General features: G+C 36.9%; 6 protein-coding genes and 1 long non-coding RNA gene across 27 annotated transcripts; 3 read left to right on the top strand and 4 right to left on the bottom strand.

Moving 5' to 3' along the window:
* Positions 1-25852: 25852 nt before the first annotated feature.
* On the bottom strand, positions 25853-33943 carry phlda3 (pleckstrin homology-like domain, family A, member 3). The gene is made up of 2 exons (XM_015342075.2): positions 32824-33943; positions 25853-30551 (listed from the first exon to the last, which is right to left on the bottom strand). The coding sequence occupies exon 1, from the start codon at positions 33271-33273 to the stop codon at positions 32833-32835; it is 441 nt and encodes a 146-aa protein (XP_015197561.1). The 5' UTR covers positions 33274-33943; the 3' UTR covers positions 25853-30551; positions 32824-32832.
* Positions 33944-42739: 8796 nt separating this feature from the next.
* Positions 42740-56438, bottom strand: csrp1a (cysteine and glycine-rich protein 1a). The gene is made up of 6 exons (XM_006628277.3): positions 56330-56438; positions 51521-51630; positions 49493-49661; positions 47707-47836; positions 43883-43976; positions 42740-43518 (listed from the first exon to the last, which is right to left on the bottom strand). Exons 2-6 carry the CDS (start codon positions 51627-51629, stop codon positions 43442-43444), a joined length of 579 nt encoding a protein of 192 aa, XP_006628340.1. The 5' UTR covers position 51630; positions 56330-56438; the 3' UTR covers positions 42740-43441.
* A 40180-nt stretch (positions 56439-96618) lies between these two features.
* On the top strand, positions 96619-98313 carry LOC138239147 (uncharacterized). The gene is made up of 2 exons (XR_011189569.1): positions 96619-96799; positions 97798-98313. It is a non-coding gene; the product is annotated as an uncharacterized lncRNA (long non-coding RNA).
* Positions 98314-122532: 24219 nt separating this feature from the next.
* nav1a (neuron navigator 1a) lies at positions 122533-380033 on the top strand. Of its 6 annotated transcripts, none has more exons than XM_069190243.1 (34): positions 122533-122620; positions 122832-122912; positions 129907-129982; positions 141768-142620; positions 145039-145127; positions 179169-179918; positions 205805-205907; positions 222685-223032; positions 293814-293952; positions 302032-302335; positions 307897-308653; positions 310985-311395; positions 315850-315891; positions 316089-316243; positions 316944-317114; positions 317584-317636; positions 318313-318336; positions 319043-319120; positions 325211-325294; positions 326563-326674; positions 326991-327112; positions 350217-350401; positions 353106-353268; positions 360537-360732; positions 361651-361748; positions 362126-362221; positions 363143-363311; positions 365010-365245; positions 365972-366126; positions 366467-366538; positions 367189-367385; positions 368309-368427; positions 369546-369743; positions 371117-380033. In XM_069190243.1, exons 4-34 carry the CDS (start codon positions 141800-141802, stop codon positions 371210-371212), a joined length of 6543 nt encoding a protein of 2180 aa, XP_069046344.1. In that variant the 5' UTR covers positions 122533-122620; positions 122832-122912; positions 129907-129982; positions 141768-141799; the 3' UTR covers positions 371213-380033. The 6 variants fall into 6 exon arrangements, with proteins under 6 accessions (XP_069046344.1, XP_069046343.1, XP_015197653.2 ...); XM_069190242.1 differs by having other exon boundaries at positions 316086-316243; XM_015342167.2 differs by lacking the exon at positions 179169-179918.
* Positions 380034-393694: 13661 nt separating this feature from the next.
* Positions 393695-415039, top strand: mybpha (myosin binding protein Ha). Of its 2 annotated transcripts, none has more exons than XM_015342173.2 (11): positions 393695-394068; positions 394292-394426; positions 396282-396449; positions 400931-401019; positions 401587-401782; positions 404006-404145; positions 406001-406160; positions 407247-407383; positions 410950-411136; positions 412101-412150; positions 414684-415039. In XM_015342173.2, exons 1-10 carry the CDS (start codon positions 393747-393749, stop codon positions 412121-412123), a joined length of 1557 nt encoding a protein of 518 aa, XP_015197659.1. In that variant the 5' UTR covers positions 393695-393746; the 3' UTR covers positions 412124-412150; positions 414684-415039. The 2 variants fall into 2 exon arrangements, with proteins under 2 accessions (XP_015197659.1, XP_006628389.2); XM_006628326.3 differs by having other exon boundaries at positions 412098-412150.
* A 300-nt stretch (positions 415040-415339) lies between these two features.
* On the bottom strand, positions 415340-445247 carry smpd2a (sphingomyelin phosphodiesterase 2a). 7 transcript variants are annotated; one of them, XM_015342174.2, is made up of 11 exons: positions 445068-445247; positions 441552-441714; positions 439913-440009; positions 438408-438484; positions 431565-431658; positions 427948-428037; positions 425454-425536; positions 424324-424456; positions 423632-423736; positions 421415-421574; positions 415340-417922 (listed from the first exon to the last, which is right to left on the bottom strand). In XM_015342174.2, the coding sequence occupies exons 2-11, from the start codon at positions 441602-441604 to the stop codon at positions 417516-417518; spliced, it is 1299 nt and encodes a 432-aa protein (XP_015197660.1). In that variant the 5' UTR covers positions 441605-441714; positions 445068-445247; the 3' UTR covers positions 415340-417515. The 7 variants fall into 7 exon arrangements, with proteins under 7 accessions (XP_015197660.1, XP_015197661.1, XP_015197662.1 ...); XM_015342175.2 differs by lacking the exon at positions 445068-445247 and adding an exon at positions 444770-444881; XM_015342176.2 differs by lacking the exon at positions 427948-428037.
* A 17127-nt stretch (positions 445248-462374) lies between these two features.
* tead3a (TEA domain family member 3 a) lies at positions 462375-563313 on the bottom strand. 9 transcript variants are annotated; one of them, XM_015342312.2, is made up of 15 exons: positions 563137-563226; positions 562656-562823; positions 540640-540886; positions 509092-509156; positions 506800-506862; positions 506595-506657; positions 497357-497368; positions 493528-493656; positions 489288-489331; positions 487725-487786; positions 470475-470611; positions 469443-469616; positions 466619-466759; positions 465960-466112; positions 462375-465357 (listed from the first exon to the last, which is right to left on the bottom strand). In XM_015342312.2, exons 3-15 carry the CDS (start codon positions 540761-540763, stop codon positions 465244-465246), a joined length of 1281 nt encoding a protein of 426 aa, XP_015197798.1. In that variant the 5' UTR covers positions 540764-540886; positions 562656-562823; positions 563137-563226; the 3' UTR covers positions 462375-465243. The 9 variants fall into 9 exon arrangements, with proteins under 9 accessions (XP_015197798.1, XP_069046331.1, XP_015197799.1 ...); XM_069190230.1 differs by lacking the exon at positions 562656-562823 and having other exon boundaries at positions 563137-563313; XM_015342313.2 differs by lacking the exon at positions 497357-497368.
* Positions 563314-576716: the final 13403 nt, after the last annotated feature.

Below are 576716 nucleotides of genomic sequence, written 5' to 3'. Positions count from 1 at the left end.
TTGATCCTTAAATATATTATCCGCAATTCTGAGGCAGTGCATAGTGAAGATGGTCTGAAAGGAGAGGAGTTCTGTACCAGTGATGGCCTGGGCTGTCTCCACCACCTCCTGTAGTTTTTTAGGGTTGTGAGCTGAACAATTACCATACCACACTGTAACGTATTCAGTGAGAATAATTTCTACAGTGCATCTGTAGAAATTTGTAAGTGTTTGTGAAGACATACCTAATCTAAGGAAGTAAAGGCGCTGGTGTGTTCACATGATTACCTCATCTACAGTATATGATAGCTCATGGTCAAATTAATGGTGACATGAATACCCAGAAACTGCTGACCATCTCCACAGGAGCCCCTTTGATATAATGAGGGCTGTGGACTGTTTCCTGAAATAAACAGCCAGCTCCTTAGTTTTGCTGACATTGTGGGAGTGGTTGTTGTCCTGGCACCATACCAGCAGCTATTTAACCTCTTTCCTGTACTCCATTTCATCATTGTTTGTGCTCAAGCTTACAATGTTGGAATCGTCAGCAAACTTAAAGATGGGGTTGGAGGTGTGTCTAGCCACACACTTGTGGGTGAACAGGGAGTAGAGCAGAGAACTGAGATCCCAGCCCTGTGCTAAGGATCATCGACTCTCAAGGATAAAGGTCTACCCGTAAGGAAATCCAGGATCCAGTTACAGAGAGAAGTACCAAAAAGTCCAAAAGCTTGCTGACTTTTTCAATTATGGATGGGATTATAGTATGAAATGCAGAACTATAATTTATAAATAGTAATCTGGCATAGGTGCTTATATTGTCTAAATGAGCCAAAGCAGCGTATAATGCAAGGGCATTATTTTGATATGCAAACTGAAGTGGTTCTCGATTGTCTGTGAAGCCAGTATTAATGTGCACCATTACCAGCCTGTTCTTTAGAAAACAGTGACACTATTTTCTTACAATTGATTACAATGTGAATCCAATTGTGTCATTAACTAAATTATATAAGGCAATTAGCATAGCAAAAAATGCATAAACATGCATCATATATGCATTTTTGGTAGACAGCAAGTGTGTTGCATTTACTAGAGTATTGTTCAGTTGGTGCACATTTGGTAAAAATACTGGGTTACAGTGGATCTAGAACCCATGGACTAGAATGGGTCAATGCACCTCTTTAACACCTTTAGAGAAGAAATTTATATTTTCTGTGATAAATTTCATGTATAATCATTCTCTTGAGCAAAGCCTTTCAGTTTCCCTTCAAATCTGAAGTTTTCATCTTAAATGCACTTGTACTACAAGTTGTATACATTTGAGATAGGATTCTAAACAAGTGATGTCTGCCTTACATACTGTACTGTACGTAACTGTACTTACACAGACAAATGATAATTATTTTGTATTGTTCTGTGTGAATAAGAAAAACAGAAGTGTGTTTAATCCACCTGCATTTTTTACTGAAAAATATAATAAAAAGCTTAGTTTCTTCCTTCTGTTTAATTGCTTTTTTACTCCAGTTTTATCCTCCCACAATCACTGTCGATGTCTAATTGTCCTTACCCAAAAATCTAGTGTCCAGTTACAAAGCAGAAGAATTGTTTATTTTTTATCAGATAGTTGCACTTCAATTTGTATGAAATACTAACTGAACATTTTCTTTCATTTTGGAAAAGCAGAGTTTATTTCTTTTTATTTTTTATTTATTTTTTATTTATTTTGGAATGATCAGACATTGACTTATTAAATTCCTTGGTTTTTCTACACTTTATTTCCTATTACATCAAGGATATGACTAAATCTATATACTACTATATGTTTGCATATAACAGGGGATGTTAATCCTTAGTACTCCTTAGAAATCGAATTAATCATTAGGTTCCAAAAGATAAGGGTTTAATATTGTCATTTGTATTGTCTTGGTTTTGCATATTGCATCCTGGCTTTAGCTTTCTGTCTCCCAGTGTTGGGCAGTTGTTTGGAAGAGTAGTTAGGGTTCTGTACAAGAGGATTAAAAATAGTGTATTTTACCTTCTACAAACAGTTAACTTATTGGGTTTGCTTTCAAAAAAGTTTAATCATTTTTACTCTCTTTGGTTCACTTGCCTCAGAAGAAGCTAAACTGGCCACACCACCAGCTGCACCAGGCCTTTCAGGCTTTGATCCTCAGGGCCCTCATGCCTGCTGATTTCCAACCCAGCCGAGCTCTCACTTAGTTTTACATTTTCAGGAAGGACAAAGGAGGTGGTGGGGTGAAGCAATATATTAAAAATAACGTGCAAGCTACTGTATAGAATAGAAGCAAACAGGTTGTTTAGAATCTGTGTGGGTTAATTTGGAAAAAGAATATTAGTCTTAAGGTTCCACTTTCCACACATAAATTTGCATTTTGTGACAGAAAATAAAGAACCTGAAATTGTCAACAATTTCAGCTAATAGGGTTAATAATTCTTCGTAGACCAATCTGTGAACTCTCTAACTAGGAAATATACTTATTGACGTAATCTTTTCAAACAACCAGGAATTCATTAAAGGGTTATAGACCTACTGACAAATTGTGACCATAGTACTGTATACTTTCATTCTCTGACACTCAAGGCAGATAATAGTTTTTCTAATTTTAGAAAAGGAGACTTTCAGACTGTGAGGGAAGAAGAAAGAAGAAAGAAGAAAGAAACTGTAAACTGAAAGCAATGATCTGCAAACAGATACAGTTTACAGCTGTATATACTGGATGCACCGGGAAATGTATAACATCTTTCCAGTATTACACAAGTATAGATATGTAGAAGCTGGATTTAATAGTTTATAAGATAATAAGGGATTAAGATGAAGATGTCAAAAATATAGTAAACATGCTACATTTATATTTCAACAGAAAACACCAATAGCATCCTGCTGAAATGTTGTAGAACAAGACATGGTAATGGATAATGTTAACTTCATTGACACTGGGGTTCTACAAGGACAAAAGCGGCAAATAATAAATCACCAAGAACGGATTAGATTTTCCCAGTCAGGCTCAAGGAAATGAAGGATGTTGTCCATAGACGCAATGGTAAGAGATTACATCTCTCACTTAATCATTTACAATGGAGGTAGTACCTACAGATTGCAGAATTTAACTTCTACATGTTGGAGATTTTAAGAGCTGCAGGCTTCACCACTTCTTAAAAAAAGATAATTTTAACAAGGAAATTATGGATCAGTCAGTCTTACTTCTGTCACTTCTGTCCAGCTTGGACAAGTATTTGCCAACTGAGACCTTACACATTTAATATTTAGTTATTCCCCCTTTTTCAGCAATTACAGCCTCATGTCTCTTGGAGTATGTCGTAACCATCTTTTCACATCTCACCCACTCTTCCTTGTAAAATTGCTCCCAATTACTGTGGTAGCAGTGGTGTACTTTCAGTCCCTGTCACAGTATTTCTATTGGATTTAAGTGTGGATTTTGACTGGGCCACTCAAGGACCTCCACTTTCTTCTTTTTAAACAATTTCAAGGGTTGCTTCGGATTTTGGTGTTTGGGTTAATTGTCTTGTTGAAATATGACTCTCTATTCCAGTTTCAGATCTTTTGCAGACTGTTCCTGTTTTTGCTCCAGGATCTACTTGCTATTGCTATATTTTGCTCCATCAATTCTTCCCTTCATTTTGACAAGCCTACCAGTCCCTGCCAATGAAAAGCCACCCCACAACATTATGTTGTCACTGCCGTGCCTCAGGGAAGGAATGGTGTTTTGTAAGTAATGTGCTCTTCTATCACTAGACATAAGGCTTGACATTATGGCCAAATAACTCAAATTCAGTCTCATAAGATCGTTTTTCCCCCCACATCATTTCCAAGGTTCCTACCGTATATGCCTTTTTGCATATTCAAAGTGGGACTTCATGTGTTTTTTTCTAATACGGCTTCCTCTTCGCCACTCTAACATACAGCCCAGATTTGTAGAAGCTATTGTTGATTCACTTTTTCCCATCTCAATTATAACACGTTGTACTGTAGGTCTTCAAAGGGTTGTTTTTAGCTTCTTGACTGCTTCTCTGACCAATGAACTTCGTTCCTGGCTGCTGAGTTTTGAAGGTCGTTGAAGATTCTGAGTAGTCTTATGAGTAGTTAACTGAGTAGTCCACCACTTTCAGATAATGGATTTGATAGTTCTTTGTGGAATACTCAGTTGTTTTGAAATCTTTTTATATACTTTACCTGACTTCTGTCTGTCCATAACTCTGTTCCATAGTTGTTGCAGAACCTCTTTTGTCTTCAAATTGCTTTGTATGCAATGTCCAACAGTGGGAAATCACGCAGACAAGTGTATTTAACCTTACAAAGACAGGTGTGTTCAAATTGAATGGTTAATCAATTTAATGTACACAACTGTATTCCAATCGACAAATTGTGCAAATTCTGAAGACAACTGGTTTAGGAAGAGCTTATTAAGGATGTTAATGCTAAGGGGGTGGATACTTTTCCAATTAGGATTTTTATTATTTTAATTTTCAACAAAATGAGTAAAACTGATGCCATAACTCCAGCAATACATGCTGTCCTAAAACATTTAGATAGGCAGGGCATCTGTGCTAATATGCTGTGAATAGATTACAGCTCAGCTTTTACTCAATTGTTCCCACCAAGCTGGTCACAAAACTCTGCGCTTATGGTATTTTATCTGCAACTGTATACTGGATTTCCAGATGGGCAGTCCTCAGGTGGTGACAATTGGCATCAATATCTCCTCTACAATGATCCTAAACACTGGAGCTCCCCAAGGTTGCTGTCTCAGTCCTAGACCATATTGCTTGTTCACCTACTACTGTACAGACGCTTACAGCAGCAACCACATTATTAAATTTGCACATGACACCACATTTATTGGGCTGATCATCAACAATGATGAATCCGCATACAGGACTAGGGTGGAGCATCTTACAAAATGGTACCTTGACAACAATCTGGCCCTGAATGTCAACAAGATAAAATAACTCATCGTGAACTTCAGGAGATCAAGAGGGAGTCACACTCCAATCAGTATCAATGGCACAGCAGTAGAAACTGTCAGATGCCTCAGTTCCTTGGTCTGCAGATCTCCACTGACTTGGCTTGGTCTCACAACACTGTAGTCAGTCTGAAAAAGGCACAACAGCACCCGCACTTTCTGCAGTGCTTAAATAAATGTGGTATGGAGAACCAGCTACTCATGAACATGAACATAGAACAATATAAAGTATCCTCACTAGTAGTATGACTGTGTATTATAGTAAGACTACCATCCATGACAAGTATGCACTACAAAGGGTTGTGGCAATGTCACAGAAGATTAGAGGATGTGATTTACCATCAATCGTGAGATTCACACCATCCGCTGTCACAATAAAGCCCAATCCATCATACAGGATCCCAACCATCTAAGCAACAAACTGCTCCACCCTGCACTCTGGCAAGTGGTACCACATTATTAAAGCAAGGACCACTAGACTCAAGAACAGCATCTACCCTACTATAGTAAACATCCTTAACAGCTAACTGCAATGTCTCAGACTCAATACACTTCTGCACTATACACTTTTTGCATGGTCTACCTTTTTTTCCTCAGTACTACATATATACATATACATATATACATAAATATAGAAATTCTATGGGACAGAGATACGGTTAATCCATGAGACTCATTTCACACTCAGTAGTGAAATAAAAACACGGGTCACAATGAGGCACTAAACAGGAATTTATGTAGGATAAAAATAGGAAACATGTTTTTACACAAAGAACTCTGGATATATGGAACAGGCTCCCCAGGTAGTTAATCACAAAATCCAACCACTTTTAAGAAATGGCTGGAAATAATTTGAGTTACAATGCTAAAACGTAGAAAAGCATATCAATATAATACGTATTAGTAAAATGAAACATTTGATGTCCTGAAAAAATGGAACAAATCAATTTAAGTATATTATTCTTTCAGTTGAGGTTACAATTACAGTACATAGACAGTGGATCCCAAAACCAGTCATGGATCTCCTTCTGTATACAATGGATAACAAAGAAATGTTCTTGCCTATATCTCATGAAAGCAAAGAAAATGTTTGACTGAGTTTACTTTGGGGCAATGGGCCCTGAGATTAGAACACTGTTAACTATCTACTCTGGCATCCAGATACCACCAACCTTTGGACTATTTGTGTCCTTTAGAAGTAGTAAGAAGAAGTCCTGCAAGGATTTCAATTGACTGAAACACTTTACAAGACATTATAGCAAATCAATTCATTCAGAAGTGATATGATGTCTATGTTGATCTTTGCAAATACTTCCTTAAACATAATATTTTTTAAATCTTGATGTTTGTTTTCTTTGCTGTAATTGACCAAATGTAATTTTATAGGGAAATGAAGGTGTACATGTTTCTTATGTAGGAGAATTCTTAGCTGGTGCTTGCATTATTTACATTTAAAATTAAGCAATGTCTCCCTTGTCTTCCACCAGTGAGTATACTTTCTCCAGCTGTTCCTGTCAGTCTGCTAAAGTAACTGAGGTCAGGATGGTCACCAGTCTTGATTCTTAAGCTTGCAGCCTTCAGATTACCTCCACAGAACCCTGCATTAACTGAGGCAGTGGCCCTGGTAATCACTGTGGTATCAGATTGCTATATGATGCAGGAATGCTCCAACCCAAGAGAACAAGGGGCCCTTAATTAACAGATTTATGATGGCCACCGAGAGCCATGGAACTGTTGAAAGGAATGGCATACTCTCGCTTGGATTCTGGCAGAGGTCTGCCTCCTAAACTTAGACTCCTCAAACAAACACCAGCTGACATTTTCAGCAACCTTGTACAGAACAGTAGACCAATAAAAGACCAGCACATACATGAACCTTTACTAAACTTCAACACACATAAACACCTTCACAATTTCACAGTAGTTTTCTTCATAGTTGTTCACTAATGCATCCCCCTATTCTCTCTTCTTAATGACTATTTTTTTACTTCCCACAAAATGTTGCACAGAAGCATACTTTTGAAATACTTTGTTGCGTTTGTAAACATAGAACTTTGGGAAGGTCCAAACATACATATAAATGCCAGGAATAGAGAGGCACTAACATAAGAACTGAATAGAACTTGCTAAATATTTATTCATGTAAAAAACACTTAAGAGGGAATGTGATGGTTTTGAAATACAGGATGACAAGCAACTTGGTTACAAATAAGAGTAATGTAATAAATATTTTTTCTTTATAAGTTAAATAGTTTTGGAAGGTCTGGAGCAAGAAATCCTTGAATGTCGTCCTGGTAGTGTTTTTTAATACAATTGTCTATTAGAATACTTTTTATGTCTATATAACAGCTTTTTGTAAGCAGACTGTATTTCAGACAAATCCTCTGAGTTCGTCTGTTGGAAAGGCTAATACCAAAGAACATTCTGGAAGCACTGGGATCATTGTGGTTTGGAAAGTGTTTAAAGATTGACAGAATGGGAAGGAAAATATTTCTGTGAGCCAAGTAGATAGGTTTTCTTCTGTTGTCTGTCATCACAGGAACATCAACTAGGGATCTAACAATGGTGTATGTGAAAGTCAGCACCTGTCTGGCCATTTGTCTCATTACACTGTTTTATTCTGCAGCCAGCCATAGCAGAGAACCCTGCCATATAAAAATGGGCAGAACCAAACATAACAGCACCCAGACTTTGTGCATAACTGGATATATCATGTTCAGGGCAAGATCAAGCTACTGTACATGGAGTGGCTGTTTTTGCATACTCCATTTTGTGTTTGGTGCTGAAGGATGTTCAATTTGGTATTGTATTTTTTAGCATGTTTTGTAATACGTATATTTTTTTTTTGTTTTCTTCCACTTTAATTAAGCAAATCTGGCTTCATGATGAAATTGATGAGAGCCTATAGAAACCTCTGTAAGTACAGACAATAAAACAAACTTTTAATAAAAATTACTTGCAAGCCTGTGACAGAGTTTTCTAAAGGAAAATCGTTATATTATTTAAAATCCGGTGATCAAATTTATCACATAATTTATTTAATTAATTTACTTTATTTAAATTGTTTTAGAAATGTTTTTATTTGGAGTTCTAAGATTTTTTTTAGTTTACTGTATGTATTTTTTTATTTACAGTATGTTTTGGTGATATTGGAGATATCATAATTTTGTTTAATTAGAAAGTTTAAAGTTTAAATTTATAAAAGCAAGTCCCTAGAATATTATACAAGGTATAGCTTCCTTTAATATTGATGAGTTTAAAATCACCTGAGTTAATGTTTATGATGATAAGTGTAAGATTTCCATTACCATCATTGACCAATGTTGTGAAGATCCAACCACCCATCACAAGAAGTACTGTACACTAAGATTTAAGGATTTGTGGATTTGATTATTTATAAGCATAAGTCATCAGGATAGAGTTGAGAGGCAATATGAAAAAAAAGGTTGTGGGATGGGGATGGGGCTGTGAAGCTGTGAATTTTAAATCTGAAGATTCAGGATAAATTTGAGTATTTGTGCTAGCAAGTGAGTCTCTTCTACCCTTAGATCTGCACAAAATGAATGAAACATGTTCAACAAAACTTTTGACTTTCAACAAAGAGGTTAGAGGTTCTTTTTCTTGCTATGCTGTTCCCTGGGGTTTGCAGAGATGTACAGAAAGCCTGGCTTTCCCATGTGCCACAAGATCCTTCACCCCATTCAATCCTGACGATTGCCTCTCCGCTATGCTCTAGCTGAAGCATGAGCATTATCTTCCAGAACAAGCCTGTTTCATCTGTGTTGAAGACCTGTTCTAGCCTCTATCCCTTCTCATTAGTGAGCTTCCTCAGGTTCTGGAGAAATCTGTGGCCACTTGAACAGCCGATGGAACCTCTCCTTGCATCACGGTGTTATAGAGAGTACTTCTTGAAATTGATGTTATTTATTTATTTTTATCCTTTAGTGTTGACAGATGTGAAATTACATTTTTTGAAAGTGTTACATATGTTACATACAGTGGAACAGTGGAAGGAAATGAGCAATGATTCCATTGATGCAAGTTGGTGGCAGGTCAAGGCAAAGGGTAGGGTTGCGGAGCTGAAGGTGAGAGTTGCCTGATAATTCTGCTGATGTAGGTAGATGTGGCCCTAGGTGCAGGGTGGGGAGGGATGGAACTAGATGCAAAAGGGACCTGATGCTTCTGCAGATGTACCTGAAAGAAGGGAGTCCAAACAGTGGCCTGAGCCAAAGGTAGTAGATGCAGAAGGAGTCGGTATGCTGAGATCACCACATCTTGACTGCTAATAGGAAAGAAAGGGAGCCCCATTGCCATCTCAGGTGGTAAGGGTTGTGAAAACCTAACATGGGTGGAGCTGCAGAGCAAGCATCAGCAGCCAGGCAGGCTCCTGTGGACAGAGTAAAAAGGTGAATATGGGAAATGAAAGAAACAGACCACTGGGACACTTGCACTTTTTTTTTGCATTTACTTTTTTCTGTCTTTTTAAAATTGTTTTCAAATTGGGCTGGATTTCAGTGGCTTGCTAAGTCGGAAGAAGTGCAGGAGTTTGGTTTCCTACAAGCATGTGTAAGAATAAGAAATCATGGAATGTTTTGCAGTAAGGTTGGTCTCTGGCAACAGGAAGTGCAGAATATTATTCTTTGACATTAAATATTTTATTTTGCCAGTTTTTTTTTTTATTCACTGTGGGAACAGCTGGAAGAGTTAGAGAAAGGATGGGTATTGAGAGAGAAAGGATGGGTATTGGGAACAGGACTGAAAAGGGCCATAATGGCATGACTGTAGAGGCATGGTGTCATCAGGACAGATCAATGAAGAAGGAACTGTGGAAACTTCGATGAGCAGGTTGTTTCCGAGGTGTAACTGCTGTAGGTCACTTGGGAGAAACTTGAAGAAGAGACTTGGGACTGAAGACAGATTCAGCTGCTGGAAGAGTTGTGAGAGAATTGCTGTGGGTGGATATAGATAGATGGGAGGTCAGCATGGCAACACCAACCACTGAGATACTTGAGCTTTCAAATATGCTGGAGTTTTGTGGCTTGCTGACTCAGTGGGAGCATTGGAATTTGGTTTTCTTTGAGCAGGCAGAAGCAAAATGGGAAGCCACAGAGTTGCATAATAAGGTTTGTCTTGGGCTAAAACAAAACTCATACATAAGGTAGAAATGTAATATTTATATGTAGGTGGAAGTGGGCAATATTAGGGTTTGACCCTTCAAAACAATCACAGAACTACAGATAATTGGACAGTGTGGGAGTTACACACTCAACACAGAAAAGTTAACAGTAACACATTTTATTTCATACAATGTGCTATAACTGCTGAAGCTGTGTATACTTTTGTGTATTATCTTCCATCTGTACTGACTATAAGTGTAAGCAATTATTATTATTAAAGCATTTCAGAGACCTACATCTAGACCACCAGGGCAACCCCAGACATCTACCAAGTATTTGAATCTTAATTAATGCCTACAGAGGCCAAAATAAGAGATAAGCCACCTTCTAAACTAAATTTAATACAACCTACAATTAAGTTTCTCTTTCTGTGCAAAACCAGATGCCACATAATAAATGAAAAAACTGAGATATTCTTCGTGCAACAAAACTAGCCAGTACTAGCCAGCAGCCATATCACCCCTGCAACTCACAACTGGCAACCCACTGAAGCTAAGCAGGTGTGAGCCTCCTGGGGAAAACTAAGGTTGCTACTGGAAGAGGTGTTAGTGGGACCAGCAGGGGGTGCTCACCCTGTGGTCCATGTGGGTCCTAATGCCCCAGTATAGTGACGGGGACACTATACTATAAACAGGCACCGTCCTTCGGATGAGATGTAAAACCGAAGTCCTGACTCTCTGTGGTCATTAAAAATCCTAGGGCGTTTCTTGAAAAGAGTAGGGCTGTAACCCCGGCGTCCTGGCCAAATTCCCCATTGGCCCTTACCAATCATGGCCTGCTAATAATCCCCATCTATGAATTGGCTTCATTACTCTGCTCTCCTCCCCACTGATACCTGATGTGTGGTGAGTGTTCTGGCGCACTATGGCTGCCGTCGCATCATCCAGGTGGATGCTGCACATTGGTGGTGGTGGAGGGGAGTTCCCATTACCTGTAAAGCGCTTTGAATGGAGTGTCCAGAAAAGCGCTATATAAGTGTAAGCAATTATTATTATTATTATTATTATTATTAAAACTCATAGATTCACATAGATTCACAGGCCGATGCAATGAACAGATGGAAGTGCAAAATATATGCCAAATGTTAGAATAATACAATAACAGAGGCAGAACATTGCAGCTTAGATGTGAGTCAGAATATAATGGAAATCTGTCAGACTGTCTCCAGGAATGTCTAAGTCACATTTAGCTAGAACTAGGTTTACACACAGTAAAGGGGCCCAAACAAATGCTACTCCAGGCCAACACACAAATCTGTCATCACCAGCCCTGGCCAAGAGGTACTGCTGAAGGACTTTTCACAGCACTTATAAATCACACTGCAGGACTCCTGCTTCAGAGCATGGTGCCATTGCTTCTTTGGCAAATATAAAATCAAACTTAAAAGCCTTGCAAAGTTTGTTTAAATAAAAGTATATAAATCTAGAACACCACCGTAGCAAAACAAAATAACCAGCCATAAACCATGCAAAGTATCCAAGAGCCAAAGAATCATAAAACAGAAAAAAGAGATCACTCCAGAGAACGTCCCCACGAAGAGCCTGCAGCCTGACACAATGTACAATTGCCAAAATCTCTGCCAATATTCTCAGACCCACAGATCCCACCAGGCCAGTCCTTGAATTTCTAAGTCTTCTTCACCTCCTTCAATCCCGCTCTCCTGCAGGCCCTGTGAACGTAGTTTCTTAAAATCCACAGTCCCATATAGTTTAAATAACGCACCTCTTTATTTAAAAACAAGCATGTTCTTATACCTCTCAAAACTTATAACCAAATCAAAGTAGTGCACAAATATGCCCATGGTACTGCTGGAGTCATAGCAGTAACCACTCTGTACTGCACCAGGGTAAGCTGTCTTCCAGAATGTAATTGCAGCTGAACGTCCCCATAGGAGATGATGTATATCTTCCTCTGCTCTACAGCCCTGACATTGTAATCTGGTGGGCTTCTCAAGGTGATAGTAAAACACCATAGCAGCCATAACAGCCATGATCGAGGGCAATCAGCCATGAGGTCTCAGTGACTATTCATGAGGTCAGGATGTATAGCATTTTCCTTTGCTACAACCATTTATCTCAAGACCCTTCACCACAAACACTGGTTGCCCCAAACAAAGAGTTTCCTACATTCAGAGAAACAATCAACATCATATGCCTAATTATTCTTTCCACAAATATCTTAATTGCATTATAATGAGAAGGCATATCAAAAGCTATTGGCATAGACAGAGAAGCATGAAAGATTTTCATAAATATTGCACAAGACCCTTATAAAAGTGTGGGGAGGGGTTTGGGATCTGTCTAAAAATGGCAAAACAAGGAACCTCTGATCTCCCACACACAAAGAAAAAAAGTACAGAAATATAGTTGACCATTACTAATTCAAAATATGCATACCATTCAACACACCAAATACTTTGACTTCTTCGCTTTAAAAAATTAAAATCTACCTACAGTACTCTAAAAATTGATCAGTCCATCATTGTACCACCTAGTACCTAATCAGTAGCAATATCAACATACTTAACTCAAAAGAATTTGAACAAAACACCTAAAATTGTAAGAAAATCTTCACAAACCTACATTAGAAACTGGAAATCAAAACCACACCTACTGTGTAATACACTACTTCATAGTTCTCCCTATCTAACTAATACAATCTGGAACACTCTCCCCTTCCTCCTTTCGATCATGCCTCACATCTCCTTTAACAATCTGAAAATAAAATGTCTTGTAAGAAGGGTTTTTTCATCACTGTAAATACCAAAAAATACTCAAGGAATAAGATGTTGGAAAACAGTTAAAAATATCACTCACTTTTATATTGACATAACATTTTGTTTATGATGAGATCATTTAATGCATTCTAAGCAACATTTTAAACTTAAAAAAAATAAAATAAAATGCTCCCTTATATGACTGTACCTTAAGAAATAGATGACTACTATTGTTAATGCTCCTGCACCTTTTCTTACATACTGCACCTATGTTGTCACTATACTCTGAACTCATTTTTATATGGATGCAAAGATAAAATTTCATAAAAGCTGTGACCCCTTGAGTTCTCCACCAGCTACACAAAACACAAGATACAAGACATTTTCTAAACGAAAGCTTAGTCACAAACATTACACATTAAACAAAGTCACAAAATTAACTTTACCATTGCATCTTCTTTATCTTGATGATGTTAGTGCAGGTAAGAATATTTTATTTGGGTGAATTATAACAGTGGTCTTGTGTGGATCACTTTGCACTTCCATCCATCCATTTCTTACCTCTTCATCAAATACAGGGTTGTGGGGGAGCCAGAGCTATTCTGGGAAGAAACAGCCACAAGGAAGGATACTCTTTAAGAGGCACCAATCTATCACATGGCACAAACAGACTCACACACACACCAGGACCAATTTTTCCCAAAATCTGCCAGTATGTGTTTTGACTGTGGGAGGAAACTGGAGCACCTAGTTTCAAACTTAGAAAACATACATACAGACAGCACCCAAGGAATTGAGCCCATTCTACCATACCACCAATCTTAATCTACATTTGGTAAATCTTTCCACTCCATGATTGTGTCCAAGTCTTTGTACAGTAGATACTTTGTCTGATTTCTGTTTCCAGCAATCCTTACTTTTTGTATCTGCATATTGAATTATATTATTTTTTTTATTTTTTATCAGAAATATAATCATTAATAAAGTTCAGGAAGAACAAGGGCCACAAACAGATCCTTATTGTGCAAGTCTTCTTACATTTGTTGCTGGGCCCCAAAAGATGATGAAGATTCCACTGCGCTAAACATTTCTTGATCCATTTGCATTTCCTTGGATATGACTAGGAAATCAGGACCTGGTAATTTATTGTTTTATTGCTGTCCTAGTCCCTATAGAACCTCAGCGCCAGTCATGTGAAAAACTACCCAACATGTTCTATAATATGTGGCATGTTATTGATGTTTTCGATTGTAAAAACCAATGTGAAATATTAATATAGTATTCAGCATTATTGTTTACATTATATACAATACATTCAGCATATGTTTATATTATTTTCTTCTTTTATTAATTCCCTTTGATAATCTACTCAGTCCCACTTTCATAGTACCTGTACCGTATTTTAATTTGCCTCTAATGCCATTTTAGGATATTTTTTAACTGCACCTGAAGTGTTTTCTATTGTTGAATCTGAGCCATTTATGCTGCATGTAAAGTGCTCTCTTCATTCTGATTTTTCTTTTCAATCTTTTTTAAACTAAGCCAAATTGTTTGGACTTCATTGTTTTAGGCATAATTGTGTTTTAAGCTTCTAACCTTGTTATGTGCTGACCTATGACCATCATTCTTGACTCTGTATTCATCTTTTTTTCAATTTACTACCTGCATTCTGTGCCTCGTTCTTTCATAGCCTTGTTTTCTAAAATTATAAACCTCAATGTTGACTAACATTTTAGACATTGAAAGTATACAACAAATAGATACCATATTACAGTCACAATTTGGTGGTGGACCTTTTATGTCTATATCCTGGTTGTTTGAAAAGATTAGGTCAATAAGATCACCTTTCCTAGTTGTGCTTTTATAACCTATGTCAAACCATTTCAATTATATCAATTTATTTTTTGTGTTTTCTATTTCTGTATCTTAATTTATTTGCAGAAAGTTGAAATCCCCTAGAACATAACATCACCTTTGATCCACACCTTCCTGATCTCATGTTATAGTAAGATAATTATGCCCATTTACACATCGTATGTCTTTAGTTTTCAATCAAGCCTTTACAGGTTCGAAACCTTGCCTGTTTCTTCAGTACTCTAGTTTTCAGGATATTGTTTATACAGTATATAGTCCCACGTCACGATCTCTTCTGTCTTCTGAAAAAACTGCATGCATTAATTTTCGATTCACCTTTGTCATCCTCTGAGAATCATGTTTCAGTTACTTCTATATTGTGTTATTTGTATATTCGTTTTTGTTTCACTCTGCTATACTTACCTCCTTTTCATTTACACAAAATAAGCCACAAGGCCACAAGACCACAAGGACACAGAAGCCTCCTGCTTGCATAACTCTACAATGATTCCTCTTACTATTCTGCAGTCTGAAGAAAGACGATTGGCACTGATGGATTTTGTGGATTACTAGTCTAATCATTCTTTGCATGACTGGGCTATTCTAGGGGATTCAGAAACCAGCCGGGGAGTTAGATATCAGAGTCATATAAATATAGACCATGATGGGACTGTGTTACCAGCCAAATTCAGGTAGAGCAATATAAGAAGAGATAACTTCTGTTCTTCCATTGCGACAAACAGCTTTATCTCAGAAGTGGTGTGAAATGAAATGTTATTAGCATTAACACTATTCACTTTTATTCCTTTTTCTGATTAAAAAAGTGAAATTGTGGGTAAAGGGGAAAATAGCCATATACATACCTGTATTTTGATTTATCTGGTTTTCATTTTCTATTATTTTCAGTAAATGTAGTGCTGCCAATGACCAGCTTGAAGGAAGATGACATCGTCGACAGAAAAGGTCATTCAACTTAGGTAATTTGAAGATATTTTCGCTTTTTACGATCAGACATAAAACAGAGCAGCGTGCACTGCAAACTGTGCCGCAGATCCGTGCCAGCAAAACAGGCGACACCACGAACCTATTTCACCATTTAAAACAACATGACCTGTTAGAACACGCAGAAAGTAAAAAATTACAGTCACAAACTAGTGTTGTTAGTAGAAGGGGACCATCTATAAGCACCAGGCCACTATTCAGTGTGACTACACAGCAGCAAACCATAGTAGCATCATTTTCGAGCACCGTGCCTTATGAAAAAAAAACGAAAAGACATAAAGACATCACAAATACAGTTGCATATTGCATTGCAAAAGACATGCTTCCCATTAGCACTGTCGAAAATGAGGGATTCATTCAAGAGTCCTTGACCCCAGATATGAGCTACCTGGTCGGAAACATTTTGCACTGACTGCACATCCTTTTTAATTTTTAATTTTTCTATTAAGATATTTATTTTGTAAATTTTACTCATGCATATTTTGACATAAAAAAGACTTGAATACTCTCTACCTCAGATTTGTTTAATGTTTCTGCTGTTTGGCAAGTGTTTGTTGTGTTCTTAAAATAAAGAGTTGTTTAATTTACCAATTAACTGTCTTGTTTCTTCAACTTTCACTCAGGAGAAAAACTCTGCCTTTAAACTTGAAAGAAATAATGATTTGACATTTATCGTGATAATTATCGATATCGACTGATATGAAAATTTTTATCGTGATAATGTTTTTGGCCATATGGCCCAGCTCTAATTAATGTACTAACTTATTTCAAGGGCTCCATACTCCACATCAGTATTTTATAAGTTAATATTAATACCATTTAATTGTTGAAAGTAATTATAAAAAAATCTTGTCAAAAATTATTTTAATGTTTCAGACATTTATCTGTACATTTTTAACCTCTTCTAAAAACTTTTTTTATGATTTTATATAGACTATATAAAATATATAATATTAAAAATATAATATATATTATAACTATACAGTATAACATATATATAAACTATTAACAACTATTTATGTTTCTTTTGTATAACAAAAACCACATTCATTTTCAGTAATTGTCATTTTTGCTAAGGCACAGAATTATACCAAAATTGTTGCATTTCACAGAAATTATATTGCCCAATAGTGTTGGATTATGTAAATGAAAAAACATACAGAACTATGATAAAATCTTCTTTAAACAATTAAACACTTATCTAGTGTTCTACTTGTTTAAGATAGAAAGCTTTAAATTTATGGCATTTAACATGTATTTGACAGTAGTTCAAATTAATTAAAAACAACTCTTATCATAGACATTGAAGTTTACCCTTTAATGGGCAAGTACAAAAAAAATTTTTAATTGTTTTTTTCAAGTGTATTTTGTCTCAAATAACACAATTACATACCTTTTTTCAAAACTGTGTGTTTATTTTCCATTTTACAAAATGTATCCCACAGGATACGGTGCCCATTTGGGGTATACATCCGAACTGTTTTTGGCAACTGCTCACATAGTCAAAAGAACCATAAAACCATTAAAACTCACTCCTTTTTCTGTATTTCATTAAAAAATATAAAATCTTACTAAATACACCCTTGTCCCTATTTGCTTTGGTGTTTAAAAAATTACAACTTACAACTTACAAGTTACTTTAATACATTGTGTGTCAAGATTGTATGTGTTTTGTCTGATTAAAAAGAAGGTGAAGCACTTTTATTCATCACCAATTCTAAATCCTAGAACGTTCTGAATGGCAGCAGTCGTACATCTCTAGGATCTCTGGTCTTGGGTCCTTTAAGAATAGTGAGACTGCCCTCTACTGGTTCATTCAGAATGCATTAAATCAACATTTCTGAATTTAACAATAAATGACACAGCTTTGAGTACATTTGGCATTAAGGTGTTGATTTACTAATTGAAATGCCTAAATAAAATGTTGAATAGCAGCCAGTATGTTTTCTAGCTTCAGTCTAAGGAGGGTCTGGGTCACCTGCAACTCACAACTGGCAACCCATTAAGGTTAAGCAAATGTGAACCTGGCCCGTACCTGGATGGGAGACTCCCTGGGGAAAGCTGAGGTTGCTGCTGGGAAAGGTGTTATTGGGGCCGGTTGGGAGCACTCACTCTGCAGTCTGTGTGGGTCCCAATGCCTTAGTATAGTGATGTGGAAACTATACTCTAAAAAAGATGCTATCCTTCAGATGTGACCTAAAACTAAGGTCCTGACTGTCTGTAGTCATTAAAAGTACCTGTGCTTTTCTTGAAAAGAGTAGAGGTGTTACCCTGGTGTCCTGGCCAAATTTCCCCCTGGCCTTTACCAATTATGGCAGGCTTCGGTGGGTTACCAGCTGTGAGCTGCAGGGTGATAAAGCTGCTCCCAATGTATCAGCATGGTTTTGGAAATCAGAGCACCTGGTGAAAACCCATGTGAACAAAGGGAGAATATAAAAACACCAACAGATAGCACTCAATGTCTGGAATTAAACTCAGCTCTGCCGTCTCTGCGAGACAGCAATGTTAATCACTGTGCTAACATACAGCCTTCAAAGTGGAATCACAATGTGGATATAATGACAGTCCATTAGAGGGTGTATATATATATATACAGCATAGGAATGAGTTTATTCCATGCTGAAAAGAGAAGAAAGAAAACACAACTTTTTGGCTGTGGAGCTTTCCACATGTATCATTTTGAGAGACAAATTCACCTAGCCACTGTGTTCTTAGGAGGTGGTAAGAAACCAAGCAAAAACCATGGTAGAACATGCAAATTCCACATAGATGTCCATCCCTGACTCAACCCCAAGAATCTACAGTTGTGAGGCAACAGCACTTTTGTAATAATATAATAATACAAAATAACAGCAGCATTTGTCATAAATATTTTGTAATGTTTGTACAGTATAGAGACATGCAATGTACTACAGTATTTTATACTGTGTGAAGTCAGTGAAAGGTCAAAGTATAACTATCTGTTCTAAAGTATCACAAGCATCAATAAAACCAATTGTAATTGCAGTGCTAGACACAGGATGAATGAAATGTTGATGACAAAGTTCATATCTAGACAAAACAAAGGCAAAACTTGTATCAGGGGGACAGGTACCAACTTGTTTACTTTATGTGGTTTAATTATCAATGAAAAAAGTGTGCCAAGTTATAGGCAAAACACAAAATAAAAGTAATTAATAGTGATTATTTTAGATTTTAAATGTTTAAGGAAATTCATTCTGATATTTAATTCAAGTTTTGCCTCTTACATAATTATATAGTTTGTAAAACACAATGTGTACTTCAGATGTTAATGCTAAATATTTTTCAAGGATCTTTATTTAACTCTCACTTGTGTGTTTCACTTGTGTGAGGCAGCTGGAATTTCACAGTTTGAGACCACTTTATTGAATGGAATCTTCCAAAGGCATCACAGGGAGGTAACAAAATGTGATTTCACCATAAGCACCTGTTTAACTCAATGTAAATTCACCTTTTCTGACTCTATTTCCTTACAGTTTTGGAGATATCCGTCTGATAAGTAAAAAAATAGAACTTCTGGACTTTATGGCTATGAAAAGGATAATTTTGAAGATTTTTTTTAAGTTGTAAACTGGAGAGTATAAAACTAGTTTATGAAAAGGCTTTCACTGTCTAATCTAATTTAGGTGAATGACCACAAACTTCCTACCAAGCATGAAAAAACGAATGTGAACAACATACAGCTGCTGTCCACACTGACATGCCTGTGTTCACAGTTACATTAATAGATGAAAGTCATTTTATCCATGACGCTGAGAGGAAACCTTTGGGCATACTAGCCCCTTCTGTTCACCCTTTCTGGTACATCACAGTGCACTCCTTTTGTTGTAAGAGAGGTGCTACAGTATTGCTGAAAAAATGCCAGCAGTGAAATGCCAATGTTCCTGGCTCTTGGAAAGCAGATGAGATCCCCAGTTATACTCCAGGATACAGACAGCTAAGAACTCCCTAAAAATGAATCATTAAAAAGACAAATCTATTACAAAGCACCTGACAAAGGGAGTTCACAGACCACCTCCACTAATATAAACAGGATTTAAAACACAGCATGACAGCATGCGATAAAATATCATACTGTATAAGTGAGTGTGGGTGGAAAGAAAATACTACAGAAATGAGAGGTTAAAAACAGCCAGCATCTTTGTGTACTCATCTCACACAGACAAATCTAAACTAATGTACTTTTTGTTTTCTTTCTCATCATTGCTCATTTGCTTTGGCACAGAATTCTTCTAATGTCTCAAAGCAAGTTTTAAAGAATTTCTTACATTTCAGATGATTTTGAATTGGGCTGGTTTTGCATGTGTGGCAGTGGGTGACAGGTGTCCCCATGGACAAACAGGCGGCGGTGTCTTTACCCTGCAAGGGTTAATGTTGGATTCACCAGCAGGAATGCGGCACAGCTGTGGCGTGGGCGCTTTGTGTTTACTCTCAGCAGCTGAGACTTTCTCACGCGGACACGAGTCAGCGCAGACTTCAGACTCCAGACTTCAGCCCCATGTCTCCTACATGCTGGGCCCGGTTACCTCACAGATCTTTATACAGAATAATTAACTATGGAGTTGTACTCCATCCTAAATTAAGAATTACAGATGTTAGCAAATCATTAGAAGGTCGTTTCTGTTCTCCACTTACTGTCAGATCATGCTTTAATACCACAGAGACCATGGGTATAAAGAGCCCTCTGACTTAAAGAAGCATGTATCCTTCACATTTTCCCATTACTTACTTTCTTTCTCAGATCCCACATATCCTGTTATGATACTCTGTGCAGTTCTCTGTTGTTGTTTTTTATTTGATTGTGATTCTTCGTGGTAATTTGCAATCTCCAGGAAAACATGGCTTCTGAAAAGACTTATCAAAGGCTCTACATATTTTTTTTTTGCTCAAAAGAAGCACTAACAGTATTATCTTCTGCAATTTCCTGTCATTTAGAGACACTTAACATTATTAACATGTAATATTTCCTGGTAATCATCATCTGAGGAAATCTCCCAGAAACAGATTCAAATTGGCAATTCAGCAAGCATGGTGTGGATTAAGGCAAGATCAAGCAAAAACTTAATACCCTAACAATTAGAAGACTTACCTAGATAAAATGATAGAAAAATGATCAGGGTTTGGTATGGCTACATTTTGTGTGGAAGGTATATTTATTAATGTAACTAAGAATATGGTACAGTTTCTCATGGAGTAGAGGTCACTCTTGTTTCATACAGTAAACTCTCAGGGTTTTTATTACAAATATTTTCCATCCAAAACTACTTTGGTAATAAGACAAGATCTATGCATGTGGCATATGCCTGTGTCCATCACAGCTATAGATACATTCATATGAAAGCCTAGTAGGAGAGTGATCCAGTTTTGTAAAAAAAAACAAAACTTATTTAGTCCATAGTTTTGATCATCTCATACTGTATATCGAGTCAATGTGACTCTGGAAAAATATTGTATCAATAAAAATATGACATTATCCAAGACGAAAACATATTTTATCCATCTTCACAAATGTAGATTATAAACCCAGTCAGTATCAGTGTCTGATGCTGACTTTTGTTTTGCCAGTTTGCTTGCTTCTTCCCAAAGGAAAGTCTCCATCAAGTGTTGGGTTTGTCATTTCAAGATGGGATTTGATTTAAATTTACATTTAAGCCTGCTCACGGTCAGTGGAAGATAATAAAATAAATATCCTACAGTGCCGCAGTCAAAGGCCTAATTTGAATCCTATTGAGAACCTGTGGAAAGGTTTGAAAACAGCTGTCCATAAGCAAACCCTAAGTAACTTGAGTTTGAATAAATCTGTGAAAAAATTGCACCAACACCAAAATTAGTAAAGTCATACACAAAAATGTGTATGAAACGTTTAGTAATTTAATAAAAGGAAAATGAGAGGTCTCAATTCTATGTACTCATATAGGCGATGGATGTTTAGGAATGCAAGGTAATGTTCTAGTCTGAAGGAAGAAGGGAGAAAATCAAAATAACTTCATTAACTATTTGTGTGTAGGTGTACAAAACTAAATTCTAAACAAATTCAGTTCAGTTTTTGATCATGTATCCAAAAAAATGAGTACAGTATTTAATTGCAGGTAACTCTGTATAGTAGTGTTCATTGTATTTCTTAAAACTATGTTTTAATGCACTTCTGGCTACTAGTTGTCCACGAAAACAGGCCAGCTTACTTTTCAAAATATGTATTTTTTTCCTTCTCTCTCCTAGTTTAAACAAACAAGGTTTTTAGTTTCCAACAACTCCCACAGCCTGTGGAATTACTTTAGATTATATTTTTTGTATAACAAGCCAACTGCAGTGTACAGCTCACCCTATTCATTCCAAGTAGAGCTGGCCTCACACAGTGGTGTCAAACCTCTTTATCTGAGCTTTCCTGAGGTTTTATCAATCCCTGACACTTTCCTGTTAACGGCACCTTGGGATTCCTGTGACATTTTCAACATACAAAAATGTGTGAGGTCAGACTGGAGAAACCCATGCATTAGATACCTAATAAGTAGAACAGCTGAACTTTATTTTGAAACTGTGTTTGTGGAGAGTGTGTATATGAATTTTGTAGTAGTTTTTAAGATTTTTTGTAATATCATTAGAGGTACTGTAGATGTAGCAAATTAGTTAAAACTCAGGAAGGATTCAAAACAGGTAGTTTATGCTGTGAAAGGTAGCACTTTAAAATATTTGGCCAATATTGATGCCGTAACACGTGTGCCTCCTTGAGTTCCATATGGTTAATTAAGTGTAATATTGCCTTGCCCAGTCCAGACCTTTAGCAATGAGGTAAAGTTCTCTCCTTGGGAGCTTTCAACTTGGGTTTGATTCCCCACCAAGACCTGCGTCACCCTTAAGCATCACATTGGTGTCAACATTTTGGCTCCTGGGCTGTTCAACAAAGAAATGTGCTGCAGTTACGAATACACACAGAGTACTATGTGTGTCCCCTAGAGTGATGTGTCAAAGAGATTGTGATTCCACCTACCACATGCAGATTGTAATGTGACTTTCACAGTAGTACATATTCTGAGTTCTGAAGAGATTTGTGTAACAAACGGTGGTGATCAGAATATCTCCTACAGCCCTGCATGATTTCATATGCATGCAAATAATGTTTTTTTTTGTATTAAAGTGAACTAATTACTGTATTATGATGTAAGTTATCACCAGTTCTCAAACCCCAGTTGCAAACCATGGCCTCAGATGTATCCCTGAGCATTAGAGTTATCCAGGTCAAAAAAGACATCCTGTAGACACACCATTGTACACAGTGTACATTACACTCATGTGAACTCAAGGAAATGGATTTATCATAACTGGTTCATTGTACAAAAAATATGAATTAAGTGGAACCTTAGTCTTAAAATATTTACAACACCTGACAGAATAACCAAGTCTGCCCTTTTCTGTTGTTCTTGGTGTGTTATCAGATTGAGCCACTGACCTGTAAAAATATGTAGAGTATGACCAGAAAAATAGATTCAGATTTTAATATGATAAAATTTTGCCAATCTACATAGATTTAAAAGAATTAAGAATTTTATTGATGCTACAATTATTGACACATATAATTGAAGTAAAAAAAAGTGATCAGGAAGATTTTTTTATTCTTTTGTCTTTATCACAAAAATTTTGGAAAGCAATAAAAAAGCAAACATAATGTTTGAGTACATAACCAGAAGTACAGAATTTAAATCAGGGAAAGTTAAGCATTGCAGTGCAGTAGTATGATTTAACAGAATCTTGTATTCAGTTGTGGTCACCATATCACAAAAATGATACTATAGCCTTAGGAAGAGTTGCAAAGAGCAACAAGTATGATTCTTGGTCTCAAGGCATTATCATACAAGGAAGCTAAGCCTAAAATAAACTAAATTGAGACTAAACTAAATAATCTGCATTATTCAAGCAGATAATCTCCTAAGAGTTAGAGAGAATGCACAGTCAAACCTGGAGCTTATTCCACAGTCAGTAATGGAAGATGGACATAGGGTCACATGTGGAAACTAAAAGTGACTTTATTTAGGGTACATAGGATACTTCTTTACAAAAACAATATGTCACGGAATATAAATGAGGACCCTATGCAGAATAACCAGGACGAACTCCAGAGGCGTAGTCGATTAAACAGTCCGAGGTCCGAAAGCCGAAGGTAAACAAACCGATGCAAAAGTACAAAATCAGAAGCGGAGCTGTAAGCCGTGAGGAAGCTAAGAGTCAAAGCCAGAACAATAATCAAAGTATCAAAAAAAAACAGGAGACGAAGTCAGGGAACAAACCAGGGTCAGGAAGCCAAAAACCAAGAAGTAATTAATTGCAAGAAGTCGAGGTAGCTCTAACCAGGAAAAACTTAATACTGATCACAGGGGAGAGTGTGAAGCAGCATTAAATAGGCTGGGGTAAATGGGCTAATTGGGAACCGTGCTGGAATGCAAGGTGGAATGATGAGTCCTCCGGGGGTGTGGCGTAATACAAGAGGCTTCTCTCTTTTTCATCCTTTCTTATGTTATTATATTTTAATGTTGGAAATTTCTAAGGGTCGTAAGCTGTTATGCATGAAATGCAATTATTTTCTCAGGAAACCGAATTAGAACATAAGAATGCTCACACTGGAGAGGAGGCCTATCTTGGTCTTACATTAGTTAAGCAGGTAAGTAAAATGAAAATGTCATGCAGCCATTGCGTAGTTGTCTCTTTTACTAACTGTGTTAAAAAGCCAGATCATTAATTGTTTCCATCACAATATTCCAATTTGTATGTGAAAAGTAGAAATATTCCAGTAATGTAATGAATTTTTAGACACAAGATACATCAACTTCCTAATCTCATCATACCACTTGTATCTGCCCATGTTAACTGGTGTAGCTGTCACGCCTGACATCCCTCCTTAGAGGGCGCTCCACTACTCCTATTATTGTTTCTGTGATTAAGCTTCCCAGGTGTGCCTTTTTAGGTTTATTATTTAAAGACTAGCTTCTCCAGTCCTTGGGGCTCATCATTAGGGTAAGGATGTCGCAAGGCCCGCCTAGCACCAGGAAACCCTACGTCCGTCTCCTGAGGGCATAGGCCTCATCCCCGACACCTCCCGCTTCCTGAGCCCAGGGTCTGGAGGATCTCACACCGTCACCCTTGGACCTCCATGTTTTGTCTCTCTGTGTGTTCCCCCCTCCCGGGGTTTTTAGCCTTGTCCCATCCCAGGATGGATTTCTTGCTGATGGACTCTCGGACTGTGCCCTGACCTGCCATTGGACCCATTTGGATTTGAATGCCGTTCTCTGTCTTCCCCGTTCACTGTCTCATGAGCACATAATAGTACATGACAAGAGCCAAATGTCATGTATGCATTTGATTATAGTGGCATCATCTCAGACATTTTAAAATGTGTGGCTAGACTAATGTTTAGGGCTCATTTTAAGAGACCAGTTAATATGTCTTTAAGGTCCAAAAGAAAAAGAAATAAAAACAAAGCAGAAAAAAGCAGTGATTCTTCAGAATATTCTGTCAAACTATGTGCAAACTTACAGTACAAGTATGTAGTGTCAACAGGGTGGAAAAACACAATTTACAGTGTATCTGATTCAGAACTGGAATTTGCTGCTTTTGGATGTGAGTACAGAAATGGGAAAGCTCATTCTCCTTCAGTTCTGTTTTGACAAGACATTCCTTGAGCTCAGCCAAGCTCTGAAACATCCCCATCGCCTGTCAGGGAGGAGCCCATATTACACCCACACACAGAGCAGAAACTCCCCACTTTACCCTCAGTTCTGAAGTCTTGTGCCAGACAGCTTAAAATCATCATTGATGCATGAGGCATTCAATCTCCTGTCAAAGTCTACAGTACATAAGTGATTTGTTTTCTTTCTTTCTGTAAGCAACCTTGCATTCCATTTTCTTTTGACTGTTTTTTAAGAACACAAGATTTTTAAAATAAATATCATGTTTTTATCAGCCTTTTATAATTTGTGTATAAATTCAAAGCAAATTATTAACTGACTTACGTACAGTTAGTATTTGTTCTGGAATTAGACTGCCTTTATCAATGGAAGTTTTCACTGTCTTTTCAGTCATTCATTGTTGGTCAATGCCAAAAACTGTTGAGAAAAAAACAAGAAATAGACAAACACAAAAAGAAATACAAATCCATCCAAAATGAGCATCTAAAATTTTTTTTGAACTGGTTACTTTCCCACACCAATTCTTATGTCGTGTCAGCATTCTGTAAGAGTTTGCCTAAGACTCTGCAAAAGACCAAACTACTAGATGCTGTTTTGTGTTTGGGGTTGAGTCACATACCGTACGTATTATCAAGTGAAGGCTGCTTATTTTAACTTGGGCACTGTATTTTTAAAAATGAGACACGGGGTATTACCATGGAAGAGGTCATTACAAGGAAATGCCAAATGGTTGCAGAATTATGTTAGTTTTTCAACTTTCTCAGCTCTGGGGTCTTCTAAACTATGTAAATGACATTTCAATATATGAAACATTTTGCAGAGCTAAAGTACTCAAGTTGTAAGGTCACAGTTCACCCTTGGGGCCAGTCTCTTTGTTTCTGCATGGAGCTGCTGAAGAAGGAATGTGAACTTGATTCTGAAGTCACCCAAATTGTCATAGCCGGGGCCACAGTCATTGGATTTTACATGATTGATTAGAACAGTGAGGGGGTAGGAGAGGAAAAAAAGAAGGAAGGTTAATACAGGATGGACCTAATTAGTACTGACAAGGAAGAGTTATAAGAGTCCCTTGGCTCTCCTTGTATTCCTTCTACTCCTCCACTACTATGCATGGAGAAGTAATACCAATAGTGTAATATGGCCTTTGCTGTTCCTCTTTTCTAGCACCTCTGTGATGGAAACATAAGACACCAGGACAGTTCATTCCCAACAACCTTCCACAGCCTTCTCACACCTCATCTTTTTAGGCTAAACCTGTGATTTCTATGCTCTCTTTACCCTGACAGCTCCAATTCATAATCCCCTTTGCATTGATTGAAACCTACAAGTCTACAAGAGGGGGTGGAGTGCTGTGATATGTAAAACCTGATTATGGCTTTTGTTTCGTTTTCTGTTTTTGCTAGATCATATTGTTTGTTAATCTGTTGCCATTTTTATCCTGTGCTGTGTATTGCATTTTATTTATACTTTCAGCAGATTATACTGTAACTTTGGCTTTATGATGTTTTTCTGGTTGTAGTATCATGTGACATAATTATAGTTAACTTTGCAATTGTGAATTATTGTCATGCAAATAATGATTACTTTATGCAAATTGCCTTGGGAAGAAATCTGATTAATATGGTAATTCCAGCACCACAGACATCAGCTCTAAGTCTGAAAACTTGTAAACAATTTGTCAACAATTTGTAAACATTGTTTTAAAAGCAAACAATGAAATGTTATCTTCTGAATTAACAATAAAGCATAAACAAAAATGGTATAAAAAGTACAATGGTGAACTAGATCCATTACCATCCTTGAGTGATAAATCAAATGACTTGCCATTTTACATTGCCAAACTAATGTGGTTTCCCAGCATTTTAGTATGCAAATCTTAAATCTGTACTCTATCCCCTTTTTTATTGGTAAATTTCAGGTCTGCAGTGCCAAAATTTGTCACGCATTTCCATGGAAACCAACGCCCCTACTTTTGGACAGAGTGACCTCTGAGAAATGTGTTTTCCTGTTCCTTTGCTGGTCAGCACTGTCCTCTCAGGCTTTGCACTGCCCACTAGGCCAAACAATAATGTGTTTGTGAAAGAGGACTGATCTATGATGCAACTGCTCATCAGGACCATCTTGAACCAGAGGTTTTTCGCAACCAAATGTTTAATGTTTGTTATTTTAAAACATTTGGAAAGAATAAACTAACAAATGTTGCTCATTTATTGTTGCATTACATGGTTTAATATGTTTATTAAATGGACATCCTATCAACACAATATTTCATTATTTTTGTATGACCTAGTGCTGTTTATAGACTGTAACAATCACACACTGTAACAAAGTGAAAACTTACTTGCAGCAGAATTATACTAACTAGAAAATTAAATGAAATCTTCCTTCAAGTTCATTACATTATATTATATTTTTATTTCTGAGTCTTCAGAATGTGTTTATTTCTTAGTAGTATAAAAGCTTTCTTTCCCCACTCTCAGGTGGTTTCATTAGTGCATATAAAAACAAGATCATTCAGAGCAGCATTTTGCAGCATGAATATTATAGTAATAATTTTAAACTTCTGTTAAAGACTAAAGGTAGGTATAAAACCCAACTTTAAATGTACATGAACTCTCAATCTCATTAGTTGAAAACTGTGCTTGATTCCCCCTTCTCAGCTTCAAGGGTGATTAGTCCCCTCACAAAATATTCTACTTATCAGTTACTCATTACCCATCAAAACGCATTACTGAAGTATCATTCTACATCTCTGAATACCAATATGTCATAAAAGTAATATGTTATCCACAATTTTGTTCTTTGAAAGGCTGCCAATAGGAAGGCTATCCAAATGACATGCACTTGTGTTTGATTATGTTAATTAAAGAAGGTTTCTGACAATATAAAAGAAGTGCAGAAGGATGCAGTATATTTTTTATCTCCTGTCCTTATAACTTTACATTAGGAATTATTTTTCCAAATAAAATACAATGCATTGCAAAATGCATCTGTTAAAAGTCTAGATTTTTTTCTAGATCTTGGACTCTCATTTCTTAATTAAAATATTCTCAAGATGCTTTTATTTGCTATTATTTCTGCTGCTACTACCACTATTCTTCATAATAATAATATAAAAAAATAAAACACTTTAAGCAAAACCTTAGTCTGTTTCAGACAATTAGATATTTAAAACTTCTTGAAGCAATGAGTAAGGGCATAAAAAAGGAAACCGAGACCAAACAATATCCATTCATGACCCAAGAACATTCAGACATTATCCAATCACATCTTCATCATGTGAAAATAAGATTCTTTTGTTTTTCTCAAAAGCATCTTTAATAATACATTGAGTCAACTGTATTTAACTGTTCTTGTTAACACCTTCACAAAAAAGTCAGACATGAATCCTGTAGGAGAAAAGCTGTTTTAATTTTTCATGCATTAACACTGTTTCATTTATCATGAGCCTAAAAACATTCTATTTCTGCCCACACATCACTCATGTCTGAAACCTTTGTAGTAGTAAAACTTATATAAGAAAATACAAATAAAAGGTCCAACTTTCTAATGTTATCACTAGTAACAATGAAAGTCATAACCAGTGACCTTATGTTTTTCCTACAAAAAAAACTCCTTTTGGGAGACATACATTCTAAAATAATATATTCGAGTGAACATTTCACTATTTAACTGTTTATTGCTTATTTTTTCCTCTTGATCGTCAAATACTGACAAATGCTTTTACTTCAATATGAGGTTTGCTACATATCTGCAAAATAAATGGAAACTGAAAGAAACTTGATAAAGAAGTAACAATACAGGAAAGTGTATGACATTATAGGTTACTTAAATTTATTTGAATAATATAAATGTTATTTTTTCCCCCAACAGCACAAAAAGAGTACTGGGACAAAAAGTTTTAAGAACAGTGAAGTATTGTGATATCTGATGTTCTATAGTTAGCAGAATTACAAATATCTTAATAATCTGACCTCAAAATAATGCTTTATATATAGATACATCATTTGCGCAGTTATTACATTTTAGGACTTTATCCGAAAGCCATCCATCTTCATGTATATTATTGCCTCAATTATTTCAATTAAAATACTTACATTATTTGTGATGTAAGTATTTTATCATAGGGCTAAGAAACAAGTAGTTGGCTTGTAAATCAATACAGCCAGATTAATGATTTTCTTTCATGTACATTATGATACTGTCAGAGTATTTAAAAAAATAAAAGCTTAAGATTTCTGAAGTAAGTTCTGGGTATTTCCCCTGAGTCTTACTTGAGACTTAGCCTAAGGCTCTACAAGACTGTATGAATGAAAGAATGAAGCAATGACACAAGAATAATGAAATCTATTTTTAAAAATCCCCTACATTTCCAACTCAGTACAGCCCCTGCCATGAACAACCTTTGTTTTATAAGTATGGAGTCCTGTTCCTGTCCCTATAATACTAGTTTTCAGGAGCCTGCTTGAGAAACTAAAAATCATAAATGGGTAAAATGGAGTCTTTTTAAAACCAAATGTAACCTTATCTAAATGTCAACTTAAACCTAGATTTTGAATTAAATGAAATACATGAAAATATTCTAGAAAATGTCTGCACCTGCCGTATATCAAGATACAGTATGAGTTATTAGGCAGAAACCCAGAACCTGAGCAAAGTGCAGACTTGTTGCTGTTCAACAAAAAAACTGTCTCAGTGTGCACAGAAAACAAATTTGCAGTAAGTACTGTAGTTGCTAGACAAACGATGATATCATATAGCATAAAGAAAACTAAGCAGAGATGTCATTGTCCATAGACGTGTCATTTTGTCATTTAATCTTCAGTCAGTGAAATCCCGAAGTCTTCAAATATTTGAGGCAAACAATCCATCATCTACAAAACAACATCATGCACTTTGTCCAAAACTTTGCAGATGATGTTTCACAACAGTTCCATACTTCTAATAGGATGATTTCCAGTAATGCAGGTATAAAAGGGTTAGTGTTTCAGTTTTAATTTTGAGAGCAAGTCATCAAGTTCACTGTAATCGTATTGATGAAAGATTGCATTTACCCAGGTTCTGTACCTTCTGTACCTTTTCGGTCTTGTAATTTTATGCAAATCCAATCATGAGTGTGCATGGTCTAGAAGAAATAAAAATAAAATAAAATTAGGCATTCATGACAGTTTACTTTAAGCAAATAAGCTGAATAGGTCTAAACCATAAAACAGACATGATATCTAAAGGTCTTTCTTTAAAATTGATGTTTTTTCTCAAATCAATGTCATCTGTTTCTCTTTATAAGCTGACAGTAAATATGTAAAGTGAAAATGTGGATATTGATAGTACATTTCAAACGCACAAATCTGTACTTTATCGATCCTTCATTGATCCTTATTGTACTTTATTGGTCCTTCCGTGTAGTAAAAGCTAATAAGTTATCTGAAGACACAAAGTCAAACATCCTTAATCTTTTGTGAAAACATCCTTCCATAAACAAGCTTATTGTTTACCATTTCTCTGTGCCAAAAATACACTGAGCTGAAGTAATATTTTCTGACTTTAAAGACCATGACACCTCATCCTTTGAGTCCTAATTCCCCAAAATTACAAATCTGATTGGAAACCAAGAAAGTACAGATATAAACTTAATGAAATCCTCAGGCAATAAAGTAGTATCCTCTATGTCACTAAAACAGGAACAATTTCTTTCCAAGAGCTTCAGAATACCGCAGCATAATAAGATTTAATGATCTGACTCAGTTCAATCTGAAAACTGTTCTTTTCTCAATTCAACCTGAATTAAGAAATGATGCAACACAAAATGCAATATTTTTAATATAAGATATAATGCATAACTAATTTTTATCTCTGAAAATACTTTTTATACTGTGACACTATGCTAATTGTATTAAAAAAAACATTTACAGGTACTAACATTTTTTTCTCTTGGCAACTGAAAGACTTCTAGCCTATGAATGGCTACACAGCCGGAGTGACTTTGACCATGAGCAAAAGTGAAAAGCCAATGCCTTTGTTGCAAATGACAAGACTTTTCTTTCACTGTCTTCCTGAACTTCCTGCAGCTCTGCTTGTTGTGTGCAACTCTATAACATGGACTGCTTAAGGTTCTTAGTCTCCATTAACATGAGCTAGACATTCATTCCACAAGTGTGAAGGCTATTTCTGTCTCGTAACATCACCGGAAGCAAAGTAATGAACATGGAGATCACTGACTGACTACATGTCCACATTTAAGTGCAAGTTATCTATAGCATATATATCTAAATACATATATAGCATATATATCTATGTTACTTAAGCACATTAATTTCAGTGCCTTACATCTACCACAAATAAACTGTAAAGCTGTCACCTGTAAAACGGGACTGGATTCTCCTAGTACATATTAGAATGTTTTGCCAGAATATCCCAGTTAATGACCTGGGATTGGTATACTGAAGCAGTAGCAGAGTGGGGGTTATTAAAAGTTTTTTTTTAAATCCCTCCAAGTTTCCACCACTATATGACTCATTAAAAACTGGGCTAAACATCCAAGATTTTGAAGCCTGAGGTCACAGACTCCAAAAAGAACCTATAAAATATTAAATGGAAATGTAATTCAAATAAGAAAGCTTGCTTTTTGTAGCCTAAATAGATATTTTTAGGGAGGATTCTGTATAACTTCAGCACTTTCCAAGAGAAAGTAACAGTCTGATATGTTTAATTTCTCTATGGCACAGTGGTCTCTGGCATGCATGTCTTGTAAACCTAAAACTGACAAAGCAGTAAATATAAATGACCTGGTACTGCATTTCTTGTATCATATATCTTACACCTTATAGGGATGACATCACAGTAAATTTTAGCCTCCTCGTCATAATACTGAACATATTAAACAGTGCAGTGTCTACTTCTTACCTTTCAAGGACATCTGTTAAATAGCCATAATCTCCGAGTATCATAATGAAACTATAATATTATTTGCATTTTTCAGAATGCTGTTGCCTTGAACGCCTAGCTGCATATGAAAGTAATTCCATAAAGGGGCCAATATTGGTAAAACCGGGCATCCTGACAGAAAGAAATCTGCCTGAAAGCGTTGCCAACCTCACGACTGTAAAACAGATGTTATGTTGGAAGGTTAGGCACAATTAACTCCACAGGGAGTGTGAGCCGTTCTTGGTAAAATATTGTGTAATAGGAATAAATTACAACGGGTAGCTTTATCTTTACTTTATCCTTTACGCTATTTCTCCTTCAAAAGACTTCCAGAATGACCCCCCCGCAAACAAAGTAAAAAATGTGCTTTCAAACTTGAGGGCAATCTAAATCCTAGAATGCTGGTAACCATAGTTAATACAACGCTAAACATCACCAGCACTAGGTGCTACTGTACAATTCTGAAAACCAACCTCTTCTTGTCACGATTCTGGTGCTTCATCATCCCCGGTGCTGCCTAGGTGAGACAGATGTCTGGTTCTTCCAGTCTGCACGGCAAGAAGGTTTTTAAAGCGAACCAAGGCAAGTGCTATCTCAGCGTTCCAGGCGGTCCCATCTTGCTGGCATCTGAAGTCAATTTCCTTGCCCCCTGCCATGACGATGGTAAAGTACACCAGTCCCCGCTTATATTCGACACAGTCCACCGTGGCCATCCGCTCAAATCGTAGCTCTTTAGCTTTAGATTGAGGCCCGGAGCCGGAACCGAGTCCAGTGGCTCCGCTACCACCGCCGCTCCGTTTCCATTCAAAAAGACGCAGTCCATCCTCTGTCAACACGCAGCGTTTCTTCTTCCACAGCTGCAAAAGACCGTTGCTCCTTTTTTCCAAAAATCCTTCTTTCAGCTCTTTCTGTGGATTCATCATCACTCCAAAGAGCTGGTCTCACCGTGGCACTAAATATGTTTCAGAGACTTGTTTCGCAGCGCCCCTGGGTTAGTTTTTAATTCTATGCATTGTTCTTAAACATCTGGATACTCCGGACAGTGTGTTCGCCAGTAAAAGAGAAAGAAACGCACGATCTTTTCCAGGACCGCTTTCCGAAGCCTATTATTATTAGTAGTATTAGTATTAGTATTATTCACCCAAAAGGCAGCTGTTTATGATGCGTACATGAAGACGTTTCTTACATATTGTGTTTCTGTCGTTTTGTATTCGAGTAATAATTTACATGTGCGTTTTTGAGTACCTTGCATTTAAGGCGCTGTGTCCAGCTGAAGTACGACCCGATGCTACTGCTTGTTGTCCCGATTTCAAGGATATGTTTGTACTTGCCTAAAGCTGCGGTTTGCCTGCCTTTCAGCGAGTAATTCAGTCAGCCCAGCCCCGGCCTGTGATGTCATGTGCGCTAGCATCGTGTTAAACATTACACTTTTTCCTCGCCTCGGTTACTGCTGACTGTCAGTCTTAACAGCTGTTACTCATTCACAAGTCGGCCGGCTGATATTGCGTATTATTATTTAAAGTATAACAGGAAGCAAATGGATACGTCACACGTTTTTTTAATGCTAGCACTTAGGTCCTCGTTTTTATGGCTCAAAGGTTTCGAAACTGATGACGCTACTTTCTTTTAAAGTTAGTACCTGACAGTACTCTAAGTCGCTAGAAGCATTCTGATGGTATGGTAAGTTTCTTTTTGCAACCCTAGACACACTTACCAGTTGCATAATCAGTACAATGCACATTTTATATAATTGTTAATATTATCCTGTTCAAGTTCTGCGTTAGTCAACAAGAAGATATGATGATGGCATCTCTCTGTTCTGAAAATATTAATGTTCTTTTTTCATATGTGAAGTATTTGGCTTAATGCAACTGTTTCCAAAGACCAAAAATACTGTCTTCTTTTTCATCTGAGTTCTGAAACACATTGTACTTTTACTAACAAAGTTAGTAAAATCCATTTTTAATTAAATTACTGGAATAGGAGACTTACAAAGTAGGTTATTGCAAGCAAGCCCTTCTTGTACTAGTATAATGTTATTTCTTGTATTGAATACCTGTTTATGCTAATTTTTAAGGTTTAGCCAGTGTAATATTGTTCATTCTTCAAAAACAGTTAAGGCTATGGTAAAGGAAAGTTCCATACCCTTGATAAAAAGTTTTCTGGAAATTCTTTCTCATTCACTAGCACTTTTTAAAAATGTGTTTACTGTATTCCTCACACAATGATACTGTATCTCAACAACAGCTTTACATAGCCATTATCATTTGCTTTACACTCTGTTGCTTTAGGTCAAGATAAGGTTTGTTGATTCAGATTTTTTTTAGCATCAATCAATAAGCCAGGTGCACCAGTTCTGGATCCCTTCCTAGTTACTAGCATTAGTAAGATTGTTGTCCTAGATGGCACATATAGAATACTGATTCGAGTCATATTTGTCTTTAATGTGATATACCGTAGCTAAGAATTAACTAGATCCTGCTTTGCCAGTGGAATGGTTCACAGCCACTGCTGTTTCACAGATTATTTTTTCCTAGACCTTACAAACCTGATGAGACGTATCAGTAAACTACTGATACCCAGTCCTGGTGTTGGAGGGCCAGTATATCTACAGGTCTTTCAAGTTGTTTTTACAACTTCAGCACCTCAACAACTAGAATAAGTTGGTAAATTGGTCTAATTAAGACAATAATGAACAAATTTAAACTGTTAATAACTTAGCTGCACTGAAAGTCCTTGTGGACTTTAAGCTGTTAATAACTTAGCTGCACTGAAAGTCCCTATGGACTTTAAGCTGTTTTGTAACACTGGAACACTTCAGAGTAAGCACCAGGTGAAGGGGAGGGTTATTATAAAGTCCTAAATGTTTTACGGTCTATGCATTAATAATATCTATGAAGCAACCCAAAGATCTACCAGAACATGAGGAAAAAATGTTCTTTGTGAATATGTCTCCAAATTGCATTCTTCCTCTCTAAATATAATTGTTTTTGCATCCATCCATTTTCTAACTGCTTTATCCAATAAGGTGTATAGCCACAGCCACAGCCTATCCCATGAAGTAATAAGTAGAAAGGCCGGATACACCCTGGACGGGACACTTTTTTTGTTTTCCTTTGAACAAAAAGAAATACATTGACAAGACAGAAACAGCAGCCACACGAGGTCTACAAATAAATCTAATCTAGATCTAGATAGAACACATTGATATTACTCTATATCACAGCTCAGTTTCTGAGGATGCAAAAAGTCAGAAAGAAAAGCCAAAATTGCTGTTTGCTATTAGGTATCTGATGACAAAGACAGAAATCCTGAAACAATACTACCACAGTTCTATATTCACAGTCAGATTTTTAAAAACATGCTTCTTATTGAGGCGGTTGTACAGTATGTTCCATAACAGACCCATTACTTTCAGGATCCCAACCATCCTGACCATAAACTGTTCTTCCCCCTGCGCTTTGGCAAGCGGTATCGCATTATTAAACTACGGACCTCTAGACTTAAGAACAGCTTCTATCCCACTGCAATACGCATCCTCAACAGCTAACTGCAATGCCTCAGACTCAATACACATCTGCACTTTTTGCTTTGTCTACTATGTTTTATTTCTCACTACTACATATGTATTGTCCCACAACATATTTATTCTTCCTATTGTTATTACTTAATATGTTTATAAATGTACCATCTACATTGTATGGTGTTGTTGTCTGTTGTATTGTGTATATCCCAAGAGATCAGTGCTAATTAGAATTACAATATACATGTATATAATGGCAACTCCTCTATTTTTTTAAAGATACTCTACTTTTTGAGATAACCATATTCAGTACAACATCGTGTCAATGTCACCTCAATGACACTCTCAATGATAAGACAATGACCTCCCAATTGCCCAGAGCAACACATGTAATTTTTCAAATTTAACCGTGTAGGTAAACCCTGGCTGTGTACTGGTGTGATAACTCAATCAGATCCTGTGGAAAATACAGTACAAAACATGTGTCGTAATCAGAAAACAACAGCCTTCTCTTTAGCCCAGAGTCTGTAGAACATTACCAAATCTGCTCAAGAATTCTTTGTATAAATACAGCCTACAAAGAATCTCAACATTATAAAACCATTACAAAACATGAATTACTATTTAAAGACCATAAATAGTAGTCCATGTTGTGAATGATAAATAAAACAGTTTATATAATTCAAAATACCTTATTATTTTGTGTATGATAATTATAGAAGTATAATTAACAATTATTTATGTCTCATTCATAACTAATCACTAACTATAATTCATGGTTTTGCTTTTTCATTCAAGGTTTTAAATATATGATTATATTATGAGCTTTAAAAGAAAATTATCATACTATGTGTGTTTGTACTTATAAAAATAAATAGTATAGTAAATAAATTAAAAAATAAATAGGTTTGAATATAGGCAAATTGCTTTTGAAATCATTTTGATTAATTGATCATTCATGGCTGGCTGTGATATAAAGTAATTGTGTGACTGGTGCATAACCACTTAATCACCACATTACTGACAGAGTTGATCTGGTGATAATGTTGAATATCAAACATGATGAAAATTAAGAAAAGATAAACATATAAAGAAACCAAAATATTCCACTTATCAAAACAATAGTGCTTTCATATTATTGTTATGTTGGAGAACACCTAAGGGTGGACTCACCAGCATTTAAACCAAGTCCTTGGTTGGATGTGACACGGACATAGAGAACAATGTGATATTTTTTTCTTTACAGAGTAACAAATTGATGGAAAACTGTGTTGATCTGGCTAGGAGAATCTAGTGACTAGAGAATGGAACATTTGGTGATTAATGGCAACCTGATTGCACAATACCACATTGATAAGGCATTGATAAGGCATCCACATTGGATTAGCACAGTTTATGACAAATGTTAATCAGCATAATTCACCTTCACCTTTTGTCATTTCAGCAAAATCTCAGTTCCTACAAAAAAGATTTTGTGATTTTCTTTATAATTAATTCAATAATATTTTGCAATTATAAGTAATAGGTTTCTTTTCATGATCAGTATACATTATGCTATTTGTATGTTGGAATTTTACAATGTTTTCTTTTGGTTCAGTTTCTTTCAAGAAACAAAGGAACTTCCTTCAGCTTCAGTACATATATAATTTATTACTTTTTGCATACTGCATCATTAAACAATGAAATGCCGAAAAAGATGTCAAAAGTCACTTTTTTAGAAAATATAGTAAGGTAATGACTGAACCCTGCATTTGCAGTGTTCACAGTTACAGTATTAACTGCAGACCACAAGGGGGCAGATGGACATCACTTTTTCAGACTTTTTTACAATACAGGGCTATGCTGTTAGTAATGATCAGCAAGGCATACTTACCTTTGTGTAATTACCTCCACTAAAATTGACATTCTTCTTACCATGAAAAGTATTCATATTTGCATGGCCCAAGTATTTCAAATAAAAGTAGTTCAATACCAATAATATAAATATTAATATTTAAAAAGTGTCTAAAATTTCTGTGAGATCACTTTGCATCTTAGACATATTTATGATTATAATGTCTCTTCAGACCCCACAGAGAGTGAAGTTCAATGGAACAGAGAAGGTACAACAATACTTGATAGTTTTATAGCAATTGGCATAAGTGTTTTGTGTCAGACTGTACAGTATATCAGCATTGCAATAACACATAGGAAAAACTGATCAATGTCATCAACAGGAGATAGTAACTACCAGCCATCGTATCCCAGCTAGAAACATTTTGGCTGATCAAATGTCACACAAAAATTAAAGGTTTCTTTGATCTATTTTGTTTGATATTTTTGTACAGATTTCTTGTGATATATTGTATATTATCTGTTTTCTTAGTGTATACCCTCATATAGGTTGACATCTATTGCTTAGATTTTTAAATTAAAAAAGGAAACTATAGATATAGTCACACGTTCCATAACTGTACTGTCACGATCCTCATTCCTCCTCTTAAGTGTGCCCCGACCCTTTCGTATTTTAGTTGCTCCTGTTTTGTCTGTCATTATTTAAGCCTGGCTCTCCCGCTATTCCTGGCTCAGCATTGGGAGAAGGACGCCCAGAACCCCGCCTACCAGCAGGTCCAGGAGAGACCCGACGGCATAGGCTTCATCACGGTGTCCTGACCATCTGAGTTTGGGGCTCAGAGTGCCTGGCTTCGTAAACCTGGTTTTTAATCCCTGTTCCTGTTCCAGATCTCGTTCCAGATTTTAACCTTATTTGTCTATGATGGATCTCCTGGTTTCTGGACCCTGGACTGCACCCTAGATTTCCCCCTTGGACTGTTTGGACTTGTTTGCCTGCACCACGCCCCTGAGCACCTGACCACTGTCATCACGATATGAGAGCTGTATTTCTTTAGTGCAACAGTATATGTCACATTGTCTTTCCAAGTAGCACAGTTGTTAGCATTGCTGATTCGCAGTGCTTGGTTCTGCATTTAGTTCCTGCATCGAGTTTTTATGTGCTTCCTCTTGTTCACCTGGGTTTTCTCCAGATACTCCAGGTTCTTCCCATACTCCTCCCACAGCCTACAGTCCAATTGCTGGTAGACTAATTGGCTTCAGTAAAATTAGGCCTGGTGTGAGTTTATTAATGTCTTTGTTTGTGTCTGCTCTTCAAAGGACTGGTGTGCTGTCTTGCATCTGTTGCTTAGGTTCTAGTTTCCCCCATGACCTTGTACTGGATAAAGCAGGTTTGATGGATGAATGAATGGATGGATGGATTTGAGACAGACAAGGCGAGGAAGAGACCCTGAGGTGTGGAACATGCTCTTAATGTTTTACCAACAACATAATGTAACTGGATTAGGTTTTTTTATATACTTTTGGACACAATTGTAAGTTTCTGTGACCAGAAAGCATTTGAATGTCTATTTGTGTTCACAGCTCTGTGTTTATGTTATTATATGTTCACCCACTCCTGAAAATACATTCTTAATGACATTAATTGTTTTATTATTACTTGCCTAGGTTAATCTACTAAGAACATTTCTGGGAGAAACTAAATATACAATTTTAAAAATAAATACATATAATTTAATATTAGATATGCCATTACATATTTATGCTCAGAACTTGTCTAAATAGTATCTTTATGGGTGAGTACAGCTTTAGGGCCTTTTTATTTGTAACCACTAGTGTTGTATTTTAGATGAAAAAACACAACCTTTAATTTATGCTTCCTCATGACAGAGTGAGATAATGGGTTTCTGCCAAGGATTGTTTTCTGTAGTACATTGAATCTTAGCATCTGTCGGGACTTTCCTTTTAGGGAAAGACCTGTCCGCTGTTTATTACTGACAATGTTTAGCAGCAAACCTAGGAAACTATGCTTGCTAAGAGCCAGTAAGCTAACACTATGCAGATGTCTCTTGATCCAGTCTTCCTCTTTCACCTTCAAAACAAGTTCCTTTTTTGTTACTGTATGTGCTTGTTTTAGGAGGCCTAGATTTGGTTATTCTATTACTTTAAACCACCAATTACATTACATAATTATGTAGACTGTTTGCTTATTAATGACAAATACTTCACATTCATTTTAAGAAGCAAACTGTCTTGTAAATAAAACTCTTACCATATGGAGGTTTGACAATTTAATGATTTAGCAACTGCTCTTTCTGAATTTATTCCATGACCAGTTGCTGTATCTTACTATATGTTATTAAGATATTTTAGATTATTTGGATATTATAATACTATATAAATATATTGTAAAAATGATGTATATTTATAACTGTGTAAGTGAGTGAGTGGACAACAATTTAAATGTATTAAATCTAAAAATGTAATCTGCATAAGAGGCTGAAACTTGTTAAACCTGATATGGATCAAAACGTAAAACAATGCATAGTTATTTTCACGTTATGAATACATTGCAGTTTTAACTGTTTAAGAGGGACCACCATGAAAACTATTTACTGTATATAATGCAACTGCCAGTTTAATTACTGTGGCTAGACTGCTGACTTCCTTGAGTTATTGAGTTGTCTGACAGACTGCCATGATAATGTAGACAAAAGGGCAGTTTTTCCTCTATTCAAAAGACTGTCAGAAGATGGGACGGGATAGCTGTTGATGTGAGATGTGAAAAGTCCAAGTGGTGTATATTTTAGTTTGAGTTTTACTTCCAGTTTTACTCCTGCACTAATATATTTACAGTATATGTTAAAATCAGTGAACCTGTGAAGCAAACTGAATGCAGCAATATATTAAATGGAGGTGATCCCATGATGATGCAGTTACTCTTTAGTTTTTGAAATTTACTAATAGTATCCTGCATTCACTAATCACATTATATAAAGTGAATTAAAATCCACAGATTCCTAAGTTGATATTAGCTTCTGGCTATTTGAATATGTTTGTACGGTCAAAAGTGAATTAAAATGAAAATGTGTTAAAAGTGTTTTTTTGAAGGTAGAATCTGGTTCTAGTTTTCAACGCAGAAATTGATTAATACCTCCTTATTCTAGTTTCAATTTTGCAAAAACATTCAAAATAAGCCTGTGTAAACCACAGTAACTACTGATTTTGTGCAAACTACCTCTACAGCAATTGGATGACAAAACCAAGTGATCCTGATAAAAATGGATTTCTGAAACCAGATGTATAGAGCATTTGCTGCCAGTAACAATTGTTCTGTGTGCTGGAGAGAAGGATTTTGCTAGGTCTTGTCAGCCTTGCAGCTGTTTCCTGTTGTTGCCAGTGTTATTGTACAAAATATCAGACACTGTGAGTGAAGTTGGAAGATAATTCGCTATTGAGTGGCAATTGTTTTGCATTTAACACTACCAACACTAAAATACCCAACCAAAACTTTCAAGAACTCCACTAGACCTCAGACATTAGTATTGTATGTTATGTGTAAAAGGAATATTGAAAACAAATGTTTGGTGTGCAGTACATACGGTAGTACATGTGGAATTAATTAATTTTGCTTTTCATGGAGATTTTAAAGGAGGTTCAGGGGAGGGAGAACCCCAGCATTATACTCTCTTCCAGTCACGTAAACATGGGTATCAGGTATCTAACACACTTTCCCAGCATTCATTGTACCACATCCCTCCCCTGGGAAGGTGCAGCAGCACCTTTTCTGATTCATATGGGCAGGCCATCACTCCCTCAGCCAAACCAGTAAATTTCTATCTAAAAATCATTAAGGTAGCTTTTCATTTGTTAATTTGAAGATTTTGTTATTCTGTAGAACATTTAGATATCAACCTGTATACAGTATGGAATTGTTAGAATCTATCCATGCAATCTTTAACATAAACATACCTTTTTTTCTGTTAAACAATTCTCACTGATCAAAATTGCTGAATTAAAGATATAGAAATTATAAAAGTAAATGAAAAGAGAAGTCCTTTGCCAGACTTAGCATTTTTTGTATTTCTTATTAGAATATGAATAACATTTTCAATTCTATTGAACAAATCTGCTATATCATATTGCAACCCAAATTATAATATTTAATATTACAACCCAACTTCTTTCTTACAAGCTTGAACAATTAGTTCGGTTACAGATTAAGAATGTTATTCCTGAGAACAGACATCTGATCCTAATATAATCTTGTTCAGACCCATGTTTAGCATAATTACAGACAATAATGTGTTAAAAGACAAATTATAGTTCACTTCAGTGAATATTTTAAATGATTTGATCTACAGTTTCATTCTACAATATTCCCCTTTTGTATCTTACACCAGTGATGTTTAATCTTAAATATTCAACACATTCTTCACATAAAATACTACTCTTAGTCTTTGAGTAAATAGATTATGTATTGGTTTTAAATACTGCAAAAACAAAAACATGAGGTCCTTCTTTAAAAGCTCCTTTTAATATAAATGTAGAGTTAAACTATTATTATTTATGCAGACAAATATTTTGGTGGCAGAGTGTAATAGGCAGTTAAATTCAGCTCCTAATGTTCCTGCTGATACTAACCCATCTGTTGAGTTTTGATATCTGTCCTCCAGCCAGCAGCACCGAAATTAACACAATCCCTTGATATTTTAAAGGATGGACATCCCTGTGTTTTGTGCGCAGTGTGTCTGTCAGTCTCTGTTATGATATTTGCATGGTTTTATTACAGTTTGTTGTGAACACTTCAGGTATTGAAAGCTTATATAGTGATACCTCACTGGAATGCACTTTGTGATTCGTTCCTCTTGTGACTTTTAAGACAAACTTGTTTACAAATGATACAGTGGTAAAGTGTGTAATTTTCATGTTCTCACATGATGAAAAGCCATATTTCTACACACGCCTACAGAATTCTTTTACACATTCCTTTAGTTTATTCCACCATATATATGTATAGCATGCAACAGTCTTGATTATGGATATCTGCAAAATATTTTAATCCTTTCCAAAGGAAAAAACAATACAAACACAAATTATAAGTGTCCAAACACCATTTTGAGCTACTCTTCCTTGGCATATCTGTGAATCCTGGAGGTACATGTCAATTAGCAAGCTATCAAGCAAGCAGTATAGATAGAAGCTCTGACTCACTCAGTCAGACAACACTAAGAGCATAATGTACTGTATGGTGTTTTGTTCTCTGTAATGGTATCTTTGCATAACCGTAGTGTGAACATTCTAATGTAATTTCTTGTCTCACAGATATTTCTAGTTAATGGTACAATTGTGATATGGCAAGTTTCGGTTTTGCATTCATATGCATCTGAAATGCAAAGGCTTTGTTGGTTGATAAAAATATTTTACGTAAGCACTTTTATCTAAAAGGATTAATACTGTAAATTCTTTCAAATAGGAGAGTATACAAGCACTTGTAGCCTTTTACTGTAGTAAAGCTCCATCTCAATACCCATACAGCATATCCTCTGCTGAAATACCTTGTGGGATGTACTGTATGTCTTTCACAGGGGAGGTGCCAATCTGGCCTAGTGAGTCAGAGCTCATGTGGAATTTTGCTAGTTTAATATCATGTAATAAACATGGGGGCAGGAATGCAGATGTGACAGGATTCGGAGAGACCCAGGTGTCCTTGGTATTCTGTAGACCTGGGCAGTTCTCTACTGGGCATGAGCCAATGCCCCTGCTCCCTGCCCAAATCCAAAGCCTTTGGGACCAAAGTTTTTAGCATAACATCCTGTGGAGACAGAAAAATACATGTAAATATTATTATAATAAAATACAGTAGTACAACATACATGCATAAATGTGCATTAGGGTATTACAAAAAGTATTTACTTTGTTACATTTTTAGAAACTTTACTTTATGGGAGACATTATTTGACATAAACCCTGTGACTTATTCTAAATTATTATTTTTATAACATAATGGCAATTATTTATCATTAGATTAAGTAATTATAATATAAATGTAAAATAATTGTGTGAAATAAGCTTTTTAAAAAGAAAATCTAAATCTCTGCTTTTGTAACACACACAATCCTGCACAGTGTCAGAATTCAATCCTTTGTATCTTGTAAATTAGCAGGAAGGACCAACACCTTTACAATAGATTTCTCCGTCCTTGTCTGCCAAGGTGGTGGACTCCAGACCCTTCCCACATTTAGCACAACGGAAGCAACTCTTGTGCCAAGACTGAACAGAGGAGAAAAGTAACATTGGCTCAGGTTATGCGTTCAGATATTGGTGGTCTTTATCAAGAACAATCAAGAATAATTTGTAGCATGTTAAAAAAAACATTAATATTATCTAATTCACACGATGTACTGTAAATACTCATTGTGGTGGTTGTGAACAATGTAATTTTATAACCTAGTTAATAACTTTTGCTTATTGCTTTTTTGATAACAAATTTACAGAAAATATGCACATGATAAATCATAAATGTATATGATTAAATGTTGCGCTGGAAAAAAATGAATTTGGTTGACAAGAAAAGCTCCAAATTTTCCATCTTCCAGCCAATAGAAGGCAAATGCAGTAAAACAGAAGCTCATTTATTGAAATAGTGAGGCATTGAAAAGTGATTGGTGATTTAAACAAAAACAGTGTATTTTAAATTTATGAACTGCAATTATTAGCACATTTGAATTAAATGAGGACTTGTTATGCATGTGCAATGCTGTAATGGTCCCTTTGCATAACTGCAGTATGAACTGTAGTGAGATATGATTTGTGTTCTTTTTTATTTCATTTATTTAAATTATTGTTTTAGGTTTTGAAATCAAATGTAATTAACAGTTCTGAGAGAAAATATATACATTCACATCTTCCTAAATATTCAGAGCTTTGATTAATGTATAACAGTTTATGTTTTGTTTTATGTATACAGTATAATCATCTCATAGAAATGGGTATATTGTATTAGGGTACAATTCCTACATAATACCTATTAACACTACCAACACTAAAATACTCAACCAAAACTTTCAAGAACTCCACTAGACCTCAGACATTAGTATTGTCTGGGTATCAGGTATCTAACACACTTTCCCAGCATTCATTGTACCTCCCCCAGGAGGGACCATGTGTTAACGGTGCAAATTTAAATATATTTTAAATATTATTATTATTCATATTATTCATTTCATTTCTATATCACTTTTCAACTTATGGGACCCAAAAGTGCTATACATATACTGTACATGGTGTAGCGGCGAGGCTTAATAATAAGGCAGAATTAAGTGTTTCTGAGCTTTCCCAAATTAGGCCTCATTTCTCTGTTCATCTCTGTGGTGCAGCCACAGAGAAACCATTCATGCAAGGTGATTTAAGGTCCAAGGACAGCTCCCAAAGGGGGATGCACTTAGCTAAGCCTGGCTATCATGATCAATGGTCACCCATTGGCGCCTATCTGTCTAGGGAGTGCGAGTTGGACATCTGGACTGCATTACTAAGTGTCAGGAGTAAGTGACTCATATCTCACCTTGATCAACCAATCAGGGACTGGTAGGGCCGAGTAACCCACGTGGGACTCTGATGCCCATGGAACTTTCAACCAATCAATGAGCTAAAGTTCCTCCAGGTAAAAACAGGCAACACAGAGAGCCTGGGAGATTCAGATTTAGATTCAACAAGATTCAGACAAGATTCTAAAGGGAATTCAAAGGAGAATTCCAGGGCAGGACGGCCCAGGAGCAGAAGGCTCCCAAGGGCAGGACATTCTCGCAGCGCGCCTCCTGACCATCCTGAGACTCAGCCCGGACAACCACGGAACGGCCAGTGTGTCCGAGTGCCAGAACTTTCCTTTGTTCTAAGAGTCTAGAGTTGAGGTTGCCAGAGAGTAACCAGCAGCAGGCCTCATCAACAGGTCAGAACTGTGGACAGCTGAATCACTATTCAGAACTAGCTCTTCATCATAAACGAACTGGTCCTCTTCCTGACTTGCTGGGACCCACAGTCATCTTTTCTCCTGTGCACAAACTTTGCTAGTTAAAGCCAACAGTGAGCATCAGCAGCGCACAGTCGCAAGCCGCACATCACAGCCTGGCACGGAGCCAGAGAGCGCGGATTGGACAGCAACAGCCTGCAACTGTTTCTTTGTGCCCGCAGGAGATCTGAATCCCCAAAGATTGGATGAGTATTCAACTTCAATGCATTACAGCTCGAGAATTCAATTGTTATCCCAACCAGTTGATATCAATTTAATTCCTAAGAGTTATGTACTTGTTTGAGTATCTAATGTAGAAGTTGTAACCAAGTTCACTTTACGAAACGGTCTTAATGAATGATATACTGAACGTATGTCCTCTTGATATGTATAACTCTTTGTAACTGATTGAATATATATCTTTTGTATTCTGATAACCCTCTCGATAAGATCTGTTAGGTTTATATGCATATTCTATGTATTAATAAATGTATCCTCGTGTATTAGTACCTGTGTGTGCCCGTTGTTTGAGTTATATCGCATGGTTGGATTCTAAAGCCACCAAAAGAATCAACTTTGTGATTTACTGCTACAATTAATAATTGTCTCAGTAAATGCCCAAACCCTACAGAACTGGTGCCTTCAGAGAGCCACTATGATTACATATTTGGCGTCCCTGAACCGGTATTCTCTACAATGGGGACCCATGGGGACCAACCACTAAAGTGTAGAGCCCACCTTGGGTGCACAGCAGCCCCCACAGGTATGTGCCAATTTTCTTCTACACAGCAGGATCACGTGGAGAAGTAATAAATTACTTAACAAATTGAATCAAGGGGAAACTTTAAGAATGCCAAATATGAAAACCCAGAGTAGAATGTAGCCAGAACTCTAGGGTTATCACCCCTACACTACCTCACTCAGGACCTGAGTTTAAGATCTTGTCTCCAGGACTCCGTCTCTTACAGTACCATGTGCCTGTCCACTATACTGTGACCGTGGTGTAAAAAATGTAGTCCAGATACAAGAGTTCACCAATACAATTGACAGAACAACCTGATTTTCCTTATACAGTATGTCTACCAGTACTTTACTTCCAGACTACCAGTACCAGTACTACCAGTACTTATTGCACAATAAGTACTGACCAGGCCCAGTCTTGCTTAACTTCTGGGATCTTACAAAATCAGATTAGAAGGTGGTAAACCTCTTTAACATTAGAGTATATCAGTTAGGTCTTTATTTTTTGTTTGGTCACTAAATTTTAAATTTATAATTAATAAAAATAAATAATAAATAATAATAAATTAAGTATGTGATATATCCCTGAGGAGTTTCCTATGTCATTGAAATCCCTGTATTCAAAATTGATTGTCTGTAAACAATTATTTACATACTTTATAACTGGTAATTGACTGGCCAATCATCTACCTGAGAAAAACTCTCTAAAATACAAAGTATAACATACCAACAGTTATAAAATTATGATCATTCAAATGCTTGAACATCAATTAATTTAAATATTATTAATGAGAAAACAACTGCATGTGTGTAGTTAAGCTCACAAAAACCGGCTTAACTACTGAACTGGCCCAACAAAAAAAAGAAAAAAACTAAAAAGAAGAAAGACTTTGACTACACATAATTGCCCATCTTCTATAAGAAATGAATAACTAATAATTTAGCAAGCAAATAAAAGTGCCAGTTTTGGAAGGCAGATCACAAATGACTTTAAAATCTTGAATTGTTTCCTGCATTCACACCCAGTTCCATTTTGATGGATAGTTTGAGCATTCAAGCTATTTGGAATATTGGCAATGAGAATACAGCTGTGAGCATCTTGGAGCCTTTTTCTCTGAGAAAATGGTACTTTTGTCAATCTCTCCCTCCAATATTATTTGTCCCCTCATGTTATCCACATATATACTTCAAAAGTCTGATTCTCAGCTGAGGAAATCAGTAAATTTACAGTGAGCAGCAGTTTCTCCTACTTACGTTGCCAGCTCCCACAACCTTCTCTGCAGCATAGACAGCCTTGCTGCAGCGTGGGCATACATCTGAGCCCCCAAACTTCTGAGCAAACTTTGATGGGTTGGGGTTGGTGGTGGGATGGTGAGGTGCAGCCCTATTTGGTAAAAATGAATAAAGAGATTTTATTATCCATATCAAATGTTTTAATTCTGTAATATTTTGTCAGTTACAAAATGAAAAGGAATTTACAGTTATAAAATGATTCATTTTATATTCCTTACTTTTCCCTTAAACATCTGCATTACATACATCCCTCCAACTATCACATGTAAACTTTGCGAGATGGTACATTCCTCATGCTTTTAGCTGTCAGGTTAAATCCACAGCACTAAAACAGCATTTAGTACTGTAGATTTAACCCGACAGCTAAAATCATCAGGAATGTACCATCTCTAGCAAACTTTACAATTTACAATTTACATCCATCCCAACTCTGCTGTTATACTATATCATACTGTATGATTACCAATATTTATATGCCTTGCATTCAGTGGATAATGAGTAAATCACTGCGTGCCAGAGGTAAGTGTGAACAGCATAAATGGATGTACTGTACAAGTGGTAATGGAATAATAGATTAATTTATCAAAACATGCATACCGTCAATGATATGCACTTTTAATGTGTTTTCAGCAGTCACTGTTAATAACATACTAACAGGGTAACTTAAAAAAAAAAATTTTAATTAATAATTTTAAATACCATATTCGAATGGCATGGTGGCATGGTGGCATAATGGATAGCATTATTACCTCACAGTGCTAGGGCCCTGGATTCAATTCTGGACCTGGGGTACTATTTGCATGGAGATTGAATGTTGTCATTGTGTTCACTTGAGATTTCTCCCACGGTGCAAAGACATACTGGTAGGATAATTGGCTTCTGGCCCTGGTATAAGTGTATTAGTGTCTTTCTGTCCAGCGATGGACTGGCGTCCTGTCCAAGGTGTGCCCTGCCTTGCACCAATTGCTTGCTAGGATAGGCTCTGGCTCCCCCTTGACACTGAATTGGAAGAAGTGGTTAGAAAATGGACGGGTAGATGGAAATATCTTATTCAAATGCTGTTAGGTACATCAGAGTGGATTTTTTTTCTCAAAATAGAGTATGCCTGCTGTTGTGTCTATAGGGTTTCGGAATCTGACTGTGTGATCTTTCAATAGCCTAAATTGTATACAAAAGAGTTTACTGAACATGTTGTGGAAGCGATGCCACTCCTCCTACATCTATACGTAGACAGTATAGAATTCTGCCACAATAGAACACACAATCTTTTTGGCTATGGGGGGTTTGCCACTGTCTAGGGAACAGTGCTGTGTTTGCTCTCTGTCTAGGAGTAACCGTGACTGAATCCAAACAGAAGGAGAGCATGGCTACATGCATTATATACAGTATATAGCATATTTACACATATATTAATATGTATAAATATATTATTTTACACACAGGTGTGTAACATGATCAAGGTCCTGTTGTTGAGAGTTGCAGATACAAAAATTAAACATGTTTGTGTTTGTCTGTCTGTACAGAATATTTGCCACTGGCATCCCATTCTGGATGGGGTACTGTCTTGCTTATATGCTTCCAGGATAGAGTCTGGGTTTCCTCAACAATGAAAATGGAATATTCTGATAACAAATGGATAATTAATCATTATAGAAAAAGTATTCATAATTCAGATTACAACCAATGGATTAATTCACTATGCAACAAGAAACAACAATGTTCTGAAACTAATGAATTCTTGACTTACTCTTCAGGTTTGATCCCAAGACTTTCACCCTTGTCCATGCTCAGTGTCCCTGCACCTTGTCCATATCCATAGCCTTTTGGTCCATACTTCTTGCCATAGCAGGCTTTGCAGAAAATCTCATCTGCATGGACTGCCACTGTTGTGCTGTCAAGATTCTTCTTACACACCACTTAACAAAAAAAGGCACAGTACTAAAAATTGAATATTGCAGGAAGTGGATAAGTGATTGCACAGTTCTACAGCATCACAGTGGTCTAGTGATTAGCATCTACTGTATCTCATAGCTCACTAGGTCCTCTGGTTGCTCTAGGTTCTTCTCGACTTCAAAAGTCATGCAGTTTAGGTTTGATTTGGAGTTTTCATTTTGTTAAGTTCTGCGGCTTGTACAGCAAGTACTTAATATTTCACTATAGGGAATCAGAACCAAATGGTCCAAATGGTCTCCCATTCATTTTTGCTCTTAAGGAGTCTACTTGTTTTCATTCTCTAACAGGTTCTCGTTTGAAACTGAACAGAAACAAGTAGTCTTCAAAATGACATTGGTGGCTGAGTAGGATCATTTTTAGGAGGCATGATATTTAACTCATCATTATTAGGCTTAGGCATTACTGATAGGCTTCTTGTTTAAAAGAGTTGCGGGAGTAGGGTACAAGCTACTGAGCCATGTTGTTGATGCTGATTTTCTGGTTTATTGTAATACAATTATGAATTAGATCTTTGAATCACTTACAGTAGCTACTAATGTGTTTGATGGCCTAAATGGCTTTGTCTTGTTTGTAATGATTCTTATTTGGTCTTTAGGATGAAGAAATATAGTGGTAAACAGCAATTCTAAGCACTTTAACTTTAAAGCACCTTTATACAGTATAGCATTAATAAAATGAAGTGTTTAAACCTACAATACGTGTTCCCGTTTCCAAAATGCAATTTTTAGTTCCAGTTTTATGTTCACTTTATATATTATAAATTCATATACACAAAATATGACAGCTAAAAAGTAAAAAAAATCATTTACAAATTAAAGATAAAGAAGAAGAAGCAATTATCCTTTTAATTACAAATTTTTGACTGGTTTGAAAAATTTAATTTAACATTCATCTTGGTATAGGGAAAATCAATTAATTAATCATTAAGGAAATAAAACCTATTCTACAGCAGATGTTGTCTGCAGATCACTACTGACTGTTAAATTATTAGGCAATAAGTTTGAATGACTCTTAATCTGTAGAGCATTCCAGTGTCCTGTTATGCCCCTACCTTTTCTTCCTTAAAAGGAAGATGGACTCAGCATCACTTGTTTATTACCAAACATGGCTACTTACATTTTAAACAGTAATGACAATCTTCTGAAGAGCTTTATGTGTTTTTTACTGCTAAATACTCCAAATTCCTTAACAGAAATACACGTCTATAGAGATTACTTAATTGTTTAAATCTCCACACGTGCTCCTTAAACAATTTAAGAAATTCTGCTAAATCGTCACCCAGTGTTGCTATCCAGTAAGGTGGGGTGGTGGGGGGGGGGGGATTATTCAGTTAAAAAAACCTCGGTCGAGGAGATGAGAAGTGATGGGGTTAGGTTTTAAAGTATTCAATCAAACTTAACATGCATGTTTTGGTGAGAGAGAATTAGTTATCTTTTGCTCTCCTTACCCACCCCTATTACTTTATCATCCTACACCCTCTCTCTCTGTCACATATGAAGAAGGCTAAACAGCCAAACCTTCTACTTATCAATGTGGAATTAACCTCTACTTTTTCTTTTTCAGCTCCCTTGCTTGATACAGCTCCCCACTCAGATATATAACCTCTGTGCCCATGTTTCCCTTATATACAGTAGTTAATAATAAAACTGTTAACAAGGTATAGTTAACTATATTATCCCAGATGCCATAAAAAAGAGCTGTGATTGTGGATGTGCAGTAGTCTCATGCTTTTATTTAAATATCTCTTGACATTTAGGGAAATGAGCAGACGTCTGACTCTATCATGAGATCACAATTTCAGAATAACAGCAGCTGAACTTACTGCAGAGAAAGCATGATTTGTGGAAACTCTTTCCATCACACTGCACTTCCTCTGCGAAGTACACAGCTTTCTGACATACTCCACATTTGTTTCCTCCACCAAAAGGCATCCTGTGAAGCAAAAGTACAGTCTTTATTTCTATTACTTAATCCTCAATAAAAAATGATAGGCTCATATACACAAATAAAACAATGCAGATTTTTATAAATATGTTTTTTGACAAAAAAGAGATGTACTTATGTTCTACCTTTGTATTTGGGATGGAAGAGCAAACCTATATCCAACATGTTTAAATCAGTATAGTGTCTCAATCTAAAACAGAAAAAGTACAGACCCCATTAGGCAGTTTCATTTACAACATATTGTATATACATAGGTATTGTTGTATTATTGTTTTTAGTAATAGTATATAGTTTTTTTTTCCATGTACATCATATGAATTTTGGTGAAGTAGAGGATATTGTTTCCCACCCAACAATGCTTTTAAGTTCAACTGTTTTGTTCATTTTCCATATGTGTTAATAGCTCTTTCCACTGCTGCATTTGTTAATGTCTGCTCCAGTCACTTCCAGCACATCCCTCCCATTCCTGCTGATTAGGATCAGACAGTCTGTTCCTGAGGAATGAGGTCATCTGTAGAATAGCTGTTGCCTTATAAGGAAGTGCTCTTATGAGGGTGATTTGTTCTGTTTACACTTGCAATAGAAATGTACAGTTTGAGGTGATCTATGCAAACAGGACCAGGCCTTTCATGAGATGCAAAATGATTATTGTAAAATGACTAAAATAACTTTATACTGTTTCAAGGATGTCTAAATATTAGAGAAAGACAGCTAAGAGTTACTGTAGAAACAATACAAAATAGTTAAGGTAACAGCAAATTATTTGCTAACCAATCAAAAAAGCAACAAAACAAATATTTGAAATTTAATCAATTTACAAAGACAGTGGTAGGTGTTTCTAACATCCAAATACATATTCTCACAAAGCTAAGTGCATTGTTTGAGGATATTGTCCAAACAGGAATATTTTTCTGATTCAATGTACTATTTTGCTAAAACTAAATCTGCCTTAATCTATGAGAAAAAAAGTGGACTCTGACTTTTTAAACTGAAGTTTAGCTTCACCACTGGCCTTCTAGTGACCTGGAGTGTTTTGTAATAATGTTCTGAGTTGTGGTTCAGATTCTCTTCAGGGGAAGCCAAGCTTTCAGCAAACAAAACTAAGACAGTCCAGAGCAAAAGATAATTAAAAGAAAGGATTAAGTGATGGACATAATATGTTTTCTGTTACCTCAGGTAAAGGCATTCATTAACATCAGAAAAATGTGGTTATAATTTCACGTTATTTGAGGTGGCAAAGAGAGGAAGTCCAGAATACTGATCAAAGCGATCCTCCAGCTAGGCCTGGAAATGTGTGAGAGAATGATTAGTTAAATTTCTACATTAGGAGTGCATCTATGCCTTGCACACTATGGTTTTGGGGTGAAAAAAGTGAAAATGGATGGATGAAACTGCAACCACCTTTTATTTGTTGTGTTGGTACATACCTAAAAATAATATCTGTATTCAACTCTATACAATATAACAATTATATTAAATATTAATTACTGGCTTTTCAGAAGTTCGAATGAGGATTTATTAAGCTTAACACAAAATCCTCATATAAGTTCTTCAGAAAATGCCTTATTGTATAAATTATCTGTAGTTTTCCATATAAATGTTGTAATTCTTTATAAAAACCTAGAGAATTATTTCTTTAAAATTTATTTTCATAAGGGGAGTCAGGAGTTACAGTATATTAAAATTCCTGGCCACTAAAACAATCAGTCTGTATAATATTTCAGTGCTATAGAGTTGACGGTAGAGACTGTTAATTCTGCTACCAAAAAGATCCAAAGGAAAATATCTTCAGACCCCCTCTTTCAGAATCAGAATTGTGGCCTTCAAACGTAAACACTTGCACTTTTTTTCTTCAGGAAGTACATAATGCATTCTTTTATGATGATGCCAGCTATACATTTATACAGCCCAAAAATAAGAAGAAATAATTATCTGTTCTTGAGATTTGAAGCCGTATGCATGCTGTCATCAACCACATCAGAGCAAAGAAATCTAAGACTGCCTTAACTGGGTATCAAAAACTTTACATAGTGTCTTGAATCCAAAGTTTGTATTGCTATCTGTAAGATTAATGGTGTTTCTTGCACATTTCCCTTCTTTGGCTTTGGCAAAAAGTTTGTAGCTCTGTGAGATGAGAACTGTTTTATATAATATACAAGAAAAATGATGCAGTTACTGCTCAAGGAATAAACTAGTGTTTGAGAATTCAAGCTCTGGAATGAGCCAACATAAACATTTTTTTTAGTTATCATAACAAAATATAACTTATTGTGACTGAGTGAAGTTTGAAAAAAAAAAGACCTAAGCCTCAATATGCATCATTTTACACAACTTGGTAAAAAACACTTTGGATTTTAAGAGGAAATTGTCAAAGCAGTTTAATCTCTTAATTAAATAGCTGTGTTTCAAAAGATTTCAATAGAGAAATCTATAGTTTAGCTCCAGTTTTAAACTAATTAACAGTCTTGGTTTGGCCTGCAAATGAGAACAGACCTGGTAGTTAAGGGTTAAAACTTATTGGTATTAGACTTTCATCAGTTCCCTAAATCCATCACAGTGTTCGTATTGAGCATGTGTTAATAATATTGTATCATTGTATTATCTTATTTATCATTGTGTCCTTATTCTCAATCCAGGACAGCTTTCAGGTTTAAAGAACTTCTGTGCGCTATATCATCAAATTGAAAAGATATTTATTCGTAACTATTCTATATTAGTATTCATGTTTTGTAACATTTGTTTCCTTTATTTCAGTCTGCAGAATGGCACTGCAGTCTACTCAACCAACATTGCACCAGTGGCTGGAAGGTTGCTTGTTCAAATCCTGTGGCTGCCAGAGGAATCCTACTCTGTTGGGCTCCTGAGCAAGGCCCTTAACCCCAACTGCTCCAGGGGCACTGTACAATGGCTGACTGGGTGCTCTGACCCCAAGCTTCTCTCTCCCTGTTTTGTGTCTGTGTGTCTCATGGAGAGGCAGCTGGGGTATGCGAAAAGATGAATTCCTAATGCACGAAATTGTATATGGCCAATAAAGTGATCTTATCTATTATTCTAAGAACAATGGACACAGTTATACGTGAAACACTCTTGTGATTCTATACACAAGTTAAATCGACTGTATTTCTTGGACTTTTTTTTGTTTTCTGTTATAGTATTTTTTAAAATAAAGTATCATTTTATTTTTTATAAAAGCAGCATTTCCACTTATTTAACCTTCTCTGAATGGGTAAAGACCAGTTCTGAGTATAGTTATTTTAAAAAACTAATTTACAGTTCCCTGTGACCTGCATGAGGTATTCGTTTTTGAATTCACAACAAATTGTAGGAAATTGCTTTTAAGTGATATTGAGCTTTTATAGTATACATACACCTTATATAGATTGCTATATCAGGGTTGCGGGGGAGCCAGAGCCTATCTTGGAAACGGGCACAAGACAGGGTACATCCTGAACTAGACACCAATCCATTGCAGGGCACTCACAGACATAAACGCAGACACACTCACACCAGGGTCAGTTTTCCAAGAAGCCTTACCCTGCCAGTATGTCTTTGTACTGTAGAGGAAACAGGAGCATCCAGAGGAAACCCATGCAAATACAAGGCGAACATACAAACTCCACAAAGATAGCAGGTCTGGCATTGAACCCAGGGCCCAAGCACAGGCAGACAGCAATGCTAACCACTGTGCCACCATACCTCCTCCATTTGTTGTAATCAATACCTTTAAAATATTCCACACAAATTGGTAATTTTTCAAAGCAAAAAAAAAAACCTTTTTTAAAACCAATATATGTTTTTATAAAATGTGACAGATAATTTCCCTGGGTTGGTTGGGTTGCTAGACAATGAAATTAAAATGATATAAACATTCTATACACCTCTCCTTAAAGAGGTGACCATAAAGATTTTATTAATAGAAATGTTGGTGGATTTTTAATCAAAACACCCATTTAATGACAATATTGATCACAAATACTATTGCTATGAGCTCCAAATTCTTTACATAAGGAATTAATGACTTGTATACATCTTAAAAAACACTAGATATTGAGGTTTTTGTTTGCATTTACAAAACACAGAGAATTAAGCCATCGTTATACAAATAGGACAGATTTACAGTAAAAAGACAAGTGTTATGATAACACATTGAGTTTAAACATAGTTCTTGAAATAGAGCCCTTGTTTTAAATGCGTAAAAAACATTACAATATAATAAACTGCTTTTGCATCCAAAGCTTATATGCACTGTGATAACAGCAGCTAAATAACAAGCTATGCCTTTTTAATTCATGTATTTCATTATTTAAGTGGACTATAAACAAGATCTGTTTTTTTTACTCTTTCAAAAGTTCACACCTAAAGCCCCAAACTTAAAATTAAACACTAGAGTGAAACATTACAAGGTTTATTCTTACAAAACCTACAGTATATGTTCTACATGTAAGCCAGAGCCTTTAGCACAAATCACACTTGTGTTTAAAGCAAAATCCCATTTTTCTCCTATTCTTCAGTGTTAACCTATGTCTGCAAATACTGTATACATCTGGATTGTGAAATTATGAAATTATGAAATACATGCCTTTTCTCTGTTTATTTTTTTTAATCTTTTAAAATAGAAGTAAAATCATACTTTTACAATGTACTGAGCCTTCTCTTGTTCATTAGATACTAAGTAATTCATCCTTACCTGTCGGCAGAAGTAAATTTGAAAGCGAAGCTTAGGCTAGAGCCCCTGGGTAATTTCTCCAGCTGCTGTAAGGAGTGGCACCTCTGGGCTACCGAACTTCCCAATTTAATAGAGCCAGTGGAGACGGGGTTTGCACACCACACCAGGGTAGAGGGCGTGACTATGACAGAGAGAGGCAATGAAACAGAAGGACACTGAGCGAGAGAGAGAGGCAGGTTTGAATCTCAGCCAATCCTCCACACCCTTCTAACCAAAACACAGTTCAAGAACAGACTGTTATATGCTGATATGTTTACATCTTTTTCATTCTGTTCAACATCTGATATGTTTAAGAATGTATGCCCAAATCCAAAGCTTTATCTTAATTTTAATTTAAATCAATATTTTCTGATGTTCAGAAAAACACAAAATACTGAAACAAACTAAAATCAATCTAAAACAAATAATTTAAATATGACTTTAAAAAGAGATAGCAATGCTTTCTTCAAATATACTGGAGAGGAAATAACTAAGGTACAAAAAACAATAACCTATAATGTGTAGACCAGGAGTGGGCAAACTTTCTTGGTCCAAGGGCCACATAAAATATTGAAACTGTATATCGGGCCACTTCAGGCTGCTGTTACGGATAGCCCATGCCCTGTATAAGTTTAAAACCCAATATAGGCTTATTAGTTCAAGGTTCATGATAACCTGAGAGAAAAAAAAAAATACAAAAATAAAAATTGAAAAAAACTTGACGTTCAACTCACAAGCCAAGTCTTCACCGATTACCTTGATGGGTGACTGTTAACTGGTAACTGGTAACTGTTCTGCATGATAAACTTATTTTCTCAAATTTGTTCTTGCTCTCTGGACAAAGAATATCTGCGGTTTCTATTATACACTCCTTCAAAAGCTCCCCTTGAGAGAGCAGCTTGCTTTGTTTAGCGATTTTATATGCAGGCAGGTAGCTTGCCTTTGTGCTGGCCTCTTGGATAGTAGAAGGATGGAAAATTACATTTTGCTGAGCCATTAAAGTAGTGGCAGATTGCTAGCATAGTTAACATGTTTGGTAGAAAACTGATGCCAACTGAGATTGTATTCTTTGAACACTGCGACACTTTCCTTACAAATTAAACATATAGCCTTTGTTCCAACCTCTGTGAAAAAGTATTTTGCAAACCATTCTTTGCTGAACACTCTGCATTCACTGTCAACTTTCTTCTTCTTCAATCCACTCATTTTGGCGCAGGTTCCCTCACAGTACGATGGACCCACTCTAACTGGTGAATCAAATTGGTAAAGCAAATTGGTAAACTTTTTGAATCCATGCCTCCCTTGACCTGTCAAATTTTCCACATGTGTCCCCTGTGTCAAAAATAAGTTCTATGGCAGTGTGATATTTTACAGAAGATCATACATTTGAAAAAGGAAATGATGGATCAAAATAAAAACAAAGTTGATACACTTTTTATTATTTTTAATCATTTTTAAAACCAAAAAGCTTGATCAAAATAGTAAAAATACTTGACAACACATTTTATTAAAATGATTTCAATATAAAATAATTGAAAACTTTTAAAAAATAATCAACATCTTTGTAAAATGCAATATAAAATGACTTGGAAAAAGTAAAAAAGTTAACATCAATGTTTTTTTAAAAAGGGAGAGAAATACAATGTATTTTTGTTTGGCCTCTTAATAGGTAGGTGGGCTTGTTTAATAAATTATGTTAACGTGCAACGTGCATCTCCTTCTCAACATTGTCTCTTGATGTGAATTTGGATTTGATAGCAAGTGCTGAATACCCTAGCCTCACCAAGGCAGGAAATTGCAAAAGGAAGCAGAATTCACAGAGCTCTGTTGCTTATTCCTTGGTATGAGTTTTTTTGCATTGTGCTAATCGGTATGCAACTTTGTATGATGAAAGATGAACTTTGCTGGGGACTGTAGTTTGGTTAGAAAAAACAGCTTTCTGTAAATTGATTTAACTTTTTCATTTAAATTGGTGTTTCAATTTATTGGGGAGCATGCTTTCAGCAGCCAACACTTTAAGGCAGACAACACACTGAGGACATTCTTCAGTGTCCAGAATTGTGCACATGAAACCGAAATTCAAGAAACTCTCATCATACTTTCTGTATTTGTGTTTCCGTTTCTCTTTAGAACTGGACCTCTTGTCCTTCACGTTTTTTACTCATATTTAAAACCTCTCAATTGCAATCGTGTAAGAAAAAACTCACAAAATGACCACTCACAGAAACACCGAAGCCACTGTCAGCTGGTATGCTGCTTACAGACTGTCAAGTCTTGTGGCCAGTGTCATGTGACACAATCTAGTACCTTCAAATCCGCTAGGTAGAGCGCAACTCATACATTCTGTGTGCACGAACAGCGGGTTTTGCTCATAATAAAATTTTTCTTAGACTGGCGATACCTGAGTACAGTTTGAAATCACTGTGGTAAAGTGTTCGTGCACCATCTAATGGCACAAATAATTAAATGTAAGAAAAAACATCACCAAACAAAGTGGAATATGGGGAATATTGACTAATTTATTTTTTACCTCAAGGGCTGGTTAAAACTGGCTGGCGGGCCGGATCCAGCTCGCGGGCCGCAGTTTACCCACAGGTGAACGTCGCTTAAATCTCCCGCTGAAGTTTTTCTACCCGCTACATTATGTTGGAGGAAATTCCCAATTGTCTCTCTCTGCTTTCATTGATTCAGGGGCAGCAGGGAACTTTATAGACTCGTCACTCGCCCGGACCTGGGACATCTCTTTATTACCGGTAAAACCCCCACTTCTGGTCCAATCCTTATATGGCTCACCTGTATCCTCTGGTCAAATTCACTGGCAGATTGTGGTTCTTTCTCTCCGCATTGGAGCAATTCCTACGGAGGAGATCCATTTATTTTTATTAGATACCCCATCACACCCTCTGTTACTTGGACACCCTTGGCTATAAAAACATGATTCTCATTTCTCCTGGTCTCAAAACAACCTATTGGCTTAGGGACCTCAATGCATCTCCAAATGTTGTCATTTACCCATGAAGGCAGCTTGCACCAATCTACCCCAGCAAGAAACTCCTAAAATCCCACCTTAGTATTCAGACCTGGAGCAAGCTTCTAGTAAGCAAAATACATTGTTTTCACTCCCTCATCGTCATATGACTGTGCGATAGATCTCCTTCCAGGCACATCTCTCCCCTCTCCCCCGTTTTAGTTCATTTAGATGACATTTTAATTTTCTCCAATAATTTCCATGTTAATCACTTTAGGTAGGTACTCTCCAATATCATAAAGAACAATCTTTATGTCAAATGAGAAAAGTGCATCTTTCATGTCACCGAGACACAATTTCGGGGACATAATCTTTCCCCATTGGGAGTCGAAATGGATTATAGTAAGATCTCAGCCATCAAGGATTGGCCGTCACCTAAGAATTTAAAACAGATTCAACGTTTTCTTGGATTTGCTCATTTCTATCAACGTTTTATACAAAATTTCAATACAGTGGTGGCACCAATCATGTCTCTCACCCGTAAAAGTCCCAACCAGGGCAAGTGGAATCCCCAGGCAGAAGAGGCCTTTCAGAGATTAAATAATTTTTTACCACAGATCCATTCCTGCTTCACCCGGACCCATCATTACCTTTTTTGGTTGAGGTAGATTCATCAGCGCATGGGGTATGGGCAGTTTCTCAATCCTGGGGAGACAAGGGAATACTTCATACCTCTGTCTTTTTCTTGAAAAGGCTAACTTCTGCAGAGATGAACTACGATGTGGAAAATTGTAAGCTTTTCGTCATAAAACTAGCTCTTGAAGAATGGAGACTGTCAACGAAATTCTGGACTCCTATTGTCACCGCAGTTCTCAATACCTCGTAGACTGGGAAGGCTATGGACCTGAAGAATACTCCTGGGTACCAGATAGGGAAATCTTGGATAAGACTCTCATTCGTGAAATTCTTCAGTTTCATTCCTCTAGGCTGTCAGGAGCCGCCCATGAGGGGGGCGGTAATGTCACGTCTTCAGCTCCCCACAACCACAGACCTCAGCATTGACAGGCCTCTACCTCCACCAATTTCCGTAGGCGGCGACCTCGAAAATTAATTAACCTATCATCTTGCCATTTCACTACCACACCCCACAGTACTATCATATTTAAGGATTTTTAGCAGTATCCTCTCTGCTCAGTACTGGGTTTACACCGCTAAGAGCCTTTCCTTTGCCTCTACAAAATCCTTTGAGTTTGTTCATCCCCGGTATCAAAACTAAAGCATTTTTTTTCTGACTACGTCCTAGGATTTACTTCTCAGATCAGTACTCTCGACCCTTTTACCCTTTAGACTCTGCACAGGGTCCTTACACCATCACGCAGAGAACTGACAACCCTAACAAGTATAGTGAGATTAGGCACTGCAAATGTTATTTAATATGTTATATGAATTTGGGTGGAAACATTTTTACGTCAAGAAAAAAACATTCTGGTTGTTTTAGCAGAGATTCTTGCATAGTTTATTAATCTATGCTTTAACTATTTGTAAGGCATCTTATTTAAATACATCCTTCACAAATCAAACTCTTGTACAATCAGAGCTCATGTTTCTGACTTGCATTGTTTTTTTAAGTGAACATGAATGTACTTAAAAAAAGTACTCTTACTCTTAAAAGTACTTTTAAGAGTGAAAGTTAAATGTAATAAACAGCAGTAAACAAGATTTTTTTTGTATTCTTTCATCCATAAAAGTCTTCGGTTTGAACATTCAAGTTTTGATTGAGGTACTGTAATACATAATTTGGAATTCAATTGGACTATTGAATCCAATTACGATGACAGCCACTACTTTTACATCTCACTCACATCTAACTTTCTGCTGATCTGGTCATGGGAGTGAGCTTTCTGTAGACTAAAGTTTGTCTAATTATTTCACTATTTTAGGTACTGTTGCTAGTAGTTGAGAAGCCAGGCATTATATGGGCATGGAGAAAGGGTCTCAGGAGACCAGATTACACATCTGGCATATTTCACTTCTGTTAATAAACTGTTCACTGGTATGTAATAAGGATTCTCCTGCAACAGGACAAGCCTCTATTCTCCTAAAGAATGCAGTAATTGCATGTGATCAATACAATGTGATCAGCTGCAAGACTGGGATGAAGAAACTGAATATCAAGTTTAGTTCTAGACAGTTTCAGATTTTTTTTCAAATGAGAAAAGATAACATGAAAGCACAAGGTCTAACTGAATGCAAGAAAAAAATGTGTTCATATTCACCCAACAAAGCACCAGAAATGTCACCCACAATTACTGAATTCTTTGAGCAGTTATATGATATGGCAAACAAAGGCCTCTAACATGATGGTATGTAACTGGTTAAAGGTATTAAATCATCATTGATTCGTGTGACATCAGTTAAGTATTGAGAAGAGTAAGAGAACACAAATTGAGAATGTTTTTTTATGTAAAACCTACTTCAGTTTCTTGTCTTTGTAAGAGCCAGTTTGTTTTCCTTCGAGATTGTTTTGCTGCCTATTTTGTTTTTGAGTTAGCAGCTTGCAATTACTGTAAATGAGGCATAAGTAAATGGAGCTCCATCGCTTTCATATAAGGTTATAACTTATTGTTTGAAGGTCAATTTACTTCAAAACACACCCATAGTTCCCCACATCCTAATGCTCTAAAACTGCAAAGATAATTTAGCTATTTTGTTGGACCTTTGTATTCCAAAAGCTATGTGATAATATGTTTTATTTCTCAGGGGGAAAGAAATGTAATTTAATGAGCTATTAAAATGGAAGCCTTGATATGAGTCATGCCATATAAATCACATTCACTATTGAAAAGTAAAGGTCAAGCAAGACTTCTGTATAAATTAGCAAGATGCTCTTTTCAAGGCAATCTCAGGAGCAGACGTAGATCATTTAAATACAATTTTAATTTATACTTCTCATAAAGCAATACAGTAGAAAAGTGACTTACTGAAAAACTCACTGTGAGGATGCAATGTCTGTGCTTTTACATGCTGGTGACATAATACAAATGAGAAGAGACCATTCAGTAATACTACCGTACTAATACTTTTAGTATTGTACTGATCCAAGGATCTAATCCAGCTTTTGTTTGAAGGAAACCAGGGTAAAGGTTTGATCAACATGGCCAGGTAGCCTATTCCATATTCTTTCAATCCTTTGTGTAAATATGTGTCCTCTGTTCTCAGTTTTACAAGCCCTTGCACATAATTTCCACATCCTCTGGTTTGTGTTTCACTCTTTATTCTGAAGAAATCCACTGCCCTGGCTTTGCCGCCTAAAAAGGTTAAATTCTTTCAACCTGTCAGTGTAGGACATGCTAGAATGCATCTGGTTCCCAGAATGCATTTGGTTGCTCCTCTCTGGACTAATTCCAGAACAGCAATCTTTTCTGTAGCATCATGACTAAAACTGTGCATAGTATTCTTAATAAGGCTTTAATAGTGTCTTATTATAAGATTAAATATTTCATTTCCTTGACCACAGTTGTTCAGATAACATCAGCCCCTTTCACTGTCTGAGGAATGTTACCAAACAAATGTCTTTTGTCACATTAAATTAAAATATTGTTTTCTTTGTTCTCCTTTTTAATATGAGGCTAAATGCTTCCATTTTTTTATTTATATAAATTTTGAAACTATTTAGCACCTTAATGTACTTTTGTGTGCTTGGAATGCAAAGGGTTTGTGACATGTATCTTGGTTTCTATTTCAATGTGATGTATGTCTAATTTAATTTGTTGTATTAGACATTTTTATTGTACGGTGTGAAAAATATTTTTTAGATAGATAGATAAGACTTTATTGATCCCGAAGGGAAATTAATGTAATTATTTGTTTCAGTTTGATAAACCAAGTTCTTTTGTATTGAGGCTTAAAAAATAATGGTTTTATCAAATACTATGCTTTTCTGTAGTTTAAACAATACTGTACCTTAACCTTAATTTTTGTCACTAATTAAAAACAGGTAATCTTAATAAATTTCACAATCTCTCTGAAAACATATAATACACTGTATAATTTAGATCATACAAAAAGTTATTTTGAAAAGAAGCAATGAACTTTTTCAACTGATGCTGTATTTTACACTTCTTTTCTTAAGAGAAAATATATATATATAATATAATATAATATAATATAATATAATATAATATAATATAATATAATATAATATAATATAATATAATATAATATAATATAATATAATACAGTATATGTACTTAAACAGTTGGCTCATACAAAAGATTAATGTCCATTTGAAAAAGAAATACAACATAGTATATGATTTGCTTACGGCTAAATCACCTAAAGACAGCTCCCAGAAATGATTGAGAAAAGAGCACAGTGTGAAAGACTGAGACAGCAGATTACAATTAGAGACTTGATTTTAGGAAAAGGAATTCTAAAAAGAAATATCGGCAGAGTAAACAGTAAGGGAGTAACAATGACTTAAAGGAAGGAGGTTGTGGAATCAATGTACTATATAAGGAAATATACTGTGGGAGAGAAACTACATGCACTCTACAAACCACAGTCAACAGATAAAAACGTTAGGTATACAAACAAAAGTACTCATTAACAATAACAAAATGATTCTAAATAGAAATACAATGTTGCCGTCAAAACAATGTTGCTCTTTGTTGATGAACCTCTTGTGGTTCTGTAGTCATATGACATAGAATACATTGCCTCTCTCTCTTGAAGCCATTAATTGCAGTTTGAATGAAAATGAGCCTATGTGATTTTCTAAAATTGATTTTTTTTTACTTCTTTTCCTTTTATTGAACATTTAGAACATTAGGCATTAGGTATTAGGCTTTTCATTGGAAACTATTGAAAAAATGACTTCCTTTCACAATAATAATAATAATAATAATAATAATAATAATAAATTAATATAATCTAATTAATGTAGAAAGATTCATGATCCTTCTTCGCAATTTTTTTGTAAAGGTAAAGAAGTGAAAAAAAAACAAGGGGACAAAAAAATAAATGTTCAACTCACTTGTGTTGTATAGAAAAAAGGGTTCTAGACTTTCATAGAACATCTAGGACTTATTAATTGTTAAGCTAAATTATTATGCTGTAGTAATGGGTGAATGCGGGGCCAATTACAAATTGTATCTGTTACAATGCATGCATGACTGTTTATTATATTTGGTAGTGTGGCAAAGTACACAGTGGTTAGCATTGCTTCCTCACAGCACTGTGTAGGGAAAACCGGTTCAGGGACGCCAAATATGTAATCATAGTGGCTCTCTGAAGGCACCAGTTCTGTAGGGTTTGGGCATTTACTGAGACAATTATTAATTGTAGCAGTAAATCACAAAGTTGATTCTTTTGATGGCTTTAGAATCCAACCATGCGACATAACTCAAACAACGCACACACACAGGTACTAACACACGAGGATACATTTATAAATACATAGAATATGCATGTAAACCTAACAGATCTTATCGAGAGGGTTATCAGAATACAAAAGGTATATATTCAATCAGTTACAAAGTGTTACACATATCAAGAGGACATACGTTCAGTATATCATTCATTAAGACCGTTTCGTAAAGTGAACTTGGTTACAACTTCTACATTAGATACTCAAACAAGTACATAACTCTTAGGAATTAAATTGATATCAACTGGTTTGGATAACAATTGAATTCTCGAGCTGTAATGCATTGAAGTTGAATACTCATCCAATCTTTGGGGATTCAGATCTCCTGCGGGCACAAAGAAACAGTTGCAGGCTGTTGCTGTCCAATCCGCGCTCTCTGGCTCCGTGCCAGGCTGTGCTGTGCGGTTTGCGACGGTGCGCTGCTGATGCTCACTGACCGGCTAGTTAGTGAATAGTAATTCAGCTGTCCACAGTTCCGACCTGTTCACGAGGCCTGCTGCTGGTTACTCTCTGGCAACCTCCACTCTAGACTCTTAGAACAAAGGAAAGTTCTGGTGCTCGGACACACTGGCCGTTCCGTGGTTGTCCGGGCTGAGTCTCAGGATGGTCAGGAGGCGCGCTGCGAGAATGTCCTGCCCTTGGGAGCCTTCTGCTCCTGGGCCGTCCTGCCCTGGAATTCTCCTTTGAATTCCCTTTAGAATTGTTGAATCTGAATCTGAATCTGAATCTGAATCTCTCAGGCTCTCTGTGTTGCCTGTTTTTACCTGGAGGAACTTCAGCTCATTGATTGGCTGAAAGTTCCATGGGCATCAGAGTCCCACGTGGGTTACTCGGCCCTACCGGTCCCTGATTGGTTGATCAAGGTGAGATATGAGTCACTTACTCCTGACACTTAGTAATGCAGTCCAGATGTCCAACTGGCACTCCCTAAACAGATAGGCGTCAATGGATGACCATTGATCATGATAGCCAGGCTTAGCTAAGTGCATCCCCCTGTGGGAGCTGTCCTTATCAAAAGAAAACATCTTGCATGAACGGTTTCTCTGTGGCTGCACCACAGAGATGAACAGAGAAATGGGGCCTCATTTGGGAAGCTCAGAAACACTTAATTCTGCATTATTATTAAGCCTCGCCGCTACAACTGTGTTCAATTCCAGACCTGGTTTTCTATTTGCATTCTCCCTGTGTTTGTTTTGTTTGTTTTCTCCTTGTTCTCTGATTTCCTCCCACAGTCCAAACAAATACTGGTAGGCTAAATGGTTTCTAGGAATAGGTGTGAGTTTGTGTCTGTGTCACATCTGTGTGTCTGCCCTGCAATGGACTGGTATCTCATCCAGGGTGTACCCTGCCATGCTCCCATTTCTTGTCAGAATAGGGTCTAGCTCTTCTGCTATCCTGAATTGGAAGAAGTGGTGAGAAAAAGGATGGATTGAAAAATATTTATTTATCAAAGATTGAAGGGTAGAGTTCAGTAATCTGACAGCTTGTGGGAAGAAATTGTCTCTGAATCTGGAAGTTCATGTCTTTATGCTCCTATAACGCTTACCAGAGGCAAGCGGGAGAAAAACGAGAAACCAGGATGACTGGTATCCTTAGTAATACTTCAGCCTTCCTGAGACAGCGAGTTGTAAAAAATCCAAAGTAGAGGGGAGTTGTACTCCAATGATGGACAGGGTTGAACTGATCACCACCTGTAACTGTCAGACAACCAGTCAGACAATGAGTTGCTACCAAACCACACTGTAATCCCACACATGAGCACACTCTCAATAGCGCACCTGTAAAATGTGGTACACACAATTGAAGATAGACCAAATTCTTCAACTGTCTGATGACTTTGTAGCTCCAGGTACCCAGAAACATGAAGCTGCTAATCATCTCTACAGCCACCCCATTGATGTGGATATGTGTGTGGTCCCCACCCTGCTTTCTAAAATCAATAACCAGTTTTGGATTTGCTGACATTGAGGGAATGCTTATTGTCAACGCACCACTCCCCGAGGTTCCTGACCCCATCCCTGTAGGCTGTCTCATCATTAGCAGTGTCATCAGCATATTTGTAGATGGAGTTGGAGCTGTCTCTGGCCACACAGTTGTGGGTAAACAAGGAAAACAGCAGGGGGCTGAGAGCCTGAGGAGCACCTATGTTGACAGTTAGAGTGGAAGAAAGCTTTCCTTTGACCCTTGTAGTCTGTGGTCTTCCAGTTAGGAAATCCATAATCCACCTGCACCTGGTATAATAGTAGTTTTCTTAAAACACATGGGAAAGGAAGATTGTAAAAAGTGAAAGATTAAAAATATCTGTAAAAACCATGGCCAGATGGTCTGAACAGGACTTAAGGACAGCGTCTGGGCCGGTCACCTTCCGTATGTTAACCCGTCTAAAGGCTGCCCTGCCTCCATGACAGACACAGCTGTATCAGCAGCGGCTAGGAGAACCGGCGGTTCCGTGATTCCCTTCTCAAACCGAGCATAATAGGCGTTCAGCTCATCCAGGAGATAGAAGTCACTTTCAGTGGATTTAACACTGCTTATTTTAGCATTATGGTTTGTTATTGTCTGAATACTGCGCCACAGTTGGGGCACATCAGAAGAGGAAAAAAGCATCTGTTTGTATCAAAACCGATCGATTCACATATTGCATGTACTATTTCTTTTTTTATTACTGTATGTGTGTTTTGGTATTGCATAAATAAATTGTATATTCTTTACTTCCATGTGATGCAACTGCTTATTATTCATTCCTAATAGCCATAAAGCCAGAAAACACACTCACAATTTGCTGTTTTAATGGACATTGTCACAGATTTGTATACTGTGAAAGCCATAGGATATATAGGATATATATTTTTCCAGAGGACAAAAATTTCTTCAGAATTACACAGATTTAGCCTCTATAAAATAGTGGCAAGACAGAAGCAGCTGCAGAGAAAAGGCCACATTATAGTAAATGAAAGATCATGAGACCATGTGGCAAAATATTCTCTGGCTGATGAAATAGAAATAAAAGTCTTATGCCTGAATGAAAAGTTCTATGCCTGAGTTAAACCAAACACATTTCATCAAGTACTGTAAGTAACACCATCCTTACCATGGATGATTGTGGTATTACTATCATCGTTAGGGATGCTTTTTAGTAGCAGGAACACTTGTCAGGATAGAGGGAGCCAAAACAGGCAAATCCATAAGGAGATCTTGCTTCTGTCAGCAAAAGACCTTGGATTCAGCATTACTGTTTGCCGCCGTTCTCTCAACAACCATCTGGTACATTTTCCCAACTCAAGTTTCCAGCAGAAAGAAAATGCCAGCTGGCAACAATTCCAAACACAGGTCCTCCTCCCTCATTCAATAAAGCCCCACCTTTTAAATACCCATGACTGCAAAAACAACAGTAGGGTGTAATTACACCAACACAATCACAGGGACACTCATAATAGCAGAAAACATTATCAATTGCTCAGAAAACTACTGTACAACTCACTGCCTCTTACACTGTAATGTGCTCTGTATTTCCTGTTACCATGAACTGGATGATTATATGCATTTCACTCTGCTTTATCTGTTCACTTTGGGGGCTCTATTTTCTACAAGTATCACAACAGTTATCTACTAAAGCCACAGCTTGTTTACTCCAGTGGAAACAACATTCCTAAGGGGGAGACCTGGACATTGGCTGGTGTTAGGGCCCTATCCTGCACCATTTGCTCTTTGCAATCTCAAACAGCAAACATCTGCCCTGCAGCTGTCACTGAGGTTGGCCCTGATTCTTTTACCTCTTTTGCCTATTTTACACTTAGACAATCAAAAGATCTTCGTGATTGTCCTGTTTTATTCCTCAGAGTTCATTAAGTCTGTAATAACATTAATTCTTAATTTGTTCTTCTTGCTTTTTCCTTCATTTTGTAGTTTCTGTAGTGAAGCTCATGCCCATTCTGTGTGACCCTATTGTCCTTTCCCTACACATTCTGTCTCATCTGCCCCTAAATGATTATTGGTTCATCTCTCCACAAGTGATTAATATTCTTAAATAAGGTTCCTAATTTCTCCACCACTCTGATTCCAGTTTCACTCATTGTTTATAGATGGTCTTTCGTTTGGTTGTTCTACTGGTCTATTTGTTCTCTCCCTTCTTCAATTATTGTAAAAATCAGCAATCAGTAACCTCTGGCCCTCAGTCCATAGACTCTTTAGTTATTGACAAAGGAATTATGATCAGCCCCTTTGAGTTATCATCTTTTTTGTTTACTGTATCAGCCCTATTGGGATCACCATTCTCAAATATTCCAGGACAAAGAGTGTAATAATCGACTTGTCAGCTCCTACTAAGTCCTGTGTTCCAGACATTAACAGCATTATTCCCAGCTCTGATTTTTCTCTTCACTCTGATACTGTCAATCATGCTATTTGTCCCATTAAGGAGGCAGAGCCAGGAGCTTCGCTTGCCAAAGCAGACATCTTCAATGACCTATTGACCTATTGACCCCAGTTTCTGGCATCTCTTTTGAGTATGATGGCTGGAAAAATGTCATTTTGATAGGGTGATACTTGATCCAGGCTTGATGTTTAACCCACATATGTAACATATTCTAAATACATCATTATTCTGGTTCAGAAATATCACCTATGTTGTTGCTACCTGTTGCTGAATAGATGGTCAATGCTTCTGTCTTCTCTCTATAATTACCAATTAAATGCTCCTCCCCACAAAAGCCTTGTCCAGCCACTTCACAGTCAAGCTATTATTTAAAGATTTTTCTGACTCTTTGCCTTATGACAAGCTTGACCACTTTCAACTGTATCAATGTACCTACTTGTCAGCTAAGGTTTGCAAAAAAGGAACTTCTATTACTTTTGGGTCACCTAAACTATGTCATGTGAATTACTCTCCAAGGCAGATTATTTACTATTTTTTTATGTATTTTGTATTTTGTATCTGTCATGCCCTCTACAGCTAGAGGGCTCTCCTACTCTGTCCTGTTCCTAGTTTCCCTGTGCTTTGCTTGTCCTTTTGGTGTGTCTTTGTGTGGGTTTGACTGGGTCACCCTTTCCTCCTCGCTCAGCATTGAGGGTATGGATGTCATGTGACCCACCTATTACCAGGTCGCCCCACGTCCGTGGCCTGAGGGCACAGGCTCCTATACTGACATCATCTGACCCCCTGGGCCTGGGCTAACCTCCGTGTTGCCCCTTTTGCCGCTATGCATATGGCTCTCCTTGTCATTCCACAATTGCTAATAGTAATAGATCATATCTTAGAAGACCTCAATAGTATTGCTGATTCTCCTTCTCACTTCCAATTTCAGAGGTTCAAGACCTTGATCCAGATACCAGTCAGGATTCTTGCCTGATTCCTCCTTATTTCTCCTCCAGATCTCATATTCCCTTGAACCTGCTTGGTTTATTTAGAGTCCTAGCCCCCTTGTCCTACAGCCAGAAGGCTGGACCTCAACCAAAAGGGTTAAACCAATATGACAATATGCGTTTAATATGCGTAGTTTTATTCCTCATTGATTTAGGTATAGACGCAAGCAATAAGTAGTGGGGATGTTAACCCTTTTGTCGCGGTTAGTCTGAGTAACCTCTCAACTGAGTTTGCATACTCTAACTTCCTTAAAGCTGTACTTAATGTTGTTGGTGAAGCAATTTCATACTTCACCAATGTCTGCTATGTACAGTAGTAGGGCAGTTGGCACATAATGGTAGCTGCACATTACCCAGGTGTTGCAATTCATTGATGGATGAAGTGTAGTAATAATGCTATAGGTACAATATAAAGAAATGAAATATTAAAGAAATTCTATAAACTGTGAGTTCCCAAAGTACAGTACAAGGTTCTTTTGATTATGTGAGCAACCACTGTGTCAGTGAGAGAAAGGACAAACCACTGAAATCCACAGGATGTAATCTCAACAGTCACACTAGTATTATTCAACAAATACAGTTTGCCTAACAAGGTCACTGAGTTTTTACAATATAAATACACAAAGGTGAGTTAACTAAAAAGCTGAAATATGAAGTCCGTTATGTCAAAATAGTTTGGCCCAGGGAATGCAACTAACAAATGAGACTGCTTCCAGGTCTGTAAGGCTCTACAAGAAAATCCCTTTTCTGATCTAATCTCTATGGCTGCTTCATTTCTGCCCTCTTGTTTAATTACCCCTGTGGTAGTTGATGTCACAGGGTGGTTGCCTATTGTAGGTGCTTGGGCGGCACAGTCAGGGCAGATGTGTTGTGTGTGGACACAGACCTGGAAATGTGATTAGGATGATAGCAGTAATCTTTGCATTCTTTGCACTCCACATATAGTCTTAGCAAAAGGCTTTACCTTTTACAGAAATACATACTACTGTATATGTGAAGTGTATTGGGTTGCTTTGGGATAAATAGAGTAACGCAAATTCAAGCAATTAGTAGCTAGCTGGGTCCACTTATAATTTATTGGATTCACAGCAGGATAAAAAATGGGCCATAGCAAGATCTCAACCTTTTTTTCTTGGAATTGTGTCATTGTAGTCCTAGTACTGTGTGGTCTTGCATTGTCATACAGAAGTTAATACTTCTGGATTGGTTTGACGAACAGAAAAATAGTTGTTTCGTGGACTTTGTTAATATTGTGCTGAGCAATAAGGTGGCCCTCTATCTGCACTATAAGTATTTTTGTGTTCAAATAAATTTCAACCCACATCACAACCATGTGACTAATTGGCTTGTATAATGCAATAGTCTACTAGATGCACACCACAATTCATACACTATTTTTCCTTCGAATTTGTCAAGAGTAACAGAGCATTCACCAATAAGTAAAATGCTCCATCACTCCTCAGATGTTCAATGGCCCTATGAAGATAGTCATTTTGTCTACTAGCTGTCAGTTAGTCAGCTGTCAGTGTATTCCATGATTAACTTTTTAGCATGCCGACAAGTTTCATGCAGGTGAGTCGCTGTAGGCATTCTGCTCATATGCAATTTATTTCCTTCATGAATTAGTAATGTTGTAGCCATTGCAGACTCAACATAAGTATAGTACATAGATGGATTAGATGGATGTTGCTGTGATGAAGCTCTGCCCTCCAGGATTTGACCTCTCCTTCACAGGGATGTATTCCTTTTTAAAATAAACTAGCATTCTGATTATTGAATTAGAACATATCATTTTCCATCATACTTATTTCACAGACAGACTGTATTTAGTCATGTCAATAGCAACCAGGCTACTTAGGTTAGCTAGGGTTATGTCTTTCACTATTGTATTAGTTAAAATTATGCTTTTTTGATAAAACTTACATATTCAGGCACTTAAATCATTTTGACAATTTTAAGTCAATTCAAATCACACACACTGAGCTCCTGACAATTTATGAAAACACAAGACTTGAAATCAGTTGTTTTGTTACCCAAAGGAGCAATACTACTCCTTTTGCATGTTCTGATTATATACTTAAAAATAGACTGTTACATATTAATTCTACACCATTATACTTTACTTTAACATATTTTTTTTATAAATGTATCATTTTAAATTTAGTCCTGCGACCACAATGGAGTATAACTAATTTCAGTACTTTTACAATAAAGAGTACTATGAACAAAAAATAAATTAATGATTATATTTAAAAAAAACTATTATTTTAAGTTTTTATTTACTTGACAAGAAATTGTGTAGTAAAATGCTATCAAAACCTTTTGTGGTTTACATTTCATTTTGAGATTAAAACATAATAGGCACACCCTGACACCTGCAATGCTACTTCCATTGATACACCTTTCCAGCTAGTTCAACACTTTTGGTCACAACATTTAAAGTTTTGCTTATGAAAAGAAGCAAAGATTTACCCTTGCTTTTGTTCAACCTTCTAAATTCTACAACTAATTTGTCATTATATAATGTAGACATTCACAATATCCCCAGCTTCACATCGGGGATCCAAGCAAAACAGGCACATTCAGTACCAACATTAAAGGAGTATGTGATAGAACATGATGGTGTCAAAATCAAAAAGTACATTATACTGAAAAGACTGCAAGAAAAGACAGTTAAAGTTATTACAATTCAGGGGTAAAAGTTTTATTTGTGAAGTGGTGCCTCCTAGTGTCCTTAGCTATACCAGCAGTTATTACCATAAACTCTATGCAAATGAACCAGGCTACTGAATTTCATAACTTGTGTTAAAAATCTACTAACAAAAAGCTTTCAAGGAAATGAATGAACACACTATACAGAGCACACAATGCAGAACAAAAATGCAATCTAACAATATTACAAAAATTTTCAACTAAAAACCATAGAGACAAGTGAAATGAGCAATCCACAGAAAACTAAAATGGTGACAGAGCAACAAAAAATTAACTGAACATGAAACAAATACTAAAGAGACTGAATTTAGTGACTTAATACTAAAATTAATATCGTGCTAATAATTTATCCATCCATTTGCTTCTGATTCAGGGTCATGGAGAAGCTGGAGCCTATCTGAAAAGCAACAAGAACAAGATAGGGGACACCCATTGTGAAAATAATATGCAAAACAACATGCAGTAGTGATGTGACACTTAAATACAACTCATATAGTTCCAAATGAAATAACTTAAAAAAGACAAAGCATTTGCTTTTAAAGCTTGACACAGTTTTTTTATTCTTGATACAAAAATAAAACAGTGATGGATTTTTTGGTTTATTAAAACTGTATGTCCACAGCACAGACCCGATTCAATTATCTCACCATTGCTCAATCCAATATAAACCCAGCAATATGAAGATAAATATGGCTATACGTCTGTTTTGTTATTTACATCTCCAGAAAGGGGTTTCACTACTTTTCCCTTCAAGGTACTTATGGTGAATGGGGGCTGCTCATAGTTTATAATTAGATAAATAATGGATTATTTACATTCCCTGGGGACGAGGTGTTAAGTCCCACAATCCCAAGTTATTTCCTCATTTAAAGGTTGTGGAAAGCTGAGCTCCTCTCGGTCTTCAGAATCAGTGATGCTATGTGCCATAAACAGAATGAAGTATACCATGAACAAGGCTTGGTCTTTGAAGTCACAGGTACTTAATGAAAACCCATACTGTACAACTATGCTTGCAAACTGTTAATGTCCAATGTTGCCATCTTGTGGAGATTTCAACAGGTGTAACCATATAAATAAGCCAAATAAAAAACTATCTGAAACGTGTTTCAGAAATTTCTTTCAATATATTTTGATGCTAGACAGTTAGGTATACATGAAACAGCTGCTTTTAGTTATTCTGTTCTTTAAAAATATGAAGATAAATCATCTTTAAATCTTTTTCTAAACTATGTTTATTAACTTTACATCTTTCATAACAACAGATATACAAAATAAAACTGACAAAAACAAACAGAGAAATAGTTTTTTACAGATCCATGTAAGATGCATTTTACAGAATACATAGCCTCAGGAGAATTTCACATAATCCATACTGGTGAACATATTACATTTTGTAAATCCTCTCATCAGTATTGCTAAGGGGTCTGGACCATTATTTGCTGAAGTAAGTTTCCCACATGTTACAAAAGACTAAGTTTTGAGTGTAATAGTCAATTTAAGTGATCTAAAGGGACACCAGTATAATCCTATGCCAACTTGCTATATTAGGCATCTTATCTAAGATCCATAGAAGGTTTGGATAATGTAGAGTCTTTGGCTAGTTGGAAGGACAAGTAAGAGAGACACAGAGTCCATTTCAACCTCAATTGCTGAAATGTTCTGAATTTCCTGGAGGAAAGTACGTTTGCAGCCTGACACAGGACCATAGTTGATGACTAAGACTGCCTACAGTATGTCTTTTTTGCATAAAGGACACAGTGGAGAGAAACCTGTTCTGAATTTGCTTTGATGACTGGGAAATACAGTATATGTACTCTTTGTATTATCTTAAGTCATATAGCTTATGTTCTGTTACAAACAAGATTTTTTTTGGCATTCTCCCAGACCTCTTCCTCCTCTGTATTCCCTACATTCAACTCATTCTACCAGACTCTCCTCAGGGCCTGAGTACTGGTATTAGAGTAGTGCTTGAGTATGTAGCGGCGAGGCTTAATAATAATGCAGAATTAAGTGTTTCTGAGCTTCCCAAATGAGGCCCCATTTCTCTGTTCATCTCTGTGGTGCAGCCACAGAGAAACCATTCATGCAAGATGTTTTCTTTTGATAAGGACAGCTCCCAAAGGGGGATGCACTTAGCTAAGCCTGGCTATCATGATCAATGGTCATCCATTGGCGCCTATCTGTCTAGGGAGTGCCAGTTGGACATCTGGACTGCATTACTAAGTGTCAGGACTAAGTGACTCATATCTCACCTTGATCAACCAATCAGGGACTGGTAGGGCCGAGTAACCCACGTGGGACTCTGATGCCCATGGAACTTTCAGCCAATCAATGAGCTGAAGTTCCTCCAGGTAAAAACAGGCAACACAGAGAGCCTGAGAGATTCAGATTCAGATTCAGAAGGGATTCTGGAGAGGATTCTGTGGACTGTTCTAAAGGGAATTCAAAGGAGAATTCCAGGGCAGGACGGCCCAGGAGCAGAAGGCTCCCAAGGGCAGGACATCCTCGCAGCGCGCCTCCTGACCATCCTGAGACTCAGCCCGGACAACCACGGAACGGCCAGTGTGTCCGAGTGCCAGAACTTTCCTTTGTTCTAAGAGTCTAGAGTGGAGGTTGCCAGAGAGTAACCAGCAGCAGGCCTCGTGAACAGGTCGGAACTGTGGACAGCTGAATCACTATTCAGAACTAGCTCTTCATCAGGAACGAACCGGTCCTCTTCCTGACTTGCTGGGACCCACAGTCATCTTTTCTCCTGTGCACAAACTTTGTTAGTTAAAGCCAACACTAACTAGCCGGTCAGTGAGCATCAACAGCGCACCGTCGCAAGCCGCACAGCACAGCCTGGCACAGAGCCAGAGAGCGCGGATTGGAAAGCAAAAGCCTGCAACTGTTTCTTTGTGCCCACAGGAGATCTGAATCCCCAGAAATTGGATGAGTATTCAACTTCAATGCATTACAACTCGAGAATTCAATTGTTATCCCAACCAGTTGATATCAATTTAATTCCTAAGAGTTATGTACTTGTCTGAGTATCTAATGTAGAAGTTATAACCAAGTTCATTTACGAAACGGTCTTAATGAATGATATACTGAACGTATGTCCTCTTGATATGTGTAACTCTTTGTAACTGACTGAATATATACCTTTTGTATTCTGATAACCCTCTCGATAAGATCTGTTAGGTTTACATGCATATTCTATGTATTAATAAATGTATCCTCGTGTATTAGTACCTGTGTGTGCACGTTGTTTGAGTTATGTCGCATGGTTGGATTCTAAAGCCACCAAAAGAATCAACTTTGTGATTTACTGCTACAATTAATAATTGTCTCAGTAAATGCCCAAATCCTACAGAACTAGTGCCTTCAGAGAGCCACTATGATTACATATTTGGTGTCCCTGAACCGGTTTTCCCTACAAGTATATAATAAAAACAGTAATAGATCTTTTCCCTTTTGTAAGAAAAACATCTCTCTAAACAGATATATTAGTATATATTATATTATTTTTCTTTTATATATTATATTTTCTTGAAGTCCCTTATCTACAAGTACTGAAAAAATCTTGTCTGTACTTCTCGATTATCTGATTAAAGGAAATTAGTGTGAAATTTTCAGACAAATCACTAAGATTAACAATCGCTCCTGACACATACTGTATAGTGTAAAATAAGAATCCATAATGCTTGGTAAGAAGTCAGGGTTTTCAGCAACCGGAGGAAATACAGAAGATCACCCTAATCTCACCTCAATGGACCAAACAACTCTCCACGCCTTGAGTGTATTGATGGATTCACAATAAAAGCTTTCTGCTTGATTTTAAATTCCTAAGAAGCAAAAAACATTGCATTGACACATCATGTTTTGGTAGAAGTAATAGAACATTTGATTGTGAGTTTACAATATCAATCCAAATTGAGGAAGGATCATTGAGTACCCAATCAGCCAAAGATCATAGGTGGACACTTAACTGGAATTTTTTAACATCTTGGAGATGTCATCTCCCCTTTTCCTTTGGTAGGCACAACACTGCATCTTATGTTGGGGTCTCCACTTACACCATATAAAAGAACTGAACTAGCCAATTTTTTCAATATTTTGTGGGAAAATATAACAGGTATCATTTTAATATGATAAAGTAACCATTAGAGGGTATTCACTTTCAGAAGAGAAATATTGCCCAGACAGGATTTGGGGAGTGTGTTTTACTATTCAGGGCCCTGCCTAGTACTGTCAAAGAGAGGAATTAAATTAACCTTAAACATCTGTCTAAATCTGGGTATGAAAAGTATATCTACTTTAAGTAAACAAATATTGAAGGTGACCAAGTAAAAGGGAATGGAGAGAGATTACTAAGGACACATTGCAGGCTACCTAGTGGCATTTATCTTTTAACCAAAGAAAGCATTACACAAATAAATTAATTAAATTGGAAATTGACACAGCAGGTTTTGATAGAAACAGTAGAACATCATTCTGCGAATAATGTGATTCAAATTCTATTTCGGTTTATGTATAAACCAGATATACATGTAGTAGAGTCCCTCATGATTGCTTCAACTAATGGCTGTATTGGTGATGTAGATGAGAGTGGTCATAACTGAGAGTCCTGTCTTGTACCTCTCTGAGTGCCAAAACTGTCCAAACATAATTCATTGGTTGGAACTGCTGGTTGGAAGCGGATTATTTTATAAGACCTTGAAGGATGTTGTCACCCAAACCAAATTTGTGTAGAATACAGAAAAGGTAAGATTATTCAACACGGTCAAATGCCGTTTCGGCATCCAAAGAGAGCACATCACCATCTATTGCTCCTTTCTATATTACCTCAACAAGATATAAATCCTTTGGGTATTGTTAGTTGAGTTTAATGAATTAACAGCCTGTTTGATCTTCCTTGATGTATAATGGCAGCAGCCCCTCAAGGTGTGTCACAAGTATTTTTGACTGAAGCTTGAGGTTCACATTTAACAATGCGAGTAAAACTGCCAGTTTTCAATAGGTGTGCTTGCACCTTGTTAAATCTTTTGCACTTCTGCAGTGGTGAACCTCAAAAGACCTGAAAAGTCATTACTTTCAAGCCCTCATACAATACAGATTTCCCATTTGCCCCACTGATCCTCAAAGCGTCTAGTGCTCTCAGCTTGTTTATGTAACATAATAAGAACAGGTCGAGCCGCTGGTCCTGGCTTGGGGACCAACATGCAGTGGGCCCTCTCAATCTTAATGCAACCTGATTCGGTTTCAATGTTCAGCAACCTACAGATCCAATAATTCAGAATACTGGAAGCATAATGCACTATACCGTGAATAGCATATTACATTACACATCCTTGTAAAGCAAAACACATTTTTTTTTCAAATCATCGAATGGAGGACTGCAATTCTTTGTAAAGCCACTAGGTGAAGCAGTTCATGTTTAAAGTGATATTCAGAAGAATTCTGGGCTGTCACCTGATATGAAACATATGAAAATAATCTATATGTATATGCTAATTTAGGTAAAAAGTAATTAGGAAACAATTAATTTGATTTTAGAAATATACTATACATATATTGGCTTCAAAACCATACAGAAACAGACTTATTTAAGGATGAATTAACACAAACAGTACATCAAAAAACAAAACAGAGATTGGTTCTCCTGCAATGTTGTAGTGGAGCTGAAAAAAGTTACTTTATCTCAGGAACCAATGCAGTACAAATGTTACTTTCTACAGGATAAACAGAGCACATTTATACTAAGTTAAATAAAGTACTTATTTAACTTAGAAGTACTTCTATAGCTGTTTATCATTTCCTGCATCAGTTTTGACTAGCTTTAGCCCACTATTCTTTACAAAACTGCTTTAACTTGGTGAAGGACAGTAAATTGGGGTCCTGTGCTGGACTGTCCCCATGAATGCTTGCGGCCTCATTGCTGATAAATTAACTCCCAAAGCAAAACTCAGCATTATAAATTAAACAAGAAACTTCTGTTGATAAATTTGGCCAATTGACTATCAGTCTAGTTACAGCAATAACCTAATGCACTCATGGATTTATAATCGTTTACTGGAAAAAAAATTCAAATTAAAGCTTGCTATTACTTTCCATTGCTTTCTATAGTGGTTTGGTCAAAGCTTGACTAACTTAGCAACAGTATCTAAGGAAGGTGCGAGGTCCGGTTTAGGTCAATAGCAATTTTCTCATTTTCGTGGTTTACAATATATTGCACTCAAAACAGAGAGTGTGAAATCTTTCAGTTTCAAATTGTGCGTCAAATCGAGCTTCTCAATTGTAGCAAAGGTGTAAAAACTGTCATAAGGGGGTTAAAGAAACTTAAACCTGTCATTTGTTAAGAAACTTTAACCTGTCATGTGACCACCAGAGAATAATCTAGCAGCTATATCACTCTTTCAACCTACATCTAGCAACCCACTGTGAAGCTAAGTGGGTGTGAGCCTGGTCAGTGCAAAAGATTTTCAAATCACCACAAGTGACCAAGTTAAAGAATTAGATGCATTGTAGGTGTTTATGTTTATTCTTGCTCAGTTTGTTTGTACCCCTACACATATCTAAGGACACACCCGAGATTTAATCATTACCAATGACTTTTGTCTCCCACTGCTCTTCCCTTGATCTAGGCCTCTCTGACCACTTAGCTATTCTTTTCAATCTGGAATTACCTCTTTCTAACACTTCCACCTTACGCTCTGTAAATTTCCGCAACTGGCGATCAATTGATCACCCAAGGTTTGCAAATTCTGTTCTGTCCTCCTTATCTTGTTTCTCTACCTCTATCCTTCTAGAGGACAAAATACAGTTACTTGACAGTGCTCTTTTATCTACCCTCGACACCTTTGCTCCTTTAAAAACTTGAACCAACTCCTTCTCTCGCCCAGCCCCCTGGAACGACCATCTACGATCTATGAAGACAGCCTCTCGCAAACTTGAGCATAGGTGGTGTATTTTTATCCTAAATGTACATTATCAGGCTTGAAGAGATTACTTGTCTGAATATAAGGTTACAATAGAGCCTGCTAGATCCACCTACTTCTCTCACATAATTGAAAATCACCATAACAACCCCAGACATCTTTTCTCCCCCATCAAAAGCTTGCTAAAGCCAAACTGCCCCACCACATTACCTGCCTCATCGCAACTTTGCAACACATTCTTAGATTTCTTTAGCTCCAAGATCGACAACATCCAGCATCACATTCTTCCCACTACGCATATCATTTCCATACCTCTTCCCTCCTTATCCAACTTTTCTGGTTCCCTTCTCTCCAGGTTCTCTCTTCTTGACTCAGCATCCCTTAATATACTAAACACATGAAACCCACCACATCTATTTTAGATCCCATTCCCACCACTTTATTTCAGTCCTGTTTCTCTTCTCTCTGTCCCATTGTCCTCAATATTATAAATGAATCCTTGATCAGTGGCATTGTACCAGCTGTCCTCAAAACTGCTACTATTACTCCCATGCCAAAAAAATCTAACATGGCTCTCGATAATCTTAACAATTTTTGCCCCATCTCCAACTTACCCTTTCTTGCAAAAATTCTAGAACGTGCTGTCACATTTCAGTTACATAACCACATCATGACAAATAACCTTTTCGAACCCCTCCAATCTGTCTTCCGTCAACTTCACAGCACAGAAACTGCCCTGATAAAAGTCAGTAATGACCTTCTAATAGCTTCTGATTCTGTTTCTCTTTCTATACTCATCCTTCTTGATCTCAGTGCTGCTTTTGACACTGTTGACGATGACATCTTACTTTCTCATCTTGAGACTGTGTTTGGAGTTCTGACACTGCTCAAAATTGGTCCAAGTCTTACCTCACTGATCGCTGTCACTTTGTCTCTCTTAATGGGTATAGGTCTGAAATTGGTTTCAGATTGGAAATCTTGTTAATGTTAGGAATCCCTGATGGAGAGAAATGAGGATCCTGTTGAGACGCAGGAGTGGGTAGTTGATAAGGCAGGCGAACAATCCAATACGATAGGTTTACGAGTTCGTGGTCCAAAGTAAAAGGGTGTATCAGAATCCAGTGTAGTGTGCTCTCTGAAGGCACCAGTTCTGTAGGGTTTGGGCATTTACTGGGACAATTATTAATTGTACCAGTAAATCACAAAATGATTCTTTTGATGGCCTTAGAATCCAACCATGCGATATAACTCAAACAACGCACACACACAGGTACTAATACATTTATTAATACATAGAATATGCATATAAACCTAACAGATCTTATCGAAAGGGTTATCAGAATACAAAGGTATATATTCCGTCAGTTATGAAGTGTTACATATATCAAGAGGACATACGTTCAGTATATCATTCATTTAGACCGTTTCGTAAATGAACTTGGTTATAACTTCTACATCAGATACTCAAAACAAGAACATAACTCTTAGGAATTAAATTGATATCAACTGGTTGGGATAACAATTGAATCCTCGAGCAGTAATGCTTTGAAGTTGAATACTCATCCAATCTCTGGGGATTCAGATCTCTTGCGGGCTCTGGAAACAGTTGCAGGCTGTTGCTGTCCAGTCCGCGCTCTCTGGCTGCGTGCCAGGCTGTGCTGTGCGGCCTGCGACGGTGTGCTGCTGATGCTCACTGACCGGCTAGTTAGTGTTGGCTTTAACTAGCAAAGTTTGTGCACAGGAGAAAAGATGACTGTGGGTCCCAGCAAGTCAGGAAGAAGACCAGTTCATTCCTGATGAAGAGCTAGTTCTGAATAGTGATTCAGCTGTCCACAGTTCTGACCTGTTCACGAGGCCTGCTGCTGGTGCTAACCTCGGGTGGATCCTCTGGTTACTCTCTGGCAACCGCCGCTCTAGACTCTTAGAACAAAGGAAAGTTCTGGCACTCGGACACACTGGCCGTTCCGTGGTTGTCCGGGCTGAGTCTCAGGATGGTCAGGAGGCGCGCTGCGAGAATGTCCTGCTCTTGGGAGCCTTCTGCTCCTGGGCCGTCCTGTCCTGGAATTCTCCTTTGAATTCCCTTTAGAAAAGTCCACAGAATCCTCCAGAAGTCTCTCTGTGTTGCCTGTTTTTATCTGGAGGAACTTCAGCTCGTTGATTGGCTGAAAGTTCCATGGGCATCAGAGTCCCACGTGGGTTACTCACTTACTCCTGACACTTAGGAATGCAGTCCAGATGTCCATCTGGCACTCCCTAGACAGATAGGCGCCAATGGATGACCATTGATCATGATAGCCAGGCTTAGCTAAGTGCATCCCCCTTTGGGAGCTGTCCCTTATCAAAAGAAAACATCTTTAAATCAGCCTGCATGAATAGCTCCTCTGTGGCTGCACCACAGAGATGAAGGGAGAGATGAGGCTTCATTTGGGAAAGCACCGCAACACTTAATTCTGTCTTATTAACAAGCATTGCCGCTACACCAGGAAGTACGATAGAAGTGAGCAGTCCAAAGCGAGAGGCAAGGTTGTGGTCAAAAGGAGTAAGGTAGGTCGGAATCCGGGGAGAACACAGGAGGCAAACAATCCGAGATGAGAGGAGAGGTCCAAAGTTGAAAAGGCAAAAGGGGAGTCCAGAATCCAGAATATACGAGGTACTGAAAAACGCCAGGTAGAGCTCTCAACTAGTAGACTCAATACCGAGCAGAGGGAAGCGGGTTAGGATGGTATAAATAGCGCAGCGTGCTGCAGGCAGAGTGTGTGAAGGTGGGTTAACACGTGCTGCAGCACTTGTTATTATTAACCCACTGCTGGTGCTGATTTGTCCGCTTATGAGTTGATCTCCGCTGGCTGGCGGTCTTGACAGTTAAGTCTGGTGTTCCTCAGGGCTCAACTGGGCCCCTTGCTCTTCAGCGTTTTACATGTTTCCACTTGGTCAGCTTTTAGGATCACGGCCTCAGCTATCATTTCTATGTTGATGATACTCGAATATACATCCATACCAAACCTGTCACTGATGTGGCTGTCTCTATTCTAATTGCATCTCTGACATAAAACCTTGGATGACTCAAAATTTCCTTCAGCTTAATTGTGACAAGACTGAAGTCATGCATATTGACACTCCCCATCAACTTCGTAAGGCCAATCCCGTAACCCTATCTGTAGATGGTTCTGTACTTGAACTTCAGTCTAAATTAAAAAACCTTGGGGTGATATTCGATTCTGGCTTAACATTCAACCCACATGTGAAGCACATTGTCAAAACATATTTTTTTCACCTCAGAAATATCGCTAGACTACGCCCTATGCTATCACTAACTGTGGCTGAAAAGATGATCAACACATTTGTGTTCTCTTGTATTGACTACTGTAATACTCTACTCACTGGGGTATCTAAATCTACTTTGAACAAACTGCAGTATGTCCAAAATTCAGCAGCCAGGATCCTGACCAGGTCTAGTGCAAGTGATCACATTACTCCTATCCTGGAGTCCTTGCACTGGCTTCCTGTCAAATTCCGTGTGGACTTTAAAATCCTCATGCTCACCTATAAGGCTCTGCATGGCATGGCACCTCAGTACCTGTCTGAACTATTATCGCCTTACTCCCCACCTCGCAACCTTCGCTCTTCTAATTCTGGTCTCCTAACTGCCCCCCAGGCCTGTCTACATTGAATGGGTGCCAGGGCCTTCTCCTGTTATGCCCCCAAGCTCTGGAACTCTCTGCCCAAGGATATCAGAGAGTTATCTTCTCTAGACTCCTTCAAATCCAGATTCATAACCTTCTTATTTAGAAGAGCCTTTACTTACATTCCATTCTTCACCCCTCTGCTTTCCTAGTACCACCATCCACAGTCTCCTCTGTATATTGTAATCGTGTTTTATCTTGTGTATTATTTTTATTTATTGTTGTTCTCATTCTGTAAAGCGCTTTGAGAAGCCACCTTTAAAGGCGCTATATAAAATAAAGTGTATTATTATTATTATTATTATGAAGAAGAAAGCGGAATACCCTACCACAACAAGCTAAATAAATATGTTTATATTCATAAAATAATATTGCTAATGATATTAAGACATTTTTTATTTTTGCTATTTTTAAAATGTCCTTTTAGTAACATGATTCCATATTAATATTCCATATTAAGTGGATTATCTATATACCTATTTAAAGATACTACATTTTGTTGTAAGAAATTCATGTTTTCTCTAACATCTAATGATCGCCTAGCTGAACTAAACTGAGGTATAGTGAAGCAAAAGCACAGCACATAGAACGTTTCAATTCATTTTAACATGCATTCTGAATGGCTCCGTCTGAATGCAGCCAGGTCTGGAAAAACTTCATTGGATGGTTTCCCTCTTTGTTCTCTGGGAGCTGTTTTGACATGCGGTCCATGTGGGTCCTAATGCCCCAGTATAGTGACGGGGACACTATACTGTAAAACAGGCGCCGTACTTCGGATGAGCCGTAAAACCGAGGTCCTGAATGTGGTCATTAAAAATCCCAGGGCGTTTCTCGAAAAGAGTAGGGGTGTAACCCCGGCATCCTGGCCAAATTTCCCATTGGCCCTTACCAATCATGGCCTCCTAATAATCCCCCTCTATGAATTGGCTACATCACTCTGTTCTCCTCCCCACTGATAGCTGATGTGTGGTGAGCGTTCTGGCACACTATGGCTGCCGTCGCATCATCCAGGTGGATGCTGCACATTGGTGGTGGTGAAGGGGAGTCCCCATTACCTGTAAAGCGCTTTGAGTGGAGTGTCCAGAAAAAGCACTATATAAGTGTAAGCAATTATTATTATTATTATATTCTTTCTTCTCCCCCTATTTTCCAGATTGTCAATATGATTGGCTATGTCCTGCATCTGTTTTTCCAGTGCTTGTAGCTGAGCTTCAGTTGATTCAGCAGCTTCTACCACACTATGTGCTCTGCTTCCATAGCCCACTTTTCATATATTTTCATCAATCACCTGGTATTATTGTCTTTAATCTCTCTAATTGCTTGAAGAAGCACAGGGTCAATCAGGCTGGTGCTTTCAGCATTGCTGGAAGTTGTTAGTTGAACAGCAGGCTGCCTGGCTAGGCTTTAAGCAGAGTTAGACTTGATCAACTTTTTTGCTTTTCTTTACAACTGTAGCTGCAAGGCTTATTAAAATACAGGAATTAAGTTTGCTTCTCCCTTGCCAGTCCCTCTCTCCTTCATCTCAGTGGTGCTGGATACAAAGAGGCCATTCCATTTGGTTCACAATTAAGGTGTTTTTCTAGCTAATAGAGTGTCCTGATAAGGAACAACTCCCAAAGCTGAGACACATCAGCCACCCTAATGAATGGTCATCTCTGGCGCCTTACTGTCTGGGAGATTCCAAGGGAGAGTCTCATCCCAAGTTGTTTACAACCCTAAGGTCAGAGTGCATTGTTACTCATCCTCAGCCAATCAGGAACTGGTAGGGCAGGATAACCCCACGTGGGTCTCAGATGCCCATGAAACTTTCAACCAATGAACGACCGTAGTTCCTCCAGGTAAAACAGGCAGCACAGGACTCCCTCGGGGCTCCTCCTGGACTTTATTTGACTCAGCTCTGACCATCACGTAATGGCCAGTGTTTCCGAGTGCCAGGACTTTCCTTTGTTCTAAGAGTCGAGAACAGAGGTCGCCAGCACGTAACCAAAGGATCCGCCCGAGGTTAGCCCAGCAGCAAGCCTCGTTAACCCACTGCTAAAGCTCACCTGATCAACCTGATCAAACTCACCTCACGCTACATCAGGAACAAACCGGTCTTCTTCCTGTCTAAAGAGTGTGACCTGCTTGGACCCACAATCATTTTTCTCATGTGCACAAACTCTGCTAGTAAGTCAGAACTAACTAGCCGGTTTTCAGAGAGCCCACTGCTAGAGCATCGAAGCAGAAATCTCTCCCACTCCTCTCCACCTGGCCAGAGAGCACAGATTGGACACAGCAACAAGCCTGCCACTGCTTCTTTGTGTCCTCAGGAGATCTGAATCCCCACAGATCAGATGAGTATTCAACATTCTGCATCACAGCTCAAGAATTCAATTGTTACCTCAACCCTTGTTGATATCAATTTAATTCCTATGAGTGAGGTACTTGCTTTTGACTATCTAGTGTAGAAGTTGTAATCCAAGTTCATTCACAAAACGGTATAAATGAATGGTATACTAGATGTATGTCCCTCTTGTTATTTGTAACTCTTTGTTATTGAATATATACCTTTTGTATTCTGCTAACCCTCACTATAATATCTGTTATGTTTATATGCACATTTTATGCATTAATAAATGTATTGTCATGTATTAGTATCCATGTGTGTGTGTTGTTTGAGTTATCCCGCAAGGTTGGTCTTCTAATAGCCATCAAAGAATCATTTTGTGACTTACTGCTACAATTAATAATTGTCCCAGTAAATGCACAAAACCCCTACATTTATTGGTGCCTCGTGAGAGGATGCCTACACAACATACTGTCACATACTGTATTTTTCAAGGCTCGTATCAATGTACCTCACATAAAAAATGGTGTAGAGCTTTATAGGAATTGATCATTCCCTAAGCTGCCATCTCGGATTCCCAGCTGCATCTTTCAATCTTAAATATGCAAGAGGTATACTGCTGAATACATAACATTTTTATTGGAAAAAAGCAGATCTGTAGTTTCCATGTATGCTTTTCATTTTTGATCCAGCTTTTAAACTACAAAAAGCTTACAGCTGCAAACACACAAGACCAAGAAGATAACAAAATTTTAAAAACAATTTATTCTACTCCAAAGAAAAAAATACTGGTGGAAAACATGTCATTATCATGGAAAGCTGTTTTTTGAAGCAAATAGAAATAATAGACAAGACCAAAAGACATCAATATCAGTATTGTCATGCTGGTGCTGCACATACCATTCTGTGTGCTCATTTAGAACAATCCTTTCGAGCATGTCTAATGTTGTTTTAGTAAAGGACATGTGGTGTCTCCGGGGGAGAGTTTATGTAAATGAAGGTAGTACTCACACCACACTTTTCTTTCCTGAGATCCGTGGCGTTTCTTCCTCCAACTCTCTTCCGAATACAGTCTGTAATCCGTTCCCTTAGTCCTGATCCGATCCGAGTTCCAAAAGTCCGTAATAAAGCCAATCCGCGATGTATCCTTAACCGTTGTCCGTAATCCAAAACCATAAACCTTTTCTCCTTTCAGTAGTCCGTTATTCCTTAGCCCGATCCTTAACATGCACCTCTTTCCTCTCTTTTCCTCCAAACCACATTCACCTTACCGGCTTCCACCATGTTCACTGCCTCCGGGGCACTTATATTTCGGCTCCTGATGCGGCTCAGCAGTGTCTCGTTGTTTCTCAGGGTAGACCCTTTCCATTTCCTGGTCAGCTGATTCCTTTTGGCCGCAATTTTGCTAAGGTCCATATTTATTATTTTCAGTGTTTCGTTCCTGAAATACCGGTTAGAGATGACCCTTCCCCGACCTCAGGCGATCTAGAAAAAAATAAACAGTGCATTTGGGAGAGGGCGTCTACATTTGCTTGTTTCTTTCCGGGTCTATATACCGTTTGGAATTGAAATCTTTGCAGACTAAGACCCCATCGTGTAATTCTATCGTTTTTCTCCATATTTTGTTACATCCATGTTAATGGCGCATGATCTGTGTATAATATAAAATGTCTTCCCAATAAATAATACTTCAAATAGTCTAGGGCCCATTTGATTGCTAGACATTGCCGGATTCAACTTACGGCTGATATACAGAATAGGATGCTCCAGTCCTTCAATTTCTTGCGACAGTATGGCTCCAATCCCAGTGTCTGAAGCATCAGTTTGTACCATGAAAGGCTTACTGAAGTCTGGTACCTGTAAGACGGGTTGAGAAGCGAGAGTTGCTTTTAAGTCTCGGAAAGCCCTCTCTTCCAAGTCGGTCCATTTTATTTTCTCCGGACAGCTCATCTTCGTCAGATCGTGTAGAGGGGCGGCCATGGATGCAAACCCTGGAATGAAACGTCAATAGTAACTTGCCAGTCCCAAAAACGTTCGAATTTGCTTCTTGGTAGTTGGTTTCGGCCAGTTCTTGATTAATTGTACCTTCTGATCTTGGGGCATGATCAATCCTCTCCCGATCGTATAACCCAGGTAATTGGCTTCCCTAGCCCCCAGACAACATTTATTTGGGTTTTCCGTTAATCTTGCTGCTCGCAACGCTCCAGTCACTGCTTCCAGGTGTTGTAGATGTTGTTCCCAGGTCGTGCTGTGGATTACAACGTCATCCAAGTAGGCGGCTGCAAAATCCCGATACGGTCTCAGAATTCGGTCCATCAATCTTTGAAATGTTGTGGGAGCGCCATGCAAACCGAAGGGTAGGACACTATACTGATATAGTCCCTCAGGTGTGGCAAAAGCGGTTTTGGCTTTATCTTCTTTGGCCAGTGGCACTTGCCAATATCCCTTCGTAAGATCAAGGGTGCTGATGTATCGAGCGTTACCTAATCGCTCGATTAGTTCATCTATACGGGCCATGGGGTATGCATCAAACCGCGAGATCTCATTTAATCTTTTGAAATTGTTGCAAAATCTAATAGTTCCATCCGGCTTGGGGATCAGAACTATTGGGTTAGCCCACTCACTATGGGATTCCTCGATTATTCCCATCTCCAGCATAAGGTGAGTTCGACCAGGTGTCCGTGAAAAAACATCTTTGTTTTGGGTTAGGAATTCTTGTAGTTCCTGTTTCTGTGCCGGAGCCAGGTCTCCCATGGCTACCGCACCCGTTTCTTCTTCCAGAGGGTCTGGGGAAAAGTGGGTGAGCAGAACTTCGGAGCCATGCCATTTTTTCAGCAAATTGACGTGGTAGATTTGATGCTGCCGTCTTCTGTCATGTTGCTTGACCTTATAGTTGACTGGCCCCACCTTTTCCACCACTTCATAAGGTCCCTGCCAGGATGCCAAGAATTTGCACTCTGGGGTTGGAACTAGAACCAGTACTCTGTCCCCAATCTGAAATTCCCTCGCAACTGCTCCCCTATTATAAATTTGTTGTTGTTGACCCTGGGCTTTCTCCAGGTTTTCTTTCACTAAGGGAACAATAACATTTATTCTTTCTCTCATCTGTTCCACATGCTCAATGATAGTTTGTAAAGGGGAAGGTTGATGTTTCCACGATTCTTTGACCACGTCCAATAGGCCCTGTGGTTTCCGAGAGTATAATAATTCAAAGGGGGAAAATCCAGTCGAAGCCTGCGGTACTACTCGAACCGCAAACATGAGATACGGGAGCAGCTGATCCCAATTTTTTCCATCCTTTTGCATCGTCTTCCGAAGCATGCTTTTCAGGGTCTTATTAAAACGTTCTACTAGACCATCGGTTTGAGGGTGATAAACAGAGGTTCGGATCTGCTGTATACCCAGTAGCTTACATAAGTCTCGCATGACTTTAGACATAAAAGGTGTTCCTTAATCAGTTAGGATCTCTTTAGGAATTCCGACTAGAGCGAACAGTTGCACTAGCTCCCTAGCTATGTTTTTGGCGGTGGCAGCTCTCAAAGGAATGGCTTCGGGGTACCTGGTAGCATAGTCTACTATTTCTAAAATATACTGGTGACCCTTGGTGGTTCTGATCAGGGGCCCCACCAAATCCATCCCAATCCGTTCGAAGGGGGTTTCAATAATTGGGAGGGGAATCAAAGGGTTCCTATAATAAGGTTGTGGCGCACTTTTTTGACACTTGGGGCATTCCCGACAGTACTTCTCGATGGCCTTATAGATCCCTGGCCAAAAGAATCTAGAGAGGAGTCTCTCGGATGTCTTCTTTACCCCCAGGTGCCCGCCCAGGAGGTGGCTATGGGCCAAGTTGAGGAGCTTCATCTGGTAGGCACGGGGAATAAGGATTTGTTCCACTTCTTCCTGTCCCTTCTGCTGCACTTGATAGAGGAGATTATTCTTTGTCATGAAATATGGGTAACTCACTGTATTAGGATCAGTACACCACTCCCCATCAATTTTCCTGACATGCCCCCACACATGTCTCAAGTTCTCATCTTCTAGTTGGGCCGTCCCAAACTTACCACGATGTTCTGGGGGTTCCCAGTTCTGTAGATCCATATTTTCAAACTCAACTCCAAGTTCAGCTCCACCTTCTTGTGGGTCCGTCTCATCAGGGTCGTCAATAGGGTCATCACCACAGTCTTCCGGGCAGGGGATTGGTCTTAGCCTAGCTGATTGGACCGTGTTCCAAATCTTGAGGAAATGGGGATAGTCTCGTCCCAGTATTACAGGGTATGGCAACTGCTCAACCACTCCTACCATTGAGCGGTAGGTCCCCTGTTCTTTAGAGATGCTCAATTCGACCGTCGGATAGTCCTTGGTGTCCCTGTAAATGCAAGTAATAGGTATTCCCTCTGTTCTCGGAATCTCTAGTTATCCCGGAAGTATAGTAGGGGTCACCAGGGTCACTGCACTGCCAGAGTCCAACAAGGCCTCGATGGGTTCTCCCCCTATCTCAACTTTCGTAAGATGGGGATCCTCGCAGGTCGGGACCTGTGCTGTAAGGTAGTTACATTGGGCTTCACCTCTGGGGTCTACCTGCATGGGTTCGGACAGGCCGGGGCAATAGCTGGCTAAATGCCCTTCTTCCTGACAATTAAAACATCGCCGGGTTTCTTTCCATGGCCGGGGCCTTGAGTCAGACCTCCCCCGAAGGGGTTTTTTAAATTGTACAGGTTCCGGATAATCACTATACTTCATTGGCCGATACTTCATTTCGGTTTCAAGACTCTTGGGCCTCTTCTCTCCTCCTTCCGAAAGTCCCCCTTTTCCTCCCTAATCAGGGCCTCTGTGGCATGGTGTCTGTCCACCAAGTCCACGGCCTGATCTAGTGTCTGGGGATCCCCTTCTCTTACTTTCCTTTTCAGGTGAACAGGCAGACTCCTCACAAAATGATCCAACACCACCCTTTCTACCACCTGTCCTGGGTTTAATTCTTCTGGCTGGAGCCATTTCTTTGCCAGATGTACCAGATCAAACATCTGAGACCTCATAGGCTTGTTCACCTGGTAGCTCCAATTGTGAAACCGGACTGCTCGTATCGCCATGGTTACCCCTAGTCTTGCCAATATCTCCTTTTTCAGAGTCTCATAATTCTCTGCATCTTCCTCTTTTAAATCATAATATGCTTTTTGGGCTTCTCCAATTAAATAAGGGGATACTCTCCCAGCCCATTGCTCTTTGGGCCATGCGTTTCGAGATGCAGTTCTTTCAAAGGTGGTTAAATACGCTTCCACATCATCAAGCTCAGTCATCTTTTGTAGCGTAATTTGTTCCGCCTGAGCGGTGCCTCTCCTGCCGGATTTCTTCCCCTAATCTGTGCAATTCTGCAAGTACTAATTTTTGCTCCTCTATAATTCGTTCGTTAGTTTCGCTTTGGATTTGGTTCGCCTCCCGTTGCGCTTCGATAGCTTCTTGTTGTCCTTTTAATGCCTGGAATTGGGCGAGGGTGGCCTGGGACAACTGCTGTAATAATTGTTCCATAGTTTTTCTTCACACGCGCAAAGTGAAACCCGCACACACACACACAAAAAAACTTGAGAGTTTATGTAAATGAAGGTAGTACTCACACCACACTTTTCTTGAGATCTTGAGATCTGTGGCGTTTCTTCCTCCAACTGTCTTCCGAATACAGCTCGTAATCCGTTCCCTTAGTCCTGATCCGATCCGAGTTCAAAAAGTCAGTAATAAAGCCAATCCGCGATGTATCCTTAACCAGTGTCCGTAATCCAAAACCATAAACCTTTTCTCCTTTCAATAGTCCGTTATTCCTTAGCCCGATCCTTAACATGCACCTCTTTCCTCTCTTTTCCTCCAAACCGCATTCACCTTACCAGCTTCCGCCCTGTTCACTGCCTCCGGGGCACTTATATTTCGGCTCCTAATGCGGCTCAGCTGTGTCTCGTTGTTTCTCAGGGTAGACCCTTTCCATTTCCTGGTCAGCTGATTCCTTTTGGCCGCCATTTTGCTAAGGTCCATATTTAGTTTTTCAGTGTTTCGTTCCTGAAATACCGGTTAGAGATGACCCTTCCCCGGGTCCTCTTACAGACACTTGAGAGATGTAATTTTACATGTTGTTATTTTGCAGGGAAAAAAGAGAAGAAAACGAAAATGGTTTCTGGACCAGCTAGTATTAGCCCTGGTGAAATAAATGTTTTTAATTAGAAAGAAAATTATGATATGATATTATGAATGTTATGATTATCTGTTACCATTGAGAACAGTGTATGTTCCTCCATAATGTGTGGTTTACAAATAAAAACATTTGAAGTATTGGGAAGTTTTCATTACCTTATTTCCCATCATTTCCCAATAATTAACTTTCAAAGTGATATGCTTTACTGTTTTTAACATAGGGATATGAGCAAATAAGGATTTCCAGGATATGATACTAATAATATTCTAATTGTCAATACTTGTAATTGTAGCCGTGTTATTACTACCAGATGTCTATCAGGAATATACTCAGAAACTCAAAATAAAATATCAAGGTGTGTGAAAATTACATATATAGTCAATTACATCTAAATATCATTAATCCTCCACTGGTGTTTTTTTTCACAATCACATCAGAAACATTGATTAGCTGTTCACTCAGTCAGACCCATCTTGGGAAAAGCAAAACAGCTGATGCAATTGTCAGAGTAAGAACATTTGAGTGTGAAAGAACAGGGACTATGTTGACTGTAAGTTTGCATTGAATGGCTTGTGTGCACCTAAGGATTTAACTCTTTTTGTGGGGTAAGTATAATCTTGATAGGAAACCTAATCTTTGTGTCCAGAAGAAAGTGTTTAACCAGTGCATGCTCACTATGCAAACATGGATTTTATTATTTTTCTATTCCATTGTTTTTATGCAAATAAATTCATGAAACCTATTTTGTTGCACCTTTAAACAGGTAAACACTAGTGATAATAAAGTGGGGCAAATAAACAGCCCAGTTGCTTTATTTATTTTACAGTTTTTGAAAACATGATTACAACAAAAAAAAAATCCTATTCAGACTCAACAGGTTTAGTGGAACTTCTTTGTTTGAAACTACAAAATCTGAACAATATCCAAGTATCAAGTAATAGGTTTATTCCATGCTGAAAAAAAGAAGAAAGAACACAACGTTTCGGCCGTGGAGGGCTCCACGGCCGAAGCGTTGTGTTCTCTTTCTTCTTTTTTTCAGCATGGAATAAACCTATTACTTGATCCTTTACAGCCTACGCATGCTGACGCAGCTACCCACTGTTAGAGAGGGCTGCTAGAGCAATAGGATCCTATGCTGGACTCTAGAGTAGAGAAAACACTGAGCAGAATCGCAAGGCAAAAAACGAACACCAGGAGGCAGTTGAGTAAGTCGGTACACAGGGTGGCGAGCAGAAAGCAACAATCCGAATCACTAGGCAAAAATCTAATCCAGGAAGCAGGCGAGACGATCGGAACACGGATGCGCAAACGGGGAAGCAGCAATCCAAATCACTAGACGAAAGAGAAAACGAAAGACAGACTAGGAGTTCAAAAACCTGAGACAAGCAAGAGGAAAAACCGCGCACTAGGGAGCTCGAGGAGAATCCGCAATAGTGAGCGGGGAAGTGAGGAAAAAGGAGAACTAAAATAGAGACGGGAGAGAAAGGTGATTGGCGTTACTTGCGGCGTGAGCTTGTCTTACAGGGTGCGCGCGTGGGAATGCAAGAAGGGAGAGCGGCACGAGTGGAATGCGTAACACCCACCTGAACTAATATCCAAGTATGATAAAAGACTACTTGATAGAAGCGATTTAACCTGGTCGTGGGCCCTGGTGCTATGGGTCTACTTGTGGCACTTTTCCAAATCCATATATCCAGATATCCAAAATCCAGATTTTGCCATTAAGTTTTCAATAGTGCATTTGCATGACTGCCAATGTTGATTAGGAATTAGAATGGACAGGAAGAGGTTGAAGTCCAATCTGAACAGTGTTTTCAAACATCTGGGCCCACTAATGAAATAAGTGTAACAATGGCTGGAGAAGGATGGGATAGATCTACCAAAAATGACAGGCAAGTAATTCCCATGACCTCTTTAATTTCACTGGAATTCCACATTCATTCCAGTCTACTTTCCAAATCATGCTCCTTGCACATTTTAATGGATTTTGGCTCATCACAACATATTTAAAATGCATACAGGAGAATCAAAATGTGTAAATGAACTTGAATGTTAGGTTAAACTAATCCACCCATGATAGTAGAAAATACTCAATATAAGAAACTGACAAAGCTGAGGTATTTTGAATGTCAGGTGGTTTTACTTGATTGTTCTCCACTACAGAAATACAATTTTAACATTCAAATTGCATTTAAATTTAACAGATTATTGTACTTCAATTAAAATATGGTTCTATTTAAGCATTGAACATTTTGCTATATACAGTACTGTATTTTAGTAGAAATACATTTAGAACAAATTTCATTAAGCATTTTTAATAAACAACGTGCATGAAGCTAAGAAAACTACTCAACCTAGTGTAGCAAAAAATGGATTTAAATAAGCATTTCAATACAGTTTAAATAATCTTAGAAAATGACCAGATATTCCCATTTCCCAATTTTTCACATAAAGTTAAAAAGCTGCACAGTAGATTCACTTTTTAAATTGTTACGAGATACATAATTATACTTCAGTGTATTTTGAGTCAACATTTGAAGAATAATGCTGAGGTGGTACAGTAATACTGTGGTACTGTAGAGAGCTTAAAAAATGCCATAAAGTTGGCAAATTTTATGACATGCCTCCACAGAAACAAAACATAATAATAATAATAATAATAAGAAGAAGAAGAAGAAGAATGAAAGGTTTGTGTAATAGAAATCTGGAATGAAAAATGAACAATATTTCTCAGAGAATAGCAAGAATTGAATCATAGACATCCACTTGCTATGGAAAGCTATGATTATAAAGTGTAATTGACATTTTATTCAGTCACAGCTAGGTGGATCAGAGAATGTAGTGGCAACAGTGCAGATTCAAAATGACTGAAATCTCTGATAAAATTGATGGTGGATGATCAAATGGGAAGAAATAATGTAATTCATGTTCAGATATCAGCATGGCTTTGGGATTAATGGATAGATTCATATGTATATTGTCTGACAGCTGTGTCCCTGTTTATAGTAGTAGTTACCTGCTGTGCTGTAGGCCAAAAGGAATAGACTGCAGGGGTATGTACAGTATGTGTGGCAGAGAACAGGGTCTTGTTTACAACTTGACTTGATTGCTTTGTCTTGATCTTAAATACACAATCATTGGTATTTTTAAGGTGATTGTGAAAATCAATGTGCATATTCAGAAAGTAGATTAATTTTTATCGAAACCCAAAAAAACTTACAGGTATTATTAAGAAAATGCTATAGTATATCACAAAAAGATTGTCTATGCTGTATGGCTATTCAGAGAATACAGTATTTGGTGATTAATTTTGATTCTGAATTATTCTGAACTGAATGAATAATGTAATAATAATAATAACTAAATAATAATAGTTAATAATAACTAAAATGTAATTAATGATAATTTTTTGTTTTTCTTTTTGTTTTTATTCTGATTTGCAAAATCAATTAATTTGACAGTGATACCATTTTGGCCACACAATAATAAGTGATACTAAGGGTGCAAGGTATGATTTTTATATATGAAATGAAAGATTTAATATACCAAATTTCCAACACCTCATTATAAGTCCATCCATCCATTTTCATTAAATAATTCATTAGAAATGTAATGTCTAAAATATTTGTACACATTTTAGCCTGCATAAAATGAAAACAGTTCAAGTAGGTAGCTGTGTCAGCATGCATAGGCTGCAAAGGAAGAAGTTAAAGGTTTGTTCAATGCTGAGAAGAGAAGAAAGGAAACACAACATTTTGGCTGTGGAGCCTTCTTCGGGTGTGAGAAAGACAGGGAAGTCAGCAGAGATTATATAGCATGGGAGAACAAAAACTGGGAGTGTAGAGGAGACAGGAGTAGGGGGGAGACAGAGTGGGCACTCAGAAGGTGCAAAATCGAGAAAGTTGAAGAGAGGTGTGAAGACGAAACCTGCAAATGAATAGAGAGGATTAGAAGAAAACGAGTCTGTCGTTGAGAGATGGGGGAAAGTGTGAGGATAATTTTGGTCTTAGATGTCTTTTTGCTATAGCAGTTAAGAAAATATTCTTTGTGAACGCAGATGAAGATCAGAGTGTGATCATGGCCATTGGAAGTAAAATGAGAACCTATAGGCTTGGAGAAATCTTTGATTTTCACAGCCCTAACATGTTCTCTGAAGTGTCCCCGAGTCTCCTTCCTGTTTCCCCAATGGAGATATCTGGGCATTTTTTGCAAGAGATGTGGTCAATAAGGTTGCTCAAGGTACAAGATGCCATCTGAGTGATCTGGAATTGTCCTGAGGGGTCTTTAATGAGCGTGGTGTTAGATATGTATTTGCAGATGATGTAGTGAGTTCTGTTACAGGGGAAAGTGCCTGGTGTGGATGATTGCAGAGGGCATTCAAGGGAGCTGATCCTAAGGTGTCTGTTGATGCCCATCCACTTTGTTTTCTTAGTGTTGACCTGGAATCCAATTTTCTCTGTGGTAGTGTTTAAACGGTTAGTCTTTAGTTTTGTTTGTTAAAACGTACATGATAGTAAACAGAGGTTATCAGCATGTGCAAGGTTGTGAGTGAAATCTGCCCCCTTCATCTAGTCCCCACAGTTGCCACTGCCATTGCTCATCCTCCTGAGCTTTCCCTGAGCTCAGCAGATGGCTTGTAAATCTGCAAGTGGTTGGTCTTGTCACACAGACCTCTGTTTGTTCCTATCTTAAACACACCAATCTGCTAGCATCTCTCCCTGCACTCAAATTAATTTTTACTGCTGCACCTTTTCTCCTTTTCTCCAAAAGATACACTTTTCACATGTCATGGGAAACAACCTGCTCACCAGAGTTCTCATGTCACCCATCCTGATGTGCCTCTCCACAGAGATCCAGCAAAATCAAAGCAAAATCAGGTGTGGGTATCTAGTTCACAGTTGGTACTGTCCCCTGTGCACACAGCGCATTTACCGCTTTCTTGCAGGTATACCTTATCATTATCAACTGTCCTGCAGTGACTCCAATTGAGATAACATCTCATCTGTATTTTTCAATCCGTATAGTTGCTTTTGTGGAGACTTTTTTTGGAGCCAGACTTCACATTACTCAAAACAATATTCTTCAAGCTAACCATCCCAAGCTCTCCACTATCACTGCTCAGCCCAGAAATGTTTCAGACCTTTCAGACCCATTAAGCCTTTCTTACCTCTTTTTAATTTGCTCTTCAATATGTATTCTCTTTCATATTCTATTTGAACTTCATAACCTTAGAATTCTGCTTTGGCTTTATGGGGTCACATTTGCTTATTCTCAGAGTTTTCTAGCCAGGCAAATTAAACCAATAAAATTAGCTAATTCCAATTACTCCTTTACTCTGCCTCAGTCAGGGTTTGTTCGAATTACTGAAACATGGTGGAGTATTGGCTTGTTTTTATTCTTGAAGTACTGTCACCTTTTTGTGTTTGCCAGTATTTTGTAAGGATTAAAGACTTCTGCAAAACATGAAGAAATGTGCCACTCTTATACATCATGTACAATAAACACTTTTAACTTATACATGAATTCATATAAAACGCTAGTCTACTGTATTTCCCCATTTTTGTATGACTTAAAAGACTCAACAAAATTGACAAAAGTGTTTAAGAAAAAAAGGTGAAAGGAATCTTCTAGTCGTCGTCCAAACACTCAGATACCCTCGAGACAACGATGTAGACTTATGTAAAGTCTTATGTAGACTTATGTAAAGGGCACTGTTGCAAGACATACAGTATATATTTTGCTTTTCTTTTAAACTAAACAGAAAAGGTTGACATCTGTAATTTAGAGAATGCAACATATGGCAAATCCACTTTATTGTAAACCAGATCAGCACCATGCACAGATATTATAATTCAACCATGTTTTTATTTCTCACAGACAGCTTCACCATAAGATTGGTAATTGTTTCTTTGAAGGAAGATGGTCTCCCTGAAGACAAGTGAACAAGTGGCTCATCACAGCACACACAGATGGTTGGGTTTATATCATCTGCTGAAGAGAATATATAAAAGGAAGTCTGGCCCCTTCAGAGGCCTAAGGGTTAGATTGGCACAAGTAGCCTATTGTCATGGCGGCTGACTACCATTGCTCATTGTAGGACAGAGAAAGGAGAGAAGTGTGCCTTGGGCCACAAACAGCCTCAGTGTGACATATTGAGCACCCCCATGGATACACTCAAACACAAGGCACAGAGAATACTGTAGGTCTCTGGATCTCACTTAGTCTCAGCAGTATCATCTTGATGTACCTTTGTGCCTTTGTTTTTAAACTGTGGTTGTTACAGCAATAGCATTATGGATAGTAACCTGTTTGGATACTGATTCTAACTTCTTGCTTTCACATTCTTTGAGCCTTGTTTTGAGAAAGGATTGAATAAAAACATATTGAAGACAAGGAGTGAGTATTTTCTCATATTCTTCTAATGTCTGTTTTGTCTTAAGGTTTTAATTAGAACCAATATACTGTATTGTTAAAGCTATTTACTTCAGACAAACCGAATTCTCTTGAAATGGAGTGCTAATGTTTAATTAGACAATGCAATAGTTTTTTGTTTAAATAAATTTAACTTTTATTAACTTGAAATTTGATAAATCACTGTTGTTTTTACGGTTACAACATATTTAATATGTACATGTTACAGTATATACAGTATAATACAGACACAATGTCTCTTAATTTTACAACTACTTAACATACTGAATTAAAACAAAAAGTTTTCAGCTAAAAAAGCATAATGGTTAAAAATGGATTATTACTTTTTAAAAGAAAATATTTACATTTATTTATACTGTAATTATAATATTTAAAATGACACCTGAAGAGGGTTCCACAGATGTGGCATGGAAAAAAACCTTTACTTGGTCCTTATTTACATTTATGACAGCTAAGGTTTACTCTTAGTACAAGTTCAAATATACAGGAATAGCAGAAGTCAATAGAACCCCATTCGGCAGTTTCAAATTTATGGTTGTAGGCAGAATAGCACTGCTAAAGTATTTCTTGTTTCGGACTCCAACTTTGGACTATCATAATTCTACTTGTGATTCTACTTGTGACTTTAAAAACTAATTGAACAACAAATATTAAACTAATTAAACAACAAATATGAAACTTGGTCCCATGCCTGGTTTCAATATGGATTTTTTAAAATATAAGATTCATAACTCTTTCCTTTTAACATAATTAATAAATCACTTTTTTAATTGATCTAACTTAAGAATAGGTAGCTTGTTGCAGCGTTTTCTGGTCCTATTCTAGCTTTTAACTGCTTAATTTAACTTTTGGGATTATAAATCAAATCACCTGTTAATACTGAAGGTTGTTCTGATGTTTTGATAGAACACCAGAGTGGCCCATCCTTGTTCTATGTTTCTTGACAAGACTTCTTTCTAGGCTTGAAAATCAGGTGGAGCTGCTAAACATTAGCTTAAGTTTTGTAAATCAACAACAATTAGAAAACTGAATCTGTATTATACAATTTTATTTCTATTCAAGCTTAGGGTTCATTTATGTTAGCTGAATGTTTAAACTGGAATAAAAAGCAGATTCTGCGATTGTGCAAGGATAACTGAAGAAATCATTTTTTAAGCTTTACTGGTACTACATCATGTAATTATATTAAACTTCTATGTCATCACTGGCACTCACCCTGTCCTTTGAGACATTCTTCCCCGTTGAGAAAACCTTCCATGTTACGATACTGAAATTATAAAAGAGGCAATTATTGGGCAAAGACATTGTGTGCTGTAATTGTCCCACTTTAAACTGAGCTACAGTAAGAAAGCAGATGAAAGCTGGGGAAGAACATGAGAACATAAAAAACGTGACAGTTGAAAGTCAGTCATTTGGACTGGCATCCCATCCAGGCTGTTCCCTGCCTTTCCTCCAGTGCTTGCCAGGATAGGCTCTGGCTCCCCTGTGACTCTTTTATTTTTACTGTTAAGTGTTTTGATAATAACAAAACCAACAAGAAACAACAATGTTAACTATGTTTGTATTATTAAATAGCTTTGAATTGTTTGAAATATATGAGGGGTATGAGTGTAAAGCTTCTTTCTCTGTAAACACTATGCAATACTTTGCTTCATTTTGTATAATTTTCTCCTTATTGTGACATTTACTCAAAACAAAGGTGGATTTCTTCAAATTAGATCTATTTCCTCTTTGTACTGATTTATTCTCTGAAATATTGACAACCCCCTTAAACATGCATTGACCACTGGCAATTTAACACAAATATGTTAGCTCTCCAACACTACACAACGACTCCTAGAAAGTTTGGTTCTGGAAAGGTGCAATTGCCTGTGCAAAAAGCAAGTTATTGAAAACTAAAAAAATAATTTTAAACCTTGTAATATAGCAACAACTTAACTTGAACTGTGATATGAGTATACAGAACTGAGACATAGCAAAAGAGGAAGTTTAAAGTGAAAAAAACAACATCTCTGTGACTAAAGTTTCCTAATGCTTTGTTTCTCAGAATCATGGGTTTATAAACTGAGACATGCTACGCTCCTTATTTTTAGCTCATATAAATGGAATCAGAGACAGTAGAATATTGTCCAGCTTTGACGGACATCCATTCTTTATAGCTGTGTCTGATGGATTAAGTAAGGAAAGAAAAAATGAAAGCTGTTTCATTTCACTAGAACGCAAATCATGTCTTGTGCTGAGGAGGTGCTTTTTGTTAATTCAGTCCTGCACAGATCTTTGTTAAGATGACACACATTCCGCTCCACATGGATTAAAAGAGACTGAACAGAAACCAAGCCAAGTAAGTTGCTTCTACAGAATCTATTTTCCTTTTGGTATGTAATGCATTTGAGAATGCTAGGACATCACTGTAAACTATAACAGTGTAACTGTTACTGTAAGTGGTGTTAATTTGTACGTGTGGATTTGTTTGCTCTCAAATGTTTGAAGGGGAAGATTTGTCTTTGTTAAAAAAATCTCTTCATTATTCATGCAAGTCAGATCATTTGGTAATGGTTTAATTGATGAGTCCTTTATATTAGTATGTTTATTTAAGATTGGTCACTAAAGTACTAGGTGATGGATGAAAACATATCATTTGGTGCTATAGTAATTGATTCTCAAAATTAGCAAATTAAATCAAGGGTAAGGGTAGGACTAGAGACTAATAAATTACAATATATTCCTTATGGTTTCTGAATTTGTATTTACAGTAACAAGAAATATATCAGTAATGATTTTAAACAGTATGGATCTTCTTCTTATGTTATTTAAAATGGCTTTTTAAAAAGTGCATTGCAAAATGCTTCTGAATAAAATGACTGTGTTGTTGTCTGGTATTAAACAATAGCACTTCTGTTTTACCAATGGCCTTATAAGGAAAATACCGTACTTTCTATTTTGTTGCTATCTGGCATTTAAGGATGTCGGCTTTTATATTTTTGTGCATATTTACCCAGATGGTCAATTACATATTTGCTTATTTTAAACAATGCAGCACTTGTTCCTAAAACATAAATGTTTTCATCTACTGTAGCTGCTTTGCACCTGTGGCTCATAGTTTTAAAATCAGTTAAGTTGTTTTCATTCTTCTCTTGAAACCACAACTGTTCTTTGTTTTTGCTGTGCACGATCAGGTGTATTGCTTAAATTCAGCTAAGTCTATTTCTACAGGGGTAGCCTGATATTGTCCTGAAATTTGAATTTCAAATGCATGCATTTGTAAACTTCCCAGGACATCAGCTGTCTAAGATGTTGGCAATTAATGGCTTTAAAGAGATTTCACTGACAGTCTCGCCAATGTTTGCCACCATTAATGCCCAAAGTGGGCATAGACAGAAAGTTAATTAGCTTGGGCTATGGCTAGCTTGCTGCATTCTTCCACATGTCATGAATTTAACAACCTCAAGCATCTGGGTGATTTGTGGTAGAATACCATCTGGTTTTCCCCAGTGACATTTATTTAGTTTCTGGAATAAAAAACAATAATAATTTGAATCTTTCTTATTGACATCCCATCCTACCTTGTGCCCATTGCTTGCATTGTTAGCCTCCAGCACCTTCACGACTCTGTACTGGATAAAGCAGTTTAGAAAATGGATGGATGAATCTTCCTCTCACACTTGAGAGTTCCGGTCTTCCAAACTGAGACTAATGTTTCTAATATCTAAACAAGTGTCACAATAGTCACATTTTAGTCACAATAGTCACAATAGTCACATTTACTTTATACAACCAAACACCCTATGCATTATTGTTACCACTATGAACACCAACAGATACCTTACAAGACTATTGTGACGCATTTTCAGTGTTGGATTCCAGCATATTCATTGCTAAGACATTTCATTGCCAGCAACTACTGCTGCACGCCGTATTGTTGTGCATTTGATAAATAAACTTTGACTTGACTTGATATTATAGTAGATTGCCTGATTAAGAAAATAGCACCAGAATCAATAATAAATCTCATTTAGTTTAATTTATTTTCAACAATGATATTTTAGATACTGCAGTTATAACTTTATAATTATTTAGTTCTAGATTGTTTGCTACTGTACTGTATGTCCAGGTTTTCTAGCTTCAAAACCCAAAGACGTTTCCAGATATCACTGTATTGTATAGTGTAGATTAAACCGACCCAGGGACGCCAAATAAGTAATCATAGTGGCTCTCTGAAGGCACCAGTTCTGTAGGGTTTGGGCATTTACTGAGACAATTATTAATTGTAGCAGTAAATCACAAAGTTGATTCTTTTGGTGGCTTTAGAATCCAACCATGCGACATAACTCAAACAACGCGCACACACAGGTACTAATACACGAGGATACATTTATTAATACATGGAATATGCATATAAACCTAACAGATCTTATCGAGAGGGTTATCAGAATACAAAAGGTATATATTCAATCAGTTACAAAGAGTTACACATATCAAGAGGACATACGTTCAGTATATCATTCATTAAGACCGTTTCATAAATGAACTTGGTTATAACTTCTACATTAGATACTCAAAACAAGTACATAACTCTTAGGAATTAAATTAATATCAACTGGTTTGGATAACAATTGAATTCTCGAGCTGTAATGCATTGAAGTTGAATACTCATCCAATCTTTGGGGATTCAGATCTCCTGCGGGCACAAAGAAACAGTTGCAGGCTGTTGCTGTCCAATCCGCGCTCTCTGGCTCCGTGCCAGGCTGTGCTGTGCGGCTTGCGACGGTGCGCTGCAGATGCTCACTGACCGGCTAGTTAGTGTTGGCTTTAACTAGCAAAGTTTGTGCACAGGAAAAAAGATGACTGTGGGTCCCAGCAAGTCAGGAAGAGGACTGGTTCGTTCCTGATGAAGAGCTAGTTCTGAATAGTGATTCAGCTGTCCACAGTTCCGACCTGTTCACGAGGCCTGCTGCTGGTTACTCTCTGGCAACCACCACTCTAGACTCTTAGAACAAAGGAAAGTTCTGGCACTCGGACACACTGGCCGTTCCATGGTTGTCCGGGCTGAGTCTCAGGATGGTCAGGAGGCGCGCTGCGAGAATGTCCTGCCCTTGGGAGCTTTCTGCTCCTGGGCCGTCCTGCCCTGGAATTCTCCTTTGAATTCCCTTTAGAACAGTCCACAGAATCCTCTCCAGAATCTTACTGAATCTTGTTGAAACTGAATCTGAATCTCTCTTTCTGAATCTGAAACTGAATCTCTCAGGCTCTCTGTGTTGTCTGTTTTTACCTGGAGGAACTTCAGCTCATTGATTGGCTGAAAGTTCCATGGGCATCAGAGTCCCACGTGGGTTACTCGGCCCTACCAATCCCTGATTGGTTGATCAAGGTGAGATATGAGTCACTTACTCCTGACACTTAGTAATGCAGTCCAGATGTCCAACTGGCACTCCCTAGACAGATAGGCGCCAATGGATGACCATTGATCATGATAGCCAGGCTTAGCTAAGTGCATCCCCCTTTGGGAGCTGTCCTTATCAAAAGAAAACATCTTGCATGAATGGTTTCTCTGTGGCTGCACCACAGAGATGAACAGAGAAATGGGGCCTCATTTGGGAAGGCTCAGAACACTTAATTCGGCCTTATTATTAAGCCTCGCTGCTACAATAGATATCATTAAAGCAGTCTCACTTTTAAGAAGCCTAGGTTTGGCTGCCGTTGTTGTTGCTCAGGACAAAGTTTTAGAAGGGAATGTTATCTCAGTCAGTTGGTTGATTCATAGGATGACCACCATGAATTTTAGGAGGTACATCAGACGAAAGAAGTTTGATAAAAGAAAATTAGAAATTAGAGAACATAAATGTACTACTCATGAATGGAATGCAAAACTTGAAATTGTAAGAACACTTAGTTAGTAGTTTATTAGTTTGTCCTTTTTATGTAATATTGTACTATTTACTTTAACATTGCATTATTTTACCTTCATGGGTTTTTCAGAAATCATTTCCATAAATGGCCAATAGGGGCCAGTGTGATGCTATTCCTGCAGCAAATCCCAGTCACTGCAGTCTGGCAAGAGTGTTCAGTCTCTCCCAGACTCTGCAGATATTTTCTACCGCACTGTGCAGGGATCTCCTTGCACATCCTGCGAATAATGATCTCAGACTACACTGCAGCCTTGTCATCGCATTCTCACAAAGCCTGTGCACATCACACCCTTTCCAGTGTGCTGAATTTTAATTTTGTCATGCTCAGAAGATGGCTCTTGTGCTGCACTTTCTATCTGCAAGTTATTTTTTTCTTCACAAATAGACCCCTTCAAATTCAGTCTACCTTTCTGGGATAAAAACAATTTAAAGATGAAGACATCCATAAACTTCAGACGTGTTGGATTCCAGCATATTCATATTTTCTACTTCTAAAAATAATGGTGTAATATATTTTAAAAACAAGTGATGGATGTGGTTTAAATGTACTGAATTATTAAAAATATAATGACTTAATTTCTCAGATTCAACTATGAACAGCCTTTCTGTGCTAAAGGGTCTTTATAAGGTTACCTGTTGGTTTGTTTACAAAGCTTTTCTGTCAAGACACAATTCTGTCATTTAAATTTGAACTGCATAGTGAAAGATACTTTATTTTCCCTGAAGGAAGAATAATAATATATTATTCACTTATGTGTGTTATAGTGTTTTCACATTTCTTACTGGGGTTATACCAATTTATTGCAATGATTTACTGTAATTTTTACATGCCTTCACTGTATTTGACTATGCTTGACCTTTAGCAAACCATGACTTACAATTGTGAAAATTTCTTAGAAATATTCATTATTACTGCATTTATCATGGTATTCCCATGCATGCATTAAAGCACAGGAAAGGTATGTTAACATCATGGGAACCAATATAAACATCCATCCATTTCTAACTGGTTTATTCAATCTAGGGATTTTTCCCAGAATCCACTTAACCTACCGCTGTATCTTTTGGGTTTGGGATACTATACTGTAGTGAGAACATATAACTTCCACATAGGTAGGCCATTGAACCCTGGGTCCCAGAACTAAAAGCCAGTATTGCTGGCTACTGCACCACCATGCCACCCCAGTGTAAACATATGGTTAACTCATTATGACAAAGATTCATAATGGAAAACTCCCAGCTGACAAAACAAGGCATACTCCTAGTGAGTAATCTCACTCTGAGCACTCTGGTCCTTATTTAATAAAGACGCCAATGTGTGTGGTCTATGTCATGTAGATCTTTATGTTGACACTACATAAGGTGTAATGTGTTTTGGTTATGCCCCACAGTGCCTGGAAAATAGGTTTTGACATCTTACGGTTGCCTCAGCAAGGTATTGCTGTAAGATGAAATTAGAATTGAAGAAGTTTCTGGAAGCTTCCTTTCTGAAATCAGCACACAAGCAGAGACTATTGTCATGCACATGAATATATAACATCTTTATCAACTCAGACCTTTAAAACAGGCTTTTCAGCTATAGTTTTTTTTTTACTCAAACTAACATGCTTGGACATATTTTTCATTGCTTGTGAGTAATAACTGATCATGGTAGCACAAAAGTGAATAACTTCTGGTGGGTTAAGTGGCCGTGCAGTACATATTTTTTTATATTCACACATGCTAGTCAATAATGACATCAGTGATAAAATGACAACATTTCTACAACTAAAAATAGAATTATAGTTTTTAATGTTTAATTAGATGTTTATTTTGACATTTTACTCTGTATTTTAGTTTTATTTTTATTATGTGTTTTGTTCTTATTATATTTTATAGAGCTGTTGTGTTTTTTTGAAAATTGTCAATAAATATATACAGTACTTATCAATTTTAAAACAACAAACATGTTTTAAAGCTAGTCTTAAAGGAATATGAAAAAGAAATTGCCAGGTATCAAAGCTATTCACTGAACAGCAGACTTTACTTTTCGGCTTGTGCTTTAGTTAGTTTCTTGCTAATGCCCTCATTGTTTAAGCCAGAGCTCTAAAAATACCCTGTAGAGCTTTCTTGGGGTCATGGATCCCTGTATCTGTAGCAAACTCTTCCTCATTGCTCTCTTCCCCATTATTACAGTCATTTTAATTACTGCTCATTACATCCATTTCCTCTCTTCCTTTCTCCTTAAGTCACAAGTACAAATACAGCTGTATGTCTGTAATTAGCTCTTGTAACAATTATTAAAACCCTTTCATTCTCATCTCTGGTATAGTACACTATGGTGACACACACTTATTTAGTTCATTTATTTGTACTTATCATGGATCATTTCTTTAACTTTCACCTTTATTTAAGTAGACATTGTATTTCTGGCTATACCCATTCCTTTTATGTATTTAATAATAAATGCTAACAGATATAGCAAGTATCATAGAAAAACTGCTAAATGGTGTGGTGGAAGTTCCTTTGTTGACATACAGTACAAAGCACTGGATCTTAGCTTCATTTTATCTGACCAAATAAAGTGCTGCCTATGACTTACACTCAGAGGCAAAAGGACATTCCAGCATTTCCAGTATTCACCTGAAAAGTTCTCAAGCTCTCCTTGCTTAAGAAACTCCTTCCCAAATCCCAAATTGGCATTAGTGTACTATAACTCCAACCTTATCTCTTTGAGATGGAATTTTCATTGTCATGATGTGTCTTGAAGTCAGTTCTTTTCCAAAGATTCTATATACTGAATGTAAACACATTCATCCATTTTCCAAACGCCTTTATCTAGTGCAGGGTCTTGAGGGAACAGGAGCCCAAACTGACAACAGTATGCACCCTGAATAGGACACAAGTCCATCTCAAGTCACACACAGACACAAATGCGCACACACCCACACCATAAAGATTTTTTCCAGAAGCAAATTAATCGACAGTACCTGAATATCTCTGGACTATGGCAAGAAATCAGAGCACCCAAAGGAAACACATGCAAACAAGAGGAGAACATATGAGCTCCCCAGGAATTGAACCTCCGGTGCTGCAAGGTAGTAATGCTATCCACTGCAGCACCATGCCACCCTACTGTGTAAATATACTAAATAAATAGGTAATCAGTTGTAAATGTCTGTCCTGTTATAGCTTACATGACATAACCCATGACCTGGCACAAATATAACTCTAAACATCTTGAAGTAGACTCTTCCAAAAGTTATTTACTTTAGATTTTTCATCTTTTTGTCTTTCATCTTTTCAATTGTCATTCACTACGTCTGAAGACATCCAAATATCTGATGAAAAAATACCTACAGGAACAAGGCAGTAATGAAAACTAAAGAAGTAGTATATGTGACCTGGATACAGTTTTATTTTTAACAGCAAGGGAAGATAGATAAGATAAAATCAGAGTCTTAAACCTGTTGACTTGGTTGCATGATTGTGTGTGAACTTGGCTACAATAAGCACCTTTGAAAAAGACACTGAGGATGTCAGATTGAGAAGCGCTTGGACATATTTTTCCTGCTAATGGCTCAGGTGTCCTAAAGTGTGGCACATAATAGATCTGCACTGTACTATGTGAGCCAGCAAGTCCATTTCCTGGCAGACAGAGATGATGTGTGAATAGACTGCGGCAGTAGAAGCAACGCAGAAGCTGAATGGATAACACAGAGGCAGAGCGGTCATACTTCCTCAGACAATTCTTCTATGTGTCAAAGTGGGAGAATTTTGCATTTGTCATGGTAAAAATCAATGATTTTGTTGTTTTTGTTGCTTTTTAGAGAATGTGGTTTCTGGTGAAGCAAGCATCATGGTGGTTGTGCTGAGTGCCTGCACATTAGTTCAGAACAAACCAGAGCGTAGAGGCTGCATTCCATATTACCATCTAATTTGCTGGTCTCAGCATTATTTATGATGCACCATTCAATACAGCACTTTAAAAGAACCTGAGCATGTGTCTAGTTTTAATAACCTACAGGCTAGCATTTTTTATAATTTAGAAATATATGAAAAGTAAATTATGTGAAGGATCATTGATGATTTATTGACTTCTTCACTTCATCAGCTGTTTGTTTGTTTATGTATGTGGTTTGTTTCTTTTCCTTTATAAAGAGTATAAAATATATTATTCTTTTGCTGGAGGCTTGAGAAATAGCCTAGTTCATACCAGGCAAATTGGTTAAACTAAGAAGGGCCACTGACAGGAATCAGGATAGATAAAAAGAGTTTGTAAGACTGTGTGATCCATCTTTGTGTGTTTTCCTGTTCAAATTCCTTGTGAGAATTATCTTAAAGTAAATATGAGACAGGTGCATGTATAGGTCTTAACTGTAAAGAGGACAAGCCATAAAAAGATGTTGTTAAACAATCAAGCCAGGGACAACTGAAATAGAAATGTATTATTCTTGTATTTTAACTTTTGAGGCTGAAAACAAGGACAATTACTTTTAGAAAGGCATGCAATCTGTTCTGTTTGCCAATTATTTTTAACAATTATTTTTCTTAGTTTACAGTAGACTTTTTTAGAGTTGAAGCCATAAGCTTCTCCTGCTTTTATCTCTTATGAGACCTCCAACAGTAGCCTTTAGGTGCTGCAGATTTGGTCAAAAGGTTTAGGTGCTGTGCTCTGATGTTTCCTCACCACAATCAAACATATAGTACAGGCCATGTTTTCTGTGTACATGCTACTGAATCATGTATACTATTGTTTTATGCATTTATAAATAAAAGCTAGCTCTATACTGAAAAGTGGAAAAAAATTAAACACAGCTGTTTGTTCTAAATACTATATACTGTATGTTGCCTGGGTACATACAGTACAATCCCTTTCTGCACCCAATGAGATATCAGAAATCCAACTTTTTGTCTGGTCTTATTTGGTTCTTTTTTAAATAGACAATGTGATACTGTGCAGCATGTAGTTTTGAGTCCAGTGGCTTTCCCTGCACCCTAACAGTGCCTCCGTCTGAGCAAAAATGTACACCTTCCTAAAGCAATTCCCTTTTGGGGCAAAGGGAAAAATTGTAAGCCTTTGTTTGCAGTAAGAAAAAAAAAAGAAACCAAAACTGCTGACAACATGTTCAACTTTAAATGTAAAAAAGCTGCCTTACTTTATGACAGAGTGAGTGCAGTCTAATAACACATAATGATAACCTCTCAAAAATCCACTGATGGAGAGAGAAAGTAAACCATTTAGGAAAATCATGAGGTAATTTCGGGACCATCTGGAATTGACATTTCTCTAAGGGATGTCACGCTGCAGTCCTGTGATGTCTCCTCACAAGAAGGGGTGGGCTAATGGGGGTAAAAAAAACAGGAACATGCACAAAGAGAAAAAAGGACAAGGGTTGTCCAAGAGCTTGTCAGATTCAGCTGGGTATCATGTGGAGATCATGTGTGATGCCAACAAAAGAAAGGGAGCCACGGTACATTATCATGTAGAACTAATTCTCTAATAAGCTGTCTGGCTCCATGCTGATTTCAGCTCATTTAGGACTGTGAGTATAGAGAGGGCTGCTTGGTGTGAGAAAGCAATATTTGGTCATTTTTCTATTTTATTTAATGGCTAAATAATGATTTTGGAGGATGAACAGTATAGCACACAAAACCAACTGGCAGTAAACTGAAATAAAAAGGATATCACCTCAGTGGTCTACCTAGACTTGAAGACCATTTTGAAGATGTTAGCATAAATTGTAATAAATTTAATGCTTAACCATAAAATAAAACAACAATGTTTTAATACTATTTGCGGTTCTTAGGTCTATACTAAAGCTACATTTTTTTTCTGTAGTTCCTTTGCAGAATTAAAATATATAGTTTAGAACTATCCATTCAACCATTTTGTAACTGCTTCTTGGATTCTGGGGGAGCCAGAGCTAACAATATGTAAGAAAGGGTACTCCCTGACACCCTGACACAAACATACACACACTCAACAAGGCTAATTTTCCCAGAAACCACCACATCCCAGTGGAAAAACACACAAAAACAGGGAGAACATACAAACTCCATGCAGACATCAGGTCCAGTATTGAATCCCTAGCAGTGCAAGGCAGCAATACTAACTACTATGCCATTGTGGATGCTGCACATTAGTGGTGGTGGAGGGGAGTCCCCATTACCTGTAAAGTGCTTTGAGTGGAGTGTCCAGAAAAGCGCTATATAAGAGTAAGCAATTATTATTATAATTATTATGGTGCCAAATTTCAGACCTAGATAAACAAAACTCTATTTTAACTGTGCAAATGTCTGAAACTGTTCTGTAGCCAGTGGAATTGGAATATACAGCACATTTTAAACACATTTTAAACAGGAAAACACAAAACACTACGCCTGTGTGAGCTGCGAACTTCGAATATGTGTACAATTCTTGCTTCTCAGCTTGTTATACTTGTAGCTCATCAGAAGGTGTCACTCTAAAACAGATGTGAAATCATTAAACTCACCAAATGTCTTTGTTTATCAATGCTGTAACACATTACCGAAATACAAAACAATGAGTCCGAATTTCAAAACACTCCTCACCAGTTATTGAGAAAGCACCACTTAAGGGTAGCAGCACATGTACAGTACACTTATTCCAAAAGTATTCACACCCTTGCACAGTTTTCACATTTTGTTTCTTTAAAGCTTGCAGTCATGACACATTGATATAGCGATTAATATCTCTTACATGCACAACCTACTGGACACATTCAACACACAAAAAAAAAAGAGGTAATAGATATTTAATGTAAGAGAGAAATGGAAAATTATAATTGCATAAATGCTCTATCCCTTTGATGTTTGTCTCGGCAGGGACTGGAAAGCTTGTTACAGTAAGACTGAATAAAAAATTGACAGAGCAATGTGTAGGCAAATACTAGAGGAAAACCTGTTTCAGTTTGCTAAAGACTATAATCTGTGGTGAAAATGAACAATTCAGTAGTGGTTTAACAATAAGAAAGGTAATATCGTTTAGTGGCTCAGTCAAAGACCTGGCTTGAATCCTATTGAGATTCTGTGGAAAGACTTGAACACGGCTGTACAGTACATAAGCAATGTACTGTAAGAGCCTGAGGAAACCTGTAAAGAAGATTGGGCACAAATTGCAGCCAAAGGTACTTCCATCCAATATTGTGATCACAGGTCTGCATAATTGTACATTGAACATATTTCAGTTTTTTTCTCTTTAGTTTTTTTTCTGAAATTGTCTTATCTTACCCTTAGGTATCTTCAGATGGAGCTTTCAGGTTTTATTTAAAATATTAAGTTTAGAAAGTGTATGCATCATTGTACAATTTTACAAAATGGGATTCCATAGGGATGGTCTGAATACATTTGAAAAGCACTGTCTCTTGTCAGTCTCAATTTTGAATGTTGAGATTAATGACACAAAAGATAATTGTTTTTTTAATATTACTAAGGTTCAGGATGAAGATTGTAAAAAATGATAAATCAAGTTTAACATAAATTGTGTTATGTCTTTCAATTATTTAAAACGTTTAGTTGCAGAAAAAAAACTTGAATAACTGTGTTTAACAATTAAATGTATTACAGTGATTGGTAGTGGGAAAGAACACTAGTGTAGCATGTGGTAGTTTTTGTGTTTATAATTAAAAACAGAGGTGAATTTTCTCCATTGTTTTTTTTAAAGGAATCCCTTACCTAAGAATTGTTTTAAGATTCTAGATAAGATTGCTACAAATGTGAAATATTTATGTGCATTTTATAAGACATGTCTGGAAAATGTATTTAAACAACCCAGAAGGTTTGCATTTTTTTGATGACGTCTGATTATATGTTGTGTTGACAAAAATAGGAAACAGTGGCAGAAAGTCAACATGGTGGCTAAAATTACTGATTCACTTACTTTTAAAATATATGACCATTCTGGTTAGAGATTTCTTGGTGGTAGCCAAAAGAGAGATGATTCCACGTCTTGTATGATGCTAGTTTGCTTTTCTTCCAAAGAAGTCTGCATTTCATTATTTTAGAAAAAAAGGCATGTTTAAAGGAAAAGTAGGATGGATAGAATACAATAAATCTTTTCCCCTGACATTTCTTAGAATTTACCATCTTAATGTAATATTAACCATAACATTGCTGCTAATGAGGAGTCACAAATACCAGGTAAATATTTGTAAAAGACACCTTTTTGGTATACTTGTGTAAAAACACAGGTTTCTTCATACCCTGCTAAAACAAATGTAATCTTACCATACTTGTCTGATCACTTTATTCTTTTATCATATGGAAGTTAATGAAAACTATATATACTGTACATGGAAACATGGAAAACATGTTTACTATATAAACATGGAAAAATGAACAAATCAGCCTTAATGTCTATTTCCTTTTGCATGTTAAAATTAATAACAGATTGTAGGAGAATGAAGTAGTAATACTTATTCATTCAAGAATGCACTGAATTCCTGACGTTTCCTTTATTCTCCTCTTATCACAGAATGTTTTTTTACCCATTCAAAAGTGACATTTCTGTTAGAAGTTGTTATTGTACTAGTAAGTTTGGTATGACAAAAGCAGCTCTTTCTCAACATGCCATCCTAACCATTTTTGTCCACATAGGTCAATAAATACATACTGTAGGTGTTCGTGTGATTGTCTACTACTGCATTAAAACTTTGTTTTATATACTGAAGATGGTCACCAAAGTGTTTTGAAAAATGTATAATGGATCTTACAAGACTTGTTTCTCCTGTGTTGAATATTCACCCTTCTGATTACATATTCTTTACAGCTTATTATATAAAATATAAGTATACAATTTCTAACAAACATACAGTGTTCTTGGTGTCCTAATAATAAACTAATTAAAATCCTGAGCTGCAGTCTAGAAGTTGGAAAGACATTTTTTGTTTGTGGTCATAGTGTTTCATACATGTTCAGCAGCTTTGAAGGGACACCAAACTAATTGGTTATGTGGTATCTTAGGCTAGCTAATTTGGTGTTTGGGAAAAAAACCAGAAATGAAAACTAGTAATTTTTTCTCATGTGAAAGCTAATTAAACACTGTGGCCAAGAACATTGAGAAAAATGGATTTTATATGTCCAAGCCTTAAATTATAATGTCCTTATCATTTTTCCTGTTGGAAAGGCATCCTGCAGTTCTATTAATAGTGGCTTCCACCATTATTCACCACAATGAAACTGTTAATATATGATATTAATTAATCCAATGCTATAAGAACAGACTATTAGACTCCATTACAGTATTATACTAGGGTGACCATATTTTGGTTCTAAAAAAGAGGACTGGGGGGGATAATCGACACTGGACACATGCCTCCATAGTAATGAATCTTTATTATGTTTTCTAATTTAAAAAATCAATTTAAACTCTCTAGTTTTTACTTAACTTCTTAGTAAACTTTTAAAGAGTTGTAGGTTTTGCTATTTCTCTTCTATAATGGCAAACAAGGAAAAAAAAATATAGCCCTATTTTAAAGGTTTTTTTTTCATTTTAACACAACAAAAGTCTTAACATCTGAGGAAAAAATGAAGACATCATAACTTAGGAGAAGTCCTCATTGGTTGCAAAAATGATCAATTTTAATGGAACATTTTGAAACATAATGAAACAAGTTAAACATGTGTATTTCTCATGGCCATAAAAACAGCCACACACACACAAAACCCTTTTCAAGCGACACGGTGTACATTGCGTGTAACTTCAAAACATCTACCTGTAATGCATGTAACGAATGAAAATATGTAGGCCTATGTTTGTTTACACAGTCTGAGTAGCGAACAAAACAAAATCCTGGACAATTTTTGGAATTGTATAAATCGACCGATATTTTAGGTCTAGGAAAAATAGGATGTCTGGTCACCCTAATTATACTGTAGTATGTCAGACATGTAATTCCTGTTTTAGAAGTGTAATATTTATATCAGAAATTTGGAATTGCCAATTGCTTCCTAATCCAACTGTCTACTGCACAGCTGTGATTACATTGGAAAAAAAGCTACCATTTTCATTAATGTGTTTCATATAATTACTATATTTTTGTTATGTAAACTGTTACGTCCCAGTGTGTGTTCTGTGTGTGTTTTTTCTGTTATGTCCACACTGCTGACCCTTGATTGTTCTCCCTCCCCCATATTATGTCCAATGGTTCTTAAGAACACCTGGTCTTTGTCAGCTTCTGCTGTCAATTGGTGAGGTTCAAGTTTCACACTCTCTTGCAGGGCAAAGTTTAATCTCAGTTTGGTGAAAGTCATTTGCATTAAGCGCCTTGGGGCAACCTTGTGAAAGGTGCTATATAAAAATAAATTGAATTGGACTGAATTGAAAGTAGAATACAGCACATGGTATGAAACAATCTGTGAGAAAATACAGAGGAGTATGTAATTTCTATAAGAATGTTGGGGGAACTGATAATGGTTTGCAAATCGTAAAGACAAAATTGACAACAATTACTGTATGTTAACCGGAGAGTTTTATCTAGTCTGAACCAAGATCCTTCATAATGAGCTATTTCATTAACTTCTATTTATCCCTCTTCAGTTTGTTCTCTGGCAGTATTTTTCACCAATATGTTGTTGTTTTAAATACCACAAGTTTGTGTTTTGGCCAAGGCCAGAGCAATCAAATGCCATATTGTGGTAAACTCTAAACACTTTATAGTAAATTGCAGACTAAACAGCATTATGCGTTTGATTTATCTTGTTTGCTATGGGAATATAATAAGATGTTACCATAAAAATAGTGAACAGAAAATTATACTGTGGTGGACACCCTGTGACATATGGTAGAGAGACAATCTGGGCAGAAGTGGCTAAATCTGGAAGGGAGAAAAGGGCAACTGATCAGTGATCTGGGCATTTGCCTGTTAGTCTCTGGGTGCCCCCTTTCAGAGGCCTTTAAGGCAAGCATTACAGCATTCATGCCAGATTGTCTCTGGACATTAGACTGTTTAACTTGCATTTGAGTCCTCAGTTCAGTTTGTTGCTTAGCCCTCTCTGAAAATAGATAAAGACATTAAAGTTCAGGTCTCTGATTAATGGTGTGTTGGTTAATGGTAAGTTTTTCAAATACCTCACACTATAATCCCATCATTTTTCCACACAGTGTTGGAACTGGAGGGAATTAATTCATACAGTATATCAACCTTAGCTCAATGGATCCCTCACATCTAGAATAACATTGTGATCCTCACACTTCAACACTCAGTTACTTTCATGGATGGAATCCATGAATCAATTAGCTGCTAGTAACTAAATTCACAAAGTGGGCCAAATGGTCTTCTTGTGCATGTAACATTTCTTATGTTCATAAACAGATTTTGTGATGTATAAGATTATGGAAAAGACATATAGCATAATTCTGAGTAAATATAATGAGAGATGAAAAATAAATGAATGGTACCTAATTTAGACAATGTATTGTACAGTATGACTTTTGATGGTGGCTCAAAAATACACGAGAATATAATCTCAGCCCATGTCAGAATGATACCAGAGTTCATAATCTTGTTTTGGAACATAACACAAGAAAATGCAGTTCTTCAATTGTTTATTTAGTGCTTAAATTAAGCTGTAGAAGTAAAAACAACAGTTGGGCAGTTTAGTTGTTGTACAGTATTTAACATTTCAAAGACTATCTCTATAACACATTTCTTCCTTAACCCAGTCTTGGAGTGTCCAAGTCCAGCAGAGCTTATACAGTAGGTTAGGGTTAATGTAAGGGTTAGGGTTTGGTTTACTACTAAAATCATAAATTCAAAATAATTTAACTGTGATTAGCTAAACCGGTTACTTGTTGTATGAAATAATTCAAAATAAACTCCATTCAGACATAAACAATCAGAATGCTTTTCAGTCTTTCATGTTACTTTCTTAATACTTGTTTAATTGATTAAAAACTTCCAAGTTTTTCTTATTTAAAAATCTGGTGATCTGGAGACTTCTAATATTTGATGGACTTGGACAAGAACTTGTACTTGAGGAAGACATCTTCTGTGGCTCAGCAACCAGAAACAAAGGATTAATTTTTCTAGATTGGCATTGTAGCATTATATAGCTGTTTTAGACTGTACAAATACAGTACAGTATCTTACAATGATAAATGATGATAAAACAGCACTGTGTAATTTACTCTTATGCAATTTTTAGAAAAGCATGGCAATGATTGTCTCAATGGCCTCTTTTTTTGGACTCTAGATCAAACCAAATGACAATACAATATTCTTTACAGCCTCTAGGCCACCAATTAAGGAACGCTACTGTTTTTAACAATAGTTAACAACACACTCTTAGTTTGGGTTCAAGGCACCATTTAACTTGAATCACTATTTCATTTCTCTACCTGATGGGTTGTGTAGTGGGGCTGCTGCCCAGGTGTGGCGGAACTTAAATGAGGGAAGAAGTGGTATCATCCTATTTGTGATACATTTTGGGGTCTTTTGGGATGAAAAGCACTATATAAATGCAGCTGCTATTATTGTTATTTTTATTTTTACGAACACAAATCTTTATAAACTAAATTGCTCAAGTGGAAAAATAAATAATTTGTGTCAAAAAAAATATTTCTTAAGAGGATGTACCATAGCATACACTAAAAGGTACTGAAAGATAAAGAAACAAAGAAAGTAGTTCATTTGGGGATCAGTTTTATAGCTTGTACTGATAGTTAATTAGGTGAAAATAAAAACAGGCTTAAGATAATAAATTGCCCTTTTACCCTTAATGCAGTTAAACATTTCCTATACAGCCAACCAAACCACAAACCTTGCCTGCTGTCACCATGGAAACAAGGCATATGCCACTTTTATTTGGGGGACATTAACATATTGTAGTGGGGTTTAACAGACATTTATCCTTCTATTCCAGTGGTAAAATGCCAATATCCAAGTTTAATCAAATTTAATATCAATATCATACAGCATATTATTGTTGTTACCTGTTTTTGTTAGTCTCTCAAAAAATTTAAAGACAGTAATACACAATTCTCTGTATGACACATAACAGAGATCATGTTAAGGTAGTCTGCTATTCTTAGATTTTTTAATAACAAAGTTAGTGATACAGATATAGTTTTTTTGGAGTTCAACTCCATATATGATTAAGATTATTCAGAAGCTCCACAGAAAGTTGCAAAATAAAATAGTATATCCATTCAAAACACGTAGGCATTAAATCTTTGTTGGAATTAACTGAAATTTAAAATTCACAAGTGCTCTGAATGAATATAGCATTGTATCTTGCAGTGCTAGAGGATAAATAGTGTATAGTATACTGTACATACTGAAAACACTGCATGTTTGTTTTTATCATTATTATTTTATTAAAGACATATACAGTATATTATAGAAATTAAAACGTTACGTTTTGATGCACGAAACAAAAAATGTTTTGTAGAAACATAGTAGTAGTTTAATCACCATGTTACAATGATTAAAGCACAAGAAGCTCTGCCAGTAAAGTTGAAATGATAACCTTGGATTAAACTGAAAGAGAATAATCTGCAAAAGAAGACTGCCACATGGCAAAATGTTTATCTCTCTGACCAGGACACATTTGTCTGTATTTTGGTCAAATACATATTCCTCCATTTTAATACTACATCTTTGCAGACATATACTGTGTTTACTCACAAAAAAACATACTGATTCAGTCAGCAGAGATTCAGTTACTTGAAATAAAGAATTGCTTTCAGATGTTATAAAGACAAACTGTCTCTGTCCATGAAATGTCCAGTCAGAAAGGTTAAAAGGTTAAGGCTTTCTATTCTTTTTTAGATTTTATATTCTTCATAGGAACAAAACCAATCATTATAGATCTCCTCTAATCTCATGTTTCTTTTTCTGTGGTTATATTATCTTTTTCTTATGTTGCACTTACCATGAGGTTAAAATGATTCAAAAACTATTTTAATCAAAAATATTTTTTTTATTATTTTATATGACTGACAGACCTCCTCCAGAAAAACAGATGATTTTGTCATGTGTACTGCAAAATAGTTTTTTTACAGACACAAATCCTGGTTTTCATAGTTTTTTAAAGTGTTTTGTGGGTTTTGTACAGTTTTGTGAAAGGAACATTTAATTATTTTAATTCTACAGACATGATATTTATGGGATGAATGTGGGCTTTTGAAACTGCTGAACTGAGTTTCTTCAGCAGGGCCAACTACATTTTGACTCAAAGCACTGAAGAAATAGGAGACCCAGTGAATTAATGCTGATATAGCCCAGGGTGAGAGTATAGTCAATTGTAAAACAGGTACATTTTATTGAGTAGATGTTTGTTTGAGAGACTGCAAAGGGAAAAATAAAGAGCTGGAAAATTGTCTCTAAGAGATAAGATCTAAGATCACTTTATTAGCCCTATAGAATTTCTTGCACTAGGAATGTGTCTTTTCTCTATTACCTACTGTATGTCCCATTCCTTCATATATAAAAAGTGCTAATTGAAAAGTAAATTAAGTAAATCATTAAAACACAGGGGGTGGCACAGTACTGCAGTGGTTTGCATTAGTGCTTCACAGCACTGGGGTGCTATCTGCGTGGAGTTTGTGTAGGTTTCCTATGGGTGATTCAGTTTCCTCCAAAGATACTGATGTAGGTTAATTGGCTTCTGGGAAAATTGTCCCTGGTGTGTGTGTCTGTGTGTGCTCTGCGATGGACTGGTGTATACTGCATTGTGCCTGTTGTTTCCTGTGACCTTACATTTCATAAAGCTGTTTGAATATGGATGGATATATTCATTTTTACTGTTATAATTGTCTGATTAATAAAATAAATGTTTATGAAGCTACTTTTAAAGGTGTCCTCTTGAACAAATGTATAGTATTGATAATATGTTGTTCAATCAAGAATTGGGAGCAATATATTAGTATCAATATTGTTGAAGTAATTAAGAACAAATTATTATTTTTAAATTCTTAAAATCTTACAATCCTTTAATGTCTCATTCTATCTTATTGTATGTATTGCATTTACAATGCAGCCATATAACCACCTATAGCTCCAATTTCAGCATCTATTGCTATGTTTTACTACAGGTTTTACTAAATTATTTAATAAATCCTACATCTACATCATATTCTCACAGATAAAAAAAAGACATGCTGGTAGATTAATTGGCTTCTGTGTTGGTGGGTTTTAACTTACCTTGCACCCATTTCTTGCCGGACTGGGCTCCGGTTCCCCTGTGATAAAGTGGTGAGAAGATGGATGGATGGATTAAAATACATTCACATAAATTCACGTAAGTACATGTGAATGTAGCAACCAATATATATATATATGTAAAAGACCCGCAAAAGTAAATGTGCAACACTCCTCATTTGAACCATGACACATTACAGAAATAATACATTTACATTTCACAAGAATATCCTGCTACAATGTAAGACCGAAAGTGTGTGGGAGCACATTATTCCAATCCCCTCATGCAGAAATCTCTATATTTCCCACCTTTCCAAACTCCCTGTTTATGCAAACCTGGCTTGATTATTGTTTTTTACCATGCTGTCTTTGCTGTAAAATGTTAAAGACACAGGCATTCCTTTCTGCAGAGAGCTGTGACTATAATTGTATTAGAATGTGTGGCGGATCGAAAAGGCTGTCTAGATTGTCCTAATGAATGGACTAACAATTAGATTAAGAGCTGCTGGTTCTGGGAAAGTAATTTCAACTCAGTTCTTCTCAGCACTTCTGCCAAAATTGCTTATCTGAATCAACCACCCCCATAAACCCATAGCTGATTTCAGCTGTTTCTGGGGGAGACCTCCAGATACACATTATTTCCACAGCAAATATTCAAGCTTCTTTCTTAAAATCTTAGGTTAACATGACACAAATATTTCACATAAGATAGTGACTTTTGTTATTGAGGTGCTAAAACTGCACCCCAATTACATTGCAACTGTTTTTTTCAACCACTGCTACATGATGAAAGATAAAATCTAAAGAAAGAGATTAATACATGTTATCATGTAAATATTAAAATATATTTCTAAGGATTTGATGTATTATTTTGTTCAAGTTCAAGTTCACATTTATTGTAGTTATTATACTCATACACAGGTATATAATATAACAAAATGCTATTTAGCTAGCTCTCAGATGGTAATTAGTACAAGAAAAACAACAATAAAATTGTATAAGAAAAGAAAACAGGCAATGTGCAAAACGACAACAGGTAACAGGTAATGTACAAAACAACATCAGTTGTGCAAAATCGAACTGTACATCAACAGAATTAAATAAACAATAGAAAATTATGAGGAGTGAACTTCTTGACATGTGAGGAGATTTCAATGTGTGTTTGAGTTTTGATAAAGAGAGAAGGCACTTGAGGGTTCAGATCGTAGGTGAGAGAGGCTGGAAGTTTAATAGTTTGATAGTACAGGGGTAAAAACTGTCTCTGAGTCTGGTAGTCCGGGCCCGAATGCACCGGTACCGTTTTCCAGATGGTAGAGGGTCAAACAGTCTATAGCTAGGGCGTGTGGGGTCTTTGATGATGCTTATTTCCTCAAGCACCGTCAGTCATAAATGTCCTGGATAGATGGGAGAGCGACCCCAGTGATGAACTGGGCAGTTTTCACCACCCGCTGAAGGGCTTTGCGGTCAGCAATACTGCAGTTGCCATACTGTGATGCAGTTCAGGTGGGTAGCTGCGTCAGCATGCGTAGGCTGCAAAGGAACAAGTAATAGGTTTATTCCATGCTGAAAAAAATGGAAAAAAAATGGAAAATGGCCGTGACACACCTGAAGAAGGCTCCACAGCCGAAACATTGTGTTCTCTTTCTTCTTTTTTTCAGCATGGAATAAACCTATTACTTGTTCCTTTGCATACTGTGATGCAACCTGTCAGTGTGCTTTCTGAAGTGCATCTGTAAAGATTAGTGAGGAGATACCTTAGCCTTCTTCAACTGTCTTAGGAAGTACAGGTGCTGTTGCACTTTCTTAAATCTCAACTGGCGTTGAGAGACCATGTGAGGTCCTCTTTTATATGCATGCAAAGGAATTTGAAGTTACTGACCCTTCCCACTTCAGTCCTGTTGATGTGGATAGTGGCATGACCGTTTTGCAGTTTTCTGAAATCAACGATCAGCTCCTTGATTTTGCTGACATGGAGGGTGATGTTGTTGTCTTCACACCCTGTTGTAAGGAGATTGACCTCTTCCCTGTAGGCCCTCTCATCCTTGTCTGTGATCAGACCTACAACTGTGGTGTCATCTGCAAACTTGATGATGGAGTTGGTGTTATGTTTGGCCTTACAGTCGTGGGTGTAGAGGGAGTAAAGCATTGGACTAAGCACTCAACCCTGGGGAACCACACAGATATGGTCTCCAGATATGGTCTTTATAAAACATTGAAGCTTCAATTAACAGGCCAAAATCAAAGCCTTAACTATAAGGCAGGACCATACCTGTCTTCAGTGAACATTATGATAAACATTTAGTTTCAGAAACAGAATATGTCGTTAAGCAGTATCCCAAAGAAAAACAATATTTAATCTGGGTCAAACAGAAGAATACGATCTTGAGAAATCACTGGACTTTAAAGTAAACACATTTAGTGTGATGTCATCTAAAAGATTAAGTTGTGGATTATATTTTCATTTAATAGAACAGTATAGTGCACTTGTGTCTTACCCATAGTTATCTGCATTAAAAATAAAAATAAATATATTTTTGCATGAGAATCTCATTTAGGCATAATTTAGTGGCAATAAAGCTAGTTACACTAATAGTGTTGAGAGGTGGCACATTTCCTAGTTTCTCATTTTTTCTATTATTCACACTTTGTTTGCAAATGATAAGAAATACAAAACAGGGGAGTTAAAGTTAATTACTATAGAGTCAGCTTGAAATATTCTATCATATAATTGTTTTTTTTTAAGGAAGCAGTGCAGATGACTGTAGTGTTAGCTTCATTTTATTTTAAAAGTAATTTCTATGGGAAGAAAAAAATAATTAGACTTAAAAGTGATTTTAGAATGAACTGGTCTAATCCAGTATTGTGTGGGCTTAAAATAATTTAATGCATAAAATAAATCTCTAAAAGAAAAGGCTAAGAACAAGCCTGCTCCACTTCACAGTACACATTTTGTGTATTTTTTCTCTTTTTTATGTGAGACTCTCCCCACAGGCTGACTCACTCACTCAATGACTTATCCTCCATGACCCTTCTTTAGTGCCCTGCACAATCTGAAAGCAGCACGTGGCTCTTAGAAATTGTATTAAATTGCATTATTGGTATTATCCCACTGCCATAGATAGCAGCTGGCACTACTAGCGCACAGACATGCACTGTACTGCTCAGCTAGGAACTCCCCCGTTGTGCAGCGTTAAAATCCTGAAAGAGACTCCATTGACGGTGAGAATAACTACCTTTTGTTATCTTTCTTGTAAACCGTTGGTTAGTGATGATCACAACTTCCCCTTCTCAATAACCCTGCCTCCATCTCGGCATTTCAGACCACATAATCTAGGATTTCACTGTAAGCTTCTGTCTCTTTATGTGCAATAACAACTGCTAGTCATGTACAACTGTTTCTTATTGCTTGCTTGTGCTTTTTTGTTTTCAGTTCAGCAATGCACTTTATTTGCTAAGTCATCATGGCTAACAAGCAGCAGAGAAATAGGCCGTGAGAAGCCATCAATATCAGGTATGCCTGGAGATTTTAAAATTTAGCCTCCCATAAAATCAAGATTGTGACAGATTAGAACATCGTTTGGGTCCGTACCTTATATTTTGTTTAGCTGGTTATTCTCACTCACCAGATTTTTGTAATCTACACACAGTTTCTCCAGTAGTATTTTTTGTATAGTATTTTAAAATATTTCTGTGGGCTTTCAAAAATCAAAATGAATGTGGTATGTTCCTGCAATTATATTGAAAACTAAAAGAAGCTTCAAAGGTATTACTTGTAACATTATATAAGCAAGGAAAACGTAAGCGGTACATTTTAAATGAAATGCAGTTTAGTTTTTGTTAGCTTTTTTAATCAACAGCAGTATTTCTGAAAATCTCAATTGTTCTTTAATGATTTTCTATACAAATTGGGGGATCTCAATGTGATACATTTCTGGAAAAGCCAGAAAATGTCGCAAGCCCTTGCTGTGCAACAGGATACGAAGCATTATAGCAAGAACAATAGCTGCAGTTCAGTAAAAGTGCCAGCAAAGGGCAGAGACTACAGGAGATCAGAATTGTGGCAAATGGCCAGATATAATTTGTATAATTAGACTCTAAAACCCTTTTACTTAAACAAATGAACATGTTCTCTTTGTATTATTAAAGTATTGAATTAGAAATAGCTGCTGTATATACCAGTATATATTTGTTCAACTTTATATTATCTATTTGAAATAAATCTTGTGTCGCACAGGTAATATTAACATGTATAAATTAAAGAATGGGGAGCTGCATTAAAGTACAAAGCACAAAAAACCTGAAAATGTTAATTCCACACTGAAATGTAGCTGTTTCAGCTGTTGTTGCTTATTCAGGTGTATGTATAAATTAATTGTACAAATAAAAAAAAATTACATAGTTTGAAATGAAACATTTAAAAATAGTATTATCATCAAGCAAAAAGGAGATATAATTTATTTCTAATTCAATTATTCAACTAGCTTAATATTGAAGTAATACTTAATATTGAAGTATTATAGGTTGAAGTATACTAAAATATGTTAATAAATTATTAATATCTATCAAGATAAATAAAACCTCAGCCGTGAATTGGCATTTTCAATATTGAAATATTATACTAATTCTGACCTTCAACTTATAGTTGAGTAATACAGAGAAAATCCCACAAATGATGACAAAATACCTTCATACATTTTTTTAGTATTGTTAGTATCAATAAAAGCATTATAAACATATTAAGACATTAACGTGTTAGCAGGGAAGTAGGTTTTGTAGTTGTAGTTTTTTACTATAAGAACAGGAAACATAACGCATTCAGAATATCAATTGTTAATTCAGCATCAAATTACAGTGTTGAAATGCAAAAGGGGAACTGTGGCTCTTCCCAATTAATAACAATAACCTAAAATCTGGTAGAGTTATCCTCCATTTCCACTACTGCCTGGCATGGAAGGAGTCCTGCGGGCTTTAGAAGGTGGCTTTACAACTATCAATCACACTCATAGCCATGCTAGTAGGCCAGCCAGGGAACATAGGAACTTCCTGCACTACCTTTACAGGAAAGAGTATATGTGAACACTAAACCGACATGAGAAGAGAGGAAATGGAATGGAAAACTTATTGCTTAAGCTTTTAGGTTTTTAAATGTGAATGAAAAGGCACAAGCTAAAAGATAAATAAACTCAACCGTAGAACTGTAGTGAATGAAATCACTTTTGCTGTTGGCCCCAGAAAATACTGGTTACAAATGTACTGTATAGCTACAGTTTTTTTCTTTAATTCATAAATTGTTTACTTAATTATTTTAATTTTGGAGGGTACTTTTCATGTCTGCTGGCTGAATTGGGTGTTGAGTTAGATGTTTTGGTGGATTGGCATCAGGTCATGACAGTGTTAATGCTCATTTGAATTCTCCTCTCTTTTCGTTGGTGGACTCTTGTACATGTTGCTGTCTTGGTTGCAGGTGTGAGGGAGTCTACAGTATGACTAGACAATACAACAAAAGTCTCCCAGGGAGGCTTCCATAGGTAATGGCCATTTTGGCTCTTATGGAAATCAGGAGTAGTCATTCACTGACAGCCCTTAATTAAAGGGCAACGTTGATTAGTCTAGACTGATTTAAACTGGATGAAAATAGTGCAGGAGTGTTTCTTTGAACAGTTGAGATACAGAATAGAAACAGAAAAAGCTACATGAGTAAAGGATTTGTATGTAAGCATTTTCTATTGTTTTGAGGTTAGGAATCAATCCTACTTGTTAGTGAGGATGTTTATTACAAGTACAGGACTTCCATTAGGAATTAGGTTTTGATAGTAAAAATAAACAAGGACATTTTAGGAGACAGATACCGTGGGTTAAGAAAAGAAGGCATTGTCTAACTAATGGTAGATTACATATAAATTGTCACAGGACAAAAACCTTCAACTTTGGCCATGCTTGTAAAAAACTCTTATTTTGTAGCATGTCATTTTATTTTTTTTTCATTTGGTTTGGACCAAAAACATAGAAAATAACACATATTTCCCTTCAACCACAGAATAAAATCATTTGTTCCAACAGTATCATTGGTTCAGTATCACCTCATATAGTTATTGATGAATCAAGGTTTTTTGTAGACTAACTTGATGGGTGTTAGGAAGGTTGGCAAGTGTTCTATAAATTATAGATTGAAACATTAATTATTATGTATAGTACAACAGACCAATTGATGGGGAAGTTCAGTGTGATGGTCTGAGCAGAAGTGATGGACAGCAGCCTGACTGCACAGTGCTACATTAATCAAGTCCTGGAATCTCATTTGCTGCCTTTCCCCAGGCTGATGTGACAATATTTCAGCAGGACAATGTACATGGTAGTGATGTCCATCTAAACAACAATTTTCTTTCAAGATCTTAATATGATAGTTATGATATACTGTAGATGCCCTACTCACCGGACTTGGGTCCCATATAACCTGAGGTGAGCAAGGATGACATGGGGCATCTATGGATCATAAACCAGTTAACAGACTTGCTTATCCAGGGTCTATGAGAGGAATAGGACAGAATCCAACAAGACTTCATAAGCCAGCATATACAAAATGTTCATAACAGATCTACAGTTCGTAGTGGTTCATATCGACTACAAATATTAATCAGCGTGATTAATTTATTCTTCAACAAATGAAAGCAACATTGGAAATAATTACCTCTACAATATTCCCCAGAAAACACTGGGTTATGGCTTATTGCCTGTCATCACCTGACAAGTTGTAGGAAGACAAGGCACTGTAACAATATTAGAAAGGACGCAAATGCAGTCAGAACAAGAGGGTAGATCCCTTGAAATACACAGGATATTGAGAGAAAGGAAGCCATGGACTGACCTATAAAGGAAGAGAATTAGAGAAAGAGGATGGGATTAAACTTTTACTTTGGATAAAGGGAGCAAAACCTCCTTCAAGGGGAATGCACAATATGGGAGACCATAAGGAAGCTTGAGGTCAAGCCAGTGTAAGATGGCAGGCTACATCCTCAAATTGAAAGCAGAAAGCAGTTTAGCTGCCCAGTTCTTTGGTTAGAAAGAAATAACTTAATGAGTAGTTAGTTAATCTCAGGAGGAGAGGTTATTTCTGTTGAAAATAAAAGGCATATTTCTTGCACAAAATCACTCTCTCTGTGCATTTGTTGCCCACCTATTTTAAATAATTTGGTACCACGCCACACCAGCAATGTTACTTTTACCTACTGTATATATGTTCAGTAGAAACTTAGTGCACTTGCATTTTCCTGTTAGCTTTGTGAATTCGTGGCTGTTATAAGTGATAAGTTTCTTTTGAAGCTCAGTATACAGCACATATGTCTGAAAGTAATTTATATCTAAAGTAGATAAAGGCTAAATAAATAAATTAAGCCATACCCTAATGACATGAAAACAGTGAAATGTGAAATCATAATCCTCAAACAATTCTGGTACTACAAGGGTAAATGTCCAAAGGGACTAACCGTGGGGAGCAGGAGAGCGGAAAAAGACCCATATGCATAGCGGCGAGACGGGAAAAAGGCCCGGGCTCATTAGTGCAAAGATTTCAGGAATGCCGTATAGAAACCTATGCCCTCAGGGAGCGGACGTGGGGCGCCCTGGTGCTAGGCGGGTCTCAGGACATCCGAACGTCAATGCTGAGCCAGGACAGAGTGCAAGACCCGGAAATATATAGCCCAAGGGAAAGAGAGGGACAGGAAGGACAGCAGACCGGAAACTAGGAACAGGACAGAGAAGGAGCGCCCTCTGGCTGCAGAGGGCGTGACAGTACCCCCCCCTTCATGGGCGGCTCCCGACGCCCATACAAATAAATAAGCTGCACAGCACTGGGGGGAGGAAAAAGCTCATTTAACTGAAAGGAAACCTCCGGGAATCCACGGCTGAGAGCTACCCCTTCCTCCGGGGTATAAACCTTTATTGGGTGGAGGAAGGGGGGGTAGAGAAGAGCTCCGGAGACTTTAAACAAAAAAGTACACAAGCACAAACACAACAGACAAAAACCTGGGAAAGACCAGGGAGACAAACCAAAAAAAAAAACAGGAACCAAAAACAGGTAGGAACCAAACTTCCGAGACACAGAGAGCAGGGGGGACCAAAAAGGAGGGGAAACCAGGAAGAAGAAAAATCAAAACAAAAGGCAAAAAACAAGAAAAAAAACACAAAAACCCCGGGGAAAAATACCACAGACTGGGCAAATGGCGGAAAAAGACCTATATGCGTAGCGGCGAGACGGGAAAAAGGCCGGGCTCATTAGTGCAAAGAGTTCAGGAATGCCGTATAGAAACCTATGCCCTCAGGGAGCAGACGTGGGGCGCCCTGGTGCTAGGCGGGTCTCAGGACATCCGAACGTCAATGCTGAGCCAGGAGAGAGTGCAAGACCCGGAAATATATAGCCCAAGGGAAAGAGAGGGACAGGAAGGACAGCAGACCGGAAACTAGGGACAAGACAGAGAAGGAGCGCCCTCTGGCTGCAGAGGGCGTGACAGTAAAGACATGCTCAACATAATGGCTCACAAACCTTAAAGTACCTCCTGAACTTAATAAATAAGTATTGAACTTAATAAATTGCCAAGCCCAAAACAAACATATACTGTACATTAAGTGGAAACATATTTATATGAAGTTAAAAAACTGGAGATTATAGCTGCATGACATGAGCTACTAACAGCCTAAACAAAAAGCCACTATTTTAAATCATGTAGATTTTACTCATTAAGATGCTGGCTTGATCCTACTTCAAGATGATAAACAGCAAGATAAATGATCCAGACAACTCAAGATATGACATTTCCAACTCAATATTTCTTTGGAAGTTTTTGTCAAAGTTGATCCAAGTGAAGGTCAGTGTCACAGCCGAAAATGATTGGTTGAATTATAACCAGTGCCAATTTTTCAAAATTATACTAAAATATGTTTGGAATATGGAGGAAGAAGTAATAGGTTTATTCCATGCTGAAAAAAAGAAGAAAGAAAATACAATGTTTTGGCTGTGGAGCCTTCTTCAGGTGTGAGAAAGACAAGGCAGTAAGCAAAGGTAGTGTAGCGGGAGAACAAAGCCTGGGAGAGAGGAGGAGCGAGAGGTGGGAGCAGGGGACAGAAAGAGAGGCAGATCAAGAGGTGTGAAGTCAGAATAGCTGTAGAGAGGTGTGAAATTAAACCTTCAATGAATGGAGAAAATTTAGAAGAAAAGTAGTCTGTCGTTATGAGAAGGGGGAAGGTGTGATCCTAGCTGCAGGATAATTTTGGTTTCTGTAGTCTTTCTGATGTATGAGTTCAGAAAACCATCTTTGAGGACACAGACAGAGAAATTAGAGTGGTCATGACCATCAGAGGTGAAATGAGAAACAATGGGCTTGGAAAGATCTTTAATCTTCACTGCCCTAACATGTTCTCTGAAGCGTCTTCAAGTCTCCTTCCTGTTTCTCCAATGTAGATGGCTGGGCATTTACTGCAAAAGACCAGTAAATAAGGTTGCTGGAGGCACAAGATGCCATCTGGGTGATCCAGAATTGTGCTGAGGGGCCTTGAATGAGTGTGGTGTTAGATGTGTACTTGCAGGTGGATACAGCAAGCTCTGTTGCAAGGGAAAGTGCCTGGTGTGGATGGTCAAGGGAGCTGTTAACAAGGTTACGCAGATTAGGAGGTCAGCGATATGAGATGATGGGGCAGTCAGAAAAGAGGGCCCCAATGGAGGGATCATCCTGTAGGATGGAAAAGTTGTCGTTAATAGTCCTGGGGATAGGAAGCACCAAAGGAATGTGGTTGTTACGACGGGAGTTCCTGATTGAGTTGATGGTCTGAGGGGTGTTTTTGGCTCGGGCAAGGGCCCTGTCAATAACACTGCTAGGGTATCCTCTGATGGTGAAAAAGGAGTACATTTTGAGGGCTTCTGGAAATCATTGTCGTCGCTGCATAATCGTCGTAACCGAAGGAACTGTGAAAAGGGAGAGTTTTTAGTGTGTTTGTGGTGAAATGAGCTATACAGGAGATAGCTATGTGAATCCATGGGTTTGTAATAGACCGAAGTAGAGAGTTGGGGGTAGTTAATGGAGAAGTTGATACCTAGAAACAGAAGAGTAGCTGAAGAAATGTTAACTGTATATTTGAGGGATGGGTGAAAATTACATCTAGGAATTACATCTAGGAAATACATCCAGGATTTGTATTTGTGTTTTATTTGTATCATGTTGTATCATGTTGTTCAGTATGTGTTCTAAACTTCAAAAAACAATAAGATTGGTCACAAAACTAGAAATCAAGCATTGTGTATCAGCCTGCCCATTGATGAATAACTAAGAATTGTTTATTTCAGCATACACAAAAAATAGACTGAAAAAAAATAAAGAGGATTAACTTTTCATTACACTGAATTTTATTTCACCTTATGGGATGGCATTAAAACACTGTGGGATTCTCCATACAGGGACAGGTCATTCAGATCCCTCTTCTGAAACATTTCTATCTTTACTTTTTTTCTTTTCTAGGTTGCAGGGTTGGTGTGTTTCTGCCTTAGTTCAAAAGCTTAATCATCTGGGGGCTACTACAACCATACTGTATGTTGTAAGTATCTTGTGTGGATAAATAAGCTTTTATGATGTGAGAATTAGATTCATCTTGAATCTTTTGTTTAAACTTTTCATCACAAGAAAGATGGCACTGAATGTTTCAACAAAGGTATAGTTTTTCCCACTTGAGCAAGTTTTGACCCTTTTTTTGTCTTTTATAATTTACATAGGAACATAGGAAAGCTATTAAACAACAGAAGATCAGTTGGCCCATCTATTTTGGATCCTAGTAGGTTTTTATTTCAAGGATATCAGATGATGCCTCTGAGATCAATATCACACATGGGTTGCTACTTCATCTACATGGAGTTTGTATCATGTCCCTGTGTTCACATGGGTTTTCTCCATGTGCTCTAGTTTCCTTCCATAGTCCAAAACATGCTGGTATGTTATCTGGCTTCTAGGAACACTGACCGTAGTAGGAGTGTGTTTATCTGTGTCTGTGTGTGCCCTGTGATGAACTGGCGCCCCGACGAAGGCATACCCTGCCTTTCACCTGTTGCTTGCTGGGATGGGCTACAGGTTCCCTGTGACCCTGAACTGGATGAAGTGGTTAGAAAATACGTACATTTCAGTAGCTTGCAATAATTCTTATTTGACCATGCAGTCAATGAAAATCAGGTCCTGCACAGGTAACACTTTAAAAGGCTCCAGTGAAATCTGAGGAAGGAACTCCACCTGCTGATTGCTACTATTGACTGTGACCAGGAACTCCTAATGAGTAGCACAGATCTGGCCAAACATTGCAAGAGGAATGAACTTGACTGGGGGGACCTCATTGGACCTTGAACATTGCGACACTGTGGCATTTTTTGTGAATCAAGCTATTACATGAGGTGTACTTTTTGTCTGGGGCTGCATTAATCCTCCAATAGGCACTAAAAACCTGCTGGATTAGCTTCATTTTACCGGAATACTTTTCTAGTTCTACAGTGTACTGTATGTCGTTTTGAACACGTTGCATTTGGCTAATGTTGGGCTTTGGCTATTGATTAAAGATAAATTCCCTTCCAACTAGACTTTAACTGCTGGATTGAATGAGTTCTAGTCAGTGAATAGTGAATAGTGCCATACAAGTGTACAGTATATGTTGAAAAACTAATAGATTGCTTCTGTACTGTAGGAAAGCTATCAGTGGGGAGGAGAGCAGAGTAATGAAGGATTATTAGGAGGCCATGACTGGTAAGGGCCAATGGGAAATTTGGCCAGGACACCAGGGTTACACCACTACTCTTTTCAAGAGATTTTTAATGACCACAGAGAGTTAGGACCTCTGTTTTATATTTCATCCAAAGGACAGACCCTTTTTACAGTATAGTGTCCTAGTCACTATACTGGGGCATTAGGACCCACATGGACCACAGGGTGAGCACCCCCTGCTGGCCCCACTAATACCTCTTCCAGTAGCAACCTTAGTTTTTCCCAGGAGGTCTCCCATCCAGGTACTGACCAGGCTCATACCTGCTTAGCTTCAGTTGTAGGGTGATATGGCTTCTGGGATTAGCTGTCCAAACTGGTTATTAAAATGAACTAAATACTGGAGACTTTTAATATAAAATTATTAAATTAAGGTAAGAGAATACTGCATCAGAAATTGGTAAAAAAAACAGGTACAGTATCTTTAATTGCATTGAGCAGTAGAAATCAGCTTAGACGGGATATTTATGTCTGTGCAAAATAAACTAAAGTTGAAATTTTCACTCTCCTCTCCATGTTAGTATTCATCCCTAGTCTGCTATCACAGCCTAGTAAACATTATGCAAAACTCCCTGGTCTACTATTCCAGAATACAGATAAAAGTCTGCAAAGAGGGTCATTGTTTTTTTTTTCCTAGTGTTGTTTTATGCATTTTGAAGCCAGACAGTAGATGTTAAGATATTCATTCAGTCCTACAATGTGCCAAGGTCCAAGGAAGTACTAATATATTAGCTGGCTGGCCATTTTGCTGCATGAAAAGTGCAAGTTGAGGTAATCTTTCAATGGCCACTTGGCTAAATGTGTGTGTTTTAACTTGGGAAAGTGGGGCTTCCTCCTGCATAATGCTAATAAGTCCTCATGTTGTCTATATGAAAAGGTGCTTGATTTCTGTGACTTGTACTTGTGTTTGTAGTAAGAGCTTTGGGTTTTGTTTATTTTAAAAAACAATAAAAAACTTGAGAAATAAAGTATTCGATATTAAGAAATATAAGTTCAGGTGGGTAGCTGCGTCAGCATGCGTAGGCTGCAAAGGAACAAGTAATAGGCTTATTCCATGCTGAAAAAAAGAAGAAAGAGAACACAACGTTTCGGCCGTGGAGCCTTCTTCAGGTGTGAGGTGTGAAGAAATATAAGGCTACTGTTAAAAAAGCAACACTGTTAGGAAGGGGATGTTTATCTTCCTACCACAGGCTGTGAGATCTGATTTAGGAGGTAAACTTAAATCCAAAGGCTACAGTAGAAGATTTTTTACCTTTACTGGAATCTTTAGGATACAAATTGTATCTTGGATTTTTTATGTGAATAGATTTCTACCCTGCCCCTGCTGGGATACAGCTCTGCTGTGCCCTCTAAACACCTAGTCCTTAACCGCAAGTTCAGCAGCTGACTGAAAATGGGCGACAATGCTACATGACAACACCCAGTGTTCAATGATAAGATAGTCAAGAGAATTTGCCACAATATTTTCCAAGGTAGGAGAGGCAAAGCCTTTTTATTCCTCCAGTCTGTTACCTACCCATATACTTCATACAGGCTCCATCCCCCATGAGAGGCTGAAGATGGTTTGTTACGGATAAAACATATTTTTAAGCAAGTGACACAGTGGCTTTCTTGTTCCTCTGGGGCCCATTTTCTCTTTCATTATTGCATGAACAAAGAATGGGAAAGACACTGGATTGTGATGATTTATAAAGTTAGACATGTTAGTGATTAGGCAAAGGCATATAGTAGTTCTGTATTTATTTTAATAAATGTGATTATTGTCAAGAGGCATGCTGCCATGGCTGGGGGAACAGATGATTGTGCTGTAGACCAACTGTTGAAGATTATTTATGGATTTCAGAGACAGAGGACAAATTAAAATAGAGGCAAGATCTTCACTCAATCAAAATTAACAAGAACTGAAAAGATTGGACAGAGAAACAATGATTTACTGCTGATATGAAAGGGTACAGTAGTTATCAGGGAATAGTACTGCTAACTGCCTGTGTTGTTGGTCTTGCCTAGCGTTCAGACTGAAATCTGAAAAACATTAAAATGCCTTGGATTATAACCTTTGCTGGGATATTATTAAGCATTTTGCAACACAGGAGTGAAGGGCTGACTTTATGTTTCAAGTACATATACTTCTAATCAGGAGCTGAAGTATTTATCTGTAGCAAATATTTTCAATATGTTCAAAGATTCATCTGCTAATTTGAATGTTGTTAATCTGTAGGCTGTTTAAAGTTGAATAAGATCAAAACTTTATTATAGTAAAAATGTGCAGACATAGACTTATTTTTTTTCTTGTTGGTTAACCAGAAAACAAAATAGACTTCTTACATACAGTAGATGATGATATTAACTGGCATTACCACTTTAAATGATTTCTTGTAAATGTAATTTATTTCAATTTGTTTATTGTGGTAGATTATAAAATGCAAGATAGAGGGAGACAGAAGACAGGTAGTCACATGCGAGAGTGGTATAAGGGATAGATGGAAAAGATGGAAAGAATAGGTTGTAGACAAGCACACACCAAGTCTGAACACCCCTGTGAAGTCCATTTAAGCTTTGTCTACAGCCATAAAACACTGTCTAGTCCCATGAAGCCCTGTGCATTCCAGTGGACTGGAAACAAAGACCTGTGAAGTAGATCACTGAGTCTTACCTGTCGCTGTAACTTTGTCTCTCTTGGCAGATTTAGGACTGAAATTGGTTAAGTCTGGTGTTCCTCAGGGTTCAATACAGCATTTACTGTACATGCTTCCACTTGGTCAGCTTTTAAGATCACATGTCCTCAACTATCATTTCTATGCTGACAATACTCACATCGACATCCATACCAAACCTGACACCAATGTGGCTGTCTTTATTCTTTCTAATTGCATCTCTGACATAAAAACATTGATGATTCAAACTTTCCTTAATCTAAACTGTGACAAGACTGAAGTCATGCTTATTGGTACCGCCCATCAACTCTGTAAAGCCAATCCTGTAACCCTATCTGTGCGTGGCACTGTACTTGAACTTCAGTTTAAATTGAAAAATGTGGGGGTGATACAGTATTTGATTCAGGCTTGACATTCAACACACGTGTGCAGCACATTGTCAAAACATCTTTCTTTCACCTCAGAAATATCGTTAGACTACGCCCCATGTTTTCACTGTGGCTGAAAAGCTGATCAACACATTTTTCTTCTCCCAAATTGACTACTGTAACACTCTACTTGCTGGGATTTCTAAATCCACATTGAAAAAATTCGGCAGGCAGAATCCTGACCAGGTCTAGTGCAAGTGATAATGTTAGTCCTATCCTGGAGTCCCTGTACTGGCTTCCTATCAAGTTTTGTGTCAACTTCAAAATCCTAATGCTCACCTATAAGGCTCTGCATGGCTTGGCACCTCAGTTCCTGTCTGAGCTACTATCGCTCTATTCATCACCTCGCAACCTTTGCTTTTCTGGTCTCCTATCTGTCCCCCAAGCCTGTCTTCACTCTGTGGGTGACAGGGCCTTCTCCTGTTATGCCCCAAAGCTCTGAAACTTTATCCCCAAGGATATCAGAAAGTCACCTTCTCTAAACTCTAAACTTCTTCTTTAGAAGAGCCTTTACTTAACTGGTTCTGTTCTTTACCCCCTATGCTCCTACTGTATTTAGTACTACCATCTACTGTCTCCTTTAAATGTGTATTGTCATTATTCATATGTTATGTATTTTTTATTGTTGTTGTCTATCTGTAAAGCACTGTGAGAAGCCACCTTTAAAGGTGCTATATAAAATAAAGTTTATTATTATTAATAATAATTATAGCTTTTTTTGCAATACAGGAAAAAAACAGAAATAATCAAACCTCAGAGAAAGGGGAATGCAGGTGGAGGGAGAAGTCAGAATAACTTCCTTCCATCCTTCCAAACCTGTAAGTCTATTGTAACATCACCCTTCTGACCCACTGTATGACACAGCATGACATTTCTACAGTTTTGCTGTGCCTGCCTTTTTACCTCTGATGAAGGGGCAGTTGCTAAGTAGTTTAGAAAATCTTTTTTTTTAATTACTGATTTTTTACTGAGTTTTTAAAAGACATGAGAGAATAAATTGTATTCTTTATAATCTTATTGCTCACATAGATTAAGATTCTCCTTCAATGCATTAATGTCCACCCTCTTTGCACCTATGTAGTGTCAGAGGTCACCAACTGCCACTACAGTACATAGCAATCAATGCAAACCTTGTTGTTTATGAATTGTGCCTCCACAGATGTATGTATAAATCCAATAAAATACGAAAAATCTAATAGATATATTATGGTTTGGATAATGTCTTGCTTAAAAACAATTCCAAAACTGTTATACTGTAATTGAAATAGCAGTGCATATAGTAAAGTCATATATGTCATACTAATTGCCTTAGCAATGGTAGTGACAATGACAATTTGTCATAAATATTTAAATCAACTCCAGGAAAATATTAGCTTTTTTCACACCTTTAAACATTGTTCAAATAAAAAAATAAAAAAGTTAATATTAATGTTCCTGCTCTTTGGAAGTACAATGGAAACAGACTTCCTGTTTTATTATCATATAAAAGGACATTTAGTAACAACATGCATCATTATGCAAATGGCCATGGCTACTGTTTAGCAACCTGGCAACCAGGAGACAACCTGGTAGAAAAGGATGTGCATCTTCCCACCACAGGCTGTGAGACAAGTGATTTAGGAGATAACATTAAATCAGTTGAAAATCTTCAACGTAAACTTGCATCTTCAGAAAAAAACTTGTATCCTGGAATTCTGCCATATTCTATCTGTTAGCTCCTAAGACTCTTTTACCTACCACACTGCTCCAGTTTCCCCCTTGATGCCCTCCATCCATTAGCACAGTTTTATAGTATGTGTTTTCTCACATAACTCCTCTGACTGTCCCTTACTGTGAGGAGGCTTGCTATTTTTTTCATTCTCTGAGTGCTCCTGGGGCACTGGGGTGGCTCTGTGGCTAAGGATCTGCGCCTGTGGCTGGGAGATTGCCAGTTTGTATCCCGTCGTTGGAGGAGGAATCCTACTACACTGTTGGGCCCCTGAGCAAGGTCCTTAACCCCAGGGGTACTGTGTAAATGGTTGACCCTGTGGTCTGACCCCAAGTTTCTCTCCCTGTCTGTGTGTCTCATCTGAGCAAGTTGGGGTATGTGAAAAGACAAATTCCTAATACAAGAAATTGTATATGGAAAATAAAGAGATCTTTACACATCTTCTGAGTGGCTACACACTTCTTTCTAATTACATTTGAGTATTCTTCATTTAATAACATTCCCACATGAAATGCCACAGTGCTACCTGAGCTTCCTGATTCTTAGCAAAGTGTTGGTGCTTCTTTTTCTTCTTTACATGGAGTTTCATGTAGCCAATCTTTGATAGTGGCAATTCCAAACTTAGCCTCATCTAAAATAAAAATATTTTTGATGGTGGAATTTTATTTAAAAAACATTTCCAAACTCCACACTCCCAGTTGAAAATCCCAGACGCAGAATCTATGGCAGACAGGAAGCTGAGCAAGAGCCCACAAATAAAAGCGAGAAATGAGCATAGCGCTGGTGATGGTAACTAAATGATAGTGTCATCTGTAGTAAAGTCAATCTTAAAATAAGAAATAATTACTGAGTGAGATAAAGATAGATAGATACTTTATTGATCCCGTGAAGGAAATTGCAGTGCAACAGCAGCTTCACACAGACAACACAGACACAGTGTAACGAATTATATAATAATAGTACAATACATACAATACAATACAAGAGTTACTCACAGTCCGGACACACAAAGAACAAACTAGAACAGAACAGTACACAGAAAAATCGTATCACACATATGAATATAAATATAGATAGAATATAAAAATGCTACTGAAGGAACAACAGAGAAAGGGAAGAGTGAGAATTCACATTTCATTTGGCTATGGTTGTAGAGGAGATCCCCACTGTACCAGCTGGACCTTCTGTCCTTGGCCTGACATCACACGGGAGGAACAGTGGATGGGCAGACAGGACAGCTACTTTCCCGTGAATAGCCAAGGTCATCAAAGTTGTCTACTGAATAAATGATGTAGGCACCATATGATAACAACATAGGAGTACACCCAAGCATGCTACTGACACATACTGTGAACTTTTCACTGTATAGATAGATATTACTTTATTAATCCAGTAGGGAAATTGATGAAATTTGCATGTCACAGACTAAACAAAACAAAGCATTACATATTTACATGGAATAAGGTAAATACTGCATGTTATACAGGAAACAAAAGAAAGGCTATAGAGTAGCCAAGAGAGTAATACAATTCTAAGACTCTGGAACATAGTCATGCATAGAGTCAGTATCAGTAAATCCGTATATAGTGATTTCCACTAATGATTGATAAGATTAACAAGAAGTTATTAAAACAGATTAAATATAGTATAACATTTAACCCGAACTCCAAAATTTCAATTTTGAACCACTGGGTCACTAAACAGGGACAGTTTTCAGTTATTTTATTCACTTTCTTTACGAAGTACTCTCATGTTCTGCCCAGACAATATTTTAGAGAGTTTAACTCATAATAAGAAAACTACACTTACTGAAAAAATACAATCAGTGATCGTTCTTAAAAGCAATCCTAAACCAATTTACCTTCCATCTACAACACACCATGAGTCAAATTTAGGTGGTCAAGTGAGCTTCATCATGGTGAGAGCTATCCTTTCTATGGTTGGAGTAATTTATACTTATTAAGCCCAGAGACTTCAAAGAGTGTAACCAAACCTGGGCATAATCTACGCATAAAAGCTGCTAAATGATTAAATATGTTATATTGTTTCTACTCATCACATAAAGAAGCTGTGAATGTTTCCTGTGAACTCACTGTTTTGAAGTGATTTTAAAACTTCAAAATCTCTTTTAATCCAATTTTTTTATTTTTACTTGTGGTTTTATAAAATCAATGTTGACAGTTCTGTGCTGTACAGTAAATATGTGTATGAATACAATATATTAAGAGGGGCCTATTAAAATAAATTGAAGAAGAAGTTGAAGAAGGGGGTGTGGATGTGGTACCTTCTCTGAAGGAGAATATATTCTATGTTAGAGTGGATGAGACAGGTCATCTAAGATTTTACGTGAGAGATTAATAAAGATGTTGCTCCATTAGACATGTTATTAAATCCAAGAATGTGCCAGTTATTTTGCCGTCAATCCTGATCACTTTGTTCAACTTATTTTTGTTCTGCAAGGACACGTACCTCTGAATACAAAAGGTTAGAATGCACTGAATAAAATCCTTCTAAAAAAGTGTCAGCATTATGTTTTCTATCCTGACACCAATTAAAAAAATCTAAAAGATTTGTGTTTTTCTGAAATAAACATATACATCTTTACATATCATTAAGTCAGAGAAAGCAATGATAAGCAAATTAATTAGCTCCTTTAAAAAATGATTTCTTTGAACATGCAGTAGTATGGTATGACTGTTAGGAGTGCACGTTTGTACATTTCTAATTATAATATCTATTCAGTGCAATTCCTCTCTTGATTGAGAACGTTGTGTATAGCCAAAGACAACTTCATTCTGAAAACAAATGGTGTTGCATGGAAGAGTCACAGTGATTGACTCAGTCTTCCATTGACTTGCACAACAAAAAAGGCCTGGTGTAGTACAGCATCACAACATGATACAATCCACAGTAAGAGGTACCCTCCTTTGGTGGAGAGTAATAAAAAAGAATGTCAGTTTTTACCATGTCTTCACTCACATGCTATGTTAAACATGTATTATACTGACAGGGTTGAAGTCCTTATTAGGTCCTAAAAAGGCTTTCTAGTCTAAAGAAAAAAATCAGGAGTGATTTGAAATAGTGTTAGAACATCATGTACTGTATGATTCTTGTGACACTCAAGAAACGAACCTTAATGTGAAACAAATCAGCAGACACAGTGAGGATATGTTTTTCTCAGAACTTGCTGAATGTATTGTTATCTATCTTAATGGATGATAAGTCCTTCAATTGATATGTTAGAAATGTATTTATTTTTTATTTTCCAATGAAAACTAGTAATTGCTTCTTTTCTGTCCTATCTCTCATTTCCGGTTCTTTGCTGTCCTTCCGGTGTTTCTCTCTCTCTGGGGCTATATATTTCCGGGTCTTTCATTCTGCCTTCGCTCAGCATTGACGTTCAGATGTCCTGTAACCCGCCTAGCACATGGGTCGCCCCACATCCGCTACCTGAGTATATGTTTCTATACGGCATTTCCTGAACAGCTGAGCCCGGGCTAACCCCGTCTCGTCGCTACGCATAGGGTCTTTTCGCTCTCCTGTCATCCCATGGTTCATCCCTTCTGACATCTGTGATAGTATTATGATGTTTTGTCTTACAGTAATCTACATTTGAACTCACTATGCTATACTATAGTTCCTCATGTGTCATCAAGAGTGTAGCAAAGAAGCATTGTTACAATTCTAGAATTTTAAAAATGATTTACATTAATGTGTTTCACACTGTATATATTTCACTCAAGTTTATGGAATTTTTCAAATATAAATTTTGAACTTTATTCCTCCTTCCTCCCACAACAACCCAACACTATTTCTAAGGAGCAAGTTTTTTGTTCAGATATGAATATTTATTTATTCCCCCAGTAAGATATGGAAATGTCTGAAGGTATTTTAATTTGAAAATATTTTATTTTTTTAAGATGCTGCAGTTGAGGTATTCTTAAGGAGAATGGAACTGGATATGTCTAATCTGGTTACCTCCTAATTACTGGGGTGATGCTGGCATTTCCATGTTTCTGTGGAAATAATCCATGTGATATATGGGATATACAAGTATATTGTATTAAATATAAGATTTACATTCAAGAAGTACTCTAATTTAAGGTGTCCTGACAATTTATTAAATAGAAACTAGATTAACCTGAAAAGTAGATTATTTGACACATTGAGAACAGCTGCAAACAAGAGAAGGCCTTTCAGCCCATCTAGCCATTTATGTGGAACATTGTTCCAATTGTTGTTTCTTAATCCACTTCTTTAGCACTGCGGCCCTGCCAACAACCTTCTCAACTATCTAAATCCCACGCATTCCACTTCTGTGCTTTTCCCCAAAAGCTACTATTGTTAAATAGCCATAATGCCCAAATTAATCTTCATGAAATCTCTGTTTGACATTTCAATCACAGGGTAACATGTGCCCCCTAACACAAGACTAGTATGAGACATTACAGATTACCCCCAACACTAATGCAAAGCGGAAAATCCTATTTATATCCCCACTTTTAAAGATGGTTTGAGATCTGCCTGCGGTTACCTAAGCTTGTGTAATGCCTGGTTATGCCAAACTCAGGGGTCTGTCACTTCATATAGAAATTTTCATTACCTTTAATGTAATTTGAAATGCCTGAATAAGGGATAAAACTTTTGTCTTATCTTTGCTATAACTGCAGATGATAAAATAATATTTCAATTGATTGCCTGATGTTTTTTCCTAGTAACATCATCCTGTATTTCTTTGATGAACCAACATATTTAGGAAAAGTTTGCTAAGGCCATAAAGCTAATCTTGTCTATCAGATTTAGAAGGCTGCAGACAGGTGATTTATAAGACAATCAATTTTTTATTATAATGTTAGATCTTGTATATTTAACTGTTTATCACATGTCCTTTGACAAATACTGTCAATCCACAGTCATATCTAACATTCAAGCGGTGAGTAAGACAATCATTTACGGTGACATACTGTATAAGGTTACATGAACATTTTGCTGAAATTTCCATTCAAAAAAGCTCTAAGCCTTTTCAATAATAATGGGTCAAATGGAAGGGAAATAAGCTTTTCGTAAAAATGTATCTCTTTTTTGAAAAATTAGGTAATTTCATTTTGAAATGTTCTATTCTCCTTGAAGGACTTTAATGATTGGAACAAAATATATCCATTATGCAAAGATTAAAGATTAAAAAAACTTTATATTTCCTCATATTAATTCGTAAGGGTGACAGTGTTAAAACATTTGTGCTCACAGCAGCCAAGCTTGACTTAAGTGATGTGTTTGAGTTTAAACTTTTTAACTGCAACATGATTAGAGCTGATTGTGGTGACCACTAACAGACGTCATCTTGTTCCTGCTCCCCTGCAAAATCTCTGGAATCCTCCAAGAGTTAAATGCTTTGATATGGAAGGGTGTTTAACACCGAAACTGTGTTTGGTAGCACACTCGAGAGACAAATGTAAATATTTTCAGGGTGTCTTCTCATGTATTTTTGTCCATTATTTATTTTCTGTTATGAATGTCTTTATGTTTGTGATTATTTCATTAAAGTGAGAAAAGATTTCAAAAATCATTCCTTGTGCTTAAATTATTTGCATAAATAAAATTAAAATACTGTACATCTGTGCTTTGAGTTTCATGAAAAGTAAACATAACTAAAATTGTATTTTTTTGCAGAATCAGTTGTTTTTGGTATTATTTTTGTGTGAGAGACTCAAGTAAAGTTATGGATATACTTTCTGATTCTGTTTTTCTAAAACAAATGCACTTGGACATGAGTTTTCTGAATGTCTCCTTTAGAAACATCTTGCCAGGACCTGAAGTCCGCAACCATGAGTGGAAGCGTCAACCTAAAGATTGCTCCAAGGACACAGCAGGGCTCAGGAATTCCTCTGCCTCGGAGCTTAATTACCTCATCCAAGCCGGTGGACAAAAACCAAGGGACTGGAGGGACAAGGCAAATGAAACAGTTGCCAGTGAGTGCCAAGGGTACAACATCCTCCAAAGAATTGCTAAGAGGAAGTACTCTCAGATCCTGGGAAAGGAATCAGCTTCTGTTCCAGAACACTGGCATGTCCAGAGCTTGTAGCTCATCTAAGGCTTCCTATGCTTTTGAAAGAGACAATGGGACGAGATCTGCATTCAGCAGCCCTCGGATCTCAAGAAAGGAGGCCCCCAGGTCAAAAGACACATTGGACGTCAACAAGAGCTCCCTAGCTTTTGATGCTTTCAGGGATCAGAAGCAGAACAGAAACAAAGTCACACAACAGGGCAATTCAGGATTTAGTCAAAATGCCAATGAGGATTTGCGAGAGAACAAAAGCTGCACCAGGGAAGACAGTGCTCTTTCCCCATGCACAGCCAAAGAGAGGGTGCCTGCCACATTCAGCAATGACAATTCGCTGCCCAATTTAGCTCCTACTAGAACAAACAGCATTAGGACAGATAAAGGCCATCTAGATTTCAGCGTCCCTGGTGGGTTGGGGAGTTTCTCTGATGAAGAAATGGGCACTCCAGAAGACTCTTCTCCGACTAAACAAGAGCAACCTGTATCCCCTTCAGTGAGTGTTCAGGGAGACAGTGCTATAATGTTACCCAAAGGGAACCAGCCATCACAAGTCAATATGGCTGCAGTGGCACCTTTCAGGTACAGGTAAGTGCTCAGCTTTCTATTTCCTATTTTTTTTCTATTTTTTCAGACATTGAGACTGCCTTCAAAAGCCATTTGTGGGTCACCTGTGCATGTTTACAAGTGGTCACTTGAGCAAGCAGTAGTAAGACCCTAGTCAGACACTAAATGCATCTCATCTGGCTTATATATACTGTAGCATAATGTGCCTGCTTTTGAAGTGTTATGAGTTTATGGAATTTATGGAATTTACTCATATCTTTGTCCCTAATGGGCTGTCATATCCATGTGTTTTTCATAAGTCTGTCTATAGACAGTAGTAATTCTGCATCTCCATTACTGAAGGCACTTCAAAATCCTTAGGAACATATGTTTCACACATTTTCTCTTCTTTCTTTCAGTGGTTTCCCTCTTTATTGCTACTCTTAAAGAGGAACTGAAACACTATTTTTATATTTTGTCCTTCGAAAGAATCAGCATTGATTCATGCATTTCATACCACAATAAAAGTAAAATGTATACAGTAACTTGTAAAACCTCCATTTTACATCACAAAACAGACAAAAGTTCCATACCACACAGCTTTTCTGCAATTCAGAAAGAGGCAACAAAAACAGTGAAGTGAAGCTGGCTTATTAAATTGTAACAAAGCAAGTTTGTAAATACATCTCTTTTACAGGTAAACCAATAGTAATACTGCTCTGGATTTCCAAATGGTTTTGCTAATAAATACTACTTATTTGTTAACTCTGCATGCAGATCACATTTTAACATCTATGGTGAAATGTCTATTGCACAGCCTATACTTATTCACTCATATATCACATTAGTCATTACAGTGACTAGTGAGCAAGAAGGGCCGCTTCACGTTGCAATTTGTGGGAGCTCTCGCTCTTGCTCACTCCCATGGCAAGACCAGGGGTTTGCAACAACATGGTGACTTAGAGTACTTTCACAAAGTTCATGATTTTGTGCTTGATTTGGAATTGGTAAAATATTTCTATACCATCAATTAATTTATTTTATTACCGAGATTTAATAACTGGTCTGAGGAAATGGGACTGGAGTTCCCCTTTAATGCTTCTGTACTGTCTCTTGATTTCTCTTTTACTTCAGACTCTCTTCTGTTTCTCTACATCAATTGCTTGCCTCCTTTTATTTTGATAGAGATAGTATAAATTAAACTGTATTTGTGCAAACACCTGGTTTCCTGCCATCTCAGTGTCATTAATCTGCTCTGATGGCTAAAAGAATTAGGCTCACTGAATGAATCATTGGACTGGCTTTGGAAGAGTGCCTTGACATGGCTAGAGAGGAAAGCTGTATTTTTTCTCTTATTCTCATTTATTACGCAGTAAATAATTTGAATAATTCCTGTTTCTACAAGAAAAACAAGTTCAAGGCCATATGTCAAGGAACATTATCAGAGATGTTATTCATAGACACGTAGCTAGAATACTTAAACTCTACTTAAAAGAAGAAGATTGGTAGATTGTCCTACATTTCTTAAATGATACTGTACAGTAGATGGAGCTAACTAAATACTTGGAAAACACTGAGAGTTTAAGAGACAGACAACATGGATTTAAGAAAGTAAGGGTGTTTTCTAATGAATTGATAGAATTCTGCAAAAAGGAAAATGCTCAAGTATATAGTAAAAAGTGTGGAATTTAAATCCAGGGAAGTTATGCTTAAGATCTCAAATGTACAGTACTTGTAAGACCTCATTCAGAATCCTGTGTTCACTTTTGAATCACCATATCATCTAAAAGATATTACAGATATAGAAGAGCAACAGAAATGATTCCTGATTTCAGGTGGCAGTAGTATGAATAGATTGAGGGAACTGAATCATTTTATTCTAGAACAGAAGAGATTGAGATACTCAATATATTATAACATAGATATTATACTGCATACATTTTAATATGCTGTACGTATATATTAACTTGACATCATAATATAACCAGATACTAAGAGGGTATAGATTTGAACAACCCAGGGGATTGTCCACACCTAACCACACCTAGGGTACTAGTAGCTTATTGATCTGGGAATCTCTTCCAGTTGTTTGTTGAAGTGAGTAGGGAATCATCTTTGACAACTACAGTATATACAGTAGCTCTAGACTACCACACCTCTTGAGCTAAGTTGTTTAAAAATCTAGTAAACCTACCTCAAAAAGTTATACAGTATGTAAAACTCTAACTTATGTAATTATAATGATCAGAATCTTTCCTTTATATTTAATTAAAATATTAAATAAACTAAAAAGGTTAAATTAAGAAAAAACACACAGAGAATAAATGTTTTGATAGTGACATACTGTACTATACAGTAAGATCACAAAAAGATCTCTTGTTGAACACAGGATAAGAATTCTGTATAGGAACTGTGTACATAACTAAGACAGAACTAGTATTATTGACTTAATTATTTTAGGCTCCAGATTGAGGACAATGATGTTTCTTCACTAGAGGACTTTAGTGACTGTTCCTCAGACTCCATGGAGCTGTCCTGCCAGAGCATAGGTGAGTGTTATTTTCCCTTAGTGAACTTTGCATGTCCTTCTTTTGATTTATTTCTTATTCTCCCATGTTTTCATATGTCAATGAACTGTTTTATGAACTTTAATGGAATCTGAGTAAATGCATGCATGAAAACCAACTTTCCTGTTCAAGAAAATATTCTTGTAAGAAAAATACTTAAATACAAAGTGATAAATGACATTAGAGCAGCTTCAACTAATAATATAAATAAGACACTTTATGTTTTTCATGAGACATGAAGTATCCTTTGAGACTGATATATTACAGGCATTATGTTAAGAGAGAATTTTGTCCTTCAGTAAATTACTCAAATTAGTCAGTTCCCCACTACACACTTGTTCAATTGATCTCTGCTGAAAAAAACTACTAAAGTAATAGGTTTATTCCATGCTGAAAAGAGAAGAAAGAAAACACAACGTTTTGGCCATGGAGCCTTCTTCAGGTGTGAGTGAATAAACCTATTACTTGTTCCTTTGCATCCTACGCATGCTGATGCTGCTACAGTACCCACATGAACTACTAAAGTTATATACCAACAATATAAATGAGGTTCTGTAGGATCTTCTTTTATACATTTTCTTTACAATGCTGGAAAAAAAACATACAGTATAAAGACATTTCAAGCAGATTAGAATGTAGTTTTCATTGAAGAGCCAGTAAAACAGCAGGACGCTAAAATATTCAGGACACCCAACAAAGAAATATATATCTAAAAAAGACAAACCGTTCAAGAATTTCTAGCAGAATATTAAATAAGTAAGTTTTAATTTGTAGAGCTCCAATTTGATGCCACACGTTATTATAATGTTAAATGTCTGTGAATCCTGTTGTGACCATAAGCATGCTTGTGGTCAAAAGATTTACTGTAGAAATAAAAGCACAGAACAGAATGCTAGATTAAGGCAGACGAGAGGCAAGCATATTAGCCAATCTTTTCAATCTTTTCCTTGGCTGCCGCAAAAGTGGGAAACCTCCTCCTATTTAAACTAAGCTCCTATTTTCTCTTATTTCTCCATGTGGGAGCTACAATTGTCCATGTGCCTGTGTTCAGAGAGTAATGTAAACCAGTTATAATAAGTCTTCAGATTCTGGGAACATTACACATTACACTACCTGCTTGCAATAACAGCTGGCCCCAGCTGAACTTACCCATCTGGAGTTGGTTTACAGCATGGAGCTCAGTCCAGTCTCAGATCTTGGTCTTGCACCCAAGTATAAGTTTTGTACTGCGGCGTCCTATGCCTTAGTCACATCTGCCAAGCCTGCACACAAAGTCCTAGTGCAAGTATCAAAGTTTCAGGCATGCAAGACTCAAATACCATCTCAGGATAGTAGACTGCAGGAGATGGTATGCCTCCTCTTTTCCCCCCTGCTTGCCTATCTCCCCAGAACTTTCAGCGTCTCAGTCACTCACACAACACCTGTAACCATTCTCTCACAGTTTTTGCAGTCATTGGATTGAGGTAGGTATTTAGGCTTTTCTCCTTGGCTCTGGAGCCTGGTCATCACAGTTGCAGCTGAGTACAGTAGTAAGTTTATCTCCCTGGCCATTTTTCTGCATTCAGACCCCCGTGATTACGGCTTAGTTATTCTCAACTTAATAAAAGAATGCTAAGATTTCTAACATTATTTTTAAATCTTTACTGCTAGCACTTTTTATTGTACCAGGAAAGATAGAAGAAATTGCACATTTGCATTATGGACAAAATCTTTAGAAAGTGCTTATCTATTAGGAGTTTTCATCACACCACCTGAATTTAAATTGTAAACTGTGTACTGTACGTCTTGGTTAGCAGCTACGAATCTCAAAACCACACATTTTGAGAGAAAGGGAAATCTTTGCTGAAGCCTCTGACCCACCCACCTTCAAATAATTTGACTTTTGACATTTTAGAGGCAAGAAGTCGGGGGGTTGGGGTGGGTTTCAGACATTGATTTTCAGCTTGCTGTGTAATAGCATCCCCTGGACTTGTTGGGTGCCTATGAACTTGTAGTATTATGAGTGAGATCTGCATTACTCCTCTAATTGAGCACTAACTCTGCTTAAGTGCTGTAAGTCTCATAGTATGAAAATGCACATTTCATAGAAAAGCACTAAGCAGCCTTAGGCTGCTACAAGCAGTATATCCAAGGTAATAAACAATTTGGCATTACCTAATTAGGAGGAAATAAAAATATCCACTAATTGTAATTCTCATTTTTAAACAAATCCAGCTTGAATGGGCGAGAATTTACTTTTTTTTACCACACTACATAAACGCTAGTTCTCACATTTATGAGCAGTGCATTTGCAAATTTAAATGAAAAATGTCAATATTACTTTGTATAGCAGCAAAATAAAAAGAGTTATACTGTTCTATGTGACAGGACAAATCAGCTGAGAAAGATTAATTTAGAATGAAAACCTGGCCAAAAGGCTTAACCGATGTTACTCAGAAGACAACAATAAAATAGCAGTTAAAATAACAATAGAGCATAACAGGATGTGTAAGTGTTAACATGTGCAAGAGTCAAGCAGAAAAATCTTCAGCTTAGTCTGCAGTGTGTTCAACTGTATGTGTTCAACTTTATGTATCCCTCACATGATTCACCTCAGGCTGTTGACTTTTCCTTGTGAAACCTGTTGATGAAGGGTTAGGGAGCCATGTCACTGTTTTAAAGAGGTGTGCATTCACCCATCTGTATTTCTGAGTATGGGAATGTTAAAGTGGAAATGGGTATTATGGTACACGTCAATTAGCAGGACTGGACTAGGGTGGAATAATTGCTTTAGTCTGGGACATAATTGATCACGTCTGTGTGATTGGGGAGAGGCTACATCCTTACATGTGACTGCCTTATTAAACTTAGTTGGTTTGTTAAAAAAGGGTCTATCTGTTGACAGTGTGATTTTGTTGAAGTTTCTTTATTAGTTTTGTACTTTTCTCGCACTTGTCTCATATTTCCAAAAAAGCAATGCCTTTGAAGAAAATCTTTTAATATTTTTTATCTTTTGTTTCTGGGTTGTAAATCATTTTTATTCTTTAGCTGAACAGAATGAGTCCCATTTAACCTTGGCCATTACATGACATTCAATGATTTTTCTAAAGTTTGTAGCTGCTCATGGGAGGTCCTGTTTAATAAGTTCAATCAACCATATTATTGTTGCCCAAGACAAGCAGGATAAACATCTGAAGTAGTGTATGTGTAGAAAACATTTTGAATTTAAATACAAGCCAAGATCTACCCCATGAATGTAAAATAAATTGTCAATTTTAATGTGAACAGTATATATGTGTGTGTGTGTGTAACTCATGGCTATACAATAACTGTCAGTGCCTTGAAATCTAACAAGTTACGGCTGCTATTGGTTAGATGGGTAACTGTGAATCATGTGCTATACAGTACTTTGACTATCGTTTGAGAGAATGCTGTGTCACCAAGGAATGTGGAACTAAAGTAAGCTTTCACCTTTAAAACACAGAATTATAGAAGTGGGTCCATTGATTTACCTTTCATCTCTTTATAATTCTTGCACAGTAATTATTTCAGTATCAGCTTCAGTGATTTGTAAATCGAACACCAGATGGAATTTAGTAGCCAACCCACAGATGTCTACTCAAGGAATGAATTTCCAGATTCCACAGTTAATTTGTCCAGGTGTGTACGTATTTCGGGTTGCAACTCTTTTTCTTTGATTTTTTCACTATTTTTTTCCGATCCCTTAATCACTATAAATCCATCATCAGTCTGAATGCATCCACAGTACTGTCTAAAGAGTACAGTATGTGAAAAGTTTCTGTCCTTTCCCTGCAGTTCACAGATCATATTTAATGATATGCCGTAAGGAAGCTGAAGTCTTGCCACCACACATTTTCTGACAACTCACTGCAGAGCTCATTCCTAATTTTAGAAAGATGACAATTTTAAGCAATATATCTAGAATTCTTTGTAGCACCCTTACTTCACTTAACCACCTCACATCAGCCTGGGGAGATATTTCACTCTTGGCAGGTTCAATGTGCTTGAATACGGATTTAAACACATAGTGCTGAAGGCCTCTTTCTCAAATCAATTTTACAATTTTGACAATTTTCCTCACGTGGGAGAAACCCATCTTTAACAATTAAATTCGCTGGTGGAATATATAGTGGCAATTTTTTTTAAAGAGATGAAATTGGGAAATTATTACTGCAAAGCCCAACAGCACCCATATTTGCACAAAGCATAACAGTTGCACAATCAGTTATGAAAGAAACTATTTTGATGACTGTGTTTTTTTTCCCCAGCTAATACATTGTGAATTAGTTGTACATATCCTCACCACCTTTACTTTCTTTAAAGTGTGAATGGATGAGAATACCCTATCTTATCAACGCCTAATAAACAATGTGCACTTAAACAATCAGCTGGGCTACAGTATGTCAGTCATGTTAACTGATTTATTGAATTGTAACAAGAGGTATTTGTAGTCCTTCAAGAGTTTCTGTAGTTGTTTTTTCACTCATCTTGCTACCAACAAAAAAGCAATCATGCTTTTTGAAAAACCTTTTGAATAAACCATCCAGTAACCAGAGGCATTGTTTTTATGTTTTTTTGTTTTAACAAAAGTTGATAAAAATAAATGACGCTTTAGTACAGGATCCAACTGAGATCATGCCTTGGGGTAACAGATGTGTGCTACATTTGATAACCAATGCAAGTGATAACCAAAGATAAAGATTTTAACAACAAAGATGGTCACAAGGAATGAGGCACTTTTTATAATTTTACCTGTTGACATTGTCATCAGATAGATTAAAATCTGATATAAACTAATTCTAATTGGTATCATTAGTTGAGCACTAATGATATATCAAATTTTTGTTGCCTCTGTGATTCCAATGTAAACCAACCTTAAACTGATTGTACAAAATTGTAAATTTTTTTTTGCAACCGAGCATCAGTGCTGTCTTAAATGTACCTGTGTTTTAGAGAAAAATGTTTATTTTTTTAAAAGGATTTTTTTCCTTTGAATAATTTCACCTAACTGAAGTTAGATTTCTCTCCTATTTTCAGTGTAAGATCAAGCTGATAAATAACACAAACATTTTTTCATAACCTTTTTTGCTCATCTTTATCAAGGATGCCAATAACTGGAGGGCGCTGTATATGGATTAGCAGCGTGTGGTTCATTGTTGTAGAGGTATGAATCTGTGAGAATGAGAATTGCCTAGTGCCTTAGCAATAGTAATATAGTTAGAAAAAGGCCCAGGATAAAATATCCTCCTATCACATTGTGCTTCTTTAGGAAGTGGAAGAGGTTAGAAATCATTCTTATACATGTTTTACACTATTGTAAGATAAACTTAATTGTTTGTTATCATTCTATGATCTTAAAAGTAAAATAAAATTGATATACTGTACTGTAGGTCAACAGCAGTCAGGATCTAACTTATCAGCCCTACTTTCTTGGACAGAAGCAGAACAAGGTAGGCTTCAAGTCTGCTGGAATTTTAGTGCTTTTGGAGGAAAATGAGGAACAGACTGGATAGCGCAGTGCTTAGCATTGCTGCCTTGTAGCGCTGGGGTCTTTGGTTCAATGCCTAGTATGCTATCTGTGTACAGTTTGTATGTTCTCCCTGTATTCATGTGGGTTTCATCCAGGTGCTTTGGTTTCCTTCAAAAGACAAAGTAGTAGGTTTGTGTCTGTGTGTGTCCTGAAAGAACCTGTTGCTTGTCAGGATTGGCTCTGCAACCTTGGATAAAGCAGTTATAAAATGGATGGCTGTATTAAAGAGATTAAATAAGTGGGTCAGAGGAGATTATATGAGATGAGTAGATAAGTTTTTAAAAAATAGTTCACTATCATTATGGACATTATTAATTTTACAAAGCTTACTAGTACTCTTGATTCAGTTACTAGATGTAAAGGAACTCACCACCAGAAAAGGAAAGCACCAGACCAAATAAACATAGTTAAGCATCAACCTATCAAACATAACCAAGATTTAAGAAATTTTCATTGAATGAGTTAACCAGTCAAATGTTTCATGAATAACTAAAACTGTTAAATGAAAAAAAAATATTTTTTTCTTTTTAGTATTTTATCACGTTCAAGAATGTCAAAAATTAAGTTTGTGAATTGAGGTTGTGGATCCTATCACATTTTGAACTAATGGGTTTGGGTGCTTTAATTTCTAATTTACCAGATTCGAATCTGTGGGATTCTTAAAGGTCCTACGTTCATCAAATAGTACTCTTTTGCTTGGCTAAAACTGAAAGCACAAGGCTCAACCATGGGCTATTGTAATGTTTGACTCTTTCATGATCGCAACCTTTCCTCTTAAGGGCACTCCATGCTTTCCTTGTTAGTTTCATCTCCCGCAACTGTTCCCTGTTCCTGCCCCTTTTTAGTTCCCCCTTAGAAGCCAGCCGCTGACGATATTCCGGGCTCTGCATTGGTTCCCACATCAAGCGAGCCTGGGACCTGGATGGGCCTGGCCCCGATAAGTTTTAAGTTTCTGTTCCTGTTCCCGTTCCCGTTTCCCCTGCCAGTTTCAACCCGGTTCTGTTTTTTTAAATAGTTTGTCTCGGATGGATCGCCTAGCCTTGGACTTTTGCTCTGTTTTGGATTTCTCTTTTGACTCATCCCTGGATTGTTTGCCTCGGCCACACCACCCCCGACCACCAGCACTTCATGGACATGCCCATCCTGTTTTCATTCCCGTATCCTGCATGCCTTTTTCCCAGTGTTTCCTCACTCTACCCTGGATTGTGTTGTCTGCACAGGGTCAGGAAAGAACGCATACTGACAGACTCTAAACCTCATATGTCATACATGTGTGTTAACATGTTAACTAAAACTTTATAAAAATATGTAGAAAAGCCCGTTCATTAAAATATATTGATGCCTATTAAAAAAAACTTAGGGTGAAGAATTATCTTTCAAGTTGTTTCAAACACCTATGAAACAATGATCACTCCTTACAAAATAAAATCAACCTCTACTTGTCAGTAGTATTTGTTATGATACTGTATCATCCAATGTGAACTTATTTTGTGACATACTGCAGTCACGTAGGCTTAATTTTAATGTGACTATTGACTATATGAATAGGCTCTTATGTCTCAGTTTGCTGTAAATCTCCCAGTATAATATACCCAGCTCAAATAAGGAGCAATTAACTGATAAAAGGTTAAGGTGGCTGCAGGAACAGGAGGTCTATAGTAACCTGTAACACCCAGATTTTTTGTATGACTAAACGAAGTTCAGGATTCATTTACAGTGCCTTGCGAAAGTATTCGGCCCCCTTGAACTTTTCAACCTTTTGCCACATTTCAGGCTTCAAACATAAAGATATACATTTTTTATTTTATGTGAAGAATCACCAACAAGTGGGACACAATTGTGAAGTGGAACGAAATCTATTGGATTTTTGAAACTTTTTTAACTAATAAAAAAATGAAAAGTGGGGCGTGCAAAAGTATTCGGCCCCTTTACTTTCAGTGCAGCAAACTCACTCCAGAAGTTCAGCGAGGATCTCTGAATGATCCAATGTTGTCCTAAATGACTGATGGCGATAAATAGAATCCACCTGTGTGTAATCAAGTCTCTGTATAAATGCACCCGCTCTGTGATAGTCTCAAGGTTCTGTTGAAAGCGCAGAGAGCATCATGAAGACCAAGGAACACACCAGGCAGGTCCGTAATACTGTTGTGGAGAAGTTTAAAGCCGGATTTGGATACAAAAAGATTTCCCAAGCTTCAAACATCCCAAGGAGCACTGTGCAAGCGATCATCTTGAAATTGAAGGAGTATCAGACCACTGCAAATCTACCAAGACCTGGCCGTCCCTCTAAACTTTCAGCTCAGACAAGGAGAAGACTGATCAGAGATGCAGCCAAGAGGCCCATGATCACTCTGGATGAACTGCAGAGAACTACAGCTGAGGTGGGAGAGTCTGTCCATAGGACAACAATCAGTCTTACACTGCACAAATCTGGCCTTTATGGAAGAGTGGCAAGAAGAAAGCCATTTCTCAAAGATATCCATAAAAAGTCTCGTCTAAAGTTTGCCACAAGCCACCTGGGAGACACCCCAAACATGTGGAAGAAGGTGCTCTGGTCAGATGAAACCAAAATCGAGCTTTTTGGCCACAATGCAAAACGATATGTTTGGCGTAAAAGCAACACAGCTCATCACCCTCAACACACCATCCCCACTGTCAAACATGGTGGTGGCAGCATCATGGTTTGGGCCTGCTTTTCTTCAGCAGGGACAGGGAAGATGGTTAAAATTGAGGGGAAGATGGATGCAGCCAAATACAGGACCATTCTGGATGAAAACCTGTTGGAGTTTGCAAAAGACCTGAAACTGGGACGGAGATTTATCTTCCAACAAGACAATGATCCCAAACATACAGCAAAATCTACAAAGGAATGGTTCAGAAATAAACGTATCCAGGTGTTTGAATGGCCAAGTCAAAGTCCAGACCTGAATCCAATCGAGAATCTGTGGAAAGAGCTGAAAACTGCTGTTCACAAACGCTCTCCATCCAACCTCACTGAGCTCGAGCTGTTTTGCAAGGAAGAATGGGCAAGAATTTCAGTCTCTCGATGTGCAAAACTGATAGAGACATACCCCAAGCGACTTGCAGCTGTAATCGCAGCAAAAAGTGGCTCTACAAAGTATTAACGCAAGGGGGCCGAATAATTTTGCACGCCCCACTTTTCATTTTTTTATTAGTTAAAAAAGTTTCAAAAATCCAATAGATTTCGTTCCACTTCACAATTGTGTCCCACTTGTTGGTGATTCTTCACATAAAATAAAAAATTAATATCTTTATGTTTGAAGCCTGAAATGTGGCAAAAGGTTGAAAAGTTCAAGGGGGCCGAATACTTTCGCAAGGCACTGTATATACTTGATTTTTAACAGATGCCTAGCCCAAATCCTATTGTTCTCCTCTAAACAAAACAAAAACAGTTAAAACATGTTATGATTGATTTTAAACTCCTTCTTTCCATCTCTTTCCAGCTTCCTCTATAGACAAACATTAGCTCCTCAGGCTCTTCCACGTTCTGTCCCATTCCCCACACCTGTTCCTTATTCCAGCCCCTCTTTAGTTCCACCTTAAAGCCAGATACAGGCGTTTGCCTGAGGCTTCTCATTGATTTCCGCATCGTGAGAGCCCGGGGTCCTGCTGCGTCTGGCTCTGTTATGGTTTTAGTTTCCTGTTCCTGATTCCCTGCCCCGACCCGGTTCTGGTTTTAACTTCGGATGGATCCCCTGGTTTTGGACTAAACCTCCCGTCTTGGATTCCCCCTCTGGATTTACTCTTGGATTGTTCGCCATGGATTCACTCACCCCCGGACACCAGCACTGCATGGACACGCCCCCCTGTCTCCTGACCGACTCCTGCATGATATTTTTCCCTATTGTTTCTTCACCTTTCGGATCATGTCGTCCGCATAGGGCCCGGAAAGAACTGTTCCTGACATAATTAAATGAACCTATACAGTATATGTTCTGGTTGCATCGGCACAGGAGTGCCGTTTGTGTGGAATTTTTTCACCAAGATGACTGAGGCTTATGGTTATCAAACAGCTCTTATCAGCATCTCTCTTAGCTATGTTGTGTCAAACAAATGGCAGCAATTCGGGTGTCCGTGTAGCAGAAGTCTTCTATATTACATACGCATATGGGAGCCTAGCTCTTGCAGGCCAGACTCGAAGAAGTATTACAAAGAGTTGTCTTTTTATACAGTCTGTAAAACTTGTCCATAACAGGGATTTGACATTGGCTGTGCACGTGAAGAGCAGTCAAGCAAGTTACTCCTTGATTTTGTAACTCTGCCAGGAACATAAGGCAGTTATGCCTTCCAACATAACATTCGTTGAGAATTCAGCATATATAGACAAAAGCAGAATTATATACTTTCACAATCTTTGGAGTGGAATGTTATAAGATACAAGTTTTTAAAATAAATCCCTCAGCTACATGGTGGAAATGTACCAGCCTCCTACAACTCTTCCTTTACTGTGAAACCATTTTTGAATGGAATCAAGGCTAGCCCAAAGGCTCTGACTGTACTTCATTGAAAAGGAGATACAGATGCAGCCATTCAAAATGCGCGGGCGATACCGCATTATTTTCCCAGTGCACTGTACGCAGTCTACCGCGAGTTACCGGTAAATACCGCTAGTTACCGTAAATTCTCCTATAATACTACCCTCACACCTAAAGAAGACTATTTTGTCCATTGTGCAATTAACCATTGTATGTGCTGTCCTTAAGGTGATATCACATAAAGGTGATATGTAAAATAATGTTTTTATTATTGTTATAGAGAAACATGATCAGATTTTCCCCGGTTCAGAAAAAATATCTAAAGTACTAGTTTGTCACTAGTATACTTTTAATACAGTCTTTGCTGTGCTCTAGAGGATCCTTGTGATATTTTGAGCTCTGATTGAATGATAAGTGTCGCAGTTTAAATAAATTTAGTAGTTGGCAATTATGAAACGCTCTGTTAAAAGCAAGGGAGTTTTTATGTCCGTTGCAGTTTTTTTTTAAACTGAACTTGTTTGAATTGACTGAGCTCCGTTCTGTACCAAACAATTTCTGTTTTTTTTTGTGCTGTCCTTTGACAAAACAAGGCTCACCAGATAATATGAATTGAAACCTGTTTTTATAGCTTTTAAAGTCGTGCGATGTGTAAGCGGGAACACATCATTATATCTTACATATGAAAAATACATAATATAGCTCCCAAACAAATGCAAACGTGTTTTTAATAAGATGATTTTTATTCGTTCATAATCCGACAATTTCAGGAAGACTACTGGAGGTCTGGCTTTTTTTCTGGAAAACCATAACTCTGGTCTTGTCCAGATTGACTGTCAGCGCTCAGGTCTGACAGTTGTGCTCCAGCAGTACCAGGTTCTGCCGCAGCCTCTGTTTTGTGGGCGACAGCAGGACCAGGTCGTCTGCAAAGAGCAGGAACTCGATTTCTGTAATTAATGCAGATCAGTAAATCAACGGACAAAACAGTTATTGCGCCCGGCTCCTCAATGGGCTTTGACGTGCTAATGCATTGGTTTAACGGTCCGGGTGTGGCAATGTTTTTTATTATTGTTTTTATTATTATTATTTTATTAATGTTTTAAAGTACTGTATACTAGTTGTCACTCTTCTCATCCCCTTTAAAAAAAAAGTTTATAATAATACGATCTATAGTTGAAATCTGAGCCTAAATATAAAGAAAAATAATTTTCAGAGAGCAATCACGCTGTGTTTATGTAGAAAAAGCGATTAGGTTTATGAGCAATCTAGTTACTCATTCATTTAAAACGCTATATAAAATAAAGTTTATTATTAATTTGCTGGACAGAGTGGTGAACATTATTATGGATAAGACAAAGATAACGATCCTGATCAGTTTAGAAATCTGTGTACGCTGTAAGGTTTTTACTTCTTAAACTTTTAAAATACAAGTTTCGAATAGAAAGAAATCATCTTCCTTGTACATTATGTACAGTATAGCAAACCAGCACGTCTTTTTTCTCCAATCAGAGGGGTTAGACGCTGAGGTTAGATCCCCGGCGGAACACATTCCATAAGATTCAGCGCTTTTATATATCGCCTTTAAAGGTGGCTTCTCAAAATGTTTTACAGGATAAAAACAACAATAACAGCAACAACAACAATATTGTATTTCATTGCACTTTGAAAACCAAGTACTAACTCAACTATATGTGCAAACGTTTTATGATATGTTGCTGTTGTGAATGTTTGTGGAGTGCATCTTATTTGCATGTCTGTCCTGGCTTTCTCGCTCGCCCTCCCCCCTCTCTCCCTCAATTCAATTCAAGGTGCTTTATTAGCATGACAGATGGGTACAATCGGTATTGGGTATTTACTTTGCTTTGAGATTCCACTTTTAAAGGTGATTTATAAAATCAAGGCTTTAACTTGCTTTAACTCCGCAATGTATTTAAAAAATAAAAACGATTACAATCTAATCTTTCCACGTTTGATCCCAAGATCCCAAGAAAAATAAATCTAAATGGGGAGAAAGCTATGCTGAAAGTTTATTAAGATACTTAGAAGACAAAGATATCAATTTATGTTGCATTTGTCTGATTGTGAATCAAAAAACACATATATTTAAACACGCATTTATGATTTAAATCAAAACGCAATTCAAATCAATATAAATGTTTATTTTGTAATGCATAGGTCACTATTCATTGTTATTAAAATGACTTAAATTTGATCATGTTGTGATATTTAGAAATATAAATTTGTTTGGTGCGAGTGAGGTTTTATTTAATCTCTGACCAAGGGAAACGTTTCATTTTTTCAAAGAAATGTTTGTTAAAAAAAAAAGTCATGGTTCCACAGTGGGATTTGATCACAGACCATGTGACATGGGAGTCAGGAACCTAACCCACAGCACCACCGGCAAGGTCACATGGAGAGTGCTGAAAAAGCACTACAGAAACATTATCAACAGACAATGTACAGCGTGTACTATTCTTGTGTTGCGGTACATGAATATAATTATATCGTTATTAATTTCTTTAGATACGAGATTCCATATTATGGAAATGGAATAGTGGTGTGTATGTTTTCTTACCGAGTACCGAGACTAGCCATATACTGTATGTTTAAGTTCCAAAATTAATATAGTTTATGGCCTTCACATGCGTTACAATATGCTCTTATTCTTTTTATGCTCAGGTACTAAGATTTCCCTTCAGTGGTAAAATTCCATATAAATATTCAATACTACAATGGGCACAGTAAAGACGTTTACTGTAAATCTTTCTACGACAGACCAACAGACCATGAGTGCCCCTGTCGGTCAACCAATCATGTACCGTGGTACCGCGTGTCATCATGCGTCACAATGCGCGACGCTGTAGCCAATTACCTCCGGTACGTGTGTGTACCGCGCACTTTGAATGGCTGCATCTGTATACTCTTTAAAAAGCAGTCCATGGGGCAACAGGCAAAAATGGAGCTGCTGCAAACACGCATTTCTCCAAGTGCTCAGTGTTTTGTGCTGTGGGTGGCTGAAGTTATGAATTTAATTTTCAGATGAGGTGGGGGGGGGAGGCAGGTCACTTAAATGAATAAACTCTGAGGAGCAGTATTGGTTGCCAAATGGGATTCTTAACTGTGGAGTTGTAGACTTTGTTGAGTCTGTGGTCTGGCAAGTCCCTAAATTTCCCAGGTCACTGATTACTCTTACCATTTATGATAGAATTTCAATCCAACTATCTAACCGACACCCTAATGTTTTCAAATTGGGGCAGGCACACCAGCTTACCCAGTGGGCAAAAGACGTATAATATACGTCTATTAAACGCATACCTTAGACGTCTAAATGTGGTCTACAATTCGTCTAGAATGAAATTCTAATATACGTCTAAAGTTATACGTCAATTATACGTCTATGTTTAGACGTTCATTATACATAAATGGTTGGAGTTCTATTATACGGATAAATTTAGAGGACTATTATACATATATGGTTGGAGTTCCGGATAACTTTAGAGGTCTTTTATACGGATAACTTTAGAGGACTATTATACATATATGGTTAGAGGTCTATTATACGTATAACTTTAGAGGTCTATTATACGTATATGGTTAGAGGTCTATTATACGGATAACTTTAGACATCTATTATACGTATATGGTTAGAGGTCTATTATACGGATAACTTTAGACGTCTATTATACGTATATGATTAGAGGTCTATTATACGGATAACTTTAGACGTCTATTATACGAATATGGTTAGAGGTCTATTATACGGATAACATTAGAGGTCTATTATACGTATATGGGTAGAGGTCTATTATACATCAAAGATAGATTTTATAGGTGTAGAAACAAGTAAACCAAGCCAATGATTAGGTTTAGAAATTTATTCTGAAAATACACATTCACACCTGAAACATACGTATTTCAAATTATACATTGTATACAATCAATCAACAATCAACATATGGGCAATAATCATAAAAAACACAACTAGTCGTAAACTTCAGCTACAAATTCTGGTAACATGGCAATATACAATATATAGTAATGACAAACACAAAACTAATTACATTAACACACTAACTCAAAACCACATTTTGATTCAAATATACATTTTAAAATGTACAACTTCTATATTTCCAAGAAAAAAAAAATATTACAATGGAAGTTAAGACAATTTTTGTCCACTATTTGCAAACCCTGTCTAATTGTCCTAACAGTTAGAACCAAAAACCTATTATTTTCAGAGTCCAGATCTCCTGGCCCCCTGCCTTGCATATGCATTCTTCAAGTAACACATTGCGTGCTCCTTTATTTCTTTTTCTGTTGATGTAGGGTGGGACTTCAGCACCGCAGCTAGGAGAAAATTATATAATATTACTTCCCAAATAAATGATGATTAATATCTTCTTTAGTATAATCTAAAAAATGAACAGTTTACTAAGCTCAAAGCTGAAATAAATGTATAAAATTTGGCTTGCATCATAGCAGTTGAGCAATAAAGTCTGTCCTAATTAAAGAGTACCCAAAGTTTGAAAGGACAACATAGAATAAGAATAAGAGAAACGGCAAAACGAGTTTGTGTCATCTTCCCCATTCACACTATTTTATGTGCCATTTTTTTGCTTATTCACGTACTATTTTAATCAAAATAATATTAAGAAAGATCTGTATGTATTCAGATAGTATTATTATTGTTCATACTTACTCGTCAAAAGAGGATTGCTGAGATATTTGCAGATATACTTCTACGTTTGAAAAACGTGTCCAAAATGGTGACCAACGAATACTAGCAATGCATTGTGGTATATAACCGGAAAAAATTCTGGGTTCGATATTTTCTCAACGTATGCGTTTATTAATGTTGTCGATATTATGGTTGAAATTTAACATTGATAATATATCGCGGCTATGTGCCCCCTGCTATGAGCTGATGTGCAATTTTAACGCATGCAGTTAGTAAGGATCGGCCACTGTTGTATGGTATTATATATAATGACATTATGGAATAGGAAGGGGACAGGCCTGGCAACACGGGGGTAGGGGGGAATGTCGCCCCTTCAGTTTTGGGCAAAAAGATTTACCTAACTTAATTTGCGCCCTAAAAAAATAGTTGTACTTTGGCAATGGTCAGACAACACTAAATGACACGAACAGTCACTCAGTCTGTTTGATGGGCAGGAGGGCTATCTGTCCAGGAACTGCACATATCAGTGTCGCTATTGAGTGTCAACATTACGATCCTGTTTGCTCAGGTGGACTGATTCCTTGCAGTAGTTTATCATTATACTTAAAATCGTTATATAACTAGGACTAGTTATAGCAATCTGTGCTTTCTGTTGGTTTTACAACATTTTTTTCTTAACGATTCAGAACGTCCATGTAGCTGCAAAAATGAACGCTGGTACTTTTCGCTCCAGGCAATACAAACCGTGAGAGTGACGAAAAATGTGAAACTGTACTTCATCGCAAATACCAGATTGCTAGTCGTTATCTTCTATCATGAAGCACTAATCAATGGCATAGCTGCGAGATTTCATTTGGGTAGCTGCACCGTACAGCTCCGTTTCAACCGAAATATCACTCCCCCCTCAGAATTTCAGACGCCCCCCTACAGATTTTTCCCCGGGCACCGCGCATTGATGGGGGACGGGGTGTCCAGGAAATGGTATCAACTTTTGTCAAGAAAATAAAAATAGAAACTCTATAGGCACTCAAAAATTTTACTGTTTTTTTTCAGGCAGGTGGCAAGACCCCTCAGCAAAACCCTTGTATGCCAAGCTGTGGGCATTGATTCGTCGAATATACGTACATTTACGGCGAAATTACGTCTATACGTATATATACGTCGCTTCGACGTATAATCAACGTCGAATTGCAACCGTAAAATTGACGACATGAATAAACGCATATATAACGTCGAAAACACATCTAACACAGTGCCTGAGGCTTTTTACTGTATGTATCGTGTGTGCTGCAACTAGGAGTATACGGCACTCTGCACAGTGTACGAAGTAAATTATTTTGGCACTAATTAATTTACACGTGTATAATAAATATAGTAAATATAATAAATTAATTACTGCCAAAATAATTTACTTCGTGCACTGTGCAGAGTGCCGTATACTCCTAGTTGCGGCACACACGATACATACAGTAAAAAGCCTCAGGCACTGTGTTAGATGTGTTTTCGACGTTATATATGCGTTTATTCATGTCGTCGATTTTACGGTTGCAATTCGACGTTGATTATACGTCGAGGCGACGTATATATATGTATAGACGTAATTTCGCCGTAAATATACGTATATTCGACGAATCAATGCCCACTGGGTAGCTGGATAGATCATGAGAGTATGCATACCTCACACACCACTTTGAGCTCTGTGGTCCATGGCTTGTTCTGTCAAGTTTGGGGATTACTAATCTTTCCAGTTGCTTTCTGCAGAGTAGAAAAAGTCTCACATAAATTAAATGTTCCTAAAATGTGCTGGGAGAGTGAGTGATTTCTTCAATGTGGCTGTGAAGATAAGCATGCAGTTTGTCTGTCTTTCTCAAGCAAAAATAATATATTAATAAAATGTCTTCATGATAAAGCAGAAAAAAATATAATTTATATTAAATACATTTTCAAGTACTGTACGTTATACATTAAGTAAAATATTGTCAATAAAGAAGTCTCATCTATCGCTTTTCAATATTTTTTTCTTTTCATACCAGAACCAAAGTATAAAAATCTGCATTTTAGAATAATCCTGAATGTGTGCACAATACATTCAAAATTTGAGGCAGGGAAATTAGCAGCATTTAATATACTCAGGGAGATCAAAAAATGGATTAATTGATGATTTAAAATATGTATTTATGATCTTGGAAAAATTCCTTTCACCCCTGCGTCTCCAAGTCTTTCTCTTGCTTTCTTACATTCCTGCTCTACAGCATATTCACAAGTCATTTACATGACTCTGAACACTATTCAATATCTGTTAGAACAATGTAAGAAAATAAATTAAAATTAAAAAGGATGTTGGAGTTCTTAACACAGACTGGTCTTCATCCTGCAGTTTTATAAAGCAAAAGGGCCTTTTATATACAGTATAACATAATGGTTATATTGTGCTTGCAGCACAAATACCATGGGTGGAGACTGAGTCAAGCAATTCAATCCCATCTACACTATGTTTTTGAAAAGTAGTGCAATCGGTATGTTGAAATAAGCATTGTGAGTGTTGGGGGTCATAGGATTCTGTCATGCAGTTTAAACTTTTAAATATGTTTTTTTTTTTTAGTGAGCTATATAAAATGAAACTGGAATGGTTTTTAGATCAATCTAAAACTTTTAATGAAAACTGAGATTGAATTTTAAGAGAGTTATTGAAAGTGCACAGTATTTATTTCATATCATCTAATAGTCTGAAGAGAATGGAAACAGATGTATATGACTGTTTCAGTAACCTGATCCACAAATCAACATCCACCTTCTGTCTGCATAAGTGGAGGTCAAGGGGTTATATTATGAGACAATAGATCTGCTCAAAATTTATCAAATTTTCATTTAGCATTTTAATCTGTATCTGTTGCAAATTTTGCATTTTGCAGTTTTACTATGTGCCTGTTGTTAAGCTTTGAATAAATATTACCCTTAAGTAAATCTAACATTTAAAGGCAAAAAGATAAGGAGGAGCATAATGAGATAACATTTGAGGGTTCTGAAAATAGCAGAATTGGATGTCTGAGAAGGCATACCATACAACAGTGCTGTCTAAATGTTATTCCAGAAAAAAACATCACATTTATGAAGTCTCTGATGAGCTCTCCTCCACCTCTACAAAGTATCCTCTCCTATAGTAGATATTCAGCCATCCAGTCCATTTCTGGAAGAAAATAATATGGTGAAAAACAATTCAAAAAGTGAGAAATGTGTGATGCTGTTGTCTTAGCAAGATGACTCTTAAAAACATTGAATATAATGTAGAACATTAAATATAATAAATGCTTCTCTTTAATAGTTGCCACCCTTGAATAAACACCATAGCTATTAAAGGTAATTAAAAAGGTGCAGCATTAATATGTGATATAACAATATTTAATAGCCTTTACTAGCATTCAAAAAACAATCTTAAGTACACATTTTCTGGGTCATATCACTATATCTTTAAACATTACAACATTTTTTTTGCGAAACACCTCTTGTTCTTTTAAAAATACCAAATTTATTGTTATATTCATGCCAATGTTTTGGAAGTTTTGTGAAAATATACGCAAATATACGATTTATACATTGTAATTGAATAAAATGTGATGAACAGACACTGTTTTTTTAATATAATGAATATTAATGAATATTTAAGAAATAGTTTGTTATAATGTCTTTATATAACACATTGGGAGCTACGGTACACTTGTGCCACATGATGTCTATTACCTTGTGTTCGAATTTATGCAAGTGGTGTGGGTACTTGTGGGAATTGACGATTTTCTATTTTGCTATAGTCTCTGTTTAAAAATCAAATTGGCAATGTCACAATAAGATGTAGTGCTTACACTAATACTTTGTAGTGAGCACAAAAATATGATAATTTAGGTCTCAAGCAAAACATCTTGAAGAATGTACTTTCAGTTTACTGCCATTGTTTAGGAAATAACTTGAAACCATAGATTACATAGAACAGTGGTTCTCAAACTTTTTGGACCAAGTACTACCCCTGATCAAACCAAAGCGTCCAAGTACCATCTACAAGTCATCTTCTCATAGGAACCAGAGAAAATCTCAATGACCAATATGAGAGTATGTGTGTGCACACACTCACATAAACATATAATAAATATTATAATAATAAACTTTATTTGATATAGCGCCTTTAAAGATGGCTTCTCAAAGCGCTTTACAGAAAAAAAAACAGGAACAACAACAAATAAAAATAAACAATAAAAAAGCACCATTTCAGTGAGGGGGTGAGCCTGTTTAGTCGAGCAAAACAGATGTGAAGTCATTTTTCGAGCCTTGATACAATTCACAGATTTTAAATCGTCAGGCTTTTTCTTGACAGCAAAGGTGTCGCGGTGGATATTGCAATGCATCCATTCATTTCTGGAGCAACCTCTCAATTTCGTGCAAATACACAGCATATTCGACACGTCTTAAAATAGAAAATATGAAAACCCGTCCCGATTTTACAGCGCACACAAGTTCCAGGGTCATATGACGTACCAGCTGGCGGCGCTCCGTGTACCACTCCTGGTACACGTACCACAGTTTGAGAACCACTGAATAGAGTATATTTTCTGTATTTCTTTTATGAGTGACCACATAGTCCTTACCCAAGTGTCTAGCTTCTTTTAACAAGACTGAATCTGAAATCTGCTAGAGGACAGTTGCAATAGGATTTGACAGCTGTTCTGAACTGCCTAACAATGGGCTGATGATTACTGCCATTGACCTGTCAGTAATTAAGGCCCCAACTTGAAAGATTCTCCACAATGTCAGAGGCTAGATTTCCTCTTCTGTGCCCTGTAAAGGGCCAATCTGAAACCAGCCAATGCTTGTAAGAAAAGTTCATCATCTCAAAAACACTCAACATTTTTGGGAAAATGTGTTAGAAACAAAAGTTTAAAATGAAATAGAACTACAAATAAATGCAGTAAATGCAATAAATGCAAGTAATGTCAAAACACCTCTGGGTTTAATGTAGTTTTCATTTTTCCTTTTCAAAAGGAAAAAAAACGGAAAGAGAGCAATTTAATTAGTTATATGCTTTCTGCTTATATTTATATATATAATATATTTACATATATTTGTCTATATATATTGTTTATTCTAAGAATAAAATCACAGATATTCCTATTCACCGGGTGATTAACAAAACACTTCCAGCAGGCTCTCAAGATAGGGACAAATTGCTAATGAAGCACATATCTATAAAAAGGGTAACAAAATTAAACCAATAAATAACACACAAGCAAGTCTTACTTCTATTACATGTAAAATTATAGAGACAATAAATAGAGAAACTGGAGGATTGTCTTTATTGGGCATCATGGTAGTGCATAGTTTAGGATTGCTGTCTCACAGCATTGGGGCCCAGAGTTTAGTTTAGTACAGAGTTTAGTACAGTCCATAAACAAACTAGTAAGTTAATTGGCTTCTTGGAAAATTGGGCCGCGTGTGCCCTGCAATAGACTGGCATCCTGTCCAATATATGTCCTGCCTTGCACCCATTGCTTTCCTGGGATAGGCAATTACTATTAGTCAGTAAAGAAGTCAATTTAACCCCTAATACCAAAATAGGAGGATTAGCATAAACAACCCCAAAAAGAATGCACAAGTGGTCATTTTTAAAGACACCTGCCAGATGACACATAATGTTAACAGGTGCAGAATATTATATGCAGGAAGTAGAAATCTAAGTTATAAATATGAGAAACACTGATCTTGGATTTACTTATGAAAAGGATTTATGTGTTTATGTTCATAGATCTTTATCATTTTCTAGATGTGGGGAAACTATAAAAATGCTAACCTCTCTGCTCTACTCCCCACTGATAGCTTATGTGTGGTGAGTGTTCTAGCGCACCTGGCTGCTGTCGCATCATCCAGGTGGTGGTGGAGGGAGTCCCCATTACCTGTAAAGCCCTTTGAGTGGAGTGTCCAGAAAAGTGCTATATAAGTGTAAGCAATTATTATTATTATTATTATTATTATTATTATTATTATTATTATAATATATGTCACGACCACTAACCGGCCCAGACCAGCTCCTAAGAGGTCTAATCAGTCCCAGCAGCAGGGTGATAATTACAAACGCTGCCGCACGTGTTAATTCTCATCAGACTCCTTACCGTGCAGCAGGCTGCATTATTTAAGCCTCCCTTACCCGCATATCACTGCTCGGTATTGAGTTCACTACGTGTTGCTCTACCTAGTGTTTCTTTCCCTTTTGCCTTACTGGATTTTCTGACTTCACCTTTTGCCTTCGGACTTCGGTTCTCATCTCGCCCCTTGGTTACAATATAGTTATATGTAAATCAAGAGATGTTATGTTAAAAATATACAAGGTACTAATAAGACCTCATTTAGAATACTGTGTACCATAGATGAACATACAAGCTCCCTGTCACGCCCAGTATACCTAGAGGGCACTCTACTTTTCTCCTGTTCCTAGTTTCCTGTGATTATTCATGTCTTTCTGGTGTGTCTTGTTGTGTAGCTTATTTACTTCCTGCTTCTGTTCTGCTACTCACTCAGCATTGAGGTTCAGATGTCCTGAGACCCGCCTAGCACCAGGTCACTCCTGTCCATGGCCTGAGGGCACATGTTTCTATACGGCATTTCCTGAACTGCTGAGCCCGGGCTAACCCCCGTCTCGCCACTATGCATAGGGTCTATTGTCACTTTCCTGCCATTCTACGGTTCGTCCTTTCTGACATTTGTGACACTCCCCTGTCATATTGTTGGAGAAAAAACTAGGGTTTCTTTCAAGAAAAAGGGATGAGATCCTTGGATCAATTTGCTACTAGGAATTAAATTGGCTAGATGGCTCATTGGCCTCCTTTTTACAGAGCAGGCCAGTAGCCTTTTTATATTTTCTTAAATGAGAAAACGCAGAACACATTGGAAAAGTATAGACCTCAAGTATAAACCTTGTAGAGGCAATGAGAGAAAAGCTTCAAAGGGTGTGCTTGTGCTCCATAAATAAAGCAATTTAGCTTCCAGCATACTCTAAACACGCCAAAGCCTACATCAGTAACTGGAAACAGTTAAATAAATGAATAATTATTTATTTATTTTGGGCAATCAAACTAGAAAAAACAGGGAATTGCAAAGGCTAAAGCATCTGCCCTTGTTTACAGGTTTTCAGCAGATTATAACTGGCAGGATTAGACTAATATTAAGCATATGGTGGAGAAATGTGCAAAACAACATCACTGTTAATGCTTTACAATGTTTTAAATCCTCTTTGTTTTTGGCATTTTGAAGCTTAGTGAAATGGTTATGCTTTATTATTTTCCATTTTGCAATCAGATCTGCTGATTTCTCAGCATCCTGTCTTTCCCAAAGTCTACTCTCATGGTTGTCTCAAAAGTCAACCCACTCACCAATAAGACCAAGAAATTGGTGCCGTGCATCTTCACATTTTCAGTGCTGCAATTTGCAGCAGCTGGTCATTCTCTATCTCAACAGGCACAGACATTATTTACCCTGCTGATATTCTGGGGGATTATCCTGAAATATTTTCTGCAGACAGCTGTTAGATCCCCACGAGCACTTAGTGGAAGGGGCTAGCAGTTAATTCCAGATGTGTGGGAAAAAGAAAGCAAATGGAATCAATTTCCCTCATAACATATCTGTTATCCATGTGAGAAAGGGTAAATATTTTTGTAATTCATTAATTTTAAATATTTGTCTTGTGTATGGCCATGTCTTCTCTTTTCAGAGAGTAAGGGTTTCTTACATGTTTAATCCAAATTCTGAAGCTGTATAGTGGTATAGGTACTGTACTTCTGCTGTGAGCTAGCAGACGTCTTGGTACTTTATCGCTTTTGGCGGGTGTAATTCATGTGACATCATGTTTAATTTTCTGGACTTTTCTGCAGTCACAGGGCACAGCTGCTCATACATTCCATAGGCCCACACATCAGTCCTGTGCGAAACAAGTTTAAGTTTGTCCACTGCCAGTGGGAGAGGATGAATCCAGGCAGGATGATAGTGTTTTGTCAAGGTGACTCTCAGAAATTTGGGAAACTGTACGTTGAAAACTTTCTTTGTTTGGAATATGACATTGGACAGGTTAATAGAAACACTGGCAGTTAACTGTCACAAAGGCGTTCTTTCCGAACCCTATGCAGATGACACAATCCAGGGAAGAGTGAGGAAAACACAGGGAAAAAAGCATGCAGGAGTCGGGAATGTAAACAGGGCGCGTTTCCATAGTGTGCAGGTGTTCAGGGGGGTGAGTCAGGGGCAAACAATCCAGAACAGAGTCCAAAGGGAAATCCAAGAGGGAGGCAAAAGGTCCAGAGCTGGGCGTCCATCCGAGACGAGGACAAACAGGATTAAAAACCGGACCAGGATCCGGTGGAGGGTCGGGGGGAAAAGGGGGAACGGGACCAGATGCTCAGATGCCGGACTCACTTGGTATGGGAACCAATGCAGAGCCCGGAACAGAATGGGCGTCTGGCTTTAAAGGTGGGCTGGAAGGAGGCTGGAACAGGGGGCAAGTGCACAAAATCAAGTCCGAAGTGAAAGAGCCGGAGCGCCCTTAAGGGGGAGGGACTACAATCGTGACAGTTAACAATGAATCTTAGGTCTAGTTATTTGGTCTAGGTCTTCAGTCACCCTACTCCTCAGTTAAATTTTCTTCCAGGTTTGGCCACCAAGCAATGCTCTTTACATCAGGGTTTTCATAGAGTGAGAAAGTATGCCATATACCACCATCTCCTGCCACTTTGCTGTTACCTATTGCTACCTGAGCTTTATTGCTCTATAGAGAAGGGCTGTTTTTCCAACCCTGGTCTTGCAGTAACAGTTGTTTTATGGTTTTCACTCCACGTACATTCTTGATCACATGCTAATTTTAGTTTCTTTTGGGGGTATATTGGTAAATTTCATTTTCAGTTCTTAAAAGGTCAAATGGGATTTGCATTTGGGATCACTCCTGTACCAATTTCTACATTTCAGAAGCGCCCTTATTCAGGGGTTCTGCCTGAAATGCAACTAATTGGACATCTACATAAGGAAACGTTCCCACTGTGGGTGTGGGACACAGTGTTTTTCCCTCCAGTGTCTGGTCATTATTAATTGATCAACTAGTAAAGGCTATAAGGCCTACTAATGATCAATTATGGCAAGTTTATTGAGATGAGGGTGTGAATGTTGTTGGAAACACTACTTAAAAATAGAGTAAATAATAGGATATGTTAGGGTAGGGAAGGAACACTCAGGAGTGACCAAAGATACAAGTAAAGTAAAAGATTAAAACAACCATGCATAATAATTAAGATGTAAATTAGTATTTTGAGATTCAGAGCTCAGATGGAATGAAAACCAGCAGACAAAATATACTTCCAGGATGTGGGTTGAAAACAGGTTGTGTAAGGCATAGACAAATGGACAGAATGTTAAGCTATTACTTCTCAATTTTTCATTTGTGTTTAGGGTTTATTTTTTGACATCTACAAGAGGTGTTTTGTAGAGAAATCATTAGGGCAGTGGAATTGGTAATACTGATTCCAGGTTCTCTGAGTAATTACTGTGCTTTTTAACTGCTGTGTGTAAATGCAGTTGATTAGACAATCTTCTGAATTGCTTCAGGTGTTCAGGGTTGAGAGACTGTTACTGACAAGGTACCAACAAGCTTCGCAATGCAGTTACTGTGTGCTCCTTAAGAAAGGAGGTCGATGTGATTTACAAAAGTTCTTGTGTTTATTGAAAAAATAACCTGTACAGAGTGGTGAATGCCATTTGTAGGACTAAACAGTACAGTACCTAAGGTGACTCAAGTAATCTGAACACACAAGGAATCTCACAATCGACATCAAAGCAGGTACAGGAGGCCTTATTGCAAAGATCTGCCTATTCTGTTGAACAGGAAAACTCCAAAACTGCATCCCCAGAATGCAACCAAACACCCAAACACCAACTAGCACTGTGAGGCCCTCAACATACCAAATATTCCTATAATTTCACTATGAGAGTGTGACTTCTAAACCCTTCACCAATTATCTAGTTAATTTACTAATTACCACCCCTGAATTTATTTTAATAGATCCCCTTAACAGCCTCTAGTGGCAGGTCAGCTGTTAAGACTCCCCTCAAAGACTGGCCACAGTGTCACGGACGTCCAAAGGGACTAACCGTGGGGAGCAGGAGAGCGGAAAAAGACCCATATGCGTAGCGGCGAGATGGGAAAAAGGCCCGGGCTCATAGTGCAAAGAGTTCAGGAATGCCATATAGAAACCTATGCCCTCAGGGAGCAGACGTGGGGCGCCCTGGTGCTAGGCGGGTCTCAGGACATCCAAACGTCAATGCTGAGCCAGGACAGAGTGCAAGACCCGGAAATATATAGCCCAAGGGAAAGAGAGGGACAGGAAGGACAGCAGACCGGAAACTAGGGAAAGGACAGAGAAGGAGCGCCCTCTGGCTGCAGAGGGCGTGACACACAGATTGTTTTAGAAAATCATGAAATCGACTTTTTCTCCTCTTGTGTTTCTCATTTTGTCTAGGATTAAAATTGTTAATTGTTAAAGAGATAACATTGTGTTAGTAATGCAAACACAGAGTTGTGGATCCCACTGTCCCCAACTCACTAGCCTGCTTGAGCAGCCTGCTGAGTCACTGCTACATGTATTTACCTCTTTGAGGAGATCTTCACTGATATTATTATTGAAATAATTATTATTATTGAAATAATTAATTTCTTATATGATGTATTTAGATTAATTCTTGGTAATTCTTCCACCATTAACTCAGACCAAAGCATGAAATGATTAAATATGTTGAACATAAACCACAGCAACCATTTAACCTTTAAACACCTACCAGATCTGTTGCAATATTAGAAGGTGATAGTTTTCATCAGAAAATAGCTTGTCCCAGATATTTCACTGGGTTAATGATACAGTGTAGATTTAAGAATGAGCACTATGACTCTCAAAAATAGAGGAATTATGATGGCAGTGGTGCTTCTGTAATAGTGAGTTGGTAGGTTAATTGGCTTCTAAGGAAGCTGATCCTGGGGTGAGTATGTGTCTGTATCTGTCTGCCATGGGATGGACTGGCATCCCATCCAGTGTGTTCCTCACCTTGAGCCATCTTTGGCATCTGTTTGCCAGGATAGGCTTCAGCTCCCCTGAGACCCTGAATTGCATGAAGCAGTTAGAAAATGGATGGATGTAGCGTACACAGTAGTATGTTTATCTACTGTACATGTAAAACACCTGGTTTATGATAGCCATTAAAACATTATTTTACCTTGCATTATTATGCACTAAAATAAAAAGATGAAAAGAAAAAGAAAAAGTTGATAGAAGATGCATATTTAGACAATAAAATTATTATTACAACAGAAAAATTATAAGATAATAATAATAATAATAGCTTACACTTATATAGTGCTTTTCTGGACACTCCACGCAAAGCGATTTACAGGTAATGGAGACTCCGCTACACCACCACCAATTTGCAGGATCCACCTGGATGATGCGACAGCAGCCATAGTGTGCCAGAATGCTCACCACACATCAGCTATCAGTGGGGAGAAGAACAGAGTTATGAAACCAATTCATAGAGGGGGATTATTAGGAGGCCATGATTGGTAAGGGCCAATGGAAAATCTGGCCAGGACGCCAAGGTTATACCCCTACTCTTTTCCAGAAACACCCTGGGATTTGTAATGACGACAGGGAGTCAGGACCTCGGTTTTACATCTCATATGTAGGACGGCGCCTTTTTACAGTATAGTGTCCCAGTCACTATACTGGGGCATTACGACCCACATGGACTGCAGGGTGAGCGCCCCTGGCTGGCCCCACTAACACCTCTTCCAGCAGCAACCTTAGTTTTCCCTAGAAGGTCTCCCATTCAGGTACTGACCAGGCTCACACCTGCTTAGCTTCAGTGGGTTGCCAGTTGTGAATTGAAGGGTGATATGGCTGCTGGCATTAGATTGTAAGAACTTCTTATCCAACAGCTTTACTGAATTGTGAAAAAAAGTTTTTATTCTAAGTGTCTTTCCTTATGGATCTTCTGTGATCTGTGTTTATTACGTCATGTTTTTTCATACACACGTTCAGTACATTGTTTCACAGGACCTTTCACAGGTGTGATCTATTGTTTAAACTGATGGTATTTTTAAAGATATTAAGCTACAGATGATAAATGTTTCCAAATACCTGCAAATTATACAGACAGTTGTGCTAATACACATGCAGTATTTATCTATCTATATAATTGTATATTTTTTAGATACTATTGTGTGTCATACACTATTGCATACACTGGTGTATGGCTCTTGTAATAACACTGAAATTACTTTCTCATAATATAGACTATGACTGCTAAAAACACAAACTGTTCTGACTGACTCATCGGAGGTATGAGATAGGAGGTGGTGAACTATTTTCTGCCTGGAGCAGAAATTGACCATTCCCTGTCTTGCCGTATAACAAAAAGGAAGACAAGACAAACCCATGTAATGCCCATTTCAGTCAAGATATATTGCTTAATTGGCTTCTGCAGAGCCAAACATCCATATCACATAAAGATCAACCCAACTGACTGTTAGTGCATGCTGAGATAGGGCGAGTGCAGACTAAGCTCTGTTGTCAGAAACTGTTCAGTCAGACCAAATAACTATGTATGTAAGAGTTTGACAAGAGATCCATAAACCTAATTGAATTATAGTCTAATATGATGCAGCAGACAGTATAGCTTCCATCTTTCACACACCAGTCTGCATGGAGATACAATTACATACACACCCTGAAATCACCATGCCAACCTTCTGAAATGGTATAATCCCCTTCTTACTAATCAAGCCTACCTTGAATTATACTGCAGAGATAGGATTGACCTATTTTTACATTACATATTGTAGGATTTTACCTCACATTTCATAATAAGATCACACATTCTTTAATAAAACACATAATTGATTATTTTATATTGTACTGAGAGACTCAGCTTTGGTGTTTAATTTTAACTCTTCAGCACTGCCAGGCAGGCTGTGCCGTTTCCATGCAACATGCTACTGCAGTGGAGGATTGTGGGATACTCCTGGGAGATGTGTGCAAGGAATATAAAAAGAGATGCTATGTTAAGGGGGCATCTATAAAAAACAAAGCCACACTTGATTAACTGCATTCAGTGAAGAGGCATCTTGTTATTTTGAAAAATATAGAATGAACATTTGTCAGTACATAGCCGTGTTTGCCTAATGATGATATAAAAATCAACAGTGCATTTGTTTCTTGTCCCATGAATTTAGATTATACAGAACTCTTCCTTTGCAGTTTAATACTGCAGAGAAATCCTTAGCTCAGGGTTTCACTAAATCAGCATCTCTCCTGCCCAAGTACTGTATGTGCATCAGAGATTGAAAAGCAATGAATTTTGTAGATCTTTCCTGTTTTTTTTTCTTTTGCAACAAGCTTCTTAGGTTCTGGAATTTAGCAATTCTCCTCTAGGGTTACAAGGTTGCACAAACCCTTTTAAGAGAGTCATTTTTTCCCTGCTTCTCCTTAAAATTCACATTTTGTCTTTAGGGACTGTCAACTTTTTACTCGATCGTTTTTGAAAACTGAAAACAGAAAACTACTGGTGGACAGTTTATGCTAAATTAAATCATCCTTTAAAAGCATAAAATTATGGATAGTATAAAGTATTGAATTATTACAGAGAATTAAAGCATGAATGTGGGTGTTAGTAATTATTGTATGGAGATCATTTTACTGTTACAATTTATAAAGGAAACCAGCCAACATTAAGTCATGAGAAAGCTTAATTAGATTCCTGATTCATTTATGTTGATTAATTATTTACAACATTATTTATGCTCATATTTTCTAGAAACATTTAGTACTGTGCATTTCCTTTTAAGTCTATTTATTCTGTTGTACTCCTCATAGCAGTCAAAGAAGGGATTATGTCTAAAGGACACTAAAAAACTTTTGGATTCAAATTAGAAATGTAGCTATGAACTTTCATATTAAAGAATAATAACTGTTTGGGGTACTTTTTTCATTTAGCCAAGGCAGTATATTTGAAACCATAGAATATTCCAAACTGGTAACCATACTCTCACTGTATTTCAATTATGTTTTTTGCAAGTTAATATAGTGTCAGATGTTTTTATATTGACAGTTTTTTCAGCATCAGCAGACATCAGTTCCATGTGCTTCCTTTTGTATCAAAGCACAGACACATTTCAAAGACAGAGTAGCAGCAGGAAGTCCGCTTTCTTACATCTATCCCAGTTATTCCCTCTCAAGGGCTAGTGTATTAATAGCTGGGAGAAAAGGGATGCCAGGCCAAATTTGATTTATACCAGGATATCCTGAAAATATAAAAGCAGTTTCCTTCTATTTTTCTGTGTTATATCCTATGTTTCTGCATGATTGTATGCTTTAGTTAATTATAGGAGCCATGCTTGTGTGTACTAGGTCTTACAAATAATCAGCATACTGTATGTGTTAGACTTCTGTTCAACCAAAAAATTTCAGAAATGTTCAGAGGAGACCCAAATAAATGTTAAAAGTAATGAAATGTGCAATGAGTATCATACAATTTGTCTTTCATTTTTGTTTTTGTTTTTTCACATTACAGTAAACAGGGTGGACAGGGTGGCATATTGGTTATAACTGCTGCCTCACATTTGGGTTCTGGGTACAATTCTGACCAGGGTTTTCAGTCTGTTTGGGATTTGCACATTCTTTTTTTGTGCTCCTGTGGGTTTTTGTAAGGTGCTCTAGTTTCCTCCCAAAGACAAGCACATTAGGTTTGATAGGTTATGCTGGTGTTTCTTCTACATGAGGAAATCTAATCTCCTTTGTTTATTATTTTCAGCCTTGTACAGAGCTGCCTCAGTGTCTGTCTCCCTTACACCCTGTGTATTCAGTAAAGGTTTTGATTCAGAATATACCTCAAGAAGTAGTAAAAAGAACTTATTGATTTGACCAAGCTTAAAAATCAAGTAATACCGAAAATATTTCCAGAGAAGCTCTAGGCCTAATGAGCCAAAATAGTTATGGATGTTTTTTTTGTTTGTATGGGTGATATGTGATGTACGGATCTTTCTGTTTTTATCTACACACAATGTAATTTCGCCATTTAATTTTATTATCATTTAGTATCATGATATTACATGAAAACAATGAGCTATGAAAGTGTTTAAAATCAATTTTTTCAAGATTTTTTAAATTGAAGGATTATGAAAATGAACACACTTTCGAATGCTTTCCAACCTGTGACCGTTAAGATCAGTTCTGCTTTACAGTCTTGTCAATGCCATAAGTCATGAAAGTTTCCACTGTGATTATTGTGAGGCTCATAGTCTCCACTCTGCAGCCTGAAGTTCATATACTGTAGTTTGTGAATATTCAGTCTCCAAAGTTTAGACTCTAATCTCGTGAATAAACAAGCAACTGTTTACAGTAAGCAACCGAGTGAGAAGGTTGTTTTTGAAACAAATATGTCTGTATTTCCTGAAGTCACTAAAAAATGAATGTCTTTATGATAAAGTACACTGGCTCAACACATTTCCAGCCTCCTGGAGCCTTCAATCGTCTTGTCAATGTCTGAAAATTGCTGTATACTATAACTAGGAGGAGACAGGAGAAAGTGGCTCTGAAAGGATGCCCTGTTTGACTACAGCTGACTGAGCATATAGTTCATACACTATTCCACAATGTATTTAGTGACGTTCATTCAAATCCTGTCTGTATGACTATAGACTCCCCTCTCATGTGTATTTTTCAGTGTTATTATATTTGTATAAAGAGGGTCTTTTTAGAAGAGTGTACAGTGGCTTTCACACTATATATATCACAATTATAATGTTAATGTATCAAGAGTTACTCATAGCGATCCTGTCATTAAATTGGTTTTGTACAACCTTTTAAAAATAAGCTTGAAATAGATTTAATGGGAATATATTAAACACTAAAATGTTTTTGACAGTGAGATTTGAATTTTACATTGTAGTTATGTAAGATTTTGTTATACACCTTATGTGATATGCCTTGTCAATCACCTGCTAAAAAATGAATATATGATTTACAGTATAAGTATCATTCCAGAATGACAATTTTTGTATTCCTAAATAGGGGGGCTGCTTATTTATAACCATTTTAGATTGAAAACACATAGACACTGATAAATTACCATTATAATTCTGTAACTACAGAATATTGGAAGCAATTTTAATTCAATTTTGAACTAAAATATCAACCACAGTGTTTTTGGTCAATGTTAACAATGTAAAAGATAACAAATTCTGTTACAGAAATTTCCTGTACATTTCTGTACAGGTGTATAAAAATACATATTTGTGTCAAGGTGTTGTAGCACTTGTTTACATTCAGTTTTTAACTTGTTTGTTAATTTTCATTTTAGGTTCTTTCTTTCATGTATCCAGTGATATCACAGACAAATACCCTCATTATCTGTCATTATCTGTCTTTCACTGTTAAACAGATGTGGTTAGCTGTGTTTAGGACTTAGGGAGATTTATGCAAATATACTCATTGAATGGCAAATTGTAACGTTCCACCAAGTACTGGTCATAACGTCTTTTCTCTTATACAGAAAAACAGTTGGAGAGCAACGTTCTCTACTAGAGGAGGTGGTTGCATTTTCATACAAAAAATAAATTAAGTTATTTAACAAAGACAATTGTGTTGGTAGGTCAGCTTGTGTGTGGCTTCTTTCTGTGTCTCTACGGAAAAAAAGGAACATCATCAGGGCCTGGTTTAAATTTTCAGTTCCCCAAATAATGAAGGGTAGTGTTTTGTAAAATATTTATATTGTTTTTTACTCGCTAGAATAGTCTAACTGCAATAAGCAACAGAGGAAAATTACTGCAGAGCTCTGAGATTAAGTATAAATTTGGGGTATGTTGAAGCCAGACTCATTTTATCTGTTTAAGCTTGTTGAGACTTATAGAAAATTATATACCAGTGCCTCCAAAGACAAAAAAAAGAAAAAGGCGAGAATATGGTTTTGGATTTATTTAGTTGTGTATTTTAGATGTGCATTCTTGTTTCCTCTTTTACTTTTTATCTTATACACAATCAACATAGCTAAATTAAAAAAAATAACTACTAGCATAACAGCAGATTCAGTGAGAAGAATTTGTGCATTTACTTTAGGTTTCTGAGAACATGAGTTGACGAGTGTTAATGGTGTTTGGGATAATGTAGTATTTGTTTTTCAATTTATATAACAAACAAATATTATAATTCAGAGTTCAACAGTGTGCTGCTTCAAAAGCACTTGATGTCCATAATACAGTGCTCATATTCAATCAAATGTGTTGTTTTATAAATGGGAATATAATGTACTGTATGCACATTTGACTCTGAGCTGCTAATGCACTTACAAGAAAACAATAGTATCGATTGACTATGCCTTGGCACTGGGAGAACAGGGTACAATAATCTAAGCACCTCAGTTTATTTTCTGCTCTGTCTAAGAAATTATCTGTAATCTCTACATTTTTCTTTGTTGTGCTTCTATTATACTCTTTTGATTTTTGTGATTGATATCTCATATTCATTTTATTTCTTATAGAAATGTAGTGTGGCAACATGTAGTGTGGAAAAGCAAACATCACTTCAGTCTTTAATGTTTATCACTTGTGCCAATAACAGCACTAATTCCTTTTCTTGCCAATATAACTAAGATTAAAATGAATTTATTTTTAAAAATGAAGAATGTTGTATTATATTTATTTCCTGGAATTATGTTAGGTTTATTTCTTAAATAATTTTTTAATTAAAAAAGGCTTCCACATACATTTTTGCTAAACTGTATTCAGGAAGACATGTGACTTCTTGAAAGATGAGTTTTTCTGATCAAATTGCAGACTTTTGAAGTTGTTTAAGATAAATTAAGAATTTAAAGTCTGCAGCTTATAGCAGAATACAAATGTGAAATTTTAACTGACTGTCACAAAACAACAATTGATAGAGTGCCCTAGATTTTTATTTTTTTTTAATCACATGGTTCCGAACCAAAATGAGTTTGAGGAGCAAAGTGGTATTATCATCACTGTCAGATTAATGTGACTTTTCCCTTTAAACATTGCAGGAATAGCAGCAGGGGGCATAGAGAGAACTGTCACCATTTTCACTCGCTCCTCTTTCTTCTTCTCATCACTGGGCCAGTGCAAAACTGTGTTAAATTCACTTGTCCATAAAGTAGCTGATTTTTAATTGCCTATTCATTTGTCACATCAATTGAGAAATGCTGCAGTGTATTAATCTGAATGTCAGCCAAGGCAGATGTGAAGGGGTAAAGAAAGAGAAATTGATAGGAAATGCAAGCAAGGAGTGGAAAGTATTTATTTAGTCATTTATTAAATTTAAAACCATATATATATATACATATATTCATGTATGTGTATACTTTATATAATATGCATGATGTCAATTACATACTATATTATATTTGTATTATATATTATAATGTAGTATTTATATTTTTCTCTTGTATTGTGTTGATAGTCTAGTTCACATTCTCACTGACCTCTTGTAGATCAGAAAGTGTATATTCCTCTTGCAATGTCTTGCTTATTTGACTACTGGATTTTGTAGTTCTAAAAAATGTTGAATTTGAATATGAAATGGAAGGAAGTTTGAAGAGCCTTTTTTCCACCCTGAGCTGACTGCTATGGCCTCATTGGAAGTTTAGTGAATATGAATTGAAGTGGGGGAGGGACAGGAGGAGAAAAAGACAAAGGGATAAAAAAGACTGAAAGAGAATGGAAGAGCAGGAGACACTAGGAAAGCAAGGGAAGCATTCGCTTTTTTACAAAGCTTAGTAATTTATCTCTAGCCCCTTAGGTTTCACACTTTCTGCTGAGACACAGTGAAGAATCTTTAAAAGCGAGAGAGGGAGAGAGAGAGAGAACAGAGAGGTGTGGGTAGGAGAGAGAAAGGGGAGGGATCGTCTTTGCGTCTGTCTCCACTGTCATTCGACTGCTGTGCAATTCAGCAGCAGGAGGGTGTGCTGCTGAAAGGAGGGGAGAAAGGGAGAGAGAGGGAGAGAGAAAGAGAGTGACTGGTCACCACTGAAGCTGCAGCAGCAGCAAGCCAAAGACAGAGGGAGAGGGAGAGAGAGGAAGAAAGGACTGGATTTACAAACGGAGCAAATAAAATAAACGGATTAATTCAGCCTGAGTGGACTTCTTCTATCCCTCTTTTTTTGGGATATTTGCTCCCTGACAAGACAGGGATCACTGGTGGTGGATTTTGTTTTCTCCCTCACTGATGCTTTTAAATGGTTCCATGCAGGAGGGATGCTTGGGGCTAGTGTGAAAGGCAACGAAGTAGATATCAAGACAGACCTAGAGGAAAGTGCCAAGGCATACGTCCAACCAGAGGGAAAGGGGACAAGCATGGCATCCAAAAGGGGCAAAACTGGTGCCCCACAAGGTTCTTCCAGGGCAGAACTGAGGGTCTTTCGGGCAGGCAGCTCTGAAGGGCGCTTGCCTGTGTCATCTAACCTCCGCAAACAGAAATCCCTCACCAACCTCTCCGTCCTGACGGACACAGAGAAGAAGATGCATCTTTATGAGCCCAAGTGGTGTGATGACATGGCCAAGCCTGGAGCAGGGTATGTCAAAGGGAGTAAGTCCAAGGAAGGGAGTGGGGGTGCGCCTCTGACCCGCAACCTCTCCAAATCGGAACACTCACTCTTCCAGGGGAAACTGGCTCCTGGAACACCAACGGGTCCGCCAAAACCTTTCAGTCCTCTAGCAGCACCCTCCAATCTTGGCAAGCCCAGCCGTATACCCAGGGGTCCATATGCAGAAGTGAAGCCCATCAGCAAGGCCCCAGAGGCGGCAGAAGATAGCAAATCAGATGATGAGATTCTCTCCAGCAAAGCCAAGGCTAACAATAAGAAGCAGGCAGGCACCCCAGGTGCACCCACTGGCAAGGGGCATGGCGATGAGGAAAATAAACCTTACTTGAAGGTGGACCCTGAGTTGGTTGTGACAGTACTGGGAGATCTGGAGCAGCTGTTGTTCAGCCAAATGCTGGGTGAGTTGTCCTCTCATCTCTCCTCTGTTCTTCCAGCCTTTCTCACCTACAGTATACTTGATCAGTGCTGGGTGCAGCCAAACAAACTGTATCTGGCTTGCAAACAGATTGGATCTTGCATGCATTGGATTTTCCATCACTAGAAGGAAATGTGCATAAACATCATCTGTTTTTATAGCCATTATTAGAGCCAGCATGACATTGCATGCCATAAATCTTTTTCAGTGGATTTCTCTGATTCAGCTTTGGATTGGTGGAGGAAAACAGTTAATGTATTATTACTTATTCTAAAGCAGTTCTAAACCAATGGAAATTTAGAATACTGTCACAGCATTATGCTTGTAATTTTAATATGATATAGTCTACATATATTGTATGTATAGAAATTTGTGTATAATATCGACACATAAACATTTTTTATTTCAGGGAACTGGTCTAAACAAAGCTATGTATGAATCATTTGTGAAATAATTTGGAGATGTCCATTAGATTTGGCTGAATTTAACAACCCAAAAGGACCATTAACCACCACATTCATTCATGTTCATTTCAATACAAAAATGACATATTTAGCTTTCCCTCCACCTATTCATCAATACTTTTAACAGATGGTGTATTCCCTGTTTATAACTGGAGATTTTTCACTAAACACATATTTAAAGAGGGATTATAGTTTTGAGAATCTGACTGTTTTCATGTACTGTATTAAGGAAAAAGGTGACAAGAAACATGATAGATAAGATTATCAGTAGCACTCACCAATGCTAAATTTCTCCTCAGGCCTTTTTACTAATCTTAATATAGCAAATGTGCTGCTATTTTTTAAATCATTTTCTGACTCCCTATGATTCCTTTTTCTTTACAAATGTAAAAAGCAGGAACATCAGACAGAGAACAGTCCTTTCTTCATTTGAACAGATTAGCATTCATTTCCTATAAATCCAAATCATATCAAAATAATGAAAAATGTTTTTTAGACTATTAAGTGAATATTAATATTGTAATTGTGATTAAGTGTTTCTTTAAGGTGCTGAGTTGGTAATACTATGAGTATGTAGAACAACTTTTTTTAAATTTGAATTGCGTTCAACGTCTATTGAAATTGTCCAAATGCTGTATATCCAGACACATCATTTTTAAGTGGAATCAACATCATTCTTGACCTACTAAATCACGTCACCATTTTTTTTTTCAAAACTACTAAGGCAAATGCGTCTCGTCAGTTATTGATGCTGAATGCAAGAAGCTCTTTCCGTTACAGATAATTTATTGCTGTTGCCTGGATTTGCTGAGGAGTCTGCATCCTAAATGTTTGCAGGTTAAGGGGTTAATGATGTTTTCACTGTCGGATTCTCTCCACAAAATGGACTACCAAACCAGGCTACCCACATCAGTACCACTGAAAGGAGGATGTTGATTATATAGTGCTCTTTGAATGCATGATTGTTTACCCAGCAGTTTGCCTGTGTCTGAACACATGAAAACCTTAACACTTTCTTACTTTTGCATCATATGTTGTATTAATGATCCTTTTTAACTTCTTTGACACATTCTTTGTTTCTATCATGAGATCAAATCTTTGTAAGGAGGTTGTTATCCATGCGAATCAGATGAAAATCAAATACCACAGGCTAATAAATATTTATAAATGAAATGCATAAAATGTAGCTTAGTCATATGCTTTACAGCAGCTGTATTGGCACAAAGGGATGTAAAACATAACTAATTTCTGATTTTCTAATAGATACTGTATATGTTGATAAAAAAGAAATTAAACATGAAACACAATTAAATATGTACCCGAAAATTTTTAGAATGCTTTTTTGAAATGTTATAATAATTAAATTGTAAAGTAGAAGGACAATCAATCTTATAATACTGTACTATTTGATACTACAAGTTTAGAGCTCCCCTTTTTATTCTTACAAAATTACTTCAAAGAAAGAATAGAAAGAACTGATGGATGGACTGAAGGAAGCATGCATATCATGCAATATTGCCAAGTCTTCTTTTGCAGAGAAGCCCATAGTGCTTCATCTTCCCATAGTTTTAGAAAGGTATACTACTCTGCTGCAGGTACCCCCCTCAACTAAACATATACATAATATACAAGATAATGTTTTCTTTGTGTGTCCTCTATTTTGTGCTCAATGTTGTGTACAGCTCATAATACCTTGATGTCAAAGCATGCTTATTTTAATATGACGAGACTCTAAGCATTAAGTATTGTCCCATCATCACCTCAAGTATCAATCATAGGAAATCTTTTCCAAAAGTTCTTTTTAGGATGAAAGTTAGCCTGAAGGATGCTGTGTATTCCACAGAGGTCAACTGTATTGCATTTCTAACCAAGGTATTTAGCCAGTGTGGGCTGTAATGTTGTAGGAATAAGAGCCATGACAAATGAAGTAGTAGTAAAGTTGGACATGACTTTTACTTTAGTCATTCTGATGACATTTGTAGTTTGGGAGAATCAGAAGTCATAAATTGTAGGCGTATTGTGTCTATTCATCTATTTAATGGGAAATATATATTACTGGGAAGTAATGTGAAAAAAACTAAAGACTAATCTCTTTCATCATTATTTGACATTTTTAGTTTTAAATGTTGTCAAATATTAATATTAGTTTGTATCTTTTAAGTTCCATATAAAAATACAATTGTGTCAAAGAAAATGTATGAAATAATATAACCTTTCAAATTATTTTTAATTATTTTTCACTTCATTTTAAACACTTTTCCTGATTTTCAAAATATAAAATGGTTGCCTTATTGTCAGAAATTATATTTACTTAGACAAGTCCTGAAAGGTTTCTATCATACAGTACTGTATATATCTGTTGTATTTTTTTATTGATGTCTGGTGCAGTATCTTCTATGTATTTCACCATGTTTGTGTTTATACTGAATTTTGTCAAGATATACTGTATATGGATCTAACAAATTCTAGGTCCTGAACGAACTTGCCTCATTCTCAATACTTTTCCTTACATTAACTTTGCAGGATTTTCAAAGTCATTAAACTTGTTCTTATCCCAAGTCAATGCTACTGTAGTGTGGTATGCACCATAATGTTGTATTCTTCTCAGTAATTGCCTGAGATTTTTTATTTCAACATGCTTTAATCATCACATGAAATACCAAAAATAAATAAATAATTTAGCTAAAAGCAAACAGCTGTTTAAACCAGTGTGAATGATGGTGAAGTTTTCAAACATTGTATCTTTATTTTTATTGTGTGGCTAATAACTGCATTCAAAAAGAAAAATAATAAAATATTTCATAAAATAACCTGTGCTATTTAATTGATGCCATTTTGAAACAATTCATTCCATTAAGTCGTAGATTGGAGATATCTAAATAAAAGGAGAAAGTTTATGGTTTTGTATTGTAATATTAAGAAAATCAAACTGGTGTCTTTACTCCAGCCTCATAAGTGAAAAATTACTGTATTTACTGGGTTTTTGTGTCTTGTCAGCTCATATAAAGGCAAACTTCGCAAAACAAATTAACTTCTCATATACTGTAAGTAGGTAAGAAAGCAATGCATCAATAAATAATTACTAGTTGTGTATCGTCAAATCCATGTTCATAATCCTATAGCTTTTGTGTATGTGCATGTTTGTACAGTATGTCTACATTTGCTTCCACTTTAATTATGATGAATCAAAGACTGTTTTTTGTTGTTTTTTCTAAACTTACATATGAGGAGTGGTTTATTTTACTTTTTTAAAATAAATAACGGAGGCCTGCTTTCACATGTTGTTGTTCTTAGCACATATTAAATCTCAGTTTACATACAAACTGGCATGGTAGTGTATTGTGTTTTTAGTACAGTTCCTAACCAGTTGATTACAATCTTGCAAGGTGGTCCTCATTTTTTGGCAACATAATATGAAGTTTTGCTTTCGTGTTAGGGGTCAAAATTAGATTGTCTTTCCTGATTACCCTCCCCTCCATTGCTTTGTTGGGTCCATAAGTGAGATGGACAGCATTCTTTTGCATGTTTGTATAGTGTATTTCAGGATTGTACAGTGGGGGACTGTAATATGCATGCTATCTGGTATAAGTTCAAGGAGTAGGAATCAAATAGCCAGGAGATCCAGGGATTTTGGAGGTGTAGTAATCATTTGCTTTGGATTCAGACATCTGCCTGCATCTCCAATGTCACAAAGCATTTCTCTCGCTTTCTTAAACTGATGAGAAGAATATTTTCTAGTAGTTGATAAACAGTTGCAGAAAACAAAAGCACAAGGACACATATTTATGAAGATGTATGCAGCTGACAGAATCTAATGTCATACATTTGTATTTATAGATCATTTTTTTCCCTGCACATCATTCATTTCTGAGTGACTGTGTAATGGAATTAGGATCTTAACTAATGACATTGGGCTTGTGCATGAAATGCTAATGTAATTTAGGTTTCAATCTAATTCTGTGTGTACTATTTTAAAAAGGGTGGGGGATTCCCTTTCAATGACTGTAACATTGTGTTCAGGAGTAAGTTACTACAGGCTGAATGCACATGGAATATAATCATTTTTATGCAAATCAGGGGGCTTTGGCTGGATTGCTTGCAAACAGTATTGCCTTTTTAAAATATCAGATATTAATCTTCTTTGAATATATCAGATCTTATCTGTTTTGTAACTGTATTTCATACATTTTAGTGGCTTGTTTAGAGATGTACAAACATATGCAAATGAATGCTAATAGAACTGAAGAAAATATTTTGTCAAAACAATTACACAATTAGTTTCAGACAATGCTGATTGAAACAGCCAAATTGATCATTCGGATTCTACTGTGATGTGTTCATCATTTTTGAATGAGGAGACTTTTCTATGTGGTAGCTGTCAAATTATTTGATTCTTGTAGTCAAGTAAAATCAACTATTTTAATTTCTAAAGGTTTTGTACATTATTAGTACAACTAAAAATGGTAAAAAAAATCCATTCTACTCTCATTTGATGTGTACGATTCTGTTATTTCCTCCCACTTCAGTGCTTAATTGAGGCAGACCTCTGCAGATGTTCTAACCCCCATTCAGAAAATAATAACAGAAAAATTGATTTTGTTGTTTCAAATGTTCACAAGGTGTACTTCCTTTGTAGTACAACTGTAGAAACAGGGATCATTTTTGTCTCTTGCTTGTCATAATATACTGATGGTTCCATTGGCTTGATTTCCAAGATATGCATTGTGTTGTTTCACATGGTGGTTTTGCATAGACTTTGCTATTCCAAGAATGCAAGAGGCTGTCTTTAAGTACATTTTCCAACACCATACAGCGCCTGGTCTGGGGGAGAAGTTAGTTGCTAATTTTCATGCTCCTTGCACAGTTTTGTTTCCCATAGCTGTTGTTGAACAGTTGCACAAAATCTGTGTGCGCTGAAGCAGGTATAAAATGCAGTAAGTATAGCAAATAACATGTTCCATGTTTATATCTTCATGGTGGAGTGCTGATTAGGCTGCATAACATGACAACAGTATACAAAGTTGAATACAAACAAGGACATTTTTTTCAAGTCATTGAAGCAGTGAGCTCACAAAAGGCAAAAGTTAAGTTACTAAAAATTTAAACATTACTCAGCTTGTGGTTTTCTTCAAGACGCCACCCAAAAACCTGAAAACCTTGAGTTTTGGAAGCATCTGTGTAAATCAATGGGCTGATTTAAGATCAGATTGAGAAAACAGTCTGGAAACTTGGCAAAACTCCTGGGAATTTAAGGATACAAACTCCAAGTATGTTAAATAATTAAATAAACTGAAAGAGGCATGAAGGCTTCGACTGCTGACCTCTGACTTCAGTCTTTCAGGTCAGCAGATAAAGCACTTCTTTAACTAGGTTTAGTTAGGCTTATTTTGTTTCCTTTTTATACTGTATATTGTTTCTGTATTGTAAAAGAAAAATAAGTTCTTCATTGTACGCAGTCCTCACACATGTTCAAGGAAATGTTCCATTTTTTTCTCACATGGTCTGCTTTCCAAAGAAACTTAATGTAGCTGATGAGGCAACACTATGAATGAATACCCTCTGGTAAAGATCCATCTAGTCATATAATAGACAGCTTTGTTGGATATCAAGTTTATTCACTTGAGGAGTTTACATAATGAAACTCCCCACTAATTCAAAAGCTCCAGGCACTCCCTGAGATCATAAGATGGACTGAATGAGCTACCCACAGAGCCTGCTTGTTGTTCATTACTATACAAGCTCTATTGTGTAGCTTAAGCTCAAATTTAACACTGTTCATCTATCGCTCACACTGATCGCAGGCATGTGTGATGGCACTAAAGATGACTTACACAGCCAGGAATTAATGGCATAGAGTGTTTAGGACCTGCAGATGGTTTTTATAAGAGTCCATGGGGGTTTAACATCCCCAAGTAGAGTGATACATAAACAGTGCTGTGACAAAGTATGGGGTAAGATTGGTGAGGGTCTCGTTAGAGAGACATTTTCCTTAGTGAATATGGAAGGTCTTATTATCTACTGCGTACTAGCCTGAGTTCCAAAATTCTGAGTGACATAAAAGTCCTAGGGAAGCTGACAGATCATAGCTTTAAGTAGACAACACTGATGTTGGTACATCTGCCCTTCCACTTAATAAAAAGTGTTGCAAGCATTTGAAGTGTCTCCTGTTTGTGGATATGTGTGAAAGTGAAGTAGATTTAGAGCTGCTTCACCACACAGTTGTGTTTATAGTGAGAATATGAAGAAGTCTAACTAGAATTTGAATGATTTTATTAATTTTGTTTCATTGCTTTTAATTGGAAAAGTTTACATTTAGAATGATTTTTACATCCATGTTGAAGTTACATTTTTTAATGTGTAAAATCTCTGAGGTATGCTTTCAGAATCAAGGATTTACCACAATATATAATAATGAGAATTACTGATTAATTAACTGCCTCTTGTACATTGCTCCAACACTGGAGAGAAAAGGTTATTTGTATACATTCTCTGTGTCAAGCTCTGTTGTTTTCATACTGAAGCCCCAAAGAACAACAGCAAAGCTAAATCTTCAATCTGAGGATTAATGCAGCACTCACTAATAACACCACTTCCAGGTTCCTGGAAGGCCAAAAGAGTCATTGTTTCAGAGGAAATTGAAATCCAGACAGTTGCATGCCATCCTTTCGATTCCATCCAGTCAAACAATAATAGCCATATAGCTGTTGCTCTGCTCCGATGCCAGGAAACATGGAAGTCTAAATTTTATGAAACACAGAAAAATAAAAAAGCCACATGATACTAGTTAGATACCCAAACTGACACCTTCAATGGAAGAAGCACTGTTTTATTCAGTGCACTGCCGCCTGTTGTTCTTTCTCAGCACAGCAGCAAAATCCAGTAAAATTATATACTGTGACCATAATGCCAAATAAAAGCATATATACCAATATCTTAGAAGGATGAAAGAGTAAAAGAGTGCTTTTCTTTATCCATTTTTGATGACAAGGCAGATGTCCTCTTTTATTTATTGCAAATGAAGTTTTCTGTGGTAATCTGGATTAACATCCCAACTCAGTGTAATATGGCATTCCCCTTTGATCTCCAATTCCCCCAAAATAGCCTAGTCATTCAAGTGTGGAAGAAAAGGACTGGGTTTTGTAAAACATCAGTACACCACATTGAGGACATAGGACCTTACTTCCACTAAGTAACAGTAAATTCCAGTAAGTTACAGTATGGGAATTGCTGTACGTGTTACACTAATATAAACCTTTTAATGTACTTCAAGTTCAAATATTCTTTTGTTCTTTTTGCTGGAAAAATCTATTATTCATCCACATCCTTTTGCTTAGTAGGCTCCATCCTACAGTCTTTGGCCACAACTGTCTCAAACATTTTTCATGTACAAACTTTTACAGGCAACAGGACTGAGTTTAAGATCATGTTACTTCAAGCATGAGACCCTTTTCTTCAAAATGTGGTCATTGATCAATGAGTATCATTACCTGTATAAAACATCTCATGAAGTGGTGAAATAAGCAGTAAAACAAAAATGTAATGAAAGCTGTGGATGAAAGCTCTGATGTGTATTTCCTGGTGTTTGTCTTTTGTAGATTAGAACATGTAGAGGATGTAAACATTTAATTTCTAGCTTCATTACCTGCATCAGATAAGCTGTGAGCATACTCACATGCATACTGTGAGCTTATAAGCAGCAACTTGTTTCATTTGATGCATCCAGGTACTTACAGAATGTTGAACATGTAGGGAGACAATTAGGAGGCTTTTTTCAGCCTTCATCAGGTTGAGAGGAGTTTCTGTCATCCTCACCCCCTTTGTTTTTAAATACATTTTATCAGATTAATTTAAAGTTCTGTGATTTACTGTTGAGCAGCCTTATGAGGTTTCTTTTTAAATGATTCTTCATCAACCTTCTTCATTTACTGTATTAAATATTTCAGAAATTAATTTGTAAATTAATTCATTTATTTAGTCAGATATTTTGAAATTATTATCAGATGATGATTATATTTTATAAAACACTTATTTCCCTTACCACATATCAATATTAAATGCGTCATATTTAGAAATATACAGTTACTGTATTTTTTTTTTACAAAATTAACAATGTACTGAGTAGACGTAGGAAGAACCAAACCTTAAATAAAGGTAGCAGTGGGCCTTCACACAAATACTTTCTGTTTTTATGCAGACTCTGATATCATCATACATATACTGTATGCACCTCAGGGAAAAATAATATTTTCAGAAAAAAAGTAATTTTGTTAAAAAATACTGTAACTTTATATTTCAGAGCTGTGGTTGTGCATAAATTTAGGTTGGTGTACATTTTAGCTATTAAATTTAATAGTGTAATGCCTACTGATATAAAATGATTTAAGTGCCACATAGTTCCATAATTGCAGAGAAGATTTCTGCTCATTTCAGTACTGACTGTCTGCCTGAGCCTGTGTATGAAGAGCAAAGGTTGTTTATGTGATACATTACCTTTCTGTGTTATATTTTCAGTTTTCCAATTAATTCTACTTGCTTTCACACCCCATTTTTGTTACATTTTAACAGAGATTAAATTTTGGCTGTTCTGTTTGCATTGTCTACCAGTTTCATAAGAAAACTAAGAAGAGTAGATACAGTATATCTGAGCATATTGTAATGACAACACCTTAAAACTGTAATCCAAATCCCAAGGCAATTATTTGAATTACCAAAAATGTACTTGTTGTTGAATGTAACACAATGAAACACATACTAGATTATTTTCCTCTTGTAATTGCTGTCTGTATTACAGTATTTAGAAGGATGTTGACTACAGTATGTGTGATATCTATATATACAGCATGTGAACTGGATGCAAGGAGGTATGGTATACTGTGGGAGAATATTACAATCAACCAATGTTCATGTAAAATGTAAACATTTTGTTTACCAAATTTACCAAAGGGAAGCCTGTACAATAGACACATGCTTGCTCCACATCATGTGCTGAACGTCAGCCTTGATGATTCTCTACAGTAACAAATTTTATTGGAATAGATTAATCTAGCAATAATATAAAATGAAAAACAAGAACATACTGTACAATCAAGAACACACAAAAGCCTGACAAATAATGAATAATAGTAATAGCAACTACTGTATATTGTTCTGATTCAGAGGACAAATAAAACTGTTTTTGGAAATTTATCATCATGTAGAACATAATCCTCACAGAAGCAAGAAATATTATTCATAGTGCTGTACCCACAGACCAAATAACTGCAAATTAAATCTAACTCAAAAAGAGGATTACGAAATGGAACCAGGAAACTATAGACCAATGAGTCTTACTTCTGTTGCTTATAAAGTTATGGAAACAACTGATAGAGTTCAACCAGAAGACTGTTTAAAACACAGTTGCATTTTAAAAGTAACAAGTTAAGCAAAACCTTTTATAGACAACATTGAAGGTTTTGTTTAACTTACTTGTTGAAATTTAAATCAAGAAGACTTATGTTCAAGCTTTACAATGCACTACTAAGGCCCCATGTAGAATATTATGCTCATTTTGAATGATGCCTATTTTAGGAATTGTCAGATACAAGTTATGGATGCTAAATGTCTTCAGTCTAAAACAAAAGAGATAGGGTCAACTCAGGGGACCAATTCAAGCTAAGTATTGGAACAAGTCTCACAGAGTCACAATAGGAAACTACAAGAAAATTCATTTAAGATGAAGAATAGGAAATGCTTCCTTACATACCCCCAGCTGGGTGGATTAGGCCATTCTGAGTCATTTAGCTACTAAACTACCAAAAAATGGTCTGAATGAGAGAAACATTTCTTACGTTCATATTTATAGTGAGGCCATAGCTGTTTCCAGTTTTATTTTAATTGAAGTAAGTAAGAGTGAAATTATCATTAATTACAGCTATCTGAGTGTTTAGGTAATCTGAGGAAGGTTTCTCTGTTTTGTGCCACAACAGGAGTAAAGAATCACTGAGTTCACAATAAATCTCAAATAGTTCTATAATCTTACTCTTACATAAGACTAAATCAGGCCACAGCTCTTTTTTAGTTAAAACTGTACTCTGGATTGTAATAACATCTTTGTAGGAGGTGGAATTTTATAGCACTTTCTGGCTTGCATTTGACTGCTGGTATTATGTGTATAAAATGGCCATTACAGGCAATGGGCTTACTTGCCTTGGACTTTCTCCAGAAGTAGTTGCAGCTGTAGCACTGCCGGCTTTTCAGAGCTACAATGAGTAATAAAGCCTCCAGTTGTCTGGGCTCCCTTCCCACTGCTTACAGGGGTATCAAAGTCCATCACTCCTTAATTCGCATTGTGAGGAGAATTAGATAGTGAAGCAAAGAGGTTTTAGAGTTTCAGAAACACAGACAAGGCACATTTTAGGTCATCTTTCTTTTGGTTTTCAAAATTAGGCTTAGAGAACTTGAGAATACTGATTTGACCTCAGTGGCAGTCTGCCAGAGTCCCTTGGGATAGCACACAATCTAAAATTATTGAGCAAACTTGTCTGCCAGTTTTAATGCTCAGCTTTTTCTTTTTTCTTTTGCTTTCACAATAAGTTATGTTCTTTTCATTTACCCTTTTCTCATTTTTTCACTTCTCTCACTTTTCACTTCGAGCCAGTCCAGTAAAGTTGAATGATACAGTATCAATAAAAATAGCAAAACAAAAACCTCACTGAACAACATCTACTGTAAACATGATTTTTCCCAAAATGTCAATTACAGCTTTGGGCAAAAAAGCAATGAAAAACTCCATGTCAATGTCTGAAAATTGTGAAAACAGTATATTAATTGAGAGAATAGGAACAGTTACCCGTCTTATTTTCCAAAAAAAAAAACATTTAATTTCCAATCTTTTGGTTTCACGTATAAGGAAACCAATTTTTAATAATACCATTATCAAGAAGGATCTTGATTGAAAAAAAACTTACACTGTAACTCTTTGTTGCAATATAAATCCTTTAAGCCCTATTTTTTTGCATTGTCTGTAAGCATGTTTATGCCTGCATTTATATTCCCTAGAAAAAGATTTTTTTTAGAATAAGATTGTCATTGTTTTAGATTACATATTGCTGGATCAAAAAACATTTAATGTTATACCATTTCACACACTAAAATAAAGATGGATACAATGTAATTTAAAGTTGTTGATATTTGTCAAGTGAGACTCTGGGATGAGGACAGTTTGTCCTTCATAGGGATTGATTGACTGCCAGGATCAGTTAACTTAGGATATACCTGAAGCATACACTTAAAAATCTGTAAGAGAAAGGTATAAAGATGGTGATTATAATCATGACTGGAGACATTGTAAATTACGTTTTGTGTCCTGAATTTTCATCTGCTGTTGTTTAATTTATAGGTATGCCTATGTTTAAATATTAGGAAAGAAAACAAGTCTCATATTTGTTCATTTTTTCTGCCCTTTTTGTTTGTAAAAAAAATGCTATCAATGGGTATTTTTGGTGGGTCACAAGAACACAAATAAAATTACAAAAATGAGGAGGCCATTGTATGGAGCCCGGGAGGAGCCATCAGCAGGAAAATTTACAATTTGTTCCTACGATTTACAGTCCATGTGCACGAAAATAACTAAATCGTTCCCTCGTTTTCTTTAATTCGTGCGCACAAAACAACGTTTTCCAACTCTTTCCTTTGTTTTCTTTGTGTCGCGGAAGTCTCATGCACATAAAATGCCAGCATTTTCTTCGGCTCAAAGACCTACTGTCCTGAAAGTATCTTAATTTTATCAAACGCTAATTAACACATTGTTGCATCTTTATAGGCTATTATATGTATATCAAGATGTGGTAACGTGTTAACTAGAGTTTGATAGCTCAGAGCTGGGGATAATGCTGGCGTTTTAAAAACTTTCTTTGTGCCTGTGACTTCCATGACACAAAGAAAACTAAGGAAAACGTAGTTTCATGCACACGAATGAGACAACGGTTTAGTTATTTCATGCGTACGAACTGTAAATCGTAGGAACGGATTCATTATCTTGTGGGGACGATTTGTAAATCGATCCCTTGATATAACTTATTTTTCCTACTGATGGCCCCTCCCGGGCTTCATACCACTGCGCCCATCTAAACAATATCGTACTTTGTAGTTAATTGATTCAAGAATCTAATCTAACCATTTTTGTGAATGAAGGCAAGGTATCATTTCAACTCATGTACATCATGGATGGAACATGGTTTAGTAGCTTCTTCTATACTGCCATTAAGGTAAAGAAGTGCCTCCTCTTCTCATTTTGAAATGCACTTCCAATATCAAATTAAAGGAAATTAAATTAAATTATGGAATAGGACTTACTGTAAACAAATGGTTATTGTACGCATAAAGTACTGTATATAAACATATAAATAATGGCAAAAAGGCATTATTGAATATAAAGATACATGCATATAATTATGGATCCTGTTCTTTTCAAACTGTGAAGGTCACAAGTTCTTCCTAGCATCCGGGAAAAAGACAAAATTATTATGCAAATCTGAACTATGTTCCCTGATGACACAGCCTCTGAAGGTATTATTTCAGACTTACTTAAATATCAACTACACTTGATTTTTTAACTCCATAATATATTGTCTTGCTTTTAGTGTTCAGTAATTTGCTCAATATTTGAATAGTTGCTTTAATGTTTAGTGCCCCCATTTCTAAAACTCTTCAACAAAATATGTTGGATATCTCGTAATTGTATTTTTGCCTAGTTATAGTTATAATGTATACCTTGTAATTTTGCTAATGTAAAATATATAGGTCATAGAGAAAAACATGTTTCCAAAGCACTGTGGTACCTTGTGTCACTTCCTGCCTCAGTATGAATGGAATCTTGTACCTAGGTTCATTATTCAATCATCTAGCACCAAATTCAGACAGCATCCTTTCATGTAGTTCTGGGAGTTGCAAACATGATGAGATGCCTAGAACTGCCATGAAAACAAATAAGACCACTAAGGCCTAGGAAGACTCCTAGTCCCTCGTCCTTTTGAAATGTCTGTGAGACATTTAGCACCTACTGTACTAGTGGATACATCAGATAAAAAAAATATATAATTGTAAAAAAACTAATTGTTGCTACAGTTACAATTCTAAATATGGAAAATGGAGTTCAATAATTTGACACAGAACAAAAGAGAGATTGTGTCACTTGCTATGACAAATTATAACTATTGGAGAGAAACTTCAGCAAAGTTTGCCTTCAACAAAGGATCATCAGTTCATCATTTATACTTGTTCCATTTTATTTTGTTGTTTGCTATACTTGGAAAAGTTGAAAGTTCTAAAGTTTATCTCAATATCTTCTCAAACACTTCTCAGAGCATTCTTCGTGTATTGATTTCTAGAAATTAAATGATACCACAGACACGAGGGCCCTGCCATGTTGTTCTGCAAAATAAAATATCTTAAGTATTTTTTTCACTGGAAACACAGTATTTTTGTCTTGTGCATATTCAAAAATGTTGCATTTAGTACCTACAGGTACAACATTTAATCTAAATCAGTCTTTCCAGTCTTTCAATCCAATTTAAAGAACACTTTCTTAGTATCAGATCTTGGAAGGTAAGCAAGGCTGGGTCTGATTAGTGCTGGTATGGGAGACCTCTGAGGAGACACTATTTCTTCTGGTTCAGAATTCGCATTCCAATGTGCCAGCATGGTGATTAGAGACACTGTGCTATAGTAGGTACTATTTTTTAGATGAGACATAAAACCCAGGTCCAGGTCCCAGGAATAATTTTTCATTAAAAATACATGTTTTAAGAGTGAAGTTATTAACCACGATTTACTCAGTGAATTCCATTTCGGGCATGCACAACCTTGCCTCCCTTAATTTCTCTCTTATTTCAATTTGGGAAGTGATTTATCACTTCTTCATCTTACTGTTGCTTGTCACCTAGGTCGGGAGTGAAGGGAAAAAAATTGCTTCACAAATTGAAATAAGCTGAAAATGTACGGTGCACTTTTCAAGTCTAACTGCTCGTTATCTAATTTTAGCCCACATGAGGTCACTGGAATAATACAAGTATACAGTATACTGTTCGGGAAACCAGTTTACTGAAGAATGAGTGGTAGTTTTCAGGCAGCTAAAAGATTTTTCAGCCACTACTGGATGGTTTCAATACCAGTTAACCACTGACATAACCTATGGTATCTTATACCATCAACATCCAGTCAATGGGAGATTTTTGGTCTAGGTTCATCTTTAAATTTAGCTAACTCTTGACATTTTATAGTTTTTTTTTCAAAACACTACTAAATTTAAAAACAAAGCTTGGAGAAATTTCCATTTTAAAACCTTGAAACAATTTTTATGCTTTATTTTAATGACTCATATTTGCCATTAGATGGAATCTGTGTATGCCTTCAAAACTCAATAGGATTGCCGGCTGTCAGATCAAAGACTGCAAAACTTGCACTCCCCAAGGGGCTGGATGAATTGAGTCCCTCCTTATATGTTAATTGCATGAGATCTATATAAAAATCTTCAAAATGCAAGGAATTATATTTTTTTTCAAAGTTCACCAGCTACTTTAACATAATAAATTAGTCTGTCATATTTATTTATTAAGTACAGTGTTCCACACATTGCTTCCTGATTTAGTTAGAATGCTCTTTTTATATTATTATAGTGTAATTACTATATTAAATATAATATTATGGTATTGTATTATATTATATTAAATGATATAATTTAAGTCCAGTAATATCAGCCAAAACCAATTGGGAGGGTTGAGGCTAAACATAAAAGTGTAATTTTATACAGATACCTTGGTCTTCCTTTCAAAAATAAGGAAGCCAGGTTTTCTTTAGCAGATAGTCCTCAAGACATCAGAGGTCCACTGAGTCTTTTTGCTCCACTTCACCATTCACAATTGAAATTCTAATGCTCAACTGATGCTCAGAGGTCCACTGAGTCTTTTTGCTCCACTTCACTATTCCCAATTGAGATCCTAATGCTTTACTCTTGTTTTCTAACATGCCAAAATGAATGAAATCATGCCACAGATATTGTAGTCATGGATAAGAGTATACCTTCTTAATTGCATTAATTCTCTCCAACTCTGTAAAAACAAACCCATTAACATTCAAAGCAGGGCAGCAGAATGCAGCAGGCTTTAAACAAATAGGAATACTTCTGAATAGGATAATGAGCATAACAAATTATTTGTTTGATATCTTTAACTCCCCCTGCTTGTTCGCTCACTTGATCCTAGCCCATCCTATCTCAGCTTAGTCCTTCTGATTAACTGGTTAATGTTAATTTTCAGTCTCTACAGGGAATCAGTTGTGGCTGACAGGAAAATTTGCATCTAAAATTCAACATCTTTATTGCAGCTGGGTTTCACAGCCCCCAGAGATCAGAGGAATAAGGAAGCTTCTTATGGACTGAGGATGTAGAATTGCATCCCACCTGACGGAACTATGCTTCTTTCACTGTGGGAAACCCATGCAGTGCCATAAATAATTGTACAGAGTTTGGTCAGCTTCGCATGAGCATTAGTTAAATCATAAAAAAGCTGCACAAACTATATTCAGTGTCTTGCAAAAGTAGTTACCCTTTCCAATGATGTCCTGTTTTGTTGAGTTATATATGATGTATATATATTTTTAAATTAAAAATAGTAATCAAAAAAAGAACACCCATCCCTCTTTGCTGTGATAAATATAAATTAGTTAAGATTCACAAAATGATTTTGACAAGTGACATAATTAGTGAAAATGACCTCTTTCACCAATTCTGTATTCTTTCCTTTCTCAATCTTTATCCTTGACAGCATTGTTAGGGAGGGAAAATGGTCAGCAAAGACCTAGGCATTATCCCTATTGTGCTGACTTGAGATTGCTCAAGTTTTGTTTGACAAAGTAGTTATTATTGAAAAATCAAAACAGCAAAAATAACACAAAAGACAAGCACAGTGATTATGATTGTTACAAGCCTGCAGACATTATACAGTAGGTTTCTTTGAGCTTTTATTTTAACAAGATCTTTGGAGCTTTGACCTAGTAAAGTCAATGATTAAGACAATAACATAAGTGAAACCTAAGGTAAGGAGAGACAGGTAAGGATCTGAGGTGGCTAGCTCTGATCAAAACAGTGGTACAGAACCCTTAGGAAAAGATAGCATTTTTACTATTTATGATTGGAATTCAAGTCCCATTGATTATACTGTAAGTGACTAATTTACGTTAATGATGTTAATATTAGCACTGCTTTTCAGAGTTGGAAAGGGATGGCTATGTGGCAATGGTTTATGGTGAAGAGCATAAAATGGTTAATGGAATAACGATGTTGGACCAAAGACAAAAAAAACATATTTATGTATCTGAAGGCCAGCTAAGATGCCCGTTACAGAACATATATTACACATATGCAAATAAAAAAGTAAAGGCAAACTAGAAAAACGCAATAGGATTTGAAGGCTTCCAGTGCCAAAGCACATACTTTAATAAGGTGAGTGAAAATTTGAGTAAACTAAAGGGAATCTCGAATGATATCTTTCATATGTACCGAGCAATTAATGACCCATTGTGGAAATAAAATGTGTTACTGCTACATGTGAGGTGCAAGTCAGAAGCAGGTTTTACTTTGTTCTTAGCGTGTTTAGTCCTGTCAAGTTGAATTTTCATAATTATAGCAATTCCTAAAACAGCAGCAGATTTAGTATTCAGAAGAAAATGGCGGTTAGACAGCCATCTTGGTTTAAATGGGAGCCCCATTTCTACATACAGTACATTAATCATATTGTCAGAAAAAGTATACTAAGATTGGAGGTAATTGGCCAAATAGTTTTTAGCTCTTTATAATTATCTAATTGTTTAATCTAACCATTTAAGTTAACCGATAATTTAACCTTAGGGAAAACCTTGTTATTATATGTGAGGTGTAATTCTTAACAAGGTTTTATTGTCATGAATCAAATGGTGTAGCATATTCTCCTAATGGTTTCTAGAATTATACCAATAACGTTAAGAGTTAAGAAACCATACATTTTTGAGACTGAGCAATGTTTGTATTGAGACCCTTTTCGCAAAATCCATATGACAAATAAAAATGATCATTTTTGATTAAATCAGCCATGTTTCAATTCAATGAATGTCCTTACAGCAGTTCATTCAGAACAAAATTTTGTATTGGTTAACAAATATTTGGATCTGATTTTTATGTAAAAGCCTCAGTTTTTGTTACAAATATAATGGCTTCTGTGTCCCGGTAAACCTGTCTAGTATGAGCTTGTGTTCTGCAGAAAAGGCCCAGGTTTTGAATTTGAGCAGTTTTATACAGTAATTCTTCTTTACAATCTCTGCCTGGTGGCCCTGGAAATGTTAATATTCCTTTAAAAAGTAAACTAAGGCAATTGTGCTGTTACTGGTATCGTTACTAGACACTTCCAGTAACATTTTTCCAAAATGTATAGGCAGAGACAATTCTGCCACCTGGTGTCTCGTGGCAACAAAGATGACCACCCTGGGCAAGACTCAGAATTTTGTAAGACATTAAAGTACAAAACAGTAAAAATCATGTGTCACCCACAGTATGATGAAGTCAGACCTGACTTTTTAAAATGTTTCTCAAAGTTCCAATTGACTTTTCTTGATATTACTTTAGAGAAGGTCTTATTAGGTTTACATCTGGTTTGAAATTTGTTTTATAATTAAGTTTTATAGTATGCACTATAACTCATTTTTTCCATGTGAAAATCCTACTACATGTTAGTACATATAACACATCATATTTTTTGATTGGGATTGACAAATACCTAAAGTGACATCATCCTCTTATTAATATTTTTCATTCACCCAGAAACTCAACATAATCAATCTCTCATGACCATAAACTCTAGCATGAAGTATAAAAAAGCCAGCGCATTTGCTTTAGTTCTTATCTACCAGACTGCAGCTGGTGGTGAGTGTGATATCACTAAAGGTCATGGCCTCACCTCAACAGAGCAGCCCATGTCTCCCTGGCCAGCTGGAGAGAGACTCATGGCCGGCAGGACAGGATTTTCTGAAACTCTGGTGTTCCGCCTGTCAGCATCCATTCGCCACACTCTTGCACAGCTGGGGCCAAGCACTGGGGCGCAGGGCACATTCTGTTCAGCTGCTGGTTGCAGCTTATCACATCAGGATCCGGCTGTGCACACTGACAACACAAGAAGGGCAAGGGAGGAGACTCCATTCTGCATGTCAAGGCCCATCTTCTTTTCTTCTGCAATGCTGTGAGCTGCATCTCCTGAAAACCCTTCAGAAAGAATCATTCTGACACCAAAAAGCAAAGAGAACATAAAATGCAGCCATGATCTGAGGATTAGATTCATAGGTTTCATAGGATGCAGTGTGATATATCTACTGGCTATTGTAAATTAAAGAAGTAATACATAACATTAAGCTAAAAGAAAACACAAATGCTCTAAAGGATGACATACATCTGATGTGCTTGCACATAATGGATGTTCTTTCTCTAAACATAAAGAAGGAAACAGGTGATGGATTAAATGAGACTTTTATGGATTACCACTAGTGAAATGAAATGTAATTTGCCAGGCCTTACAATTAACCTTATTGTAATAGAAAATGTTGCCATATCCTTTAATCAATAGTTATATGTAATTGTTCATATTCATAAAGTTTCCAGTGAGGTTTTCTGGTTTTGGTTTAAATTATGTGAGATTCAATCCTATGTACTTAGTGCTTGCAGATTTCATTTCTTAGCTTTTTTATGTTATCAATTGTTTTTACAGGGAGCTCATAATTTGTATAAGAATCAAGGACTAAGAATGTCTGCCTAGCACAATAAAATGTTGCACAAAAAACATACTGTAAGAGCTTTTACCCACTGTTCGCAGTCTCCTTTGATTTACTGTAATTCTGGACTACACAGGAGGATATAGAACATTATTTAATATCAAATCACAGAGCAGATCTATTAGCAATGCATTTTGATCTCCAATGGCATTAATTTTTCTTTAGTTTGGTATCTGAAATTGGTTCATTCTATTTTGCTGTTAAGCAGTGAAAAAAATCACTATCTAGAGCAAGCTCAGGATTGTTAAATTATTAGCTCAACCAGCTCTGTGTCAAATATGCTCCCATTCACGTTTATTCATCCCCAAATAGCTTATATGACTGTGTAGATTCTAAAAAATGTCCATCTGTATGAACTATGCAAGGAATTACAAATTATAATACAATTTATTAAATATATGAAAACCTTCCCGAGAAAGACCTAAGCTGGTTTAACATCTTGCTATATATTTTTTTAATATTAAAAGTTGCTTTGCAGAAAATGTTAGCTGTGGTGCAAGGAATTGTATTTCTATGACTAGCAATAAAACAAAATCTGGGCTCCTGAGTGGATCTGCCAGTCTTGACCTAGCTTGAGCTCTGTGATCCAGACATTTTGAGTTCATGTCTTGGTTAAGTCACTACTAGCCAAGTGTACCCAAGAGTTCCATAGGATTACTGTAGCTGTCCAAGGTTTTCTAGGTTCCCAGACACCTGCAGGCTGCAAAGATATCAGTGAGAGATGTACTGCTTCTCCTCCTGAAGCTAACTCTCCTTAGGCACTGTGAAAGTTATTGCATAGCAATACATTAATTATTTTGATTTGAGTCACTGGTGTGAGCCACATTTCTCAGAAAATGAAAAAATAGGGTCCTATTTCATAGTTGGAGTTCCACTTTGGTGGAATATAAAAATGGAAAAAAATAGAGACTGATCTGCATAGCAAAATCAAACAAAAGAAAGAGCATTGTTTATTCAAAAAATACAACGAAATTAAGAAAAAAGTACAACTCTAGCCTTTCACTGTATAATTAATCTAATCATTGTTGCTGCCTGTCAATAAGGAACCATGTCATGTTTTAAAAAATTACTTTCTCATAAAAGGAAATGTCATAAATGTCCACCACATAAGAAGAAGTTTTTATTATCCTATCTACAAATTACAAAATGACTATAGCTGGTGATATCTTTTCTCCTTTATGCACAGATTTTAAGTTAGTGTCAGTGGGTGATCCAGTTCCTTTAAAGGTGTAAACATAACTCACTCTTACTAAAATAATAATTCATCATTTAAATTAGATATAATTGGCACAGTGTTGATGGATGTTCACATAACCAAACTAATATATTTTGAGTAATGGTAACATTAGATCAAGAGCCTCATTGTTACTGTTTATATTAAAAAAAAACATTTACATTTTGTGATGGTTAATTGGGAATCACTTGAAAGTTGGGATAAGATGAATATGTTACCAGCAAAGTATGAAATTAAGTTTTGTGTACAATTAATAGGCATTCTACAAAATGTCTACAAATCCAGGCAAAGTATGAAAATAAATCTATAGATTACCTAGGCGTTTCATATAAAATGCATTTTTGGATGTGTGTGGAATGAGAGCTGTTTCTTGAGGAAGCACGGCATGACGCTTACCCATGGACTGTATGTACAGCGACGATGTTTTCACTACCCTTCAGTCAGTAACGTTAGAAATGGAGAAACATCGATGGTGTTGTCACAATGAAAGAACAGTTTCATACCAAATTATCAGAAAAAAAATGTATCGTTGAGTCTAAGTACAGTGTTTTCCTTAAGGAAAAAAGTCATCAGTATTTAACTGCTGAAGTGGCAAACGCTAAAAGCTCACTGAAGAAGGAACCCCTGCACTACTGATTGCTTAAAAGGGTTTGATGTAATAGTTGTACAACAGAAAAATATAATCTCATAAAGCTGATCGAGGAAAGAAGCAGTACTTTCCAGTATCATGTTTCCGACAGTGAATTGTTTGATGTACTTCAGATGACACATTTCCACATGGGCATGGTGTACATACCAATATGATCAATGAGCTCTCAGTTACTGTAGGTATAAAAATATTACTCCTCATGATATTGAACTGTTTATTCAGCTGTGCGAGTCTCGTCAGCAAAAGCAAGAAAAGGCTATAAAAAGGTTTCGTTGTTCTGAATTAAATTTTTGGTATCAAAACAATCTAATTGATTTTCAAACCCATCCAGATGGTGAATTCAAGTTTTTTTGTACTTTACCAGGACCACCTTACTCATTGAATGATTTATTCCCTTGGTCTTGCAGTCTGACAAAGGAAAAGAGTTTGCTAATATTGAAAATATGATCATGACATGGAAGCAGGAGGGGAAAAATGGACATTGAACTGAAGGTCTAAGATCTGTCTACTTAGAGTGCCTACCATGCTGCTATAAAAAGGTCAACTTATGAAGTTCTTTTTGGCTGTAAAATGAAAGAAGGTTTAAACCTTGAATCTCCCACAAGAAATTTTATAAAATATTGAGAAGCAAGAAGAATTAGAAGAGATTGTTTACTCAACCTATAAATATATTAGTAACAATTTCCCAAGCTCATCTTAAGTCCAACATGACAACTGAAAAAACATTCTCAAAATGGTGTACATCATGGAAGTATGGAAGGAAGTATGTCATGTGATTTCATGTATCAGGTGTGTTCCAGAGAAACTAGTGGAGGTTATCAGTGTCTTTACTGCGGGCGTCATGCTCATGTTATCTGTGGAGATCATTTTAGTGAGGATGAGAAGGAAGAAGGATTTGGCTCACATGTTTTGTGCCCTCTTACTGTAAACAAACGAACGCTTTTAATGTATGCCAAAGTAAAACTTGAGGGACAAGCAAAGAAAATGAAAAGACAATCTGACATTCCCACCAATTCAGCGAGGTGCAACAGTTTTAATGTTCCTGAGGTTGATAGAGTAAGAGGAGATGCTAACAATGTTTTGCTGTCGTCGTGGATGTGAGAAATCAGTTTTATCAGCTAAGTACAAGACAAGAAAGTTTAAAACAATTGTATGCAAGATCACATTTTATAGAATTACAGAAAGGATACATAGGATTAGAAGACATTCCAGTAGAAATATCTCTCAAATCAGCTTTCTACAGGAACTGGATTTGTTAAGTACGTGTGCAAAAGAAAGTACCTATGCATGACATTTGTTTGTGTGAAAAAGTAGGTACTTTGCAGTTTCAGATGCCATTCTATTTCTGCTGGCTGCAATAAGTAAACTTTTTGCATGTTATAACATACTTTTGTAATCATTTAAATTTTTTAATACAGTTGAGTAAAATATCTTTTTATTTATATACTGACAGCAAATATATATTTTGCATCCATCTTTTTTTATTATGAAAAAGTTGCACACTTTGTTTACTACAACTTTGCCTAAATTAATTTCAGTTTCATGGCCTGTACTGCTAAGTATGAGTTCTTTAATACGTTAACAACAAACAGCATTATGTACATGTTTTTCATTCATACATGTCTTTAAATATGAATGTTATACATTTTGCTTACGTTAAGTATTTTATATAATACCAAGTTCTCAATATAATATGGAAAAAAACATCAGGATTATATAGAATGCCTAGAAATTTCAGACATTGCTAGTTTGTTATAGTTTACCCTTAACAAATATATTCAAATATGAAAGGGGTAAAAAATTAAATGCTACTGCTGCTGGTATAGAAGCCTGAGTCACTGTTACATTTCTGTGCAACTGCTAATTACAGCCGTGTCTGGAATTCCAGGCCCAGCTTGCTAATGGTAATGTACATTTCAAGCAGGCTTGTCCTTAGTAGGGGGGAACAACAGGCAGTGCCATTAATATGCTAGAAGTGAATGATGGAAATGTTGCTTTAGTGCTCATGATAAAAAAATTGCCATGGAAAGGCATCAGGGTCTGCAGAGCTGTGTTTGTCAGCTAATGACCACTTGTGTGCACATCCCATTGATTTCCTTTACAACAGATGGTCTCCTGAAGTGGTCTTAGATACTGTGAGAATATGGTAGCTGACAGTCTCACATACAGTATGTACTGTATCTGGCTATTAAACTACTACACTATACCCTGCTACTAAAGATTATAATGCTTATTCATGACGCTTAATAATTAATTATAGTCTAGTTGTAAGTGAACTGTACAGATAGGAATGTGTGTGCTATGTTATTGGTGAATTCTAAGCTTACAGATCATCACTTCCCTTTCCGTTAATTTTTAAAATTATATTTATTTCCTATAATATCAAATACTGCTATGATGTGATTTTATTAGTAACAATGATGTTTACGGAGTTTCCATGCATACACTAAAAACATTCCAGTCCACAAACCAGTTCCTATATTCCATAATTATTAAAGATCCACACTAAGTATTATTCAGTTTTACTCTAGTGTTGGTGGCAGAGAGACATCTCCAGTCACTGATACATTGTTGGACCTAGTTGGAAATTGGACCACATAGTGTGATTTTCATTACTCATGGTAGAGTCAAGTAGAGGGACAACATTTCAAACATTGCATGAAACTCTCTGTGAAAGAATAGTGATATTTAGAATTAGTCCAACAGCTATTCTTTCACCATGAAAATAAATACAAGCACTTCAAGATAAAGGGAAAATGTAGCTTTTTGCATTAATCACCTCTGCATATGCCCACTTGTTGTACTATTTTGAGATGAATTTGAGATGAAATTCTCGTATTCATTTGGATTTTTTTGTAATATTTTGTAAATGTTTTTATCTTTGGTTAAAAAGAGGTGAATTGTTGTTTTTTGCATCAGAATTAAGTAATTTATTCAACTAAGATGTTATGTTGTTTATCATCCCTAATAAATCTGAAAAAAATACAAACATCAAAACCTAGAAAGTGAATATATTTCAGCCTTGTCATCAGTAAGGAAGGGATCCTTTTATTGTGGACTTTGAGTATCTGTGTAGAATTGTACAGAAACTATATTGTCATATCAACACTACAATTTTAGTCATCTAAATTTTTATTGTTTTGTTTTTTAAATGAAGAACAATTATATTTATGCAGAAAGGAACATTTCCATCACATAGTTTCAAGTCGTTTTTGATGGCTGAGAGTGGGGGGCAAATTTGTTTCTCAATTTTCTTCTAATGCAAATTTATTTTGCGATTAGGGTGAACAAGTATCTGTAAGAACCTTTATCCAGCTGGCATAGTGATGCCTCCTTTAAAATCAATATAGTTACAGTACCATGCTGTTAAATTATTTCCTTCTTGACCATAAAGAGTAATAGCTTTCTTGGTAGTTCTACTATTCAACTTGACCAAGTTGTCTCCAAGTGGAGATTCCTCCTTTACCTTCTATTTGATGGTTTTTTTCTTTTACAAACTTTGCCATACCACAAAAGCCTGCACGGCTGAAAATGCTGGAGCTGTTATAATATAATTTCAGTCTAATTAAAGTATAATTAAAGTATGAATTGTTTTTTACCATTAACTGTAAATGAGCTATAATAAATATTTGACCCCACTAAGAAAACTTTCACTATTTGGTAATTAAGATCTAGTTATGATTAAATTCTATTCCCTTCACACTATCTGGCTGTGTGCTTCACTCGGATGGGTAGTAAAACATTGGTATCCTCCGACATGCAAGTAAGGGGATCATTTGAAAAACTATAGGAACATATTGGGACAGTGCAGGTTGGGAGTAGCTCAATGCCCCTTGTGAGGGGTGGAGGTACTGGTGCAGGTTTAGCAGGAACTAAAAAATAAAAGCAAAAAGAAAAGTGTAATGCTGTGTTTTGTGACCTCCAGTCTTGGCTTACCCTATTTAACAGGGTACAACCAGGGAAAAAGAAGAACTGCTAGCACAGCGGTGACCAGACTGAACTTACCCTATGTAACTGGGCCAGTCTGGTAGAGCAGGGAGCGTAAGGCAAAAACAAAACCTTAATGTATGAAAAAGGTGCGCCTGCCGTGGTGAGAATACTTGATAAAGAAAATGAAAAGAACGCCTTACACAGGTACAATCTCCTCCAGGACTGCCGGTGTAAAAACTCCTCATCCCTGCTGGTTCCTTCATGGAATTAAGTGGGTGAGTGTGTAACGCATATGGAGGACATTACAGGTTGTGCGAGGTGGCTTGCTAGTGTGGTGACATCACCTCCCTTCCCTGTGAACAGCAGGGACCTCAGCTGCTGGGCTGAAAGGAGATCTCCCTTTAGCTCAACTGGTTTGTTCCCTCTTGAGTGATGCAAGAGGCCCAGATTCGAGTTCCCAGCAGTGGGGGGCTGACCTGAGGCAGCACCAGCGAGGGCGCATACCCACGTGAACCCAAAAGCGCTATAATATAAATCATTCTTTAAATGAAAGGGAATTGTTATTGTTATTATTTATTATTATTATTATTATTAATATTATTATTATTATTATTAGTAGTAGTAGTAGTAGTAGTAGTAGTATTATTATTAATAATAATAATTATAATAATAATAATAATAATAATAATAATCAGTAAATTGTCTACTTTTAACCATGAAAATGTGTCCCACTCTTTTCATCTTCTGTCTGGTTTCTCCCACAGACCCAGAGTCCCAGAGGAAACGCACTGTACAGAATGTTCTGGATCTGAGACAAAACCTGGAAGATACCATGTCCAGTTTGCGGGGATCACAGCTAAGTCACAGGTTAGCAGAGAATTTTTACATTCCCTGTCAATTTGAGAAACTTGAAAATTTTCCTGAGCCTCCTTTTATAAGACCGTGTACTGTTTACAAAATGAAGGTACATGTAGTGAAAAAGAAAGGAAAGTTTTGGCAGCTTGTATTTTTTAATAAATACAAATGAAAACAAGCAACTCAGGAACCATGGTGTTTGGTGAATGTCATTTTGTTTGCACTGAAAACAAACTTTTATTTTTTGGCCTGAACATGAGAGAGACTACATAGCGAATATAGCAGGGGTTACACACACCTTTTGGTTTTCACTGAAGCTTGGCCTTTTACTTACAGTAAATGATCCAAAAGATTGCTTGGTTGGAGTTTTTGCTATTGTCTTTTTACTTAAAATTTGGTGAGTTTAAGCTAGTTAAGAAATGCAATAGTCACAGTGCTACCTCCTACACCTTAAGGAAATTAAAACAATTAAAGCGTTCAAATTAAACCTATCAGTAGTTCTATCAAAGGTTTGAGTATTTAGTTGGGTGCTCAGATGGAAGTTAAAGCATGTGGGTCTCCAGGAAATAGCATAGGGAACCCCTGGACTGTTGGCATTGCTTTCTCTCAGCACTGGGACCCTGGGTTCTGTTCCAGACCTGGGGTACCATCTGCATTAAGCTCTGGATGCATATGTTCACCCCATTTTAAGACATGTTTTCCTCCAGGTGCTCCCACATTCCAAAAACATACAGGTAGGTTAATTGACTTTTGTGAAAATTTGCCCTTAGTGAGTGTGTTTGTCTGTTCTGCAAAGTGACTAGTGTCCCATGTAGGGTGTACCTGCTTTGTGCCCAGTGCTTGTTGATATAGGTTCTGGCTCCCCTATGACCCTGAATTGGGAGAAGAGGATAGAAACTGGATGGATGGATACACAACACATACTATACATATCCTCTTCTTCATTTAACCTTGTTGGATATAGCCATATTTTTCATTTTCATCCAGGGGTTCCCTATGCTATTTCCTGGAGACCCACATTCCTCGGGGAAGCCAGATTTAAATAAATCTTACATTAAAAATGTATATTTAAGCAAAAATAAAAAAGATGAAAAGGCCTTATAGATCACATCACTTTCTTGATTTTAATTCCTTTCCTTTGGGAATTGTGCTTTCAACCACAACCAAATTGAATTTCTTGGTTGACAAAATTCAGCAAAGTTTGAGTTGTACTGTATATTTCTGAAGATGCAATAGAGAGAGGACATGTTGAACACTACATCATTTGTGTTCGAATAAGAATTTGAATGCTACAGTATCTTTCAGTTAGCTTTGTATCAGTAAGGATACAAAAGCTTCAGTACAATAAAATGTCTGGTGCATAGGCTCCATTTTTAGCTCACTCATCACAGCTTTCAGTGGCAAAGTTTACACTGAAACCATATCACATTAATAAAGTCCTTCAGCAGTTAAGTGTTACTTCATGAGAATGAGGCAGCAATGTACACACTGGGACGGCTCCTTTTAACAGCCTGTTGCAGGGCCCCAGGCAAAGCCGAGAGAGAACTTAATGCTTTAGCTGGTCATTAGCTGAGTCATAAAGAACAGATCTAGTATACATCACTCACTAACTGCTTACATTTTATTGTTGTATTCTTCTGCAAATGATTTTCCTGATAAATTACCCCCCTTCTTTTTTATTTGCTCCAAAATCCCAGTTGTAAAATGTTAAATAGGAACTTTACAAGTAAGCCTTTATTTTACTTTTTTTTGGAATATCCTTTAAGAAATAAATTAGTGCTTAGAAATGTACAACTGAAGTAAGGATTCTGTATGCTGAACCAAAATTGTCCCTACAAAGTTTTGTCTAAGATGGCAGTGTTATGTCTGCATCAGCATGTACAGTACAGTAATCAAAGCAGTGATTTACTGCCTTAATTTTCTTATTAGCATCGATACAGATAGCAGAATGCAGGATATATTGAGATAAATGTAATTTGATTTGTAAAGCCATTCTAAATTGTTCATGGCCCAATTATGCTGTCTTCCCTGCTACACATTTCATGCACAGCCTAGAAATGCTTTCAGGGATGGCTGTTAACATTAAAATCTGTCCTGGAAGTCATTGAATTGAACGGTAGGAAAGCTTTAATACAGATACTCTGCAGTGGACGTGCAAGTGACAGATGGAATTTTTATGAGCCATGTTAACCCTAAGAGCTAGGTTTCTGAATACATGCAGTATTACATCCTGTACAATTAATTCAAACACCTAAATATGTTGGTATGGACTTTCAGAAACAGACATCTGACAAAAATTAAACCTTTCGTGAACAAATTGTTAATTTCAAAAGCAAACATAAAACTAATTAAGGAAAAAGAAAATAGATAACAATATTACCTCCCAATGGCATCCCTATCCATGTCACCAGCCACATGATCCCCAAACTATGAAAAATTATAAAGCTGTAATAGAAGCACAGTGCAATAACTCTATGACCACTACAGCAGCAGCACTCAAAGACTCCACCATCCCCTCTGGTACCAGGGATCATGTATGCTGATATAAAGACAGGCTATGATCCAGTGATAATAATAATAATTGCTTACACTTACTGTAAATAGCACTTTTCTGGCCACTCCACTCAAAGCGCTTTACATGTAATGGGGACTATCCTCCCCCACCATTAATTTGCAGCATCCACCTGGATGATGCAACGGCAGCCATAGTGCACCAGAACGCTCAGGACACATCAGCTATTAGTGGGGAGGAGAACAGAGTAATGAAGCCAATTCATAGATTAGGAGGCCATGATTGGTAAGGGCCAATGGGAATTTTGGCCAGGACGCCGAGGTTACACCCCTACTCTTTTCAAGAAATGCCCTGGGATTTTTAATGACCACAGAGAGTTAGCACCACGGATTTACATCTCATCCGAAGGACGGCGCCTTTTTACAGTATAGTGTCCCGGTCACTATACTGGGGCATGAGGACCACCATAGATTGCAGGGTGAGCACCTCCTGCTGGCCCCACTAACACCTCTTCCATTAGCAACCTTAGTTTTTCCCAGGAGGTCTCCCATCCAGGTACTGACTAGGTTCACACCTGCTGAACTTCAGTGGGTTACCGGTTGTGAGTTGCAGGGTGATATGGCTGCTGGCCATATGATACCATATGTGATGCCAGGAGAGGGAATGTGGAGGCTTCCAATGCAGCATCGGCATCATTTAACCATGGTCAGACCAGCTAACCAAATCCATCTCTGCCACTGCAAGAGGCTCGGAGTCATCGTCTAGAGAGCTTCAAATTGGGAATATACATATTTAAAACATGTTAACAGGTGCCCTGCACATCCTCAGGCAGAGTGTATATCCAGGGGTGTAGGAACTAGCTTCATCTGATACTGGTAATGAGGGGTCAGACACTCAGAGAAGAAATTATAAATGTATCATTATATCGTTTTATTAGATAATTTGGAGGCTGAATTTATATTATATCAAATGTTGTCCTAGAAATAGCTTCAGCAGCATGCCCATCTTCCAAACTAACTACTCATTAACAGCTTCCTATGAAGCATTTATTAAAAAAATAAATAAAGTGAGTAAGACAATTTTCTTTGTTGATCATTAGATTTCAAACATATTATGTATTGGGTCAACAACCTTGCTCCAATGATTCCACAGATCTTACTGCATTGCAGAACAGAGAATGACAAAAGAAAGATGTCCCAGGAAGCTCATATTATGATTGGAAAATATTAGCTATTAAAGATATCTGCTACGATATTACTGTAGTTCATTTGTTACTACAATGGCAAAAACTGAAAGAATTACCTGTAAGAAGGATATGTTTACAGAAAATAAGAAAATAGGAATCACATGTTTTCTGTAAATATGTGAACTTTTCTTCTAAATGACATATCATGATTACTTAACTGGCAGTTAATCATTAATCAGTAGGAAAAATACTAATACTAAAACTTTACATGTTTGCTCTTGTAGCAACTGTTGTTGGGGAAATTCAATTCTCTTCTTCTGCTTAACCTTTGCCGAATCAAATGATAAACTACATTCTAGTGATGAAATCATTCTGGAGCTGGAAGCATCACGTAATAGATGAGAGTTGTCAATTTCGTTTGTTTTATTTCAATTAGTTTGCCATTCTGGGTCAGTGCTCGGCTTCAGATTGAGTCACATCAATTTAAGTCATGAATGATTTTGGCAAATTGCCTTCCTCAACATTCACAGTCTCCTTCACTTCACAAGCAAACTCTTCTTTCTTGGTTTGTGAGCACATCTTAAGGCAATTTTCCCAGTTAAATTTAACCATTTCTTCCAGTATGTTGAAGACGTCAACTTTGCGGACGTTTTACATATTCAATGTATAGGAGATTTTATAACACTTTTTTGTCCTTTTGTTTAAAACAAAAATAGAATAAGAAAAATTTTGAATTAAAAAACTAATGCTTGCCAAACCATTTTCCAAAACTGAAAATAGCCTTCACATGCTCCGCAAAAGTATTAAAACAGAAATCTTGTTTAGTCCTAATAGCTCATGTGGATGTGTAGTGACATGGACGTCATTAAATAATCTGTGAGTGGTTTGAATTAATTTCATTGCAGGAAAGCAATCTCAGATTTCTCATTTACATCCTACAGTACATACCTAAAAAACTGCCAACAGGAAGTTATATTGCTAGAAATGATTGCTTTGAAGGGAAAAAGTTTGTTTCTACATTTAGCCTACTTTAGGCAGAGTTAATGTTCCCTAATGGACAGGCCAAGTAATTCATTCACATGATTATTTTTTGTTTAGCAAAAAATGATACGGCATAGATTGCCATTTTAAATATTAAACTGAATTAAATCCATAAAGGAAGTCTTATATAGCCCTTGTTTAGAAATGTTCATCTATCCATTTTCTAACCACTTCATCCAATTCATGGTTGCAGGGGAACAGATACAGACAAATATAGTACCAACATGTTTTTTTTATAATATAATATATACACGTTTTTTGGACTGTGGGAAGAAGCAGGGGCATCTGAAGGAAACCACTGCAGACAAAGGGAGAATATGGAAACTCCAAGCAGGTAGCATTCCAGGCATGGAATTGAATCCAGAGCCCCAGGGCTCAATGCAAACCACTGCAACATTTACCAAAAATTCGATTAGAAATAACTTTTGATAAAATAATAGGATTTTAGTGACAATGATTAAGTTTTTTCTCAGAAATCAGTTTTACGATCTAATGAAATAATTAAAATATTGAATGATGGTTTGTTTTACTAAAATTATTTTATTAGTTAGTGTTATCAAATCTACAGTAAATGTATTTTTTAAAGATGTGCACTCACCAATCGTTTTCTTCCAAGTATGGAAAGCAGTTCTTAATGAGATCTGTAATTCTCACTAATAACATTGTAAGCTCACAGATGTGAAGAAAGCCACAAAGATTGTTCTTGCATGGTATGTCACACTTACTCTGCCCAATTTCACATCAACTCACTTCTTGGCTAAGTGTGTCCTACCCCAAGGACAATCCGAGACACGCTTGGCTAATAACGCAGTCCATGTCTGAAACAACTATTCATTATTAAAAAAACAGAATAAAAGTATTTGAAGTTTAGGAAAAATCTTAAGATCTTGAATACGAAAACAGAACAAAATTACTGCCTGTTAAATATAAAGCCAAAAGGATATTACTACATGCAGATGTTTTAGAGAAAGGGGTAAAGCAGATGGACAGATGCAGTCCAAGGTTATTGGACTCCACAGCCAATTTCCTGCAGTGAGTTCGAGGCAGTTCAGGGATGTCTTTGCTGTGTGACCTTGTTCGTATCCTGAAGCCAGTTTTTTAAAGCTATTTTCAGATGCATTTCATGGGAAAGCTTGACGGAAAAAGGAAATGAAACATTCATACATCCTGGTGATAAGCAGCAATCTTACACCTGCCAGCTCCCATTGAGCTCTGGAATCATTCATCTTGTCTGACAGCGGAATGGCTTACATGGAAGCCACATCATGTTAAACTTACTCCAGTGTTCACAATATTATGTATACTGGAGCAGAACTGTGACAAATAACTAATAGACGGATGCAATAGTCACTGTGCCTGAAGTGAAGCCAGCTAGTTCTAGCTAGTTCGGATACGGTGTCGTCAACGCCCTCACTGTGCATAGCAGGGACCTCAGCTGCCTGGGCTGGGGGAGGTCTCCTTTAGTTTATGCGGCTGCTTCCCTGTTGTGTTACGCCGGAGACCCGGGTACGCGCCCCAGGTGGGGAACCACGACGATCATACCAGGAGAACATAACAGTGTAGCTGTTCACTGATCAAGACATTCAGGACCTGTCTGGTACATAATGTTATACAAAACTGACCAAACTGATGGTAATGACCTAGAATTTAGCCTCATGTAGAACAAAATATTCTTATTCTTAATTTACCATGCTAATGCTCTATATAGCATTCTTAGCCACTCTGAAATACACATCTGGATTATGGTTGTTCTCCAAAATTCAATAACAGCCTTCACTTTTTATGATGATATGCGTACAGTAATCTATAATGGATCGATTAGAAGGGCTTTTGTAATCCAGATATAAGTTAAACAAGATTATGTCATCACTCCTGCTCTATTTTCAATATTTTTGAGTGTCATAATATATTGCAGATAAGCTCCCTGCTGGAGTACAACTGACTTGCATGTTAAATCTACAAGACTCCTGACCAAAACTTAAACCATCCTGGCAGTTATTCTACCTTGCAGTTATTCGATTATGCATAAATTGAAAGGACAGACACACCAACTTCAGTGTTGTAGCCTGGGCAGCCCAAACCACAATAACTGAAGCTATAATAATCTGCCAGCTAATGTTGAAAATTTCAACAACACACTTTCCAAAACAACTTGCAAACAAATTGAAGAACATTAGCTTATACTGTATGTGTATATGACTTATCTTCTTTGCATTTTGCATTAGAATGAAGAGTAAAGGTTGTATTAACACCACAACCACAAATTAAAAGTTAATGATCATAAAATGTATTTGATAGATAAAGATGGCATTTTTAAGATGATAAAGGGAAATAGCTGATATTAGAAATGTTCATGTCATTCATGTTGTTAACGAAGGTAGGAGCACAAGGCATGCCTCAGGCTGTGGCACGAGAAAGATTACTCTTCAATAATCTTCACTTAAGAGGTAGAACTGCTTCTTATACTAGAAATACTACCAAAAACACAAAAAGAACCAAGTAATTATAGTTTACTGTACCAAGTGATACCTTATACTACATGTTTTTGCTTTTACGGTCTTGTTTTGCTGGCTTATTGATTACCTTATCAACGCATTTTGGAAGTTTGGAAGGACATCATCAGATAAAAAGTGACTTTGGGATCAATTGTCTTGTTTTTTTTTTTTAAGTTTTTTTAAAGCTCCGGTTGTCCTTTTTCGATTGATAACGTTTTTTTTGTTTGTTTCGTTGGTAAAAAACAATTAAATATGATGCATTAATCAAAAGTAAATATTGATTTACACCGTGGACGCTTGCGACTACGCAAAGCATGGGAGACGTTTGATTAAATGAATGTTTTTTTTTTTTTCGGTGAAGCTTTAATTGAACCTTTTTTGATTGATAAAAGGTTTTCTGTAAAGGTTTTGTGGTTTTGGTGATGTAAAACAATGAAGTGAGATGCTCCTTTTAAGTCAAGTTTCTTAGACAGTAGCCACATGCAGCCACATTGGCACTAAAAGGTTAAAGCAGGCTGTTGCATGTAAAAAGTAAAACAAACTGGAAATATAAACAGGAAAAACATCAAAATTGAAGAAGCTACTAATGAGAAAGAAATAAACAGAAAGTTAGGTTATATAGTTGAAAGTATAAATTTTAAATTAAGAGTTGGCATGTTACCTAAACAATGTTAGAAATCATTTACAATTCTGTGTTCAGCTTTCGTCACCAAAATTCAAGGAAGATATTGTTGCCCTGGATTTTTTAAGAGAAAAGCAATCACATTCCTGTGCTCAAAGTAATGCCCTAAAAGAATTCAAACTTTTTAAAAACTTAAACAAAGAAAACTACAAGACGACGTGATTCAAGTATTTAAAATCCTAAGAATAGCAACATAATACAAAGGGTTGTATAAGGGAGTATGGAATATGTAATAAAGTCATGTTATTAAAGCTTATAACCAAAAGCCCCAAATGACATATTCTTGTTTATAATCTTTCTCATGTTCTAATATTGGGTGAGTTATGTCATCTAAATGTCAGACTCCAGGTTCCTAAGGTCCTTTTTATCTTGTTGAACCAAAGTCGTAAAATTGGTCAAAGCAAACATAAAGCAATATTAATTTAAATTCCTAGGAAATTATGGATCTCAATTAAACCTGGTGTAGAAAACAATATCAATACAATACAATATGAGCAGAGTCTGCCACTTTGAGACTCAAAGTTGTGGGATACATAAATCAAGGAAAGAGTGTAGGAAAAACCGGTTCAGGAATGCCAAATATGTAATCATAGTTTTGCCTTCAAAACAAAACAGAGTTAAGTGATGTCCCTTGTCATTAGGACATTAATCTTAAATGTCTACATTACTCCTCGAGAATTCATACCGGAACCAGCATTGGGAACAAACAGGATGAATAACATCTGGAGTATGTATAAACACGGTAGGAGACATTATCTCAGTCTAGGAATTACACATGAGGAAGTTCACTGTCAATATCTGATACCTCTGTAGTAGATATTTGGGGAGAAGTCACTTCCTTTCTTTTGACATGCTACCTTTGACTCATTCATGCTACCCAGAGTACATCTTGATGTGAGAGTACAGCATTCAGAGTACACTGTCAGTCATGATCCAGCTACCCAGCAGTAGTGTTACAACAACAACAGTTCCTGTTCCCAGCCCCCCGATAAACCACAACACCTGTGTTGGGTATCTGCTAGGGTGGTTTGGAGGTTTGTTCCATTAAAGCAAACTAACTACCTGTACCTCTTCAGGGCTTACTGTTTCTTGATTTCTATCCAATTCAATAGTGTGGCACCTGAAGGCATCCATGACCTCAAGTTTGGTCTTATGTTGTCTGGTTCCAGACCATACAGTGTTAAGTTACCATGCTGTACTATGGCCTCCTCGGGAACTTACAGGAAAGAACTTACTATTGGTTAGGTAGCTGCATTGTGGTAGCTGTATAATACCTGTATCAAGTCACAGTGTCTGTTAAATGTGGTGTGCTGACGAGCCATTTACTTCCCACCTGCTCTTCATGGGGTTCATTAACCTCCCTCTGCTCGTTAGTAGCTTTACACCCTTCATTGGTGAATCGTTTAAACACAGCCAATGGATAGCTTTGGTAGCCATACCCATCTCAAGATTTGGAACCGAATTCAATCTTGGATTGCCTTCTGGGTGAGCTATGAGCGATGGGGTTAATGTCACATACTCCTCTACTGAGAAGAGTGGAATCAAGTGGGTTGGGATTTGTGCCGTGGTTAGACTGGCTACAGTGGCACTAAACTCCCTTAACAGGTCTTGTGTCAACATTCTGGCCTGTTGCACACAAGCATAAACCCACTGTATAACACCAACAATCATGTTCACTGGTTGGGGAATAAGGTTTAACCCTGTTGCATAGGAAGTTGCCTGTAGGGTTTTCCCTAAGCTTTCCAACTTTTGCTGCTGTCGATACAGTCTGTCACTACCCTCTGGCATCTCTGACCCCTGCCTTCTTGGGGCAGTCAGGGGGAGAGTTCCAGTAGCACACAAACCTACCAGAAATAGCAAACGCACAACAGTGGCGGCAGCAATCAGTCCTCCCAAAAGTCTTTTCGGGTGGCTGATCCCAGTCATCTCCTTCTGAGTGACTGTTGCCTTTCTAAGCTGGCACAGTGTGTAGATGGTGTCTTTCTCCCTGTGGCATCTTGGGCACCAACATCCTGGAAATCTGGGGAGATCTGACGCAGCGGCTGATGCTGCTCCTCCTTTTCCAGGGCATCTGCTTTTTCGATTTGTTCATGCCTGTGCTCTAGTAACCCTGCAGGGGGTGGTGAAGCAGTGGAGCATGCCTGACCCTCGGCTGAGTGGTCATCTGGAGCACCTGAGTGATCTGGGATTGTTACCCCATTCTCACTGTTCAGGTCCACCCTGCACACTTCCTGATTGAGGAATCCCTCTATCGGCATGTTTACAATCGTTCGCTGGGCGTGGGTGTAGGACACCTGCTCGCTCCCCCTTTCCCTCGCTAGGGGTTCAGGGAGCTGCCCCAGCAGTGAGATAGCTAGTTCACTGTCTTTGAACTTACTATCACTCACCAGGCCCATGTCAGTGCGGGCGGGGATTCTGACACCCCTCTTTGCGATGTCCTGCACTGGCAGGCGGGTGACTTGACCATCCAGCTCCAGTCTGGGTGAACCACTGTTGGTCAGACTCAGACTGACAGACTGAGCTGGTGGCTGTGAGAAAACCGGCTCGGCTTTCATTCCCTGTCCCTTCTGGGGGACTGGGTGTGTTGGCAACCCTGCCGTTGAGGCAGGAACAATCAGGTCAGTCTCACTCACTACCTGGTAGTCGTGAGAAATAATGTTACCTGACTGCAGGTTCCCTGGGTCACAGCAGAGGGAATCAGCATCTGGGATCAGGTGTGTCCACAGCGCAGTAGTCTCAGCGTCCAGCTGGACCTCCTGTCTAACCTGAATGTTGCCCCAGGGGCACCTGGTGGTGGCCCTGTGACAGCTGCTCAAGCAGATCCTTACTAATAGAGGACCTGTCAGGGCCAAGGGTGAGGGCTACATCACCAACCTGCTCTCCTGCCATCTGGATCCCTTCCACCACTGCGGGGTGGTGGTCCTGACCCCTCTTGGGTGCCAGGGTGCACAGGGAAAGCTCCTTTTCATCACCAGGTGGGGAGATCTGCTCCTCTTTAGGGATGTAAAAGGTGTGTGCTTTACCTGGTGGATCCGGCGGCTGCTCGGAGCACCGCTCCTGTGGCATGGAGGCTGTTGGGACCTTGGCCGGGGCACGACTTCCCTTTATATTCGGGGAACATGAAAATATTTTTATTTCTTGTCCAGAGGGAACAGAAGGAATCTCCGCATGGGCTTCTGTGTTCGGTGGGCACTGTGTGAGCACAGTCTGCCTCTTGGCCCCCCTTTCCTTCTGTACAGAAGGCTTAGGAGCCTTGACCTGTTTCCACACCTTGCCTTTCTGGTGATCCACCAAAGGTTCCTCTCTGAGTCGCATGCCCTTTTCTTTTTCTACCCGTTTGAGCTTGCCGTGTGACATCAAACACCTTTCAACCTCAGTGTCAATCAGTGTCTCACTGTGTAAGACATCTCCCATGGCAGCCTTGAGGTAAAAGCTTCCTGCTTTTCCTCTGTGTTTTACTGCCTGCTCTTTGACTTCAGGGGTGGAGTCAGCACTCGCTTGGGAGTGGCTGAATTCATCCAGGCAGGAACCCTTCCGCTCAATCAGATAGACTGAGGGAGGGAGAGGGGCCGGGTCTCCACCTCCTCCAGTGGAGAGTATCAGCTCATTCACGCTTCCGGCAGCCTTGGGGAGCGGTTGTCCCTGTCCTAATAAAGCTTGTTCAAGCCTGGCCAGACGGGCTGCTACTGAATCCTTTTGTTCAGCTTTTTCTAGCCCTTTCCCTCCCCCGGTGTTCTCATGGCACTTAGGACGCTGGGTGCGGTCCTGTGTGAGTGCTTTGGAACGGGGCTTAGCCAGCTCAGGAGCCTGTGCTCCTTCGAGCAGGGGGGAATTACCCCTGCTGGCTCTGACGGCGAACACAGTCGCTTTAACAGCTTTTTGCTCAGAGCGACTTTGGACATCATACTCCAAGGCTTTCTGCACGAATCTCTTGATATCAGTCATTTTCATGGTCTGTGCATCTGTATGCATTAAGATCATCTTTGTGACTGACGGGTGGAGATTCGCAATGAATAAACCCTTGAAATGTGTGTTCTCTTCGCAACCCTCATCATTTCGCCCTGCAAAATAAGTTCGTCTAAGTCTCTCGTAATATTCGCGAGGGGACTCTGCTCTCTCGTGCTTAATGTTATGAGCGGCGGCTATCGCAGCAGTCGGGTCAATAAACGCACTGTATTCTTCGATAAGTGCTTGACACAGCTGCTCAAAATCATTGCAGACTTCTTTCATCTGCCTAGCCATCCACTCATGTACAGCTCTGCTGGTAGTTTTTCTAACCAGAAACACTTTCTCCTGTTCTGTGGCGTTTGGCAGGTACTGCAGGTTATACCTGAGGTCCTGAATATAACTCATGATATTATTCTCTGACACTGCGGGGTCAAATCTCTCTATGTCCTTCGCTAGCTCTCTCAGAGAATGGAGATTTATTCTCCTAGCTTCTCCGCTGACGGAGATATGGAAGAGATCGTGGTCAGACCTGTCGCTGCTAGAGAGAGTGCTTAATAGCGACTCGAATTCAGACCTTTTAGCAACCATCGTTAAACTTAAAGAGTATTACTTTTAAGTACGAAATCACAGTTTTACCACAGAAAACCACAAGATCAAGTATGCAATCAACCCGGTAGTTCGCAAAAGATCAAGCACTGCTTAAAGAGCAAGGGGAACTTTTTTCCTTTCGGCTTTCAGCACACTGTATTGTCATGTATGAAACCCGCGGTGTTTTATATTGAATTATTCCGCTTGGTTGACTCATTTCAGTCTTGCCACGCCCACCCAGGGACGCCAAATAATGTAGGGAAAACCGGTTCAGGGACGCCAAATATGTAATCATAGTGGCTCTCTGAAGGCACCAGTTCTGTAGGGTTTGGGCATTTACTGAGACAATTATTAATTGTAGCAGTAAATCACAAAGTTGATTCTTTTGATGGCTTTAAAATCCAACCATGCGACATAACTCAAACAACGCACACACACAGGTACTAATACACGAGGATACATTTATTAATACATAGAATATGCATATAAACCTAACAGATCTTATCGAGAGGGTTATCAGAATACAAAAGATATATATTCACTCAGTTACAAAGTGTTACACATATCAAGAGGACATACGTTCAGTATATCATTCATTAAGACCGTTTCGTAAAGTGAACTTGGTTACAACTTCTACATTAGATACTCAAACAAGTACATAACTCTTAGGAATTAAATTGATATCAACTGGTTGGGATAACAATTGAATTCTCGAGCTGTAATGCATTGAAGTTGAATACTCATCCAATCTTTGGGGATTCAGATCTCCTGCGGGCACAAAGAAACAGTTGCAGGCTGTTGCTGTCCAATCCGCGCTCTCTGGCTCCGTGCCAGGCTGTGCTGTGCGGCTTGCGACGGTGCGCTGCTGATGCTCACTGTTGGCTTTAACTAGCAAAGTTTGTGCACAGGAGAAAAGATGACTGTGGGTCCCAGCAAGTCAGGAAGAGGACCGGTTCGTTCCTGATGAAGAGCTAGTTCTGAATAGTGATTCAGCTGTCCACAGTTCCAACCTGTTCACGAGGCCTGCTGCTGGTGCTAACCTCGGGTGGATCCTCCGGTTATTCTCTGGCAACCTCCACTCTAGACTCTTAGAACAAAGGAAAGTTCTGGCACTCGGACACACTGGCCATTCCGTGGTTGTCCGGGCTGAGTCTCAGGATGGTCAGGAGGCGCGCTGCGAGAATGTCCTGCCCTTGGGAGCCTTCTGCTCCTGGGCCGATCTGCCCTGGAATTCTCCTTTGAATTCCCTTTAGAACAGTCCACAGAATCCTCTCCAGAGTCTTTTCCGTCTGAATCTGAATCTTGTTGAATCTCCCCTTCTGAATCTTACTGTATCTTACTGAATCTGAATCTGAATCTAAATCTAACAGTCTCTCTGTGTTGCCTGTTTTTACCTGGAGGAACTTCAGCTCATTGATTGGCTGAAAGTTCCATGGGCATCAGAGTCCCACGTGGGTTACTCGGCCCTACCAGTCCCTGATTGGTTGATCAAGGTGAGATATGAGTCACTTAGTCCTGACACTTAGTAATGCAGTCCAGATGTCCAACTGGCACTCCCTAGACAGATAGGCGCCAATGGATGACCATTGATCATGATAGCCAGGCTTAGCTAAGTGCATCCCCCTTTGGGAGCTGTCCTTATCAAAAGGAAACATCTTGCATGAATAGTTTCTCTGTGGCTGCACCACAGAGATGAACAGAGAAATGGGGCCTCATTTGGGAAGGCTCAGAACACTTAATTCTACCTTATTATTAAGCCTCGCCGCTACAAGAGTAATGAAGAGAATTCACCATGGCTAGATTATGCAGTGCATTACCAGACAACACCCACTCAAACAACTAGAATGCGCAGATACTGTGCTGTTTTTATCACCTTGGATTCATTTTTGGAAGTAGTAATTAGCAAATGTAGTACACCAAGAAAAATGTGTTTATATTTTAAATATCATAGAGTCCAGTGGCTTTAGATTTTTGACGTGGTTGATTTATGTTTCTTGCACTGGTTTTTAGTTTTCCAAAGTAAAATAAAAAAATAAATAAAAATAATGACTCCCAAAACATTAACAAATAGGAAAAATAAGTTTCATTATAAATTGAACTGGAGAAACATTTTCTTGCTTCAGTAAATTCCCCTGTTGATGAAAGACCTTTGTCTCAATATAAAAATAGCTTTAACATCTACATACGATCACTTGGGATATGCAGTGTTTGCATTATTAATTGGAGTTTATGCATCTGCTTATGTAATATTCAGACTGCACTTCAGCAAGAAGCCTAATGTAAGGAACAGGTTTGCTAACATTGGCAGATTGACTTTTCTACAAAAACTAACTCTTGTTAATCTGCTCTATCACACTAAAATTTGAAAGTCTCAATATTCTTTTTATATTTAGTGAAGAAAAGCAGAAAGAAGCAAAGTTAACTGAAGTTGGGTATATTGTACCTTTCAACTACACACTTGAACTACAAACAACACATAAATTCATTATACTGTTACGTGATGGGTTCAGTGAGGATGGAGACAAGAACTCAAGCTTTTTTAGTGCACACAGTCGACACTTTATTAGTTGGATGGGTGTTCGGCTCAGCACCAACCACACAAGAACGAAGACCAGCCAAGCAGGTTACAACACACTAGGGTCATTTCAGGTACAGGTGTGTGGGCATAGGGTGGTAAGTGGGCACAGGTATTAAAGGGGTGCAAAACTGGGGGATACATATTTTACAGTAATCTACCTCTTTTAAGAAGAATTTGCCCTTATCTTTCAAAAACAGTATTGTACAAATGCACCATTGTCTGAAACGTTCCCCCCAAAAGACCTGTGCAGAATATGAACCTTTAACTTCTAGGTCAGCATGTATAACTATAAGCTGGTCTTCACGTGTAAGCAAATGACTTCGTGCTGTACAGAGTAATACTTCAACAGCACAATATTGAAGACATTTATTTAGCTTTTCTCACTAGTCATACAAAAGTTTTATTATTTGCACATTATTTAATTTAACATATTGACAAGCAGTGAAATGTCTTGGGTAAAGATAATTTGATTTGATTACAGTATCTTAGCTTTGGGGTTTGTTAGATACAGGGCCATCTGGAATGATGGTTATCTGTTTTTCTTTAACCACTGCAGATTAACAATGAGAGCCATGAAGTATTTTTTCTATTTCGGATTTTTCCTGATTGACCTTGTCTTTGACATATGGGGACTTCTTATTCCTTTTAATGATATGAAAACCATTAAACCAAATGTATTATCATACAACAATGGCTCCAAACACAAAAATCTATAAATTCCTCTCAATTCAGGCTAGATATAACTGTTCATTCACCTTTTGAACAAACTTTAGAAAAACATCATATGGTGCATCTACTTATTGTAACGCTGCTCTGTAGAGGTGAAAAGGATCCGATGCAGATGCAGGAGTTGTAGGGAGGTAAGTAAGCGTACAGAGCAAAACCAGGAGCTGAGTCGTAGTCCGAAGGCGAAGGTAGGTCGAGATCCGGTAAAGGCGCTGGTGGCGAACAATCCAAAATGTGAGACAGAATCATGGTCGAAAAGAGGGCTGCAGGGTCAAATCCGAAATAGGCACAGATAGCAAACAATCCAAGGGGCGAGATGAGATCCGAAGTCTCGCCCCTTGGGCAAAAGGGTAGACAGAATTCCAGGAAGGCAAAAGGGTAAGAAACGCTAGGCAGAGCAACAAGAAGTGAACTCAATACCGAGCAACGGGAAGTAGATTAGAATAGTATAAATAACCCGGCGTGCCACACGATAGAGCAATTGCAGGTGTGTTAACTCGTGCGGCGGTGCTTGTTATGATAAAATGCAGGCATGATCCCAGAGTTAACACTCCTGCAAATGGACAGCATAGAAGGACAGAATAGGGCAGAATGAAAGTTTACAAATGAAGCAACCATTCATATCATTTAGTTTTGAATAAGTAATCATTCCAAGCATTTCTTCAAGGAAGCTAGGATATCAGCTTCAAGAGCATGGCTGGGTATATTTTATTGCAGTCTCCCACAAACCTTTGTCTAAAGAAGTGCCTCTTAGATGTCAATTTCAAAAACTCTCTCAGTTGACTCTGACGAAATGCAATGAGTTGACTGTCTATGTTTTTGAGGGCTATGAATGCTTGATTCAGGTCTGTACAAGGCTGGTATATTCCTTTCATTGTCCATGTCCATGTCACTGAGGGACATTCCTTTAAGCTCAAGAATGCATCTAATCTGTGTTCTCTGGACTGATTCTTGAGCAAATTCATTGTGCACTTTAAATATAACATCCCTTGATTTAATTTCATTCTTGCCATCATTTTGTTTTGTTGCCCAGCTGCCTGGAGAACAGCGTCTGCTATGACAGCGATGAGACCAACCCCCGCAGTGTGTCCAGTATGTCTAACCGGTCATCACCACTGTCATGGCGCTATGGTCAGTCCAGTCCGCGACTGCAAGCTGGGGATGCCCCCTCCTCAGCTGGGGGCTACCACAGTCAGAGCACACAGTATGCCTCACATACCATGCCCATGAGGAGCCCCAGTCGGCTGAGTCACATCTCCCGCATTGAGCTAATCGAAAGCCTAGACCCTGATGACTCAGACCTGAAATCTGGATACATGAGTGACAGTGACATCTTGAGCAAAAGTCTTCATGATGATGATGACGATGACCTCGCCAATGGGTAAGAGCAACAATCCCATCTTAAAAGTGTTCTGCTTTTTAAAAAAATGTGTAGACATTTCAGGAGCAGATTTTATAAAACTAAGAAATTCTGTGCCACAGAATAGGTAATCCCTGAATTTAACTCACCTTTGAATATTTTACCTCATGATGCAGGTGACTAAGCAATGTGTCATTAATCAGTTCCTGTTAAAGGACATTCATCAATCCTTCCAAAATACAATAACTGTAGGGATATAGTTTCCCCTTCTAAAGTGAGTCCTAAACTGAGTATTTCCAATGCACAAAGTCCAGTAGTATTTTAAGTTCCATGGTTTAGTTTCATTAAGACAGAGACCAGTAATGTTGTCAGGTGTACCAAGGTTATCTTGCTCTTGTAGAGTTTTGGAGTTAGTAACTTTTTTGTAATTCCTGAAAAGTTCAAGGTTCTGACATTTGAATATAAATCTTTCTGTTTGGTATTATTTGATTTGATTTGATTTGATTTGATTAGGAAGGCACAATTAACATTGCTGCTCATTTTAAATGCATCTCCTTATTCAAAATGTTTGTGCCAATAGTGCTCTGTTTAATGCTATGGTCATTTATCTGGCTGGTAGACAAACGTCTTCTTAAGTTTCAATGTAAAAAAGACAGATGTTGTGTTAGATTACTGGGCAGAAATTGATGGTTTCTGCTTGTTTCTGGATACACTGCTATGACTGTGTGGGTCAAGATTAATGCTCCTCTTTAGAAACGTATATAAAATGAAGGGATATCACACAATTAAGAGTAGAAAGAATGCCTCAGAATGGGAAATGTTTCACATATTTACTGTCCTCAGGGCATGAGTTCAGAAAGTTGTTTGGTAAGCAGTTTCAGGGAAGAAGAAAGCAGAGCATGGTCTATCTGGATCTCCTTGAGATGTTTCTGCTAGACTCATCCAGCAATCTTCTCTTTCTTCTTCTGTACAGAACATTTTGGTATATTGTTTTTTGTTTTTTTTCTTCACAAGAACGTTTTTAGGTCCTAATGCACTGATACCATTCCTCATTTTTCTCATTTTGCATTTTAAATGTGACCTTCTTTGGATGTCCACTGTTTATGTTTGATCCTTAGGTTTTCAGAATTGGAAATGTGTGTAATGCAGGTTGGTTAAACTACAGTAGATGTATTACATCAACATTTCAGTGGCCAGGACAATCTCTTCTGCCTTGGTGAAGAACATTGAGGATAAAAGTAAAACATGTTTTGTTTTATATACTGTATGTATGCTTTTCTGTACCATTGTACATTAAACCAGGTATTACCTAAGCCAAAAAGTATTTTAAAGACTTACCATTTACAGGTTAATGTGTGACAAGGAGTTTTTGTCTGTTAGGCATACTATTACATATAGTAGTTCAGGTGGGTAGCTGCGTCAGCATGTGTAGGCTGCAAAGGAACAAGTAATAGATTTATTCCATGCTGAAAAGAGAAGAAAGAAAACACAATGTTTTGGCTGTGAAGCCTTCTACAGGTGTGAGAAAGACAGGGCAGTAAGCAAAGGTAATGTAGCAGAGGAGAACAAAAGCTGTGAGAGAGGAGGAGCGGGAGGCAGGAGCAGGGGACAGAGTGGCCAATTAGGTAGTGTGAAGTCAGGATAGGTGAAGAGAGGTGTGAAATGAAACCTACAATGAATAGAGAGAATATAGTGCAATAACAGTGATTTACAAATTTATGGTAAATAAACTGTCTTTGCAGGGTACCTCAGTTAGGTAGTGAATTTCAAGTACCTCTGAGCTTGGTGCAGTAGATAATTAAGGAATCAGAGATATCTTGACTAAAGTCTTATTCTGATCTCTAATTTCGTCCAGCGGTACCTCCACCAAGTATTGATTAAGGGGTGAAAACTTATATCAGTCATTTACCTTTGATTTTGATTTGCTGGAATTTAATTTCTTATTTTTATCCATAAAAGTCTTTGAACATTCAAGATTTCATTAAAATATTGACTTTCAAAAATGAAATACACATTAAGAATTCAACGGTCATTGGAAGGCGTGAAAGCTTGTAAGAAGTCTATTTTCTTTTGCTAGGCACTATATATAATAATAAACACACACACTTTTCAGCAACCACAAATTTTTTTGTTTATTTCAGTTATCTTCCAAAAATGTACATTCCAAGGACAATTTGTCTTCCTCTTCCTGAAAGTGATAAAGATATCATCCTCCTCCCTCTCAACCTTTGTTCTCCCGCTACTTTACCTTTGCCTACTGCCCTGTCTCTCTCACACCTGAAGAAGGCTCCACGGCCAAAACGTTGTGTTCTCTTTCTTCTTTTTTTCAGCATGGAATAAAACTATTACTTGTTCCTTTGCAGCCTACGCATGCTGACGCAGCTACCCACCTAAGATATCATACTGTAGCACACATGCTCCCAATCTAAACGGCTGTTTGGAAAATATGTACGTTGAATAAACAAAACAAACAAGAACAACAAAGTCCCAGTCTGTACACATAACTAAATAGATTATATTAAAGATGTTGAAGATTTCTGATGTTTGGTTGACTGCTAAAGAGTTAAAAACAAAAACATATCTATATTTATATCATTTATAATTGTCAAGAAGTATGTATTTTTAGCCTTCATTTCACCGAATCATTTGGGGACCCTGACAAGTAAGAAACGGTGTTATCAATATATATATAGTATACACAAGTTTATATAAGAAGGACCTTTTTAGAGGGACCTCTTTTTGCCTTATCGAAGCACTTGGCACTGACAGGGGGGCAGTGACGGCAGTGCGCGGAGGGGCGTTTCACAGGCGAACAAGTCCAAAACTATCCAGAAGGGGAAATCAGGAAGCAGTCCAAATGTCCATAGCCGGGAGATCCTTCCAAAACAAAACAAAAAGGATAAAAACCGGAACGGGATCCAGTGCAACGAGAGGGATGACGGGGCCAGGCGCTCTGAGTCAGGGAGTAGCGAGAGCCCTTGCCTTAAATGAAGTGTGGCAGGATTGGCGGCCTGTTCACATGATCAACTAAAATGTGAAAGAGCCGGAGTGCCCTTAAGAGGACGGATTACAATTGTGACACCTTTAAAGAGAATAGTTTTCTTACTGTGTTTGAAGAAGTATAGAAAATTTTGAAATCTGTAAGACAGGAAAGAATGAAAACCTTCCCTTTGTGTTACCTTGTAAGTGTTTCCATTGATCAGTGTTTCTGTAGTGCATGAGAATTTCTATCTGTGATTATGCCCAAGGTGTATATATAGAAGACATTTTCCATGCATTGCATGCAGGAGCATGATCTTCTTACACAAGAAAGCTTACACCAAACACCATGGTCATCTGATGACAGGTATACAACACTAAATCATCGGAAATTCATAAATGTTCTGTTTTTTGGCAATAATGAAGATACATTTAAGTTTTATAGCTGCAGATTTTGTTTTAGAGTTATACATAACACCTGCTTATTTTTAAAATATATATTGTAGAATTGAATTTGGATATAGAGGAAAATGCTTACTTTCAAAGCCAAGCCATTTGTTTGCAATTATGCATTTTATGAACTAGTTGGGTCGTCTTTCATCTACATTTTCAGAAGTGCAGCCAAAGCACTTAAAATTTTGAAAACCATGAATCAGAAAATAAAATTAACTTTTGTCTACACCTGGATAAGAATAATAACTTGGATCTGCACACATACCTGTATTGTATTTTATTTCTTGAGAACAATATTTTCAGTTTTGAATAACAAGTAGTGTATTAAATCATTCTGCAAGGCTATTTAAGAATTAGATTACAGATATTTCTGGATTACTGCATTTATGCTGATTGTTTATTTATTTATTTCCTTTTGAAGCAATGCACTCCACTCAGGCACAATATAAGCTTATATGTCATATCCTGCATGCTGCATTTATATGGCATTTACCTACTTTAAATGGTTGCTTTTTATGTGGGATGAAAGTGATGCCAAAGTTTCTTATTTTTCACATAGACACATAAGATGTATCAGACACTCAAAAATAATGACCAAGTGCTAAACCATGAAACTGGGTTTCTTGTATATTTGGAAACACAAAAGTATAACTTCAAAAACTTAAATACCTATTTCTGTTTTCTGATAATTCATATTATTTGCTCCCCTAAGGCTTTTGCTTTATCAAAGACAGCTGTCTCCCCCCCAGTGCTGAGCGGCTGCGGGTACTGTGGTATTAATTTGGCATCATTGAGAGTTGTCTGGCAGTGATTTCAGTGTTCAACATACAGTTACCCAGCAAGGGGTTTCCTCTGGAGAGTTCACAACCAATAAACCAGTAAAAGGAAAAACATCCATCATTCAGAGGAACGGCTGTGGGATGCTATTTTTAGAGTGCCTGTTTGTCAGACCCTCAGTCAGTGAATTTTATGCCCTAGAAAACTATGAGTTCTCCCCCAGCTTTGAAGGTTGCAGACATGACACCTGACAGTTTCACTTTTATTCTCTTCTGTTTTTTAGTATATTAAGTCACAAGTCTCTTTCCTATGACATCCATAGAGGGACCCTTGCCTCTAAAGTGTCGGATCTGATGTCCTTTATCCATCATAAGAACATAAGGAGACCATTAGGACCTCTGTATCTTATTTGGTTCTTCTAGCTAATTGATCAGAGGATCCCATCTGGCTATTTCTTAAAAGGAGGAATTCATTTCAGCAAGCCGCTGGGTGGCTTGCTATCAAATTCTACAAACCTTTGGGTGCAGAAATACCTCCTCTTCTTCTGTTTTCAGTTTAAAATGCTCTTCCGTGTGGTTGTCCCTTGTGTACTCTGGTTGTTGTTTCATTAATGATTCTAAAGAAATTGTCAATGTCTTTAACGATTTTAAATACTCAACTTTGGATCCCCTCAAAGTCGTCTCCATTAAAGACTAAAAAGATTCTGTTCTTTTAGCCTGCCATAAAATATAAAAATATATACATACTGTACTGTATGTTTTGAGTCCAGAAAATGTACCAACTGTAACATATTAATAGTGATTGAAATTGTTAGCAATATTCTAAAGGTCTTTTGAGGTCATACTACTGTACAATTTTAACATAACATCCCTTGATTTAAATGTACATTCAATTAGGCTAACATTCAGTTTGCCTTTTTTTTGGTTCCCCACATTGTAAACAAGAATAAAAATATTAACCTACACATCTACAGTACACTATGTCTTTATCATAGATAGCTTCATCATGCTAATGTTTTCCATTTTATATTTTGTAGTTAATAGTAATGCTATCAACATTTAACACTTTGATCTTGTCTACTTTAAATGCTATGTGCAAGGTATTTGCCTAATCATTAACTTTAATTAAACCTTTGTGAATACCTTTTGTAACTTATACAATGTTTGCTAATCCTCTGCACAGAACTATTTCCAGGATATAAATAATTGTTTACAGGTAGGAAGACTGCTGGTCCTAATACAGATCCCTGTGGGACTACTCTAAATGCATCACCCCAGCTGGACCCCTTATGCACATTCTGTTTTCCATTAACCAATTCTTAATCCAAATACATGAATTCCTTTAAGTGCCTACTACCTGCAATTTAGGAACTAATATTTTATGAAGAATGTTATTAAAACATCATCAGAAAATGTAAATAAAACATATCATATTCTATTTTCATACATTACTGGCTGTACAGTGTCAGTTAAGCTAGACATACCTTTTCGAGATTCCTCTAGTTTAGATCTTCTTGTTATTTCCATAAACATACATGTAATAGACATAAAACTTACAGTATTAGCCTATAATTAATTGGTTTGGTTTATTGATGGACACTGCATTGGAAATGTTTTAAGTCAGGGGATATACAGTATATTACCCATCTTAAATGTCTGTTTGAATAGTTTCATCAATGGCCTGTGAATAACATCTCTTGTTTCATCAAGTACAATTGGAAGAATACCACTGGGCCCTGAAGATTTACTTGTTTCAGTAACCTGTACCATTTCTGCTTTTTCTATACTTAAAATAGACCTTTTTTAAAGCAAAATATTAATTTAGCACATCAACCATTTTACTTTTAATATCTAAATACTTTCATTAAAGTATGTCATAAGAAGCTCCATGTCTTTAACCAACATTATTTATTCTAATTTCATGATACAAAAAAATCCAGGCCAGTCCTCCAGAGGTGCAGGCATTCCTTTATCAACGCCCTGCATGTAATGAGGATTTAGATAAGGTACGAGGGATGCCAGGCCCCATTTGATAAGCGGTGTACTCCTGTTCCATTTTAACAAAGCATTTGCAGCAGCAAGAGCCTTTCTGTACTTGTTGAACACTGATGGTGGAATGTGTTTGCTATTTATGCCATCTCAATTAACACACGGAGGGAAACAATTAAGGATTAAGTGGGACGAGCAGAAATGTTGGACTTAATCCAGGTTCATATGTGTTGAAATAACAATTCTACTAAATGTTTTGCTAATACATTTTTTCAATCAGCTGTACATTCATGTTGCTCTTGGGATAGTTTTATTTTACTGTTCTTTCACACATTTTTCAACTAGAGTTGCATATTTGCTAACCCCAGGCAAGTCTACATTGCATATTGATTGTGTCTGTATACAGTATACTGTAAATTGTGTATGGATCGCAGCTAAAATAATTTGATGACCAATTTCATTTTCACACCTAGTCTGGAAAACATCTCTGATACTGGCCAAAGTTTCCCTAAATTTTCCTCAAAAAGCTTTTGATTTTGATGAAAACAGGCCTTTTTTGCATCTGACAGGCCTACTACATTTTGGAAAGTTGTCAAACTAACACAGGAGTCTGACAGCAACAATGCCATCCTTCAGGAAGAGGCCAATTGGTCAGACTAAAGGCAGCAGTTTAAATGCCAGTGCACACTGGAGAATAATAGGGGTGATCAGGTCATGTATCATCCATATATTGTATCTAGCAGGCAAGGTATCAGCTTTATCCTTGATTTCTTTTTTGAGCAGTATTTCCCTGAACATTGTGCCAAGAGAACTTGGTTTAAGACATTATCCCCATAAGTACCACAAGTACAGCATTGTCACTATGCAACAACATGAAGGAGCTATATTCTGACATTATATATATTTTATCTTTTTTAGACATTTCCATCTCTCTATAAAATAGGGATATATCACAGACAGAGGGATTATAATAATAATAATAATAATAATAATAAACTTTATTTTATATAGCGCCTTTAAAGGTGGCTTCTCAAAGCGCTTTACAGGATGACAATAACAATAAATAAGAAGACACAATTACAATTACAACAATAACAATAGAGGAGACCATGGAAGGTGGTACTAAGAAGAGCAGAAGGGTGAAGAATGGAACCAGTTAAGTAAAGGTTTTCTGAAGAAGAAGGTTTTGAGTCTGGATTTGAAGGAGTTTAGAGAAGGTGACTCTCGGATATCCTTGGGCAAAGAGTTCCAGAGCTTGGGGGCATAGCAGGAGAAGGCCCTGTTGCCCATACAATGTAGATGTGTTTGGGGGACAGTAAGAAGGGCAGAATTTGAAGAGCGGAGGTTGCAAGGTGGGGAGTAGGGCGATAAAAGTTCAGACAGGTATTGGGGTGCCAAGCCATGTAAAGCCTTATAGGTGAGCATGAGGATTTTAAAGTCTACACGGAATTTGACCGGAAGCCAGTGCAAGGTATTATAGTGGTTAGTACAGTAGTAAGCATTAGAATTTAAATGAAATGACTACCAAAGAATACATTCTGTAACCACCATAAGAGGTCTACTAAATGACCTATATTAATAGCAAATAAAAGTAATAAGAAATTACTGTTATATTCAAAGACTCAATGTAAAGGAAAAAAATCTAAAATAATAACAAAAAATCTTAATAATAACAAGATGATTTTTTTAAAGTAATTTTGAGCAATTCTTTGTTCATTCCTTAAATTTATATTCTACACTGTGGATAAGTTAAGACTTTTTAGCATTTCAGAGTGTTCATTATGCCTCTTTTGACATTAATACTGGTGTTTATCTCTGCAGTATATCAAGGTGACTGAAACCGCAGCAGGGATACAGAGATACCTGTCTTCCACCTGTTTTTCTTAATTGGGAAAAGAATGGAAAAACTAAAATATTGGTGAAGGATAACACTGGCAGCTACAGTGGATAGCAAGTCCATTGTCATTGAAAGTGTTTGTCAACCTAATTAATGTGGAACAGTATCTTAAAAAGCAGATTATCTTCTTTACCTGTTTTACTGTATGTGCTTTTTAGGACATTTCTGACTTACAGTACAGTACCAGTGCTGCTTAATGGAATTTTTACATAGTATAAGACACAAATATACTTTTACATTTATACATCACAGGCTAAGGACTGGTAATGTTGTCACTGTACAGCACTGCATTTGTCTAATAAAAGCAAAACATTTTTTTTGGATTTGCAAATATGGTTGTTCCACAGAACACATTTTATGTAGTCATTGTGGATTTTCTCAAGACTGTCAGCAATCAGACATCTAGTTTATACTGAAATTATATATTTGGATGAATTGTACATTTGTATAATTGAATTGAATAACTGTAAATCATGTTACATAGATCCCTTAGAGTGTGTTAACACTCTCAAGGTTTGACATAGTATGAACCTGTCCCAGTGAAGGTGAATTATCTTGTACCTCATTAAAAGGCATGATAGCCCTTTGCATTTACTGAGTAAAACCAAGGTATAATTTAATTAATCCTGTTTATGACAGCTATGTAATAGTGAACTTGTTTTAAATATATGTTCTACTTGGTTAAACACATGAACTGATTGGTTTGACACAGTAATCTTTGCAATCATAATTTAACCCACAGAGCACACCTTTCACCTCTTTGGGATCATTAAAATGTAGCGATCCTTGGAAACAGAATCTATTCCTTACTGCTGTATCCAAGCTTCTCTTGGGTTGCTATGGAAACATTTATTTCCTGAGGAGTTGGGAAAGGGAAGGATTCCATTTTCAACAGTGTAAAATGCAAACATTTTCTTTTGTTCAGCCTTTGGCTGTCATTACTGTAACAGATAAATGGAATTAAGATTAATCCTATTTTTCTTTGAATAAGAAGGAATAAAGAAAAAAATCAAGAGCATGTGTTATTCATGAACAGGTGGATTTGTCCTAGAAAAGGGTTGAAAAGCCATTTTCATTTTCTTTTTATCCAGCTAATGAATATAAAATATATTTTACAATATATTCAACTTAACTAGCATCCAAGGCAACAAACATATACATTGCTCATCACAGAGATAATTGTATTGTCACAAGTTGAGAGGGTGTGAATAATTGAATAAAGAAGGTCAGAATTATAAAGTAGAATGTAAAGTCCTGATTCTAGTTTGCTTGTCAAATTCTAAAAAATGCACGCCCCTTATTGTCAAGGAATTTACAAACACCAACTGTCAAGATCTAAGACTATTTTTACAGCTATTTACAAAATTGTGAGTACAAGGGTGGTGTATTTTACAGACAGATGTGACACAAATTAGGAAGAAGAGAGAACCTGTTTCTTAAAGATTCTACTGAAGACTAAGTTGCTCCCTAAACAGACGTTAAACAAGTGAGAACCCTTTTCACTAATCCAAACAGTCCATCATTAAGTAAATGAGAGGCTACTTTAGCCAGGTGGAGAACACAAATAGAAAAGAAATATTAAATATATATACAAATATATACTGTCTATATTTTATTCATAAACACTTCAATGTATAATATAACAATATCTTCCACAGCCATTTGTGCAAATGACACAATTATTAGTAACCGTTCATAATATATATTTTCAGCCCAAAACTAAAACAAAACTAGGACTTAAGGGCTGACAAGAAGAGTTTACAGCTTTTTGTAGCTGTAAATCGGTAACAGGGGTATTGGTATGTTTGTGTGTAATAAAATTTGACTTTATTTCTGGTTTTTACAGCATGTATGTTTTATTGTTTTGTATAGTGGCTATGAAGGCATTATGACAGAGTTTTTAGTTTCATTCAAGTAAAGCATTAACTAAATTCTAGCTTTGTGCCATTTCAGGATTATTTTCTAAGACTAACGTAATTGCTCTTCCTTCTCAATTAAAAAACATATTAGTCAATTTTCAAGGTTAGGGTTTCACTTAAATCCCACCTAAGAGCATCCTCACTTTTCTATTCTTACCAAAGTTATATCATATTCATATACTGTTTATGCATAATATACAGAAAAAAAGGTTTAAAACAAAAGAAAACTGGAAATATAATCTTATTTCAGCTTATATCTTTTATTAATATTGCAAAATTCTACTTTTGTTTCCCACAGGAATTTTACACATAATAGAAAATATATAATTATGAGTATCGATAGGATTCCTATTGTTTTATAAGAGAAAATGGCTATTGTTTACAAGCAACAAGACCACACAATCAAGTATAGAGATACATTGATTTCAGGTCGTCTCTCCACAAGGACTACTCTGGTACTTCTTAAGACACAGCAGGCTTGTCTTGATTAGTGTTTATCAATGTAAGACTTATTAGTAAATACTTATTTATTTGTGAGTGGCCTTTTGCAGATTAAGCTAAAAGTTACTGCAGAAAGCCAAAAATAAACAGTTTAATACATACAGATTTTATTATTGGGTAACAATCAATGCTTGCAGTACCTATTTGGATATGTGATTAAAAAAAAAAGATTTTAAACATTAATGTCAAGAAGTTCACTTGAACCACCAGTGCCATTGTACTTTTTCCATGATGGTTTCATATTTGACTTCCAGATTACTTTTAACGAACTTTTGAAACATTAGATATATTAGTATATGTCATTCTTTCTTGGATAAAAGCTAAAATGCTGATAATAATAGACAAACATACATTTGTTTATGGTCTTTCTCAGCAATTTGAGCATTGTTTTAGCTTTTTAAATTCTTTATCTTTTATTTGTAGTTCACCAATCCGGCACCTAATCTTGTAGAATAATCTATTATTTGGACACCTTTCTCTATAACAGCCAGAAAGCAAGGTGTATTCTTTTCATTTGTCACTGCATACTGACTGACATGGCATGACATGTGAAGGTAGTGACTGGAAGGTACCCTTTGGAAGTACTTGACAGTAACCCCCACTCATCCATTGTTATAGTAGTTAGTAACAGATTTGTAATGTTTTTTCAATCTGCCATCACTACTCTGTTTGTCATATTTGCCAGTTTTGTTGATTATATTTGGATAATTTCTTGCTTTCAAAGAATCAAACAGTATTAAAAAGCTAGGGTTTATAATTGTTGAGTTGACTTTTTTTAGCACACTTTCTTGACAATTGGGCACTTAGAAATACAGTTTGGGTTTCTTTGATGTATTCTGAAAAATTATTATGCGAAATACTGTATAATATGGTGAACTAACATAATGTATGTAATAAAAAGCTGTCTTATTAATTCTTACATATTTTCTGCCTTATTAATTCATGTATATTTTTCTCTTCTATAGAAAAAAACAATTCCATTTTATTTGTGTGAGATGTGTAGTAACTGTAGTTGTAAGGTTCTCATCAAGTGCTGCAAGAGCACGTGCAGACAGCCGTGCTCACTAGAGCAGAGGGGAGAATGCTGGCCAATTTACAGACATGGGGTTCGTTGTTATGGCAACACCATCCTCTGTATGATGTTAAGGCCGTGTGGAGCTTTCAAATCAGGCAGTGCTGTGTTTATAAATGGGGACTGTTCACTGAGTTATGTTTATTAATATTTACTTATGTGGTACAGTATGTGTAATGTATGTATTTTGACAATTGAAATACATGGAGTTGTACATTGAAGTGTTATTAGTGTTGTTCTCCATACTACTAAATGTAAAATATGTCTTTGTTCTATGGTTCCTTCTTCAGGAAATGGTTCAGAGTACAATCTCAGGTCTATTTCTTCACAATAATCAAAGTATGTAATAGTGAAATTATTTTTTAGCTTTCACCCATATACTTCAGTACGAATATTATAATGCTTAGGATTCTATTTTAGATAATTTCTTAATCATTTTTTATTTTTTATAAAAAAAATTGACAAATGTCTCTTTGATGAAGTTTGACTTTTGGCAGCAAAACAACAAATTTGAAATACTGTGATAAAGAAAATTAATTATGAATAATTCAGTGCTAAAATGGCAAATCGAGTATCTATTAATTAAGCCAAAGGCTCTGAAAGTTTGTGGTATTGAAATTGTAAGTAGTGTTTGAAATGAGAGTAAAGACTAATGTTTAGCACATAAGAATGCATTTTACTACAAAGCCTGTGTAAAGAAATATTGCAGAAAATAATGAAAGCTGTCTGCAATTAGTACTAGCTTTACCTTTTATTAAATTGGTAAATGTACAATAATATATTCTCATAAAGATTTCATAAATGGAGAATCTTTACGTTCTTGGCACAAATAAACCATATAAACAGAAAATTATTTTTTGTATGTTAACCTCATTTAGTTTTCTTACTTCGGCTAATCAGTCATCATGTTCAGGCAATGTGACGGTTTGATGTACTGAGTATGTAAAGCTGTTTTAATCCTCACATCCACAATAAAGGACAAAAAAAACAGCTTAATATGTTCAGCTGGTTCCAGCCATGCTGTTTCTATGGCGACCACAACAAAACCTCCTCACTTGGAAATCAATCTGTTTCAAATCAAACCCCTGGGGACTTTCAGGGACAGAATATAATTAGACTGCACATTCTTTCAGTGTATGTAGGTGCTGGTGGTTGCTCTTCTTTACTATAATAGAGGGGTCAGTGTGTTACTGGATGGATTACATATACTGTACTCATGCCTTGTCTATTCTAGGCCCAAGTTCATCCCCAGTTTCAGTAGTGTAAAGGAAACTGTGAGTACATGACTCCACACTGGATGAGATGCTAGTCATCCCCTGCAATGCTGGTACCCATTTCTACAATTGAGTGGACTACAACAACTGGGTAAAACACCTTGAACACAGATAAATAGATATATATGTCTATAATTAAGAATTGGTAGCCCAGATGCTTCACTACTACACTACCTTGGCCATATATTTATTATTCACTCTCATTTATATTGCATCCAATCTAATCTGTGTAAAATATCTTATTATCTTTTGTATCAATTCATGTACAACACCTCTTCTTCATTATTCATTGAAAGTCCTGGCAAGTATTTGGGTAATTCAAAAATCAATATGATTTATAACTGTGAGTCATGCCTGTTGAGGTCTATATTTTAATGCAGTGCAGTGCTACGTATCTCTGGTATTGTCTGAGCTTTATGGATGGAGCAAAACAATAATCCATCCTTTCATTTTCTAACTGCTTCATACAATTTAGGGTCATGGGAGACACAGAGCCTATCATGGAAAGCTGCAGGTACAGGAGTGCAGAATGCACCAAGCATGGGGCACCAAAGCACCCAAAGGAAACCCATATGAACACATTGAGAATACACAAGATAGAGCACCCCAGATCCACAATTGAACACAGGACCCCAGTACTGCAAGGCAACAATGCTAACCATTGTAAAACCGTGACACCCTCAAAAACATGAATGCAATGCAAACGTTTTATCTAACACTTCCTCCCAGATATGATCACTCTAACTTTGTGTAGTTTATGGGAAATGTTCACAAACATTTTTCCTTCCAAAAGTCATTTCATCAGTCAGAAGCATGACATGCATTTCTAGCCACTTGTAGACATAAGTTTGACTAGTCGTATTTCTAACAGATAGCATTCATCTCACTCCACCTCATTCTGCAACAAGATCACTGAAACACCTAGGTGATACAGTATATTTATACCAGCAAAATTTTAAACCTTAATGCTTAAACATGATACCATCATGAGAAAATATTTTCAAAATGATATGGAAGTAGACCAAATTAATCTAAGTGCATCATTAGAAGTCAGAGTGTGTTGAAATCCTTTTGATCTGTACAACACAAACACTTTGCTGTGCCAGTTAGATGGTGTGAAGAAATGACTGATTGTTAATTGGCATTGTGCAGACTTCCATGGTGTCTTTACATCCTCAATCAAGAAACAGAGATGTTATAACTGTTTTGGTACTCTGTGCCCTTTGTTTTTTATTCATCAAAGAGCAACACTTTATCGTAGGAAACCTCTGTTTTCCACATTTGGTTCAAGTAACGATAAATAACTGGAATAGAAACAATTACAAAAGAAGGACACACACTCTTAACTCTATTATGATTTATTTGACTATTGTTAATATTTTAGAGAAGGCACAGAAGGGCTTTCATCAATACTTGAGTCAAGCTATATAACCTTAACTCCAAACTGACGGTTATACAAATAACTAGAAGGAAGTTTCCTTGGGTTTACTTGGTGTGTGTTAAACACCCTCAATGTTTTCAACCATCTTTGAGCTTGAGGGCCTCCAATAAAGGGTATTGCATAACTAGCGGCCTTCATATTAATTAGGAAACTCTCTTTTGGGAACAACCTATTAAAATCCCTATTAGCAAAAGGCTCTAGTGCCCTGAGGCAAGGAAGTCAACATGTGAGAGCTCAGTGATTTTTCCTTCTTAATAAAAACCATGTGTGTTAAAGTTGGTGTAGGGCCTTTGTGGTATGTTACTGCATAGAATAACATTAACCTTGAGGAGTAAGTAGAAGCTAATTGACTAATACGAATCAGCATAATTTACATGACGTTTTGTCTACATTTAACAAATAAATACATCTGGCCTTTCTTTTCTATTTTAAATTAAAAGTTTAACCATTAAAAACGTTTTTGTGACAGATTTTTATTCACTTTTTTATAACTTCTGAAGAGTTAGAAAGATTTATTATTTAGGTACATAATGTTGCATTTTTTTGTTTTCATTTTATTTTGCTTTTTTGTGTCGCTCAACGGCAGGTTCACATTTTTGCTAAATGTTACTGTTGCTGTGGTTGTTGATGGGTAAGGATTTGGCCATGATAAGGTTTACAGCAGCACATACAGTACCTGTTTCAATGGCACACCTGAGCTAAGCTAGTGCTTTAGCTGTATGTGATCATGGTTGACCAGCATGAGTCCTGTACTAGCTTCTCAGAGAAAGACAATTTGAATCTTATGAGAAATATATTTAGTCATAAATATAAATATACTTAGTCAGTTCTTTTACTCTTGCTTTACTTTTTTCATAGCACTACTTTGGATTTTGGCTTATGGATATTTCATGTTAATTGAAAAGAAATGTGGAAATCTTCAGGCCATCTATATTTTATTAACTTCTGAACTTCTTCAACAAACCAAAATTAGAAAGCAGTGCTCATTCTTCTTCAATGACAATGTGATCCTTACACAATTGAACCTGCTGGCAAATTTATCAGCCATGTATAGCCCCTTCTGTAACAACCTTTATAAAGTTAATGGAACATTGCACTACTTCAATTGAACTGTTGAAACCAAGTACTGAGAGAACAAAGAGGTAAAAAAAACTAAAGTCTAACACATACAGTTGCAAGAAAATGTTTGTGAACTTTCCAGATTTCTGCATTAATTACTCATAAAAATGTGGTCTGATCTTCAACTAAGTCACAATAATAGACAAACACAATCTGCTTAAACTAATAACACTCAAACACAGACAATTGTACTTCTTGTCAGTACTGAACACATCGTTTAAACATTCACAGTCTAGGTTGGAAAAAGTATGTGAACCTCTAGGCTATTGAATTCCACCAAAGCTAATTGGAGTCAGGTGTTCCAATCAATAAGATGAGATGAGATTGGAGGTGTGGGTTGGAGGTGCCCTGCCCTATAAAAAAGGCACAAAAAGGTTGACTACTGACAGAGTCTGTTCTAGAAAGAACTGTTCATGTGAACCATGCCCTGATCAAAAGAAATATCACCATAGGACCATAGAAGAAGAATTGTAGAGATGCATAAAGCTGGAAAAGGCTACAAAACCATTACTAAAGGCCTGGGTGTTCATCAATCCACAGTTAGACAAATTGTCTACAAATGGAAGAAATTCAGTACTGTTGCTACTCTCCCTAGGAGTGGGTGTCCTGCAAAAATCACAGCAAGAGCGCAGCATGCAATGTTGAAGGAGGTGAAAAAGCAGAAATCTCTTGAACTTGAACATGTGTCCACTATAAGAAAAAACACTGAACAAGAATGGTGTTAATGGAAGGACACCACAGAGGAAACCACTGCTCTCCAAAAAAAACATTGCTGCATGTCTCAAGTTGCAAAAGACCACCTGGATGCTCCACAACACTTCTGGGACAATGTTTTGTGGACAGATGAGACAAAAGTTGAACTCTTTGGCAGAAAGTGCAATGCTATTTGGGGCTTCTTTGCTGCCTCAGGGCCTGGACAACTTGCTATCATAGAGGGAACAATGAATTCAATATTGTATCAAGAAATTTTACAGGAGAATGTCAGGGTAGCAGTCCGTCACCTAAAGCTTAATAGAAGTTGGGTGATGCAACAAGACAATGACCTGAAACACAGGAGTAAATTAACAACAGAACAGCTTAAATGGAAGAAAATTTGTGCCAAGTCTGGTCCAGACCTCACCCCAATTGAGATGCTGTGGCATGATCTGAAGAAAGCTGTTCACACAAGGAATCCCAGAAATCATTTAACTGAAACAGTTTTGTTAGGAGGAATGGTATAAAATTCCTCCTAACTGTTGTGCAAGTCTTATTAGCAGCTACAGGAAATGTTTGGTGGAGGTTATTGCTGCTAAAGGAGGTTCTACCAGTTTCTAGATACAAGGGTTCACATACTTTTTCCAGCCTTGATAGTGAATGTTTAAATGATGTGTTCAATATTGACAAGAAGTACAATTGTGGTTGTGTTATTAGTTTAAGCGGATTGTGTTTGTCTATTATGATGACTTAGTTGAAGATCAGACCACATTTTTATGAGTAATTAATGCAAAAATCCAGGTAATTCCAAAGGGTTTACAAACCTTTTCTTGCGTAGATCAGGCATCAATTAGTACCAGTAATTACTAGCATGAAAACTGTGACGCCAGATTTCCTCAGGACCAGGGTTGGGAATTCTGTCTAGCAATTATCTGGAAAAGCAAACTAGCAGAGCAATCCTATTCCATGAAACAGATTCCAGGAAATGTCCAATGAAAGCAATGGTATGTTACATGACTATCAGCTCTTGAACATAAAGAGTTAAAAATGGAGCCTGGACTCCAAGATAAGTAATGCTGGAAAAAGTTTATGTATGTTACTGCTCAATTAAGTGTTTTCTGATTTGGTACTGAATTATAGTAGCAATTATTAAATTGTGACTTCCTTTTGAACATATAAATCTCTGGTCTAACTAGCTTATACATTTTTGGTACATATGTAAATTGGTACGCAATAATTATTATGACTTCTAAAAATAATTAATTACATGGACATAGACCCAACTCAATCACTGAACTCTGTAAACCTTTTAAAGTTGGAGTTGACCTCACAATGACATTCCTAAGCTGTTCCCTCCCTGCTCAGCTGCTCAGTTTAGAGTGATAGACTGCTCTAGGCACCGTCTGAGTGCCTTCCATTTCTAAATGATTGACTTCACTATGGTCAAAAAGATATTAAGGGGCTTTAAAATGCTATATACACTGTTGTGCCTTTATGCAGGTTTGTTTTGATCTTCATGGTTGAATCCTTGATTAATTTTTGAATCTACCTGACTAAGGACCTTGTCTTTATTTCGAAATCATGTGAGCCACTATTATTGCAGTCAAACAGAGACTATTTAGCTAATTGTATGGCTCATTAAGGTAATTTTGTGGAGCAAATTAATTTAGTTATGCCACTGCAATGAGTTTGAAAATATATTCAATCGTGCCTTTTTGATTTTGTCTTTTTTGTTTTTTTGCTTTAAATGGGCAGAGTTGTTTTTTGACAAACATTAATTCCCACTTAACTGCCATTACTGCAAGTTTTAAAGTAACAAAATGTGAAAACTGTGCAAGGATCTGAATACTTTTGGAAGGTAATGTAATTCTGTCTAAGGAAGCTAGAACAGGTGATATACACTTATGAATTTTAGTTGTGATAAAGATCTGAGCAACTGACAAGAACAGGAGAATTCTAGTTTCCCCAGAGATTTTCTTATACAGTATATTGTTATGGCTCTTAAAATCTGATTGTCCATTGTTTAGTTTAAAAAGAATTTGTATCAAATATGAGTTATCTGTTTATAGTGTAACTGCTGAAAACCCACACAATTACATCAAATCAACAGAAACTGATTTCTATTATTTATATTGCCAGCTAATTGACTCATGTAACAAGGACTGTAAGTGAGCTTCTTTCTCTTTTATGTGTTGACTAAAGCGATAAGTGATAACTGAATTCATGGACCCCACTCCAGCCTGTTTACTACCAAGCCTGTATCTGTTGAAACTTCATAGGTTGGCTTTCACAAGGTTGACTAGAACCATACCATAGAGAGTCCTAATAAGTCTGGTGCACCATAAGACATTTAATTTAATGTGGAAAAGGGGTATAATTGGTATAACAGTACTAGCTCTGACTGTTTGAAACCAGTAGTATAGAAGCTGAAGAAATTGCTGTTTATCCTATCTTGTAATAACATGAGGTACAGGAATGAAGATGATGACCCTACTATGTGCAGTAAATAGTCTGACAGTGCTTCTCAAAATCTTTAATAATGCAGCACATTGGTGTTGGTAAAAGGATGCGGGTGAATCAAAAAAGTTTGTATGTAAAAAGTTTGGGTGAGGAGCTTTATGTAGCTCTTTCTAACATTAAGCAAATATTCAACAGTTCTGTTCATTGAAACAAGTTCATTTCACATTCAAAATTCTAGTAAAAAAGTAAAGTTGAATATTTCTTGTTACAATTATGGTCTATATTTCAGTTTGAAATAAATGTTATTTCTTGCAATATTAGTATACATTATTTTACCTTTTCTTTTTAAAGGAACAGGTAAAGGTTTTCTTTTCCTTTTAGCATGGAATAAAGAGTCACAACGTTTTGGCTGTAGAGACTTCTTCGGGTGTTTCTTTTTCTTTCATGATGGGGAAAAAAAAACTTTACCTTTTCCTTTGCAACTTCTACATATTATTTTAAGATTATTGTGCTGCGAAAACATCAAATATATGCTGCTTGCTCAAAGATCTTAAGAAGCACTGTTCTCACAGGTCAGAAATGCTGCTGAGTGGACATAAAATCGACCTGCAGCCACCTGCTGCAACATTTAAGCATTTACCACCATCATTTAACTTCATTCATTAGTGATGTTATCTTTCAGGTGACTTGGAAATCTCCTTAATGCATTGTCTGCATAGTCCTGGTTTTCACAGTGCACAATGCACATTTGTCATGACATCCTCACAACAAATGGCATTTCAGAAAATTCAGGCTCTGTTGCATTTTTTTGTTTCCAATGCCAAAACATCCCATTAGACTTTAGTTTCTCTGAAAAAGTGATCTAATCATTCATTGGGTCATTTTCTTTAAGAAGATGTCATTTTGTTTTTATTACCACTCTACAGTATATTTATTTGTATAAGGCTACAAAGAAATTGACGTGTGGCACTCAACACAAATGTCTCACCACTTATCTTGTTTTACAGATTGTACAATGTACAGTACAGATTAAATTACTTTGTGTGCCTTATACAGTATACTGTATATTTAAAATTCTACAACTATAAATCTCACCTTTTCTTGTCAGCACATTGCCTTTTTAAAACTCTCCCCATTGTATTTATTCTTTCCTCTTCACAGTTTTTTATGTTTGCTTTAACTGTAATTTGCATGCATTGGTTCATTTCGTGTCCTATTTTGTGAGTGTTTTACTTTTAATCCTTTACTATACTTCTGTTTTTCAATATTGAATGATAAGAAATATAGTTAATGCATACATTCAAAATAATTTATTTAGGGTTATTAATTGAAGGGGTTACAGTACTTCTTGTAGAGTATGATATTTTCTGTCTGAGTGGGGGGTGTACTTTGGAGTTTCAGCTATGGGTCATCAGACAGCTGCACACAGCTATAGCATCACATAGGGATACCTTACAGAACTCATGAGGAGAGCAGTGAGTCACACTGATAAACATTTAGAAAAGGAGACTCAAAGTGTGTGTGTAAGAGAGAAGTTACACTATGTCCTATTTCTGCTGTAACCTGAAAATATGAGTCAGTCTCTTCAAGGGGGTATTTTATGTCTTGTGGCTTATTCATTTAGCTCACCTCTTACTTGATCTCATCTGAATTTGTATGTTCTGCTTCCCATGGAGCTTTTCATAGTCATTTTTTAGTGGTCTTGAAATTAAGCTCTTCCTTCATATTTAGATATTGCAAAGGTTTCTCAGATCTTCAGGCTTTACAAGTTAGGGAATTAGTCTTGCACTTACATGCTTCCTCCTTGTCATGTCCTGCCATTCTACATTGACATCGCTATAATAATTATTCGGGACTTCACAAAAACACACAGAACCATATTTGTACAGCAATTGAATAAGGACAATAATGACACATTTTGAAGAAATGTTTTACTAAACATAAAGAACGTTTTAATTCATTCTCATCCATAACTTTCATAAACCAGTTCTCCTGAACTTGGTGAAGCTATTTGATTCATGGTTAACGAGTGCTTTAATGCTGAATAAAATCTTAGTGTACAAGATAATGACTTTGAGAACGGGCCAAGGTGTCTGTATTAATCAAATGCAGTGATTGGAGGGGTGCTAAATTGGTTTATGTAATCCTTTGTCACCTCAAAAAAGCTTTAAATTATTAGATTTTACTTTACACTAGGAACACATCAATTTAACCGATTAATAAATTCAAAGTGAGATTGCTGTATTTCACGGAGATATGTCAATTTCATTTCAAACAGTGTTTTGCTGTCAATTATTGATAATGTGAAAACTGTGAAAAAGGAAATTATATATCATTTACAGATTATTTACATGATAATACTTTTTTTTTTCAAAACATGCCATCAAATTAATTCAACTATGCATTTATATTCTAAAGGAGATTAACTACAACTACAATAAATGAATGAAGCTGTTAGAAAATGGATAGATGGATAGATTAACTACAGATAGAGATATTGCAACCCCACAAATATATGTGATCACACAACAGAATTTGTAGATTGCAAATTAAAGGTGTAAATATTTGAGATATCTTCTTGGAAGTAATGTTTTTTTACATGATTCATCCATGTCATTTGATTTTTATTGGTGGAATGCTTTTTTTAATGAGAACAATAATCAGGACTCTCTCTAAAACAGCATTAGTCCAAAACTCCATGACCTACCATCTATGTTATTCTTATAGCTGACCATCTTCTGCCATTTTTCAGTAGTTGTGTAAATACTAAGGAATCTTAAGGATTAAAGGATTCTAAAATGACCCAAGCCTCCTCGTCTTCTAAAAAAGAACATTTTACTGTAAGTATTCTACTAAGTTTGAATAGCTCATTGGCATTGAATCTTGCCTTTTCACTTCTCTAAAGCACACCTATGTACTGAATCAGTGGCCTGAAACATATTTACTGGAGAAATACATTTTGGTTGATTGACTACATGGACTCATTTTCCGGCTCAATGGCAAGAGACGGTCTATTTACTGAGGAAGAGAGAGGCCACAGCCTGAGAGATACTCTCCAATGGCTTTCAATAATGTTAAAGTGTGGCCTTGTTGCCAGGACAATTGCATTTGTATTAGAATCATCAAGGTCAAAGAAATTGATAAAAAAAATACCTTTAGATGTTGTTTATCGAATCAGTGAGTTAAGGTGATGTGGCATTTTGAAAAGGGATGAAGCATTAATTGTGCTCTTTTCTATTCAGACAATGGTCCTAAAAGGCTATCATACTTGAATGATTTGATTTATAATGTCATTCTATGCAGTCTTCCTTTTATATTTGCCCACTGTTATCTATAGGGCTTTAATAGTGCTTAAACTTTGTCTAGACAGACAGAAAGACTGAGGCATTTGTTATGAGTGCATTAGTTATACTGTACTGTAATGTTTTGTGTATTTTTGCTTTTATTTTTCTTGATAATTACTGAAGATCCTTAAAACGTCATATTTTCCGATATGCTGATATGCATGGGTTGCATATTTCAGATGTAATATTTTCTTTTGATTTGAACTAAGAAGCTGTGCTTCTCTGACTATTTTTCCACTAAAGCTTCACCTACCCACTTTAACTCTGTTAATAAGACAGGTACGGCACCAGTCAGAACAGTGCCAGTGCATTCTTGAACCTTGAACTTTAAACACACAGTTCATATGGCAGACTTGTTTGTGTGCCGTATTAGATTTGAGAAGGGTATGTATTTCCTTTCATGAAAGCTCTTATGGCCTGGATATCCTGAATCTCCAGACGATTTGTGTAAACTTTGGAACATGTGGAAGGCATCCAAAGTTCATGTCCATGTGTTACTGACACCCCCAAACACACAAAGCTTCAAACCTCCAGCCCCTGCACTCCTGAGAATGCTGTGTCAGACCGAGTTTAATAAATGACTTTGGGGAAGAATTTAGACTTAAAGAGAAGCCAGATTAGGATCTAGATTGACCTGAATTTCTATTGAACATTTAAATATGAAAATCAAAAGTGTAAGAACTCTCTAAAAAAATCAAATCTTGTATGACACCATTTCAAAGTATTTGTTACTTTTTTAATATGATGTTTACTAGATCATATTTTTACACCATACCCTAATTCCTTTTTATGAATTTATTACATGAGTAGAGAAATGATAAAAAAGATAGTTGTAATGACTAATGACATTCTGTCCAATCTGCTATTTATTTTTTTCAACATTTTATCCAAATCCATTTTCAGTATGAAAATTAACATATGCCTAGAAAATTTAAAAAATGTTATAATGGCCTTGTTTTCAAAGCACACTTCCAATACCCTGTATTAATGCATCAAAGCCCTTTATAGTTAACAGCCGTTTTTAGTAATGCAGCTCTATCAGTCCCTTTAAGCTGTAAGTGATGGTTACCTTTATGAAGGATCACAAAAGGTTCTTAGCTCTGCACACCACCTGCTGGACATATATTGCAACTACATTATTGTCTTCAGTAGATTACTGAATGACCTTGCATCCTTCTGTCTCTACAGTATGTGTGTATCTGGTTATTTTTGTCAGAATTGATGTCTGGTGGCTAACTGATCCAAGGATCTTATCCAGCCTCTTCTTCAAAGAATTCTGTTTATACCTTCCATAACATTTCTGGGTAGCTTTTTACGCACTCCCATATATACTGTAGCATCAACATACTGTATATTTCACACTTATCCTCAAAGGCAACACATTTATAATATATATATATAATATAATGAGAATATTAAGGTCTTGGAATTTGTTAAACTGTTCTGATGGAAAAAAATAGGAGACCCTCAGGGAACAGGACACGTTCACCAATTATTTCTGAATAGAAATCTCAAGAAAACCACACAGCACTGAATAAAAAGTTTTAAAAAGATACAAAGCAGTGGGAATTGCTTGTGTACATTTTAAATCAGGCACTGAGGTTGTCTTCAAGTCTCTTAGATTGTTGACAGCACTACTACCATGTACCCAGATACAGTACATGTACAGTTTACTATATTTACATATCCCAGCCCCAGTCCAAGCCTAAACACAATCAAATTGTACATATATTTTAAAATGAACCCACCACAAGTGTTTTTCAGTCTGCCGTTTTTATGTAAATCACAAGGTGGTCACCTCCTGTTGTGAAGATGATTGCAGAGTTGGTGATCAGTCCTGACCTAAGATTGTTTGTAATGATTCCTCCCCTTTTTTGCTCTTGCATTTTGGCCAGGACTGAAATTGTGAAAGGTTGTTTGTTATATTTCTGGCTCATTGAAGCATCACTAGTGTGTGTACAGTATACGCCAGGCACCTCTGATAGCTGCAAGCTGGGAGAGCTCTATGGAGGAGAGCCTCACTGGGAGGCATGACTAACATACTCCAGCATGTTTTAATGATTAACACATACGTACTGTACAAAAGCTTATATAGACCCAGGACCAGCAAAAAAACTAGCCTGACCTGGTCTTTCACAGCACTGTCTTAAAATTTGTATTAATAAATCTCTTCTGTTTGCTCTCCCTCTCTTTGCTTCGTCAAGCACCTCTCTTGCCTGACAGCTGCATGTGTGGGTTTTTTTGTAGTGTCGTTGAAGTGGTTAAAAAAATACATGGTTTTTCCAAGTTTGCCTTTTTCACTAAAAAGGATGATGAAAAACTATGCCAGGTTTTGGCCTTTGCAGTCCAATGCAAATATCTGCGGATTTCTTGGGAGCTATCTGCTGTTAGCATGTTGTTCAAGTAAAAATTAATTTGAGTTAAATTGAGAAACCTTTCACGACAAAGGGTACACAGGATCCCACAAGATATAGATAAATGTGAAATAGACTAACCTATGTCCACAGAGCTTTGAACATACATTTGCTATTACTAATGTCTTCTCTAAATAGAATAAAACACAAAAGTTAAATAAAATAGAATATAAGAGTTACAATGAAGAAGGCAACTGTGCATAAAGTTCATTTTCTAATACCATATGTAACTGTGCATTAATGTTAAAGCATACTGTATGTGTCTGTATATACCCTTAAAATAATGCTAACAATGAATGTAACATTATTTTGTATGAATTTAGTGGAAAATGTTTTGTGAATATAGGCCTCCACATGTTACATCATCTTTGAGTTCAAGCCCCATCTGAGATGATGGAGATGGGCCACTTATTTACATTGATGAACTGGATTCTGGTATAGTAATTAAATTAGTCAAGTTTGGGGATGATACAAAATTAGGAGGATCAGCAAACACTATAGAAGTGAAATTTAAAAAGATTTAGAACATGTGGGTAGGCAATAAGATAGATTAAATTGAACAGATAATTTATTGAAATTGTCTAATGTACATATTACACCTTAGTCAAGTTATACTGTGTACAGTTTTGATCACCAGAATATAAAAATGGTCTTGTTGCTCTGGAATCAGTCAAGACAAGAGCAGCTAATAGTACATTCTTTAACTCAAATGAGTATCCGAGTCTGACAGGGTATAAGACCTTAATATGTTTAAAAGCTAAATATATTTAATATGCAGAAATATGAACAAAGAAGACTCAAAGGAAACCTGACTCAAGTATTCAAAATCTTCAAAGGCATTGATAAGTTAAACAGTGTATGTTCTTTTTCAAGATCAACAGTAAAATATACTGATGGAAAAAAGAAATATCTAGGAGGTGTGAGCAGAGAGCCTCTGACAGGTCGCCTTGATCTAAGGTCAGCAGCATGGAGCCTTACTGTCCTGTTACTGATGTGGGCATTGTGTCTGTAGGCAGTTTCAGCAGCAGTACGGGTGGCAAATCTGAAACGATCTTTCAGATGGACCAGTCTGATGTATCGATCCTGCTCTGGTGTGGTCACTCGAGGGCGACCAGATCTTGGATGGTCATCTGCCCTGCCGGTTTGCCGAAACCTTCAGGACACTGTGGAGCAGCTTACCCAATAGTGTCTGGCAATGCTGGCACATGACATGCCTGCCTGCAGCATGCCAATGACCCTCTCCTTCTGGTGACATGCGTGGCGTTATGGATTGCACAGAAAACTGACGAAAAGTGTGGCCTTTTTCTTGCAGTGATATAACCTTTGAATTAAGGCCTTTTTAAAGATGACCTGATCAGGCATTGTTCCACCTGGACCTCATTGGGTAAAAGTGCACCTAACAAGTTTTCGTGTAATTGGCAAGTTGCAATGCCTCACCGCACAAGCTGTATTGCTGGTCAGAGGGCTTTAAACAAATTGACAACTTTTTGTGAAAGTACATATATTGTAACTATAGTATTCTCAATGTTGCGCTTCTTTTTTCCATCAGTATACAAACCAGAGGACACAAATGGAAACTAAAGAGGTTTTAAATTAGAAAACATGAGCAGCAATTGGACTTCAATGAAACATATACAAACATGTACAAATGGAAACTCAAAATGTCAACAGGGGGCACTTTGTACACAAAGTGTTGTGAGTGTCTGGAACAAGTACCCAACTATGTTCTGAAGCTATTGATACTTGAAGATAGCCATTACTTCTTTCAAGAAATGACTGCACTGCAATCACAGGTTAGATTAACCAAATTACCTCCTTACTCCCATGACCTTGTAGTGGCAGAAGTATGGACCACCTTTCTTTTGCAGACTTTCTTCTATGTGTTTCTGATGTTTCATCTGATATCAGTATAGATAGCATTGAATTACTCATCAGTAAGAATTTTAAAACTATTTTAGAAAACTGGAGCACGTTTGAAGACTGGTTACTTTAATTTAGTTAAGTAGACTAGTTTACTTTAATCCTAATTTAAAAATAAAGGGAATAGATCATTGAGTTTATTTTTTCAGTCTTTCCTAGAATGCATTAAAATGGTACTGAAAACAAGTTCTTCATACCTTAGTTTTTCAGTTAAGACAGCAAATTTCTTTTTTATCTGTAAAATATTTTGCACATGAGTATTTATTACTTGTTATAGGGTCATAGAAACATCAGAATCAAAATTTTAAGAGTCCCTATGTATGCGCATATGGCATTTCTTGCCCCAGGGATCTGTGGGGTTATCAAGTAAGCATTTGAAAAAGAATTACAGTAGATTTATATGTCTTCTCTGGCCCATTCAGAGCCTGTCTTTGATTAAAATGCCAAACTAAATTATTCTAAATCAACCATGCACTCAATAGTTTGGTTAAGCACTGAAGATTATGATTTTTCATGAATCATGAAAAGGTGCTTTTTATCTTCATTGCTGAACTATGCTTCATCACATAAACCTACTGTAATTGCTAAAAAGTTTTCAGAAAATGTCCTACAAGAGGTAGAAAATACAAAGGGTAATGAAATGTAGGAATGAAACACAATGAAATTATGAACCTTTCATCAAATATGTTCTCGATCTCTTGCATGAAGTAATGACACATGTGAAAAAATGCATTACCTTTTGAGACAAACGGGCTTCACCTGCAGTACCATCATTATACAACGTCTCCATTAAATAACCTGTATCACTATAATCCTGTTCTTTATCTGAAGTATATTTGGTAAAGTCTTTCTTATGTTTTCTCCTATGAAGATACAGGCCAACTTAGTTTTTCATCTTTTTCTATTCAGATTCTTAAGAATCAGGTCTCCAGTGTTAACTGCCCAATCTTTGTTTTTGTCCTGTGAAGGAATCAACATAAATTCTTAAGAACACCAGGGCATCAATTGCTTTCTTTTACCTTATTGACATGCAAATACCAAGTGGAAGAGAGGACACTTTTTTCCTGTTTTTTATTCAATCTACAAAGATCTCTTGAGAACATGAAACCAAACAGCTATATCTTCTTCTAATCTTGTCACGTACTGTAGAGCTTGCTTTTAATTCTCCCTTCAACCTGTGATTGAGAAGACTTGCCAAAAATTTAAATAATTTAAATAATGAAGCTACTAAGGATATGAGTCCAGAAGCTCATCCACCCAAGGTAAAGGTGGTTATAATTAGCCATAAAATATAAAATCACATTCTCGCTTTTCACAACAGCTCAACACTAGCAGGCAAATTGAGTCATTTTAGTTGTCTGTTTTGATGAAGTCAAATCCTAAGATTCTAATCTTCAATTCTAAAATATTCTGGTGATTAATTACTTTTACTTCCACTGTTCCATTGTGCAGCTATATTTTTGAATAGACGAGACAAAGTAATGTGTCTCGCTTAATACACAAGAATGGTTATATATTTTCATTCATACCATCCAAAACATAAAAAGAAAACTTCATACAGTTATATAATAAATTCTGAGGAATTTACTCGCCTTCTGAGGAAAAAAATCATCATAGTGACAGACGCATTAACCTCTCTGAAATGACCTAGTCAACATTCTGCCACTGTTTCCATTTAGAAGTTTCCCTTGGTAAGGAAACCATCTCTGACATTTTGTTTTTTTAGGAGAACACACCCTAGTATTGAATAATTCCTCCACCACATGCATGTCAGAGAACATTTATATTAGTATTAGTATGGATGATAACATAGTAAAAAAAGTCAACCTTGCCAAACAAATTTTGCAGACAGCATTAGCTAAGTATTTTTTTAATTAAATGTACATAACAATAAACCTGGAAATTGTGTATTTAAAAGTTAATAATTTCCTATAAAGCTATATAAAGATGTGGCCAGGGCTAGAGAGAAGTATTTGCTCACCTTTGTGAAGGCTTAATGGACTACAGGCATTTTTCAGACATTCATCCCAGACTGTCTAAAGCTCAGCTCAGTGGATACATCAGGCACTTATTAATATTTCAGTCCTGATTTCTGCTGAACTGCCTTATTGATTCTAATTAGGTGCAAGAGGTTTAAATATTTAATTCTCATTGTCAGGAAGATTGTCAAAAGCTTTTCCCTCCTTTTTTCTATTTCAAGATACTCTGACATTTTCTCACATGCCACTGGCATGCATAAAGACTTCAAAATGGAAGTCAAATCTATAGCTTCATTGTTGCTATGAAGTGAATATTCTTTAAACATCACCAGAGCGTTTGGGAAACAGCCTACAAAAATGATAAATGTCAGAATGTGTGCTGTATTTTATAGATGTAGAAAAATAAAGTCTGTATTTTTCATGAAACTATAAATACGTTTTCTGATCATAGAAAATTATTAATATTATTAGGAAGTTATAAATAAAAATGCTGATTAAATGCTATTTTTATAACATTGTACAGGTATGGAATTCAGGAACATTAAAATAAATACAGTACATGACTAAAGGCCCATCATGCATGTAAGAAACAAGAACTCTGAAGATCTTATAATCATTTACCCACCTTTCTTGTAACAAGACAGGCACGTTTACTTTGAAAATGCTAAAGGACAATAAAACACGAACAACCAGTTCTAAAAAAGGAGAGGTATATTTGTCAGTCTTGTCATCTCACATTGTCTCTGTTGTGCCCTGACCTGTGTTAGGTAGCACAGCTTGAAGACTTGTGTCCACAAGCAATCATTAGACAAAGACTTGTGCAAAAGAAAACCTGTGGTAGAAAGCTTTAGCAGATTGAGAAGTGATGTCTTCCTGCCTTGGTACAGTATTTCCAAAACAGATTGCATTCATTTCCTAAAGTAAAAGAAAAATCTACACTGTGAAGTTTTAAATTTATAGCCATTTCATCTTCATTCAAGAATTTGTTTGTATTATTTTCACTACTCCCGCAGCTGTGCTCTACTAGCTGCATGATGACAGCTGGTATATACTTAAAACTCTGAACATTGGAAATTCTGTGTAATAACTAGAATATCATTTTATATTCTATCCTGTTGTTAACATTGTTCAGGCTCTGACATACTATAACTATAATTTACTGTCACTCAGCAGATCTATTCATTCTATATATACCACATACTGTAAAGAGTGTATGTTTTTTTCTTCTAAGTTGTCATACAGTACCAAGGAAATTAAGTGAAAGGGTTTGGAATTAGAAAATCAAACAATGACTGGTGATAGTGTCCTTCTTTTTATTAAATAAAACCTAAAGTTGTGACAATTCTTTCTTTAGAGTTTAACTTTCAGTAACTCCCCAAATTCTTTTTCAGAAATGTGTTTTTTTTTTCTAGGTAAGAACAGGCAATCAAATTTGTAGTTTCAGCTTTTGAAGAAAGTCTCTGCACTGAGTGATTACTGTGACAAAGCCAAAATGTAGCATTTTCATTTTCATTTTCTAATAGCAGTGAGTAGTAGTTAAGATCCAAAGGAAATCCAAACTTAGAGTAGTGGAATGTAATTCATAGCATTTTAACAAGACACACTAAACCAGGCCAGGCCATCCTGCTATAAAAGCTGTTGATCTTCAAGAAGAATTAAATGTTGCCATGCTTAGCTTACCATAGCTGGATAAATGGTACAGCTTTTTAAATGTCTATTTTAAAATACCAGTGCTTAAATTAGAAACTTTGACCCTACTGACAATCAAAAATTGCAAAGCACAGCTAGAGAGGAAGCTCCCATTAAGTAGTGGATTTAGAATTTTGTAATTGGTGGGTACAGTAAAACCTATTTATTCTGGGCCCAAATTATGTTAAGGCTTGGTTGTGTTACATAGGTGAAGTACTGTACTGTATATACGGGAAATTAGCAGAGATAATAATAAGACGAAGTTAAAATAAGAAGGAGTCTTCGTGTAGACTTAAAGTTTAGTAATGCTGTTGCTGTTGGTACTCAAAAGTTTAAGGATTATAAATTAATTAATAAATGTATTATATATATTGAATCATATATTGAAGTTACTACTTTTCTCAAGACTTAACAGGCTTTTTTTCAGTATTTTTTTATCATATTTTAAAATATGTTTACAACATTGTCCATCTTTGAATGGAAGCATTGAGGTTTTTAAATTTGCATATTAATCTGAATTTTCGTCCTTTTTCTACTACAGACACATACTTCCTTGGAAAAAATACTTTAAAGAGGCCTGTGATTATCTTCAGTACACATTAACACCAGTATCCCAAGTTAATCTCCAGGGAGTTCCTTAACTCCCTCCTCAAATCTGAAGGTCAGATTGGGGGCACACAGCACTACTTTTGGTGTTGTTTTGAATGCTTCCATGGCTTCCAAAAGCCATGTAAATAAAATGTACTTATGGAAAATAGGCCCAAAAATTGCATGCCAGCTTTCAACATTGCATGCCAGCACTGTACAACCAAAATGATGTTTTTTCATGTAAGATTTTGCTTCAAAAGGCATAGGTCTGAATCTTGCAGCTGACTTTCTGGTAGTTCAATATGTCCTCCCATGTTTCATCAAAGGGGCCGTATGGGTCAAAGGGCCTGTTCTCATTTATAACTCTGCTTATGTTATTAGGATTATATTATTTCTTATTTTTTTAGCATACAATGCATTTCAGTATACCTTACATAAAAAGCCTTGCTCTCTTTAATATTCAGTATGTTTTCTTCTTTTACAGATTCTTTGTACACTTTGAATTGTCTTCTTAAGGTTTGGGGCAGATATACAAGATTATAAGAAAGTACATAGCCAGCCTCTACAAGCACACTGTACAATGATGGTAAATTATGAAAGCATTATAACATCTAAAAAGGACTTTTTAGAAATCCAGTTAAGAATCGCATGTCTTTTTCCTTCTGTTCTCCTTGAATGCCAAGACACGCCTCACATTTTTACCTGTTTTTTTTGGCTTATGAGCCACCAAAGCTAAAACACAGCAGAGAAGTAAAAACCTTGATTCATCATCTTGGGTTTCACATGAAATGTAGCTGAGCCAAACTTACGAAAAAAGACTATGACTCTATAGATCTTGTGTAGCCAGATGATTTAAAGAACCCAAAAATTTGCATAGAGGCTCGCATGTCAGTCAAAATTAGGGCTAGTCCCTAATAGGAGCATTGTAAAAGCACAAATTTCCAAAAATCCAAAGATAAATTTGTATTTTGTATGTTTTTTTCTTTTTCTTTAAATGGATGTTTTTAAATGGTAGAGTCAAGTATAATTGTGAGTGGATCACATTTTTTCTGAAAAGAATGAAATACAATCTAAGTAAATCATCCAAAAGATGTAGTTTGTTTTATAGTTGTTAATTATGAGTAGGGCATTCTTTATTCATTTTACATTTCTTGTACATTTATAGTTGAGCAAAACAATAATGCTAATAAAGAATTATGTGTAAATCTCTTGATTTGTGGTATTTAATATTAAGCTCAGCACTTTTGTATTCCAATTAAACATAACATACAATAGACTCTAATGCAATACAGTCTACATTTTCACAATTGCACCTTCAAGTTGTCAAGACTAAATGATGAGATAATTACCAGAAAGGGAGACAAACATTTTTTTTAATGAAAAGTAGAATTACATAGTTTGCTTTATTTATATGAGATGTTTTGCTATTTTAGTCATTTTTTATGGAAAGGATTCATAAAGTTTTTTAAAAAATAATAATTTTTAATATGAGGAGTGGAGTGTGCTGGTGGAGTTAAACATAGTATTGAAATGCCAAAAACTGTTGATTTTTAAGCCAACAACATCTCCCTACTGGAGTGATGTGTGTGCATGTTATTCTTTATATAGTTCCTTTTGTATGTGCTGTGCTTCAAACGAGCAAAATTTTTTTACATATGAAACCTCAAACTGTAATGACTGTAACTGCTGATAGACCAGAAGAAACTAAAGCAAATGAAGAAGCTTCCCGATTTTACCGTTTATCTGAATCAGGGAATCACTAGTGTTGCACAGTAAATTGATGAAACACTCTACTTCAGTATGCGGTGTGAGTAGTCTACTGTCTTGAAGTGCTTTCTGGTTTCACAGTCTGAATTAAATCACTTTATAAATGTAATAATTGTACAGTGTGCTAAATAGTTATTTTGGTTGGCATAAAATATTGTGTATCAGAATGATTCATGGTATTCCTTTTATTTCCTGAAATTTACTTTTTATATTTTTATTCTCCTCTTGCAATAATAGAAGTTGGGCACTGTTTTACTTTTGCAGGAGTGTCTCAGTGTGTCAGTGTAAAAATATGCATGGGAATATGGACGTATTTCTGTTTTTCTGTCCTTTCTACAATGGGATACTTTGTGTGCATTTGGAGACTGTTTGCCAATAAGAAAAAGGTTAGCTCTCTCATTTTAAGGGTGGGGTGGCTGGTAGCAGGGACATATTGTATCAATTAACTAAGCAGCAGAATCTGAGTCTGCTCAGGAACCATCTTGCACCAGAGTGTCGCGGCATGGGATAGGGGCACCAACTCGTTTGATGTGAGCTGAGAAGAGCAAAGTAGCTTAATTTAAAAGTTGAAGGAGTATTGCAACAGATAAGACAGATATTTCCCAGCTTTTGTCAGAGACAAAGCCTTCCCTTTCCTCATTAGTTATTTTCAAGAGGTTAGATATAAGTCAAGTCTTAATTATCCCTGTTTTTAAAACTCGAGTTCATGAAAGTTCATAAATATACTGAGAGGCAATGAAACCACAAGTAGGGAGAATTGGAATTGACAGTACTTTTTGCATTTAGAAAGCGTCTGAGTATAGTGGTCCTTTAGCAAACATTGGGTCATAAAATATAAGAAAGCCTACAAAGGAAAGGAGGTGATTCAGCTCATGTAGCTCCTTTGGTTTGAATTATTACCAGTGTGGCAGAGCAAAAACAACTTTCTTTTTTTAGTCTAAAGAAAAGCAGGAATTGGAAAGTAAATACAGTCAAGGCTGATAGTCTTCAATCCAGAAAAGTTAGTTTGAACGTAGGTAGGTATCAGACCTCCCACAAAAGTGGAGGACAGAAGTCCTGTGCTTTTAGTTACCAATACAATATGCTGTTGTGTTTGTGTGGGTGCTGTGCACCGGAAGAGGTGGAAGTGTTTTGATTGATGTGGTTGTGAAGAGGTTAATGAATTCAAGGCTCCATCCTCAGCCCTACATCTCAATCTGCCCTTGAGGGTTTTGGTCTCTTAAGGTCATCGCAAAGACATACAAGCCTGTGCTGAACAAGGGAGGAAAATGAGGACAGAGGGGAGGGCATTCTGCACTTACTGCAGCTCCACTGCTTTCAGCAGGGGAGCTAAGCGTTTTCGCGCAGAATGAGGAAAGAATGGAAAGTCAGTGATTAAAACGAGAATTGCTCATTAACACTGTTATTGTATGTGCATGAGCCATCCAAAGAACAACATCCCTTTATCTTGATGGGGCCTCTTCAAATTGAATTGCCACTGAGGTGAGCATTCATATCCGAGCTGTCCTCTTCAGTTGTCCAAAGGCAGAATAGAAGCATACGTGCAGTGTACAGAAGCATTTCTAAAAGGAGATTGCAGAAGAACCTCTTCTTGGTCAACAGGTCTCAGGATCACAGTACCAAGTTGAAATTAATTTTATCTGCACATTTTAAAAAGTTTAAATGTTTGAGTAGGCCTTTCATTTGAAAAAAGCCATTAATCTAAATTTCAGAACCCCAATGTTAGTCATGCAGTTGCAGTATGTTTGTTGTATCCAAGCATATTTACCTAGCCATGTTGTCATGTTATCAGAACTAATATACTTGCTCTTTTAATGAAACAGCTGGATGAGATCTTTGAATCAATTGGCAACTATCAATTCTAACCTTTATTAGTCATTAACAGTTCAAACATCACTGTTTTTTCCGAGATAAAGATCACACTTTCAGTATATGACTAATATTTTTATTCCTTTAGTTGTATTTTTCTGATCCCTGTTTATTATTTTGTATTTTGAGTAATTGAAACCTAACAATTTTAAACTTTTTGTTTTGGCACTTCACCTTGCCTGTATATAGACAGTTATGTATGAGAACAAATCACTTTGGCATGATTTAATTTTTAGTGTCCAGGACAGAAAAACAGTCAAAAAAAAGAATACTGGAGTTCTTCTTTTTCCTGAACAGTGAAATAATTAATTGAATGAACATAAACACCCCCATTAATACTGAAAATAAACCTGGATGGTTAATTTTTAAAAGTAAAATATTTTAAAACGGTACATACACATTTGAAAGCCCCTGTCGGAAATAGTTATGAATACGGGACAGTCTTCTTTTTATTCATTGACGATTTCTTTCTGTTACTCTGGTTGAAAATATGATGACTCCGCGGTTGTATTTTGCGGGTTAGTTGCGGCAGCTTAGGGAGGTTGGAGAAGCACAGCTGGTTGCGATCAGAAAGAAGAAAAAGGGGGAGTGAATTTTGGGGGTGTTGCCTAACCCTGCCTTGTCTCTCCATGTGGGAAAAGGGGCTGCGGCTTTTTTCAGCCAGAAGCTTTGAATTTAAATGGATACTCGTTGTCTCGGCGCCTGTGTAATATAATTTACTAACAAAACGAGAAACGTGGGATTGCAATTTTTATTATGAATTTTCAGTAATAAAGCGGCAAAAGGATGAGTGGTCGTGTTCTCAATGGTAAAATGCTGCAGCTGCCGGCGCAGCGAGTTGGGAGGACAATGCACTTTCATTCAAGGTAAGAGGAAATGATCAGCCACACTAGCCCGCTCGCTTCTGCCATCTGGGAAAGCATTTTCTGTTCAAAGGCATTGTTGTCCATTGCACCTATGTTTTCTGAGAGCCACCCAAACAAAAAGAGAAAAACGAGCAAAGACAAATTCAAGGACACCGCTTAAAATGAACAAAGCTTCGGTACAGCGTGAACTCTTTATAACCGTTAGAGCGTTCTTGCAAAGCAGCAATTTGGAATGTGTTCTAAAGAATGGTCTGTCAATTTTGTCAAACGCAACTCGAAGCTGACAATTCAAATAAATGAAATCGATTTACAGTGTTGCATATTAAAAGATTTTTCAGCCCCGTGTTATTAGTTGCATTCATATGGATTATACAGCACTTGAATCGTTCTAAGTAAATTTCATTTGAGAGGATTTTTTTGTCTAATTCTGTAATATTTTGAGGAGTAAGCGAGTTAGAGTACCATGTTCTGTCGTGAGATTATTTTAATTTTATAACGTTTTAATTGTATTTTAGTTTATTGTTAATTTTATTGTTTCTGAATGTATAATCGAACATACGCGCTGGCGATTTTTTCTTTCGTTTTTATGTATATTAGTTTGAACGCATATTTTCTCTTGTTCTTAGAATGGATAACGTTCATTCTACAGCACGTTTAAGATTAACTGGTATTTTAATTATTTATACGTGTCAAATCTTCCGAATATTTACATAATTTGCTAGACCTTAAATCGGTGCATACCTGTAGGTAAAAGATGACTTTGCACTGAGAAGAAATCATCTCCATTGAAGGGCCAAGTGGATGTCTCCCATGCTGGCATTTGATTGCTTGACTGGTGTATAGTTTTTACAAGCACCTCCATAAAACTGCAAATCCAGTTATTTGTAGATATATTAGATATGCCTTAAACTTTCAGTCATGAAGTACTTTCTTTTTTTGTCTTCTTTGGACATGCCTGAACTAAACTGTCCAGCTTACCTTTGCCCAAATGTGAAAGGAACAATTGAAGTTTCTTCTCATGTGGATCGGACATCATAAATTTAGCTTTTCTTTTCTTTCACATGCTGATACACTAGAATGTTGCCATAAATTGTTAGGCGATATGATAATTAGTCACATAAGCATCTTGTACTTGTGATTGTTCAGAAACAATGATGTATGACTGGATCGGCAAAGGCTAAGAAGTAACTTTAAAAAAATATATATACATATTAGTATGGAGACATATTAAATATTTAGCTGACTAAATGAAGTTCCACAATGGGCACAGTTTACATAATTGAAATGAGTAGGATTTTGTAATTGGAAATAATTTATGTATACAGTAGTAAGTATACAAACACTCAAGTCATCTGATAACCGATAAAGTGCAGAGCAGGATGAACTCATGTAGTCTGTGGTAGCTAAATTCTGTGCTGTACAGCCTGGATTGAATAAAGTGCCTAACCCCAAAATGTCTACTTCAACCCAATTTCTGCAGTCTTGTATGTTCCATTACATCTAATTATATCTTATGGATGACTTGTAAGGTCATCACAAAGAAAGACAGAGCCCACACACTTGGAGGAAGTTTGATTTTGACCTCGGAGTATGTGTGCTTTTTTTATTCGGTGGATGGCTGACCTGAGACTGACCTTTATATAAATGTATTAACATGGAGAGACTCAACCAAGCTATTAGCCACATAAAGAATAAGAATAAGGGTGGAAGGCAATACTAGAGGTGGCAGGGTTGATAGGCCAGCAGATAAATGGTCTTAAAGAAACTCTAAAAGCCAGGAAGTTAAGTGCTGTTGCTCTTGATTATTTGGGAACCTAGCTTAAACATTAAATAACTAAAATTAAATTTTAGATTGTGGATAGGTTTTTAATTGTTAAAAACAACAAACAACCAGGATAGAAGAGCTGTTGTGTATACTTGGACCTTTGCAATAAGGAAACTACATAAAAGATGATTATTTTATACCTCTGCGCGTATTAATGATATCACAAATAATTGCTTGCATTTATATAGTGCTTTTCTGGACACTCCACTCAAAGTGCTTTACAGGTAATGGGGACTCCCCTCCACCACCACCACCAATGTGCAGCATCCACAAAGAAGTGCATTTCATTGGCTGAGTGATACAGCACAGATGAAATCGTAACAAATGAGAAATTTAGGCTGAGTCTAAATCCTTGTCCCATATTTTGAAAACAAACCTGAATTTTCTAACAGTAGATCTTTAGAAAGAATTTTGTAAATTGTCCCAAAGTATGGTTATATTATTGCTATTACATTGTTAACAATCAAATCTAAAACAAGGATATGTTTAAAATTGATGTAAATGTTAGGTAGCAATACACTTCTTTTTGCATTGTTCTTTCCGTCCTTGCTTCCTCTTTTTTTCACAGAAGACCTGTTTTCCGTTACCAGGTGGTTCTTCTTTAGTGTTTGTACTGTACACATGCCTTAGTGAGCTGTTTTTATTACAAGCAGCGTTCATGCTTTTACTGTAGGGAGTGCAAGCCTTTTTGAGTAGCTAAAAGTGAATTAGCTAAAACACCTGTCCATAAAGGAAAAATATTGTTAATGTGAAAACAAAGAGAATACATCCCCATTTCTGTATTCTATTGCATTTCTTAATCTATATATTTGGAAATAACATGTGCCAGTGCACTTACTGACTTCCAATATGTGTACACTTGCAGGGTATAGAGGAAAAACAAGTTCTCCGATCAAAATATTGGGGCCATTAATTAAAAATATTTTGTGTGTCTACTAGAAGCAAGCACTGCTTGAACAGGATGTCACATAAACTGTATTCCACAAGGTTCTGATATATTGGTAACTCTCTTTCAACCCATTCCTCTGGCAGAATTGCATTTGTGGTTGTGAAAGTGTGAGACTGAACTAGACAATGCACCTGTCTAGCTCAAACAGTTTATAGCGGGATTGAGATCTGGTAGTTATTTTGGCCAGAAAGATGATGAATGCTTGCTCTAAACTTGCCAGCCATGCTTGTCACTAAACAATTCACGATTGAATTGACTAGGGACTTCTAATATTTATATATATACTGTATATTAGTGTAGTTAATGTCTGAATAGCTTTCATTGATAGTTCAATTTATTCAGTTTTGTCTTGTGTGTTTTTATCTCTCTGAGACCATTGACATACTGTAGGGGAGCACAGTTGCATTTTAAACCATAGAATTTAGAAGTGCAGCTGTGGAATAATGGAAGTGTAATTATGTTTAATTGGCAGTGAGAGATTCCTTCATTTCATAAGGTTTTATCAGGTTCATTTGAAAATATGCTTTGTATTAATGTTGATAAAACCAAAAAACTGGCTACTTGTGACAGTAATGTTAGATTTTCAACCTCTGACCTTCATTAATAGTTGTTCAGTGTTTCAATTACCTAGGAACCAAGAGGGCTAGTTAGTGTATATTTTTGATCAGGAAGTTGAAAGTGTTTGCAGTGAGTCAAAATCTTTTAGAGGCTTTATAGAATGTTGGTCTTACTATTGGTATCATGGTGTGGTATGGTAGCCTGAGCAGTAAGAGTGAAGGGAAATGGACAGAATTGTTAATATTGCTCGTAAAATAATTGACAAAAGAAACAGATTAAAGAATTGTCATATTGCGGTACAAAGGGCAGCTCAGTTTATCACTGACAATCTCTCCCACACTCTGCATTGCCATTTTCAATTGCTACCTTCAGGGAGGCATTTTAGAATTAATTTGACCAAGAAATCTTTTGTTCCCTGCGCGATTGGTATATTAAACACAGCCACGTGACTGTTTCCTAAATGAAGCTATAGGATTAGTGTTATGATAGGCACATCTCCATATTACACTATATGTATTGTTGAATGGTTAGGACTACAGTTTGTTTTTAACTTGTATATATTTTATGTTGAGTGTGATTTTTTTGTAGTTTAGTATTGTGATGCCAAAGACACATTTCCACCCTTTTGGATGGACGATAAAGTTATATATGTTACATATTTTATATATACAAAGTATTTGTGTATATATACTGTAACCCCAGTAAAGCCTTCAGGTCCTTTTACAAATGTTTTTTAAGAGTGATGTGCAAATCCTGTGATAAAATAGAATTTGTCAGGGGAAATCCTAAAACACTTCAATCTTGTTGGTGGAGTGATGGTGAAGCATTTGAAATGAAGTTTTGTGTCAAGGTCTGCAGATGAAGAGTAGAAGATACATTTAGAGAGGGATATTACTAGGTTGTCCAAGGTGCATTGTTTTGTTTTTTATTCTGCCCAGGCTAAATAGAAGTGTCCCTTCTTCAAGGTCATTTGAAAGTTTAAGTGCAACCCCAGCTGCTAATTAAATACTTTTTATTACCCACAGAGAAGTCTTTCTGTTAACTAAGGAAGTCTATATTTTTATTAGGTGACATCTCCTGCTGTTTATTAAACCCCTGTTTTGTCTTCAAAAGTCAGCTACCAGTTAAGGCAAAAAACTTCAAAGACTGAAACAACATTCCTCTAGCCATAAAGTGTTATATGTAAAAATATTATTCTTTGTTCCTTGGGAATTTTTTTTCTTTGATTCTCCAGAATACAAATATTGTTTCCTAATAAAACTCCATTGTATCACTAATGTCAATTTTTATTCCTAAATGATTTTAATCCTGACCTGTGATTAGCATGTATAAATTAGGGAGTCTCGGGTATTTGATTTTTTTGCTAAAGTATAAGACTCCTCATTTGTCACAAAAATCATAAAAATACCAATCGAATGTTTTCTGTTCAGTGTATATATTTTTAATCAATATTTCATAACCGGAATTTGATTAAAGGCCTGAATACAGCAAGCCCTTTTCTACACACAAATAGAGAAGCAAACATTATACTATTTGAGGTTGAATAATTAAATATGGATTTTCACCTTCAGTATATACAATAAATAACATTTGTTGATGGGCTTTATCATGTGTGTATTATAACCTCACACTTTATGCACTATTAATAAACAAAATGTGATGTTAAGCAGGTTAATGTGTTAATTTATTTCCAAGGCAGAAACAAATGTGCTGTTTTTTTCACTACTGAAGAAAGATAAAGTTAGACTGGTTTGATTTCTCCATTTCTGCTAGACTGTGACACTTGTAATTTATAAACGGAAGAGGTGGTATTTGTTCAGTACCTAATATGGGAGGCTTTTAATAGAATATTAAGTAAGGTGTTAAATGTAATGTGTTTAGTCATGGTGTAATGAGATATGTGTTTGTTGAAAGAAATATGGGCATGTCTAATTTGACATTTCCCTTTTTTGAATAATATAAACATCAGATCCGCCTTGTCACTGGCTATTTCTAACTTCCTAATTTGAAATTAGGACAGTAAATAACCCATTACAGATATCTGTGTGAGAGGTCTAAAATGTCCTGACTAATAACAATAAAATGGTATATGAACCAGAAACAAGTCATAGGTGATCTGATATTGCAGGAAGTAATGATTTCTCTAGATAAATAATCAAAATAGTACTACTCTTAAAAGTATAACTAGGATTTTATCCTGCTTTTACTCTTACTTTTTAAATAAATGAACCAATTACTTATGTAAATTACACTGTGAAGCGTATCCCTCAATGTTCTTCAGTTCTGAGCTTTAAATGTTAAAAGACTAATGACACTTGAATTGATGACTTGTATTGTGATGAGCTAAAAAATAGAATCTCCTGAATGAGTTCAATTTGAAAATAATCTTTGGAATCAGTAGAACATTCCATGTTACTATTTTATAGCATAAACAAAGTTTCAAAACAAGGACAACCTCCTTCAAGTAATATTCTATATTCTTCAAGTAAGAAGTTACATTCGGAATTCACAATGATGTACTGACCACTTGATCAGTGAAACCAATTTCAGTTGACCAATGTGAAAAGCTTCTGGGTGAATATAACATGTTTCATAGAGTAGTCATAACTGCTTTGTGACTCTAATTATAACAATTTTGACATCTTCTACTGATAGGTCTGTCATCCTTCCAGCAGGAAAAATTGAGTCTTTTAATATTGTGTGCATCTTGCTTTTCTCAAAAGAAAATGGATAGTTATCTATCTGTTATTAGTATTACCTGAATGTGGGTTCAAATGCACCATTACTACAGTAGGTTTATAGTGGAAATGCAAGAACTGCCACTCTTGGCAACTTTACTAAGATTACTTTTTCATTTCACTGAGTACATTTACTACATATACCCCAGTAACAACAGATTCCTCTCCTGAAAATGATGATGACAGCATGAATGCATTCATCTCTTGATAAGAGAGAATATTGGTTGCTTTCTGAGTTTGCTGAAAGTCAAGCCTGTGTTTGATTTACACCAGGCATGACTTTCATCAGGTTACTTCACTTTAGTACTTCTGCTCAATTTTCTCACTAATAAGGTGAGAAAAGCACTGATGTAACACAACCACTTAAATGTATCATAGTCTGTCATGAGTGACTGTCTAAAATGTGCCTAAAATGATGTCAAAACCTTTTAATCAGTATTTCATTTTTTAAAAATTCTTAAACTTACATTCAGAAATAATAAGTTGCTTTTGATGCTCAGTATATTAAAATGTGTAGCATACAATAAACGCTAATTATTATCCAGACCTAATTAAACTTTTTTCTTTATTATTAATAAATATTCAAATATCACTAATTCAAAATTACTTAATCCTCTTAAAAAGTCATCATAATCATGGAAAAAGCTCCTTGTAAGATTTGTTATATATATATATCCAAGTGTTTCAATAATCACAGTTAACTGTTATGCTGATGAGACATAGTAAGGAACAGTCATGCACACCTACCTACAGTAGCTCTGACTTTATACTGTAAATGGACAGAGTAAAATGATTTCCTAAATGTTTTAATTTAGCAAGAGCTGGTTAATAGTCTTGCATAATATTTTTATCTACACAAAAAAGAAATATATATATATATTTTAACATAATCAAATCTATTAATTGACTGGAGTAATTGAAAATACATTTATACTGTTAAGCAATATATTCGTTTGAACTGAAGCCACTCTTTCCACATAAGTAAAGTTTAATCTTTCAAGATTTTATTTCTAGATTTGTGCAAGGGAACATCATTTCATTTCTTATTAGTTGCACATAAACTTGTATCGTGTGTTTCTGTCGTGTTACTTCTGCCTAAGTGATCTTGTGTGTTATGTAATACTTCTATCTAATTTCTAACCGCTAAATTCAATGCAGGGTTGTGGGGGAGCCAGAAACTATTCCAGCATGCAGTGGGCACACGGCAGGGCACAACCTCGTGAGAGTGCCAGTCCATGGCAGGGCACCCAAAGGCACAAACATGCACATACTCACACCTGGCTAATTGTCCCTGAAGCCAGTTACCCTAGCAGTATATATTTGAACTGTGGGATGAACATATGAACTCCATACAGATAGTACCCCAAGAATTGAACTCAGGGTCCTAGTGCTTCCACAGTGCTAACCACTGTGGAAGTAAATTTGTGTATACTACACCTTTTTGCCTGCTGATAAAGCATTGTGGTGTAAATGTGGTTTACTTTGTCAGATTGTTCTCATTCATTATTTTAGAAACATATTTTTCCAGTTGCAGTCATAGCCAATATCAGACTGTAGGAGCAGCAATGTGTATGAAGAGCACTGGAAAAGTTCAAGACGATAGGAGAGTGATAATTAAATTGTTTCCAATTAGCACACAAAAGAAAGGATAAATTACTATCCTCTCATCCTTAGGTGCTTTTGGAGAATTTCTTACCTGTTTGCCCTTTTGTTTGCTTCAGAATTTTTCCATAATTGATTTCTACTAATTCTTACTTTGTTCCCAGTGCTAATTTACTATACAGGAATAAAAAAAGAAACAAAACTGCCTGTTGTTTTAGGCATTTTATTCCTTCTTGACTAGTCTGTGCTGCTGATTGAGGCACCCAGCTGTTTGAAACAGCTGTAATGGGAGGCAGACGCTAGGAAAGGCCAGGGTAGAGGTAGAAAAGAGGCCAGAGATGGCTTACGGCACAGCTGCTTTCAGTTTAGTGAACTGGGGAGGTATTTAAAGATTTAAAGATTTATTTCCTTCTATATTTTTCAAACAAAAATATTCTCTCAACGTCAGAAATTCAAAATAATGCTGACGCATAAATCAACTGCCAGGCTTGGCTATTAGCCATGAAAAACAGGAACTATGCATTGGCTGAACTTGGTGGTAGGGTTTCTTTCAGTATTGTATGGCATAGTTCATACTTAATGAAAAATGAGCTAGTCTTAAGACTAAAGACATAGCTAGACTGATGTCTGATCCTTACCCCACAAACTTTGTTCTGAAATGCATATGTATTTAAATGGTGGGTAGCTGCGTCAGCATGCATAGGCTGCAAAGGAACAAGTAATAGGTTTATTCCATGCTGAAAAAAAGAAGAAAGAGAACACAACGTTTTGGCCGTGGAGCCTTCTTCAGGTGTGAGAGAGACAAGGCAGTAGGCAAAGGTAAAGTAGCGGGAGAACAAAGGTTGGGAGGGAGGAGGAGTGAGAGGTGGGAGCAGGGGACAGTAAGAGAGGCCAATCAAGAGGTGTGAAGTCAGAATGAGTGCAGAGAGGTGTGAAATGAAACTTCCAATGAATGGAGAAAATTTAAGAGAACAGTAGTCTGACGTTAAGAGAAGGGAGAATGTGTGATCCTAGCTGCAGAATAATTTTGGTTTCGGTGGTCTTTCTGATGTATGAGTTCGGAAAACTGTATTTGAGAACACAGACGGAGAGATTAGAGTGGTCGTGGCCGTCAGAGGTGAAATGAGAAACAATGGGCTTGGAGAGATCTTTAATCTTCACAGCCCTGACGTGTTCTCTGAAGCGGTCTCCGAGTCTCCTTCCTGTTTCTCCAATGTAGATGGCTGGGCATTTACTGCAAGAGATACAGTAAATAAGGTTGCTGGAGGTACAAGATGCTGTCTGGGTGATCTGGAATTGTCCTGAGGGGCCTTGAATGAGTGTGGTGGTGGATGTGTACTTGCAGGTGATACAGCGAGCTCTGTTGCTTTGTTGCAAGGTCTGTTGCTCTGTTGCCTGGTGTGGATGGTTGTTGAGGGCGGTCAAGGGAGCTGTGAACAAGGAGGTTACGCAGATTAAGTGGTCGGCGATATAAGATGATAGGGCGATCAGAAAAGAGGGCCCTAATGGAGGGATCATCCTGTAGGATGGAAAAGAAGTGGTTAATGGTCCTGGGGATAGGAAGTGTGTTAGGGTGGTAAGGAAGCACCAAAGGAATGCGGTTGTTACGGCGGGAGTTCCTGATCGGGTTGATGGTCAGGATGGGTGTTTTTTGGCTTGGGCAAGGGCCCTGTCAATCACACTGCTGGGGCATCCTCTGTTGATGGAAAAAGGAGTACATTTCGAGGGCTTGGTTCTCGAAGTCGATGTCGTCGCTGCATAATCGGCGTAGCCTAAGGAACTGTGAAAAAGGAAGAGAGTTTTTAGTGTGGTTGGGGTGAAATGAGCTCTAAAGTAGGTAGCTGTGTGAATCTGTGGGTTTGTAATAAACTGAAGTGGACAGTCGGGGGTAGTTGATGGAGAAGTTGATATCTAGAAACGGAAGAGTAGTGGAAGATATGATAACCGTATATTTGAGGGACGGGTGGAAGTTGGTGAAATGGTGCAGGAAGAACTCAAGCTGATCGCTGGAGCATGTGGCGGCACCGACGCAGTCATCAATATATTGTTTGTAGAGGTCAGGGACATAGCCAGTGTAGGAAGCGGAGAAGCGTATTTAAATATTAACTTTCTATTAGTTTACAATTTGGAATACAGTTTTCTTTTACTGAGTCCTTGGCTCAAGATGAAAGCATGTTTAAGTCATAGGAGAGGCAAAGCCAGGGGACACTGAAAGAGCTAACCAGGTAAGACACTTGCTTACAGCTCAGGTTGAGCCCAGTGGTCCAGAAATCAACAGTTCAAGCCTGGACCACATCATTAGCTGACTGTTTCCTCTCAGGCTGGTGCACAATTAACTGAGAGTCACTGGAATTGGGAGGGTTATATTGAGCCAAGCTTGTCTTTGCATATGGTACAACAGTGACTCCTGGGACCTACTGGCCATGTGCAAGCTTAGAATGATGTTAATGAGAGATGTACCAATTGGTGATTTTGTAGTGCTTATAGTGTATACCTTCTCTACCTAAGAAAAGATCTGTTAGGTGGACATATTGGAGTAACCTGTTCATAGGTCCTCTTTCTTGCAATGCGGCACATGGTTTATAAACGGTAAAGTTTGTGATTCCTAATTCATTACGAAAATGTGTGGTGAGTGTTCTGGCGCACTATAGCTGCCGTTGCATCATCCAGCTGGATGCTGCACATTGGTGGTAGTGGAAGGGAGTCCCCATTATCTGTAAAGCGCTTTGAGTGGAGTGTCCAGAAAAGCACTATATAGTAAGTGTAAAGAATAATTATCATCCTACATAATATTCTGTTTCCTCTTTCCAAGTCACAATGCAGAACTCCATTTTCCTAGACTCCCGAACACTCCTATGAGCTTTGCCACCAAAAAAACAACAATTTACATTCTAGGTACATTATTTCAGTCTTTTTTTCAGTCTAAAGGAAGGTTAAACCATGCATGAAAAGTAAAAATGTTCCCCATTTTGTATAGACAATTCAATAATGGTGATACTCTAATTATAAAAACAATTGTCTTTTATCTGTTCAAGTGGTTGCTAATGACAATTATAATTATTCAGTAATGGATGTTTAATGAAGAAAACTGACCTTTGGTTAGATATTGCTTTTACTTCTGTGTACATTACTTTTTTTTTTTTGCTGTATTCACTGTATCACTTTTATGATACTCTGAAGTTAAAGAAAAAAATAGTAGACACTTGGTTACTGCTGAGCAAGAACCTGGTCACATTTCATTGCCTTTTTTGTAAGACTTTCCATAAGAAAAACATCTCAAGAATGTACCTCAGTGCTTAGGACAGAAAGCTTATGGAAATAACTGCTTCACTCTACTCTAAGGCCAGGCTATCATATGCCATATGCTGGTATTTTGGGGGAAAGGAAATAATTTTGACTGGAAAAACAAATCTCACTTTAGTGGGCTTAAGTCATCTACAAAAATAAAACGAGATCCACAAAGAATAATACTTTGTCCCTCTTAAAGGATGAAGAATTATCCTTTGAAAAATCCTTGCATTGAGCTCCTTGCATTTGTGAATGTAAGGGTCTGTTATTATCCCAAATTTGACTAATTTATTATGCATCATGTTACATGTAACTGTTAAGAGACTAATGGAAATACCATACAACTTAAATTAACAAAGATGATTTATTAAAAAAATCTAATTGTAGATAATATTGCTGTTATTCCCACACCAATCCAATGTTTGTATTGATATGCATGTCTCTGCGTGTGGTTTTCTTAATGCAATATCCATGTCATCTTGTTAATAACACCATAGTCTGGTCCGTAGAGAAAGAATATTAACTTTCTAACTATAGAAAGTTAGGAAAACCATTAACTGCACAAAGAGGAATTCAAAACTGTCTTGGCAGATGGTACCTATCAAAGGCCTCAAAAGACGGAATGCTTGAAAAGATGAACACCAAGAAAAGGACCCTTAGTGGGCAATGAACACATTTTAGATAAAAGGAAAGACATTTTCCTGTGGCTTGTGGCTGAGTGACAGCAGCTGGCTGGAATGAGATCATTGCTATATACTGTAATAACTTGGGTGTCTCCCAGGTGGCTCAACCAAATGCACTCTCCCAAGCAGGGTGGAGACCTATGATTCAGACATCACAGGTTCGTGTTTGCGTTATCTTCTCATTAGCTGACTATGAGTGGGATTTGCTAAGCAGTGGTACACTGACCACCGTTGAGGGTAGAGTGGTGATTTAACTTGGCAGAGCTGTCTAGGCTATCATCAACATGGTAGCTCCTGTGGTCTCCCAGGTGTTTGCAGGTGTGCTGGGCTTCAGGTGAGGACTGTGCCTTTCCTTCAGTCAACACTGACGTTTTATGATATTGCCTGTGACATTTGAACCACTTGTGTTTTAAAAGATGGTCAGAGGAGTCTGCCTACACTTTGTGTGAATCTGATGGGTGTGACTAAACATTTTTAAATAAAAAAAAAACCTAAAGTTAATGAGGTCCTGTCCGATGAAAATCAGTCAGAAAGTTGAAAATGCAGAACACTTACTCTAAATTCTGAAAGCAAAAAAAAAAGCTTTTATAGGAATGACTGAAACATTGGCAGTCATTAATGAAATAATGGAGTTGAGTCTGTGCATTCTGATCTAACTTTCCATTTCTTAATTTATAAAAAAAATACCTATTGCCCTTTTCTGTTACATAGCTATTGTTCTCCCTTGTTTAATTTTTATGGTAATTGACAGAGATTGGTCGTCACAAATACATTCTTGTAGACAGTCATCCCTTTGTGTTTTATGTGAAAAATAAACATTTTCATTAACTATTATTACTTAAAATTCATTGTAAGGACCATTAATCACGATTGTTCTTTTTTGTAAATGTTCAGTGGGTTTTTTGTTTGGTTTTCTTTCATCACTTAGTTTTCATTTCCCATCTCTTCATTTGTGGCTGTGCTAATTTTTAAAAGGAAGTACACAAGATAGCTTTGTAACAACATAATGTTAAAACAGGTGCTTAATGTATAGGAATGTAAGAGTGTTTTAATCTCAAACTCCACTAAGATTCTTAGGGCACATCAAACTAAATACACCTGCTATGCAAAAATAATTCAGATGATCTTAATTCTGAGGAAGACCATGCTGAAATTCCTGGTAAGGGTATAGTTCCTGTGGTGACAAATGCTATGAGAATAGTGCTTGCCATCAGGTTACTCGTGCTTTATAAGAAATGCTTTATCAAGTTGTATTTTTCATTCTTTCCTTTGCCAGCTATAATCCTTCAAACAGATGGAATTACTAGCAATTACAGAGCCATTACTCCAAATTGGTCTATAATCCTTCATAATTCCCATTGTTCAGGATTACGTTGCACTGCAGCAGGCTTGGAGGACAGGGATTTTTTTGAAACACCATCACTTATCTACAGAGCCAATTAATGATGAAAAGATAAAACAATATAAAGCTGAAATTTATGTAAGAACATCAAAATAAGTCTACCATGGGTCAGCTCAAGTGTCATTGTAAATACAATGCTACAACTGTTCTTATTCAATCAACTTTTTGTTTTCAAGAATTTGAAAAAAAAACAAAACAAAAAATGAAACAAGGATTTCAATGACAAACTGCTTCCAACCTCCAAATTTAGAGTGGTATAAATATTAAAGTCTGGGTTAACTAGAAAATTATTTTAGGGAATGTTCATCCTTAATGAAAAAGTGGTTCCCTTACCATCAGAAAAAAACTACTGTAGATTCTTCTATTTGTCTCTTTTAATAATTGCGTTTTAAGCAGATTTGGCCTTTTTATTACAATTTAAGTACCATTTTAGAACCACACCTTTTACATATCCTAGAATCCCATGTGTGTTCTAAAGTTCCTAGATTTCTAAAATCTCAGATGTATGGACAAGCTGTTCACCGAAGATTAGCTTGTGAAGCTGTCTAGCACCACATATTGCTTCCCATCTGTGCTTTCAACCATTGTTTTTGCTTGTCTTTTGTATTGAACTGGTGGATTTGTAGGACTGTGATCACAAAACAAAAGTGCTTTGAGTTTGTTGAGAAGTGCTAATATATTATTATTATTGTTGTTGTTAATAATAATGCAATTTTATATTAGCGTTATTATATTTATTTTTTTATATTTAATTTATAGTTATTATATAAGTGTTGTGAACTGCCTAAATAAATGTGAAAACTAACCTCAAAGCCTTTAGAAGGCTCTAGCGTCTAAGCCCTCTACATCTCCATTGGGGAATAAAAATGTTTTGGTGATTTTCATGGTTCACAAATAAAAGGACTATATTGCTGTACTGTGGAAAAGAAAGAAAGAGTTTGGCTTGGCAAGGAATGAAGGGTGGAGGTATCCAGCTCATTCAGGCACATGTTGCTTTTTTGTGTTGTTCATATTCTGAGTAATTAGGTTTACAATTAAACAGGGAGCAAAAACTTTTCAAATTAATTGTTTTTGCTGAAATGCATATTTCAAAATCATTTAAACTTGGATGACTGAAATTGAGGTTTGAAATTATTTGTGTTTTTGCATGCCAGATTTAGTTTATCTTGGAATAAGTTATCTTTACACAAAGATTTTGCATGTTCTTTGTTTTCACAGAAGCTTTACAATGATAGTCAGATTGTTCTTGCTTTTAAGACTATTGCAGGACGCTGTACATCAAAGATGGAACCTGCATATCAAGAATGGATTTGAAGAAGAATTTCTTAAGAGCCTACATTTTGTATTTTGGAATTAAGTGGTTTCTCTAGGATTACTATACACACCATATAATAAAAAAACATACAGCCTGCTCTCTGCTGAACTAAAAACAAAGTACACTCAAAGTCATTTAAAAAAGTAACTAATCCTGTGTTTAAATTGGTGTGTATTAGGAAGAAAATAAAAAAATCACATGGCAGCTGTTTCACATTTGGAAACTGTTTTCCATACTGTAAATAGATCTCGCCTTCTTTACTGTTTTTAGATGAGGCACCTGGAATATGTTCGTTGAGCCATCAGTAAGTAATCAGACCAGTTAATTAACTTAAATGAAATGAGGGCCAGATCTGAATCAGTTGAGGTTTTGTGATAATCTGAGCTTTCTGAGCCCAAAAGCAGATTTGCACTATAGTGAATTGTGTGTATGATGGATAGATTTAACTCTTAAGTTGTCTAATCTTTGAAGACTTTTTTTTATTCATGAGACTGTTGAAATACAAAATTAAGTATCTGTTTTGTTTGAATTGTAATAAAAAGAGCATAATTCTACAATTCATCATTGGTATTTTGAGCAATATTAACATATATAGGTTTCTGAAATTCAGTGCTGCTTTTTACATTACAAACAAAACATAAAATGGTTCTAGTTCATAGTGTTCTACTGATATGAATGGAATGCAGAACTAAAATGTTTTGAAATACAAATAAAAAATGGAATGAGGGATTATCCATATGAAAAATATACAACATCAAATGCTATATACAGATCTTGCTTGACACTACAGATTTTCCAGTTGTATTTACTCCATAATTCATTATAAACATAACATAATTCATTATGGGTTTTTATAGCCAATTCAAAGGTATGCATGAAATCAGCTCGTGATATAGTGATACAGGCTTGACGTAGGGGCTTCCAGTCCTGCAGAGCCACAATAGCTGGTTTCATATGATGCTCATTTTATAGCACAGTGACTAATTTAGCCAGTAAAGTGTTGAGGTACATTACTAGTGGAGACCTTTTACTGATCCTGTAAAGCTTCATGGTATTTATACTATAATTGATTCCTAACAACATTACCTTCTTGATTTCTAAATCACTAAATTCCAAAATTTAAAAAACTGAGCATGTGTGTGAGGGTGCCCTGTATAACCTGCTGAACAGTAGGTTTTTCCTAAACTGTACTTGAGATGGGGATTAAAAGGATTTTAGTCAGCCATCTGCTTTTAACATGAGTTTGCACCTCTTGTTTGCGTTTTATGCAAGAACATTAAAGTTTGTCACTAATGCAATTTCCCTGTTGACATATGATCAGTTAATAAAATTAAACAATTTCTTTAAACTGTTAGAAAAGATATAGAACTGCATGAAAACACAGAGTCCATGTTGCTGTCTTTTCCTAACCATCTGTAGTAAAAGAAAGCATTTGGAGGCTTTTTTAGGAAAACAATATACACGTCTTCTAGAGCTGTCATTTTAGTAGACCTAGAATCCTTAAGATATTGTAATTATTGTGACTAAAACATTTGTCCAGCTTTCTGAATCCTTTGCTGTAAGACTTCTTCTGGACCTTTATCTGCTTCAGTCACCTCCAGAAGTTTATACTCTGTAGCTATTGCAGCTATTCAGAAGAGTATTATGAGTGTACTATTTTGTGTGCGTGTTGCAGTCTGCATTACCTGTATAAAAAGCTTGTGCTTTGTTATGCAAGAAAACATTCTTCTCCAATACAGGTTATTGAGAATTGTACTAAATGTGATTTTCTGTTTTGATGAATCTTTGTCATTTAATAGATTATTTATTCAGTGTCAATTATCATCATAAGAATTTTTATTAAACAGCTTGTTTGAGACTGTTATGCCATGGGCTATAGTATAATCATGAATGCAGTTCATGCCGTGAATAAATGACTAGTCTTCTTTGATTTTTTTTCTCCCATTAATGCATTGATCCTCTTAAGTAGCTAATGCTCCTTTTTGCGAAAAGCTAAACTCTGCACCTTTTCTACCCCTCATCCCATATTATAAACTCTATTGGTACGACTTCTTGGTTTGTATTTAAATTAGTCTTACCAGCTGTTGTTCTTGGGCAGATTTGATTATTGCTTGTCTGTGCCAGGCAAAGCAAAGACTAGGTTCCAAAGCAAGAGGAGACGTATTCAATGCTCAGTGCCACACTTGGCCTTTTAACCTGTTTTAGGTGGTTCTCTGCTGTGCAATGAGCGGAAGCACTGGGCTCTGTAACAAGCGTGTGGCTGTAAAATACCCAGAGGCCTGCCTGCCATGTCCCGTGGTTGCAGTCCCAGTTGGAGAGCCTTCTGGGAGAGAGTCTGTTCCATATGTCTCCCCAAAGATCTGGGATTACACACCCGCCATCTACTACACACAGAAGACCACATCTATCTTTTCCTCATTCTGAACTTCCTTTTTGCTTTTTCCACACTTGAGAGGGCTTCCTGAGGTCAGCATGCTTATTCTTTCACTACAAATTTACAAATGTTGTACCACCTTGCTGTATAACTGATGTCTATTACTTTGTAGTCCACAAAATATCTCCCCATTGAATTAAAATATAGAGAGTATTACAGCTTGTAAAAACAAATTAATTAGAAGAGCTTCTTGATGGTAACAATGTGTAAAATAAAACTGGCTCTGCATGGCACATTTATATTGGTAAAATATAGAGTCCTTCCAGATGAAATCATTCTTTTTAAGAGGCCCTTCACAGTAAAATGTACTCCGTTGCCTTAACAGAATTTTTCTGACACTTGCAAGACTTAATATCCAGCATACAGTATACTCCAAGAAAATATCTGTAGACAAACATTTCCCTAAAGATAAGAGAGAAAAAGTGAAACAAAAGGTACTAATTAGAAATCAGCACACTTAGAGTGATGGCAGAGTATGCTGCTTTACATCTAATACAATACTGGGTTCTACTTTCAGAAAAGGTCTTAGCTTTCAAGGCAATTCAAGGTTTAATCCTGAAATGTCTCAACTAGTTACAAATTGGCTTGTTGGTGTATGTGTGCTATAAAACATAAGAACTTTACAAACAATTGGAGGCTGTTCAGCACATCTAGCCAATTTAGTAGTAAGCAGTTAATTGATCCAAGGATTCAGCTGCTTCTTGAAGGAAGATAGGGTTTCAGGGTAGCTTGTTCCATACTCCCACAACAAGAGGAAATTTATGTACACACTGACATTGACTGATATAAAAGTAGGGTAGTATTACTATGTTATTATGCAGACAAACCTCCTTTAAAAGAGTTAAATTTCCCTGATCCAAAAACAGAAGAGGGTGGTGTTTAACATGAGCTAAATTAACAGCTTCTCATGAATGGTTTGCTCTAAGGTCTGTGGTATGTTATAGACCACCAGAGTTGCTATACCTCTGGCGTCTATAGTGAACTCTTATTAGGTGATGCAACAGGGAGTCTGTTTATTCTGTGTCCTAAAAGACACATTAATCCCATGTGTGCTGAGATTAAAGCATTAGATGTTTCTGATTTCTCTTTAAGGTTATCTTTTCTTTTCTCCTTCACTGTAAGCTTTCCCCACTATACTTTGAAATAGATTATATCTCTCTTAACCTGTCCTGTGTTCTTCTTTCAAGACCTGACTGTCTGGTAGGCTTTCTGAAGGAACATTACTAAGTGCCTGTAATGTTGGCTTCTCTCCTTCAAACTGAGGTTTGGGTTATGAGGATGTGTAATGTAGCATAACGCAATGCAAGAAAATAAATTTCTGCAAAAAATCTGTTTCCTCTTTAGCATTATGAGGTACTTCCTTATGTTGCCATTTTAATCCTTGTCTTTCACGAAGCTCTACATCCAAAATTTTTACAACTACAGTATTCTGCTGCATGGCAACACCATCTGTTCTTTACTCATTTTGTAGTTTTATATATATTTTTTTAATTGTCTAATTGCAGTGATTTTATTTTTTTCTCAAAAATTCACATCCTAGACAAGCATCACAAGCATAGACAAAAGGAGCATTTTAGGACCCTTTTTGCCAAAACATCCATTTGTCCATTTTCTAATCCACTTGTCCAGTATTTGGTTGTGGGAAGAGCCTAATCCAGCAAGCAACAGGCACAAGGCAGGAAACACTGTGGACAGGATGTCAGTCCATTGCATTGCAAACACAAACATAAGCATGCACACACTCAGACCAGGGCCAGTTTTACAGAAGCCATTTAACCTACCAGCTTGTCTTTAGATTATGGGAGGAAACCGAAGAACCCCATACAAACATGGGGAGACTATACAAGCTCCACACAGATGGTACCCCAGGAATTGAACCCAGGGCTCCAACACTCTTCCCCATTTCCCTATTAAATGCCTTATATTTAATAAGATTATATGTTCTTACAAGAAATCTGCATTTCAAACATTCTTATAATGTTGCATATATAGTTCAGGTGGGTTGCATATATGAACATCTTTGCAAGGACAATGTTTTAATATGTAATCACTTGTACTATAAGTGATTGAGTTGAACATATTTTTTTAGGATTTGGCTGATAATTGTGTTGAATTGTATATTACATGTAATTGTGTTGAATGTTGTATACATGTAATGTGTGTGTGTGTAGAAAAACATAACAAATAGTGTCTGCCCTGTCTCATCAAAGCTAGAATTTTAATTTTATTTCACATGTCTGTGTAGAGTTGTACACTATTTAAAATGTATTATTTTCAAATGGGCTAATGACTTAATAAAATAGGCTTTTCTATTATCCCTTCTTATCTCCTTCACCTTTTTATGCCCCTTCACATGTGCATAGATAATGGTAGAGAAACCATGAAAAAATTAAGATACTGGCTTGAGTTCCCAAACTAAAATCACAAGGGTTTGACCAGTTTGATTCTTAGCATAATAGCTCTGTTATTTGCTTGCCTGGTATCTACATAATTAAAGCTAATGTTTGGTGTTCAGAGTACACTTAATCTTTAAATGGATTCTTGAATTGTCAGGCTTTTCTAACAACAACTGTACTGTTGGAAGGGACTAGCTACTGTAATTACAGAACAGCAGTGGTACTGAAAAGGCACTGTATGACGTGTCCTAGGGAGGTAGTAGGGAGATCCTTTGTTATGGTGAAATGGGTGGACATGTAAAACAATTCAAGCTTAGCAGGGTGCACCACTCTTTTTTACAGTGTAAAGGGGATAAAGCAATTAGCTGAGCTCCATGTTTTATTTTAATTGTAGTATAAAGCAAAATTAATGCAAGTTCCTGTGGTTTGGCTCCTTTGTCCTTTATTAGTCTCAAGTAAGCTGCCACTGGTGGCAGAATGGATGACCTAAATGGACTCTTTCTAAAGATTTGTACTATTAAAATAAAACTGAAAAACTTTCACATCCTGTGGCTGAAAGGTACATTTGTCATGCAATTCACATGTAATGCCAACTGAGTTTGTATGTGAACTTTGTGACATCCAATTTATTGCTGTTTAAATCATTCCAAGTCATTCACAAAATCGATCAGTCACAAGCCAACTCTATTAATGCCGGTGTCACACTACATGACTTTTCCTAGGGTTTTCAGTAGTAGTCCTGATTTACATAATGGTAAGAAAATCACAGCGAGATGTAGAGTTGAAGTGCACACCCGTTACCGTCAGTTGTGTAGTGTGACACCCCCAGTGACTCAGTCATAGCGCTGTTAACTGCCCCCATGAGTTTCTCGTAGGGGTGGGCAGTGAGCCAGATGTGTACTTGTGAGATAATGTGCCCATTATATTACATGTTATAGTGCACAACTAATTTGTTTATAATATTTGTTTTAAAGGTGTTTTATATTTGTAAATTTGTTCAATATTGATAAAGAAGAATTATATTTTAAGATGTTTATTTGTGGAAAACAATATCTGTGTTACATTTTCCAAGATGTTTACATGCTTGTTCTCCATGTTGGTTTACTTTCATACGGTGCTCCTCTTATGCTCCACATTGATTGGCTGCCAAAATGAGGCGACCTCATGGTACTATCACTGTGTAATAGGAGATTTGGAACCATGATGAAAAGTCGGGAGGGAATTTTGTAATTAGTCACCCCCTGCGATTCCTAGTTATAAAAGACAATTCCTTATTTTGCTAAGCCACCTAATTTTGCTGAGTGGCACTTAAAATATCCCACATATGAGACTGTACTGTGCTACTACTTAATATTCTCCGAATTAGTAATTTCTGGGATATTAATGTTTCTGGGATATTAATGTTTCTGGGATATTACTGTTACTGGGATATTATGTAGTTACTCTGTAATTTTACAGTATTTACAGTATAAATCTAGCTAAGAATGCAATTACATTAACATTTGCATTAACAATGTGATTGTTCTCAGAATTGAGCCTAAATGTACTGCTGTATTCTCCTTTTGGAAACATGATTGTGATTGCCCCTCCTTCCATTGATGTGTTACCTGTCAAACTATGGTTACAGAAATTGGACAATTATCCACTATTGACAGAATAGTGGAACATACACTGATTATATTGATGTGGTAAAACACTTAAAAGCCATGCCTTACACATTTTATATTATTAGCTTTCTGAACCATCGTTATCAAACAAAGGTAGAAGGCATTAAAACATCCCGTCATGTGTCAGAATAATAAGCAATGAATACTTTCACTATCAATTTCAGTGGGCAATTAGTGTGGCAAAAATAATAAAAACAGTGTTGATAAACTTGATAAAAATACTGAGCACATTTTCAAACGTTTTGGGCAAAAGCTTAAAAGCTACCTCTACTATATATAGGTGTCAAGAACAACTGTCTCTATATACTCTGATGAAGTAGATATTGGAGATGACCCTCGTATACTACATATAACATGTTAACAGATCACAGCTAATCAATGGAATTTAAAAGTAATCCTGTGGAATTAAAACGCCTCACTAAAGGGTGACCTTTTCAGACCTGTTTAATGCAGAACTAATACATTTATGGTCAGAATGACCAGTGGAAACTGAAAATCTGAGTGTACTAAATAGTAAGCAGTACATCCTTTTCTAAAATCCTGTATTAAATACCTTGTCTATGCAATATTTGAGCAAAGAGCACCCTTCTGTTTTTCACTAACCAGGTCGATCCTCCAGTAGTATTGTCTCAAATTAAGCAGTTCTATTTATTCGGAATTGGCCTATTCTTGATACCGTTCTGATAAGATACATTAGAATTCTTATATTGCATAGTTTTAGGCATTCTGTCAAATAGTGTTTTAACAAGTTATGAAGTGACTGATCAAATGTATGCTATGTGAGAGTATTAATGATAATCCCCATTCTTGTAGTTAATCCCCTTTCTGTGTTTTTGTCTATACCATCATCAGACTTGAGGAGTTGTTAATTCTAGACAGCAGTGGTCATTTAGGAGACTTTCTTATAATGAGTTTAGTTATATATTTAATGATCTGCCCAGGGCATGCACTATCTTTAAGTATTTCTAATTTTCTGTGAAAATATGTGAAGGGAAAAGGGGGAGGTCCATATAGGAATCTAATATGGACCTAATTGTGGCACTATTCGTTGACATAAGCCATAATTACATGATAAATTTAATGGGCTTGCCTGATTAAGTTAATATTGTGTCCTAGTATTAAATTTAATCAAGACTTTAAAACAACCTTTCAGTCATGAATTCCAAAATAAATGCATTATGGCAGCTTTCCTTCTGGCAAAAAAGTGAACTACTATCAAGTGAGACATTTCTATCTTACTATCGGCTGGTGGGATAATTTTTTTTTTTAAATCCCGGCCTTGTCTGGAACATTGTGTAGGGAATAACACAAATTGTTGGTTCAAGCAGCTGCACAACTCATGGTTCTACAATGTCTCACTTGTCCCAGAACTCAATTACTTTTCTTTTTATTTTGGTTTATTTGCCTGCAATTTTTATCCAAAGCACTTTACATTTGTCCCCATTTATCAAGTTGGTTATTTTGCTGGAACAATTTGAGTCTGGTACCTTGTTGAAGAGTACAACAGCAGTGCCCTGGCTGAAACATCACCCCATATTTTTCCAGTTAAGATGTCCAGAGCTCGAACCACACTGCTGTCTGATCTCATTTGTTTTCATTTGTTTGCAGTTACTAATGGGCCAACTTCAAAGTATCAAGTTACCTAAGGGTCATGCTTGATTTTATACTGCTCGATTTAGTCATTTCTATTAGCTTGGAATAGTAAAAAAAAATGATTGTAGAGTTTGTTACTTTTAGTCACAGTTGAAATAAGGGCCTTATATAAACAAATACCTGTAACATCAGCCATTTCAGATTTTAGATCAGATTTCCAATATGATTTATGGCTCTTGTATCATACGTGACCCAGCCATTAAATGGATTCCCTGTTGTCATAAACTGAGCAGGCAGCCTGTGAAGGGTAAACATGGTGCAGTCTCATTGCAAAATAATTACATCTGGTTGTCATTCTTTTGTACATTAAAAATGTCAATGTCATATTTTATTTTTTAACAAGAAAGGTTTCACAAGCAAATTATTAAAAATATATGCAGGCAGTTATACTTAAGGGTAATTTAGTATCTCAGTTTTCAAGTTCCTGTTACAACAGTTTTTTGTGCTTGAATTTCTACCACTTGATTTACATGGGCAATTTAATCAATTTCATGACAATTTAGCTAAATAACCTCCTTCACTCAGGTCTAGTCACTGCTTTGTTCTTCCTTTTTCTAAAGAACAACTAAAAAGTGTCTTGTGTTATCTTTTGAGTTTATTACATTCAAAAAGAGTAGGGATGTTAACCCTGTTGTCCTGACCTTTACACTTATGGCCTCCCAATGGATTGGCTTCATTACTCTGTTCTTGTACTCTTGTCCCTACTGATAGCTGATGTGTGGTGAGCATATTGTGCACACTTTGGATGCTTTTACATCCAGGTAGTTGATACACATTGTTGGCGTTGTCCCTATTACCTGTTGATCTCTTTGAGTGGATTCTTCCGAGAAGCACTATATAACTTAAGTATATAAGGATCATTGTTGTTGTTGTTGTTGTTGTTGTTTTTCCTTCATATGGTCTTGGCTAATTTGTCCATTCTTGATCATTGAGAAATAGTCGTTTTTCCTGTTAATCTAGGCAATAATCATGGCTAACCCCCAGGATATGTCTAAAGGCCACCAGAATAAAGGTCCTTATTCTGGCAAAATTGAGAGCTGTCAATCAGCACGAATGACAATTCCTATCGGAATGGGCCAGCAATGCGCAAAGATAAGAACGGTTAAATATCACATTGTGGACTGGGATTCTATCTTTTTCCCCAATAGACAATGTTTCTTTTTCTGATGCAGGATATCATCAGTTTACAAGATGAATTGGGTCACTTATAAAGCAGTTTACCATTGCAGTTTGATTTTAAAATCTAGCTCCTGACTCACATTTGTTACCACATTTGTTATTTGAAAGAAGCATATTTGCTGTTAAAATGAGAGTTCTTTACGTTGAGTTATGAAAGATATTTACTCATTCATTTTCTATCTATTTGTTCTCTTGAGAATCATGATACATATACACAATAATAATAATAATAATTGCTTACAATCTGGACACTCCACTCAAAGCACTTTACAGGTAATGGGGACTCCACCAATGTGCAGCATCCACCTGGATGATGCCACGGCAGCCATAGTGCGCCAGAACGCTCACCACACATCAGCTATCAGTGTGGAGGAGAGCAGAGTAATGTAGAGGGGGATTATAAGGAGGCCATGATTGGTAAGGGCCAATGGAAAATTTGGCCAGGACGCTGGGGTTATACCCCTACTCTTTTCAAGAAACGCCCTGGGATTTTTAATGACCACAGAGAGTCAGGACCTCGGTTTTCCGTCTCATCTGAAGAACGGCGCCTGTTTACAGTATAGTGTCCCCGTCACTATACTGGGACATTAGGACCCACATGGACCGCAGGGTGAGCACCCCCTGCTGGCCCCACTAACACCTCTTCCAGCAGCAACCTTAGTTTTTTCCCAGGAGGTCTCCCATCCAGGTACTGACCAGGCTCACACATGCTTAGCTTTAGTGGGTTGCCAGTTGTGAGTTGCAGGGTGATATGGCTGCTGACAATGACAAAAACACAGTTTGTGCGAGAGTCCAAAGAAGACAATCATGCAAGCACAATAAAATAATTTCATAAAAATACAATAAGGCCTTTTCAAAAGCTGGGAGTACACTGCGTGTGTCATGCAAACTAAAATGTCATTGTAAGAATTAAAAGAGAATATAGTTAGTGTGGTGATACAAACCCCCTATATTTATTCCTTACCCACAATTAATTAATTCAACTTTATTTGTCATTATACTTACACCGGTGCATAATATAGTGAAAAGTGTTTCTCATTAGTCTCTCAGGTGCGGTATATAAATATAACAGCAGACAAGACAATAGACAGAAATACAGTAACAGTGTAAAAAACAGTATGGTGCCAGTGCAAAATTGTCAAAAACTGTGCAAATCTGCAGAGAAAAGTATACAAACAGGACAAAAACAATGCAAAGGTAATATGACGATTAATAAATAGTACAACTAGTACAGTTTTAAGTACAATTTCGGCTTACATACAGTTGGTGTGTATGTTGTGGTGTAGGAGTATAGTCATTGTGGGTACGGGAAGAAGTGAGGAGAGATCATAGTATAATGGGAGGAAGTGGGGGCTTCACCAGCTTGATGGCTCTGGGGAAGAAGCTATTTTGGAGTCTTGTTGTGTGCCACTGGAGCATCCGGAACCTTCTACCAGATGGTAGGGGGACAAACAAGTTATGACTGGGGTGAATGGGGTCAGACATAATTTTGGTGGCTTTTTTCAGACTCCTGGTGTTGTAGATTTCCTGGATGGATGGTAAGGCACTGCCGATGATGTGTTGAGCAGTTTTGACCACTGCCTTACAGTCGGATGCGGTGCAGTTGCCGTACCAGATTGTGATGCAGCTGGTCAGTATGCTCTCCACCGTATATATGTAGAAGTTGGTGAGGATCTGTGGATGCAGGTGTATTTTCTTCAGCCTTCTCAGGAAGTACAGCTGCTGTTGTGCCTTCTTGATGAGACTGGAGGTGTTGAGTGCCCATGTGAGGTCCTTAGAGATGTGAACACCTAGGAATTTTTTATTCACCATCTCCACCGCAGAACCTTCAGTGTAAATGGAGGAGTGGACTTTTCCTTGTCACCTGAAGTCAACGATCAGCTCTTTGGTTTTGCTGATGTTGTTTTATCTCCTCCCTGTTGGCAGTCTCATCGTTGTCAGTGATAAGACCCACAGCTGTTGTATGGTCAGCATACTTGATGATGGTGTTTGGGCTGAACTTGGCAGTACAGTCATGGGTGAACGGGGAGTAAAGCAGTGGGCTGAGCACACAGCCTTGAGGGGCACCGGTGTAAAGGGTGAGCGTGTTGGAGGTGAGGTTGCCAATCCTGACAGTGTGGGGTCTGCTGGTGAGGAAGTCTAGGATCCAGCTACAGAGGGTTGTATCTAGACCCAGAGCCCTAAGTTTGGTAGCATGTTTTATGGATATGATGGTGTTAAATGCTGAACTGAAGTCAGCATTCTTGTATAGGTGTTCTTTTTATCCAGGTGGGTTAGTGTGGTGTGTAAAACTATAGAGGTTGCATCCTCCATAGGTTGGTTTGTGTAATAGGCAAATTGGAGAGGATCAAGTGCTTTTGGAATGCTGGTTTTAATGTGTGGTGTTAAGTAGTTTTTCAAAGCACTTTATTATGATGGGGGTGAATGCAATTTGGCGGTAGTCGTTCAGGCATGTGGGTACTGATTTTTTTTTGGGTATTGGCACGATGGTGGTTGTCTTTAAGCAGCTAGGTACAGTAGTCTGGGCCTAGGACAGGTTGAAGATGTCAGTACAGACATCAGCTATCTGCCAGGCACATGTTCTGAGTACCAGGCCAGTACTGGTAATTAAGGTAAACCAGTAATTAAGTGTAACACTTCGGATCCATACTGTCATACTGTGGAGAGGCTTGAGTTATGGAATTACATTAAAACCGCAAGGAGGATGAATGATGAGGTGAACCAGCAGAAACCTGAAGTAGTTCAGGTGGGTAGCTGCGTTGGCATGCGTAGGCTGCAAAGGAACAAGTCATAGTCTTCAAGCTGAAAAGAGAAGAAAGGAAATGCAACGTTTCGGCTGTGGAGCCTTCTTCGGGTGTAAGAGAGATAGGGCAGTTAGCAAAGATAATATAGAATGGTATTTTGAGGTGAGGAGAGGTGTGAAACGAAACCTACAAATGAATAGAGAGAATTGGAAGAAAACGAGTCTGTCGTTAAGAGAAGGGGGAAGGTGTGAACCAGGTTTCAGGATAATTTTAATTTCTGATGTCTTTCTGCTATAGGAGTTAAGCAACCCTACTTTGAGAATGCAGTCGGAGAGATCAGTGTGATCATGGCTGTCAGAAGTGAAATGTGAAATTATGGGCTTGGAGAAATCTTTAATCTTCACAGCGCTAACAAGTTCTATGATGCAGTCTCTGAGTCTATACATTATAGTTTTTAACAGTGTCTTAATTTGAAATGGCTATTATTTGTAATGTTACTTTTTCTATGGTAATTTGCAATTATGGCTTTACAAAAATCTACAACCCTTTGTATTGGATTTTGGTGGATTTTGATTGAGTAAATTGGTATGAAAATGATCTATTACCCCAGGCATTTGGAATGTAGTTGAGAGATTGTTGCAGATATATGATTCATATGTATTATGAAGCATTTTAGGAATACTCCTTAAGATTTAAGATAAGCATTACCTGCCGTAAAGTTAGGTTTATGTTTCAAGCTTTGGGTGTGCTATTATCTGTTAAAACAATTGATGAGAATGTTGTTAAAAAATGTGGGTAGGGCCTGGAGTTTTTCATTCCAGCACATGACCCTTGGGGCTCCTAACCTGTAGTTCAATCAATATCCTCCAGGCATCCCTGTAGGCACTCTAAACTCAGGAATCATTTTTTAATCAGCATAGGAACTGGGTATAATTCTAAAGTTAATATGATTTATGCTTATAAAAAAATGATGCAGTTAAACAAAAAAAAATAGAAATGGACATCAACAAGCATATTATTGAGTGAATGAGTGCCACAATGTTAACCTGGTATATGTACATTGCTAGATCTACCTTATTTTCCAAAATCTACATTTTCTCATTGAACCATGCTCAAAAGATTACAATAGACTGATATTTAAATTAAACAAACAAATTGAAATAATAAGATTTACACTAATCAAAGGTGATTCACTGCAAGACTTGGAAAGCTAGGGTTACATTCCCCTAAAATAGTCTTAAGATATTTACATTTATTAACAAATGTAATTACATTTGATACAATTCCTACATCAAGTCAACCGAGAAGTGAGTATTTATCACTGATTAAGTTAAAAATTATTCAATTAAATCTGAAGTGGCCTAATACAATAACAACCGCAGAATATGTTTGGATGAGTTTTGGAATTATTTATTTCTTAACAACCACAACAAGACGTACCAAAGACAAATGGATATGAAATGTATGCTGGAGTTTACAGGAGTGGTTGATGATGAAAAAACACAGACATGAAGTGCACATCAGGCCACAAGAAACCGGTGAATTGAAGGAACAGATGGTAGATTTATGCCTTGTGAGAAAATCCCATATCTCCACAAACATCTGTGAACATCTAGGGAATTGATGCCACAATTTGTTGCATCTGTGATCATCACTGTAGTTGAACCCACCAACTAATAGTGTATCAACTAATATTTTGGCAGGGTCATACAAATATGTGAGTATATACTGTATACTTTATATTAAGGAACAAGTAATAGGTTTATTCCATGCTGAAAAGAGAAGAGAGAAAACACAATGTTTTGGCTGTGAAGCCTTCTTTAGGTGTCATGTTGGGGGGGGAAAAGGCCTCCTCCCCCAGTTTTTTTACAAACACCTTTGTCTATTTTCATTCATCCTGCTTCTAAAAACATTGATATATTCAGATAGATACATATGGTCTTGAGTTTTCAGGTTATGTCTATCTGAATGTTGTTTTCCCTGGTAAAATGGTCTCTCTGCCTTAAAATCTGTTAGGAGTTTATGTGAGCAGCCTGATTGAGATGAGCTCTGACAGGCAAGCTGGTTGCCTACAGCCCTGCTACTTGCAGCACATCAAGGAAATGTGACTGGGATGTTGAATCTTTCAGGGAAAATACATTCTCTGTAGATTTACGCAAGAACTTTGTGTATTTTTTCAAGGAGACCCCTGACTACAGTGAAGAAAAAACACTTCAGTAGCTACACTTCCCTTGTCTGACAGAGGGCTAGCCATTTCAGCTACTAACCCTCCCTTTATACAACATGTTTTGAGAGCTTGACATCTTGGCTGTATGTTTCAGTTTCAAAGCCATTTTCTCTGAAGTGAACATCTAATGCTATAATTTAATCTTTATTGCATTCATAAAACAAACGTATTTTGTCACCATTGAAGTATACAGTGGCTATAAAAGGTCTATGTGTGCACACATATGCAACCAGGGTATTGTAGGTTTTTTAATTTCAATTATTTTTCCTAATAATTATCTATTTGTTTTTCTCTTGAATTTTGTTTGGTTGCAAGGTTACATTAAAGATGAAAAAATGTCTGACATGATTTAGCTTGAATTCTGGCTTCGTCACAAAAACCTGCAATTTCAATAAGGGTGTGTAGACTTTTTCATTGAATTCTGAGCAATGCCAAAAATATCTTGTTGTCTTGAGAATATACAGTACCTAATTAAAAAAACATCACTTTATCTATTATAAGTGGAAAGGTGAACATTAAAGATGGCTAATGGAAGGTTGTGTAAGGTTAACACAGCTAGCATATTTATATTACAATGCCCTGTAATACAGCAGGTGGAAAAGAAAAATGTATTGCAATGTAACACAATATTGAATCAGGATCTTAATCCAAGGAAAATATATAGCAATTGTACAGTATATTGGTCTTACAGTGGTATGCTTTTTATTAAACTGAAGAATGTATGTACTGTAGGCCCCACTTTTACATTTTAGTAATCAAAATTCTAAGAATTCCTTTAATGTTGATATCATGTAGTTTTATTTTTGCTTTAAAGTAGATGTTAAAATGTGTGTAATTTAAATTTGAAAAAAGTGTTCTGAAAACTGACTTAAAACAAGTCACAGTTAATAATGCCCTTCCCCTATATTTTAATTCTAATTCTCCACACTTCTGCTTCTTTTTCACATCCCTCTAAAATCTCCTTAGGCAGCGGTTGGACCTATACAACCAATTAATTGAAAACCTTCCTCATGTCCTTGCTCATGAGGTTGTACAGTAGCCTCTGTACTGGGAAAACACAGACTGGCTCAGAGGTGAACTCAGACCAGTCTGCCTTCAGTATAGTTGTGTGCTGTTGCCGTGATTTCCTTATACTTCCTGAAATCACAGTCCTACTTCCAGAATAGACAGTTTTCCCATACAACTGGCTGTTTGTCAAGCATGCCGAGCACCAATTTTAGCAAAAATTGATATTCTCAAAGGTGGTGAAAAACTTCAAGTTGGGAACTTGGGAATTGTGTAAGTGAATATAAGTCCTGTAGCTTAAACAATATATCAAAGTTACAGAAACACAGCAAAAGTTTTTCTTTTTTTGCCTTGATTTATTTGTGTATTTTAACATTAGCTTTGAATGTCAGGAATTGTATTATTATTTTCCCCCTGTACTGTCCCTTAAAAAATCTGCTAAACCCCACACTCAGCTTCTCCATCTTTTAAATACCTACAGTAAGCTTATGTTTTTGCTTTGAAATTGTAACAGGTCTGGGTGAAAGACCTGTAATGCAACCAAGAATGAAGACAGAAATGTTTTAACTGATTTCACATTGGCTCCTGTATGGAAGCCCGTTTCCGCCAGGGAGTAAAAAAAACGCACAATGGAAACTTTTTATCTCACATTTGCGACTTTGAGATAGCCCACATTTCATTGTTTGTCCTTTTGTTATTGTAATGGATTTGGGTTCTAGGGCTTGTGCTCTCGCCACTCCCACCCTAGTTTGTGCCTCACTGCATTGGCTTGAACCCAGGTCTTGCCAGCTGAGTTAAAGAAGACTTTCTTTAGCCCCGGCGGCCAGCATCCCTGTTATGCGCAGGGGAGGGCGGTGCTGTTACTACACTGCAACAAGATCGTACAACCTGTATGTCGGCCGTTCCGTTACACTATATTCATAAGTCGTACAGGATCATAGGATCTATAGGACTAAAGACTTCTCTTGTACACTGCCCTGATAAAAATCAATTACACTAGTTTTTATGGAATCCCATTTCCGCCAGGGAGGCTTCCATAGTACCTGGATGGAATAGTGGACATTGGGCTTTTTAAAAAAAGTTTTTTATTTAAACACCAGAAATATAAAAAAGGAGACACAATATGAAAAAAGATACAGAAATATACACTTCACATCCAGAGGAATTCACAATTATAAAAGCTGAAACTTATACTTTTTACATATTTCCACTGTATGTCTTGCCTTTTGATTCTTTACATTTCTAATAGAATTTAAGTAAAAAAGGAATTGTACTTTAAAAGCATTAATAGAGGGAGCAGTATTAGACCATTTACTTTTGTGGATGAAGTATTTCGCCAACATAATGAACAGATTAATAATAAGAACATATCCTTTATCCAAATCGGATCTAAATATAAAAATATCAAAATCTTTAAATTTAACATTTACCTTTAAATGTTTAACAATAACATTTTGGAAATCAATCCAAAACAATTTTGGTACAATTCCTTTTTAACTTAAAAAAGAAGGTCTTAAGCTCAGCTGGCAAGACCTGGGTTCGAGCCAATGCATTTAGGCACGAACTAGGGTGGGAGCGGCGAGGGCACAAGCCCTAGAACAAGCCCTAGAACCCGAATCCATTACACAAACAAAAGGACAGACAATGACACTCCCTGGTGGAAACGGGCTTCCATACTCCTGAGAGTTAGATGGTTTGTGCTTGTAAAGTTGAAATAGTGAAGTTGGTAGAAAGACGGCCTACTACTCCTCATCTAACACAATTACTGTAAGTATTTTGAGACATGTATGTCTGTCAAGCTTTTGATTATTAGTATTTACTTTTTTTCTCATTACCTTAATTCCTTAAAAAATATTCAAATGCAATAATGCCTTATGGAACAGAAGTCAGAAATCACTTTAAGTATAGCTTTAGAAAACTACCTATTATAACCATGTAGCTTCCCAAACACCCTCTGGTATGTGTGAATATGAGAAAAGTAAGAAATGAGAGGATGTTTTTTTTTGTAGTGTGTAGTGTGTTCTGGTATTAGTCTCAGTGATCAAAATCCACTTATAGTTGCTGGACAATTCCAGCTTTTATGAGAATCGGAGCAATGGCCATTTTGAAGCTGTTGCTTGAAGCTGAGGTCTTTACTTAATCTCAATTTAAGACGGGTCAGCAACAAATGTTTTCTCTAGGGAGATGTACATCTATAATCTACTACTTCTTTTTAAGCAAACATTTAGGGTCTGTTCTTTTATGATCTGGAGTCTGCTACATCAAATATTAAATATGATACCATTGCCACAGAAATAAAGCCTTTACTATTTGTGATTGAGCAATGATAATATGCTATGTTGTGTGCAAATTATATGAAGGAATAACCCTCAAAGCCTTTCCTGAGTGCATTCTTTGCCAACAGGGCTTTTCACTCAACAATTTCTCCTTCTGGCAGACATTCCAATCTGTTTTGGTGTTCAAACAGTACATATCGGGACTATATAATAGCTCAGCATCTTTGATGTTAGTATTTTAATGTATGAAAGTAAGGCTAGACGAGACTAAAAAATGTCAAGGCTGCCAGATCATACAGTCTTTAAGGAGTTTCAAACCACTTTTCCTCTTTTGTGAAAGCACTGCCAGTATGTCGTGTGTTGGCATTTATATGACGGATCACGTATGGTATTTTGTGACTTCTTAAAAATGTTATCTAAAAAAAGATGTACTTTGTGTTTTACTTAAGTAAATATGCTGTAGTAATACTATACAGTACTGGAAAAGATGGCTTTATGATGATTCATTCATTTATTCTTACCATCTTATGTTTATTCATACAGAAACTGTAAATTCCAGGTCCTCCGGTATTTGAGCTTTGAGAGGTTTAGAATCCAACAGTACAAAATTTAATCAAACATCCATTATTATAAAAACGATCAATAGGTGATCCGTTTCCCTCTCTATGTAGATGGATACTTTATTAGTCCCGTGAGGGAAATTGCGGTGCAACAACAGCCAGGCACAGTCAACACAGTACAGTGTAACATAATACAATACAATACAATAAAGTAAGCACAGTCACTGAGAAGTGCAATAAAACGGACTATAGAGATTTGATCACAGTACAGAATATACAAAAACAAACCAGAATGTACAGTACACAGGAAGATATATTGCACATTATCCACAAGCTTATATCGCACACCAGTTGTAAACGGAAAACCACCTGTAAACAGAGAATTCATGTTTAGTCCTAAAACAGGTCAATGTTGCCCCTGCCCAGACACACAGTGGATGAGCTATAAAGTCTTATGGCAGAAGGCAAGAATGACCTTTGTAGCTCTCCCTGTCACCCCGTGGTTGGATCAGCCTATTGCTGAAAGTTCTTATACAGATGCAGCCATTCAAAATGCATGGTACAACCCTGTACCGCGTGAAATTACCCAGAGTTCACTACGTTGTACCGGGGTATGCGATGGGCTGGACAAAATGACAGACGGGGGCACTCGTTGTGCATTGGTCATTAATGAAAGGATTTAATAATTTAATCTCTTTACTGTGCATGTTTAATCAGCTTAGTATTGAATATTTATATTGAATTTTATAACTAAAGGGACATTTTAGTAGCTGAGCATAAAAAAAGAAGAGGAGCATAACGTGTCTTGAATGTCATAAATGATATTAATTTGGGAACATAAACATATTATGTAAACCATATATGGCTGGTATTGGTAATTTAAATAAAAAATACACACCAGTATTCCACTTTCTTCCTAAACAATTTAGGCATCAAAGTTTTCCATTTGGTTACATACTGTGGTTATTTTGGAAATGTTTTTAATGTGCTCCTTCTGACTACAGTATATTAAGTTTATATACTTTGTAAAAAGTTATAATGTTTCAACCTTTTCTGCGAATACCTACACTCATTATCGCAGTAAAAAAACGCATACTTTTTAGAACCTGATTAATAGGGAATATAATATGGATTCGCATATGTAAAGAAATTAATAATGATATAATTATATTAATATACTGTAGCTCAAATTATGACAGTAGTACACTTTCTTTGGAAATGTCTTAATCAGTTTCACTCCTTCCCATGCGATTACGTCTGTGGCGTAATGGGTTAGGCATGTGCTTTCCATGCTGGAAGTCGGGGCTTCAAACCTAGCTGTTGCCATGAGTTTTCTTTTAACAAATAAAAATTTCTTTGAAAAACTAAAATAGCAAATATTATGGACACTATATTGACATTTTTTATATTTCTAATTATCACAGCATGTTAAAAGCTAAGCGATTTATTAATAACTAATAATTTCAAACTGCCACTGCCACTACTGTCGTTATTACTGATGATAAATATTATCGATGCTATATTTGAATTTGTTGGAATTTCTAAATATCACAAAAAGTTCACATCCTTGCGAAACAATCATGATGTTCTCATCTAATCTAAAGTTTGATGTTTTTTTTATTTAGAACCGTGATCTTGACAAACTCGTTCAGCGTGTCCTACATTACAAACTTTCTTTGCAAAATTCTTTAAGTTAAACAAATGAACAAAGAAGGGTTATTTTTACAGTTGGCACTCTGAGATTCTGACTGATTTAATTCCCTTCATTTAGCTGAAACGGATAAAGAAATCATGCAGTAGTTACAGTAAGAGAACCAGTAATAGGTTTATTCCATGCTGAAAAGAGAAGAGATAAAACAACGTTTCGGCTTTGAAACCTTCTTCAGATATTAGCTCGTCAGTATAGTACACGTTTATCTGTACCATTTGTCGGGACAGACAACTTACTGCACTAGCTTTGGGAAGGAGACGGACTATGACTAAAATCAAGAAGACTCTCTCACACCAAATAATGAAGATATAAAGAAACAGGAAGTCAACAAGAGACAGCTTGTGAAAACTCCAGCTGAATCCCCAGATTTAAATCAAATAGAGATGGTATGGCATTCCCGACTCAAACAAGTGTTGTACTGTGATATAGACGTGGGTAATGTCACCCCCATTAAACAATGTGCTTATTGCGCAAATCCTGCTAAACTAAAAATTAGACACAAGAAGAGTATTATTGGCCAATGTTGTGAGGCTCTGGTGGAATTTCTCTGTAAACTGAAGAGTTATAGAGGAGACACGATGTGTATCACCCTTTTTTTTGCACTTGTAAAAAATAACATTCCAATGTTAATGCAACACAGCTCGCGCAATCTGTAATGTCGACCATATGCGTCTGTAACCTTTTAAATCTCAAGCTATTAAGTCTACTTCACACCTGCATGTCAAGATCACGGTTTCAAAATAAAAAAAATCAAACCTTGATTGGATGGGAACGTCATGATTGTTTCTGGTTAAAAAACCCGGGTGTTGTGATGTGCCACACCTACCATGTTTTACCGCAGCGTACTCCGTTCATTTTGAACAGATGGCTGCATCTGTACATTGCTGAATGTATAAAAAAGCAAACAAGGAAATCGGGGTTGGTTAGTTGCATCTTTTTCTTTTGCAGTTTTGGGCTTTAATTTTGATAAATCTCACCAATAAAATATTGTCATCTCATCTTAATAGCTCGATAAAAGGAGATATGCAGCATTAAAACGTGAAAAAGCATTTTGGGAGGTGACCGTTAATGTATTATTCACAACTGTGGTGTCACAAATGACCTGGCAGTTTTCTTAACTACGCATGTAATATGAGATTTAAGGGACATTACCTGAAAATAGTCTATTTTTGTTTCAAGGTCAAGAGATAATTTTCTTTCAGAAGTTTCATATAGATTAAGCTTTTTCATATTGTAACGCATACAACGACCATTGGTTGTGAGAGCTGGCTTGCCAGCGAGGTGACGTCACCGCCCTTCCCTGTGAATAGCAGGGACCGCAGCTGCCGGGCTGACGGAACATTTCCCTTCTGCTCAAGTGGCTCGGTCCCTGTTCAGTGATGCTGGAGGCCCGGGTTCGAGTCCCTGACGGTGGAGGGCTGACCTGAGGCGGCAGCGGCGAGGGCGCATACCCATGTGAACCCCGGAGAGTTACAATATTCTCTGTTCTTTCTATTCTGGTTTTTCGGTTTCTCATACTTATTCTTGGTGTCATGTGCTTGTATAAATAAGACAACCTCTTCTGTCTCTGCCTTTTTTCAGCTGGGATGAGAGCAGCTCTATAAGCAGTGGTCTCAGCGATGCATCAGATAACCTCAGCTCTGAAGAGTTCAATGCCAGCTCCTCTCTCAATTCCCTACCAACCACTCCCATTGGTTCACGAAGAAACTCTGCCATTGTGGTGAGTACTCTGTGACATTGTTGCTATCTCAGGTCTGAATGTAGGCTCTTCACCCTCTTAATAGAATATTGGCTACCTACTATATGAACAGAACATCCTGGAGTTCTAGACTTCAAAAAATGTTTTCAGGCAACAATTAACATTACACTGTCTTGCCTTGATTTAGGAACTGATACAGATTTTTTTTAAATCCTCCATTTTGTATTAATCCATGTTAACAGGGTACAGATGTCTTCAATGCTGTGACACATTTTGTTACCCTAAATGTTTTGTAATGTTTCTAATTCAAGAGCTAACCTAGCCAAACTACAATACCAAGCTACCATGCTTAATTGGTAATATTTTTCTGTGGGATAAATGGAAAGCAGTAAAAATAAAGAACTGGAGATTTAGATTAATACAGCACTATATCATTTCAATTACTGCAAAGGGAGTTGGCAGGTATTGTTTTTACTGGTAATCAATAGTTGACAGGGTCTAAAACTGAAATACAACATGAAGAAGATAATTCTCTACCACAGCAGATTATACCAAGAACTACAATCATTTGACTTAAAACAGACCAGACTGAATGACCCATCATCATTGTTACAGTTCGGGCATGACCTGTAGATGCCTCCCACTGAGTGCTCACATAGTAAATATGCTCTGTGCTGGTTAGGCTTTTTGAATTGAACATTTTGTTTCAAACCTGGGTCATGATACTAGCGCACTGTAATAATTCCTTACACTATATACTTTTCTGTACACTCCACTTCAAGTGAGTTCTGATTGTCCAAGAAGCTGATTGATGATGATGTATTATGGAAACAATGGTGTTATGATGGACCAATGGGGGAAGGAGAACAATCAAGGTCAGGAAGTGTAGAACATAGCAAAAAAACACACATGGACCACACACTGGGACGTAACACCAATTCATAGATGTGAATCGTTAAGAGGCCATGACTGGTAAAGGCCAATGGGGTTACACCCCTACTCTTTTCGAGAAATGCCCTGGGATTTTTAATGACCACAGAGAGTCAGGACTTTGGTTTTATGTCTCATCTGAAGCAAGGTGCCTTTTTACAGTATAGACTCTCCGTCACAATACTGGGGCATTAAGACCCAGACAGACCGCAGTGTGAGTGCCCCCTGCTGTCCCCACTAACGCTTCTTCCTGCATTAACCTTACTTTTTCCCAGGAGGTCTTCCATTCAGGTACTGACCAGTCTCACACCTGCTTAGCTTCAGTGGGTTGCCAGTTGTGAAATAGCTGCTGGCAACAATGTACAGTATATGTTGTTGGGATTCCTGATACATCGGCATACAATTGGCTGGATTAGGGCTGGGATTCGTCATCTGGAGCCCTGCAGCTCCTCAGGAAACGGTGATCACGAAGTCATGATGATAATGTTAAGGGTGTTCGTCAGCTTCCTTCAGTTGGTGCGGAACCTCTGGTTTGTTGCTGCAGGGCTGAGCCTGTGGTGCTTTAAAAAGATGGCTTGATGTGTAGGCAAATTGAAGGAATTTGTCACCACTTTTTTTCTCCAGTATGAGTTGAGACATACCTGCTAATTGGCAATTCCAAATTGGGTGGGGATTTTATATAACATACACATGGTTTTTCAATTTTTTTTTCCTAAATTTTTATCTAACAATTATATTGTGCAATGTGTAGATAAAATAGTTGTGTAATGCACCATGAGATTTTTACAATATTCATTAGTGGCTCCTTTAGTAGTGCTACACACAGTTGAAAACTGCAAAAATAGATATTGCCTTACATCAGTTCTATACAATTATAGACATGTTCAAATTTTATTCTGTGTAATATGTAATGGTGTACCTCTGTAGTTTGCAGTTGTTGCATGTAGATTTGTTGTCATGGAAACTTTCAATTTAGGTTTACCGGCAGCAAGGCAATGGTGTATTCAATCTAATATTCCTCTTTTATGTTTTTAGTAGTTTGTGGGATGTTGAAAACAGAATTCCATATTCTTTAGCCGGGACTTAATCAGAAAGTGTCAAACTGCATGATAATTAGAAGAAACAGGTGATCTTTCATCTTAAAACCAAAAGGAAATTACAGACAACAGGAAAAAAAGTTGATACTTGATATTCCTTGATTATAGTTTTAGAACTGTGGAGATTACAATGTGTAATCAGTCTGAAAAGGGTATTCCTGGTTTAAAGAAAATGTTATATTTATTTTTTTCTTGAAAAATAATACTTTATTTACTTTGAAATGTATTCCTTCAATGAGAGTCCTCAAAGCCTTGTCATCCTTAGTGCTCTGTGAAAGGATGTGAGTGAAATTATTAGAACAGTGGTTTCCTGGGCCCACACACCACTGTGACTAATTTTGTCTTTACCTGTAATGGATTTTAAATAGCTTTGAGATTATATTACTGTATGTTAAATAATGTGTTTAAATTTATCAATCTTCACAATTTTAACTGAAGCATTGAACTGAAGCACTGATAATTTAATTCAAATACTGCTTTGCAAATATTAAAGTGGGAAGGGAACCCACTTTATCCATGACTGAAGTGCTGTACCAACCTGGATGGAGTGTGAAAGCCAGTTCTATTCTTTATATAGCGCCTTTCACAACAAGGTTGCCTCAGGCACTTAACAAGGCTGTGTGAAAATACATGACATTACAATACAGAAAGAGAAAAAGAAAAAGCCAGAAGACAATGGAGGAGAGGTACCAAAAACTCCTCTGTATGGAGAAAAAAACCTCTAGGGGCCCAAGGTCAACTGCCTTTGCCTTTGCAGGCTATCAGTCCATGCTGACTGGAATACTTCCATTTGCGCTCTAGTTTACGGCACTCCTGTTTAAGAGGTCGTGTGTGATCATTATACCATGGAGAGTGTCTAATGGTTTTGACTACCTTAGTCTTTAATGGGGCTATTTCATCGAGGGCCTGTCTGACCACTGTATTATAGTTGTTTGATTTCGTCAACATTAGTACTGGAGGTGAAGTTAGCATCATTCATTGCGTTCATAAATTTTAAAGATGTACCCCTATGATGTGCCATGTCGTATTTATCTTTTCCTTGGGAACTACAGAGGGTAGTCGAATCTCAGAAGTAATTAAAAAGTGGTCAGAAAAAGAGTTATCCATGGGATGGACTACTATATGATGAATATCAGCTCTATGATTGATAATTAAGTCTAGTGTATGATTGTACACATGTGTTGGTCCTGTTATATGCTGACTACAACCTAGAGTCAAGCAGGGACAATAATGTTTTTACTGAAGGAATCTGTATCTATGTCGATATGTATGTTAAAATCGCCTAATAATACAACTTTGTCTAACTTATTAACTAAATTAGAGAGCAGTTCACCAAATTAAACTAGAAACGATGCATATGGTCCTGGGGGTCTGTATACTAAAAGAATATATGTGAGAATAAAGACTAAAGAATATATGCGCCAGGTACTACATTAAACCCCTGATCAGGTGCAAGTGGGAATTAAAGGTGACTTTAAAGAGGACAGACATTTAAAGCCGAAACAGTAAATAAGCCAGGGCATCAGGCTAATAAATAGCATGATTTTATAGTATCCGATATATAAATCAGTAGCTATATCACCCTGCAAATCACAACTGACAATCCACTGAAGCCAAGTACGTGTGAGCCTGTTCAGTACCTAGATAGGAGACCTCCTGGAAAAACTAAGGTTGCTGCTTTAAGAGGTGTAAGAGGGGCCTGTAGGGGGCGCTCATCCTGTGGTCAATGTGGGTCGTAATGCCCCAGTATAGTGACAGAGCCTCTATACTGTAAATAAGGCACCATCATTCGGATGAGACGTAAAACCGAGGTACTAACTCTCTGTGGTCATTTAAAATCCCAGAGTGTTCCTCAAATATTGTAGGGTTTACCCCCGTGTCCTGGCCAAATTTCCCATTGGCCTTTACCAATCATGGCCTCCTAATAATCCCCATCTCTGAATTGGCTTCATCACTCTGTTCTCCTCCCCACTGATAGCTGATGTGTGGTGAGCGAACTGTGTTCACTATGGCTGCCGTCACATCATCCAGGTGGATGCTGCACATTGGTGGTGGTGGAGGGGAGTCCCCATTACCTGTAAAGTGCTTTGAGTGAAGTGTCCAGATAAGTGCTATATAAGTGTAAGGAATTAGTAATTATTATTCTAAAAATATAATCAATTAAATCAATAGATGCAACATTTCATATATATAACATCCTTGCTTTCTTTTATTGTTTCAAATGGGAAATTTTCTTTGCAGGCAGATGAAAGACACAACACGATACACATCATGAACCCACCAAACAAATAAGAAAAATACTTACACCTGTATGATGAAAAATAAATATTAATTTGGGTAAATGCCCCCAGCCTAATGAACAGGCTCTGAGGTTCTTTTATGCCCAAGCAGTCAGAAGCTATATTTATTTCTTATTCAACATACAGCACATTATTCTACATTGCAGTGTCGCATCCGATATGGTTCAGAAGAAAGAATGTCACGTACTGTTTCACAAATAACACTTGCAACATTAACCTTGTTTTCCCTATAGTTCCCATTTTAGTACTGACCAGGCCCACTGCTTAGCTTTTGAAATCTGATGAGATCGGCCTACAAGGTGGCAAATGCTATTGTTTATATGCTGTATGTTATGCATTTATTTTTAGAAAGTGCTGTATAGGACCCAGAAATGTTTCCAAAGCCTATCTGTGTTTTTTTACAGAATATCTCCATATAGGTGAGTATGGAATATATGAATTTCAATAACAAAGCACAAAGGCACAGTACTGTGAATAATATTATTCATTTTATAGCACCTTTTGTAAAGAATTATCTCTTAATGCTTTATAACACAAAAGATATATATCACAATACAAATAAGTATTATAGTTACCAAGCTACATATGACAACAAATCAACAACAGGACACATTGGCCAAAACACCATTCAAAATAGTTTTCAGGCTAGATTTAAAAACACTTAAATGTACTGTAGCTGATAGCTTTCTTTTCATCCTTGAAATAATACTTTATTAGTTTTCCATCTTTCTCAAATATTCTTTGTTTTATAAATTGAGAATTAAATTCCTTAGAAAAGCCCATTCCCTGTAATGTACAATTTGTTAAGACCATTGGGATATAACGACAAAGAGCCTTGTCATTTGTTAGGTTTAAGTGAAGAGTGGGGACGCAATAAACCAGAAGTATTTGAGCTGCAGTTGAATGAAACCATGTAAATGGATTAAAGATCAGATGGAAATGGTGAAGTTGTACAGACATGAGAAGTTAAGGTATTACAACAGAGTTTTGTAAAAGCAGCTCCTGGTTTTAAGACTTGTGCTGAGCCTTCTATTGTAAAAAAAAGATTCTGGGTATTTGCAACTGGGTAGTTGAGTTGTTTTCTTTGGGATATTGTGGAATTTGGCCTCCTTTCCCTTGAAAGCCTGGGGCACTTTAAATGTATTTTATTAGGAAGCAGTAGTCCTATCTTTGCAAAATTAAAAATAATTATTGGGTCACTTAACTAAAGTAACTCCACAAAGACAATACAACTGCCTATCTGGGTTGAAAAAAACAGACATTCCTCATATGCCACATCTCTTCCTGTGATCTGTTGATTTTAAAAAGTATGTTTTTGCAGATAATGCATTGGTCCAGCTCTTTGAAAATAAACAGTAAAACTGAAAAGAAACAGAGTTCATTACACAATTTATACAAAACCGGTCTGTCATGCCCCTAGGGAAGGAGTACATATTTTGCTATATTGTGCTGAACCCAAGACCAAGCCTGAAAGGACACATGGCTTTTTACATTTCTGTTTACTTATTGTTTGACTTCCTGGTCAAGTTGACTTTTATAATTTCATTACCTATGTCTAGATTCTTCTCTGGTGTATTTGTTTTGAAAATATACAAGAGAACGGAATGTTTTCGGTTATATTTTATTTTCCTGTTTTGTTTTTAGTTTATTGGATCTTAAAAATTGAATTCCATATTCTTTAGATGAGATCAGAAAAAAAATTATAGACAACGGATAAAGATGGTTCTTGATATTCCTTATAGTTTTATAACTGTGGAGGTTACAACGTGTTTATGAATATAATCAATCTAGAAGGTATTCCTGGTTTGAAGAAAATGTTATAGGTTCGATTTTTTCCTTAGAAATACCCAGTTCTTGTAAACTGGGTAAAGTATACAAGCCATTGCCATTTGTAACACTTTTGAAAAACATAGTGCTAATAAAACATTTGACTATAAAGTATTTCCCAAAGTCCATCTCCAAAGTAAGCTCCAAAGTCTTATGGAAAAACATGAGGAATATACAGTAACAGATGTTTGAAGTCATCGTGTAGCAACAGTTATACACTGAAAATTAGGTAAATACTGTCACAATTAGTGGGTTATGAAAATGGTGAAAATCAGGATTGTTTAAATAAATAATTATTCATAACCCCCAACTTCTAAGTGATTTCTAGCAACATACCCGAGCGGCTGGTATAATTAGAGGCACTTTAGTTCTTTGTTCTCCGGCACATCTCTGTTTAGAGGAGTAACAATCCAGGCACACTTGGTTAAACAAAAATTTATTACAATGACTAGACACAAACTACACTACACTACACTACACTACACTACACTACACACAACATAACCTACATTACACAAGTTACTCTATGTACAGTGTTTACAAACAAGACGTTTCAGAGGCCTAGCATTCTGGTCATCCAGAAAACCCCAGAGAGCCCAGGGAGGCAATATAAGAGATGAGCTGCCTTCTAACTAAATACAATGGAACCTGCAGTTAATAATAACAATTGCTTACACTTATATAGTACTTTTCTGGACACTCCACTCAAAGCGCTTTTACAGGTAATGGGATAATGCAACAGCAACCATAGTGCGCCAGAACACTCACCACACATCAGCTATCAGTGGGGAGGAGAGCAGAGTAATGAAGCCAATTCAGAGTCTGGGATTATTAGGAAGCCATGATTGGGAAGGGCCAATGGGAAATTTGGGCAGGATGCCGGGGTTACACCCCTACTCTTTTCGAGAAACACCCTGGGATTTTTAATGACCACAGAGAGTCAGGACCTCGATTTTACATCTCACCTGAAGGACAGCGCCTGTTTACAGTATAGTGTCCCCGTCACTATACTGGGGCATTAGGACCCACATGAACCGCAGGGTGAGCGCCCCCTGCTGGCCCCACTAACACCTCTTCCAGCAGCAGCTCACACTTGCTTAGCTTCAGTGGGTTGCCAGTTGTGAGTTGCAGAGTGATATGGCTGCTGGCCAGTTGAATCTCTCTGCACCCCAGTTACCACAAAATAAATGGGAGCCTATATCCCAATCCATAAATATGTAAGAGACATTTCTCAGTCACCTAAAGCTGTAAGAATACATATTTATCTATTAAGGAACGAGTAATAGGTTTATTCCATGCTGAAAAGAGAAGAGAGAAAAATTTTCTCTTTTCTCTTTTCAGCATGGAATAAACCTATCACACTCTTTTGCAGACTACACATGCTGACCCAGCTACCCACCTGAACACATTTATCTATTGCTGCCTTTACATTTTTCGATACTATAATTCATTGTGTTTTTTTTTTCTGGTTTTAGCAGCAGAGGTAGAAATACAGATTCAGTTAATTCTGAATCATGCTTATTGAAAGCTATTATTTCTGAGGTGCAACTGTGAAAGATCAAATGTTAATTTCCACCTGTGAGTTAGGCATGTTGGGTTTTATATTAATGTGCATTTGTAAATGGTAAAATGAATTGTCATGTAGTACTTGAATATAAAAATGGAATGTAGCTATTTAAATTAGGTCATTAGTGTCCAGCTTTGAAAGGTGGACGCAAATGAAAATCCAGTTTGTTGTTCTGTCTTTCTTGGAGGGTCATAGACATTAAATCAATCACTTGCAAAAGAAACAAGTATTTTTCCAGCTTTTATGCAAGAACTGTGCAAATATCTATATAAACTACAACCACCGTTTTCACTATTTCACTTTGTTACGGACTCCTGATGTCTGATCTGACATGGGTGTTTTCTTTTTTTGTTCCTTATTTTTTCTTTCACTTGAACAGCTGCGTACAGATGCTGAGAAGAGATCCCTGGTGGAAAGTGGGCTGTCGTGGTATAGCGAGGATGGTAAACCACACCGGAAGATGGACATTAGTAGTGGGTACGATACTGGCAGCCTCAAGACGGAATCATCCAGCAAGTGGAGGAAGGTGCGGCCAGAGACAAGCAGTGAGGAGATGGCCAAAGGGGAGCTGAAGAAGCCTCAGAGCTTGGGGCAGCCAAATGTCCTTAGGAAGGGCAAGAACCCTCCTGTGGGTGTCACCTCCCCTATCACACACACCTCACAGAGCATGCTCAAAGTGGCTGGTAAGTTTCATTACATAATACAATTCAATACATAACAATTCATACAAATGCTGCTTCTCAATTTGAAAACCAGGTCATTTTTACCTTGGTTGATCAAGGATGTCTGATAGACCTGGTTGAAAGTGTTTCAGAAAGTAATCCGTCAGCTGAAATTGTCCGTTTCATTGTGTAAAAGATTAACCTCTTTTCTGAAAGGAAAAAAAACAACACCAACGAACTTCTCTTTGTACAGGTCTCTGACCTCTGCAGGTTCTGAAACTCCCACATTTTGCAGAGGCATGACACAGTTACTGTACCAGGACGGCCCCTGTAACACATTCCTTCAGAGACAGCCAGAAAGACTATTTTTAGGACCTCTTCAGTGCCCTAGATATGTGCTTACAAATTTGTAATCTCTGCAGGCATTGGAGGTCAGTACCTTATTCTTCTTAAAGCAGATATAACTATGTAAAAATTTTGCTTTAAGCAGAAGTTCTATTCTTATTAAACTGGAAGGTGCCTTGCTGGGCAGAATAATTGCGTTCAGTTTTTGAATTGCGGTTGAAGCGGCTTTCCCATTTCTTTAGTTTTTGATAAGCAATGTGTGAGTGAAGTTAAAGGTGAGCTTTTGATCCTGTCACAGTTGGTAAATGATCTATGTTGGATTGGAACCTACAAACTCTAAACTTTAGGACCCATCTTGCACTCAGATTGGAAGCTTGTAGTAGCTCTCATAAGCTCCTTGAAAAACAAAAAACAAAATTGAAGTGCTTTTAACAATGTTCTTTCAAACATTTCCAACGTTACCAATGTTTCCTTCAAATCTTTATAGTTGTCTCGCCTGGTGTCTCTGATGTCATAGAATATTCTGAGTATTTTGTCAGCCTTTTCAAACACTGACTTTAAAATGCCATTTAAATGTCATATGCATTCAAATACTCTTCAAGAGCAGTGAGTGATAGAAAGTGGTGTTTAATGGGCTTTTACCTTATGGCTAAGAATCCCATGAATGCAACCTGGTTTCAGGTTTGATTCCAGTTTCAATCAATAATGCAATATATAAAAATTAAACCAGCATCAGATTTCGTGGGAGCAATTTTTTATCTTTTTTTTTAAAGATAATTGCACAAATAGTGAAGCAGTAGAAGGCTGCTTTAGATAACATTTTCTCTGAAACATACATTGTTATTGCATAAAATGCTTAATATTGAGTTAGAAGGGTATAATATTAATGTAAGATTCCTAGCTGATACTGAGGACTCCCATTGAATGTTTGAAACATGAAATTATCAAAAACATGATAATTTAGTAACGTTTGCTTTTAGTTCAGTAATGTCTGAATTTAAGGTAAAATTTAGGTGAAACCTTCTGGATTATTCAACTATAGAGTTCGGTATCCTTGGAAACAAGTCTTCAAAAGCACATTTCTAGAACCAAAAAGGGCACAGTTAGATTTTTAATATGCTGGAAAACAACAGGAAACCAAAATTTAAAAGACACTGCAATTGTGCCTTTGGCAAAGACTGTGCAGAAACCTCAACTGTGCTTAAATAGGAACAAATAACTTAATTCCACCCTGGAAACAGCAGTGGCAGCAGGAGTGGTACATCTAGTCTAAGTGGCAGGCCCAGTTCCAATAGGGATGGGTGCTGTGTCCCATTTTCCAGATACTTTGCTGCTAAAGCTTTGATTCTGATGAAAAAACCAGAAGGCTGGAAACTGCAGATGCCATGTGGAAAGGGAGACAACTAGAATATGGAACACATCAGCTTTCAACTCAGTAAAACCAGAGCAGCAATGTTGCAAAACCAAAACTCCCTAAGATAGCCTCTTTTTAAATATATATTTTATTAAATAGCTATAATGTTAATAATTCAGTATTACAATAGATAAATTCTTGTGCAGCACATGGTCAAAATTGATCAGGTGTGGTACTTGGCACAGTGGTTGGCATTGCTGCCTTGTAGTGCTGGAGCCCTGGGTTCAATTACAGACCTGGGCTGATATCTGTGTGGGATCTGTATCTTCTTCATCTCTTCACATGGGTTACCTGTGGGTGCTCTGGTTTCCTACAGTCCAAAGACATAGTGGTAGGTTAATTGACTTCTTTAAAAACTGACCCTGTTGTGAGTGTGTGTGTATGCGTTTGTGTCTGTCCTGAGATAGACTGGTACAGTAGGTATCGCCTTTATTTGTACAATCCTGTGGATCTGCAAGGTTATTTACAGCACAGAAAATCCCAAGGCTTTACAGATAAGAAATTTATTTTCTGTTCAGTAATATTTTACATAGATTAGAGTAGAAGATGAACAAGGAAGGGAAAAAAAATCTTACTTTAGCAATCAACCTTACACGATCTGTGGTACAGTACTTGCGCTAAAATATTGTAATATTGTAAAAGCCTTGAAAAAGATTATCCAGTTTTCATTTGAAGTATCTGTCTTCTATAATGCATCTTTAATATTTATAAATATTAATAATGCAGTTGTCATTTATTAAGTGATATCCAGTATTATTAAATATATTAGAAAATATATTTGGAAACTTTGTCAGCAGTTTTACTGGAAAAGTGATCATGGTCTTATGCATAGAAGGGAATCCCTGTCAAATTTGCCATGTGGATATTGAGTCACCCTTGAAGAAAACACATCTGGGGCTCCTGAAAAGTAAAGGCACTTGAACAGAGCACAAAATTGTATGTATTCCCATACAATACTGAAACACTATTCCTTTGATTTTCCACATATTGGATATCTTGGCTCTGTCATGTCCTTGTCTAGATTTTATACTGAGCACTAGATTTTCAATAATTTAAGGTGCTGTCCAGCAGAGTCAAATACTGTAAAACGTCCGTGTTCATCAGTAAAACAATATGATTTTTTTGTCATTACAGTACTACTACAGTGTGCCACTTTACATTAAGATGCCGATTCTTTTTTTGTGCATTTTTCATATAGTGCTCCAAACCAGGAACATCATACATCCACAAGAAATACATATGTACTAATAAGTTCCCAAAGAAACAGAACTATGCACACAGAAAATAAGTGTTCCCATTATCTTTGAGTATTATTTAAATTCAATTAAAAGAAAACTACTAAAACTAATCAAAGAAAGTCATTATTATGTTTAAAATCATTACCATGCATTCACTAACAATTGTGTAATATGTGCTTATGAATAAGAAAATGTTTTATTGAATCAATATAATTTATTAATATTCTACATAAATTACTGATGGACAAAGCATATTAGCTGAATTGGATTGGGAATGAAACTGAAATTTACAATGACAGTCAAAAGTAGTTGCCCCCCTTGGAATATCTTAAATGTAAATGTTACTATATGGTACCGTAATGTTTTTGCAATTGATTGACAGAAAACACTCTTTGATATCAAAGTGAAAACAAAATCCTCAGTTTACAGTTTACAGATCCTCTTAAACTCATTATAAATTTAAAATGGAAAATAACTGACTGCATCATTAATCAAATCCTTTATTTATATTTGATAGAGGCACGTTTGGCAGAAATTACAGCCAAATTACATATGCCTTCTTGAATATGTTTGTACCAGATTTGCACATTTGGACACTGCATATTTCCCTTGTTTACAAAATTGCTCAAACTGCCTCAGGTTGGATGGGAAAAGTTGGTGAACAGTAATTTTCAACTCCAGCCACAGGATTGGGTTGAGGTTGACTTTGACTGGGCCACTACAGGACATTGGCTTCTTTTTTTTTTAAAAAGAATTCCAGCATGGCTTTGGCTGTATGTTTTGGGTCCTGCTGGAAGATGAATCATCTCCCAAGTTCCATGTCTCTTGCAGACTGCAGCAGGTTTTCCTCCAGGATTACTCTGTACTTTGCTGCATCCTTTATTTCCTTCTATCTTCACACTATTTAAAGCATTTATGCTCATCATTATTTGTCTGACACTTGTTATGGATTTTCTACTCTTTATATTGCTTTTTGTTTTCCTTTATCCCTTTTTTTAAATAAAAAATTTCAAGGAAGTCTTTACAGGACATGGTAAAGCAACTGAAAAGACACAGAGGATGTGAGAGGATCACACTAATCTGCTCAAACCTAACAGCTTCTTCATGTCATGACCTGTTTTAAATGACACCATTGTTTTATTGAGTCGTTCACTGAAGTTAAAATAAGTTTTGACAGCAAAAGAGAATCATTGAATGCCATTTCTGACCATTTTTGCTCAAGTTTTTGGCTGAAGGACAGGAATTCATCTTTTATTTTGTAAAAAGCCCTGACATTCCAAGATATCAGACTGCTGTGCTCCTCAGCTTCCATTTTGTGCTTGTTGTTGTGTCACACTGGTATAACCTCTGTAAAGGATCCTTATTATAATGGTCTGGTCTTCTGCTTTTTGTTTATTTTCACCCTGTCCTTAGCACTGGACCTGTTCACCAGCCGAATCTCTGCTACAGTGGTCTTTGTAACAAGATGTTTTTTCTGGCATGCAGCCTGGTATAATCCTTGGCACAGTGATAGACATGACAATGTCTGTAGTAAAATGTGGCAATGTGTCTTTTTGTTTCCTTCTCATGTGTAGAATGGATTTTATTAGTGTGATTTTTATAGGCGAGGTTGACATTAACAGTAACAGGTGCCAGCAGTAGTGTAATCATTTAAATATTCTGACAGTTTAGCAAATGCTTCATGCTGTGTACCAGTGAAAGGAAATTATGTTAGCTGGATGAAGCAAAATGGGCTCAAACTCATTAAGAGTTTAAATTTTTTTATCATAAATCTTAACTAAACACTGCAATGTTCTAATGAAGCCCAGTAATGAAAGGCAAGAAGTTCGTACACTGACAGTTTTCTTTGGGATTAACTGAAATTAGACTTTTTCCCACATACTGTAAGTGTACTCTCTTGGCTTTTAGAAATATTTATAAATCAGATGACTTCCTGGCTGCAGTTGGTCTACTTTGATTTAGTGTCACATAAAGTAACATTTATTATAACATAATTCTATAGTGAGTTTACAGTAAGCAAGTAAATCTTATAATTCTGCCCTGTCTGGTCAAACACACCCCAAGCTATTTAGCAATGGTTACTTGCTAATACCTTTATTAAAAGTCTGTCTCATTTAGTTAAATATTAGTTATTATAGATGTTTGACATCTCAAGTTCAGTCTCTTCTGATCATGTCCTTTCTTTTTATCTGTATAGGTAAGATTTGTTTTGCCATTCTCGTGAAGTAAATCAATTATGAAAAATGATCAGGGGTTCCGCTTACAGTCATCACTATTTTTTCAACTTTCTGACCAAACAAATATCAGGCCTATGAATCTGTAAACGTAAAGACATGCCAGTCAGGTAATGAATATAGGGGTTTATGATAGAAAAAGATCCCACTATAATAACCTTCCATCATTTTTGAATTTGAAGAGTAGTATCTTTAAGGATACTTTTTTTAGGTGTGTTACATTCTGATTTTTTCCATTTATTTTAAGAAAAAAGTATACATAAGTGTTGCAGAAAATGCTTAATGGATATAGTCTGCATTTGCTTTAGGTTATGACTTAACTATGTTTTGTTTTGTGTTTCATTTTTGTAGCACCTAAGAGTGACCAGAAGGCAGTGGACAAGGCCAAGATGGCGGTGAAAGCTTCTGGCTTGCAAAGATCTTGCTCAGATGCAGGGAAAGATCGTGGTGAATCCCGAAAACCACCTTCAGGACTTGCCCGTCCCTCTGCAGGGACCTCATTTGGCTACAAAAAACCTCCTCTGGCCACAGGCACAGCTACTGTGATGACGGCTGGTGGAACTACCATCTCCAGTGGCTCAGCTACTGTTGGGAAGACGCCCAAGACCTCTGGTATCCCAGTGAAGCCAATGAGTGGTGGTGGTGGTGGAGGAGGAGGGAGTGGGGGACGCAAGACTAGCCTCGATGTGTCAAACTGCACTGAAGGGTTTCTGTCTCCTAATGCCCGCACTAACATCCAGTATCGCAGCTTGCCTCGGCCTGCCAAGTCCAGTGCCATGAGCCTTACTGGCAGAGCTAGTTCACGCCCTGTCAGTAGCAGCATTGACGCCAGTTTGTTGAGCTTAAAGCCAAGTGGGGGCTCCTCTAGGCTGAAGGAGCCAGGCATCACCAAATCAAGTGGACGTGCCAGCATGGGGCCCGTCAACCAAACAGACAGGGAGAAAGAGAAGGCGAAGGCTAAGGCAGTGGCTTCAGACTCAGAATGTGGACCCATGAAATCGGGCCCCCCTGCCCCTCAGACTCCCCAGGAGCCCAGCTCCAAGCTTCAGGGCCTCCGTCAATCCAGTGGAAGCAAGTTCTCTGAGCTTTCTTCTCCTACCACACACAGGTACCATGAACGGCAGCCTGTTGTTCGTTTTCTGTGTTGAATCATTAAATGGGTCAGAGCTGATTTATAGCTTTTAAAAGTAGATTTATTACATAATGGTTCCTACATTTGTCCTTAAAACAGTTATTTACAAAATGCATGGATTAATGTATACTGAACATTCATAGTGCAAAATGTACTATATAATATTTCCCATAATTAAATACAAGAATGTTAGATGAAATTGGTCTCTTCAGATGATTAAGTATATGTGGCTAATTCATGTCTTAAGGTTAAATTGTGCCTCTGATCCTTAAAGAATTATACATTTATTTTAAATCTAGGTTTTAGTTCTGTTTAAGGGTTCCTGTTAAGTATATCTTAAGATAAGGAAAACTGGTTTATATTGTCAGGTTTATAGGATGCTATTCACATTAAAATAGCTGTCATTTCACTGGAATACTATTGCATATCTGGATGAGACCGGGAAATTGTTGTATCGTTATTTTATCATCACCCTGCTGAACTATTTCCACTCTTTCCATTCATGGATGAATTTTCCATTGATCTGCAAACTACTTCTGCAGTATGAAAGCCATTCCAGTAGTATTCATGGAAAGACATAAAAGAACCACCATTTTGATGATTCAGTGCTTTGATTACTTTTGTATCACTTTCAAGATGTATGAAATTGTGAGTAGACCTTTGGCTGGAATACCAAATCAAATGATGCTAGATTTGATTCAGAAGTTTGTGAGGACATGCACATAGTAAAACAAAGCCTACCAAATATATAGCCCTCAAGAGCATTGTGTTATTGCCTTTTCAGAGTTCCCCTGCTTCACAGGGGAATGCATACATTTTATGTCTGACTGGTTGTTTTATATCTGTCCCTCCTGGGAATACAATAAAAATGAAACAGTACTATATGTACGTTATTCAGCTGGTATTTCTTCTTCCACATGGTAAGGTAGCCTTTATCACAAAGGTCTGCATGTAGTCTTTTGCTTAAATGTATCACTGTTCAAGAATTTCCAAATTCTAGTTAGAATTTCCATATTCTGAGAATAAGGGAAGGGGCAGTTTATATAGGAGATTTGAAGTCCAGGCCATTGGTCTATCAGTATTCTGCAGTGTGTTGGTAGGATTGAACCTCCATAATGATGTAGTGAAAGGTTTCCTCTGAGACTTGAGACGTGTGCTGACTTGGCACTGCAGAGCAGGATGTGTGGTATTAACCCTCTAGCCCTAACTCGGGAGCTCTTGCTGTAAGTGAATAAATTGCTGTATGCAAGTGCTTGGCCTGGATTTTCAATATTGCTGTGCTGTCTCCTAAATAACACTACTGCACTGCTTTATTCTAGTAGCAGTGAGCTCTCGAGCAAGAGGTATGATTTCATCTTTTGAAAATGAAGTTCTGAACAAAATAGGTCCTCAGCTATGGAACTTTAGGAAATCTGGGTTGAATTTAATAATTTCTCCAGCATTCACAATTACTTTATGAGATTGACTTAACTAGCATTCTGTTAGCCAAATAATAATTGCTCTTAATTCTTGTTAATCTAATGTCTAATATCTTAACAGTGCTAAAATACATAGCATACTATAGTATAATACATAATACATAGCACAGTATAATATACTTTGGTGTGAACAGAAGATTATCATCATTGTTATTGTGACTAACACCATATCATTTAATGATAAAAACAACACAGGCTCAAAATGATTAAAATACTAGGTTTTCAAGGTATAGCCTAGTATGAATTATAATTCATATCTAAAGGATGGGTCAATGTACAAGTTACTGATGTAGTAAGATCCTGTAGGTGTTGTGGTTAAAGATGTAATGATTTAAGGAGTCACACAAAACCTGCTGATAGAGCTGAGGAATCTTGTTTTTTTTCTCTCAAAATCTAGTCTCAATGTTTTTGTTTGTAACTAATGTACTAATGTCTTATTCATTGAACCTTCTGTTCTGCTTTTAAAGGCCAGTGAATATAGCATTTCATTTCTGATTGAACTGCTTTCAGTTTTTTTTTTTAGTTTTGTGTGAACATTTCTTGATCTTTTTGCTACTTTAGTATTTAAGCACATGTTGTTGTTTTTTTCAAAATAATCAGTACTGTTTCTCTTATGTATATTATGGCCAGTATCAAAAAGTGGGTTCATCAGCAGAATTCTAATAGTTGTTTTTTATAAAGATATGGGGTAACACTTCTAAACTTCTAAACACTAAACATGTAATTGAGGCAGAAAGCAAATCCAAAAAATGAAGGAGAAAAACTATCTGTATTATTAATTATTTATATCCTGTCATTAATTGTAATTATGGATGTGTATTATTCACAGGGTGCTGAGCTCCAAGTCTCTTGGTAAGCCACCCTGCCTGGCTCATTTGGATAAGGTGAACTCCAACAGTCTGGATTCAGGGATGAGTGCCCAGGACCACCCTCCAACTGTGACCACTTTCTCCAAGATGCAGGAGAAACAGGGATCCGGGAGTCCCTGTCTTACTCCCAGCCCTGCTCCAGTCCTCAACATCAACTCTACTAGCTGTTTCTCTGACCAGGCCTTGAGCCTGAGTTCCTCGCCCCTGCTCTACCCCAAACTCTCAGGCCTACATCGTAGCATGGAGTCCTTGCCCCTGCACATGAGTGTTCCCTCTGGCACGAGCTTCAGTGAAACAGATTCCCGAGACAAGGAAGAGGACCGCAGTGCCACGGGCTGGAGTGGGAGCACAAGGGCCTCTCTCACAGAAAGGTGAGGCCCAATTCATATTTTTAATGTTTTTTTTTATTTTCTGCCATAAATAAATATTTTTTTTTGATTAACTTCTCCTAACTGCAGATGTACTAACCTGCCAAAAAAAAAAACCCAGTCAAATTAATAGACTGTTATTAGCAGGTATTGTGTGGCTGGTCGTGAAAACAGACTTGTATCACCTTCCCTGGTCAGAATTCTGATGTAAATGTGTGGAAGGTGCAGTGCAGTCCCATATACCATCCATCCATTTCCTAATGACTTCATCCAATTCAGGGTCATGAGGGAGCCAGAGCCTATTCCCCTAGACAGTGGGCACAAAGTGTGGATACACACTGGAAGTTCCATCCTGTTCCAAAGCCTGATTAAGCAGCCCTACATGGAAACATCTGTCTGTTTGGGTTTAGTATTTGAAAAACCTGATGTCCCATGAGGCTTGGGTGGGACTGCTCTACTTTAGATGAAGCCTGTGACCGAGAGGATTGCTGCTTCTTTTAGCATAATTTATCTGATGTAGGCCCTGGTGGAGTTTCCATTACGGGGCTTCAAATGAAAGGCCTATCTGAAGCAATGCCCTCTCTCTAGGGCTTGCTGCAGTCAGAACTCAAAGTGATCTTTTTCTACCAACTCCCAGTGAGAAATGACTCTGCTCTTTCCAAACTGACAAGCCATTGTTCACAAACTGTGATAAATTAGTTTTTATTTTTTTTTTCACTATTCCTTATGAAGTTTATCCATTTATTCTGAACAGACTCAGTAATTTATCATATGAACCACACCCATCCCTCAGTGATATAAACATAATACCATGGAGTTTTCTTGGACAGTTTCCCAGAAGTTAGGATGTAAGTTTGAGGGGGCAGAGAGAATTTGGTCTGATGTTAAAAGTGCTTATGGTGCCATCTAGAGGCTGGAGTAGAGGAAAACGTCATGTGATTTTACAATGTCTTGTTGGATAGTACTCTTAATACAAGTAGCTCACACCTTTGCCCCAGACTGAGTGCTTCATTCAATCATTTATCTAATATATAGTTGTATAAAGCATGCATGTAATTGGCTATTATTCACATATATCTGTTTCAAATACACCTCACCTTCAAATCATTGCAAAACGTAGGTAATGAAAATGGCATTTCATTGCTCAATCCAAAGCCTTTAGTCCTTTTTTGACTGAATCAGCTAAAATGCAAACACACTGGAAAAGAAGAACAACATAATGGTTGCAGCCATTATATTATTGATCCAAGAATCGCATCCATCTGTTCCTTGACAGCTGTGTTACATGTTTCCACAACACAGTATGTAAAGAACAGCCTGCTTTTCTCAGTTTTTAATGTACTCTACTTCTACTTAGTTTCCATTTGTGTCTTACAGTATGTTTTTCACTGTGTTGGCTTTGTCAGTACACAAATCAGGCCCTTCATAGTCTTCTCTGGTCATGAATAAAAGATTTGTTTTTTAGACACTCCCAAACTAATATTGTTACGGTAGATGTATTTTTAAGGTCATAACAATATGATATCCTACTCTTCTTTTCTTGTAATGTGGTGAACAAAATTGTACACTTTTACTGTATGTACACCAACCTATATTGTCTAGAAAATGTCACCCCAAAAACATAGGTTATTTCTTCAAGCACAAAGTTTCCTGTCAGATTTTGTATTTTATTTTTTTGCTACATGTGTATAACACTTTTCATTTCTGTCAGATATTGCCCATTGTTGAATTGTATTGACTTTTCCATTTCCTTTGCACCTTCTACAGTGTTAGCTAATCCAATTACTATAATTTGGTGTCACTGCAAACTTGTCTAGTTGACTGTATCACAACTTAAATATTTAATAGAAATTAAAAGACCAGTGGTCCCAATTTATTTCTTCTCATACAACTAGTGAAGTATCACCTTAATTAACCCCTATCTGTAATTTGTTCTATTAATCAGTTCTCCATCTCAATACATGCATTTACTTGAATGCCTAATGCAATCTACTAATTTTTAGAAAATAAGAATGAGTAGATTACTATAATCAATGCCTTGAATTGGACTGTTGATTTGTTTGCTGTTATTTGTTAAATATCATACTGTGTGTTCATATTTCAGAAGAAAAATAGATTATCATTGCATTGTAGTTTTATGTATATTATTACAGTATATGTATAACAACAGGTAAAGGTTTATTCATTGTGAAAGAAAAAGAAAAGAGATGCAATGTTTCTTCTTCAGGTGTGCGAGTCCACATACTTCCACACAGACTACACAAACTTCAACAAGAAGGCTCCACAATCAAAACCATTCATACAGTGTGGAAACATGTGAATGGTATGCAGAGGAGGCATTATTTCCTGCCCTGGACTGGTGTCTTATGGAGTAATGTCATTGTCTATAGAGGCAAGACATTTCCACAAGACAAGAAAAGAACCAGAACTGTCAGAGTGGCAGAAATGACTCTTGGAGGGGAAAACAGTTTGTTCTTGACAATTGATCGTGAGAGGTGGCATCTTTGTAACAGTTCTATGTAATCCTGTCCTGTCTGTGAAGCATAGTGGGTGAGACTCTGCTACAGCAAAAGCTAGAGAGATGAATCATAGCGTGTGGAGTTTGGTATAGCATCAACAGTTCTGAAGAATGGAGATGGCCTTCATTTTTATCCTAAATCCCTTCTTTGCCTTTGCATTCAAGCCAGGCTGATCCATAAACAGCTTTCCCATCATTACTGTAGTCAAAGTCATTTCAAGGGTATCTTAGTAAAGGTGTATATGGAGAGTGTATTGCTTTTCTTACATTAAGAATAATCTTCTGATTGGATTACTTAGCCACCATGTGTGTTTTTATTATTATTTTCTGATCATGTTTTACATTTTATTAATCGGCAGACAATATTTCATATGAAGGTTCTGGATTGGTTTGATTTGGACAAGCATGTGCACAGCACACCAAGGCAAAAAATAAGAACAGTGGTCATAATTTTTTCATAGAAAAAACAACACAATTGTAATAGGACCTGAAAGATTTGGAGTTTTAAATGTGATGTTTTTATATTACACAGGAAAAAGTATATATTATATATATATATTATATATTTATGCTCTCCCCACGTTTGCATGGTTTTCCTCCTGGTGCTCCAGCTTTCTCCCACAGACCAATGGCGTCCTCTCCAGGGTATATCATGCCTTTCACCCATTGTTATCTGGGATAGGCTATGGTTCTGGCTCCCCCACAAACCTGTACTGGGAATCAGTGTAAAATGTAGATGTAGATTTAACCTAGATTTTTGTTCTAAAGCTAGATTTATAGTGATCTTCTTGTTTAAATACCATTGTGTACCAACTGGACAACCTAATGCAGATTTACTAGAAAAAAAGCATATATACTCAGTTTTGGACTCATGCTGTTTATGGGCTGTGAGGGCTGTAAAAACACTGAGAACAATCACATGGTATGGAGGTGGTACACATTCACATGGAACAGATTCATGACAGTTTGTGAAACTCTTGAAAGGTACCTCTGGAGTCATTTTGTTAGGTGTTATGTCCCAGTGTGGTCCGTTTGTTTTAACGTTATGTTCCACACTTCCTGACTTTGGTTGTTGGTTTCCCATTGGTTCATTAATTCATCCATCTTTGCCGTTGTGACATCATCTTCAAACAACTCTTGACCAATCAGAACTCAGCTCATTCAGTATTTAACTTGGAGGTTTTCAGAATGAAGGTGCCTTTCTCTTGACTTGGTTCTGCTCTGCTCAGCTTCTTTTTGCTTTCGTTTAGCTATAGCTTTGTTTCTTTCGTTCGTTTTGCTTCGTTTTGTGTATAGGGTTAGTTAAGGTTGTCGAGTACATAATAATGTGTATTAGTAACACTAGTTTAGAACGGGTGAGTGCCTTTTGTCTTGTATGTGCTTTTTGGGTCGTTAGTGAAGGTTAGCCAGGGTGTTAGAGGATGTCAAAGACCGAGTGTTTCGGGTTTTGTTTTTATAGTTAGGTCAGCTTCCCCTCGCTTTATTAGCCAGCTCCATTTTGCTTGTTTTCTTTTCTTTGGCACTTCTCTAGTTCCCATTCCCTGTGTGTTATTATATCCTTTATAGGTACCGGTCAATTATTCACTTTAAAATAAATTCCTTTTGCACCAAAACTTGTCAGGCTTCCTAGGTCCCTTACCAGAAGCCCCTCTGCATCAAAAACCATTCTAAATATTACACCCCTTTACCCCTAGACACCTGGGGTCGTAACATAATATAAGGTTTTATATTGCTTAAAAGCATGGGAAGCACTGAGTATACTGTATATAATTTAAAAAATAGAACCATTCGTTAGCACAAAGAACTCTCTTTTTCTCTGTCTTTATTTTTAAAAATAAATTTAGCCGATTTTAAATGCTTATGGCTAAAATGAATGTTATTCTGCTTAATTTGTCTTTGCTGATCTAATCATGCTTTTATGTGGTTGTTTCTATTTTAGCTCTCAACGGGATAGGAACACTCTGCCCAAGAAGGGCTTAAGGTAATTTTTTTTCTTAATCAAAAGATTTGGGTTTCCAGTGTGTCAGCACTCTGCTTTCAAAGTGACTTTCTAAAGAGAGTTGTTTCATAGTGTTTGATCTTCCACTTATGAATGTTGATATTTTTACCTGTGGACAAGATAGCAATGAGTTTGATGGTTGTCAGTAGTGTCACCTTCTTCCCACTGTGCCTCAGTAGCCGGTACAACTCGTGCCAACCCGAGGAAGATAGCAAAGAGCGTCGGCACTCACACACCATTGTGAGTCTGACCGAGTCCGAGTGCGCTCTGCAGCTGCCATCACCATCCTCTGTATCCCTGTCCTCTACTGGCAAAGCTCCCTTCACCAACGTTGGTGAGTGCCTGGCAATATCTGTGGTAGGGCCCCATTTGTTTCGTGTTTATGTTGAAGCTGATGGTAACTAGTTTAATATCATGCCAGTTTTACTACAGTGCAGAAGCATGACCAATAAGTCTCTATTTGTTTTTCTTTTAATGGAGTTGGTTAAATACTATTATAATAATGTTAAAATAGTATAGTTTTATAATATATCATTAATAATATATTTAACAGTAGATTATTTTTGGACAGTAACTCTTCACTTGAGCATAAATATTACAAAAGTAGATTAAACTGTATCACCAAAACTGAGAATTAAGTTAATTATATACTTATAAATATAAGCACTGCTTTTGAAGTCAAGACATAATATTGTTTTAGTTTTTTTGTCATAAACAATTTGTATTGATATTTACTAATATCCAAAACATTGGAACAAAATGAAATGTATTTTTACTTTTAATATAGTTTCATCATTTACTGTAAGATGTTTCGGATGTGATGACAACATAAGAAAAGGTGCAAATGTGAGAAGAGGCCATTTGGTCAGTCTGTCCATTATCTTAACAATTCAAGGATCCCACAGACTTCCAGGGGTGCATTAGGAAACTGCTAAATGAAAGTTCACAGTAAGATGCAAGTCATTAGATTCATGATTAGAGCACCTTGGTCATGATTCTGTAGCAATACTGATGTATCTGTCCTGTGTTGGCAGTGAGCCCCAGTCCTACAAGTGCACCTCGAATGACCCGGTCCAACAGCATCCCAACGCATGACGCTGCCTTCGAGCTGTATGGAGGCTCACAGATGGGCAGCACCCTCTCCCTGGCAGACAGACCCAAGGGCATGATCCGCTCTGGCTCCTTCCGGGACCCTGTGGATGACGGTGAGAGGAACTCATTGCAGTTCTGTTTCGCTTGTCTCCTGCACATCCATAATCTGTTTTTGTCCTTTTTGACCAGATCATTTTACATGCTAAAGATCATTTGACATGCTTATTAATGATTCTTAACACTTTGTAAAATACAGCTTGTTTGCTGTCAAATATGTAATATGTACAGAACAAGAATTATTTTTCAATTTATAAACTGAATATCATCAGATCATCATTGCAGAATCTACCATTCATTCCTATGTTGTTTTGATACACTTTCAAATGGCACTTGAATTATCTTAGTGTTGACTACCAATCACGTACAAGCAAAGTTATGACACTGATCTGAAATCTCTCATTACATGGAATTCAAACCTAAAAGATGGTCCTTTTCAAATTTGTAAATATGCAGAAAAGTGCTGACTTGAATACCCTGTATTGTATGCTGTTTTATTAACTCAAAGCTATCTTCTCTCCTAAGTGCATGGTTCAGTTCTGTCTCTGGCATCCAGCGCTTCATCAAACTATTCTTCGGTGAGTTATGCAGAGTTTCACTAGGAACATTTTCACATGTCATCATAAATGTGGGCAGTGTTATTGCTATAACTGCAAAGACTCAATAATGCTGTGCTGTGCAATTTGCATAGATGGAGATGTTGATCATGGATATGTAGTGTCCTTGAATTAATTAATACATTTACTGCAGTAATCTCCGAGTTACATTGGTAAACAGTATTCACTTTGATCTTGCACTAAATACCTGTAAATATCTGTGTGAGTGTTTTATTTTTTTTAGCTCAATTGTTTTGATAGCTCGGAAAAGTCATATCATAATATTTAAAGGGGGATTTTTGAACAAACTAATCCAATTAATATCTGAAATTTGGATTAGGACTAATTTAAACCAAATAATTGCTTTTTTGTGGCTGGTGTATCTACAGCTAAGACAGCTATTTTAAGTCTTTTTTATATCTTCATTTTTCTGCATGATTCAGTTTTTTCCCCTGTAAACAAGATAGTTTGCACTGTCTTTACTGTCTGTGATGTCACAAATTATACTAGAGCTATACTTGATTTTGTCCTTTAGTTCTAGGACAACTGTTGGTTTTGGCACTATTGGTTCTTTAATCTCATTACTGTTCTCTGGAGACTGTCACGTCTTACTCTAGATCCTTATCCTTCCTTTCCTTTCTCAATCCTGCTTTTTCAGGCTGAAGAAAGGATGCAGGGGGAGGTATGTTTTCTCTTTCTGTCCATTCTGTCTGTCTTCTACTGTCTTTTTCACTCATTACTCATTCTCTAGAAATTCCTTGACATTTAATGTGAACCCTCCACTTGAAATGGAAAATAAGTTCTTAACACAAAGGTTTTCTAAAGGTTCCGATTTATATAAATGCAAAACCTTTAGAGGAGCTTTCCTGTGCTTTGTACAGTGCTTGTTCTTAGTAAGTTATTCATTTATTTTAACATGCTTGAACCCATACATTAAGGGTATTCTTCCTCTTGTTTTATGTGTTTTTAATAATTCCTCACCATCTCATTTTTACTACTCTACAGCTAGTACTTAACCAGTGTTTATGCATTACATCTTCATGATGTTTATGTATCATTTTGTCAAAACATTTTATGACACATTTTTGAATCATAGTTCATGAATTTAGATATTTTAGTTTGAGCGTTCCTTTTTCACCAATAACTTCATAAATGATACCTGAACACACCTTACCTTTCATGAGTTTGATTGAGTAGCTACAAAGTGCATAAGGCCTGTCAGATCTGAACAGAAGGTAGTTTCTGCCTTCACTTTTCAAATGGAATTCCCTCTTCTCAGTTTTTATACGCTATGTAACAACAAAAGTTTACTTTTTTGCAGTGGATCACACCATTTTGTAAATACAAAATATTTTTTAATTATCGTAATTATTTATTCTTTTCTGAAGCAAATCCGTAAGCTGCGAAGGGAGCTGGAGTCCTCTCAAGAGAAAGTGGCCAATTTGACTACTCAGTTATCAGCCAATGTGAGTATATCCACTGTGATCAATGTCTCATGATACAGTAGGAATATCTTTATCCAGGTCTTTTTTCTCTTTTTTTTTCTTTTTTCATGTCCTCCCCATTTGAGGCTTTAAAACTGCTATTGGCTGTGTTTGTAAATGCATTTTTGAATAAGCTAAAATACTGAAATTGCTACTAAACATATAAGACATTGCTGCTTTTTTCTTAAAATGCATGGGATCATTTTAAGTTAAAGATAATCAACTCAAATAATTGTCTTAATTTAGTAAAATTCCACTCTATAATATAAATCTATTGACTTTTGGGAACAGTTTACATGATTCACTGTGATGAATGAAAGCTTTTTTAAGTTTGGCTAAAATCAAATGTCCACACCTTACAGTTAATGGGTTCATTTTCTGTCAAGTATAATCTTCAGAATGATTAAAGTCACTACCCAGTCCATTATTGCAAAAATGTTTAGTTGCATAGAGAGGCAAACAAATATAACTGAGGTGAAAAAATCCTGAACTATGTACTGTACACTTTCTATGAAAGAAAAACATCTCGCTCCTAGTCATGAATAAAAAAACAAAAGTGCTTTTGATTGGGTGCACCAAAAAGTGATACGTTACAAGTATAACTTTGATTTTTGGCACTGAAACATTTTTTTATGTAGTATTGCTGTCATATGCTCTTGCCAGCTCTCTTAGCTTTATATAGTAAAAACGTAGAGATACTGTATAGTTAGAAGTATACAGTCCTCCCACCTTGTTTCAATTTGTCACTGTCATTATTTTAAATATTTTCAATTAAGCCTTTAATTTTAATTTTTTAAAGTTGCTATCTTTCCTTATTTTTACAAAGAAAACATCATACAGTAGCTGTTTTTTATATATGTATATACTGTAATATTACAAATCCAAAAATCATACCCTTGGGGAGGCAGGGATGACATTTTGGGGAAAAAAACTCATATTCAAAACAAATCCTACATAGCAGTAGTTACGTGTTTTGCTTTAAGAACCTAGTGGATTTCTTTTTTATAGTGGATTTCTTTTTCAGGGCTTTAGCCTACAATCATGACTAAAAAGGATTTGGTATCACTCATGGGTGGAATGGAATAAATCATTTTATTTTGTTATTATATTTATTTCTGTAAGATTTTTTGTTTTATTTATTTGCATCTTTATTATTGGGTAGGATGGAGGATTTAGGAGACAATGAAACTGACTGCTATCATTTTCTGCTATTCCTTTGAAATGAAAAAAAAAACAAACAAATGCAGCAGATTACGGTTTATTATGCCATCCCAACATTCCTTCATTATACATTCCTCCTCTCTCTTCTGGCCTAGTATCCTCACTTGCCTTCTCTTGTAGAAAACACATTTCTTTGAACATGGATGGGCAGCTTGGACCAAACTGCTGTCTTAACCAAGAGATGTTGCTAATTGATTTGAGCAGCTTAATTGAGAATTTTTGCCCGTCATCAACACAGAGTACTATATAATGCCAAAATGGGGAAAAAACAAAGACATTTTACTAAGTTAATTAAAAATGAATTAAAAATAAATGAATGCATTAGTATTCACCCCCACCCCAGAGTTAATGCACGGTAGGACCACCTTTGGCAATTATAGCTGTGAGTCTCTTTGGGAAAGTCTCTATAAGCGTTGCACATCCTGACAGTGGAATTTGTGTCCATTCTTCTTGGCAAATTTGCTCAAGTTCCATCAAGTTGGATGGGGACCATTTGTGAACAGCAATTTTTAAGTCATTCCACAAGATGCTCAATTGGATTGAGGTCTGGGCTTTGACCGGGCCACTCCAGGACATTTACCTTTTGGGTTTTTAGCCACTCCGGTGTGGCTTTTGCTGTATGTTTCTGTGTCAAGAGTCCCAGTGCTCTTGTGGATTTGCAGCTTGTTTTCCATCCAGGATTTTTCTGTACTATCTTTGAGTTTTCCAGTCCCTGACACAGAGAAGTATCCCCAAAGCATGATGCTACCACCATAATGCTTCGCTGTAGGGATGGTGTTCTCAGTGTGATGTGCCATGTTAGGTTTGCACCAAACTTAGTTAAATTTTGGTCTCATCAGACAATAGAATCTTTCTCCAAATTGTTGTCTCTCACATGCCTTTTTTGCAAACTCCAGCCGAGAGGTGATATACGTTTTTTTTCAACAAAGGCTTTCTTCTTGCCACCCTTCCGTACAAGCCAGATTTATAAAGTCTGTGTGCTATTGTTGTCTCATGCACAGTTTCTCCCATCTCTGTCATGGAGGACTGTAACTCCTTTAGAGTTGCCTTAGGCCTCTTGGTGGCCTCCTTTACTATGGCTTTTCTTGCCCTGACACTCAGTTTTGGAGGATGGCCAGTTCAGGCCAGATTCACAGTTGCTCTGTATTTTCTCACCTTTTTAATTATGGAAATTTTCTTATATCCTTGCCCTGACTGGTAGTTTTCAAAAACCGTGTCTCGGATCTGCTTGGAATGTTCCTTGGTCTTCATGGTGTAGTGTTTCCTTGGAAATGCAGTTGGGAAGCTCCCAGACACATGAGTATTTATTCTGAATGAGTATTTATTGTGAAACACCTCAACTGCACACAGGTGGACTCCAGTCAAGTAATTATGTGACTTGCAGAAGAGAGTTGGTTACTTCAGAGGTAATTTAAATGTGTCAAAGCAAGGGGGTGAATTCTTATGCATTCAATTATTTTCTGTTTTTTTATTTTTAATTAATTTAGTAAAATGTCTGGATTTTTTTTCACTTTGACTTTATAGAGTACTTTGTGTTGATGAGTGGCACAAATTCTCAGTTAAATATGTAATGGTTCCATGCTGTAACACAATAAAATGTGAAGAGGTCCAAGGGGGTGAATATTTTTGCGAGGTGCTGTAGTTCATTAAAATATTCATTATTATTAATGGTTTATCCTGCTCAGTTAATGAATGTATTTTGTTTGATTTTATATATATTTCTTTAAAAATAGATATCCAAAGTGAGCTAGGATAAGTAACATACAGTAGACCATTGTGTTTTGTTTAAAAAAATGAAAAAGGTTCATTTGAAGTAGAACGTAAATTAAAACAATAAACATTATTGAATGTCAACATTATTTAAGCCACTGTACTAAGCTGAATTCTAGTTAAAGATGCTAACAAAACAATACTGTCTACACACTCAGTAGTGTAAGCTTTTTAATATCAACCATGCAGGACCTCTTTTCTATGTGGAATGAAGCCTCTTTTATATGTTAATTCTACTGCTTTTGCTAACATTCTGTGGGAAAGTCTTGGTTCAAGTTTAGTGGTTAGAAGTCTCGAAGTCTGCCGGCATGTTAACTAAGTCTCCCTACAGTCAATTCATGTCAATATTTATTTTATGGTCAAAAGTTCACAGTCTTGTAGTCTTGTTCTGCTGATTATAAATTAAGTTGTTCAAAACTGCATAATTAAAATCTTTTATCTAAGAGACATTTGTAATCATGGGCATTACTGATCTGTAATATTGTTATAGTGTGGAATCTTAGCTTCAGGATTTTTTTTCTGCTGTCTTTCTTTGTTTTGCGTGTTGTGCTTGAAGTTACTGGCCTCAAGCTCTGCTCTGAAGGATACATAGATATAGCATACTGTGTCTATATAGCAGTCAGATTTTTTGCATCTTACACAAAATAAAATTTCAGCAGATTTAGTGGGTCACTTAGAATTCAGAGTACTGTTGCATCAGGTCTTTAGTGTAAGTATCCACAAAATATGGTTTAATGGAAAACCATTAAAATGTCATTGTAATCACTTTTGCTTAATTAATATAATTATGTGCATATAATGTGTATTTTCTGGGTTGATTTCACTCTGTAGAATTATTTTTTTTAATGCTTAATTGAAATAGAGGGTGTTTACTTCAGCTTCTTCTGAGGTAGATCCTTTTAGAATTTAAGGGAATGCTTTTGTTGAATTTCAGTCATCTGTATAGCACTGGATGTGCCCGTTTCATATTTGACACATTAGCCAATTGACATTGACAGGTCCTCTGTTATCCACATCTCGAAAAAGCCTTACATTTGTTTGAGAATTTGTTGAAGCTGGGTTTTCAAATGCTGGCAATGGCAGAGGTCAGATCATTTCTTCCTGACCTACATAGAAATACTCAAGTGATAATTAAGACACAAACCAAGACTGATTAATTTTTCAGTTGAGCAGTTCTTTATACTATATTTAAATCTGACACTTCTTAAAATGTAGCATATCTGATGTTTGAAATGGGGGGTTAAATCATATTATGAAACAGTTATAGTGACAACATCAGTTATTTAAAAATGTAAATGTACTTTAAAATGCTACAAAGGACGTCTGAACACTTGGGATATGAAATTGTAAAAAGCATTTTAGGAAGTCCAATAGATGTAGCCTAATGGAAATGTTCATGCTATCAATACATAACTCTCTATAAGGTTCTGATTCCAGTTCCATTACTGTTTAAAGAATAGAATTGAAGCCAGTCATTTTAATGAAGACAATGAGATCCAAAAGCTCAGATTTAGTGGGTGAAATTTCTATGGAAACCAGTTAATACTTCAGTTGCACCTGATTTAGCAACTCAAGTCAAAACTTCTAAACTGGATCAGTAAAAACACACTTGAAAACCAAGAAAAATAGTTATAATTCATGTGTTAATCTGAACTGTTTGGCTGGTAGGACTAAGCCATGCCAGAGGTGTAAAAGTGGAATATCACCATATTGGCAGCCTCCAAGAGATCAGTCTCTGCTAACAAGTTGCACTCCCCAAAAGAAAACCGCCATTCACAACATCAGTCAACGACACAGGCAGCATGCCTCTTCATGCAGTCACTTCGGAAGCATGTGAAGTAATTGCTGTACTCAGAGGTTTATAGCTCCCTGTGGTGTGACACAGGAGTACATTACTCATCTCCAAGTAGAGTCTCCTTATAGCTGCCACTTGTCAGACACTTCATTAACACTTTGGTGTAATGTAGACAGTGCTAAGTAAGACTAGAAGACCCATGGAAGGGAGACCCATGTATGTTATTTTTGGTTGATAAGAAATACCAATTCTGTTCTCTTTAATGCTTCCAACAGATTAATAATCATTCTTTTGTATTTCGTAAAATTGATAGGGGGTGTCAAATTATAGTATTAACAATTTTTAATTATATATCACTGATTTTAGTTTTTTCAGTGAGATGCTATGACAGTTTCATTGCAGTATTAAGAAATAATGCAAATCTACGCTGTAAATGATTGACATATACAATGCATCAATGATCAGGGACATTTTGGTTTGTTGTCATGAGTGTTTAAAAGGAAGATGTATGATAATTTGATCTTAGAACATGGTTATTGTCATGAAAAAATACTCTTTATACTGTTATTGGGGTGCAAAAGTATTTTTTATCGTGAAGGACATACCAACAAAAACAACAATGGCAGAGAGAGGGTTTTATGGCTTTATGTCAGTTTTTAGATATACCAGATCTATCATCTATCTGTCCATCATCTAACCACAATATGGCTAAAGATTGTTACCCATTACATCAGAATTCAAATTAATCAACAATTGAAAAACATAAGAGAAGTCAGTTTTATGATTGTGGCCAGCCATCTGTAGAAAAGTCTGTAACTGCAGATGACCTGCCACTAGGGGCCGCCAAATAGCCTCTAAAATGCTTATGCATTGTCGCAGTGAGGGTGATGTTGGGTATCTTTTTAAAAGATCTGATGTTTCACAGGGTCTTCTGGTTTTCATTATACTTGGGATCTTAATCACTTAAATTAGAAATTTAATTAATAGGTCATAATTGGACACATAGCTTTAGTAATTAAGACATTTGAATTGTATATAAAACATCACTTGTGTAGGGAATAAACATGTTTCAGGGTCCATTATCTGAAATTCCATAATCTCCCCAGTGCCAAAATTACTACTCTACGAGCCATTCAGGATTTTAAATCTATGGAACTCTCATCATCTCCTCAATTGGGTCTAATTGCCCTGTCTTCCCACCTTTTCAGCAACTAAAATGATCAGATTAGTAAAAGACATTATCTGGTACTTTTTATTTTAATGATTGATTATGGTTTCTCTCTCAGGCTAATCTGGTTGCTGCATTTGAGCAGAGCCTGGCGTTTATGACATCACGGCTGCAAAGCTTGTCTGTCAGTGCAGAACAGAAGGTGAGAAATTTGTGAAACACTGTGTATGGGGTTGATGCTAGCTAACATATAGGAGAAAAGTGTGCACAATGTGTCCAAAAAGATGCCGGCTACATAAATGTGCACAAATGTGCACATAACAGCATTCTTAAAATGCCATCCCCAATATCTTGCAAAGAATCAATAAAAAAAGCTTTTTTTTTTCCTTTCTCACATTTTAAAGAGACTTCACCCAAAAATATGCAGCCAAGACGTTTTTTTCTGTGCATGAAAAACATTTTGCTAAATATTGCTGTGATTAAATTGATAATTATAAATAATGATTTATTGTACCATACTATGCTCCAAATATGGAAAATAAAATAAACTAGGAAATCTAGAATATAAAATCAAAGCACTGATAAAACACCATATCTCATGTCAATTAAAAATTTGTCAGATTGAGGCAGTGTTCCGTTTGACAGAGGTTTCTTAATTTTACCCATGGAACGAAAGTAACAACTATTGGTTTGAGAATTTTCCAATGGCAGATGTAATGTTTTGATTTAATCCACACCCTAGATAATCAATGTGTGATTAATCTAGCATTTTCTGGCAAGTGTTCAGTAATCTCTTAAAAGTAGAGACAAACCAAAACTACCCTTTAAGTATTGGATATTTCCTTTGAATTCCTTGAAATAAAAAAGGAATTATGACAGAATGCCCTATAAGAGTAAAGGGATATTACTGTTTCCTTCAGGGCAGAAGATTGTGGAGACTTAAGATACTTTACTTTTAACCTGTCGTCATTTGGGTTAACTGGCCTGGGGTCCCCTCTGATTATTAATGCCTTAGGACGTTGCATCTCAGGAAAGGTCTGTCTGACAATTGTAGAAATCAGCCTCTGTGGTTGCAACTCGTATGTGGCAACCAGCAAACAATCAGCTACAGTAGCAAGGACACAGTATTTCCTGTCAATGTAGACAGGGCAAATGAGAATAAGTACATTAAAAACTACAATAAAGTTGTCATTTGGTTTGCATGATGTTTTGTTTTTCCTGCAGCTACAGTTGCCTTTTAAATAAATGCATAGCAAATATGTCAGACCTGTGCCTTTTGACAAAGTAAATCATGACATTAGTGATTACAACACTATAAGATAGGAGATATTTCTCAACAGACTGCAAAGGTCACTGATATTTCCTTTTAAAATATGCTCTCTTTTCTTAAAGTAATAGTAACTGGATATATTTGACATACATGCACACCATTCATCCTTTGAAAAAGAAATCCCAATGTTGTCTCCTTAGGACACTGAACTCGTGGACTTGCGTGAGACAATTGAGATGTTAAAGACCAAAAACTCGGAGGCGCAAGCAGTAATCCATGGAGCCTTGAACAACCCAGACATCACACCAAAAGGTAACTTCTGCTGCTGATGATTCCAGAGGCTATTTGCCTCATTAGGTGGCCACCAAAAAACTACAGTATTTTCAGTTTGCCACCAGTAAATGCTACAATAGCCTCAAAGAAGTAATGCTATTTATGCCATGATCAGCTTGTATAAGCTGATCACAAAATAAAATGATGACTGGTTCTGCAAAAATCCTACTATTATACCAAAGCAAATCACTCTACTCCTAGGGTGAACCCTTTGTAATGTGTTCCCAGGATACAGCATTTTCTTGTGTTGCTGCAGGGAATAGTAAAGGATGTACTTCTGTTTTTTTCCCCCTAGAGCTGCGAATAAAACGTCAAAACTCATCTGAAAGCATCTCCAGCCTCAACAGCATCACCAGCCACTCCAGCATTGGTAGCTGCAAGGACGCGGATGCCAAGAAGAAGAAGAAGAAAAGCTGGGTAAGCAAGAGCACACCTCACTGGCTGGCTGTGGGACGAAGGACAGGAAGTGATCATATACACTGAGAGCAAAACCCCATGCCATTCAAAACATTTTTATAGTTCTCTCTGAAAGTAGAAGTTAATATAAGCTTCCAGAACCTGTGATGTGTGTATATACTGTATATTGTTATGAGGATAAATGATAACCTGGGAATTGGAATTACTCTGAGTATTTTCAATCACCTACCGTGGGAAGGAATCTCTCAGGCAGTGGTCAGGTAGTGAGTTCTGCCAGGATAACATGGGCAGAGTTGGGCGAGAGATTAATGTCAATGTGTTTATTAGAGCTGCAATTCACAAGATCACGTTACATTTTCAAACTCGCTTGCAGCTAACCAAGTGGCTGCCAAGATAGTGTAGGTGTGAGTTCTGCTGTGCAACAAGTTAAAACTGCAGCCACAAATGTTGTGCAGTTGAAATAAGAAAATGTGCAAGGTGGTCATTCTTGAAATCATGTGGTTCTTTAATTAAGGATCAAATTATTTTTTTAGTGTTGTTACTTGAGTTTCACTAGTAGGTATGTCCATTCTAAGCAGCAGTGAGAAAACAGAATGATGTAATGAAACTAGGCTGCAGAGAACACCATATATCGCTTTGTGAGGGAATTGTATTGCAATAAAAATTGAATACATTTTTTTTCTACATTAAAGTTTAAATTACACAGAAATACATTTTTTCTCTTGAACTGAATTAGTGTGATAAAGCCAGTTGTGCAATAAAACAGATTTCAGTATTTCAAGGTCTTCTCAGATCTCTGAAGTGTCACCCTGCTTGTTATACATTTTGTTCAAGCCATTTCAACAGTTGAAACCCCATACACCATAGCAACTTACCTCAGGCTCCTAGAAGTATCATATAAAATTGTGAAAAATAACTGCTGCTTATGCCAACCTTGATAAGAATAATAAATTGTATTTACTTCTGGAAATAAGTTCTCCTTGTGAAGCTCAGAGGTACAATAAATAACAATCATGCCATCTGATGAGTGCAAGTCTCAAAAAAGCAAAGCATTACAGCATGCAGTACTGTACTTTAACTGATCTCTCTGACTTTTTAAAAATATATTAAATGAATTAAAACTGTATGAAACAAATCTAAAACAAAAATCTAATGCAGACTGAATGCTCTGAATCATACAGATATCATCCCTTTATTTTAACCTCACTACTGCCAGAGAAAAATATTCGATCAGAAGGGGAGTTATTTGGAAAGAAAATGTCAATGAAAGAAAGATATTGATTTTTTTGTCTGTTCCAGGCAGAAGTATGCTTTTTTGACAGTCAAAGTGAAAAGTTCAAGAGAATATTATTTCAGAAACTTGTAAATTTAGAAAGTATTTTGGATGTATATTCTGCATCACTAGATGTGTTATCTATGTTTGTGTGTTTTTCCTTGTTCTTTGGAACTTCCAAACCTGATGATAAGTATGACTCTATGATCTCTCCCTCATGCCTCCTTGATATTTTTTTCAGGTGTTTGAGGTGAGTAACTTGGTATGCCCTGCCCCAACACTCCCTCTACCCTGCTCCAAATGGGTCATACTTGAAGTTGTTTGGAAATTCATCATGTGTGTTCAATTCAACTTTATTGTCATTATACTTACACAGGTTCATAGTATAATGAAAAGTTTCTCAATAGTCACTCAGGTGCAGTATATAAATAGGACAGAAGATAAGACAATAGACAGTAACACAATAGCAATAACAGTAACGTGTAAATAACATGTAATCAGGTGTAATGTAGTGTGCTCTCTGAAGGCACCAGTTCTGTAGGGTTTGTGCATTTACTGGGACAATTATTAATTGTAGCAGTAAATCACAAAATTGATTCTTTTCATGGCTTTAGAATCCAACCATGCAATATAACTCGATCAACGCACACACACAGGTACTTATACACAAGGATACATTTATTAATACATAAAATATGCATATAAACCTAACAGATCTTATCAAGAGGGTTGTCAGAATACAAAAGATATATATTCGCAAGCCACTGACTGGCTAGTTTGTGTTGGCTTTAACTAGCAAAGTTTGTGCACAGGAGAAAAGATGACTGTGGGTCCCAGCAAGTCAGGAAGAGGACCAGTTCGTTCCTGATGAAGAGCTAGTTCTGAATAGTGATTCAGCTGTCCACAGTTCCGACCTGTTCACGAGGCCTGCTGCTGGTGCTAACCTCGGATGGATCCTCTGGTTGCTCTCTGGCAACCTCCGCTCTAGACTCTTAAAACAAAGGAAAGTTCTGGCACTCGGACACACTGGCCGTTCCGTGGTTATCCGGGCTGAGTCTCAGGATGGTCAGGAGGTGCGCTGCGAGAATGTCTTGCCCTTGGGAGCCTTCTGCTCCTGGGCCATCCTGCCCTGGAATTCTCCTTTGAATTCCCTTTAGAAAAGTTCACAGAATTCTCCTGAATCTCTCAGGCTCTCTGTGTTGCCTGTTTTTACCTGGAGGAACTTCAGCTCATTGATTGGCTGAAAGTTCCATGGGCATCAGAGTCCCACGTGGGTTACTCGGCCCTACCAGTCCCTGATTGGTTGATCAAGGTGAGTTATGAGTCACTCTCCTGACACTTAGGAATGCAGTCCAGATGTCCATCTGGCACTCCCTAGACAGATAGGCGCCAATGGATGACCATTGATCATGATAGCCAGGCTTAGCTAAGTGCATTCCCCTTTGGGAGCTGTCCTAGGAAACCTTATCAAATGAAACCTTAAATTAGCCTGCATGAATAGTTTCTCTGTGGCTGCACCACAGAGATGAACAGAGAGATGAGACCTAATTTGGGAAAGCTCAGAAACACTTAATTCTGCCTTATTAATAAGCCTCGCCGCTACATATCCCCCCTTTTTGAAGGTCACGAGGTCCTGAGGCGTTGTTGCCTTCAAAACAAAACAGAGTTAAGTGATGTCCCTTGCCATTAGAACATTAACCTTAAATGTCCACATTACTCCTCGAGAATTCATACCGGAACCAGCATTGGGAACAAACATACATGATGAATAACATCTGGAGAATGTATAAACACGGTAGGAGACATCGTCTCAGTCTAGGCATTACACATCAGGAAGTTCACTGTCAATATCTGATACCTCTGTAGTAGATATTTGGGGAGAAATCACTTCCTTTCTTTTGACATGCTACCTTTGACGCATTCATGCTACCCGGAGTACATCTTGATGTAAGAGTACAGCATTCAGAGTACACTGTCAGTCATGATCCAACTACCCAGCAGAAGTTTTACAATAACAACGGTTCCTGTTCCCAGCCCCCCGATAAACCATAACACCTGTGTTGGGTATCTGCTAGGGTGGTTTGGAGGTTTGTTCCATTAAAGCAAATTAACTACCTGTACCTCTTCAGGGCTTACTGTTTCTTGGATTTCTATCCAATTCAATAGTGTGGCACCTGAAGGCATCCAAGTTTGGTCTTATATTGTCTGGTTCCAGACCGTACAGTGTTAAGTTACCAAGCTGTACTATGGCCTCCTTGGGAACTAACAGGAAACTGTTTTATTAGGTAGCTGTATCATGCCTGTCACAAGTCATGGTGACAGTTAAATGTGGTGTGTTGACCAGCCATTTACGTCCCACCTGCTCTTTATGGGGTTAATTAACCTCCCTCTGCTCGTTAGTAGCTTTACACCCTTCATTGGTGAATCGTTTAGACACAGCCAATGGATAGCTTTGGTAGCCATACCCATCTCAAGATTTGGGACCGAATTCAATCTTGGATTGCCTTCTGGGTGAGCTATGAGCGATGGGGTTAATGTCACATACTCCTCTACTGAGAAGAGTGGAATCAAGTGGGTTGGGAATTGTGCCATGGCTAGACTGGCTACAGTGGCACTAAACTCCTTTAACAGGTCTTGTGTCAACATTCTGGCCTGTTGCACACAAGCATAAACCCACTGTATAACGCCAACAATCATGTCCACTCGTTGGGGAATAAGGTTTAACCCTGTTGCATAGGAAGTTGCCTGTAGGCTTTCCAACTTTTGCTGCTGTCAATACAGTCTGTCACTACCCTCTGGCATCTCTGACCCCTGCCTTCTTGAGGCAGTCAGGGTGAGAGTGCCAGTAGCACACAAACCTACCAGAAAAAGCAAACGTGCAACAGTGGCGGCAGCAATCAGTCCTCCCAAAAGTCTTTTCGGGTGGCTGATCCCAGTCATCTCCTTCAGAGTGACTGTTGCCTTTCTAAACTGGCGCAGCATGTACATGGTGTCTTTCTCAGTGTGCCCTGTGGCATCTTGGGCACCACCATCCTGGAAATCTGGGGAGATCTGACGCAGCTGCTGATGCTGCTCCTCCTTTTCCAGGGCATCTGCTTTTTTGATTTCTTCATGCCTGTGCTCTAGGAACCCCGCTGGGGGTGGTGCAGCAGTGGAGCATGCCTGACCCTCGGCTGAGTGGTCACCTGGAGCACTTGAGTGATCTGGGACTGTTACCCCATTCTCACTGTTCAGGTCCACCCTGCACACTTCCTGATTGAGGAATCCCTCTATTGGCATGTCTACAATCGTTCGCTGGGGGTAGGTGTAGGACACCTGCTCGCTCCCCCCTTCCCTCGCTAGGGGTTCAGGGAGCTGCCCCAGCACTGGGATAGCTAGTTCACTATCTTTGAACTCACTATCACTCACCAGGCCCATGTCAGTGCAGGCAAGGATTCTGATACCCCTCTTTGCGATGTCCTGCTCTGGCAGGCAGGTGACTTGACCATCCAGCTCCAGTCTGGCTGAACCACTGTTGGTCAGACTCAGACTGACAGACTGAGCTGGTGGCTGTAAGAAAACCGGCTCGGCTTTCATTCCCTGTCCCTTCTGGGGGACTGGGTGTGTTGGCAACCCTGCCGTTGAGGCAGGAACAATCAGGTCAGTCTCACTCACTACCTGGTAGTTGTGAGAAATAATGTTACCTGACTGCAGGTTCCCTGGGTCACAGCAGAGGGAATCGGCATCTGGGATCAGGTGTGTCCACAGCGCAGTAGTCTCAGCGTCCAGCTGGACCTCCTGTCTAACCTGTGAATGTTGCACCAGGGGCACCTGGCGGTGGCCCTGTGACAGCTGCTCAAGCAGATCCTCACTAATAGAGGACCTCTCAGGGCTAAGGGTGAGGGCTACATCACCAACCTGCTCTCCTGCCATCTGGATCCCTTCCACCACTGCAGGGTGGTGTTCCTGACCCCTCTTGGGTGCCAGGGTGCACAGGGAAAGTTCCTTTTCATCGCCAGGTGGGGAGATCTGCTCCTCTTTAGGGATGTAAAAGGTGTGTGCTTTATCTGGTGGATCAGGCGGCTGCTTGGAGCACCGCTCCTGTGGCAGGGAGGCTGTTGTGACCTCAGCCGGGACACGACTTCCGTGTATATCCGGGGAACAAGAAAATATTTTTATTTCTTGTCCAGAGGGAACAGAAGGAATCTCCGCATGGGCTTCTGTGTTCGGTGGGCACTGTGTGAGCACAGTCTGCCTCTTGGCCCCCCTTTCCTTCTGTACAGAAGGCTTAGGAGCCTTGACCTGTTTCCACACCTTGCCTTTCTGGTGATCCACCAAAGGTTCCTCTCTGAGTCGAGTGCCCTTTTCTTTTTCTACCCGTTTGAGCTTGCCGTGTGACATCAAACACCTTTCAACCTCAGTGTCAATCAGTGTCTCACTGTGTAAGACACCTACCATGGCAGCCTCGAGGTAAAAGCTTCCTGCTTTGTTTTTTCCTCTGTGTTTTACTGCCTGCTCTGTGACTTCAGGGGTGGAGTCAGCACTCGCTGGGGAGTGGCTGACCTCATCTAGGCAGGAACCCTTCCGCTCAATCAGATAGACTGAGGGAGGGAGAGGGGGCGGGTCTCCGCCTCCTCCAGTGGAGAGTATCAGCTCATTCACGCTTCCAGCAGCCTTGGGGAGTGGTTGTCCCTGTCCTAATAAAGCTTGTTCAAGCCTGGCCAGGCGGGCGGCTACTGAATCCTTTTGTTCAGCTTTATCTAGCTATTTCCCTCCCCAGGTGTTCTCATGGCACTTAGGATGCTGGATGCGGTCCTGTGTGCCTGCTTTGGAATGGGGCTTAGCCAGCTAAGGAGCCTGTGCTCCTTCGAGCAGTGGGGAATTAACCCTGCTGGCTCTGACGGCAAACACAGTCACTTTAATAGCTTTTTGCTCAGAGCGACATTGGACATCATACTCCCAGGCTTTCTGCACGAATCTCTTAATATCAGTCATTTTCATGGTCTGTGCATCTGTATGCATTAAGATCATCTTTCTGACTGATGGGTGGAGATTCGCAATGAATAAACCCTTGAAATGTGTGTTCTCTTCGCAACCCTCATCATTTCGCCCTGCAAAATAAGTTTGTCTAAGTCTCTCGTAATATTCGCGAGGGGACTCTGCTCTCTCGTGCTTAATGTTAAGGGCAGCGGCTATCGTGGCAGTCGGGTCAATAAACGCACTGTATTCTTCGATAAGTGCTTGACAAAGCTGTTCAAAGTCATTACAGACTTCTTTCATCTGCCTAGCCATCCACTCATGTACGGCTCTGCTGGTAGTTTTCCTGACCAGAAACCCTTTTTTCCTGACACTGCGGGGTCAAATCTCTCTATGTCCTTCGCTAGCTCTCTCAGAGAATGGAGGTTTATTCTCCTAGCTTCTCCGCTGACGGAGATATGGAAGAGATTGTGGTCAGACCTGTCGCTGCTAGAGAGAGTTCTTAATAGCGACTCGAATTCAGACCTTTTAGCAACCATCGTTAAACTTAAAGAGTATTACTTTTAAGTACGAAATCACAGTTTTACCACAGAAAACCACAAGATCAAGTATGCAATCTATCCGGTAGATCGCAAAAGATCACAAAACAATCAAGCACTGCTTAAAGAGCAAGGGGAACTTTTTTCCTTTCGGCTTTCAGCACACTGTATTGTCGTGTATGAAACCCGCGGCGTTTTATATTGAATTATTCCTCTTGGTTGACTCATTTCAGTCTTGCCACGCCCGTCCAGGGACGCCAAATTAAACGTTGCCATAGCCCACCCAGGGACGCCAAAATGTAATGTAGTGTGCTCTCTGAAGGCACCAGTTCTGTAGGGTTTGGGCATTTACTGGGACAATTATTAATTGTAGCAGTAAATCACAAAATGATTCTTTTGATGGCTTTTGAATCCAACCATGCGATATAACTCAAACAACGCACACACAAAGGTACTTATACACGAGGATACATTTATTAATACATAAAATATGCATATAAACATAACAGATCTTATCGAGAGGGTTATCAGAATACAAAAGATATATATTCAATCAGTTACAAAGAGTTACATATATCAAGAGGACATACGTTCAGTATATCATTCATTTAGGCCGTTTCGTAAATGAACTTGGTTATAACTTCTACATTAGATACTCAAAACAAGTACATAACTCTTAGGAATTAAATTGCTATCAACTAGTTGGGATAACAATTGAATTCTCGAGCTGTAATGCATTGAAGTTGAATACTCATCCAATCTCTGGGGATTCAGATCTCCTGCAGGCACAAAGAAACAGTTGCAGGCTGTTGCTGTCCAATCCGCGCTCTCTGGCTCGGTGCCAGGCTGTGCTGTGTGGCTTGCGACGGTGCGCTGCTGATGCTCACTGACCGGCTAGTTTTTGTTGGCTTTAACTTGCAAAGTTTGTGCACAGGAGAAAAGATGACTGTGGTCCCAGCAAGTCAGGAAGAGGACCGGTTCGTTCCTGATGAAGAGCTAGTTCTGAATAGTGATTCAGCTGTCCACAGTTCCGGCCTGTTCATGAGGCCTGCTGCTGGTGCTAACCTCGGGTGGATCCTCTGGTTACTCTCTGGCAACCTCCGCTCTAGACTCTTAGAACAAAGGAAAGTTCTGGCACTCGGACACACTGGCCGTTCCGTGGTTGTCCGGGCTGAGTCTCAGGATGGTCAGGAGGCGCGCTGCGAGAATGTCCTGCCCTTGGGAGCCTTCTGCTCCTGGGCCGTCCTGCCCTGGAATTCTCCTTTAAATTCCCTTTAGAAAAGTTCATAGAATTCTCCTGAATCTCTCAGGCTCTCTGTGTTGCCTGTTTTTACCTGGAGGAACTTCAGCTCTTTGATTGGCTGAAAGTTCCATGGGCATCAGAGTCCCACGTGTGTCTGGGATCAGGTGATTGGTTGATCAAGGTGAGATATGAGTCACTTACTCCTGACACTTAGGAATGCAGTCCAGATGTCCATCTGGCACTCCCTAGACAGATAGGCGCCAATGGATGACCATTGATCATGATAGCCAGGCTTAGCTAAGTACATCCCCCTTTGGGAGCTGTCCTAGGAAACCTTATCAAAGGAAACCTTAAATCAGCCTGCATGAATAGTTTCTCTGTGGCTGCACCACAGAGATAAACAGAGAGATGAGGCCTAATTTGGGAAAGCTCAGAAACACTTAATTCTGCCCTATTAATAAGCATCGCCGCTACACAGGTAAACTGTGCAAAATTCAGCAAACAGAGAAAATATAACAGGACAAAAACAGTGCAAGGTAATTCAGTGCAAAAATAGTATGGTTAAAAATAGTGTGGTTAATTAATAAATATTACAACCGGTACAGTTTTATTGGGCTATCGAGGGGACAGTACAATTTCGGCTTACATGGGTGTGTAGTGGTGTAGGAGTACAGTCCTTGTGGGTACAGGAAGAAGTTAAGAGAGATCATAGTATGATGGGAAGGAGTGGGGGCGTCACCAGTTTGACGGCTCTGGGGAAGAAGCTATTTTGGAGTCTAGTTGTGTGCGACTGGAGTGACCGGAACCTCTGCCAGATGGTAGGGGAACAAAAAAGTTATATCTGGGGTCAGTGGGGTCAGACATAATTTTGGTGGCTTTTTTCAGACTCCTGGTGTTGTATATCTGACATTTTATTTTTTAAATTAGAAATAGTTTTTAAATTATTATTTATGGCTATATTCTTTGAATGAATGTAAGCAAAAACACACCAATAGCTAGTTAGGCACATATTGCAAAATGTTGGTAACCTAGTACTGCACAAATAGGAAATAAATTCCACACTTGTAGCACGACAGTCCTGTGTCTAGGCTTTTTAGTTGTAGTGGTTTGATGGGTTTACTGAGACAATTATTAATTGTAGCAGTAACCACGAGGTTGTTCATTGGGGCTTTTTCGTGCTTAATATGGTGCGCAGTGGCCATGGCAGCTATGGGATCGATAAAAGCCGAAAATTCTCAGATCATTGCCTGACACAGCTCCTCAAAGCTATTACAGACCTCCGGTCCTTGTCTAGACATCCACTCGTGGACCGCTCGGCTGGTAGTTTTCCTTACTAACATAGCCTTTTCCTGTTCGGACGCTCCGGGCATAAACTGCAAAGTATATCTCAGCTCATCAATGTAGGTTTCCACATTATTCCCTGACACTGACAGGTCAAACCTTTCTACATCTTTGGCTAACTGCCTCAGGGAGTGGAGGTTAATTTTTACGGTTTCTCCGCGGGCAGGGGGACGGCTGTGATCAGGAGCAGGGGGTCTATGCCTGAATTGCATCGCCCTTGCGTCTTGCGCAGGACTCGGCGATCTCCCCCATGCTGATCCGACCATAGACCCTGGCCGGGAGAAACCTCCTCCCGGCGCGATGGGTGAGCGCTCCGGGCTGCTAGGTGGGCTGGCATGCAATTGGAATCTAGCCTGTTTTGCTTCCAGTACGGCAGCATCTAACTCCTTTTGCCTTTTCTGGCTGAGCTCATTTAAACTCTCAATTTCTTTTTCTTTTTCTTTCAAGCTCGCTTCCAGGTCTCTCCTAGCTACCTCAGCCGCAGTTTCTCTAGCAGACAGGTCATCTAATTTACCTAAAACTTCCCTGAGTCTGCCTTCACTTTCCTCATTTTTCACTCTCTTTTCTCTGATTATATCCAACAACTCAACTCGCTCGCCTTATATCTTTCTAGCTTTCCCTAAAGCTTTTGAAACTTTGTCAGCTCGGACGAAGACAGTTCCAGCTGTTTAGCTAGATTTAAGGCGAAACTCGATAGGACCTGAACTGCGTTCACGGACCCTCCTGTGTTAAGCTGGTTCGCTACCTTAGCTACTAAATCTACTTGCAGCTTCTCAATATCATCAAAGTTCAACTTTTCGATACCGCTCCAGTAACCAGGATTGTCATCGCTAGAAATAGTACTTATAAGCGACTCCACTTCAGACATTTTAGCAGCCATTGTCATTACGTCAGAGAAACTTTAAGAGTATTACTTTTTTTCTTTTACCAAAATGCAGTATGGAATTTAAACACCCGAGCAGATGGATTTCCAATCAGCACACATTACACTAAACGCTAGAAAACAGGGGGATTTCTTTACGCAGTTACCAGCACACCCAGTATTCGCGTATAGAAGCCGCGGTGCTGTGCTGAACTTGAACTCAGCAATATCAGTTATTCTGTGCGATTGATTCTCATTTCATTCTAAACTCGCCCACCCAGGGACGCCATTAAATATAAAGGTTTGATGGGTTTACTGAGACAATTATTAATTGTAGCAGTAACCATGAGGTTGTTCGTTGGGGCTTTTAGAAAATCAATCATCAGAACAACTAACAACGCACACACACGGGTTCAATACACGAGATACATTTATTAATATAAACTGTGCACCAAACATATACTAGTCTGCCTGGATACGAGCGGCAGACCTTACTGTGAGGGTTATCAATATACAAGGTATATAATCTCGAAGAGATGCAAACACAAAGAGATACACAACAGAGAATATATGTCAATATATATCGTTCGGTTACCAAATCGCTAATCAGTGTTATTACCCACTGTTACTCTAAACTCAGAAGTAAATACATTACTCATGAATTAAATTGATAACAACTTGTGTTGAGGTACAATTGAATTCTTGAGATGCAATGTAGAACATGGGGTTTACTTATCCACTGTGTTTGGATTTGGAATTTCCCGGCACGAACACTAAACCAGCTGACAGGCTCTGTTGCAGCCTCTGTTCCAGCGGTTGTCCAATGGGTGTTGTCCCGGCGTCCTCTGGCTACCGGCCAACCAGTCGAGGTGCAGCTCGGAGTAGGACGGGCGAAGGAATCTGACTGCGGCGCGCAGGGCAGTCGTTGCTCCGAGGGGATCTACCAGCAGTCCGGCTGGCTAGTAGAAAGTCTCTATGCACAGAGTGTGACCGCGAGTCCTCACAAGTCAATCTTTTGCCTGGGAAGAAGCTGGTTCGTTCCCGGTCCAGCGCTGCTTCTGAATAAGCTATTCAGGTTGTCGACGAGGGTCCAACTGTAGGCTGCCGTTGATCAAGCGGAGCATTCACGTTGGTAGAATTCTGAGTACGTACGGGATCCTCGGCCTCGCGCTTAGAACAAAGTCCAAGTCCTTTTGCAGACAACAGCAGTTGTCACGTGATTGTCTCTGAGGATGCACAAAAATGGTCAAGGAGAGCCCAGAACTGAGCTTGCGCTCCCTTTTTGATCAAGACCCAGATGTGTGCTGATTGGTTGAGAGTTTGGCGGGCATTGGAGACCCACGTGGTATTACCACGCCCTACCAGTCCCTGATTGGTTGGTCAAGGTGAGATATAAGTCACTTACTCTTGACACTTAGGAATGCAGTCCAGATGTCTATTCGGCACTCCCTAGACTGATAGGCGCCAATGGATGACCATTGATCATGATAGCCAGGCTTAGCTAATTGCATCCCCGTCTGGGAGCTTGTTTCTTATCAAAAGAAAACATCTTAAATCAGCCTGCATGAATTCTTTCTCTGTGGCTGCACCACAGAGATGGAAGGTGAGATGGGGCCTCCTTTAGGAGCATACCAACGCTTAATTCTGTCTTATTAACAAGCATTGCCGCTACATAGTGCTAAAATTACCTGGATGTGCTGAATTCTTTGGTCCATGCATCTTGGGTGCTGTCTCTTCTTCATCTTGTTTCTCCATCCTTGTTTCTGTGCAGTCTTTTTATCATGTCCTCTCTATTAATCCTCCTAGAAGGCTGCATTTATTAAGTAAATAAGTTGCATTTATTTGCAACTGGTTTACAGTAGTTAAAAATTACTAGTTTCCTGGCTGTGATCGATTGTCCAAGAATACCTGTTATATCCGCTTATAGAGCGGGTGTTGTAAGGTAAATTTTAAACATTTTGATACCTCCTGACATGTTACAGTATTGTCCATTGGGATAATTAAATATTGAACTCAAGTCATTTCATTTAAAAACGCAAGTGTTCAGTGTTTGGTGTCTGAGTTTTCTAAACTTCCAAAACGAGATCTTGTGTCAAATATACCAGTATGGTAGCCTGAGACTAGTACTCCTGTTTCTGTCCCCCCCTTTTCCGTTTTTCTCCTGCGATTCATTTTCATTAGATTAGATTTGAAGCCTGATCTTTCTGAGACAACGGGGACCTGGAAAAAGTAAAGTTGCTCCTTCTATGAAAAGGCTAAAATAGTTTGATTCTGCTGAGCTGGGTAAGATGTTGCTCTGCAACAGCAGTAAAGGAATCTAAAACTCAGCTGGTGAAACTAGATACAGAAAGTGGCCTCCTAGACTGTAATAATGTTTGAGAACTTAAATGCTCAGATGATGAACGTTCACTAATTGTTTTCAAATCTGAAGCTTGTTTTTAGCCAACAGTGGGGAAAAAAAAATGTAAATTTTATAAATACCGTCTGGAACACAAGATCAGTACAGATTAAATAATTTTCAAATACAAGCCTGCCAGAAGGATCTTAACATGATGATCTAGATGCATCTTTGGAAAACAATAAGTATATAAGTACGCTGGGCAAACGTTCCGAGGTCAAATTCTTCCAGCACGGGGGTACCTTTAAAGCGGAGACGACGGCACCGACATTTTTTGGCATGCCTTCTCTTTAAAGCCCTGGCCAAATATGAAGACAGTACGTACAGTTATAATTCAAACGGAATTAAAAACTACACATCCCAGTTACCATGGTGGTGCTTGTGATCATTGCGTTTAACCAACGAAACAGGGTGAAAAATCAGTCACATGACTTTGGGGCAGAGTTTCGAAAGCTTAATCTATCAGCAACAAAGCGAAATTTCCACGATAGGGTACCTCAAACTGTCAGTTACACGACTGTGTATATCGCTTAAGCCAATCCTATTTGGCATTTTAGTTATGGAGGCGAGAAGACGCCCCCCCCCTGGTGTCTGATTTGCCGCCATCTTTAACTGTTCCGTCTCCGAATGGTAGTAGCTACGCGTACAAAATAAAGTTAATCCCAGCTACAAAACATATATATTTTTGTGGTAAGAGGGTGCAAAACATCAGTATTTACTGCTATTAATTACTGTACGATTTATAGTTGAAATCTGTCCTAGATATAAAGTTAGATATAAAGTTAAAATCTCGACAAAGCAATGTAGGAAATACAGAGAAAATAAATCCTTTCTGACATCTAAAATCAGTTTCGATCAAGGTCTCTAAAACGAACAAGAAAAAGAGGATTTTTGGAGGGCAATTACGCTGTGTTTATATAGGATAAGTGATCTATGAGCAATCTAATTTCTTGTTCGTTTAAAACAGTGAAATGTCAGCTGCAAAAGATTGCACCAGAAACAGCACTCTCTCTGCCTGTCATAGACGTTCAGGAAAGGCTGAATAAAGTCATGTCAAGAACAATAATTCGGTGATCAATAATAAGTTGTAGGACAAGAAACAAAAGATAATGAAAACTTAAGCTTTTTTAGGCTAAAACTCAAGTTCATTCTACAAATTAAGGCAAATGAAAATTCAGGATGTTAAAGTGCTAGAGGTGTAAAAAATACAAAAATGCACATGAGTAAAAAGTTTTAGAAATGGAGCAGGTGTTGCTTTGAAATAAGCAAACAGAAAGAAAAGCCATGACTATAGTGCAGAAGAGGGATGCAGGAACACTTGCTTAGGTATACAAAAAAATCACAAAAAGGTGTATGTTACAAAAGAACATGCAAACATGTTCATCATGTACATGAACATGTACATCAATTTCCCTTCGCGATCAAGTCTTATCTATAAACATGAAACAGAGGAATCAGAAAATTAGCATGCATAAATAACAGCAATTCTGTCAATGAGCCCTAAATGAATTAATAGCAACCATGGTTTCATGGAGGGCTTCTCAGATAGTTGGGCATTCAGGTAGATTACCAGGTGAAAGGATTTGTAAACATACTTTGTTAAAGCAAGTCAGTTTTTTCCACAACACATAAAAGACAGTTTTCCAAGAAAGTTTAGCCTTTGTCACTAATGAAACCACTAAATAAAGACATAAATATTGAAGTCTTAAGATTTTTTTTTATTCAATGTTGGTAGCAGGATGAACTGTGCTAAGTGTATATTTTGTCGCAGAGTTGCTGCAAGATGTTAACAGTGAAAAAAGGTATTTAGAAATGAGTTATTTCAAGAAGAAAATTTTCAGAATAATTGCAAATCTAGCAGGATAGAGAAAGCACAGAAAACAGGCATTTAGATTGATCAGATTAGTATTAAAAGTTATTTAGCAAAGGGAATGAGAAGAGTGGCAAACTAGTATACTTTAGATCTTTTTATCTGAACCATGGAAAACTGATCATGTTTCTCTATAACAATAATAAAAAACTTTATTTTATATATCACCTTTAAAAGTGGCATCTCAAAGCAATACAGTAGATACAGATGCAGCCATTCAAAATGGGTGAGGTATTTCGCGGCATACCCCGGTGGGCGTGTCGCGGTATCACGCGGTATCACACAGTTCACGTGTGTCATGTGACTAACTATCCGGCGTCGCCTTGTAAAACCGCCAGGGGGAGCTTAACCTCTCATGTACAGCATTTGAGCCTTTAATTTTGAACTGTGTATTACAGCATGTTAATCATCAGTCATTAAAATGTTGGTATATTTTATGAAAGCAAGATTGCTCAGTTGGACAAAAGTACACAACCTACCTTTATCAGAAATATTTATGCATCAAAGCCTTTACTGAAGATATTACTAATAGTATTGATAATGGATGACTTTGGACAAGCTGTATACTCAAAGTATAATTTCTTTAGCACATTTGTACAAGCACTTGGAATCTGTCCAAGCCATACTTTGTCAGGCATTTTGTTTTACTTCAACGGGCATAAAAACTTCCTTCCTTTTAACAGGGCGTTTCATAATTTCTAACTACGAAAATGATTTAAAATGCGACACCTATCATTCAACTAGAGCTTAAAATATCACAAGGAAAAATACACACCGGTATTCCATTTCTCCCTAAACATTGTAAGCTTCGAAGTCTTTAACGTGATACCGGAGTCAACAAGCATACTTTTAGAATTTGATTAAAAGGGAATATAATATGGAATCGCGTATCTCAAGAATTTAATAACGGTATGATTATATCCGTGTACTGCGGCAGGGCTGTGTTGGGCTGTTTCGCCTGCCTGTTCATGCGAGATGTCTTGTAGCCTACTGGTCTAGATGCGTGACTACCAACTGGCAGGTTGTGTGTTCAAATCCAGCTGGTGCTGGACCTTTCAGTTTTATTTATTTATTTTTTAATCGCGTAACATAAACATATTACCGTATGCAAACTGTACTGTATACAGTATGTATATGTATATTTAATGTCTTAACTGTGCCCGTTTAATTGAATTTAAAAAAATTATTTAAAACACGAACATTAAGCTGTTTACACTTTCCGCCTGAGAACAGTCACCTGTTGCTACCCAACGCAGAATGGTGATTGGCTGACACCATCTGACACCCCTCTGATTGGAGAAAAAAGACGTGCTGGTTTGCTATACATACTGTACCAGGAAGAGGATTTCTTTCTATTCAAAACGTGTATTTTAAAAGTTTAAGAAGTAAAAACCTTACAGCGTACACAGATTTCTAAACTGATCAGGATCGTTATCTTTGTCTTATGCATAATAATGTTCACCGCTCTGTCCAGCAAATTAATAATAAACTTTATTTTATATAGCGTTTTAAATGAATAAGTAATTAGATTGCTCATAAACCTAATCACTTGCTTTTTCTTTTTATTTAGGCTCAGATTTCAACTATAGATCGTATTTTTAATAACCATAATAACAACCAACCAACAAAAACAACCATATAAACATAATACCAACCAAAAACATAGATAACAACCACAATACAAAATCAAATAATCAAACCATTTTACTCTCGCAAAGTCCTCCAATTATCATAATCCCGCCCCTTATGCAAAACCAAACCTTCCTCCCATCCCAGTTTATCCTGTTTATCATAAACAAAATCCACCTCAATTTTCAACATAAAGCATTACACAAAATCAATACCTCAACATTCCATACTCAACAACGATAATTCACAAACAGCCAGAACATGTAACTACACATTCCCAAACAGACCTAATTTCCATAGCCCCGCCCCTTATGCAAAACCAACATCCCTCCCCTGTTCTCTCTCTCCCCTGGCGGTTGTAATTGTTTATATTTTCAAATAAATTTTAGCAAAGTCATGTCTTTTAAAAATCTTAAGATTTTCATATTTATGTCTTTATTTAGTGGTTTCATTAGTGACAAAGGCTAAACTTTCTTGGAAAAATGTCTTTTATGTAAACCATGTTTGCTATTAATTCATTCAGGGCTGAAATATGTTCATTGTCTTCTAATGAAAGAAGGGTTCCTTTCGCCGTAGTCGGGAGCCTAGCCTTTAACTAGTAAGTACTGTACTTACTGGGTTTTTGAGGGGGGGGAGGTGTCTTTCGCTGGAAATCTCGCCTCCTACTTTGAAAATACCCGTGAAACCGGTTCAATTCGTCACAGCCAGCACTCCTGCAGAGAGGGGGGTTGTACTTGCAGTGTATACAGTACACGCGTTATGCTCTTCGTTAATGTCTAAGCCGGAACATATCATTATATCTCATTTTGTATTTCTTAAAAAAAAATCGTTTTCCCAGCCTAACAGTATTGTTTTTAACCTGTAAAGCGCTTTGAGGAGCCACCTTTAAAGGCGCCATATACAATAAAGTTCATTATTATTACTATTATAAATTTGCTGGACAGAGAGGTGAACATTATTACACAGAAGACAAAGATAGCGATTTACGTTGCATTGTGTATCGTGCTGCTTTAATACAGTTTTAAATAATTGAAAGTCTAAACAGTATCAGCTTTATTTATGGGTTTTAAATAAAGGTGATTTAAACGCAATTTAAATCAATATAAATGTTTATATTGTAACGCATAGGTGACTATTCATTGTTATTAAAATGACTTAAATTCGATCATGTTGTGATATTTAGAAATATACATTTGTTTGGTGCGAGTGAAGTTTTATTTAATCTCTGAGCCATACTGATTCTTCTGGAAGCCAGTTTCTGCCAGGGAGTAAAAAAAAAAAAACACACTATGGTATTCTCTCCAATGCAGTGCAGTTAAAAACATACCTCTGATGCTGCTCCTAAATGAATATCGTTTATGACCATCAGAAGCTTTATGCTCCTTTTCTTTTTTCCAATGGATTGAACAGGGCGAGGCATTTCATGATGTACTTTTCACTGGTGAAACAACAGTGGCTCTGGAACAGTTTTCAACAATGTCGTTTTATAAAAAGGGGAGATACAGTGCCTTGCGAAAGTATTCGGCCCCCTTGAACTTTTCAACCTTTTGCCACATTTCAGGCTTCAAACATAAAGATATACATTTTTTATTTTATGTGAAGAATCACCAACAAGTGGGACACAATTGTGAAGTGGAATGAAATCTATTGGATTTTTGAAACTTTTTTAACTAATAAAAAAATGAAAAGTGGGGCATGCAAAATTATTCGGCCCCTTTACTTTCAGTGCAGCAAACTCACTCCAGAAGTTCAGCGAGGATCTCTGAATGATCCAATGTTGTCCTAAATGACTGATGGTGATAAATAGAATCCACCTGTGTGTAATCAAGTCTCTGTATAAATGCACCTGCTCTGTGATAGTCTCAAGGTTCTGTTGAAAGCGCAGAGAGCATCATGAAGACCAAGGAACACACCAGGCAGGTCCGTAATACTGTTGTGGAGAAGTTTAAAGCCGGATTTGGATACAAAAAGATTTCCCAAGCTTCAAACATCCCAAGGAGCACTGTGCAAGCGATCATCTTGAAATGGAAGGAGTATCAGACCACTGCAAATCTACCAAGACCTGGCCGTCCCTCTAAACTTTCAGCTCAGACAAGGAGAAGACTGATCAGAGATGCAGCCAAGAGGCCCATGATCACTCTGGATGAACTGCAGAGAACTACAGCTGAGGTGGGGGAGTCTGTCCATAGGACAACAATCAGTCTTACACTGCACAAATCTGGCCTTTATGGAAGAGTGGCAAGAAGAAAGCCATTTCTCAAAGATATCCATAAAAAGTCTCGTCTAAAGTTTGCCACAAGCCACCTGGGAGACACCCCAAACATGTGGAAGAAGGTGCTCTGGTCAGATGAAACCAAAATCGAACTTTTTGGCCACAATGCAAAACGATATGTTTGGCGTAAAAGCAACACAGCTCATCACCCTCAACACACCATCCCCACTGTCAAACATGGTGGTGGCAGCATCATGGTTTGGGCCTGCTTTTCTTCAGCAGGGACAGGGAAGATGGTTAAAATTGAGGGGAAGATGGATGCAGCCAAATACAGGACCATTCTGGATGAAAACCTGTTGGAGTCTGCAAAAGACCTGAAACTGGGACGGAGATTTATCTTCCAACAAGACAATGATCCCAAACATACAGCAAAATCTACAAAGGAATGGTTCACAAATAAACGTATCCAGGTGTTTGAATGGCCAAGTCAAAGTCCAGACCTGAATCCAATCGAGAATCTGTGGAAAGAGCTGAAAACTGCTGTTCACAAACGCTCTCCATCCAACCTTACTGAGCTCGAGCTGTTTTGCAAGGAAGAATGGGCAAGAATTTCAGTCTCTCGATGTGCAAAACTGATAGAGACATACCCCAAGCGACTTGCAGCTGTAATCGCAGCAAAAGGTGGCTCTACAAAGTATTAACGCAAGGGGGCCGAATAATTTTGCACGCCCCACTTTTCATTTTTTTATTAGTTAAAAAAGTTTCAAAAATCCAATAGATTTCGTTCCACTTCACAATTGTGTCCCACTTGTTGGTGATTCTTCACATAAAATAAAAAATTTATATCTTTATGTTTGAAGCCTGAAATGTGGCAAAAGGTTGAAAAGTTCAAGGGGGCCGAATACTTTCGCAAGGCACTGTATATACTGTATGTTTACGTTCCAAAATTAATATCGTTTATGGCCTTCACACGCGTTACAGTATGCTCCTATTCTTTTTATGCTCAGCTACTAAGATTTCCCTTCAGTGGTAAAATTCAATATCTACAACGGGCACAGTAAAGACGTTTACAGTAAGTCTTTCTACGACAGACCAACGGATCACGAGTGCCCCTGTCGGTCAACCAATCACGCACCGAGGTACCCAGTGTCATCTTACCTGCGGTACGTGTCTGTACCGCACACTTTGAATGGCTGCATCTGTATAAAAGGACCACAGATTACAAAGTAAATACATATAAGAAAGACAAGCAGTTAGAGGTGCTACCAAAATTAGAAAATGAAGCAGATACAGACACTAAGTCTTCTGAAAAGAAAGGTTCTGAGGTTAGATTTAAATGCACTCAGGGTACGTGACTGATATCACTGGGAATACAAATTGAGAGCTCTGGGGTGCAGCTAGAGAAGACCCTGTCACCCACAGAATGTAGATGTTCTTGAGGACAGCTAGGACCAGAGTCAGATGGACAAAGGTGGGGAGTAGACAGATAATAAGCCATATACTGTAGGTACTGAATGAGGATGAGGATTTTGAAGTTGACTCGAAACCTGATAGGTAACCAATGCAAGGACTTGAAAACAGGTGTAATGCATCCCTGATAGGATTCTCGCTGTCATATTCTGAACATATTGAAGATTGCTCAGTGTGGATTTAATTTCCCCAGTTAACAGGATGTGCATTTATTAATTCTAGAAAAAAACATACAATGTGGCTGTAAGGAAAGAAGTAAAGTGAGTGTTTTGAATGGTACAAATGGAAGAAGCTTGTCGAACTTTGGAGCCAGACCATATGTCTGTTCGATGTTTTGTGTTTGTTGTATGGTTACTTTCGTGCTGTGCTCCACCTCTTATTCTGGTGTGCTCCGTGTTTATTGGCTGCCAAATTGAGGCGACCTCGTAGTACTTTCGCGGTGCAATAGGAGATTTGGAACTGATGAAAAGTCGTGAGGGAATCGTGTAATTAGTCACCCCCTTATAGACAAATTATAGTCGTATAATTTGACACCCTCAAGGACAGAAAAGGCAGCGAGGTTCAGCAACCGCAGTCGGAGAGGTCATGCTCTCCGACTAGAAGTCGTGTCGAGTCCTGTAGTGTGACAAAGGCTTAACAATTCTCCTATCCTATCAACAGGACAGAACCACCATTGACCATCCTTCATCAGCAGCTATGCTTGCGTAGTGACAGGACATTCCATAGTTGTCTTCCAAAGGCTGATTAGATGTACTGTACATGTTAATAACTACCAGAACTGTGTTAATACACAAGTTAGCATTATAGTCAGAAAAGACAATGTGTTAGATCTGCAGTTTTGTGCACATTTTCTGTACCTTTCTTTATAACTGTGAGTTTACTTCATAATTCACTGATAACTTCCATAATTAAGTTGTAAATGAAGTTTCTCTACATGTTGTTTCTCATGGTTTTGTGGCAATACTTTAGTTGACCTCTTGAAAAAGAGGATGTTGATTGTCAAATGTAAACCATAAAGCCTGAAATACTTAAACAACAGAATAACAGTTCTTTCAGATATCTGTAATAAAATTCCTGTGTAGTGTTCTCTCATGAGACACCAGTTCTGTAGAGTTTGGGCATTTACGGGGACAATTATTAATTGTAGCCGTAAATCACAAAATGATTATTTTAATGGCTTTAGAATCCAACCTTGCGATATAACTCAAACAACGCGCACACACAGGTACTAATACACAAGTATACATTTATTTATACATAAAATATGCGTATAAACCTAACAGATCTTATAAAGAGGGTTATCAGAATACAAAAGGTATATATTCAATCAGTCACGAAGAGTTACCTATATCAAGAGGACATACGTTCGGTATATCATTCATTTAGACCGTTTCGTAAACGAACTTGGTTATAACTTCTACATTAGATACTCAAAACAATCTACATAACTCTTAGGAATTAAATTGATATCAACTGGGTGAGATAACAATTGAATTCTTAAGCTGTAATGCAGTGAAGTTGAATACTCATCCAATCTCTTGGGATTCAGATCTCCTGCGGGCACAATTGCTGTCCAATCCGCGCTCTCTGGCTCCGTGCCAGGCTGTGCTGTGCGGCTTGCGACGGTATGCTGCTGATGCTCTCTGAAGACCGGCTAGTTAGTTTTGGCGGAAACTAGCAAGAGTTTGTGCACAGGAGAAAAGATGACTGTGGGTCTCAGCAGGTCATGAAGATTTCGTTCCTGATGAAGCGCTAGTTCTGAATACTGATTCAGCTGTCCACGGTTCCGACCCGTTTCATGAGGCTTGCTGCTGATGCTAACCTCAGGTGGATCTTTTGGTTACTGGTGGCATCCTCCACTCTCGACTCTTAGAACAAAGCAAAGTTCTGGCACTCGGACACACTGGCCGTTCTGTGGTTGTCCGATTCTCAGGATGGCCAGGAGCCGCGCTGCGAGAATGTCCTGCCCTTGGGAGCCTTTCTGCTCCTGGGCCATCCTGCCCTGGAATTCTTTAGAATAGTCTCGCACCCCTGGAATTCTCCCTAGAATTTCTCCTACTGGAATAGTCCACCGGGAGCTCTGTGTTATCTATTTTTACCTGGAGGAACTTCAGCTCGTTCATTGGCTGAAAGTTTCATGGGCATCAGAGACCCACGTGGGTTACTCGGCCCTACCAGTCCCTGATTGGTTGATCAAGGTGAGATATGAGTCACTTACTCCTGACACTTAGGAATGCAGTTGAGATGTCCATCTGGCACTCCCTAGACAGATAGGCGCCAATGGATGACCATTGATCATGATAGCCAGGCTTAGCTAAGTGTATCCCCATTTGGGAGCTGTCCCTTATCAAAAGAAAACATCTTTAAATCAGCCTGCATGAATAGCTTCTCTGTGGCTGCACCACAGAGATGGAGAGAGATGGGGCCTCATTTAGGAAAGCACAGCAACACTTAATTCTGTCTTATTAACAAGCATTGCCGCTACACCTGTAAACTTTTAAACTGTTAATGTCTCAAGAAGAGGGAGTTCTTTTACAAGTAAATTTTTCTATTGACCTTTAAAATGTTCCAAAATGTTGATAGTCCTCTCATTGCCATATCCTTTCTGTTGCGGAGCATTATTCCTCATTCAGTCTTTATTTCATTTGAAAAACGTTTGGACACCATTAACTCTTGTTCATTCATACCTGTTTTAAAGAGATTGATGTTAATGCATTGCATTTGACAAACATTCATATGCATAACCTTTTTAAGTATTTTTAGACTTTATAGATTGCTTTTGTTTCATTTGGCTTGTAGAATAACCCTTAATTCCTCAAATGTGTTCTTTCACTATGCCTAAATATTCAACACTCTTGGTAAATCTAGCTCCTTGATAATTGTAATTAGTAATTCTATAATTGTGTTGATCAACAATTAATCAAAAACAGCTGGGTGTGTTAAAACCTTGTAATGGACATTGAGTGACATACTGTAAATCTAGACAAATCATACTGGAAATGAAAGCTCTGGGATGGTGTTAATCATGTAATAAATATATTTTGCTCAAAGTTAGTTTCTGCTTTGAGCAATGTAAGAACTAAAAACAAAATGAAAAAAATAGATATTTTAGATATGCTCTAATGTGAATTCAACAGGGTTAATATTTATTACAGACAATAATGTAAGCCTCTAAGCTCCACAGAGGTTCGACTTGCACTATGAACTCCATAGAGGTTCGACTTGCACTATTGTTCATTACAAAAAATGTCATTTTTCCAAAAACATAGTTTAATTGATGAGCCACTGTCTGTCTGCCTCTCCAATTGCAGCTGAGGACCTCCTTCAACAAGGCCTTCAGCATCAAGAAGGGACCCAAATCGGCCACATCATATTCAGACATAGAGGAAATTGCCACACCAGACTCTTCTGCCCCATCTTCCCCAAAACTGGTCCATGAAGGGGCAGAGAATACAGCCTTGTCCCTCACATCATCCACATCCACTTCCTCCTCAGTGTAAGTTTGATTATACTTTTTGACCTTTTTGAATAGGTCATTATTTTCGCTTAGAGTGTAGATAAAATAATTTATGTTCGCTGGACTTAAGTTCATCATTACCTGTTTTTATAGCACAACATGTGATTGTTTGCAGTTAAATTGAAAACATTTTTTATGTTGTGTGATGATGGTATATACATATTTAAAAAACGAAAAGGTAGTGCATAATACAGTATATTTATTTAATACTCATTTAAATATTTCCACAGCTATAGCCCAACTATGCCTTTTCTATGTTCTAGGATCTGTTGCTTCAAAGCACAGATTAGTGTTAAACCAAGGGCAAACACAAGGCAATGGCAGTCTGGCGTGTAAAAGATGTAAGCCTATTCAACATGTTGCTTATTTGTCAAGTAGAGAGAGAAGACGTGGGATTGTCTTTAAACTATATTAAGGGCCTGTAATGTTGTTCACAACAAGACTTGAGATTTTGAATCTCTCAAAAGAAGAATATTTAAAATTGTTTATGTACTACAAATAGGGTGGCATGGTGGTGCAAGGATTCTGGGTGAGTGCTGGGTTAAATTCTGGACACGGGGTGCTATCTGCATGGAGTTTGTATGTTCTCCCTGCGTTTGTGTGGGTTTAGTCTGAGCACTCCAGTTTCCTCTCATAGTCCCAAAACACACAGTTGCAAGAAAAAGTTTGTGAACCCTTTGGAATAACCTCAATTTCTGCATTAATTACTTATAAGAGTAATTAATGCAGAAATCCAGGTAATTAATACTTAAAAGTAATTAATGCAGAAATTGAGGTAATTCCAAAGGGTTCACAAACTTTTTCTTGCAACTGTGTGTTTTGGGACTATGAGACGAAAATGGAGTGCTGAAATGTGGTCTGATCTTTAAGTCATCATGATAGACAAACACAATCTGCTTAAACTAATAACACAAACAATTGTACTTCTTCTTGTCAATATTGAACACATTGTTTAAACATTCACAGTCCACGCTAGACAAAGTATGTGAACCCTTGTATTTAGTAACGGGTAGAACCTCCAGCAATAACCTCCACCCAATGTTTCCTGTAGCTGCTGATGAGATTTGCACAACAGTTAGGAGGAATTTTAGACCATTCCTCCTTCCAAAACTGTTTCAGTTCATTGATTATTTCTGGGATTCCTTGCGTGAACAGCTCTCTTCAGTCATGCCACAGCATCTAAATTGGGTTGAGGTTTGTACTCTGACTTAGCCATTCCAGAACACGATTTTCTTCTGTTTAAGCCATTCTGTTGTTGATTTACACCCGTGTTTCGGGTCATTGTCTTGTTGCATCACCCAACTTCTATTAAGCTTCAGGTGACGGATTGCCACCCTGACATTCTCCTGTAAAATTTCTTGATACACTTTTGAATTCATTGGTCCCTCTATGATAGCAAGTTGCCCAGGCCTTGCGGCAGCAAAGCAACCCCAAACCATGATGCTCCCTCCACCATGCTTCACGGTTGGGATGAGGTTTTGGTTTTGGTGTTGGTGTGCAGTTTTTTTTTTTTCCCTCCAAGCAACGTTTCTGCCGAAGAGTTCAGCTTTTGTCTCATCCATCCACAGAACATTGTCCCATTCGCATTGTGGAACATCCAGGTGGTCTTTTGAATACTTGAGATGTACAGCAAAGGTTTTTTTTTGGAGAGCAGTGGTTTGCTCTGTGGTGTCCTTCCATTAACATCATTCTTGTTCAGTGTTTTTCTTATAATGTAGACATGAACAGAGACTTTGGCAAGTTCAAGAGATTTCTGCAGGTCCTTTGCTGTTACCCTAGGGTTCTTTTTCACCTCCTTCAGCATTGTATGCTGCGCTCTTGCTGTGATCTTTGCAGGACGCCCACTCCTAGGGAGAGTAGCAACAGTACTGAATATCCTCCATTTATAGACAGTTTGTCTTACTGTGGATTGATGAACACTCAGGCCTTTAGAATTGCTTTTGTAGCTTTTTCCAGCTTTATGCATCTTTTTATCAGGGCATGGTTCACATGAACAGTTCTTTATAGAGTAGACTCTGTCAGTAGCCAAGCTTTGTGTGCCTTTTTTATAGGGCAGGGCACCTCCAACCCACATCTCCAATCTCATCTCATCTCATTGATTGGAACACCTGACTCCAATTAGTTTCGGGAGAAGTCATTAGCCTAGAGGTTCACATACTTTTTCCAACCAAGACTGTGAATGTTTAAACGATGTGTTCAGTACTGACAAGAAGAAGTACAATTGTTTGTGTGTTATTAGTTTAAGCAGATTGTGTTTGTCTATTGTTGTGACTTGAAGTTGAAGATCAGACCACATTTTTATGAGTAATTATTGCGGAAATCCAGGTAATTCCAAAGGGTTCACAAACTTCTTGCAACTGTATTTAATTGGCTTCAGGTAATTGCGCCTGTTGATTGCTGGAATAGGCTTCAGCTCCTCTGCAAGCCTGAATTGGAAGAAGCGCTTCGAAAATGGATGGATGAAGGAACTTACTAGAAATAAGTGGAAACATATCCTCTGTTTAGAAAAAAAAGGTTCTACTATGCAACCATAGTCATTAAGTAGTATTATGGATTGTTCATGAGAAAAATGCTTTTCATTTATTACCTGATTTCAATTTTTCTGTGAGGTCAAATCTGGAATTTTATGATGGTACTCGTAAAGGCAATTATTAATTGTAAACCCCCTCTTTTTTGTGATCAGAATTTTTGAGGGGAATGAGGAACCAGAGAATGAGGAGAAGGTGGTATCAGAGCTGCGCTCGGAATTATGGGAGAAGGAAATGAAACTGACAGATATCCGACTGGAGGCCCTTAGCTCTGCCCACCAGCTGGAGCAGCTCCGGGAAGCAATGAACAATATGCAGGTACCGTAAACTTTAAATTGGGTCATCATACTGTCTGTATTTCACCTTCTCACCTAAGCTGTCTCAAGTTCCTTTAAATACCTGTACCTTCATTTTGGATGGTACAGGCAATTTTCAGTTTTTACTGTGCTACAGCACCCTCCTGTTTTTTTTAAATCTATACATCTTAAGTTTTGATGGAGAGAAAGCATTCCTCTTTCTAACTATAAGACTTACATGGATCTAATAGATTCAGGAGAAAACCTCATTTTTCCATGCGGTTCATGATACGATATACAGATGCAGCCATTCAAAATGGGTGAGGTATTTCGCGGCATACCCCGGTGGGCATGTCACAGTATCACGCGGTGTCACGTGTGTCACGTGACTAACTATCCGGCGTCGCCTTGTAAAACCGCCAGGGGGAGCTTAACCTCTCATGTACAGCATTTGAGCCTTTAATTTTGAACTGTGTATTACAGCATGTTAATCATCAGTCATTAAAATGTTGGTATATATTATGAAAGCAAGATTGCTCAGTTGGACAGAAGTACACAACCTACCTTTATCAGAAATATTTATGCATCAAAGCCTTTACTGAAGATATTACTAGTAGTATTGATAATGGATGACTTTGGACAAGCTGTATACTCAAAGTATAATTTCTTTAGCACATTTGTACAAGCACTTGGAATCTGTCCAAGCCATACTTTGTCAGGCATTTTGTTTTACTTCAACGGGGCATAAAAACTTCCTTGCTTTTAACAGGGCGTTTCATAATTTCTAGCTACGAAAATGATTTAAAATGCGACACCTATCATTCAACTAGAGCTTAAAATATCACAAGGAAAAATACACACCGGTATTCCATTTCTCCCTAAACATTGTAAGCTTCGAAGTCTTTAACTAATGTGATACCGGAGTCAACAAGCATACTTTTAGAATTTGATTAAAAGGGAATATAATATGGAATCGCGTATCTCAGGAATTTAATAACGGTATGATTATATCCGTGTACTGCGGCAGGACTGTGTAAGGCTGTTTCGCCTACCTGATCATGCGAGCTGTCTTGTAGCCTACTGGTCTAGGTGCGTGACTACCAGCTGGCAGGTTGTGTGTTCGAATCCAGCTGGTGCTGGACTTTTATTTTAACAAACATTTCTTCGAAAAAATAGGTAAGCGATATTATGGACAATCAATTGACTTTTATATTTCAAAATATCGCAACATGATCGATATTTGCGATATTTTGAATATATCTTCCCTTCTGACAGCGGTTCCTGCTTCTATTGTGTGTGTGTGTGTGCAACAGTAAATTTTTATAGAGAAATGGAGGCTGGACAGTATGCGTTACAATATAAACATTTATATTGATTTAAATCGTGTTCTGATTTAAATCGCAAACGCGTGTTTAATTATGTGTTTTTTAATCATGATCAGGCTAATGCATTTCTACATTTTCTGTATGAACCAGCTTAGAGGTTCATACAGAAAGACAGCTTGTGTTTAAATTGAGTCTAAGGTAATTTATGCTTCTAAAGTCATGGTCAGTATTGTTGTACTGTGCTGTACTGTGTCACATTATTTTATAGCGTTTTTATTGCGTTATTAAATCAGGTGGCGCTGTGGTAGTTTCCTGACTCACATTATTTAAACTGCGACACTGATCATTCATCTCTAAATAAACTTTATTTTATATAGCGTTTTAAGCGAATAGGTAATTAGATTGCTCATAAACCTAATCACTTTTTCTACATAAACACAGCGTGATTGCTCTCTGAAAATGCATTTCCTTTATTTTTAAAGTAGGCTCAGATTTCAACTATAGATCGTATTATTATAAACTTTCTTGGAAAAATGTATTTTATGTAAACCATGTTTGCTATTAATTCATTTAGGGCTAAAATACAATCATTGTCTTCTAATCGAGTCGAGTTGACATTGGAAGCCTGCCACACCCGGACCGTTAAACCAACGCATTAGCACGTCAAAGCCCATTGAGCCAGTATTGGCTTTAGTATCCCCCCTTCTCCCCTCAATTCAATTCAATTCAAGGTGCTTTATTTGCATGACAGATGGGTACAAGCAGTGTTGGGTACTGTATGTATATTGTAACGCTTACGGCAGACAGGCACTGTGTAGGAGCCGACGCACCAGAGCAGCGCCTGCAATTTTTATATTTATAACTTAGTTTTTAAAATTAGTCAAGCAATACGAAGCATTTCCTTTTACTTAGTGCCTGAGCATACTGCAACGCGTGTGAAGCCCATAAACGATATTAATTTTGGAACTTAAACATACAGTATATGGCTGGTCTCGGTACTTTAAAGAAAACATACACACCAGTATTCCATTTCTCCCTAAACATTTTAAGCATCGAAGTCTTTAACTAATGCGATACCGGAGTCAACAAGCATACTTTTAGAATTTGATTAAAAGGGAATATAATATGGAATCGCGTATCTCCAGAATTTAAAGACCAGACAATCGCAAACTCGTTTTCAATAAAATTATTTTATTAATTCAGCAGTTTGTGAGAGGGACATCCAGCAGGGAGAGACACACACACCAGTTTTCATTGACAACATTGTTTTTTTTTCAATTCCTCTTGTCTAACAGGAATCTTTTGTTTGTGGACAGACTGTTAGACAAGAGGAAAAGACCGCCTCCTCCTATGAAGCATTTTGTTGATCCGATCACGAATTCTTTTCCAGTCGTACGCAGCAAGGGTTGAGAATCTCCGATTCACCATCGTACTAATGGTTTCCCGGAGATTGGGTTAAAAAAAAAACAAAAAACATACTAACAACTGTGCCATCCTACTCCTTAGTTAATACATTTTATTATTCATGAACAGTTAACATTGTTAGCAAAATATTTTGAATTATATTTAACCCTATTTTTTCTTTAGTTTTGTATTTAACTTATTATATGATAGTCAGACTTAATGTATATTTGAACAATGAAAATATATTTTTACAAGATTTTACATTAAGCACTTAAAATTAATATGGTTAATAATAGTAAACTGTAACATGCTGTAACAAGATCGGTTACAAGAAGAAAATGCTTTCAGAGAAAATGTTTCAACCAAACCTGTTCCCACACACCCCGCCCCCACTACCATTAGAATATACACAAACATTTTAGCGTTTCATTCTGAGCAGAAGACCCTCACACCTGAAGAGTGCTGGCTGTGACGAATTAAACCGGTTTTACAGGTTTCAATCACAGACCATGTGACATGGGACTCAGGAAACTACAGTAACACCGTATTTGATAACGCTTTAAAAACGCTATAAAATAATGTGACTTGGCACAGAACAAGTTTTCAACACAGTACAAAGATAAATGCTGACCATGACTTTAGAAGCATAAATTGCCTTACACTCAATTTAAACACAAGCTGTCTTTAATCCTCTAAGCTGGTTCATACAGAAATGTAGAGATCTAGGCTCAGAACACACAGCTTCATTAGCGAATACATATGCAGGACAACTAGAGAAGACGTTTTACAGAGGATGGATTTTTAGGAACATCCCATCAGACATCCCATCATATTCACAACGTGAAATCTAGAAAATAATATTACGTAACCAAAATCCGCAATATGGAAACAGAACCTGTGTAATTGTTGATAGATGATGTACTCGTAACATTTTTTCAAGACGAACTACAACATTTAAAAAATGACTTGTATGTACTTGATATCTCTAATCAATCCACGGGTCCCAGCACAAAACGAAAGTAAAACGCATACCGTTTCTCGCTTCTTATTGCTCAAAAGTAATTTGACCGGATGAAATGCATAATATAAACCTAGAAACATATACGTGAGCAGTACTTAAGCACTGTAGTATCGGTGTTAAGACATACCTCTCAAATACTGTAAATCAAGTTAAAAATATCTCAAGACCGATTCTGGTCGTAATGAAACCATGCAAGGGAGTTTTTATGTCCGTTGCAGTTCTTTTGCAACATGAATATAATTATATCGTTATTAATTTCTTGAGATACGCAATTCCATATTATATTCCCTTTTAATCAAATTCTAAAAGTATGCTTGTTGACTCCGGTATCACGTTAGTTAAAGACTTCGAAGCTTACAATGTTTAGGGAGAAATGGAATACCGGTGTGTATTTTTTTCTTTAAAGTACCGAGACCAGCCATATACTGTATGTTTATGTTAAGATTTCCCTTCAGTGGTAAAATTAGATATGAATATTCAATACTTAAACGGGCACAGTTAAGACATTAAATATACATATACATATTGTATACAGTACAGTTTGCATACGGTAATATGTTTATGTTACGCGATTAAAAAATAAATAAATAAAACTGGAAGGTCCAGCACCACCATTATGTTTATATGGTTGTTTTTGTTGGTTGGTTGTTATTATGGTTATTAATAATACGATCTATAGTTGAAATCTGAGCCTAAATAAAAAGAAAAAGCAAGTGATTAGGTTTATGAGCAATCTAATTACTTATTCGTTTAAAACGCTATATAAAATAAAGTTTATTATTAATTTGCTGGACAGAACGGTGAACATTATTATGCATAAGACAAAGATAACGATCCTGATCAGTTTAGAAATCTGTGTACGCTGTAAGGTTTTTACTTCTTAAACTTTTAAAATACATGTTTTGAATAGAAAGAAATCCTCTTCCTGGTAGTGTGTATAGCACGCCAGCACGTCTTTTTTCTCCAATCAGAAGGGTGTCAGATGGTGTCAGCCAATCACCATTCTGCGTTGGGTAGCAACCGGTGACTGTTCTCAGGTGGAAGATGTAAACAGCTTAATGTTCGTGTTAAATATTTTTTTTTTAATTCAATTAAACGGGCACAGTTAAGACATCAAATATACATATACATACTGTATACAGTACAGTTTGCATACGCTAATATGTTTATGTTACGCGATTAAAAAATAAATAAAAATGAAAAGTCCAACACCAGCTGGATTCGAACACACAACCTGCCAGCTGGTAGTCACGCGCCTAGACCAGTAGGCTACAAGACAGCTCGCATGATCAGGTAGGCGAAACAGCCTTACACAGTCCTGCCGCAGTACACGGATATAATCATACCGTTATTAAATTCTTTAGATACGCGATTCCATATTATATTCCCTTTTAATCAAATTCTAAAAGTATGCTTGTTGACTCCGGTTTCACGTTAGTTAAAGACTTCGAAGCTTACAATGTTTAGGGAGAAATGGAATACTGGTGTGTATTTCTTTCTTTAAAGTACCAAGACCAGCCATATACTGTATGTTTACGTTCCAAAATTAATATCGTTTATGGCCTTCACACGCGTTACAGTATGCTCCTATTCTTTTTATGCTCAGCTACTAAGATTTCCCTTCAGTGGTAAAATTCAATATCTACAACGGGCACAGTAAAGGCGTTTACAGTAAGTCTTTCTACGACAGACCAACGGACCACGAGTGCCCCTGTCGGTCAACCAATCACGCACCGCGGTATCGCGTGTCATCTTACCTGCGGTATCTGTACTGCGGTGTCTGTACCGCGCACTTTGAATGGCTGCATCTGTACAGTATATAATCAATGTCAGTTATCTTGGTCACACGTGGAAGTGGAAAAACAAGTGGTTCTTTTAACAAAGGTTATTTTAGAAAGACAGACATTTCTGATGCAGATTTTGTTCGTAATGAAACAAATTAAATCTGGGATTGAGAAAACTTGAGAAATTTAACTTGAAAGTAAGCTGAAAGTCTGATCTTGTTGACTTGGTTGACTGCTGTGCTGTCATAGAGATAACTTCCTTTTTTGGCTTAGAAACTTAAAGTATGCAAATCTTGCTCCATAAGAGATACTACATATTTTGTCAAGATGTTTTTAGATGTGTAGTGAATGAGTAGGTACTACTAAACAGTTCTTATTAGCATTCCCTATAGTTTTACTTTACATTGTAAACTTACTGCTTGAATGGAGGTATGAAAAGCTGTTTTAACTGTACAACCTGTCATTTACAAATCAGTGAAGGTCACGTAACATGATGTAAAGGTCTTTAATTTAAAAAAGTGTTGTGTCCAACAAAGGAGACGCGATCCGGGTGTGTATGAAGCAGGCATTACCTTTATTATGTGTGCACATGGGAGCCAAAACCGATGAAGCACTGACTCAACTTATTGGTACAAAAGGACGCTTTTTATACAACATCACAAACAGAAAACCCACCCAGAACAGTTTCAGTACAATTCCATGCCATATATGGTGTAAAGCCAAGGCTGCTAGCCTTGGTGCGTAATAAACTGTAAGAATATTCTTGGGTTTCTTTATTTATTTTTTAAGCAGACACTATGTACTTCTAGATTTTGTTAATTGTGTCTTAAAGCAGATATCAGGCGTTCTCAGTTCTGGTCAGGCTGCCCGAAGCTGGCTCTGCCCTTCACGTTCCAGGCGCATAGCCAGCTCACACTTAAGTTGCAGTTAGTAATTTTCTGTTATTCTAGCAGGATAATTAGTAAATGATGTTAGTAAATTATTTACACAGTAAAAGCAAACTAGTGAAATAAGATATAAATAAATGTTTGATCCCTCAAAAGAGAATAAACATTGTATTTCTAACAATGTATCTGACATTTTATAAGACAAATTCTCTCACTAGTGACCATAATAAATATATCAATATTAAAAAACGTGTGAAATAAATCCCTAAGAATTGTATAATAATTGTAAGATGGTATACATTGCATGCAGAAAAAGATTTTTTAAATGTAATCTGTGTTAAACATAGAAGTATAAAGAGTTACTTTTTAGTATGGTTGGCAAGCACTGCCTTATAAATAGTTATTCTTTTGGGCTAGCACAGTAATGTGTGATATTTTGTTAGCTGTGTCAGTGTCCTTTAATGTCCCATTAATTTAGTGTTCTGCTTTGTGGTAGAATTTTGTTAGCATTTCTGTGCTGAGTTTGTATGTTCTCCCGTGTTTGTGTGCATTTCCTTCAAGTGTGGTTTCTTCCCACATGCCAAAGATAAATTTGATTCTGGGAGAACTGTCCCTGGTGTGAGTGTGTGCATGTTTGTGTTGGTCTGTGAGTACCCTGCCATAAACTGGTGTCCCATTCAGGATGTATTCTACCTTTTGCCCATTGCTTACTGGGATAGGCTTCAGGTCTCCCACGAGCCTGTATTGGAAAAAGCAGTTAGAAAATGGATGAATGGAACCCTTGGAGTATGTATTTTATCATGCATTTCTTGAAATGTGAACAAATTAAAGGTCACTATCATACAAATAAGTTTTCTGTTTTCTCATAGATGACAGTGGAGAATCTGAAGGCAGAGAATGATCAGCTAAAGACAGGGACAACTGCTCCCAGTTCTGCCCCTCCCTCATCCATCTCCCAACCACAGAGTTTGACCACACTGCTTACCTCATCATCACCACGGCAATCTATGGCCATGTCCCTCACCCAGTCCTTCAGCCTGAGCCTAAGCGAGTGCAATGAACCAGGTATGGTGGTTAATATCAACTCATGAGAAACTTTATATGCTATTTGAGTTACATTCCCCCAATAGTTTGGAAAAAAAATGATTCACAGGTACTGTAGGAGAGGTTCCTGAAAGGTTAAGCAGTTTGTATATTTGTGCATAGTGCATTTTGGATAACACCAATTTGATTCTGGGATTTGTCAAAAGTCTCCAACCTGGCACAAAGTTGGCCAAGTGCTGCCCATTTTAAATGTTCGTGATTCAGCCAGACATACTTGGCTTGCTGTGCCTCAAAAAATCATGTCATCTTACAGTGGCACTTGTGAGTTTGCAGTTTATATCTGTTTGCAGACAGAAGATGTGAAAGAAGATTCAAAGCGTATGCATCCCTGCATACACTGTATATTACAAAGTGTTATGATCTTGCAGTTCTGTAATAAATCTGCAGTTACCTCTTTCAATGAATCATATTTACCCTGACCTATTCCACATTTAAAATTTACTGGAGTGGAGCCTGTCACTCATCGGCCTGAAAACCACAGTAGAGCAGGTTTTACAGATTAATCCTTAAATAGATGGGGAATAATTTCATTTTTATATGTTGTACTAATCATTGCTCAATTCAGTAAGAGCATGAAATATTAGTCCTCTACACCCTTACAAGGCTGCTCCATGCTGTACTGAACAAATTATACTACTAGATAACATAATTAAAAACTGTTATCAGAAACTGTGTAGAATTAACCTTGATTGGGGCACTCTAGGGCAAGTCAGGACTATCCCTGTAGAAAAAGTATAATAAAAAACCACAGAGATGACAGTACCTTTAGAAACAAAATCTGGACAGCTTTGATAGTTCAGAAGTGTAATAAGGATTTAAGATGTTTCTCCTCAGAGACAAGTCTATTTCTCAATCCCTCAAACTTCCTTTTCTCTTCAGATTTGTCTCCAATGGACGCGATGAGTACTTCCTCCCAGAAGGATGAGCATCGTCTTCGTGTGGTGGTCTGTGTGCCAGATCTGCAGATTTTCAAAGATGTAAGTGCCTCTATTCAGCCCTGACTTCAGATAACGTTAAAAATGGATGGCATTTATGTAGCACTTTTCTGCTCAAAGGATCCCAAAGCTGCCCTCATGCATAAGCTGGTTCAAGTCATGCTGAAGGTTGATGCAGTTACCATGTGTGCAGAAGTATCTTGGTAGGGCTCTGTAATAAGACAGTTAAAACTAATGAAGAAAGTTTAGATTTTTTATTTTTGCATCTTTGCTCTCGAAGTTACTGCTATAATGCTGCTTTCCTATGAAGTTATAATATATTCTCTGTTTATAAAATAGATTTTGTAATCTAGTTTTGAAAATGAAATGAAAGTTAACCACAACAAATTGACATGACTGGCTGCTCTGCTCTTGTCCAGGATGTTAAACAGCAGGATTTCTTCATTGGCTCAGTGAAAATCAATGCAAAGACAGACTGGACCATGCTTGACAAAGCGGTCATTCAGGCCTTCAAGGTGACTTCTTAATGTGTTTTTATCGAACTTTAACACCCAATCACCATTTTTTATTTATTTACTTTTCAGATATTCTTTTAAAATTGTTTATTTAAGTTTGCATGAAAATGATGAATTAAGTGGAGTACATTCTAGTTCTTGTTGTAAAAAGCTGCTATTCTTAAAATAGGTATCTATTTCATAGCTATCTTTGAGTAGTGGCTACAAGTCTGAGTGACTGGAAAAATTCAATCATTTAATCAAATTTAAATAATTTTAAATTAAATAAAAATAATAGGATTAAACAAAAAGAAAAAAAAACTAACAGAATACTGTTAATTTAAAGTTAACCTTTTAATGGGCTTACTGTGGTTCACAAAGTTTTAGACTATAAGTGTTTCAGTTGAAATCTACTTTCTATTTACAGTAATTTCTTCTTTCAGTTAAGCTCCTATTAAGCTTCTTGGGACCTATGGTTCATTGCCAAAGCCTAGGAGAATTTTAATCTTTGGTCTCCCAATATTTGGATATTTGGTCCCCTGATCCAGGTTTTACTGTAAGCCTACTGATTTGACAGTGTGTTTTACAGCTTTTAATACTGACGTCCTTTTATGTGTAATTCTGTTTTATAAAGAAAATTGAAATCAATTCTAATATATTAGAATTCAACACAAGATCCTGATCACAATAAAATGAAGAAAAACCGCAAAAAAGAGGAATAGTAAAGAAAGGGGACTGTTTAAATGTATTTACTGAACCGTGTGTACAGCCACAGCTTATTATAGGGAGTATTTCACAAATTCTCAACAACAAAAATGAAGGATTATGGTTTAAAAGTGAGAAATAAAACTGCTGTATGAGGAGACAGGCTGATTAGATTGTGTGCACAGAGCTTCAAAACTTAGTTTAAACCAGACCCATTGTCACTCTTCCTCCCATCAGGACTACATTATAGTTGTGGACCCTGCCTCCAGTCTAGGATTATCTGTTGACTCCATCTATAGCTACAGCATCAACAATGGCAAAAGGATCCTGGGTACAGAGACACCTGAAGTATTGCCATCCAGATGTATGAGCAAAGGAGTCAACAACATCTCTGTGACATTGAAAGGTCAGTTGTATGAAGGGCACATGAGATGTATGTATTTTTTGTGGTAAAGGTCAGTGATTGTATCCCTATTATGATGGTTTAAATGAGGAGTTATGTTAGCATGCAGTGGCATGTCCTTTTCAGATGTATCTTTCAATATCAAACTGCCCTTCCCCTGCTTTGACATATTAAGGAACAGTAGGCTAGATGACTAATTCTATCATGTCTCTAACATCACGGATAATAACCTATTTGTTATCACTAGTGTTGGAAAACACAGCTAAAATAAGTCTCGTGGTCCTAAGGTTTAAAGTACACTTTGAAACCTCATGAAAGAGAAATGCACTTGAAAACATTGTGTTTTATAAAAGCAAATCATCTAGAATCTTTTGTAGCCTGAGTGAAAAGTAGAATCTTGAAAGTGAATGTTAGACTGTTGGGCTGTTAGACTGGTTACTGTTGTCAGACACAGCAGGGGGTCTTCAGAGTAAGACCTTGGGCACAAGTAAAGTCAAAACATTCTAAAAGTAAATGTCAAAATAAATTACTTTTAAGTCAGTACATAAAAGTGTTCTAGAACTAAGTGGAACTGATTTTTGGTCTCCCAAATCCTGCTACGTTTATTTTCCACAGACTTTAAATTAACCACTGTGTTCCTAGGAACAGTGGAACTCTTATGAATTATAAGTTAAGAAGGATAATTTTCTTCAGTACTCAGAGCCATGTTCTTAAATCATTTTGCACCATTCCAAGTCTGCAGCTGTTCATTAAATCAAAGGAGCATAATGAAGTTATAGGGTGAGACATAAGTTTGTGGCTTCTCACATATAAGCATCTTAAATGTTTAGGTTTTGAAGCAGTAAGTAGTTTTTTTCTTTTCCAACACCAGACAATAACCTGACTATGAAAGAATAAGCTCGGTGTTAGTGATTATAATGCTTTTGATGTCAACTCAGTTATAAGCACATAAGAAAGGTTAGGAATGATAAATGATCAGTAGCTGTTTGGTGCCTTTAACCTGTTTGGTAAATACCGTCCTCCTCATTCCTGCATGAAAAAGAACACCATACAGTACGTGAGTGTCCCCCCAAATGTACACCTTTTTCTTACTTTCACATTGAACAGGGCCACAGAGCCCATTAATTGGTGGAAAGCCATGATTAGTCAAAGGATTGCTATTGTATGGCATATGAGAATTCCCTAACCTGCTCAAGCTCAGCAAACTTTGTCACTTGCCCATTTGTTGATAGCTGCTTGAAGAACCACAGTTTTAGTCAGTTCATGACAGCTCAGATTTCAACTGTTGAAGTCTGAAGTATACAATATAACAGTGAATGAGACACTCAGGAGACCCCATTAACTGTATTTTGTGACATGTCTTTCTTAAATTATTATAATTGGTTTTGCATTTAAAAAATATTTTGAATTTCATGATGACTGAGTATTCTCAAATTGGATAAAGATACTGCTCTAAAATAATTAATCAGTCATTAAACAAGGGCTTATATCTAAAGTGACTTAAAAAGACTGTTGAGAGAATGTTCCATTGCTGTTGTTGAGCTATTTATAAAAAAAAGACTCCATTTAAGAATGTTGTAACTTAGAATGTGTTCCTTTGTCATTTACCTGGGTCTTTAACATCTTTACATTAAAAACAGAAACATGAAGCCTGATGTCAAGAGGTCTTGTTTCACCCCCAACCCCACTTCCTTTCTATAGGTTTGAAGGAGAAGTGTGTGGACAGTCTGGTGTTTGAGACTCTGATTCCCAAGCCCATGATGCAACACTACATCAGCCTACTGCTAAAACATCGACGACTGATACTCTCGGGGCCCAGCGGTACAGGCAAGACCTACCTCACTTCACGTCTAGCGGAGTACTTGGTGGATCGCTCTGGGCGGGAAGTCACAGGAGGCATCACGGTCACATATAACATGCACCAGCAGTCCTGCAAGGTGAGCTCCATTGAGTGGCCTACAACAGCTCAAAATTACTATTGCAATAAATTTGCTCAAGTTTTGTCATAACGTGTTTTTATTTTCTCAAAATACTTAGTTATGAAATGTTAAACCCAATAATCGGTTAACAAGTGTTTTATTCTTGTTTACACTGAGTTATAGCTACCAATTTAATATGATCTTTTATTGTAAAAAAAATGTTCCTCAATCATTTCACATTTTTTACACATCTAAGTAAACAAAAAATAAACAATTAGAAAGGCTTGCCATTTTAAATTGAGAAACCCTCAATATAGCAAAGTTATCTACTTTTCCCCCAATACTTTCAAGGCAGAATTGTGAAATAAATAAGAATTTGCTCATTAGATACTGTATGGCTGTAATTTGAACACATTTGTGTTATTTGTGTAACAGTACCACGTTGTAATATGGCATAACCCTGTATAAATGGTTCTTTATATTATAAAAGGACACAAACAAAATATCTTATATCTTATCTTATGTTATCTTAATATAATATAACATAATATACACATTATCTTGAACTACAGATATTTTCAATTGTAACAACAAAATTACAGTTACACTTGTAACCTTTCTTGAGTTCTAAAGTGATGTTAAGGAATGCAACACAACATCATGTAAATCTGTATAAGAGATATTAAATTATTAAAGCAGTGTATTAAGGCAAAGTATTTATCATCTTTCCATTTTGGTTTTCAGGACCTGCAGCTGTATCTTTCCAATCTGGCAAATCAAATTGATCGGGAGACTAGCAGTGGAGATGTCCCATTGGTTATTATCCTGGATGACCTTAGTGATGCATGTTCTATCAGTGAGCTTGTTAATGGTGCCCTGACCTGCAAATATCACAAATGGTGAGTCAGGATTTTTGTAAGGCCTTCACTCTATTTCCTATCTTGTATTTATAATCTGTTTTTTCCTAACTGCATACAATATCCTGTACTTGTCTACATTAAACATCTTCTGACAAGTGTTTGCCCAGCCTAAACTTTTATCTTTTTGATTTCATTTGCTGCTTCTATAATACTATTGTCCATTCCTTTTGTCCAGGGCGACTAACAAAATGTACTATATAAAGTAAATATAAAAAAGCAATTCACATGTAGCACTAATTTCTATTGGAATTCCATATGATTTGGATGGTTAAGTACAAAGTTAAGAGAAACTATCTTACATGTTTCTTCTTGTTTGCAGCCCCTATATTATTGGTACAACTAATCAGCCAGTCAAGATGACTCCAAATCACGGTTTGCATCTGAGCTTTAGGTATGTGCTGGAAAACTTTGTAGCTCTCCTAATTAGGGTGTATATATATAATAAGATTAAACTGTAATATACTGTGGAATGTACAGTAGCATATTTTTCCTGAGGGACTGCAGTGAAAACCCTGGGTCCAGAAATATGACATTGGGTCCTTCACTGTTCACTTTTATTACTGAACCTGAAAGCTCATGTACTTTGTATACCTCAAATCAGATGTTTGTTTGATTTTCTTTATCATAAAATAATTTGAAAATATGCACTTTCTAGTAGATCTTTTGAAACCTTTAAAACCTGCTTTTATGTTGCTGGGAACTTTTCACATTGTGTTTTCTTCAGAGATGCTATCTCTCTATGCTGAATCTAAGTAAATTAAATGACCAATACAAAGTAGATCAAATTTGCCTTTTCTTTTAAATACTCTGAGATGCAGCAGTTTAAGATTATTAGCAAAATATGAACAACCAAACAAACGTATTAAAAACAGACTTAAAACCACATGCTAAAATTCATGAAAATAGTGCAAACTGCATTTCACCATCAATTTAAATATACTGCCATCAGTCACAAGCAGAAGTCTCTTCTTTCATTTGAGTTTTTGAATGATGATTGAGCCCAACCTCTGTCAGGTAACTCGTGATTCCTATCATCTGCAGAATGGTGACTTTTTCTAACAACGTGGAGCCAGCTAATGGCTTTTTAGTGCGTTACCTGCACAGGAAGCTGATGGAGTCGGAGAATGAGAGCAGCATTTGCAGTGAGGAGCTCATGCGGGTGCTGGACTGGGTGCCCAAGCTCTGGTACCACCTGCACACCTTCTTGGAGAAGCACAGCACCTCTGACTTTCTCATTGGTAGGACTGACACAGAATCCTGGGCAGAATTACTACAAATACCTGCTTTACAGATCCACTATATGAATAGGATTCTTTTCTCATAGGTTATTTCTTGCCAGGTTACCTGATATTAAAACTGAAATATTTTTGCAGTGGAACTTAGGCATGATATTTTATTCTTTCCATATTGCTTTTATTTAAACTAATTAATTTTAATTAAATTGTAGAATAGAATTGTAGAATTTAATTTTGTAATAGAAAATAAAATCTAAATTAAATCAAATACAATTAATTTAAGTATTTTAATAGATTTTGTTTAATATGGTTAATATAATTTCTGTACACCTGGAACAGGTCTCTATTTTTGTGTACCTTTACACCTCTGATCATAATAGATGTCAACCCTTATAGTATGTACACAAGAGTGGGCTTCATGAAATGCTTTTTTTTTTGTTTTTATTAAACTGAATAAAGTATTATTGAATACTGATTTAGCTTAACTGGCTAAGTCACAACACAGAAATTCTGAAGTAAACGAATTTCCTCTAGAACGCACGTTCAAACAGTGTGGTTATTTGTCCGTTGTCCAGACATCCAACCTTTATAAACCTCGCCAATGAATAATCTTGAAATCAAATTCATGTAAAACTAAATTTTTGTAGACTGTAAAATGATAATTGAAACAAATTTTAAGATAATCTTCCTATCAGTTCGGCAGTAAAAGGAGAGATGTGAGGTACTTTAATCCTGGATTTTTTAGAAATGTTCCTATATATGGACTGTTGACATTAAACAGAAAGGTTTCTTCCACATACTTAATTGAGGTCTTGTAATTACTGGTTGTTGGATGGACATGTATGGAGTTAAGATTTTTGCTAAAGAGGAAGGCTGCTTATGAAGGTTGCATATGTCCCTTTGCTGAAAGACATCTGTCTCCTCAGGGCCCTGTTTCTTCCTGTCCTGCCCAGTCACAGTGGAAGAGTTCCGTTCATGGTTCATCGACCTTTGGAACCATTCCATCATACCCTACCTGCAAGAAGGTGCCAAGGATGGTATCAAGGTACAGTATCCTACCAAGCATCCTCTTTATAGAGGAATAAATTACCATTTCAATGTCTGTTAAAGTTTAAGATTTAGCTGTGGACGTGAATCTTTAATTGCTTTGGATACAGATTGTAATAGTTTGATTGTACTCAGTACTTTGTAGATCAAACTTTGTTCTAAATTAATTTTCCACATCTTCACTCTCAAAATATTATGACTTAGTATTAGTATATGATACTTATCATTAGTATATTGAGCATTATGTAGAAGGGGAAATGGAACAGGTTTTGCTTTAAAATTTCAGTTTTCAACTTAAACTATTTGTATACTCATATCTGTAAAGAACTTCTGCTATTTTAATAATGTCACTAAAATTCACATATGTTCCTGAAGGTAACTGAATGTGGAAATAGTGACCAATGCGACTGAACAATTCTGCCTATGTTGTTGCTAGTCATTTAAAAAAAGGACTTCTATTTGTTTCTTAAGGGATTCTTCACTGTCAACTTCAAGAAAGTGGTCAAAGAGTTCATCCCATTACACTGTATTTAAAGCAGTGTCTTGTGTTTTCTGTCTGAATATCTCTTGATTTAATTTTCATTCATGTTCAGTGGCTATTGATGTTGAAGTAGTACCCTGGGTGACTTGTTCACAGCCTTTCAAATACCTGCATCAAATTCCCCGACATAACCTTCTGTGTTCCAGACTAAGAATATTCTGTTCCTTTTGTCTTATATCCATTTCAGACCACAGATTAGTCTGTTTTCTTTCCTTGGTACTCTCTCTTTCCTGCAGCATGGTGACCAAAACTGAAACATGTTCTAAATGAAGTCTAATGGTCATATAATTTTAACATCTATCCTTTTGATTTAAATTCAGTACTTTTAACTACAATTTCATCATGACTGCATTCTGCTGACCATTATCAATGTTTTCCTACATTGACTATTGACTAGACTGTTGAAATCGCCATAAACCCATGTTGTCTGCATGCAAGATGGTTATTTTACCTGTTAATTTTACATTTTTGTCTTTATTTTTTGTTATCTGTACTGTTAGGTTTACATTCTCTTTTTTGGTGTTTTTAAGTTCTGGGCCCTAATATTTTAATAATAGTTTTTCTTCTTTTTTCAGGTGCATGGCCATAAGGCTGTTTGGGAGGACCCAGTGGAGTGGGTGAGGGGTACTCTGCCCTGGCCCTCTGCTCAACAGGACCAGGCTAAGCTTTTCCACCTACCCCCCCCCAGCGTGGGACCAGTTAGCACAGGGCAGGTTGCCGAAGAGCGGGTATCCAAGGAGACAACCCCCAGTTCCCTCGAATCAGACCCACTAGTGAGTAGTCACTAGAGATGCCATTTCTCTTTTTCTCAGTATCCTACTGTTTAAACCCTAGACAAATACTTAATTATCATCCAATCAAACTTTGGTTGATGGATAATAATCCAACTGCTGACTTTCACATTCTGGTCGTTCTAAAGGAATCCCCATCATAATTGAAGCCCATCAGTTCAATAAATTGGTTTAGCACTTCCTTCTACACTGATCTGCCGTTTACTGAGGCTGTTGGTGGGAAACAGCTGCCATGCCTCACCGAGGTGGGGCTGCACTTCAGTGGTTGATTCTTTGCATAAAATTAAGTGTTAAAGCCTTGGCACGTTTGTCTAATTTGTTGTCATACAAATGACAAAGTTCATGTGTCTGTGAAGCAGAAGTCTCTTTATTTCATATGCATATACAAAAGTCCGGCTTGCAACCACCAGACTTAAAAAATAAGTAGCTGAAGATGGTCCTTTATACCTTAAAACACAAAGAGTTACTGTGACACATTCTAAACAAATGATAAGACAGCAACACATGCCAATTAATTATATCTACTGTAAGTTGCAGACTGGACAACAGTTAGTTTTTCATGTTCTGGGCGTACAGCCAGCTTACCAAATACATGCCCTTTATCTTACTGACCAAAGACAGGCAGCATCTTTATATATTTGAGCGCAAAGGTAACTTCAAGACACTAGACCGCATAGTTTGCAAAAATACAAAAACAAGAAATTATATTATCATCTCACTTCCCAGGTAGCTCTCTTATCTTTTCAAATCTTTCAAGAGTGTTCCTTTAAGAACTATCTTGGTTTACAGTACTAACTATATAAAACCTCTGTAAAATATTAGATTTTATATACATAAATCAATACAAATTGCTTCCAAAAATGAAAAGGCAATCGAATAGAAAGAGAATACGCATAAATAAATTTAATCACATTACTAGTCAGAGGTACAGCAAAATATATTTTGATGGGCTAAAAACTAAAATAAGCCATTTTATTTCTAAAACCAGGTATTTTATATTTTTCCCCTTTCAAAAGCCTATTATTAGTAGTATCAGTATAATATTTTGCATCTGCTGATGTATATTCCATTTTAATTAAAGCAAAATCAAAATTATCTCAATGTTCAGGCCATGTTCCACATTATAATGTGTAATGTTACTGGATGACCTTTAAGCTTTTCACTCTGGTGATGGGATTACCTTAAAATGGCTGAAAAATTATGCTGAAACTACATAGCTAAGTGATAAAAAAGATCAAAAGAACGGTTGGAATAAGAAATGGGGGAACTATGGAAGAAAGAAGTGCCTCTGTTGGACCATCCTTGATATAAATGCACCATCGCATGATGTGAATCTGACATTCTTTCCTTTCCAGATGGCCATGCTGTTAAAACTTCAGGAGGCAGCCAATTACATTGAATCTCCTGATCGTGAGACAGCAGTCGAGCCCAATCTCCAATCTACTCTTTGAAAACTACAAGGAGACTAAAGACTGAATACCTTTGGATGGCTAGTGCTGTTAAGAAGCTTTCTGCCATGTTTTTGATTCATCGATGGGCCTGCAGGCTTTTAGAGTGTCTTTGTCTTGGTTGTGCTGAGTTACAGAAGGAACCTGCAGACACAGCATGTTCTATATCTAGTAGAACTAAAAACTAATACTATTAAAAAGAATTCAGTTGGATTTCACCTTTAATGTTAAGAGAAAATAACTGTTCGTACCGTACTTTTTTGTTTAAACTACAACTGCATGGCAATCATTGCAACAGGTTAAAAACAGAAATTACAGTTTTAGATTTATTTAGTTTTTCTCAAAGAAAAATAATCTTAACCTGTTATTAGAGGTTATATTTACTTTTACTCTAAAAAAACTCTCATTGGGAGGCATTACTGTTCCACTGCTGCCCCTTCACATCACTCAAGGAAACAGGTGCTCACTGGGAACATAACATTATTTTCACACCTCTCTGGTCCTCACAGCTTGTGGGCAGAAATTGAAGCTCACAGAAAAGAAACAGAAATCGTATCTTTGAATGCTTGGCATTATTTTGATATGTCTAGAGCATGTCAAAGTTGAACAGCTGGTTTATTGTCATGGAATTATCCATGCACATGGAAAAGATTTTAGTCTGTGCTTTGAAATTCTCTGATCCACGAACAACAGGTTTGTGCAGTAATTTTTTCAAATTACAGTGTCTTTTTACCCAGCCTCACATTTATTTTCTGGAAAAAACTTAAATTAAAATTTAACAATCAAAACTGAAACAGTAACATAGTGTATTTTAAAATGTCATCTGGTGTTCTCGATGAATATTCAATATGCAAGTAGGTAATTACATTCCTTTCCCTTATAATAAATAGTAATCGCATTTCCCTTATCTCTGTAGCTTGAAGAGCATTTTCCCGTGTTTCCATTCTGAACCTGGAAAACACACAGAAATGGAGTGTCTTACAGGTGTATAGTTCTACATTTTGATTTCATTACTCCTAACCAATATAAATTATTGTGAGAACAGTTTAACTTTAACTATAGTTTAACTGTGTTGATTCACAGAAAAGCAGCATCAAAATCAATACTTTTGTTGACATATTTGAAAGTGAACAAAGTTTCCATTAAAGTAAATCAATTCAATGGTCAATTTAATGTTCTTTGCTCATTCTTCACCAGCATTCTTCAGCTACCATATATGTTGGTCCCTATTACAAGCAGATGGTTTTGGCAGGATGGACAAAACAATTTTTTCTTTAAATCTTGATCTCATTCAGCTGCCAACATCTTGTATTTGATGCTTTGTTAGAAGAAAAAACAACCTATGTTCTTGGATCATGGAATTCAGGTTTCAGTAAGGCAAGCTATGACGACTAAGCCTCAGACACATATGCAATTTTCAATTAAAATAGATGTTAAAAATGGTGCTTAAAAGAACGCCTTAATATATGAACCTCCTTTAGTTATTACTAAGTCATCAAAAAATAATATGTTTCTTTTGTTAGTATCTAAACAAAATATATACCTGTACATACCATCAAAAAGTATAGTGTAGCATGCAGGGAGTCCACATTACCTTCTGTAGAATTCAGGATAGATCAATTGGTGCTCTTCTCCAGTGTGCTATCTTATTAAAGAGACTACAGATTATAAATTCGGTCAGGAGTTTGAGTATCATGTCAGCAATGAAAGCAGTACTGCATAATCTGAGCCAGAGAAAATGTTGCAACAAGCTTGCAACTAGAGTTGCCCAGATTTGGAAATAGTAGCACCTGAAATTATTATTTTTTTAATAAGCAGGGAATTTGAGAGAAACATTTGAGAGGAAACCTGTCTTGTGTTTGCACATATACCTAATTTATAATCTTTTGTTCAAAAAAAAAATAAATCTGCTTTTAATAGATCCTGATGTTCAAATTTTTTTTTAACTCTAGGATCAATGATAATACAATAAAGTTAACCTTCAAGATGTTTTGGACTGAGGTTGTTGAAACAACCTACGATAAAAGATTGCACATGTTGCCCAACCTAAATGGCCTGATCTACGTTTATGTATTTAATCTTATGTCTTGGTTAAATTTGTCTATTGCTTTAATCCTTGATGCACTTTGTTTATTTTACTTTTGAGGTAAATGTGTATCAGTAAGTATTGTTTTAGAATAGAAAGTACAATTATTGTCAGATCCCTTATCCATGTTGGAGGCTGGATTTTAAAGTGCAGTTCAAATGTGAAACTACAGGAGATTGTGGGCTCCCATAACTATATTTCTTAACTTATACATAGGTTATCCTGAAGTGCTTATTCTTACAGTAATGCAGTTTATGGATTCACTTGAATGATGGAAATGGCCATGAACAAAGCTGCCTTTTAAGAGCTTTTTCGATAGAATGCTTTAGGCTCCATTCACTTTTGGTTAGGATTAGCTGTTGAGAAAATGCTGTTTTTTTCTGTTTTTTTTGTGTTGTAGATGGTCATTTTTATTTCCTGCTTTTAATTTCAAAGTCATATCTGTGATGAGAGAATGTTATTTCTTAATGAATATTATGCAGATGTAAGTTGTAGCAGCAAAGATTTTTTCCTTCTACAGGATGAACATCTTTTTTAGCATTGTGGAAGATACAGTTCTAAAGCAGAGACATATCTTCAGTTAATCTGAAAGATAATGGTCAAAATGGTCTGCCAGTTTGACTCCCGCTGCAAATACTTTTTGCAGTTTTATCATTTTAAAGATGAAATAGGATATAGGACTGTATTGTTCTAATTGTCATTGACACTGGTTTTTGTACGTGTAATGTTTTTGTCTGGCTTTTAATTTGACAAACAGATTTCTGAGTCACATTTTTCTATTGATTTTTTTTCAAAATTAATTCAAAATGTTAAGGTACTTTAACTTCAAAGAAATAGAAAATAGATTTGGTAGTTATCTGAGATTTGTAACAATTATAGTCTGAATATAGGCATTGGAAAAAGATATTGCAGCAATGGCCACTGACCATCCAAGTGAACTTCTATACTTTACATTACTTCTACATAAACACCATTTGGCATTGATGGTTAGTACTTTAGTAATACGGTGCGAATATATTTGTATACTTAACCAAATACTTGAATTGTTTTCTAGAATAGTGACTGTAATGTTCACAGATGGAGTAGCTGAGAATTACAAGGAATGTAAGCTTAGTACCTGTTATAGTTCTGTGCTCTTATATTCGATGCATAGATGTGTCAGCCATAGAACAACGTAATTATATTGGTGCTATTATAACTGTCCCTTAGTTATGCTTTTAATTGCTTCTGAAAAGCTACAACCTTAGCTTTTGGATGGCAGTTTATTTTTCATGATTGCCAGCATTTCTATGTTTATAGCATCAGGTTTAAAGTGGTGTTATAGATCACATTGTTTGGGAATAATATTGGCAGAGTCATTTTATTTGTTGGTTGGTATGCAGTGATAGAATGAGTGATTTATACAAAAACCTCAATAGATGTGGTGCTTTGGCATATCCTATCAAAGTATCAACCTGGTCAATGTCTTTCAGAGTTATATTTTAAAAGAATTATGCCAGTACATTTTAAGGAAAAACGTAAGGATCAAATTAAATGGTAAAATCTGAATGTCTTTTTCTGTTAGAGCAAAATTGACTGCAACACTGTGTGTTTGAGTCTCCTTGAATTTGGTTTACCATCGAATTACATTAGCCAAGAGACAAAAGGCAGAGAAGTACCTGAAAATAAAACTTTAAAAAATGGAATGAAAAAAAAGGACTGCCCATAATTTCTGGAATATCAACATATACAATATCTAAGGATATTATCATTTGTGATTGCATGAGTGAATACTAAAAACAAACACCTCAAAAAAAAGTTGACTAAGTGCCTTTGGAAATTTGGTGGTACAATGAATGCAGACTTCATAAACAGGAACTCTGCACTGGAGATGCCCTTGAGTTTTTTCATCGTTAAATACAAACATTGTGGTCTGAATGCATGATGCAAATTATGGCTATTTCTACATCTGCATTAGTACATTAGTAGCAGGGATGGTCCTTAAACATTCTTAGCCAAGTAGTGGTATGAATGAGAAGTAGCAACACCTGATTTGTTCTTGTCCAATTAAACACAAAAATGAAATCCACTCCAACAGCACTGGCTACCGGAGTGTCAAGGATTACTCCCCCACCCAATACTACACTAACTCCCCCTAACTCCCCCTACTACACTCCCCCACTAACAATACTATTACCCTCTATGAAATCCAGCAAATCAAGGAGAATAAACATCTCTCTATCCACCAGAACCTCACAATGTTCCCTGCCATTGTTTGAAGTTGCACAAGACCTTCTGGAAACATTTTAACTCTGTGAAGCTTGTCTAGACAAATGGAACTCAGAATGTTGCAAACGTTGTGAAAGATCCAACTAATTAGGTCCCTCGCTTGATGTTCCATATAGGTCATGGGTATATCTGAACCTCATCTTTACAAATCATTGCAGATGGCAGATATGGATTCATGAACCATGAATGGAAAAGAAAAACTTGAGTGACTATGGTCACCAGAAATAGACTATAGAATACATCTTTCAGTGTACAATCTGCAAACATTAAGGAACTTTTATAGTGATGCACTTTGTCTCTCCTGATCTAGCTAATTATGTGGCTTATACACCCAAATCTAAATTTGTAGTTGCTGCTCTACAGCTACACATTATAACCATATGAAACAAGAAGAACTGGTTCCAGTGCTGTTGTACTGGTTCCCTGTTGTCGAGCTACTCCGCCTGAGCACTTCTTCTAAGCGTTAGGGAAAATAAAGTGAATTGGAGAATTACCCAATGATCCTTACTTTTTGTCAAGGCAACAGCTGTTGAACCTAGGCTCCAGTTAACTAATGGTATAAGCTTTAGTGTTTCAGAATGTGAAGAAGCAGTAATGAGTCTGGTATCTTCTATCCCTGGAGGACAGATGCATGTATCTTTGATTCTGGTATTAATTCAGGAATATGGCTCTGGGGGCAGAAATGAAAAGAGGGAGCCTTGGAACTGGGGTATTTAAAATGGGGAAAAATAAATTGCCATTCCTGAATTCAGAACAAATAAACATGAAACGTGACCAACCGGCATAGAGGGAGACAGCTAGAAATTGATATGGTTGTGGTTTTTCAGAATGCAGAGTGTAGATTTACACTTATTCATCTCAGCATCTTGATCCTAATGGAATTGATGGAATCTTAATTGCATATCTCAGCATTAAGTGTTGTAGGGCACAAATGCACTTAATGTAACAAAGTACAAAAAGCTTTAGGCTTTAGCAGTTGTGGACCAGTAACTTCCCATTATGGATATGGAAAATGTTAAATCATGTCAAACTTAAACTGAAACTGCATGCTAGTTTTGTACAGTGGGAGGGTGGGAAACTATGTAACACAAGGTAAAAACCCATCTAGGTATTTTAAATGCATTTCTTATGAAAAGCTTGTAAGTTTTTTTATTGTTCTGAATTAGGTTATAAACTTGTGCAAAATTGAATACTCTTCTTTTTTAGCAGTTATTGAAATGATAAGTTGTCTTTTTTCCTTAGGACTTTTAACTCAATGCATTCAGGTACCAGAAATCTCATAAATAAGTGAATGCAACAGTGTTACTGAAAAACCTCAAATCAAGCCTTATAAAATATGTATTTAAAAGAGGCTGTCCTATCCTGAATCTATCTTAATTTTAGCAAGGACAAAGTGTTAACTAAGTCATGTTCTTTACTTTCTATCATGTGTGACTCTGATCATTTCCTGTTTTAAAAGTAAGGTATGATTAACAATTTGTCCCAAAAAAAGTAGACTTGGGGCTTTTGCATACTTAAGTAATTTTCAATCAACAAGACCATAATAATGATAATATTATTAATAATGATTTTTACAAACTAGATTTTTTTATTACTTGGGATTTTTGTGCATTGCTTTTTATTAAGCTGTGGAAAATAAGGTTTATTTTTTAATTGGTTAATTTTTTAAGAAAGGACAAAGCATTCATGGTTTCTATTGGCATGCTCAGAAAGTAGGCATTTTTGGAATGTAATTTATTTAAGACATTGGAGTGTTACAAATGTATTCAGTGTTGGAAAATTTGAAAAAAAATGAGACTTTTTTTTTGTATGTTTCTTATTCATAGCTCTGTAGGATTTTTATTATTTTTATTTTATCATCAAAACCTAAAAAACTGGAACTTAAACAACTGAAAATGAAGGCCAATACAAAACATACAAATGAGGAAACACCTTTACTCTGCAAAGGGGCATATTCTTAGTACTGTCACACTAAAACATTTCAGTCTGTATCTCTCTATCTTAAGTATGTTAACAGGGTATTGATAAAATGAAAATGTACTTAATAAAGGTTAATAATGCATGAAAATTGATTCTCCATCTGCAAAACAAAGCACCTGTATATATGTTGTCGGATTTAAAATAGATATAACTAACCTATGTAAAAGCATTTAATAGTTCCAGATGTATAAGTTCTCTACTTTTAACGTTCAAATCTCATTTGAAGATCACAAAAATAGGGAACATTTTCTTGCATAATAAAGATATGCTTCAAGATGTCTTCGTACAACTCGCTTAAAAATGACTTCAAAAAGCACTGTACTTTAAATAATACCCAGTTTTTGGGATAGTATTTACATCACCTTAGATATAAATAAATGCCTTCCAGACTTATTGTTGTTGGAATAAATAAGGATTAGAAAATTGGCTTCTGAACATCAAGGCCAACATATAAGATGCTGAAAAGAGAAGAAAGGAAACAAAACGTTTTGGCTGTGGAGCCTTTTTCGGGTGTGACGTTTCCTTTCATCTCTTTTCAGTATGGATTAACCTATTACTTGTTCCTTTGCAGCCTATGCATGCTGATGCAACTACCCACTTGAACAACATATAGTAAGATTGCACATTAGTATTTTTCTTACCTTTAAAACAAAGTGCAAGAATACAAATTTAATTTACAATCTATTGAGAAACCTACCTGAGCATGCCATACAACACCATTGTGATTCTGTCTTTCTATTTTTTTTTTTACCCTGCCTTCTGTAAACTTCCTCTAATTGTTGTAACTGTTTCTCTTTGTGGGTTCATGTGCAGTGCTGAAGCAGTTATCCTGTGTAAGAGGACTATACAGCAACTTATACTGGCTTTGCCAAAGAATATGTAACAAAGCTACATACAGGTTTGCGCCAAATAACAACAAAAAAAACAATAATAAAGCATTGTCTTTATGCCAGTAAGGATGTATCAGTTTGTTTTAATCAAATTTGAGAGAGTTCAGATGAAAAAGGAATTGAAATGTTTTCTCTCTTCAAATAGTGTCACTAGAACTACTTATTTAAGGCCTTATTCTAAACAGTTTTAAATTCAGAGCTTGTGTGTGTGTAATTTTAGGACCTGCTGTGGCCTTATTAGTTTTTTGAGGGCTTTAGAATGTTTCAAAAGCTATTTCTTTGGAGTGGTGGTGTTTCACACTCATTTACTACAAATGTTGACTTCAAAAAATGGCCTTTGAATGGTTTTACCTGACAAGCCAAAGACATTAGTCCCTAAAGATACAGATAGGTAAGATTTTGTTGATACCCCAAATAATTAGTGATATTATAAATGTTATATTTGTAAGCTGATTTGGTTTCAAAAATATTTCAAGTGTCTTGTCAAGGAGCTCAACACTAACTTTTTATTTGTGTAAAGTATCCCATTCCCAGTTCTGATTGTTTCACCTGCATCTTTTTGTGCAAGTGACCAGTTTATAAAATCCAGGTATAATTAAAAATCCACCTTTTGAATTTATAATTTACCTGGCATAGTGCAGGTTAGGAATCAGAGGTGGTTTGGAGGAGAATTAAAAAAAAAAATTTAAGTCCTTGGTATAAGCTATCTGGCCTGGTTGAAAATATAGGTAATCAAGTTGCATTAATACTACAGTCTTTAAGGCACAATTAAATTTGATCTATATCTGATTCGTTTATTACACAAACTAGACTAGAGCACATTCTGAATCATAGTAGGGAGTTTGATACTCTCTACAATATACATAGCCGATGAGAAATAAGGAATGTATTTTTGCTGCTAGACAAAAGAAACTGGCATAATTATTGGCAAAAATCAAAATTACTGTTTGGTTTTTAGAGGTCATTTGACTTAAAAAAAAATAATTCAACCTTTCCAAGATTCTTAAAGAATACAACTCAGTTTCCACCGTGGGATTGTCCAGTGCTATACATTACAAGTTTTTCATTTTGAGGCCAATACAGGTTGCTGAATAGTCACACTTAAGTCTTAATCTTGCAAAGTTAGTTAATTACTTTTTTTTAAAAAAAGGTGTTATGATGGTATCTTATGTAACTGACGTGCAACTTCGATGGATTCCTAAGTGTTGTAAATGCATGTCACCTTGGTGTGTTTGCAAAGCCTTTGAAAGGACCTGAGTTTGTTGAATTTTTTATATATTTGATTTAACTTTTTTTTAAAGAAACAGACATTTGTTTTTCCTAAGCAATCCTTTGTAAAACTTTCTCTCTATTTTGTACAGGATGTTATAATTGTAAACAGTGTAAATAAGTAGCGCATCCGCGACAACAATCATTTATCGAAAAATAAAATAAGAATAATTTGGCCATTGGAATCTAAGAGAAAAACTACCTTTTTTATTACTTAAGTGTCAAGGAACCTTGCAGAAATGGGTACATAAAAGGCATGTTTTTAAAAATACAAAACTATCCATCTGTCTAACGTTGTCCGTTTGTTTCAATAAAGTCATGCCATATAGAATGTTGTAATCTTGCTTCTTTTTTCTCCCCATTAATGAGCATTTTAAGTTCAAGTTTACAAATTGTGACAAAGCATCTTTTAATGCTCAGGACTATCTCAGGGCTGTTTACAATTAACTGCAGTTCAGTCAGCCAAGATTAAAGAAGAAGATCTGAACATTATACAAGAAATTAAGTTTACCTGTGGTATTTAATTCCATTGGAGGAATCGGCATAGCATCTGACACAGAAAATGAATTCCCAACATATAAAATATGAATAAAATAATAATAATAATAATTGCTTACACTTATATAGCGCTTTTCTGGACACTCCACTCCACTCCAAAAGCGCTTTACAGGTAATGGGGACTCCCCTCCAGCACCACCGATGTGCAGCATCCACCTGGATGATGTGACAGCAGCCATAGTACGCCAGAATGCTCACCACACATCAGCTATCAGTGGGGAGGAGAGCAGAGTAATGTAGCCCATTCATAGAGGGGGATTATTAGGAGGCCATGACTGGTAAGGGCCAATGGGAAATTTGGCCAGGATGTCAGGGTTACACCCCTAGTCTTTTCGAGAAACGCCCTGAGATTTTTAATGACCACAGAGAGTCAGGACATCGGTTTTACGTCTCATCCACAGGACGGCGCCTGTTTTACAGTATAGTGTCCCCGTCACTATACTGGGGCATTAGGAGCTACATGGACCGCAGGGTGAGTGCCCCCTGCTGGTCTCACTAACACCTCTTCCATCAGCAAACTTAGTTTTTTTTTTCCCAGGAGGTCTCCATCCAGGTACTGACCAGGCTCACACCTGCTTAGCTTCAGTGGGTTGCCAGTTGTGAGTTGCAGGGTGATATGAAAAATAAGTGAAACATTTCACCTAAATCATTTTATTCAGTTGGAATTCAGTTAATTTCTGTGTTTTATTGTACCTGCTTGGAGCTCACTGCACTACCAGCAGTGGTAATATAAAAAAATGAGGAAGTGTTAGAGTAAATGGGTGGAAGCCCTCGTTTAAAGGTAAATAGAATTTTGTAATACACTCTAAATGTCAGCATTAGAAATGGGTCCTGAGGGTTTCCGGTGATGTCATGTAAGCAATGGCTGCTTAATTTTTTCGCACTCTCAGTTCTTTAAAAAAAAACCCCAACAAATAATATAAAACAAACACTAAGTTTGGTCGACAATGGAAAAACAAGGAAGAGGAAGTCAAAACACTCAAAACTACTCAAAAGGATTTTAAAAAAGGAACGGGGAGACTGAAGCGGGGCTCAAGGAGCCAGTCCGAAGATGCTGAAGATCGCAAATCCCCTGTGAGCCTCGAAAAATGTTTTAACAAACTGAGAGATTTCAGAAGGGATATTAAGAAAACGTTAATGTGGGGCGGAGCAGTGGCACTGTGGCTAAGGATCTGTGCCTGTGGCCTGAAGGTTGCCAGTTCAAAGCCCATGGCTGGCAGAGGAATCCTACTCCGTTGGGCCCCTGAGCAAGGCCCTATACCCAAACTGCTCCAGGGGTGCTGTACAATGGCTAACCTTGTGCTCTTACCCCAAGTTTCTCTCCCTGTCTGTGTGTCTGTTTCTCTTGGAGAAAAAGCTGGGATATATGAAAAGACTTAATGCAAGAAATTGTATATGGCTAATAAAGTGATCTTGTCTTATCTTAGATATTGAAAGAGCTCACGGAAATCTTGCCCCTAAACCAGTGAACCCCCAGTCCAGATCAAGATCTATTGTCCTCAGATTTCTAAGATTAAGAACCAAAGAGGTTTTAGCGAAAGCCAGGGGGGAAAAAGGAGCTGTTCTATGAAAACAAAAAGGTGTACTTCGATCACAATTATGCACCTGATGTTCTTCAGAAATGGCTGGAGTACAAAGAAATTAAAGACACTGAAAGAAAAAAACATACAATTTAAAACTTTTCCAGCCAAACTAAAGGATTTTTTCAACTCGCGAGTCCAAACGTATAACTGTGCCACGGAAGCTACTAAGGACTTGATACGCCGAGGTCTGATTACGACTGCGGCTGGAGCGATGGCTGCAGCGAGCGTCACGGAGGAGCAGGTTAGACAGGGATCACGGCAGCGGGCACACAGCCACAGGGGGAGACGCAAGGAGGAGGCACTGACAGAGGAGCAGTACAAGACATTCCAGGCTTTCCGCCGCCGAACTTCACCAGATGACTGAGACTGTATTACAATCCTCAGAACTAAAGCGCATGCTTATCTACTGGATTAGTGCTATAATATACTGTAAGTTTACTCTTTCGATACCTTCCAGTTGTGAAGTTACTAAGATATTTATGGAGTTATTTGTGTTTTGTAATATAAATTTGGTTGATGTAGATAATCTTGCAAATTAAAATTCAATATAATGTTTTTTTTTAACAATAAAAATGTCCTCATTAAATAAGGTAAAATAGATTAGAGACCAAGAGAAGTGAAGAAACATAGTAATATATTTATTTAGGGTCCTCTTAGAAAATAAGAGGTTTTAATTTTATTCTCGTTCCCAAATTCCCTGAAATTTTTACTGGGGCATAAAGGGTGGGGTTGTATTCTCGACCCCCCACATGAAGTAAAAAAAAAAAGTTGTGGGTTTTTTTGTTTGTTTTTGTACAATAGTTTAGAATGCCAGCATGGTTGAGTGACTGGGAGGTTTCTATGCAAAATTCTTAATCTATATGATGTCTTCACAGAATATTAAAGTAATTTCTTTTAATGTTAATTGTCTACATAATCTGATAAAAGAAGTAGAACACTAATAAAAGTTAAACGTCATAAGGTCCAGGTAGTGTTTCTCCAGGAGACTCATCTGACATAGAACATGCTAAATTGAAAAGGATGGCTTTTGATAGTTTTCTATTCATCTCATAAAACGGGACGTAAAAGGGGAATAACTATACTCATTCCATCAACAGTTAACTAAGTATTTATCATAGATCAAAGACAATGATGGTAGATTCATCGTTGTAAGAGGGAAGATAGAAGACTCTGTAATTACAATGTTTAATATCTATGCACCACCAGGAAGTGATAGGTCTTTTTTTTTAATGTTTGATTTAATAGCTGCAGAAACGGTGGGGGTGCTAATATTCGGAAGAGATTTTAATCTCAATTTAAATCCAAAATTAGATACTTCTAAGAATTGTAAAAGGAAACATTCTACTTTAGAGAAGTACAGTATATGAATAGATCTATAGAAGATGTAGGCCTAGTTGAAGTATGAAGGGATCTTTACCCTACAGGAAGGGAAAATCCATTTTTCTGCACCTCATAATTCATACAGTAGAATAGACTACTTTTTAATGTATAAATTAAACAGATCAAGAACATTGGATTTGTCTGGCCCTGCACCAGGTTATCTAAATTTAGACTTAAATCTGGTCAAAAAGAATACTGCTTTGAAGATGAACTGTAGGGTATTGAATGATAATAATGTTAAAGAGCAAATTATGCATGAGTTTGAACAGTTTTTATAGACTAATGAGAGGTTTCCCCAGCAATATTATGGGATACAGTTAAAGCTGTAATGGAAACATATTTCCATTTGTTTATGTAAAAAGAAAATAAAACAAGCCAAATTAAAATAATTACAATCTGAATTAAAAATTATAGAACAAATTATAGAACACCCACTTGTACAATACATAAGCAATTACTGAAAATTAGGAAAGAAATTACAAATAATAGAGTTAGAAACAAAACTAAAATTTCTAAAACAGTATGAATCAGGAGCCATATCAATTAAAATATTGGCAAGAAGGTTATGCAAAAAAACATCTTAATCAATAATCTCCAAAATCGTTAATCCAGTAACCAAATACAATCCAAATTAAAATAAATACAATCAATCTTCACAGAATTACTATAAAAATGTATATTCCAGTTCTGAAACTCAAAATAAAAAAGATATAGTCCTTTTATTAGATTCACTTAACCTGCCAATTTTAAGTGAGGAACAAAATAACATTAACTAGAGTAATAAATAAGATGGAAATGAATAATATTATTTCAGATCTTAAATCTAAAAAAGCACCAGGGACAGATGGCTTTCCAAGTGAAATTTCAAAAAACAGTTGGCTCCCCTGCTCCTGTCTACTTGCAACTGGATAAGAGGTGGAGGGAATTTACCACCCTCTTGGAATGTAGCTATAATTTCTGTTATCGCAAAAGAAATAAAAGATCAAACTAGATGTGGGTCTTTTAGCCCAATTTCCATACTTAATGTAGACTATAAGATTTATGCTTCAATAATGGCTAAAAGATTAGAGAAAATTACCACAAAAAATGTTAACAAATCAAACTGGTCTCATTCAGAACAGACAAACACAAGACAATATCAGACGTACCCTTCATATTATGAAGTATATTAATGATCAAAGGAGGGAAGCAATTTTTGTCAGCCTAGATGCAGAAAAGGCCTTTGATCGATATCAGATTTATATTTTATATTATTTATTGGAGAGATTTGAATTTTCTGATGAATTTATCAACATAATAAAAACAATTTATTGAAATCATATAGTAAAAATCTACATCAACGGACATCTGTCTAAGAGATTTTGTTTAAAAAGAGTTACAGGACAGGTGTTCTCTGTCACTTCTTTTGTTTTCTCTATATATTTCTTAGCAGAGTGGATTAGACATGACCCAAAAATTAAAGATATAGAAATTAAAGGTAAAGAACATAAGATTGCATTGTATGCAGATGATGTTCTGCTATATTTGGATGAACCCAATAAATCATTTATCAGAGTAATGGATCTTTTGGAAAAATTTGGTCAGCTATCAGAATACAAATGAAATATAGAAAAAAACAGATGTTCCATGTTATAAGTATAACCCTATAGATCATTTATCTATAGATATTGATATTTATCAAAATAATTCAATTCAAATTTCAGTCCTCTAATATGTTAAATAAAAGATGATCTGGCTGGCTGGAGTCTGCTACCTCTTTCATTGGGATCAAGAGTTAAAATTAAAATTGAATATTCTGCCGTGATTACTTTCAGTCTCTTCCAGTGGAAATTTCATCAGAACAGTTTAATGAATGAGATAAAATGATTTCAAAATTCATATGGAATGGAAAGAAATCAAGAATTATGTTTAAAACACTACAATCGTCCAGGGAGAAGGATGGATTAGCCCTGCCATGTCTAAAGTCATACTACTCATCTTAGAACACTAATATGTTGATGCGATGGATATTATACTGCAAACTGGAAAGAGATGGAGTCTTTGATTATAGGTGAATTCCCAATACAGATGGTCCTGGGAGATAGATCTTTGGCAAAAATTATATATAAAATGGCTATACCTTGGATAACTTTACTAATTAAAATTTGGTTTAAGATAATAAAAACCTGTGACTTGGAGAAAGACGTAAAACTACTGTATTAAGATGGATAGTTTCTGATTCAGATTTCCCCTCTGGGGAATTTGACACACAGTTTAAGATGTGGGCTACAAAAGGGATTACGGCAATATGTTCTATGATGAAACAAGACCATCTGAAAAACTTTGAAGATCTATCACAATATAATCTGGAAAAAGAAGATTTTTATAGATATCTTCAAATTAGACATGATATAAATAGCTGGAGAAAGCAGCCACGTATAAAGAAAAGTAATAAATCGCTTGATAATTTTGTAGCTGCATATCAGCAAGGTAATTTGGGAAAAAAATAATATCAAAGCTGTACAGTAGTATTGAATATATAAAAAAAGAATCAATGGAATATATTAAAATAAAATGGGAAAAAGAAACCAACACAACAATTTCTATGGAGGAGTGGAATTATGTGTAGATTTCAACAGGGCTCTACAAATTCACAGACTTGGTGAGAGTTTTGTTGGAAGAATTTGACCCGGTTTTTATCAGCCCTAAAATTCAAGCCAAACAAAAAGGCACAATGTTGGAGATTATGTGGAGAGCAAGATGCGACTCATTCACAGAAATTTGGTCATGCCCAAAAATACAGCAATACTGGAAATCTATACATATAACTCTTAATAATTTAGTAAATGTGAACATACCATTTGAATTTTCTGTTATATTCTTGGGCAATTTTGACTGATGATATTGAAGTAAAGGATAGATATATATTAAGTATTCCTCTAGCAGCCAGTAAAAAAAGTAATTAAACAAAAAAGGCTTATAAAAGAACCTCCAACACATGAACAACGGGTTAATGTTGTGAATGAGATCTATCTAATGGAAAAAATAACTTTTTCTCTCAGATTCCAGGCAGAGAGGTTTAGCAAATACTAGGAAACATGGATTCAATTTATCTCCCTACAGGGACCTGATTTTAGTTTATGAGAAAATATACAGTGATATCTGAGTGTTGACTTTTTTGTTGTTTTTTGTGTTTCTTATCAGACAACTGTATTTTTTTGTATTGCCCTCCATACCAGCTAGCATAGTGTAAATAGTTTATTTTATATACTGTATATAAAATGTGGCAAAAATGTAAGATGAAGGTAAATGTTTATTCTGCTGTTTTGGTTATATTGTTTGTAAACCCTTTCATCACTAAATATAAAGTTTTAAAAAAAGAAATGGGCCTTCAATAAATCGACAAATAAAATGGATTTAAGACGCTGTAATGTTTGCTTCATAGAATGCTTGCTGTGTTTCTATTTTATGAAAAATGGCATAGAGGTATTACTGAAACCAAAGCTCAAGATGGAAATTCTTGGCTTTGAACATGCCAGATGGCAGCAGTGGGTTGACTTAGTCCAGAATCCAGCATGTCAACGGCACAAATGCATTGTTCTGCTGATAAGTGGATAATAGAAAAATATAGAATCATACCAGAAATCAAGACACAAAACACCTTAAAAGAAAGAGGGAAGCTATTAAGCAACAGAATCCTGCACAGTACTAATCTTCAGTCTAAAAGCTGATGCTAACAAAACAATGGGAACCAATTTTACTCTTCCAAGCAATGTATCACTAACCAAGGAGAAATGTCTTGTACCATATGGATTCCACAACAGAATTTCCACAGCAACTCTTTTTGTGAAGAGTAAGGTTATCTTCCATTCTTCAGATGACCATAACAGAATCTAACTTCTAGCCTACTTTGAAGGAGGACAGTTCTCTCACAGTTCAGTCTTTTTCTCTTCTTCTAATGAAGGTTCTTTCTTCTTCTGCTCTCCGCTCTTGTGCTTAAAATCTGTGCTTGTTCTATTTACTCCTGGAGGCCTGCTTTGTCCTGTGATCCATTCCCATGGTTCTATTAATGAAATATTTATACTGTATGTTCTAAGAAGGTTGACCTAAGAGTATTACTTAGGAGTGGATCACAAGTGGAGTACTGCAGAGATTAACAGTATACTAGGACAACAACTCTCCCTAAATTATACCAATGATCTACTCTATTAGTAAACTAGTCAGGGGTGAGTTTCCCGAAAACGATGAATCTTAGAGACTAACGAGCAACTTTACGATGTACGTACGTAACGTACGAGCTACTTTTTCGTGGGTTTCCCCAAACCCCTCTTAATCGATCATTTAACGAGCGAGTATAAAGTACTTCTTTGTTAACCCCTCCCCTGAAGTCGCTTAGCAAAAAGCATCACAAGTCGATTGAAAAACAATCGATTGACAATACTTTCATTATATGGTGTCGGTTTTGGTCCTTCAGTGGGATGAAATAAAGTTGTGAAAAGGAATATGAAGCAAACATGACATCATGATTTAACAACAATTTAAGCGAAAGCGTATAGATAGGCACAAAATGGGAACCTTATTGTTTCTAAGAGAAAAGAAAATAAATTACCGTAAAAGAAAATCAGTGGATGCGTCCTGCACGACGTCTTTGATTTAAAGCCATATTTTTTGGTGCGCTGCCATTGTTAAGAATCACAGTGTTTCATGAGAAAAAAATGTTGTTATTTTTTAACATAAAACGGTATTCGAACTTTAAATATTGTATCGACCGCGGGTTTCGGTACGGAATGGAGCAGGCGTGGGACTGGGGATGGGGCTGAACAACACATTAACTCGAATCGGGAAAGGTACACACACAGGGACAGGGGTTACAGCGCTGCACCTACACTAACACACACACACACGAAGGAAAGAGACTGTATCCCAGACTCCGTCCCACTATATAGTCCGGTAGTCCCCAGGTGCTGTTCTCAGCCAGCCCTGTGTGGCGCTACATTGTAATACATGTTACATGTTTCACGTTCTTTATGGAATTTAAATACATGTTAAACCCCACCCCAAAAGTACTAAAAGAGGGAGTATTATTAAAACATTAAACTTATGAATATGAAATTTACCCAAAATGACTAATACATTCATTACTGTAGAAATAAATGTTATTTTTTCGAATTTCCTCTTACATAGTACAACAAAATATCAAAATCCTTAATATTGTAACGCTTACGGCCGACAAGCACTGTGTGTAAGAGCCGGTGTACCAGAGCAGGTGACGTCACCGCCCTTCCCTGTGATAGCAGGACTACAGCTACTGGGCTGTAGAGAGATCTCTCTTTAGCTCACGGGGCTAGGTCGCTGCAGAGAGACGCGGAAGTCCCTGGTTCGAGCCTCCAGTCGGGATGGGGCCGACCAGATGCGGCAAGGGCGCCCGCCTGAGCCCCCGTTGCGTTACAATATAAACTCTTAGTATTCTATATTTCCAGAGAATACACATGACGTGAATTGAATGTGCTCTGTCTGGCGATCTCTGTCACTAAGGTTGGCGCAAGAGGTAGCCAGTTTAAGAAGCACTTAGTAATTAACGAGTGGGTCGGGGAACGAAGGATTTAATGTTCTACTTTAGTTACGATAGGTTTTGGGAAACACTCGTAAATTAACGATCTATCTTAAGAGCGAGTTTACGATGTTCTAAGCGCTACGATGCTTTCGGGAAACACCCCAGGTTTGCAGATAATATCAAATAAGGAGGGTTAGAAAATACTGTAGAAGCAGCAAATGAAATTATAATCAAATGCTGAGATGTGTTGCAAATGTATTCCATTGATATGAATGTCCTGATTTGTTTTACATGTTAGGACTGTTAGGAATTGGATCCATCTTTGACAGCGATAAAATGGTGAATATTCAGTTCATCTAAACTACCTGCCACCCCAAGGGAATTCTCCTGTGAACTGGTACCACAAGATGGAAATAGCAAGTTAGTCATACAGTTGTGACTAAATAGGGTGGAGAAGACCTCGACAGCTGATGACATCTCAACCAGTCACCAACTGTGATTACCAGACTTTATATTGTAAGCCCAAAAACTTTACTCATACTCTGTCTCTCTCTCACACTTGAGACCTGATATACTGTACTCTAAAACAATCACATGACTGCCACCATAGTCAGAACTTCAAGAAACACCAGTCTAATAATCTGTATCTTCTGACTTGCAATCCAATTACAATTTTTCCTGATGAATGAAATTAATATAGATTAAAAAAATAAATTTCCCTGCACCACAGGACATCCTTGGCACAGACAGCACAAGTACATTTGACATAGCTATGATAAACTCATGCAATCTGTCTCCCTGCAATATTTTGAAATCTTTTCTTAATACTAGGACACACCTGGCTAGTGTGTTGTTTGGATTATTATTATATGTTCACAGTAAAAATCCTAAGAATTAAACTATGTATTATAATAAACTTAGTTTATTACCATAACTCAATCTTTATATCTTTAACAATATGAATGTGATTCATTATATACTTTACATTACGATTGACAACAACAAATGTTGGAGTTGATATATTTTAACAATGATTTTGTTCATATATTTGTAATGTATTGGATATTTGGAATTTCTGAGCACATTATTTTTGTGTCAAATTGATTCCTATTAGTTCTTTTATGGCTATCACAAGTTATTGTTCCAACTTCTAATTGTTCCAATATATTCAAACCTTAACATCACTCAATTGCTTCCTTTTCTGAGTTTTAAATGCACTTCCCTGTGTGCTCTAGTTCGTGTTAAACTGTTGATTTTGAACCATTCCTTTACATCCCTTTTGTTCTTGTAATACTGATGAGCCTTTAATTATATATTTTAGACCAGTCAGGGAAATGGGGATTCTCTTGTACATCCCTTGCAGAAATAGAAATTAATACTTTTTTAGTTTTTTTTTTCCCTCTGACAAATTACTTTGCTGAATAGCCTTCATCTGAGTAGCACTGTGATCCAAGATAAAGATAATTATTTTTGTTTTGTTTTCTTTAGAGTGCCATGGTGGCACAGTGGTTAACATTGTTGCCTTAGAATGGTAGGGTCCTAGGTTCAATTCTGGTCCTGGGGAACTATCTGTGTGGTGTTTGTATGTCCTGTGTTTGCATGGTTTTCCTCCTGTTGCTCTGGTTTCCTCTCACTGTTCAAAGACTGACTGGTAGATACAGTAAATTGGCCCTGGAGTGAGTATGTGGGTGTCTGTGTGTACCCAGCAGAGGACTGGTCATATCCTCCCTTGAGCCTGTTGCATGTCAACATGGGCACAAGCTCCCCTCTGAGCCTGTATTGGATTAAGCTGTTAGAAGATGGATGGTTTACATTTTTTTGTGCTTGCTTTTAGCTCTGCAAAGCAATCCCTGTACAGTATGTTTGTCTTCACTTCATCTCCAAGCTGTTTGTTTTGATCTTGTTTGAACTGAAGGTGATCAGTGTGTGTTATCTGTTATATTATAATTGGTGAATTGCTAGTAATCTCCATGATATTGAGATAAATTGTATGGATTTAATTTTCTCTGGTTTTTAGCAGGGACGTGCAGAGTGTGGTGGCTACAGTGGCCCCTTTGCCCTCATTGGCCCAAGTGCCCTTTTAAGCTTGTAGAAAAAATGTCAAACCAATTTCATTTTTTTCACCACTTGACGATTATGCTTCTGTATTTAGTACAGCTCTCCCGTTAGGAAAAACAAATGTTGGACCTAATTGATCTCATCCAAGCACAAGTGCCCACCTCCTGTTCATTGTAAAAAGCAGAGAAAAAAGCATCGATAAGCAACTTAGGCTACTACACCTGTGGAAGTCGTGTTAAACCTTTCTGAACAGTGAGAAGATACACAGATTTTTCAGAAGGACTGTACAAAAGTAACACACCTAGGGTGTCGTATTAAGCACTTTTTATTTAAGAAAGACTATTTTCATTCACCTATTCTAGGTTTGCAAACTGACGAACTCACCACGTTACTGTCTGCATGGCTACTTAGCGAGCTAAATGAAAGATTTTCTTAAGAAAATTTAGTTCAACTGAGTAGACAAACCAGTCTTTCTATATTTAATATAAGCAGCTCACATGCATATTCTTTGTTGTATATATATGGTTCACTCACAAAAAACAGGAGAGCATGCCTTCAGAAAAAAAGAAGAAAAAATAGAAAAATAATTTAGGGAAGCAGCTAAAGGGATTACAATAGTAATAGAGATATCATGCTTTATAAGACAAATAAATGATCTGTATCTTTTTATTTAGCTGACAGATGATCATTTCTAGCATCTTACTGAATCTTTGATTTGATGTGCTATCATGTGAACATGTGCTCTTAAAATGGGAAGAGATTGCATTTGCTATTGCATGTAATTAGATTGTAATTCTTTTATTTGCTCTGTCCTGTTGTTAAGATGTGTTATATCAGGAAAATGAAGTATATGCTCAGTAGAGGGTGTGTAATATCTTGTCTGTTAATCATACAAAATCAGCAATTATGGACAACCATTTTTTTTGGCCAAGGTTGTGAATATTATAATGCCTCTGAAGTTACATCCAAACTTCCTGTAAAATTAAAAAAACACAGAAATACAAGCGGACACCGATTTGTCCAGGATACTCTAATGAAACAAATCCTGCCCCGAAAAGTGCCTTTTGAGCCACAGCCCACTAAAAGGTCTCTGCACGTCTCTGGGTTTTAGGGAAATCTTCTGTACTGTTGAAAATAAATAATGAGAAATGTTTAAATTAACAACAGCAACAAAAACCCGTTGTACTATGGAAACCTCTCTCAGATTATGAAACTTAGAGATTCGAGTCCTTTATAATACTAAGTGGCGCAGTCAGAATATACATTTTATTACTTAAAAGCCATAGCGCAAACGTTACATGTGTCTTGTGTTATATACTCTTGTTCATATTGTATTTTTAATAATAAAAAACGTTAAAAAATTATTGCGTTATTTCGTTTCAAATGTCCTCTAATTGGCTCATTTACAGCAATTATTTATGTTTTTAATATAATAATAAAATGTGCACACAATTTTATTTTTGCTGTTTGCTAATTTGCTCATTTTACATATATATCTAAAAAGTATTTGTTCACAAACAAGAGTTCATATAATTTAATACGTATAGTATCATGCCAGTAAAAGATATTTAAAAGAAAACAGCGAGCGATGAAAAACTCATCAGTATGAGTTGTGACATTTTTTCAGGCACAATCACTGTAGCCTGAAAGTAGATTATTTAACATGTTTTTCATTGAGATACAGCTGTATCGCGACAGTTTGCACTGTTGTCTGGTTCCAAGATTTTGCTGAAGCAAATTAAAGTCACACTTCATGGAAACCTATACGACTGCAACTATCCATAAAAGGCTGTAAACCAGACAGTCTTAGAATCTGGGTGGAATGTGGTAGAAGGAATGCAAACTACCAGGCTGGATACACGGATACAACAATTAAGCATTTTTTAGGTTTTGTTTTAGAGCAACCTGGTAACGATTTCAACTCCCCGATTCTATACCTGTTAGAATAGTCTTCTTCTGGGATTTCAATATATTTTATGCATAGATTATTTGATGTATTGATATTACTAACAGAAATAACTTGATATTTAAATATGACATAAATCCATTAATGCGGACAAAGTGATCATAGAGAAAAGGGTTGAAAATTACATTCTATAATGTTCTGTGTAATGTTCTCCTAAGTTTTTTTTTATAGAAACCTTAGTTTCTATAAAATAACGTGGTGTGATACTGGTCAATATCAGCAGGTGGCGTACTAATGATAATTATACAGGGGGTAAAATCGCCAGACTAAAAATCCAAGAAGGGCAAAATAGTGTATTTATATTGTATTGCTTATTTATCTTTAAGTGGATTCTCACTCTAATTGAATTCTGTACAAATAAATTGAACATACCAATATTATGTAGCATTGCACCTCTTTATGAACTTTGAATGTTGTGATCTATAAACATCTACCTTCGTTTTCGCCATTGAACTACTCTGAACGTAATATAAACATATGTAATGACACATCAATGTTTGTGAAATAATTAGAGAAAAAATAAAATGTATACAGTACCAATATTAAACCAAGTATACCAAGCTAAAAGTACAAGTATACAGTTATAATTTATCCATATGTGTCTCAATTTATCCGCACCATTACTAGTCACCACCATTGGTGGTGGTGGAGGGGAGTCCCCATTACCTGTAAAGCGCTTTGAGTGGAGTGTCCAGAAAAAGCGCTATATAAGTGTAAGCAATTATTATTATTATTATTATTATCTCTGTCCAAAACGTAGCGTTCTGTGTAATGAAATTTGCCATTCTAGTGTACTTGGTCAAAGAGAGGTTAAGGATTGTGTCCTGCTATATATAGGCTAAAGCTGGCAAGGGGCGGAGTTAAGTAAAATCGTTTTCTTTAAAGTCACCTCCTATATAAAGATGACAAGCCCTCTAGGAGACTTTTATCCAAAGGACTGGCTGTCCCACAGGCTGCTCAAGCACCATGCCAGCCAAACCTGCCCCCATCAAGAAAGCACCCGCCAAGAAGGCAGCTCCAAAGGCAGCGGAGAAGCCGGCGGCGCCTGCCCCTGCCCCCGCTCCTGCTCCTGAACCCGCCCCTGCTCCTGAACCCACACCTGCACCCGCAGAGCCTGCACCTGCGCCGGCTGCGGAAGCTCCAGCTGAAGCAGCCTCTCCTGCAGAAGGAGCTCCGGCCCCACCAGCGGAGGGCGACGCAGCACCCGCTCCCCCGGCAGAGAAAAAGCCTGCAGAAGAACTCGCAGCTCCACCACCCCCACCTCCTGAGCCAGAAAAGCCAAAAGATGGTAAAAGCAGCCAGACCCCTCAGAAAAAAAAAAGTTTCACCCGCTGACTTGCAGCTCAAACGTTGCGTTAAAAGTTCAGCATTAAAGTGACACAATTTTTAACGGTTTCATAAATATTAAACTCACATTTTGCTGCTAGTCATGAAAATGGATGTCTTTGTAAGGTAATATTATGAAATAAGGTATATTCTAATATTTTTTGTTGTTGTTGCTGGGAAACTAGAGCCCACCTCTGAGCCTCTAGGTTTGACTGTGGAGGATGTCAACGATACTTCCGCGACAATCAAATGGAGACCCCCGGAGAATATTGGTGCCTCGGGGCTTGATGGATATACAGTGGAATATTGCAAAGATGGAAGTAAGTTCAGATGTGCTATCTATTCTTTATATAACGTATTTACATCTGGAGTCACCAATACAACAACGATCACAAACCCTCGGATACGCAAATACAAGAAACAATACCCGCAATGACTTGACTATTCAATTTAATTTAATTAACATGTATATTATATAAGGAGGCCCACGTCTAAAGGATGTCTGTAGCTATTTACTATGTACATTTTGATTGGAGCTCACAGCAGTTAATTGCAGCAAACTGGAATGTTAAAACTTGCACAATTTAATGGTAATATCTTAATAGAAACTATTCTATTAAAAATATTATTCATACCAGAATTAAAGTGTTGCCAGGGAGAAAATGTACCTAACATTCAACTTTAGATATTTTAATGACAATTAAAAATGTGACGTGTTGCATGAGTTAATACGGTAAGAAGTGGGAAGACCGTAGCGCAGCTTTTTGAGAACATTAAAAGATCGATTCACGGTGTACAATGAATACATGCCATATCTTGGCAGAGCAATGTTATTTGTTTTAGAAGGACTCTGCAGATGAATTAATTGCGCTACTATGAGGATGTTATGTAAAGATTTTCCTTAAGGTTACTAGATAAACTAAAATTAGACTCGGGAAACGAATTCCAGAACCATCCACTCCATACCAAGACATTTTTAAAGTGAAAGGCACTCAGCAGATTCTTTAGATACACTGTAAGCACCTGTTAAGATTGTGGATACTGCACTTCAAACTTTGCAGCTCTCTGAACTAATTAAATTCCGTAATGTAGAGTGTTAGGTACTCTGCTCTCAAGGAATGAATTTAAGACACCGAATAATGATAGGAATTTATTTTTTTAAAGTTTACTTAACGCTTTTAAAAAGTTTATTTGGGAAATAAATTAGACGTTAATTGCAATCATAACAGTTAAGAATGTTCATACTAAAGTTTCACGTTTAATAGCAATATTATTTCATGTGTTAATTAATATCCAACCCAGAGCAGAGGCAAAATTTCGAAAGCCTTCAGATTTCAATGTATAGGCTCAATGAAAATAGCTGACTTAACACGTGTCGTTTCACTAAACCTTATTTTAGATGTTAGCTAGCTTGACCAATGACCCCTCTGAATGCAGTTGTAAATTTAATGAAAAAATATAATTTTCTTAGCAGCGCAACTTTATCGGTAGCACCTGTCTTGAATGTGTCACCAGCAGCTTGATTCCCGGCCGGATTTTTGTCCCTATTTGGAAGACTGTCTTAGAGCCGCTGTCACTGTATCTGAGAGACACGCACGCATTTAGAACTCAGAATAAACGCAAATAGAATAAGTAAAGTCTGAAATTGAACTAAATAAAATACACGAAAAACAAATCCATATAATAAGCTATGACTTATGATTATTAAAGGGGAAAGTGATCATTTCTAAATTTTAAAACCATTTGATATATGATTCAAATTAATAAAGCAAGTGCTGTCTGGAAGTAGTGCTGCTTGCATCAGCAATAAGAACAAGTATAATACTGGGAAGTTAACTGCATGAGAGGAAGTAATTATTAAATGTAACCTGCATATACTGTACTTAGGGCATGTGTTTTTAACTCAAATATGTGATTTAATACATAGCTCAAGTATATACAGGCAAAACCTTGTATTGTAAATTTTGTTAAACCTCCAAAAAACAAGAAAAAAAGTTAAAACCCAAGCCTTGTGTTTTTTATATTTGTTTTAGAAAATTAAAGATGCCATACGCATATATCATATATACAGTATGTTCTCTGTCTCCTAGTAGTGCCCTGAGTGAGTTAACCACTTTCTGATTTGAAAACTCTCATAATCAGTCCTCTAATATAAACTCTTATCTCATTCTCTAGCTCAAGACTGGGTGGTAGCTAACCAAGAAGTCATTGTTTCCAACCGCTATGTCATCAAAAACCTGACCGCTGGTGATAAACTGCACATCCGCGTAAAGGCTGTCAACCCTGGAGGAGCCAGCGCCCCTGCTGTCCTCGAACAGCCTGTTGTAATTCGGGAGATCATTGGTGAGTGTTGATTACAGCCCCAAGAGCTGTAAGGAGCACCTTCAGGTGCTTCAAGCTTCAAGCCTCCACGTTCCAGATTCATGCAAGTTTCATGCATACTGTATTTCACATAAGTTTATGCTTGTAGTTTCATGTAATGGGTGACTGCTAAAAAATTTGTATCTGCAGAATTGTGCTCAATTCCTACTCTTCTTATGTTAATGTATTGACTTTCACCCATTTTAAATATTTCTCTCTGCTGATGAGCTGTTCTTGCAAAAAGAGTTTTTGAAAAGATAAAAAGCTAAGTGTGAGAGATTGGCAAAGGAACAAATTTTTAAAGTGTAGCAATACTTGATCTTGAGGCTATGTCATTATATTTTGGTTTCCTATCACATTGCTTAGTGTTTGAGAAAAAAGTGTTGTGTTTTTTAAGAAAAAACTTCAAGTGAAGTTTGCAAACAACAATCTAAAGCACATTTTTGGCACAGAATAACACTATGCTAAAACAGTAGTGTATGTTTCTCCAGGCATGGGAACAAAGTATGTTTCCTTAGGCATTTTGTCTAGGGGAACTGGTGTTTTAGTTGTCCATGTGACTGCATATGTTGTGTTAGATATGTACTATATTCAGGATGTAGGCTGCAATTTTGTCTCGACCTTTAATCAGTCATTTTGGCAGGGCCATGTTCTGGCTCCTATATCATGCCAAATGCTCATTCACTTCCTAATCCATCTTCTTGCCTGACCTGTATGACCATTAGGAAGTTGTGACAAACCAAACACACAAACACACCCACTTGCTTCATACAAACATGTTATCTCCATACACAGTAATTATTAATAATAATAATAATAATAATAATAATTGCTTACACTTATATAGCGCTTTTCTGGACACTCCACTCAAAGCGCTTTACAGGTAATGGGGACTCCCCTCCACCACCACCAATGTGCAGCATCCACCTACATCCACAGTGAGTAATTTCCTTATATTTGTACAGTACAAACACCTCTACCCATATGCTACAACAGCGAATGTCAAAACAGTTAATATTAGTTGCATGTGATTTAAACTGCAAGAACATGTCACAATTTAAACATTAAAGAAGTAATTCAAGGAACATCAAGAAACATCAAGAAAGTAATTAAAAGCTGATGGTTATATGAAAATAAAAAAAACTTAAAGTTTTAGTTTTGAAGAACATAAATGTGGTGGTTAGCATTCCTGACTTGCAGTGCTGGGTCCCTAAGCTCAGTTCCTGGGGTTCTATCTATATGGAGTCTGCATGTTCTCTCCAAGTTTGTGTGTTGCTTTATTTGCTCTGGTTTCCATAGTCCAGAGACATGCTGGTAGGTTAGTTGGCTTCTATGAAATTGTCCCTGGTGTGTGTGTCTGTGTGTTCCTTGCAATGGACAGTCCATTGAGTCCATCAAGAGTGTATCCCATCCTGTGTACAATAGTTCCCATTGGACAGCACTAAAGGAGACAGAAGCATTAGAACAGGTGCACAATACTGTGATCTTTGAGTGCTACAATACATTTATTTCTGGTTCTCATTTCATGTCAGACCTCATTGATTTAATTGAACTACTTAACTGCTACATCAAGTCTAGAAATATTAAATAACTGATTTTTCCCAATGAAGAGCAGGTCTATCCAATTTTCAGTCCTTTCCAGTGTGCTTCATTTTAGAACATGTAAATCATTTATTTGCTATAACCAGATCCTTGATTATGCAACTAATATTCAGCAGAATATACATAGCTATTAAGGAGCTGGTTATATTAAAGTTCTGGAATGGAGTTGATTGGAATTAAATAAAATAAATTATACTGTTTTTTAAATTGTCCTCCAACTAGGAGTAGATTAAGACAATATCATTCTCACCCTGTTCCTGCAATTATACGCTCTCTATCTCCTCCACAAATCTCACTGAACCCTGAATTGCATTTGCCTTATTTAAATATATTTATTGCTGGGCCTACCTCCCTGAAAGGCACTGTTGAGCATGCAGCATGTTAATAGTTGAGATTTGTATTTAAGGGGCTAAAACTAAACCAGAAAAAATAAAAAAGATCACTAAGAAATTACACGAGTTGCTACAGTCCAGTAATGGGTAGAGCCCTTCCAAACGTTTGTGTAGTGCATGGCTGTGTGCAAACTTTTTTGCCTGGGCTAGTCTGAACATAGACACATTATGAATTGTTTCCCTGAAAAAAACAACTGTGAAAAGAATTTTACCAGAATTCTTGGAAGATAACTAGGAAGCATGGCTATTAACAAGGCTTAAGAAATAAAAGGTCTGCGAAACACCATATCCTTTGATGGAATGCACACTTAAGTGGGTTGGGTTTCAGTATTCCCATAAGAGTGATAGTGACAAGTGTTTGTAGGGGGTGAAATTCCAGGGGACTCCATATAGAGCAAATAGCGGACATGCAACCTCATGTATCACATAAGCCTCTTGAGCCTCCCTAGGATTTGCTGTTTATCTTTAAACATGCCAAGGTCTCTGCATCTGACACACAGACCTACTTAAACTAGACACTTGAAACCATTCATACCTAAGGTGGAAAATTGTAAAACCTGTTATATATAGTATGTTTATCATAAATTTGCCAAGCAACCTCTCAAGTTTACCACAGTCTTCTTCTTTTACCTCATATTTTACCTTGCGTTCACAATGTTCTTTTGCAAACAGCCTGTTTACAAGACCTTTGGGTAATAACAGTAAATGCAGCTTTATTTGGTTTGCACATGTTTGTGGTTGGTTCATTAGCATGACAGGAACATTTATAGTTATAACAGATTTGCTTAATCAGACAGTCCTCAAGCCACATTGTGCACAACTGTCACTAGGGCCTATAGTGATTTGATAGGTAGAACTACCTTTTCCATCAGATTGAAAATAGAGCCCTGTGTCTATGAGTAGAATGTTTGTCCTGTACTGTATTTGTATTCTTTATTACTTTCGTGCTTGGAAGTTCTTTGGATCAATGGAAAGGTTTCAGATAACACATTTTATCAGACACATTTATCCGTTACATCACATAACATTTTAAATTAAATATTTTAAAATTTCATTATGTGACATTTATGTATTGATTTGGTATACTATACTAAACACACTGTTTTATTTAAGCTAAGCAATAAATGAGGATGCATATCTGGATAATCGGTCTTCCTATATACACAAAATAATTTTAAAAATATATTCTCTTCCCAAATCCACAGATGTGTTTTAAATAAATTCAGTATAACTTGTGTTCCCCTGTGACACTCTATTGAATAAATGGGTTGGAAAATGGATGGATAATATAACTCACTTTTTGTACCTTATTAAATATTAAAAAGTGGTCAGTGTCTTTTCTATATGATGTATATGACTGCTAAATTTAATTTTAGTTTTTCAACATGTGTTGCAAAGGGAACTGTCCAGTTATTTGTAGTATATATGACCTCTTAATATAGATATTGAACTTTCAAGATTTATATTGCTGTTTATACTGTAATTTTAAGGATCTTGGAAATGACTGGGTTGGGAGTCACAGGGTGTTGAACCCGTACTGATTGCACACTGAGTTGTGTCGAAGATCAATGGTTTGGATATATGTGTGTCTCTAGCTGTGGCTTGGATTCCCTTCCGACTGTGCAGAATTGTCTCAGTGCTGCTGGAGGGAGTGTTGGAACTCATTGAGCAGACTCTCTCACAACGCCGTTGTTGAGAGATGCACCTCTCCTCTGTTCTCCACCTGTAAGAACAGGGGCCATAATTCAGATGTATAGAGACAGTTGGTGATTCCAAATTAGGTACAGTAGATGTATTTATTAAAAAAAAACAGGTGGTTATTTTTAGACACAGAAGTGTCAGAAGACAGTGCCTGAATCACTATAGCAATTACATCTTCAATTTCTGCCGGGAAATAAGATTTAGCTATGTGATAAAAATAATAATTTAGTCACTGTATTTCAGTGGGTAATGACTTAATATTGCATTTTGTGCCATGTGCATCTTTAATACATTTCTTTTGTTTTCTGCTTATGGTTTATGTTTGTTTAATTGAAATCATAACACTAAGAACCAGCTCCAGACAAATATGCTGTATCTTCTTGCAAGGTCCAGGAGAAGAGAAGGTGCAGAAGACAGAGAAATGTGGGTTTAATTAACACCAGTGAAAACTGGCCTCTGTTTAGCCTGAGTTTTTACTGAGTTTTCCTTTTACTTTAACTAACAGAGCTCTCAATATGTTCCATTGGCTGCTTAAAAGTTGTTTTTCTAGTCAATATAATGTATTACTATTGCAAATAGTACAATTACTGTATGTCAATCAGATCTCAAAATGACAACAATCAAGATGAATTATTGTTGTCAGGGACCATTGTTCCTGCCCTCTCTGATAAGATAAGATGGTTTATTTTTAGATCATGTAAAGGTTAAATTAAAGTAACCTTTGATTTGTAAACTATTTGTTTGGTTACCTTCCTTTTCTGATCTCAGATCGTCCCAAACTTCGCCTTCCACGCAACCTGAGAACGACCTTTGTCAAGAAAGTGGGCGAGCAGGTCAATCTTGTCATCCCTTTCCATGTAAGAATCTTGCTTAAGATCCACTTGGTTTCCATGCATAGAAACATCTGTAATATGTGTGCTACGAGGTCTCTGCTAAAAGCCACTGTACAAAGGGGCTTGCCTGCTCTTAGACTGTGCCAGTCTCCAGTTCTGGCTATGCATTCTTTGTGACAATACAGTGGTGCTCCATGATCATGACAAGGAATGTCTTTGCATACAGTAGTAACCCTGCCCATGTCTGTCTTTTGTTTGTGATACTAAATGTCATTGGTGGGAGGTGTATCTCTCCCAGGTGGTACTAAGATACTGTCATTGCACTGTTTGAGTTCCAAATTTGTGTCAGAGATGAAAAACAATTACATCTTCTAAAGTGAGATGTGCGTGGTGAAAGTTGTTGCTTTTTATAAGATGGAATATTTTCATATTTACCTAATATGCACCTAAGTACAAGACCACTTAATTGAACTAAACAGTGGTATTCTGTGAAATCAACCTGGTACATTTTATGTTCTTTATGAGTTCACAGACCTAGGTGATCAGCTTGCTGAGTGGAATCAGTCTTGAACCTTGCTGCTGTACCTACAGGGCAAACCAAAACCTCAGGTGATCTGGACAAAGGATGGCCAGCCCTTGGATCCTAAGAGGGCCAGTGTGCGCAACAGTGACACGGACACCATCTTGTTCATCCGTAAGAGTGAGAGGAAGGACTCTGGCAAGTACGAAGTAACAGTGAAGATTGAAAGCCTGGAGGACAAGGCTACCATTGCCATTCAGATTGTAGGTGAGTGACTCGGATCGGCCTGTTTCAGCAAACATATGATTGTAATGAAACCTAATAGGAATAGGAATAATAAATAAATAATAGGAAATCAAATGGGGGTTCTCTATAGCAGGACCAGTGTCCACAGAGCCAAATCAAGAAAATATGTTAATCGTACACATATTATTTGTTTCCATTATTCCAATGAACCTGGATTTGTTTAGTCTTGGAGTAAATATTTAAGAACATGCCTTACTATGGTCACGGATCCCTAATAGTTTTTTTGCCTGTTTGGAAGACTGGGTTAATATAGGCTTGCTCTCTTATAAGGAAGAATAGAGAATAAAGGCTGAATAAAGAAAGAATAAACTCTGTCCCTTATAGAGTTTGAGACACTTGATTTATCTAGCATACATTCATATGCTTGAATGCTTTTGATGCTGCTACATCTCCACCTCTTCCACATTTTTTGTCTTTTCAGACTAGTATTGCATTCATTACATTGCATTGTGTTTCAGTGACTGCAATTACATTGTAGCCCCCTGCTAATGTAGTAGATTATTTTTATTGTATTGTGTTCCTAATATTCTTGGCATTTACTGTAGGTATAAAACATTCAGTTAACTGGTATATCAAGGTTTTGTCTTTCCCCGAGATTCTTTTTTGGCTCTACTTTCATTCCTTTCATAGACTCTGGACAACCATATGCCAGTTCATTTTCTGACTCTTCAGTGCCACGTATCATCCCAGCTTATCCTGTAGATGTTCAGTGGGAATCAAGTGTAACGACTGAGGCTTACACAGTATTGCTGTTAGAGAATGCCATTGTTACACACATTGTCCTGCTGGCATGTCAAGATGAATCCGCTGAAAGGCCAGCTAGTGAGGTCCCAAAACATGATAAGTATTGCACTATGCAGTCAGTTTTAAATTAAGCATTAAAGGTCTGTAGCAATCAGACACTCCTACCCAGACAATCAACACCTCAACCTTCCCATCCAGTGGTCTCTTCTGCACAATCACATATTCTGTACCACACTCGCTGACATCCATCAAACTGGTGTAGTGTCGCTGGGGGAAAAGCAGGTGTAAAAGGGATATAACTCACACCACACTGATCATATTTGTTCTTTGTCAGTACGTTTCCCAATTCCGTTCCATAAACCGTTGCCAGTAACCTTAAACGATCCAAAGTTCCAAAACAAAATCTTGATTTATTGCCTAACAGGAGTCCATCTTTGGTGTTCCAACATTCCAATGACACAAAGGCAGTATTCTCTTGATAAGTAGGATATATTTAGTTTCCTCCTGTGTTCTTCTCTCTTGTTTTTCACTAGGCTTAAAATAAAAAAGTACTATATACTCATTACATCTACCCCCCTTTCTACTCAGATTATTTAGTGCTCGTGGTCAATTAATAATCAATCAATCAAAATGTACAAAATTTAATTTAATCAATATCCAAAATATTTTTACGGAAGCACACATCATAAGTTGCTGCTCAGTATATATGCTCACATATATGTCTATATAAACACAAATTTGTGTTAGTGGGTGATGAGATGTTCAAAGTACTTTTCTGTGCCTTTTTTTTCTATTAGTGTTCTTTGCTATACTGGGGAGTAACATCAAGAAAACTAGATCTTAAGTACTGAAATCTTGTCAGTCTCAATTATAAATCCACCTCTTGTTTTATAGTACATGTCATTTTTAAGCAACTTTAAGCTTGAAAAAAGCAACTGACTCTACCTCACACTGTCCATACAACACACTTCTCTTTTAGCAAAAAGAATATGTGTGACATTTGTGCGCTACAGTATGTACACAAAGTACCTACTGTAGAGGTATGTACTGTAGAGGCATATAAATGTCAGATGTCTTTAGTTAACATGTACTAAGATATTTACAGCAGTAAATGTCATATTCTTCTAAACTACTGTTTTTTAACACTTTAAGCAAATATATTGAGACAAAGCTAATCTATCCCATTAAAAAATGAAAGGGAACCATGAGATAAGACTATACATATAGAAAATACTAGTTAAAAATATTTTCTCTTCTCTGTCGTTGAAAATTTTATGGGTTCTTCGGGAGCGAACAAAAGATATAAAAATATCAGGATATCAAAAGCGAACAAAAGTTTGTCATCTTCAGAAAGTATTTGGAGCAGACGTTTTGGTCAGAAACAGAAAGCTATAAAAATCTCTGTGAATACCAACATAGTGGTTGCCTGTCATTCTGCAGAGAAGCCAGGTCCTCCCCAGAGCATTAAGCTGGTGGATGTGTGGGGCTTCAATGCCGCCCTGGAGTGGACCCCACCCAGGGATGATGGAAACACAGAAATCACTGGCTACACAGTCCAGAAAGCTGACAAAAAGACCGGAGTGAGTACTTTTTCTGTCCATACCCATTAAAAGATGATCCAAAGACCTAATTCAAAGCTTGAATTTAACAAGGACCTTTAAACAATAAGTAGCTTAGACTCTCTTTTAACAACAGTTTCATTCATTTCTGGTTTATGAGCTCCATGTCCTTGTATAATCTGATAACAAGTTTAAAGTGAGTAATAAAGGCTATTACCCTTTTTTAAATATACATAGTTTATATATACAAAAGTTCTAATATCACCAGGACTAATTGTTAAAATTGTTAACATTGTTAAAATAATTCAAGTAGATAGCTGTGTCAGCATGTGTAGGCTACAAAGGAACAAGTAAAAGTTTATTCCATGCTGAAAGGAAAAGAAACACAACATTTCGGCTTTGGAGAGAAGGCTCCACAGCCAAAATGTGTGTTTCTCAACAGCTGAAACACAGCAGAAAGTGTTTCTTTTCTTCTCTTTTCAGCATGGAATAATCTTTTATATTGTTAAAATAGGTGGAAACAACAGAATGTATTTCCTTCTATTTAGAAGGAAAAAAGGGTTACTGTAAATTTATTACTGGGCACCTCTGAGACACTTTGAGAGAAGTGCAGTTTTACAATGCACATACAGTGAACAATGTGTAATGTGTAAAATCACTATATTTTTAATGATGTTTAATTTCTATTACATACTATTTTATTAAATGTAAAAAATAGTATTATCTACTATAATATTATCTAAATAGTAATATATATTTTAATATTCTCTTAAAGAATTGTATGTTAATTGCACCATGTTGAGGACTAAGTCATAGGACTCCACGCACTTGTATGTAGACATCACTTTGAGTCCAAAAATAGATATTTCTGCACTACTTCCATTTAGTCTCAATTTACCTTAAATCTTTTCAGAAGATATTTTTAATAGAACAGTTATGAGAAACAACTTTATGAGCCATATGAAAATGCCCAAGAAATATTGATATGTTGTTTATTAACATTAATTAAAATGTAGTACTGAGGAATGCAGAGTCATTTACAGCAGTGAAATATAGATTTTCTCAGGGCTGTGACAGAGACCTGGCATGAAGGGTAGGAAAGCTTGGCAGGATTTACAGTGAATACCTCTCATGGTGGGGAGCAAGCAGCTGGCAAAGGAAATGACATTAAGTGGACACCTTTTTACCTTTTAAGAGAGTGGGTTTTGAAATAAGGTACTGTAAAAACAAATTTGTTGTGAACCAAATCTGACATGAAATGAATCCTCGCCCTCTATATAAAGCAATTACAGCCTTCACTGAGTTCATAGTGGCTGTTGTACTGTATGCTACTGCAGTAAAAACAGTGCTGACTGCTTCAGCTGGTAACAACACACAGAGTGAGAAATTGAGAAAGACACTGGGAACAATTCACTTAACAAAATTTGTACGAGTAGCAGGAAAATTATCAAGAAAATCCAAATGTAAATAACATACTTTATTTTTTTGCTTTGGAATACTTAAATAGGATGATCCTAAATTCTTTCTTGATGTCTAAGAAAACAAATATTGCATAGAAAATTGCACAAGAAATTTGCATATATTGTCTTTTTATATATAATAGTGGCCCCTATATATGAATTTACAAATCTTCATTGCTACATTCAGTAAAGTGTGTAGTTTATTAATGTACAGTAATGTTTGTAGTTCATTACTTAATATACAATCTGATTGTGTATGTCAGATTACACAATCTGATTGATAAATGCATTTGTTCAAGACAGTTCTTCAAGGAATTCCAGAAATTAATATTTGTATTTATAGTCTGTATATCTTTGACATCTATATTTAGAATTACCAGGCTCAGGAGCTCATAATGTTTTTTTTCTGGTTTCAGGACTGGTTTACTGTCCTGGAGCACTATCACAGGCTAAACTGTACAGTTTCAGACCTCATCATGGGCAATTCCTACTACTTCAGAGTCTTCTCCGAAAACCAGTGTGGCCTGAGTGAGGACGCAGCTGTAACAAAGACTCTGGCTTATGTTCAGAAAACAGGTGAGACAGGGCCTAGTACTAGTCTATCTATAGAACTGGTTTTTAGAGCTCTCAACATGGCAGCCTAGAAACTACTACAGTGTTGAGGTATGGTACGAGACATTCATGGAATTCCACAAGACGTTACCAGCAAATGGAGCCCCAGATCCCCCATTAGTGATTTTTTTTAGATTTAGTTTTTTACAGATGGGCTGTCATCTATGCATTTAAAACTGATAAGGAATATTTGGGAAAAAAAGTATTGCTACCATAGATGATCTTGATTATAACATTGTTAGCTAACATTGCATTTACAGAAGAAACAAGCAATTTTAAAAACTTTCCAGGACTATGCACAAATGTCAATTAAAATAAATTTATGCTAGTGCAATGTATAACATGTAGAATGTAAGAATATGCATTATAAACATAAAATATATAGCAGTTAGCTTAGAGAAGGTGCTTTTTTTAAAAGGTGTTTATGTGGACTTCTCATTGTCCTCATTCTGATGTAAAGACCGTGTTATGGATTGTGAAAAGTGTTTAATTTAATTCTGCACTTGAATCCATGCCATTTGGATTTGGTCAACATATTACATAAAGGATACTATAGCTTCAACAATTCTTCATAGAAAAGCAACAGAAGTTATTTCTAGTCTCAGGGGATTGTCTAATAAAGACAAAGGAGATAAACTGTCATATACAGGCAAGGGAGCTAGGAGCATAATGGAATATGTTTGCCTCTCAGTGAAAACAGTAAGTGTGAAACTAATTATGAGAAAATTAATCTTCACTTTTAAAACTCTACACATTATGTTGATATTTGGCTATGAACTGTCTTTTATGAAGATGGCAAGAAACATGAAAATAAGTTAAATTATATGATAAGAAATGGCCATTGTACCCATCAGTGCTTTTCCACTCACAGCTCCAAGCTCACATCTAAAAGACATACTACAGACTGTTTTATACAGGACCTTTTCAATAGCTTCTTAGTTTCCTTTTAAATGAAAAAATGCAGCTAAATTTAACACACTGCTTGATATACCTCTACGTACACCATTCCTGTCTTCAGTCACAATGCTGCCTGTTGTATATTTTCTGCAGGCATTCTTTACAAACCATCAGAGCACAAGGAACATGACTTCAATGAACCTCCTAAGTTCACACAGCCACTGAATAACAGGTGTGCAACAATTGGCTACACCACCAAGCTGCTGTGTGCTGTGAGGGGAAATCCAAAGGTAAGGCTTTACACACTTAATTTTTCCTTTTTTAAAGAGGCACATTAGCCTTGGAATGCAACCAACAATTTGTGAAGTGTGGCTACAGAACAATATGACTATAAAACTCAAATATGACTCAAATATGAAATAGAAAAATAAATACAATAAGATTGAAGCTTTTGAAGAAATAAATGCATTTCAAGAACTCAAAGTACTATACTGTCAACAACAACACTGAAGTCATCAACTGTGAAGTGAAGGTTGCTCAGTCTTGGTTTATCTTAAAATTGAATTTGAATTTGGTCCACATCTCAGCACCTAAAAGGCAACCATAAAGTGCAGAACTCAATTGCAATTGAGTGTCATCTGCAGAGCAGTGAAACCAAAGCAAAATCTAGTCAATATTAATGAAATTGATAAATCAATTCTTTGAGCTAAGGTCTGCTGGTCACAAATAAATGTTTCTAGGATTTCAGTAGTTTATCTGTAAAGAGCTAGACTTATTGAGCACTTCCCATATAGTCAGGGAAGGTAAAATGTAAGAAGAGATCAGAGTGTGCTGCTTAAAATGGTAGAAAGTAAAACTGATGGGAGCTGACACATTATTAAAGCAAAACTAAACCATTCTATACAAGTATTTATGTGCAAAGCCAAATTCATAAAATATATGTTTGTGACATCCACTGGACATAAAGTGTAAACAGAAGTTGCCAGGTTTTTTATTCATTCTATCATGCAGGTGAACACTCATATTTTATGACATAGTGTATATGTGGGAAGTTAGTTGCAGTTGTGGTGTGAGTTGAGAATCCCTCAGCTGTGTCCACTCTAATAATTCTTTCAGCCCTCTGCCAGGTCATGATGCTGCAAGACACTTTAGGACCTACATTTATCTGTAATCTGTAACCTCCAAGCTGTAGGAGCAACCAAAGCTTGTCCAGCAAGACATTTAACACAGCATTTCTATCTCATCCTCTGAGAACTATCATCCTTAAATAGCAGCATTGTGAATTACAGTACTTGAAATTCTTTTTGTGGGATTGTTGTTCTGTGCTTTTTGTAATTAAACAACTTTCAAAGATGTATAGCCATGCCTTTAAGAATAAAGACACCCAACCAATTGCAAAAGTTTTTTAAAAAAATAATTTCTTCTTTTTTATTTGGTTATATTGATCTACTACATTAACATCAGTCTATTCCAAGAAAAGTATGGTAAGTAAGAATAACCATGTTATTCAATTTTCAAGCTGGAACATCTTCTAAAGCAACTGTGCGTTATTACATTTCATATTCCAGGGAACATAGGAGTCAGGTTTCCAGGCGCCTGAAGAGATACATTTGTTGCAGGCCGAATAAGTGTGATGACTTTACAGATAAAAAAAATAGCACTGCACAGATGAGCCATTTTCCATCCCTCGGTTCAGTAGAGCTTTATTAGGACCAATAGCTTTGCACATGTCGAATTACTCATACAGTTGTACTAGTTGCATAAGTAAACAAAGGTAACTGCCTCCAAAGACAAGCCAAGACAAGAAAGTTAGTTTGCCAGTTATAAATGTATCTATATCTGAAAAAAGCAGCAGTTTGGATTTATTTAATTCCATTACTAATAACAGGAGACAATATTGTATATAATGAGACAATATTGTTTCTTTGTAAAAAAGAGATCCCAATGTATTTGCATTGAAACTAAAGTGGATCTACAAGTGCAAACAAATGCTTAAGTGAGTTTTTTTCCCTTTTTTATTTTTGTATCATTGGAAGTCAGGAAAAGAAGGCCAGAGGATTGGCATGCAGTCGGGAAGTTAGTACAGTTAGTACCAGAAATGTGAACTCTATGGATAAATGATTGTGCATTAACTTCCTAAAATATGAGATAAAATATAAACTGGCATTGCGAAGTGCAGTCCTTCATCTTCACCATGGAACCTAGGAAATGAGTAATTTCGGGTCAACATGGACAGCATGAAATGCAGAAGGATTCCTTCAGTAATGCACAGGCATCTGCCATTCCCAAGTTTTTCAAGTACTTTGGTTACCAAAAGCTGGACATGTAGACTACTTGAGATGTTAACTAATTCCTGTTTCCTACAAATGCCGTGTGGGTCACCTGGCTAAACATCTGACCTACCTGATTGTAGTTACTCTCCCAGTTAAATTGGCAGGAGTAAAGAGAAGTTTTTCAGAGCTCAAGCTGATTAAAACATACCTAAGGTCAACCATGGCACAAGACTGCCTCAGAGGACTGGCCATCCTGACCATCAGTCATGCATTGGGTCGACTACTATCGAATGAAGATGTAATTGATGATTTTCCTTCTCAAAAGTCTATGTGAATTGTTTTATAGAATATTTTTATAAACTTTATAAAAGTTTTCCATCGGCTCAGCCTTACTGATCTCACCTCCCTTGTTATTGGTTGCATGTATGATTTAATTACGTTAATATTTGATCAATTCCTTTCTACAAAGGTTTCAGTGCAATCATTTATAGGTTATAATTTGCTCTGATTTTGAAGTAACAGAGATCTTGTTAATTTATTGTTTTAAATGTTCTTATTTATTAATTGTTATTGCATGTTACCTTACATGTAAAAAAATGTGCTTCTTGTTCTTGTTTGTGCAAATTGTGGACTGGAGGGGCCCCTTTTCAAGATCTTGCCTAGAGACCCCAAAAAGCTAGGAGTGGCCCTAAGTATAGTAATGCCTGGACACTGCAGGTCATGATCTGGATTGAATGTGGCTGTTACTGTAGGGTGTTCAAGAGCTTGGGTTAAGGCAGAAGTTCATTTCAGAGGCTGTAAATGACTGAGAAGCCCTTTGTAGGAACCATTCCTCTCACCCTTTTTAGTGAGGGGGCTAAAAACAAGTCAACAGTGGAAAGCTGTCTCCAGTGGAATCACATCTAGAATGACGAAAGTAGTGTACCGGGGATTCTTTTTGTGAAGATAAACAACATATGGGAAATTAGGAGTTTAAAGAAGAAACCTATTTAGATATAATTGTATACACATTATTAAAAATGAAATGTATTGATTGGTATATCACACAACTGACTCTACATCATTCTTCCATAGTGTTTTTATTAAAAGAGTATTCCATGTATAATATCAGGAGAACCACTCTAACATAAATGGAATGCTTTGTTTATTATTCAAAACATTTATTAATACCATTTATTGTTTATAATTTAAAACATAAGAAAAATTACAAACTATTATAGGCTACTTGGTCCTTCTAGTCCATTAGTTAGTAAATATTTCATCCAGAGATCTCATCTAGCTGTTTCTTGAAAGAAGCAAGGGTACTGGCTTTAACAAGGCTGGGTAGATTGTTCCCTTTTAATATGGTTTCAACCCTAAACTCCAGACAGTTCTATGTTTCTTGGAACGCATGTTGACACTTCTCTTGAGCTTCCCTTGTTAACTTATCGCAAAATTATAAACTAAAAATGTAAGTGTGAGGAATGTAAAGGATAAAAGCTTGAAATCAATGCATCTATCCCCGTTCTCTGATTCTTGTGTTATATTCCTGCTAATTGTCTACTGTATCCTTACTGTTGTCTTGTCTTTTTTACCATCATTAGCCCAAGATTGAGTGGATGAAAAACCAGATGGTGATTGGCGATGATCCCAAATACAGGCAGTTAACCACCCAGGGCCTGTGCACCTTGGAGATCCGAAAGCCCTCCACCTTTGATGGGGGTGTCTACACTTGCAAAGCTACCAATGCACTGGGGGAGGCTACTGTTGACTGCAAGCTTGATGTCAAAGGTAAAGTCAAATGAAAAGTATTTTACAAATTAGTGGTTGTTGCCTGTGTTTCACAACAACTGTGACAATTAAAACAATTCACAATGGCTGAACTTCACAGTTTGTAGTAATTACATTTTAAATCTCATGGTGTTATGTCATATCATGGACATGAAATTAAAAATGGCAAAATATATTGGCCATCGTTGAACAGTGTCGCATTGTGTTGTGGTGACACACAACATTTGGAAGCAGTGTTTGAAAACACTGTTTACTAATAAATTAAAATCTTTGCTTTCTGAAATCAGTGAGCATTAAATGTAAAGTAGTGAGCAATCTGCCATAATGACATTCATCATTCCCTAGCTGTGCGTCGCAAATACCAGTCCATACTTAGACACAGCTCTCTCCGTATCTTCTAGTTAGCTAGACAGTTCCAAGCTAGTGTTGTGAGGTTTGGATTCTGCGCACTTCTGACTTCCAAAACTATAGTATGTTTGACTGGCAAATCTATTTTTAGTAGTGTTTTACTAAAAACATAATCATAATCATAATCATAATACAATACAATTTCTTTGAAAGAGTCTGAAACCAGCAACGTGTAACAGGGTTTCTGAATTGATACAGTGTCCTCTAAATAAATAGGTTTAATTAGTAATTTTATATTTGGTTTGGACACTTTAGAATTATTTTCACTCAAAATTACATACAAATTTAAATCCCTACATTATAGCCTCTACACTAGTCTTTGGTCAATCAAAAAACCCTCTTATGATGCTCAACAATGAGCTTTTGTAAAGTAAATAAACTTAAAAATGGACTGGATTTCAACTCACCAGCAAAAACTAACTTCTTGGAGATGGTATTATTGTGTATTATTGTGCATGTTTGACCTTTTCTTAATGCTTATCGTGTCTAAGTTATAATTTTTATTGTGTTGAAGCCTAATAATCTGTGAATTTAATCCACTTTCCTCTACTAGCAGTCCAGCCACCTGCAAGCAAATAGACTCCCATCGGAACATACAGTATAAAGGTCAGTGAAAGAAACAGAGTGTGTCTCAAATGGTAAAGCAGATTGTCATGCTTGGAACGTGTTGTGCTATCCCACATACCTTTTACCCTCATCACTAATTCAGATGAACACAATCCCATGAGAGTATGGGTCTGGACTGGCTTTCACATTTTTCTACAACTTTTTTACCTCAAAAAGAATACAAACCATGTCCAATTCAAGCTGGTAAATTATAAACATAAGGTACCTTCTTGTTTGTTTGGTAAAGCCAAAAACTGTGCAGAACCTCATTGGACCAGCCTTCACATAAAATAATTTTGTACAGTAGGTTTTCTCTTTCTGCTTCATAGCAAAAAGAGCTAACTTTGGATTAATTAATATGCTTAGAAATTGTGGAATTGAATAGTGAGTCTAATGTATCTGCTAGTGTACGCAGGGTTACATTCGCCTAATAAGAATAATTAAAAATTAAAAATTGATCAGAATAGATTTTGGGTTTTTACATGGTCCTTTAGTTCCAGGACCATCTCAGTGTTTTTAAAGTTGTCACTAAATCATCCATCATTCATACTGTACTTCATATGCTTCACGTGTTGAGAAGTATAAGTCTAGGGGCATTTTCTCTCCATTTGCTTGATCAGAAAATGTCAGGGAACTAAGTACAAAGATAGGAAGACACGTCATGATGCATGCTTAGGGTTTAATGGTGTGAATGTGTGAAGCTATATTTGAATTCAGACCTTCACAAATGAAAGAAATGTTTCAACTGCTTAACCTTTAACTTCCCTCCCCTTTAAGAGATAAGCAAATCAGTTTGATTAATATTGCTTTGCTTTACATGCCACAACAACTTTAAAATTTCCATCACTGCTACATTGGAAAGCAACAAGTGAGAGTAACAAATTTAAATAGAAATATTTGAACTTCATAAAAGATGCTTACCAAAAATGAGTCAAATTAATTTGGCTACATGTATTTTTAAAGACTAAGTTTAATACAAATGTATTACATTTTTTCAGAGTTCAACACTTATAAAATGCTTTTTCTCATCGTCTGTACTGTTTTTTCTTCATTTTTAACCTTTAAATAGCACTGTTTAGACTGTAGTATATAATTTATTTAATTTCTACAAGTCTCTGTGCGTAAAGAGAAGCAAGAATGCCCCCTGACTGGAAATTGTACATGATCATACACTAAATTGGAGAAAATGTGGCCTCTCCCATTGACAGGCCTGTGGCTTGAGTTATACTTGTAACTCTGCTCTGTATGATCTGTTGGGCAACTTCATCACATTTCCCTGACTCAGCAGCACTGGTCCTGTTATTTCTACAGCAGCAAGTCAGCAGTTTATTTCTGGGCTCCAAGTGTGGATGTAATAAAACTTTCCATTCACAGATGATTTAGTGATTAAGGATCTATGTCAAATCTAATGTTTGACCAGAAAAGAACAGGTAAATCAAAGTAAGACCAGGAACTGAAATCTTTTTTGTAAACTATAATTTTTCAATTCTTGATATGATGCTTTTGTTCAAAGCAAGTTACATTTTATACAGCAATAGTGCTCTACTCAGTGAAATCATCATTTCCAGTTACAAGGCCAAAGCTCTAACTACTATTCATAGTGCATAGTGCAGTTAGATATACAGTATTAGATGTTTTGGTTTGTTTTTGGTTTAATATCTCTTTTTGTTAGCTGTCTTTTTGTTAGCTGAAATTCATTTTGTTAGTGAAATTAGCTGACTGCATTTTATGTGGCTTACAAATACACAGACAGAAGTGAACAAGTTTGAATGTAGTATACTGGTGACTTGAAGGCCACCTGAATTATTTAATTTGTCAGTGTTGTTTTGAGTTCCAAATTAAGAGCAGTAGGAACATAAACCTGGAAAATACAGGATTTGAGGTACTATTATTATTTCCAGGCCAGTAGACAGGTAATGGATCAACAAAGTACTATATGAGCAGTCAGACAAGGAAATAGGACCCAAATTACCATATTCCATTTTTATATTCTGTATTTAAATACTAAAGGTAAAATAACATAATTTTTACATCAGTTAAAATTTCAGATTAGAATCTAAGGAAACAGGAAAAGCCCCTGAAGGATATTCAAGAGTTCAAAAGAAAAACCTGCAAGATTGAAATTGAATGTTTTTGCCTATATTGCCATTAGGCTACTGTATATGTTAACTGATATATTAGAGGTCTTCATTTTAACCAGCACCTACAGTCATCTCTAAAGTAAACTTTAGTGTAGATTTATTTCAGACTCATTTCAAACTTAAGTTCTGTCCTTAGTTTTTCGCTGTGTAAATAATACAAAAGAAAACTTACCGTAAATCTGTTATACATATTCCTGTAAGCACTGTGCATGAAAGATTGATTTGACAAGGTTGTACCCATGACAATGTTAAGTTGTCCTGTATCATCATAAAGCTAAAACAAAAGATATGTGTGTATACAGTATATCATGAAAGAAAAATATATTTTTAAGTTTGGTACATACTGTATAGGGAAGTTAGTCACAACTGATCTTGCCCTTTTTATCTTTTAGAAAGACTATGAAGGTGTTTGAAAGCGGTTGCAGAAAGAAATAACAGAAGGACTGGATGGTCTACATTTATATCACATCTGTTTTGCATATTGATTAATAATCTCTGAAGTTCTGTTTTCTGAAGACTTGTCACTTCACTTAATAAACCACTTTACGATGGAATTTATTTTGAAAAGACACTTGTGAAGTAAAAAAAAGAAATGGAAGTGAATTAAAATATAATTCCTGGCTGTGTCCTACATTCTCTGACTGAATCTGTAAGCAATAAATGAATTTCAAAAGGAAATTATATTGCAGTGATTATAGTGAGAAAGTGTTGATCTTTTATGATTTATTAAAAATAATTTTTCTTTGCAGACTGGTTTAGGTGTTTATATATTTTTTGTTTTCTAAAACAGCATATTCTCCAAGTATTTACATGATTTACAACACACTTGGACTAATTTCTATACATCTTGCTTCTTGTTTTGTCAAACAATATGATGCATATTTGGAAATAAATTCCACCTACATTATGTACAGGAAAACGTTACCTTGTGTTACTTTACCTTGTGCCTTATGCTCTCATCCCTAAAATAGCCACAATACATAAGCGACATTAGTCCAACACGGATACTGTTTTCTTTTAAAACTAAAACCTCCAACATAAAACGAAAAACAATAGACACGTTTTTTTAATAGATACTGTATCAAGATGTAAACATCTTAAGCATATTTTAACAGCATAGGCTAATGTGCGATACAAATCAAAACAACTTTAAAAGTGACAAGCTTGTGATTTCACTTGGTGTAAATCTGAAGCACATCAGCATTGAAGTGCATTGATCGTGATACAAAGTTATTGTTACACAGACACTTAAATCAGTAAACTTCAAGATCTACAGGTATCCACTCTCTAGGTTGTATTAATATTTTTCAATCTAAAAATTCACTACAGACTTAAGATGATGCACATATAATAGATAACGCACTGCTAATGTTATGGACTTTAATGGAATTAGAAAATGGACAGGAGGGAAGAACAAAACTTTTTGTTCTCCTTCTTTGGCCTACAACCATCTGAACAGTAATATGTTTTAACAGATAAACCAATCCAATATGTTCAATTCATATTTAATTCACCTTGAAGTGTTGTCATATATTTTTGTGCAGCATGATGGCATGAAAGCTATTGCCTCTGCCTCACCGTGTTTAAATCCTGGGTTTGATTCTGGACTAGGGCACCTTCCATGTGGAGTTTGCATGTTCTACCTGTGGCCTTGAGGATTTTATTTAGTTTCCTCGCAGATCTAGATCTTAATGGGGAGATCTGCAAATCAAGAACTTGACTCAGATGTGCCCTAAATTCTTAATCTTACCCCCAGCAAATTTCAATTTGTGCATCAATGCAAAACAGCCAAGGAAATTTGTGCATGCTGCTGATACTGCCCTAGCTGCTGACACAGTGAAGGAAAGTTGTAATTATTTAAATACTAATCCATTGCAGTGATTAAGTAACAATTTAAAAAAGATGTTAGAAAGGGCATTAGTTACAGTGGTCAACACTGCCCTCCAAATATAATAATACAGCAAATTAACCACAAAGGATTTTTTTGATTTTACAAAAATGCAATTTAAAATTATGATAATAAAATTAGTATGTACCCTACAATATAAAAGTACAATTTGTTTTATTTTTGAGTAATGATATCCCTATAATCACATGACAAAAAATTATATATTTAAAGTGACCAATATTATATGGGGACATTCATTTTAAGTAACATTCAAAGTGTTAAACTGTTTTTGATTTCATATCTCTATTAGATGCACTGTTAAATTAGAAAATGTATTCACTTAATGAACATTGCCTTCAGAAAGTATTCATCCCCTCAAATGACTGCAAATATTGTTACACTCAGAATACATCCAGAGTGTATAATGCATTAAAATTATTTTCCCTTCATTTATACAACAGTATCCACAGAGAACAAACACTGTATTGTATCACAAAACATACAAAAATGGAAAAATCTTGTTTACTGAAGTATTTATCCCACTGAGTCACTTTGTAGAATCACCTTTATAGCAATTACAGCTTTTAGTCTTCTTGGGTACATCTGTAACAGTGCTGCACAGTAGGAATTTTGCCCATTCTTTTCTGCAGATTTGCTCAAACTCTCTTTTAACTTCATTTTTTACCTGTTGTAATGTGAAGTAACTAAGTTTGGTAGTTTAGAAAAGACACCGCACATTCCCAGTCTACCCTTATGCTCCTTGTAATCTATACTCTGCAATGTTGCAATGTATCCAAACATTGTATTTGTGCTTTATATTGCTTCTGTGCATTATTTACTGTAGATGCTGAGAGTGACGAATCTACTGTTATTCCAAAAGCCTTTTCCTCATTCTTCAGGATGAGAGAATAATACTTTGAAACAATAAGCACTAAAGAATAAGGGAATTCACCAATTTAAATTGATCCGTGTGAATAATAGCGTTCTTAAGCAATTTCAAGACTGTCCAGAGACAAATGCGAATACGGAAAAAAAACCATACAACACTAAGAAGATAAATCTCACATTTCAGCAATAAGTGAATACAAATCAGTCCTGCTAGATATTTAAATCCAGTTGGCACCATTCTAGCTGTTCAACCCTTCAAGACAGTGGTATAGTGGTCATTCTTTTCATTGAAATAAAATGGGCAGCACACACTAGACCATTTCTGGTACAGTAAGTCCAAATGAAAAGTTTTAAAGATAAAAGGCCTGTCCTGTAAACTATACGAGGATCTACCCCAGAGAAGGAACTATTCACCACCGCCTTTGGAAATAACACGTCAGGACTGCTTTCAGGAGTCAGGGCTATCAGACACCCTTCTGGGCACATGTGGATGGAACAATGGGCGGCCCTGTAAGCACTCCTGCAGTCCTCCCATTGCCAGCCTCATCTGGTCCTCTGCTCCTTGCAGGGCTTTCACCTCTGTGGTGTAGAAGATGTACATCAACAGGGAGATCAGCAGCGTGGTAAAACACAGCGCCCCCAGGAGGTAGAAGGAGGCCCTGGGGAACGGGTGCTCCATACTGAGGGTCAGCCAAGGCACCAGTGCGATGGCTAGCTCCAGCAGCAACAGCACTAGCCCCATAAACCCCACACGAGCAGTCGAGTACCGCATCCTCTCAGCGCAGTGCAGTCCCACCTTCACCTCCGTCCGCGCCTCCGTCATCATGTCCACCAGTGCACCCATCACGTCTGTTACTGGAGGAGGCGGGGGGGAGAGACATGTCAGCTGTGATTATAAACGCCAAATTAAAGCCTGCCAAAAATTCCAGGTGTTGTACAGAAGGAACTGGTAACCTTCTTGTACAAAATAAAAAAATAAAATCTGGTCAGATGGTTTAGATGGACAAGACTGTGAATACATTATGGAAGTGAAGTGGTTACGGATCGAATCTCAGCTTCACACAATTTTTCAGACAGAAAAGTCAAAGAGTTCCATATGATTCACGCATGACCATCTAAATTTTTCCTGAAACTCAGCACATACATTTCTGTAAAGGGATAACTATATTAATAGCTTAAACAGATATAGAAAGTTAACACATCCTTTCCAAAGTAACACATTTGGTGTCCCAGAATCAAGACACATTAAATAAGATTTTTATTACCTTTGCTTACAAATTGTAACACAACCTCCAAGTGAAAAACAAATGCTCAGAAATTAAAATGTATGACATTTGGTTTTAACTAACTGATTGGGATTGAGAACTACATTCTAGATGTTTCATTTTGCTCAATGAGGACCCCACTCATATAACCGTTCATAACTCAAACAACTGGATGCCTCAGTGATTTTCTATTCACAGTTTACAGTAAATCATTCCAAAAACTGGTCTTTAAAAGATTCATTTTATTTATTTTTTAAATACAAGGACAAAACATTCAGATTCCAAATTATCGACTAGGGCTTGCAAAGTGTTTTAAAAGTCACCAGAGCATATGTAAATCAGATGTTACCAATGTCCTCAAGTAAGTCTTGGTAGGAACAAAAATAACTTAAAATGACCATATTGCAAAAACTATATTAGTTTTTAATACTTAGAAATATTGCAGTTTAATTCTGCCTCAAGTCTTTCCTCTACAGTGCAAAGCCATGTGCCAAATGTTAAACAGACCACTCTGTATCAGATTATTTTGGAAAAATTAAATTAAAATGCAAATTAAAATGACATTTTTTTATGTTTTTCTGCAAATTGAATACAAATATATAAAAACAGACAAAATGTCAGTTCTTGATTTTTTAAAGATTTGAATCAGGTGTCCTAAGTCTTCTCTGTTCCAAAAATTTCAGTTATTTTGGCCTGTTAGTGTAAGATATTCTTGTAAGCCCAAAGATTTATCTGGCAGCATGCAAATTCCAGAGCAGCATATATATTTTTAAAATGTGGTGATCTAAATTGTTATTCTAAAAAAGATACTATCAACAAATTGCACAATTCTAACAGTGTTCCTTGATTTACAGTCTACACTTAACTGTATTTCTTCACATTGTTTTTTACAATACTTCCATACACTGGATAGAGGAAGAACAAATAATCACTTCATTCTTTTATTTTTAATCATTTTCATTAGTAGATTCTTCAAGCTCAAGTGTTCCATTTTATAGTTTTAGCTCATCTTGGTAGCTGCATATAACACTGTGCATATATGCTGTCATGGCCCTGGAGAGCCCTTATGTCTAAAGTTTTACATTCTCACACAGCTCCTAATGATCTTAATCAGTTCATTATTGCTTTAATGGGAGAAATTTAACAACTTTTTCAATCTCATCAGGTGCTGGTGCAATGAAGACACCTAGAACACAGACACACCAAGCTTCCAGCCCTCCAGGATGAAAATTGCACATCCTGATCGAACACTGATATAAATTAGAAAGAAGAGTGATCCTAGTATGAATACATACAATACTTCACTAATTACATTTCCTCCTTTGTCTGTGATAGATATTCTATCCATATTGAAAACCTTTCAATACCTTGAATGCCTACAGCCTGCAATTTACGAATTGATCTTTGTTATTGAACTTCATCAAAAGCCTTATGAAAATTTAAACACATTATATGCTCTGATCTAAAAAACACAACATACTCAATATAATTCTCATTCTTTCATGTCACTTAGCTGACACAGGAATTTGCTGTGGTCATGCAGTATTATCCCCTTCGCAGGGTGCAGGTAAGGTCCCCAAGAACACTATTTTTTTTCCTGCTCTTTAGAGTGATAAGTATAAAATATATTAATATATATATTCTTATATATAATTACAAATACCTTAAAAATTATGGTGGCAGATGTTACAGTATATCTGTTTTTTTACCTGATGTTATACTGGTTGGGATGAAAGTGAACTCACTCATTACCCACTTACCAGTAGACCTTCAGCTCCTAGACTGCCCTACCACCATCTTTTTAAATTTCCATCTTGCTGTGCAAGGTTATTTCTCAAGTTCATCTTTTTTATATCTTTCGGACAGGTATTTCTAATTGAACATGGGTAAAGTCTTTAATAAATAGCTCTTTATATATAGTAACTATGTAAATATATAAAGTATGTTTTACATATATTATAATCATATTTTAGCATAGTCATTCTAAAATTTAAGTCTTATGCCATGTCTCAATATGCACACTTGTATTCTTGTGCACTTGGTATGCTCGTTCTCATCCAAATATGCAAGGGCTGAGGCTATCCCATTTCTAAATTTGTGGTCACAAAGGTGCTCACGAGCACCCCCAATGCACCGTTCTCTGAAGTCTGGATCTGAGCAGACTTTGCTCAAGGAATTTACCCCCACTTCTTTGCAGAATTGTGAAATTTCACTTTCTAACTTATCAAAGCAGAGATTAGTTGCTGTGGATAATAATATATTCATGTATTAATCAAATTTAACACACCTGAAGAAGGCTCCACGGCCGAAACGTTGTGTTCTCTTTCTTCTTTTTTTTTCCAGCATGGAATAAATCTATTACAAATTTAACTAATACTTTTTCCAATATTAAAACTCATTTTATGTAAATACAATATTATGAGGCTGCAGTACTTTAGATTCATACTGTATGTCTTTTGTCACCCCATTTCCCCCAAAAGTGGTTATGTAATCATCAAGAACAATAGTAAAAATAAGCTAAATAAGAAAAGGAATTTATTTGGTTGAAATCACCAATTCTGAGCAAATACCTGTTTTAGGGGGAGTATTAAATATATTAAAATTAACTATGCCGATTCCTGAGTTTCTTTCACTTCCTCCCTAAATGAATGATCTACCAACTCTCAGCACTAGTTCCACAAAAAATGAACAGCTCAGTTATCGTTTAAACATCAGGTCATGTAGAGGGTTCAAAAAGTTTCCACTTCCAGGCAAGAGGAGGAGAGACACAGTATCAATACTCAGGTGTCTCTCTACTGCCGGTTTCCCTTCTCCTGCACACCTTAAGAAGGGTCCACAGCCATAACACTGTGTTTCTATTCTTTTCAGCATGGAATAAACCCTACAATGTATTACTGGATTTTTACTTAAAACAAGGAAAAGGAAATATAACCATAGCATAACTGTTCCATCAAAAATCAGCAGTTGCATTAGCTTTTAAAGTAATGTTTTTTCACCTAGTTAATAATGTTCTTTCAACTAGTACACTGCCTCGCAATGAATGCCACGAGAAGGGACCCAGGGAGCCTTCTCCAAACGTTACCTTCTGAGCACCTGTCAGGCTCCCCAGGAGCCTCCTCCGTTTTCTGCAGGAGCAGCACACCACTCAGGGCCTCATGGTCAGAGTATGGGAATGACTTTCCTGGGACAGAGCCCTTTGTGGTGGTGAGGGATTCGCACTTCACATGCACCCTCGGTGAGCCCTGAGAGACAGAACAGTATACAGGTCAACTCTGTGTTGCACCAGAACCATCACATCGGCATGAATATAAAGCATTTTTTAAGAAAATAAGATTGAAAAAAAGACTCATCCCATATTGGTGGATTATGTCAAGTCAAGGCTGTTAACCTTACTTGAATAAAAATGAATAAACCTACCTGAAATAATTATTTTAAAAAGTGAAGTAAGTTCAAAAGTAAGATCATGGGTATCATTGAAACTGAAGAAACAACTGTTGTGTAGGTGAAACATTGGCATTGCTTCCAGTGACTTCAAGATAATGGTATGTGCAAAAACAAATGCTTGTTGAGCACTGACTTTCATAGCATATGCTTTCATGAACAAACTCATTTGTGATTGACTTTGTCTTGTATGAATGATTTCCAATTACCTGACTAATAATTTTGTTTAGTGTATGAAGTACTGCAGCTATGAAGTAAAATATACCAACTGATTTTCCTCATGAGGTTTCTTTATGCAAAAAAACAATGATATTGTGAATCAAACAGCCAATGCTGATAGATGCCAGCTCTGATTTGTCTGTAAGAGTGAACAAAAAAGTGAGAAATATGTAACATTTAAGTCTACTGGAAATTGTGACGTGTTGACTGTATTGGCAGATGGAACTATGTTTCTATTAATTTACAACAAATTCAGAATGCAGCAGCTAGAACTGTTACTAGGAGCAGAAAGAACGACCATATAACCTCCATACTTATCTCTCTTCATTGGCTTCATGTCAGGTACAGGGCGGACTTCAAAATCCTTCTACTTACTTACAAGACCCTCAGAGGTCAGGCACCTGTCTAATGGAACTTATTAATGTTTACCAGTTGCCTGCTTAGATCACAGAATGCAGGTCTTCTTCATATTCCACATATTAATAAAATAACAGTTGGCAGTAAAGCCTTTAGTTACAGGGCCCCTATCTTATGGAACAGTCTCCCACCCCATATTCAGGATGCTGAGTCAGTCTCAGTATTCAAATCCAGACTGAAGACCTATTACTTCAGCCTAGCCTACTTACACCTTACATTATAGCCTGCTGCAACCATGGCTGCTGGTTCTGCTGCACATGCCATTGTGTGTCTCTATGTTGGCCCACCAGGTAGATAAATCTGTTTTGACCAAACTATCCTATTCTCCTCCCCAAATATCTGGATGGCGCCCAGGCTGGCCACCGTCTGAGTTGGATGCTGCATCATTTCCACGGATCCAAGAGGAACATCGTGGATATAGCTGTAATTTAGGAGGATTTTGCTGGTCTACAGAGATTTGCATGGAGAACTAACACATAGAAGACATGATGGAAGGATGGATTAATAACTTCATTCATTTATTTCCTTTTTAATTACATAATGTAAGCATGCCCACAGGGGTTGGGCAACCAGTTGACCTTGGACCCCTAGAGGGTTTTTGGTTCCTCTCCTGTGTTGTCTTCTGGTCTTCTGTTCCGTATTGACAAAATGTATGGTCACTTGCATTGTTAAGTGCCTTGGGGCAACCTTGTTGTGAAAGGCACTATTTAAAAATAAACTGAATTGAATTTAAAGCACAGGACAGTACCCCAAAAAAACATTGTGATTGTGCAAACTCAACTAGTGGGATGGATTGAGTTGGAACCTCTTTCATATTGGTTGAAAACTGTATGAGAAAGTAGGCAAAGAGTTCTTTCAAAAAAGGAGCAGGTGACCAGAAAATGTATTTTAAAAGACATTTTATTAATTTGTTTTATTAAATTGTTTGGGACTTACATTTTTACCCTTTACCCACTAAAAAACTTATGCTCTAAATAGCAAAATTGAGAAACCCCCCAATGATTTTACAGGATGGGCTCTTCTGATGATATCACTATCAGCTGCTTCGGGAACATCCTAGGTGTATGTGTAATTTTGCTTGAGAATCCCAGAGATCTCGTAGACTTGTGATAACTGCAATAATTACTTCATGCTATATTGAGCTGTGAAATTTCATAGTTATCTGCTGTCCTAGACAAACATCTTAATGTAAGGATTTGCATGCAGAATATTTGTCGCTCACCTTGAACAGAATGTAGTCAATTCTAATCCCTTTTTCAAAAGGGACCATTTCTTTCTTATTGACGAAAGGGTTCTGTGGAATGAGTGTCATGCCTTCTTCACAGCCCTATTGAAAAAAATATCATAGCTTTTACCATCAGATCAATGAGGAAAGCATTCAAAAAGGTTTTCTTTATCAGAGGCTCTGACTACTTCCAGCACCCTGCTGAAACACTTATTTATCCTACAACCTATCCCTGCTTAGGGTCTTTAATCCATAATTCTAATAGATTTTCTCAACTGTACTGCATTATTATCCTTTGCCTCATTTGCTACAATCCCTGTATTGCATTGCTTTCCTTACTTTGAAACAACACTTTTCTGTGTATGTAAGTGAATTGTTGTATAGTAAAATGCCTTAACCACTATATCACTTTACACTACTTATATTCTTATAATTCAGTAACTGATTGTAAGCTACATCAGATAAAGACCACGGACTTGAAAGAGGCAGAATTATTTTAAGTCATTGAATTAAACTACTTGTTCCTCAGCAGCTTGCATGCTGACACAGCTGCCTACTGTAACTTCTTTAGATAACATTATCTGTTAAATTAGTGTCTACTATACTATCCTATCCTTTAGTGCTCATACATACTATAACTAATGTACATGTACAGGATGAATAAATCAGACACCCTGTTGAGGACTCACATCAAAAGTCTTGGCTTCAATGTAGCTGTCCCTGAGCCCCGTGTAGCTACAGAGCAGACGGCTGCCCAGGTCCTGGGGGTGTGTATTCAGATCCCCTCCCAAAATCACCACATCTGCATGGCCTGAAGTGTGCCTGCAGGGAAAGAAATCAGTTTTATTGTTTGCTCTTTAAGTTGACTTTGGTATAATACACTTTGTACAGCAATGAAAAGCTTATTCCAGCTTCATTCTGAATCATGTATTCATTAAGAGTCATTCCAAATCACAAATAACAAGATAACTCTTATCAGTTACAAATCTTAATTTCTTAAAAGAAAAATGCATCACTATTTTTACATTTCAGGGTTAGAAAGCATCAACATTGATAAGCACATTCAAAACATAAAAAAACAAAAGCAAAATATACACATCTCCTAGGATACACAGTGCGATATGAGGCAACCAAACTTCCGATGATGTGTGCAGCCCTATTATATTGTAAAAAAGCAAGCTTGTGAATACATCTGTTTTAATGCAACAGAAATATTGCTCTCAACTTCAAGACAGCTTTGGTGATACAACTTACTTGTTAACTCTGCATGCAGATCATGTTGGAACATTTCTGTGGTGAAATGTCTGCTGCACAACCTGTACTTATTCACTCATACTTCGCATTGCATTTCAGTGACAAGTGAGCAGGAAGGGCTACTCCACGTCACAATTCTGGGAAACTCTCGCTTTTGTCCGTGTCGAGACCAGGGATTTGCAAAAGATGGCGACTATACCGTACATTCACGATTTTGTGCTTAATTCAGAATTAGTACAATTTTGATTGACGGTGTCACAATTAATTTTGTTACCGAGATTTAAGAACCAGTATGAGAAATTGGGACTGCAGCTGCTCTTTAATTAAATGCACATCAACAATTGCACAGAATCAAACTTTATAATGCTGTTTAAAGCATTGTTTTAAGATGGCATCACTCTTCAGCAAACAGCTTAAACTAATAATTGATTCTGAGTGTTACCTAAAAGATTAGGCAAATATTCAGCATGTGTTTTTCATGTGACTTGCTGCTGAGTTAATGCATTTGGCCAATATTTAAAACTGGTTGTGCTGGGCCTACAATGACACACAATCTCTCTCCTACCTGATAAACTGAAGCAGCTCCCATGCCTGGACCACACGGTGAGGCAGGTAGGCATCTTTCTCCCTGCTGTATTCTGCATGCAGCTATAGTAGAGAAAGATCATGGCTGTAAGACCAACCAGTTACTTTATCTCCCCCTCCCCTCTATTAACTGCAAGTGTGATACCTTTGAGGGTAAGTGCAGTTTTCAGCATTAAGTTACTGACCTACAAATATAGAGCACTTCACAAGAGAATTAGAAAATGCTTTCCCCCTAATCTACCATCCAAATACCCTAGTAAGTTTTATCCCAGCTGTGAATGATTATACAACTATGCCTCATAAGCAGTGATTCTCACATCCATGGAAATGTTCCATCTTTATAAATTGATAAATGATGTAAATTTAAAGAAATTACATTTTAGTTTAAAACAAAGCTTGTGTAAAATATTTCCACTAAAACATTTCTTGACTAAATCATATTTAAAGGTCCAATATCAAGTGTGGAAGACACTGTAAATTAACCTTGTTAAGAATACTAATACCTCCTAAAACACTTCTGTGCCACTGGGAAACTCAGGAAAAAAAAACACTTAACATTAACATTTTGTTGGGGAAAATTTAAATTCACACAAAACATGAAAAACTACTCAACAATGTAGGTAAGTCATACAGGAAATAACATTTTTGTGAACACTTCTATTTCAAAACTGAAAACATGTCAGGGACACTTTTCTTAGATAAACTACACCAGCACATGCATTTTTCTTTCTCAAAATATGCCTTTTGATGTTTTCTCAGATGGGTTAAATACCTAGATTTAAAGTTTTGACAACTCTTCAGTTCCTGACTGATTTATATTTCAATAGTACTCTTTTATGCATAATTCTTAAAAATAATTATTGTTAACAATGACTTAAATATTTACAAATACTTATTAAATACATATATAACATACTAAAGATATACGTACACTATAGATTGACCCTTTTATCACCACAGTGAGCGGTCATATTTTTAGACATTTTGAAATTGAACACCCTAAGAATCTAACTTTGAAATGACAGTGTCAAAAGTATCCAAAATATAGGTGTCACTACAAACTTTTATTTAGGACAAATGTTATAAAAAGAAACAACTGTAATTTAAATGAAAGTGTTACTTCAATTTACACACAAAAACTTCAAGTCATCCAATAATCATTTAAATGTTTACGTAAAAACTTTAAACCTAAATCTTTATATGAAAAAGCTATAGCTCTATAAATGCAATTCACTTATCATTTATTCATAAAACATTAAAAAATTATAATAAAAGTTCTCCTTCCATACCTAAAACTTTGTTACATGCCATCACAAGTCTGAGCACAGTCTACATTTCAGTATAAGGTCATTTGCCCTTTTAAATTTCCCTTTCAAACACATTAATTATCTATGAATCTTAAAACCCAGTTTTAAAAGTAATTAGATGATAATGAATACAGTAATCCTGTTTAGTGTTGGTTTTAGTTAAAAGGATAACCATGCAAACAGAAACCATTAAATTAAATTAATACAGTGACATGATATAATGTTGTACCATCTTAAATATGGGGCAATTTACAGTATGGTACTTTCAACTACTGATAAACTTGATGCTGAGTACATGAGATTTAAACACATTTAATATCTATATAATAGGATGGACATACATGCAGGGCAAAAGCCCGGTAAAACAGTTATATTTAAAATAAACACAATCAGAGATCGCTACTGTGTAATTATTAATTTCCCCAATGTAATGTGTATCAGATTCATTCATTTTCTGTAATTCCTGTCTGCTCAGGCACAATATATCTGATAGGGCAACACACAAAGTAAGTCAAGTGTATTGCTCTCTAGCACAATGTTTCAAGTAAGCCAATCAGGTGATCTTCAAAGAACTGAGCCTCCCCCTACCAATCACACATTCTTTATACTATACATGCAACATAAAACAAAGTTTTAACACAATAACCTACAGTTTACTTATCAAATTGTAAAATATCAATTAAACTATTAATTTAACGTCTGCCACATCCATCAGGATATCCAGAATCACTATTATTTTATGTCAAAACACCTGCCTTTGTGTCTTAATTCATATAACATAACTTATGCTTTATTTTCATTTATAAAAAAATCATTAACGGTATACAGACCAGACAGTGACTAGATAAATGTGTTCATGTCAACAACAGAGAGAACTGTAGATCACATTAAAACATGGGCTGTATCCAGGCAGAATTTACACTGTTACACATGTAACAATTCACTAATGCTGCAGAATGCAGGTTACTGAGACTTGCCACTGAACTCTATTATAACACTCTCTTGACAGCATATCACAGCTAATTCTGTTAGCAAAACCTGAAGGGAAAGAAAAAAAATATATCTAAATTCTCAAAAATGCTACACTTTTGAATAAATGTATAGATTGATAACCTTGATAATGGACCTTTAAAGACTGACAGGCAGACAACATATGCTCTGACTCACATGTGTCACGTAGACATGGATAGTCATTCCACAGATGTTTAAGATGACCATTCCCACAGCCTTCCCCCCAAACCAATCACCATGGTGTGCCTGACAGATGAAAAGATGATTAACAGACAACTCATACTTTAACATAAACCTTTTAAAACAAATGAACACTGAATAGAAAGACTAAGACTAAGGAGAAATGAATCTTTTAAAAACAAAACACAGATAAAAAATTAATATATTCATAGTATTGAAAGGAATTGAACATTTGAACCCAGGGAACATGATCAAAGTGAATTGGCCAAGAAGCAAGACGGAAAACAGGTGGCCCTTCTTTAAACAGAGTTGCTGGAGTGTGGATCAACCTCTGTAACCACACTGTTGATGCAGACACTTAGATACTGTTTCTACTCTTAACCCTCTGTGAACCATGTCTGTCCATACACTTAATAAAAGCAGAACCTGCAACTGCAAGTATCTGTTTAAGATTATGAGGTCCCTTTAAAAGGTTAGTAAAACATAGCCATGATATTATATATTTTAACCATTATATACAAAAAACAAAAGGAACTTTACATAAGTTGACTATCCTTGCTTAGATATGTAAAGTTGTTCACCATCATCTGAATATCAAAATGTATGCAGGGTAGGCAACAAGTCAGTCTTCTTGAGCACATTCAGTTGTGTGATCATGTACTCTCAAGTTGAGCTCCCATTTCGAATGTGAAAGTCAATAATTCTTTAAATGCACTATCAAATCAAATCGATATTCATTAACCTAAACAATCTAGTATGCAGATGATGGACACAATCCCTCCTACCAAAAATTTCAAGATGAACATTCTGCTAGAAAACATCTGTATTACTGACTATAGGAGAGGTTCTATTAGAGGATAGTACCTGTACACATACTACCTATTCCACTACAAAAACTATAAAAAACTTCTTTCAGCTACTACAAAAATATCTGGATGGTCAACAATTCATCACAAATGAAGATGGTAATATGTGCTTTAAAATGATTCAGGTGGGGTTTCATATTTGATCGGGTTTTTCAAATTTGAACAAGTCTATTTGATGTTGGTAAGGAAAAGTCCAGGAATGACATGAACAAATCACTAACCTTGTACAAATCACTAATCAAAGTGATTGTCCTGTTGCAAGGTTTAGGCAAACCAGTCTTAAATATACTGGAAATCATGTTGAGATGGTAATGTCAGGTGACAAACAAAAGGAAGTAAATGGAAGACACTGATCAGCTGCTAGATTCTAAAAATATAATTTGCGCATTGTTAAGTTTACCAAGATTTGAAACGTCTAACTTTTCTAATACCTGATTCTTAAACTTTACTAATATTCCAATATCTATTCTAATGTCCTACAATAATTAAAGCAGTAAAAGTGCCAGATCAAAGTGTAGGGTGTCAAAGTGGGTCATCTGCGACAGAGGCTCCGGCGGAGGAGGAATAAGCTCCTGCTGCCCACCGTCATCCTATTGAACGTGCGCTCATTGAGGAGTAACCTAGATGAACTGCATGCCTGCGTGCAGTTCCTGCACGGGTTTCAGGATGCCTGCATTCTAGCTTTTACGGAAACTTGGCTGGATGAGACCATGAAGGATGATGTTATCAAGCCCGAGGGGTTTTCTCTACACCGGCTGGACAGAGATCCTGAAAGCACAGGTAAAAATCACGGAAAATCACTGCTTGATGATAAACAATCGCTGGTGCCAGAACATTACTGTCCAGGAGAGAGTGTGCACGCCTGACATTGAACTGCTCAGTGTTTCTCTGCGCCCCTTCTATCTCCCTTGAGAATTTCCACAGCTTTTTATTACACTTGTCTATATCAACCCTAAAGCGAATGCAGTAAAGATTTCCAATATAATTTCCCCAATATAAAATTCCTATTCCTAAAACTGCCAAGCCTAGTGGCCTTAACAGCTACAGGCCAGTTGCTCTCATATCTCTCCCAGTGAAAAGTCTTGAGAGAATAGTGAAGCAACACATCACAAAGAGCATACAAGCCCTCAATGACCTCCTGCAGGGAAAGGAGGGAAGTAGACCGTGCAATTCACACATTGTTATATCTGGTCTATCAACATCTGGACCAACCTGGGACCTTTGTAAGGATTTTATTTGTTGACTTCTCCTCCGCTTTCAATACAATACAACCACTGTTGCTTGCACAGAAACTCTCAAAGCACTTCAATCTGAATGGTAACTTGATAAGGTGAGAACCAGACCTCCTAACTAACAAGTTAAATTGGGGAAGTGCTACATTATCTACACATCAATTGGATCACCACACGGCTGTGTCTTGTCCCCTCTGCTGGACATTTTGTACACTAATGATTGCACAAGCAAACAAACCGACAGACATCTCATTAAGTTTGCTGATGACACAGCCCTGGTCAGTTTATTAAAGGACACATTTTAAATGATTTTACTAACTGGTGCAATGAGTTCTCCCTAAAGTTAAGCGTTTCAAAAACAGAGGAACTGGTTATTGATTTTATTAAAAATACCACACCCCCTCAACCAACTATAATTGATGGTCAGCCTGTTGAAATTGTCGATGACTATAAGTACTTGGGACTGGTCATTGATACCTAAAATGGGACAAAATGGGACAAATGTTGTGACACAATAAAAAAGGCCAACAGAGACTCTTCTTTCTTAGGAAACTCAGCTACTTTAAGGTAGATAAAACTATTCTTACACTTTCCTAAAAATCATTCACTGAAAGTGTCTTAACACACTGCTTCAATTGCTGGTTTGGCAACAGAAGTACCAGTAATTGTAATAGGCTGGGTAAATTAGTGAATATAAGTGGCAAAATAATTGGGAATAATTAAATCAACCTAAGTATCCTTTACAGAGGGAGACAAAGAAAGCCAAAAGCATCATGGAGTGTGTGCCCACCCCTTCCACAGTGAATTCACACTTCTCCCATCTGGGAGACACCTCTGTGCCCCCAGGTGTAAAACCAACAGACTCAGGAAATCTTTCATTCCCACTGTAATTACACTCTTAAACAATGCAAAGTAACTACCTGGTCTCTTGTTTCTTATCTCCTGTAACACTACTGTATTCTCTTCCCTTTTCGTGATGTTTATTTGTCAGTGTTGTGTTTGACTGTGCCCAACTTTTTTTTTTACCCTAGGGGACAATAAAGCTTGAGTTTAATTGAATAGTCCAGAGGTGGCAGGTTCAAAATTGGGCAATTGGTGAGTATTTTTCCCCAAGAAGCAGCACAAACCTGATCACAAATCTCAGTGGGTTACCTCCAAAGATGCTGCAGATATCTTCACAATGTCACAGAACTACAATGGTCTGCCACTTTAAATATTTAGTGTTCACAAGAAGCTGCATCACAGCTTCTGCCAACATTTGTTTAGTGTATTTTAGTGTTTTAACTCTGCCAGTGATGCTACTAGCTTGCAGATTGAAAAAAAAAATGATGCGAGTGAGATGAGAGATACACAGGTTTCCCCTCTTTCACACTATTACAAGAGTTGAGGAGACATGCGATTAAGAATCGATACCAAAATGGGAAGCATTATAAGAAAAAATAAAATTATGAAAAAATAAGTTTCTTGACTTGGTAAAATATTCGCAAAAACTCACCATGTAGGGATAACCATTCAAAGAATAGCGGTAGAGAAATGTGTCATGGATTTTATGCCTGGAGAACACAGCAAGCCCACTTCCTATTACTCCACTGAAATAAAAACGAACCAATCAATTATTATTGCTGTTCCTGCACGAAAACATGGATTTCTCAGATGACAGTTACACAATATTATTCTTTACTTCACTCCAGTACCGATTGAAAGAAAGCAATCTAGAAGTTTTTCTAAGAGTGTGTTCTGATGGTTGTCTGGCACTATTGCAGTATGCAATACCACAACAGAGTGCCAGAATACCAGAGTTCCTTATGTATACAATTAAAAAAAAAACCCATTAACTGCGTCATTATTACCATGGCTGTGTTATTTTTTTGTTATTTTAATTTTGTAATACACTCCTGAAACCACAGATGTTTGTATAAGCATCAAGGTTCTACCTACCCAAATAATCTAATCGATTCATTAAATTATTTGTCTGGATGATATCAACCTAATTACAAGGACAAATGACAGTTACAATCCCATAAAACTAAACATTTTCAACATTTAGTCATATCATGTGTGTTATTATTGATTTGTCTTTTACATGAGAGTAGATCTGAAACTGACATTTATTGGTAATTTTTAGCATAAACCTGTTAGTGAAAATTTAACGGTTGGGAAAGGTGGATTCTTACAGTTTTGTCATTAAATACAACCACTGATTAAAAGGTTCAAAGAAATGCTGGCTTTTACCCAAACCCTCACTTTAGCCTGTTAGTAAGAAAATGCAGGGTCTAATACAGTAAGCTTGTTAAGATGTACATGTAAGCTGTGTCCTCCATACCTATAAGAATATTTCAGATAAAGAAATACTGATCACTGACACAATGCCTACACACTGCAGATCCCACAATAAGCACAGTTTGCTAAAACTTACCATGAAGTTTCTGAAAAATAACACATTAAATGCAAAAGATCCACACTGACAAATATTGGATTAATCAGCTCATAATACTTCAAATTAACAGCCAAGTACACTATGTATAGTTCTTAATTAAACATAATTAAGACAGGTTCCTAATGATCCTTTATATTTTTATCAGCTCACAACTTTCAGGATATTCAACACAAAATAAGTGTGCAGGTTGAATACAAATATGCTCCCATTTCTATTGTAGCTTTGTGGACAAATACAAATACTATGAAAAAGAAAATGGCAGTGTAATGAATGTAGGTTAATTATTTGAAAAAATATTTCCAAGCTTAAAGCAAACAGTTAAATGATATTGTCACCCATAGTCAATTGCATGTATGCTGTATTTTATTTTTTTCGTCCCTGAAACACAGATCCACAAAAGAAGAATGGGAAAGACAATTCCATTTTACAGAAAAATGCAACAATAAATACTTTCTTTCACTGAACTGCATTGTTTACTGTATTTGCTCCTCGATACTTTTTTTCATTTCCCAGTTTTGTTTAATTTTCCAACATAAATATATTTCTTTGATGAATCTCGGCAAGTATAAATGTATATAATTTGTTAAAATAAGCAGAGATGTAGTATTATTTGAGTATTATTATAAACAGGTTTAGAGTTCCTGGCTTTGTTCCTGAACAGAACATTTCAGAAAATAAAAAAAGCAATTGGGGCAATAGATAATTCTTAACACACAACATATGACTTTTGTCAGATTTATGGAATTATTCTGCAGCAGGACACCAATAGCCCCATCATGTTATACAGGTCTCAGAAAGCAGCTTAATAGGTAAGGTACAGTCTTTCTGTCTCTAAGATGCTCTCTAAAATATATATTTAATGTCATGTGATGTTTAAAACAAGCATGTTTGCTTTTAGGATCTTACTTGTCCATACAGTGTGTTACTCACAAGGGCTACAATATGGGCATTACTTGTCACATACTAAATTTGAAAACAAGATGTAAAGCATGTCAATGAATTGTCCATTGATGCCTTGATTATATAATTAGCCTTAGATGGTTATTGGCATTGAGACACACTCAGTCACATTTTTTAAATCAAGGTCAAATGTCTTTAAACATTCCACAATGCCCTGTGCTACTGTAATCTGTAACCAACTGCATGCATGCTTTTGCAGAGAAACTGTTTCTGTTAGAATAACAGTTAGTCCACTGGTACATTATTGTCCTTGTAAAGCACACAACATGAGCAAAACAGTTATTTTTAACATCTGTAGATTCACCAAAAGCTATGGATACGCTGTCTGATGTTTTGATAATGTCTTTGTTTTCATGAAAATCTGTAGCTTGCAGTAAATATTCCTGTATTAGCTGACTTGCTGTTGGAAAGGCCCTCCGGTTTATCATGTTTGAAGAGAAATGCACATACAGAATCCTGGAATGATCATTGTGTTCAGGCAAATTTTAGTGCAATGTCTCTGTCAAATCATAAATTACAGCCTGTCAGATTTCCAAGTGCTCTTTAGCTTTGTATTTTTCTACAAAGAGCTCCCTCTCTGTTTCTGTCTTTCATTTAGTGCATTTGTTTTTTTGCTTCATTTTACATGTCAGCCTCATGTTATCTTTTAAGTATGGTTCAATGATAAATTACAGGTTACACAAATTAAGTTACCTGCTTCAATCAGGTGGATATTTTTGAACATATTCATACATCCAATTAATTTCTTCTTGATGTAATTTGTATGTGTGTGTTCATATGTTTCTTTACTTACGTAAATTAATTAATTGATAAACATACATTTAGTACTGCACTGCATCACAGATCCTGTGCTATTTACCTAACAATTTCTGAGATTAAACTGCCTAACTTCTAAGCCTAATGCCTAAATTACAAATTAGGAGCACTAAAGGTCATGTGGGTAGGATAAACTCTAGGTCCTACCTATGGCACATGTGATTAGTACCATCTGTGGCATATGTATGTGGTTGTAATTATTCTGGGCTTCTGACTGGCACAGCTGGGAAAGTGGGCAGGCCTCTTTGACAGCCCTGCAATTAATAGGGGAGCAGGCTGCTAGATAAGAGGAGCCTGGGAATCTTTACTATTTATACCCAGCCTGTCAATGACATTGAATCCCACTTTCAGTTTGGTCTCTTCTTCACCTTGCTTTACTCTGACACTAAAACTGTGTCCTTCCACGGTACATGAGCAAACCATTTCTTTTTTAACCCGAGATAAAGTAACACTGCTTTTAAACACTTTCCGGATTCAGCAGTATTAGGTTAAAAAAGCTCCTAGAGTATGTTGTATATGCTATAATATTTCACATGACTTATGGCTAGTCAGCCACTTACAGAATATGTATATGGTACCCTAAAAACCATAATACTTCAGCAACAGTTGTCACTATTAGTAGCAGTATGTCTGAGACTGAAATGAACTCTGAGGAAACATTTTTTTTACATAAATCTAATGTTTCCAAAGCAAATTATTGGTTCTTAGGGGTGAGTAAAATTAAGTCATAAAATTGCATTTGAGTTATTCATTAAGTTTCCTATTCCGTATATAGATTTACAGTAATAATTAGTGATTTTTTAAAAAGAGAATAGAACCTTTTTTATGACCTCGCTGAATATTGTTAGCCCTGCTTTATGAAGCTTTGAATTATTCTGAAACAAATATGCTGTATTTAATATTTATACAGTATTTATGGGAATTAGTTCAGGTGGGTAGCTGCATCAGCATGCGTAGTCTGCAAAGGAACAAGTAATAGGTTTATTTCATGCTGAAAAGAGAAGAAAGAAAACACAACGTTTCGGCCATGGAGCCGTGTTTTCTTTCTTCTCTTTTCAGCATGGAATAAACCTATTACTTGTGTATTTATGGGAATGTTGGGTGAGTAGAAAAAGTTGTAGTGAGACTAGAAAAATGTCTTTTAATGATCTTTTTAATCATTACTTAATGACTCAATGGTACTCACCCCTGAGAACCAATAATGTGCTTTGGAAACATTAGATTGCCGTCAATCAACAGCATATGCAACATTAAATCCTCGATTTAACACTGGTACACAATGTCTCTGTACACATTTGGATGAAGGTCTTTAAAATATTTTAAAAAAACCTGTTATCTTCCTGAAGGATTTGTAGTGGGTTTTTCCTCCATGAGGAAGGCTTTGGGCATGGATAAATAATCCTTGGCTTGCACAGGCTCCAGTTACTTCTAGTTTCTCAAAATAACCAAGGTGCACCCTTGCTATGACAAGCATGCTGAGCCTTGTTCAGTCACAGCAGTTCTAAAGTGTAATGAACTCAACATATTGTGTTGAAAGTATCTTCTTACAAACATCTCTAAAAGTAAAGAACCAACATGGGTGTTAGGCCTTATTTTTTTCCCTGTAAGACTCCCCCTCCAAACTGTAACCTGCACTGTGTGATCCTCAAATGTATAGGTCTAACAACATAAGAACAGTATGGAATGAAAAAAGACCGTTTAGCCCTTTGTATCCTGTAGTCTAACAGATTCTGGTAGTATGTGTTTCGACAAAATTTAACTACAGTTAATTAACAAATTAAAGTTTTCACAAATAAATTTTAAAATGTTTCCATGCATTTTCAAACCATCTAAATTAATCAAGTGAAGTAAACCATTTACAATTTCCATATAAAACATCAGTAGTTACAATTGCAGGTGTAGTGTATAGACTGTGTATGCAGTACACATTTATTCATATAAAATGTATATACTGTAGCTGTTTTACAACGAATGTTTGTTCATTTTTAACAATTTCATGTAAAATGGGTGGAGTTGTCTGCCCAAAGGTGCATTTAGACTGCACAGCTATCTTTAGCCCTCTTACTCAGAGAGCCTTTTAAAAACCACTTAAAGTTTTTAAAGCATTTTTAGCTGATTAATTGCATAATTATTTATAATAATTTTAATTTTTGAATGAAATGCTTGACAATTGTCATTGTTAAAAAAAATGTTGAATTAAGTTTTATTTACAAATTCTTTGCAGTGAGCTTTGATTTTAAGTCAACTGTAGCTTACTTTATTTTGGGTTTTTATTGATTTTACACCATATGAACAATGTACAAACTAAGACAAAGATATTTTATATAAGTGTGAACTGTGGAAATGGAGACAGTTGGTGGCTGGAGGGACACCGGGACAAAGACTGTGCAGGAGCATATGTGTCACCCAAGCAAAGCAATTATAATCCTGGAGCGTGGCAGGGGATACACAGAGTACCTTCATCAAGAGACTGTTATTGGCCGCACGCAAGCGTGTTAAATTGAGAACTTATATGTCCTAAATTAAGAAGTGGTACACATATATTTTAAGGCAAGTAAAACCAGAAATGTGCAAATTTAGAGGACTGGAAATTGAGAAATTTGTGCGAGTACAAAGCACACTAATAACACGAAGCTTTCTAGAGCAAGCTGAGAAAATTAGACTTAGCTGAAACAACCACTATCAATGAAAAGCAATACAAAACCTAATATTCAGCAAGTAAGAATTTCGAAATCCTTTAACAACTTTTTCAGTTGTATAAATTCAATAAACATATTTAAAAATAAAGCCTGGGCTGTAATTCTGAATTTCATAATCACCGATTATGAAATAACGGGTACATTTCGCCATCTAGTGGACATACACTCCAACTGTGGCTTTCTATTGCATCTGTGGTGATGCACAATACAATTGAATGAAAAACACTCAGAAGTGAACAACTCCAGGTTATTTACTGTAGTTACTGCTACTGTAGTTACAGTCTAGAGGTGTTTATTTGTCCATGTGGACGTTGTAGCAGATTACTTATTTAAAGTATTGAATTATAGTGTTCTTATTGAATTAAGAAGGAGCTTTGGGTAGCCCAGTACAAGGGCTACCCTCCAGGATATCAGGGATAAGACCTCTAATTTTATGGACAATGCCCTGGTAGTAGTAATAATAATAAAATAATAATAATAATAATTGCTTTCACTTATAAAGTGCTTTTCTGGACACTCTACTCAAAGCGCATTAGAGGTAATGGGGACTCCCCTCCACCACCACCAATGTGCAGTATCCACCTGGATGATGCGACGGCAGCCATAGTGCGCCAGAACGCTCACCACACATCAGCTATCAGTGGGGAGGAGAGCAGAGTAATGAAGCCAATTCATAGATGGGGATTATTAGGAGGCCATGATTGGTAAGGGGCAATGGGAAATTTGGCCAGGACGCTGGGGTTACACCCCTACTCTTTTAGAGAAACACCCTGGGATTTTTAATGACCACAGAGAGTCAGGACCTCGGTTTTACATCTCATCCGAAGGACGGTGCCTGTTTACAGTATAGTGTCCCCAGAAGGTCTCCTATCCAGGTACTAACTAGGCTCACACCTGCTTAGCTTCAGTGGGTTGCCAGTTGTGAGTTGCAGGGTGATATGGCTGCTGGCTGTACTAGTGACTGTACTCAGGACCAGGTTTAATGGCTCTTCCAATGGATGGCAACTTCTACAACACGATGTCTCCTTTTTTGGAAATTCGTCCAGGAGGGTAGAGACCACCAACTGGTCCAATAATGCCACTTCCTGTAGCAACCTGGTCTTTCATAGAGTTCTCCCATCCCAATACTAACTAGAGTGTTGCCCAACTTCTAAGATTGACAAGATCAGGCTTGTAGCTGGTAACACTTCTGTCATAGTTCACCTCACACTTCAAATCATAAAAAAATATCAGACTTCACTATAATACAGGTATGAGGTGTAAATACAAGAGGAGAATTACAGTGCTCCGGAATGCAGACTTTAAGAAGAACCAATATGTTGTATCTAAATGACAGTTTTGTGTAAAGACAACAAAAACAGGTGAAGAAGAAAGGTTACAAAATAGAGTAAACAGTGCTGGTGTAAGTGGGAAAGCTTTCATTCACCTTTTGAAGTAATGGGAGTGGGGATTGCTACATGTTAGTTTCTTTTTCAGGAACATATAGTCTTTCTCACTCCAGACCTAAGAAAACAGAGAAATTCCAAGTTAACGGTTCTTAACATCTAAATACACAATCCATCTCTAGTGGGTTTAGAACATTCTCCTGTTTAAACACGTGGCATCATTCAGATACTGAAAAGGGAGTTGGCAAAATTTAGCCTTTTTTCTCATTCTTCAATAATAAAATTCTACATAAGATTATAATTACTGGTACACTTGTAGAACAAGATCCTAGACAGACTAAATGTTGATATTGATTTACACTCAGTAAATCATACAGAGAGAGCAGCTATAAGGTGCTATAAAATTTACATCTTCAGACAATTTCCGTTCTTCTGCCTTTATAATTCATATTGTTGAGCTAGGTGCACAACAAAAAAAATCAATATATCACTCAATAAAGACTTATGTATTAGATATTTACATAAATACATAAAGGAAGAGAAGGGGAACTTTTTAGTTGACTAAAAATGGCTACCTACAATGTTTATTCCCTTATAAATTTCAGTAATCTCAAAACTTAAACCAGATCCGAAATGCATCATCATAACTGAGAAGACAACATAACTGACATAAGTTTAGCTTTTCACAGAAATTAATAATAAGGCATATTTTCTGTACAGATTATTAATATTATATGATGGCTACTCACTGATGTGCTGTTCATGGATGGTCAAAGCACAAATGATAAAAACAAAATGTTGAATATGCACATGAAATGGTGACTGAATAAATAAGAAAGCAGAAGCTAGGATTGGAAAAGCAGAATTAATGTCATTTTTTTTTTATCAGCTTCCGTTTTGGATATCCAGGCATTTCACAGTGCATTTACTGAGATTTAAATATGGCTGAATCTACACTTTAACTTTGTGATAAGTGAGCATTTCCAACTTAGTCATTAACTAAATAACCCTGACATATTAACAGTAATGGTTTATTAATTTATTGCTGTGGGAGTATCCTTAAATCATCCCCTTCTCTTCCATCAAGAGATTCACTTTAATACAAGTCTGTTTTAACTTAATACCACACTTTTAAACTAACAAAGGTACAATAAACTACAGCTAATAAACAGATCCTGTTAGCAAGAAGCTTCTGTATATCAATATTTTAGTAACAACTGAAAGCGTATATGTATAACATTCACTGTAACACGAAACAATACAAATAAGAATGGCAAAGCTTGTAGCTCTTGGGACGAAAATATAATTTCCGCAATTCTGGTGCATTTCACACTTCTGTCAAAAGTTATTTCTTTATAAAGCAACATGTAAATGGCAACCAATTACAAAAGCTGCCCAGTCAGTTTGCATAGCGCAGTCACAAGTATGCAGCAGGTGGTGACAGCTACAAGTGAGGTATGGACGGTGCAAGCTTTTAGAGAGCTGTCCCACCTTCGACAAATTCTAACCATGTAAACAGCTCAAGGGGCTTCTTCCTCCTACCCACCTCCTGCAGCAATGCAATGTCATACTCCTCCTTATTCAGTAACTCCCCTATCATTTCATAGCGCGCTGAGCAGTGCCGGCTGAGGTAACGGAGACCCCTGGAAGACAAACAAAGACAGCTGAGCTTTATCCGAATGTCGTCATGAATAACCCTTTGATTATCCGTAGAGATCTCACATAATGAGGGCAGGATGGCAAGGATATAATTAATTACACAGGCTGAAGCTGGTCTCCCAAAGAATTTCTCACTATTATCTGCAGCATGTAAAATATCCATGAGTATCAATCAGTAACTGCTAGATGTCGAGAAACTTCAATTGCTAGTAAATGAGAAAGAAGAACCGCACCGCAAAGCAGGAAAAAAGAGGACACAAGCAGCACTCTTGGATTTAGCGAAGAGAACAGGGATTGAATGCAAAAGTTACACAGTATTGTAGAGGAATTTGGAATGGTGTTAACTGTAGGCAAGGCTTGCACACCTTTTGAAAAAAACAGTATATGCAAAGATTTCACAGCACTGTAGCAAAAAGTAATATGATTTCTTTAATTTCACCTTATTGTACATTTCACATTTTATCATAAATCATCCATGTGACAGATTTATTCACACAGCAATGTACTAACCACTTCCCTGAACTTGAGGAAGCTGGACTGAAGTGGGATGACTCATAAAATATGGTCTAGCAATCAACAGCAATAGCTTCACTTGAATGGTGCTGACTGAGCACGTTAAGAGGCTGTCCACAAACAATGTGATTTAAACACACAATGAGAGGTACGCTATCCTCATCTTCTGATTATGGTTTTCATCTTACAGATTTATCCACATGATCGTCAGCATGGTGAATGGAATCTGAAACTACCTTGTATGCCATAAAGTAGAGAAGTTAATGTAAGAAAAGTTTTTAAGAGTTTCAAATACTGTTTTGACTTACTAAAAATCCTTTTTTTGAGAAGTTGTCTTTAATCTATTCCTAAAGCAAAAAGAAATACTGAAAGAAATGCCACACCAATCCAACAGGATAATAGAAGAAAACAGACTGAATTAAATCAGTATCACTAATACAAATCCAAAATATTGTATTACTAGAAATAGTTTTTTTGTTTGCTCTTGTTCTCTGTAGCAAATCTAGACCAGTGATCCCAAAACCATTTCTGGGATGGCCTTGTCTGTACTAGTTTTGAGTCCAACCTCAGTATTCAATTAAACAACTAACTTAATAGACATATATAGGACTTTCGTTAAGGTCTTTTACAGTTGAACTTCACAAGAAATTCATTTAATTAAAGGTACATTTAACTATACAGTAGATAGCTTTGGAGCTTGGTAAAAACGTATTACAATTATGCAGCTTATTAAATATTTAGACTAATTACATAACTTAGAATGTGATTTGAACAAGAAACAGAAGGCACTAGGCCCCTTTAGGAACTGAATTTGATATCTCTGGTCTAGACTGAATAGATACTTGATCCAAGTACTGAAACCACTGGCTGTGCCAGTACTGAACCAGAAATTACATATTCAGCAATGCAGAAACTTGACTGAGTTAAGTTGCTACTTAGGTTACCTAATAGTTATAATACCATTGCAAGCATAATATGTATTAAATACATATTCAAAAGAAATCCGATCGTACCAGCAGTTGAGGGAGAATACGCGTAGTCTAAGAGTTGGTCCAGTCGATGACATGGCAACATCACAGGCAATGTGGCACTGAAAGCATGAAAAGATGTGATCGTGGTGTCAAAGTGCCAGCCCTTCCGCTTCAGACTGCTGACACAGCTCAATGGGAGTACAGTCTACCAAGAAAGAATGAGAAAAACAGCCCCTTTCATTAAATGCATAATTTTACTGCATTTAAAGATAAAACTGCTTATTCTTAAGAACCATGAAGTAGTGGGGAGGCTGGTGCAGAACAAATTCTTCAGGGATGGTAGGTGGTGTACAGTAAATAGGTGCTACACTTCAGTGGTCCCCTCACAGATAAAGCAGATTGGTATGCTTTAGGACAGTAATTCCCTGGTCCTGGTGACCCACACACCTGCTGGTCTACATTTCAATCCATCTTAAATCGATAATTGAAGCTTTATTTCATCTAAGAAGTTGCCTCAATTTAATATTTATATTTTGTTTCTAGTCACACAGTTTTATTTCACTTTTTGTTTCACACATTTGTGAGCTGGGAACAAATAGTTAATAATAAGGAGATTAACTTGAAGAGTTTGATTGCGTAAGTGAAACAGTATCCAGAAAGTCCTGGAATGTAAACAACTACAGAAATATTTAAATTGTAACCGTTACTAATGGGGCGTACAGAAAATACTTCCATCGCACCTTTCCAGACCTTGCTGTTCATGTAAATATAAATACCATCATTTTCACGTTTCAGAACTGCTTCAGAATTCTACATTCACATACACTTAACATCAACTGTCTTTTCAACATTTTTTGCAACTACTTTGAATAATTGCACAGTCTCTTTAAAGCAGATTCCATGTGAGCCGCTGAAAAGACAAAATAGTCAGCTAGTAAGCTTCAAATCACATGGCATTTGATCAATGTTTCAGCTGTACCTATAGCTGCTTTTACAGTCAGAACACTAAAAATGCATAATGGCACATGGAATTTTGCCTTCAGATATTCCAAACATTTTAATTAACACATGAGGATTATAGATCTCTCAATTAAAACAATACATTTTTGTGTCACTATAAATAAGAAAATAGGGCCAAAGGGGAAAAAACACTTCTTGCAGCAAAATAGCTCAAAATTTAGATATGAATGGCTCCTCAAGGCCAGACCATTAGTAACCCCCAGTTAAAGCAAAAGACTGCCAGTGGTAGGCAATGTGCCACTGCCTTGAGGAGCAGAATAATGATTTCCCTGTCTAGAACAGCTCCCTGGTGCCAATCCTACCAAAAACCAGTAAAACAGGTAGAATTTGCTGTTCAATTCCACACAGGTGATCCAGCAAGAAGAATGTGATGGGATTGGGCTATAAATATTTCAAAACCTTGCAGAACACCTGCAGTGCTAGTTAAAGCTTACTGCTCACAGAGGCCCAACTTTATGCAGTGGGTTCCTAAAATTTTGGCTAATGAGTAAAGCTGGTTACACTGTCATTTAAGCTGGGCAGTGACCAAGCAAGTATAATCAAACCAACAGAATGCACATTTTTAACACAATGCAGTAATTATAATTCACTTGCTTTTCCACCAGTAAAACTAAAATGCAAACAAGGTTTAAAAACTCCACAAGCATATGTATTCACTAAATTACATATTATTCTTAAACCAGATATCTCTGGGTGCGCGAGAAATGTGAGTATATACTGTATAAAACAGTTCACAAACATGCTTCACTCCTCCTTAATTATAAACTGTAAAACCCCTCTCTAGAAATAAGAACAATTGTTTCACAAGGTTTCCAACACTGGACATAAGTAAGGGCAAGATAGACAGCTGGCCCATATAGAGTTTGAAGAGGAAATAAAATACAGAGGCTACTATGATATTTGAAAACTGCAATTAAAGAGGTAAAATGACAGACTTAGATGATGCACTGCACATAATGCATTGCTGTTGGGCAAAAGTTGGAAGCCTTAAATCTGAAAACATAATTTTGTAACGCTTATGGCCGACAAGCACTGTGTGTAAGAGCCGGCGTACCAGAGCGGGTGACGTCACCGCCCTTCCCTGTGATAGCAGGACCACAGCTACTGGGCTGTGGAGAGATCTCTCTTTAGCTCACGGGGCTAGGTCGCTGCAGAGAGACGCGGAAGTCCCGGGTTCGAGCATCCAGTCGGGATGGAGCCGACCAGATGCGGCAAGGGCGCCCGCCTGAGCCCCCGTTGCGTTACATTGGTGTCAGAAGCGGGGTGGGATAGCCCTTCGCCGGGGACGACGATTTAAGCGGGGGAGAGTGTAACGCTTACGGTCGACAAGCACTGTGTGTAAGAGCCGGCGTACCAGAGCGGGTGACGTCACCGCCCTTCCCTGTGATAGCAGGACCACAGCTACTGGCCTGTGGAGAGATCTCTCTTTAGCTCACGGGGCTGGGTCGCTGCAGAGAGACGCGGAAGTCCCGGGTTCGAGCCTCCAGTCGGGATGGGGCCGACCAGATGCGGCAAGGGCACCCGCCTGAGCCCCCGTTGCGTTACAATTTAATAATCAAAAGAATTGTTCTCTCCAGTTAATACCGATTCCAATATTTGGAAAAACTAAAATCCGTACATGATGATCACGGTTGTGACAAAAAAAAACACACCTTAAAATATGAAGCTTCTTCATTCCCGTCAACGGATCAGGGTTATTATAAAATACCATCCAAAAGAACTGAGATCCTGCTTAACACAGTCACGGGCGTTTCTTAGTGTTCAGGTATTTAATTCTCTCGTAAAGCATTGGTACTGCTTTAACCGTGAAATTAATGGTGGGTCAGGTACATCAACGATTACATCAGCAAGAAAACTAAGAAATAATAACACTTTTTAAAAAATCACTTTATGATTAACGCCTTGGCTATGGAAAACATACTGTCGGGTGAGACGGGTACTTGTGAATCCTAACAATGGCAAACCATTGTTTTCTTTCTAGGACGCTACAGACCTTTCAACTATCTTCAATATGCGAATACTTCAATAAGGCAACTACCTTTCGTGTATATATAAGCAAAGTTTTGCAAAAGTGTCCTTCATGACATCTGTATTATAATGATTAATTATAAAATATATGCGAAATGATTTTGTTTACAAGCTTATGTCTAAAAAGATTGGATCTTTTCCCACTAGTCTGAATTCTGGTGCTTTTAAAAATACATAAGATTTCTGCAATATTATTATCTTTACGTACTTACCTTAGCTTTTTCCACAACATCACCTGCATTGCTAGACACAAACATTTAAGTTTACTTTAACATTCGCGTTGCATAAGTGAACTAAAACAAAAAACGCAAGTAAAATGTACATTAAATGTTAGGAAACTATACAGATAGCTACAGATTTGCAATACGGAAGTACATCACCGTTACAATCGGGGAGCAATCCCGGATTTTAATTAGCTTGTCTGCGAATTCTGCCACTTTGGGATAACCTCATATCTACAATACATTATACACCGCAAAGAGTCCGAAGAACTTCTTTAAACGCGTTTACCGTAGGACTTCTCAGAACCAGACGATGTCAGTTGAATTCAGATGCCACTAACATCCGTTTGATGGCTGTATTTTCGTCTTTATAAGACTATTCCATTCCGTTTCCTCTTTCTACAAAGGCCGGTTTTCCCATTTAACCTGCTGAACAGCTTGTACTACTGTATAAACCGAAACAGTTCTCATTAAAACTGTCGCGCTCAGCATGTTGGGACTTGCAGTATCATTCACAATGGAAGCTGCATTGCTTACACTTCAATATCCAGAATTCCCTGTACCACAGGCTCCTAGTAACAAATCGTTTTGGGAAATGTAGGCGGTAAATAGGCTTCATCTATTCAGGTGCAGCCTCACCTAATGGCTATACTTTTTTACAGAAAGCCCGTTGCTCAAGACGTGGAGCTGGTCTAGCATCCATCTTCAGCGAGTCTCTAAAAATTGAATTAAAAACTATAAATGACTTTAACACATTTGAGGCAATGCTTCTTAAAATAGCATTCGAATCATCCACATATATTCTTTAAGTATACAGACCCCCCAGGACCATGTAAATCGTTTCTAGCTGAATTTGGTTAACTGCTCTCTGACTTGGTTATTAATTTAAATTAAATTGTAATATTAGGCGACTTTAACATACACATTGACATAGAGACAGATTATTTCAGTAAAAACCTATTGTCCCTGCTTGACTCTGTAGGTTGTAGTTAGCATATTACAGGACCAACACCTGTGTATAATCATACACTAGACTGTATTATCAGTAATAGAGCTTATATTCATCATATAGCAGTCCATCCCATGGAGAACTCTTTTTCTGACCACTTTTTAATTACTTTTGAGATTCAGCTACCCTCTGTAGTTGCCAAGGAGATTATTACGACATGGCACATCAGTAGGGGTATGTCTTTAAAATTTTATGAACGCAATGAATAATGCTAACTTCACGTCCAGTTCTAATGTTGACTAAATCACACACAACTATAATACAGTGGTCAGATAGGCGCTCGATGAAATAGGCCTGTTAAAGACTAAGGTAGTCAAAACCATTAGACACTCTCCATGGTTTAATGATCACACACGATCTCTTAAATAGGAGTGCCACGAACAAGAGCACAAATGGAGGTCTATGGGTTTGCAGTATTCCAATGTATGTGAATATGGACTGATAGCCTGCAACAATATAAGAAAGCTCTATATAGAGCTCGTTCAGCCTACTACTCTGAACTTATAGAAAGCAATAAAAATAACCCTTGCTACCTATTTAGGACAATAGTGTAACGCTTCAGGGTTCTGGCAGGCACCCTTGCCATTGCTGCTTACAGTCAGTTCCGCACTGTCAGGGACACAAACCCAGGCCTCCGGCGTCACTCAACAGGGACCCAGCTTGGTGAGCCAAAGAGAGATCTCTCCCCAGCCCAGTGGCTGTGGTCCTGCTATTACAGGGAAGGCCGGTGACGTCACCGCTCTGGTAAGCCGGCTCTTATGCGTTACAATTGTTAATCTAACAAATAAGGCCGATTCAACAGTACCAGTTAACTTCAGTAGTGACATTTTCATGGACCTCTTGAACAATACAATTAACAACATCAGACTTCAAATACAATCAAATAGGCCGCAAAGAAGCCTAGTAAAAAAACAATGTGTGCACCTTTTCAGTGTTTTTCAATTAGGTAATGAACATGAACTAAATAAATTAATTATTAAGACAAAATCAACCACCTGTCCGCTAGATCCTATCCCCATCCAACTATTTAAAGATTCCCTCGAAGTACTGGCGGGGCCTTTAATTAGTATGATGAACACATCCCTTGCATCAGGCGTTGTACCTGACCAATTTAAGGTAGCGGTTGTTAGACAGTTGCTTAAGAAACCAAATTTGGATCCACAAGTTCTTAACAACTATAGACCTATCTCAAATGTTCCATTTTTATCTACAATTCTTGAGAGAATAGTTGCGGCCCTACTTCAGTCTTATCTGAATTCAAAGAATATACTTGAGAAATTCCAGTCTGGTTTCCACCAAGGCCACAGCACTGAAACTGCATTAACAATTCAATTCAATTCAAGGTCAACTGGCTGCCCAACCCCTTTGGACATGCTAACATTATACAATTAAAAAAAGGAATAAATGAATAAGGGTATTAATCCATCCATCATGTCTTGTGTATGTCAGTACTCCATGCGGATCTCTGTAGACCAGCAAAATCCTCCTAAACGATAGCTTTCCCCACCGAACTAGTTAAAGATTCCCTCAAAGTACTGGCAGGGCCTATAATATCCACGATGGATCCATGGCAGTGATGTAGCATCCAGCTCAGAGGGTGCCCAGCCCGGATGCCATCCGGACATGTGGGGAGGAGAATAGGATAGTTTGGTCAAAACAGATATATATACCTGATGGGCCAACACAGGGACACCCAATGGCATGTACAGCAGCACCAGCAGCAATGGTTACAGCAGGCTATGATGTAAGGTGTGAGTAAGCTAGGCTGAAGTAATAGGTTTTCAGTCTGGATTTGAAAACTGAGATTGACAGCATCCCAAACATGGGGTGGGAAACTGTTCTGTAAACTAGAGGCCCTGTTACTAAAGGTTTTACTGTCAAACTGTTTTTTTCAATAATGCATGGAATATGAAGAAGACCTCCATTCTGTGATCTAAGGGGGTGACTTGGATTGTATAAAGGGCTGGGAGATATGGCCAAAAATATTATCACGATAAAAATTTTCATATCAGTCGATATCGATAATTATCACGATAAATGTCAAATCATTATTTCTTTCAAGTTTAAAGGCAGATTTTTTCTCCTGAGTAAAAGTTGAAGAAACCAGACAGTTAATGTCACGGACGTCCAAAGGGACAAACCGTGGGGAGCAGGAGAGCGGAAAAAGCCCCATATGCGTAGCGGCGAGACGGGGAAAAAGGCCCGGGCTCATAGTGCAAAGAGTTCAGGAATGCCGTATAGAAACCTATGCCCTCAGGGAGCGGACGTGGGGCGCCCTGGTACTAGGTGGGTCTCAGGACATCCGAACGTCAATGCTGAGCGAGGACAGAGTGCAAGACCCGGAAATATATAGCCCAAGGGAAAGAGAGGGACAGGAAGGACAGCAGACCGGAAACTAGGGACAGGACAGAGAAGGAGCGCCCTCTGGCTGCAGAGGGCGTGACAGTTAATTGGTAAATTAAACAACTCTTTATTTTAAGAACACAACAAACACTTGCCAAACAGCAGAAACATTATACAAATCTGAGCTAGAGAGTATTCAAGTATTTTTTATGTCAAAATTTGCATGAGTAAAATTTACAAAATAAATATCTTAATAGAAAAATTAAATACTGAAGTGTGATAAAACACACATAGAAGATTTTTTCTCCTTACAGAGGAGGTTTTTTGTTCCTCTCCTCCGTTGTCTTCTGGTTTTTTTTCTTTCTGTGTTGTAATGTCATGTATTGTCAAAGAAATGTTACTTTAGTAGAATTTAAAGTAAACAACTAATATACTGTATACAGTATAAGCCAGCAAACATACACCATTAAACTTTCAGAGTTGGAGCTTGGTAATTGCTTCAATTGAAGCTTGGGGAGCTGAACACCAATAAGGTGTCTCTGCAACAGCTGCAATAAAAAGGTGAAGATCTTCCAGAGTCCTTTGCCCGAAGAGTCATTTCCACCACATCATACATCGACTGCTAATCCTCCTGTTTTGGCATTGTATGCAAACTTGACTACTTTAATAACTAGTCCAGAATCTTTCATTGATATTAATTAGGAAAAGCAGTGCTCTTGTCACAGAGTGACAAAAGTGGGTATAGGGTAGGAAGTTTAGGGAGTCACAGTATGTTGACTTTAAGTATACAATAATTACTAGTTAACTCCGTCAGGGTTGGTGCATTTTTGTTTGTCCTTATGTCATCCTCCTCTCTTTAATCAAGGTCTCCAAGGCTTGAAATAGAGGATAGAGGCAAAATGAGTAAAATTTTATTTTAATTACTACAGACTATGTATAGTAGCAATAATTCCATACAAAAAGGAGACCATATTATTCTTTTTCCAATGTCTCATGCACAACTATTCCTTGATGTTATTTCTTATATCATTACATCATCCCTCCTTTGAATCTTGTGAAGACTAAGCATAATTAAGTCAAACTACTCAATGGGCAAATTAGGACTTTAGAAAGAACTTTCTGTAAAGACTTTGTGCAGAAGATCATGGAGTTATGACAAATCAGAGTGGAACCACTTCCTTTCTATTTAACTTCCAAAGAGAAAATATTCTAAAATAAATTAAACTTGCTGGGTAGACTACTGGTTCAACTGGTTCAATTTCTGCCTCTTGTAGCTATTAATACTGCATGTTTTAATTGTTTAAATGTCATAGTCTCTGTAGTTCACTTTTTTATTGCAGCCGTCTATAAAATTTTAACAACTGCACTACAATTTCTGATGATTTGACCTAGTGTTTTCAGTGGGTTCTGCACAGATCCTGATCCAGAAATAATTCATATGGTTAAAGAAACATCACAGTTTTCATATCAAAATCCTTTAAATTTGGATTCAGTCCCATGTTATCTGATCCTGCAGAACATACCATATTTTGTTTGGATGTGATAGCCCAGTAGAGTAGTTATGGTTGAGCACTTGAACTTTTCATCCAGTTTCACTGCATGCCCATCTCTTTTCCAGCAGTGATGGCAATTTCTTAGCTAAATCATGTTAAATTGCCTTACTGAAATAAAAAGGTTAGACCTTTTTTGGACACAGACTAGTCTTCTTTGTAGGGTCCTGTACTGTCGGCCTAGCATGGGCTGCCCTGGGCTAATTCCTCTACCTTCCGATGGAGTAGCTCTGATTTAACAAGGGCAAGAAAAATGGTCATTTTGGCAGAGAATTTGCTTGGCCATATGCATCATTTGTTCTGCATCCCCACTGGCCTTTGGGTAATGACAACATGTTGTTGTAGCGGCGAGGCTTAATAATAAGGCAGAATTAAGTTTTTCTGAGCTTTCCCAAATTAGGCCTCATTTCTCTGTTCATCTCTGTGGTGCAGCCACAGAGAAACCATTCATGCAAGGTGATTTAAGGTCCAAGGACAGCTCCCAAAGGGGGATGCACTTAGCTAAGCCTGGCTATCATGATCAATGGTCACCCATTGGCGCCTATCTGTCTAGGGAGTGCCAGTTGGACATCTGGACTGCATTACTAAGTGTCAGGACTAAGTGACTCATATCTCACCTTGATCAACCAATCAGGGACTGGTAGGGCCGAGTAACCCACGTGGGACTCTGATGCCCATGGAACTTTCAGCCAATCAATGAGCTGAAGTTCCTCCAGGTAAAAACAGGCAACACAGAGAGCCTGGAGATTCAGATGGAGATTCAGATTCAGATTCAGATTCGGATCCAACAATTCTAAAGGGAATTCAAAGGAGAATCCCAAGGGCAGGACATTCTCGCAGCGCGCCTCCTGACCATCCTGAGACTCAGCCCGGACAACCACGGAACGGCCAGTGTGTCCGAGTGCCAGAACTTTCCTTTGTTCTAAGAGTCTAGAGTTGAGGTTGCCAGAGAGTAACCAGCAGCAGGCCTCCTGAACAGGTCGGAACTGTGGAAAGCTGAATCACTATTCAGAACTAGCTCTTCATCAGGAATGAACCGGTCCTCTTCCTGACTTGCTGGGACCCACAGTCATCTTTTCTCCTGTGCACAAACTTTGCTAGTTAAAGCCAATACTAACTAGCCGGTCAGTGAGCATCAGCACCGCACCGTCGCAAGCCGCACAGCACAGCCTGGCACGGAGCCAGAGAGCGCGGATTGGACAGCAACAGCCTGCAACTGTTTCTTTGTGCCGCAGGAGATCTGAATCACCAGAAATTGGATGAGTATTCAACTTCACTGCATTACAGCTCGAGAATTCAATTGTTATCCCGACCAGGTGATATCAATTTAATTCCTAAGAGTTATGTACTTGTTTTGAGTATCTAATGTAGAAGTTGTAACCAAGTTCACTTTACGAAACGGTCTTAATGAATGATATATTGAACGTATGTCCTCTTGATATGTATAACTCTTTGTAACTGACCGAATATATATCTTTTGTATTCTGATAACCTTCTCGATAAGATCTGTTAGGTTATATGCATATTCTATGTATTAATAAATGTATCCTCGTGTATTAGTACCTGTGTGTGTGCGTTGTTTGAGTTATATCGCATGGTTGGATTCTAAAGCCACCAAAATAATAAACTTTGTGATTTACTGCTACAATTAATAATTGTCTCAGTAAATGCCCAAACCCTACAGAACTGGTGCCTTCAGAGAGCCACTATGATTACATATTTGGCGTCCCTGAACCGGCTTAATCTACATTGTTATATGCTGAAAATTGTACTGTCAGGAGGGCGTTCCTTCTAGACCCTATGCAGATGACACAATCTGGGGTAGAGTGAGGAAACATGGGGAAAAAGGCATGCAGGAGACGGGAAAGAAAACAGGGGGGCATGTCCATGGAGTGCTGGTGGTCAGGGGAGGTGTGGCTGAGGCAAACAATTCAGAGATGAGTCAACAAGGGAAATCCAAAACAGCGCGAAAGTCCTAAGCCAGGCGATCCATCCAAGACAGACGATTAAAACCAGATACGGGTCAGGACTGGCAGGAGAGCAGGAGCTGGAACAGGAACTAAAACCTTAACGGGGCCAGGCGCATCCAGGTCCTGGACTCACTTGGTAAGAGAACCAATGCAGAGCCCGGAATAGCGGCAGCTTTTAAGGGGGAACTGAAAAGGGGCTGGAACAGGGAGCAGGTGCGGGAGATGAATAACAAACATTAAGAGGAGGGGTTTGCGATCGTGACATGTACGATCTTTCAAATACTGCAAATACCTTTCCTTTAGTATAAGGCCCAGTTTTCTAGAGAGAAAATATATTTTTCAATCTGTTCAGTATTCACTTTCTTCCAATAATGTTCTGTTTTGCTGAATTTACAAAAGAAAGTAACGTAGTATATGCCTAGGTTGGGAGCTGCTTAAGTTCTGCCATTGCCAGGAGCAACCCGAATCTCTTACATCTAACCCTGTGCAAATGAGATTGGGATGTGTCTCTATTAGATCAGCTGCCTTCCAATTAGGCAGCTAATCTTCTTCTCAATTAACTCATTAAGCTGGCTATTTAAGGCAGCTTTCTTTAAAAGATCAGAGCTCCAACTAGACTAGACAGCGCTCTAGACTCACCTATACTCCTGCAAGCTACTGTCAACCTTCTGAAGACATAATCCACTGATCCCCACCCTTTTCCAGCTGGTTCAGCTATCTCCCCGAGGTGCCTCCACTCCAGCATCTCCGCTGCCACTAGCCAGGCTAAACTTCCTGCCTTTTTTCCAGACAGTTCTCACACAGCTTTCTCATCACTCTGTTCCCCTTCAAACATTCAGCCTGCCTGTTTTGTCTCTCATCAACTGCAGCCATACTTCCATTGAGTCTCTCTAGAAACTCACAAAGAGCTTCTTAATCCTGCGCGTGGGCTTTGGCTTTGGCTTGTTACCCTGCTGCAGTACTGTTCTACAACATGGTTGCTATATACCACTGTATACATAACTTTTTAAGCAAAATCTTTAACCAAAACTTCAAAGCTCAAACCGAACAATTTTGTGAAAAAGCCAAATGTCAGCAAAAACTGCAAAGACAAAAAAACTAAAATGTATTGATTGCATAAATATTCACTCACTCGGCTATGGCAAATCTACATTAGTACAGATGCACAAAAGTACTTTGACTAATCACACTATTTGTGGAATAATAGTGATTCACAAGATTTTAGAATAAATACACTTTTCTTTGTAAGGCCACATAGGAACTCTGTAAGGAGCAAAAATTCAATTATGAAGACAAATGAGCTTTCAAAACAAGTCATGAGACACTGAATATCCTTTTGAGAAGAGGAAAGTGTATCGTGTGGCCCAGGCATTGCCTACATCAGAAGTGAACAATATCATGGTCACTTCACAAAGGTAGCCAGCAAGCCAGAATTGTAAATCTATTTTATTCCAGCATGGAGTTTGCAACAAAGCATTTAAATGATAATTTACAACATGTGGCAAAATGTTTTGTGTTCAAACAATACTGGAACACTTTAATCTAAATACAAAGCATTGTGTCTGGTGCACCCAACACAACACATCATCCATTCAACCACATCCCTACTGTCTAATATGGTGGTGGCATCATTATTTTATTAGTTACTTTCCATCAGAAGGGATATGGAAACTTGTAAAGATTAGAAAATGTATGGCGTACAGGATAATCTTATAACTAAAACTAGATCAGAAACTCACCTTTCAACAAGGACAATGATCAACAGCTATACTGGAGTGGACGAATAAAAAGAAAGTGAATATCTTTGAATTACCTAGTTAAAGTCCTGATAGTAATTGCATCCAATAGCAAATTTGTGGTTAGACTTGAACATTGCTGATCCCCGTACAGCTTGAGATAGCTTATGCTAATTGTAGCAAATCTGCTAAGAAAACAGGCAACAATTGCACCAAGATAGTATAAAAAGGTGGTAGAGGCAAACCCATAAATATTTACTGCTGTAATTGTTACTCCAGTTAGACCATTCAGGTTCTGAATAAAATATTGTTTACTAAATGTCTATGCATCATTTTATAGTTTCACAACAGCATGGTAAGATTCTGAATGTATCTTTATTTTTTATTACTTTGACAGTTCTGCAGTACTTGCATCATCTACAGAAGGGGTAGGGAACTCTGGCTTTTGAGAATTGATTTCCTCTAGGTTAGAAGCAACTTTCAATTAGTGCAAGTAGGTATCTGTGTCAGCATGTGTAGGCTGCAAAAGAACAATTAAAGGTTTATTCCTTGCTAAAAAGAGAAGAAAAGAAACATGTTTGGCTGTGGAGCCTTCTTCATGTGTGAAGACACTTTTGCAACTTTCAATTAGTACCTGATTAAGACTTGGAAAACAGCTAATCTGACTTGACTTTTAACCACTTAGGTTTGAGATTAAATGAAAACCAGAAACAAGCACAGCACCCCAGGACCAGTGTTACTCTCCCCTTATTATATTTGTATCTGTTAATGTCGGGCATAACACATATGTTGATGTTAAGTCCCTCTTATCCTCTTAACAATGCTTTTAGATCACTGAATCCTGGATGAAGTAAACTTGTGTGAATATGATGGATACAGAGATAGCATGGTGGCAAAGTGGTTAATACTGTTTTTGGCCAGCAGCCATATCACTTTGCACTCACAACTGAAGCTAAGCAGGTGTGAGCCTGGTCAGTACCTGGATGTGAGACCTCCTGGAAAAACTAAGGTTACTGCTGGAAGAGGTGTTTATGGGGCCAGCAGGGGGCGCTCACCCTGTGTTCCATGTGGGTCCTAATGCCCCAGTATAGTGACAAGGACACTATACTGTAAACAGGCACCGTCCTTCAGATGAGAAGTAAAACCAAGATCGTGACTCTCTGTGGTCATTAAAAATCCCAGGGTGTTTCTCAAAAAGAGTAGAGGTGTAACCCCGGCATCCTGGCCAAATTTCCCATTGGCCCATACCAATCATACCCACCTATGAATTGGCTTCATTACTCTGCTCTCCTCCCCACTGATAGCTGATGTGTGGTGAGCGTTCTGGCGCACTATGGCTGCCATCGCATCATCCAGGTGGATGCTGCACATTGGTGGTGGTGGAGGGGAGTCCCCATTACCTGTAAAGTGCTTTGAGTGGAGTGTCCATAAAAGCGCAATATAAGTGTAAGCAATTATTATTATTTATGCTGCCTCACAGCATTGGGCCCTGGAATTCAATTCCAGACCTAAAGTGCTATCTGCATGGAGTTTGAATGTTCTCCCTGTATTTGCATGATTTTCCTCCAACAGTCCAAAGACATACTGGCAGGTTAATAGGCTTCTAGGAAAATTGTCTCTGGTCTGAGTGTTTGTTTTTGTGTGGATGGGTGTCCCATCCAAGGTGTATCCTGCCATGTACCCATTGCATGCCAGGTTAGGATCAGCTCCCCCATGACCCTGTATTGGACAGAAAATTAATGGATGAAAGATACATAAAATAACATGAACTTTGAACTTTCTGCTCTGTACCTTAAAAGATTAGGCATGTGGCAATTCACTCAATCTCTACTGCAGGAAAGCATAAACAATTAAAATAGTTCGAGTAGGTAGCTGCGTCAGCATGCGTAGGTTGCAAAGGAACAAGTAAAGGTTTATTCCATGCTAAAAAGAGAAGAAAAGAAACACAATGTTTTGGCTTTGGAGCCTTCTTCAGGTGTGTCAGAAAGAGTAATCGGTTGTTTGAGGGAGAAAATGGCAGGAAGCATTAGTTTCCTCGAACAATTGTTGTAGAAGTCTCAGAGTGTTACTCTGGGTGGTGTCAGAGTCAAAGGAAAAAGTGTTAAATTTCAGACTAAATCTTCTAGGAATTATATTATAATGACATCTGTAAAGGAATAGGAGGTGGTTAGAAAGCCTGGTCTTGGAACAGATCGCTGTGAAGAGATGGAAGGCGGCAAGTAGCCCAGGGAGGAGGAGAAGGAATGATGAAGAGATCTAGAAAAAGATTTAGCGGAAGGCATAGTGGGTCACAGCAGAAGAGGGCTGAAGTAATTCAAGTAGGTAGCTGTTTCAGCATGCGTAGGCTGCAAAGGAACAAGTAAAGGTTTATTCAATGCTAAAAAGAAGAAAAAAAATCTGCGGAGCCTTCTTTGGGTGTCACACATATGTACAAATATGTGCTGGCAGTAATTATCATCCAATATATAATTTATTATTAAAGTGTGCAAGGTTGCAGGAGAACTTCAAACATTTTTTGGGTTATTTAAAGTGCATGGAAAGAAAAAGGTTAATTCAGACAAAGCTGTATTTTCGTAAATTGTAAATCAAACTTAATCTGACTAAAATATTATATTATGGTTTACATATACAGTATGGTTAAGTTCATACCCTTAACATATTAATATAAACCACATCTCACAAAAGTGTTTATTCAATCAAAAATTGTAACACTAAAATAATGCTACATGATAATGTGCCAATTCATGGTGAATTGACACTGAATGAGTTGATTGGTTTTCAGAAAATAAAAGAGTCATATTTATTCAAACCTGCCAGGAAGAGGACACAAGTTTATCTTGTCAGCAAGGGTTGTGAAGCAAGTAATTCTGGAGGCAATTGTTGGCGATCCTTCAATAACCCAGAATTTTTAGGGTTCAAAAACTACCATTCACCTTTGTCAGCATGAATGTGTCATTTATGAACATATTTCTGAAAATAGCCTTTTCTGAGAGTGAGCCATAAAAAAGCAAATCAAATTTGCCAGGCAGCTGAATGATAATTAGTACCATGTCTTATGGTCAGATAACATGAAAACTGAATTTTTTTAACACGCTGATCAATGTTATTTTAGACATGTTACATGTTGTTGCTTGCGGTGGTGTAAGCAGCAGTCTGTTTTCATAAGGTGAACCCACACCCTGGCAGATACAGTTGCGAGAACCAGGGAAACAGTAGGAAGCACAATTACAGGGAGTCTCAGCAGTCAGTGCTCACACAGATGGCATGGTCCTGTAGTCTGTGGTCAGAAGCTACCAAGGATCAAAGCCACGAAGAAACTGTAGAAAAGCAGAATGGAATGTCCAAGAGACAAGGTCCAGAAACTGCCCAAGCAAGACCATAACTAGGTCCAGGAATCAAGGATGGGACAAAGTTTGGGTCTTGAGAATCCAAGAGATCTCTGAGCCAAGAATACAAAGCTAGAAAGCTAAGATTCAGACCACATGCTAGAGAGCAGACTCTATACCAGAGCCCCATGTACTCTGAGAGCATCCCTTATTTCTTCTACACCTGCGGAGAGTGAGGTGTGATTACCAACAGGGGATACAGGTTTCATGACGGAAAGAGTTGAAAGAGTGGTAATGAGCACTGAGTGGCAACTGAGTGGATGTACTGTATGCCTGGCTACCATAGAAAAAAATAAAAAACCCTAGCATTCCAGCAAGAATGAGCCTGACAAGACATAAAGAAGTTAAAGTTGCCCACTTTCTGTGATGTTTTTTTGTTGTTTCAGATCTATGGAAGCCCTAGTTCAGATAAGGGGAATCATGAATTGTAATGTTTTTTGGCCACAAACACCTGGTTCCCTCTGGCAAGAAAATCAAACTTGGCTGAAAAGGGACATCCTTGCTTGACAGTAATCCAAGCACATGTACAAATCAACCAAAACAGGTTTAACTGTTCATAAAATAAATGTTCTCATTTGGCCACCTCAATTTTCATGCTTCAATCAAATATTTGGAGTTGAATATTTTAGCTTATATTGGCTTGAATTCAATATGCCAGTTTACTAAAGGATCTGAAGGACCTAGAGCAACTTTGTTTGGAGGAATGGTGAATGGTGAATACATCTGAAAGATACTGTAAGGGTTTAAGGTAATAGATAGGGGTAAGACTGGGCACTTCACACTGAATAGCAAAACATGGATACAACTGGAAATTAATTTAGGATGCAAAATAGGAAATGTTTATTTAAACAAGTTGTATGTTTGTAAAACTACAAACCTGTTTTTTATGTAGTGAGTACCTGGAACAGGCCCTGCAATGTGGCTGAAGCCCAACACGGCACTTTTAAGAAATGTTCAGACTATATCCTGGTACTATCCTGGTGTTGAATAAGTAGTTCCAAGGGCAGAATGTTGCCAAATCTCAGGTAATCTATTGTCCAGAACAGGTGTGCAGGCTTGTCTGGATTCATTACAACCTAGTACAGTCAAAAGGCTGAAAGGACAGCTGGCTTGTTCAAATAAATGTCTTTGTTCCAAAGACTGGGCATCAGTGAATCCATGACAGGCTCATGGTGATACAGACATAATGTTTCGCTTTGTAAATGGCAATAAAAAAGACAGACTTTAAAGCTACAAGTCACACAACTATGAAAGCCAGTGGCTCAAGGTAGCTGTATTAAGGCTTATTGGTTGTGGAGTTTTCTTATGAAGAGCTAAGCAGTGAGAGCCTATGGTTTTGTTGTTGGTCCTGTAAAGGCAGGTTGAAATTGGCACCTGGAAGACTTTTAGCAGTTTTTGGCATGTGGTTTTCCCTCATCAAGGTGCTGGATCTTCCATAGTTGCTGCGTGAACATCAGTACTAGTGCGGAAAACCATAAGTATTTATGATATTTATGGGATTCAAAGACCGTTGGGAGACAGAGGTGAATGAATGTGGCAGAGGAAGTTTTATTTGCCAAGGTCACTATGAAACACAGCGGTAGCAGATGCACATCTAGAATTGTTCCTGTTATTTACTCATCCATCTAGGTATTCCATATATGCAATGGCATAAGACTATTGAAAATAAAAGAAAATAATACTGCAAATTGCAGAGACACCACACTACAGTGTTTTTGTACCTTTAGCAAGAAAAATTGCACACAGAATATTTCCTAAAGGTCTCAGATGTAGCACATATGCATCCAGAATAAAAATCACACACCTCTGGCCACTCTAAGCGTGATCTCTCTTTTTTCATCTTCACCCATTTTGATAAACAGTGTGTTGAGACAAAGCCCTAGAATTATAGGGACATCCTGCAATTTCTTACTGTGCACATCGAGCCTAGCTGTCTTGCTGTTCCAATGCTCTGACCAGACCATAGGCTCAATGGTGGGGGTAGGGGAGTCATGTGCTTTACTGCAAGCAGAGTGCAAGGTCTTTAAGCAGAGACTAATTGTGCCAGTAGCGGGTGTCTGTGACCTGAGACTTGAAGGTGATTGCTATGTTTTGTTGGGCTACAGTACCAGTGTAATGCCATAGAGCTAGATAGTTTATAAGTGAGTTGATAGTTAAATTGGTAAATACCATCTTTATTTTTTTATTAATGTATGAAATGCATTACCAGGACTGGCAGTGGAGACATTAGATACTTGGAATCAAAGTTACAGGGATTCACTGAATGTATAAGAAAATAGCTGCTTTGGACAACTGAAATACATACTGTACATCATATCATCACTTTCAATAACTGCTTATCCCATTCATGATCATTATGGCCCAGAGCCTTTCCTGGGAAGCTCTGGGTACAAGTGGGGATACCCTGAATGGGAGGCCAGACCACAACAGGGCACACACACTCACATCATGGCTAATTGTCCCAGAAAACAATTAACCTAAAGTACAAGCCTGTCTTTGGACTATTGGAAGAAACTGGTGCATCCAGGGAAAACTCATGTTTTCTCTGGGGAGAAGGGAGAACTTCATAGAGGGGAGAACTCCATGTAGAAAGTATCCAAAGTCCAGAAGTTAACCCAGACCCGTAGTGCTGCGAGACAGCAATGTTAACTACTACGCCACTATGCTGCTCTCAAATACATGCAATGCTGTACAGACGTATTCAAAACCATGCACAGTTGTTGTTTTAAACTTGAATTCATCACACTTTGAAATTGCAATTAATATTATTTGCACACCCTACTTCACCCATTCAAAGTAAAAAAAATGAATGGAGTTTGTTATGGACAACATTTGCAGCTGACATCTTCAGTGCACTCCTTAAAGCCTTGCTAAAAAAGCCTAAAACAAAAGGTATTGTTTGATGTTTCTGCCTTCCTGTAGGTGGACTAAGAGGCAAGTAATCTTAAATGATAAGAGGGGGTTTCTGGTGTCTTTGGTTACTTAATTGACAATCATCAGTACCTTAGTACAGCCATAGAACAGCATACAGAGAAAGACGACACAGGGACAGTAAAATAGGAGAACACAGAAAGAAGAAGTAACATCATTAACACACTCCCTTTCCTTTAAAATTGTGTAATATGAGAAGATCTAGTTCTGATCAGTCTTGCAAACCAGATTTTGTCTAAGTAAACTGAACATTATTATTGACATCTTGCAGAACTTTTGAGGAATTTCTGATTACAGGGGTAGAATTCTGAATCAGCAGGACTTAGACCTCTGAAATGCATAGATTTGTACATACAGTGTTGTGAAAAAGTGTTTGCCCCCTTCCTGATTTCTTATTTTTTTGCGTTTGTCACACTGAAATGTTTCAGATCATCAAACAAATTGAAATATTAGACAAAGATAACACAAGTAAACACAAAATGCAGTTTTTAAATGAATGTTTTTATTATTAAGGGAAAAAAGAAATCCAAACCTACATGGCCCTGTGTGAAAAACTGATTGCCCCCTAAACCTAATAACTGGTTGGGCCACCCTTAGCAGCAACAACTGCAATCAAGTGTTTTCGATAACTGGCAATGAGTCTTTTATAGCGCTGTGGAGGAATTTGGCCCACTCATAATGTAATTCAGCCACATTGGAGGGTTTTCGAGCCTTAAGCGCTTTTTTAAGGTCATGCCACAACATCTCAATTGGATTCAGGTCAAGACTTTGACTAGGCCACTCCAAAGTCTTCATTTTGTTTTTCTTAAGCCATTCAGAGGTGGACTTGCTGGTGTGTTTTGGATCATTGTCCTGCTGCAGAACCCAAGTGCGCTTCAGCTTGAGGTCACGAACAGAAGGCCGGACATTCTCCTTCAGGATTTTTTGGTAGACAGCAGAATTCATGGTTCTATTTACCACAGCAAGTCTTCCAGGTCCTGAAGCAGCGAAACAGCCCCAGACCATCACACTACCAAAACCATATTTTACTGTTGGGATGATGTTCCTTTTCTGAAATGCTGTTACTTTTACGCCAGATGTAATGGGACACACACCTTCCTAAAAGGTCAACTTTTGTCTCGTCAGTCCACAGAGTATTTTCCCAAAAGACGAGCCTTTATGTTCTTTTTGCTCAGCAGTGGTTTCGTCTTGGAACTCTGCCATGGAGGCCATTTTTGCCCAGTCTCTTTCTTATGGTGGAGTCGTGAAAACCGACCTTAACTGAGGCAAGTGAAGCCTGCAGTTCTTTGGATGTTGTTGTGGGTTTTTTTTGTGACCTCTTGGATGAGTCGTCGCTGCGCTCTTGGGGTAATTTTGGTCAGCCGGCCACTCCTGGGAAGGTTCACCACTGTTCTATGTTTTCGCCATTTGTGGATAATGGCTCTCACTGTGGTTCCCTGGAGTCCCAAAGCTTTAGAAATGGCTTTATAACCTTTTCCAGACTGATAAATTTAAATTACTCTGTCTCTCATTTGTTCCTGCATTTCTTTGGATTGCAGCATGATGTCTAGCTTTTGAGGATCTTTTGGTCTACTTCACTTTGTCAGGCAGGTCCTATTTAAGTGATTTCTTGATTAAGAACAGGTGTGGCAGTAATCAGGCCTGGGTGTGGCTAGAGAAATTGAACTCAGCTTTCCAAAGATTTAATAAACCACAGTTGATTTATGTTTTAACAGGGGGGGCAATTACTTTTTCACACAGGGCCATGTAGGTTTGGATTTTTTTTTCCCTTAATAATAAAAACCTTCATTTAAAAACTGCATTTTGCGTTTACTTGTGTTGTCTTTGTCTAATATTTCAATTTGTTTGATGATCTGAAACATTTCAGTGTGACAAACATGCAAAAAAATAAGAAATTAGGAAGGGGGCAAACACTTTTTCACACCACTGTATGTGTTATTATATAAATTTGTGTGGGGTGTAGTTGTGCTGTTACTAGGGGCCACAGGTGTGCTGTTGTTAGCTTTGCTGCCTTGCACCGTTGCGCCCTGGGCTCAATTCCTGACCTGATATGCTGTTTGTAGTTTATACTGTATGTTCTCACCTTGTACACATGGGTCTCTTCTGGTTGCTCTGGATTCCACCCACAGTCAAAAGATATACTGGTAGGTTAATTGGCTTCTGCGAATAATGGGCCAGATGTGAATATGTGCATGTCTGTCTATTTGCCCTGGGATGGACTGGCATCCCATGCAGGGCATATCCTGCCTTGTGCCCTTTACTTGCCAGGATAGACTATGGCTCCCCTGTTAGAAAGGGTTAGAAAATGGATAGATAATAGTACATAATTACCTTATGTTAAATTCTGTTTTACAATCTGGAGTAATCATGGAGGCACTTGAAGTACTTAATAATTGATTCCACAGTCATGTTATTATTATTGATAAATGAAACATTTATAACATCTTCTTTTGAGTTTTCCATTTTCACTTCTCTTCAGAGGCCACCTTCTGAATCAGGTCACTTTTTTCATATGAATATACAGTATAAAGGGTTAGACAGCATAGATGCGAAAAAGACTCAACTTCACCACCCACTCAAACATGAGCACTCCTTCAAAAGAAAAGTACTGTAGGTGCATAAAATGTCCTCAGTCTGATCTAAAGGCAATAAATGTGCAATTAACAAATGCTTCCTGTGCTTCTAGAAGAAAATGGCTCCAGAGGCACCATGCGTTTTTATTGGTAGATTATACATAATACACTGATTATATGATACAACCCCTCACATTGTAGACAACAGAATATACAAGAATACACTGCACAATTGGGAACCAAGGCCAGACTGCATCACCACATTAGAAAAAGTTCCCCTCCTCCCCCATTTAAAATACATTAAACATACCTCATTTAATATCAAAAACATCAGCACACACCATTTCCAAAGGAAGCTTTAGCTTGTCAATACAGAAGCTCCCACTGAAAGTCTCCAAAAAAGGCTAAAAAAAAATCAAATACAAAAAAGCCATCCAAGAAAGGCACTGCATCAGTAGGCACATGAAAATAAAAGTCCTAAGAACTGTGTTTCACAGACATTGTCAGTTATGTTCCCAGGCCCTTCAGATTGACTAGTGTCGTTATCATTCCAGCATCAGATCTTCAGTCCTCTGCTCAGGTCTTCCTCCACTATTTACGCAACACATGCAGGAAATGTAGTTTCCCTCTCTCACCAACTGCTGCTCAAAAAAGGTAACCTTATTCACCTCCCCCAATCTAACACCCACAACCCACCCCCTTAAATAACAATTAACAGTCACAATACAGCACAGTGACAACAGCGGAGACCAAAACAGGTAGCTAAGAGTTACAATTAATATTGCTACTTGACAACATCAGAAACTAAGGAAAGGAAAAGTACTGTGGTTTTAGGACACTCACAGTCTGGGCAATTCTAAGTCGTGTTTGATGGATTTTGTATTTCATTTACTTCACTACAAAGCACATTTACTTGCACCTAAATACAGATGTACTACAGAGATGCCAACTGTGATCCCATTTCTTTCTTTTATTGTGTGCTTGGTCACAGTAAGCTTCCATTGCACACTTGTCCACTGTTAGGAAGAAAAAATCTATTTGGTCAAGGCAAAGGGCACCAAATGTTATATGAGCTGCTATAATTTACACACAGAAATTTAATTTAGATTACTTTTTTGGTTTACCAAACACTGGACACTGAACCTGGCACCACGTAATTCACAGATTCTCATTCAGAATGCACACATAATGTGTACAGATATTTTTACAGAAGCAAACACAGGAAACTTTCCCAGTTGTGAGTTTTCAGTTCCTGCGTTGTACATTGTTGTTTGAATTGACTTAAGGAAAAGCCCAACTTACAATAAAGCAATGTATAAAACCTGGAAATGACTGACACTGTGAATCTAAAGATAGGATTTTCCACAGAAGCATCTACTACAGAACAATCTGTAAGAGTTGTATGTATTTAAAAAAAAAAGATCAAGTGAAGCCCAAAATGCTCTCTTATGCATTATATCACATTTTTGCACTGACATAGCATCATATAGGGCTTTTTTAAATGCTATTTCTCAATTATGTCATTTTCTAAAATATAAATATATCTTAGAAACTGAAAAAGACATCAGTGCTTCTCCATGTACAAGCACTGATATTCCCACACACAAAAAAACAAACAAAAGCCATTGTCTCTGTGCTGTCTAGGCAATTTTGAGCATTTGATAAAAGATACAAAGATACCCACAGACTATTCCTATGTAACATGTCCTCCCACAGCTTACAAGCTTTATATTAAATTGATAAGTCCATGTAATGGCAGCTTAAAAATATTTTACTTTAGTCTGGGTTGAAATATACAGTACCCCCTTCTATAAAGATAGAATTAAAAAAAACTTAATGTTTGAAAGTAAAAAATACACAAGGTAATGGTAACTGTGTTACAGTCTAAATGAAACCAATAAGTGCTGGGACTCTCTGGGTCAGAGGTTACAATGCTACCCAATCCTAGCTTTCCAAACTGCTCTCTAGCCTTTTTGAAAAAAGAATGCACCAGGAGGTAGAAATATTAGGCACAAATTTAATCTGCATTGTACTCATTAAAAAGAAATACAGCAAACAAACAATAATTAAAACCCTTTTGTAATGTTCTACAGCCAATTCCCAAAAAGGAAAGGCTGAACTATGTACAGAAGCCCATTTGCTTTACTGTGTTTCAGTTAAATTTGACAAAGGCTCATAATCTTCAGCTCCTGCTTTGTTTAAATGATGTGGCAGAAGAGAGCATTCAGAAATCCAGAATCTTAATACTAGGCAATTACTTGTATTAATCAAATTTCTGTTGTTTTGTTTTCTAAAACTAAATTTTAGCAGAGAAGAGGTAGTCATCAGTGTTGAAAGGTGCTCCAAAATGAGCATTCACAGAATATTTAGAAAAGGGTACTACTATACTGCTTCACCTATCCACATACCATTCCACACTTAAATTTGTGAGCCTTCTCTACTGAAGCTGAAGGCAAACAACATATATATCCCCTCTTTACATGCTCTTTTGAAGGCAATTCACTTTGCTTGAGCCTCTTCAACTTCTGCACCTGTTCTGTTTAACCACAGGCCTCTTGACTTGAGTGGCACTAGGTCCAATTTGTAAGGAAGGCTTTTGAAACTCCAACACATTCTTTAATTCTTATACCACCTTATTCTATCTTCCCTCAGCACAGAAAAAAAGGTTAACAACATCCCTGAAAATATATATATTTTAAGGAAAATTACTGATGCAACCTGCTTATTTAAAAAAAAAAACATTTAAATATAAAAAACAATTTGCCCTTACACAAAGTAGTGCATAGTTTTGTTTTTTCAAACTTCATAAATTCCTATTTTACAAAATTTGTTATGGTAATAGAAAATACCCACCGTGCTATAAAAGATTTTTTGTAAGTTTCACTTTTCTGTATTTTTTTTCTTTTTGGCTTTATAAATTTTTTGTCAGGCAGCACAAGGACGGCACCCACTTCTCACAAGGACCTCTTAGTCCTTGACAAGCCGGTAGACATGATATTGAGCCCCATGTTCACTCGTTGAGACCTCAAACACAAATGCTATGCAAAGCAATGTTTCTTGGGTGTCCCTGTTTGTCACAACCTGAAGGAAAGAAAAACAATGAGGTTCGTAATTAAATGGCTTTATTTTGAGTCGTAATCCTTAAAGTGCAAAAAACGAAGCATCATTCTATAACCAAAATCAAAAAAATTATTCTTTGGTGTTCATTCTTTTACTTTTACATCTTCAAAGCAAACTACAGTACTGCAGTAAAGAATAAATATATTTCACTTGCCACTTAAAAAGAAAGTGGTATATAAAAAACAAGTACTACAAAAGGCAAAAAAGGTTACACAGGCTAAAAGTTGGCCGAGACCACTGCTGTGAATATATTTCCTGTATGGTACTGCTTTTTTCTTTTGAATTCAATTTCCAAGTCTGCCCTCCTCCTTTTTAATTTTTAATTAAAAGGCCAAAATCCCAGTGTCTACTCACAGCTGCAACCCACTCATAAATAAATAAGACTATACAGTATAAGCAAATTATTTTCCTTCTATCTACAAAATTGAAGCCTACAGAGAGACTTCAGAACTAATGCCCCTGGGTTTACCTAAAAAATAATCTAATTTAAGTACACTTAAGGGGAATATTTTAAAAGAGCAGTATTTTCTGCTGAAATGGCAACCTAGTTTTCTTAGAATTACCTGTAAAATAGTGAAGTTTTCCAGCACACTGTTCATCATGTACTTTTCTGGCAGATGCTTGAGTTTGTGGATGAAGTTGATCATATATTCGCACATGGGAGAGCGATGAATTCGGTACACATATCTCCCACCTTCCATGCGGGCATACTCCGTCTGTAAGAAACATGCAAAGCCATTGTACACATATCATTTAATTTCTAAAGTGCCCAAAACTAAGTAACTATAAAATGGAGCTATGGTTCTATGAGCACAGAAAACAGTGAAGTTATATTTCAGAAAACTAAATCTTATTAATGGCTAGTGGGATGAAAGGTTTATTATGTGTGATTAAACCTGATGCATTAATTTGTTACAGCTCTCTGCGCAAAGTGTGTTTTTTTTACTAATGTCAATTATCACCTCATGACAATTAAGAAAATAACAGGCATACAATATTTTTTTAAGTTGTCAGTTGTCTCAGTCATCTTCTTTAAATGTGGAATTTGTTGTGGGCTTTGATTAACTTCTGCCTTTTCATGAGTAGAGAAACCTCTGATTTGTTAACACCTTTGCTCAGACTTAGGTCTAAAGGAATTTAAAAAGAAGGGTGGTAACAAATGCAATGGACAGGTATAGTAAAGGGGGAACAAGGAGTTTTCCTCAAGGACAAGCAGACTTACCTCGACCTTCTCAACGACCTGCTTGCCGAAGGAACAGACCTTAGTGGAGACGGTGATGGTCATGTTCTCTGCACTGCTGTACTGGCTGCTGACGCCATAGAAGGAGCCAGGGCCATCCTGCACACTGCTATTCAAGTCCGCCTGCAGGAAACACACTCCGTCAGAACACCTGCTTTCCGGGTTTAATTCAATCTTCAACTTTACAATCCACTTCTGTCAATGTGTGAGAGCTGAGGACTGAACTGAAGTGCCCATCACTTTCAAAGCAAAAGGAGGTCCTGATGAGTTGGAACTACCATTGTGCAGTGAGTCAGCTTAAAATAGATTTCCAGAAAATACCTCCTTCTCCTACATACTGTACATGGCTCACTTTTACTGACTTAGGAACAGGTTTATTCCTTTCTGAAAAAAAAAGAAGAAAGAAAACACAACATTTTGGCCATGGAGCCTTCCACCTTCCACCATCCTTGACACCTGAAGAAGGCTCCACGGCTGAAACGGTGTGTCAGAGGTATTTGTATCATACTATGGTTCAAGGAAAGTCATTTTCCAAGGACTGCTCCTTGGACCAAGATGGGGTAAGGATTTTCAGTAGATGTATGATGTATGATGGTAATATACCAACTAACATTAAAGAAATAATCCATAGGTCATTAGCAAAACTCTTCCAGCAATATCTTAAGAAAGGGGTAATACTCAATGACCCGAAAGTTGATAATGTAGCACCCATCCATTAAAGGGTTACAGAACTGTACAATATTATAGACAAACATGTCTTACTTATCATATGTTAGGGTATAGATAATTAGAACAAAACTAGATCATCTGCATGGCAATAGTATTCTAGGAGATAGTTAAAAGATTAAGAGGAAAGGAATGTCCTGTTTAAGTAACATACTTTAGACAAAGCAAGTAGTGACAGATATAGCTCAGGTGTTGTGATATACTTTTCAGCAATTAGAACAATGATCACATTTTGTTGCTTTAAAGCTTGCAGTCATGACACTTTGAAGCAGCAATTAAAATCTGTTATTTATACTACCTACTCCACACATTCAAAACAAAAACAAATACAAAATTACCTTAATGAGCCAATTATTTAAGTGGTCTATGTCTGTGAGTAATAACAATTGTTCACATGATTTCAGAATAAATACATCTGTCTCTGTGAGGTTCCTTACAGGTGTATTTACAGACTCTTTGTGAATTTCAAGCAAAGAGTCAACCACAAAGACCAAAAAGATTTCAAAACAATTCAAGGATAAGGTTGTATAAAGGCACAGATCAGAAAAAGGCTATGAAAAACATTCTAGATTCAGTGTGGTGAATCCAATGATTAAGATGTAGAAGGCACCCAGAAATTGCCTGGATCTGGCTGTCAATACAAACTGAGAAGCCAGGCAAGGAGGAATCTGGTTAAGGATGCCATCATGAAGCCAATGGCATATTTGAAAGTTACAGAGTTCTTTGGCTGAGAAAGAAGAAAATGTCCATAGATCAACAATATCCCAGCCACTTCTAAAGGTGACTTGTATAAACTGAAAATAAAGCATCTTACTTTTTTTGGTACAGTGTTACATCTAACACAAACTCAACATAGTGCATTACTCAGTCACCACCATCCCTGCTCAAAAATGATAGAAGGAGCAGTACTGCTGACCATTTGAAAATATTATCAATTTTCTAATCACTTCTACCAATTCAGGAACACAGGGAGCCAGGGACTATCCCTGCAAATAACAGGCAAGATAAACCTTGGATGGGATGCCAGTCCATTCCAGGACAGACACACAGACTCAGATTGAACACACACCTAGGGTCAATTTTCCCAGAAGCCAATTAACCTACCAGCATGTTTTTGGATTGTGGGAGGAAACCAGAGCACCAGGAGGAAACCCACACAAACAAGGGGACAATGTACAAACTACACGCAGGTAGCATCCCGGAGGTAACATCCCGGGTCAGGAATTTAATTCGGGGCTCCAGCACTGCGAGGCAGCAATGCTAACCACTCTACCACCGTGTCACCTGAAAATATTATTTAGACTGAAATTGTTTTATATAACACAATGGCAACATTAAAGATTAAAACTATAATATTATAATAAGAATTATAAATTAAAATTATATTGTTTTTAATGTGTCATGGTATTGCAAAATAAATGTGTTGGGAAGAGTTTTAAAATGATACAATTTGGACTGGGCAGCATACACCCTGGATGGGATGCCAGTCCACTGCAGGGCAAACACAGAGACAAATTCACACGCTCACACCAGAGCCTAATTCTCCACAGCCAATTAACCTACCAATATGTCTATGGACTGTGGGAAGAAGCTGGAGCACGCAGAGAAAACCCACAAGAACACAGGTTGTACGTACAAACTCCATGCAGATAGCAACCCAGGAAACGAACCCAGAGCCTCAGCACTGCAAGGCAGCAGGGCAAGCCACTAACCACAGGACGACCATGCTGCCCACATAAATTCCTGGATCTCAAATGAATTACAATGAATACTTTCACAACATGCAATTCTTCAATAAAAATAAAAAAATACTTTGAATAAGCATTTAAAATGCTGAAAGACAAAATCAGAACCAAACATGGACTAATTCAGAATCCATTTTGAAATAGTGACTCGAGGACAAAAGTGGAAATTTAAAGGGAATATATGTAAGATGTAAAATAAGAGAAGTACTTTTCAACAGTAAGGATGTTATTCCTTCTGTAATCCACAAGGAAAAATAGAAATTCCAAATAATCAGAAGACCATGATATATACAGAATGTTCTCACATTTGTATATGTTTATCTGATTCCTCTTACCCAGAACTTGACAAGGAAGAAGGCATTTTGTGGGCCTTTGTCATACAGCTCCTTCAGTCCTCCTTTCTTCTCAGGGAACTTGTCGTATATCTGTCGGATATCCACTGCCTCCAGCAGTGGATCGCTGTATGAGGGGTTAGTCTGCCCGATGTGGACAAACAGGTGTTTGCTGTACTATAATGTGCAAAGAAAACACAATTGCATATAATTGGTTCAGCTTCTCCAACTGAATCCCACAAAAAAATAAAGGAACTAGTACATAATTGTGACATAACAGAAAATATTAAAAGCAAGAAAGGGTACTGGTATCATAAGGTGGCTGGATTCCCTTCTGCCTATGGGGAAATGTGAAAGCTCAGATCTTGGGGTGTCCATTAGACCAGATTCAAACTAAGTACTGTATCTTGGTAATGCATTAATAGCAAGATCCTGTCTAAGAATATAAGAGATGACTGAATTCTAATAGTGTGTGGGAAGGCAATAGGCAGATGCAGCAAGACATGAATGACAATAATTAAGTTCTTGTCTAGCAAGGTTTATTCAAATTATATGCACGCTTTATAACTCAATTTCAACCTTACTACAAGATAGTAGTCCAGGTGGATAGCTGCTTCAGCATGTGTAGGCTGCAAAGGAACAAGTAATAGGTTTATTCCATGCTGAAAAAAAGAAGAAAGAGAACACAATGTTTCGGCCGTGGAGGTGACACACCTGAAGAAGGCTCCACGGCTGAAACGTTGTGTTCTCTTTCTTCTTTTTTTTCAGCATGGAACAAACCTATTACTTGTTCCTTTGCTTACTACAGGATTGCCTCTTACAAGTATCACAGATGTTTTGTAGACAACAGCCACATTAACTACTATTTGCTACCTAGGCACATGTGAAAATATTTACTTATTCTGACCTGACAGCTTGAAATTTGACTACGTTCATGAAACAGCTGCATCAGATACTTGGGATCAATGTAACTAGCCAAACCACTGTGTACTAGGAAGGGGACACAGGGGGAAGAGCATGACCGAGGGAAGTTACCGTGTCAGGGTCTCTCTGCACCTCCATGAAAGCAGAGTACTCCAGCATACGCAGTTTGGAGGAGGCGATGGTGCGGTCCTGCCACACTGGCACCGCCGTGGCCGCGGGGGGAAGCGGAGGGGCCAGGGGCTCATAGGCTGGGGCGAAGGAAGACATGCACAGACATTCAAGAATCCACTGTAGTCTAAATGTCACAGTGTCAGCATCTCATTTTGCACACAAATGTGGAACTCATCTAGGAAGGGCAGCAGGACTGACTTTAAATCTTAAATCTAAAGTGCTTATGTGGATATGGTAATTTACTGGAATATACAGTACCTGTAAACCTACCTAGGATTCCATCACTCAGAGACCAGAGTCAAATTCCTACAGTAGTATCTTACTTCTACTAATATAAATGTAGAAGTATTCATGCTGGTGCAACTCAAAGTGCTTAAATACAAATAAAAATGTGTAATATAAAAAAAGCAACAAAACCGAAAACAACAATACAAATTAAATTTGAAAACTACTGGACTAAAAACTAATTTGATTAATAAATGTATTTATTCTAAAAAAATACTGTTTTCCAATGGGATTTAAACTGGCTAAAAGATGATAGAGAGTCAAAAACTCCACAATTTGATGACACTGTAACATGGGTAACAAAACCTCTCTCTTCCTTTTGCCATTCACCTCTGCTGTACAAAGCATGCTCCAATAAGCATATCTTACTGTATTTTCAGGCAGTAAGAAAGTGAAACGTTTGTGCCACCTGGCCAAACAAATACATAAATACTAATAAAATATATACACAAGAATCCATAGTGAAATACTGTTTAGTCGTGTAGGGACAAGGACTATTATTTTAGAATTAAGTTATATTAAGTATTTCTAGTGATCTACAGTATGTGTGCCTGTCCCAGCCTGTTGCCTGTCTCAGGAATGCACCCAAAGAGGCCTCTCTCTGTGATCTCAGCCACAGGCTGACCAAGTGGTCTTTGCATGTGAGCAAGTGAGGGAGATGAGCTTATCTTTTGCATAGAATCTTTTCCAGGACAGTCCAGACATCTGTGGGCTGTTCCCCCATTGTGCAAATTTACAGTCGTGGATTAGTGTAATTTACCCACTCAAGAATAAAACTGTTATAATAATGTGTTAATATCTATTTAATTGATTTAAATAGCCATAGTTAGAGCTCCTGAATGTTGATTATTTTAATGAGACTAATTAGGAATATCATTGTTTTTATGTATATTTTTTGTATACTCGCTACAAGCTTGATATTTGTAATGTTTTTATGTACACATTTATTTTACGTATCAATAAATGTATTCTGTGTGTCGTAAATCCTTGTAAAGACTCCTTGTTGTTCTGCTGATTCCTAATAGGCAAAGTAAACTCATACAATCTACTGTTACAACTAAATATTGTGTCAGTAAATTCACACAAACTCCTACAATAGTAATAGACCGCAATATCTTTTATGTAATTGTATCTAACAAGCCTTGTACTATCAAGCCTCAAGCATTCTGACCAAATGTCATGGACTAACACCTCAGTCTGAAAATCTCATGCATTTCCATCAAGTCTAGGTTGTTCAAAAAAATAATGAATGTAAAATTTTGAAATTGTTGTAGAGACGCACAATTCTATGAAATGTGTTTTTTGTATGCGACTAAAATAAACTATCAATACAAACAGCATGCAATCTCAATTTTTGGTTGAAATCTCATACATTAGGGTTCTGTACTCTTGAGTGCTATGTTAGTAATCAACATAGAAAAAAACAGTTTTCTTGCAGCTGAATTATCAGGTCACAGACAAATACTTTGTTCCTTCATTGCTTGCAAAAGTTTGTGAGAAACAATTTTGAAAGAATAAGAAGAATAACTTGACAGTCAGCTTTATATCAAGAAGATCATATGTTTGGAAAGCCGTGTCATTTCTACTTGTCATAGAAATGATGGAAATAACGTGTTTAACCAAGGAATGCTCACTTTCATGGTGTTGTACTTCATGTATATGAAAAACAGAACACATGCTCGTTTTTTTATCAAGTGTGACGATATTCTACTGTTGTTAAAGTCAATGCTACTTTGCACAGGACAATATAATTTAATATACAGTACAATGCAATATACAGTATTAAGATAGTGGGCAACATTGTTCACAAATTAAGTATTGTGTTTAAATGGAATAATTTCCTCATATAAATGAGATAATTTTCCCATATAAAAATGATATAATCTCATATAAATTCGTTTTTTTTTCTCCGTGGCGCTAATAAACTTCTGTACAACTAAGTCTATAAGAAACATTTTAAATAGTTTCAAAAGCTCATTTTCCGGAATCACTACAGTATTTGTACTTACTATTTTACTATTAACTGAACTATTTTATGAAAAGCAAATACATAAACATGGAAAAGTACCAGGAAATTTGATTATATGTTTTGTTACCAGCAATATGTACTAAGTAGTTAAAGAACTTTGGAAACACTACCATATCACACATACAGAGTGTAGTAATATTTGAAAACATTTGTATGTGTTAAGTAAACTAATTTTCAGGACAATATCTTGCATATTGTATTCTAATTGGAACATTTTTATAATGATAAATACACAAATCCATTTTCTAACTGCTTTTGAGCTGGAGCCTATCCAGGCAAGCAATGAACGCAAGGTAGGATACACCTTAGACGGAATGCCAGTCAATTGCAAGGCACACACAGGCACAGACACAAACACAAACAAGCTCACACTCACACAAGGCCTTTTCCCAGTAGCCAGTTAACCTACTGGAATGATTTTAGACTGTGGGATAAAAGCCACGCGAACACAGGGAGAACACCCAAACTCCACACAGATCACAACCCAGGAATTGAGCTCCGTAAAGTTACCCCTGCCTATGAACCTCCGCTAAGGCACTAGAAATGACACTGACTGCATTTTGTACACGAGATAAAGCATCTTCTTTTTTGGGATGTGACATCACTCTGTGACGTTTTTATACTATGAATGCGATATTATCATTATATTTTAAAGATAAAGTAATTAAAAAACATTTTAATGTAATAATAAACTTTATTTTATATAGTGATATAATATGAATTTTAATTTAAATAGATTCTCCTATGTTCTAACTAGGAGAAAAAGAGCACTCATCTTTGCGACACTGCACCCTTTGTAATGACTGCATAATTAACACCTCCAAATTGCTTTCTCGGTCTGTCCAGGAGGTGGGAAGTGGGGCTGAAGTTGCTGTCTCTTGCCCTTCTTCCTCAGTCTAATAACTGATATGTCCGAAGTAACTAGTAGCTTCTACGGGCTTAAGAGATCATGAATGTAAAGCAAATAGAATGTAACTTGCTCAGGAGCCCAATTTAGCAGGATTCCTCTGCCACCTGTGGGATTTGAACCGGCAACCTTCCAGCCACAGGCGTAGATCCTTAACCACAGAACCACCGCTCCGCCCCCCCTTAAATATTTCACATATGCATATCATTTATGAGATTTTATTAATAGAGAGTTTAAGATAATAATTAAAAAAAACATTAGACATGGTGGCTTTATAAAAACATGTAATAAAATTAACATGTACTGGAAAAAACAAAAAAGAGGCCAGATTAAAACAAAACTTTTGAGTAGTCATTTGAATTAATTTGTTGTGTACTGTACAGTAACCAGGACATGTAGATGCCACTAGGAAGTCACCCTGTGGCTTTTATGGGATTTGGAATTCCTAAGCTAATGCAACATTAGAGAGTACTTAAAACTGTACTAGTTGCACTGTTTAATAATCGCTGTATTATTTTGCACTGTTTTTGCCATGTTTGTATACAATTTCTGTATTTCTGTGTATTTGTGCAGTTTTTTTACAATTTTGCACTGACACCATACTGTTGTTTACACTGTTATTGTTATTGTATTTCTGTCTATTGTCTTGTCTGCTGTTCTATATATATATACTGCACCTGAGAAACTAATGAGAAATACTTTTCACTTGAATTGTGAAAGTTGAATTGAATTGAGTATATTGGGAATGTGTATTGGGGACATGTCAGATTAAAACAAAGTTATTTTCAGTTTATTAAATTTAACCTTTATAGCTGATTGTTTTATTGAACATTAGTTTCATGTTCAGTTATATTACTGCAAATTGATATACATGTAACTGGCTTTACAGCACAAAGACCTTTTCATATGTACTGCAAGGGAAGAAAGAGTGCAAATAAGAGTGCAGCCCACACCCAGTTTCCCCCACTGTGAGGAGACAATGCAACCACCAATGCATGCAACACCCCCTCCATTGTTACATGATTAAAGTTGAAATTGGTGCTACAGGAGAAAGCTCTCTAACAACTTTGGTAAAGGCAAATTATTATAAAAACCATAATTATATCAAGTACTAAAAAGAAAAAAGGGCAGTAGAAAACATGTTACAGATTTTAAATTTAATCATTTAAAAATAAAGGACAGTTTGTTGAAAGAACAATGTTTGTATTGACTAGGATTGAACCCTGCCACACAAAAAGGTGAAAAACAGTGTAACACTGTTGCGCCACATTGTTTCATTTTCCATTACAAGAAAAAAACCTAGAATACCCACAGCAAGGGACCAAGTTGAAGATTTTGCTGAAAAAAATGTTTTAAGCAGAGGGTGCAATACTATTGTGTACCTTATTTTCAGCTATCATTATCAGCTATATATGCAGATCATAATTTTCACTATTTATAATTCATAAAAAGAATATCATTATTGACATTTAAAAATGTAATTATACTTCAGTTATATTTTTTTAGCAAAAAACTGTTTGTTTAGTTCCATCCATATCCATATTTAGTGGATTTAAAGAAATACAGAAGTAAAACTGATTAAAGAATGCAATCAGTTCACTTACATTGCCTTGTAAAACTATTCACTTCCCTTGGATGTTTTCACATTTTATTGTGTTCCAGCATGGAACCATGTTATATTTAACTGAGACTTTTTGCCACTCATCAACACAAAGTACTATAATTTCAAAGTGGAAAAAAAATCCAGACATTTTACTAAGTAAAAATAAAAAACAGAAAATAATTGAATGCTCAAGCATTTAGCTCCCCCCCCCCCCACCCAGTTAATACTTGGTAGGACCACCTTTGGCAACAATTACAGCTGTGTGTCATTTTGGGTAAGTCTCTATCAGTGTTGCACATCTTGACTGTGGAATTTATGCCCATTCTTCTTGGCAAAATTGCTTAAGCTCCATCAAGTTGGATGGGGATCGTTTGTCAATAGCAATTTTTAAGTCATTCCGTAGATGCACAATTGGATTGAGGTCTGATTTTGACTGGCCCACTCCAGGACATTAACATTTAGGGTTTTAAGCCATTCCAGTGTGGCTTTTGCTGTATGTTTTAGGTAATTGTCCTGTTGGAAGATGAATCGTCTTCCAAGTCCTAGTGCTCTTGCGGAAGTCAGCACAATTTCCTCCAGGATTTTTCAGTACTTAGCTCCATCCATTTTTCTTCTATCTTTATGAGTTTTCCAGTCCCTGCCGCAGAGAACCATCCCCAAAGCATGATGCTGACACCACCATGATTCACTGTAGGGATGGTGTTCTCAGTGTGACGTGCTGTGTTAGGTTTGGGCCAAACATAAAGTTCAATTTTGGTCTCATCAGACCATAGAATCTTTCTTCAAATTGTTGAGTCTCTCACATGTCTTTGGGCAAACTCCAGCTTAGATGTGATAAGAGTTTTTTTCAACAAAGGCTTTCTTCTTGTCCCCCTTCCGTAAAAGCCAGATTTATAAAGTGTGCGTGTTATTGTTGTCTCATGCACCATTTCTCCCATCTTCGTCAAGGTGGACTGTAACTGCTTTAGAGTTGCCGTAGGTCTCTTAGTGGCCTCCCTTACTATGGCTCTTCTTGCCCGGACACTCAGTTTCGGGCAGATTCACAGTTGTTCCATATTTTCTCACTTTTTTAAGGATGGACTTCACTAGGCTTTGAGGTATATTCAATGCCTTGGAATTTTTCTTATATCCTTGCCCTGACTGGTATTTTTCAAGAACCTTGTCTCGGATCTGCTTAGAATGTTCCTTGGTCTTCATGGTGTAGTGTTTCCTTGGAAATGCACTAAGTGGACACAGGTGTATTTATTCTGAAATATTGTGAAACACCTCAACTACACACAGGTGGACTCCAAGTAATTATGTGACTTGGAGGAGAGAGTTGGTTACTTCAGAGGTAATTTAGGTTTGTCAAAGCAAGGGGGCGAATACTTATGCATTCAACTAATTTCTGTTTTTTATTTTAATAATTTAGTAAAATGTCTGGATTTTTTTTCACTTTTTATAGAGTACTCTGTGTTGATCAGTGGCCAAAATTATCAGTTAAATACATCAAGTGCCACCTATTGGCCTATTCTTTGGTGAGTGAAAAGTTAAATTTGGTATGCTGAATGATATTTCGCTTGCAAATCAGTAAGTTGTATGTTTGTGTTGCGGCATTATGAATAAATATTTATTTAACCCAGCATGCCTTATATTTTACTCTTTTCACCAAAACTGTGCCTGAGAACAAAGAACACAGGTACAGATGCAGCCATTCAAAATGAGCGGTAAAAACCTGCGGTACAGTAACCAACCCGCAGGGCACTGCAGGGCACGTGATTGGCTGGCCAAAATGACCGACAGGGGCACTCGTGGTGCACTGGTTGGTAGTGAAAAGATTTACTCATTTAATGTCTTTACTGTGCACATTTCAATCCGCTTAGTTTTGAATATTTATATGGAATTTTACCACTAAAGGGAAATTTTAGTAGCTGAGCATAAAAAGAAGAGGAGCATAACGCATCTGAAGGTCATAAACGATATTAATTTTGGAACATAAACATACAGTATATAGCTGGTCTTGGTACTTTAAAGAAAAAAATACACACCAGTATTCCATTTCTCCCTAAACATTTAAGCTTCGAAGTCTTTAACTAACGTGATACCGGAGTCAACAAGCATACTTTTAGAATTTGATTAAAAGGGAATATAATATGGAATCGCGTATCTAAAGAATTTAATAACGGTATGATTATATCCGTGTACTGCGACAGGGCTGTGTAGGGCTGTTTCGCCTGCCTGTTCATGTGAGCTGTCTTGTAGCCTACTGGTCTAGGTGCGTGACTACCAACTGGCAGGTTGTGTGTTCGAATCCAGCTAGTGCTGGACTTTTCTTTTAACAAACATTTCTTCGAAAAAATAGGTAAGCGATATTATGGACAATCAATTGACTTTTATATTTCAAAATATCGCAACATGATCGATATTTGCGATATTTTGAACATATCTTCCCTTCTGACAGCGGTTCCTGCTTCTAGTGTGTGTGTGTGTGCAACAGAGTAAATTTTTATAGAGAAATGGAGGCTGGACAGTATGCGTTACAATATAAACATTTATATTGATTTAAATCGTGTTCTGATTTAAATCGCAAACGCGTGTTTAATTATGTGTTTTTTAATCATAATCAGGCTAATGCATTTCTACATTTTCTGTATGAACCAGCTTAGAGGTGCATACAGAACGACAGCTTGTGTTTAAATTGAGTGTAAGGTAATTTATGCTTCTAAAGTCATGGTCAGCATTTATTATTGTACTGTGCTGTAAACTTTTTCTGTGCCTAGTCACATTATTTTATAGCGTTTTTATTGCGTTATTAAATCCAGTGGCGCTGTGTGTTAGTTTCCTGACTCCCATTATTTAAACTGCGACACTGATCATTCATCTCTAAATAAACTTTATTTTATATAGCGTTTTAAGCGAATAGGTAATTAGATTGCTCATAAACCTAATCACTTTTTCTACATAAACACAGCGTGATTGCTCTCTGAAAATGCTTTTCCTTAAAGCGATTCTATTGAGGGAGTAGCCCAGCTACCACTTAACACTGTACTTCCTACTTTGAATACCTGTGAGATCGGTTTAATTCGTCACAGCCAGCACTCAGGGAGTTCATATTGCTTGACTAATTTTAAAAACTAAGTTATAAATGCAAACGCTTCCTCGGTGCGCTGCTCTGGTACGCCGGGTCTTACACAGTGCCTGTCGGCAGTAAGCGTTACAATATACATACCCAACACTGCTTGTACCCATCTGTCATGCAAATAAAACACCTTGAATTGAATTGAATTGAGGGAGAGAGGGGGGTAGTGGGACAGATATACTGTAGACAGACTCAAGGCAAATAAGATACTTATGGGTACGCAGGCATTCACGACAGCAACATACGAAACGTTTGCACGTACTGTATAGTTAAGTTATTACTTGGTTTTCAAAGTGCAACGAAATACAAGCCCATTGAGGGTATTGAGCCAGTATTGGCTTTAGTATCCCCCCCCCTCTCCCCTCAATTCAATTCAAGGTGTTTTATTTGCATGACAGATGGGTACAAGCAGTGTTGGGTATGTATATTGTAACGCTTACGGCAGACAGGCACTGTGTAAGAGCCGGCGCACCAGAGCAGCGCACCGAGGGAGCGTCTGCATTTATAACTTAGTTTTTAAAATTAGTCAAGCAACATGAAGCATCTCCTTTTAATTTTAAGTCCCTTAAATACATTGAGCACAGCTTTCTCACCACTTAAGATTGCTTTTGATACCATCCTTACACAAAGCAGAAGGGAGATCTTAGTGCCTGAGCATAAAAAGAATAGGAGCATACTGCAACGCGTGTGAAGTCCATAAACGATATTAATTTTGGAACTTAAACATACAGTATATGGCTTGTCTCAGTACTTTAAAGAAAACATACACACCAGTATTCCATTTCTCCCTAAACATTTTAAGCATCGAAGTCTTTAACTAACGCGATACCGGAGTCAACAAGCATACTTTTAGAATTTGATTAAAAGGGAATATAATACGGAATCGCGTATCTCGAAATTAATAACGATATAATTATATTCATGTTGCAAAAGAACTGCAACGGACATAAAAACTCTCTTGCTTTTAACAGAGCGTTCCATAATTTCTAACTACGAAAATGCCAGGTGAAAGGATTTGTAAACATATTTCGTAAAAGCAAGTCAGTTTTTTCCGCAACACATAAAAGACATTTTCCCAAGAAAGTTTAGCCTTTGTCACTAATGAAACCACTAAATAAAGACATAAATATAGAAATCTTAAGATTTGTTTCATTTAATGTTGGTAGCAGGATGAACTATCAGAGTGTATATTTTGTTGCAGAGTTGCTGCAAGATGTTAACAGTGAAAAAGGTATTTAGAAATGAGTTATTTCAAGATGAAAATTTTCAGAATAATTGCAAATCTAGCAGGATAGAGAAAGCACAGAAAACTGGCAGTTAGATTGATCAGATTAGTATGAAAAGTCATTTAGCAAAGGGAATGAGAAGAGTGACAAACTAGTATACTTTAGATCTTTTTTTCTGAACCAGGGAAAATCTGATCATGTTTCCCTATAACAATAATAAAAAACTTTATTTGATATATCAACATTAAAGGTGGCATCTCAAAGCAATACAGTAGATGTAAAAACAGACAAAAGGACCACAGATTACAAAGTAAATGCATATAAGAAAGACAAGCAGTTAGAGGTGCTACCAAAATTAGAAAATGAAGCAGATACAGACACTAAGTCTTCTGAAAAGAAAGGTTCTGAGTTAGATTTAAACTGGCCCTGGTGTGTGTGTGTTTGTGTCTGTCTGTCCTGTGATGGACTGGCGCTATGTCCAGGGTGTATTCTGCCTTGTGTCCGTCGCTTCCTGGGATAGGCTCCAAATCCTCTGTACTGGATAAAGAGATTAGAAATGGATGGAAGTAAAGGCACTGTGTGGATGGAACTATACACAGTGTTAAAAACCCACTATGACATGGCAGCATCTCACTGAGAATAAAACATTTTATAGTGCTGGCTTAAGGAAACAGCCTTTCCACCTCTCTTGCACATCAGTATCCATACCTAGTTATTTAAACAAATTGCCTCTAATTATAAACATCTTAATATGCTGGCTCTGTGGATCCGCATCAGCTATGTTTGCCCATTCCTTCAATTCATGTGCATCCAACACACAGTTCAACGCTAGCAACTACACAAAATCTAAAATATGAGCTCTACTTGCCACTTACAATACCAACAGTACCAGCTAACTTTAGTAGTGACATTTTCATGGATCTTTTTAACAATAAAATTTACAACATCAGACTTCAGACACAATTAAACAGGCCTCAAAAAAGTCTGGTACAAACATTTTCAGCATGGAATAAACCGTTACTTTAATGGTATAAACCTTAAATGGATTCATATTCTCAATAAGATTTGGTGCTCAGTAACATGACTTAGAAAATGACAGAAGACATACGTATCATGCTTATCCTTCTATTTTTCATAATCGTACACTCCTTAAGGCAGTTACATTTTCTCTGTTCTGACCTGGAGTTACAGAGAAATTTAAATTCTAATAAGAGATTTGTAAGGAGGAAAGTCATACCAATCACTCATACAGTACCAGGATTTGCAATTACAATACAAATACTTTCTTTCTGTATGTGTTTATTTTGCAGTTTGAGTCTATGGCATTCCTTTGGGGGTCTATACTCCAAGGCATGACTTTTTTATGGGAACATGACATTTTTATAAAGTCTTTTAATGCAAGCTTCATATAAACCCTTAGCAGTGGTTACTGTCTGGAGCAGGTACTTGAATGGCACAGATTCATTGAAATGATTCAATTTCTTTTGAAAATATTTGGGATAATACATATTCCAGAAATCACAGCCGTTGAATTATCCAGAAATTAATTTCTCTCAGGGTGTATTTAACCCCTCATGGATGGCATTGTATGAAATGAGTTTGTAGTTCCCCATTTGCCTCTATTATGAGATGCTGTGGACACTATTTTATACATTTTAGGAGTGTCCATAGGAAGGTATGTTCTAGAAAGAGTGAACTTCTGTTTTGCCATTATTTTTAATAGGGACGTTACATGTTTACACTTGGTGCTCCTACTAGAGGAGAGGATATGCTTAATCTAGGCTTATCACAGAAACTGAAACACATCTGGTTGGTGAGTCTACTGTGGGTAAAATGTTACTGGTACCGCATGTTGTAAAGCTCGGTATTTTCTCTCTTGGCCTGACTTTTTTTAATGTCTGAGTGTTAGAATCCATGTTGTTGCTGGTAAGGGAACGGTAGGTGCTGTGATTGACACAGTGAAAGCCTTGTACAGAGATACCATTGTAGCTGTTTGACAGTATTTTAGATGCCCTTAGTTAAAAGCATGGGAGGAAGTACTGCCAAGGGGAGGGGGGGGAGCAAGGATTTTTTCTTTGAGTTTGTGAGGTTATTTTTTGTTATATTGTGTTTCAGAAAGCAAGAAAATAAAATGTACTGTATGATAAAAAGAGAAAGAGCTGGAGCAGATCCTCAGATCAGTTTGCTACCAGCAATCAAACAAAAAAAATGGAAAGAATTGTCTCCTCCTGATTGGAACCTTTCTTACTGTCTTATAATTTATCAGGCTACCTTTTAATTTCCACTGAGAGAAGGAAGTCACTTGTCATGCAGCTATTTTATTCTTCATTGCACAATATACTCTAAGTTAGCAAATGAAACATGAACACTTATTGAAATAAATCAAGAATACGATTAACATGAATGTATAAACATCCAAACTATACTTTATCACATTTAATTATTGTTTACATCTTCCGCCTGAGAACAGTCACCCGTTGCTACCCAATGCAGAAACACAGCCACTAACTAGCAAAGAGAGGACATTAGCTAGCCAATATGATAAAGAAATAAATGATTATTTTGTTTATTTCTTTTGCACATTTATTTGAACGTTTCCATCGATTGTACAAGCACTTGGAAACTGTCCAATCCCTAGATCATCAAGCATTTACCGGTCTGGCGCCGGTCTGTGTCTTCTAGGATATAATGCCAGCGAACTCTTGTTTTTATGTCCACTATACAGTAACTACGCTGGGCAAATGTTCTGAGGTCAAATTCTTCCAGCACGGGGGTACCTTTAAAGCGGAGACGACGGCACCGACATTTTTTGGCGCCTCTTCTCTTTAAAGCCCTGGCCAAATATGAAGACAGTACGTACAGTTATAATTCAAACGGAATTAAAAACTACACATCCCAGTTACCATGGTGGTGCTTGTGATCATTGTGTTTAACCAACAAAACAGGGCGAAAAATCAGTCACATGACTTTGGGGCAGAGTTTCGAAAGCTTAACCTATCAGCAAAAAAGCGAAATTTACACGATAGGCTACCTCAAACTGTCAGTTACACGACTGTGTATGTCGCTTAAGCCACTCCTATTTGGCATTTTAGTTATGGAGGCGAAAAGACGCCCCCCCCCGGGTGTCTGATTTGCCGCCATCTTTAACTGTTCGGTGTCCGAATCGGAGTAGCCACGCGTACGAAATAAAGTTAATCCCAACTACAAAACATATATTTTTGTGGTAGGAGGGCGCAAAACATCAGTATTTACTGCTATTAATTACTGTACGATTTATAGTTAAAATCTGAGCCTAGATATAAAGTTAAAATCTCGACAAAGCAATGTAGGAAATACAGAGAAAATAAATCCTTTCTGACATCTAAAATCAGTTTCGATCAAGGTCTCTAAAACGAACAAGAAAAAGAGGATTTTCGGAGGGCAATTACGCTGTGTTTATATAGAATAAGTGATTTATGAGCAATCTAATTTCTTGTTAGTTTAAAACAGTGAAATGTCAGCTGCAAAAGATCGCACCAGAAACAGCACTCTCTCTGCCTGTCATAGACGTTCAGGAAAGGCTGAATGAAGTCATGTCAAGTACAATAATTCGGTGATCAATAATAACAGTTGTAGGACAGTATATTAGGAGGATAAGGATTTTGAAGTTGACTCGAAATCTGATAAGTAACCAGTGCAAGGACTTGAAAACAGGTGTAATGCATCCCTGATAGGATTCTTGCTGTCATATTCTGAACATATTGAAGATTGCTCAGTGTGGATTTAATTTCCCCAGTGAACAGGATGTGCATTTATTAATTCTAGAAAAAAAGCTTTTCTTGATTTCTCTAGTTCCCTTTAAAATAAACTATTATTCCACAATGCAGAGTATTACATGGCCAGTATTTACACATGATATTTGTGATTTAAAGAAATTAACACAAGCAGCTTTTGGAGATTTAAATGTTGGCTCAGTTATTGCAGGATAAAAGACTAGAGATGTTGGCAAGAAGAAGATAATTTGGGGAAAGCTGAGGAATACACTGATAACAAGAACACTTCCTAATGGGGTTAGGCATACTTTTGATGAAGATGATGAAGTTAACAGACTATATGTTTACATAGATACTGAAATAAGGATTGTATTTTAGATTATGTGTAGTTGCTGGCATTGAACTGTGTGTTGGATGCACATGAATTGAAGGAATGGGCAAACATAGCTGATGCGGATCCACAGAGCCAGCATATTAAGATGTTTATAATTAGAGGCAATTTGTTTAAATAACTAGGTATGGATACTGATGTGCAAGAGAGGTGGAAAGGCTGTTTCCTTAAGCCAGCACTATAAAATATTTTATTCTCAGTGAGATGCTGCCATTTCATAGTGGGTTTCTAACACTGTGTATAGTTCCATCCACACAGTGCCTTTACTTCCATTTCTAATCTCTTTATCCAGTACAGAGGATTTGGAGCCTATCCCAGTAAGCAACGGACACAAGGCAGAATACACCCTGGACATAGCGCCAGTCCATCACAGGACAGACAGACACAAACACACACACACCAGGGCCAGTTTTCCCATAAACCAATTAAATTACCAGTATGTTTTGGAGTGCGAGAGGGAGTCATATCACACATATGGAGAAAAACCATGTAACCCAGAGAGAACATGTAAACCCCACACACACAGGATGGCAGGAATTGAACCTAGGACCCCAGTGCTGCAAGATAGCAATGCTAACCACTTTGCCAACATTATAAATGGATGGATATCTTAGTTATCTTTCTAGTTCACAGGTTTGCATGCATAATTTAATTTTGAAAGCCATTGAGACATCAGGTACTACTGTTGTATTTATGAAAAAGAAACAAAACAAAAAACATACTAACAACTGTGCCATCCTACTCCTTAGTTAATACATTTTATTATTCATAAACAGTTAACATTGTTAGCAAAATATTTTGAATTATATTTAACCCTATTTTTTCTTTAGTTTTGTATTTAACTTATTATATGATAGTCAGACTTAATGTATATTTGAACAATGAAAATATATTTTTACAAGATTTTACATTAAGCACTTAAAATTAATATGGTTAATAATAGTAAACTGTAACATGCTGTAACAAGATCGGTTAAACTGCGAAGAAAATGCTTTCAGAGAAAATGTTTCAGGTGTGAAGAACATAGATCTCCAATGCAATTTCAACCAAACCTGTTCCCATACACCCTGCCCCCCACTACCATTAGAATATACACAAAGCACTCAAATCTTTCGAGCTAATGATCAGGTGACCCGAGAGAGAGCGAGAGAAACACCAAGGGGTGCAGAACCAGGGAACTATTTACATGGAAAACGGGCGATCTCCCCAGACTGTCCGCCCGTTTCACTGTTACCTGGATACCTCTTTATTTAGAACTCACTAACACTGATTTTTAGTTTAGAAGGATTCAAGTAGGGTTTTAGATGAAAGGCAGAGACCTTAATCAAGCCCAAATCATAATTGAACCCATTCAGAGCCTACATTACATTTTAGCGTTTCATTCTGAGCAGAAGACCCTCACACCTGAAGAAGGGGGAGGTGTCTTTCGCTGGAAATGTCGCCTGCTTCTACTTTACAACCGGAGTGCTGGCTGTGACGAATTAAACCAGTTTCACAGGTTTCAATCACAGACCATGTGACATGGGAGTCAGGAAACTAACACACAGCGCCACTGGATTTGATAACGCTATAAAAACGCTATAAAATAATGTAACTTGGCACAGAACAAGTTTACATCACAGTACAATAATAAATGCTGACCATGACTTTAGAAGCATAAATTGCCTTACACTCAATTTAAACACAAGCTGTCTTTAGCCCTCTAAGCTGGTTCATACAGAAATGTAGAGATCCAGGCTCAGAACACACAGCTTCATTAGCGAATACATATGCAGGACAACTAGAGAAGACGTTTTACAGAGGATGGATTTTTAGAAACATCCCATCAGTGACATCACTGAAGTCAACTCCTAGGTACTGTAACTGTCGTGTGGATAGTTTCACAAGAATCAGACAAAGGTTTAAGCATCGCTTGTTCTAGATAAAACTGCAAAAAAACCCAACAACCTATAATGTACTTCTTTGCAGCTCTGTTTGCCCAAATCATATATTCACAACGTGAAATCTAGAAAATAATATTACGTAACCAAAATCTGCAATGTGGAAACAGAACCTGTGTAATTGTTGATAGATGATGTACTCGTAACATTTTTTCAAGACGAACTACAACATTTAAAAAATGATTTGTATGTACTTGACATCTCTAATCAATCCACGGGTCCCAGCACAAAACGAAACTAAAACGCATACCGTTTCGCGCTTCTTATTAGTTGCTCAAAAGTAATTTGACTGTATGAAATGCATAATATAAACCTAGAAACATATACGTGAGCAGTACTTAAGCACTGTAGTATCGGTGTTAAGACATACCTCTCAAATACTGTAAATCAAGTTCAAAATATCTCAAGACCGATTCTGGTCATAATGAAATCATGTTTCGTGTATGTTTTCTTTAAAGTACCGAGACCAGCCATATACTGTATGTTTATGTTCCAAAATTAATATCGTTTATGGCCTTCACACGCGTTGCAGTATGCTCCTATTCTTTTTATGCTCAGCTACTAAGATTTCCCTTCAGTGGTAAAATTAGATATGAATATTCAATACTTAAACGGGCACAGTTAAGACATTAAATATACAAATACATACTGTATACAGTACAGTTTGCATACGGTAATATGTTTATGTTCCTAAATCAATCTCTTTTATGAGCATGTGAAAGGCATGGTGAATCACTGTACTTTGCATGATTGGAAACAAATGCGTGATTGCGAAATGCTGTGGTGTTACTTTTACAAAGACGGTCAATGAAAAAAAGAATGTTGACCAGGGCAATACTTTGAGTTTACACTTACAGCTTGTCCAAGGTCATTCATTATTAATACTATTAGTAATATCTTCGTTCAAGACTTTGATGGCCATAGCTCAAACATGAGAGGTTGAGCTTTATTAGCTCCACCTTGCGGAAATTCCGGATACTATTATTTTGCTTGTCGTATTATAGGAGAATTTACAGTAACTCGCGGTATTTACCGGTAGCTTGCGGTAGACTGCGTACAGCGTACCGCAAAATAATGCGGTATCGCCCGCGCATTTTGAATGGCTGCATCTGTACCTCTAATTATACCAACCACTGGGGTATGTTCTTGGCGAGATCTTTATAAGTTGGGGGTTATGATAATTTATTTTAATTACTGATTATCCTACTCTATTTATGGTATACTCTGTTTCAGCAACCAGCTATTTGTAACAATATTAGCATATATTAGTTTTAATTAATGCGGATCTGGATCACAATTAACCGTCCGCCAATGACAGATTTTATCTTCCAAAAGGTCCTGGAGTTACTCTTTCAGAAACCCAGGCTAATTGCTTGCTCTGACTCTAGTGGTGGTCTTTGCCACAAGTAATACGTGGTTAAAGACTGAAAGTTAAGTGTTGGGTTATGGCTTTTTGAAGGAAAAAAAGGCTGTTATCCGTGTTCACAATGGACTTTAATAAATGTTTATGTTTGCTGTTTAAATAGTTACTTTGTGATCATTTTTTCTCTCGCAACAAACAACCCCTATTGCAAACCCCTATGTACACTTTCATGCCATGCCACTTTATGTCATTTGTGGGAGGTTACTGCAAGGCCTAAGCTAATTTCTTGCAGTTAACTCCTCTACTGATTTATCTGAAAGCATCATTCTGTGTTCAGATTTATAGTGAATATTTCAGATTTAGTGCACACAGGAGTAAAGCACAAATTGTCATCTCAGCCAAGGTGTAATGTTAAAGTTCAGCATCAAAGTCATTCTAATTTAAGGTATTTTTTTACCATCTGGTCTCAAAATGTCAAAATGTAATATGAGTCACATGATTTCATTATTATTTCCATTATGCTACTGTATAATGTCAACTGAAATCAAATGTGTTTTGTGTTTCTTATTTACTTACTTGATATAGGAGGTGGCACTGAGCTTTGAATAGGATATCCAGGCTGTGCAAATGGCTTGATGCTGAAAAAGAAGAATATTAATGGAATGATCATATCCTTTATCTCTTAACTATAGCTTATAACTTATAACCCAAAAATTAATGAGCTGAGAGAACAATGAGGCCCAAGTTTTCCTCTGCATAGTTGTGAATGGGATTCTGTTTATTGTTTAACCACACCATGTTATTTACATTTATATCATCTTTAGCTTAAATGAAACATTTTAGATTTCTATTTTTTTAGTCTATTTTTTTTCAGAATAACTGAATCAAGAAAACACGTTAACTGTAAACACCACTTGTCTCAGAATGTTTATGGTATCAACTGTGTTTGACAGTTAAAAGTATTGCTTCTGATAATGCTGCATGGCCAAAATGTTGTTTCCTTTCTTTTGGCATGGAATAAACCTGTTACCCGTTCCTTTACAGCCTACGCATGCTGAGGCATCTACCTACTTGAACTTGTTCTATTATGATTAGAATCCTTTAATGTTTTTATTAAGAAAATACAGCAAAACAAATAAAGTACATATATAATCAAAATACTGTGTATTTGTTCACCCCATTATTATCTATTCCAGTACAGGAATGTGGGGGAGCCAGAACCTATGCCAGGAAGCAATGGGAGCAAGGTAGAATGCACACTAGATGTGATACTAGTCCATCACAGTATCACAATAAAATAATTTTAAAAATGCTTAAAAGATTAAGAGTCCTTAAAAGAGGACTTATTTCTAAAGCACTGACTAAAACAAAAACTTGGAAAAAATATAGTGGATTTTAGAACTTAGTACTTTCACACACAGTATAAATCATAATACTAGATAAAAAGTAAAACATGAATTGAAACATTTTTGTTTTGCTTTTTTTTCTGTCCATATATACATTTATGATGCAATAAAAGTCCACCCTGTACAGTAGAACCTTCACCAACATGGGATTGTCCAATGTGGATTTGATTGTACATCAATGGGAACAAATACCTACTGAACGTGATAACTTTTTGACTATGTATGGTACTGAAGTCTACAGTCAACAAACAAAGTTTTCAACATTCCAGCACTACAACACATCCTCATCGCTTTGTATTTAATGTAATCTGTTATCTTAAGAAGTTAAGTGAAATCAAGATTACGTTTTTTGATGTCTTTTGTCAAATTAATACCCTTACAAAACACAATGTACCTGGAACTAGACGTGTGAAATAAAAAAAACCCAAACGTTGTGATATTAGCATAAAATCTAAGAACAATTAGTCCCAAGCATCCTTAAGACACTATCCGGTGCCTTTTGCTCTTCATCGTCACCATTCATTTAAGTTTAATCATTTACCACATGCAAATGATTTGTATTGCATAACACATTTATTATTATTTATATTTACAAACAGTTCAGTAAAGGCAGAGCTGTTTATTTGTAACACTATATGCATATAGGTAATTATGAGTGACTTTACACATCCATCCACGTTCATTTATCTTTATTTATTACATATATAAGTTTTAAGATTAAGATTTCACTCACTCCTGAGAAGGTCCCGGTTGTCCTGGGATTGGGGAAGGCCAGAACTATAGGGAAAAGATATAGAATATCAACTTGACTTCTGACAAAAATCATTTTTAAACCTGAACTTAAATTACAAAAACAAGAATTATTGAAATAGATTTAGAAATGTTTATATATGACCTTAAATAAATAGCATTTTCTCAGTAATACCCGTGACTGTAATGTTAGAGACAATGCACAATGCCTAGTTTGTGTCAACATTTTCATCTTCAAAGCAAAGGGGATATTTGCTGAGATGCATTGGGTCCAGATTCAGTGATCAAAGCAATTGTAAAGTTAACCTTGGTTTACCTTACTTAATTAAGTTCTGGGTAAATGATTAAGTGACAACCAACAGTCCAGTAGTCACATTCCTACATCCAGTAATTAAAAGTATGTTGGTACCTTTAAACTTCCTTGAAGACAGTCACTTGATTACCCCCCAAAAATAGGCGCTATATCTCGGTAATGAACGCAGCACAAAAACTACTTTCAATGGCACAAATGGAGCACTAACGAATATGGTGGGTTTCCTGGGACATTACATTTCATATTGCAAAAGACACTATTTCAGCTGGGAGAAATATGACACCTTAACAAAGGCACTCATTTCTTTGTCTTCAGAAATCACAGTGTGCCTTCATGCTGTATTCTACAACAAGGATTCACCAGGAATACACAAATAAAAGGACTTTAACCTAATTAATAAATAATAATATTAATAATAATAATTGCTTACACTTATATAGTGCTTTTCTGGACACGTCACTCAAAGCGCTTTACAGGTAATGGGGACTCCCCTCCACCACCACCAATGTGCAGTATCCACCTGGATGATGTGATGGCAGCCATAGTGCGCCAGAACGCTCACCACACATCAGCTATCAGTGGGGAGGAGAGCAGAGTAATGAAGCCAATTCATACATGGGGATTATTAGGAGGCCATGATTGATAAGGACCAATGGGAAATTTGGCCAGGACGCCAGGGTTATACCCCTACTCTTTTCGAGAAACACCCCAGGATTTTTAATCCACAGAGACCACAGAGAGTCAGGACCTCGGTTTTACGTCTCATCCGAAAAGTGGCGCCTGTTTACAGTATAGTGTCCCTGTCACTATACTGGGGCATTAGGACCCACTTGGACAGCAGGGTGAGCGCTCTCTGCTGGCCCCTGCTAATTGTGCTATGTTTGCACGTAAGTGCGCTGTACATATAAAGACATGGATAATTACTGATTTTAAGACCTTAGATATATATTCAGTTATTTTACCTGAAAATAAAAATATTTTCCAATATTTCCGCCGTCTGCATGTGTTAGACGGCAGATTTTCCAATGTTGTTTTGCAGTTGAGTTATAAACTACCTGGGTCAACTTAGTACATAGGGCACCTTTCCAAAATCCTGGTACTTTTTCAAATTTACAATTATGTATTACAAAAAATACATAATAATGGTATTATAATACAGGAAGTTGCAAATCCTAACCTTTTTAAATATGTGGCTTGAAAGATGAGTTAAATCTGTAAACAGCCTTTGATTTGCATATTAATCATAATAATTGCTTACACTTAGCCATAGTGCACCAGAACGCTCACCACACATCAGCTATCAGTGGGGAGGAGAGCAGAGTGATGAAGCCAATTCATAGACAGGGATTATTAGGAGGCCATGATTGGTAAGGGCCAATGGGAAATTTGGCCAGGATGTCAGGGTAACACCCCTACTCTTTTCAAGAAATGCCCTGGGATTTTTAATGACCACAGAGAGTCAGGACCTCGCTTTTACGTCTCATCCAAAGGACGGCGCCTGTTTACAGTATAGTGTCCCCGTCACTATACTGGGGCATTAGGACCCACATGGAGCGCAGGGTGAGTGCCCCCTGCTGGCCCCAGTAACATCTCTTCCAGCAGCAACCTTAGTTTTTCCCAGGAGGTCTCTCATCCAGGTATTGACCAGGCTCACAGTTGTGACCAGTTGTGAGTTGCAGGGTGATATGGCTGCTGGCAGTAAATATTAATTTAAAAAGGACACAATGAGAAACTGAGTACTTCTTCAGATTTTAAAAAAGGACACAACTACTAAGTATTATGACGTGCTAATTAAAGCCCCTTTGTAGGAACATGCAGTTGGTTGCTAATGTTCACTTTTTAACATTGGGGCAGAGCAGTAGCACTGTGGCTAAGGATCTGCGCCTGTGGCTGGAAGGTTGCTGGTTCAAATCCCACGGCCAGCAGAGGAATCCTACTCCGCTGGGCCCCTGAGCAAGGCCCTTAGCCCCAGCTTCTCCAGGGGTGCTGTATAAATGGCTGACCCCACTGGACTTCTCTCTCCCTGCCTGTGTGTCTCATGGAGAGCAAGCTGGGGTATGTGAAAAGACAAATTCCTAATGCAAGAAATTGTATAGGGCTAATAAAGTGATCTTATCTTATGTCTATATTGGCGTTTTTATTAATTTTCTATTTAGTGATCTTTTTAGGGCTACATCTGGAATACTTCGGATTACTGTATTGATATTGGCGATAAATGTATCTGTTCATACAAACGCACGGAAGATACTGGTATTAAATAGTAAATCAACTGCTACCCCCCATCTGGCAAACAGAGAAACAAAATTGTAGATATTGTTATCCTCGCACCCGTCATAGAGTCCTTGAACTCAACACATGGGGTTACTGATGGTCATGTGATCACCTGAAAAAGAATGTGCTATATCTCAGGAACGAAAGAACCTGGGAAGCTAATTTCAACTGTACAAATAGGCACAAATGCAGCACTAACGAATGAGACCAGTTCAGTTCACCTACACCATTGTAGGGGGGTTGGGTAAGGTCACCCCCTGAAAAAGAAGGTGTAATATCTCGGGAACAAAAGCACCTGGGAAGCTACTTTCAACGGCACAGACTTAGCACTACAGAATGAGACCGGTTTGGTTCCCTAACGGGGGGGCTGACCCCGAAAAAACAAGGCGCTACATCTCGGAAACGAGTGATGAATGAGGTGGGCTTTATCGTTTGTGCTTTTTGTAGGGGGGCCAACTTCACAGAGCTCGTATTCTTTCTGGTTTATTAGGCATTGAGAATTAAATACTTGGTAAGAGTCTGGAATTTTTCTTTGTAGTTAGGACATTAGACCTCTGGGATGCCTTGCCTGTAAACTTGTGACGCATATAGAGAAACTTGTGTGCTGTATGTTTATGTTGTGTGTAGTGTAGTGTGTGTCACTGTCTTTGTTAATACTGTAAATATTTGCTTAACCATGTGTGTCTGGATTATTACTCTTTTCAACAAAGCTTTGCCAGGGAACAAAGAATCCATGTGCCTCTAACTATATCAATTTAGTATTAATATAATTTAATATTATTTGAAACATAATTAAAAAGTTGGGGGTTATGATAATTCATTTTACTTATTTGCTAATCTGCTTGATCATTTCCTGTTATTAACCTTTTTTGTAACCCCTTATTTGTAACAGTGATATGTACTATAATTTCCTTTATGTTTGTCCCTACATTAGGCAAAACAGAGCATGAAAACTACTTCAAAATATTACACAATATTGCTATTTTGCTGCAAACTATCTTGGTCATAACAGGCATCCTAAACGTATCTAGTGTGAACACGTTTCTGTGATAATGTCCTGCATAGTAACTGTGTCACTGGTTACTGGCTGACTGTATTTATAATCCTGTGAGGCCACCTTCCCTAACCTCCCAAGATTCATTAGAAAAAAAAAAGATCCAGGACCTAATTAACAAGTCCCTGCTTGTTTTATCCTCACTTAAAAATGGCTGTGATTCATTGTTACCATGGGAGCTTCACACCTCAATGTTGCATCTTTTCCACAAAGGAAGAGTCAAGAAAAGCAAGCCTAACCTTTGACACTGTTTGCTCCTAAAGGGATTCAATCAACTCTAGGTAACAGAATGTAACCGAGTAAAACCATTTGTGAACTTAATACTTTTGGTATTATATATTAATACAAATGGGGGATTGACCTTTTAGCTTTAATCAGCTATGTGTTTCACCCTCAACCGAAGGACCACTTAAGGCAGAAACAAAGGGAAACTGTAAGGCAGTTGTGCAAATTAAAATTAGCCAACTACCCTCGAAGGTATACAGTTTAAGGGGGTTAAACAGCTCTCTCATCTGAACCCAGCTGTGGAGCAACATCCCCATCAGTAAAGGTTTAGGTACTCTGGACACACAACGCAATGCTCACCCTGGTAGGCGGGGGGTAGGGAGGCTGTGGTAGAGGAGGAAGCTGGCTCTTCATCACGCTTGCTGACACAATCTGTGCAGAAGAAAGTGCAGCCATGTTCTGAAGGGCCTTGTCTTTCGAAGCCTGATCCTGCAAAAAGACAGCTCAGCACAGTCACAACGCAGAACGTCTCGAGGTACAAATGGTAAAAACCCTGCAAAACAAAATGAGTGCACTGTTCTGACTGTTTTTTACTCACAGCTTAATTCTTAACTATAATGCAAATCTGCAATATTGCCTTTCAAAATCTGAAAGGACTTGTAAAAATCTCACCCAGAATGTGCTAAATGTTAAATTGGAAATTGTATGGTATTTTAACATCAAAATTTGCAATACCTAAAGTACACTTTTGGTCTTTGTAATTAGGATTGAGGTTAGTTGGACATTAAATCCTGATAAAGACATAAGAAAATGTATTTCAGGAAACACCAGGAAAAGAAAGAAAAAAGGTAATGAGGCATTTTCTTTAAAAGAACATTCCAGGACTTTTTTTGTCTTGTTACTCTATTTATTAAAATTGAATTCATGTACACAGAAAAATAATTAAAAAATACAATGCTGCTTAATTTACTTTACCAGGATATGTTAAGTATCAATATGATTTGTAATATTAGTCTGCAATATTTAAGATAAGCCATTTATAAGACTGCATTTATTCAGCCTGGAGTTTTCTTTCAGAAAATATGATGCAATGAAGTATGAGAAGTTACTTTTTACAGAAATAAATGAGCAGCTTAACACATGAGTGTTAGCTCTGCTGGTACAGTGACAACAACTATAGACAGAAGAAGAAAGATGGAGCAGGTGCCATTTTGAAATGTATTATTTTTTACCACCATTAAAGATGCAGCAAAGAATCTGCTGAAGCACTTCCACTGATGCCCACCAGTTGATGAACATTTACTAGAATCCAAATTAAAGAGCATGTGCATTTTTCAGAATGAAAATGGGGCATTTGTGCTTTACATCTGAGAGTCAACTATGACACATTACACCATAAAACCACTAAGTGTCATGGTTCTCAAACTCAAGCTCTGTCTTCATTCGTGTAGAACAGGTACACAAATTTTATCATAATTCCAAGAGAATTATGAAGCTTGTTCCATTCACTGACAGATCGATAACATTTTAAAATCTAATTCCCACAATGTTCAAGTATTTTTTTAAAGCACTGCACACATTTATGTGAAGTGTTTCTCACAAAAATTCCTAAAATAATGATAATCAGAATTCCTAAAGATAGAGATTAGACCTAAGACAGGACGGGAGAGGTGAATATAACACACAAAACCGTAATTAATGGAAATGTATAATGAATGTATATGCCCATATGAATGTCTCCATGCACATGTTCTGAAGTGCAGCTGGGTGAAGTTGCAAAAGAGTTTTGCAGGATGTTTGTGGACAGCTAAATAAAACATAATATGACTCCAATAAAGGTACCTCTTCTAGTATATTAAGAAATGTATTTTCAGTTTGGTCTGTCTGCACTAAACAGATTTAAAACTGATCAGTGATAATAATGCATGTTGCATTCACAGGGAAACATGCTGGATATAGAAACTAACTTATTGTACATATGAACATAGGCCTGAAATAACAAAAGGATTATTAGTACTTGGCATACATACAAAGTATATGATGACCACTGAATGAAACATCCATGTACACAAAGACATCACAAAGATTGACATAAGCATGTATGGCCAGTGATAAATGAGCATAACTGCAGAAGAAGGCCAGAGGGACAGAAACCTGCTGTCACTCTAGAGATGAGCTGAAAAAAAAAGCACCAAGACACAGCAAGCAACTAGAAGCATGAACAGCCTGAGGGCTCCGGTTCTCAAAGCAAACTGCAAAGCTCTGGATTCACACACAAGCATCAAAAAGCAGATTTTGTCTATTGAAAAGTTCAATCCCATTCCCATTTTAACCCATCAATTGCCTTAAGATAATGTTCAAACAGAATAACATACATCATACCTAAAGGGAACAATAAATTAAAAATGTATTTTTAAAAAACTGAAAACTCTTTACTTTTCTCTTTGAAGCAGGTATTAAAGTCAATACATATTTTCAGTCTTCATTTTTGAAATATTTACACCTATGGCTAACTAGGTTGGTTAATTGGGACATATACTATGGTTTCTAAACATATGGAAAACCAAAAAGTCATAGAAAGCTGGGTGAAAGAGATATTCCTGAAGTCAATGTTCACAAGGCTGAACATTTTGTATTTTATTTTTACATTTTTAAATAAAAACATTACCTATTCAAAATGAATGCTTCAAGATAATGCCATATCTGAGTACTATAAGGAGCTTATTTTGCATATGTATATGCACAATGTTGTATATTAACGTCTTAATGTAAGTCTCTTTTTTATTAGAATTTTTGGAACAGAGTACAATGCAAAGACTCACCCTTTATCTTTTATTTTTAGACTAGAGTATAGCAGCTCTTTCTGTTCTTTTAATACCAGTTCCAAAATGTGTAGACTTCATGGTCTAACACAAAATTTGTACTGAAGCATTGCAGTTCATAAAAAAACTAAATTAACTAAAATACAAAGATGTCTCCCTTGATTCTCCACATCTCAACAACCTTGCCTTCTCCCTTTAAAGTAAAACTACAGGTTAGTGTGTATCCTGTTTGTTTTTAGAGATTAAAATTAATCTCACTTGATGAAAGACTGAACAAAACAGCCTGCTCCAAGGGCAGCAGAAGAAATAATAACCTCCACAAGCTCAGTAATTCCCAGTGTCACTTGAAATTTGTAACTCTTATAATAATTTCTTTTTTAATCAATGAAGTTGAAAATAAACTAAAATCTTTAATTACTTTAGTCTAAGGAGCTAAATTTGTACAAAGCTCTAAAACGTGTTGGAGATACAAAGAGTAATGAATTATAAGTATACAAAAATACTTGTTAACTTAGAACTCTGGTCACCTTGATTCAACTAAAAGGGCAGGCACAGTACTTCTTTTTGCTTAAGTGAAGATATTCAAAGACGATAATATAAGTAACAGTCTCAATCTCAGTGTATTATCTTTGAGATCTTTGTTCATACCTTTATACAGATGTTCATATCACTGAGTTAAGAAATTCGCGATATGTTTAGTCCATAGTTCCAATATCTGACGTAAGGAAACTATTGCCTATCAATTAAATGTTCCTCTGTAGCATATTAATGACAAACCTAAGACCACAATCATGTGTGTTCTGGTCCAACTTAAAAACAACTTAAAAAAAAGAAAATAAAAACAATCTACTATAAATAATCAACTCAAACTAAAAAAATTATAATAATTATCAAATCATTATAATAATTATTATAGTTATTAAAATAATAATGATAAGAACTTGAACTCAGAAATTATAATAATGAGTAATATTAAGCATTTTGTGAATCAAGAGCCTGAACTGCTGTAGAATTAGGCATTTGCACTGCAGAAGAAGCATATAATCACAAGAGGTCTAAGACATCTCCAAAGATGTTGAGGTTACAGGAAGCAAGCTGCTTTGTGATTCACCAATCCACATTAAATAAGCAAGCTATTATTGCCAAGTTGATCTCTGACTAGAAAGTGCTGAAATATATGTAGCTTAAGTGCATGAAAGACAGTGTAGCTTAACTTCAACTATAAGCAGCTGCAAGAATATTAGTGCACCTGCCAGAAAGGAACGTTGCCATGCTAAAACTGGTAAATTGCACAGTGGGACAGCTGTAATTCATTGCAATAGCTGAGCAGATATAGTATATTACAAGAGGGACAAATCAACACTTACCAAGTTCATGGCCTAAATAAAAAAAAGAAAACATTAGTTTTTTTATGATGCAAAAAAATCGTAAATTAGTAATTCACAGCTACTTTTCTATTACTTTTCTTTAAATAAAGCCACAACTGACTATAGTCACTTAAGCATTAGAATATACTTTGAAATCTTATGCATGAGCATCAGTTTCAGTAAAACACCTCTGTATACTGACATCTCTCTAATCAAGAAAATCTAAAATTGACATCGAATGACATTGTGACAATTGACATTGTCACACAGAAGACAAATTAGCAGGAACTTCCCCTTTTCCTTTTGTCACATTGCAATACAAAATAAGACAGGACTGATTTTCTAAGTAGATGACTAAGTAGTTGACTGCAAAGAGCATTTATACTACAACACATAATTTGGGTTTCCAGTTTTCAGCATTTATTTGTGATCATGTTACCCCCTTTGAATTTATTGTGAACTGTTTGTAAAGTGTGTGGTTGATTCATTTTACCTGTAAATCCGACATGGATCACATGACATGGATCAACCCCATTATTTATTCTTACTGAGTTTAGCCACCAGTGTATGCATTGTTTTATGTTCAAACTTTTATTTTCGCCACTCAACGAACAGGAGATCTGGTGTCAAATAATTCAATAAAAAATAGCTAAGGCACTTGCATAAACAATTTCAACTGTAATCTCTAAAACCTTCAGTTTTACAAGGAATCCACAACCCAGGTAGAGCTGATAACTTTATTCTTAATAAAGAAGCAGATAGAATGCACTGCAGTTTAAAGGGTGGTAAGTAGTTGAAAAATAAGGAGAACAACCAGAAACCTTAATTATGATCCAGTAAATGAAATTGTAAACATTAGTTTTAATTGGAATATTTTAAAATAAAAGTGTTGCTTTCTCCACATAAAATGTCGTATACATGTGCAACACCAATATGTATGATCTAAATGAATGTTGTTTACAATTACTTTTACAATCAGTATTTCATTACATTACAGCAATAAACCTGTTCACAATATTTGTCCCATGGGAAAGTTTATTAAAAATATACTTAAATATTTTAAAATATAGTTATAAAATAAATAACTAGACCTGCTCCTTTGAAGAAGCATCAGAGTTTTAACAAAAAACAGATAATATTTCTACAGTGGATATAAAAAGTCTACACACCCTTATTGAAATTGCAGGCTCCTGTGATGTAAAGCCAGAAATCAAGATAAATCATGTCAAGACATTTTACTACCTTTAATGTGACCTTGCAACCAACAAAATTCAAGAGAAAAACAAATAGATAATTATTAGGAAAAATACTTGAAATTAAAAAACCTATAACATTCTGGTTGCATAAGTGTTTACACCATTTTATTATGGGGGCTGTGTTCAGAGTTAACCAATCACATTAAAAATCATGTCCAAAGGTAAGCAGCATACACCTGCCATCAATGAAAGTGATTCTGATTAACCCCAAATAAAAATCAGCTGTTCCTGTAGGATTTCCTTGGAATTTTCATGGTTGCATCCTACTGGGATAGCCATGGTCTGCAAGGAGCTGACAAAACATCTACGGGATCTTATTGTTCAAAGGTACAGATCAGGAGAGGGGTATAAAAGAATATCAAAGGCATTGAATGTACCATGGGACACTGTAAAGACTATTATCAATAAGTGGAGAAAATGTGGCACCACAAAGTTGATGACAGGACAAGGAGAAAACACATCAGGGAGGCTACCAAGAGGCCTACAGCAACATTAAAGGAGCTGCAGGAATTTCTGGCAGGTACTGGTCACTCCTTGCATGTGACAACAGTCTCCCGTATTCTGCAAATGTCTGGGCAATGGGGTAGGGTGGCAAGACAAAGGACCAATTCTCACATAAAAGTTCATCCAAGCCCATCTAAATTTTGCAAAAAAAATACATTCAATCACCCTAAACCATGTAGGAAAATGTCTTATGGTCTGATGAGATAAAGGTTGAACTTTTTGGCCTTAATTCTAAAAGATATGTTTGGCGCAAAGACAACACAGCTCATCATCCAAAGAACACCATACCTACTGTGAAGCATGGTAGCATCATGCTTTGAGGCTGCTTCTCTTCAGCTGGGACAGGGGCTCTAGTCAAGATAGATGGGATAATGCCTAGCTCCAAATATCAAGATATTTTGGCACACAACCTGCAGGCCTCTGTCAGAAAGCTGAAGATGAAGAGGAATTTCACCTTCCAACATGATAACGACCCAAAGCACACACCCAAGTCAACCAGGGAAGATCAAAGTCTTGGAATGGCCCAGTCAGAGCCCAGACCTCAATCCCATAGAAAAAGTGTGGAATGACCTAAAGAGGGCTGGGCAAAGGAGATCCCCTGGCAATTTGAAGGTCTAGGTGTGCAAAGGTGATAGAGACTTATTTGCAAAGACTTACTGCTGTAATAAATGCAAAAGGTGCTTCCACAATGTATTAGTTGGGGGGTGCTACTTATGCAAACAGGGTGTTGTAGGTTTTTTAATTTCAATTATTTTTCCTAATAATTATCTATTTGTTTTTCTCTTGAATTCTGTTGGTTGTAAGGTCACATTAAAGATGGAAAAATGTCTGACATGATTTATCTTGATTTCTGGCTTTACATCACAAAAGCCTGATATATCAATAAGGGTGTGTAATCTTTTTTCCAGGCTACAAGCAGTTCAGCTTGATTTCCAAGATCAAACAGCTCAAAATGAGATGATCTTTATGAAATTTATTTTATCATTTTATTATGATATGCAATTAAGTGGTTCTTAGAAAACAGATCTGGACACAACACTCTATTGAAAAATAAAATAGATGATATACAAACAGGTACCCTTTAACTTCTGTATTCATGTAAGGAAGTGCCCAAATTATCCACACAAGAATCACTTAACTACAAATATACAAGAGCATTTACAAATATCATAAATAGCCAGGATTAGATCATAAGACTGCAACATAATTAAATGGTATTTGATGTGACAGTACTAAGATTTCAATTCTCAATTAATGTTGATCCTCTACCACACCAAAAAGATTTGCAGCCTGTTAAACTGGTGACTGAAACAGCACTGTCCGAAATGAGTCTCACTGCACAAATAATCTCAGTGTTTGGAAAGCACAGTATGAATAGAATGTACTGTTGCTAACTGGACAAGGATTTTAAACTATGAAACGTGTGAGGACCACACCGTTGGCAATAACTTATTTAATATCCCTATTACCAGATATCATACTTAATATAACACAAAATATTTAAATATCTTTTACAAATATAACATGGTAAAAAACTTTTTGCCCCCATCATATGTCATGAGTGTTAATTTAGCTTAATAAGCCTTAATGTAGTCTTTGTAATTATTACATTTTTTGTCACTGTTTATATGACTCATTTGATATGAACATTATTTATAGGACTATTATTTACACAATTAAGGTTAGTAAAAACCTAGAGTAACTTTACAAACACTTCCATAATTTATGGCACCCTAATTCATTATAGTAGATCAAATGTACTATAATCTATTTTGTATGCAAAAGTACAGTATAGTCTTAAGGCTACATTTTTTATCAATTGAATATGTGCTGGAAACCAAAATAACAAACCTCAAAACTTATGTAGATTTGTGTGACAGCTTTGCCTAGTTTTACATCTACCAAATGCAGTATCTACATATTGTAATATTGTAAACTGCTCTCTGCTAAAATAGATTGTCTGCAGAAAAATGTGCTTCTCAGTTCAAACGTAGGTACAAGAATAACATCAGTAGTTATTGGAATTTATCCAAAGTTTATCTCTGCAAAGTGAAAAGTTAAAACAAAAAAAGGTTTCTCTTATTTTAAAAGAACAAATTAAAAAATGGACAATGAAAGTACTTTCATCTCTCTATAAGCAAAAAAACAGCAACTGGCATGTTATTGAAATGTTTTTTGCTCTGGGTCAGATTTGGTATTTCATTTCTAAACCCCATAAAATTAAAAGGGAATTGCAGTTCTAATTTCTCACACTGGTTATTAAACTTCAGTAATAAAATAAATTTATTGATGGCATAGAAAACTTTCAAACTAAGCACAAAATTGTGAACTTTGTGAAAGTACTCTAAGTCGACATGTTGCTCCAAACCCATAGGTGTCACCAGGGGTGAGAGTGAGAGTATCCATGAATTATGATGTGATACAGATATTCCTTCTCACTTAGTCACTGTAATGACTAATGTAATGCGATGTACGAGCGAATTAAGTAGAGGTTGCGCAGCAGATATTTTAGCACAGAAAGTTTCCTTCAGCAAAACTGTCTCAAAGTTGAGGGCAATATTTCTATTGGATTCAAATAGATGTATTTACAAGCCTGCTTGTTTACAATGTAATACAATGTAAGTTTGCCCTCACCAGAAGTTTTGTTGCCTCGTTCCAAATCACAGAATATGGCGCCACACATACCTGGATATTGTGATGTAAATTGGAAGTTTTACTGTTAATATGTACATTGTACTTTAAGTGTGGTTTGAAATGCACTCATCAGTCCTGATTCTTCATAACCCCAAAAAATAAAAACAGCATTGCAGTTCCCCTTTAAGATAAAGAGATAAACTTTGTACTGTGTTACGCTGTTCTTTACCTCATCGCGCCAGTCTAAGATTACCATTCCAATTAACACAGATAAAGGCTGGCAATTAGAATTGCCATTAGAACAGATAAAGGCTGGGAATGAGGTCGACAAATAATTAATGTCAGAGAACATTACAGGAAATAATCTAATCTAAACAATAAACATCTACAAATAAGAACCCTTATATAGAGTGCCTTCCAACATTATTCAACTCCTTCTAAGTTTCTACATTTATTGTGATATGAACTTGTATTAATAACGTTATTCAGACAGGATTTTATGTAAAAGAGGAATTTAAGGAAAATGAAGAAACTGTTAACTGCGTAAGTATTCAACCCCTTGCCTATAGTAAGATTAAATCGGTCACAAATTCAGTGTAATGGTTTCAGTATGTCTATAATCAAAGTGGTTTCATTTTACTTTTTAAAGTCAATGCATGTGTCTATGTTCCATTAGACAGATATTTAATTTTAAACTCACACTCCTAGTTATCTAACGAATCAACCATAAGACCAATAATTTTTGTAATCAAATCCAAGGAGTGGTTAAGAAAAGGTTATTTATCTCTTTGAGCGCAGTAATTTTAAAAAGTCAAAAGTGTACCCATACAATCCAGACACTACCTGGATCTGTCTCTTCTTCCAAACTGAGCAACAGGCAAATTAAATTAATTAGGGATGTCACTTTGTAGCCACTGTGTAGCAATGACTTTAAAACATCTGCAATCTTCTATGAGATTAGAGTCACTGTTCATAGAATCAATGACATCCCAGTTCTTATACAAAGTGGGCCTATATAGAAAAGCATCGGTTTACTTTAAGATGGTTACTTCAAAAATCATCTTAAATTTCAAATAAAATATACTGCAGACACATTGAAAACATTTTAGTTTTCATGTTATGCATGTCGCAAACTGTAGGTCCCTAGAGCAAAAACATCTTCCAATTTTCCAAAACTGGGTAAAAAATTCACATTTCAGAAGGACAAGAACAGCAGGAGTTTTGATCCAAAGCCACAACCAAGTGGTCTGACAAGAAGAAAGCGAAAGTCTTTGAGCAGCCCAGTCAAGAACCTGACTTGAATCCAAGAGAACATTTGCAGCAAGACTTCAAGATTGCAATCCATCAGATGTTTTAAACAGGCATGTCAGAACTGGAGCAGTTTTGCCAAGAGGAACATATTGTACCTCCCCACTGTAAAAACCTGTTAGCGACCTATCCAGAACTAGTGACGGAAGTATTGCTGCCAAAGGATTCCACCAAGTGCTGACTTAGTGGGCTGAACACTTATGCAATCAGTACATTTTATATAAGTTTCTTTATTTTAGGTTTTGCTGACATTCAAGTTCTTTCATATATGACATTATTCAGTTTGATCATTATAATTTTGACAAAAAAAAATATTTAAAAAATATATATACAGTACTTGACTTATTTGTGAATATACAAAGTGATCTTATTGGCAGGGGTTGAATACTGTTGCTGTATAAATAATCAATATAAATAACAAAATTATGAATCTAAAGTATTACTTTAGATTCATATATAAAGCAAGTGCTGGAATCAGGTTTTTCTTTCAATTTAAACTTATTTCATTACTTAAATACTCTGAAACAATTACCAATTTTCACCATTAATGCAAGTACCCTTTTATTACTTATCACTGGGACAGATGTACACAATCTTCAATAACCAAATAGTTTAATAAATTAATCCAATTTTTAATAGTTTAAGTGGCTAATGTTCCAAGCAATCAGACAAAATATAGATGTAAATGGTTTACCTCACTTTTATATGAACACTTTTAAACGCATTTAAAAACTTATCAGGAGACTGAATGGGACTGAAAACTACTAAACATCCAAAGTCCAATAACAGGTAAAAGGACTTTTAATGTCACATCAGAAGTACTACAAATTATGGTTCCAGATTATTTTTGTTATTGCCGCACTCAAGATGTAGCAGGTATCTACTACATCTACACACAATCTAGGAATGTTCTGTAATACCGCACTATTGTGTTATGTGCCTAATCTGCTTTTAGATTTGACTGGTGTGACTGAGCCAACTGCTCCTTTGCAATAACTACTCTCAAGATACTGTCAATCTTCAGGAACAATATGTTCACCTGCTGGCTTCTAACTGCAGCCAAAACCTTTTTTCTGCAAGACTGGTTGAACACTGAGATTACATTAAATTGCATTTGCTAGAATTCATTGATAAAAAATGTCATGGAAATAAGATAAAATTTACATTTTGTTAGAGCACAAATTGTGACAGTATGGTGACATTTTACCCATCTGCATAACATGTTTTATGAGCCGCTTCCCTTTTGTTTTGGTCTGTGAGTGCAGATATTCATGTAGGTTGCTTGCTTATGTTGATAACAGATTCAGAACAATGTTTTCGGTGAATACAGTCCAAAATGAGTAAAAGAAGTATCCAGACCAGCTGTACATTGAATGTTTCAGTCACCAATTTGAATAGACAGAATGGAAAATCCCACACACATGGGGAGAAAAGAGGAAAGGTGGATGTCAAAGCAGAGCACAGGAAAGCCTTCTTGCAGCAGCACTAGCGGGTTAGTCACAGCACCAGTGGTAAACCTGCTCGAATGTAGCATTAAGCAGCCCCAAGATCATAACTGGAAAGAATCTAAGTGCTATACAAATACAATACAGCCCACATAAGCTAAAGCATGCAAAAAGCACAAAATACACATTCTATAGGCTCCTAAATAACAGCAGTGTTTGTGATGTATTCTTCATTCAACTGTCTAGCAATTCTCTAGATTCTAAATTGAATTTGCTTTCATCAGATTTGTTTTTGAAGTAGCAACGATGGATTTTGTATGTTACCTTTTTAGTTAAATTTTGAATTGAAATTTCACTTTTTCACTGTCAGGCCTACTTTTTAATGCCTGGCCAGATCATAACTAAGCTCCAGGGAATATATCTGTCAGTGCCAGACCTCATAGGGGACAGAAAAACATCAGCAAATATGCTGATATAGTTCTTTTCTAGTCCTGTATGTTGTTCATGGTCTTTTGCAGCCTTTATTTCACTGATAATCCAGACCCACAGCAAATCCTACAAAAATCCAGCACTGATCTTTGTTAAACAACTAAAGAAACCTTCACCAGTAAAGAGAAATAAGAGTTCAAAAATGCTCACCAACTGCAATAATCATGGGTAAGCATGGGTATAATGTTCTCTAACTCTTAAGTCTTAAGTTTTCTTTATAGAAGACTATTTACAGAACAGCTAAGCCTCATACACAATTACATTATTGGAAGACCGGTACCTTTCAGGCCATTTAATGTCAAAAGTGAACATAAGATTTCTATAAATGCATTTTGGCATTTTAACTGAATTACAAAAATAAATAATACATAACCATTACCCTCTGCATGTAACACCTAACAAATTCTCCTCTGCATGTCACGCCTAAAAATATACAATTGTAATTCTTAACCCTAACAATACAAAAGCTATAGCTATTCCCAGGAATTAAAAAATTAAAAACTGTTTTCCAAAAACAGTTAGTTTTTTTTTCAGTTACATGCGGATCTTACTACTGTCTATATGTCTATATAATGACTCTGCAAGCCTAGACTAATGTCTGCAAAATATTTTAGGCCAAAGATGAAATCCCTACTTCTTTCAGTCGTTCTCTTGAGGAATACACCTTCATCAATTTGCACCTTAAATGTCAAAGCATCACTTCGACACTATCTCCTAATTAACCATGAATCAAATTTAAACTAAAGGCATCTTTTGTCTGACTTTCCCCGAATCTGATCCAGCCTTTATCATTTTAAAGGCTTCTTACATAACTGATTTCTTAGCAATACTGACAATCATAAACTATTCTCTGAACTGTTTGATTTGTCAACTTTGTGTTAATTCATAAGCAAAAGCTTCAAAATTAAAAAACAAATACAATTAAGTGATTTTATTTTATACATAATCCATAGCTTATGCTACTTATGCTCCATGTAATACAATTCTATACTACTTCATTACCATACACCTTCTTATAATCCATCTTTTACTACTAATAATAATAATAATAATTATTATTATTATTATTATAATCTTTTACTAAGGCACTTTACTGCGGAGAGTACTGTCAGTGCTCACTGTGCATATTATATTCAATTTACAAAAAATGTCTTAATATATAATTTAAATTGTTGAAATACTAAAAATGTCAACAGAAAAGTTGAATGTCAACAGAAAAGTTGAATGTCAATAGAAAAATTTTCAAATCATTTTCAATATTCTCCAACATCTATTTCAAGATGGTCAACAAGATTTCAGTGAATCGTGTGCAGCTGATAATTTTTTTGAGACTCATAATTGTAGGTTAAAGGTTGCTTTATGAAGGTGCAAGAAAGCTGGCTTTGTTATCTAAACATTTTTGGATTTGATCTAAAATTGCATGCTTTATGATTCTCTCTCTCTATTGTCTTAAGGTATAATCCTCCAGCTCAATAAAAATCTACTGCGATTTGACTCTTTCCCCTTTTGGTGCCACTGCTCAGGTGTTCTGCTGGAGCTCTGGTTGGTTAGCTCAAAGCCAAGCTTTTAGAAGCCCCGCCCAGCCCGCAAAAAAGCGCATACCTTCAGCTTTGACTGTATCTCGCGAGATTTTCTCCGGGCAAGAACCTGCAAATGGCTAGAAACCTGCAGAAAGAAGAGCAAAAGGGGAAGAAAACAAAAAGAAAGAAAAACAAAACAAAAAGAAAGAAAGAAAAGAGAAGCCGTAACCAAGGAGGAAAGAGACGCCCAACCACACCCTACCCATGGAACCGCGGGCGGAACCTACCTTGATGCCCGCTTGATATTCCCGAACTTTCTTCCGTGCTAACACCTGTATGTGACTAGACACCTGGGGGGCGTGAAACAATTTTAAACAAACACACTCACAGTGGCAAAGTGTTGCAGTACAATTCTCCAGAGATTATCAGTTCTGCTACAGAAGCCACTCATTGCCTAATGCTATTGTAGTCATGTATACATAGTGGGAGCTTACAGGGGAATATAAAATGTTGTACAGGGCAGAAACACCAGGAGCCACTGGTCTCTGTAAAAACTGTGAGCTACAAAAAATAAGGACTCATTTAAAACTATACCTGGTAAAGAAAAAAATAATATTTTGTGGTATTTGTAGTGTGGGGATTCATGTAGAACAGCAGCTGTTATGCAGTATTTGACCAAAGTTAATTCTATTCTGATTAATCAGACCACAAAACAATTAAACTTAAAAACATTAAGATAAAATACATATGATGGTGTGAAAAAGCTGAACATATTAGAAATAAAACAACTTAACGTAAGATGTTATTGCCTTGATAATCACAATATGACCTGCAATTTTTCCCAGCTCGCTCGGAAAGTATGATGGCAAAAAAACAAAAAGCTACTGAATAATTTTATTTTCCCAATATATATACTTATTAATGAAATTACATTCTATGAATAATGGCATAATTGCACATGGTTAAGATATTTGACTTGCAGGGACAATTCTTTTTTATCTTCATGAAATGTTACGTTTAAGGTATTCCTCAATTCTCAGTTATAAGCATTGAAAGACCAGTGTTCAACACCAATACTATAATTGAAAGTCAGATATTATTCCACTGTGCATTTATTATTCACACTGTTTACAGCACCTTCTGTAATGACTGGCTCATTTAAATAATTTTGGTTTTAATAAATTTATATTTTATATTCTACTTAATATAAATATATATTTAGAATATTATAATACTACTTATTTTTATTTTAAAGACAGTAGATTAAAAGCATGTTTTAAAATTATTTTAGTATAAAGAATAAAGGTATAAATTAAAGCCTTAAAGTCTACAACCTGGTTTACATAATAATGGAACATACATAGCTTGTTTTATATAAAGCAAACTAATAATTCTGAGGTGTCTGATGTATAACTATTCACAACCCACCATGTGTATTTAGAGGCTGAATTGTAAACATAAGAAAAAAAAATAGAAATATGCTACCATATACACTAAACTGTCCCTGAGCCCTTGTAAGATGTCTTATACCATTTAACCATTACCTTTTTCAATTACAAATATATGCAATGTTTCTTGCAGACAACATAAGCTATACAAAAATGTAATAGGCTTTTCTTAGAGAGGAAGAATTGTGACAGACAAAAGGTAGGGACTTTCCAGTGAAAAACTACATTCCCAGAAGGCATTTTTCAAATGTTGACCTTTTCAGCTTTGCAGTTCAGCCTCATATCTTCGTAAGTAATGAAAATAATATTCTAATAGCCTTCATATTGTATCTTAGACACTGAAGCTTTCTATATACGTTTACAGTTATTGCAAAGTTCTTATTAAACAGAAAATGCTTCCCTGACTGCAAAATATTGCAGATTGGATCCTCAGATCCTCACTAGGTGGCACTATGCATCAAATCAGAGCACTATAACCAAAGTCAGCTAATTTTCCTTTGTGGGTAATATATATATTTTTTGCTAAGAATCTGCTGGTTGTTACATGCTTAATCATGTGTGTATAATGTGATGGACTGACATTCCATACAGGATGTAGTGTAATTTTCTGCCCTGTGCTTCTGGGTTAGATCTCTGTCTCTTATCAGGGCTAGACAAACTTCTGATAAGGAATGGACAGGTATAAACTGCAGTTTATTGATTTGTGTATGTTTTTGAAATAATGTACTTATAAAAAATATCAGAATCTTGTTAGAATCTTTGGTGTTAGCATTACAGTACAAATTAAATATGTTATACTGTTTTATAAGTCTATATGTCAATTGTGGAAGACTAGGGCAGATGTATACTGATAAGCCAGGTAGGAAATGTTATTCTCTTTACCAAAAAAGGGTAGAGTAACAATAAATTGCAAGTTAAGGTCAATCCCTTGCTGCAAAGTAGATAGAAGAAATGCAATTTTCTGGCTGTTGAGCACTTTTCAGGTGACACCTCCAGAAGACACCTCAGTCAAGACATGGCTGCTCTTTCTACTTTGCATCGTGGACTTAAGCTTTATCTTGTTCCTTTGCAGCCAACGCATGCTTACGCAGCTCCCCCCTCAAATCCCCCCCAAAAGAGTTGTGGTTTTACCTGTTTTCTTGTGCGGGTTTTTCCTGTCCGCAACTTGATATACCTCGCTATCAACTCATTGCGACCTATACAACAGAAAGGAAAAGAAGTTTTGTTGTTTAGCATGAAAAGTTCTTCCCACGTATTAACTGACCAACAGCATGTCTGTGGGATTTACTAGAAGAAATGCTATCAAATGTATTATTATATTTACTTATCATTAAGATGTAGTTTGAAAGAGTAAAGATCCTAACAAGTGAACAACAAAGAGCTTGTTTTTTGTGCTGAGAATAGGGAGAAAATCATCTGGCACTCATTAGCTGCACAATGACTTCTAAGAAGCCAAACTAAGGTCAACTGGGTTGAAATCCATTGAAAAAGCTTTATAGTTAAATTTTACTTCATGTAATCATTTAATTGACTTTTCCAAATTAGATAAATCAGGATTAGTTAGAATAACATTAAGTTATAAGACTTATAAGAGTCAGGAAAAAACATTCAGGAAAATCCACACTATCTAAACATCTTTTAAAATGTTCTACAAAATAACCACAAGGTAGAACCCATAATGTACATACTTCACTTTTAGTTACTTAGCCCTCAGCGAGAAAACAAGACATGTTGAACTTAAGAGAAGGAAAACATGGATGGTGTGTTTTATTCTGAACTATGAATTTAAAAATGTCAATTAACACGTATATTGTACATAATCAGTTATAAAGGTAAAGCCTTTTACAGATATGCTTTTCAGAGGGAACTTCTAGGAAGAGCCCTGAAACCTTCCAAGATTTACTATGTTTTAAGGCAGACAGAAAGTGTCAGTGAACTAAAAAGCTTTTTATGCATCATGTATGTAAGGTCAATTGTATATTTAGCAGCATTTAAGTTCTCTGTCACTTCTTACACTTGAACACAAAACAAAAAAACATTACTGCATTATACAACTGATAAAAGACAAATTATCTCTTCAGGAGGAAACTTCCACATGCACAAATTCCAACAAATCAGTTTGAAATGTCAGCACCAAGAAGGAGGGGCTTTAGAAAAAAGCTTCAAAATGAATCTCATTCTTCTGGCATTCAAAGGAAAAAAAAAACTGCCTAAACTGGAAATACCAACTCCAGCACACAATACTTAGAAAATAAGTTAGAATCCTCTGGAACTAGTTCTATCAAAGATTAATGAGGTTATGCTGCATTTGAAAATATTCAAAAAAGGCAGCTCTTAATCATCTGCATTTCTCCCAACAGATTGTGAAAGCAACGACACCTCCTTTGGTTAGATATGAGGTCAAATTGGGCTTAATGTATCTAAAGTCATAGTTTATTGCATATATTATCTTTTTATCATTATAACACATAACTCAATTTTGCATACTGGACTTCTTCAGTTTTTAAGCCCAGTACTAGATACTAGCACCATGGTACAGAAATTAATCCTTTATTTGTTCCCATGAATCTGACTATGTTGAAATATAATTTATAACTTCAACTTACTGTCCAAGGTGTTCTCCACCAGGTTTCCACATTATGAATATATATCTTATAATAAACAGTTAAGAAAAAGATTAAATACCACTGGGCTTGGAGAAATCACCAGCAGTCCAACTGCTGCTCTTTCAGTTCATACACACAATGCTGCAGGTGAAACAGCAGGCACAGATGCAAAGCAGCCAGTTGTAATAGAGGAGAAAAAGGACCTTTGGAAGCTAATATCATTAATCCCCTGGCTTTTACAAAGGAATAAGCAGTGAGACACAACCAGCTGAAAAAATAATGTAGAAAGTGGTTCAGGACCTCTATATAGATGGTGTTCATGAGATGTCAATGGAGTCTGGATGAGAATGAGAAACAAACTTGGGAGTGAATAGTAATAATAATAATTGCTTACATTTATATAGCCCTTTTCTAGACACTCCACTTAGTCCCTGTTATAAGTAACAGGGACTCCCCTCCACCACCACCAATGTACAGCATCCACCTGGATAATGTGACGGCAGCCATAGTGCGCCAGAATGCTCACCACACATCAGCTTTAAGCGGGGAGGAGAACAGAGTAATGAAGCCAGGTCATAGATGGGGATTATTAGGAGGCCATGATTGGTAAGGGCCAATGGGAAATTTGGCCAGGACACCGTGGTAACATCCCTACTCTTTTCGAGAAACACCCTGGGATTTTTAATGACCACAGAGAGTCAGGACCTCAGTTTTACATCTCATCCGAAGGATGGCGCCTTTTTACAGTATAGTGTCCCCGTCACTATACTGGGGCATTAGGACCCACAGACCGCAGGGTGAGTGCCCTCTGCTAGCCCCACTAAAGTACTAAAAGCGTACTTGGTTTTAAAGTGCCTGTGATTAGGGATGTTAAACGTGTTCAAGTAACTTTATTAGAAAACTTTATATAAAATTAAACAAAGACACAACACTATGAAAACTTAATGTCATGGCAATAAGTTAGTTGGTTGGACTGCTGCTGCCCTTCCTACATGTAATTACTACTGACATACTATTACCTCTTCCCATCCTAGTGCTTATGGACCATGTTATGTTATGGACATGTTCATGTCCCTGCCACATTTCATGTTACTTATCTGCCCCTTTGTGGATTAACGTGCATGCCCCAATCCCTCAACATTCTTTACATTCCACAGAGCCCATCACATCTGTACAAACCAGTCTGATTGGTCGGAAAACCACAACTACTGTATGTACACAAAGTCACTCTCAATCACACACCTTCATGGAGAAACAGCAGCTGGAGCTTTAACTCTTTACAGACAAAGCACTCACTGTCTTTTCCAACTGCATTTGGGCATCACTGTAGCTACACTCACTGCATGTTTCTCGGACAGCATTTTTTAAAAGTTTTTTCCTCCCCACCTTATCAACCGTGAAGGAACACCTGCTGCAGTCCGTTCCAGAAACAGAATATATTAATAAACATATCAAGAACACTCCAGAAAAAGAGAAGCTGAAGGGAAACCTTTGCATTGTCATTTTGACTGTCATTCAGCTTTAAAGATATTTCTTATTTTAGATGTTTAAACTATGGAATATCCCACATACAGCAGCATGGTAACTTAGGAGGATATTTTTCTTTACCAGATGTCACAACAAATCAAATATTGACAAGATTGCGTTTCTGCTGCTAAAAGTTTTGTACAACTTTTATAAAGTTGAACCGATCTAAAATGCTCCAGCAACATTTTCCAGTCTTTATTGCGGGAAGTTGGACGGCGAAGAGTTACTTGTCAAGTAATCCTACTTTACTACATTTAGACTGCTTAAAATATCAGTGACTATTGCTGTTTGGCTTAAGAAGAATAGACTGTTTCAAGTGGTCACAGGCTCTCATGCAGACCTTTACATGTCAAGTCTTATTTACTTTCCACTTCCATGACAAAAACAGGATTACTGCCGGACTGCTGATGCTAAAAAACAAGAAGAAACTGTACAGCTAGACAGAACTTGTACACCAACATGTACAGTTATACACCCTTGTACACCAAGGGTAGACATTGCAACAAGCTGTTTGAATAAACAGTAAACACCCAATAAACCTGGGTTTCAAACATCCCTGTATTAAAAGCATGAAATCAGCATTGTTGGAAGTGCTTATTTTATCACAGGTTCTTATTAGGTTATTGGGCAGTATTCCCATTTCATTTTTGTGTTCAAAATCAGATGATCTGTTTGAAAATGGAACTGGAAGGTCATCCAAATCATTTTTTATTGTAATAGGTTATGGCTTCAAGAGGAAATACTCTCCCTGTCTCTTAAAGACAAATTGACTGCTGTTAACCACATTGTTAAAGAATAAGCACGTGAAGTTCAAACAATCCATGCCTGGAAAAGAAAAGGAGGAGCTGGTCACTGCTGAGACAGTGGACTTCGCAGAATGGAAAAGAAAGGAGGAAGGCCAATTTGAGTAAATCATATGAGCTCTGCTTTTCTGGTTTACAAGTCAGACAAAATAGTGTCTGTCGATGGACCAGCTTTAATTAAAAAAAACTCACAACTCTTCCACTGCTTTACCGCTAATTTGAGATTGTGTGTCAGTGAAGTCTGATGGCATGGCATTTTAAGATGGCATTTTAAGTGATGGCATGGATTGCCCATGTCTACTTTAGGTTATGAAAGAGGATGTGCTACTAAAGGAAGGTATGCTACCTACAAGGTAAATTTCACTCATGAGAATTGAGATGACAGATTTGAGAAAATCTACAATTCTGATGAAATAGGACCTTTTTGGAACAAATGCCCAAAAACATTCTTGGCAAAGGATGATGGTGCCTTTATTCAAACTTAGTGAAGTTTATATTTCCCTTTTGCTGCATGCCAATGCAACAAAAAAAAAAAACAGTTGATGCTGCTGGTTATGCTGCAGCAAAACTTCACTTTTTAAAGAACACAAAGATAGCAAATCTCCAGGATGGCTGTTGGATAATATGATCATTGGTTTCAGTGCTACTCAGGTAAATTCAGACATGAAAATGAAGAATTTGCAAGAACACACATTGTTACTACAATATTGCCACAGTGTAGAGTAAGATTAGACAAACTACTTCAATAAGGCACTTATGTGAAAATGTGGAGATCTCGAATGACGTTCCGGTTCAAAATGAGGATTAAGTTGCTGTTGAAAATGCAGACCTTGGTTTGTATGGGTTAAATCGCAGTATGTTACTGAGCACTTAGAGGAATACCAATATGAGCTTACAACTGTACAGTGTTTTGAGCTTTTTAGTGAAAACCACGGATTGGATTTAAGCAACAACAATGTAGAATAATAACATATACAGCAGTGATCTTACAGTTAGTGCCAGAAGTGACTTATTTAGGTGGTTTGGCAACTTGTTATAAACGTGTAAGAAGCAAGCAAACCTACAATACCATAGGAGTCTGAAAATGAGGTGTAGTTAAGGAACACTCAAGAACTATGTCAGTGACTTTCTTAAACCACCTGAAACAGGAACTCTAAATTCTGAATTATGTACAAGTTATGTATAAGTTTATAACAATTGTTTTTACAATTGTACTTCTGTGATAATTTCTATTCCCGTTTTCCTCTCCTGTACAGATTGATAAGGTTCAACTCTCACATATATTTTTTATTGATTAATGAAAATCAGTTAGAAATTTCAGTTTCACAAAATTAAAACCTGAAAAACTATTCTCTTAACACTAAAAGTATTTGTTTACACATACACAATTAAGATTCACAGAAAGTATGGTATTTTAAATTCAAAAACATTTCATGAGGAATTACACCTAAACAGAAAATGAGTTTTGAATGTTTATTTGAAAAGTTAAGCATAAGGTGTCTTGGATTAACCTACTTGGTTAAGGGCCACCACCTAGCCTTATGACAAGTTAGAGCCCTCTAAAGAAAAAAGTTGGACTCCAAATCACCAATGCAAAATTAATCAAATAAACCACAGAGAACAACAGCACAAAGCTATTGTGAGATGGTTAATCTCTTCAATGCAGTTAAAAAGTTGGTGGTATGCCCCTTCTCAGGATCTCAGTATTGGTTTTAAGATGTCTCTGAAGAGCAATGGAAGTTGTTTGATGAGGTGACTGAGGTGATCAGGGATTCCTTGTTTGGCTGCTTAGGAGGGTGTGTCTATTTGAAAACAATGCCCAAAACATTGTTCAGGGGAGAAGCCAGATTTTATTAGAATTTCATTGTTACAGTAGATCATCAATAAATGAGGGAAAACCAACAACACATTTTTCATTAATAAAACAGGGTCAAGGAAAGAATGAAGCTAGCAGTAACTTAAGAGTGGTTCCTAGGACCTGATATGGTGAGAGTGCACTCAAAATGATATATACAGGAGCCTGGGCTGAATCGGTCAGTTCTGTTTTCTTGAGGCAGAATATTATAAATTTGAACATAACTATTTTGGAATATAGTTATATTTTTGAGAGACAAGATGCTTATATCAGATAGGAAGATGTGAGATGAAGTGAAGTGAATTCTCATAAATCCAAATAAGGGATTAAATAAATGGTTTGAGAATCCGAAGGAGTATGGTAACCAGATCCAATGGTATATTTATACAGGTAGAAAAGTTATTTTTTTTAAATAATTAAAAATAATTTTAAAAATAACATTGGGATATAAAGGGAAAGATTGGAAACACTTTCAGGCAATCCAGAATGAACTTGAGACAACTGCTGATGGCCAGCAGCCATATCACCCTGCAACTCACAACTGGCAACTCACTGAAACTAAGCAGGTGTGAGCCTCATCAGTACCTGGATGGGAGACCTCCTGGGAAAAACTAAGGTTGCTGCTGGTAGAGGTGTTAGTGGGGTCAGCAGGGGGCGCTCACCCTGCGGTCTATGTGGGTCCTAATGCCCCAGTATAGTGACGGGGACACTATACTGTAAACAGGCGCCGTCCTGCGGATGAGACGTAAAACCGAGGTCCTTAAAAAACCCAGGGCGTTTCTCGAAAAGAGTAGGGGTGTTACCCCGGCGTCCTGGCCAAATTTCCCATTGGGCCTTATGAATCATGGCCTCCTAATAATCCCCATCTATGAATTGGCTTCATTACTCTGCTCTCCTCCCCACTGATAGCTGATGTGTGGTGAGCGTTCTGGCGCACTATGGCTGCCGTCGCATCATCCAGGTGGATGCTGCACATTGGTGGTGGTGGAGAGGAGTCCCCATTACCTGTAAAGCGCTTTGAGTGGAGTGTCCAGAAAAGCGCTTTATAAGTGTAAGCAATTATTATTATTATTAATATTATTTTGGGCAAATGGGAAGTATTGTCAGGATAATTTAGGGGAATATGAGCTCAGAATAAGGAGGTATAGGGCAAGGATCCAGACTGGCATATGGAGCCAAAATCTTGAAGTTCTGAAACTAGAAAAGTGAAAGAGATTGTTTAAGGCATCCTAGAATGTGAACAATTAGAACTAATTAAAGTTAAAGTGTGATTTGAAATTTCAGATTAATTTGATAATAAGATGGGAGGAATCTCTTCCTTTATTTATATGGATGATTGTTAAAATAATCTGAACAAATAAAAATTAATTTGATTTGTATTGTAGCCCTGAAAAAGCCAGTCACAGCAACTGGAAATCAGGGCTTTAATTGTATGGAATAGAGAACTTGGAAATTGATGGACAGAGATGCATCAGGGAAAAGCTGAAGGGCTTTGGGAGATGGCTGAAACTCTTCATACAAGGTCAGCCTATTAATGTTTTCCCACAAAAAAGTGCAACAGTCAAAACTCTGTTTTGCGTCTGAATTCATGGTTATGTGGTAATTCAAGGAAAAGATGAATAACGTGAGATATATAGGATATGTGATAAAAGCCAGGCCCTGATGGCTAATTATTAGCATGGCATAGTTGAGGTGGCCCACATGGCTAGTAAGATCCCTTTTAGTACAATAATTAGCTGACAAGTAAGTGGAGATATAACTGCCTCATCAGTCTAAAGTTTGTATCAATGCAAGAAGGCTACAATATTTTCCTAACTGAGAAAGATTACAAGAAGTTCTAGGGTTATAAATAAACAAGAAGTCTTATTCTGGCAAGAAGGATGTCTAGTTTTTTTTTAATTGAGAACAAGGTAGACAGGGCTCTTGCTGGGAGAAGGAGTGTTTGGAAAATCTATTGCAAGGAGTTCATTGAGGATATTAAAAAAATGGAAGGTAAATTTACGATTTCAGATAGGGTGCTGAATATCTGTGGGCTGCTTCTGCGGTTCAAAGCTAAGCACTGTGCAAAGTTCAGTTTACCTGGTCAGTATACACCAAAGAGATGCCAAAGACTGGACTTAAAAAGGATGGTTTTGAAAGCCAAAGATGCTAGCTTTAGAAATCCAGAAGCCTGATCCTGCTAATGAGAAAAGAGTAGTGTGATAGATGGTGACTTTGTGTAGAGAAGAACCCTGTCCGGGAATCACAAAGTTAATGACTAGAATCGAAGAAATGGGGACTTATAAATCAATCATCAAACCTTTTTTTTCTGCTATAAATTAAACATATTATAGCTACTCCAGTATATCTAATGTGGTACAAAGAGAAAAGAAAAAAGGGACCAATCATAAAGCTGCTATGGACTTCAGCCATGAGTAAGAAGTATATTGACTCAGGTTTGGAAGAAGCAGATTGAAGAGTTTTACAGATGACACGAGAGGACAAGAGTGTAAACAACGAAGCAGAAAAACCAAAAGAAAGACCACCCAGCATAGTGAATAACGCTGGATCAAAATAGCAAAGTAATTCAGCACCAAGTTCAGGACTATCACTTGTAGCAGAAAGATAAATCAACAGTCACTTAAGATCATGTGAAGCTGGAGAGCAGTGGTGGGACCACATAGAGCAGGCATTAGTTTTACCACAGTAGCTTCAGATGTTGAGACAAAGGCAGGAGGAGGTAAGGCAGGAAGAGGGACTTGAAGTTGCAAATGTTTGCTGTCTCATAGGGCAAGATACACCCTGGATGGGATGCCAGTCAATTGAAGAGTAAACACGGACATAAAACACAGGTGCACATACCAATTAACCTAGCAGTATTTCTCTGGACAGAGAGAGGAAATCGAAACTTCTGGTAAAAACCTATACAAACATGGGGAGGACATGAACTCCATGCAGATAGCACCCCTAGACCACAATTAAACCTAGTGCTCCAGCACTGAGGGTAGCGATGACAACCAATCTGGCAGATGCAATAAATCGCCCCTAAAATGCTACACTAATTTCAATAACCATTGAAACATACACAATACAATCTCTCTAGGTGTGAATTGCTTGCTTTCAATAAATGCTACCTAGCTGTCTGTAATATGAATTTTGAAGGATTAGAGTTCAGAACTTGAGAATACATATAAGTTTAGTTTTGCCAGAGAAACCATCATCTTTGATATTAGTCTGATTTGGAGATTTAGTTGTTGCAAGAAAAGATATGGGCATGAGTAAAAAAACGAATTGTGTACTAATTGGTGACATCTCACCTCTTCTCATGAGAACCATTTCTTTATCAGTGCAAGGACAGGTGCATACTGGTGAAGAGATTAGCAGATGAAAATACGCCCACTCCTTCTGGCCCTGTCTTTCGGCTTACACTGAAACTGCACATTGCACAACTCCCACTCTGTATAATTTCCGGGAGCCTGCAGGCTTGGTCTGATTTTCAGCAATGGCTTGTTAACTCTTTTCTTTCTTTACAGCATGGTCAGTGGAATTTTCCACTCCCTTTCACTATAATGCTGAGCAACTCAGCTTCTGTTAAAGGTGGACTGACATAAAAATATTAGTTTTTATTAAAATAACTTTTGTGTGACTAAAAGCCACTCTTTAGGAACATAAAACAGAAAAATCTAGACTTTATTTATACCTAGGATTAAGAAGAAATCTTAGATTTTATTTTGATAAATGTTTTATGCCAACTACTTTCTTCAGACATTTTTTAACCAACTACAAAACTTTATTTGAAATCTGACAGCGCTCTGTCAGAAAGTTGTGTATAAATGACATGGGAGGATAAGTATTGTGGTCACATGGTCCAATTCACAAATGATTACAAAAGTATTTCATAAAATTATGGCCAGTATATTGATATTCTGAAATTAACAAAAAAGTGTAGTAATGCTTTTCAAATCTGGCTAAATAGTTTCACTCAGAAATGTTCAGTGTACATCAAAACCAGTAGCCCTGTTTGCTACTAACAAGACAACAACCCTACAAAATGACATTAGCAGCAAGATACATTTAAGGTCCCATTTAATTAAAGTTCAAATGTAAATAGTCATCAAGTGATATTAAGTTGAAAGCAAGATAATGATAACTGATAATGTACCTTATCCTGTCACTATTCGGAACACTTCTGTGTTCACACATACGGGAATCATCAAATCCAAATACCAAACAGTCATCTTCACAACTGCATCAGATTGGCAGTTTCAAACAACAACCCAAAACTTCAAGAATCTGGCAGAGACTGGGCAGGAATGTTTTTACTTATAAATATTTTTACTTTAGAAATATGCAAAAATATTAAAAACACATGTATACAAACTTAGTTTTTTCAATTTTTAACAGTAGATATTTGGGTTTGGAAAGCTAAAAATGATTGTGCTCTTTTACAGGTTGGAGATCAAAGCTCTACAAGACGTTTGACAAGTTGTAAGGATCAATAAGGATACTAGCAACTGGATGAGCAAGATGGGCTGGAAGGCCTTGTCTCGTTACCTTCCTTGTTCTGATTTTGCAATATCTAGAGCATTCATTACATCATAATATAAAGCTGCAAAATTTAATATCAGACGCACATTTTTAAACAATGTGACTCCAACATTTTCCCCACTTTCACCTTGTGTTACTACACTTATTCTCACTGTAGTTGAAATTTTGGGGTAATGATCCTCCTCACATGACAAGCCTTTCTTGACAAGCTTAGATACCAGCACATCAGGCAAACATTTCAGACGCACCACCACAGAACTAGTCCAGTTGCATTTCTGTCAAGCTGGAATCTGCAAAACATCTCACAGCCACTGGGATAACTTTTACCTCTGTCACTGAGTCACCGTGCTATTGGGTGTAACGCAGCAGGATGCCCCGAAGACTATAAGGTTAATAAATGCCATTAACCAGTTGATTTTTTTGCAGTTGTTCTTTTAATCACTTCTAACCCAAACTCCTTCTGAAATGCAAGAAAAAAAATGTTTTAATTTTTTTAAGGTAAAAAAAATGTTACTTTAGTCTGTACTTTTATTCCATCCAAATTTAAACTTTGCAAGATTGATGGAGAAAGTATTCCAACCACTGTTACGGAAAACTGTCAAACAACTTTTTAATCATTATGTAGAAATTAACACTTCAGGTAATTTTAACTCATAGTGGCATTTCATTCAACATCAGTTATCAGAAACCATATTTAGCACAGTTCTGTTTCTTATAGCATATAAATTTGGCTCAGACACCAGATTAATGTGAGTGATACTGTGCAGCAAAACAGTTTTTTGCAGTGTGCTATGTCTATCCCTGCAGAAACACTGTGACAGGATATTCAGAGCTTAATATATTTTTATACAAACTATTTTTGCTTTCCTAAATATGCAATGCAGTGACACAACAAAAAAAAGGAAAATCTTTGGACCTTGAAAAAAATGTAATTGTGTATAAAATGTAGAATAGCAAAGTAGTGCTCTTTTTGGAGACCCTAATTGTACTGGTAGCATTGGTACACTGTATAAAACTGTAGAAAATTAAAATACTGTTGTTGGAGCTATTTTGTTTGAGTTATTAATGCTCTTTTCACAATAGCAAACATTTTATACCTCAACATCCACCTACCACATTTTCGAGGTAGCTAGTATGAGTTTGAACAATTGTTCCTGTGACCTGACTGTTGTGTTATGGATAGTAGGCTATTCATGAAATATCCCCTTGGAAAGACTGGATTACCATTTCACACTTAGCAAATTCCTTAAAAAATAAAATATAAAATTAGTGTACATAAACAATTTAGAAATATTAATTAACTATAGACATTAGATTTTATTAAGTCTATGCTATATTGGTTTTGCCAGTGATATCACTGCATTAATTGTATGTACAGGAGGTCTGTGATGAGACAATGCTTTCAATTCAGCTACTGTACCTCTGTGGAAGTGAGCAATACCTGGTGTGCCCACCACAAGCTCAAGTACGCAATCATAGACTGACATAGAATTTGTATACAGGCCATAGAGATGTTCTTAATTTCAATCTGTAATAAACAACCAGATCAGCAAATGGCAGTTAGCAATGGTTAAAGTGTATACATCTACCCAACATGTCTAACAAGTGACCAGTTGAACTGAGTGCAAGAAATAAAGATGCACTGTGATATTAAGCCAGGTTTTATTATGTCTATCTCACAGTCTGAGAGAGAGCACTATCCTGTCAAAAGATTAAGGAACTATCATTTGTTTTTATAATTGCTTCAACTCCATTTGGATGTTAAACACTGTGTAAAATCCCAAGAGACTAAAAATTCAGTTCATTCTTCATGGAAGAAAGACAATTCAAAAGGGTTGTCCACATAAATTGCTCTCATTAAAACTTTAACACCAAGACAACCAAGTGCAGGAGAAGCTCCTATTGTTTGTAGCCGATTTCATTGCACACTCTTCTTAAAATTCAGTGGGTGAGCTTTAATTAATGTAACTATTTTCAAGGAAACGTTCAGTACTGACAGGGGTTCTCCTGGCATACTTTTAGAGGTAAGGGCCTTTCTATGAATGCTACAGTGTTCATTCAGGATTCCAGTTGGACAATCTTCTTGATGGGAGCTACAACTCCTTTATGTTCCCTGCCATTAACATACCCCCATCACTGCAAATTCCCACAAAGCACACCCTGTCAATTCCTCTAACTTTTGTGAAAATGTTTTTTTCCCGTTGTATGGGTGGGAACGGGAGGACAAAACAAAAACTCCACTCATACTGTACGCTCAAATAAGTAATGAAGATAAACCAAAAGATATGCTGGACTTGCTGTCAACTTGTAAATTGGCAGTAAGTAAAATTCACTTTTTTATGTCAATTTGTTAATTGTTAACTGCCAGAGAATGTTTTCTGAAATGATGCAAATCTCCTGGGGCACAGTATTGTCACACATCAGTGGTGGTACAATTGGTGCTACAGTGTGTCAACAATTGCTACATATTGGTGGTGGCGTAGGGGAGTCCCCATTACCCGTAAAGCACGTTCAGCAAAGCTCTAAATAAATATAAGGATTATTTATTATTGTCAGAAAGAGGGATCATATCCAATTTTTTAGCTGCCCTTTTGCCAATAAGACAATTTACCATATCTTTTGCAACTGGTAAACAAAGATTTAATAATAGCTCTCACACCTGAAGAAGGCTCCACGGCCGAAACGTTGTTTTCTTTCTTCTTTTTTTTAGCATGGAATAAACCTATTAAAGATTTAATAATAATAATAATAATAATAATAATAATAATAATAATAATAATAATAATAATAATAATAATAGCTTACACTTATATAGCACTTTTCTGGACACTCCATTCAAAGTGCTGTACAGGTAATGGGGACCCCCCTCCACCACCACCAATGTGCAGCATCCACCTGGATGATGTGACGGCAGCCATAGTGCGCCAGAACGCTCACCACACATCAGCTATCAGTGGGGAGGAGAGCAGAGTAATGAAGCCAATTCATACATGGGAATTATTAAGAGGCCATGATTGGTAAGGGCCAATGGGAAATTTGGCCAGGACGCCGGGGTAACATCCTTACTCTTTTCGAGAAACACCTGGGATTTTTAATGACCACGGAGTGTCAGGACCTCGGTTTTAAGCACACACAGCTCCTACACCAAAGCTCAGCCAGGGCAAAGCACATGCAGGCAGAGCCTCAGACATGATGTGAATGAGAGAGAGAAAAAAAAAACCTCTGACTCCACTGCCTGATTCATATCAGTTCATATTGCCGAGACAATCAGTATAAAGGCTGGGTTAGCCCAAAAACTATCCTCTGCCAAGAAGAAAAAGGAGACATGCAGAGGATACTGATGGTGCTTGCAGTTCACTTGTTCTTCTACATGAAGAATTGGCAATAAGAAAGATCAGACATTGAACCCAGCTGAGTGGAATGGACTAAATCAAGATAGAGTCAATAAATTCAGAATGGCATTCAGCCACCAGGAAACCTTTAGCCAGAGGCCCCTAATAAATCATGTAGCTCCTGTAGACTCACCATGGCACGTCAACCAAATACAGTTGTCAAGTAATGTCCTATTTCTAAGGGTATTATTGTACAGTAAAAAAACACGTTCTAATAAGGCTTCTTAAGAATAAGAAAAGAAAGATACCAGAGATATGTCTGCTGTGAAAGAAGCAACTAAAAAGAAAACTACATGCAATGACTTAATAACTACCCTACTGATGAATTAGGTTGAAGAAGACGCATACTATGTTCAGTAAAGTGGTGCTTTACTGAAGATAAATAATTTTATTTATGTTGTATTTCATGGTTAAATAACCACTGAGCCTGTAGCCGTAGACAGTTGACTTTTGCGGTGTGTGATCTAATGAGTAATCCACCTCATATGGGACAGCACAGAAGCAGAATGCTAGTTAACAATATTGTTAAACAGGCAATAGCAAAACTTTTACATGTATGCTACTAAATGTATTTGTTGCACTGTTGTAAATTAAAAGATTAATAGTTCTAAAGAATATTCAAAACTTCTGTAGTTCTATTAAAAACACTAAACTGTGACTAAAACCAGCAGAAACAGGGTGAGGAATAGCTTGTTGCAAACTCTTTCCAAAACTGTTTAAACACAACACTGAAAATATCTAAATGAATCTCCCAGCTTTTAAATGTGGTACAGCTGGAAATATTTCTGTTGCCCAATTATCTTCTCCATCAAGCAGGACAGAGAGCATCAGGACTTTGCAGCACAAATAAATCAACACAGACAGCTGAAGCACAGCTGTTCACAACAGGCCTCTTAACCGTTGAGAACAAGTTGCTCTGTTTCCAAAGCAGCTGACATAAAGAACAGTGCACTTCTCACCCTCTTCCACCCCTAAGTCTCACACACACAAGATTTATGGCTATACAGGAAATCAAATAGCAAACATATACTCCAGCTATGTAATGTGTTACAGCATAACTAACCATTGTCCTTCAAACACTATAGCCCAGTGGTTCTCAAACTGTGATACGCATACCGTAGCGCCCCCAGGTGGTATGCCAGATGACCCTGGAAATTAGTTGCGTGCACTGAAAAATTGGGAATTAAAAATTATGTAAATTTTTAATCTGTGATTTACTTTCAGAAAGCTTGAGACGGGTTTTCATATTTTCTATTTTAATCAAATGAGTTTGTGTCAAATACACAGCCTACATACTTCGTTACATCGATACAACATGCACTAATGCTCGAGTGTTCGTACTCCTCTCGAGCTTTCAGAGACAGTTTAGTGCCACATTCGCCAACAGAACAAGTGATCAAAAATGAATACCTCGCAAAAATCAAGCATTATGTCATGGCTCAAAGGAATAGACGCCAAGAGTACTGAAGCCAGCTCCTGTAGGTCATGCACACCCGAGGAAAATTATACATCGGCCACTAGGGTTACCATATTTGAAGATCTTAAAGAGAGGACACCCTGAGGAACTGTCCTATCGCCTTATCTGGGAAGGAGGGTCGGGATGGAGAGGGTTTTCAAAATATCCCACGTTTCTGTATGTTCATTAGTAAAGTAATTGTGATGATGTTTAACTGTGTGAAATGCATAACTCCCCTCTGCTGCAATAACAGCATCCTCTGTTTTGCTGACAGATTTAACAAAATAATCTGTTAATCAGGTTGACAAATTCTCTCCTTGAAATGCCTTTTTGTGTTTGTCAGAGTCATTCAGCATCCCAGTCTTTTCTGCCACTTTGAAAGCATGGAAATGTATTTTTTATTTCTGCTGTGAATTTACACTTTCGCTTTGGCACTGAGTTTGAGGGTAGGAAAACGACAAAACAAAAAAGGGAGCCTTTAGAGGGAATGCTTCTGCACTGCACAGACTGAGTACAGACACTGATATTGGCACCGGATTTCACACTTTCATGACATAATACATTTATATTTATGTTGTGCAATACAACTTTTTTATGGACTGTTCTGTTCTGGTTTATTCTTTGTGTGTTCTGGACTATGAGTAACTCTTCTTAGTGCACTTCTCACTGTACTGATTGTATTGTATTATTATTATTATTGTATCATTTATTACACTGTTGCTGTGTTTTCTGTGTTAAGCTGCTGTTGCACTGCAGTTTCCCTCACGAGATCAATAAAGTATCTATCTATAATCATACATGTACAGGATGAAAACTGAATGATGACATAGATAGCAAAGCAAACTAGAGAAGTTAAAAAATTATCTCGCTCTCTTTCTAACCTCCTTATCTACTATCTTTAAAACTTTTGTTAATTATTCTTCACGGTGAAAATAAAGCAGTCAAAATCTCGGACATTTCTGGATATTTGAAAATTCCCCCCGGACGGAGATATAAGGATCAAAATAGAGGACATGTCCGCGAATATCCGGACGTATGGTAACCCTATCGGCCACCAAAACTAGCTCTGCTGATGAACCTGACACAGACAGCACTGCTAGTGTTAGCAAGCATTGGAAAATGGCTACAAGGTGGTACAATGCAAATTATCTAAGTGCTCAGTAATGTTTTTATTACATGCGCATGCGTTCATGTTGGTCATTGACATTTTCTGTGGTTCCTATGAGAAGATGACTTGTAAGGTGTACTTAGATGCTTTGGTTTGATCAGGGGTGATACTTTGTCCAGAAAGTTTGAGAACCACTGCTATAAACAATACAGCCAATTCTGTACTCTTAATAGGTCAGCTGGTGTAGCTCAGGTTTAATAATACTGCTACCTCAGCACAGGGTATTCTGTCACATGTAAAAATTCTTAAACTGTCACCCTAATATGTAGGTCTACACAGTATCTCTCTTTAAGATTTAACATGAGTTTCAGTCACAAGAATAACACTGATCCCTTGCCAATTCGCTGAAACAATAGCTTGCGTTTGCAAAGTTTTCTGGGATTTTTATGTCTGAAATCCATTTTAAAAAATGTTCCATTGATGACCCCATACCATTATGAGAAAGCTTTCCATTTTCAATTTTCAGGGTTTTATTTGAAAAAAAAAATATATATATATTTTGCCCCTTAAACCACCCAACCCACAAATCAATTCCCTGAATTCAGCCTGAATGTAAAGCAATATAAGCGTCTGTCTTTCTGCACAGCACACTGGCAAAATTCAGGATCCACAAAACAGATCCCCCATTTCCTTGAATCAGGCATTTCATAAAATGCAAAAAAAAACTTTTCCATCTAAAACTGCTGACTTGCTTCCGCAACTTTTCTATTCTCAAGCCAATGAGGGAAAAAAGTCACAAGGCTAAACCACTGGATTCAATTTCCTATGCAGTACATCCAAAAGAAAAAACAGAGAAAAACATTTCCTGTACCACTTCATACCAGTGAAGTTGCTCTCTTGTCCAATACATATAATAATGGAATAATAGTAAAGCTGTGAGGATAATTTCATATGATTCCTTTATTGTTAGTTTTTGCAATTCACTTTGTGATTATTTAAAAAAAATCCCCAACAGTAACCACCAAGCTTCCAATATAATAGACTGGATAGGCCATATGGGCTCAGTCAATATGTCTCTTGCAAAAACATTTTTCTATGGCATCAAACCCAAACTAAGCTGGTATTATATCTGACTTGGGTTGTTGCCTCAACAAATCTGTACTGAATGAACCATGACAGAATGGCCCCAAACACCGGGTAGCATATGACTTAGCAACTTCAGGGATTATAGCCCTATGTACACATAAAGGTACAGTTTGCGTGGTGGAGAAAACAAAAAATGGAATATTTCGTCCTACAAAGATCTTGTTAGTGAACTGTGATTTTCTTCCATTAGCAACAACCTGTAACTTGCAAAAGAGGCTTATGTTTAGATAGTAATACTAAAAATATCCAAAAGAAAATTTACAACTCTATGTTCTTTGAACATGACCTATGTTACACATTAAACTTTGTGTGAGTGTTTACCTTCCCAATACACAGTTTGTTATTTTTACTGCTTTAATCAAGTTGATTGTTGACTTCATATTCATAAATGTCATATTTATTTTATATTGATATTCTCTTACTATTAATTACAGTATATGTTGGAGCTTCATGAAATGCCAATGCATACTGCAATGTTTTCAAATTATCTGAAAAGAAATTCCTGAAGCTTCTTCTATGTAATTACTTTATTACTTCGGTCCTCCTACCCTACACAGACCCACTTGCTACCTTGATTATTTTCAGTATGTGCACAACAAGGGTTATTTTGGAAGGGTTAAAAAGGAGATCCTTGATTTACTAACGTTTAAGAAACAGCACACTTGAACAAAACAGAGCATAAGTATACAGTATACAGGAAAAAAGCATTAGAAATCAGCACAGGAATATTTTTTCTCCATGATATAGGCTAGTTCACCAAAGAAAATAGATGACAACTTAGAGCAATTCTAAACCTTAACACAAATATAAAAAATTATGTAGTTCAGGTGGGCAGCTGCGTCAGCATGCGTAGGCTTCAAAGGAACAAGTAACAGGTTGATTCCATGCTGAAAAAAAGAAGAAAGAAAACACAACGTTTCGGCCGTGGAGCCTTCTTCAGGTGTGTCCGATTTATATATACCTATATCTACTTATTTCTAGGACATAAACATTAAATGTATTATGCTCAAGGAATTGAAAAGGAAATAAAGAATGTTTAGAAACCACAAAGCCCAATTGTGAAAACATTTTTTGTTAAATTCTCAACAGTCTCTCTCAAACTCGTATACTAAAATGGATGACAAAATTCAATATGGGGTGCTACCAGGACATTATATACAACATAACCTAAAAATAACCACTCCAGAATATTGTTAAGCAGTTTCCTATTTTTTTTGTATTTTATAGGACAAAATCTGTTTTATATTTACAGAAAATTTGCCATTGTAATTCAAAACAGTACTTACTGTTCCTGGTATAATCAAAAGCATTTATAAACTGGGGCCTGTACTGTTTTACTTTTAAAACTACTTTGGACAATTTTGAAATAAAATTTGTCTTAATGATAATTCACATGGAAAAAATAAGTATTGTTTTACAAAATGTAAACAGATCACAAGAACTAAGCTGTCTAGTATCTCACCAGATGAAACAAAGGTAGCTACAGCTTAAAACTCTTAACTTTTAAAACCTTTGTGTAACTCTCTTTTGAAAAATACACCTTACTGAGAATTAGTATCACAAAGATATTTGTTTCAAAGTTAAGGTGTCTGACATCATGGATGAACTTCAGAACAAAGACTTGTCTGTTTGCACACACTACAAAGAAAACCACACAAAGAGAAACAACTGCATTGATTTACCTAAGTAAAAATAAAAGTGTTTCACAACCTTCCCTGAAGAAAACACAATTCATGTTTTAGAAGATCAATAAGCTGAGAGAAAGACTTAAGCCTAACAGTTTGAGATAACAGGTAAGACAAGACTTGTTCTGAAACAAATAACACTGGAAGAATTGCAGGTTTCTGTCTGGTTTAAAGGGGATTCTCAAATATCTACTTCTAGGCAAAACAAAGTAACCATCTAAAAGGCCACTACACATATATACATAATTCATATATATTTTATTCTATACATTCAGTAACACATTTAATATAAATTAAGAAAAAAGAGATTTAAGTCAATGTACTTAATAGAGCAACAACACCACACCTGTTTCCCTGTTTTCTCCCCAAGGAAATAGGTTTATGGCACATTTTCTTGTATTTGAATAACAAGTAAAATGTTTCCAAAACTTGTACATTAACACTTCTGTTAATGTACACATTAAAACTTCTGTTTTTATTTAATTTTATTAAATAAAATTTTTATTAATTTTTATTTTATTTTAACTTCATTAAAACTTCTGTTTTTATTTAATTTTATCTAAAGCAACTTACTCATATACTGATTAATATGGCTGGTTTGTAGATTTGTAGATTTACTCTACAATCTTAGCAAAGTACCTTTCTTAAGGATATAAGAGGCCTCACTCACAACATTGCAGTTATTTTCCAAAACCAATTATCCACACTACTGCAATTTCACAAGTAAACAAAATACAGTACTAAGTCAAAAATGTCAAAATCATGTTAAATGTTTCAAATGTGACCATGACTATTTGATCAATCCTATTAAAAAAACTAAGTTTGCCAGAGAAGCACAATTTTTTACTGTTATACCAGAAAAATATAACACTGTAAGAAAGGGAACCCATACAAAGGAAAAATATTTTTTGATTCCTGGGATAACCCTAATTTACATAAAGCAAACCCAGCCAGAAGGTTTCTTCCCTCACAAAAAAAAAGAGTTCTTTGCTTGGGGTGTGATGCAAATAATTTTGATTGCTTTGTTAACATAAACCAAAGCACACTATCAGCCAAGAGAAGTTGAAAGCACACATCCTGAGGCCCTCTCTTTGCCTTAGCATACAATCATGTGTGTTTGTATTTCTGAAGATCCTGTCTTGTGCTGGTTCAGGCACAAACCGGTAATCACTCTGACAGGCATGGGCTTGTTTGGAGACTCATCATGAAAAACAAGCACAGCCAAGTCTTAAAGAAAGAGGGGACTCTTTAACCAAGTGGTGGCCAGTTGTCACATTGACTACTGAAACACCAGCTTCATTTAAGCTTTGATTTTTAAAATTTAGCTCTTAATTACCTTCCAACATGATTTTAACCAGAGACTTTAATAATAGATCTAATTATTTAATTAATAGAGAATTATTTCAAATACCCGAATGCTGGACTACAAGCATTTCATTCCTCACTTTATTGGTATTACAAAATAATCTCCATTTTCATAGATGAACTTCAACTGAAGCTTTTGTTGTCTCCACTGCAAAGGACCCCCTTTCAACACACTGTCCACATGTGAGAACTGAATGTGTAATTTTCAACTAGGTATAAATAGGTACTGGTGATGTATAACTTTGTTAAAATGCATCTAAAATCCCTTCACTATTAAGTCATTGCAACTGGTGGTGGGTTACCCCTACACTAAAGAATTCTATCTATAGACAAATTGAATTTCCACTGCTATTAGCATAAGATAATAATACCTTTAAGGTGGGGTAGGCCAGTTCATGGCCTCCAAAAATATCTTGGCCTATTTAAATCAGAAATATTTCTCATCTTGCTAAAAAGGTTTTCTGTGCTCTAAAACCATGCCAACTTAAAACGTATCTTCCCAGACTGCTCCTGAAGCACGGTGCACTTCTAAGAAAGTATTTCTTTTCAGGCAAAGGACTAAATTATATTAAATTACACTAAACAGAAGGAAAAAACATGCTTTTACCACATTGTTAAAAAACACCTCACTGAAGTCTTAGCAATTTGTATAAACCTGCAATCCAAATCTCTCCAGAATCTGTATTTTTTGTCTTTGAAGAAAAATAAATATAAATATTTTAGACTATCAACCCTTGCATTTAAAGTGTTCATTTATTTGGTTTATGTTTGCTGATTTCAGGAAACACAGCATGAGAAAAATGTAATAAATCTTAATGAATTTTGTAATATGCCAATAAGATGAGATAAGATCACTTTATTGGCCATATACAACTTCTTGTATTAGGATTTTGTCTTTTCACATACCCCAACTTGCTCTCCATAAGTCACACAGACAGGGAGAGAAGCTTGAGGCCATGTTGGGGGCTTTTGCTTCTAAACACCCTGTCTTTTACAAAACCATTCTCGATGCATCAAACATTCAGCTGTACAATTGCCTGTTTAAAAATAAAGACTACTTTTTATACTAAAAGGTGAGTCAACACTTCTGCTCAAGCATAGATGACAAAATGCTTTTATAGCATTTTCATTTTCAGCAGAGGGGTGGTGCTTTTTTATGCCAAAAACTGGTTTTCAATAAAACACTCAAAATCTACAATAGAAGACTTTGACAAAGCATGTTATATTACTCTTAAGACTTTTTTAATACAGACACATTTTAAACCGAAGTTAATTTAAAGTAAATTAAAAAAAACTAGAAAACTCATAATCATGTACACAACTAAAGAAATTATGGTGGTGTACACAATAACAATAGCACGACAGATTGAATTGAATACGCTATGAAAGAAAAAATGTGGAGGCAGCAGGTGCTGGCTAGTGAGCCGACTGTGTCACGCTAGTTCCAGAGAGGTTAATGCCTCTGAACACTTGCCTGAACTCTTGGCAAGCTCCTGAGGCCTAGTGCTGCCTCACGCCACACCATCAGAGCAGATGCCCCTTTCTGTCAGTCTGTTAAACATTTTGAACTGATGTTCCCCTGCTGCCCCCACTCCCCCCTTCTCTCCTACAGTGAAAGAAGATAAGTGAAAGAGACAGTGTTGAGTTTAAGGAGAAAGAGACAGTGTTGAGTTTAAGGGGAGCACAGACTTCTCCGTGACAACACATTTTGAAAGAGTGGAGCTTCATGTCCTGCTCTCCCTAAGAAAACAACCCCAATGGCTGCCTACTGTAGCTATCACATACTGTACAACTACCTATATGTTACCAAATCAGGTGCTGACAAAGGTGGACAGGCAGCACAGCACACAATAAGGTCATACATGTCTTCTAGCATTTCCAGAATGCCTGTTTTTAAGCACCATTTATTAAAACAATACAAAATGTTGCAGTGACTAAAGTACAAATTTGATTTTTCTATAAAGCTATACAGAACTAAACTGAGGTAACTAATTTGCAGTCTGCCTGAAACTCTTTATTTGGTATAACATTCAAGCTTGTGTCTTTCCTGCATCATCTGCCCCCTTCACCATAACCAATCAAAGTACCCACACTGGCAACTCATTCTATTCAGTTACACCTTCAAAAGCTCACATGGTATCAGAGTTAAGACCAGTACAGGAATTGCCACTGTTGTAAAATGGCTGCAAATTATATAGCCATTTTAGTAATTTATTAGTTAAGTTACTAAGTGAATCTAAAATTTCTTCCAGCCACTTTTCAAAACAAGCCTCATCCACTTGACTGGGAATCATGTTCCAGATACTGCTAACTTTGTGCAGTATTTCATATTTTTTAACTTATCTGAATTCACTTTTAGTTTTCATTTGTATTCCTGTGTCCTTGTTATATTTCTGAGTATGAACAAGTCCCCTGGATTGACCCTGTATATACCCTTTAGGATTGTATTTACTTAGAGGAGATCTAGACAGAAGAGATTTATCACTGTTAACCTACTCATACAGTATATGCTAAACCTCTGAGACCAAGAATCACTCCACATGCTCTTATTTGAAATCTTTCTGGGGCCGTAACATCCGTTTTTACGTGGTTATAATGAACAAAATTGGAAGTAAAATTATAAAAGAAGTCTTATTTTTTACAGTAATGCTGCAAGTAAAGTGCCACCAATTTTACTTTACAACCAAGCATTAAGTTACCCTTTTCTACATCTACAGTGCAGCTTCCTACAGCTCAGAACCACCCATGCAATATGGATAATTTTCCACTTGTAAATTTTAAATTTCAAATGCTTATCCAAAGAATCCGAAGAATTGCTATTATAAATTTCAATTAAGTAAAAATGTTTTATACCGCATCCTAAAATTCTATAAATTTTAAGTATTCTTCTAGATTAAAGTAATTAATTTAACTAATGTTTCCATAGCTTTGCCTAATAGTACCAGACTTAGACTGAAATGGTTATATATTTTCCTGGATCAGTTTTTTTACCCCTTTTATAGACAGGTGTTACATTTTCCCCTATAATCTGTTGGTATAGTCGCTAAAGGTCCCATTCATTGTGAGAGTTGAAATAAGGGTCAATGAATTATCCTTCTCATTTTCTTTAGTACAACCAGGAAAGTACCATTCGCCTGCAGTGATCTCTTTGTTTTAAAGGGGAACTGCAATGCTATTCTTATATTTTGGGGTTATAAAGAATCGCCATTGATAGGTGCATTTCAAACCACAATGAAAGTAAAACGCACAGAGTTACGTGTAAAACCTCCAATTTACACCACAAAAAAATATGAAATTTCCAGGTATACATAGCACCATATTGCCATAATTTTCTGTGGTTCAGAATAAGACAACAAAACATCCAGTGATCTGGCACTATTAAATTGTAAGCAAGCACATCTTTGTGAATACATTCCTTTTAATGTGATAGGACTACTGCTCTTAGTTGTAAAATCATATGTATTGCACATCTTAACCTATTATGATAAATTTATTATTAAAAAATCAAAGTGATAAAAAATATAACTTACGTCAAGAAGATTTTTTTCTATTTTTCTAACAAGCACCGATATCAACCTCTCACTGCGTTCACTTTTCATCGGTTGCTTTTTAAGAGAAAAAATGGTAGGAATGGCACCTGATTTGAGGACAGGTTTTGGTATCTGAAATTCAGTACCCATGTTTGGTGCCCATCTCTTGGCAGCTCAATATTCCTTGAAAAACGAAACGGTATGACTTTCTGCTGATCCGATCTTCCGTTATATGTGAAATCACTATATTCTGAAAAGCCAAATACTCAACAGTGGGGCATTGTTTAAAATATATATGTGAGTTGAGAAAGGCAAAAAAGATTAATGTTGTTTTGGGACCATGTTTCCACCTTTGCTTATAGGAACTACTGAGCAGGCGGTTTTACATCATAATTTGTGCAAACCCCCAGTTTGCAACAACATGGCGATCATAAAGTACTTTCACAAACTTCACAATTTTCTGTTTTATTTGAAATTTGTAAAATTTTTCTATACCGTCAATGAATTTATTTTGTTACCAAGATTTCATACCAAGTATGAGAAAGTTGGAACTGAAATTCCCCTTTAAGGCACCTTAGATCCTGTGGATTTGGTATACTAAAAATACCCAATACTGAAGGAGATCCTTCTAGAGCATAAAATATGTTACTGATTTAAGCTTTTGTCTCTTATGCACCTCAAGATTGACATTAGTAATTTCACAATTTCCATTTTGCCTATAAGTGAGAAGACAACATGAAATAATCTAACATTCTTCAAATTGATAGCCGTAGCGCTTCTGCAAGGTTGTACTGTGGTAGAAAATAGGAAGAATTAAAATTAAGGGATTTATGATTGAAAGGGAGCATGCCAATGTATTAGGCATGAATAGAGTAGATTAACTTTTAGCAGCTTAAATTATAAAAAACAAGGACTTCCATCTATATTGCTGAGTTGTTTTGCTCTCCTAAACGTTATGCCATTCCCAGTATTAATATTTGTTATAAAAAACTACTAAAAGAATCTTGTGTTACTTGTAGCGTTTTCATACTGCTCCTGACTTCACAGTGCACTGTGCTCCTTAATATTCTCATTAGTGATGCACACACTTAATACCAAGACTGAAAAGCATCACCACATTGGACCACATTCGATAGAGGAGGAGCATGTCCGGGTTTTAGCAGGGATTTTCTCAGCACTGAAAGCAGCACACAGATGAAAGAGGATAGTCGTTGTGGAGGCAAGGACGGGTGACGGCCTTGCTAGGAAGTACTTCCACAAAAGGAGAAAATGCCTGGCTGTTGAAACAAACCTTCCCTTTCTGTCACATCAGGATCATATTTCCTGTCACAGGGCTGCAGGCTGGGCCTGAGCGGCTGAGGAATGCCTGTCCCTTGCAAGCAGGAGAAAAATGACTGGAATGTGGGCCTCAGTCCAGGCCTATTCTACAGGAGGAGGAAAGGGTCAAAATACCACCCAGTGCAGTGGGAGCACTTGCATTCTCCAGCCTACACACTGGCAATTCTCTTACCATGACCAAAACAATGGTGTTATCTTTGGGATCACACTACACAATCTGACACAGCTTACTAAAAAAAAAAAGACATCTGTCATATTTAAATTATACTAGTTAACTGAAGATATTATTACAGTTACAAATGTATGCTTATTGTTCTTAAGGTATCAATTCAGCAAAGTCATACAGATATTCATAAAGATTTAAAATAAAAATTTTAATCTTAAAATTTTAAGGTTTTAGTTTAGCAATAAGCTTATACTGCTAGGAAGCTTTCAGAAGAAACTCCATTTTTTATTATCCTGACAACTAAAATAAAGATACTTGCCATTCAAAAAAATGGCTTTCAAATTAATTCTATCGGAATTAATGCAATCTTGCTACTCCAGTGTGAAACTCAATCAGGTGAATTTTGTTATATGGATATACTTTAGCCTTGTGTTTATTTAATTACAGGGATTTGATAAAACATTCAGAATGTTATTCATTTCATTTGGAAATCGTCTCACCAGAGAACAAAGTTTACAACATCCATTCATCATCTGAGTCAGCACTGTTACATTTGTATTACAAATCAGAAAAAAATCTAAATAATGGTTAAATTCATAATGTGGGGGTGTGCCTAATATGACCTTTAAATGCTGTTTTACTTATTGCTAGGTTGGTGTTGGGAAAAAGAACCCAAATGTTCTCACCCCAGATAAACAGGTTAGGTTCCAAAGCACGGTGGATTAATCTATTCCAGGCCTTAGGCTTGCATGTGGCCATTTCAATATTAACACTATTTTTGAGTAAGTACAGACAAACTAAGATGCAGTTAAAATATTAAAATGTACTGCTTTTCTGAGTTACCAGACCATTATTGTGCAAAAACCTAGTTGGTCATAAGTCACAAAATGGATCAATGTGCCATATAAAATAAGCCTTATCCAATTGCTTACACTACATTTAGCAATCTCAGTAGTTTATACAGGAATACAAATGTTTGTTTCTAACTTTGAAGAGCCTCATCTGAACTTCACTATGTAATTTTATTTTTGTCCTTTGAAAGTTAAGCACTGTGCCACAATGTTTTTTCTGGTCTATTGTTGGTATTTAAGTAGCTATGAGGATTTTGGACAGATTAAATGCCTTCACCACATTTGTATGATTTAAATGTCATTTTCAGTTTCCTAATTTTCTTTCTATTGAGTTTTACCTGATAAAATCACCAAGACGTTAATTTATCAATCATGAAAATGCGTACAATCCATGACACAGGTACACAAAGCTGGAAAATATGCCACACAGGGGCCAAAATATTGCTTTAAACAGGAAAATACCTATTTACTTTAGTACACACACCTTAGTCCTGATCATGGAGGATTGGATTGCCTACATCAGTGGGTGAAAATCTCAATGACCAACATGAGCGTGCGTGCGCGCACACACACTCACATACACGTATAATAAATATACCTTGATACAATTCACAACAGTCTAACAGATTTTAAATCGTCAGGTATTTTCTTGACGGCTAAGGCCTCGCGGTGGATGTTGCAGTGTGTCCACTTCTTTTCTGGAGCAACCTCTCTAATTCGTGCAACTACACCGCTGTGTCGGCTTGTCTTCGCTCTAGCACCGTCTGTACAAACTCTGATGTATTTTATCCAGTCAATGCCATTCTCTTCGATAAAGTAATTCATAAGCTCATATATCGTACCCTCAAACTCATATATAACATAAAAGAGCAAATTGGCCAAATTAACGATATCTACAGACTCATCTAATTGCAGTGAAAGGCATCTGCTCATCTGAACGCACTGTATCAGTGTACTTTTGATATCATCCGCCATTTCAATAATTCTATGAGAACTATGTGTTTCGGAGGGGGCAGCATGTTGAGCTGTTCAGTAGCTTTTTCTCCACACATAATACGTGTCAGCTCTTTTGTCAATGGTAAACAAAGTTCTTCAAAAATAGTATGGGGCTTACCTGCTTTAGCAATCTGCAAGCTTGCATTTTTTCCCATTTCCGTTTCAGGAGTCTGTCTCAGAAGTTAAAAGGTTTTTATTTCATGTGCATGGGAGCGAAACACAGAGACGCTTGGTGTATTTTTCTCAAATTAACCTAGAACAGTTCTTAAATATTTTTCTGTTATCTATCATGCTTTCCTATGCTCACAAGATTGCCAACGTTCGTAGCACGCATTTGTATGCATTCCTGTGCTTACAACATTGGCATTGTTCCAAAATCACACACATTCTCCTACCTCTCTATTTGCTGGAGATAACTTTTTTTAAATACAATTGGTCACTTGAGTTCCTAGCATGCATTCCTATAGAATGGTATAGAATTACATAATAGCTCTTGTGTCCACTCAAGTATTAGTGCGCGGTGTATCGTAGTACACAGGCTGCATATTCGACAAACTAATTCGATTAAAATAGAAAATATGAAAACCGGTCCCATATTTTCAGTGCACACAACAAAGTTCCAGGGTCATATGGCGTACCACCTGGCAGTGCTCTGCGTACCACAAGTGGTAAGAGAACCACTGGTCTACATCTTTTCCTGGTCTCTTAAAACCAGCAGCACCTGAAGACCTCGGAGAAACAGTTAAATTGGTCCTGTTAAGACAGTAACCAACTGGTTTATCTTGCTAAAAGCCGAGTTGGAAAGAACACCAGCAGACACACCAGCCCTCCAGGACAACTATTGGATACTTGTGCTTTAGGGGATCTAACAATTATTTTTAAGATGAAAAGTTAAGCAGATAACCTCATGATTCACTGAATGCAGCTCACTCACATGAGTCACTGTGAAGTTAAGTCTAACTATTTTAGTATCTCTGTCAAAGCTCACCTGACACCCTGCTTGACAACACACAAAACTTATATGTGGACAATCCAGCTTCCTGGGGTTCACAACCATCCATCATTTCAGTGTGGTGATGATTTTGTTTCTTTGATTCAATTGTTCTGTTATAAATTATTAGACAATCTGCAATATATACATGACCCATTATTTTCACAATAAATGTGTCAGATATTCTGTCGATGTTATTTAGCACTTCAGATGTTTTCTCTATATTTTGCAACTTGCTCTTTTCTGCATTGTTTTTTTAAGCACATTAGTTACTATATTTTTAAAAAAACATTGACTTTGGAATATTGCATCTTGTTCATTAGGCCAATTTTGGACTTTGCAGTGTGACGTTGAATGTAGATATTCAACAGACATTGAGGATCTGTAAGTGATGCCCGCTGTACTTTGTCTCTAAAGAACAATAAAAACAATTCAACCAAAGAACTAATGATGTCTCTGTGTAGCAACACACAGCCAACTCCTCAGGCACCCTGATGTTGCACAAGGATACTCCTTCCAGCTAAATCTCCACTGCCAAGACCAACCCACATCAGTACTCAGAGCCTTCACAATGAAGACAGCCTTCACAATGAAGACAGTTGGTTTCTATTTAACTAGGTCCAGAGGACACAAATTAAAATATAAGTCAAAGGTGTGGTCACAAACAAAATTTAGAGATGCTGACCAAGACCAAGCCTAGATCTTTCAGATATGAAACAAAAAACCTTAAAAAGGCAGCAATAAACAACATGTAAACAGCAATAAACTAGCCAAATGTATAAAATTAGGTCTATTGTCTTTCTTCTGAGCACTAACTCTACTTTGAGAAGGTGTACAAAATCCATACAAAATTCATGTTGCACGTTTTTCATAATAAAGGAGACAGACTGCAGTGACCAACTCCCTTTAAGGTTTTTATGTGTTCTTATGTAAAGCACTGTGTTAAAGGAACGCATTATCTTGAAATTTAAAAGCAAAATTTTACACAAAATCAACAAAAAGGATGAGACCAGATTTCTGTTGACTAATTTTCTTGCATAGTATGTATGCAGTTTCTTTACTAAATTATGAGAAACTGTCTTGCACATGCATGCATTATTTGATGCCTTAAAAAAAACAGACTAAAAGCAAAAAGCAATACATTCTCACCAGATATACAGTACCAGTAAATATGCATATCACTAGGCTGTTATATAAAAAGCATATAAACATTATTTTAATTAGCATATATTAATTAATTTTATTAATATATGTTTTACTAATATTAATATTATTAATATTTTGAGCAGTTTCATTTTGCAAGTTGTGCTTAGCAATATCCATTAAATTCACAAGAATACTGACATTTGTTTCCAATGAATTGTGATTAAAAATTTACCTACCAGTCTTCAGTACTTGAAGTATTATTCTTTAGTTCTCACAATCAAAGTTATACACACTGTCATTGGATTTTACTATGTCTTTAATGGTAGTTTCAAAATGCTGTACATTAGTTCTTGTATATATGCATTTCTGAAAGCTTTGCAATGTACACAACTTTGTGATCTACTTAAGAGATACAGGATAGGACTTTCTGATAACATTTACTTAACATTCTTAGTTTCTTAGTGAATGCTCACATTAGGGGGATTTTGGACTACTCTTTCCAAAACATTTTAACATGATGGAATAAAAACAGGAATTTACAATAGAAAAAGTGTATTGTATGCTCAATACACTGCAACAAGGGAACTGATTACAGAATGACATTCCCCATATTTCTTTTATTTTGAACCTAGGAGTTGTTTCAGTATTACTGGTAAAATGACAATCCAAAGAAATGTGATGACAAACGAGTATCAGATATATTTGCACTATGCCATACAGTGAACATTATAACATTACATGCTCAGAATAAAAAAATAAACAAATCAATCATAATGGCAACAAGTTAACAAAAATGTATTTTTAGTAGGTGCACTGAAATTTCATTGAATAGACAATGGTATATTCATTGATGAATATACCATTTCAATGACAATGGTATATTCATCATGCTGATTAACACTTGTGATCAACAGTTTCTACACCTCGTAGCTTGTGTGACAACTGTGCATTGTTGTAAGCAATACACGTACTTCAGCAATGCATGCTTTGTACAAGGTAGCAGATGCAGTTGTGGAATTTTCTGTAATTCGTATTGTAAAGCCTGGACAAGTATGTGCTTCTTCACTTGGTCTCTGATCCCCAGATGCCACACATTATCCCAGCTCATTCCGCAGCTATTTAATGGGGTTTACATCTGGCAAGTAGGGCATCTATGTCATAACTGCTCTCAGAGAAATCTGTTCTTACACGAATTACAGGAGCACGTGAGTCGTACTGCTGCGGTGTGGTCATATCAGGATGAAGGCCAGTAAATGAGGCAGAATTTGATCATGTAGTGAGGTTGTCGGTCAATAAATAACTACAAGTTCTGTAGCAACTGAACCCTCCTTTCTGTCTCTAAGGAGCCAGGAAGGAGACTTGGATCTCCCCACTGACTGGTCTTTTGTATACAGCAATTAGCATATCATTGTGCATGGTCTAGTCAAAACCTTGTGTGCACCCAAGGTGTTGTTCAAAATTACTGATGTCATAAAGATGTTCTTTTAATAATCATGACGTTTGGGTTCCTTTCTGTGTTTTTCCTTCATTTTTCTAAAAACACACATCATATATCAAAGAACATTTAATTCATGGCAAGCTATTGGAATAATTTTATACTCGAGTCAGCAGCTTGAAGCCAGATGACATCTTACAAATTTATGTTAAGTTTGTGTTAGGAAAGTTTGTTACGAAAGTTAAGTTTGTGTTACTGTGAAAATAAGAATAAGTCAAGTGTCAATGTCTATGTAAGAAAGAAAACGGGGCACGTGAAAAAAAGAACTGTGGATGTTTGAAGCATTTTGCCGATGTATCCTGAAACAAGAAAACCTTAAAATCATCTTCGGAACAAAGAGTTATTAGCACCAAAGAAGCAAAATGAATAATTCACAATAATTCATAATCTTGCAAGAACCCACAATTACAGAGATCTGCTGTATTAAAAGGAGCACTCCCCAAATACAATGAGCTGATTTACATTTCCCACAACAATCCACTATATGAATACCTGCACCAAGCCTGCATGATGCACAAGCCCAGCTATAAAATGTGGGTGTCTACTCTGCTTTGTAATTGAGCTGTCATACATTTTCAGTCAATGCTGCCTATAGTCAATTGACCTGCATATGTGCAAACTCCAAAGACATGTATTTGAAAGAAATCAAGAGTACAATGTTAGATAGATAACTTATTCTCGGCCAGGGCCACTCACCATACATTTTTCCTTCGTCTGAGAGGATGATTTTACGGCGCCCACATGGGGGGTAGATGGCCAGAGCCTCCTGGAAGCTCTGCTCAATATCAGGGCTCCACACACCCTCTGCGTCACCGTCCATTGTTTTGTCCAGCCCATCACCACCATCCTCCCGCCCCTCCTCTGGGCTGCCGTTCGCGCTCCACTCGTTAGACGCAATGGTGGCGGCTCCTCCTGGGCCCAGTACTGAGCCCTGGACAGAGGACTGCAGAAAGAGAGAGAAAAATTGTTTGCTAGAGCAAAGATTCCACCTGGCTCCTTGATCTCAAGGGAACCTAGAAGCAAAGCAAGTCTGGGTGTGGGAGACCTCTAAGGACCATCAGTTTACAGCTGTAAGTGGACCCACTTAAGGAGCACTGTTCTTTCTGTACTATAATTTCCAAACCAATGCATTGGTCAGGTGACCTAAACTGTGGTGTAAAGTTTATAAAGGTGCCTTCTTCCAGATGAGAGGGTAAAAAGGGATTTTCAAAATTGGAAGATTTAAAGTGAAAGATTCCAAGCCATTGTCCATGCAGAGGTGTGGACATGTCACTTTAGACTTGGACAATCACGATACCATAAATTACTTAATTTAAGGTACTGTTTAATACTCTTTTATTCAACTGGTGAAGTACAGTCGACTTGTAACTTATATGCTATCGACTTAAGCGGTCGCAGCTTTACGCTGTCAGCTCCGGAAGACAAAAATATATATATTTAAAAAATGCTTTATTCTCCGATAAATTCAGTAAGCACGCCTGCGTTAGGTAGGTAGTTAGCCCATGTGGTCGTCTTATACTTACATTTAATATCTTGAATTACTATAAGAGGTTAGTAGGAGGATTTTATCAGGCTTATAGGGTAAAATTTGACTATATGCAAATGTGGCTTTACGCGTTACTCAGAATCCCTACCCCCTGCAAGTAATGAGTTGACTGCAATTATCTTACTTCTTAAGCTCACCAGAAACATAATACCTGTCACACAGGTGGGGGCTACAGGAACCTTTGAGAATACACACATTATATAAATCAAACAATTATAATTATTATTAGCATGAGTTCTAAGGCCATTCCTATAACACTAAACAACTTATAAAATCTTTAATGATTTGTGAAAAATAGAATTAATTTTTCATTAAGTCTAAGGAAGCTCATCTTAAAACAACCTCAGAGAGCACACTTCACTTAATGCTAAAAAATGCTGTAAAAAATGGATGTTGGGGTATTTACTGTACTTAATGCCCAAAGAAATCCAACAGGGAATAAAACTGATTTTCTTTCCAAAACGGTTTGGGTTAAAAGTATTAAAACAACATGGACATTGGATGTATGAAGTGAAACATTAAAATTGCAAATATACTAAGAGGTATTAACTATACAACAAATTTATATTGGATTAATATTATAGTACTATATTAGTTTAGTATCTGTATTGTAAATCCACTCTTTATACATCCAAAATTGTTTTTTTGGTTGGTTTGGCTGACTTTAATCCCCTTTGCCCTCCTCATGATTACTTTTCTACAATACAGAAATAAAAATTCATATCTCTGTGTGGAGAACAAGTAACTATAAAGCTGATCTTCTGCAAATTTACAAGAAATGACCAATTAAATTAAACATTCCAGGTCAAAGGGGACTTAGTAAGTTGTGACTCACCGAGTTGGAGGAGTATGATACTGCCATTTGTGGTGATAACCATTGTGGCTGTGAACTATGATTCATTTCTCTAGAACTATGATGAAAATATTTGTTTCCACATGGGATTTGGAAGTACAAGTGTGTCTTCCTTTTAAATCACTTTTTGCATTACAAGCCTCATTCTTCTCAGCCACAACATCCACAGACCCCTATACACTTTACTTGGAAAATGTAAATCAAAGGTGTCAGGTTTGTGAACTGCAAGATATTAAAAAAGAGGTGGTCCCCGAAACAAATACTAATGGAACCCCCATTTGTCTCCAGCATACTTCCCGGCTGCATTAATAACAGACCAAAATGAGACTCCCTCTATCCTTTTAAACATCACTCTCAACTAAATAAGTTTGATAAAGTAGAACAAAATACATTTGGTTGTAATAACAGAAAGGATGCACAGTGTGGAAGAATTTTTTAATAAAGCATTCTTTTTCAAATTATTATATTTTCCAAACAGAATTCAGCAAGTATTTAAACTTTTCCAGTATGCACAGAAGTAAATTTAGAGATAACCTTTTTTTTTCATTATTTTGCTTTAACGCAGAGCTGGTACTCTTGAATTTAAATCTAAGCGTTTTCTTCGATCTTTCCCAAGAATAATTTCACACAAATTAAAGACAATAAGGCTCTGCATAAGAATGAAAATCTTGAACTCGTTTCATTTTATTTTTTTAAGTCCCTGAACTTGCCAGATGACAAATGAATCTTAAACATAATAAAATAAAGTTAAAAGAGCCAGCTAATGGGCACACACCACAGTGAATTTTTGTGGCTGTGGAAATTCTTCCCACTGTGGTTTTGTTACTGCACAGTCTAGTTAAGTTCTTAAACGTATTTTTCAAACTGCTTTATTGACATGGAGAAGTCTGAGTTACTTCTGAAATTAGAAGTTCAACCATAATCAGTGTTATGGGATATATAAAAACTTTTCCTTTACTTAAATTCAGTGCTAACCAATTTAAACAGAGAAGCTCTTAATTTGAATGTCTGTTGGTGCAACTGTAGCAGTTACTATGAAACCTCGGTTTCATAACGGAAGCAGAAAATGTGAAAACATTTAATTAATCCCAATAATAATTAATTCAATTTTACATTTGAAAGCCCTAATAACAGCCTTAAGAGATTGTACATTAATTCGTACTGTGATAGGCATTTGGTTTTTAGAGCTTGGTTTAAAGTGTAAAAAACAAGATGAAACCTATGAATAATTTAGCAAACATCCAATTAACATGCATACAGAAATAAGGTAAAAACCTGATAAATCTGTTAGTGGTACATAATATGTAGTGACTTCAGTCAAAGAAGCCTTTAATCTGGAACAAAACGTTGGATTTACTTTCGACCTTAATCTTCCATGAAAACAACAATCAACAATCAAATAATAACATTTTACAGCTATACTAGCACAGAAATTATCTAAAAAAATCTTAACATGGGAGCAGAATCTAAAAATTCAGGATGCATGTTAGTACAGAGTGATAATATTGGGATCTGCAACAAATCCACAGCAAATTAAGGGATCTTCCAAAGAGTCTGTTGTTAGGCATAGCAGAGCTGGGATTAGGAGGCTTCCAAACACCACTAGCTGTCTGGTTTACCGCTCGGCCTTATCAAAGCCAGCTACACTGGTGTTTGTGGCACATGGAAACTCACACCCAACACAGCCAAAGCCACAGAACATCAGAAGAGAAAGAGCATCCCACTGCAGCATCACCTATCTCTGACATACCGCTGCTAGGGACACCCAGAAAATGAGGCCTCATTCTCTGACAGTTTGGGGATCATTTTAGCAACATGTACATACTACAGCTTTACAATGCCTCCTACAATTACTTGTTAAACTGTATGAACATAGCTCAGACATTACAAGAAATTAAATAATGATATGACATATTTTACACTTATTAAGATGGTATTTAAACAGTGATGACACTGCACACGTTTTGACTGTTATTTGAATCATTTGCATTGCACAACATCTACTTTTGTAAATGCATATAACAGACAAAGCTTTGTTTTGCTTTTTGTCTTTACTTTACTTTCAACCTATATTTAGTGTGGAGAAAAAAAGGTTACATCACTTCTCTTGGATTTAGATACTAACCTGAAAGGTGCCCAGAAGAAACAGACTCGTTACCTGTCACATCTAAATGGACAATTCAAGTTTAGTCTTAAATGTTCAAAATTAAAAAAAATATGCATTTTAGCAAGGCATATTGGGCTTTGAAATGAAAAAAATAACAGTCAAGAGCTGCAATGAATCAACAACACTGAGAACAAGACTAAATTTCCAGACATCTCCTTATTAAGAAACTGTGGTGAGATTGCTTTTTCTCCTCTAGCCTCTGGGAGCTCCATAATGTCACCCAGACAGCCTCCTCCACTTCTCCCTCTCCTACTCCCCTCCCCCCTTCGTACAGAAAGCCTCTGCCCAAATAAGGACAGGAGTCCAGGGAAGTTGTATGGAGGGGGGGAGAAGGGGGTGGCTTGACCAATTTAGGAGTCCACCAGAAAACACTGGGCTTGTTCCTGGAGGAATGCAACGTCTGCTTCTAAAGCCAGACATGGCCATCCACACAACATACAAGAAAGGACAGACTGATCCACTTTTAGGAATTCACTTCACAATTAATCAAAGACATATTAATGGAAGCTTTTCCTGTTTCTTTAAAGTATGGACTCAATTTACTTTACTTCTTTATACCATGTAATACAATGTTATAAACCACTGATGATATTTATTTATACCTTAATCACTTTATCACAGAGGTTTTATCAAACATATACAAACCAACAACACAAGGTGAATAAATTTCTTCATTTAAAGGGATATTTTGGAATAATTTATTATTTTTTTTAAAAAGAAGAGACATGCAGCTAAATTAAACAGAACAGTTCTCACTGTTTTGTAAGCATGGCCCATTATTTGGACTTTTGCTGAAAGGGCAACATCAATTTTGAATATGGATAAGTTGATAACATTCACTACACAGTTCAAAACACACATCTAGCAGAAACCTCCTTCTAAATGTGTAAGCTAATGCTTGTAATAGAAGATGTACAGTGGTGTAGAAAAAGCCATGAGTATTCTATGATGAATATGATGCCATTAGGACAATTTTAAAAACGTAAAACCCTATAACTTGTATGTTAACGAAAAGCCAAAGTTCTACACTTAAAGCTTCCAAATACAGGTGTCAACAGTGTTTCTGAAGAGAAGCAGATCTTTATTTCCACTTATTTACAACTGTAGTTATTTACTCTAGTATGTTATCTGCTAGCTATTTGCACACATTTCTCTTATGCATCCTGTTCTATTCTCAAAATTGGAAGCTCCATTTCAGCAATCTGAAGAGACTACATTATTAAGTGCATTTTATAATGTTTCTTTGCATTTACAAATCAAAGCCAGGATCCTAATTGTTTCAAGGAAACAAAGGGTAAAATTATTAAAACACCAACAAATCATGTTCACAGTCCAGTTTGCTAAACTCAACAGTGTACAACAGCCCTGTTTAATTTTACACTACAACAGACACCCTGGGTGTCTGTTTACGCTGCACTTCCTCCTTTCAGTCTTCACTGTCACCCAACCCAAGACAAACCCGCTCTATATTTATGGCCTGACTTGTTGACATTTCCCAAAGGCTGTACTTGCGGTTGGTATAGGCATCCTCCCCCACAACACAACACCTGAGAGTTTATACAAAGAGAATGAGTGCCAAATACTTGGTGGAAATAACAAACAAAAAATCAAATGTATCTTGTATGAAACTATACAGAAAGCACAGATGTCCAAGATGCTCTGCCATGACTCCATTCATTGCTGTCCAGTTTCACAAAACTCAATGTAATACAAAACATTGTAATACAAAAGTACAAACCTTTTTGTACTATGAAAGTGCAAGATTACAGACTCAGAAAGAGTATCTTTTTTCAGTTTTGTGTAAAGACAATGGCAAAGGGACTCCATGAGCAATGATCAAGTGGACAGCCAACTGTAAACTTTAGTTTTTACGTACTTTTCTACCGTAAGGAGCTAAAAACTATTCAGTGTTTCAGATTGTACAGTGTGGTAAGTGTGCTTGCTAAATTGACCTGCTACATATTCAAGTTATGACATTCAGGTTTTACTGATCCTGTCAATGTTTTTTCTTAAGAAACAGAAATACTGCTACTAAGTAGCAGAGCCAGAAGAGTGGAATGTTCCTTAACATAGGACCCCCAAGCCTCATTAAAGAACAGGATATTCACTTGTGATCAGTATGAAATATGAAAAGCTTTACATGTTGTTAGCTCTTTAGAAGAAAAAACAATGCTAAGAGATCATTACTCATTGTATGCCTATAACCACGAACACAATATGGCACATTTTGTTGTTCTACCTTCTTTTCATTCAAAATGATAAAATAACACTTCTCTTATTTAAAGGGCGAAAATATTAATGTTTGAAAAGCTGACACACAAGTACCACAGTATAGGTCTGTTCCAGTAATTTTTATAGACAGAAAACCTTTACAAATGAAAGGGGGAGAGGGAAATAAAAAAAAAAGCTTCAGGAAAGCTCAGAAAGCCACCCATCAGCAAATGCCAAACAGAACTTTTCCTGGAGCCCAGTGTGCCAGTGGGTGTACTATTCTCTTTTCAAAGTGGCTCTTCACGGCTTTCTGCCTCTCAATCGGAAAGGGGTACACTCACTGGGCTGCCGGCCAGGAAGCTCTTCCCAAACTGCCCACTGGCAGTGCATTTACTGAACAGTTTCAGTTTACAAGACAAAAAAAAAGTAGAAAACCAAAACTCAAAGTAAATAAGCAGAAAGAGATAGGGGCCACAACTCCAGGCCAGAACAGACTTAAACCACAGTTCTTTGTGAAATACAAGTACAGTACTAGCTTAAATCTTAAATCCAATTTAGTCAGGTCTTATATAACTGTTCTGATCTATATACTGTACATATATCCAGCTACACCAACATTTTTCTTTTACAGAAAAAGCTTCAGTGTAAAACACTCAAATCAAAAGGTTATGACAACAGGAATATTTGCATAATGTATAGTAAATCTGTAGTGCAAAACAAAGATGTATAAGAGCCCATAAAGGCTGACACTAACCAACATTACAGGCTTTAAAGACAGTTTTTCCCTACAAAGACCTATGTATATGTACATATATTTGACAAATATTTAAGTAATCTTAATCTTGTGTAATTAACAAGGCACAAATAATAATATGTTAATGTAAACCATCATCATTAGTCAGTTATAAATACATGGGGTATAGAGACTTTAATTCATGAGAAAAGTTTTGGTTCATTTTTTTAAGGTATTTAGAAGTAGTTGCTAGGCTTCAGGATTGGAGCTGGTCTAGTTTTATCACTGGCTGGTAGGAGACTAAGAATATTCCCTTGAGGTAGAACCCCCCACCCCACCCCCATGCAGACAAATGTGCACCCCCTAGAAAAAAAAAGAACAACAGACCACTAACTGGAGAGGCAGCTGCTGGCTTAGGTCAGATTACAGATAAGAAGGACATTTTAGGCCCAGTTGCCGTGACGGCACCACAGGGAAGGGTGTTCCCACCCTGCACTGACAGCTACAACAAGAAGAGTAAAACTATGTCTCTACCAATCACTTTCAGAAAGATGTGTTAGCATCAGTATGAGTCACACTTGCACTACTGTTAAAGGTGAACCAAGGGAATTTTAATATCTTTCTGCTGGCAGAAAAAAAACATTTCCTTATTAAAGAGCTAAATGGTTCCCAACCCTTGTGTTATTCTTGCTGTCAAACATTTCTTTTAATCACTTTAGAACAACAACAATTTTTGTGAAGATTGGTGCTAAAGGATTATTTATGAATCTTGAAAAAAACCTGTGTATTCAACCTCACATATAATATTGGCATACTGAACACGGGTTTGGGAAAACAATGTCTGATTTTTTAAACTAAGCGGCCGACATATGGCTTCAGTTCAGATCGACTAGAAACCTCTTGACATGTTGCCCAAGAAGTCTGAGAACTGGGCCAAATGCCTTTTAGACTTGTTGGATAAAGACCGAAGATGTGATACAATTGTAAAGACATAGATTATTCCACATGACACCCTTAAAAAAACTCACATTTGAAATTCAAAGATGATTACACATTTTCAATCAGCATTAACTTACAACAGACTTGGCTGAGTTCTTTTGAAACATTTTCATAGCCTATGCAAAATGATAAATCACAGTTTTCACCTAAGTCTTTGGTCACTAAATATCTATGCAACTTCATGCAACAATCAGACAATGTGCATTCTTTGAGTTCAGAGAAGCTTCAACCAGCAATGAACAGCTTTTCTAATATCCATGTTATTATAAGGCTTTGCAATCTCTATTACAATCTGTACTGTAGTCATTTGTGATAAAGGCACCTTTTGCACACACTCCCCCCTTTAACTTGAAGAACCAGCCACTGAGATACAGCATTAGCCACACCTGAAAGCCGCATCTTCTGGAAGTTGCACTGCTACCTCCACTTCAAGTTTCCTACCCTTGTAATCCTTCAGTAAAAAGGTTCGGAAGCCAGGCAAACTCCAAACACCTTATAGTTCAATTTAATTTTATATGGTTTCCAAACATAAATCATAAATCAACTACAAACATCAATTCCAAACATAATCAAAACATTTTTATACTACAAAATTTGCAATTTATTGCAATTTATATGAAACAATTGGGAATTATACAATTCTGACAAAAAAATAACGTCCACTTTTCTACATACAGCTAATTTGAAGATGTTACTAATTTCTATTAGATTGTTGAAATAAAAACAGTGAAAAAAACAAAGGCAGGATTTTACAGATTGCTTACTGTCAAATGCAAAGAAAATACAGAAAAAAAAGTAGTACATTCTTGATGTTAAAGTGACTTAATCCTTGTGTTCTCTTCTCTTGGCATTGGAATGGCTTAACATTTTACTTGTTAAATGAAACACGTTTTCAAGAAGCTGTTTAATACTAGTTCTGTAAATGCATTATATAGGAAGTACAGACAAGACTTCTTTCTCTTAACTACAGAAATGTTCAACATTTTATGCATGTTTCCCTTAAGAATTCTTCATTATCCATTTTTTAGTGTGTATGCACAAGCTTTTAAAGATTAAAGGTGAAACATTACTGATGTTGAAAGGTGAAAGTGTGATGTTGCCTAGTGTTCTAAATATTTAGTATTGTTTAACTGTCAACCAAGGAGATGGCACTCCAGAACGTACTTAACTACCCCTGCGGTTCAAGGAAATAAAATCACACTGTTTTTTGGCTCCATAGAACTGTAAGATCCTGGCAGTATTGCTTAAGCAAGCCCGTATCAGTCTCAAGTGCTCTATGCCTCCACCCCCTTCTACTCACATCCCTCCCAACTCATGTGCCCCCCCATCCACCCCACAAAAACACACCATTGCATACATCCCCCTTCCTGAGTCTGTGCTTGACTATAATAAATTCTCTCCAGCTCTTCCAATAACTTCCTCCTACTTCCGTTTTGGCACAGCGCTCAGGAAACAATCAAAGTCGAGAGCGAGTGCGCAGCCAGACAGCTGCACAAAGAGGCGCTCACATTCGGATGGGTTACTCCAGGCAGAGACTCAGGCACGGGCACGGTGTGTCTGTACACACAGACATATACAAATTAATAACAATAATAAACTTTTAAAACATCTTTTAAAAAAACTCAAAATACTGTACAACCCAGATTGAAAACTCAGATTTCCCAATTTTATAAAAATATGAGTATTTCACAATAACTGCATAGGAGGAGAAGGCCTTGTCACCCAAAGTCCATAGCCATATTCAGGGAACAAATAAGAGACTGCCTTCAGAAGACAGCAGGGCATAGCCAGTGTAATTTATCTGGAGGCCAGGTTTAGAGAGATATTCCTTTAAGTCTCAAAAAAAGAGAAATATCTTGAAGTCTAAGCAGAAAGTCAAGGAAAGTCAGCGCAGGGATTTCAAAGCACAGGTTACATGTTCTTCAGCATACAGGAGTTTTTGTAAGGTGTTCTTTGACAACTCAGCATATATGGTATTGCATTAGTGGCTATTATGGTCACCTTGTAATAAAATGGATATTGCTGCTCTGGGATCAATCCAAAGAAAACTAACCTGACAAATTATTGGGTAGAAAGGAATTACACTGACAAACAAGGAACCAATATTTTTTTAACCTGATACAGCTATTGAAAAGCCTCAAAGGTACTGACAAAGTCAACAGATTTGAAAAGTTGATACCACACGGAGAACACAAATGAAAACAATGGGTAAATGCATTTAAAACTTATAACAGGAGATAATTCTTTATACAAAGGGTTGTGGAAGTCTGCAACAAGCTTACCCAGATCTTCTGCCAGAGAGATTAGGTATTTTGATCATTCTCCTACTATTAATTTAAAAAGCAGTCTTTGGTGAGGATGAATAAAAAGCATACAGTAGTTCATTTGCAGAGGGCATTTACTGAACAGAAAATTACTAGAACACTAGACATTTTTAATTTTAGCACAAAACAAAGTGCATAATTTCAGTATAGATATGTGAAATGCAACAAGCCAGTGACTGTGCAAGACTTACTCAAAGGCTTAGGTGTGACTTAGATATGATCCAGTTAAAAACAAAAACAATGCTTTCAATCACAGCAGATCAAAACAGAACATTTTTCCAGTACATTTTGTCCTACTGGACTGCATGCTATATAACCAAACACAATGCAGGATTAATCTATCCAAATTTATGATGGCTCCCATGGCCTTTAACTAAATTCAAGAATAATCCCCCCAAGGTTCTCAAACCTACAGTAAATCTTGGTAAGGGCCATGTTCTGTACCACGACACAACTAAAACACAGATTTCATGTGAGTTAAAAACTGATATAATCAATGCCTTTAAAACATTTTTTCACAGACTGAAAATGTCAGGGACTTGTTTAATTCATTTATTGGAATACCTGAAAGATTTAATTTACGTCATCGAGTATAAGGCATGTATTCGTTCTTTTCTAATAACTGGCAAACGATTCATCACAAAATACTTGCACCAAATAGAAGCTCAACATAAAAAGCGTGTATTAATAACCCTGCAAATGCACACACTGATTATTCTTCAGCATTATCCAGGAAATCAACCTTTTGCTTTGCCATTTAAGTGCTCACCACACAGGAAAAACAACTGCATGTGTGCACGTGTGAATTCAGGGAACTAGTTAACTACAGAAGTGCTATGCTCAAATGAAAGCAGAGCAACACAAACCAATCAAAAAAAATGATTTACTTTCAACATCTTCCCCTTTCCTCCTTTTAACTTTGCACATATAAATTGTCCACAACTGAACAACCTCATGCCTCAATACAGTATATTTATGATAGGAATCATCGTGATCTGTTGTGGGAGGCTGGAAAAACATCACAAAACCAGGGCCTATCTGTTGGTCTACCTATCACTGACCAGGGCAGAAAAATATACAAATGTTTTCCCTGCCTTTAAGAACAAGAACCAGCCAGACACACCAGTATCAGCAATACACCAACATAAATTTCAACAAAATCCATTAAGTCTTGGAGAAACTCAGAAGCCTTAGAGGGGTGAGACAATAATCAATAATAAACAATAATCTTCTTAACAGCTACACACACACCATAAAATTGTACATTTGTTTGGTTAAGCTCCTTATGCTACCCGCACACTCATTTGCCCAGCCCAGTCTGTTCTGTCAAGGATAAACACTGCTGTTAGGGCAGTGGGAGAAAAGGGGTGGAATTTGGCTGAACACTGTTTCTACAGAGAGGAATCGGCCACACACATTCTCAGAAACAAAACCTCAGAGCCAATGTTATTCAACTCTTAAGTAGGCCTTTTTGAATGTTTCTAATTTCTTAAACTATATTAAGGCAATATTTCTTAATCTCGTCATTCATCTTTCCTGGGGAAATCTTACTGATGCACTTTTAAATTGTAGCCATATTACAAAAATAAAGAACAACTCAGTCTTCATAGTTAATATTTTTATTTGTTACAAAGTACTTTTCACAATTAGAGATTTATAATGTTTCTCCTGACCTCTCTCCAACCATGAAGCAAGGGGATTTCTTAACAAAGAACCACCAAGCAATAAAGTTTTGTCCGTGTTGTAGTTGCACTCCAAGCATCCAGCACTACAAACCTGACCACTAGAGAGCTCCACGTAGATTATATTAAGATGGGCCAAAATCCAAAGATCACAGAGGAGGGAATGTGGAAGCACCCTGGTGTGATTAGAACAGCCAACCAGATACATTTCTCTTGCTCTGAGAGACCCAAATTCTAGTCATCATCTAACAGGAGTACCCAGTGAGTGTTGGGAACACCCATCTGGAATAATGAATAAAGAAAATTCTGTACAAGGGACTACATTGAAATGATACTGTCTACAATTCTGTGATCATGGATCATTCAATAATTCGAAATTTTGGAGGCAGGCAATTGACTTTACATTTTGAAAAATTTCCCAGGAAAAAGCTTCATCAGTACCATTCATAGTCACCACTGCTAAGATATGGTATGAAAAGCTGTAATAAAAAACATAAGAGAAAGCCAGTCTCATTTTGTCCCTAGTGGAAAAAAAAAGATTATGCATTTGTTACATAGACAGCCTTGTAGTAGTGACAAGTGCAGAAAGAGCATAGTATATCTCATACTGAGAACTGCAAGTTCTGGAACCAGTGAAGATTATCCTTATTAAAAATAGTTCAAATAGATAGCCATGTCAGCTTGTGTAAAAAAAGGAACAAGTTTAGATCACTTTATTAGCCCTATACAATTTCTTGCATAAGGAAATTGTCTTTTCACATACCCCAGCTTGCTCTCTTTGAGACACACAGCCACAGATAGGGAGAGAGAAGCCTGGGGTCAGAGCGCAGGATCAGCCATTTATACGGTGCCCCTGGAGCAGTCAGGGTTAAGGGCGTTGCTGAGTAGCCCAATGGAGTAGGATTCCTCTCCCGGCCGCGGGATTTGAACCGGCAACCTTCCAGCCACAGGCACAGATCCTTAGCCACAGAGCCACCGCTCTGCCCAAGTAAGGGTTTATCCATGCTGAAAACAGAAGAAAAGAAACTTCTGTTTCTTTTCTTCTGTTTTCAGCATGGAATAAACCTTTTTAATTGTTCCTCATTAAAAATATGTTGGAATGTGAATCCCTTTGTCACACCATTGTAAAAAAAGGAACTGCCTGTAAGGCTTGAGGGAAAAGAGCTGAATGCACATGTGATGTCTTCTACAAAATCATAGATCTTTTTTTAATGAATGGCAGTTCTTAATTTTGTAATTAATGAGTTGAAAACAACCTAAAATCTCTAAGAGATAAATAACACAATGAACATGAAACTGCAGAAATACAAATTAGTACTTGGCTAAGTCAGCTCTCACAGACATTTCCCAATGTAGAAGGAGAATTTAATATGCGATGGCTTCCTTTTCCATATACAGTAAATTCCAAAATTCTAGAATGCAATCTATCAAAATACTCTAAGAGGTATGGGAAAGGAATCACAGAACCAAAAAAGCAGGGAAGATGATTAATTTTTAAGCTACAGCTACCTTCAAGTTAGTTTGAAATAACATATAAAGGCCTTCAAGGGTCAAAACCATTATAACTTCAGGAGCCTCTCAAATTGCTCAATGATACTGTTGGAAAAACACAAATTTACTGGTTGTTCCTATATAATATCTTCAACTAAATGCCTCCCGTTTCTAGGAGTCCCTCCAAAATAACATCAGGAATGTTGTAGAGTCTTTTAAAACTGAATAACTTATTTTTTTAATGTAGTTTTGTATAACATCATTTAATTGGATTTCTATTTTTTATATTATGATTAAAGGTATTTAAAATTTTGTAGAGCTCCCTGGGATGCCTTGATATTCATGGCGTTATATACAAATACAGTTGTAACATATTTACAGATTAAAAAAATCCAAATGCAAACTGAACTTAACATTTCTTTTGAAGTCACATGTTAGCTGAAGGTGGCCACTAATGAAGCAACTCAATCTGTACTTCTATGATCAATACTTTCAACCAGGTAGCAGATGTTTTCTTCTGTAACTCTCATTTCTCTTGTATAGCTGTGTATATATGTGCTGGTTTCTTGACCTCTGAGGCCTAGATGTCATGTTGTCACATCTCATCCAACAAATGTTCAGAGTTTCATACGCAGGTTATCTACAGCATAACTATCACATTGCCATATCATCAAAAAAAATGTTGATACACAAGTTGAATAAGGATGCATACTATCCTGCTGCTATGTTGTCATGAAGTATGAACCTGCAGGAAAGGCAGCAAGTGACATTCCAGGATGTGATCAATTTAGTAGTCTGACTGCAAACAATTATTACAAGCAGAGTTCTAAAACTAGACTCCCACCAAGACAACAACAGCTAGACCTACCCTCAATCTCAGCAATATGTTGACTTGTTCCTTTGTATATTAAATTTAGTCTATTATTGAAATATAAAGAATAATAACAGTTCCCTTCTATAAATAATAAATATTAAATATATTTGTGGAAACTATGTAAAGATGATATAGAAACAAGTTCAATGGAAGCTCTGGGACTACTGCAGTACAGCAACTGTACTGCAACAAAATGATCCAACAGAAAATGTATTTGCATGAATATATATGTGAAGACTTAGGTTCAGTATCTGGTGGTACCTCCTTGAGCAACAATGACTTCAACTAGATGTTTCCTGTTGCTCCTGTTTCACTGTAGTATCAGTTTCTTGTATCACATTATTTGAATTTTGGGCTATTACAGAACTGCTTCAAGACTGTGACATTTATTCCCTGCTCCTGTTTTACTGTAATATCAGTTTCTTGTATCACATTGAGTTTTGGCCTATTACACAACTGCTTAAGACTGTGACATATTCATTGCCTGAACAACTCACTTCAGGGCCTGCCACAACCTTTCAATGGGGTTTTGGTCCAGAATTTTAATTGTCAACCAATTCAGCCATTCTGTTGTACGTCTGAACCATTGTTTAGTTGCATGGCAAACTTTTGGCTCAGCTGACAAATGGATGTCCTTACATACTTTTCCAGAATTCGCCAAAACAAGCAAGCTGTCCAGGTCCTGAGCCAGCAAGGAGCCCCAAACAATGATACTCCCACACTAGATACATTTCTAATAATGGCCAAAAAGTTTAACTGTCCAGAGGACATTCTTCCAGTAGTCTTGGGGATCGTCCAGGTACTCTTTGGTGAACATGAGAGGATTGGCAATGATCTTTTTAGAGAGCAATGTTTGTTTCCTGGCTATTTTCCATGAAATCCATTCCCGTTTCATTTTTTCCTGACTTAGTGGTAATGTTACTCTTGGCTTTTTTCTGCCATTCTGAATTATTTCCCATGTTACTCTTTGGGAGACCTTTGTAGAATTTCCTTAGTAAATTCACCATGGTCTTGAATATTTTTCATGTATAGACTGTCAGATGGTGGATGCAAGCCAAACATGCATAAAAATGCGTAAAACATTTAACCAACTCTCTTCTCCAAGTCACATAATTACTTGATTGGAGTCCACCCGTGTGCAGTTGAGGTGTTTCACATGATTTCAGAATAAATACGCCTGTGTCTGGGAGCTTCCCCACTTACTGCATTTCCAAGGAAACATTACACCATGAAGACCAAGGAACATTCCAAGCAGATTCGAGACAAGGTTCTTGAAAAATACCAGCCACGGCAAGGATATAAGAAAATTTCCAAGGCACCGAATATACCCTGAAGCGCAGTGAAGTCCATCATTAAAAAGGTCAGAAAACATGTAACAACTGTGAATCTGCCCAGAACTGGCTGTTCTCCAAAACTGACTGTCCAGGCAAGAAGAGCCGTAGTAACAGAGCCCACCTAGAGGCCAACTCTAAAAGAGTTACAGTCAACCATGACAGAGATGGGAGAAACAGTGCATGAGACAACAAGAGCACGCACACTTCATAAATCTGGCTTGTACGGAAGGGTGGCAAGAAGAAAGCCGTTGTTGAAAAAAACTCATATCACACCTCGGCCGGAGTTTGATTAACCTTTGGGCCTCAATGCTAAGAGCTATGTTTGGCACAAACCTAAAACAGCACATCATACTGAGAACACCATCCCTGCAGTGAAGCATGGTGGTGGCAGCATCATGCTTTGGGAATGGTTCTCTGCTGCAGGGACTGGAAAACTCAAAGGTACTGTAGAAGAAAATTAATGGATGGAGCTAAGTACAGAAAAATCCTGGAGGAAAATGTGCTGCAATCCACAAGAGCACTGGGACTTGGAAGACGATTAATCTTCCAACAAGACAATGACCTGAAACATACAGCAAAAACCACACTGGAGTGGCTTTAAACCAAAAAGGTTAATGTCCTGGAGTGGCCCAGTCAAAGTCCAGACCTCAATCCAATTGAGCATTTGTGGAATGACTTAAAAATTGCTGTTCACAAACGATCCCCATCCAACTTGATGGATAGCAAAACGCAAACTGGGAAAGTTTGGAAACAAGCATCCAAATCCCTGTAGATATTAGTGTTCATGATATAACATACATTTTTTTTTGCTTAGTAATGCAATGGAACCTTTAAAGTTGCTCTTTATGACAATTATTTTATTGTTATTCTTCAAACAGTAACAGTGGCTTCCCTATCTGTATCCAGCATACCATTTGTAAGTCACAATGCTTAAATCTTTAAATTTAGAATGCTTAATATTTGATTCAAGTAGCATTTTGGTTCTTTGAAAATATGCAATCTTCTTTTATTCCAAGCTTGTAATAGAACTTAAAAGATATTTCAAGTTATTCGCAAAATTCTTCATACCCAGGTATTAAAAAATAAATAAAACATCCAGTATTAAAGATGGGAAAATATTTCATCACTCAGTTTTAATCTGATTCATAAATACCGATTCCAATCCTGTGCTACACAGCAAAGCAAAAGTCTGTCTACATTGCTGTGGATCAAAGATGTTTTCTTTAAAACAATATAAGAAAAGATATCAACACCATGTTCAATGCTTAAGTTAAACATAAAATATCAAGAGGGAAATTGAATTTTGAATAAATAAAGTGGTCAGACAATGTGGGCATATTAAAAGTCATGCTACATCACAGGACTAGTATCCTGCAGAAACAAACATCCCACAAATAACTTGCAACTATATAAAGCAATGACATCACAGGATATTGCAGCCATACTGGCAGTCTTCTTCAAAGGTACACAGCCAAACCTTAGATATCTCAGTCCCTGACCAATTAATTCTACAAATATAAAAGCAAAAGTCAATGATGTTGTGCAATATCAAGAAGGCAAAAGTTTTAAAAACTTCTAGTGGCCTTGAAAAGCAGAAATTAAATTACTGAAAACTGATGCAATTTTGGAGGACTGCAGAAAATGTAAGTCTCTTTCAAGAAAGTTATTGTACTTTATAATACATTTGAGAAGATGCCTTAAAATTATGTTATCACATAGATTCCTTCCAGAGATTCCAGAGAAGAGCAGCAATACTCATTCCAGGGTTAAAGAAACTTTCAGTTTCAGTAAAATATGTCTAAGAGGAGATCTTTACAGTATCAAAGCTGTTTATGTTAAGTGTGGGCACATAACTGAAATCTTGTAAAAGCTAATTTCACACCATTACTCTAAACACCTTTCACACATAAAATCATATATACAAAATTCTGATGTTTGTACAGTGAAATAACGTGTACACATGGGCTGAATGGCCTGTTCCTATCATTAGCTTTCTTGTATTCTCAAGTCATGTTTATTTGTGTCAATTATAATCTAAATTATAATTATAATTTAGATGACAGAGGAAAGAGGAAAATTCAGTTGTGAAAAGCAAAATTCACCCAAGCAAAATTTCCTTAATTATTTTTTGGGATAAAGTGAACTGCTTTTCATCACTGAAACTCAAACATAAATCAGTCTGAACCAAAAAACCATGAAGAAATAATTTGCTTTGATTTTATGTTGTTTACTTTTGGAAGAACTGGCAGGCTAAAAAAATGAAAAGAAGTCCACAACCACAAGAAGGAGAATGTGATTGCTTAATTACACACTGCTGAGCTGCTGTGCACTATGTCTTCAGAAAAGCAGCAATGCAGATACACCATCAAGGTTGGAGTGGGTGGTAATCAACGAAACCGGAGCAGTCGATAAATAAATAACACTAATAAAAGAAGCAAAACCCCTGAGAAGCAGACAAACCACTCCAGGCTGTAGAGTGAGTTTAGTAATCCATTTTCAGCTCAATCCAACATACCCTTGAGCTCACAAACCAAGGCCAGAACTAACAGTGGTCCTACTTCAGCTTTAAAGTGTTGGAATGGATATCTTAGCATAAAAACCTACCTTTATTTTATGTCCTTAGAAAAACTTGCTTACATCACAACATGCCTTCAGCCATCCCATACAAACAAATAGCTTTAATTAAATTAAGGTCCCCAGACCCCAACCTACCCCCTCTGTAAACAGTGGAGATTTCTTCATTCTTATTACTTAGTTGTCACAAACCTTCTTTTATTTAAAGATGGGGATGATAACTGCTGACTAATGTGCAAGCAGTGTTAATATTTTAACCCAATGAACAGATGTAGGCTTTCATGAATAACTGGTGAGTATTTTTTATTTTGATTTTTTCAACTAGAATTATCTGGTTTGCTTTCTAATTAATCAATCAAAAATTGTCCAATTCAATGTCTAACATTCTTCTTTAGCAGTAGCATAATATGCAATTTTTCCATTTTTGTTAGTATACTGTTAAACCTTTTGTCAGAGACTGACAAAAAACAGGCAAGGTGAGAATTCCCATTTTACTGCTTGGTCTCTAAGAAGCATACATATATTAATAGACTTAAAGGTATCCTCTCAAGTTTTATATAATACAGGCTTCTATAGTACAGCCTGTTCCCATAATCATTAACAGTTTTTCAATTGTGATACAGTTTTTTACAAAACCACAAGGCATTGCCTTTAAGTTTTCAAGGTAATGCAAATTACAATGAGACAAACAATTTCTTTTCACTGTTAGAAACCTATTTGGAAACTGGAAATTCCTGTCTACTCTCGCTCAACACGTTTAACCAACAAGGCAGTTTTAATCTTAAAAAGCAAAGATGTGCTATTAAAATAAGAAGTATTTAGTGATTTATACATTATAAAGGAATGAAAAAAACATCTGAGTTTTTTCCAGTTTGAGTTTGTACCCTTCTCAGAGTATCAGGAACAACTGGAGGGACATTGACTTAAAGGACTGTCAAAGACATATCTATCTTTTATAACAGACTATTACTCTTTTACATATGGTATACACAACTTAAACTCAGTGTAGAGGTCAGCAGTGAGATGGGCAGGCGGACACAGAATCAGGGTTATACACCAACTAAAACGCAATTCTAAGGGACAGCACAAGCACACAGCTATGATGATGAAAGAGAAACTACAGTAGGAAAGCCATCAAATTACATACCTATCTAACTACAGGCCACAGCGCTTAAACCTAGAGCATAAGACATATTTTGTAATTCTCTGGACAAAAGAATAAGTTATTCACATTTTAAGTTTTAAGAAAAATATGACAACTGTCTCAAAAGCATACAAAATCAGGAATAACCGTATTACAGTGTCTAAGCAAGGTGTTTTTAAATTTCTAGATTATGCATTTGGCCAAATTTTAACCATAATTGATATGAATAGATGGAACTCCTTAGTAATTTTTAACTAATCTATTAACATAACCAAAGATTGTTTATCTTATCCAACAGTTGTGCATAAAAGTTAAGGATAGACATTTTAATATCAGAATACTTCATAACTTAAAAAGCAATTAGTAATGTTGTATCTAATATACTGGTTGTTGCTTTACAAGCTACAGCAATAAAGTGGCAACTACACATTTATGAACATATGAATATCTGGTTTACAAAAACTATAATTGTTACAATATTATAATGTAATTTCAAAACATATTGATATATCAATTTGGATATAATTGTAGAAATACAAATACTTCAGTTTCTATCAAGACAATTTCTTTCAGGTTTTATGATGTAAGAACATTTAACAGAAGGTTTGTGTTGTTTAAGAAGCTGTACTGCAAACTTGCTTATCTGAGCAGAAAGTAACTTTCACCACAAACTCCCTGAAACATCTTGTTCTGGAACTGAATAAAGCTGCTCTTTGTGAGCTGACAGTGTTTTACAGCTGAAATGTAGGACACTGCATTTGTGCGTTTGGAGAGATCAGTCACTGTGTTTATACTACACAGTGCCAAAGTTGGACAACACAAAGTTGTTGGATGCAATTCAGACAGAATAATTTGTATATTATGAAAGCTTCTCCCTTACCCTGAAATAAAACTAAAAACCATCACTGGTTAACTTCACCTGTGAGATACAGCATTGCATGAATCCCTAAACTGTTTTAAAATCTATATTTTTCTGATATTGACATTCTGACTGAATATCAGAATAACATTTACCCAGCATCCATCCATGTTTGAACTGCTTCATCCCGTACAGGTCTCAGAGGAGTCAAAGCCTTGCCTAGCTAGCAACAAGCACAAAAATAAGCCAAGCCAGTCTATCGCAGGGCACACACAAACACACACACTCACACTAGGACTTATTTTTCCAGAAGCCAATTAACCTACCAATATGTTTTTGGATTATGGGAGAAAACCCACACGAACACGGGAATAACATGCAAACTTCATATAGATAGCTCCCCAGGAATTAAACCCAGGGACCCAGTTTTGCAAGGCAGCAATGCTGACCAGTAAGCCAACATACCTGTTTTTCATGATTATTTACTTAAAATTTCACAGCACTAATTAAAAACATGGACAGAATAAAGAACAATTTTCAACCCATAACTCTCCTAAAAAAATATGTTTCATACACACCCACTATGTTGACCGCCAGTTAAAAAAATAGACGTTTTAACCTGATTAACACTTTTGTATGAAATGGAACGACACCAGATAACAATCTGCATACTTATGTCATCGGAATATAGAACTGCTGACCTTTCAGTCTGTACTTATTGCTAAAACCTTTATTTGACATACCACTGTTTTACATAATTAATAAAAACACAAAGTAATACCAATAATACAGCAGGACAAATACAAAAAAGTTCTATCAAATGTATTCTCTCCACTACAGAACTCATATATAGCTCTGGTTGACTTTTCTGATAGTATGCTTTGTGTTATACAGTGAGATTTATTACAGCATTTTAAATAACCTTCTCAATTTTTTGTTGATTAGATATATTGATCATTACAAAACACGAGGAAGTTGTATCATGTAGTGACATAATAGGGGTGTAAAGGAGTTCTGTAATGGAGATACCACCGCACAAGAAACGACCGCCTATTGTTCAAAATAGACCTCCCTCTCACTCGAAGCTAGCTTCACAAATCCATACCGGGCACTTCCAAGCTATTCTGTCAACATGACCAAATCATCTGGGATAATAATATCTTGGCTCTTTGTGTTACAATATACTAATACCATGGCATACAACACCACTACGCCTCAGCATCGAGGTGGCCCTGACTATTACTTTCTTTCAAATTAAGACTTTTTTATCCCCTCCTCGTCTTAAACATGTTGAATAGGCCCACATATTTTTTCTATTTTAAGATACAGTTTCTCATGTGCAAGACTTTTTTTCCCCCTCAACAATACCCAGTTATCAGTATTAAGAAAGCTGCATCTGAAGTAGATATAAATCATGTGTGAGAGTGAACGGACTTCCAAGCGGAAGTCGCGTCCAACACGAAAAACCTATTGACTGATCCGGAGGTTTGTATCTCTCTTTTCTGCAGAAAAGCTGGGCAAAAAAAAAAACGACAGCCTGAACGAGAGTTCTGTTTAACAAAGTTTCTTGAAAAAACCCGTTTTAACTTTGTTTATGAAACGTTTGAGGTTCATCAAATTCTGACCACATTATTATTATTATTATTATTATTATAACAATGTCACTGAAAACTTTTATTGCTTGTTACAATAAAAAACCTAGGCAGCAGAACAATGAGTCATCACAGATGCTGCGTTCAAAACAAGACTTCGGTCAACATGATTTTTAGTGCATATAAAACATCAAAGATTTATTTTGAAAGTATATCTGATAATGTAAGCTATTAGTTTATTGCAGGTATTTCTACATTTTCTTAACTTTGTGGTTTAGTATGAAGAAATGTGCTCTACTTAAACGCACGTTCTAATAAGGTGTCCTTACCTATAAAACAAACTGCAATTAAAATATTAGGTTTAGTGAAGTAATCCTCCTGCTGACTTCTTATTTTACGTTCTCCCTTTAGTCAATCCCGGGGTAAAAAAAATCAGATCCCCCAAAAAAAGAAAGTTTGGAGAGGTCTGAAGAAAGTATGGATGCGCGTCCTGGAAGCTGCGCGAAAAAAGAAAGAAAGATCATGTTCAACTTCTTAGCGGTTTCGACAAAGGAGGAAAAAATAAAACAAAGCACACGTAGAACCAAAGTTTATTTTAGAAGACTGCTAAGATGATTTCCTGCACACACTCAAACAGAAAGAGGCACACAAAAAATCAATCCTATTTATTTTCTTCCCTCCCCAACTTAGGGAGTTCCACGGAAAAATGCAAAAAATGACAAAGATCTGAAAACTTCACCAAGCGAGCAGCAACTCTGCGTGAAAACTTCAGTAAAACACTACGACAAAGGAAACATTTAATAAACTCACCTTGAAGGACTTTGCTTCTCCTAACTCCAACGTGAGTTTAAAGTTTATGAATATCGACTGTTTATTTTTCAGGCGCTTTTTGTTTTCAATAAATATTTCTCCGGGTTTGACAGTAAAGGTGGAATGTGAAGTATGACTTTGGTATGAAATCAACGCAGGACACTGGAAAACGAAGAAAAAAAACTTTTAGGGAGGAGCGATCTGTGAACGTCAATCAACAAAGTTGGGGGCAGATACTTTCTTGAAAACTCCACCCCTACAAGTTTCAAAATTATTCACAGGTATGGGCATAATTCTGTGTGTACGAAGTTAAAATATTACAGTAATAGGGTGTAAAGGCTTTTAAATGCGGCGTGTGGTGTACTTGCATACTTGCATTTCCATTAGAATCGATTTAATTACACATGGTTTTTCACATGATTATTTGCATGATTCACGCAGCACCTTTGTTCATCAAGACTTTGCTAGCCTACACTTAAGCCTGGATTAGGTTATCGGTTATCGACCTCTGATTATCCCTAACTAAATTCTTTAATTTACCCTGGAAAACAACGATCTTGAGGCTTAACATGAAATCCAAAAGCTCCTAATAAAATAGTGGCAGCATTTAATGCAGGAACGACAGTACAAACTGAAAATAACTTCTCATTTGTAAATTAGTTTTTCCTCTTCCATTGAAACATTTTGAAGTGCTCTGAAGTTCTTAAACTGCACGAATAGACATATATATATATTTTAACTTTGCTGAAAGGAAAGAAAAAGTTGCAAACCAGAGGACATTCGGCCCATCAAACGTCACATTCTTAACCTCATATATATCTATAGACTTTAGTCTTTATAGTCAAGCAAAACTGATTTTATTTCCCTTTCGTATAATTAGTTTTTGTCTGGTAGTATGTATTATATAATGTCATATATACCACGTGAACAATTATCTATTGTAAGCGAAATACTACTTTTCTCTTAAGATTTCCTACACTTTTCCTTAATACAACTTATTGAAAATATTTTTCAATACACTGTGTGGCTTCATCTATTTTATTTTAAGATATTTGCTGAAATTGAATAACTCAGTAACAGTCTTTTGTGTCTATTATATGCTTTCCTTGTATTTCAGAAAAGATAAGTAAACGTATTAATATTTTAAAATGCCATTTTTGCACCTGATTCTGATGGGTTATGGTTTGGTGTGTGACTGGAAGAACTATCTACCATATTATCAAAACATTTATTCAAATAGCTTGTCAAATTCAACAGATGGAAAACTGAATCAAAGAGTTCAATATTGTGGATTCTCTGTGTCTTTAGAAAAATTAGTAGTTATCATTTGCAATTAACCTGCTCTGCATTCCAATCGTTTCCAAAGTATCCCGGGTGTAAATGTCTGAGATTCTGAACTGTCAAAAACGTGCACTACTACTTTTTTAAATAAAGATCTGTCTGCTTCAAAGAACGCTTATATATAACGATATCCTCTTAGTCCGGAAATATATATCCTTGCTGACAACAGCTGTCGTAAAATATTGAAAACCTGGCACTAATTTTGCGCAAAAAAACGTTGAGTCAAACGTGCTCAAATAAAAAGACACTTAATCTAAAATGCATACTGTATCTTTGAAATTACTTTATAGTTGTTGTTTTTTTCATTACACTTTCCGTATTGATATACTTTCCAATTCCACCGTTAGGGGAACAGTTTTATTTACTTTAAAATCACAGTGTATTTACATTTATTATTATTATTATTATTATATCCTCACTATTACTTAACGTGAATATAACTGTGCTACAGGGATTCCACTGGCATAGAGTGCTTAAGGAATTGTGTTGAATTTCACAATGATGCGCAAACGGTTAAACTGCCTTCCATTTGCAGAATCTCCAATGACCATAAAATCAAATACGATGATGTAAGACTTTGGAAACATGCCCAAGAGTTAGCGATCGTTCTGGAAAGTAAGCAAGTGTTCTTCACTCTCCTTAAATACGCCTTTAGCTCCAGCAACAGCTCCGTCTGGAGGGCAATGACTTTCACTGCAAATTGGGGCTGAATGAAGGAAACTCAATGAAAGCCAATTTTGCTAATTCTATGTTTAGAACTAGATATTAATTATTAATTATAAATCAATTGGTACAAAATAGATTTATCTAATAATTTCATACAATGCTAATTTACTCGAAACTGAATTTGGTATTTTTTTTATCATTTTTGAACATTGTGTATACGTATAGTGTTTTACATGTTTTTTCATACCCCAATGACATAGGAACAAAAAGACATCATGTATTACAAATATTTCTGTATTGGATAATGTGTTTTACTTTAAAAAATGTTAAATGCTAAATATGTTACACTGTCATCTTAATAATTTAGCATAGGACAAAGTGTTATTTATCCTATGTAATTTAAGCCCAGAAAACACCCATTCATGTTTATCCCTGTAGTAAATATTTTAAAAATATTAATCTGCCATGGTCTACAGGTGACAGAGACACAGAGCCTTTAGTGTGCTATGATATTCTGGTACTTCTAGAGGGAAATTTTGGCCATTCTTCCAAACAGAATTTCTCCTTCAAATCCTTTTTATTTTTGTGTTCTTCAGCTCAAATCAATTGGATTGAGGTCTGGAAGTTGAGATGGTCAGTGAAAACCTTTGAGTGCAGTTAATAATTTCTGTATCAATTTGGGTTTATGATATTGATAATTGTCGTGCTCAAATGTCCATATTTGGACAAGTGTCAGCTTGTTGGTAGGGGGAACCAGCAGTTTGGCCAAAAAGTTCAGATCACCCCCTATCTTAACAATGGCTCCAGGACCCAATTGGAGGTGGCAAAAAAACAACAACAACACCCCACCATATTTCTCAGAGGATATTCTCAACATAAAAGTTCAGTTTGTTTCTTTTTATTGTTTAACCTTACAAGAGGTTAAACAATTCTTCCCAACTCAGTCATGAATGCATCATTGTTGAATGGTAGCTTTTGACACTTTGTATCCTAAAAATCCCAGTTTGTATTTCAGATGTCCAACTGATGCATTTGGATTTACTTTTGTCTCTTGAAACACAAGCTTCCTTTGCATACATACAATAAAAGTAAAATACCAATACTAATATGCATAAAGCCCCTTTACCCACACAAATACCTACCAAATGTTTTTGTACTATACATTTTGCTAAAAATAGTTATTTACACAAATATTTTGATTTATTGATAAATGATTAGTGACATCCAGAGGGTGCTGTGTAAACAGACTGTTTGTGGCTGATCACCAAATTGTATATATTTCTGGTATTGACCGTGAACATAGGTTTACTTTATAGTGTATCTCTGAGTAAATTAACTGCAGCTTGTCATGATATAGTGTCTCTCGGCTAGTGGTTGCCTTGGGAAACCATCATGTTCTCACGAGGGCTCACGGTATTCCGTGATTTTCTGCATAACCGAATCCTCTTCAGGATATCTGTACATAATTATCAATTATTCCATTCCCTAATTAATTACTCCATTACTCTATTTAAAGATGGAGCCCTGCTTTAACTGTGTTCCGTAATTGTTCTTTTCACCCCCTTTCAGTTCCACATCTGCATTTCTTCTCCGTTCCATTTTTATTTTTATTCTGCCCAGTCTTCTCGTCTGATCTCTGGTTCCCCAGGCAGATGCCTCAGCAGCCTCTCTGGGTGGTCAACTCACCCTGGATTCTGAAGCCTGTTTGCACCCCTGTCTGTAGTTCTCGATGCCAAGTTTCCACTCTGAAATCAAAATCCCCTTCTCCCTTGGGGCTTGGCATCTGGATCCTGTTCCAAGACCAAGAGACCTGAGTGTTCTCCTTTTTTCCCTAGGAACTTTGCACAGGATCTCGCTCTGTAGCTGAGGCTGCCCAATTACGTTAATGGACTGATTTGCCAGGGATGAGATCTCTGGGCTGGACCACTTACCTCTTGCTGCTGATGCAGTCTACTCAGACACCAGTCTAGATCCCTCCACTCATCACCGCATCTTCTGAACCAGACTGTACAGAGGCTCCTGGACTCCTCCCTGGGATTCCTGGACTCTTCTCTACTGGCCTCCTTTCCCCGTGGTTCCGTCCCACATCCAGGAGGCAGCTTATGTCAATCAGGACTCCAGGGTTCTCTGTAACAAATCCCAGAGATGACGTATGAGGATCCTATGCAGACGAAGGAGAGGGAAGATAGTGAAACAAGCGTACAATCCAAAACGTCAGGCGAGTTCGCGGTCTAAAGGCAAATGGAAGTTCAGAAGCCAAACAATACTGAGACAGCCGTACAATCCAAAATGCTAGGCAACTTCGTGGTCAAAGGGCAAAAGGAAGTTCAGTAGCTGGGAGAAGTATCGCAAGAGGCGTTCAAACAAAGGCAAGGTAAGAGCTCTCTAGGAGAGGAATGAATACCGAGGAGCGGGAAACAAGTTTAGATGGTTTAAATAGCGCTGCCTGCCGCTCGGTAGAGCGTGTGCTGATGGATTAACACGTGTGGCGGCGGCACTTGTTATTATAAATCCTCTGCTGGCACTGGTTAGCTCATTTGTGGGTTGATCACTGCTGGCTGGCGGTCGTGACATTCTCCTGGTGTAGCTCTGCCTTTTGCTTTCCCCTTCCACTTCACTCCACACCTGGATGTCACTGCTCATCACAGCCTCTAACCTGCATGACCTGTGTCTCCTGGCCTCCGCCCTGGGATCCCTGGACATTTCCCTTCTGGCCTCCTTCTCCAGCAGTTCCATCCTGCATCCAGGAGGCAGCTTCCGTTGTCCAGGACTCTAGTGCTCTGTCCGTGCAGTTCCCTCACCTCTTGGCCTACAGCTCAATTTTGATCCTGTTTAGCCCTGTCCTTTGCACTCTTTCTTTTCTCTGTCTCCTTTCCGGGCCACCCTTCTAGCTCCTCTTTGGAGCGGCTTCCTCTATGGGTTCAGGGCTCTTTTCTTCCCCTCACTCCTGTTTCTCAGGCTTTCTGGGTTCAGGGCTCTTTCCATTTTTCACAAGTCTCCTTTTAGTGTCCCAGCAGAGACTTCTGTTTCATCCTGGGGATCCAAGCATCCTTGTCCGCTCTGTCTGGAAAGCAATTCCTTGTTAGCCTGGTCACCCTGAGGATTCTTGGGGGCAAACACATCTGTGCTCTGAGGAGACTTCTTTTTCTTTTCCGCACATTGGTCTGTGGATTTGCTGGCCTGCACCCCTGGCTACTTGGAGTGTTGCCTCCCAGATCTGTGCGGCCCCCTTTCCTTCTGGGGACTTGGTAGCCAGTTGCGTCCCCAAGCCGAGAGTCCAAGATTCTGGTCAGTGGACTGGGATGAGCGGTCTAATTTGGGGCCTCTCTGTTTGGTCGCCAGGGATGCAGACAGCTGGTATCTCTCAGATCATTGTGATACACTTCGTTTCTTTTCTTGCTGGCAGGCAGGGGTCTTCCATGCTCCTCCAGCCAGTTCTGTTCTTTCCCTTCTCATTACTGACTGACCTTGGCTGTTTAAGCCTTGCCAGCCAGTAATTAATTATTCTATTACTACCTGTGTGGTTAGGTCTGCTTAAGTGTTTACCTCTGCTGCATCACCACCCTTGCATCAGTAAATGACTGCGACATTGCACAGCATTGATAAACCAAAGAGAACTATCCTCTTTGCAAGTCCTGGCATACTGCTACAATGCATTAATGGATTATGCTTATACAGCATATGTGCCACTATTGGCAAGCAGAATAATTTTTAATGGGACCTGTAATACAAGTCTAATATGCCACAAAGAAATTAAGTTAAAAATGTAAAGTCAAAACCTTTTAGACAAAATGGTCCAAATGGTTGCTAAGAAAGCAAAGTTAGATTTTTGCTCATTTTAGTCCATTCAGGGAGATGAATATGCTTTTGTTCAACATGCCACCAACACAATGGTGGTTGTGCTCTATTTTGAGAGAGCGTCATTTGTTGCTTATCAAGTGAATTACACTTTCATATTAAACATAACAAACACTTCAAGGTTCCGATCAAACTGTTGGACATTGACACCTCAACGTACTGCAACTTCTAACATCTTAAAAAAAACAACCATAATGCAATCCCTGTTGCTGAGTTTGGAGTGTGCATAAGTGAACTGGCACATAATTGTCTGTCACATATCAGGATTTCTAACATGCTGGCCCAATAATTTATTTTCTGCTTTAACAGACAGCTTTGCTACCAACAACATGGATTTTCCAGTGTTTGAGTGAATGGGTGTTAAGGATTTTTAATTGCAGCTGCAGTAATTGAATTACAGTGCTCATACATCTTAAACTCAAATTTCCAGTATCTGCAAAACACACTTGAGGCTACTGAAAGTGAACACAGTGTCTCTGTCTTTTAGAAGTCCCTGCCAGTGAAATGTGACTGTTTGAAGAAAGTGGCATTTTCACTCCACTCAGTATTTAATCATCCTACATCTGTTAATAGGTATGTTCACACATAAAGTCAGTTTATTGTCCCTAGAGTCCCTACAAAACACCAATGATTAAGTCAACAAGTGCTAGGATGCTGTTGATTAAATATTTGAACCACAATTTGCTCTGCAGTGGATGACCAGTTTCTGTGTAGACGCCCAATTACTGATTAGGATGTATATGTGAAACACTGTAATAATTTCTGAAATTCAGGAAAAAATGTCCTTGTCACTAGCTTCTACCAGAAACCAAACAAGATGCATTGAAATCAAATAGAGACTGCCCACCTCACAGAAGCATTTCAAACTAATGTGCATCGCCATTTGTATTGGAAATGTATCAGATCTTAAACTGATAAGAACATATTTTTTTATTATACTTTATCAGATATCTTAAGTACAATGCATTGCATGGAATGAACTGGTTTTAAAAAGACAGCAGAACATCCTTATTTGTGGCACAACACACATGCACTCATACCAAGAAGCCAGAAAATTCAATTCAGTTCAATTCAATTCAATTTTTTTTGTCATTATACTTACACAGGTGCATAATGGCAGAGGGGCGGAGCAGTGGCTCTGTGGCTAAGGATCTGCATCTGTGACTGGAAGGTTGCTGGTTCAAATCCTGTGGCTGGCAGAGGAATCCTACTCCGTTGGGCCCCTGAGCAAGGCCCTTAACCCCAACTGCTCCAGGGGCACCATACAATGGCAGACCCTGCACTCTGACCCCAAGCTTCTCTCCCTGTCTGTGTCTCCTTGGAGAAAAGCTGGGGTATGCAAAAAGATGAATTCCTAATGCAAGAAATTGTATAGGGCTAATAAAGAAACATTATTATTATTAGTATAGTGAAAAGTGTTTCTCATTGGTCACTCAGGTGCAGTATATAAATAGAACAGAAGATTAGACAATAGACAGTAACACAATAACAATAACAGTGTAATAACATAACAGTGTAATCAAAACTGTGCAAATATGCAAACAGAGAAAATAATACAACAGGACAAAAACAGTGCAAAAGTAATTTGGGGAACAGTGCAAAAATACTACGGTGATTAATAAATATTACAACTAATACAGTTTTAAGTACAATTTCAGCTTGCATTCAGTTGTTGTGTATGTAGTGGTGTTGGAGTAAAGTCATTGTGGGTACAGGAAGAAGTTAGGAGAGATCATAGTATGATGGGAGGGAATGGGGGCGTCACCAGCTTGACAGCTCTTGGGTCTGCTGGTGAGGAAGTCTAGGATCCAGCTACAGAGGGTGGTATCTAAACCTATCTAATTCGTATACGTATATTCATGGCGAAAATATGGCTATACGTTTATATACGTCGCCGCAACGTATAATCAACGTCGAATTGCAACCGTAAAATCGACGACATTAATAAACGCATATATAACGTCGAAAACACATCTAACACAGTGCCTGAGGCTTTTTACTGTATATATCGTGTGTGCCGCAACTAGGAGTATACGGCACTCTGCACAGTATACAAAGTAAATTATTTTCGCAGTAATTGATTTATTTATTATATTTATTACTCTATTTATTATACACGTGTAAATAAATTAATAATAAATAAATTACGTTTTATTGACAATTAGTTTCATTTTCCAGCCGGCGTCACACTACACAACTCAACACGACTTCTAGTCGGAGAGCATGTCAAATTTAAGACTGCAGTTGTTGAACCTCACTGCCTTTTCTGTCTTGGAGGGTGTCAAATTATACGACTAGGAATCGCAGGGGTATACACGATTACACGATTACACGTATAAACGATTCCCCTAACGACTTTTCATCATGGTTCCAAATCTCATATTGTGCCACAAAAGTACCATGAGGTCGCCTCATTTTGGCAGCCAATCAACATGGAGCACACCTGGATAAGAGTTGGAGCACCGCATGAAGTAAACAAACAACATGGAGAAAAAACACGGAAACATCTTGAAAAATGTAACACTGACATTGTTTTACACAAATAAACATCTTCAAAAATATAATTCATCTTTATAAATATAGAACAAATTTACAAAAATAAAACAGTTAAAAATATAAACCACCTTTAAAACTAATATTGTAAGCCACTTAATATTGCCCTGTAATGTGTAACATAATGGGCACATTAAATCACAAGTACACATCTGGCTCACTTCCCGCCCCTACAACTTGAAAATCTACTACACTACAAGAAAATCAAACCAGTTTGATTTTATCGTAGCTAGTTGCAGAGAGTCATAGGGGTTGTTAAGAGTGCTATGACTGAGTCACTGAGGGTGTCACACTACACAACTGATGGTAACGGGCGCGTACTCTCTACAACTTGCTGTGATTTTCTTACAATTATGTAAATGAAGGCTACGACTGAAAATCCTAGGAAATGTTGTGTAGTGTGACGCCAACATTACCACTCAAAGTGGCATTATAAAGACAATGAACATGATTGCAAACAGCTCCAAAGCCATAAAGCTGACTTTACAGAGAAAAAAACTGTGCTTTTTCATGCTTCAAGGATTCTAAAAGGGATGTAGACACCTGTATTACCCCCCACTGCGAGGAGACAATGCAACTATCAAGGTGCAAGACACTCCTTTTTGCACTTTGTTGATGGTGATTTTTTGTTTGTTTTTTACACCCTTAACTGAATGATTTTTAAACCTATTTATTTTTTAGACACTGTACACTGTACACTGCACTGTACTATCAATAACCTTGAAAGGAAAACACAGAACCTTCAAACCACTGATGTTTAAAATATGTGTGAATTTTTACATTTTGGAATATTATTTAAATAATATCTATTATCTGATTGCATTTAAGAAACCTTTTTGTTTATGTATTACCCACAGGCTAGGATACCTGTGGCTAGTGGAACCACTGTGTACATAGCTTCAGACTGCGAGAATTCCTGTTTAATAGGTATTTATGTGAAATACCTGCATATGAACTCATCAAGCAGACACTCAATACCACAAACTCAAAATAGGTTACAAGTATGCATCTTGTGTGAGTGTTGGATTCAAAATTTCTATGATTAAAGAAAAACCCTTGATTTACTGTTTTAATTAAGAGATAAGATTCTTGTATTTCAAGTACATATTCTGTGGACAGAAACAAGAGCTTTAAGCCTATCCTTAGAGAGCACCTCATTCTGCTAGACTCTGCTCCAGGGTTGATATTTAGCACCCTACCATGTACTAAATAAAAAATTATCACTTATTAAATGGTTAATATAAGTATACATTATATATTACTGCATAAACAGAATATTTGAATATATAGATTTTTTATGTATTGTATATTGTTCTGTAGGCATATGCAGGCTGATTATTCTTTGTCATCTTTGAGAGCCACTCTGGCTGTGAATGGTGATATACTGTATTTGTTGAAGTGTGTTTGGACAGCCAAAGTCATTTAATTAGACAAACAGCACACAAACTCGGGGATATCTAACTAGATAACAGCTCCAGTGGAGTGGAGAGTGGATTTTCCCTGGAAACTCCACAGTAGCTCAAACAGCAATGAACCAAGATAACATGGCAGGGGAGGAAAAACTCTACAGTATAGATAAAAATCATCTACATGTTCATCTTCAACACTGGGTTCCTTCTTGAAAAATAAAAATCTCAGGTTTGCACTGGGGCACTGTAATGACTAAATTTAGTTATTAGTCGAATAGGATTAGTTTTAAATGAAAACAGTTTTACTCTTATAAACAGTTATATCTAGTGGATGCAAGGTGGTATGCAATATATTTGTAGTTTTGTGCAATGTTTTTTTTCCTTTAAATTATTGTCTATTTCTACTCTCCTTAAGTTGTTTATGAAAACAGTGGGGATATGCTGTTACTTGTACTCAAGTTAAAGCCATGACTGGTATAATATGTAACTGAACAAGTAATAGGTTTATTCCATGCTGACAAAAAGAAGAAAGAAAACACAATGTTTTGGCCGTGGAGCCTTCTTCAGGTGTGAGAAAGACAAGGCAGTAAGCAAAGGTAATGTAGCAGGAGAACAAAGGCTGGGAGAGAGGAGGAGCAAGAGGAGGGAGCAGGGGACAGAAAGAGAGGCCAATCAAGAGGCGTGAAGTCAGAATAGGTGTAGAGAGGTGTGAAATGAAACCTAAAATGAATAGTGAAAATTTAGTGATCCTAGCTGCAGGATAATTTTGGTTTCTGTAGTCTTTCTAATGTATGAGTTCAGAAAACCATCTTTGAGAACACAGACGGAGAGATTAGAGTGGTCATGGTCGTCAGAGGTGAAATGAGAAACAATGGGCTTGGAGAGATCTTTAATCTTCACAGCCCTAACATGTTCTCTAAATGGTCTCCGAGTCTCCTTCCTGTTTCTGTTACAATGTAGATGTCTGGGCATTTACTGCAAGAGATACAGTAAATAAGGTTGCTGGAGGTGCAAGATGCCATCTGGGTGATCCGGAATTGTCCTGAGGGGGCCTTGAATGAGTGTGGTGTTAGATGTGTACTTGCAAGTGATACAGCGAGCTCTGTTGCAAGGGAAAGTGCCTGGTGTGGATAGTTGCTGAGGACGGTCAAAGGAGCTGTGAACAAGAAGGTTGTGCAGATTAGGTGATGATGGGGTGGTCAGAAAAGAGGGCCCCAATGGAGGGATCATCCTGTAGGATGGAAAAGTTATCGTTAATAGTCCTGGGTATAGGAGGTGAAGAAAGCTGAAGAAGGCTCCACTGCTGAAACATTGTGTTTTCTTTCTTCTTTTTTTCATAATGGAATAAACCTATTACTTGTTCCTTTGCAGCCTATGCATGCTGACGCAGTTACCCACCTGAAATAATATGTAACTATTGTGATTACCCCCTCTTTTTATAACAGATTTTCAGCATGTACTTTAAACACACTGCTCTTTTCTGGACACTCCACTCAAAGCATTTTACAGATAATGGGAACTCCCTTCCACCACCACCTACATTGGTGTGAAAAAGTGTTTGCCCCCTTCCTGATTTCTTATTTTTTTGCATGTTTGTCACACTGAAATGTTTCAGATCATCAAACAAATTGAAATATTAGACAAAGATAACACAAGTAAACACAAAATGCAGTTTTTAAATGAAGGTTTTTATTATTAAGGGAAAAAAGAAATCCAAACCCACATGGCCCTGTGTGAAAAAGTGATTGCCCCCTAAACCTAATAACTGGTTGGGCCACCCTTAGCAGCAACAACTGCAATCAAGCGTTTGCGATAACTGGCAATGAGTCTTTTACAGCGCTGTGGAGGAATTTTGGCCCACTCATCTTTACAGAATTGTTGTAATTCAGCCACATTGGAGGGTTTTCGAGCCTTAAGCGCTTTTTTAAGGTCATGCCACAACATCTCAGTCGGATTCAGGTCAGGACTTTGACTAGGCCACTCCAAAGTCTTCATTTTGTTTTTCTTAAGCCATTCAGAGGTGGACTTGCTGGTGTGTTTTGGATCATTGTCCTGCTGCAGAACCCAAGTGCGCTTCAGCTTGAGGTCACGAACAGATGGCCGGACATTTTCCTTCATGATTTTTTGGTAGACAGCAGAATGCATGGATGGTTCCATTTACCACAGCAAGTCGTCCAGGCTCCTGAAGCAGCAAAACAGCCCCAGACCATCACACTACCACCACCATATTTTACTGTTGGTATGATGTTCCTTTTCTGAAATGCTGTGTTACTTTTACGCCAGATGTAATGGGACACACACCTTCCAAAAAGTTCAACTTTTGTCACGTCAGTCCACAGAGTATTTTCCCAAAAGTCTTGGGGATCATCAAGATGCTTTCTGGCAAAACTGAGACGAGCCTTTATGTTCTTTTTGCTCAGCAGTGGTTTTCGTCTTGGAACTCTGCCATGCAGGCCATTTTTGCCCAGTCTCTTTCTTATGGTGGAGTCATGAACACTTACCTTAAATGAGGCAAGTGAAACCTGCAGTTCTTTGGATGTTGTTGTGGGGTTTTTTGTGACCTCTTGGATGAGTCGTCGCTGCGCTCTTGGGGTAATTTTGGTCGGCCGGCCACTCCTGGGAAGGTTCACCACTGTTCCATGTTTTCGCCATTTGTGGATAATGGCTCTCACTGTGGTTCGCTGGAGTCCCAAAGCTTTAGAAATGGCTTTATAACCTTTTCCAGACTGATAAATCTCAATTACTCTGTTTCTCATTTGTTCCTGAATTTGTTTGGATTGCAGCATGATGTCTAGGTTTTGATGATCTTTTGGTCTACTTTACTTTGTCAGGCAGGTCCTATTTAAGTGTTTTCTTGATTGAGAACAGGTGTGGCAGTAATCAGGCCTGGGTGTGGCTAGAGAAATTGAACTCAGCTTTCCAAAGATGTGATAAACCACAGTTGATTTATGTTTTAACAGGGGGGGCAATCACTTTTTCACACAGGGCCATGTAGGTTTGGATTTGTTTTCCCCTTAATAATCAAAAAACCTTCATTTAAAAACTGCATTTTGTGTTTACTTGTGTTATCTTTGTCTAATATTTCAATTTGTTTGATGATCTGAAACATTTCAGTGTGACAAACATGCAAAAAAATAAGAAATCAGGAAGGGGGCAAACACTTTTTCACACCACTTTATGTGCAGCACCTACCTGGATGATGTGATGGCATCCATAGTGTGCCGGTATGCTCACCACACATCAGCTATCAGTGGAGAACAATAGTTGGGGATTATTAGGAGGCCATGATTGGTAAAGGCCAATGGGAAATCTGTCCAGGAGTAATGGGCCTTCAAATTGAAAAGTATTCAGAGGGTCATAGATAGCAGGTTGCTGTGTGGATGTTGAATGGGGGACCGTTAACCTGCGTCTAATCAATGTGTATTGTCCAATTGACATGGGAGGAAGGGTGGAGCTACTCAAGGAACACTCTCCCCTATCGTTATGTAGTACAGACATGATAGTTGGAGGGAATTTTAATTATATCTTAAAGCACACAGACAAACAGTCTAGCTCTCTGAAAAAAATTGGATTCCAGCTCAATGGCTCTGCAAAACTTAATTAAAGACTTTAAATGCTCAGAAAAACATAAGAAGGTATCGTATGCATCTGTATGTATGTATGCATCTGCTATTATGTTATTACTGTTATTATGCTATTATGTATGCATCTGCTCACACTTGAAGAAGGCTCCACGGCCGAAACGTTGTGTTT

Source organism: Lepisosteus oculatus, chromosome 5 (genome assembly GCF_040954835.1).
Source record: "Lepisosteus oculatus isolate fLepOcu1 chromosome 5, fLepOcu1.hap2, whole genome shotgun sequence".
In the NCBI taxonomy this organism is placed as follows: domain Eukaryota; kingdom Metazoa; phylum Chordata; class Actinopteri; order Semionotiformes; family Lepisosteidae; genus Lepisosteus; species Lepisosteus oculatus.
The sequence above is the reverse complement of the archived record's forward strand: the minus strand, read 5'-3'. Positions and strand labels throughout refer to the sequence as shown.

Excerpts from the sequence above, each read along its gene's own strand:
- phlda3 (XM_015342075.2), bottom strand. The coding sequence starts at position 33,273 with ATGATGAATCCACAGAAAGAGCTGAAAGAAGGATTTTTGGAAAAAAGG.
- csrp1a (XM_006628277.3), bottom strand. The coding sequence starts at position 51,629 with ATGCCTTTTGGTGGAGGAAACAAATGTGGAGTATGTCAGAAAGCTGTG. Across the intron at positions 49,662-51,520 it reads CAAATCATGCTTTCTCTGCA|TGGTGTGTAAGAAGAATCTT; the intron begins GTAAGTTCAGCT and ends TTTTTTGTTAAG. Across the intron at positions 43,519-43,882 it reads CGGAGAAATCTATTGTAAAG|GATGTTATGCTAAAAACTTT; the intron begins GTGTTGGTCCTT and ends CTGTCTCCACAG.
- nav1a (XM_069190242.1), top strand. The coding sequence starts at position 141,800 with ATGAGTGGAAGCGTCAACCTAAAGATTGCTCCAAGGACACAGCAGGGC. Across the intron at positions 205,908-222,684 it reads GGATCACAGCTAAGTCACAG|CTGCCTGGAGAACAGCGTCT; the intron begins GTTAGCAGAGAA and ends TTTGTTGCCCAG. Across the intron at positions 367,386-368,308 it reads CACCTCTGACTTTCTCATTG|GGCCCTGTTTCTTCCTGTCC; the intron begins GTAGGACTGACA and ends CTGTCTCCTCAG.
- mybpha (XM_006628326.3), top strand. The coding sequence starts at position 393,747 with ATGCCAGCCAAACCTGCCCCCATCAAGAAAGCACCCGCCAAGAAGGCA. Across the intron at positions 396,450-400,930 it reads TGTAATTCGGGAGATCATTG|ATCGTCCCAAACTTCGCCTT; the intron begins GTGAGTGTTGAT and ends TTCTGATCTCAG. Across the intron at positions 411,137-412,097 it reads CTGCAAGCTTGATGTCAAAG|CAGTCCAGCCACCTGCAAGC; the intron begins GTAAAGTCAAAT and ends TTCCTCTACTAG.
- smpd2a (XM_015342174.2), bottom strand. The coding sequence starts at position 441,604 with ATGTCATCGACTGGACCAACTCTTAGACTACGCGTATTCTCCCTCAAC. Across the intron at positions 421,575-423,631 it reads TTGACTACATTCTGTTCAAG|GGCTCACCGAGGGTGCATGT; the intron begins GTGAGCGACAAA and ends TCTGTCTCTCAG. Across the intron at positions 417,923-421,414 it reads GCCTGACAGGTGCTCAGAAG|TAACAGACGTGATGGGTGCA; the intron begins GTAACGTTTGGA and ends CGCCTCCTCCAG.
- tead3a (XM_069190230.1), bottom strand. The coding sequence starts at position 540,763 with ATGGACGGTGACGCAGAGGGTGTGTGGAGCCCTGATATTGAGCAGAGC. Across the intron at positions 509,157-540,639 it reads AGACGAAGGAAAAATGTATG|GTCGCAATGAGTTGATAGCG; the intron begins GTGAGTGGCCCT and ends TCTGTTGTATAG. Across the intron at positions 466,113-466,618 it reads AGGTCGTTGAGAAGGTCGAG|ACGGAGTATGCCCGCATGGA; the intron begins GTAAGTCTGCTT and ends TGTTTCTTACAG.